Genomic DNA, 424,919 nt, shown 5'->3' with positions numbered 1-424,919 from the left:
GACCAGCTGAAACGCTGGTTCGAGCACTTCGAGCAACTTTTTCATGTGCCAGCCAGGCCATCACCACCTCGGCATGATCTGCCTAAGATCCGACGTATAACACGCGTCAATACCGAAGCTCCATCACTGCTAGAGATTCAAACAGTCATCCAAAGCATGAAATCGAATAAAGCCCCAGGGGTAGACCGCATAGCAGCTGAGATGCTCAAAGCTGACCCCATGACATCCGCTCAACTACTGCATCGTTTATTTCGTAATATCTGGGACACCGCAACTTTCCCGGTCGACTGTATGCAAGGTATCTTAGTGAAGGTGCCCAAAAAGGGTGACCTGACTGTATGCGATAACTGGCGAGGCATTATGTTGCTGTGTGCCGTTCTCAAAGTTCTGTGCAAAATTATCCTATCCCGGATTCAGGAGATCCTGTGTGGACCATATTGTCACGCTCCGCATCATTCTGGAGCAGGTCAACGGATTCCAAGAGTCCCTTACTTGGTATTCATTGACTACGAAAAAGCTTTCGACCGTCTCAATCACGAGAATATGTGGGGCGCCCTGAGACGCAAGGGGGTTCCTGAGAAAATCATCGGCCTCATCGAAGCACAGTGCGAGGCCTTTTTGTGTAGAGTGCTGCACAATGGGGTCCTGTCCGACCCTATCCGGGTCGTAGCTGGTGTGAGGCAAGGATGTATTCTATCACCGTTACTGTTCCTCATCGTAATCGATGAGATTCTGGTAGATGCGATTGACCAAGAACGACTTCGAATTGGCTGATGACGTTGCACTCCTCGCGAAACGGCGCTCTGATATGCAGAGTAAGCTCAATGACCTTGCCGAGCGCTACTCCTCGGCAGGTTTAGTCATCAACGTCAACAAAACCAAATCGTTGGATGTAAACACGGTGACTCCTTCCAGTTTCACAGTAGCCGGGCAACCAGTGGAGAATGTTGAAAGCTTCCAATAGCCAAATGGCGTCAGACGGCGGTGCCAAGATCAACATAGGCGCACGGATCAAGAAAGCAAGGGCTGCCTTTGCGAGTTTAAGAAATATCTGGAAAAACAGGCAGATAAGTGAACGCACCAAAATACGAATTTTCAACTCTAACGTGAAATCTGTGCTGTTATACGCTAGCGAAACGTGGTGTGTATCAGTGCAGAACACTCAACGGCTGCAGGTGTTCATTAACAGATGCCTGCGGTATATAATTCGGGCCTGGTGGCCTCACAACTGAATCTCAAACAATGAGCGTTGTCGTCGTTGTCACCAGAGGCCGATAGCAACAGAAATTCAGGATCGGAAGTGGGGCTGGGTCGGCCACACTCTAACAGGTTAAAGCGATAGCCGGGCAACGCTCAGGATGGAGATCTTTCAAGTCAGCCCTTTGCACCACCGGAGGTGTAAAGGATCCATAAGTAAGTAAGTAAGCATGCGGTGCGTAGGTAGTGCAAACGAAATACCTAATATTTTGCATTCAAAATATCCGATTCATATGGAGAGATAACATGCCTGATTGCAATCAAACGAGTGAAATAGGACTCGCTCGCCAAAAATTATCGAGCTGCGATTCAACTTGGACGAGTTTCTGTGCTGCTCCGATCAGCAGTGAGAGAATCGGGAACCGGCTGAAGCCTCTATTCAATAGAGTTAAGGAAGAAGGGCTCACTCAAATTCATCAAAATGAGATCACATGTGTTGATCCGAATATTTAACGACAACTAAAGACGAGTGTGTGTCAAGTGGCGAGAGAATAAATGCTTTTTGCCGATTCTGTCGGGAATCAACCATCACTGGGTAAAAGTCGAATCAAGTACGAGACACTGAAGACGGCCTCACAGTTGAGGTCGAAATAGGTAGGAGTGATCGGTGCAATATGGGCCACCTAAGGAAAGCGTTCTGAAAATCGCTGAAAATCTCAAAAAATCATCATTCAAATCTAGTAGACTTATACTAGGGAGTGTTACCTTTCATATTACGTCGATGAATGATGAAAAATGCGCTTGATTTAAATGTGTTTTCCCGTCTATACGGGGCAATATGAGCCACCATTTGGGGCAGTATGGACCACCCATCCAAAGCGTTTTTTGTGAGATAAAAGTGTCTTAATTTGGTGGACTATTACATTCCTACAGTTTAGCGGACCGAACCGATTTGCCACTCTTCACCGTTTGCACAGACACATTTCAATTGGTTAATGGTATTTTTTCTGTACTATCGCAGTAATGCGGTGTTGTTATTTATCCGTAACGAATCTAATTTGAACTCTTGCTCTGTGCAGGTATGCCCATATTGCCCCATAGAGAGCGGTTTTGGAAAAAAGTTTTATGATAAATTCATATTTGTATCAGTACGAACATGTGTGTACAATATTCAATTATAATACAAGGCAAAATTTTCAAAACGACTTATCTGCTTTTGTAAACAAAGATTCAAACAACGATTTGACGAATCTGATACCTCACCCACGCAAACCAACACCATCAATAGGTAGGGGAAGGATTCCGCTACCTGTTGATGGTGTTGGTTTGCGTGGAAGAGCTATCAGATTCGTCAAATCGTCGTTTGAATCTTTGTTTACAAAAGCAGATAAGTCGTTTTGAAAATTTTGTCTTGAATAGATCTTTTCATTGTGATGCATAACCTTATTTATAAACGAATCTTATAATATTTCTGCTTATGCAGTGAAAATTTACATTTTCAAGCGAATTTTCTTGTTTAATTTTAATGCGATTTTCACGTTGAGACATATGTGGAGCATTCTCTTTAAGATCATATAACTTTTACATTATAAATCTTGTCAGTAAGCTCAAATTAAGCGTGGCTCACATTTCCCCGTATGTTCATATTGCCCCTATCTGTAAAGGTAACAAAACGTAGTGGAATTAAATGGAAAGTACTAAACTCGTCTTAGACAGTTTAAAAATAATGACCAGATGCAATAGATTATTAACTATGAATTAAAAAAACTAACCTCTAAACAGTGTAAAGAGAAAATTCATAGAACATAACTAATTTTCAAACTCGACTGAGAATAAACAAAATAATAAACTAGGTATGTATATCAAAATATAGTAGAAAACTTGAAAATGTCTCGAAACAAAAAAAAACGTACTTATAATCAGAAAGGTTCATAATAAGAATTCATCAAAGAACACTTTTAGACATTGATATTTGAATCATGAGTTGCACCAAATTAGCTGCTAAACCAACTTGGCTGCTGTACCACCTGATGTGCCCTATCTAAGTGACGCATAGAACATGCAAAGTTCAACTACATTACCAGGCAGAAAAACGTTTTACTTACTTTATGGCAATGAACGCCGTAGAATGATCACCAGCTTGAATGTGTCATCCCTTTAATAGTAACAAAAACTATGTGTAATAATACGTTGTAAAACTTCAATTAAAATGAATACGCACATCTCGTTAACGACCATATCTGCCACCTCTTTGAAGACGTCTGCCCAGGCAACGTCTAGCCGAGATTCGAGATCCTATTCATTAGTCGGTTCAACTTCGGTACCTCCGGTGGAGACGTTCGCGCACCGTTCACACAATTTATAAAACTATGAAGGTGGTACAGTACGCCAGTGTTGAGAAGCTGTACCAACAGTTTCCGGCTATTCGCAAGCAAGATGTCAAGGAATTGGATCTGTGGGTGAAAACCCAATTGCATTTGCCGTCAGTATCGGGTAAACATATGATAAACTTACATAACATGGAAATGTTTTACGTTTTATTTATATCAATTTACAGAGCTCGAACTAATTCAGTTCTTACAATCGAACGAATATGATACAGAAGCTGCCAAACGGACTATTGAAGTGTTCTTTACGTTCCGATCAAGTTATAAAGATTTCTTTCATGACAGAGATATTTATGCCGGACCAGTTCAGCGATCGATGGATGTGTTGTAAGTGTTTTTTCGTTACACAAATTATAATTTGAATAGTTTAATAGAGGTTTATAATTTCTATTGTACGGTTCAACAACTCAAACATATAGGGCCGGACACCTAACAACACCAAAAATACTACTGAAAAACGTACATACACAAGTACTCCAAACATTTTTTAAAAGGTATTACTTACGTGCATTATCCCACTTTTGACTTTTTTAAGTTTGAGTGATTTTTCAAATTTATGGAGTTCATCACTACCATTTTGGGATATCTGAATAGTTCAAGATCATGTGGTCTTGCATCGAGATTTGGTTCTAATTTTTTGTAACCGATCACAAAATGGATATTGTTTTTGGGAATTGGTCACAACTAGCGTCACTGCATTCATCAATTTCCCTTCGTCGATGTTTTCTTTTTTATTAATGTGTTCTCATGTTCTCATTCTTAAATGCCTAAAAATCACAAACAACTAATAAAATAGTCCATTTGCTTCACAGGCTTTAATTACGATAGTATGAATAAGGGTAATTTCAGTAAATTTGATAATTTATGTTACTCAACAGATACTAACAGTACATCATAATTGTAGGTTGTCCAAGAGAGTTTTAGTATTTTTTTGTATTATTTAATTGCTTCAAAACTGGGTGCTCATTTTGCCCCATTGAGCTTGAGCTTGATGACCGCACAATTCGTAGTTGCTACTCCGTGATTGACCAGAACAATCGAAATTGCACAGGGAACCAATAGTTGGGGCTTGGGATAAGCTTTCCAACCTCAATGTGCACAGATCGAGAGTTCAGTTATTAAAGGATCAATAACGGCGCCGGCCACGTCCTTATGGTCATCTGGGAATAGTTGGTGTGACATCTGTTGTTACTATAGACCGAGATCACCTCAGCATCTCCACAGTTGACACAGGAGGGATGTTTGTTAGTGAGGTGGGTAAGTAGTTGCACGGATCAGGATTCCTCTTGGTAAGTGATGCGATCCATGCAACCTTAATAAGATAGGATAAACATGCTATTCAATTATCTAGACCAGGACATTATTGCTACCGTGCGTCGTTACCTACAGTGACAAACTATTTAAAACAAATTTAAAATGAGGAAAAAAGAAGCATGTTGAAAACTTAATCTATGTCTTGAAAGTTTTATTCTATTTAATAACAAAAGAGGCTATGTATATGAAGTTTATGTATGTAAGTTACTCAAAATACATCCTTTCCTCCAGTGCATGGCACTTTCAGACTAGAAAGTTGACTTCGAACGAAATTTCTAGTAATGCATTCACTTTACAATGTTTGCATTTAAGATAAATGTTAAATAAATACTCCGAATGAGCAATCATGGCATAAACGTAAAGCGTACATGATTTATGAATATTCTGTACGCCTGTCCACGATAGGGTAAATGATGTATCTTGGACAAGCGCAGGACATTCATTAGAAAATATATCGAGATTGAATAGTATAAAACAATTGAGAACCACTAGGTTCATCCAAATTCATAACCTATGATTAGTCTTGTGTCTCCATTGCCCAATTTTTGAGTAAATTACGTTTACTAGGTGTAAACTGTGATATACTGCGAACTGAAATTTTTATCTTTTTGGACATCAAATATATAATTTCGACATGGAAAATGATTATATTTTGGACAGAGTCATTTTCTCCTAATTTAAAAATGGCCACCTACAGATCTCAATGGTATGACTTACCTGCACGTATCCACATTCATTTAAATGCATTTATTTGCTTAACTGACATAGATTAAACTAGAAATTAACATTGTTTCGCAATCTTATCGATATCATTGAGAACAGCCTGAAAGTTGGCAATTAATGGTGCATCCATGTACTGTACATGGGGTGACCAATAAATGTCTGATGAATAAAAACATAACTTCATTTTGGTCACTCCTTTTTCATCCGTCTCAAGTTCATGTTAAGCGATTGGAATATGTTAGTATCTCAATTACAATCAAACTTTGGCCGCAGGACCTCAAGATTGCCGTTTGAACCAATTTAAACGTGTTTCAGGTGCATGTTACGAAGAGTCTTATAATGCATGTTCTCCTGCATACTGGCGTCCAGCAGGCACTTTGGTAGATAGCTTTACATTTTAGATAATTTTAAAGATAAATAATAGTTGATTTGTGAATTCTCATCAGGAGCCACTAGAGTTGAGGTAAACGTATGCACTGATCATACTTTCGATAAAAAATTTCCTACACATTATCTAAAATTGATCGACGAAGCTCAGGCTTGTCCAAAATATGTACATGTCCAAAATATATCATTTACCCTATCAGTACATTATTTTGATTCAGTCTTCCAATCCAGTCGCATGGAAGACTGTCCTGGAAGCCATAGATTATTTAAGCAAAATGTATGTCCACTGGCTATCACCAGTGTAATTGACCTTAAAAAAGTTTAGCATGGTTTCACACACTTACGACATAATAAACACAGTCATCATAAAAGGGGGTCGTTATCGTCTTATTGGAACAAACTCGCCAGATGTCAATCCTTCAATAAAGCCAACTTAACTTCCGCTTAAAATATTCACCCGCTTCATTTACTATCTCCACTGCCCTTCGAAACCGTTGATCTATTGTTGCGCCATCATATTTGAAAAACCCCAATAGGATATTGATAAAATCACAACAGGATTTTGAAATTTTTTTCGACAAGTTTCATCAAAAGATCGGTAAGGAATATGGAAGAACCCGGACAGAATTTCGAAAAATCCCGACAGGATTTTGGAAAACTCCCGACAGGATTTTGGAAAAATCCTCACAGGATTTTGGAAAAATCCCGACAGGATTTTGGCAAATCCCGACAGGATTTTGAGAAAATCCCTACAGGATGTTGGAAAAATCCCGACAAGATGTTGGAAAAATCCCGACAGGATTTTGGAAAAATCCCGACAGGATTTTGGAAAAATCCTGACAGGATTTTAGAAAAATCCCGACAGGATTTTGGAAAAATCTCGACAGGATTTTGGAAAAACCCCGACAGGATTTTGGAAAAATCTCGACAGGATTTTTAAAAAATCCTCACAGGATTTTGGAAAAATCTTCACTGGATTTTGGAAAAATCCTCACAGGATTTTGGAAAAAACTTCACAGGATTTTTAAAAAAACTCACAGGATTTTGGAAAAATCCCGACAGGATATTGATAAAATCACGACACGATGTTGAAAAAATACGACAAGATTCATCAAAAGATCGGTAAGGAATATGGAAGAACCCGGAAAGAATTTCTAAAAATCCCGACAGGATTTCGGAAAAATCCCGACATGATTTTGGTAAATCCTGAAAATATTTTGGAAAACATACCAACATGGATTTTGGGAAAATCCTGACAGGAGTTTGGAAAAATCCCAACATGGATTTATCAAAATCCCGACAGGATTTTGGAGAAACCCAGACAGGATTTTTGAAAAATGCCGAAAGGAGTTTGAAAAAATCCTGCAGGAGTTTGAAAAAATCCTGGCCAGATTTTGGAAAAATCTCGATAGGATTCAAAAAAAAAATTGGCTAGATTTTAGAAAAATCCTTACTGGATTTTGGAAAAATCTTAACAGGATTTTGGAAAAATCTCGACTGGATTTTGGAAAAATCCCAATAGGATTTTTGGAAATATATTTTCAGGATTTTGGAAAAATCCCGACAGGATTTGGGAAAAATTGCAACACACAGGACAGAAAATATCTAAATAGGATTTGAAAAAAAAATCAACAAAGTATTTTGGAAAAAATCATGACAAGGAAAAATCCGGACAAAGGATTGTAAAAATCACGACGGGATTTTAAAAAAATCCTGTCAAATATTTTCGGAAAAAGCTCGCCTGAAAATCCCGACATGATGTTGGAAAAATCTTAACCGAGATTTGGGAAAAATCCAAACAGGATTTTGAGGTACTTTGGTAAAACTCCGACCAGATTTTGGGAAATAAAACAATCGGGTTTTCGTTCTCTTCAGAACTTTAAATAAAATATCGATTGGATTTTTGACAGGATTTGGGAATAAATCGACACGAATTTTGTAAAGATCTCTACAGATTTTTTTTCATACCCTCGATTTTTTTTCAAAATTCTTTTGGGTTATGCCCAAGTACTGTCAGGACTTTTCTAAAATCTTGTCATGATTTTCAAAAATTCTGTAAAAAAAACTCCAAAAATTTATTCAGAATTTCCCAAAATCTAGCCGATTTTTTTCTTAATCCTGTAATGTTTTCTTTTTTAATTCTGTAGCAATTTTCCCAAAATTCGTCAATATACTCCTTTAAGGAACGGTGTGCTCATTTTGCCCCTTTTGAGATAAATTATTCAAATCCTATTAAGCGTGGTCAAACATTTCACTGTGAATGGTTTAAATGGCTCTAAAATATTCTTCGAAGTCATATAAAATGTAAGGTACCCCGGGGCAAGTGGGACCTAAAAAAACCCTAGTTCAGCAAAATTGTTAACGCATACTTAGAAAACAGGGTATTTAAGAACATTAACCACGGATACATCATTAAATGCTTCCATTGTTGAAGTGTAGAGGTGTTTGAAGTCATTTATTCAATTACAAAAATATTGGTAGTGCTGGGAATAAATTTACCTTCAGAACCCACTTACCCCTTCAAACGGGGCAAGTGGGACCTATTCTGTTTTCTACTGTCAAACGGAACTATTTTGAGGAATGTAGATATACTGTTCATATTATTTCTGAGCATAAGTATTTTTAGATCATGGATAGAGATTGGTTGCATGTTAGACTTTAGTTTTGCAAGAAGAAAGGGATTATAATGTTAGCAGATATGAAAACAAGACAACAGCCGATTTACTGTCTATTTGGCTGTTGTCTTGTTTTCCATTAGCTTACTTTTGTACCAAATGTTTTACGTGGCAAGGATAAGCAAATCTTTATTCACTTTTCGTATAAATAAATATTTCTCTGTTCAGAACACAAATTATTATATAAATCAGTACTGCAGAAAAAACTATTCAGGCGATGCGCAGTGTTTTTAATTTGCAACAGAACAAAATTTCCAATTTATGTGTTATGCACTTTATTTATCTGAGAATCTGATGCGAAGTTTGAAAATAACAAAAAACAAGACAAATTCTTTCGACCTATTATAGAATAAATAGTTTATTTGCATTGTAAACGGGAGAATATTGCATCATAGTTATAGCCATTGCTCTTCTTCATGCGGGAGATAATTTACAGAAGGCAAAATACACATTTGGTAATTAACTGTACAACTTTTTAACATCTAAATCAAACTGCAACTGATTGATATATGAATGACGAAGTTATTTCTCACTAGACAACCATCTAAAACAGTTAAAATAGCTTTTCGGAAATGTTGTTCAAATATGTCCCACTTGCCCCATGTATGTTAAAACTTAAGGGCAAGTGAAAATTGCAGATTTTGGCTCTAATTAAAAATTGCAAATCGTTTTCAATGTCACACAATTATTTAATTGCTCAAACATTCACTTTCCACATCAATGATAAATTAAGAACCGACTATTTAGTTTGAAATCCATTGAAATGGAATAAAAGTAATAGATTTTCTCGGTAGTTTATAGATGTCGACAGAAACTAACCATGTAGTAAAAAACAAGTGACTCGGTTGTAATGCGATCGAGTAATAACCGTTGTGGATGGGACTAGGGGGTACTGCCCAAATGGTTCTCTACCCTATTTCCATTTTCGCATCGGGTTTACTTTCCTCTTGTTCCACGGTCGGAGAAAGTCATTGTGTTCGAGTGGTGGAGCCACTTTCAAAGTCGAGAAAACTTTCCTAGACCGAACCGGGAATCGCCACCTTTAGTATGGTCTTGCTTTGTAGGCGCGCACCTTACCACACTTCGTTTTTTTTTCTTCTTCTAATTTTGGCACAGACCTGTTGATCCATATCTTGCCACACTTCGTTAATCGTTATGGAACGTACACACGGTCAAGCAGTTTGACTAACATTGACTCCACCTCTCGTTTATTCAAACATCCACCAAGTTTTACCAACAGCGACACAAACAATCAATTTATTCGACCAACAATATCACACACGAACGACCGAAGCACCAACTCGAGCACCAACCATCGAAAAATATATGGGGGTTTGTGCAACTTCACTACAAATGCTCAGACATGTTCGGCGAACCTTGACTCCACCCCCGACAACTCAAACCAAAATCAAACCGTTTTAATTTTTTCCAACCGAGCCGCCAACTGTCAAATGGTTGTTCGAACAACTTCACACACGTTCAAACATAGCAGCAACCGAAGCGTTTTCTTGGGGGCGGAGTCAATGTTCGTCAAACTGCTTGACTGGTGTGTACGTTGCATTATGCTTATTAAAATTTTGACAAATTGTCACATTTTCTTTACAGATCATTAGTTATTCTTCCGGAGCTGACACCATTGGGGTACCACGTTCTACTCGCCAAAATTGTCGATTCAGATGCGTCAAAGTTCAATTTGGCAACACTTTTAAAGCTGTAAGTGCCACAAATCTTAAAAATTCTTAGACGTTTATTTTACGATATTTTTGTAGGGCATTCATGTGTGTGGATGTTGCACTTTGGGAGGAAGGTTGCACTGAAGGATTTCTGCTGGTCATCGATATGAGTGGACTTCATTTGGGGCATTTTCCAAAGCTGGGCATTTTCACCCTGAAAAACTTTTTGTACTATATACAAGAAGCGTTGCCTATCCGACTTAAAGGAGTGCATTTGATTAATGTCGTTCCGTTCATCGATAAGATTGTGGCTATGGTCAAGCCGTTCTTGAAGAAAGAAATTCTGGAAATATTTCACCTTCATCAAAAAGAAGATACCGTATATCCCCACATCCCCCAGAGTATTCTGCCAAGCGAGTATGGGGGAAGTTCACCTTCTCGATCGGTTCTGACAAGTTCGTACCACTATATCTTCCAGCCTTAATATCAAACAGCTTCAATGGGTCTCTTTTTTTCAGAACAACTTTTTGATAAAACTTTGGAGCTGAGGGACTTTATATTAGAAAAGGAGCGAGCCCAAAAAGTAGACGAAAGCAAACGTATTAAAACTCGTTCGTTAACTAATATGTTTGGTTTATTTTAAAATATTGTTCTAATAAAAATCCATTTATCTCAAATCAAAAAAATTATATGTTTTTTTTATTTCAACGGAATCATTATATCACAGCTTTTTGAGTTCTAGTTAATTAGGAGACAAATTACCTAGAGGTTCTTCCGGAAACGACGATTTTTTTAAATGCTGTATATTTTTATTGGTTTGAAATTTTGTATACGTATTGATTCTTTTTTGCCTTTCTCGTACAACAAAGTTGTACCGAAAGTCTATCATTTCACTCCGAAAACGAACTTTTGATAAGAGTTCCGGAGACCCATAGTGTTATATACCAATCGATTCGGCTCGACAAGCTGAAAAAATGTCTGTCTGTCCGCGTTTCTGCTCAACAGACATCCTGGGTTGACCAGGAAGTGCTGGGTTAGGGGCCACCTCCAATGAGGGAGGCAGGACTGCATCCCCGACCAGCTAAACCGTTTCCATTGCCACCAAGCCCATAGTCCCTTCGGTACAACCAGAAAGTAATGCTTCAAAGGGGGGCCAGTGCACAACGCACCCTCGAGGTTAGCTGCGTGACCTTGTAGCATTGAACATCGTGACTCGCTGTTTTTAGAAGAGCACCATGGTATCGTGCCAGCGCATTGCCGACTTTCCAGGTGGCCTTACCACGCCCTATGTCCTCGGAAGGTGGGCAGGGTCGACTTCGCGCCTGCTTCCCTCTGCACGACTGGTATCAAGAATGATGATGCCGCGTGCACCCCAAATTGACCTTTCTGCGATAGGGCCTATTCGCCAGCACACAGAGGGACTTGCCGACACGGTGCCTACGTCTGCCCCAGCCTTGACGAGGACCCCTTTCCGTCCTCGGGCTCGGAACCCGCCCGGTTGACCGACGCCGCGAAAGCGACGATACCATGTTGTTTTTCACGCGGCCACTTGTTCGATAAAAGGATCGAGTTCGACCACAGGGCACCGGTATGACCCATGAAGCCGGCTCCGAACCCTTGGACCACCTCTTATTTGCGCCTGAAGTAGCCATCCTTGAGTCCACGCGCCACCTTCTGTGTAGCTCCGAGACTATTTGGACGATAGCCGATAAAACGGCGTTTCAGCCAACTTCATTTTACACATCCTCCGAACAAGGTTGTCCGGGGTAGTGTCCAGACCTCATGTGGCAAGCATTTGGTCACGCATTGTGCGAAAACGCAGGCACACGAACAACACGTGTTCCGCCGTTTCCTCTAAACCAACGCACACCGGACACTCGGGCGAGGCCGAGTGTCCGAACCTGTGTAGGTACTATCTGAAGCAACCATGGCCTGTAAGGACCTGGGTCAGGTGGAAAGTGATTTCCCCATGGCGCCTCTTGACCCACGTACCTATCTCCGGTATCAACCTATGTGTCCATCTACCCTTAGTGGAACTGTCCCACGCACGCTGCCATTTGACCATTGAGGCCAACCTGACAGTCCTGCGGATGCCTCTCGTGCCGCGCATTTCAAAGCACTCTATGTCTTCACCGATAACGATGTCAATAGGCACCATACCGGTGATGACGCAGAGTGCATCGTGCGACACGGTACGGTACGCGCTCGCAACTCTTAGGCACATGAGCCTATACGTACTTTCTAACTTCGTTCTGTAGCAGTTAATACGCAGGGCCGTGCCCCAAGCTGGCCCCCCATACCTCAGTATGGACAGAGCAACGCTAGCCAGAAGCTTGCGCTTGCTGCCATAAACCGCAGAGCTATTGGACATCATCCGGGACAATGCCACTATAGCTGTGGAGGCACGCTTGCAGGCGTAATTGACGTGGCTACCAAAGGTGAGCTTATCGTCGATTATTACCCCCAAGAGTTTGATTGAGCGTTCAGAGGTGATCGTGCAGTTGCCTGCCCTTATCACCGCTTGCTGCTCCGACTTTCGGTTGTTAACAACAACCACCTCAGTCTTGTGGTGAGCCAGTTCTAACTTCCTGGAACTCATCCACTCCTCCACAATTGCGATCGAGTGGGCTGCAGTCAACTCCACCTCTTCGATCGATTCGCTGTAGACCTCCAGCGTAATATCGTCAGCGAAGCCGACGATTACCACGCCCACCGGGAACTTCAACCTCAAGACACCGTCGTACATGACGTTCCATAACACCGGACCCAGTATGGAACCTTGCGGAACCCCTGAGGTTATGTCAACGCACTTCCGACCCGCCTCCGTGTCGTATACCAGTACTCGATTCTGGAAGTAGCTTCCGAGAATCTTGTACAGGTACTCAGGAATTCCAAGACGCAGGAGCGCATCTGCAACTACTGGCACTATTGAAAGCATTCCTCACGTCGAGAGTCACTACTGCACAATAGCGAACTTCTCTTACGCTGGATAGCTATCTCCGCGGATTTGGTAACCGATAAGATAGCGTCTACGATCGACTAACCCTTTCGGAAGCCAAACTGGTTACTCGATAGACCGTCCGCACCCTCCGTGCGTATCAACAACCTGTTGAGGATGATCTTCTCGAGCACCTTCCCCGCCGTATCAAGCAGGCATAATGGTCTATATGCCGACGGATCCCCCGTTGTTTTTTCCGCCTGTGGCAATAGCTCTGCCTTTTCTATGCTTCAGGGAAGACTCCCTCATCCAGGCATAACTGCATGACAGATCTGAACATCTCGGGAGCCTCGGCAATGGCCGCTTTAATGGCCAGGTTCGGAATACCATCCGGTCCTGGCGCCTTACCTACACTGAGGGACTGTGCAATCCCCGCAAGTTCCGCCACAGTTACTCTTCCCTCGTCGGCCACCCTGGCTCCTGGCAGCTCCACGAAGGGAGGCCAGGGACTTGGGTCGTGACGTGGGAAGAGCCCCGCGATGATCCTCTCCAGCATCTCTGGAGACCGCTCTGTAGGGGCCATCGCCCCACGTGTCTTGGCCATTACGACCCTATTGGCGTCACCCCATGGATTCGCGTTGGCACTTTGACACAGGCCCTCGAAGCAGGCTTTTTTGCTTGATCTAATCTCAGTCTTCAGAGCGGCTCTAGCAGCCACGAACGCCACCCGTCGTTCAACACGCTCCTCTTCTGTGCGTGCTCGCTGCATCCGCCTCCTTGCCCGTAGGCAGGCGCGGCGCAGGTTCGCAATTGCTTGAGTCCACCAGTAAGCCGGTGGTCTCCCATTCCTAGGGTGGACTTTCCTAGGCATGGTGGCATCGCATGCACGCGAGAGTACTGTTACTAGCTGCTCGCCACTCAGACCGAGAGTATTGTGCTCGCGGCGGAGCGCTTCCTTAAACACCTCGTCGTCGAAGTATGATGTCTTCCACATACGAGGACTAGGCCTCGCCCCTTCTTCCGTCCGCTGAATGCTGGTCGTATAGTCGATACTGTAGCGAACCGCCAGGTGGTCGCTGTGAGTTTAGCCATCATCTACCCTCCAGTTCGAACTACTCGTTTGGCCAGGGCTCCAGAACGTAACGTCGATAATCGACTCGGCACCGTTCCAGCTGTAGGTATTTTTGGTACCGACATGTCTGTCCGTGTGTACGTATGTGTGTGTGTGTATGTGTGTGCACAAAATGCCATAAAAACATTAGCCAAATTTTCACATAGTAACTCTTAACCGATTTTCTTGCAACAAGTTGCATCCGACAGAGACTAAAACGCTGTTGATCGCTATTGAATTTCATAATAATTGCTAATTGCAAAAAATAGATAATATTAAAATAGTGATAAGACATAGTCAACAATAATGTGTTATAAAAAATGCCTTGCATCTATGAATATTTTTAAAGTTTATCCAAAGTTTATTTTCCCAACAAGATTTTCAACGTACTATGAAGATGCTCTAGTTGCACGCATTTAGGCGTAAGTATGCTCGTATGCTCTTCGTGCAGTTTCATGAAATGTACTATGAAATTGTCCGAAAATCAAAATTTGAACATAGGGAATTCGAGAAACATTTGGCAGCGCCATCTGTTGTCTACTAGTGTAAATCTTTTATCATAACATTAGACGGTGTAACTGTTTTGCCTTTCTTGTACATCATCGAGGTGTAAGGTGTAAGTAATTTATTAAATACATTTTTGCGCGAGAAAGGCACCATTACCGCTAGGTGGATTAATCTGGGTTTTTTTTCTAGAACAGCCATGTGAAGTAAATCAGGATGGATAATTGTACAGATTGTACATTAAGTATTTGCTCACTAAGATCCAAGTACCCCCAAAATAAGTAAGTGTACCGGTTGTGGCCACCTTAGTGCCTAGTTTGGGCAACTCTTAAAAATGCATAGTTTCCAAAAATTTTCAATCGGTTTCAACAGGAAAGAAGGATATATTTTACGCAGGTGGAGAACTTGTTTGAGTTTGGTTAGGTGTCTAGTAGATTTTTGAACAAGCTGTACAATTCAGTGTTAATTTAGTATTGTAGTAATTGTAATTTAATATTCTATCATTCATTGAGACTTTTGGCCAGGTGAATAAATTTCTAACAAATAAACAAATATATAAAAACCCATAAGGTTAAAATACCTCAAAATTCCATTTACTTCCGCTATATTCGGAAGCGGAAGTAAATGGAAGTTTGAAGTATTTTAACCTTGTAACATTTTCCCCTAAGACGCTCAATATTAATTATTTCAATATAAAAACCCAACTTAATTCACCGAGTGGTGATACTGCCTTTCTCGCATTTAGCCAAGGCACCAACATGGCGCTTATATAGTTCGATTCAATTTTCTGAATAACTTTCAAACGCAATGGTCGAACGTTATCAAATTCAATAGTGATCAACAAGACTTTGTCCAATGCAACTTGTTGCGAGAAAATCGTTTAAGAATTATTATATGAAAAAGTGGCTAATGTTTTTCGGTTTTCGTGTGCACACACACCCACATACGCACACACACACACACACATACACACGGACAGACAGACATTTGTTCAGCTCGACAAGCTGAGTCGATTGATATATAACATCATGGGTCTCCGAGACTTCTATAAAAAGTTCGATTTTGGAGTAAAATAATAACCTTTAGGTACAACTTTGTTGTACGAGAAAGACAAAAAAGGAGGAAAAAGCCCTGATTAATCCACCTAGCGGTGTTAGTGCCTTTCTCGTGCAAAAAAAATACTAAAAAATATAAGTGAGTGCTTTTTAGCGAACGAAAAATTCTCCAGGTAGCCGAAGTGTTGTACCTATAGGGTAACCAACTTGATTTGGACCCCTACATATTTTGGACCCCCCTGGTGACATTTTTCTGATTTCTGCACTAAAAACAATGCCGCTGCTAATTCCCCCATTGGCTTCAGGAAATTAATATTGCTCAGCATCTGTTTCACTGCTTTCCCGTGCGAAAAAGCGATATTTAGATGAAATTTCGAAGCAATAAGTTTGTTCAAGAAGGCAAGCGTTACAATGCGTTATGCTTAAAAGTATACATCACTGAAAATCTCAGGACGTACACAATAAGTTTTTGTCGAAATTGTGAATTTAAAATGCAGGAATCTTCTCATTGATGCATACACGGAAGAAAAAAAGTACCCAAAATTGAGTACTTTTAAACTTACTTTTGAGTTATTTTTCTCTTCGCTTTCATCCACTCTTTCTTTTGTTGTCAAAAACAAAAGAGCCAAACAATCCAACGACGCCAGTTCAATACGGGAAGCCAATGTTGAGTTTTATTACCTGAGGTCGAAATTGAGTGAATTAAACTTAAATTTGGGTCAATAAATTTTCCGTTGGGTACTTTTTTAACATGGGAGTAAAGGCAAACTACTTCGACCCTACTTACTCAATTTTGGCTTCCCGTACGGATGTTCGAGGTTGGGTGAATTAAACTCACTATTGGGTAGTTTATTTCTTCCGTGTACCAATCGAAAGATAAGGGCTCATTCACAAATTACATAACGCAAAAAAACACAATTTGAACCCCACCCACCCCTCTGTGACTTGTTTGTAACATTTCCTCTATACCCACCCACCCCCTTCGGTGACGCGTAACGTCGGACTAAAAATTCACAAAAAAATATTAATTGATATTTTTAATGAACTCTACTTTAACTTTCTACATAGTAAATAATAATGCAGTCAAATTTGAATTTAATTAGTGATTTCATTTTTTTATATTATTCGTTACCCGTAACAGAACTGAACAAACCCACCCACCCCCTAGACAAGTCGTAACATTTTGTAACGGAATATTGGGTACCCACCCACCCCTCAGGGCGTTATGTAATTTGTGAATGAGCCCTAATACTTGGGTTGGGCTCAATGAATTATTGGCAGGGGCTGATTTTCTACTCGCCGCTATCACATCCAGGCGCTATCGTATATGCGCAAAATAGCCAGCATAAGTTAACCGCCAGAAATTTGTATGGCGAAAGACATCTAACGCGGGTTTTCTCAACAGCAGGAGCTTTTCACGAAAATCTATTTGGTAACAGTTATGTAGGAAGGTGTCTGCTACTACGCCTACCAAATATTGTTTCGATTGAGTTGCTTATTTTCGAGATATTAAACCTTATAGATGCTTTTCGCCATACTGATTTCCGAAAGTTAACTCTAGTGTGCCGCTGTAAGCACGCTCAAAGCAGGCGATTCATTGGCCAGGGTAAATTAGAAATTCGACTATGAAGAGACTTAATTGGGGGTGTCCAAAATGTGTACATTTGGGGGTCTAAAATATGTTGCACTGTCCAAAACGAAGAATATTTTCATTTCAGAAAATGGAAAATTTCACTGATTTATCAATAAACGAAGCTCATTTCGAATTTCTATTTCATAAATAAGACTACCATCTGTGAAATGGTGTCATTTCCGCCCATATCGAACTTGTATTTCAATAGATATAAGCATATGGTCCAATGCACCGCATGAACACAATGACGTTTGAGACGGGCGCTGTTTACTAAAAATGAACACTTGCATGAACTCGATGAATGAAAAGGATTCATTCTAAGTAAACAGCGCACCGCTCAAACGTCAATGATGAACTCGGTGCATTGGACCATATTGAGATACACTTCCTCTAGGGGTCCAAAATAGAATAGTTACCCTAGTCGATCGCATCGTTGATAGTTATGGTTATAGTGTGGATGCAAATTAGCTTGTCGGCGACTTTGTTTGCTTCGCCAAATACATGCCGATTGGCGCTTTGATGTTGCATGAAGAAGAAGAAGCAGAAAGATGATAATCGAAAAAATCTCCACGGGAAACCATACGGAGAAGTTTTTAAAACTCTTCTCAAAAATTCTAAAAGCAATTTAATTAAAAACGGTAAGCAGTACGGGGTTGGACTTTTCTTCTAAGGCTTCATGTTTGAAGTTTCGTTACACTCGAGTCGTTCCGGATATTTCCACCGATCATTGCCTGCAAAATTTGTTGGTTATCTGCAGCGTGTAGGAAGAAACGACGGTAGAAGTTGATGGTTCCGAGGAATCTCTTCAGCTGCTTGGCGTTTGTTGGCTTCGGGACATCCAGGATGGCTTGCACTTTGTTGGGCTTCAGCTTAATTCCGTCGGGAGTAAATTGGTGGCCAACAAAATCGAAGAATCGCTAACCAATTGGGCATTTAGTGGGATTTATGACAAGGACATTCTGTTTCAATCGTTCGAATACTCTGCGAAGGTGCTGTTTATGCTGTTCATCGTCATGCGATGCTATACTATAGGTTTTCGATGTATGGGTACACAAATTCCAGGTCGCCTAAAATGACATATAGGAGTCTCTGCAAAGTTTGACCTGTATTGTGTAGCCCGAAGGTCATATGCTTGAACTCAAAGAGTCCAAATGGGGTTGTGATCAAGATGAATACACCACTAGGTGTTCCAATCTGCCAAATTCACGATTCAGCCATCTTGGATTTTAATATGGGAGAGCCAGCCGGTTTGTTTATGTTTTGCACTGAAAATGAATTTTTCACCCCCGCCTTCTTCTCGTCCATAAATTGGGCAAACTGCAACACCTAGCTGTGTATTCATCTTGGTTGTGATAGCCGTTTTTGGGACGTCTTCGGGGGCTACTGGTATTCGGTGGTATGCGCAAGTCGATACATGAAAATATACGCTTACCGTGTACTTGAGAAATCTTGAATATGTGGCACGGGGTACCGGTCTGGAACAGTGATTGCATTCGTAGACACCGCATGGTCGCCACTTACCATTCGACTTCTTTTTTACTAGGTGCAGCAAATTGGCCCACCAGCTTTTCAACGGCTAACAAATTCTCTGATCCATTAGGAACTGGAACTCTGCCTTTGCTTTCTTCAATTTGTCAATAGACAACCGGCTTGGACGACAGCAAACGGGTTGGCCATTGATGATGTTCTGGTGGACAGTGCTTGCTTTGGTTGGTTTGTGCTTCATATCCAAAACGGTAATATCCCTGTACTCGGAAAGGATCTAGCAGCGAAGGGAGAGGTAACATCAAAAGTGATGATTGCTGGCTGATTAACTGCGTGAATATTTTCGATTTCCATGCTGGTGGTATGGTCGATCAACTTGTTCCTCCGTAGATCCCCGAGCAAATTGTAGTGCTTCAAGAAATCCGCATCGATGATAATTTCACATCTACGATGACGAATATCCACGCAGACCTGTGATTCGCTTGGTACCGTATGTCTGAATGTGTGTTCCGTTTGCGCCCTTTTGAAATGAAAGTTTGGCCCTTTTGAAATGTGATGCCGATTTATGGTCTTGAATGTGGATTCTTTGGAGCTCTGCTAGATGGTTCAGCCTACTGCTGGTTTTTTGTTTTGTTGTTGGTTCGCTTGATGCGGATGGAAAGTTGGAGCTGACAGCTTCTAGTTCTCCCTCGGGCGAGTATAGGACGATAAATTGTAGCTGCTAAGGACAAAAATGTAAAAAAGTTCAATTTCCCATACTAATCTCCATATAACTTTGAAACGCGTTGCGGAAAGCGAGGACGCAACCAATCGAGCCCATATTTTGCACAGTTGATCGAGGTCCTTAAACGATCGATTCAGAAAAACCTTGATCTCACATTGTTTGGATGACGTTTGCATTCTTCGTTTATTGACTCCACCTTTCGTTTATTCAAACATCCATCAAGTTTAACCACCAGCGGCACGAACAATCAATTTATTCGACCAACAATATCACGCACGAACGACCGAAGCGCCAACTTTTTATTTCCTACAAAAAATATCTTTCACTATTCGATTGATGGATTGAAAATTCTGATGGCTGTTTCTAAAAACAATAATGGGCAAATTTTACACATTATCCGGAAAAGCTGTTGATCAATAGTGGGTAAAAATCATTCGTTAATTTGACGTATAATCGGTTTACTCATTAATGAGTAAACGACGTTTACTCTTTTATTGTACTTCCAGTTGAAAACCGAAGTGAGCTCTCGCGACAATCGAGTTTTCTCCCGTTTCCTTTTGTCGCAACTACGTCGCGACTAGTGCGCATCATGGCGCACGGTGGTGGCATAGATGCGCACTAGTCGCGATGCAGTTGCGACATCAGGAAATAAGAAAAAAAACTCAATCGTCGCGAGAGCTCACTTCGGTTTTCAACTGGAAGCCTATTAAAGAGTTGAACTATTTAACTTCATAATGGGTACTTTTTTACCCATTAAAGAGTACTTTGGTGGCACAGTGTAATAAATATGTTGGTCACTCACTTTGGTCAGTGAGGCAGTGCATAGGTTCATTATTTGACGTTTGAGCGGTGCTGAAATTCATTTTGAATGAACAGGTGTTCATTTTTAGTAAACTGAACTCCTGCAGGGTCTGCCTTTTGTTGACAGTTTATTTAAAAAAACATTTTAAAAGTAGTGATTGAAAAGTGCATTAATACAAAAAGTGATTAATTTGTAATTACCGGATATTTAATAATGGTTTATATTCATTTCCCTTCAAATCTAACCGAAGAAGAATTAATGCTACAAGCCAAATATGCTAAGCTGAAGAAAAAGGTATGTTTCGCATAGATTTTATGCCAATCCGAAGCCTCTTAGTTTAGATATACTCCACAGAAAAAAGCATTGCAAGCTTTGAAGGCACCCAAACAAGAACCTGAGAAAAATCTTATCCCAAAACGGCCAGCAGATGCACGTGATGCTCGTGAAGTTGCTAGAAAATTAATAAAAAGTGGGGCCATACAAGCTATTCAGAAACCGCAGGCCAAACAAGAGTGCTCATTCAAGCGTCCGAAAGGTAAACATTTAACAGGGTTGGTAGAGCTTCGCATTTGCTCGAAATTCGTCAGCCACTTTTTATATGTTTTACGTAGATTTATTGCATTGAAAATGATTTCTAAACCGTAATTTATTTTCGTTACAACAGGGCAAGAGCGTAAACGATCTCAGCAAGAATCCAGCCCCGGTGCTCAGTATCAATCGTTTTCCTCAGTGGAGACACCGCCGGCCAACCCAGCGTCGAGCCCTGATACCCCGACGGAGAAAGATCCAGCCCGGGCCCAAAATCTGTACCAACAATTTGCCAATGAACGCGATAAGGAGGAACAAGCTGGGAAAGCCAGTGACTCCCCACGGGATAAACCTCGTTCGGGTAATACCGTTTATGTTTCCGGCAACAAAGTCACGGAAGATTTTCTGAAAAAGCATTTCATCGAATTTGGTGAAATATTGAACATTTCCATGGAGATTGAAAAGGGAAGAGGATTTATAACTTTTTCTAAAACCGAATCAGCAGACCGGGCGATTGGTGAAGTATGCCTATGTTTTGTTAGTTTTTATGTTTGATTGTTAAAATGCTACTTCTTATAATTAAAGCTGCACAGCAAAACTGTTGGAGGAATCCAGTTACAAGTGCAACTGGCGAGACGTCAACCGCAAATAAATCCAATAAATGATGCCGGCTCCTCTTCTACGTGGTCTGCGTTAGGTTTGTTTAAACTTTTGAGGCATATTAGAGTTATCATCAAACCAATAATTATTTTTTCAGCCACATACCGATCACAGAAAGGAAAGCACAAAGATAATCGTGAACTAGTGTGTTATGATCATGATGATATCTTCTAAAATATAAGTAGGTGGACCACATTGGTAAGTCAAACATTATCCTTATCGATTAGTTTTTGCTAAAAAATCTCGAAATGTAAATGCATCCCAATGCATATTCTTTTTCCTATTGCTTCAGCACGAAGAACCATACTATTATTTAAAATTATACTGTAGCCCTTTGAAAGTTACAAAAAAAAGTAATAATACAAAGTTCTAAACATTACACTATCTCACGTAATAGTGAATACTTAGTAAATGTTTTAGTTGCCATAGTAAAATATCACTGCTATATCAGTACAACTTCAATGCTTGTCTAATGCGCACGTATTGTGGCAAGTGATTGACTATAAATTAAAGCTGCTAGGAGCAAAATTGCAAAAAGGTGTTTTTTCCATACTCATCTCTACATAAATTTCAAACGCCTTGCGAAAAACGGGAACGCAACCAATCGGATCCATCTTTTGAACAGCCACCTACTTGGGGTCCCAAAAACGATTCAGAACAACCTTGATGTTACCGTTAAACGGGGTGATTTGCAACACTTTTCAAGTTTCTCTCTCAATAATTCTGAATTGAAATGATTTATTCATTCTACTAGTATATGATACTTTTAATGTGTCCTAATATTAATGATAAGAAAATATCAAAATGATGGGTATTGCAAGCCACCCCTACTACTGTGACACTTCATCGAATTCAATCATAACATGTTTCAGAACAACTTATTTCATCCTGGGTAATTCTTCACCACTGTCAATGTAGGGGCCTTACTTGAGGGAGCATCCCTTCCTTCATTCCGTTTTTTACGATTATTACGGATCGATTGATATTTTTAAGTCATCGATTTGAAAGTGCTTTATGTCGGTTTAAGAATGGTGTACACCATCAGTCATTCCCTGGATAGTTGTTTTTAAAACGGTTCTACTTTCTTTCCCGCCATCCCAATTATGTACCACGGCTATTTTTAGATCATTCTTTTGAAAACGCATTTTCCACTCCGCAGCAAGCAGCAAACCATCCACCAGTGTTGGAACTTCTTGGAGATCCAACACCGTTTGACCACCGTAAGTTTTCGTTTTACTGTTTTCTAGACAATGTGAAATTGTTGTAGGGGACAAATCGTTCCGCCGAGCGGCTTCCCGGATAAACATTTTATTTTTTAACTTCTACCGCTGCCTTCATCAGTTTCCTTTGAAAAATTAGCATACATGCTACTTCCTGCAGGTTGTAGTTTCGCGGCATGGTAAAGAAATTCTGTAACATAAAAATAAATTCTAGTTTAAAAAATGTTTAGAAACTGAATCAGCAGTTTTTGAACAATAAACTATTGTGTATCAGCTGTTTCAAGTCACACAGGGGGACAAATTTCAAAAAAGTTTATATTTCAAAAACAAACAATTTCATTATTTCATAGTTTTTACGGAATTACATACCTAATTAGATACTGTAACTGGAGAGGCGATCGATTTTTGTGAAATAATTTTCAATTTGCTACTCGTACTTACGAATTGCGACGTTCGATTCTCAATTGACGATACAGTTTCACAAAATAATATAGAAAATTAACCGTGAGTTACCGTGACCTGCCCTGATTCCGCGCATCGCCTTATACCGTGGTTTTCATCAAAAATCAGAACCTGGCTATTATGGACATCGTATTATTTGGTGAAATGTTCAAACATATTTTGTTTGAACATTTCATCAAATAATGTAATGTAGCCGGGTTCTGATTTTTTATGAAAACCACGGTATTAGGCAATGCGCGGAATTAGGGCAGGTAACGGTATATTTTCACCTAAATACCAACTAGGCGCAACAAATACTATGTATACAATGTAAACTAAGGACGCTTGATGACTTAATTCAATGTTTGGGTATACATTTTTATTGTAAAACAAAAACTTGTGGAAAACGCAAGTGTTGCAAGTAACCCCGTTTGATGGTAGGTTACTACTTGATTTGAAGAAATTTACGATTTTCTATACAACTGCGTCTAGTCATAAGGCAGAAAACTCATAAGGCTGAACACGAGCTTAAGCTTCTTCGGCTACTCCGTTATGACCAGATCAGCTGTTCTTACACAGGGAACCAACAGATGATTGCTTGGGACTAGCTCACATCTTCAATGTACAACTACTGGTAATCTCATTTGTTAGGCCATACTGGCGCCTGCCACGTCAGAATGCAAGTCAATGTAGGGAAGGGGGAGTAAATGATTATGCAATCACTCGCCCACTGCAAGCCGAATATACCTCTGCACTTGCCACGAGTTCATGCGGAATTTGTTGGAATTTTTGGGTTAGGTTCGAGAGGCAGAGGTTCGCCTTGGTTAACGAGCTGCCAATGTGATAGATAGGAGAAAGCAACTGATGGAATTTCTAATTGGATGTTTGGAAACGCATAGTTCATTTCCAATTCTAGCAGATTACTGTTAGAATATTCAAGTTGAAGGAATAGACGAATCCAAGTAAAAATAAGTAGAAGACACACGACGGTGTTAACTTTGACAGATCCTACAGCACAGCATAGGAAGAAAATTTTAAAATGCTTATAATTAATTCTAGACAAATTGTAAATGTACTGATAAATGTACGATACGGAAAAAGTTCTGAATTACATATTTAGAAGCTTATCTCAATTTTTTGAATATTTTCCAAAAATGTATCTATCATACAGTTTGGAACTTTTTCCGTACCATACATCAATCAGATATTAATTACATTTTGTCTAGAATTTATTATAAGCATTTTAAAATGATTTTCCTATGTTGTGCTGTAGGATCTGTCAAAGTTAACACCGTCGTGTGTCTTCTTCTTATTTTTACTTGGATTAGTCTATAGGAATTGAGATGGAAACGGTATGGATTGCTAGAACATGAGAAATATAGAGAAAGATACAAAGTAGGAGAATGGAACGGACCTGGGATTGAACCCACGACCTCCTGCGTATGAGGCAGAAGCAGTAGCTATATGACTACCTAGCCCAAACTCATAAGGCTGAACACGAAAGGCGAAAAAAGTAAAAATCTTAGCACCGATGTCCACGTAGCGTTTTTTCAAGCTGCGTGCACGCCACGTCCACGCAAGGTGCCCAGCATCAAATGTAGTCGTGCACACGTTTACGTGTGCATAGCTCCATTTGATGCTGGGTACCTTTGTGTGAACGCAACGTGCACGCAACTTTAAAACCGCTACGAGGACATTGGCCCATATCAGGGTTGTAAATATTCGGCAGCACTGGATGAAGGTAATGTTTTTATATCATTTTTTTAATTTTCTTCCTGCTTTGAAATCAACCTCACATTCCCGGAGAGGCAGAAAAGTAAACAAAAGAACTCATATCACCCACACGGAAGAAATAAACTACCCAATAGTGAGTTTAATTCACCCAACCTCGAACATCCGTACGGGAAGCCAAAATTGAGTAAGTAGGGTCGAAGTAGTTTGCCTTTACTCCCATGTTAAAAAAGTACCCAACGGAAAATTTATTGACCCAAATTTAAGTTTAATTCACTCAATTTCGACCTCAGGTAATAAAACACAAAATTGGCTTCCCGTATTGAACTGGCGTCGTTGGATTGTTTGGCTCTTTTGTTTTTGACAACAAAAGAAAGAGTGGATGAAAGCGAAGAGAAAAAATAACTCAAAAGTAAGTTTAAAAGTACTCAATTTTGGGTACTTTTTTTCTTCCGTGCACTGCGCCGCGAAGACGAAGAAATTTACCACAGCAAAATATACACATTCACCCAGCAAATTAAAAAAAATCACCACGCGTTTAAATGAGCCACTCACAGTCATACGGTAAGGCGCGAACTGAGCAGCCTGTCAGAGCGACTTGGGGGCCGTCCAAAAACCACGTGGTCATATTTTTGAAGATTTTCAACCCCCCTCCCCCCATGTGGCTTATCGTGGTCATTTGGCAAACCCCCCCTATAGCCACGTGGTTTTTTCAAAAACAAAAAAAAATTTAAAAAAAGTTATATAACTAAAACATATGGTTAACCCGATCAATTTTAAAGATGAACAAAAACAGGAATTTCAACTGATTCAAAATCAAACTAAACCCAGCATGGAAATTATAAATTTTCATGAATTCTAACATTGTGATGATGTTATCATGTTGTAATCTGTATCAGGTATTAGGAATATATCTAGAACTCGCACACCTTCGATGCATCAGGATACAAAAAAATGTGGACTCGCGAATATGTTATAAAAATTTCTAGAAAAAATTGTAATGGCTTAGAAACTTTCCAAATTATCCCTATATTTTTTTTATTTTTTGGCATTAAATGCTAGTTTTCATTTTATATCTACAGTCTTTAATATCTTTGGGTTCCTTTTGGTATTCTAGAATTTATTGTTATATTTTGGTATTTAACCCTTTCAGGACGATTTTTTTACATGGATTTAACTTACATATTAAGGGTTTTCCACTGGATCTTGTCAAAACTAGTATAGTAAGAACTGAAAAGTCGTATTTTTTCGTGTGTCATAGGCCAAACTGCTCTGAAGTACATATCCTCGAAAGTATCAAAAATCATGCCAAGAAACAAAATGTCCTAAGCTGAGAATATATCCACAAATATCTATGTAATCATGAGACATGATATTACGGAGTTTTGAAACGACCCGATCAACCAAGTTCTGAACGATGTATCCGTACATCGCTAAGCATCCAAGCAGGTCCATTGAGCCGATGCGATTTCATTTATTGCTTTCTGGCTACAATAGACCTTCCATGAGTCGATGTTCTAAGATACGATATCGTCTGAAGTAGAAACCCTGCTTAAAAATTTATAAAAAATTTCCATAACAATTAGGAAATTTCCAATAAAGAAATATCATGGTATGAACAATAAAAAATATTAAATTTTCTACAAATAATGCAAAATTTTCATGAACAATCAAGAATTTTCCACAATTGCAAAAAATCGCAATTATGAAAGAAGAATTTTCCATAAAGAAATCGAAATGTTTCAAGGAAAAAAAATACAAACATTCCATAAATAAATCAGTATTAGCAATAAATAATTACAAAATTTTCCACAAAATAAATATTTTTTTTACCAAAAGTGAAAACCTTTCCACGAAAAAATCAATAAAGAGCATTAAAAACTCAGATTAATCCACCTAGCGTTAGTGGTGCCTTTCCCGCATTTAGTTAAGACACCAACCTTATATGGGGTTGTTATGGTCCGATGTACCATTTTCTTCATAACTTTTCAACGCAATGACCGATCGTTATAAAATCCCCTGTCCCCTATCCCCTGTCGAATGAAACTTGTTGCGAGAAAATCGGTTAAGGATTACGGATTACTATACGAAAAGTTGTCTAATGTTTTTTTATAGCTTTTGTGCACACACATACACACACACATACATACACACGGACAGACAGACATGTGCTCAGCTCGTCGAGCTGAGTCGATTGGTATATAATACAATGGGTCTCAGAGCTTTTAAAAAAAGTTCGTTTTCGGAGTGAAATGATAGCCTTTCGGTACAACTTAGTTGTACGAGAAAGGCAAAAAAAGGAAATTTTCCATTAAAGAATATAAAATAATATATAAATTGAGCATTTTTCCATAGATTACCTCTTCTTTAAAAGCGTTTGAAGTTCATGGAAAATGTTATCAATTTGATTGCTTATTAGTATTTTCTCAATGTAAATTTTCTTATTTTTCATTGCTCTTTATTGATGTAAAAGAAACCCAGCATTGTCCAGGTGTTGCAAATGTAACAATGAACTATTTGCAGCACCGCACTCTAGATCAATTTCCGTGCGTTTGTTTTGTTTTCCTCACTGACCCAAAATTGTATTTTATTGACTTTTTACATTTCCCCGTTAAATTCACCAACTTTATGTATATACAAACCTTGCGGATCCCAAAACGAATCGATTAGGGAAAAATCTTGCATATTGGTCAACCCGATCGCGAGTTAAATCGTCAGGAAGGAAATCTCAACTCATTTTTATTATATAGAAGAAGATACTTTGTGGAAAAAAATATTTTTTGTGGAAAAGAATTTTTTTTTCTGGAAACATTTGTAATTGTTTATTGCTAATATTGATTTATTCATGAGAATTTTGTTATTTTTTTCGTGGAACATTTTGATTTCTATATAGAAAATTCTTATTTTATAATTATTTATAATTTATTTTTAAATATTTAATAACTATTTTTGCTTTTACAAGTTTTTATTTATTATTGTTTTGTGAAATATTTTCAACTGTATACTCTTTTGCATAGAAATTCTATATTTATTTAATACTCCTGCCCTGATTTCTTTATTGTAAATTTATTTCATTATGTAAAATTTCTATTTTTTTTTTCTTTATTGAATAGATTTTCAGTCCAGAGCTGGCTCATCTCTCAAAATTTCTAATTCACCATTGAAATTTTATTTCTATATCGACTCGTGGAAACCAATGATGTCATAATAAACATATTTTCTCAGTTACTCTGATGGTTCTTTCGAATAATTTTCCAAGGAACTTCTATTCCACATATCGAATATGCTTTAGTCAATGGTCCTTTCATAAGCGACTCATAGAGTAATGAATGTATTATAGACCAATCGACTAAGTCGAGTCAAGTACGAGACACTGAAGACGGCCTTACTGTTGAGGTCGAAATACGTATCTGTCAAGATACAATTAAGTGGTGGAATTCAATGGGATTGTATAAACTTGTCTTATGACAGGTAGAATTTCATGTTTATTTTTTAAATGCAAGCTTCTCTATGTCATAACCTTTTTCATACGCACTACTAGAATTTTGTGCATTTAGAACATTTAGGTGCATTAATTAATTTTTCGATCAATTATCCTAATTGTTCAATATCATAAAAACTAGGCTTCTCAAGCCTAAATTATTGCCTACATTTGTTGTTGGAATAATTTTAAATTCCAAGAATGATTATTCTGGAGTTGCAAGGGAAACCCTTCAGAATATTGACAAGAAATTCTTCGGAGTCTCAACGGAAAAATCTTTAGAATTTCAACGACTTTTTTCCGAAATTCTGTGGAAGAGTTTCGAAAAATGTTCGGTGGAAATTTTGAAGAACTAGAAGAATCCGTAGAAGGATCCGAAATGCATATTTACGATGAAAATTCCAATAAACATCAAATTCCGAAGAATTCCCAGTATAAATTAGAAAAGAATTCCAGCTGACTTTTGTTTACAAAATCTCTAAAATTTATTTTCAAAATCCTGGGCAACATTAATGAATCTACAAAGGAAATTCTTCTAAACTTCCATTGAAAATTTTTTGACGTAGAATACGTATTACGGGAAAATATAGGGGGGGGAGGGGTCATTCAGCAGAATCAAATTTAAGACCGTTACGAAAAGTCGTCAGGAAGTATGAACTAATAACTCAGCCGATTTTGTTGTTTAAGATTTTGCACAATCATTAGAAACAATTAAATAAAGGCGCTAAGCTATTGAAAAATTGAATATCGTCAGGAACTGTTGAAAACTTGTTATACACAGTTCATTGCCCACATTTCGTAAAAACATGAACTCTCATTGTACATTTTGTAAAAACATGAACAATTTTCAAAATTGTAGTTGCAGTCCGCTGATGCAAAAGTGTCGGCGGCGTGATGCCAAAAACCATCTGCGGCGGTGGCGTGGTGCGGCGAAAATTTTTAAAAAATTTTGTCCATTTTTCCTTTCCAATTTTTTTTTGTGGAAATTAAGACTGAATCGCAACCCGTTTTTTCGTTATTTTTTTTATGGAAATAGGATCTTAGGCTAAGATGGTCAAATAACGCAGATATGCATCGGCGTTGCGACCGACGCTGCGTTACCGGTTTTTTCCGATGCACACCTACGTCTTTTTAACGCTGAGTTGAAAAGACGCTACGTGGTCATCGGCCCTAAGATGCGCTTTGCGTTTAATGATTAAATCATTAAATTTGAATGATTTGTATTTTTTACACCGCTATTGCTATTCACCAAAAGTTTTTTGTGTAAAAAAAACACGTGATTCGAGAGCAACACCCCCACTCCCCCCATGTGGCCTATCGTGGTCATTTTCGAAACCCCCCCTCCCCGCTCCACCTCCCGTGTCATATATGACCACGTGGTTTCTGGACGGCCCCTTGTGAGTGGCTGAATGTGAAATTGAATGGTGTTGGAAATGATTTTTCGGCTGCACCTAGTCGCACTCACCACGGCGGCGATGAAGGCGACTGCAGATTATAGGGGAAGTGGGGGTAACACGCCCATAGGGGTTAAAACGCGCCACCCCTGAATAAGGTTAAATGTCCCCATTGTGATTATTTTAAATAGTATATACGATGAATCAATGAAAAATATTGCCATTGGATACATATATTTCATGATTTTTCTATAGTTACACATGGAAAACTCGAAAAAATGATTTTTGCGTGTTTTGATGCAATTCTAGCTCGGTGAAATTTAGTCTTTCTATCGCTGTTATTCATTGGTAAATTGAAAATTGAGCCATGAGCCATGCTGCTTACTCGTGTTCTTTATGTTCCACACGAAATCGTCGTCAAAATTGGTCTTAAAACGATTTGATGGGCCTTCAAACTTCTGAGGTCGGTGTGGGGCAGTACGCCCATGCTCATTTCGTATGACCGAAACAGCTGAAACATTCGGTTAATTGCCTTAATGTAGGCAATTAAAATGAAAATCAGTACGATAAACACATGCGCGTTTTAACCCATCCACTGGCGCATCTCACCCCGCATGGTTTCAAAATCAATATTTTTCGGGTGCTTTTTAAAAATCAAATTTCTGTGCAATAAAATGTACAATTAGATATCTGTCATCGGTAGTCAGTCGCAGATATGCTGTTCTTTAGTATGCGCTGATGAAAACTGGCTGAAATGGTGGTTTTCATTGATAAAAATGGCATTTTCATTAACGTGGGCGTCCTACCCCCAGTTCCCCTACTGAGATCCATGTTTTTTCACTGCATTGGCTGTGAAATATTTCTACCCTGGCCCTTATAAAAGGCGGAAAGAACAAAAGGCTGAAACTTGAAAGGCTGAAAAATCGTGAGAAACCGATTTCAATTGGAGGGGAGGCACTAAACACCGTATTACTTCTCCTATCTTTCGTCTCTTTCTAGCATTATCACCTCGCAACTTTGAAGCGACGTATTTCGGTTTTCAGTTGATTGATGTAACTGTAAAGAGCCCCGCACATAGGATACGTGGAAATGTGTCAAACGCAACGCAAACGTATGCTATGTGCGAGGCTCTTAAATGTATCAGCATGTAGATTGCGAGTAAGCACGCGCTTGTTGTAGTTGTAGTTGTAGTTAAGCATTCAATGATGAAAATGATGACGATTTGATGATTGTTAGTGCTTCCCGTGTCACCTTAATAGGAGCACAAACTAAATCGAACCGAAACCTTCTTGCGACTCCTTGTCATTCAATTTTTATATAGGAATCGGAGCAATTCTCTGTGAAATCGAAGATCGATTTATTTTTGTATTTTTTTTTTCTGAAAATTTGCAAATACAATCTTTGTGATGAATATAACATAATTTGCATCATTGGTTAGCCATTTTGACTCTAGCCTAACTTTTGACAAGAGCCTAAGCAAAAACACCTCGAACGCTTTCAAAAAAACTTAAATGGAATTCTCATTTTTTTAGTTTTATAGCACAAGAAAGTTGGTGGTAGCATAGTAGTAGTAGTAAAACTATTCGTTATTTAATCGTTTTCTGTTCTACAATTATTTTTTACATGTACAGTGCTTGGCCGGCTTGGCCCTCCAACTTCAATTTTAATTTTTTTGTTCATATTGTTATTTGAGTTTTAAGATATGATATATCATGACGGCCTTGAGGAGGCACTAGTGTGTTTTTAAAATTTGATATTCTTACTACTATGTATACTAATATTTACAATAAAAATTTGATAACCTAGATTGGAACTAGCGCCCTAATTGGAGCCTGATCCGAATACAAGCAACGGACCCTAAACTTTTCTTTACACTCACCAAAGCGTTCATGTAAGGTTTTTATTCCGGCCAGACGGTGGACCTCGGATGTTCTTGTCCTGGGAGGGGTGTTGAGGATCATCCTCAGGAATCTGTTTTAGACCCGTTGAAGTTTGAGGTGGTGGGTTTTAGCGCAGCTCTCCCAGACCGGCATGCCGTATTCGATCACAGGGAGGATGATTTGCTTGTAGACAGCAAGCTTATTTTTCAGGGACAATGACGACCGGCGGTTGGTCAAAGGGTACAGTAGTTTCAACAAAACGTTACACTTTGTCACCGTGTCATCTACGAACAGAGACAGAATGCCACCTTCTGGAGGTTCTGGTTCTGGCAAAGCAGGGGCCCGAGGATACTGCCCTGGGGGACGCCTGCAACGATATTGTGCTCATTGGAACTTGCTCCGCTGATTGAGACCCGGAATGTCCTTGCCAACAGGTAATTGTTGTTGATTTTCACCAGGTAGCTGGGAAGATTGTAGCGATGTAGTTTGTACACCAGGCCATCATGCCATACATTGTCAAATGCCTTCTCGACATCGAGTAAGGCCATGGCGGATGTTTTTGAGACAAACTTGTACCGTCTGAGGACGTTGGTAACTCGAGTCAATTGGTGTACATTGTACAGTTGACCGACCGCATCGGAAACCAAACTGTTCCTCGAGCAAGATGTTGAGATTTTCGGCAGACTCAAGTAACCGGTGATGAATAGCTTTTTCAAATAGCTTGGATAATCCTGAGAGAAAGCTGATGGAATGATAACTTTTGGGGGAGGCTTCCGGATGGGGATGACTTTCGCTGACTTCCAGGACGATGGGAAATAGCTGAGCCGGAGACACTGATTAAAAATCAGTGAGAGGTGCTCAAAGAACGGAATACTCATGTGTTTGAGCTCGAGATTCAGGATGCTGTCGAAGCCTGGGGCCTTCATGTTCTTTGATGATTTGATATAGGCCGTCAATTCGCCAGCTGAGATCTCCAACTCCTCCGAGAAGTCGTTGGGAATCAAATGGATGTTGTTAGCATGCTCGTTGACGGCTGCTTCGTGTGGACTGACGATGTTCTGCCCAAGATTGTGTGAGCTGACGAAATAACGACCTATTTCAGCGACCTTCTCTGCAGGAGTTATCAAGCGATCCTTAGAGCCATTACTGTCTAGTGGGATCAAAGGTGGAATGGGCCGAGGCTTGGATTTTAGTATTTTGGTCATTTTCCAGAACGGCTTAGCATAATCTGGGAGAGTGCGGATCTTATTCGAGAAGTCATTATTTTTGAGGTCCACCATTCTGGCCTTGATAATTTTTGTGATTCGATTGCAGCGTGCCTTAAGCTCAGGCAGTCCAGTACGCTGAAACTGCCGGCCAGTGACATTCCGCAATCGAATCAAATCTTTGGTGAGTGCATCGATGTTTAACGAGTTGCTTACCTGCCGAGCCGTCGGGTCATGCTGCTCTCTGGCCACCGAGATTGCCTTTTCGATGGCGAACAGCTGGCGGTCGATACTCAATATGCTCTAAGAAAGGTGTGGAGGAAGTCGACATTTACTTGTATTAGTAAACTGTCAACAAAAACAAACTTTGAGGGGAAATTGAGCGACGTCACACAAGCTCATGTTGTTAGTATGATGGTTGAGGCAGTGATATATTTTGAGCTTCTCATTAGAATGTCACAAGGTTATCGTGATATCAAACTAGAACCGTTAACCTGAATAACCTTAGAACAGAAAACTTATTCAGATACCTAGCCGAGTATCATCTAAAACAGGAAAAAAAACTATTTTTGTACTTTTGCCAGTCGTAGAAGTTTTCTGCTCAAACTGGTACGATAAACGTGCCACCATAGCTGCAAATGGATTGATTTGTTGCAATCATGTGAACTAATGAATATCTTCAACATTGTTGTCAGTTTGTACATATCCATAGAATATCTTCTTTTCTCGTAAAACCTCTCCTTCCTAAAAAAACAGAAATTTAGCGCAAATTTAATTAAAGATATTTACCTCCGACATTCTCCGCTGCTGCATTTTTTTCATGTTTGTTTATGCATAACAATGTGCAGGTTACCCTTAGGAACGGCAAGGGGAGGGATACAATCACATGCTTGCTTGGAGGAAAATTAAATAACAACTTTTGTGACGTAGGGCGTCGTCAAGATGCCAGACGTTGCTATATGAACAAAAGTAAACGACGCACTACTACACATAGACTTCTGTGTAATACACATATTGATTTCCACACCTTTAGTAGATCATATTGGTCGATACTTTCCGGCGTCTTCGGACGCACCTCGTAATTGATGGTGTTGTCGACGCACTGCTGGAACCGCTGCCAGTTCACTCGATGGTAGTTTCGCCGTAACTGCTGGTGCCGATTGACCGAGGAGCCCAGTTCCGCCACCACCGGGTAGTGATCCGAACTGAGCTCCTGGTGGACGACTGGCTGCGAGACGTGATCGTTATGTATAGGTCGAGGGTTGCGTGGATACAGGACCGACTCAGCCGAGTGGTTGAATCCGGGCCCAAGATCGTGTAGTGGCCTTCCTCCATATCGTTGCTCCATCTGTTGCCCCAGGCTTGATGTTTGGCATTCAAGTCGCCGGCAGTGATATACTGGCCTTGCCTCCGCGTCAGCTTGACGATGTCCCTCCGAAGGGCAGCCGATGATCCATCGCCGGCTTTGGCTTGCGTTGGACAGTATGCCGTTGATGTTGTAGCGAAGAGCGATGGCCACACCGCCTCCCCTGGTCGGCCGGTCGAGTCGCACGTTGCGGAAGTCCGGGATGTTGACGTTTACCTCCGGTTTTAGATGCGTTTCGGTGATGAACGCCACGTCTATTTCCTTCTCCTCAAGGAAATCCTTCAGCTCAATTATTTTGCTCTTAAGCGAGCAAGCGTTCCAGTTGACCAGGCCCACCCTAGCAGCCAATTTCAATGATGAACATGCCAAGAGTGAAAACCTGGTCAAAGCGGGTTTTGCAGCCGCGCAGCCGAGTGGCGAGATGCGCGAAGATCGGCATCAGTTGCTCTGGAGTGTACAGCGGGGCAGATTCTTCCGGTGGGACGGCTTTGTTCTCCGACTGCCGACGGAATCCAGGAGGAGGAAGCGGGGGCCATTCGCTGGTGGATGGTGCCGACGATGCTGAAGCTTGGACCGATGCAGCTGCCGCTGCCAGTCGCTTGTGGGGCTGTAGCGGTGGGAGTATTGGAATCACACGACGGGGAGCCGGGATGGCTGGAAAGTTCACTTCGTTGATTACAGGAACACGGTTCTTCTTCGGAATGGTCCTGGTGGAAGCCTTCTTCCGGATTTCCAGGAACTCGGCTCGCTTTGGGCAGCCCTTTGTGGTGGCCCGATGTTTGTCGCCACAGTTGGCGCACTTGGGATCGGCCACCTCCATTTTGTCGCACTCGTAAGTCGGATGGTGTTCGCCACACTTGTTGCAGCGTGGCTTCATGCGGCAGTTCCTGGTGCCGTGCCCGAAATTGAAGCAGTTGGTGCATTGCGTGACATCGCGGTGCACTGGCCGATATCGCTCCCAGTCAACGACGGTGTAATTTATAAAGCCAACCAGCTTCAGGTCCTTCCAGGTAGTGGAGCCGTGCTCCAGATGGATCAGGTAAAGCTGGTCGCGATATCTCCTCGCCTTGTCGTGACGAGCGATCTTGTGCCCTGGCTTCAGTCCGCAACTTTCAAGCTCTGCTTGGAGCTCTGCCTCCTTCATGTCGTGAAGCCCTCGCAGCAAAACCTTGGGCGGCTTCGTGCCGGGGTGGTCATGAGTGTAGTACTCATACTTGTGGACCTCGATGAACTCCACGACGGATTGATGATGGTCCCTGTTTGCCGGCATCACTTTCACGCTCTCGCTGCAGAGCCGAAAAGTACATTTCAGCCCCTTAGCAATCAGCTGGCGAATTTTTGGGCGTAAATCCGGCGAATCGTCCTTCACAAACACGGGCGGGCACTTATCCTTCCGCTCCGGTTGCACCTGCGGCAGCTGCGATTGCTGCTTCTTCCTCTTTTTCGGCGGATTGCCGGCGTCATCAAGCGGCAACGGCGAGAACACGTTGCTCTGCAAAAGCTGCTTGGAGGGGTTACCCGCGCCTCCAAGAGCAGTGCGCTTAGGCACTTTTCCAGCGCCCGAATCGGCCACCGAGTCTCCCCTGACGGGTCCGGGAGAAAATAACGCCAACGCGACGTAGCGAAAACGTAAACAGCGAACGAACGTCCGTACGTGCTGCTGTCTCCTGGCTGTTGGTAGCATAGAAAGGAACAAGACTTTTATTGTTCTTGATTCTTGGATTTGATTTTTGATTCTTGCCTTATTTTTATTTTTTTATTCTTCTCATTAGACAGAAGCTGCATGACCGTGATCAGCTCAAATTCAATTTTATTGGCATATCGATCTCGATGCTGCTCGTATAGATGAAGGGAGCAGCGTGTGTGCGAAAGCAGATGGGAAAAGAAACGGAATCCGAATGTTATCGCTAGGTTGCGACAAGTGTGAAAATAGTTTGAATGGTGTTGAAGTATGCGAGGGCCATTTGAGAATAATTAAATTATCGAAGCGTCCGTCTTTGTCGTACATCCTTTCTGGGGATGGCTCGGGCAGTGAATGAAAGTCACTGTTACAGAGACTGGCAAAAACGGAGGCAACGATACGCATATTTATTATTCGGCTAATACTTAACTAGTTCTAGCGATCGATGTTTATCATTTGGAGAATCATCGATGGTCGTGTATGGTTTGTACACATTGCATCAAGTCTCTCCCGATGCCACCATATGATACTATTGGAACCAAAATTCTTATTTACGCGCCAAATCATTTCTAGTAAGACAGGAGCTGTACGACCGTGATTCAATTTTATTGGCATATCGGTCTCGATGCTGCTCGTATAGAGGAAGGGAGCAGCGTGTGTGCGCTCTGGCCCTCGCATACTTCAACACTTTTCAAATCATATTCACACTTGTCGTAGCCTAGTGATAACATTCGGATTCCGTTTCTTTCCCATCTGCTTTCGCACACACGCTGCTCCCTTCCTCTATACGAGCAGCATCAAGACCAATGTGCCAATAAAATTGATTTTATCCTTTTCTTTTCTTCCTTCTTCATTCTTCCTTATTTCTTCTCACTCCCTTTTCTCTTTTTTCTTCTTTCTCTTTTTTTCCTTTCTTCTTTTTCCTTTTCTTTCTTTCTTCCTTTTCCTTGTTTTTTCTTGTTTCTTCCTTTTCCTTGTTTTTTACTGTTTCTTCCTTCTACCTTTTCCCTTTCTGTCTTCTTTCTTCTTGTTCCTTTTTCCTTTCTCTATTATTTTTTCCTTCTACCTTTTTCCTTATTAGTTTTTCGTTCTTCCTCCTTTCTTCTTTCGTTCGTTTTTCTTTTTCCTTCTCTTTTTTCGTTCCTTGTTCCTTGTCCTTCGTTCCTTCATTTTCCTGCCTTTTTTTCCTTTCTTTCTTCCTTCTTCCTTTTCTTTTTTCCTTCATTCTTCTTTTTGTCTCCTTCTTTCTGCCTTTCTTCTTCCTTGTTTCTTCTTCCTTGTTTCTTCTTCCTTCATTATTCCTTCTTCTATTTTTTCTTAAATTTTACTTCTTTTTTAATGTTCTTTCTTTAATCTTTCATCTTTTTTCCTTCCGTCTTCATTCTTCCTTTTTCCTACTTATTTCTTTTCTTATTCTCTGTGTATTTCGTTTTCTTTATTCTTTATTTTTTATTCTTTATTATTTATTCTTTATTCTTTATCCTTAATTATTTTTTATTATTTATTCTTTATTCATTATTCATTATTCACTATTCAACCACTCAACATGGTTGGCACAACAACTCGTATGTTTGGGATTCATTTCATCCCATCAATTTAAGGCATTTCAGTTTCAGCCTTTTGAGACTTTCAGCCTTTAGACTACCTTTAGACTGCAACCGCTTTCTTACTATCAAGTATATAACCAGGATAAGATAAATTAGTTATTAATTATTTCTCTAAGACTCCATTTTATTCCTTGATATCTCATAAAGTAGACAGATTTTGATCCATCACGGTAGTCATCTGATTCAATTCAGTAAAAACATTTCATTTTTGCCAAAACATTTGTTTTATTTTTCTGTCGAAATGTGATAATGTTTAAAAACAAATAAATTAATAATGAAGGGTTCGGATATCCAGATCTTTATTCCCTATGTACATTCTTTGACTAGCTTTGAAACTCGCAGGTTTTCGAACCTTGTGTGTTTTTTTCTGCAACTCGCATTCTTTCGACTCTGATACCTACTGTACACTAATTAGGCATGTAAAAATCTCGATTAATTGTGTTCACTATTTTGATGTTATTGATTTGCTTTCGTGGTGCGTTATTAGAAAGTGCAGAAATAATCAACAATGTGCGGGTTCTTGTGCGTTGCGGTAATGGACTATAGTTTAGCAAAAAGATGAAATAAATATGACTCAACAGCTTAATGATTGACTTCTAGTGTTTAGTAAACGCTCAAATGCAGATTGTAAAAACAATTTAAAATTAACCACATTCTAAGGGTAACACGATGCGTTACAAGTGATAACAAATTGATAAAGATGCATTTTAAATTCTACTATAAAAATTAGACGTGAATGAACCATTGTGTACATGTATCCAAAATAACAACGTGGGACTTCCTATTAGCGGGTCGTATCACAACATTTTCGGTTAGTGTCCGCTGTTTCCAGGTGGCGTGAAGTAGTCCCAATGGTGATGATGCACAGATTGTTCTCCACTCATTCCCAGGGCCATCAGGCCGGCAACAATTACAATAAGTATTATGAGAGCAATGTGCAAATCACGTTTGTTTTCGTCTTTGCTGCTTGCCCGCAGAATTGACATCAGTTCATCTCCCGTTTCTCTGATGGAAGCTCCACAAGCTCTAATCAATTGACTGCCCAGGGCTGGAATTGATGGCTCAGGCGAACGCGTTCCGTGGCGTTGTTTCCGTTGTTCACGCTGGAACTCCTCTTCAGAAGTTGATTCTCTCCTCGACCGATGATGCCTTCGACGACGATGTGGCGCTTGCGGAAAGGCTCCTTCTTCATCCGAATGATTCCTAGTAGGATAGAAGGGTGGCGGTGGAAGTGGGTAGGATAGATATTCTTGGTAAGGGAACTGTGCATTTATCGGTATCTGAGGACTTATTCGTGGTGGTGGTGGACGAACGGGTGCGGGCTCGACTGTTGGCTTCTGTTCAGAGACTGATGCTTCTTTACTAGTTTCCACAACTTCTTGTGTCATTTTCGCTGATGCTAATGGTTCTACAGTTTCATCAGCAGCATTCGCAATTGATCCTTCTTCCTTGGCTTGGCTCTCTCTCACTTTACGTTCAATTTCCTTGAGTTTGAGTATTTCAGCTTCCTGAGCGCGCAACAATTCTGTTTCTCGAATTCTTTGTATTTCAGTTTCTCGAACTCTTTGCAGGTCTGCTTCTCGAGCACGTTGTAGTTCCGCCTCTCGAGCGCGTTGCACTTCGGCTTCTTGAACTCGCTGTAATTCAAGCTCTCTAAGACGCTGATGCTCCAGCTCCATTGTTCGCTGAAGCTCTAATTCACGCAACCTTTGATGCTCAAGTTCTTTCGCCCGTTGCTGCTCCAGCTCCCGTGCTCGCTGCAACTCAAGTTCTCTAGCGTGGTGCAATTCACGCTCTCTTTCGCGAGATTTCTCCAATTCAATTTCACGCTCACGAAGGAGCTCGCGTTCTCTCTCTCGCTGAAGTTCCCGTTCTTTTTCTTGTTGTTGGAGCAGAATTTGCTGCTGTTGCTGTGCCAGTAGAAGTTGTTGCTGTTGCTGTTGCTGCTGCTGGAGTAGCGCCATTTGTTGTTCTTGTTGTTGGAAAATTTGTTCCTTAAGCTGCTGTGTTTCGTGCAGTTGTTGATTCTGCTGATCAAACAGCATTTTCTGCTGTTCTGTTAATTTTTGTTCTTGCAGCACCCTTTGTTCCTCCTGCTGTTTTCTCAATTCATCCAACTGTTGTTGGTGGAGTTGTTCCAATTCTGCAATGTGCTGCTGTTCATTGGTTCTGAGGCGTTCTACGATTTCTTCAATTACATTTTGAGGAATTTCGATGCTTGTTGGTATGTCATGAGTAGACGATACCAAAGAGCGTCTTCGTGGAGGTGCTGCTGGCCCCGATTGAACAGCTCTTATATCTTCTCTTTGAACATTTTCTTGCACGATCATTGATTCGATTTCACGCAATTTCTCTTGCTCAGCCCTTTCTGTTACTAATCTAGGTTCTTCCATTGTTTTGAATGGTTTCTTTCCATTATCAGTTACCTTCTCCTCAGAAACGTATTTCTTTACTAGCTCTGCTATAAATTTGTCATCGTCGATGTTAGCTAAGTCTTGTTCAGTGAGGTTTTCACTACTCAGACCTGGTACTATTTGAGACGTAGAAGGCGCTGAGACCCTTCTTTCAAACGTCATTGCGGATGGAGTTTCTGGACGGCTACCATGAAGCGATAAGGACGATGTGGAGTCTCTGAATTTTTGAATGTCTCGCATTAAATTGCTTGCCTCTGCCAACTGTCGGGCTCTATCAATTTCCGCTTGTTGTTCTTCCTTCAGAATTTCTTGCAGTGTTTTCCCTGGTTTGGCCATAGTTTCCGATACTTCAATATCCAGTTCAAAGTCGTCGGATACAGGATCCGTTTGAATTGCTATTTCCACCTCTTCTATAACCCTGGGTTCGATCGTATCTAAAGGAATGATCCTTTCAGTGCCACCATCAAAATCAAATCGATCATCCTGATCATAACGGCGAGCCTTTCTATTGTCTCTTGGTGGACGGGGTGGTGGGGGCAGTGGTCGATCTTTCATTTTCTTAACAACATCACCAGATTGCAGAGTTTCGTGCAGTTTTACTTGATCCCCAACGGCTTCAATATCTTCGTATTGAGTGATGTCATCCTTGCTTATGGTCGAAAGTTTCCTACAAAAAATACGAATAGAGTTATTTCCAATTGCAATATCAGTGATGTGAAAGCAAGGTGACTTACGTAGCACTTTCGTTCAAGCTTGACACAGATCTACCACGTGGCGGTCTGTTAGGATTGATCGTGCTGTAATTGCGAGATGGACGGGCTGGCGATGCCGAATGAAAATTTGGCAGAGTGTTGAACTGGCGTTGATCGCCCAGAGACCGGGTGGATTTCCTACGGCGAATCGGAGCTGGAGGACGTGGCGGAGGTTCCTTTCGAACAGTTGCGTAGCTATTTGAAATAAATGAATGAAATGAATAAAACATCATTTGGAAATAGCATAATGGAATCTTCCCAAACCTCAAGCCATACTCTGTATAATTGTGAACAACGAATCTGACGAGCTTCCCGATACCATTCGTTCGGGGTCATTCCGAAGAGCAACAACAAAACAGAAGACGTAGCCTTAGGTAGCCGTATGACTAAATAAATATCTTTCTCTTAGCATGCTTACAGTGGCACACCATAAGTAAACTTTTTTTTAGTCAGTTGAACAGATCATAGTGACATATTATAAAATACAGACTTCCATAGAAAAATATTCATTAAACATAGTGGTTTTTTAGATTTAGCTAAGAACGGAAACTGGGCTACGGATGGATGAATGAAGGATTCACGCAGTTTCGGGACATAGATACTTAGTCATGCCACAGGGTATTAAAATTGCAGTACTACGACAATGGACGGCCTCAAATAAATAAATGAAAACGTTGCTGCCTTTGCTTATTGAGTTGGTTCAGCCCGTATAAGGCCTATTGATACATTGCACAGTGTATTTAACGAATAATATGTGCACATTACTTACCCGTTTGATTCAGACATGTCGATAGCGAGCTTAACCAAGGCGTTGTCTTCGGCTCCGAAGATGTAGGACTCTGCTCCTCTTGATGTTCTATCGTCATCGAATTTCGAGAGTTGCGATCTTGAACGGGATCTTCTTGGGGTTGGTAGAGGCGTTGTGAAGCTCTCCTCTTGGGCCAGCGGGATGTCGGTGTTGAAAATGTGCTGTAATGTAATAATAAAGTGGGTTATCTGATCGACGAATAAGCCTGGAACATGACTAAAATGCGACAATGTACCGTTTCGGGTCCTAGAGTATAACTATTGTAAATAGGTTTTGATGTGAGTCCATCTCCAAATGGCGTGAGTTCCGATGGTGTGAATTCGCGGAAGCGCTTCTTACGCCGCCTGGGTGGCGTTGGAGGTACGGCTGAACCGGTGAGAGTAAATCCATTACCAACGCTTTCCTCGTCTATGAAACGTTCATCCCTCTCTGCGCGATTTTCTTGTGGTTCAGCGCCATACTTACGATCTCTACCGTAGAACTCCACATCTTGTTCTTCCTCCTGTTGGTACGAATCGTATGGCACCTTTTGATGGTCGTCATGTAACTGATCGTCATTGTATGATTTTTTATGCTTTCTTATGGGGCGATCTGGAGGGAATGTTTTGAAAAAGTCAGCTTGTTTGCGGAATTCATCAGTGAAGCTTTGCTTATTGGACACGTCGTCAGATTCAAAGCTTGGCTGATAGTAGCGACCCCCTGCAGCGTGTTCTGCGCGATAATCCACGCTCATCCGTTCACTAACATCTGCTTCGTCGTCAAAGTATGGATCGTAGCTTCCCATTTCAGCCAGGGCATTCTTAGGTGTGCTTAAACCTTCTTTGATAGCCGTGCTGATGTATTCTCCCATTTGAATATTGTCTTTGGAAATCCCCTTTTGACGCAAGAAGAATTCATCATCATCGATTTCTTCAATAACGCCTTTACGTCGACGTATTCCAGAGCTACCAGACGACTGGCACTCTTTGTTTGAATACGGAGTTGTGGATCGCATGTCATAATCCTTTTCCGATTGTTCACCTAATGGTTCCCCCAAGAACCTGGCGCGATCGTGTGCACTTAATGCCATAGTTTCATTTTCACGGGCCGAGCGTAGACGATCCTCTTCGTCTAAGAAATCAAAGTCGTTGCTATTCATATCGATATTTTGTCGAATTTTCTGACCTAGCGAACTGGCCCAGAACTGTTTTTCTTCCTCAGAGGCAAGATCTGATTCTTGGCGCTCCATAGGTGGCTTACGTTTCATAAACTCGTCGTGCCGTGCAGCAGACAAGAGATGAATTTCACGATTTTCCTTATCATATTCTTCAAGTTGTTTCTGTTCGGCAGTGACCGCAAGCTCCGGTTCATCGAAATCGGCCCTTTCCAAGCGTTGGCGTATTCGCTTTTCAACCGATCCTTCACGCTCTCCAATTTCACTACCGGTGAAGAAACGAGTACTTCCCGTATCCTCCGATGATTTTTCTGCCCAACGTGAAACAAAACCAGTTCCTTTAGTGCGGGATGTTTTTGCAACTTTAGTGAACTCCAGCGGTGGAGGCGTGGACGCCCGAACACTTTCATTACTTGGTTTTTGGCGCTTGAATTTGTCCAACAAACGTGGATAAGTGCTGAAGTCGTTATATTTGAGCTTCTTCTTAGTACCATCTCCGTCGAGTGTAGAAGGTGCCTCAATTTCCGAAGGTGACGCAGCGCTCGTAGCACTTGATAATACGGGTTCTTTCATCGATTTGCTACGTTGAATTTTGATGGTACCAATTTTCTCAGGCATCTTGAGTTTGGAAAAATCAGGTTTTTCAGTTAAAAACTTTGGCATTTCCGGGCGCTTGAATTTTGACATATCCGGCGTTTTGAGCTTTGGCATTTTAGGTTTCGAAATTTTAGTGAATTCTGGTCTTTTGAACTCCGGTTTATGAATCTTTGGCATCTGAATATTTTTTATTTTACTAAAATCTGCGGCTCTGAACTTCTTTTTGGTTGCTCCACTTTCAGGAACAACCTCCTCGTTTTCTACCTCTGCTGTAGCTTCGTCAGCCTGTGCGGGGACGGATTCTAATTCACCAGTCTCATGTTCAGGCGAAGGCTCAGCAAGGGTAAAATCGAGTTTCTCGATCTCTGGCGTTGTGACAATTTCCGGTGTTGCTAGAGGAGCCACATCCTTATCCTTCTTGATATTAATATTGGTCATTTTGGTTTTGAATTTATCAGTCTGTTTGCGTAGCTTCTGATGCAGGCTCTTTCCACCTTCTTGTGCTTTGACCATAGCATTCCGGCTACTTACTTGTGCTTTGGCCATGGCTTTCTTACCACTTTCTTGAGCTCGAGCCATAGCTGATTTAACCTTACTAGTCTTTTCTTGTGCAGCCACCTCAACTGGTTCCGTAAATTCTATTGTTGCTTGTTCTACGGAAGGACGATTAAAGTATCGATCCTCAATGTCCTTTTGAAGTTCCTCCATACTGATGGTGTCGCCTTCGTCCAAAGGAACACGCAACGAAGAGGTGGATAACTTTCTTTTCTTGTCATCAGTTGGCAGTGCCAGGCTGCCTTTGGCTGCTTCGACATTTTTGTCCTCAACTGGCTCACCGATTGGCTCATATTCGTGGTCGCTGAAAAAGGACACGAACAAGAGATCCATTAAGTATATTTGTACAAAGATATTCAAATTTGTGGATATTGTCGATTGAATGCATTATTTAGATAATTAATTTTTTTTTATTCCTTTATTTATTTGGTAGGCACTCTGTGTTACTCAACCGCTACTGTGCCGAGATCTACTGTGGTATTCTGCTGCCAGAATCCACACAGAATCTATTTTTAGATTTTCCATTATTTATTGTTGTTGTCGTTGCTGGTCCATCTCACCGTTAGTCCATTTAGATAATTAATATTGAAAATGAAGTTTCACATTTTTCCGTAAAGTTTAACATTTTACTCAGAGATACTACACTGCCGTCCTAAGTATAGTTGCCCCATGCAATTTTTCGGCTATGCCTTTTTCACTGCATTGATGGACCTTCAATGCTTTTTAGAGTATCAATGAATTGAACGACTAGAAGAAACCGCTGGCAAGTCTAGTAATGAAGTCCATTAGAATAATAACCTGTTTGAATGAATATGCCACTACCAATACAGCAGCTTAGCTGTATAAAGAATAAATGAACCGTTTGTATTATAGGGGAAAAACACGAGAAAACCATTCTTTATTTCAAAAAAATTGTGAAAATTTCATTTCTAAGACCAGTGGCAATCCAGGGCAAAACATATTTCTGCAGTGGTTTGTGGATTACCGCCAAGAACTCAAAGCATGGTTATTTCTTTCCCGCCTGTCTGTGGAGCATCATTAAATTCTGTACCATCTATCCTTCATCGAATTGTTTCAACATCAAACAGCAAACGGTTCCCCAAAACTAACACTACACATAAGAATGTCTTATTGAACTTGATTTCGGCTCCGTAACGCTTCACGGTAAAAGAGCCTTCTAAATAAACGATGATGGAAGGCACTTCTCCGACATTATCGACGTCAGGACATATCGTGGTTAAACTGCGCCCAAAACTTATCCGTCATCAACAATGTTCGGCATCGACGACCACCGCGGTACGACCTAGACCAACTGAAGCAACGTGATGTCGCCACTGCATACGCGCAGTATCTCGAGGCAGCGTTGCCGGAAAAGGGTGAGCTCGATGGGGCCCCTCTTGAGGACTGCTGGAATACAGTCAAAGCAGCCATTAATGACGCAGCGGAGAACAACGTCGGGTATATGGGACGAAGTCCACGGAATGATTGGTTCGACGAAGAGTGCAGACAGATTCTGGAGGAGAAGGACGCAGCACGGGCGGTCGCGCTGCAACAAGCGGAGACAGCAGACCCGCCTTTTTCAGAAAAAGAAACGCCGCCTGGAAGAAGCGGAGTGCGAGGAGATGCAACAGCTGTCCCGTTCTCAAGAAACACGCAAGTTCTATCAGAAGCTCAACGCATCCCGGAAAGGCTTCGTGCTGCGAGCCAAAATGTGCAGGGATAAGGATGGGAGCATCTTGACGGACGTGTGGTGATCGTGGAAGCAGCACTACGAAGAACATTTGAATGGCGCTGAGAGTACAGGCAGTGAAAGTCGAGGCAGCTGCTACGTCAGTTCAGTGGACGATGGAAGCCAACCAGCCCCCACATCGAGGGAAGTTAAGGATGCCACCCATCAGCTAAAGACCAATAAAGCAGCTGGTAAGGATGGTATCGGAGCTGAGCTCATCAAGATGGGCCAGGAAAAGCTGGCCACTTGCCTGCACAAACTGATAGTTAGAATCTGGGAAACCGAACAGCTACCGGAGGAGTGGAAGGAAGGGGTCATATGCCCCATCTACAAGAAAGTGTGGAGTGTGAGAACTTTCGAGCGATCACCATCCTTAATGCCGCCTACAAAGTGTTATCACAGATCATCTTCCGTCGTCTGTCACCATTAGTGAATGAGTTCGTGGGAAGTAATCAAGCCGGCTTCGTTGACGGTCGCTCGACAACGGACCAGATCTTTACTGTACGGCAAATCCTTCAAAAATGCCGTGGATACCAGGTTTCAACGCACCATCTGTTCATTGATTTCAAGGCGGCATACGACCCAGGTAACCAGTAAGCATTTTATAAAGCATTTAAGTGGCATTATATGCGCCTTTACTGCAAAACAATCAATGCCAATAATCCATATAGTCACCTTTAATGCTATTTTAATGCTGGTTTTGGACCAATATATGGCTTATTAAGAGCTTAATTCTACTTTATCGAAAAAGTAGAAATTTTGCCGAGTAGCATTTATTCAGCATCTGAAATCCTGAATAAATACTTGATTTTAAAAACAAGAAAAATATTTTTTTAATGGCATTTTTTTCTAATTCTTTTTTCCATAGTTTTTTTCATATTATATCGTTATTGTATTTTCATATTTAAATGGAACACAATTTTTACTTTCTTCGAACGGGATTCGAACTCGCGCTCTTGCCACTCGACGCTGTAGTTGTCATCGCCTTCACTAGCTGGCCCATAAGAGAGAGATGGTAGTAGGAATAATGTTGCTTTTTCGATGGATGCATTAAAGCAGCACTACTGTAGCTGTTTCATTACACCTGGGAATGACGTCATAAGACAGAGAGCAAAACGCCTTTTTCTATTTCAGGCGACCAAATGAAAGAATCGTGGGTACTTTGATCAATTTCGCATGAAAGGCAGTCTTGAAAGGATGTTGTGATTTGTTTTATAATTTCAATTTCTATATTATTTTAATAGATGTATGCAAAAAATAGTGACTAGTCGATACATTATTCATACTTCTTTAATTCACCGAGTTGAGAGTGAAAATAAACTAAAAAATAGCGCAGGTATTGCACACTTTCATGTCCTGTCACGGAACAAATATTTTGTGAGATTTTTGTAGCATGCCATTCATCCTTCGCGTTTCAATAGATTTTGAAAAGGGCAGATATATAAACATCGCGTGAAATCTCTTATTGAAAATGAGAAATTCCTGTACTGCTCCTGGCAATGATAGGAATAAAAAAAACATTTTGCACGTACCGATTTCTGTTCTCAAATGTAAGTTCATTGGACAAATAGTCCCCGCTATATGGTTCCATATTGGAAAACATTCGACGTATGAACAGGCTTTAAAGCAGCAATAATGTAGCTGATTCATTGCACTTAACGAAAAGCAGCATTATGCATTTAAAATGCTATTATAAGACTATGCCTTTCATGATTGCTTTGAGAATGCTAATTTAGAACACCCAGGTTTTCTAAATGCTTATATACAGCATGGAGCATACGCAATACCAGTATAATGCTGCTATAGTGCTTACTTTAATGCTTATTGGTTACCTGGGGACAGTATAGACCGCGTAGAGCTATGGAAACTTATGGAACAACTTCCCTGGGAAGCTTACCAAACTGATCAAAACAAGGGTGGATGGTATGCAAAACTGTGTGAAGATTCCGGGGGAACACTCCAGTTCGTTCGAATTGCGCCGGGGACTAAGACAAGGACTTTCGTGCCTGTTGTTCAACATTGCGCTAGAATGTGTCATGCGGAGAGCCGGGTGTAACAGCCGGGGTACGATTTTCAACAGATCCAGTCAATTTATTTGCTTCGCGGATGACATGGACTTGATCGGCCGCACATTTGCAAAGGTGGCAGAACTGTACACCCGCCTGAAACGTGAAGCAACAAAAGTTGGACTGGTGATGAATGCGTCAAAGACAAAGTACATGCTTGTGGGCGAAACCGAGCGCGACAGGGCCCGCCTGGGAAGCAGTGTTACGATAGGGATACCTTCGAGATGGTCGAGGAATTCGTCTACCTCGGATCCTTGCTAACGGCTGACAACAACGTTAGTCGTGAAATACGAAGGCGCATCATCTGTGGAAGTCGGGCCTACTACGGGCTCGAGAAGAAACTGCGGTCGAAAAAGATTCGCCAACGTACCAAATGTGTCATGTACAAGACGCTTATAAGACCGGTTGTCCTCTACGGACATGAAACATGGACAATGCTTGAGGAGGACGTGCAAGCACTCAGGTATTCGAGAGCCGGGGTTTAGGATCATCTTTGGTGGTGTGCAAGAAGACGGTGTGTGGTGGCGAAGAATGAACCACGAGCTCGCGAACTCTATGGCGAACGCAGTACATATCCAGAAGGTAGCTAAAGCCGGAAGTGTACGAAGGGCAGGGCATGTTGCAAGAAAGCCGGACAGCAATCTGGAAAGATGGTGTTCGCTTCCGATCCGGCAGGTATGAGACGGCGTGGAGCGCAGCGAGCGAGATGGGCAGACCAGGTGCAAAACGACTTGGCGAGCGGCCTCGAACCGTGTATTGTGGCGTCAAATTGTTGATTCAGTGTTATTTGTTTAGATGTAGACTAAATAAATGAAATGAAATAAACGAAAGAATTAGGGGAAAAAAACAATATTTGGCACATCTTTATGGTTCCATTAGGCTACAAATATAATCAATTTTGTGTACAAATAGTTAAACTGTTGAAAATAATCAATTAACTATTGATCCTCAAACTTTTTTTTTTCGTTTTCCACTAATTTTAGCTTTGTCAAATAACTTTTGTTCTAGCATAGGTATTTCTCAAAAATGATTCCTTCCTACTGAAATCTTTAAAAAAAGTCGTGGGCAAGAAAGGATTAAATTCTTACATTGCCTGAGCAAAATCATCTCACCATTTGGAAATGGAACCAAATTTAAAAACTAACCGGTGTCTACTTTACGGATGTCGAGTTATTAGAGAAGCTGAGTTATGGGAAGAGATTGTAATTCCATCCCTATTCGATGCATGGCTGACTTATGGGGAAGAATGAATGAACCGCTTGTTTGAGAAACTGCATTTGTGTCGGAAGCAATTTTTGTCACAAATGCAGTTTGTCCATCGGAAAATATATCGAGCTCAGAAATTCTATCTAATGTCCCGATAATTACGTTCAATACGTTCATATGTTCATTACGGTTTGTTAATACAGTGAATTCTCCCTTACTCGATACTACTAGCGAAAAAAATAGTTTGATTTCAGCGGTTTGAAAAAAAAATTGACAATTTTGCAAATTAGACATTTTTGGTCATTTCTTTTTTGTGGTTCGGTTGTGGCCACCCTTGAAAACTCAGCTAAAAATAGAGAAACATAAATAGAAACCTTCCAGATTTAAAGAAAAGGAATAATTTATTCATTCTAATAACCTGGAGGCACTAAAAGTCAGATCAATCCACCTAGCAGTGATGATGACTCCATCGGTGCATTAGGGAGGATATTAAAAAAAAATCACATAAGAAAAGTCTAAAATAGCACTTCAGGCAAATGGGTTTCAATTTTTCATTGTTTTACGTTTTATTGATATACCTCACAGTAAAAAAAATCTGATTAATCACCCTAGCGGTAATAGTGCCTTTCTCGTTCATTACCAAAATTAATATTTAGGCCATAAATTTTGATCCCATAGTCCGATCTGACCAATTTTCAATAGGAAACAATGAGACAGGAAAATCCATCATGTCTATAAATACAACCGTTTTTATCACTACGAACAATTCTCTAATAAATAGGTTCCATAGCAGTCGCTAGAGCCGGAAGCAGACAACATGCCGCTCCACATTCTCCTCCTCTATCTTCTATTCTCTCACAAGTTTAATACCCTGAAACTGAACTGTTTCGGACCCCTTATGGGTCTGAAGCAGATGATGGGACGCTCGAGCCTACCAGTCAGTGGATAGAAAGGTCCGTTGTGATAAAGGGTCGAGTCGAGTTCACACATGATTTCATGAGTTCTTTCTATATAGTAATCGTCATGTTGAAAATTTAAGTCAGTAGTGTAAACGTATTTCCTAGTGTCATACAACGTAGATTGGCCACGGCCCGGGGATGCGTTGAGTATAACAAAGAATTTATGCCAATTATTAGAAAATTATGTAGATTTCCATACTCATGAATAATAGGGGAGAAGGTTCGGTTGTGGGCACCCTTTTGTCTTTGGTCTATAACTTTGGCCCTAGTTGATCTTATGCCAACATTTGTGTACCAATGGAAAGCTAGACAAATAACCCTACGAAATAACCCTTAGCGAAGAAATTATATTGATTTCGAAGATTTGGAAAATGTTATTGACAATTTCGCAAATTTGACATTTTTGGACATTTCAATTTTGTGGTTCGGTTGTGGGCACCCTTGAAAACTCGGCAGAAAATAAAGAAGAAAGAATCAAAACCACCTAGATTTAAAGAAAAAGAATAATTTGTTTATTCTAATAGCCAGAAGGCACTAAAAAAATCAGATCAATCCACCTAGCAGTGATCATGCCTTTCTCGTGCATTAGGAAGGATATTGAAAACAATCACATAAGAAAAGATTAAAATTGCACTTTAGGTAAATGGATTGCATGTTTTCCATTGATTTACTTATATTGTATTAAAAAAACCCTGATTAATCACCCTAGCGGTAATGGTGCCTTTCTCATTCATTATGAATTTTTTTTTTCCATAAATTTAGATCCCATAGTCCGATTTGATCAATATTCAACAGGAAGCAACAGGACAGGATTCCCCGACGAATGCAACTTGTTGCAAGCAAATCGGTCAACGTTTAGTTCCAAAAAATATGTGTAATAGACATGTCCAATAAATAAAAATATTAATTAAACTCATTATTTCTATCAATTATGTTTAAATAATTTAAAAAAAAAAGCTTGAAAGCGCCATTAAAAAATAAGTTATGAGACAACCTACTGTAGTTGTTGGTTGAATTGTCATTAAAATGAGGGTGCCCACAACCGAACCAATAAGGGTGCCCACAACCGAATTTCGCAGCCTTTCTGGAATGTGAAAAAAACAATTTCGCTCTCAAATTTTGATGGTAATCGTTATTGATCCTCAAAATACATTAAATTTACTGTACAAATACGCCATGGAACTCATTTTTTTTAATTGAATCACTTTAATTTATGACACGTTGAAAAAGGTGGAAAAAAATTGGTATTGTTTTTTTTTGTAAAAAATTGATTTGTTCGTAGTTCTAAGTAGAGATGTCTGTTTGGTTTTATATCGAGCACAAAACATCATGTTAATATAGTAAACAAATAACGGTTGTCAGGATGACATCATCATAACCGAACGGTGTCCACTACTGAATCTCTTCCTCTATCCTTACACTCCCTTTATTCATCTACTTTCAACTCCCATCTTCTCTATATGTTATGCTTTTTAATAAAACATCTGCTAATTTTAACCCTCTAGTGTCCAAGACCGCCTTTAGACGGGGTATTTTGATTATTTTTTGTAATTTGCAATTGATCAGATTTCGAAAAGTTTTTGATGTTGATCAATAATATAAACTTCAATGCATGTTTTAATGTGGTTTTAAGTTAGTTTTCAATGTTCTACACATTTATAGAAAAATATTTAAAATTGAGTAATATTTTGTTCCTCTGTGTTTTCACTCATATTTTTAGTTTAGTATTTTTCTACAACTAACCATATTCAATAGAAGGTTATAGTTGTGAATGTTACACACTAAATTATTTATCCAACTCAATACACGGAAAATAAAAAGTAAACACTGGAAATTTGTAAATTGCAATAAGTCAGCATTGAATAACAATTTTCAAACTCTAAACATGTTGAAAAATCAAAAAAGATTAATAAATTCAAGAAATTATTTGATTGAATAAAAAACTTGAAAAACAAAATTCTAAAAAATCAAAGTGTGAAATTGACAAAATCGCGAAATAATTTTTTTTAATGCCTGAACCGTATGTAGATCGATTTTAGAAAGAAAAATTTGGGTTGTAGAGGGTTAAGCAACTCCCCAACATTTTCTGACTGTTATGTAATTAACGGACCTTCCCCATGGTTGATTTTCTTACCGATAGTCAAATGTGCTCGTCTTCTCCGGAAACTTTTTGGGATTGAACACAATTGCTGTTTTCCGAGGTTCTGTGTCGACCGCATCCAACAGGCCTTCGGTTCGTCCTTCGCCAGATTCACTTCTTGCCTTGTAACGCTGCAGAAGAGCAGATTTCTCGATTCGCGACTTGTCCAGGCTTACTTGACTGGTTGACTTTGGGGTTGATGGTGGAACCACTGCTGGACCTCCGGCGGTGGATGCACTCAACGGTTTTGGTGTGTATTTTTGAAGAAGACTGGAACGTGCTACCCGTTGATGATCCAGGCTGCCCTGACTGGTGTGTACATCCTTGATGAATTTTCGAGCTTCTTCTACATCCGCAGAATGCGTAAAGTCTTGCGATCCACTACGCTTAGCGTATCGTTGTAGCATCTTGGATTGGACTCCACCAGATCGATCTAAGCTCTGCTGGCTGCTGTACATAGGTTTTGACATTGCCGGGAGGGTGTGGCGATTGAGAGCACTTTGGCTGCCGTGAGGTGTTCCACTTGATCGTGGACGCCCAACTGAGCCGGTTTGAGGCTTGGGCGGTGCGGAGATGCTATACTGGTCCAAATGATTCCCAAATTCTAAAGTATCGTCTTCAGGTTTTTCCGGCTCAAATTGATCGGTTGGTATTAGTTTTTGAAGAACTAGATACTTTTTTTCTTCCTTTTGCTTCTTCTTCTCTTCATCGCGTATGCGTTTTTGCTCGACCCGTAAACGTTTTTCTTCCTCTTTTATTTGTTTTTCTTCTTCTTTTGCAAGCCGCTCTGCTTCTTTCTTTTGGTTTTCATCTTCGATTTTGGCTTTCTTTTCATCTTCTTTACGTTGCTGCTCCTTTTCAGCTTTTGTTCGTGTGTCATCATCTTTTCGACGCTTTTCTTCCTCTTTTCTTAGCTTTTCGTTCTCCTTCTTCAGTTTCTCCTCCTCTTTTCTTAGTTTTTCTTCCTCTTTCTTTCGTTCTTGTTCTTTCTTTTGATTTTCTCGTTTAGCTTTTTCTTCTTGCTTTTTGCGCTCTTGTTCTTTCTTTAGATTCTCTTGCCTTTCCTTCTCTTCTAGCTTCTTTCGTTCTTGTTCTATCTTCCGGATTTCTTGTTTTTCTTTTTCCTCTTGTTTCTTTCGTTCGCTTTCCTCCAATTTGGCATGCTTTGGTACAAAAGAGGGATGGTAGGTATGGTCTCGCTTTTTCAGTTTTCTGTTCGGTGGAAGTGACTCAACGTTTTCACCATCATCTTCGAATGCATCTGTTGCATGTGGAACGGATAATACAGCTATTTGTTCGAAAGCTGACGCTAGTGTGCCTTTGATTGAGTCTCGCTTTTTCGTGAAATGGCTCAGCTCGCGCCTGTCACTAAATTCGTCAATTTCCATTGCAAACGAGCTGCTTACTTCTTTGGTTTGACGAAGATCAGTCATGCTACGTCGACCACTGATGTCGCTGATGGGAAATAGGGAACTGTCCTTCTTGGTTGATGGCGACGTTTGTGCAGGTGATTTGGTGTTTTGCTTTGACAGTAGTTGGGATGGTAGTGGTGGTGATGACGGAATGGGAGCGCCTCCATAATGTTCCATGCGATCCCTACTACTGAACGATGGTGATGACAGGTCTTTTGGAACGACAGGTGCATCCTTTTTGGTGGGGATGATGGGCGTCGGTGGTTCGATGGTGATTGTGGTTTTTATGTTAGGAATGGAAATACTCACGGGTGCCAAATCCTTCCTAGGTGGCTTGACCGGTTCTTTTCGTTTTGGTATTTCTGAGTTGATATCATAAACGGTCGGTTGCAGTGGCATTAAAGGAGGTGAGATTTCTAGGGGTGGCGCACTGATTTCCATAGTTGGCGCAGGAGTAACTGCGGCAAGCATAGGCAATGGAAGAGCTGACGCTATATTTCCCATGACAGGCACGGCGGTTGCCACTACTGGCAATGTTTCAGGAGTAATGGGATCTAGCGGCATATTCTCTTTTTCCATTTCATAATTTCGGGCAGATGGTGGCAGATCTCTTTGTAAACTTTTGCGATTGAGACCGCGAGCCATGCTTGACGACCGACTACGTATATTTTGTGCATCGTACTGATCGAAATGGTCTCCTCCATAATCACCGATCGTTTGTGATGCTGATATTGTTTTAACTGGATCCTGTTGGTTCAGACTTTGTTGGCTACTATAGTTACTGTAACTACTTATCGGGGCAGTTTTGTTCCTATCCAATGACTTTCCGAATCTCGGTGTATATTTGGACAATAAAGATGATCTCGTCATCCTATCATGATCCAAGCTTTCGCTGCGTTGGAAGCGAGTCACGGGAGTGCTTTCTCTGGCTGCAAGACCAGTGAATTCTTGAGAGTTATTAACAACATTGTATCGTTGTAATAATTTGGAGCTTTCTAAGCTTTTCTGGCTACTATATCGCTGTGACTCCGGTTTTGGAACATCTTGTGAGTCTAGGGAGTTTTGCTTAGAATACCGTTGTAGTAGTTTAGATTGATTCAAGTTACGCTGACTGCTGGATCTCTGTGGTTGAGATGAAGTTGATGCCGGCTGAGTGGGAAGGTCTGCTCTCAAATCTTGTGAGGTTGTCTTTGCGTAATGTTTTTGCAGTAGCGAAGAGTTTTGCAGACTTCTTTGGCTGGTGGATCTGACGATTGATGGATCCGGTGTCTGCTGTAATGGATCTTGAGAACCGGCTCCTGGTTGATAACGCTGGAGAAGTGTCGATCGTCGACCTCTTAAATCTTGAGTAGACATGGTTGAATTTCACTGTCGCGCACTATATTCTTCTTATCTTCACGATGGGTACATTTACAAACAGTTTGTTAACAATATTTTCTTTAGCTGGTTTGGGTTACATTTTCCAGTGTTTAACTTTACGTTTGCTTGATATTGAAATTTATGATTACTGAAACATTTGTTTTACAAAAAGTGCAATTCAACAATGATTTCATTTTTCCGCTTGTACACCTGACAAAAAGTCTTAAAACAAACTATTGCCTCAAATCAATACGTCGTTCATTTTAAATCTAGCTATAACAAATTCATCTCATTCCAAAATAAAAGAACGAAGCACTACCTCCGCCGGATTTTGTTTTGAAACATGCGTGCTCACAAAAATGAAAAACATGCTCATTTCCTTTTCAAATCATTGCTTTGTATAGGATGAACAAAGGAGCTATGAGATGAAACACCTGAACAGTTACTGTCGATTACATTACTAGTTACTTTTGTTGCTTATTTGAAATACTGTAAAACAAATAAATATTCGTACAATCTAGTCAAGATCAACAAGCATAATATTACATGGCTTAGTTATAGTAATTTATAACTAAATTACTTCTGCGATTACGTAAAATCATGTAATTAGGAAAGTGTGAAATGTAAGACACAAGTAATGAGTCAACAATTTTGACCCATTGCATTATTAAGAATAGTTAGTCCTTTTCCACTCACTAGTACAATGGTTGTGTAACTTGGCCACACACAAAAATGCTGTCTATTTGTTTTACCAACTAGCCAACTATGTGTCCATCATTTGCGCTGAGTGTAGGGTACGCAAGTGATTCACTGCATTGTGATTTGGCAATATTATTTGAAAAAAATAATGAGGGAAACCGAAGTATCATGCGATTTCATAGTAAAACTGGATCAATCATAACAATTTATTTTAACTTTGGTAGTCAGTTCATTCATATTCTTTCAGGCGTCTAGGAGAATTATTTTTGGATCTGTAGCTGCCATAGAAGTGAACCGTCTTATTTTTAAGCGAGAGCTGTATTTTGTAAACGAGAAATTTGCATATTTCGTCGTGGGGAGTATTTTGAATTTTCAGTGAAATCATCGTTGAAGTGCACTTTCGTTTTCTGGATCTGCAAAACGCTTTTTCATTGCTCTATTACTGACTCGAGGAATTCAAATTCACTGGAACTATTTTTGAAACACATAGTCCACAAATACTTTCACTTCATAATGTGAAACACTTTGTGCCTGGTTGAAAGGCTCAGGATCTCATTTGAGCTTCGTTCGCTTCGTTTAATCTAACGTACAGCACTATTTCAAATCTTCTTCTGAGAATGTTAATCGCAGAAAACAGAACACTAAACTGAGCGCAATATAAAAAACAAAAACACGCGATCGCGATTATCTTATGATATTGAACATAAGTCGTAATAAATTATAACTTGTAAATCGATCGGTTTTCGATAATTCTACTAATGACTAATTTAAACGTAACTAAAAGAAGAGGGAAAACAGAGGGAAACAAAAAAGTGCACAAAGAAAAAAAATAGAAACCGGAGACACCGTCACAGTGCGAACGCCAACATTTTCTAGCGGACACTAAGAGGCGAGCAAGTTTTCCCCACCAAAATTTTCCCGAACGTGCTAAATTTAATGTCGCTTAAGTGGGGTACGGTTGCGATGATGTACCGAGCGGTGGCAAGAAATGACAACGAAGGATAGTAGAGCAAAAAAAAAATCTACGATGCGATGGGAAATTTTCTCGAAACGAACGAAGAATGGCGGAGATTTTCGTAATATATGCCGACAGATAGACAATACATCTGTCTGTCGAGTGTTTGTAGGGTATTCCAAACGAGTTTAAATAGAATTTAATAACATGAATTAAATTGTTCTTGGTGTCACTTTAGCCTGAAAATCATTACCTCGTACGGTTTATTACCGTGAGAATCTTTTACAAATTTTGTAACCATAATAGCATTTAATTTAATATCCTTAATATCCAGGAAATCATTCAAGTCTTACTTTTACATCTATTACTATTTTGACAATAAAAAAAATCTACAAAATAAAAAAATAAAACCCTTATTTGTACAATTAGGTTACTATATTTTTTTTTTTCTTGCGTCGCATCCCCCAAGTGAAAAGCCTCGCATTCCTCGCATTGCTATAATTAAAAACTAAAAATAAAGTTTTAAATTCAGGAGTACCCATAAAAAATCAATCGTGTAGAACACCTGTAATCATTCATCGGCGTAACAAGGGGGAGTGTTGCTCGAGTTCTTCAATGAATAGGCTAGATGTACCAGTCGTGGCTATAGCACCAGTTGTCGCACTAGTATTTTGTATGCGAAATGGCCAATCAAATCACCGCAAACCAAGTTCATATCGATAAAGCATATTCATGTGATACGATAACACCTTTGAACTCCTCCAAAACAAGCAAAATATAATTGTGAAAATCGATTTTGCGATTTGTCAAAAATTAACGTCATTTGCACCAGTTGTCGCACTAGTGGTCCCGATTTGGCCAATCCCATAACAATGGGATTTGCCAAATAAGGAACCAAAGTTAAGAATAGTGCCACAACTGGTGCATGCGTTCCTATTATGAATTAATCAATTTTGAGGATAATAACAAATTTTATTGTGGTTTTTACAGCTGTTGTAAGGAGCAGGAAGTAAAACTTTCGCTTGATATATAAAGTCCACCCACATGCCTTTTACTTATTTAAAAAAAATTGTTCTTATGTATGGCGACGATTGGTACACCCACCCTATGTTATGCCCCCTCTATACGATCTCAAATGTTGTTTATTGGTTAATCGTGATTTTCAATAATTATTTTATTTGATATATAATGTTGAAATGCTGACACAGTTTCGATTTCTTGACATTTGTTCATTTCTTTAAGTTTAAGTCATCTATATAAGGATAACTGTAGCCGATTTCCAGAGTGAATGGAAGCAGCATAGCTGTAGACATTGATTGAAGATCTGCGGGAGGTGATGGAAAAGCTGCGCCGGGCATCTCAAATGCGAGTTTCATATTCAAGATGTTGTAGAAACTTTAGGCGTTCAAGGTTTTGAGTGTTTTTAAAATAGGCCAACAGTTTGTAAGTTTGAATCTCCTATTCCTTTCAGACGTTATTGTGTGTTCGCACACTACGCGGGAATGCAGGTTGCCTCATTCCAAGTACCTCTGGCCGAGGCCAAGAAGGTAATTGATAAGGCTAAACTAAAAATGAGTTGGTCGGTATTGTCGCTGAGCATAATGGCACGTTACTTTGAGAGTATGGAGGAAGCCTGAAATCAGACTGAATCAGACTGAAAAACGAAGCTAAACGGATTGGATTGGTGACGAAATCTAGGTGGTTGAAGAACTCGTGTACTTGGGCTCACTGGTGACCTCCGATAATGATACCAGCAGAGAAATTCGGAGACGCATCATGGCAGTAAATCCGCAAAACGCCCCGATCGAATAGAGTTCGCAGCCGTACCAAACTGACAATCTACAAAACGCTTATTAGACCGGTAGTTCTCTACGGACACGAAATCTGGACAATGCCTGTGGGGGACAAACGCGCACTGAGAGTTTTCGAAAGGAAAGTGCTGCCATCTATGGTGCGGCGCAGATGGCGGACGATACGTGGAAGACGCGAATGAACCACGAGTTGCATCAGCTGTTGGGAGAACCATCTATCGTTCACATCGCGAAAATCGGACGACTGCGGTGGGCCGGGCACTTAGCCAGAATGTTGAACAGTAATCCAGTGAAAATGGTTCTCGACAACGATCCGACGGGAACAAGAAGGCGAGGTGCATAGCCAGTAAGGTGGATCGATCAAGTGGAGGACGATTGGCGGACCCTCCGCAGACTGCGTGGTTGACGACGTGCAGACATGGACCGAGCTGAATGGAAAAGAATTTTATGCACTGTACAGGCAGTCCTCCGCAGCTTAGCGGGTATTAATGAAACCAAATTCCCTCCAGGAATTCCACCGAAAATTATTTTAACCTTCCGGGACTCGCACCGTTGGTCAATTGGGCAATTCTTTCGCAACTTTTTCAGGGAGTAATGCGCAATTACTCCAACTATTATCTATCACTTCTCTTGGTAAGTTCTTTAGAATTCTTCTAATAATTTCTGTAGTAATTATCATGGGAGTATCTTCGGGAATTCTCACTGTTTATTTATTTATTTATTTATTAAGATGTTTTCGCATTTTAAATTAAGTTCAACACCGGTATGGAAAGGAGCTTAAAGAGCTCTCTTCGCGGTCCAACCAAGCGTTCCACGATGCATATTCGTATGTTGATGAGAGAGGGAAGGGTGGGTCGGATGGGCTTCCTTGCCTGTCAACCTAGGGCTCGCCAGTTGATTTATCTTATTACTATTTTTATAGAATAATTATAGATTTAAGGTCTGCATATGTTTTTGTTCTTATTTTTCAGTCGTTTTCTGCCTTAATGGATCCCATAGGATCAGTCCTTTCATAGAAAGGTTCGAAAGCCAAGTTTGTGGTAAAATGGCAATTTCAGAGCCCGAACTTTTTCGGAGGAGCCCATCTTGCTCGAATAGAGATTCCTTTTGAAATGTCGCGTAAAAGAAAGGCTGAGAAATAAAGGAGGAGGCTGATGCCCCCTTAGCTGAACAGTATGTGGTTCACTTAGGTTGTGGGACTTAAATCCGAGGAAAGCCCGTTCGCCTCGACAGAAGACCATGTTCCCAAAAAAGGTGTTCGGGGGTCCTAGATTTGGTAATAAAGCCCGGCATCCTTCAAAAAGCAAAAGAGAGCTGCCATTCTTGCTTGATCGTCGGCTAGAGCTTCTCTAATGCTACCTGGGATCCCATAAAATTCACCTAGGGAATTCGTACCTAGGGCATCGACAAGTGAAGTGCTCCACGCTGTTCCTGACTCCGCACAGGTCACATTGAGATCGGAAAGGGCCTCCACCAAAGTTGTGGGAGACCCTTGTATGGCCGGTCCGTAATCTCGATACGATCTCCTGCTCTTTCTGGGAAGTCAGTTTCCTCCATGGGCCGGTAGAGCCTTTAATCTTTCTCAGGGATAGTGTGTGGTTGCTACTCCAAATCCGCGCCCAGTTCTGATCGACGACACTTTTTGTCCACTTTTTAACGTCGGCCAGCAGGACGGAGCGGGTGTAGGGAAGAACTTCGTCCACAACGCTTGCTAGGGCAAGTATTTGGTGCCAAAGTATTCCTTGGATCCAAGGATGTCTAGGTTTATAGGGGCCCTCCTTAGCCGTGCGGTACGACGCACGGCTACAAAGCAAGACCATGCTGAGGGTGGCTGGGTTCGATTCCCGGTGCCGGTCTAGGCAATTTTCGGATTGGAAATTGGCTCGACTTCCCTGGGCATTAAAGTATCATCGTGTTAGCCTCATGATATACGAATGCAAAAATGGTAACTTGGCTTTGAAACCTCGCAGTTAATAACTGTGGAAGTGCTTAATGAACACTAAGCTGCGAGGCGGCTCTGTCCCAGTGTTGGGATGTAATGCCAATAAGAAGAAGAAGGATGTCTAGGGGTGTCGCTCTGAAGAGCAGCGACGACGCTGGCTGAATCTGTGAAGATTGCAATCGGTTTGTTGGTCGGAACTGTAGCGGCGACGAAGATAGCAGCAGCTTCAGCCGAGAAGATGTTGCATTGATTAGCTTGACTGTCCGATATATTAAAAACAGGTCCGGAAACTCCAAAACCGACACCGCGGCTGGAGACTGAATCATCGGTGTATCGGATTTCATGGTTCTGGAATCGTGTTCCTAACAGTTCTTAACAGAAATATCTTCGTCGGTGTTTTCCCCACTTTTAAACCGGGTGGCTATGGTGTGGTCGAACCTGGCAGGAGGCATTAGCCAGCTATTTGCTCCGTGCCAGCGGACCCTCGCCACTGACTGGGGGAGGCTGGTGCCGGCCACGTTTCGCAAGATCCGGTCAGCCTCGTCGAGGAGAGGGATCATGCACGGGGAGAGGACGGTCATCAAATCGTTCCGCGCGGAGCTGGTTAGCTCCAGGCCATAGAGTAGGCGATTATCTATAATCAACTGGCCTACCCTTAACCTAGTGTGTCTGTTATTGGTCCGATGATTTTTAGCCAGGGTTTTCATCGGACTGATCCGGGACTTACAGGCCACCTTAACAACCCCTAAGTGTGGAACGAAGTCCAACTCGAACGATGTCCACTCCAAGGATGCGGACGATTTTCCTGTTCGGGACGGGATCATGGTCGAGTCTGATGGAAGGTCCGTCGAGTTGGTGACGGCCCCGGTAAACGTGGCCCGAATGCACTTTCCGTCGTTCATGATGAACCCGATAGAGGCAGCCCAACGGTGAATGGCACTAACCGCTGCCTGCGTCTTGATACCGTTTCTGGTACGGCCTCTTGCCCTCGAGGAACTACTCAACTGAACCCGGAAGGGGCAAAGTCCTAAACCCCGGTAGCTGGTCTATAGCCAACGGCCACCTATGGGGTGGGCACGCAAGGCCTCTTTTGGTAACTGGAGCTCGGGAGGTTAGCTTTATAAACTCTTTAATTACTCACGATTGATTTTGTACAGGGTGACGAAACTTTGGAGTGGTGGCAGGACGACGGACGTCCGATCGGGCGACTGCCAGCAAAGCGATGAAATGTCGCCGGAACAATGAAGCGTCGGCGGGGCGGAATGCCGGATGAACGGTGGGGCGTCGACCGGGCGGAATGCCGGACGAGCGATGGGGCGTCGGCCGGGCGGAATGCCGGACGAGTAATGAGGCGTCAGCCGGGCGAAATGCCAGATGATCGATGAAACGTTGGCCGGGCGGGATACCGGAATGCCAGGAGATGGAAAGCCGGCGGGCGGTGGGTCGCCGAAAGGATGGCGGATTGTGACAGGGCGCACGACGGAATTGAAGGCGCAATATTTTGCAGGTTAGTTGCCGGTTCTAATTAACGGGAGATGATTTTCGTGACACAGGCGTTCGACCGGACGTTGACGGGTTGTGTGCACGCTGCTGTATGACGGGGCTGGCCGACAAAACGTCGAGTTGATACCTTGGCTTGCTTCCCCACATGAGAAGGCGGCGAACCTTCGCCGGACGATTAACTATACGACGCGTCGAGGCACTTGACCGGACGACGATCTGCTCGTAGACGACGATCGATCCGTAGATTACCTGCCAGCTTCCTATATCCGAGATGACTGACGATGGAATTCCAAAATGCGGTCGTCCTTTGCGGTTAGCGGATGGTGTATTCGCGCAGTTAACACTGCGGAGGGGGATCCGCGACGACTACCGGTGCAGCTCTTTGGCAGTGAGCCGTAGTGATAAAAATCACACTGGGCAAGACCGGTTAACTCTTCCGATCCTTGTCGATTAACCAGCACCAACTAGTGGGACTAATGATCGGGGCTCTCCAGCCAGTTGGACCGTCCCAGAAGCACGTGTAAATTCTTCTCCACTTGCACTTCTCAAAAAAAAATAACTTGGGTTCACACGATGTAACTACATCCACGGTCGCAACTAAAGAGAGCGAGCCTACCTCCGGTAGACTCCAGGAACCTCCAATTCCACTTTTCGGCATGTTCCATCGATTGCTTTGGTAGCCATCAGTTGTCCGGTTGAACCAATCGGTAAGCGAATAGCACTGCTACCAATTTGATCTACGCCCGCCAGAATATTAGAGTTCTGCGCCGCCCAACCTAGCTCTGTCAACCAGCAAAGTATGAAAATCGCTTTGTATGCATTTCTCATTTGTTAAAAACAATTTCATTTGTAACACTTAGCGGTTTTTATTCGGGTTCGACCCGGAGTACCTCCTACAACGACCAGGAGAATGTCGTCGGCGTAGACGAACAAATGGACGTTCGCCGGTAAGACCCCGTTCATTGCTATCAAGAAAAGAGTGACAGCAAGAACCGACCCTTGGTGGACGCCAGTTTCCTCGGCGAATTCTTCGGAGGATAAGAACCGTAAAGGTTCGTCCGGTGAGATTTTTTTCAATAAAGGCAAGCATGTTGCCGGTGATGCCCCATTCTTGCAGTTTTTTGAGGATCAGGGGTGTCCAGGTCCTGCTGAAGGCTTTGGCGATGTCGAGAGAGACCATGTCAACATGCTTGCCTTCATTGTACGCGTCTTGTAGCACGTTGCCCAGGTTTGCAAAATAGGTACTGGTGCCATACCCTGGGCGGAAAGCGTGCTGTTGGAAGCCAAACCTACCATCAGCTTCCAGCTTCTCACAGAGCCGGCAGTTAACCATTCTCTCCATGGTCTTACAGGCACACCATGTAAGGGAAATTGGTCTATATTTTGTGGGGTCCCGACCCGCCACGCTATTTTTGAAAATGGGGTCCACGAAACTTCTCCTCTGAATTTTTTTCAGAAATTTCTCCCAAAATTCTCTCAGAAATTCTCCGGGGAATATCTTCAGGAAATACTACTGAGAATTTCATCAAAATTTCCCCCATGAATTTCTCCAGAAATTCCCTCCTGAATTCCGTTTCAAATTAACCCTCAAATTACTTTAGTTTATGAAAAAACCTTTGGAAATCATCCCAATAATTCCGTTCAGGAATGCTTTCGAAAACTCAGATGGAAATAACGATAAAATTATAGTGGGGATTCTTGAAGACATCTCCAATGCAATAAATTGAATCCTGAAGAACAACTCAAATATTTTCAAAATTTATTAATTCAATATAGCGTGAAGAAAATTACATAGAATACCAGCCAATGATTCCGATTTATGGACTTTATAGACAATGATAATAAATGCTGCATAACAAAAAAAATGTATTTCCAACAGGGATCCTATTTCTCTTAAATACTACCAGTGCTGGGAAAACTCAAAATCTCAGAACTTATGGATGATCAGAATTTACGGCTCTATCCCAGTGTGGGGATGTAATGCCAATAAGAAGAAGAAGAAGAAGATTAAATTGATGTTCATTTTGTAGAACACAATTGAGAATTTAGGTGATACAATTAACAGAATGCATATCCCTCATTTTTATTAATAATTTTATTTATTTTATATACCAATACATATGCACAAGAAAATTGATTATATCATGTTCAATTACATGACAGTTAATTATTTTCCTGAATGAAATCTTCAAAGTGTGCAACGTATGTATCATTGAGAACTACAGCTGTATATGATAACTTTTCGCTCAGTCGCAAAAATAGAATTTTCATTCTTGTGTTATTGGAGCGCGACTACATTGGCAATAGCTTCTCGATGAAAGACTAGCCATCAAACTAATGGGTCCTGACGGAAAACTTTTTTAACTTGGACTGAAACAAGCAAAACGATGAATGTGTTTTTTTTTCAATTTTATCAAACAAAACAATACTTTGACGATTGACCAGCAGTACAAATGTATGATCTCTCTTCTTTGTATCGTTCTTTCGACGCAAAACCGGAGATTTGCTAACAAGCATATGCAAATAAGTATTTGGCATGTTACCAGGGTTGAATGAGCGCCAAATGCTTGCCGACAACTGTGACGTAATTCCCATACCGGGCTAGGACTATGGATGTTTTCGGTGATTTTTTTAGCGGTCGTGTTTAGTCACACATTCACATACTAAACTTCCGCTGTACTGATTTCACAGTGTAAACGATTTTCTTCTCTAATGGAAATGATGCAATAAATTAGTGTTGTCACTTACCTCATTTTAGACCAACGTTCATCTGTAACTGGCTTGGATTCCTCAGCTGATAGTTCTTTCTCAACTAGCGATTCAGTGTTCAGGACCTTCTCTTCCACCGGCGTTATCTGAGCTTTCGCTTCTGCCTCGAAAAGCATTCGTTCTTCCGCTGGTGTTAACTCAAGTTGCTTATCAACGACCTTCTCTTCTTCACTGGTATTTAGCTGATCACGGTCTTCAAGTATCTTCTTCTCCTCGGCCGGCGTCAGTTCCAGTTCTTTTTGACCCTCTTTTAGCACTGGCAGATCAGTTTCTCTAGCAGAATCTTGTTTTTTCAAAACCGAATTATCAACACTTCCGGTGTCACTTTCTTCTGTCAGAGCCGACAATCGCGTTCGTCTAGCATCTTCATCCGATGAGGTAGAATCAATTGAGGAAATTGGAGCTAACAGACCTAGACTCGGAATTTTATCTTTATCTTTTTCGTCTTCTGAGGAATGTTGAAGAATTTCGTCTAGTCGTTTCTTACGATCCAGCATATCATTGGCAATCATTTCGTCTTGGAGTTGAAGGGAAATTTTGATTTTGTCGTTGCCTAACATTTCACCAACGATTGGATCGAAACCATCTACCTCATGTTGCCGTTTCAGTTTAGTTTCAAGTGGAAGTTTTGAATCGTTCTGTTCTTCTTTCTGTGGGACGTAGTCATCGATATCTTCATAGTGATGTTCTTTTTTCTTACGAGGCGCCTTTGGAGGTGGCTGAGGTTTAACTTCTTCCGGGACAATTTGCACGGCGTTGTCTGGAATTGTTGGTTTTACAACGTCATCCTTTGGTGGCTCAATTATTTCGTATCGCTCTTCTTCAACTTCCATTTTTTCCGCTGGCGTTTCAGTTTTAGCCGGTTCACTCGCAGCTTGTTGAGGTAACTCAATAATTTCATCAGGTACAACTGTTGTTGTTTCAAGCAAAGTTTTCTCGATTGCCTCTGTGTCCGATGTGTCCATAGCCTCATCGCTTGGTTGTCGTATAACATACGCTGGGATTTCGCGGTTTCCAAATCTAGGAGATTCACGTAACATTAGGATTTTATGATCTGGTAAATCTCTGGGTGGTTCTGAAGCGGCTTTTCGGCGTCTCAATGTATTCATTTGAACCTTGGCTTTATCAATTTGTTTATCGGCCATGGACTTCGCTCGCTCCAATGATCTACTAACAAAAGCTCTTGTGCGTTTACCTTTCCTTGTAAGACTATTACTAAAGCTCCTAATACTTGGGTGTTCATCGAGGAAGTGCTTGGCGTGCGCTCTAAATTCTTCTTTGAGGCTATTAGGTTCATGGGATGCAGCACGAGTTCTGCTACGCCTTGGTGAATTCGTTTCACCATCGCTAATCTCAGTAGTAATGGATGTTGCTGTCTCAGGTGTTATAGGCGGTTCATGAAGAGGTGAGTCAGTCTCCGTTGATTCAGTTGCTTCAAATCCATTTTCGGTTTTTGCCTTTTTCTCTTCGCGGGAGCTACCATCGATCAGTTGCTCTTCAACCTTGCGTCGACGGTTAACTGGGGATTGAGTGTAACGTAATATGACTTCAGGCTCATCATCTGGGCCAAGCGGGTTCTTGTAAAGGTGAGTCCATGGATATCCACCCTGGAAGTAAAAAATATAAATACAAATTTAAATATATTTATATAAAATAGTCAACGTTCAGCATTTGAGACACCATCTATGCTCCAAAACGCATAATAATTTTAACCACATGCTATGTTCTAATGCATGGCTGTTAGTTTTGACAATAATGTTTAACTCAACTGAGATTTTCGTATTTTATTAATACATATGAGGAAGCTGTTGCATATCTTTGAGGCTCATAGCACATGATGGTGGAAGTGACGAGAAAACCAGCCAATTTTTTTTTTGGAGTTTGTTGAGGAATCAATATGCCTTGGATCTTTGCTAATGGCTGATACCCGAGCAGTACACATGTGGTGTAAACTACCGTAATCTGAAAAAGGGACGTATACCATACTTGTTCAACCCACATCGCTGGCTGCGCTCCACGCCTTCTTGTACCTGCTGGATCGGAAGCGAATACCGTCTTTGCAGGGTTGCCGTCCGTCATTATTGCAATATGCCCTGCCCTTCGTACCCTTCCGGCTTTAGCTACCTTCTGGATGCTGAGTTCGACAAACATTATTAACAGCCGTTAGGAAGGATCCAAGGTAAACGAATTCATCGACCACCTCGAAGGTATCCCCGCCATTCGTAACACTGCTTCCAAGGCGGGCCCTGTCGTACTCGGTTCTGCCCACAAGCATGTACTTTCTCTTCGATGCATTCACCTCCAACTTTTTTTGCTTTACGTTTCAGGCGGGTGTGCAGTTCTGCCACATTTGCTACTGTCTGGCCGACAATGTTATCCGCGAAACAAAAAAATTGACTGGATCTGTTGAAAATCGTACCCCGGCTGTTACACCCGGGTCTCCGCATGACACCTTCTAGCGCAATGTTGTACCATAGGCACGAAAGTCTACCGCCCTGTCTTAATCCCCGGCGCGATTCGAACAAACTGGAGTGTTCGCCCGAAATCTTCACACAGTTTTGCACACTATCTACCGTTGCTTTGATCAGTCTGGTAAGCTTCCCAGGAAAGCTGTTCTCGTCCATGATTTTCCATAGCTCTACGCGGTCTATACTGTCGTATGCCGCCTTAAAATCAATGAACAGATGGTGCGTTGGGACCTGGTATTCACGGCATTTTTGAAGGATTTGACGTAGAGTAAAGATCTGGTCCGTTGTCGAGCGGCTGTCAACGAAGCCAGCTTGATAACTTCCCACGAACTCATTTACTATTAGTGATAGACGACGGAAGATAATCTGGGAAATCACTTTGTAGGCGGCATTAAGGATGGTGATCGCTCGAAAGCTTATCGCCTTTCTTGAAGATGGGGCATATGACCCCTTCCTTCCACTTCTCCGGTAAATGTTCAGTTTCCCAGATTCTGACAATCAATTTGTGCAGGCAAGTGGCCAGCTTTTCCGGGCCCATCTTGATGAGCTCAGCTCCGATACCATCCTTAACAGCTGCTTTATTAGTCTTTAGCTGTTGGATGGCATCCTTAACTTCCCTCAAGGTGGGAACTGGTTGGCTTCCATCGTTCGCTTAACTGATGTAGTCATCTCCTCCGCTGCCTTGATTTTCACTGCTTGTACTCTCAGTGAAATTTAAATGTTCTCGTAGTGCTGCTTCCACCTTTCGATCACCACACGTTCGTCCGTCAAGATGCTCCCATCCTTATCATTTGCACATCCCGGCTCGCGGCACAAAGCCTTTGTGGGATGCGTTGAGCTTCTGATATTACTTGCGTGATTCTTGAGAACGGCAGAGCTGTTCCATCTCCTCGCATTCCGCTTCTTCCAGGCGGCGTTTCTTCTCCTGAAAAAGGCGGGTCTGCTATCTCCGCTTCCGTCTATAACGTGTAGCATTCTGCAGGGTCCCTTGCTGTTGTGCGATCGCCAACGCGTTCTTCTCCTCAAGAATCTGTTCGCACTCTTCCTCAAACCAATCGTTCCGTCAACTTCGTCCCACATACCCGACGTTGTTCTCCGCTGCGTCGTCAATGGCTGCTTTAACTGTACTCCAGCAGTCGTCAATAGGCGCCCCATCGAGCTCACCCTCTTCCGGCAACGCTGCCTCGAGATGCTGCAGTGGCGACATCAGGTTGCTCAAGTCGCCCTAGGTCGTACCACGGCGGTCGTCGGTATTTTGACGGAGAGTTTTGGGCGCAGTTTAACCAGATAGTGATCAAAGACGATGTCAGCGTCATGATATGTCCTGACGTCGATAATATCGGCGAAGTGCCGTCCATCAATCAGAACGTGGTCGATTTGTAATTCTGTCTGCGGTGGTGATCTCCAAATGTATAGATACGGAAGGCTGTGTTGGAAGTAGGTGCTGCGAATGGTCATATTCTTGAGGGCAGCGAAATCAGTCAGTCGTAGCCCAAGTAGCACGCGTAACATCTTTCAAATAGCTGTTTGTTCCTAATAAATTCCCGGTTATCGGCTGTTCGGCCACATTGAGAGTTGACGTAAAGTCAATATCAACTTCTCTCCTCAAACAGCCTAGATAGCCGTGTGGTGTCGGCAGCTGGTTGTCTGGCTAACAATAACGCTCCGTATTGCCTGTTCCAGTGGTAGAATTCCACCATACAGGTGACCCCTAATTCTTGATGTAATGCGGCTTTATGCTTACCGTGCCTACGAATGAATGGTTAGAAGGGTCTAATAAAAACCCAACCGCTAACGGAGCCTGTGCTGCCGCTAACCGCAAGTCGAGCACATCTGTATATGGAGACCCATATACAGATGGGCTTGACTTGCGGTTAGCGGCAGTGTGAAGCATCAGGGCACCCTTCACAGTATTGAGCCCTTACTGCGCTAAACGGAGCTATGGCGTAGTTGACTTTTGCTTCTCCGAAATAATCGACTACTCATATTGTATCTCAACTTGAGGTTAAATAAGGGTGGCATTATGAGTATGTTTTTATTTAGTTTTTCATCAAATTGTCACCTATATGGATTCGCTTTATGCGTTTTTCACAGTGTACTCTGTGTTTCGCCTTTGACGATCTTGATACCATACCGACTTGGTTTCGTCGTTGCTGTTCACATAAATATTGAAGTTGTGGAGTGTATTATCTTAATTTGCAATGGCTACAGTTAAGATAGCTCAAATCAATCTTCAGCATAAAAGAACAGCAACGATTAATCTTTGTAGACTTATGCAAAATGGCAAATCCCAAGTGGCTTTGGTGCAGGAACCCTATTTTCGCAAGGGTAGCTTCTACCTAGGTAACCTAGTGAACCCGGTTTTTGCTGCTTCCAGTAAAGAAATGGCAAACTCTCGATCAATGCCGCGTGCATGTGTGCTTGTTAACAATGCTATTGTTGCTACACTTATCTCTTAACTAACAACCAGAGATGTATGTGCTGTCACAATTGATGCAACTGGCGGAACTCCCGTCAGGAAATACGTCTATTGTTCGGTTTATTTACCACATGATGAACCATTCCCTACGGATGCTTTCAAACGAGTTGTCATATATTGCACTTCAAAAGGCCTTCCGCTAATTGACGGCAGTGATGCTAATGCTCATCACATCATCTGGGGTAGCTCGGATATCAATCTGAGCTTGATGGAATACTTAAGTAGTACCGAACTTAGTTTACTTAACATAAGCAATCGCCCAACCTTGAGACGTATAGTGGCTAGAAATCGTACATACTTTGGACTCCGCAAGACACTCCGATCGAATAGAGTTCGCCGCCGTACCAAACTGACAATCTACAAAACGCTCATTAGACCGGTAGTCCTCTACGGACACGAGACCTGGACGATGCTCGTGGAGGACCAACGCGCACTCGGAGTTTTCGAAAGGAAAGTGCTGCGTACTATCTATGGTGGGGTGCAGATGGCGGACGGTACGTGGAGGAGGCGAATGAACCACGAGTTGCATCAGCTGTTGGGAGAACCATCCATCGTTCACACCGCGAAAATCGGACGACTGCGGTGGGCCGGGCACGTAGCCAGAATGTCGGACAATAACCCGGTGAAAATGGTTCTCGACAACGATCCGACGGGCACAAGAAGGCGAGGTGCGCAGCGGGCAAGGTGGATCGATCAGGTGGAAGATGACTTGCGGACCCTCCGTAGACTGCGTGGCTGGCGACGTGTAGCCATGGGCCGAGCCGAATGAAGAAGACTCTTATATACCACACAGGCCACTTCGGCCTTAGTCTGAATAAATAATAAAAATAATAACCTTTATGATATCTAATAGAGCAGAGGTGTTAGACATAACCCTTTGATGCAATAGAATCAGCCACGAGTTGACGAATTGGCATGTGTCAGATGAGGAATCGATATCTGACCATCGCTACATCTACTTTGATCATTTGAATGTTACTACGCAGACCTTGCGTTTTAGAAATCCTCGTTCAACCAACTGGGATCTCTATACAGATTGCTCTCGACAAAATTTCATGGTTATCTACCAACCATTGAAACTCCTACCAACTTGGATGATTCCGTTGATACTACAATGTTGCATATCGTGGAAGCTTTGCGTTCTGTGAAAACCTCAAGAGGAACCCCGTGGTAGAATTCCGAATTGGCTAAACTCAGGAAGCAGTGCAGAAGGAGTTAGAACAGACGCCACTCAGCAAGGACGGAGTCTTTCAAGGCGGCTCGGAAAGCCTACAAGAAGGCTCTTCGATATGCTGAACGATCCGACTGGAAAAACCTTTGTGCAAATGTTTCCAATTTGAGTGAAGCCCCCCAGCCAACACAAAGTCGCATATGCTAGCGAATAAGTATACATGGTGGAGGCGATATAGGCGCATGTCTCCATTTGACTGCATGCAAAATGTGCGTATATAACCTCCACTTTGTACACTTATTCGCTATGATATACGATCTTGTGTTTGCTGGGCAGTAGGTTAAATAAAATTCTTGCGAGATCCAAGGATTTCCAAGTTGGCGAAATTCGCAAGCCAAATGGCGACTACACTTCTTCTGACGAGGAAGCATTAGAGCATCTATTTGATACACACTTCCCTGGATGTGTCGATATAACACCTTCGGATGTTGCTGATGTCTTTTCATGTAGCTACGGGTCTTGGGATCAGGCTCGTAGAATCATAACTACTGAATCGATTCAATGGGCTCTTAACAGTTTTGCTCCTTACAAATCTCCAGAAGAATGGATGGGATGGGATGGAATCTATCCCGTTCTTCTTCAGAGGGGTTTTAAGCATATCAAACATGTTTTGAAAAAAACTTTCAGTATGCAGTTTTGCTACTGGGTATATTCCCATATCCTGACGGGATGTCACTGTAAAGTTTATCCCAAAAGGAGGACGTGCTTCGTATGAAGTAGCGAAAAGTTTTAGACCCATCAGTCTGACCTCATTTCTTTTGAAATGCTTAGAACATATTATCGATCATCACATTCGTGATGACTGTTTGGCAAACATGCCTCTTCATGTTAATCAATATGCTTATCAATCTGGAAAGACCACCGTGAATATTATACACAAGGTTGTCTACGATATCGAGAAAGCATTTGCTCAAAAGCAATCATGCTTGGATGCGTTCTTAGATATTGAGGGTGCCTTTGACAACGTTTCGATGCAATATTGGAAGCCGCACGTTGTCATGGGCTCTTTAATATAATAACCAAATGGATTCATCAGATGCTTAAAAACCGACATCTCTACTCGATATTACGTCAAGCAGCGATTAGGAAATTAAGTGTCTACGGGTGCTCTCAAGGGAGTATTATCTCCACTTTTGTGGAATCTCGTTGCAGATACGCTATTGAGGTTACTCAATAATGGTGGTTTTCCTACCTATGGATTTGCCGACGACTAAGTATCTAACATTGATAGTCGGTTTGTGTATTACTACTTTAAAAAAAATATTAAAAAATCGTTTTTGAGAAAATCGATTTTTAAGTTTTAATTTCAATGATTGAACTTTTTTTTCACATAGTATATTTTTTTCACATAGCCCCAATAATTACCTAAAACCTTGCTGAAGACATCAAAACGATCTGACAAGTCGTTTTCAAGTTAACCCTCTAGTGTCAAAGACCGCCTTTAGACGGGGTATTTTGATTATTTTTTGTAATTTTAAATTGATCAGATTTTGAAAAGTTTTTAATGTTGATCAATGATATAAAATTCATATTTAAATGTGATTTAATGAAAATTTAAAAATTTCAATAAGTCAGCATAATAATTATGTTGAAAAATCAAAAAAGATTAATAGATTCAAGAAATGATTTAATTGGATGAAAAACTTGAAAAACAAAATTCTAAAAATTCGAAGAGTGAAATTGATAAAATCGTGAATTAAAAATTGTTAATGCCCAAACTGTGTTTAGATCAATTTTAGAAAGCAAAATATTGATTTTGAGCGAAAACAAAAATTTGGGTTGTAGAGGGTTAAATTTTTTAAAAGTGTTCAATATGTTTTCGCTTAGGCTCTTGTCAAAATTTAGGCTAGAGTCAAAATGGCAAACCAATGATGCAAATTATGTTTTTTTTATCACAAAGAATGTATATGCAAAATTTCAGGGAAATTAAAAATACAAAATTGAAATCTCGAATAAAAAAATCATGATTTCACAGAGCAATTCTCTTTGGTAAAAAGGAGCCCAGACAACTAATGAAAATTCTAGTAAAGACTTTACTAATGCGCAGTAGAACGATTTTCGACATTGTATATTTTTGAAGTGCGAGTGTTTTGGTAATATAGGCGATGCGATCTTTTAAAGGCAGTTGAGAGTCTAATAACAGACCCAGATCTTTAACAACAGATTCTCGTCTAATAACTGTAGATCCGATTTTGTAACAAAAGTCAATCACAGACCGCTTACGAAAAAATGAAATTACAGAACATTTATCACCGTTGAGGACCATGCGATTAGTCTCACACCATTTAGATATAGGGTAAGTGTACCGGTTTTGGCCACCTTAGTGCCTAATTTGGCCAACCCTGAAAAATGCATATTTTCCAACAACGATCGATCAGTTTCAACACCAAAGAAGCATAAGAGATATATCTCTTGTTAGAGCTAATAAAACCCTCGAAAATTGCGTAATATTGGAGTTACATGAGAAACTGGCCAAATTAGGAACATGGACAAAAATTGTTCACTTACCCTACTACTAGAAATATCAACGGACCTTAGTGGCTCCCTTGTGGTACACCTGAGATAACATCTACATATTGCGAGGTAGTGTCTCCAATGGTGTTAGACCAGTTAGATAAGATTCAAGCCAGTACAGAAAGGATCTAGGAAAACCTAGGCGATCAAACTTCCATTGATTTTATGGACTACGATTGATTTTATGGTAGCCGAAAAATCAGTGTAAATAGAGTCTACTTGATATCTTTTCTGCAAAGCTTGAGCAATCAACGATATGTAGAGAGTCAAATTCGTGTTGGTTGAACGCCTTGGTATAAACCCATGTTAATGCTCGGAGATAATTTCTTGACAATTGTGGAGTAGAAACTTGTAGACTAGGTGCTTGCTCGAATAATTTTGAAGTGGCGCATAATGCGACTGCACCACAATAATTGCTGACTTCATGCTAAATATTTTTCCAACCAAATTCAGTTGGATTAATTAAATACAAATTCATGGAGGATTTTGGGTTTCATTGGTAGAACAGCAGTGAATATTCGAGTTAACTACGTGCAACATTGTTTTATGGAGTAAATAGAATCAGGTACTATTCAATTGAAACTTTCAAACTGTTAAAAGCATTAACCACAAGCAGAAGAATTATTAAACAGTATTCAATCATTCTTCAAAAAAGCTGCATTGGAACAATCTTTCCCTAGCATTTGTTAACATCGCTTTTCTCTGCAATAGAATATAAATTGGCCGATACCTTACTTCACTTACCTGTTCCTTTGACTTTTCCACTTCTTTCCATAGATAGGTTTGTGGGGGAATTGCTGGTTTTTCATGATGATCTCCCTTTTCGTCGTCATCATGCGTTATAGCTGTCGTGTTTACTGCAATTAACTCACTGGAAGCTGTCAGTGGTGGTTCGTCATTTGACTCTGTTTCTTTCGCGTGTAATTTTAAAGATACTTCTTCTGTAGCATCTATTGGGCTAGGGGTAGTTGCTGCTGTTTCAGTAAGCGATAAATCCATTGGCGCAGGTTGCTCCGATTCATCTTCCTCAACTTCGATTTCCTCGTCTGCCTCACCAGATTCTTCATCATCTTCGTCTCCTTCTTCCTCTTCATTGTCTTCTTCTTCTTCGTCTTCTACTGCTTCTTCATCTTCTACTTCTTCTTCAACTTCCTCTTCTTCTACTACCTCATCTTCCCCTTCGATGACATCTTCTTCAATTTCAGATTTATGGCGTTGACTGGCAGCGGGGGTTTCAGTCTGCAATGTGTCTTTTTGGTTAGCATTTTCGTCTACACCAGTCGTATTTTTTTGGAGTTCAGCCTTAACTTTGCTGATCCCTCCCAATCGCTGCTCTTCAAGCACGGTTGATTCCTTTTCCCCAGCACTCCGCAAAGACACTAAAGAAAACAGGAGAAGATAAAAATATTGTTAAGCTTTAGTGTAAATGTAGTTTGTATATCTGACAAATTTGGATTTTAAGTTTCATTTTGTACTTATTAGCAACCAAAAATCTGTAAAAATGTATATATCGTATGTATTTAACCGACAATTTTTTTTCGGAAATATGGTTAAAAATACGCAGAATATAAGCACTGGTGCGAAATATTTTCAGATATTTAATATACTGTTATCCGGGTTAATATGTGACAGTATTTTTAAATCACAGTTCAATGCGAGGAATAGTGGTAATAAACCATAGAGGAAGATTTTTGCTACGGTCCTGTTTGTTCTCGCTCCCAAACATGTTGGGTACACAGCTGTCAAAACGTACTCATGATATACAAATGCAAAAATTGTAACTTGGCTTAGAAACCTCGCAGTTAATAATTATGGAAGAGCTTGATGAACACTAAGCTGCGAGGTGGCAATGACCCAGTGAGGAATGTAATGCCAATGGAGAAGAAGCATGAGCTTCTAAAACGTGCTAATTTCGATTTACCACTACATAGTTTTCAAACAAATGCAGAGTCATCATAAAACATTCTTAATTTCAAACATCAATTCCCCTTCTATAATTTGTATGCTCTTTTTCTGCCTCTTTTTCTTATGGTTGAGCATGATAAAAACATTAACATGTGGCAACTAGGTTCTGGTAGGAGCGTTACTTTTTGAAACGTAAGAAACGTTTTCTTACCACAGGTGAGTACAAGTAATAAAAGTGACATGACATATTTACAGAGCTAGGTCATGTTCAAGGTTAGTGAGGTTATTTCCGGTCTAAGAAATGAACGAATCGGAAATTTTCTCTATTTTCTTGGATATAAGAGATCTAGAGTTTCCATCCCGGGACATCCCGGGACGAAAAATCCCGGGATTTAGGAAAAATCGGGATTTCCCGATTCCCGGGATATTATTTTTGAAATCCCGAAAATCCCGGGATACCCGGGACAAAAAATCTTTTTTTTCTTCAGGCTTACTAATGGTGTGTTATGTTCACAATTTGTATTTGCATTGAACGCCCAACGCCAAGGGGAACTCCCTCATAAAGAAAACACATAACTAGAGTTTTCTTTACTACTGACTGATACTTCTGCCAGCAACTGTAGCTCTCTTATATCTAAACAACAAATATCTACAATATATCGCTAGCTAACAATATTCCTTGATAATACAAAAAAGCAGATACATCTAACTGGTTCCTGCTTATCTTCCGTCTACAAAGATGAGTCGCGCACTATCTGATACATATTTCAGCATTTCTCTACACAGCCTGACATATTTTGTAAATTTACATTCATTTTGGGAGCATAAAAAAGGACACAAAAATAAAGAAAAATAATTTTAAATCTAAATTGATTTAATTCATTGATTGATGTGAATATAGTTTCAATAAATCAAATAAAGTTTATATTTGCTTTTCTATTTTATTTTATTTTGCGATTCTATTTTACGCGTAATTTAATTATCATTTGTGCAAGCCTCGTAAATCTTTTCGGTCCGCCTGACACCGAGCTAGTCATCCTGATCTCTTCGTCCCCTATGTTTATTTTTTGGTCCGAGTTCCTTCAGGATTTCTGCTGATCAGCTCCTGAATGTTTTGGATTAAAGCTCTTCTTAAACTTTTGCTGATCTGCCCCGATAAATTCGGTACGACGCTACCCATGATTAACAGTCAATTGATGATCCAGATCGCCACGCGACTTATACAACCGATTCATGGATCCTGTACTGCGATTACGTCAAAGATTAGTTACTCACTTAGTTGGTTTTTGATAAAGTCTTTGGGACTAGTTTATCGACACTTAGTTGTAGATCTGGAACCATTCATGAGCCTATAACCTGTTGATGAATAGGGGGAGCTGTAACCAGTGACGGGAAATGTCATTTCGATGTCATGGGATTAATTTGCTAATAACTTTTTTCACACATTATTTATTATAGAACCCTAAAACTTTTTCCAATAGGTCATTTCTCTAAATCTGATATTGGCGGCGTGAGAGCCGAATTAGTGTCAAATGACATTAATGTCATGACATTCCGTGACATTTTTTTAAATTCGCTCTCATGGCTTAGACTTTGTATTTAGAACAATGATTTGTTCGACAAAGTTCTAGGATCTTTTGAGCATTGAATGTTAATAAAAGAATCGGAATTGTAATAACTTCTGAAAAAAGTTATTAGCAAATTAGTAATTGCAATCCCACGACATTTTTTTGACATTTCCCGTCACTGGCTGTAACTGCTGGTAGAAGTATCAGTCAGTAACCTGCAATGGAGTATAGGGTACTCTACTATTGTGTTTTCTTTGTGACTCGTGAGCTCATGGTCCCAGTATGATTCCACAGCGCATCTTCCGTCTACATCGAGGTGTCTGACACTACCTAGCAGAGCATAAAATATTCATATTCATGAAGCAATTTCAGTCCGAATTTTGACAAACATTGCATGATTATTCAAAACATAGAATGACATAGTCAGACGAATACTCCACCAGCTCATTCATTCGGCTGTCAATGAATGTGCTTACTATGTGCAGAAAAAACATAATTAGCATTGTTTATATTGATGTTTACCGTTGAAAGTGCCTCGTGGATGAAAATCGGATTCAGTTCTTGAAGATTCATTTAAAACTTGTTCAGATTTCAGATAATTTATCAATTTGTAGAACGTACATAAATATTCGATGACTTATATTCAATCGAATATTGACAGTCCAGAACCGACTGGAGAAGAGAGGTAGACGTCACCAAAAATTTTCGATTATTTTACACTCTGCTACCTAGTATAAGGCATTTTATGAGACAGATCGAAACAGCTGTTTTTCTCGTGTTTATCTACTTTGACAATTAGTGGGAGCCCGTTTGTTTGGTCAATTCGCGCTGAACATTCCGATGGGTCCCATCATCAATTCTGTCTGTTTTACTTTTCGTCTACCCGGGTTTTAGAACAAAGTTTTTCATGTAATTCTTAAAACGTGTCGTTAGATTATTCATATCATTGCATTCTAAGCATGAAATGCTGAAGAAAACACGAAAGAAAAGCAAAACGTTACAAACATTATTTTGTGTTCGGACCTAACGAAATGTTCACGTAGAATCATACCAAAACAAAACATTAGAAGTAAATAATCGGGCCACCGCGAAACGTCTCATAAAATGCCTTATTGCCACAGAACATATGCTGCTTGAATTAAAACTTAGAAATGGTCTAAATCCAATATATAATACAAACAATCAAGCCTACTTCGACGGACAGCGAACGCGTCTTTTCGAACTCGGCAAACATTTGATCCAGAAACCCTACTTTCCGATACAAACACAAATACTATTTGTTTTTTGAAGTCAAACCAAGGATCGATTTAAATTGAAATTGAATTTAGCTTTAATTTGAATTCTGTATCATCTGGCCTATCTAAAATATGAACTTCATCCCCAAACTTCGAAAAAACACTTTTTCAAAACAAAAAATAATGTTTTTTAAAATATCGCAAATTCCCAGGATCCCGGGATTTCCCGGGATATACAAGAATTTTCATCCCGAATCCCGGGACAGCAAACATGGCCGGGAAATGGAAACTCTAAAGAGAATTATCTGTTAGCCTCATGCTACGCGAATGAAAAAGGGTAACTTTGCTAAAAAACCTCGCAGTCAATAAATGCAATGTTTTCAATGAACACTAAAATGAAAGGCGATTTTGTGCTAGTCGGAGAATTTTTTTAGACTTTATTTCAGTGATGCTTTGTTGGAGATGTAATGTTAACGAAAAAATAATAGGAAGAAGTTTTCCTATTAAAGAAGAATACAGAATAATAGGAAGAACACTTAGGGTGTGGGAAAGGTATTTTTTTTTGTATTTGTAGGGTTCACGGAAAATCCATGAAAATAATCATAAATATGGTTTGGAAAAAGCATATAAGCGTAACCTCAATTCATCTGGTTGAATAATACATTCTTATAAGTCTTATAAAAATAATCAATTGAGGAGTTAGAATCGTAAATTGTTATTAGAATAATAAATTCTTATCATAATCAACTCGTATTAGAATTATACATTTTTAATAGACTAATATTTTCTTGAACAATATTGTTAAGACGTTTTATTAATTATAAATTCTTATTAGAATTCAAAATTGCTATTAGCATTAGACATTCTTATTGAAATTATAAATTCTTGTTAGTTCTTGTAACACCTTTCCTAACACTTATATCAATCATAAATAGCGGTTATGTAAGTCTGTATTTAAAATCAGAAAATCCTGATTTAGAAGTTGCGATTTATGAAAATTCTAATTTGTTTTTACTCATTGTAAGCTTTGTAATCTTCTCAATTGGAGTTTTTTTTTACCTTTCAGGACTCGCACCGTTGTAAAACCTTTGAAAAAGCACGCTTGTCATTCATTACTGTAGAGAGATTGCGTGAGTGATCCAGAACTATGCAAACTTTGTTTAATGAATTTTAATGCTTCCAGTGAGTAAGCATTTCGCTCTTTGAAGGAAGCACCACGGCCACATTAGAGACAACGGACTGTGCAATGTCCAATTTTTGTTTACGAAAACTTTTTCGACTGAGGTTGGAAATCGAACCCATGCTCCGCTTTACATTGGGATTGAATGCCCATCAACACTAACCACACGGCTACAAAGCTCACAATAAATTATATGGATTCATTTATTTCAGCAATGGGAAATAGTTTTAGGTCCTGGAATAAATTACATGATTTTCAAACAAAATAAGTGCCATTAGTCATATCCTAAGAATTCAGTCTTGTAAAATGTCATCTGCGTGTCATTTGACTAATTTGTTCATGACTTGCTCTAGAATCCATTTATTTATTTATCATCAGACTAAGGCCGGAGTGGCCTGTGCTGCACATAAAAGACTTCTCCATTCAGCTCGGTTCATGGCTGCACGTCGCCAACCACGCCGTCAGAGGAGGGTCCGCAAATCGTCCTTCACCTGATCGATCCACCTTGCCCGCTGTGCACCTCGCCTTCTTGTTCCCGTCGGATCGTTGTCGAGAACCATTTTCACCGGATTACTGTCCGACATTCTGGCTACGTGCCCGGCCCACCGCAGTCTTCCGATTTTCGCGGTGTGAACGATGGATGGTTCTCCCAACAGCTGATGCAACTCGTGGTTCATTCGCCTCCTCCACGTACCGTCCGCCATCTGCAACCCACCATAGATGGTACGCAACACTTTCCTTTCGAAAACTCCCAGTGCGCGTTGGTCCTCCACGAGCATCGTCCAGGTCTCGTGTCCGTAGAGGACTACCGGTCTAATGAGCGTTTTGTAGATTGTCAGTTTGGTACGGCGGCGAACTCTATACGATCGAAGCGTCTTGCGGAGTCCAAAGTACGTACGATTTCTAGCCACTATGCGTCTCCGAATTTCTCTGCTGGTATCGTTATCGGCGGTCACCAGTGAGCCCAAGTACACGAATTCTTCAACCACCTCGATTTCGTCACCACCGATAGAAACTCGTGGTGGGTGGCTCACATTGACCTCTCTTGAGCCTCTTCCTATCATGTACTTCGTCTTCGACGTGTTGATGACTAGTCCAATCCGTTTAGCTTCGCTTTTCAGTCTGATGTAGGCTTCCTCCATCCTCTCAAAGTTACGTGCCATGATATCAATGTCGTCGGCGAAACCAAATAACTGGACGGACTTCGTGAAAATCGTACCACTCGTGTCAATCCCTGCCCTTCGTATTACTACCTCCAAAGCGATGTTGAATAGCAGACACGTAAGAACATCACCTTGCCGTAACCCTCTGGGCGTTTCAAAGGGACTCGAGAATGCCCCTAAAACTCGAACTATGCACAGCACCCGATCCATGTTCGCCTTGATCAACCGTATCAGTTTATCCGGAAATCCTTTTTCGTGCATTAGCTGCCATAGCTGATCCCGATCGATTGTATCATATGCGGCTTTGAAGTCGATAAATAGATGATGTGTGGGCACGTTGTATTCGCGGCATTTCTGCAATACCTGACGTATGGTGAACACCTGGTCTGTGGTAGAGCGTTCACCCATAAATCCCGCCTGGTACTGCCCCACGAACTCTCTTGCAATTGGTGTTAGTCGACGGCATAAAATTTGGGAGAGTACCTTGTAGGCGGCGTTCAGCAATGTGATTGCGCGGTAGTTGCTACAATCCAGCTTATCGCCCTTTTTGTAGATGGGACACACGACACCTTCCATCCACTCCTGCGGAAGAACCTCATCCTCCCAAACCTTGGTAATCACCCAATGCAGCGCTATAGCCAGTGCTTCACCACCGTGTTTAAACAGCTCTCCTGGTAGTTGGTCAACTCCAGGGGCTTTGTTGTTTTTCAGCGGGCCGGATATTTACCTCATAATTTTAGATGTACTCATACCGCGTGAGTAGTGCTATGTTTTTGTCCGAGGGTACATTGCTCTAAATATAACATATGAGACTGGAGAGTGAAATCACTCAAAAATGTCACGTGTCATTTGACATAATGTCATTTGAATGACATTTTGCCTCCCACGCCTCAGATTACATATTTCCAGCAATGTCTTGTAAGACAAAGTCGCAGGCATATTTAAGCGCTATAAGTTCGTCACACTTGATTATTGATAGATAACTTCTGAAAAAAGTTCTGTGAAAATTATACAAACGAATGCAAATGACATTTTACAACACTGCCTAAGGTATTGCTGGGCTTTTACGATGCCATATTAAGATGTAATTCCCACTGTGCTGTAAAACTCGTTTTCAAATCCTTGCTCAAATTAATAACTTATAATTCCAGTTGGATATTAACTTCATAATAGATCGCTTTTCCAGTAGCTGGAAGTCACTATTTGGTCACTATTTTCATCAACATAGTCACTAAAATCACTATTTTTGGCGGCATTCATAGCTACCAACCCTAATTCCAGCACGTACTAATTGTAATGTATAATTGGAATGTTTGCTAAACAACGCGGAAATAAATTTTCCTTTGTTCGTGATCATCTTAAACAAATTGGCGCGTCAAGCAATATCACGTTAAATTCTCACTAATTAATTAAATTGAATTTCTGCTGAAAAACCAACCAAAAATAGCACTTCTAGTCGGATAAGGGTACTAAATAGTCGGATAAGGGAGACTTTAGGGCATTATTCAGTGTTTTTTTTTATTTGCTTGGCCTAAAAACAAAGTCTGGCAATATAGCTGTTTGATAAAATGTTTGAAATAATATTAATTCCACAACTATCTTTTCTGTGTTTGCAGATTAAATCCGTGTACTGCCTGCGCGTGACAAAAATGACCCATATTTGTGCATTTATAATCGTGTAGCTTTTTAGTCTTATTGTATCATTAGTATTGGACCTACTGAATAATCCGCCAATAAAGCCAACACAGATATCAGATCCGAAATTAATTTTAACAAGAAGTAATCAAGTTTTTTTTTGTTAAATTCCTTTCTGTTCCATATTTGTGTAAGAAATTTTCATGATTCATTTATTTTATTAATTCAACTCTTTAAACAGAATAATCACATGAAACACCGTGGATTCGGAATCCCAAATGTAGGCCATTTCACCCGTAAATTATGGCATTTCAAACGTATAACTATATCACAAAGCGATTGGTTCACCAACAACCGCAAACCATCGCATAACTTTTGATATTTTATCCTCTGTTGTTGAAATTCCCAGCATATGAGTAGCTGAATTTGAACGCAGCCGGATGCTCTCCGTATACGAAGTTGAATCTGGTTTATTTTTCCATATTGTATTTTTCACCATTACGTTTTCTAAACAGCCGAAACACTCGACGTCCGATATTTGGAGCCATTATCCATTCACAACATTCGCGGGTTGAATATTATTTTAGCACACTTTTTTCCAAGACTGCGCTTCGGAAATTTTCAATCCCAACTAATGATGCATCTGAATGTTCGGTTGCATCGAATGCATTTTGCGCATGATTCCAAATTACCGTAGTTTGCCATTACACTAAAGAATACAATGATCATCTCATGCTCTCGTGATAGTTGCTTTCTCCAGGATAACACTCTCCAGCATTCAGAATTGTTGGGTCCACCGCTCTCAACACACGCGGAAAATGAAAAACGTTACACTACTTTTATGATTAACATTTAGAAACAATCCGACACTAATAATGATTATACTGTAATCATATCTGTGTTATCGTAATACGATATTTGGGTAATACTTCTTCTGCAGTGTGTTAGCCTCTACTCGCTGTTTACATGTTGATAAAACCCATGCGGGTGGGTCTAACGTAACACCGTATGTTCGCCGTGAATTCACAAACGCGCTGTTCCAACCCAAATGTTAATTACACACTATGACGCGGGTTGTGTAGCGCGGGATTCGGTTGAACTTGAAACCACACAAATGCGCTTCCTCTAGGCTAGGCCAAACGTTGTCGGGAGTTTTTAAACTGCTCACCACACGGAGCGTTTGAAAATATAAATCTGAAGGAATATTTTACACCCATGATTGTCAGTTCATTCAATTTTATCGTATTCAATTGATATCTTCTAATATTGTTGGTTTCTTATAAGGAAAAAGATGGTTTTGACTTATTAAGCTCGAATAATCTGAAATTTGACCTCAACAAAAAACCCTCGGCGCTACAAAGGATAGTTCGGTGGATTACCCTGCCGGACAAGAAGCAAACAAGCCCAGCCCATAGTACCCTTTCAGCTTATGGATACTAGGTTCGCCGGAATACTAGGAATACTTGCAAGTCCTTGCAAGTCCTTCTTGCAAGTCCGAATAATCTGAAATTTGACCATAACAAAAATCCCTCGGCGCTACAAAGGATAGTTCGGTGGATTACCCTGCCGGACAAGAAGCAAACAAACCCAGCCCATCGTACCCTTTCAGCTTATGGATACTAGGTTCTCCGGAATACTAGGAATACTTGCAAGTCCTTGCAAGTCCTTGCTTGCAAGTCCTCCTCGGGCATTGTCCAAGTCTCATTTGGTGCGCAAGTGAATTATTTTCTACCGCAGTTTCTTCTAAATCCCATAGTAGACCCCACTTCCACAGATGATGCGTCTTCATATTTCAGGAGTAACATTATCCGCCGCTAGCAAAGATCCGAGGTAGAAGAATTGCTTGACTTTCTTGAAGATATCCCCGCCCCATATATCGCAACACTGCTTCCTTGGCGGACGCTGTCGCGCTCGGTCCCGCCGACTAGCATGTACCTTGTCTCCGAAGTATTCACCACTAGTCCAACTTTTGATGCCTCACGTTTTTGGCAATGTACAGTTCTGCCATCTTTACAAATGTTCTGGCGACAATGTCCATATAATTTGCAATCAAACAAATAGACTGGATCTGTCGAAGATCGTACCCCGTCTGTTACACCCATCTCTGTGCATGACACCTTGGGGGCGTAATATGGAGCAATGGATACGAAAGTCCATCATCTTGTCATAGCCTCTGACAGGATTCGAACCAAATGGAGTGTTTGTCCGAAATCTTCATATAATGTTGCTTTTATCAGTCTCAATCATGCTTATTAGAGTGATTCAAGTTTTCACTTTTTCGCTGCCCTATGCTTAAAAGATGGTATTAGTTGTTTTAATAATCCTCCCTAATTTTTAGCTAATTTGGTGAGAACGTGAGAACGCGTGGTTTGAAGTTTGTATGAAAATTATTATGAAAACAGTAACTTTTGTTGAAAACTGTTTTGCAACGTTGCTCATTAGACTCTAAAAATATATGAGTATTTAAACAACATTGTAAATTTAGCAAGTGAACAAGTCGTCTTGGTTGCGAAACAATTTGATACTTGCAAGTAAAGTTTTTAAGGAAATACTGAATCGTAGAAAACTCAATTTACCACGTAAAAAATAGCATGAATATTAATAATGAGCGTTTTGTTTTCTTTGACTACAGAAATTCAATCGCTTCGCTACAACATCTGTCTTACTGATTGTGAAATATTGTATAAAGTCTTCGGGTTGATTATATTTAAATAGTAAATGGGCCGCCCCACGGAACGATCTTTCACATTTGTCAAAATTTGAATCACTCCAAGCTCTTGCTCAAACCAGTGACATAGGTAATCGAATGAATTATAGTAACTATAACTGTCACGTAGTTTGCGTCGGGCGGTCGTATCTTGTATATAACCCTTCTGATTTTTCAATAATGGGAAAATTTCTCCAGAAAAATCTAATGGAATTCACTGAAGTAAATATCTGTATTTCAGGTTAAACTATCTTGGATTTCACCAGGAAGTTCTTCTGTGTTCAGTTGGAAAATTCTTTCCATGTTTTCTACAAAATCTTGAAAAACTTTTTGGCATTTCCTCATGAAATTCTTTGGATACTCCACAGAAAAATCTTTGAAAATTGTACAGAGTCTTCTTTGGAAATTGCACAAGAAATTCTTTGAAATTTTCTCTGGAAATAATTTCGAATTTCAACAGAAAATTTTGTAGAATTTTCCAGCAAAAAGTCTTTACTCTTCGAAATGTCCGTTGAAAATTCTTCAGAATTTTTATTTCATTTTCCTCTCTCTAAAAATTCTTCGAGTTTCTTTTAAGGAGAATTATCTTAAACTTTTACATGAAATTTACCAAAATTTCCACATGTTTTCATAGTAAATAATCTGTATGGATTCATATAATTACTTTTGTCCATCTGTGTAGTGCTAGGGCACTAGACTAAAAACTGTGTCCCATCCCAAAACGTTAAGGACCCAAGGAGTGTACATTAATCCTCTTAGCTAAGTCACTCCCAACGTTTCAACAATCATCACCTTATGATGTAAACGGATCGGTTGGTACGAGATGTCCCCGTTCCATGGTTTAATTGTGAAATCAAGCTTAGAACTGATTCTCACAGGTATTTTCAACAACGCTGCACAGTAGACCTGGCCGCTTTTATGTTTGAACTACATTTATGATGTACTTTAAACATAAATATTGACAAGAAAAGTGATATATGTAGTCGAGTCTGGATGGTGGACTTCTAGTCCGCAGGTTTTTCTACAACTCTGCCTAATGGTTCGTTATTCGAATTCCACTAGTAAAAGAGTTATAGCTAAAGTTTCAGTAACTTAGACTAAATGATAACAAAATTCCAATCATTTATCAATTTTATTAGTGGAATTCGAAAAACGATCCATTAGGCACAGTTGTAGAGAAATCTTCGCATTAGAAGTCCACCATACAACACATTTTGACATTCAGCTTCTGGAATGAGTTATTGACAAACTACTAAATGATCGATAACATCCTTGGGTCGAAATGGTCGTTTGACAGAAAGGACTATTTGGGCGAAAATGCCATTTCTGCTGATTATTTTGGCAAAATTACCAGTTAAGCCAAACATATTACATATTCGGCCTTGTGGCTTTCGGCCAAATGGCTCGTTCCATTTGGCTATATGACTTTTTCGGAAATTCGGACCATTTTCGACCAAATAGAGTTCAGTGCGTGATTTCTCTTGTTCCGGATAGCAGAACGATCGCGCGATCTGCCGAAATATTGTGTTCTGCATTGTGCGGCTGGTAATAAAGTTCAGTGCTTGTTTTTTTCGGAGTAGCTATCGAGCAAGCGTTTTGCTGTGCGTGTTTTAGTCGTTGCGAAGTATTTAAGATATCGAATCAGTATTCGGGAAAATACGTAAGACACGCGTTGCTTTTCCGTTTTTGTATCATCATGAATATGGCATGGCTTTATTTCCAATATATTTCCTTCCCAACTAACATACTATTCCTTTCCAGTGCGCTCATGGAGATGCAGAGGATTCCTCGGTATCTTGTAGCAATGAGTGTCGAACTAATTCCCCCTCCCCTTATCCTAATTGAGTGTGAGGACATGGCCGGCATCATTATTGGTCTTGAATTAAAGAAACTCCGACGCATGTAAAGTGAGAATAGCTGTCTAGTCCCGAGAAAACTATTCAATTGGTGAGCTGTGCATTATTTGTTGTTTCTAGGAAAATCACGACTAGCAACAACGATGGGTACAGTCAATCAAGCTAAGCTAAGCTAATATGATCATTTTCGACCAAATAACTTTCCACCAGATGCTCAAAATTATTTATTCGGTCAAATTACATATTCGGCCTTGTGGCTTTTGGCCAAATTTCTGCGTTTAAAAATTTAATTTCAACGTTATTTTTTGTCTTGGATTTCAACAGGATATCTTCGTAAATTCCATAGGAAATTCTCTTTTCCTTCTCTACCGCTGCACGTGATCGTCTCCTTCATTGCCCTGACTTTCAATACCTATACTCTAAGTGCCATTTAAATATTACTCCAGCTTTCGATCACCACATGTTCGCCTTTAATTTTTTTTAAACCTACTACTTGACTATTGTACTCAAATTTAGCAAGAAATACGATTGAGTCTTAGAATGTTTTTAAGAAGAAAAAAAACCTTCTGACAATAATAGCGTCGGATGACCAATTCGGAGATAGCGAGTTCGATTCTAGGTTCGGTCCTGGATGCGTTCGGGTGGGAAACATTCTTGACTACCTAGGCATAGTGAATCCATTGTACTTGCCACACAAGGTACATACTTATTAGGGTGGTTCAAAAAATTGATTTTGCTCCACAGTGCTCATCTGATTCTTTATCATGTTCTGAGTGTCCTCGGAAAATTTGAGCTCATTTGGATTAAAACTGATTTAGCACAAGCGATTCCAAGTTTGCATGCAAATTAGTATAGGGAAATTTATTTTTTCATTATACTGTTGATGACGCTTCCCCATTAAGCGCAGATTAAAAGAAAACCTACATAGCTAAAAGGAATACTCAACATCTTTCACTCAGTGAAAACCGCATCTTAATTGATCGTTCCAATAATTAGTAACCGAATTTAATCTATACCATGGTTTTCTGGAGCTAATTGCATAACTCCTCAACAGGCAACATTGCTGCTCGTGGCGCGAAAGATAGCACACACAAATTCAGGCTACTATGTTGCACTGCACATTTCAGTGATGCCCTCAAAGAAGTTTAACGATCATGACTAAAGATTCGCAACCTGTATTAAAATCGATTACTAATTACTGGGGCGATCAATCAACATGCGGTTTTCGTTGGGTGAAAGCTGTTGAGTATTCCTTTTAGCTATGTAGGTTTTCTTTTAACCTGCGCTTAATGCGGAAGCGTCATTTACAGTATACTGAAAAAATAAATTTCCCCATACTAATTTGCATGCAAACTTGAAATCGCTTGTGCTAAATCAGTTTTAATCCAAATGAGCTCAAATTTTCAGAGGACACATAGAATATGATAAAGAATCAGATGAGCACTGTGGAGCAAAATCGATTTTTTGAACCACCCTAATACTTATGTATCTGCTGACATAGCTTTCAATTAATAATTGTGGAAATGCTAATAGCACACTAAGTTTAAAATTAGGCCAAGTTCCAGTTGAAATGTAAAGCCATAGAAGAAGAAGAAGTCTACAAAAGTTATCAGCTGAATTTGTCGGCCTTTTCGACTTGCGACTTTTGCGGGTAATATGTCAAATGCTGTGTTGATTGCACCAAAGCTCTTTCAAAACTCACCTTCATTTCGGGTTAATTTTTTAAACTTTAAATTTCGTTCGAAATGTACAATAGTTTCAAGTACAATATTTTCAAGTTATCAAATATCAAATCATTTTCAAATTTCAATCATCGATTGCTCATGAGAAGAAAAGACATTCATTTCTTATTTTCCTACACTTCACCAAGCATTGTATACTTTATCACATAATAAAATATCAATTAAGTTCGAGTAATCATATTTTCGAAACGCTCATTTCTTTTTGTTCGAAAATATTTTTATAATAACTAGGGTAAATGATATATTTTGGACATGTACATATTTTGGACAAGCCTGAGCTTCTTCGATCAATTTTAGATAATGTGTAGGAAAATTTTTATCGAAAGTATGATCATTGCATACTTTTACCTCAACTCTAGCGGCTCCTGATGAGAATTCACAAATCAACTATTATTTATCTTTAAAATTATCCAAAATGTAAAGCTATCTACCAAAGTGCCTGCTGGACGCCAGTATGCAGGAGAACATGCATTATAGGACTCTTCGTAACATGCACCTGAAACACGTTTAAATTGGTTCAAACGGCAATCTTGAGGTCCTGCGGCCAAAGTTTGATTGTAATTGAGATACTAACATATTCCAATCGCTTAACATGAACTTGAGACGGATGAAAAAGGAGTGACCAAAATGAAGTTATGTTTTTATTCATCAGACATTTATTGGTCACCCCATGTAGAGTACATGGATGAACCATTAATTGCCAACTTTCAGGTTGTTTTCAATGATATCGATAAGATTGCGAAACAATGTTAATTTCTAGTTTAATCTATGTCAGTTAAGCAAATAAATGCATTTAAATGAATGTGGATACGTGCAGGTAAGTCATACCATTGAGATCTGTAGGTGGCCATTTTTAAATTAGGAGAAAATGACTCTGTCCAAAATATAATCATTTTCCATGTCGAAATTATATATTTGATGTCCAAAAAGATAAATATTTCAGTTCGCAGTATATCACAGTTTACACCTAGTAAACGTAATTTACTCAAAAATTGGGCAATGGAGACACAAGACTAATCATAGGTTATGAATTTGGATGAACCTAGTGGTTTTCAATTGTTTTATACTATTCAATCTCGATATATTTTCTAATGAATGTCCTGCGCTTGTCCAAGATACATCATTTACCCTATCCAAACATGACATTATATTCCCTTTGTGATCTGCCAATCACAATCTCGAAACCCCTGGTAATCGAACCGAGCCAAGCATAAACTTCTGAATGAGCTAAGCAAGCAAATCTCTTTCGAAATATATATTCATTTTTTGCCTCTTTCGAGTGTGTGATCAGATGAACTTGTGTTGTCTGGTCTATTTTTCGTCGATGTCTATCGTTATGCAATGGCACGGGAATATTTTTAGAACATTTCGGAACTATTTGCGCGAAACTCTGTGTCTGGCCAAACCAAACCAAACCAACTGAACACTTACTGATTGGCGAACGATGAGGACAGTCATGATTTACTGCCACCAGGAACGTGCTTACTGGATTTTGTTTTGTGCGAGGTGATGCAAGCTGGCAGCCACGCGTGATCGACCAATCAATACAACTTATCACCTACAAGCTAGTAATTATTTGCACCTTGTAGACTATGGTAATGATGGTTATGTAAACTTTCTTCGACATTTCGATTGAGACGATCTTCTGCAGGCTTGATCACTTCTGAACTAGAACTAAATTTTACCGCTACAATTCCAAGTCTCTTAATCATTCAAGCGTGCAATTTTCATCTGCAGCGAACTGTAACATTTATTGTTCTGTCAAAATAATAAGCGTACTTGTGCCATGTGCCATTGAATATAGACAGACGACCAATTGCTTCCTGGGTTTGGAAGAAGATTATAGATTTTCACAATCCTTCACCAGCAAATGAATAATTTCAATGTCGTGAAGCCGTTGAGATATAAATGACTTATTTTAAACTCGCAATGTGTTGGTGTTAGACATTTTAAGATTTTTAATTCAACCGTAAATGTTGCTTATATGAGGAATCTGATTCGATACTCCATCTCATACTTCCAAATTCATTATTTCAGAAACAATGTAATGAAATAGATATGGATTTGAACTCAATTTAGCAGAAACCTGTATTCTTTTAGCATCTACACCCGAGCGAGATCAGTCAGGATCGCATAGATAGCTAAAATATAAAAATGAAGTTATGAAACGCGACGCTATTCTGGTTACTTCATTGGAAGCAATCACTTCTAAATGACTAAAATACTAACTTACACTTGAAAGCTGTGTCTTATGAATTTTATATCAAGAAATATACAACACAAAAATAGGTTTTCATGTGTGTCCATTTTCTTCTAAGGTTTATTTGGACATCTGTTAGGGACTGAGATTTCTTCGGCAATAATAAAACATTTGCACGAGCATCGTTTTTCATATATTCCTATATTATTATCAATAAAACAATAAACTACAATGTAATGTGTTACAAAGCTGCTGGGTTTAATTATCTCAGCTGGACCAGCAATAACGGAATGGTTTTTATTTGTTTAATGTTAGTATAAAAGTCTGTGTCGATTGTTGAAAGATCAAGATCGATTTATCATCACAGTCTCGTCATGATCATGAATAACTTCTATTTATTGATCGCAGTAATTGTGGTGATTCTTCCACTAGCACTTAGCAAAGACTACTGCAGTGGGGTGTACAAGAAGGTCTGCGAAAATAAAGGTGAACATGTTGGATGTCGACCTAAAGACGTGAGAATCGTAGGAACTTTATGTAAGTTTACTTATTAATAAAAAAACACTTTTGCAGTTTCGAGATTATCCATCGTGCAGTAACCAACATCCGAAAATGATCGCCATGAAATCGAACTACAAAAATTATATTTTAAAGCGCCATAATCAGCTTAGAAACAAGCTTGCTAGCGGTACAATGAGTTCTACGCACGGAACCTTCCCAAGCGCCATGAATATGTCGGAATTGGTAAATTAATTTTTAAAACGTTATTATTCTTCGTATTAAAAAAGTGTCTTTAACTAATGTTTTCTGTTCTTAAAAGAAATGGGACGATGAATTAGCGAAACTAGCTGAATATAATGTTAAGCAATGCACTATGAATCATGACCGTTGCAGAAGCACAGGTAAGTAATCAATCTTTTATATTTGTAAAACCATTAGTTGCGTAATACTGTTCTGTTTAGCCAAGTTTCCTGATGCTGGTCAAAATATCTACTACTCGTCATGGTCTCAAAAACGATCGAAGGATAAGACAAAGCTTATCGGTGAAGCAATCCAAGCATGGTGGGATGAGCATAAAGATTTCTACATTAACGAAGTCGCCAAATTCGAAGGTCAAAGCAGAGGGTATATATGAGCTTTTCGTAACATTTTCAAGTATTGTAATATTCTTTGTTTCAACTTAGAGTTCTGCATTTTACCGCTATGGCTGTTGATTATCAAACACATGTTGGATGTGCCATTTCGGAATACGATTATGCTGGCACTGGAGACACATTTTTAATGACCTGCAACTATTCATCATGGACTTGGATGGGTCAACCGATCTACAAGAAGGGGCGTGCCTGTTCGAAGTGTAGGAAATGCGACAAAACCTACAAATCTCTCTGTGAATAGATGAGACCATAATAATAATGTAACTTCAGGGCGAATGGAATTAAAATCGATTTCATACAAATGTTCTAAAGAATATGTCGTTTTAAATTCTATCCGTCAACTTGATGTATACTTGTATTCGCGATAAATGTCAGAGGATTGCTATTGCTAATGTGCTAATATTTTTTCAGAAATTATTTACAATTGGAGAAGTTTGATATGCATGGAATGCTTGAATGAACCTATTACTTTGTTTAACAGATTTTTGTTCTATATACGAAATGTGGGATACAAGAGCGAGATACAAAATGACACGAATTGTCATGACATTAATGTTAAGAAAATTATTTTAAGCTTTTTAGTGGAATGTCTTCACTTGTCATAAGACGAGTTTGTACAGTCCCATTTAATTCCACCACTTAATTGTACCTTGACAGATACGTATTTCGACCTCAACAGTAAGGTCGTCTTCAGTGTCTCGTACTTGACCTTGACTTGAAGTCGAGTCAAGTACGAGACACTGAAGACGACCTTACTGTTGAGGTCGAAATACGTATCTGTCAAGGTACAATTAAGTGGTGGCATTAAATGGGACTGTACAAACTCGTCTTATGACAAGTGATGACATTAATGTCATTAAACACTGATTTGGTTCTCTCGCAGTCGGTTTCAAATTTAGAGCAATGACTTATAAAAAAGAATCCTTTACGAGTTATACCTTCTTTTTCTTCAATGTTCCTACATTTCCACTGGAACTTGGCCTGCTTTTCAACTTAGTATTCTATAAGCATTTCCTCATGTATTATTTGAAAGCTTTTTTATCCCCGCCATTGCATTACTCATGCTGCATGAGTATGTATGTTGTGTGGCAAGCCCAATGGATGCACTCTCCCAGTAGGGCAGTTCAAATTTCAAAAATGTTCGAAAATTCCAACTCCCATATGTCTATTAGCATCATTTTGATAATATAGGAGTCCTGGCAAAATTTCAGGCAATTCGGTGGCCATTTAGGGGTGGCGCGAAGTCAATTTATGTTTATATGGAAATTTGTATGGGAAAAACTTAAAATTTGTTCAAATCCCCCTACAACTCTTAAATCGTGATGAATTCAAATAAACATCCCCAACCTCCATTTTTGGAATCTATTTGAGCTCAACCAGTGGGTAACTCATTAATTTTGATTTATATTTCCACTGCTACGTTGAGGCTAATTACACCATTTTAGCCATTTATCCCATATTCACACTGTCAATATAACCGTTCAATCCACTCATAACTAATGTGTTATCCGGAGGTCTCATTTATATAGATGCCAAAAAAGGAGGTTGGGGATTTTTATTTGAATTCATCACGATTTGACAGCTGTAGGGAGACTTGAATAAATTTTACGTTATTCCCATACAAATTTCCATATAAACATAAATTGACTTCGCGCCACCCCTAAATGGCCACCGAATTGCCTGAAATTTTGCCTGGACTCCTATATTATCAAAATGATGCTAATAGACATATGGGAGTTGGAATTTTCGAACATTTTTGAAATTTGAACTGCCCTACTGTCCCAGTTTACACTATGCCCAAGTAGTTGAGAATGTTTTTCACCCGTAAACATCCTAGGCCGGACCGAGAACCTAACTCGCCATCTCCGGATTGACAGTGGGTTTTCGTGCGGTCTGCGATTTAGTACAATCTTCCTCCGCAAGTTTATCCAGGAATTCCTACTCAAATTCCTCCAGGAGTTACTCCGCAATTTCCTTCAGGTATTCCTCTAAAAATTCCTCTGTATGTTCCTCCCTGAATTCCCCGTTAAGCTCCGAGGGAATTTTTCTCCAAATTCCTCCGCAAGTTCCTGTGGGAGTTCCTGAGGATTTTTTTTCCAGAAATTCCTCTTCAAGTGTCTCCAGGAATCCCTTCCCAATTTCTATCAGAAATGCCTCCTCAATAAAAAGTGCTGTTTTTAAATCTATTTTTAAATTCTTCCGGCAATTCTCACGGAAACTTCTCCAGCAACTCAACCAGAATTCCCTGCTGGAAGTCTCCTATAAATTTCTTTATGTGCCCAAACAAAAATTTCTCAAAGAATTAACCCAGAAAATACTTCAGGAATTTTGCGGAGAATTCCTTCAAGAAATATCTTGGAATATCTTGTAAAAAACCCGAAAAATTCTTTGCTATTTGCATGAAAATTCCTTACAATTTTCCACAGAAATTATTTTGAATTTATGAAAGAATTCTGGAATTATATAGGCTGTTTTTTATGTTTATTAAAGACTCTTTAAATATTATTCGAGCCTATATAGGCTGTTGCTTCCCAATGAAAAAAACTACAAACACTGAAATTTCACGAATTTCAAACCTGTCCCAAAAGTTTGAGAATGTTCAAATGTTGCAGAAAGGGCTGAGTTTATTACAGTTTAGAACCAAAAAGAAAACCCGATCACCTTTCGTAACATCACATTTGTTTGCCAGCTTCTTCCGCTCAGTATATGATGACAATCCTTCTTCGTTGGATCGAAGCTTCATTGAAAGAGTCACGTCATATTCCGTCCGGCTTCCTAAGGTTACTTTCAGTAATGCGGATATTTCTGAAGCTCTCAGCTCGGTCGACACTTTAAAAGGACCGGGACCTTTTGTTTTCTAAAAAAAACACTTCAATAAAGTCCAAAAAATATATAAAAAGGACCGGGACCCGATCGCTTTCCGAGCAGCACACAAGTTGCACATTGATCGTAGTAGCTTATATGTGATCAGATTTAGTCCCAATTAAGTTGCTACAACCAGTTTCACTTGACTTGTGCGGCTTAGGTTACCGCCCATTTTCATCAAACAATATGCTTCTTCACTAACATTGCTCGTTATCGCAATTTTCAATCGATCTATAAGCGATTGTGTTTTCCCGGATGATTGGAAGCTTGCTTCAATCGATTTCATCTACAAGTCCGGCAGCATACATAATGTAGAGGACTATTGTCCGATAAGGTTCTTCTTCGTCACAGTCTCGAAAACCATTAAAAGAGACACTTTTTCTTGCCAAACGCATGCGTACCAAATCGTAAGTCCAGGAGAAAAGTTCTGCTATAGTAGAGTTTTCAGAAGAACATTCTGTATTTAATTCTACAAGAATTGAATGAGTATCATAGTTCTTCATCGTAAATTGTGCCGTCCAACTGCAAATCACTGTTTTTGAATGTTTCAGCATACAATCCCTGCGATTGATTATCTTTCGCTATTTGCAAAATCTGAACCAACTTTTTGACGTGCCAATGAAACAGGTCTCAAATGATGTTCGGAAGAGTTTTTTCATCAAATTTTTACGTTAGGTAATCATTCAATGTTGAATAAGCATAATGATTATGAAAAATCGATTGCAGACCCGTTTTAATTCTTGTATTATGGTCCTTTGAAATTCCTTCACATTTTTAACCCATCGGGGCAACTAGAAATACGTGATGCGGGGCAAGTTGAAACGACGATTCAAAGCGACACCCTCGCAATTAAATTCAATTTTTTTTCAGAATTCCACATGATCCGTAAATACATTTGAAAACGTTAATTTACGAAAAGGTCAAAAATTCTGAAAATAAATTTCCGCCCATCCCGTTGTGAATGCAACGTTTCTATTATCTCTACTACCGAATAGAATGAAAAGGGATCAAGTTTATTAAACTGCATAGTCTAGTTTTGAGATTCATAATCTACTTTTCCTTGTAGTGAGTACCGGCTGTCAAAAAATAAAATAAAAATAAAACACAGAGCATGTAAACATTTCGTTAACTACCCTTTCACTTCCCCAGTCCCCTCTTTCTACAATCGAGGAGTTTATGAAAGATACGCTGGTTAATTAATGTGAATTTATAAAGAAGCCAGAACCAAATTAATCAAGCCCACAATTCAAGTGAACCAAGTAATGACCCATCCTAAAAAGTAATCCCAGTGGTTACCAGTAGGAGGTAATCAATCTGATATATTTTCAGCGTAGTGCGCTTTCTAGAATTTGGTCCATGGAAATTACGCTTGTAACTTTGTTGTATACTGCCCTTATTTGTATATGAGTTTCATGTCAGTTTTCTTCGACTTGAGTAATTTGCCGTTAAATTTTTCCAACTTGCTTTACATGGAGAAATACACAAAAAAATCTAATAAATTGAGAAAAATTGCAATCTTTTCAAAAGTTTTACATAATATTATTTATTTGTTTATATTTATTACTAAGGGACAATTAAATGGATCATATTAAAGTACATTTTTAGTGTAAAAGAGTATCAAATATCTGGAATGTAAGTGAATATCAATATGAGACGACACAAGTGGGATTTGATTTTTAAATTTCTGGAACAAAGCCTATTTTGCAGTTTTTCTTTAACAAGAGACAATTAGGAGACATTGGCATCTGAAAGAAAACCAAAATCGTCAAAAATTTACATGGGACTCTTATGCGAATTCTGGCACCTTTACAACCTCGTGCATCTTGAGTCTCACTGGGTACATATATATATTGTTTTTAATACGGCAAAATTAGCTTATGTCTGTATAAAGCGCAGTGTTTCAACTTGCCCCAAAACGTAGGACAAGTTGAAATGATGCATATAAAACAAAATTCAGTATACAACATATTCATAAATAAGTTTGGTAAGGTTGCTTATTTTTTATGTATAATCTTTGGCCCGCAAACGGATTCAAATTTTTTTTACAGCACTTCAAAATTCAACTTGGAAAAAAACCGTTTCAACTTGCCCCGGTGTACCTTAATTCCAGATCAATAACGAGCAAACGCGCACTCAAAACATGATGTATCACGCAGTAATTGATTTACTTTACGACCGCACAAAACAGAGCTAAACACCCGGATCTCGCGAAAGTTCTGCGTCTGATTCGAAACACGTTTAATCACGCTCTGATTGATTCATTTTCTGACCGCATTAATTGGTTTACTTTCCGACCATACAAAACAGAGCTAATCACCCAGATCTCGCAAAATTTTGCGTCCGGTACGAAACACGTTTAATAGCGCACTTTTCGACCTCACTTATTGGTTTACATCCGACCGCACGAAACGAAACTAACTGCTTGGAACTTGCGAAAGTTCTGCGTCTGATACGAAACACGTTTGATCGCGCACTCGATTCAGTTGATTTTCCGTAGAAATTTTTCCACAACGTTGCGTTGATACCCCAGATAGTTTTTCGTGGAAATACCATTTCCTTTGAAATACCATTCAATTTCACGTTGAAATTTCAAAAAGCTCTCCGTAAAGGCTAAGAAAAACTTTGAGTGGTCATTCCGAAGGATTTTCCGTTGAAATGTGAAGAATTTCCAAATGAAATATAATTTTTGAACGAAGAAGGGTTATTTGACGAAAAGCCATTTGGCTATCTGCCTAACGACCATTTCTACCAAACGGCTTTTTCGGGGAAATGATCTATTCGGTCAAACAACCATTTCGATACAACGGCATTTCAGTCAAATGACTTATTAGGACAATTAATTTTTTTTGGCCAAACTACCACTTAGGCAGAAATACTTTCCGGCAGGATGTCGCTTTCGGCCAAATGGCATTTTCGGGTAAAACAATTTTGACCTAATATACGTTTCGGATAAATGTTCAATTTGGCCAAATTGAATTCGGCTAGATGCCTTTCGGCTTAACGTGTTATTCATCAAAGTGGCACTCGAACAGTGGCTTTCCGCCGATTGACTTTACGACAAACGACAAGAAAGGGTTTGGCCGAATATGTCATTTGGTCGAACAAACCATTATGCTGAAACCCACCTGGCCAACAGCCGGAAATGTCGTTCGGCTATGGCCGAAAACTGACTGAAAACTCCGTTCGTCGAAATGGACGATTGACGAAAGGCCGAAAATGTCATTTGGCCAAACGGGTCGACATCAGCATACGGCATTTTCGGCCAAATTGCTTTTCGCTGATTGATTTTCGGCTTAACGACCCTTCCCTTTTTCCCGTCTAATTTCAAATAGCTTCAGATGAACAATACAAATATTACCCGTATCAAGAAAATTGCGGAATATTTTTCGTTGAAATACCTAATACAGTAGACGTTCGATACCTGCAAGTCATTTACTCCAATGCTTTTTAACTGCAATTCGATAGTTGCAACAGTTTTGATAACTGCAACATCTAACACTTCAAAACAATGTCAAACTCAATGACAGCTGCATTGCGCACAATCAGATGCACTCTTATTGCATCTGACATCGATTGACAACCGTTTGACGTCTTAAATGCGTTGCAGTTATCGAACGGCATTCGCTAACTTAAAAGTAAAAATGTTGCAGTTATCGAACGGCTAGTGTACCTAAATATTTAGAATAATTTTCCGTGAAATTGTGAAGAGTTTCTAATATAAATTCCTAAGAATTTTCCGCAGAAATTCTATTAAACAATTTTTCTTTGAAAATACTAAGAAATTTCTCATGGAAACTTCAAAGAAGATCCCGTGGAGAATTTGAAAACAATTTTCAAATGAGATACAATCTTAAAGATTTTCCTGGGGAAGTTTATCAATTTTTTTCAGCAAAATTTAAAAGATTCTCCCGTTATTGTTCTGGAAATATCTCTAAAAAAATACCGCTTTTTTTTTTCAAAGCGAACGCACTAAAAAATTGGTCATGCCGATTCACGCCACCGCCGCCGACTAGGTTTTCGGCGTGACACTAGGGATACTCATGTTTTACTTTTGAGGATTACTACTCCTGGCCTCGCTCATCTTCACCGTAACTAGGGAGAGGAAGGAAGTCTTGATGTGGTACTTACTTAACGAGAGATCACCGACTTAGCGACATCCTCATAAGTACCACGGAGTTGGATAATGAGGAAAGTATTCGTTGGGTCAGGATTTGCCTGTAGCTTTGAATGCAACCGTGGTAGATCTTACCCCGTAACACACCACGTGAAGGTGTCTACCCAGCGTTACGGGTCACTAATTTCAAAATTTGATGATTTTTCGAAAACTTCAACTCTATGAATTCGTCGATTTCCCAAAGTTTTTTTTGCTGAGACATACAGAATTAACCCATTTGTATCAACAGAAATACGTGTAGAAAAATCGAATGAATTCAAAACAATCATCAAAAAAGTTTATTTTTCTATTCAAAGATGTGGCACGTCCTTCGGAACAATTTCAGAGCTTGAGTTGTGCCTGTGCCTGTATTATACGAAACATTCGATGAATTTTTCGGATACTGTTATCGACGCCAAGGGAAAATATCCATCTATAGCTGGTAAATATATGGGGCGGGTTTCATGGAACTAGCTCAAATAATACCTACAGACTTCCAGACCCATTTAGTTTATTCATAAAATTCGACTTTCATTTGTATAAATGGTCCGCAGGCTGGAGAAGCGTAATATAAGATCATATATTGTCCGCCTTGAGAAAAAAAGCATTGGTTTCTCAATTTGAACTCTTGTTGAAAAACGACAAAATAAATCTATACAAAGTTGCTCATTTTGTACAAAAATCTACTGAAGTTCATTTCCATAATCCAATGCTGAACATATGTATATGCAGAACAGATATGCAACATCACAGTCTATCGTCATACTTCGGATTTTTCCAAAATATTTACGCTACGAGCGCGCATCATCCTGCATTATAATTTACGTGCGCCAAAACGCCTACAGCATTGAAAATTGTGCTGAGTTGTATTTATATCGTCGTATTTTTCACTCCCTGTCAAACTTCTCCAACAATCTGTACAGAAGAAGATTTAGCGCACAAGTGATGAAATGAAGCTGGATTTTAATGTGGAGCCACCTAGTTATTATTTGTGACACTGACCGGCACAAATGAGAATATTGAAGTGGTCGATGTAATGTGCCGCCGCCGGTTGAGTAAAGAGAATGTATAATTTTAGAACAAACACGACACGTCTATGGGAGCCGAACCGTGGGTAGCCAGCCCTGCACAAGTGTATCCAGGGCTACACATGGGAGAGTAGTGCTTCTTGAACATTATCAATTAGCCCTGACGAAAGCTTCGGTCTAGATATCTGGTTATTTTTCACACCAATTCTGGGATGTTTTCTTATTTATATTTAATAATGTCGGTACCAAACCAAACAGTTTTACAAGGGAGTCGTACACTTATTACGTTAGCAATTTTTCTGGGTTTTTCGACACCCCCTCCCCATGTCAGATTTTTTTCACACAAACATTTTTTTATTTACATCGTGTGTAAGATAACGACAGACCACACCTTCCCCCCTAAGTGCTTACACGCTAACCTGGACCTACCCAGAATCATGTCAAAGTGACCCAGATTCGGCAAAACCGTGGTTACTCTAATTTGGGTACGGGTACCTAAACTCAAATCTGGGTAACCGAACAAGCGAAAAAATCTGGGTAACCGGTACCCAGCTATTTTCGTTCCACAAATTTATTATTGTGTAAAACATGTTAAAGAAAACAATTTCCCCAAACGCATATCACTTGACCTTGCTTACATTTTTCTTGCTGCATTCAGCAAAATTATGGAAGGCCCCTTTGTTGTTGTTAATCTACTTTAAATAACATACTACTCGAAAAAACATGTTATTGACTTTTAGTGGATACTAACAATTACTTTTGTGGTAGCGTATTTGACACAAAACAAATCTTTTCGGAAAAACATGTTTTCTGCAAACAAGAACATATTTTGAGCTATTTTTTTCTAGATAATCATTTGTCATTCTTAGATTTCGAACTTCTGTTGAAGGATTATTGTTCACTAAAAACAGTAACGATTTTTACCCTCAATCTAACTGTTCAATTAATTCAAATATTTGCAAAATGTATGCGTGGAATAGAGCGTTTTCGATTATTAGAGCAGTAAAATTTCTAATTCACCAGAAAAAAAAGTGAGATCACGAAACGCCACTGACTTTAATATATCGTGTCAAATAACGACAAACATGTTTTTAAAGGGGGAGGGGATGCGGACCACACTTTGGTGATCTGCTCTATCAGATCAAATCCAACCCACTAAATAATTATATATTTTTTGTATGGGCCATAGACAAATCTATGTTACATGCGTTACCGTCAGGGACGGATTTAGCCGGAAGGGGGCCCCGGGGCCGACAGCTTGTGGGGGCCCCAAAATGTACAAAAAATGTTGGTTTTTGTACATAAGATTTTAGGGGACCCTAGCCACCCCTTAAATCCAGCCCTGGTTACCGTATTCAAGAATATTTTCGCAAATGTAACGTCATGGAAATATTCATCCATTAGAGGTGGAAGGCGTCGTTAGTACCTGTATTTTTTTTCTTTGATTTTTTTTTCCGAGGGGCGGAGTTAAATTGGGGCACATGACCCATCAAATTGAATATTTTCCCCTAAATTTGAAAATGTATGCTGAAATTTCTCTGATTCTCCGCCAATTTAATAAATTTCTAGAAATTTCTGCTAGAACTGTCGAAGGAACTCCCACAGGTATTTAGGAATGTCTACGGAAATTTCAATAAGAATTGTTTTAGGTATTCCTTACCAAATTATTTTGATATTCTTTTCAGTTTTTTCTTTCTTTCTTCATAAATTCCCCTAGGATCGTAGTGTGCCAAGTTCGCGATTGGACGCGGAAAATGTCTGCTCCCGTCATTTTTCTGTATTTTATTCAATTTACCTTTCAAAGTTTTAATTTTAGATATGATTTTAGAGATTGTAGATATGAGTTCAATTCAAATGTATCGCGCTTTCTTGTGCGTGTCAGTTGTGTATTTTAAATGTTTTTAGCTGAAACTGAACCGTGTTTTTGTGATTCTCAAGAAACCCAGTGAATCCGATATCCAGATGGATTGCCCGGTGAGTCTGTTCCACGATGGAATGCTTCTCTATTTTATTTCAAATTGCACACCTATATATAAACATTTACTAGCTAAACATGCCTTTGTTTATGAGGCAAGCTCGTTCAACTCAAGCCCACTAAATTACTGAAAGGTGAGCGAAGGTGGAAAGAATTTGAATATAAAATGTCTTTTAAATCAAATTTATACAGATAGAATGTTCAGCTTTTTATGGCAACAGATTTGAAGAAAATGCCTTTAGAGTGAAAAGGCGCCTAGTAAAATGTAGTTTCGTGGAAAGGGGAAAAGTCGTTTGTCCAAATGTCACTGAATATCTAAGTGTTATTTTTAACATCCTCACCATATATTAATTTGTCTTTTAATAATACAAATCGTTGAACCGAAATGATTGAATGATTCCAGTGGTGACATGGAAGTTTGTTGTGGATACTGAACATCTCAAGTGGTGCAAAGAACCCGCAATCCATTTAAATCTGTCGCGCAGCTCTCCGCAGTAGCCGTTTACATAGTGATCAATCACTATCCCTAATTGCATATTAGTGCGTAGAATTGATTGAATTTGCTCCTCCAAAGTTTTTTATGAGTTTGCCCCGGTTTGTGCACGGCCGCAGTACTATTATATTTTAGCTTTACGAGATTTTATTTGTGGATAGGGCCAAATCTTGAAACGGTCGAACATGAATGAACGCTGTAAGTTGTAGTTAATGTAAGTGTTACTACTTCAAAGGTAAGACAAATATGAAGCTATGGTATGTATCTAATATGGTATATTTTGAGGGCAAGTAAAGGCGGAAAAAAATCGTCCCCTCAAATTAAAATTTTATCACTTATTTTTGCATTTTCTTTTTAATATGTATTTTTTAATTATTGTACATTCATTAAATAATTGTTTCCCGAATCGCGAAAAATATAGGTGGATTGGAGCAGAACAAATCCGATTTACGGAGGTACATTTAACAATATATATTTATTCTGGCCTTTGCTTGCCTTCTATTTTGGCTATCTTCAAATCTTCCTTCTCAATGCCTATTTCAAATATATCTCTTTTGTCAAATATCTTCCTCGCTTTCCATTTTGCTAGTAGAAAATACATTTAATCCTAAAACATTGCTGATTCATTGAAAAGCTGTAAAAATGCTAGTAGAAATGCTAGGTTTGTAAGAAAATAGATGAGAGTGCGTTTTTGTCTTTCTCGTATTATTAGATATGCAGATTGTTCGCGAAAATCAGGAGCTTTTGATCTGCTTGTGCGGTCGATATGTGAATAGATTTAATTAATCGCAATGCTGTTCTTGAAAACATGCCTCAGAGACGTTTATTTACGAGTATCAAATTTTCTGTCGGAATTGAGTGAAAAAAGTAGATTATGTTTGTTTGTTACTTGAAAGACAAATGTTCAGCGTTCAGAGTTCACGTACAGTCGTGATTCATTTAGTAGGCAGAACGATCGGCCGGTCATCACATAATTTGTTCTGCTTTGTGCGGTTAGCAGAACGATCGCCCGATCATCGAAATGTTGTTCTGCTTTGTGCGGGTGAGTAAATTAATTAGAAAGTGAAGATTCAGTTCGCGTCGGTAAGCAGAACGATCGGCTGGTCATCGAAAATGTTGTTCTGCTTTGTGCGGTTAGCAGAGAGATCAGCTGGTCATCGACAATTTTGTTCTGCTTAGTGCGGTCGGTAATTAACATAATTAGTGTTCGTTCGATTATGTTTTGAATTGATCAAACTACACGCTATACACGGCATACCGTTTACCAAAACGAACCCTGCCACAATACTTACCCCATATATCCAACATCCCAGTGATTTCTCGTGGAAGTGCAGATGACTCGTCGGCTTCTATCAAAGCGAGTATCATGTCAACATTTTCCTACCCATTCCTTAATTGACCTGCATTCGGACACGGCCGGCGCTGGTATTGCTTATTTTTGGGTCACCAGTTCTTACACATTGAAGATGAGAGTTCAGTGCGTGTTGGCTCTTGTTTCGGACGGCAGAACAATCGCGCGATGTGCCGAAATTTTGTGTTTTGCATTGCGCGGCCGGTAAATAATAAAGTTAATTAGTTCAGTGCGTGTTGGCTCTTGTTTCGGACGGCAGAACGATCATGCGATTTGCCGAAATTTTGTGTTTTGCATTGCGCGGCCGGTAAATAATAAAGTTAATTAGTTCAGTGCGTGTTGGCTCTTGTTTCGGACGGCAGAACAATCGCGCGATGTGCCGAAATTTTGTGTTTTGCATTGCGCGGCCGGTAAATAATAAAGTTAATTAGTTCAGTGCGTGTTGGCTCTTGTTTCGGACGGCAGAACGATCACGCGATTTGCCGAAATTTTGTGTTTTGCATTGCGCGGCCGGTAAATAATAAAGTTAATTAGTTCAGTGCGTGTTGGCTCTTGTTTCGGACGGCAGAACAATCGCGCGATGTGCCGAAATTTTGTGTTTTGCATTGCGCGGCCGGTAAATAATAAAGTTAATTAGTTCAGTGCGTGTTGGCTCTTGTTTCGGACGGCAGAACAATCGCGCGATGTGCCGAAATTTTGTGTTTTGCATTGCGCGGCCGGTAAATAATAAAGTTAATTAGTTCAGTGCGTGTTGGCTCTTGTTTCGGACGGCAGAACGATCACGCGATTTGCCGAAATTTTGTGTTTTGCATTGCGCGGCCGGTAAATAATAAAGTTAATTAGTTCAGTGCGTGTTGGCTCTTGTTTCGGACGGCAGAACAATCGCGCGATGTGCCGAAATTTTGTGTTTTGCATTGCGCGGCCGGTAAATAATAAAGTTAATTAGTTCAGTGCGTGTTGGCTCTTGTTTCGGACGGCAGAACGATCGCGCGAAACATTTGTAAAATCCAGGTTATTTTGTCCTCCTTTGGACGGTTCGTAAGTAAATTGATGAATATATTTTATTATTTTTTCAGCATATACTATTATTGGCAAACGCTCTATATTGTCGAATAGAGCTCCCTATTATTCACCTTTCCCACTAACACAAATTTTCCTTCCCGAGACATCTATGAAGGTAGTATGGGTTCCCTGCATCTTCACTAGTAGATGTTGAACTAACATTCCTTCCCTTCCTTCCGTGATTGTAAGGACGTGGCCAGGTATACAACTGCTACTGTATAGGAAAAAGTACTAATCCCAAGTACCAATTTGCGACAATATACAGTAGATTGCTCAATTGAGCATTGTATAGCCACCCACGATTTGTACAATCACATATGCTATGCTATGCTATGCTACCAGTTCTTACACATTGAAGATGATGTTAGTCCCAAACTTCATCTGTTGGTTCTCTGTGTAATTACAGCTGGCCTGGCAATAACGGAGTAGCAACCGTGGGCGGTCAATCATGCTCATGCTCATGCTCATGCTCTTTCTTCATAAATTCCCCTAGATTTTTTTCAGCAATCTTCCAGAAATTCCTTTCCCGTCAAAAATTGTATGTCTTCATATTATTTCAGTCGATTTTATGACTTATGTAAGGTCACCTTTCTCAAAGATTCCATATTTTTTTAATGCTCTAGCTATTTGAAACATAAAAAAAACATGAAAAAATACTGCATGTATGAACCGGCCTAAAGAATTCGCCTGATGTTGGTTCAAGATCGAGCAAATGTGAGGCCTAATTTATAGAACAGCGCTTTTTCGATTTTCTGTTTTAAATTTCAAAAACAATTAGAGGCGTCACAAAATATGGGTTCTTCAAAATAGTCGACCAGTAATAAATTAAGGACAATCGATTCCTGTGAATAAAAAAAATATAATATATTATATAAATATAAATTGATGGAATTCCTGCCTAAAGAGCTTTTCGAAGAAATTTCTAAAGAAGTTTTAAAAGGAATTCCTAAAAGAATTTCTGAAGAAACTGTTCATGGCATATTAGAAAGAATTCTCGAGGGAATTTCCCAAGGAATTTCCGAAGAAGTCAGAAATTCCTTCTGGAACGCTAGAGAGTTGATGAATTTATCAAAGGAATGTATATGTCGAACAATGTTTTTATGTAGACAAAAACAAATTATACAAAACGATGGATGCCCCTTCCTAACTACGCATACCCACTTGCTATGAGACAAGTGTGAAAATGGACTAGGATGGAAGATAGAAGATGAAGAAAATCTCACGGAGTTACGTGCAATACTTATATATTTACCCACAACAGGTGCTACGTAAAGCAGCATTTGTACAAGAGATGCTTTTCTGCTGGTTTCAATATGACTCATTGTAACGGAAATCCTTGCTGTATATTAGGGGTGTTTGGAAGAGTTATCAGGTTGGGAGTGCTTGAAAGGAAACTTTTTAAATTGGGTGGAAAGTTAGAAGGAACTGTTTTGTTATTCTCAAACTAGAAAGCTTACCTGTCTTTGCATCACTGTTATCTTTATCCATTCTGATTGTTATCTCCAGGAAAATGGCATTACTTTTCGAATATTTTGCAATGTATGTTGGATGCGAATTTTTAAACCGGCTGTGTTTCCGCTGCTGTTTGCAAGTTATATACTATCACACTTATTTATAGCGATTTTTCGTTGACGCATTCCTCTCGACGACGGCCGCACTAAGTAAAAATTCTCTTTAGCGGAATTTTTCTCGTGAACGAGCACAAATTTCGTTTTTTCTCGTATTTTTACTAGCACACTGAGTTGTTCAATGTCAGAAATTTTCCACCACTGTTCAGTAATTAAAGCCTAAAATTAATTATTCTAAACACAATATGCACTATGCACTTGGTAAGTCGTTACGAAAAATGCTTGCCGCAACTTAGTTGACCATAGTAGAACCGATAATGTCGTTGATGCCGTCGCGAACAGTAGCGTACGTATGGAGATCGTGCGTGCGTGAAAATGTGATAACCGATTCCCGTGACAAGCGCAATAATAGATGATCGATCTGGCGGACACGTGTTGGTGGAACGGAATGATGTTGAGGAGACGCAGGGAAATAAAAACAAGGATACACAAAAAGCCAAGAACAAAAAATTCGGACACAAAAACAGACGTTTTATGTGCAAATCTCAACACGCGAAGAAACAGAGTAAAGTAGATCGCATTGCCAAAGGCGCGATCATTGGTTCGGCTCGCGTTTCTCTATTTTTCGGTACCGATTCGGATTCGCTTTTGCTAGTGTCTGTGGCCCGGAACGCTAGACCGTGTACATAGTAGATCTTACGTTATTCTGGTTCGAATTCAAGTAATGATGGTTTGAGCCAGTGACGGTCGGTGTCTTTTGACCATCAGTCGCCAAACATCATGCCACGATCCACTAAATCAGTACAATACTTTCGTATTGTTTCCATTTTTCTTGCTGTTTAAATTTAAATCTATTTTATACTGCACCGATAAAAATATGTTGTGATTTTAAATGTATTTTCATGCACATATTTGGAGCATGCAAATAAACGTAACATTCAATCGATCTCACTATTCTTTTAAATCTAAATAAATTTAAACTGTGCTTGCTTGTAAAATTCAGTCAAATTTAATTGAATATTGAATTCGTTTGATGGGATTAGCAGCAATTACATAGCATTACATGTTTTAATACATGTCGTTGAATTTTCAAAACTATTTGCTGTGTGTTTTGTACAACATTCTTATTTTTTTTTAACAAAAACCGAAATTTATATTTCTAGTAGTGATAATGTCTAGTAGTCTTCTTTAAGTATATGTCAAAATTTCAACAAGTTGCATTCGGCTGGGAATCCTGTCTCATTGTTTTTAAAATCGAGGTAAAAAATATATAGAAGACATGAGGCCTGGGGGAATTTGTTGAGTGTTCACGTCTGAAGCTTATATGTTTTTCAGACATCAAGTTGTACAAATAGTTATATGATATTGGTGGTGTATCGTTCCATACTCTTCTGACCATTACTCATAAAGTATTAACAAGAATAGCAAGAACTAGAGCACAGTGTGGTCGATCTTACTCCGTAATGCACCACCAAAAAAGTGTCTACCCAGCATTACAGGCTCCGTTAGCTGCCTGGTTAATTGTTCCACCCCCAGGCCATTCATCCCCTAGGCACGGGTCGCTTGTCACCTTGGGATTCGAGGTTAAGGAGGTCATATTGTCAGCTTCAGTGTTGCACCGAGCCTGGCGATATGACCAGATTTACACCGGTATCCGTATCTCAGCATAACGGGACTAACTTGTCTTAGAAACCTCGCAGGTAACCACTGTGGAAGTGCTTAACGAAAACCAAGCTGCGAGGCAGAAGAAGAATTACTTATATTAGTAGGCGTAGTAGCGATCATCATGAATAAGTGGTACCAAATAAAACTTTCAGCTTTAAGAAATTTTCTTTCAGATGCCATTCCGCCGTACAATTCTCACTAGTAGAAGTCAGCGCCATCATGGTTGCTGGAGTGAGTAGGAAATCAGCCATTCCAATAAGTTCGTTGAGAACCACTGGTTTGCACCACAGTGTATGAGTTTGAGTATATCGCATTTTCTCTCATAGAAAGAACCAGCGCGCGCATTCTATTTTTTGTTTTGAATTTTCTTTTGGGCTTGGAATGACTTTTTATTACTCTAATCATTTGATGAATGTGCAACTCCATTGATTAAAGCTAGCTTCTAGTTAGTGTGAATAGAAGAGCTGTGCTATATACGAGCTAATAGTGAAAATAGCTATCTTCATGGCCAATAAAAATAACATATATAATAGGGATGTTTTATTTTACACCAGACTGAAATAAAAAAAGACAAAATCATCGTTTTTGACCGGAGGTTGCACACACTGAGTACTTAACATCTAGCGTTCGACAACGCTGTGTTAAGTATTCACCTGTCGGCCAGTGAAGATTTTTACACTTTACGAACAGTTTTCTCCTTACTTGGGCGGGAATCGAACCCATACTCCACGGCACGCAAATACACATATCTAACTAAACACCCGCGATTTTTTTTATTTACTAAAAGGGCTCTGATCAGTGGCGTAGCCAGAAACTTGGTCTGGTTTGGCTTCTCAATTGCGTTCAATGAAACAATTTCAATTTTAAAACGTTGGTTCTACCCGATTTTGCATCCCGCGTCTCTTTAATGCAATCATCCAGCATCTTTTATTTTTTTTTTCAGCTTCTTTCTAGAAAGTAAAATATTGAGCGCAATAGACCATGCCCCTATTTTCACGACTATTTTAATTCAGACTCACGTGTTCCAACCTATATAGTACAAGATCACCGCTGTTTTATTGGAATGCTATAAATGAAGAATAAATAATTTTATATGTTCTCCTTCCGTTTTGATGAATGGGTGATATCTGTATTTTAACACATAGGGTTTCTAACCCCATTCCCGGCCTAACATGCGTACGACCGTATTATTTAATTGATATTCATGACAGGAAGCAACTTTTCCTGAATTTTGTGGGCCGAGTAATACTGCAAAGGGGTTCACTTCTGCTTTAAAAAAAACAGCTGTTATTACTAAACATCGTTTGAGCTTTTATTTGATTTGAATTAACGAGGTGTAGCACGTATTTCAGAGCGTTTATGAATAAAGCTTCCAATGAATGATTAAATTTTTTATGATTAAATCATTCAACTCTATGATTAAAGATTATGATTAATGATTTATTCATTTTTGGCAATGATTAATGATTCTGATTAACGATTAAATTAATTTTTGACAATGATTAACGATTATGATTAATGAATAAAACGTTTGGAGTATGAATAACGATTACCGATCGAGATTAAATGTTGACACAATATGTGCATGATTAATGATTAACAATCGATATGATTAATGATTATGAATAATCAAATTAAATGATTTGCATATTGATCAATAATCAAGTAACCTTTCTACCAAATTGTGTTTTTAAAAGGTATAAAAATTATATGATTACGATTAAAGATTAATGAATAAAAGCAATGTATGCTATGATTAAAATTGATGATTAATGAATAAACAAAAAAAATCATGAATATGATTAGTGATTAATGATTAAATGTAAAAATCTATGATTAACGATTAGTGATTAATGATTGAATCGTATTTTTTGTATGATTATGATTAATGAATAATGATTAAATTACCAATTATTCATTAATCATGATTAAATCTATGATTAATCACTAATGCTCTAGTCACAGTCATACTTAAAACATTTTTTTTTCACTTTGTGAAATCGAGAGAATTATAAATACACCCAATATTTTTTTACACGGTTGGTATTCTTTAATTTCCCGGTTAACCTGATTTTTCACAGCTTTTGAAATATCACCTGATTTTTCTTTGTTTTTTTTTGTGAATTTTTTCATGGGGTTAACTCATAGTTTCATCAACGCTAAAGATCGTAATCAACTAAAACCCACCCGTGTAAAAAAAGGACCTGGTGTAACATGATAGCGTCAATGTATTAGACAGTTTTCCTGTTAACGATGGAGGATTATCTTCATACTAAAAAAAGGATCCTGGCCTTTTGGCAGCACGGTACGGCTAGAAGTTCTTGGGCCGAGGTGATTTTTGGTGCGGTTTGAGGAAACATTTTTAAATGTATTCTAATATGTGATTCTTTTACAAACGCCCGAATGACATAAACCCGAATTCCATTCACCCGAATGACAAACGCCCGAATGTAACATATGCCCAAATTCCATTCGCCCGAAAAGACCATTTGCCCGAATTGACAACACGCCCGAATTGGTGATACAACCGAACAGATTTTTTTTAAAGAACAATTTCCCACTGAAGTTAATAAGAAAATATATGATCGTTCGTTTTCTCCATATTTTGCATTTTTTCGAATTAAGCAACAAAGTATATGGATCTGGGACATAAGATCGAAAACACGAAAAAATAATATATTCTATGATCACCTTGATAAAACTGTTGCTTTGACTGAATAACAGGGTTTGTAGAAATCGCACTCAATAGATAACGAACAACGATAAAAGAAAGGCAAAAACTGTCCCGAATCATAACAAGTCACGATAACAAATTCATCAAACTTGTATACAAGTACGAAAAAACAGAATCGGATAGGCAGCCACCACACAGAAGTGATGATTTTCGCTTTGTTCTCGCTAATTTTGTGTTGCGGACCGCACAGCTGTGTAGAACAAGTTGGAGTGCATCATCAGAACCAATGCTCCTCGCGTTTGAAGCTTTTTAAAAGAAATTTATCATGAGGTATAGCCTCCCGAATCAGTTCTTTATCATGACAGCTTGCGAAAAAAGTCTCTCACGGTATGCTACATATCGTATATGTATACAGAGATGATAAGTGAGAGACTTTTTCATTCTCTTTTGGATTCAATCCCTGCTAAATAACTTTAAAGAACAACCTACGTTTGAAAGAAGGCTGAATTTCAGAATGCAATTGTAACACTGAAAATGCCAATAAATAATAAAAATGTACTCGCAAAGAACACCCTTTATTAGAAAGAAGGAAAAAATCTAGAATTGATTATTATCAGGTGAAACACAAACCTACACAATATTATGTAAAATTCGAAAGAACAGCATATTCTTTTAGAATGGAAATCTAGAATAAACTTCCAACGTTTATCCCAATTATCTTTTTTTGGTAACTTCTAGTTTAGGATGAGTATCCAAAGTAAAAGCTACTATTAGGCCAAGGCCTTTGATCAAGGTAGATCTTTGTCTGCAGAATGCAGATTGGCATGAGACCACAAATCTTCCTTCTTTGTGGCATAGGCTATTCTTTAGTGACGTCTATTGACCTCTAGTGACGTATACCATAAATTCTCTTTCTAAAACACGAATTAGTCCAGAAATGCAAACAGTAAATGACTTCTTCTGCATAGCATAGTGGGAAACTATTACGATAAAAATAGTTGCAATAGGCATTTCACTCTTTTCGCATTTTCTAGATATGTCCGTGCCATTGAAGAAGGAACCAAGTTCCCATGTGCTTCATTCTGGGCAAATGCAAGTTAAGATGGAATACGTGATTATGGGTTGCAAACAAAGCAAGAGTGAGAAGGTACGTCCCGAGCGTTTATCCATCAGGAAGTGCAGTTTAAACAGCGCACAATGGGGAAAAAAATTGTCCATTAAGCGAATAAATTCAATATCTCGGTTCGATATCGGGGGACTGCGGTGAAATTTTGGCACAAATTGTAGAACTTTCTGGGGAATCGTGCAAAGGTGGTTAAGTTCACTGCACGAAGCTGCAAGACCTCGTTTTACCCCAATGCCTCTTATTGGGTATGTAATTCGCCAAGTTCGGAGTTACAAATAATCGACAAAACATAACATATTTGACCTCAAATTTAGCCAAAAATTGTGTTATGTGAACTCTGTCTACTGCACGATGTTAGGAATTGAGATCTTGCTGATTTTACCCCATGTTCTCATATTCCTCAAATTGCTGACAAATAACCTCACATTACTAGTCTGATCTAGATTTTTCCAGGGAGTCGATTGGAGTTATTTTTGCCCCCTCGCACGACTAATAAGCTAAAATATTGCTCATTTTACCCCACATTCTATTATTTTATAACTATTACCCAAAATACCAAGGTCTTCCGGAAAGCATATCAAATAAGGGGAATTAGGGTAAAAAGAGGTCTTGCTTTGCGCAGTGAACTTAACCACCTTTGCACGATTCCCCAGAAAGTTCTACGATTTGTGTCAAAATTTCAGCGCAATCCGCCGATACCGAACCGAGATATTGAATTTATTCGCGTTATGGACATTTTATTTCCCATTGTGCAGCATCTGCCTGGTATGGTATCCAGCGGCTGATAAGAGGGATGCTGTGGCAGCCCCGCCAGCGCGATGTAGGTAACGCGACCCCTTTAAGGAAGCTTACTGAAGCCTTTCGAATACACCCAATATTTTTTACACGGTTAGTATTCTTTAATTTCCTGGTGAACCTGATCTTTCACAGCTTTTTAAATACCACCCGATTTTTTTTGATTTTTTTGGAATTTTTTTATGAGGTTGAATCATAGTTTCATTAACGCTAAAGGTCTTAATCAACAAAAAACCACCCACCCGTGTAAACAAAGAACTGGGTGTACCACAAAAATAGAGAAAGAAGAAAAGGAGAACGTTATTTTTGGCATTCTGCCCGGCAACGAAATAAGGACTATGATTGGAAACTCAGTACCTGTAATATCAGGACCCTAAATAAATCTGGGCGAGGGAGGCTTCTGGCTCGTGAACTGCAGAAAGTTGGAGTTAGGTAATCATTATCGCTTCGCATGATGCCAATCGAAGAACAACTCAACTTGACTAAACGATTGGTTCGGGCTTTTGATACATTCGGGTCAATGGTTCATTCGAGCAAATGGTCTATTCGGGCACATGATCCATTCGGGCAAATGGTCTTTGGTCTTTTCGGCCGAATGGGATTCGGGCGTTTGTCATTCTTACTTACTTATGGGTCCTGTACACCTCCGGTGGTGCAAAGGTCCGACTTGAAAGATCTCCATCCTGAGCGATGTGCAGCTATCGCTTTAACATGTTGCCAAGTTAGATTTCAGTCGACTCCTTTAATTTCTTTATTGAGGCTTCGTCGCCACGAGACTCTGAGTCTGCCCTTGCTGCGATGTTCCGCTGGGTTCCAGTGTAATGTTTGTTTACAGATTTTGTTTCCGCCCCTATGTACCCGAGTAGCACACTTGTCACATATCAGTCACTGTGACTCATATGCGACCACATTTAGTCACATTGGAGTTGCTGCAACAAAATCGATCTGAACTGTGCTACTAGGGTAGAGTGTGGCCGGCCCAGCCCCACTTCTGATCCCGAATTTCTGTTGCTATCGGCCTCTGGTGACAACGACGATGGAGCTCGTTGTTTGAGATCCAGTTGTGTGGCCACCAGGCCCTAATTATATACCGCAGGCATCTATTGATGAACACCTGCAGCCGTTGAGCGTTCTCCACTGATATACACCATGTTCCGCTAGCGTATAACAACACAGATTTCACGTTAGAGTTGGAAATTCGTATTTTGTTTCGTTCACTTATCTGCCTGTTTTTCCAGATATTTCCTAAACTCGCAAAAGCAGCCCTTGCTTTCTTGATCCGTGTGCCTATGTCGATCGTGGTACCGCCGTCGGAAGCCATTTGGCTACCAAGATATTGGAAGCTTTCAACATGCTTACTCTGCATATCAGAGCCAGAGCATAAAATAATCACCTTCACGAAGCAACTTCGGACCGAATATTGACAAACGTCGCATGAATATTCAAAACATAGAATGACTTACTCAGTTTTCTTCTTCACATATTCATTCATTTGAATGGTACTGAGAATGGTCACTGCGTTTAAAGAAAACATAATTGGCCTTGATTATGTTGACTTTTGGCCCTAAAATTTCCCCTCAGTTTAATGTCGGGGTCAGATCTATGTGAGTAATTGTTGAAATCATCAATTATGTGTTTAGTTTTACAGAAATTTATTAGTTTGCAAAATCTAAATAAATACTCACTGACTGATAATTGATCGGAAATTGTCAATGTTCAGCCGAATATGAATATGTACGAAATGAGAATGACAAAGAAGGCCGATGGGCTTAACCAAAAATCTTCGATTATTTTAAGCTCTGAAGCACCGTTGAGCGAGGAGTGCAACGTCATCAGTCAATTCGAAGTCGTTTAAGTGCTTCATGGTTATATGCTGCCATAGCAGCCCGCGGTTTGGTTCACGGTCAATCCCTGAACAGCACAAGTCAGGCAAATCAGGTTGCAGCAACTTGATTAGGAGGTGTACACTAATTACATAAGCATTTTTTTTGGGTTTTCAACCCCCCTCCCCCCATGTAAGATTTTTCCCATACAAATCATTTTTTATTTATAAGGAGCGTAAGAAAACGGCAGACCCACCGTCCCCCCATAAGTACTTACGTAATTAGTGTACGACCCCTTACGACTAAATCTGGTCACATATGAGTTACAGTAACCTATGTGGAATATGTGTGCTCCTACACTCACAAAAAAACTCCGCATTATATTCATGAGTTCACACATGGATTTTTGCAATGGGGGTAGCGAAATGGATATCATATTTTCGACACATATATTTCATGCGCCCACATGCATTGCATGAGTGTGCACACATACTATCCATGTGGGTCATAGTATTCATGTGTGAATTTGTATGCAAATAAGTAAGTGCCGACGCATGATATCCATATTTATAAATACATGGATTTTTGCCATAAAGTATGTGTCGATTTTCCTGAGTGTAGGGTCGCACCTACCAGAATTACGATGAGGAACAGTAACGGTGATAGAATACATCCTTGTCTCACACCAGCTACGACCCGGATAGAATCGGACAAGACCCCATTGTGCAGCACTCTACACGAGAAGGCCTCGTACTGTGCCTCGATGAGGCCGATGATTTCCTCAGGATCACCCTTGCGTCTCAGGGCGCCTTTCATAGTCCCGTGGTTGAGACGGTCGAAAGCTTTTTCGTAGTCAATGAATATCAACTAAAGGGACTCTTGCAATTCATAAACCTGCTCTAGAATGATAGGGACCGTGACATTATGGTCCACACAGGATCTTCCGGCACGGAATCCGGCCTGCTGCCGCATCGATCTTCTCCTGAATCAGGGCTAGAATAACTTTGCATAGAACTTTGAGAACGGGCTTTATTCGATTTCATGCTTTGAATGGCTGTTTGAATCTCTAGCAGTGATGGAGTTTCGGTATTGTCGTTTGTTATACGTCGGATCCTAGGCAGATCATGCCGAGGTGGTGGTGGCCTGGCTGGCACTTGAAAAAGTTGTTCGAAGTGCTCAAACCAGTGTTTCAGCCGGTTAGTTGGGTTGGTCATTCGTGTCTTTCACAGGCATCGTTGACTTCATCTTCGCCCGCTTAAGCGTCGTGAGATATCGTAGATATCGCCCACGCTCGCATGTCCCGTAGACATGAGCGTTTTCTTACTTCTCCAGAGCCGAGTATCGTTGACGGGCTAAGCCTTTGGCTCCGCTGGTTTTTGAACGCTCTATCGCGGTTTTAGCTTCTCTTAGCTCCTCTATCCTCCTCCAGGTCTCATCGGTGATCCATTGTTTTCTCTGGGTGCGCAATTTGCCCAGATTATTCTCGCTGATTGCGATGAAGGCATGGTACAACTTTGTTGTACGAGAAAGGCAAAAAATCTGCCACGCCACGCCACCCCGGCAGATGGTTTTTGGCATCACGCCGCCGACACTTTTGCATTAGCGGACTGCAGCTACAATTTTGAAAAATGTTCATGTTTTTACAACAATCCAAGAAAAAAACTTCAAAAGAATTTTTTGTTGATATTCAGGAAAAATCCAGTAAAGTAATTTCCTGTAAAAACTATGGCATTACTTCATACAATCCTGATAAAGTGTTGGCATTTCGAATGATTTTTGAAAATTTTGCTACAAATTGTTAATGAAAAAAAAAAACAAAACATCTCCAGCGTAAATTCCGAAAAAATGTTCAACAATAATAAACTAGCACGTGTAAAAGCAAAATTGCAATTGTGAAATAAGAATTTTCCATAAAGAAACCAAAATGTTCCACGAAAAAAATACACAATTTTCCTAAATAAATCAATTATGGCAATAAACAATTACAAAATTTTTCACAAAATAAATATTTTTTTCTCCACATAATCTCTATATAATACAAATGAGTTGAGATTTTCTTCCTAAAGATTTAACTCGCGAACGAGTTGACCGATTTGCAAATTTTTTTCCTAATCGATTTGTTTTGGGATCCGCACGGTTTGTATATACAAAAAGTTGGTGAATTTAACGGGGAAATGTAAAAAGTCATTAAAATACAATTTTGGGTCAGCTGTTGAGGAAAACAAAACAAACGCACGGAAATTAATCTAATGAACGCAAATAGTTCATTGTGACGTTTGCAACACCTGGGCAATGCTTGGTTTCTTTTACATCAATAAAGAGCAATAAAAAATAAGAAAATAAGAAAGAAAAGCATCAAATTGATAAATTCCATGAACTTCAAACGCTTTTAAAGAAGGGGTAATCTATGGAAAAATGCTTAATTTTATTGCTTTTTTATATTCTTTAATAGAAAATTTCCTTTTTTTTCAATGCTCTTTATTGATTTTTTCGTGGAAAGGTTTTAATTTTTGGTTAAAAAAATATTTATTTTGTTGAAAATTTTTGAATTATTTTTTTTCTGTTTGAATTTTTTTTCCGTGGAACATTTTGATTTCTTTATGGAAAATTCTTCTTTTATGTTTGCAATTTTGGTTTTAAAAGTGTTAATTTATTTTTGTTTTGTGGAAAATTCTTAATTGCATTATTTGCATAAAATTTAATTTTTTTTATTGCTAATACCATGATTTAATTATTGGAAATTGCCTAAGGTACCCCGGGGCAAATGGGACCTAAAAACGCTAGTTCAGCAAAATTGTGAACGCATACTTAGAAAACAGGGTACTTTAGAACATTAACTACGGATACATCATTATATGCTTCCATTGTTGAAGAGTAGACGTGTTGGGAGCCATTTATTCAATTACAAAAAATATTGGTAGTGAAGAAAAAAATTAACCTGTAGGACCCACTTACCCCTTCAAACGGGGCAAGTGGAACCTATTCTGTTTTATACTGTTGAACGCAACTTATTTGAGGAATGTAGATTTACTGTTCATATTTTTTTCTGAGTTTTCTCATTTTCAGATCATGGATGGAGATTGGTTGCATGTCAGCTGTTTATTCGGATGTTATCTTGTTTTCAATTAACTTACTTTTGTACCAAATGTTTCAGGTGGAAAGGATAAGCAAATCTCCTTTCACTTTTCATATGAATAAATGTTTCTCTGTTTAGAACATTATTACATTAATCAGTACTTCAAAAGAAACGTTTTATTCAGATGATGCGCAGTGTTTTACAAATTTGTAACATAATAAAATTGCTAATTTATGTTTTAGGCACTTTATTTATCTGAAAATCTGTAAATCTGATGCGAAGTTAAAAATAATAAAACACAAGACAAATCCTGTTGAGCTATTGTAGAATAATTAGATTATTTGCACTGTAAAGAATATGGAAGAATATCGCATAGTTATAACCAGGCTTGTAAAATGTCATCTGCATGTCATTTGACTAATTTGTTCATAACTTTCTTTAGAAGCCAAATTCATTCCATAATTTTAGATGTACTCATAACGGTTTAGTAGGGCTATATTTTTGTCCAAGGGTACATTGCTCTCATTATAACATCTGAGGCTGGAGAGTGAAAACTCTCCAAAATGTCACGTGTCATTTGACATAATGTCATTTGAATGACATTTTGCCTCCCACGCCCCAGATAACATATTTACAGCAATGTCTTGTTAGACAAAGTTGTAGGCACATTTAAGCGCTATAAGCTCGTCATACATCATGAATTGATATCTACCTTCTGAAAAAAGTTCTGGGAAAATTATACAAACGAATGCAAATGACATTTTACAACACTGGATAACCATTGCTCTTATTCAGAAGATAATTTTCAGAATTAAAAATACACATTTGCTAATTAACTGTACAATACTTTTTAACAAAGAAATCATACTGTATGTGATTCAGATCCATATAATATATGAGTGTCGAAGTTATTTTTTACTAGACAGCAATCTAAAAACAGTTAAAATAGCTTTGTCGAAAATGTTGTTCAAATATGTCCCATGTATGTTAAAACTCAAGGGCAAGTAAAAATTGCAGATTTTGGCTTAAATTAAAACTTTTAAATCGTTTTCGATGTCACACGATTATTTAATTGCTCAAAATATTCACTTTCAACGTCAATGATAAATTTAGAAAAAAAAACTGTTTTGTTGACAATCCAATGAATTAGAAAAAAAAGTAATAGATTTTTTCGGTAGTTAAAAATCATAATCAAGCAATAACATTAGTATGGTGCTTTAAACGGTTTGATTCCAAATATTTTTGTGTCGGGGGAATTCGTTGATAGTTCTGCTTCATCTTTCTAGAACATTATTATCATTTAAAACGTTCATCGATTGATCGGCAGTCATAGTACCCCCTTACCCCGTATTTTCACTTGCCCAGGGGTACCTTAATTGTCATGTAAATTTTCAGTTTTTCATTTCAGCCGATATCGTATCTTAGAACATCGACTCATGGAAGGTCTATTGTAGCTTGTGAAAGTAATAAATAAAATCGTATCGGCTCAATGGACCTGCTTGGATGCTCCTTGGACTCCGTAATATCAAGTCTTAGGACATTTTGTTTCTTGACATGATTTTTAATACTTTCGAGGATATGTACTTTAGAGCAGTTTGGCCTATGACACCCGAAAAAAGTACGACTTTTTAGATCTAGTTACTAGTTTTGGCAAGATCGAATGGAAAACCCTAAGTATGTACGTTAAATCCATGTAAAAAATCGTCCTGAGAGCAGTGACGGGAAATGTCATATTGATGTCATGGGACTAACTTGCTAATAACTTCTCTTACAAGTCATTCACAATTAAGTTTCCCTTATAAACATGTAGCCCTTAAGGGACCCGACAACTTTTTCTAACAGGTAATTTCTCTAAATATGATATTGGCGGCGTGAGAGCCGAATTAGTATCAAATGACATTAATGTCATGACATTCCGTGACATTTTTTAAATCTCGCTCTCATGGCTCACACTTTGTGTTTAGAACAATGATCTGTTCGACAAAGTTCTAGGACTCTTTAAGTACTACATGTTTATCAAAAAATCTGAACTGTAAATGACTTTAAAAAAAGTTATTGAGAAATTAGTTATAGAAATGTCATGACATTTTTTTGACATTTCCCATAACTGCCTGAGAGGGTTAAATACCAAAATATAACAATAAATGAACCGTTTGTTTGAGAAACTGCATATGTAACATTTTTGGCCAAAATGAGATTTTTATATATTCTGAATCTTCGTCCAAAAATACGTATTGTGGCAAAAAATACGAAAAAAAAATTTTTGTTCAGGAATGTATGAAATTTTTTTCGTTTGTTTGAGAAACTACATATGTCCACGTACTTTGAAGAGCAATTGTGGAGTACTGCTTACATTTTTTGCACTGAAAGTGCCCCAGGGTGTTGAGTTTTGCCAAAAAACTATTGATCTGTATCGAAGAAATCGAAAGATTCGGTGCAAATTTGTTCAAAAACAGTTTTTTGTTGTTTTCTCGAAATAGTGTAAAATGGACTTATGCAGTTTCTCAAACAAATGATTCAAATTCTAAAATACCAAAAGGAACCCAAAGATATTAAAGACTGTAGATTTAAAATAAAAACTTGCATTTTAAGACAAAACTATATAATTCAGGCAAAGGAATATTAAGGACATTGTGTTACGGTTCTGATTAGAATCATAGAATCTTGGCATAATGAAGAGTGTTTTGAAATTCTGAATAAAACTTGTATGTCCGTAGAAAAACCTTCAGTTCAGTTCAGATGCTTCGCTGAGGTTAATATATCTTAAGAATTTCCAATACCTCCAGAGCTACGGAGTGTTCCAAATACGCTTAGAAATCTATAGGGCTTTTCAGTGATGAATTTCATAATTATTTAACAAAATTACCAATAAAGAAAAAATAAATAAAAAATATAGGGATATTTTGGAATATTTCTAAACCATTACAAATTTTTCTCGAAATTTTTATAACATATTCGCGAGTCAGTCCACATTTTTGTTGTATCCTCCTGATGCATCGAAGGTGTGCGAGTTCTAGATATACTTATACCTGATACACATTACAACTTGATAACATAATCAAAATGTTCGAATTCATGAAAATTTATAATTTCCATACTGGGTTTAGTTTGATTTTGAAACTGCCAAATGACCACGATAAACCACATAGGGGGAGGGGGCCACGTGGTTTCTGGATGGCCCCCAGCATCAAATGAACCGGTGCCAGCCAAAGTGGTACATAGTGGTACATTAAGTAAATTTTACAAGCGACGCATTTTTCCAAAAACTTCGAAAATCAAATTCAAATTGGCAATTTTCTGCACATCAACTGTACCAATGTGTTATGACTGATGTGCCTAAAGGTAGTAATGATAAATATATGAAGTTTCTTGACCAATTTCGAGTTTGTTGGAACGAAATGCACATGTACCACTATTAATGGGATCAAAATGCAACAGAAACCGAAAATCGTTGCCAGTAAAAGTGGTACATGTACATTTAAAAAAATATACCAAAAAGCATCTTCTTGAAATTCAAAATAGGGTTAAAATCTGCTGCGGAAATGTCTGTGTTGTCAATTTTTTTTCTCCATATGCTGATTTTAGTGGGTAGAAATGTAAGGGAGACCGGGGAGACTTGATCCCCTTTTCTGATTTCCGATGTATCACGGCCAAAAATAAATAAACATGCGCGATCTCCACACAGACTCTCTAAGAAATATTTATTTATTTATTTTCAGACTAAGGCCGGAGTGGCCTGTGCTGCACATAAAAGTCTTCTCCATTCAGCTCGGTCCATGGCTGCACTTCGCCAACCACGCAGTCTGCGGAGGGTCCGCAAATCGTCCTCCACCTGATCGATCCACCTTGCCCGCTGTGCACCTCGCCTTCTTGTTCCCGTCGGATCGTTGTCGAGAACCATTTTCACCGGATTACTGTCCGACATTCTGGCTACGTGCCCGGCCCACCGCAGTCTTCCGATTTTCGCGGTGTGAACGATGGATGGTTCTCCCAACAGCTGATGCAACTCGTGGTTCATTCGCCTCCTCCACGTACCGTCCGCCATCTGCACCCCACCATAGATGGTACGCAACACTTTCCTTTCGAAAACTCCCAGTGCGCGTTGGTCCTCCACGAGCATCGTCCAGGTCTCGTGTCCGTAGAGAACTACCGGTCTTATAAGCCTTTTGTAGATAGTCAGTTTGGTACGGCGGCGAACTCTATTCGATCGGAGCGTCTTGCAAAGTCCAAAGTACGTACGATTTCCAGCCACTATGCGTCTTCGAATTTCTCTGCTAGTATCGTTATCGGCGGTCACTAGTGAGCCCAAGTACACGAATTCTTCAACCACCTCGATTTCGTCACCACCGATAGAAACTCGTGGTGGGTGGCTTACATTGACCTCTCTTGAGCCTCTTCATATCATGTACTTCGTCTTCGACGTGTTGATGACTAGTCCAATCCGTTTAGCTTCGCTTTTCAGTCTGATGTAGGCTTCCTCCATCCTCTCAAAGTTACGTGCCATGATATCAATGTCGTCGGCGAAACCAAATAACTGGACGGACTTCGTGAAAATCGTACCACTCGTGTCAATCCCTGCCCTTCGTATTACTCCCTCCAAAGCGATGTTGAATAGCAGACACGAAAGACCATCACCTTGCCGTAACCCTCTACGCGTTTCGAAGGGACTCGAGAATGCCCCTGAAACTCGAACTACGCACATCACCCGATCCATCGTCGCCTTGATCAACCGTATCAGTTTATCCGAAAATCCGTGCATAAGCTGCCATAGCTGGTCCCGATCGATTGTATCATATGCGGCTTTGAAGTCGATAAATAGATGATGTGTGGGCACGTTGTATTCGCGGCATTATTGCAATACCTGACGTATGGCGAACACCTGGTCTGTGGTAGAGCGTTCACCCATAAATCCCGCCTGGTACTGCCCCACAAACTCTCTTGCAATTGGTGTTAGTCGGCGGCATAAAATTTGGGAGAGTACCTTGTAGGCGGCGTTCAGCAATGTGATTGCGCGGTAGTTGCTACAATCCAGCTTATCGCCCTTTTTGTAGATGGGACACACGACACCTTCCATCCACTCCTGCGGCAGAACCTCATCCTCCCAAATGTTGGTAATTACCCAGTGCAGCGCTCTAGCCAGTGCATCACCACCGTCAGCTCTCCTGGCAGTTGGTTAACTCCAGGGGCTTTGTTGTTTTTCAGCCGGCCGATCTCCTCCTGGATTTCCTGGAGATTCGGAGCCGGAAGTCGCATGTCCTGCCCGCGTGCTCCTAGGTTCATTACCATACCGCCACCGTTGTCTGCCATATCGCCATTCAGGTGCTCTTCGTAGTGCTGCCGCCACCTTTGGATCACCTCACGCTCGTTTGTAAGAAGGTTCCCGTTTATGTCCTTGCACATATCGGGCTGTGGCACGTGGCCCTTACGTGAACGGTTCAACTTCTCATAGAACTTTCGTGCGTTATTAGCGCGGTACAGTTCCTCCGTCTCTTCACGGTCTCGATCTTCCTGCTGGCGCTTTTTCCTCCGGAAAATCGAGTTTTGTCTGTTCCGTGCCCGTTTGTATCGTGCCTCGTTGGCCCTCGTGCGGTGTTGCAGCAATCTCGCCCATGCTGCATTCTTCTCCTCAACTAACTGCTCACATTCGCCGTCATACCAGTCGTTTCTCTGATCCGGAGCCACCGTGCCTAGTGCAGCGGTTGCGGTGCTTCCAATGGTGGATCGAATATCTCTCCAGCCATCTTCAAGAGATGCTGCGCCTAGCTGCTCTTCCGTTGGGAGTGCCACTTCCAGCTGCTGCGCGTAGTCTTGGGCTAGTCTACCGTCTTGTAGCCGCCCAATGTTTAGCCGCGGCGGACGACTCCGACGCGTGTTGTACACCGTCGAGAGTTTTGAGCGCAGACATACTGCAACGAGGTAGTGGTCGGATTCAATATTCGCACTGCGGTAAGTGCGTACGTTCGTGATGTCGGAGAAGAATTTACCGTCGATTAGAACGTGGTCGATTTGGTTTTCCGTTTCTTGATTAGGTGATTTCCATGTGGCCTTGTGGATATTCTTGCGGGGAAGAAAGTGCTTCGGACTACCATTCCGCGGGAGGCTGCAAAGTTTATGCATCGTTGGCCGTTGTCGTTCGATACGGTATGCAGACTATCCGGTCCGATGTCCGGTCTATACATATCCTCCCTTCCTACCTGAGCGTTCATGTCACCGATGACGATTTTGACGTCCCGCAGTGGGCGTCCATCGTATGTCTGCTCCAGCTGTACATAGAACGATCCCCTTCGTGTGGGCAGTGCACGTTGATGATGCTATAGTTGAAGAAACGGCCTTTTATCCTCAGCTTGCACATCCTTGCGTTGATTGGCTGCCACCCAATCATGCGTTGGCGCATCCTGCCCAGCACTATGAAGCCGGTTCCCAGCTCGTTGGTGGTGCCACAGCTTTGGTAGAAGGTAGCCGCTCGATGCCCGCTTTTCCACACTTTCTGTCCTGTCCAGCAGATTTCCTGCAGCGCTACGACGTCGAAGTTGCGGGGATGTAATGCATCGTAGATTATCCTGTCGCAACCTGCGAAGCCTAGCGACTTGCAGTTCCATGTTCCAAGCTTCCAATCATGATCCTTTATTCGTCGCCTAGGTCGTTGCCGATTGTATCGAGTCGTATTATCTTCTATGTCGTTCGTAATAGTTGTTTTTAAAGGCGGCTTATTGGGCCTGCGCAAACCTCCTGTCTCGTCGGAGGGCCATCGTGCAGGGCTGTTTAGCGTCCCACCTAACACCAGGACTTGGGCTTGTGCGCTTTGAGCGGCACACGGTCGCTTTAGCGGAGCCTACTTGCGGATACATGTAGCTTTTTATAGAGGTTTAACAGGGCCCACTGTCAAACCCCACCACATCCCAGGCAGGCGCCACAACTCGCAGATGGCCTGGGGGGGGGGGGGGAATAGAAATATAGTATTTATTTTGTCTGGTGTATGACAGTTCTTAAATTATTGTTGTTATTGATAAACAATCGATATTTTGAAGTGCTGTCAAAAATCGACTTTTAAAATATTCGGGGTAAATTGATCCCTCTCCAAGAACTTGTTTGGATAAAATTAGGAAGTTTCCTTCAGATTTTTTAAATATTTTTCCTTCAAAATACGTGGAATTTTCAAATTGCTGTGCGTATACATGAACGATTTTCGTTATTGAATTCGACAGCACGTGCAATTTTAAATTTTGGGGAGACTTCATCCCCTTTCTATGATATTTGCTCAATAAATAATTTTTCCTGCCAACACACAACTTCATCAAATCTGTCAAATCTACAGAAAATTAGAAGCCTGAGAACAGATTTATATTTTTTTGAATTTTTTCGCGAATTTTTTGTATGGGGGATTAATAGGGGATCAAGTGCTCCCATATTGAGGCAATAACTTCAAATCCAAATATCCTAAAACTTTGATGGAATGTTGACATTTTCATCAGTACACATCATTAAGCATATTTCTAAGAGTGCTTTGAAAATACGTTGTAGGTGCAAAAGAGAGTCTCTCTTTGGATCAATTCTCTTTCGATTATTACGAAACTATACAAAAGTTTATTTCGAATTTCTTGGCAGATATCCAAAGACAATAGCGTTGTCTATCATGCTGAAATGGAAATGTAGCAAAACATGCAAAACTAGTCGATATATTAGCGAAAGAGAGCGTGATCAAAGAGAATCTCTCGTTTGCACATACGACCTATTCTCAAAGCAATCTAGATTTATGGCATGGTGCTGTGAAAAAACGAAATCATTTGCGTTTCCAATGAAAAAATCTTTAGGAAGGTCAAAACATACAGACCGTCCTGCAGAATAAATAAGGTTGAGAATCCAAAAAATAACTCACCACATAAGGGTCATTTGTCTAGAGGATCTATACTAAAAAATATGCTAGAACAAAACTACTTTAGTTCTCGATAAAACAGGGGGTGATCAAGTCTCCCCACCTTCTCCTACAATTGTACATGGACCACTTTTCCTGGCAACTAAATTGCCAATTGTGATATATACCAGAAATTAAAATGTGCATATCTCCAGATCATATTGCAGAAGTAATTTACTGTTTGCATTTCTGGACTAATTCGTGTTTTAGAAAGACAATTTATGGTATGCGTCGTTGGGCATACATCACTAAATAACAGCCTAAGCCATAAATAAGGCAGAATTATACTCTCTGCCGATCGGCATTATGAGCATGAGCATGATGAACGTGCATTTCGTAGGGAACCAATGGATGGAAGCATGGGATTTGCTCTCCAACCTCAATGTGCACAGTCCGAGAGCTCTAGTTTTGTCAGTCGATAACGGCGCTGGAAATGTCCTCACGGTCTATCGGGAATGGGAAGGAATTGATGATGCAATCAGTCGCCCACTGCAAACCGAGAACACCTCTGCACTCGCCACGAGTTCATGCGGATTTTTTATTGGAATCTGGGGGCTCGGCAGAGGTTCGTCTTGGTTAACTGGTTGTCAATGTGATAGTAATGAAAGGGTTTTTTTTTTTTTTTTTTGTCTTTATTAAAGAGACTTTCAGCCCAAGGCTGGCTCGTCTCCGTAATGAAAGGGTGGTATATTCTAATTGGATGCCGAAACGAGCTTTTTTTGCTTATTTCGAATTCTAACAGTTACCTGTTAGAACTAATCATGTGAGGTATTATCAACTGCGTGGTAAACTATTCGCAGGAGTGATTATCGGATACGGCGTCCGTCAACAAGTGGCTTTCGTTGGAGTGTAAGGATCTACGAGACGATTTCGGTCGCCAGTGGATTATATCAGAGTGATGATGTGCGTGTTGGCAGTGCGCAGTGTAGTATTGTGTATCCGGAATAAATTTATACCGCTTTTTATACCGAAGTTGGATTTTTCTCCAGATACAGGCAACTTTCCCAACTTCGGAAGTAGTGCGCTGGATTCGCCTAAAGATGCGCTAAACAACGCATCAATTAGTTTGACAAATAAAACTTCGGAAGAAAGTTCGGTTCGGAAGTCCCGACTTCCGAATTCTAACTTGGTGCTACGCCGACAATAAATGCTTGCTCAAAAGTGTGCGATCAAATATCAAAGATTCTGAAAGGTTCAAAAAGAAGAAGAACATTCATAGGTGCGGGTCCCCCATCCGCATCATCCGCAGCAGCAGGCCGGTAGCAGTAGCCGGCGACGAAGCAGCGGAGGCGAACCCTGTTAGAGCGCCATAGCCGGGCAAGAATCCGTAAATTTAAGAAGCTCAATCACTCAATGGTGTGGGGTCAAAGAATTTAATGCGAATAGAGGGTCGGTTGGAATGTTTTCGTTGACTTAGCCAGCTGTTATTTAGATTTAGTAACAAAGATGCCCCAAAACGCAAAAAGCCAAACCACGCATGGTGCTTTGTTCCTCAAGAGCTGCCAGCTAAAAGGCGCTTTGCCTCATGAGTAAGGATTGAATCCAAACGATAATGAAAAAGTTTCTCACTTATCATCTCTGTATACATACATATACGATATGTAGCATACCGCGAGAGACTTTTTCGCAAGCGGGATGCTATACCCCACGAAAGGACCGAAAACAAAGCGAGAATCACCATTTTTCTGTGGGGGCTGAATATCCGATTCTGTTTTTTCGCACTAGCATTCAAGTTTGATAAATTTGTTATCATGGCTTGTTATGATTCGGAACAGTTTTTGCCTCTCTTTTATTGCGATTCTTTTCTAAAATTAGCATACTGGCTCACCAGTTACGCGCCGGGTCCCATGCGCCGAGTTGTGCGCCATGCAAAAAGTAAATAAACCAATGTCAAATAGATGTGAGCTTTCGGTAAGCTTTTCCACATTCGCTTGTAAGGTATGTAGCATATTGTCGTCCCTTTACGAAAAGATATTTTTAAGTGAAATTGTTCGAGGTTTAGTAGTTTTTTGCTTTTCTTTCGCCTGTGTTGCGTTCGGGATATTGTTTAAGTGGATATTAGTAGTGCAATTATGTTTAATTTGTGATGTAATATTCTACACTTAAATTGAGTAAAGTACCATAATATGACACAATACCTTAGCGGCGCACAACTAAGCGAGGCAGAGGTGAATGAGCAAAATGCTATAATATCTCGAGAATCACAATATCTATTGAGACCGATTTCTGCAAACCCTGCTTGGGAGGCTATAAATCATGATAAATTCCATTAAAAAAAACCCAGATTAATCCACCTAGCGTTGGTGGTGCCTTTCTCGCATTTAGTTAAGACACCAACCTTATATGGGGTTTATATGGTCCGATGTACCATTTTCTTCATAACTTTTAAACGCAATGACCGATCGTTATCAAATTCAATAGTGATCAACAAGGCTTTGTCCCCTGTCGAATAAAACTTGTTGCGAGAAAATCGGTTAAGGATTACTATACGAAAAGTTGTCTAATGTTTTTATAGCTTTTGTGCACACACATACACACATACATACACACGGACAGACAGACATGTGCTCAGTTTGTCGAGCTGAGTCGATTGGTATATAACACTATGGGTCTCAGAGGCTTCTATAAAAAGTTCGTTTTCGGAGTGAAATGATAGCCTTTCGGTACAACTTCGTTGTACGAGAAAGGCAAAAATCAAAACGCGGGGATCACTGGATCTGATGATGACGAACTAGCCAGGGATGGTTTCAATCATTTAGTTTTTTGGATTCGATTAATAATTCATCAAAAACTTTGGGGGATGAATTTCAAAATATGTTGTATTGCAGCCTATTAAGTATCCTGATATCAAAGTTCATAAATCTTATTAGTATATGACGCTTCACGTCGAAACAACTTGCAGTATTAATACGAATTAATCTAATGACGTGGTAAAAATTAAATAGAATGATCACAATTTAAATTTGTTGGATAATTTGCTCTTGATGATGATGATGATGATGATGATGATACTACCATCTATAGACTAACGCAAAATGAACTCCCCCAAGAAATTATGACGTTTGAGCGGGTCGCATAATGAACGCAAAATGAACTTTTGTTCGAGAAGACGACCCGCTCAAATGTCAAAATCCATCGGGTGAGTGAATTCGATGAACCGCTGCACAGGTCTATAGACTAACGCAAAATGAACTCCCCCAAGAAATTATGACGTTTGAGCGGGTCGCATAATGAACGCAAAATGAACTTTTGTTCGAGAAGACGACCCGCTCAAATGTCAAAATGCATCGGGTGAGTGAATTTCATGAACTCCTGCACAGGTCTATTGTAGCAAGGCATCTGCCGATAGCACTGGCCTGAGACGAGACCGGCAAAGACAGCTTCTTTTTCCTTGTTTTGACACTTGTTCTTCTTTTTATCACAGTTGATTATCGAGTATCAACTGTTTCCTTGACTGTTTCACCTAAGCCCCTGGTGGACTCTTCTGAGCACAATAAAAGTGTATACAATTCACGAATTAGTAAATTAATTTTCATAAGCATTTTTATACCGGGAACAAAACACAAGTTTCTAACTGATTATTACACTGAAAGGATTTCAAACCATAAAGTCACGTGTTTTACATATGATTTTTCACTACTTGTCAATCATGTGTTATCCACTAGCCTTACACGTCAATACAAAGTGTATGATCCAAGTTTGATTGGTAAAGCTTCACATATCGATGTAACGTGTTTGATAATTGAAATCGATGGTTAAAATTGAAAGATGTCATAGCCATTCATATTGGAAATTCAAATGTAATTATCATGAAATTCAAAGTGAAACAATTTTGAAATCTATTATCTTATTTCCAACCACAAGATTAAAAAGGGCGTAACTAGTAAACAACACAGGAAATGATTTACACAAAAGTATTTTGGTGTTTTAGCATTTTTATTTAACTTATTTATTACAGCATAATATAGCATGGCATGTACAACTAATGTTGTTTATAAAAATTAGAATTACACAAATTTATGTGCCTGATACCTTAGTAATAGAATTATGCTTATACAAAATACATGTTTATTACAAAAAGTTAACATTTTATTTTATTTTTACACTGAATATTATATATCACTGTCTTCCTCGGTAAAATCATATCTTTTCCTAAAGTACATCCTGTTATCAATTTTATGTATCATCAATGGAGGCCATCAAGATCGGCTAATTTTATAATCTGAAATAACTGTGTGCAAACTTGCGCTTCGCATGCTAGTAAGTGCTCATTGAAAACTCCACATTGCCATAGCTGCCCAACTATATATGTAATTGAGTCGATTTTGAGAATCTCAACTATTTCCAATAGTTCAGTAACATCTTGATTTGTATAAGTAACAAATAATCCATGTTTATACATAATTCCATTGATATACGAGCTTGAAGCAAATAAAATTGTTTTCTCCAAGTTAATGTCATGTGATCCTACAAGTTTATCAAAATATGGTTTGCGTCTAAAATCAGTTTCAGAAAACTTTGCTTCTTTTGTGGAATTGAAAAAGGTTTCATTTAATAAATCATAACTGAACTGAAGGGAAGCCTTGACACAGAGGGTGTAGCAAATGTTTTTTCTTGAAGTAATTGCATGCGCATATTGTTTGAATTGCTTATGTTTCGCTTCGAATCTGAAGCACATTTGTTTTACAACTGGACCACTTTGTTCAATAACAGTACCGTAATGTAAAATGAAGTGGTGTTTAGGTTTTAGTGATTCAGAAAATAGTTCTTGATACAGCTTATGGTGCTGAGATGCTAGAGTTCTAAGCTTAGCAATATCTGTGTCCGAAAATGATGGAAACAAAGAGAGTTCAACTAATCTTACAAGAACTTTAACAAATTCCCATACAGGGTCATCATGTTTTACCATAGGGCCTACTATGAAAGTAAAATAATGACAAAATGCACGCATTTCACTTGATGTTGTTCTGAGTTTTACTGACTTAGATTTTCTATTTGTATCGAAAAATTCGTCGATATCCGGCATTCGAGCTAATGATTGATCCAATGCGACCTTACTCACTGCTCTTCTACGAGTATTAAGCTGCTGACGATTGAAATATTGCTTTTCATATATAAAATAGTTTAAAGCGTTAGTAAACCCGTATTTACAAATTCCCGTGCTAAATATGTCATGCATAGCGTCCACAGACAAGTTTTCAGTGACATGGAAAGACGGCAATGTATTAAATTCTGATTCTCCTTTTAAACCTGTTTCTTTCTGGTTATTTGTAGCAATATCTACAGCGTAGTTTTGTGCGTTTCGTAACTCTTCTTTATATTCATCAGTGTCATTCTGCAGCATATCCTTACATCGTCGACAGAAGCGACAATAATAGTTAGCATTGAATCCACCGCAAAACATGTGCAAACTATGAATTCCTAAATTATCTCCTTGGCAAAGCACTAATGCAAAACGTAGAAAATGGTTTTCACCGTCGACAGTAAAGCCCCAAACGCAATACAACGGAACGGCGACGGAAACGGCAAATTTGACAGAAAATTTATGGGCTAACTGTCAAATTTTCCGTTTCCGTCGCCGTTCTGTTGAATTGCGTTTGGAGCTTAACATATAATCCGTTTTCTTCTAGGTGGACAAATCTAGCTATTACCTTTGAAATTAGTTTATTAATGCCTATTTCGCTTATAGCAACTTTTTTATAGCGCCGGCTATGAAAATATTGCTTAGCCTAGATCGATATTCATCTGGTGTAATAAGACAATTGTAGTATAATCCACAAATAACATCCTTCTTATTATGAGAGCTGAGTACATCGTTTATTTCGTACTCATCTGCGTAGAAACTCAAAGGTATAACAATTTCATTAGGGTATTTTTGTTTTACAGTATTCCATCTAGCACCGTTAACGAAATTTTTTATCTTACTGGAATTTTCCAACTTAGACATGAACATGAGTGTTTGTTTTAAAACGTCTCTACATTCGAAGTATGATTTTAACTGAAATTCTATGTCCATTATAGCAATGTATTGCTTATCATTATCTATCTCTAAATCATCATGAGGGCCTATTTGCACCTTTTTAACATTTGTTTTCTCTACAATGACAACATCAGGCAATTTAAAAATGTTTCTGTTTTGTAGTACCTTAAATAGTTTAAAGTCAGTGTTTATAAAATTGAACATGGTCATCATTTTTTCTAACAAACTGTTAAGCTTAAACTGGGTATCTGCATCGCACTGTAGAGGTATCCGTTGTATTTGGTTCGCGATCATCGAATATAGCTGCTGCGTGCTGTCCTGAACACTCCTCACATCATTTCTTGTTAAGTTGTTTCTTCTATGTAAATCCAACGAGAAGTTGATACTTGCTGTGTTTATAGCTGTCAGTGATTCCAGAACTCCATCCTTTTCCCCTACGGATTGGTTATCTTCGCTCCCTATTTTCTCGTCGCCCTTGATACTTTCATTAGTTGATGACTTCAACGTACAAATTCCGCTTCCGGATGGTTGTGAATTAGTATCGTCAGCGTTTAACACAATATCATGATTCAGCACATGTCGTTTATATGAACAAAATTTTGTAAACACCGAAGGACAACCGCCGAAGGTACATGGGAATCGATAGTCCCTTGGTACACGGTGATCTTGTAGAAGATGATGAATATACTGTGTAGCCGAATCAAACGTACGGGTACAATTCAGGACAAAACACTTAATGTGCGGCATGGTGGAAGTTTAAATGACTGTTGACAGATACTCTTCTAGTTTTGTTACACTTGCGTACTTCTCAGGACGATTTATTCCATATACGTGATGGAAAATGAATAGCCACACAAGGTATGATATTTTTGATGGTTTCAGTCCGAATACCACGACAAATTTGACGAGCACATCGATAGCTCGGGTAATTGTCGACACAGTATAGTAGAAGTTTTTGTAGTAAATCCGATATACTCCTGACTGGTTCCTATAATCTTCACCAAAAACCACCAATTTTGGAGTTGATGGAATCGATAGTTCTTTGTATCGTCGATGAACTTCTTCTACTTTTTTCGCGGCTTCTTCGTACGTAGAAGCAAAAATGATAGTGTCTTCCTGACCATTCAAGATAGTTGGTCGATGATTCACAGAGATCTTCTGAGGGTGCAATATACAGTTTAGCAGCAGCAATATTCCGCAAAAACGAACGCCTGAAAATATTTAAAAACCAAATTAAAATGAATACATGGTATGAAAACAAAAGGCTTTATGGTGATCAATAATTCTTGTCATATCTGGCTCATATTCTGATATTTTCATTCGGAGACAATTCAGGTGTTATTAAATATATGAAAGTTTCATGGTTCGGAAAAAAGGATATAAATGTTCATTCCCAAAAGAGATCTTCTGAGGTAAAATGTATTAATGGGAAAAATAATTTCCATACAAACTTGCAAAGGCTTGTACTAAGTCCGATCATGAGATAGAATTGAATGAGCTTGGTCAATTAAAATCGATTTTTTAACTACTCTAATGTGATGCCTCACTACATACCTTCATTACAACCGTCTGCCGTTACAGTTTGGAGTATTTCCGATGACGTCTCATCCAGTGGCTTAGTCTCAATAAACTTTTCAATACCGGATAATATTGCTGGCCACTTCATCATTGCATCAACGGTTCCAATTTTAAGCAAATCATAATCGATATCGACCTGCAGCAATATTATTGAAAAGGTTAATAAATAGAACTAAAATAACAGGTATTAGACAAAGGGGGTATGGGTATCAAACTACATGACTTTCCGAAACAAACTTTACAGAAACACTTTGAGGATCACAGTGTCCACTGTCTTGGTATATAGCAGATCCCATGCCCCTCCCGGGTAAGGACCGTAAGGACCGTTAGGTAAGGACCCAATTTTGGAACCGACCAAAAACATACATACACACATTTTCATGGAAAATTTGTTCAAGTTTCCCTTACAACTGACAAATAGTAATGGATTATATATTTAACTCACAAATCTCCTTTTGTGGTATCCAATTCTGAACTGATTTCACGGTTTTGATGACGATGTGAAAATAAGATAATTGGATAAATTGATGAAATTAATCTTAAATTAACTTGTCTTAATTAGTTTGCGACTACACGGTTAGCTAAAAGTACCGAATATTAGGCACTTTTTACTCTAATCGGGGCTTTAGTGTGAGAGCCCAAAATTAATTAAATTTACCTTGAAGTTAAGCATAATTTACTGAATTATAAGTACACGGACAAATAAATCAACCCAAAATTTGAGTTCAATATACGCACTGATGAGAATATCGAAAAAAAATATACCCAAATTTGGGTAGTTTTCCCTTTTCTTCCTATGATTGTTGTCAAAACTACACGCTTACTTCAGTTCACCCAAATATGGGTGAAGAGTACTAAAATCATCAAAAGTGCACATACCTAGATATGGGTGAATCATCATTTACCCATATTTGGGTGTTTTATAGGAACAGTGATTATTACCCAAATTTAGGTACTTTTCTGAGCTTTGAGATGGGGGCTGTTTTTATTATGGATTCACAATTGCATTTTGTTTCGATTCCTCGTTAATTGCGAAAGAAAAGGTTTATAAAACTACGTGATGAAAATCATTTTTATTTATGCAATTTATTTGGTACATCACAAGTGAAAAGCGAACTGTTTAAAAATTAACAATACTTCTAGGAGACGGTCTTTTCGGAATATTTGGCATCTTCCGATGTAAAACCAGCATTGCTGTTGTGGATTTTGTTTTTCGGACCATTAGTGGTGGTTATTGCTAGCGACTTACTGCTAATCACAACGTGGCTCATGATGCGTCCGAATCTATGCTGCAGGTGTTTCCGTGGCCGACGACGCCAATTGACGATTGTTGAGCGGCAGCTCAAACACGGATATTCCGCCCACCACCACACCAAACATGTAAATTGGAATAATACGCCTCTTTGTTGTAGCTGTCCATCTGCTACCTGCTACTCCAATTTCCCGTGACCATGAGTTTTGAATGCAGTGAGGTGAATTTTCTGTCATGTTGCTTTTTAATTCTTAACCTTGGCCAAAAAGAAAATCTGAAATTTGAAAAGAAAATGTTTGTAAAAGGTAAAAATGAAATGCGTCTTGCCATAGACATTAACTATTCAGTTGAATACTCACCAGTAAATATAAAAATCCTTCATGCAAGTACTTTACATTGAGAAAATCAGATTAAATATTTACACCGAGGTTCACACCGGTATCCATGATGTTTTCGACTGAACAAAAATGTTATTTTTTCATCCAAATATGGGTAAGTTCATTTACCCATATATAGGTGAAGCTGGCTTCACCAACTTTATAAGTGATTTTTACAGATTTTATAGGTATATTTCACCCATATTATATGTAAATAGTATGCTTTCACCCAAATATGGGTGAATCAAGTACCCATAAATAGGTAAAGTGAACTAAGCGTGTAGAGCAAGATGCAAGCACCTCATCAGGATTGCTCAGCCCAATAACCCACATTTGAATAAATTCAATATTCTCAATTTTGAGCATTTTGAGTTGATCAAGACGATCAAGATCCACTTCGGATAAATTAAACTCTGATTTAGGTGAATTGTTTACATGTGATTAAAGGCAAACTACATACACTCTGAGGAAAAGCTATGCCAACTGCCTTTCTCCTGGTTGACCCCACGTTTGTTTACGTGCAATTTATACTCGATTAGTATAACCTCCGTATCCTAGCAGTGTAACGATTTAATCTTGCATAGATTACTTTTTTACTCTAACTTAGTATAAACTTTGAAAATATAATAAATGATTATCTCACTTAACTTCTCAAAAGGACCTAAGTAACATTTTTTTTAATTAATTTGAATACTCGCTTAACTTTTCAAAAGGACCTAAGTAACATTTTTTTCATGAATTAATTTGAATAGCGCAATCAACAGAAAAACATGAAAGCTTTTGATTACAGTACTCAAATTAATTCATGAAAAAAATGTTACTTAGGTCCTTTTGAAAAGTTAAGCGAGAATACTACAATCAATAGCTTTCATGTTGTTCTGTTGATTGCGCTATTAAAATTATTTCTTGAAAGAATGTTACTTAGGTCCTTGTGAAAAGTTAAGCTAGATTTGTTTGTATGTTATTACTGGTTTGGTCTATTTCTGAGTGTAGTGCCAGAAAAGGTATTTTTACTCAAATTTTGATAATTGACCTAAACTACGGTTTTGAGTTTAAACAACCCACTTTTGTGTAGTTTTGGTTTTCAGTGTACAAAATCAGATGAGAAAAATAAATGTTATTTTGTTAGCCCGATTCTTGGATGCCGAGTAGTGAGGAATCTCGAGCTGTCCTAGAAGCTTTCTTGAAGACCGACAGTTGGATTTAATCCGTTTGCAACCCCTAGGTCGGCCAGGAAGAAAAAAACAAAGCAGAGGCAATAAATTTCAATCTGGAAAGCTTAGGAACCCTTCAACGAAAAAGGTAACTATGATTGTATTTTGTATAAAAAACAGTTAATTTATTTGTATACTCTTTCGCCAGTCGAGGAGATTTGTAATATAGCTAAAAGATGGGCTGCCTGTAAGAAAAAAAAACGAAACTACAACGTCAACGAGTGGCATCCAGATTGCATGAATAGGCACCAGTGGTGATAACTGTGGACAAGAAGCTGCATGAGAGATGGTTGATGGTAATTTTGGTAGATGGAATCGCGAAATTGGAAAACATTACCACCCTATTATACTTCTCATCAGCATGTTGGATGATATACATTGAAAATTCATTTTGACTATTGACAGAGTCTCTAGATTGATTGCAATTTTGTAAAAGCGTCAATAAAATTTCTTTTTCTCGTTTTATAATTCAGCTATTCGAAGCGGTCAAGTGGATGGATTCTTCGTTGGTCTTCGCAATCAGAATGCCACTGCTGATTTCGGACAAAGGTCGGTATACTATAATGTATAATGCAGAAGATTTCTAAATACCAGCCTAATTTCTTCCAGAATGTCCTCTTCACTTGAAGACGAGAATGTATAAAATCAGCGGCTGCAAAATCTGAGAGTGAATTTCTAGCACTTGAAAAGCAAATCTTCCAATAATCTACTTATGTCTTTACCAAAGAAGCAATACATTTGGCTAAGGCCGCCAATATAATGTTTGTCGTGCTGAGCATTTAAAGTTATGGATTGCTAATATGGAAAAAACTACTTCATTGTAATACAATTTTTGTTGAGTCAAATGCCAAGTTGTATCCATAGATACACGTTTTACTAAAAACACTTATGTGATGACATTACAAGAACTTCTAAGCATAATTACTTACCAGCTGATGTCCGTTTTCCGTGGCAATAAATCTCCAATGATTGAAATTTTCGAGTTCAACGATAGCAATCGATTTAGTTAAAATTTGTCTCCGCAGCGGAAAACAAGCCCTCCACATATCCATAACTGTTGTCCAAGGTCCGTCATTAATGTTCAACCATCTCCGAGCTTCATTAACCACAGGGTCATCAACTGGGTCATCACATCGATCAATGTCGTTTGAGTTTCCAAGCTTAAAACGCTTTACATGGATGGCTTCACATTTCTCACGCTTCCGAAGTTTTGATTTTATCGTATTTACCTTATTGTATATTTTACCTCCAGGGTTCTTTTGTCTCCGCCTTTCGGTAGGTAGTAGGACTCCTGAAAGAGTAAAATAAAATAAAAATTTATGTAAAGGCCTGTTGTAGTTTTGGTGGTAAAGAAACTTGAGGCAAGATGGGCCGAAACCATTTTCGAGCGCAATACGTTCAACCTTCATAAGTAGCTGTTACATGACTCTATAAATATCGTCTCATGTAAATAATTGACTTATTCCAGTCTTTTCAATAAAAATTAGAATGATTCACTGTATTTTTACGTTCTCAGTGGTATTCGATCAGTCAATTGCGTGAAAGGAACCAAATACACAATTGATATGCATACAAAGTGCAAGAAATAGGTCTACTTTATGAATGAACTTTACAAGTTATATGTCTATACATTACAAAGAGCAACATTTATTTAGCTTACCAGTTTTTCATTCCTGAACAGCAAAGTGATGGTCTTTGCGTAACTTCTTAGATTATCTTCATAGAGTTTTTTTCTGTGCTCTAGATGCCATTCTGCGATTATTTGAGCCAATTCCAGTTGGCGTCCGTCCGAAAGCACACCTTTGGATGCTCGTGCAATTATGTCCTGCCCGATAATAGAATGTTGTAAGATTTCAAGCAGCAACTTTGGCGTTAATTCAACTCCACCGTTGCTCTCGACTGGGCCGATTCCTGCGCTGGCGTTAACGTTGGGAGAAGCGTTCTCTTTTATGCTCGAACTGTCCGGTTTGTTTTGTGTGACTGTAGTAGTATCTTTGCTAACCTCAGCATCGGCTTCGGTTTCCAATTCCGAGCTATTAATCGCCGACGGCGGATTTATGTCTTCTTCAGTTGCAGGTTCATCAGCTATCTGTAGGAATTATTAGAATATGTGAATTTAGCCGAAAACGAAAAAGCACACGTACACACTCATTACCTCTACTTTCAAGCTCAGCAATCGTGATGAATTCGGCGCCAGAAATGACTCTTCCTGGGATTCTTTTTCGACCCTTGCACGATTTGCTTCCGACGATCCGATGGAATTTTCGACATTTTCAACTCCGGAGGAATCGCCGTCAATGGGACACTCAACCGTTGATTCACCGGTATCGATGAAATTTTCCTGAAAACATTGAACATTAGAAACATTTTGTCCTGTTTTGTTTAAAAAAAATCGTCAATATTTGATTTACCTCTTCAACCTCAACACTGTAACTCTGTAGCTGATTGGATTCGTCAACCGGGTTCTGGTCATCGGAGAATGCGTCTTCCGTCGCTGATATTACCTGCGTCTCTGTGCCAATATCCGATGTGATTCCGAGCTGCGAAAGAAATGAACCTACTGACGATGCGTCAGCAAACTGTACACCATATCCTGGAATTATATGTAATTAGTATATCTACTAAAACCAAAAAACGAAGAAAAACTTACGGTTGAGCAGATTAACCAGATCCACAGACAAGTTTATTTCGCCGTTTGAGGTTTCTTGCTGTAAATTTTCCATCTCTTGTTGCCTGTCAGCCATTTTGAATGAAAGAAAAATTGACTGCAGATTGTTGCAACATTCAAACGTCAAACACGTTCGAACAATGTGGCGCTACACATGGTTAAAATTCGTTACAGTTTCACTTTAAAGTATGGTGGATTCTTTATGAACGGCGACAAAAAAGAGTTGTTCACAAATTTAATGTGAATTACATTAGGATGTGCAGGTAAAACATTTGAAAACGTGGGAAACTATATAAATAATCATATGTTGATATCAAATAAATTTATCAAATAGGGACATTAGGTAAGAACGTGTGTATTATTTTCAGTGTAATAAGCTAAACGGATGATTTGGAATACTCGTTTAAGTGAAAAAGTCTTCGTAAAACAAAATTCATGCGGAATATTTTATTTAGGATACTAATACTTTCACACAAAAAGCTGCTGGTTGCACCTGACAGTTCGTGACAGCAGTTGACTGGCAGCAGCTGAAGTTACATTTTTTCCTTTTTGCAAGTCCCGTCCCAGGCACTGGCCATATCTGACAAACGATTTGATCATGATGATACTATTGTACACAGAAAAAAATTCCATGGTAACGGTTACTATTTTGTAGACTACGTCATGTTTTTAAAACAACCACAAATTTTCAGTTAAATTAACCATGCATTCGAACAAATTCACCACTGATTCAGTTCATGTAACAACGTTCCACCAGGACCACAGTTGATTTTTACTAGACGCATGGTAAAATCAAACGGGCTTGTTGTCTGCTGAAAATCGTCGGTGCGTATTCTTAAATTAACCCTCGGAATGGTAGTTTCGACCGCAACATTTTTTTGCGTGTATGTATTTCATCAAACTCCTGTATGAAGGGCCAAAAATGGGTGGGATTGTTCCATAAGCAGAGACACTTATGCGAATCCACGGGATGGATAGAGAATCTCCTTCCAGAAGAAAGTTCGTACATACAACAATACAATCTAGCCCTCGTTCCCCAGATTGACCCAATAGATGGGGAGAAGAGCCCGCCCTTTATCCACGAAATGTTTACAACAGGAAGTTAGATAATTTGCTCTTATACGAAAAACTACATTATAAAATACAGATAATCTAATCTGATACATAATAGAAGTAAATAAACATCAAATAATATTTAGTTGATCCGTAGGAGTTATCTTGAGAAAATTATGTATTAACCTCATCAAATTCACATGAATTGAAAGCAACATGAAATCGATTGAAGCACGTGCAAACATTCGTTACCAATACATTCTTCACGTTTTTCAGCCGCGTTATTTATGTCTCGAACTTAGAAGATTTCAATGAAGCTATGATTGAAAATCTGAAACATGTTTTGCACATTGCATAACGAAGCCTTTATAGACGAATCCAAGTAAAAATAAGAAGAAGACACACGACGGTGTTAACTTTGACAGATCCTACAGCACAGCATAGGAAGATCATTTTAAAATGCTTATAATAAATTCTAGACAAAATGTAATTAAAATCTGATTGAAGTATGATACGGAAAAAGTTCCGAACTGTATGATAGATATATTTTTGGAAAATATTCAAAAAATTGAGATAAGCTTCCGAATATGTAATTCAGAACTTTTTCCGTATCGTACATCAATCAGATTTTAATTACATTTTGTCTAGAATTTATTATAAGCATTTTAAAATGATCTTCCTATGCTGTGCTGTAGGATCTGTCAAAGTTAACACCGTCGTGTGTCTTCTTCTTATTTTTACTTGGATTCGTCTATAGAGGCTTTGTTATGCAATGTGCAAAACATGTTTCAGATTTTCAATCTTATCTTCATTGAAATCTTCTAAGTTCAACTGACAAGTTTTTCTGACACGTTTATAAGGAAATAATTCATACAACTTTCCTAGCGGTGGTACTTGATGAATATGCCGAGAATCTGAAGTGAAGTTTTGGATTGCATGGAAGAGAGATATCTATATTCCAGATAGGGAGGGGTTTCGACCTTTTCGGAGAACTTTATGATCAACTTCGAGTTTCTTATTTTTTTATTATTTAGTAAAAATTGATGATTTCACCATTTATACAATTGACAGGCCAAGTTCCAGAAAGAATGTAGAGCCATGAACGGAAAAAAAATATATGGTATATTGCGCAGATTGCGCCTTATTAGACCCCTGCGCGAAAATTATCTGCGTGAATATTTTCCCCGTGTCACACAAACAAGTGAATTAACACTATTTGCTGATTGTTTGAGTAAGCAAAAACACATGTGTCCGATAAATAACAACAACAAAAAACAATTACAAAGATAGTTTGAATGTATAAGTGTGCACGCTGAAAATTCAAAGCAAAACGAAATTGCGCCAGAGTCTAAAAATTGTTGCAACGGGCAATACAATTTCCGATTATTTTATGCGTTATTGAACAAAATTGTTTTTTTTTTTTTTTCATTCCGTGCCGATAGTTCGAACGAGCCAGACGTGTGTGCTGTGTCTCATCGCGGGTGTTGTTCGGTAGTGCGAGTCTATTGTGTGGTGCCTACCTACGGATCCAAGGCGATCACTGTCGGCGAGTGGAAGTAGCTGCTTCTGGCGACGCCAGTGAAGCAGGCTATTGTTACTGCTGCTACCTACAGCAGCAGCCGCAGATAAGTGGCAAAGATTGTTGTATTGTTCTCCCACAGAGTGGGTCTGATTAGAATAGTTTGAATTAGTTTTTTTTATTAGTTTTTTTTTCTAATTAGTTAATAGTTATTAGTTCTTAGCTTGTAATAACTATACTTCCAACACCTTGCGAGGTGATAATGGAGGCGGAGACTGCGGAGGGCAGTGGGCCTCCCAAAGATGGTGGTCGCACACGATTCTACCATGCATCTTCTCCTGGGCCTTGGGTTGTTTACTTTCGGCAGAAAGTGAAAAGCCTAGATTTTCTCGGCATTAAGCGAGATTTGACGCGTCGTTTTCCGAAAACTGATTTCCATCAGGTAAATCGGAACAAACTACGCATAACCGCACCTACATACAAGGATGCAAACGAAATCGCTAAAGACAAGGCCTACAATGTTGAATATTTGGTTTATGTCCCCTCGCGGGAGGTCGAAATCGAAGGTGTGATCAACGCAGCGAGCCTGACTTGCAAGGATGTACTTGCGGGAAAAGGCCGCTTAAAGAATGCAATGGAGTCTACTGTGGATATTCTGGATTGCAAGGAGTTGCATTCAGCTACCATGGTAGATGGTAAAGAGTGTATTCTAAGTCAGGTTCGCTTCGGGTGACGTTCGCCGGTTCGATTCTCCCAAAATATGTAGATATTGAAAATATGTTATTTCCGGTGCGTCTTTTTGTGCCGAGGGTGTTCAATTGTACCAACTGCAAACAGTTGGGGCACACTGCCGAGTTTTGCGACAACAAGCCCCGTTGTGGCAAATGTTTTGAAAAGCATAGGGAGGAGTCCTGTCAACAACAAGCTACAAAGTGCGCTTATTGTGGCATGGATCCTCCCCATGGTTTGAAGAATGCCCGGTGTACAAAAAGCGCACCCAAAAAGTGAAGCGCTCGTTGGTACAGCGCTCCAAGCAGTCGTATGCGGAAATGGTTAAGTCGCAAGACACATCCGCCACAACCACCGCCACGGCTGCTATTTCAGCTGCCATTCGAGTAAGTGATTACTACGATTCTATTGCCACTGATGAATTGGACTCCGACGTAGCTGATATGGATGATTCTTCGGAGGTACACGTGCCCGAAAAGAGGAAGCAACCGTCTTCCCCGGGATCGCGCCGTAAGAGAACAAAAGTCATCCATAAAAGCTTGCCAAAATCTGAAGGTAATGGGGGATTATTTAAAATCCCGAAGCAATCTGTCTTCACTGCTCCTTTGGATCCTAGTTGCAGCAAGACATTCCCGCCATTGCCTAAAACCGATGTTTCCAAGAAACATCCGGTTAGGAGAATCAATGAAAGAAAAAATGCAATTCGCACTTCCAGAAAAAATATTCCGTCCAAGCGAGGATTGATCTCCTTTAAGGACCTCGTGGACCGTTTCTTGAATTTGTTCAATATTCCGAATTCATTGAGGCCACTCATTGACCTCTTTATACCAACAGTAGAAAGTTATCTGAAGCAATTGACTGTTTCATGGCCCCTTCTTGCAGGAATTGTATCTTTCGATGGATAATACGGCTATTACACAAGATACAATCACTGTGCTGCAGTGGAACTGTCATAGTCTGAAAAATAAATTAGACGTGTTCAAGTTTTTGATTCGCAATTCCGATTGCGATATATTTGCACTCTGTGAAACATGGCTTTCTTCTGAAGATGAAATCAACTTCCACGATTTTAATATTATTCGTCAAGATCAGGATGATCATTATGGTGGCGTTCTTTTGGGGATCAAAAGTGCTACTCCTTCTACAGAATTCCCATTCCGACTGTTAATGGCCTAGAGATCGTCGCTTGCCAAATAAATGTAAAGAATAAAGATCTTTGCATAGCTTCAGTGTACATTCCTCCAAATGCCTCTATTAACCGTCGACATTTTTGGAGCGCAGTCTCCCTCCTATCATCTCCAGTATTGATATTGGGTGATATGAACGCACATGGTATTGGATGGGGCGAAACGTATGACGATTATAGAGCGCCTATGTTCTATGATTTGTGTGACGATTTCAATTTGAATATTTTGAACACTGGTGAAGTAACTCGAATAGGACCAAATGGTCAACAAAGCCGTATTGATCTGTCTTTATGTTCAAATTCACTATCATTAGATTGCACGTGGAAGGTAATTCAAGATCCCCATGGTAGTGACCATATGCCGATAGTCACCACAATTAAGAGTGGCTATCAACAATCTGAGCCAGTTAATGTTCCTTTCGATCTCACGAAGAACATTGACTGGCAAAAATTCATCGGCGGTAAAATTGGTATTGAATCAACTGATACTCTTCCCCTTTGGATGAATATCGATTCCTTACTGAGTTGATTCAAAAAGCGCACTAGAAGCTCAGAAACGACGCGGTCCAAGTACATCTGTCATAAGAAGACCAGCCACTCCTGGATGGGAGGATGAATGTGCGAGGGTGGATTCTGATGAATCTGATGCCTTCAAGGCCTGCCGTAAACGCGGGGGGTCAGAGCTTTTTGAAGAGTATTTGAGGCTCGAAAGAAAACTCAAAAAGCTTCTCAAGGCAAAAAAACGTAGCTACTGGCGACGTTTTGTCGAGGGACTATCACGAGAAACCTCAATGACAACACTTTGGAAAACGGCTCGCAACATGCGGAACCGCATTTCCACCAATGAGAGTGAAGAATACTCCAATCGATGGATATTCAACTTCGCAAAAAGGTCTGCCCAGATTCCGTACCAGCAGAACCGCTATTTCGAGAATCAGTCACTGATCCCGGTTCATTGGGTGGACCATTCACAATGCTGGAACTTTCTATGTCTCTTCTTTCATCGAATAACTCTGCTCCGGGATGCGATAACATCAAATTCAATCTTCTTAAAACCTCCCAGATATCGCAAAAGACGATTACTTGACCTGTACAACTGTTTCATGGAGTACAACATTGTGCCACCTGAATGGCGCCAGGTCAAAGTAATAGCTATTCAAAAGTCTGGGAAACCAGCGTCTAATCACAATTCGTACCGACCGATTGCCATGCTATCATGCATGAGAAAATTATTGGAGAAAATGATCCTTTCAAGAGTCGACCATTGAGTCGAAGAAAATGCATTGCTTTCAAATACTCAGTTTGGCTTTAGAAAAGGTGAAGGAACAAACGATTGTCTAGCGCTGTTGTCTTCAGATATATATCTGGCCTTTGCACACAAGGAGCAACTGGCTTCAGTTTTCTTGGACATTAAGAGTGCATTTGATTCAGTTTCCATAGAAGTACTGTCAGACAATCTGCACAGTAATGGATTTATTTTGAATAATTTCTTGTACAATTTGTTGTCAGAAAAACAAATGAACTTCACACTCGGCACTCTGACAACTTCCAGAACTAGTTACATGGGCCTTCCCCAAGGTTCATGTTTAAGTCCCTTGCTTTATAATTTCTATGTCAAAGATATTGACAATTGTTTGGAAGGACAATGCACGCTGAGACAACTTGCAGATGATGCCGTGGTCTCTCTAAGAGGTCCATGTGCAGCTGTCTTGCAAGGACCATTACAAAGTACCCTGGATAATCTGACTGTTTGGGCCAGACATTTAGGGATCGAGTTTTCACCGCAAAAAACTCAGTTGGTTGTGTTTACTAAGAAGCGGTACCCTGCTCAACTGAAACTAAAGCTGTTGAATGATGACATCAACCAATCTTTATCTTCTAAATACCTTGGGGTCGTGTTTGATTCCAAATGTACCTGGAAACTCCACATTGAGTATTTGATACAAAAATGCCGGAAAAGGATCAATTTTCTTCGTTCTATCTCCGGAACATGGTGGGGTGCTCACCCGGAAGACCTCATCAAACTCTATAGAACGACTATTCTCTCTGTTTTAGAGTATGGCTCCTTCTGCTTCCTCTCAGCAGCTGATTGCCACCTGATCAAATTGGAACGAATTCAGTATCGTTGTTTGCGTATTGCCCTTGGCTGCATGCATTCAACGCATAACATGAGCCTGGAGGTGCTTGCTGGAGTCACTCCTTTAAAGCACCGTTACTGGGAGCTCTCACTTAGAATACTCATCAAATGTGGAACAAGTAACACACTTGTTCTAGATAACTTCGATACTATGCTTGAACTATCTTGTCGTTCAAGATTCCTGAGAGTTTATCTCACTACATATCATCAGATCTTTGTCTTCCGTGTTATAATCCCCTCGAGTTCACTTCACCAACGACAGTTCCTCAATTGTATACGATCTGTCCATGAAACATGGTATTCAAGGAATACCAGATCATCTTCGACAAATATCTATTCCCTCACTTTTTTCTGATAAATATGAACATGTCAATTGCAATAACAGATATTTCACTGATGGTTCTCGCATCAACGGATCCACTGGCTTCGGTGTTTTCAATGTAACTTCAACCACCTTCCGAAAACTTCAGGAACCGTGTTCGGTTTATGTTGCTGAGCTGGCAGCAATTAACTTCGCTTTAAGGATAATTTCCAATCAGCCCGTAGACCATTATTTCATCTTCTCGGATAGTCTTAGTTCTATCGAGGCACTCCGGTCGATGAAACCTGTTAAGCACGCATCTTACTTTCTTACAAACATAAGAGAGCAGATGCGTGTTTTGGTCGAAAGATCATTCAAGATTACCTTTGTTTGGGTCCCATCTCACTGCTCAATCTACGGCAATGAGAAGGCAGACTCGCTGGCAAAGGTGGGCGCACAGGAAGGTGAGGTTTATGATAGACAATTCTCGTGTAACGAGTTTTTCCCATTAGTCCGTCAGAGTACTCTTCAAAGTTGGCAAAGGAATTGGACACACAATGAACTCGGACGGTGGCTATTTTCCATAGTTCCAAAAGTTTCTGGGCGAGCGTGGTTCAGAGGTGAGGACTTAAGTCGAGGCTTCATTCGCGTGATGTCGAGACTTATGTCCAATCACTATTCACTAAACGCACATCTGTACAGAATAAACCTTGTCGATAGCAACTTATGTAGGTGCGGAGCCGGTTATGATGACATCGATCACGTAGTTTGGTTCTGCTCGGAAAATGACGCCTCCAGAGAGCGACTATTGGATACCCTAGTGGCCTGAGGTAAACAACCCTTCAGGGAAATTCGAGGTGTTTTGGGGGATCGTGATGCGGTCTATATGCAGGCCATTTATAGTTTCATTTGTGATTCTGACATCAAAATCTATTTTTTTTCTTCTGTCAAAGTTTTTTTTTTGTACTGTCTCTGTCTCTATGTTCCGTAGATCTTCGTTACTCAGGCCATCCGGAAGACGCTCCCAGTAGAACCAATCCTCGAGCACGACGACACGCCACATCGTCCCTTACGCCAAATGCCCGGATCAGCAGCCGAAATTCCTTGATTCCGAATCCTAAGCCTCGTCCATCCTTTAATAATGTAAACTAACCTCGAGTCACCACGAGTACGCTGGCTCCTATCCCTCTCTTACTAACTGAAAAAATGACATTGATTGTATATATCACAAAGAAATATGGCTCCGTAAAGTGTTATACACGCCTGAGCCTACCAAATAAACGAACTTGGAAAAAAAAAAAAAAATTGTTTTTTTTTATAGTGTCATCTTCGTACACTGACAAAATTGCAATCATTTTATTTAGGGTAACTGTTCCGTTTTCCATCTCTCTTCGCAAAATAGACAAATACAGCACCAATCAGCACCAAACAAAGATAAACAACAAATCAAATTTCTTTTCATTGCTTTGTTTTTGATGGAAGTGCCGAGTTTGATGAAGTGCCGAGCCGTTCCATTATGTGTTTCACACATTAATGGATCTTCTCTCTAATTTGCCAATAAAAATGTGTGGATTTTTATAAGTGTATGAATTTGCGATTTTTACTACGGAAAATCGTTCCGTGTAGAGTCAAGTTCTAATAAGAATCTCAAACAATGTGCGCTTTTGATCTGATTTCAAAAACAAGTTGAATGTGAACAAAATCTAGAAATATTTATATATAATAAGTGACATATCATAGATGTTACAGCCATTTAAAAAGTTAACTAATTGGAATTAGCACGGACTTTTTACTTATAGACGAATCCAAATAAAAACAAGAACTTTGACAGATCCTACAGCACAGTATACGGAAAAAGTTCTGAATTACATATTTGGAAAATTATCTCAATTTTTTAAATATTTAACAAAAATATATCTAACATAAGAGTAAAATCAGCAGTGATTCGAATCGTTCGGGGCTGAATCGCGAGATTCAAATATTTTCCAATTGTTTTGGTGTATTTATGCGTCATTTTAGCTACGGATCCATCCACTTTGCAATTACGGCGCCTGTCTTGCCAGCAACATAATGATTTCATTTAATTGAAAATTTGAAAAACATGAATGGAACACTGCTGGGGAAACCAGAGAGTTTGTTCTATTTTGCTCCAGATTCAAACTAGAATAGTGGTCGAAAATTTAGAATGAAACTGAATCACTACTGATTTCACTCTAAAGTTCGGAACTTTTTCTATATTATACATCAATCAGATTTTAATTACATATCGTCTAGAATTTATTATAAGCATTTTAAAATGATCTTCCTATACTGTGCTGTAGGATCTGTCAAAGTTAACATCGTCGTGCGTCTTCTTCTTATTTTTACTTGGATTCGTCTATTATCGTCAATCAAGTTTGTAGACCGTTTACAAGTTACCTTTGCTAGTTTATATTACATGTTATCTAAGAGAAGATTCATTAATTACGTAACCCAAAAATCTCACTCTAAGCATTTCTTAATGTATGGATGTTTCCTAAAACGCTATTCAGTTAAATTTACTCCTTAGATAGAGTGAAATCAGTAGTGATTCAGTTTCATTCCAAATTTTCGACCCCTATTCTAGTTTGAATCTGGAGCAAAATAGAACTAACTGGTTTCCCAAGCAGTGTTTAATCCATGTTTTTTTTTCAATTTTCATTTAAATGAATTAATTACGTTGCTGCCAAGAAAGGCGCCATAATTACGAATACGGATTGATCCGTACATAAAATGACACATTCATGAACTAAAACAAACTTTTAAAAACATGAACGGTACACTGCTGGGGAAACCAGCGAATTTGCTCTATTTTGCTCCAGATTCAAACTAGAATAGTGGTCGAAAATTTAGAATGATACTGAATTACTTTTGATTTCACTCCAACATTGGTTCAAATCATCAGAAAATAAAACAAGGCGTTATACCAGTTTTAAGTTTTTGACAGTTGACTGGTATAAAAAATGAATCTAGAACAGCTGCTTGGAAAATGAATGGTTTAGATTCATATTCAAACTGACAGCCCCCCCGGGACTTCCGCGAACCGAACTTTCGTCCGAAGTTTTATCTTTAAAATTAAACGATGCATTGTTTAGCGCATATTTTATACGAATAAAGCGCATTACTTCCGAAGTTGGGTAATTTGCCTGCATCTCGAGAAAAAAAACATTTTCAGTAGGAAAAATCTATCAACTTTGTACCGGAGTATCGATCAAGCTCGCTGAGCGTCAACCTGACTTGTCCTTCTTACTCTCGTGACTGCCTCGATCGTATACATAAAACATATTTTTTGATAGGAGCTCAATTGTATCAAGTTTATGCGAAAAAATGTTGTTTATGAATGGGACCAATTCAAATTCACGTTCTTTCAATGTTGCAATATTAATGCATCGAGCTTTTGTAAGCCGGTAAAGATCGACCTAACTCGCGAAGTGCATATAGGAGAATCTGTTTTTGTACCGAATCAATTCTGTATTCATGTGTAAATTGCTTACTAAGGTAATCCAACGCCGATACGTTGTCGAAACGTTGCATGTTTCTGCCATTTTTTAAGTGTTCAGAGGTTGAAATGATTCAAATATACGATGTTTGTCCTTAAGTGCGTAGGTGTATGAACGTATTACTATAGATAGTAGAATCTATAGATGAGCGAAAGCATGGCTTAGTCGATTTTTTTGCCCGTGCACACGCGCATATGACGTCACAGCCCTTAACGTTTTCATTGAAATCGTGACGTCATGCTCGTTTGGAGACACGTTTGACAGTTCGTTTGGAGACAGAGGATTTATCTTCGCTCATCTATATATTCCACTATCTATACGTATTACTATCTATCAGAATGTGTGTGAAACATGGCCGCCAATCACTCCTTATCACGGGGATGACAAGCTACGCCATCTTTGTCACATCTTTTCTGAATCACCAATACGAGTACACTGCGAATGCAACATAAACATTTGCGAGGATGAAAATGATATGAAACGAACAAAGGCATGGACAGTACCTTATGCAACTAGCATTCTAGATAATTGAGCAAATAAGTTGAACATTCTTAAGTTTGAAGCATGGAATCGAGTGTACAATTGTTTGAATTGATAATTCGTTATTTTTTTTCTCTATTTTCTCATGATTATATCATGTTGCATTATTGAGTGGTATGGGCGTTTTGCATCATATTCTCCTGGAAAAACGTAAACATTCAAAATTCACGCACATACTATTGCAAAACAAATCAGTATTGGGGTAATTTGACACTGGGGGATAAATTTATCCCACAAAAAAGAACGAACAAGCAAACCTGTCAAAATCCATAGTAAAAAAAATTAGATGTCGCTTCTCTGCTCCTTATGCAAAAGTCTCAACAGTACAAACTTATAAGAAACTGCCAGATTGTACCTTACGAATTAGGCTATCCATGAGGACATTCAGCGATGGGACTGACAATCGAAATCAAAACAAAGTGTGTATGCAGTTGAACGGAACTCACTTCTGGTGTAAACCGTGCTTAACATTTTCCTTTGAATTGTTCTGTCAGTCCGGTCAGAATATGCCAAAAAATCAAGGTAAACAAAAATCGTCAGCTGATCGCAGCTGTCTTATGGATTGCCTTATTTAACTTTGTAGTCGCGAATTGGATTCAGTTCTAAACTCCTGTCATGACTATTTCAGTGTCTTTATTATCTGCCAGCGCGTTCATTCCTTCATTCGTTTGGCATTTTATAAATGCGCTGTTTGGTTAAAATGAATTCTTCTGGGATATATGATGTTCACTCTACCAAAACACGAATGTCGATTTGTGTTTGTTTTAATTTATCTGTGCATGGAATCTTCACTGTAGTTAGTAAATTGAACGATGTTGAACCGATCGCATATCTTCAATGAAACGAAACCTACAAGCAACTAGATTCATTGTAAACAGAACGAATTTATTGTTCGTTCAAGGAAGATTCGGCCAACCACTGAGTCGATTTTTTAACATTCCACTAATATAGTATTATTGATGCACCGGGTATGTCTCTCTATAAAATAAGGTAAGCAAATGTATATCCCTATTGAATTAAAAGTTGTTGAACCCTATTCATTAATCCGCTTTCTCTTCAATAGGGTTGCTGGTCTGGAAGATATTTTACAGCAAGATGCTATCGATTTGAAATCTCTCAGAGACTTTTGCTTCTATGGTTTGTAGAGTTATGATAACAAATGAAACGTGATTGATACGCCCCTAATTTGCTCACAAATGTAGGTATTCCCGACTGTAATGGATTACGCTCACTATGTTGGAAATTAATGCTGGGATATTTGGGTCCGAAAAAGGACACATGGTCAACGACTCTAGCGAAGAAACGAGAATTGTATAAACAGTTCATTGGTTTGTGAAAAAGGATGCCAATATATTTGTGATAGTAACAGAAATAAGTTATTTCAGAGGAAATGGTTATTCCACCCAGTGACGGAGACCAGCACCAATCCGGCTGCGTCGATCATCCATTGAGTGACGGGCCCGAAAGCAACTGGAATACATTTTTTAAAGACAATGAAGTATTGCTGCAAATCGATAAGGATGTAAGACGGCTTTGCCCAGATATATCATTCTTTCAACAGGTAATTTAATTTCTGCAATGATCCTCCATTAACTCCAAACCAGGAAGTCATGTGTCACACATTCCTTACTGAAATGTCAAATTTTATTCAGATATTTAAATTAATATATTATCAATATGCTGTTAAATTGAGCTTGACAAATATTTAATGTTCAGACAAAGAGGTACACTCCTTTGCTAAACATCAATATTAATTTTCAAGTTCAGCAAAGTTGTATTTACGATTGATATGGGAAAGAGCTGAGCTGAGGGTGGCTGGGTTCGATTCCCGGTGTCGGTCTGGGCGGTCTCGACTTCCATGGGCATAAAAGTATCATCGTGTTAGTCTCATGATATACAAATGCAAAAATGGTAACGTGGCTTAGAAACCTCGCAGTTAATAACTGTGGAAGTGTTTAATGAACACTTAATAGCTTATTAGCTGCGAGGCGGCTATGTTCCAGAGTGGGTATGTAATGCCAATAAGAAGAAGAAGAAGATGGAAAGCAATAAATTCCTTTGAAATTCATATACATCTAATTGGATTTTTTTTAATTTCATTTAATCTAAGTGTTTTGATGAAATTATATGATCAAGATAAAAATAATGAGTTGCTCAAAATCATTATAAGCGTAATCTTAATGGGTCTGATTCATGCTTAAATGGCTCAGTCTAATTGGAAACCTTGACATGTGAGCAGAGTGGAAGATAGATAGAAGTAGCTTCAATCAAGCCAAATTTCAAGGCTGGTAACAATAAAGCAGTAGAAAATTACAGAGGAGTTTCGATGTCATGCAGCCTGGCTAAAATTTTGGAGGAATTAGTACAGAAATCTCTATATGCGGCGTCTCGACAGTTCATCTCTGAACCTCATCATGGTTTTGTCAACCATCGATCGACCACAACAAACCTAATGATGTACGTGAATTTCCTTTCGGTGGAAATTGAAAATCGTCACCAAGTTGATGCCATATACTTCGATTTTTCGAAAGCGTTTGACAAGGTTCCGGACGATCTAACGATTGACAAGCTTAAGTACCGTGGCCTCCCCGATTCAATAACTGGACGGCCAGATTCTTATTTATCGGGAAGAACAGCGTCTGCGAAAATTAACGGAGCAAGTTTCTGCAACTTGTAAGGTGCATTACAAGGTAGTGTGCTGGTACCACTGATTTTCATCTAGTTTGTGAACGATTTGTGCATCAGTTTGAAGTCATGTCACCTGCTAACGCCGATGATTCAAAATTGTACAACGTAATATCCTCGCATCTCGTCCCTCAGCAGCTCTCCAGAACGATATTGATGAACTTCAAGGATAGTGCACGAAAAATGGAATGAAGCTCAATGCAAAAAAGTGCAAAGTAATATCGTTTTCCCGTTGTCAATCCAGGATAGAATTTGAATATTTTATCAAATTAGCTTCTCTTGATCGCGTTGAATCGTTTCAGGACCTAGGTATAATTATAAACAGCAAGCTTATGTTTAACGAACACATCAGTATGACAACAGCAAAGGCTTTCTTGTTCTAGGATTTATTCGTCACAACACCGGTTGTGTTTGCGGTTTTGGAATATGCGCCTTAACATGCATTCCAAACTTTCCAATTGGAAAGAGTTCAACACTTTTTTCTCAGATACGCCTTACTGCAGCTACCATGGAATGACTCTTTGAACCTCGATGCAGGCTCATAGACCTTGAAACATTAGCGGTCAGACGCATTAACGCAAATTTCATTAATATTGAGGAAAAGCATTGGCGTAACTATTGAAAAGTTCTAGGGGGGCAATTTTTTTTTATTTTCAGAAAAAACACACAAGAAAATATGGTTAACCCAACCCAATACTGTTGGTAAACTGGTCTACAGCAATTTAAACACATCCATTGACAATTTGGATATTACAAATAATGTTTACCGAGGCTCACCCTGACATAAAAAGTCTAGAGATGCCTTAGGGACTCTCTAAAACTTTAATACATTTTGAAAACCATAGAAACTTAGCAAACCAAAAGAAGTCTTTGGAGTTTTATAATTACAAGTTCTTTCACATTTAAATTTTAGTTGCCTTTCCTTGAAATCTCTTGAAATGCCTCAATAATTCTTTCAGAAAGGCCATGCATCTTTTAGGACCATGTTAGAAAGCTAAAGTGTGACCTTTCGGCTTAGTGAAGATACTCAAAGAACTCTGAAAATAACTTTAAAATATTAAATAATTGATCATTTGCTGAAAAACCCATGAAAATCAGCGTTTGTTAGAAATTTTCCGGCAATCTAAGCATCCTGTGTTTCTTTGAAACTAAGACAATTTACCCGATGATATTTGGGACTAATATTACCTTCAATGTGTAAAACTGCTGACCCAAAAATAAGCAATACCGGCGCCGGCCGTATCCGAATGCAGGTCAATTAAAAATGGGTAGGAATATGTTAACGGAATATGATACTCGCATTATTAGAAACCGGCGAGTAATCTGTACTTCCACGAGTAATCAAAGGGATGTTGGATATATGGGGTAGGGAGGTAGCGAGGTTCGTTTTGCCGCGTGTAATGTGCAGGAACGGGAATGGTTGACATTTATTTTTACCATTCATTCTTCCATGCAAAAAAATAAACACAAAATCACGGCAGCAGCAGCCACGCTAAGCAGACGACAGTCAGCACATGCTTTTTTCTCTCTCTCCACAATTAATGTTTTTGTACAATAATTTCACAACGTATAACCGTTTTTGATGGGAAAAGCGGAGTTTGGAGCATGAAATTTAACTGGATAAAATGTAAATATTCGCATAATCAGAGTGTTTTAATGTACATTTCTCAACACTGGTAATGTGTAGTTTTTCTACACAAATCGGAAAAAATAACGCGAGTCTCAATACTGTTCTGCACCGATCGGACACCAATTAATTATTTTTTCGACCGCACACAGCAGAACAAAATGACGCGGGTCTCGAGACTGTTCTACACATCCAAATCATATTCGATGACGAACCAATTCTTTTATTACCTATGTCACTGGTTTCGCATAAAATTTACGTAACACAAAATATGAAAATGGTTGGATATGACAGTTTAAAATTTTGACTTAAAAACCCATATTTTCCCCACTGGTGATGATGCCTTTCTCAGACTGTTGTTTGACTTAAGGCCGATTTCTTCACGATACTCTTAAATTTTACTAGGTTTGTAAAGAATTGAAATTTTCAATGTTTTACGTTGATAATCAATAGATACGATTCGATTGATAATGAAATCTCGAAAATCCATCGAAAGATAAAGGAGCTATTAGTGTTTGAAATTTCGCCTAATTTCGTGACGGCCTCGAATTTGAAAATTTTCATTTTACACCCTGCATCCGAGTCTTCCCCTTAGAAGTAGTTTACGTCAAAACACGTGGCTTCCGAGATGGCCGATTTGTAGCTATGTTGTATAATCACCATAAATGCTTCTTGTCCGGTCGGCGCGCTTGAACGATGACTCGATCCGACACCCGTTAAGACTTTATTGCTAATCGAAGCATAATTTTGTTTTCCGCGAGCTTCCCAAAAAGTATAATCCTCTCCTTTTTCCAGGCTACAGAATTCCCATGTGAGTCCGTAGTTAGTCATAATCGAGAGCGAAAACTGCATGTCAGGGTAGCCCCAACAACCCTCAGTTCGGCAAATGTTGAGAGAAAAGGATTGGGCGTAACGAAGGTTTGTTTTTGATTTGTATGCTAATTACCGTTTACTAATCGCTCTCATAACTAATCAATTAACATGTTTTATTGGATGTTATAGCAAGTATGTTTGTAATTTTAATATTGAATGATATCTTGTAACATAAGAAATTTGATATTCAATAGATCAACCTAATTACCAAAAGGGCCACTGAAAGTTACGAAGCAATGGATGAAGGCCATGAGGCGCACTGGGAGGTCGTTGAACGGATATTGTTCCTGTATGCTAAACTAAACCCTGGCCAGGGCTATGTGCAGGGCATGAACGAGATTATCGGACCAATTTACTACGTAATGGCTTCTGATCCTAATTTAGATTATCGCCAGCATGCGGAAGCTGATTGTTTCTTTTGTTTCACCGCTCTAATGGGAGAAATCAGAGACTTCTTCATCAAAACTCTCGACGAGTCAGAAGATGGCATCAAAGCCATGATGGCTAAACTCTCAAACATGCTAAAGGAGAAAGATTATGAAATATGGAGTAGGTTGCGAGATCAGGAGCTGTACCCGCAGTACTACAGTTTCCGGTGGTTGACACTACTTTTATCTCAAGAATTTCCACTGCCAGATGTTTTACGAATTTGGGATTCCGTACTTGCCGATGAGAAGCGATACAATTTCCTGGTGAAAGTGTGTTGTGCCATGATCATGTAGGTATACAAAGTCCCTGGCATCAAACAAAAATCTAATATTTTTTATTTTTAGGTTGCTTCGTGAACAAATACTAGAGAACGATTTTGCAAATAACGTGAAATTATTACAAAATTTTCCTCCCATGGACATCAAAGTCGTCCTAAAGAAAGCAACCAGCCTTGAGTAGATTTTTACAATACAAGCAATGAACAATCAACTTACGTTATGCCTCTTGAAACATTGTTTTTTTTTATTTATGTATTTCATACACAGTTTACTAAGTATTCTGAAGAACACGACAAATAATTCAACGTTTTTTGGTAAAATATATGTCATTCGGATAATATAACTTTTGATAAGATGTGATTCTGAAATAAACATTTTCCATTTACTGATTTTCTCAATCTTTCACTTTCTAAATAAAACAATCGAATTTATGACGGTTTTAAAGACCATGCTTTATCATACTATAACTTTAATCTTTACCAGGGTTGGTAAAATCAATCACAAATCTCAGTCATCGATCCCTCCCATGCGAGCAAACTCGTTTGCAAATTAGCATCACGGATGAGTTTTTCATGCCAAATCGTATCGTTTCACTCATTTTCCAAAAAATCTTTTTGGTCCGAAATGCGTTTAAATAAACAGTGTACTGGTAGGCTCTTTGTTTTTGCCTCTCTTTTATTGTTATTCGTTATCTATTGAAAGAGATTTTTGCAAACCCGGATTATATTTTCCATCAAACCTTTTTTCAATGCTCAGTATGATGCTAACTATTCGATTTCATTAAAACAAAACTGCTAGAACCTTAGAATTTTAAGAATTTCTTCTTCTTCTTCATTGGCAATACATCCCCCACTGGGACATTGCCGCTTCGCAGCTTAGTGTTCATTAAGCACTTCCACAGTTATTAACTGCGAGGTTTCTAAGCCATTTTACCATTTCTGCATTCGTATATCATGAGGCTAACACGATGATACTTTTATGCCCAGGAAAGTGGAGACAATTTCCAAACCAAAAATTGTCTAGACCGGCATCGGGAATCGAACCCAGCCACCCTCAGCATGGTCTTGCTTTGTAGCCGCTCATCTTACCGCACGGCTAAGGAGGGCCCGATTTTCTATATTTTTGAAATGAAAAAAAAACCTTTTAATATTATTAAACCACACTGGTGGCAAGTGTACGGTTTTCAATATCTGATGAAGGCTGAATGGAGTAAGCCGAAACGTTATTAAAAACGGAAATTGTGTGTTTTTCATCACCGATAAAAATCAACAAACCGAAAATATAAAGTTGTGACCAAAACCCCACAGATCATGGCAAACTCGGCAGGAGGAGAGAGTTAGACGACGGTTCAACACACGCCGACTGAAAGATGCCACGGTGAAACGGTGCTTCGTTGAAAAACTGAAGACGCGGGCTGCAGATATTCCGGAAGGTGGCAGCGTGGAAGACTAATGGACCGCCATCAAGAATGCCTTCATCGCCACCAGCGAGAATAATCTGTGCGAACTGCGCACCAAGAGAAAACAATGGATCACCGATGAGTCCTGGAGGATAGTAGAGGAGCGAAGAGAAACCAAAGCCGCGATAGAGCGATCAAAAACCAGAGGAGCCAAAGTCTTGAGAAGGAAGTAAAACGCTCATGTCGACGGGACAAGCAAGCGTGGGCAGACTCTCTAGCCGATGAAGGAGAGAGAGCCGCAGCACCCGGGATATTCGCCTCCTCTACGATATCTCACGACGCTTAAGCGGGCGAAGATAAATGCGACGATACCTGTGAAAGACGCGAATGATCAATTATTGACCCAACTGACCAGCTGAAACGCTGGTTCGAGCACTTCGAACAACTTTTTCAAGTGCCAGCCAGGCCACCACCACCTCGGCATGATCTACACAGGATCCGACGTTCCGACGTATAACACGCGTCCAGGGCCGGATTTATGGGGGGGCCATGGCCCCGGGCCCCCACAAATCTTATGTACCAAAACCATCCTTTTTTGTACATTTTGGGGCCCCCACATACCGTCGGCCCCGGGGCCCCCTTCCGGCTAAATCCGGTCCTGCACGCGTCAATACCGAAGCTCCATCACTGCTAGAGATTCAAACAGCCATCCAGGATTCAGGAGAAGATCGATGCGACTCTCTGGCGGCAGCAGGCCGGATTCCATGCCGGAAGATCCTGTGTGGACCATATTGTCACGCTCCGTATCACTCTGGAGCAGGTTAACGAATTCCAAGAGTCCCTTTACTTGGTATTCATTGACTACGAAAAAGCTTTCGACCGTCTCAATCACGAGAATATGTGGGGCGCCCTGAGATGCAAGGGGGTTCCTGAGAAAATCATCGGCCTCATCGAGGCACAGTACGAGGCCTTTACGTGTATTGTGATTGTTCGTGCCACTGAAGAGTTTTAGTCTGCCGTGTTACCTACTGAAATCCTGTTAGTACATTAGGGTGGCTCAAAAAACACTTTTTCATTTTTTTTTTTTTTTTGATGGGCCGGCCTCTAATTCGGTTCTATTTAATGCCCTGATGCTCTGGACAAATTTTCAGGCAAATCGGTTAACGTTTGGGCGGTGCTAAACTCGGTAGAAGTAGTGGGTAGTGGGAAAATGTATGCAGAGATATCGAAGAACAGTGATTTGCAGTTGGACGGCACATTTTTCGATGGAGAACTATGATACTCATCCAGTTCTTGTAGAATTAAATACAGAATGTTATGCTGAAAACCGCGAGAAGATTAGAGTTTTAGACAAAGATATTAGCATTTTACTGGAGTATTGTATGGGTGAATTTATTTCTTTTCGAAATTCGCTCAAACCCCACTTAAGAGAAATGCTAATAACTTCGCCGGGCAAACACTAATCTTCTCGCGGTTTTCAACATAACATTCTGTATTAAATTCTCCGAGATCTGAATGAGTATCATAGTTCTTCATCGTAAATTGTGTCATCTAACTGCAAATCACTATTTTTGGATGTTTCTGCATACATTTTTGCATATAAACTTTCAACGAGTTTAGCACCGCCGAGACGTTGATCGATTTGTCCAGAGCATCAGGACACCAAATAGAACCGAATAAGATGGCGGCCTATCTAAAAAATTGGAAAAAAAATTTTCCATACTGATTTGAGCCACCCTATAGTACATGTTTAAAAATCTTGCACATATCACGAATCGAATATCACTATCATTTCGTCATTTCGAAGTCTTGGACTGATAGAGCTAATTCATCACAACACGTCAAAAAGAGATGACATTCACATTATTCATCTTTGTTCATTCATCTTTGTTCCAATCTATAATGTGGTTCTGGTCACTAGTGTGTGCTGCCACGCTCGAGTCATGGAACCTGTCGTTGTCAACTGCGTTCTTATGTTCTTTTAAACGAACCTTCAATTTTCGGCGTGTCTGACCAATATACACTGCAGGGCAGTCTTGGCATAGGATTTCGTATATGCCAGACATTTCTTCTCTCGGAATCGTATCTTTTAAAGCACATAAACGATCCTTCAAAGTGTTCCCACTTTTATAGACTGCCTGGAAACCATGCTGCTTTAGGGTAGCCTGAACAGCAATTGTCACCTTCGGGTAGAAGGGTAAGCTAATATTTCTAATCTCTTCCTTTTCGGGCTGAAGTTTAGTGGCGTTCTGACGGTGTTTTTTGAGGATTTTACGAACGAATTCGTCATCGTATCCGTTCAACCTAGCTGCTTCGTGGATCTTCTTTTTCTCCGCTTCAAAATCTATCTTCTCCATTGGTATGCTGAACAACCGGTGCGCCATCGAGTGAAAAGCGGCTTGTTTTTGTGCACCAAAATGGTTTGATTCCGATACGATATACCGATCGGTAGATGTGGGTTTACGGTAAATGCCAAATTTCAGTGTGTTGTCTTCCTTTCTGGTTATTAAAAGATCCAGAAAAGGAAGATTTCCTTCTCAACAGTGAACTTCAACAACAACTCTCGATACTTCTCTTCGAGATGATTTTCTGTTTAACGGAACTAAGTCCTACAAAGGTGATAAGCCAATGCAGTCAACCGTTAATAGATTATCAAACGATGCAGTATCCGTTTCTTCAATCCCGTTTAATGAACTTGTTGTTCATTTTCGCTCTTATAATCAAGCTAGTATGTGATTGTTTGGATGCAGATACTGAAATGAATAGAATTAAAGTAAGAAAGCTTGTACCAAGAGGGCAAACAAATGACGAATTAGACTACGTGTCTTTCAAAATTGTTTTAGATTCAAAGTTTAAATGCATTGCAAAGGATTCATTGGCCCGTTCAAAATAATAATTATGATCAAAAAATGCATTGTTAATTAATGTGTAGTTCTATTATGTATTCATGATTATATTAGTATCAAATATGTATCAGTGTGTTGATCTTTGTTTCATTCATGTTTAAATTATATTAGTTTAGTAATTAAAATAGAATTAGGTTTCAATTAGACCACAAAGGTTCGTTGGGAAACATGAATAAACAATAAATAATCACCGTTACTGTTTTTCATCGTAATCGACGAAATGCTGGTAGGTGCGATTGACCGTGAACCAAGCTGCGGGCTGTTATGGTAGCCTATAACCAAGGAGCACCTAAACGACTTCGAATTGGTTGATGACGTTGCACTTCTCGCTCAACGGCGCTCTGATATGCAGAGCGTATCGAGATTCGTATTCGTAGCTCAACGACCTTGCCGAGCGCTCCTCTTCGGCAGGCTTAGTAGTCAACATCAACAAAACCAAATCGTTGGATGTAAACACGGTGACCCCTTCCAGTTTTACAGTAGCTGGGCAACCAGTGGATAATGTTGAAAGCTTCCAATATCTTGGTAGCCAAATGGCATTAGACGGCGGTACCAATATCGACAACTCAAACAACGAGCTCCATCGTCGTTGTCACCAGAGGACAATAGCAACAGAAATTCGGGATTCAAAGTGGGGCTGGGTCGGCCACACTCTACGTAGGAGCGGAAACGAAATCTGTAAAAAAGCATTAGACTGGAATCCAGCGGGACATCGCAGTAGAGGCAGACCTAGAGGTTCATGGCGGCAAAGCCTCAATAAAGAAATAAAAAAAGTCGACCGAAATCTAACCTGGCAACAGGTTAAAGCGATAGCCGGGCAACGCTCAGGATGGAGATCTTTCAAGTCGGCCCTTTGCACCACCGGAGGTGTACAGGATCAATAAATAAGTAATTTACAATTACAAGCGTGGATGTCATCTTTTCAAAATAAAACAATAAATATCATTCTTTCAATGTTTATCCTAGCATACCATCTCGAATATATGTGATGTATAGATACTGATCTCTTTCATAGTTCAAATATATAATAATACATCTCTATCTGCAATGCAACATTGTTAATGGTAATAAGTCTTTTAATGTTATCTGAAATTTTGCGTTTGCTTTCATCCTCTTCAATTGCAAGTTGTTCACTTGCAACGCTCTGCTTCGAACCGCCTACCTACACCGAACGGGTTGAAAAGCTGTACGTGTTTGATCAGATACATGATTTGAATCCCCTTCAAATAGGGTCATTTGATTCCTCCAGTACAATTTTATGGATACTTGCTTCTAGTCATAATTAGTTTATAACTGCTTCTCTTTTTTGTGGCAAAGCAAAGATGTATAAGCGTAAACTGTGAAAGTGTACAATCATTGAGTTTGGCTTCATGGTCATTGATTGATATTTCAGTATTTCATCTTTGTCTAATCCGAATTGTCATTTTTTATTCAATCTAAAATGTCTATCTAAAGTGATTCATTTCCATTCCATCGCGCGTTAGCGTGCTCTTTTTATTGTAAGTGCTGCCTAATCGCGTCGACTAGTGTATTGGATTCGCTGCTGGGTTGATTTGTAGAATACAAAATTCAATTGACGAAATGAAACTGCAATGTGGTTGAGCAAGTATCTAGATTTACGCCTAGCAATAATTTAATTGTTTGATGTTAAGGACTTTGAGAGCTGTCGATTTTGAGATTCGTATTTTTAATTGTAACAATAATTTTGTGTATATTGAACACCGTAAAGTTTCCTAAACAATTTACTTGCACTACTGAATGTTCCATACAACATTATTGTTAGCATTGTTGAATTCGCCACACTATTTTGATTCAATTTTTGGTGTAACATTTTTGTTTTAGTAGATATTTTTTTCATTAAGACTCGATTTGGGAGATATCATTGGTTTTGTATATTGATCGGTTACATGGGAGTAGGTGTATAAATTGTTAATATAACTCTTTTTAAAAGGGTTCAAAGAATCACTACTGGATCATATATTTTCCTACCTATAGATATAGACAAATTGATTCTACTACATTCTTGTGCATTGTGTTTTGCGTTGAGGGTGCAATCGTTTATTATGATCTGGTTTTTCGCTACATTACTAACCTCAATATGGTTACTCTAAGAAATTGGTGGGATTTTAGAGAGGTGCTAAATTTTACCGAAAATGGGTGATAAGAGTTAGAGTTAACATGACCATATTTGGAGCTACAGCTAACCAGAACCAATAATCATTCCTTTAACCTGAACGAGAATTGTGAAGAGCCTTTCGTTACATAGAAAATGTATAATGAAGAGTATATTTTTGGGGTTTCCTCCGGTCGAAACAAGTGCGATCTCCCATAGTTCCATAGTTTCATAAACACTTAGAACGATCTGGTACCGTTGTGCTTTGTACGGCCAAGAAGTAAATCAATTGAAACGCGTTTGACCGTGCTCCTGCTCGGTTTGCAGGTAGTTAGTTCATTCTACTGTGTGCGGTTGAATCATAGTTAGTTAATATCATTGTGTAAAACAAATGTCGCTTATCAGAGTGAATCCAGATCCAATTATGCCTATCAACTAACTGTTAATCCTTCCTGTGGGTTTTTGTGGAGACGCAGAGGTAAACACGGTCTTCAAATAGCAAAAACCACCTACTAACCTAACCTAACCAGTACTGAGATTTTCATTTTCATTGAGAGATGTCACGATATTTACATTTTATTCTCTTCCGCTTTCATAGAAAACATAATCAATGAAAGGAATTCTGTCAAATGCTCACGGATTTTTATTTCATGAAAGCGCATCAAAATATTGCAAACAAGCTGTTTGTTTTCAATACTGTTACTTCTAACTCGAAAATCAAAAAACAATTCAATCATTTTATCGACTAGTCATCTTTATTTGCACAGATCTAAACTCCCAGATTAAAACTATTTGGAAATTTAGATTTCAAAACAAAGCAACATTCCTATCATGACTATGCTTGCAATGTGACAGGTGACTGGGAGATGGCTGCATTTTCATTTGGTCTCTTGAAAATGAAAATGCATCTGTTTTCGCTTTCACATGACAGTCACGAAATCTACCAGTACTGAACACAACAAACCTTCCCTATTTCTAACTGACTAGGTACAAGGACGTGATAGGCGCCGTTATTGATCATTCGAATATTTAAGGTCACTCCTGACGGAATCCAAGATTAAAAGTGTTCGCATTTTTGGGGGCACACCACTCGATACGGAAGCAACGCACAACTGTCATTTTTATTATTTCACGCATGCTACGACGCAGCAAAGCTAAATCAACAAAAATGACAGTTGTGCGCCGCCTCTGAATCGAGTAGTGTGCCCCCGAAAACGCGAGCACTTTTAATCTTGGATTCCGTCAGGAGTGACCTTACACGCTTAGATATGATTACCTAAAATTAGGTTTTTATTTTACCTAATATTAGGTAATGGATGTTAACTTGAATAATCGGTAAAAATTAACGATAATTTCCGTTATTTTTTACCAAATTTAGAGTATTGTGCCTTATCAAGTAATGACGTTACTTTTTACCTAAAAATAGTTCTTTATGGACTTTGTTAAAAACGAATCTATTGCTGCTGTTATTCTTATGTTGCTGCTCCAGATTACAAGTACTGATATATTTTGGCGGCTTCTCCCAGTTCCCGAGCTTCCAGATTTTTATTAATCAAAAGTAAAGGTAAGTGGACGATACTATAAAGAGACGATTTTTGACCGCACCGTTTTCATTTCCAGAAATTTTGATAACTGCTGAATGATTGCCGCATAGGGAACCGCCTTTATCCTGCAGGATTTTCCTACGGTGGGTATCTGAACTTCTTGCTCCGTCTCTTCTTGATCCTGAAGTCTATCACTTCCGACTGCCGAGCATCCATCCAATCTGACTGACCAAATTTGTATAAAAAATGAGGGTGAGTAGCTGATTTTCGGAAGTCGGTTCTGGAACCCAGGAGCATTTTCCATTGCAGGAAACCGGAAAACCATTGAAATTCGCACACGGAGTCACCGAGTTTTTCGGCTCAAAGGCAGGCCTGTTCGAAGCGTCATTATTTCCCTTTAAATGCATCGAAACTTATGAAAGATTACAGCGTAGATTTGTTTTGTGCAGCCTTTTCAGAATAAGGCTTTAGCCAGGAATATACCGCACTTTTTTACAAGGGATAAATATTAATAATAAAATGTATGGTTGGGCTTCCATTTGACACGTTTCCACATTTCCAATTTCATCCTACCAAAACACATTTGACGTATTAATTCAAATTCGCCTGAACAGGATGAAACTGGGAACGTTAGAGATAGCAGAATGTTTTTCCTTTTCTTCTGAATACATTTAAATCCGGGAAATGAATTCTATTTCCATTTTTTTTTTCAAAATCAAAATAATGAATAAAAACCTAATTTTCGGTAAAATTTACCGATCACAAGAGGTAATTTTTATCGTTTTCGCAGGACCAAAATAAGAAATAAAAACCTTTTTTTCGGTGAAAAATAACGATCTTAATCGGTAATTTATAACGATCATTCTTGTTCACCACCATTACCTACATTTAGGTAATCGATGATTACCTACATTTTAGGTATGTGCACTTTAGTTCGATTATCGGTATTTTTTACCGACTTTTAGATTATCCAGTCTAAGCGTGTAGGTCACTAAAACTTGCACACTGAGAATGCTTGAACAATCCCAGTCAATCATTCAGTATATTCTTTGTGCAATTTCACTGATTCTGGTCAATCACGGAATAGCAACCATAGATATGTGTACTCAGTCAAAGCTAAGCTAAGCTAATGATGTGTATATTTTGTTGGTCATTTGTTTTTATTGCAACATCATTCAAGTGTTACTGTTGAATGGGAATAATCAGGATGATGAGTATTTCCTGTCCTGAAGTATGTAAAGTTTAAACATAAACATACACAACTTAAAATCAACCGATGAAAACAATCGAATCATGGTGCAAATGGGCTGGTTATAAGCAGGGACGGGACTGCTAAGAGGGATAAATGTGACGTCATCTGCTTCCTGACAATCGCTGTCACGAATTGTCAGCCATAGAAGAAGAAACAGATTTGTGTCTTGTCTTAACACATGCACAGCCAGTATTGGAAATTATCCTGTATTTCCGAGCATTATCTTGTCATCGCTAGTATTTGCAACATATCATAAACAGGACACAAATATTAAAACAACTATACTCACACCGTGCAGGCTTGAAATTGGGAGATAATTCAAAACTTACCGGCAATCAGATTATTGAGTAATGAATAACGTGATCCACGAAGAGTTTTAAATTCACAAAGGAAGAAACGGGGACAGCCGTGCCAACCGTTCTACATACAGAGGGTATATTAAAGAGTGATGTTTGGAGTGACAATGCTATGAAAATTGGTGTCCCTTCTTGCCGATCCAACTTCTAGGGATGGGGCATAGATATTTCTCCCATATGTCCTGGCTCTTATGCCTAGGTTAAAGCGCTATTGCTCGCTCTCAGCCATAGAAGAAGAAAGCGATTGCCATGTTCTCTACAATTACGCTGTCAAAGAAAGATGTCAAGAATTGACCTTACAAGACAATCGTTGAATTTCCCACGTTCTGTCGTACCAGTTAGTCACTTTCAGCAAAATATATTGATATTTTTGAAGCTCTCAGCTCGGCCGACACATCCAAAGAACCGGGACTCGATCGCTTATCGCCCACTTTCAACAATGTGCTTCATCACTGGTATTGCCCGTTGCTTTGTGTTATGTTTTCCCGGATGCTTCGAAGCTTGTTTCATCCGTTCCCGTCTACAAATCCGGCAACATACATAGTGTAGAGAACTACTCTCCGATATCCATCTTGAACTGTTTTGCTAAAGTTTTTGACAGTCTTCTGCACGGCGCGTCCATCATTTCTCCGAACATCAACATGGGTTCATGAAAAAGCGTTCGACAACATCCAACCTAATGGCGTTTACTCATACAGTGCTAGACGAATTGGAGAACCGTAGCCAGGTCGATGTTATTTATTTTGACTTTTCAAAAGCGTTTGACAAGGTGCCTCATGCACTGATGATAGAAAACTTGAACGACTGAACTTACCTACTTGGATCAATCGGTGGTTAAAATCCTCTCGCTAGGCTTTCGTCAAAGTACATGGCGCTAAGTTCGCCAAACAAACATTGGATGCTGATAAGGATCTTATTTCGCTAATTGGCTTCTTCAGCTAAAAAACTAGATCATTCAGCTTAAATTGTTTGTTGGGAGATGCATTCCTTTTTTTTTCATTCCGGCGATGATTACCTAACTGGATACCTGGTTGGCTACAGCGTCGATACATGTATGCCTGGCTTATTGTAGAGCTCCATGATCGTCGGTCTTAGGCGATGTTCCTCCAGTTTCCCCGAACGTTCGCTATTCTTTCTTCCAACATTCGCACTAAGTGACCAGCCAACTGAAGTCTGCCGTATTTTATACGATTCACAATATTTTCTTTTTTTGTATACTTGACACAGCTCATGATTCATGCGTCTGCGCCACACACCATTTTCTAGTTTCCCTCCGAATATTGTACGCAGCACTTTTCGCTCGAAAACCCCGAAAGCTCTCCGGTCCGCCTCTTTTAATGTCCATGTTTCATGTTAATAAAGGGCCACTGGTAGAATCAGAGTTTTGTATAGAGCAAATTTCGTTTCCGTCTGCTGGTTACGTAATCCGTAAAAGGCCCTATTCGCAGCAGCAATACGTGATGATTAGCCTTTTTGGAATAATTGACGTATAATAGGATTAAGCTTTGAGAACAGCTCAATGCCAATATCTGTTATGTGTTCTCTACGTTGTCGCAGCACCTCTAATCTAACCTCTAAAAACGGTTCCTCAAGCATTAGCAATAAAAAAAAACTCGCACATATTTGCTTTCCGTGCTGGGTAACGGAATGGATTGCTTTGAACTTGTCTAGTCGAACTGCATACGTGGTGCTCAACTTAGCTAGATCCCGCTCTTTCAACATCATATCGGGTGCACCGCAAGGCAGTGTACTGGGTCCGCTTATATTCAATATTTTCGTTAACGATTTATGCTCGCTTATTTCAACGCGCAAATTATCTGTCGCCGATGACCTGAAATTCTACCGCATTATTTATTCTTCATTTGATTGTGAACTATTGCAGATGGAAATCAACGCCTTGTTCTACCAGTAACAATAATGAGATGCAAGTGAACAGATCCAAATGCAAAATCATATCCTTTACCCGCTCTAGCAATCTAATTGGTCATCAGTCTAGCATAGATCTAACACCACTGCAACGTGTTACATCGACTTGTGATCTCGGTATAACAATCGATTCAAAGCTAAGCTTCAACAAACATGTTGGAATAACAACCGCCAAAGCGTTCTTTGTCCTAGGATTTATTAGACAACATACTTCAGGATTCAACGACGTAATATTCTGGAGTACGGTTCAACTATATGGTCACCATATTACATAACCAACATTCTCTCCGTCGAGCGGGTACAGAAAAAGTTTGTGAGATTTGCCTTGCGGTTGCTGCCCTGGAACGATCCAAATAACCTGCCACCATATGCCGAGCGATGCCAACTACTAGACTTGGAACTGCTGTCTGCCAGACGAGAGAAGATGCGACGCCTCTTCATCTATGATGTACTGCAAGGAACAATTGATTGCCGTGCCCTTGTAGAACAAGTTTCCTTGAATATCCCCCCTCGGAGATTTAGGAATTCCTCACTACTAGCCATTCCATATCATCGGACGAATTACGGCTACAACAATCCGCTGGATGCTTGTCTGAGATCATTCAACGCTACAAGCAATGAATTTGATTTCAACATATCCAAAGATGTCTTCAAAAACCGAATCAGTAGAATGGTGTAAATTAGATATAGTATTTTAAGTTTAATTCAGTCTGTACGATTTATTTTCGAAGACGGTGTGTAATAAATAAACATTGAATTTCACATCGTACTGATCATTTCATCACTGTGTTTGTGTACCGCATCGAAGTAAAGATTTCATTGTTTTAAAGTTAATTACCGTGACAAAACCATGATCATAATTGTTTATCGCAGTCCGTATCGCGAGGAAAAGTGTTTAAAATTGTCACTGCTCGCCTATAACACTTCACTCGGCATCCGTACCTACAATCACAATTACCTTCGATCTATGCGATTATTCGGTACGCTGTTCATGTGCCAGTGATATCGGTGAAATACAAGTAGTGCCAAGGCTTTTATAAAGCTATTTTTCACCCCCGATGTTGTGCCGTAGCAGCGGACGTTTTCGAAGAACTCGTGAAAAACAAACAACTATTTTGGATGTGCAAAACCTCAAGCTGGAAATAACAAATGAATTACAATCAAACATAAAAACAAATTTTGCCAGGCTGATGAGCTCCAACTCGTTTACTCCTAAGTCCTCCAAGCAAGCCGATGTCAATCCGGGATTCACCAGAAGTCGGAGACTTTTCACCATAATTGCACCCAACCGGCGGATGTTAGATTTTCCAACAATTCTATATAAGAATCTACCAAAACCTGTATAAGAACTTGGCCTATGCGAAAATTATGAAAACTCATATGTGAATATGTACGTTATGTGGAAGATATTGATTTGGAAAATGTATTGGAGGTAACCACTTTCCCTTCGATGGGACTCGAACCCATGACCCTACAGTACGCTAGACTGGTGCTTTAACCAACTAAGCTACGAAGGACCTCCGTCGGCCTTCGCAACCTAGCAGCTACTGAACGAGCTCGAGATTCCCAAATTGGACGCATAGTCAAATCACTCGCAATCCATTTCTCATGCCAATACTTCCACATGTGTATTGTACACGTCCACATTAGAGGAGCGTGCGTATTTAGAATGTCTGGCAGCTATACACATTCTTCATCAGCATCATACATTTTCCAAATCAATATCTTCCACATAACGTACATATTCACATATGAGTTTTCATAACATTGTAAAATTAACGTCCAAGTCGGATGGTTTAATCCCCGGAAATAGGCAATTACCTTTGATTGAACTGAACTTGAGTTGCGTGCTCTTGCCTACGCAATGCGGTCGGGTCTGAGCTTGAAGACCGACTGGCAAATAGCTTACACAACCTCACTTGATCAGTACCGTTGCTGATGAAGAATGTGTATAGCAGCCAGACATTCTAAATACTCACGCTCCTCTAATGTGGACGTGTACAATACACATGTGGAAGTATTGGCTTGAGAAATGGATTGCGAGTGATTTGACTATGCGTCCAATTTGGGAATCTCGAGCTCGTTCAGTAGCCGCTAGGTTGCGAAGGCCGACGGAGGTCCTTCGTAGCTTAGTTGGTTAAAGCACCAGTCTAGCGTACTGTAGGGTCATGGGTTCGAGTCCCATCGAAGGGAAAGTGGTTACCTCCAATACATTTTCCAAATCAATATCTTCCACATAACGTACATATTCACATATGAGTTTTCATATCATTGTAAATTAACGTCCAAGTCGGGTGGTTTAATCCCCGGAAATAGGCAATTACCTTTGATTGAACTGATATGCGAAAATGTTAGATTCTTATACAAGTATTGTACTGCCGCTAACCGCAAGTCTACCAGTCCGCAAGTCTGGTTGCAAGTTCCACCGTTTGGATGTCTCTAGGTAACCCGTAACCCGTAACCTCAGATTCGTTCGCTAATGGGTTTGCACCGCATCACTCGCTTCATCTGCTTGCCCTTCACTACGAAACCAACTCCATGCTCTGCTTTTCCGCCGCCGCTGTGATAGATGTTATATTTGAATGCAGTGTTGGTCGTGGGGTCCAAGGCTCGGAATTCACGTTCTCCGGATTTCTTGAATAGCGGCCACGTTCACTCCAACCTTCTGTAGTTCACGAGTCAGAAGGCTCACTCGTCCAGGTTCATTTTTAGGGTGCTGACATTCCAGGTCCAGGTGGCAACCGGTCTTCTATCTCCATTTTTCGTGGTATTTGAGAGGCTTCAGTAAGTTACCTTACCGGGGTCGCGTTACCTACATCGTGCTGGTGGGGCTGCCACCTTAGGTATCGCTGACGCGATACAGCATTTCGGTAATCAGCCGCTGGGTACCAGGCAGACGCTGTTTGAGCCGCACCTCCTGATGGACAGACGCTCGAGACGTACCTTCTCACTCTAGCTGATGTCAGAAGGACAACAGTGCCTAGGCTGCACTTCCAGCTGAGTACATAACCCTTAGCTGGCGGTCTTTTGTCATCGAACGACCCGTGGAAGCATGAGATAGGAACTTGTGGGGACCAGAGCTATGTTGGGCGCTTCTACCTTGATGTCAACCCACCATTTTGCAGCCTAATTTTATGATATTTTAATGTAATTCTATTGTATTTTATATTCGGGAGGCCTAGTCGTTGGAACGGTAGCGATTTCTATCGATGAAGAGGGAGTGCTTCGGGTTCCTAAAATTAGAGGACGTTTATGATTGGCATTTTTATCACCACACCCAACCGGCGGTTGTTAGATTTTCTAACAATTCTGTATAGGAATCTACCAAAATCTGTATAATAACTGGGCATATGCGAAATTGTTAGATTCTTATACAAAAAATGTAAGTTATCATACAAATATTGTTAGAAAAGCTTACAAAATTGTTAGATTCCTATACACTGCCGCTAACCGCAAGTCGAGCTCATCTGTATATGGGGGTCCATATACAGATGTACTCATTTTCTGCTATCTAATTTTAATCTGATTAACTGAACGATCAGCAGGTACACAAACAGTTAACACAACCAGATAGACCATGTTCTGGTGGATGGGCGCCATTTCTCGGATGTTATCGATGTGCAGACATTCAGAGGTCCGAACATTGACTCTGATCACTACCTCGTTGTCAGTAAAATTCGATCACGGTTGTCAACTGCAATCAACGTTAGTGCAATCAACGTTAGCGACAACATCAACGATCTATGAGAGTCGATCCATGGAGCAGTGAGCAAAACAGCGCGAGAAGTGGTAGGCACTGCACAGAGGCGACCCAGGACAGAGAGTGACAGACGAGAAGAACGTTACCAGATGCCGGATGTTGGTGTCGGGTACCCGATCGAATAGAGATTGGTACAAGGAAGCATAGAAGAAGGAAGGCATAGAAAAGCTTTCAATTAATAACTGAGGAAATGCTAATAGTCCAGTTGGAATGTAGAACCATAGAAGAAAAAGGGAGAAGAACAAGGAAGCAAGAGCAGCCGAAAACGAACCAACCGCAGGAAAAAAGAGTATGAAGAAAAAAAGGAGCAGAATGATATGCGGAGGTTTTATGAGACTGTCAACGGCATGCGGAGAAAGACAGCGCCATATCCCGTCATGTGCAACGACCAAGAAGGGAATTTGCTGACAGATAAATCCGAAGTGGCTACCAGATGGAAGCAACGCTTCGAAACTTGGTTGAATAGTGGAAGTGACGGTGCATCAGTGAACAGAATAAATATTAGTGACGATGGACAAGCTGTGGAGTCGCCTACACTAGATGAGGCTAGAAAAGCTATTAAAGAGCTGAAAAACAATAAGGCTGCGGTGAATAACTAGCTCCCGGCTGAACTTCTCAAACATGGCAGTGAGCAGCTTTATGAAGTTCTGCACCATATTATGTCGAAAATATGGGAAGACGAGGAATTGCCTGCTAGCTGGTTGGACGGCCTCATTTGCCCTCTCTTTAAGTACTGTAGTGCGCCACCGTTATACCGAGGAATAACGCTCCTTAATTCGGCGTACAAAATTATGTCCCGTATTCTGTTCAACAGTTTGAGACCGCATGTTTTCGTGAGGGCCGATCAACGACGGATCAAATGTTAACTCTGAGAAAATCCTTGATAAATTCCGGGAGTACAACTTGCAGACACATCATCTGTTTATTGATTTCAAGGCGGCGTACGAAAATTTTGGCTTCCGAAGCCTGCTGCGGAATTCGACGTTCCGCTGGATATTTCATCAGACGAAGTTTTGCTGATGGAGTAAATTGTCTTCAATACCGGCATCACATCCCGAGATGCATACCTGCAACAAGACGTAAGGAAGTCCCTATCTCTCTCATCGTTGTCGAGCCTCCCCAGGCAGCGTTCTTCAGTTATCCCGGTCCTACGTTTGAGTTGGGAGACGGGATCTCCTCTGTCCCCGTTACAGGCAAGCAAGGATGTTATCTATCATTCGGTAAATTGCGTTCGATTATTTAGTAGTTTGTCAATAACACATTCCAGGAGCTGAATTTCAAAATATGTTGTATGGTGGACTTCTAGTGAGAAGGTTTTTCTACAACTCTGCCTAATGGTTCGTTGTAGTAACGGAGTTATAGCTATTATAGTTTCAGTAACTTAGACTAAATGATAACAAAATTCCAATCATTTAGTTTAAGTTACTGCAACTAGCGCTCTAACTCCGTTATTAGTTTAATTCTAATAACGAACCATTAGGCAAAGTTGTAGAAAAACCTTCGCACTAGAAGTCCACCATACAAACAAACTACTAAATGATCGAACGCAAAATACTGAATATTCGTTAACATCCTTGCAGGCAAGTATCGTGATCTTCCAAGCACTTCGTCTCCTGATTCATTCATCGCTTTCAGTCGCCTGCATACATCTACTTACCGGGTTTCGAAACAAACTTATGCAAGCCGTACTGAGGAAATTTCCTTCGCCAATGCCTCCAGCTTGTCACCACGACGCATAAGTGCCACAAGCACAGAGGAAGCCCCTAATCTGCTCAACACAGTCGCGACCTTCCTGCCTACGATCATCAGTCGTCCTGGTCCTGTGTCCTGTCCTGAGGACCTGCGGTGGACATTCAAGTTCATCAAAATGGGTCAAGACAATCATTTGTAATCACAATACGAAAATGAAAAGTTTTGAAAGCCCACGCTCTTGTAGGATGCGTTTTGTGAGTTGAACAATTTTACGGATGGAGCGGAGGTTTGTTCGTGTTTTGAAGAATCGCGCAGGAGTGCGTGATTGTTCATGTTTCGTATTGGACGCGGAATCGAGATCCGGTATATTTTGGTCTATGCGGTCCGGCTAAAATTAAATTTCATTAGGTGCGCGATGGAACATGATTTGAATGTGCAGAACGGTATCGAGACTCGCGTTATTTTGTTGTGCTTTGTGTGGTAATACTACACAATGTCCTACTACATAACATCCGGCATAACATCCGACTCGTCGGCTTCTAATAAAGCGAGTGTCACGTCAACATTGACCTGACACGACCGGTGCCGGTATTGCTTAATTTTGGGTCAGCTGTTTTACCCATTGAAGGTGATATTAGTCCCAAATATCATCTTTTAATTACAGCTGACCTGGAAATAACGGAGTAGCAACCGTGGGTGGTCAATCATGCTCATGCTCATGTTCGAACACTTTTACGGATGCCCCGGATCATTCGGAGGGGCAATGGAACGTCGATTAGTTGAAGGAGGGACAATATGCCCTAGCTAAGCATAGACTACTTTTATGCCTTAGCTATAGCGATTTTTACGGGTGTTTCTACCTCACGCAACAGTTGAACAATATAGCTAGTTGATGCCATATTAAAATTAGAAAAAATCTCAATCATATTGATAATATTTACATTTAAAAAAGTGGCGATATTTCGTTGCCGGAAAACTCATGAGGCAAAACGCCTTTGAGCAGGCAGCTCTTAGGGAACAACGTACCATGCGTCGGCACATCAGCATTCTGGTATGGACAGTGCGTGGAGACGCGAGTACATTATAGGATAGTTCCACTAGGGCGTTTTGCCTCGCCGAAATGTTAGATGTTTTATCAAAATGTGGAAAATTTCAGTTTTTCCTACATTCCTATTATTTTGACACTTTTTTCGCCTAACTTACATAATTTCACGTCTAGTTTTATTAAGGCTATCTCAAACATGGTAAATATAAGTGAATACCCGAATGTCGTTTTGCCCCGGGGGGAGGGGGAGAGGGGAGTTTTTGGGGCCCCTTCCCCTAACCAGGATACGCGATGTAAATAGACAACGGCCCAATTGTATTGAAATTATTACTACAAAACTAAAATTGGCCAAATCGCACTTGGTGCGGTTTCGCTGAACCCCGACCAATTGGCATTGGAATTTTTGTTCTTTGATAATTCGTTCATTATGCGTCACCTTTTTGATATACTAGGAAGGTTAAGTGAGGAAAACAAACTTTGAATTCAAGGTGTTGAACCGTCTTACATACCACGGTACGAGAAATCGGAATATTCCTTAATTGCTTTTCATTTCCTCATAATGGATCAATCTTTTAACCTTCAACATAAAATGAAAATGTAGAACAGCTCCCTTTCAAAACTATGCAAAATAAATCTATGGTTCTAGAAATTTTCACAAATCTCGCCAGTATCTTAGCAATGAACAGTTGATCAACTATACACTGCCTGTAATCGCATATTAGTGCCATCTTTGCTAGGTTTCCTTCTCATTTAGAACAAATATGCGATTACAGACAGTACAGCTCCCTGATGTTGTGTTTCTCGTTTTATGACATGATGATTACAACTATGTGTGGGCTAAACTGTGGGTTAACTGTAGAACTAGTGTAGGTAACTATTGTAGGCGGCCGTGACTGAAACTAGTGAGTGTTGATTTAGGTACTTCTCTAGGATCAAATGTTACAGTAAATGCTTAAAGATTGAATTCGGAAGATATAAAAGCTCTAAAACTCAGATGGCATTAATAGGCCAGTGTTGTAACAATAGTCAAGTCCAAACCTTTTATATGTTAACTTTTCCAAGATTTCATGCAGTAGTAAGGAATCAAGTGTTGGCGCATTTGGCAATTCAAAATTGGCATTTTCTCTCACATCGTCCTTAAATTTTAAGCAATGCAGCAACCATTAACCAATAAACCTTTAAACATAATTTCATATAACACATTTTGACTATATGTATACCTTCTTTGTATATCAGTAGTTAACATTGAACAGTGAACGAGATCACAAAATTGTAGTAATTTGTGCCGAGCCGGTGATGTAGTTGCCATCGCTGCTTGCAATACAAGTTATCCGTTCCGGAACGATGTCCTCAAAGTAGTGGCTACCGTGAAGGGACTTTTCACCACGCCTTTCGCTACCGCTTCGGTGGCTGGACGAATAACTAGCCGCCGGTCCGATGGAGTTTCGTTCCTTCGAGGAGCAGCTCGCCCCTTGCGTACCGTGGTGCCCATGCTGATGATGGTAGTAATGGTACGACGAGGACGACGACACAGGATGGTTGGGATGTTGCTGTACTCCGCCTCCCGATTGCTATGTGTGGGTCGAGTGCGAGTGTGCTACTGATATAGAGGTAGTCATAGCAAATGGGCCTTCCTCCTTACGCCGTTTGTCCAGGGAGTCGTAAAGTGGGAACTCACAGCACAAGATGAATTTTAGAGCTCGTGGAACCTCCGAGTAGATTGCCGGTGGGATTGGAATCAATGGTGAGGTGCACGCTTTGTACTTTCGGTATTCCAGATCACTGTGAATTAGATTAACATTGATTTTATTTATTTTTTTTATTTTTGTTGACAGTAGAAATAAATTAGAAATATGTAAGGAAAATCGAGCTCCATCTGATGAAATGTAATTAACCAACCAGACCACTGCCAGTTGTTAAGCTTGCCTAGGATGTGGTGGGGATTGACGCTGGGCTCTGATGGACTTCTACAAAAGCTTCATAAATCCACTATCAGGCCCTACGAAAGCAATCGTGCGCGACTAAAAGCGCAATATCCCAGTCCTGGTGTGTAGTGGGAACATGTAACAGACATGAAATAACGGTCCTATGGCGAGCAGGGATGCATTTTGAACACGAGAACGCGCGTTTGTGTTCACGACATTCTGAATACAGCTCAGTCGCAGCTCGTATCCTAGGAAAACAAATTCAAACGACAGCATGCTACACCTTTTTAGCATAGTGAAGAAACATGTGGGCATCTAATGGATAGAAATCAAGTATGCTCGCATAGTTCCAACCTTATTTATCATGATCGTTTTTGCTAGCGTACCAATCCAGTGCACACTGAACTGTGTAGAAAGTTTAAAACCAAGAACACACCGGCGAGACTGTAGGGTGCGCAGGCCCAATAAACCGTGATCAACGTGCACTGCCCACACGAAAGGAAATCCAACGATAGGGGACAGCATAGTTTTCTAGATATTACACGTTTTGACTAAGGGGTGAGGTGGGTTGGTGCACATTGTACTGCCTTAACCTACTGTTATTTTTATTATTTCACGCGTGCGTCAACGACGCATCAAAGATGAAATAATAAAAATAACAATTCTCGCTTAACTTTTCAAAAGGACCTAAGTAACATTTTTTTCATGAATTAATTTGAATACTGCGATCAATAGCTTTCATGTTGTTCTGTTGATTGCGCTATTCAAATTAATTCATGAAAAAATGTTACTTAGGTCTTTTTGAAAAGTTAAGCGAGAATTGTGCTTTAATTCCAAGTGGTGAGCCCTTAAAAACGCGAGTGAATTTCGATTTGCATTCCAGGAAGCATGTCGGTGGTAAATCGAAGATTTTAGTAATGGTGAATTCATTCAAAATGAATCTGAATCCATCCACATCAAATTTATCTGAAAAGAAACTGAAGAAAAACCTTCCTCATTCATATGGTTTAACTTATGCAAAATTTAAGCTTTTTTGGCCTTCCTAACCTTCTTTTTGCAAGAAAAATTTAATGTGAAACAAAAGTAATTTGAAAATAATCATATATTATATACATAGTTTCATTGCTACAAAGAAGTGCTCATGTTAGCAAGAATGAATAAAGGAAATCTTTTCTTCGTTCGTTTGCCTCAAAACGAGATGAATATTGGAGCGTAAAAAAATGAAAATTCCTCTATAATTCAATCGAAACTTACTCTCGATACTTCTCGTCCGCCGACCGCTCTCGCACCGGAATCCCCGACAGGAACAAGATGATGAGGGTTGTGAATATTGGCGACATAATTGCCACCCACTCGATGCCATCGATAACGTTTAGCGAGATAACGAAGATTCCCCACCAAATAACAATCTCGCCGAAATAGTTGGGATGCCTCGACATTCGCCATAGTCCTGCATAAGGTTGAAGAGAAAGAGAGAAGGTGTTGGGCATGAGAATGGTTTAAGATATAGAGTAAATATAAGCGCTTTCCTCACCCAATTCGTATTTGGTAATCAAATTTATGAATAAATTATTGTTCGGCATGAGCGAAAATGAGGGTTAACATTCATGTTGAGAAGTGGAATCGCGAGAAAATCATAAACGGTTTATATATGCGATCGTTTTGCGGTTTTATTGAAGTGAAAAAATATATTGAAATGTGTATTCACATAGGGCAACGCGGCAAAGAGAAACAGACGTCTCACTTAGAACAAAATACAATGATTGTCACGGAAACACTGTCGCCTAATGCTAAAATCACTGCACTTAAGGGGTCACCAGATGGCGGTATGCGCAAACGTCAAATTCAAGCAAAAACGAATGGAAGCGCCAACGATAGCCAATGTATTGAGTGAGACGTCTGTTTCTCTGTGTTACAGGTTTAGTTCTAATCCTCAGTTTTATCAATTTCGAAACAAGCAGAAAAGGCAGCACAGAGACGACTTCTGAAAATTCAATCGTAATGATTCCGTTGGTGTGGCCTGGTAGTTACTTCTATCAATTGCGGTCATCGGCAACGATTACTAAGATGATATCAGTGGCGTTTATCGGTGGTGGGTCCTGCATTAAATTTATTAGCATGAATAGTTGGTGTTAAATTTTCATAAAACGTAGATTCGCAATGATATTATCAATCGCAGTTCCAGCGGAAACAAGTAAAATCGCTGCAGAACTCTGTCTGAGGGATGGTTTTTATCGGTTGGAATCATAATTGATAGTCCTGAAAAAGACTGTTTGGAAATCGAATGATGATCATCATTCGACAAGGCTCTAATTAATTCTAGCAGCGGCGGCCTTTCTGGTAATGTGGTATAATTAATTATAAGTGGTAGGGGAGGAGGTTCGGTTGTGGGCACCGTTCGGTTATGGGCACCCCTATGTATCTTTTGACAGATAAGAGATGCTGTCATTCTGACAACCGTCATTTGTTTGCTATAATAGCATGATGTTTTGTGCTCAATATCAAACCGGATGGGCATCTCTACTTTGAACTAGAAACAAATAAATTTTTCGTACAAGAAAAACAACACGAAAGTTTTTTTTGGCCTTTTTCAAAGTGTAATAAATTAAAGGATTTAATTCAAAAGTGAGTTCTAATGCGTATTTACACAGTAAATTTAATCTATTTTGAGGCCCAATGTCGATTGCCATCAAAATTTTAGCACGAATTTTTTCGTCTCGTTCCAAAAAGGCTGCGAAATTAGGTTGTGGGGACCTTTTTTGAGTCGGTTGTGGGAACCCTCATTTTATGGATAAATCATTCAATATCGTTTTACTGGTCCCTCAACTTATTTTTAATAACGTTTTAAGGCAGTTTTATAATTAGTTTGACATAATTGTTCGAAATAATGAGTTTATTTAATATTTCTGTTCTTTGGGCATGACTAGTCATTATACACAAACTTTTTGGAACAAAGCGTTGACCGATTTGCTTCCAACAAGTTGACTTTCACGGGGAATCCTTTCCCATTGTTTCCTATTGAAAATTGGTCAGATCGGACTATGGGATCAAAATTTATGGCCAAAATATTATTTTTGAAATGAACGAGAAAGGCACTATTGCCGCTAGGGTGATTAATTTTTGTCTAAATCGATGAAATCATATTAATTTCTTTGCTAGTAGTAAGGTTATAAGTTTAGCTTTCGATTGCTATGCAAATGTCGACATAAGATCAACCAGGGCCAAAGTTATGGACCAAACACAAAACCTGCATTTAGAACACCTCACATTGTTTTTTAAACTTTTTGTGCAAAAATTAAAGGCTTGTGAATTCTGCAAACCAGTGAGAGCTATTTACATCAGATTACGATCAAAAATAATATGAAAAAAAAAAAAAAGTTGTGAATTCTGCAAACCAGTGAGAGCTATTTACATCAGATTACGATCAAAAATAATATGATGATATTATCATGAATATGTTAAAACTTGTTGGCATAAAGTTGAAAGAAATAACTGCTATTACTCATTTTATATTATTGAAGTGTATTATATTTAATTTAGGGTTTAATTTGATTTATTTATGTACTAGCAGACCTGGCAAACTTTGTTTCATCTAAAATTGATTTATTGTCTGATTAGTTCTCGAGTTATGCAGAAATTACTGGTTCATTTGTATGGGATCCCCCTTTCCACAGATGGGAGGAGTCTCAAACCATCTTAAGAACCTTCCCCGGCCCCAATAACCTCTGTATACAAATTTTCACGCCAATCGGTTCAGTAGTTTCCGAGTCTATAAGGGTCAGACAAACAAAAATTCATTTTTATGTATGTAGATTACCAGACTAAGGCCTTTATGCTTCACATAAAAGTCTTCTCCATTCCGCTCGGTCCATGGCTGGCACGTCGCCAACCACGCAGTCTGCGGAGGGTCCGCAAGTCGTCCTGCACCTGATCGATCCGCCTTGCTCGCTATGTATATCGCCTTCTTGTCCCCGTCGGATCGTTGTCGAAAACCATTTTAACCCGGTTACTGTTCCACATTCTGGCTACGTTCCCGGCCCACCGCAGTCTTCCGATTTTCGCGGTGTGAACGATGGATGGTTCTCCCAATAGCTGATGCAACACGTAGTTCAATCGCTTCCTCTACGTACCGTACGCCATCTGCACCCTACCATAGATGGTAGGCAGCACTTTCCTTACGAAAACTCCCAGTGTGCGTTGGTCCTGCACGAGGAGCATCGTCCAGGTCTCGTGTCCGGTCTAATAAGCATTTTGTAGATAGTCAGTTTGGTACGGCGCGAACTCTATTCGATCGGAGCGTTTTGCAGAGTCCAAAGTACGTACGATCTCCTGCCATGATGCGTCTCCGAATTTCTCCGCTGGTATCGTTATCGGAGATCACCAGTGAGCCCAAGTACACGAATTCTTCTACCACCTCGATTTCGTCACCACCATTACAAACTCGTGGAGGGTGGCTTACGTTGTTCTCTCTTGAGCCTCTTCCTATCATGTACTTCGTCTTCGACGTGTTTATGACTAGTCCAATCCGTTTAGTTTCGCTTTTCAGTCTGATGTAGGCCTCCTCCATCCTCTCAAAATTACGTGCCATGATATCAATGTCGTCTGCGAAACCAAATAACTGGACGGACTTCGTGAAAATCGTACCCCTGAAGAATTTCCCTGAAACTCATACTACGGGTTTAATTTGATACGTCCTCATGAAAAAGCTGCGCAGTGTTAGTAACATGAATGTTTCAAAATATCAGTGGGCAATGGGCATGTTCTTTTCCGGAAACAGGTTCACCGTGTTGACGAGTCCCTTTGGTGAATGGAGAAAAGGTGTCGAAGAAAGATTCTTTTTTTCTCAGCTGATTATATGACAACCATTTTTCGAATAAAGAACAAACCCATACAATTGCTGCTAGATTAGTGCTGTTCACCAAAATCTGATACATACGTTTTCCATCTCACGATGTAAACATTGGCCGCTGGACAATCTGTTTCAATATATATTTTTCGCATCACATAAAGTTTCACAGCGGATAATGTTAGTCATTAATCTTCTCTTATTCCACCTTATTCTTTCGCTAACTCTTGAATTCAGCGCATCTTGGTTCAGTTTTTCTTTTCATCAAATTTGCTTTTCCTCAGCTGTCTGCGAATGAATTATGATCCTAAGCATTGAAAATGGCATGGAAAATCAGTTTTTTTCGCGATACATATAACTGACAAAAATAAACAGAAAGGTTAGAAAGCGAGGGTTGATGTCGAGCGAAGCAGAATATTTGTAAGGTACACCGGGGCAAGTTGAAATGCGGGGTAAGTTGAAACGGAAGCTGTAATTCAGATAGGAAACGACCGAATGCTCTGATATTTTTTTCAACAAACTACTCGCCTAAACGCTCCTTCTGACTGCCATTCCCGAAAGATTGCAGCTTTCAATAGCAATCCTTGCCATTGTTTATTTTTCGCCCTTTGCAAAATACAAACCAACTATTTGACGTGTCAATGAAACAGGTCTCAAAACGATGTTTGGAAGTGTTTTTTATCAAATTTTCATTCAATGTTGAATAAGCATAATGATTACGAAAAATCGATGAAAGACCCGTTTTAATATTTTTTTTTGGTTGTTTGATATTGCTCTAGGGCAAATAGAAATGCGTGGTGCGGGGCAAGTTGAAACAACGATTCAAAACGTCACCCTCGCAATTAAAAGTTTTTTTTTCAGAATTCAACATGGTCCGTAAATACATACATTCGAAAAACATAAATTTATAAAAACATGCAAACTTCTGAACATAAATTTAATAAATTTCCGCCCATTCCGTCCTGAATGCAAACCTCCTACAATCTCCACTAGAATGAAAAGGGGTCATGTTTAAACAGCAGATTTGAGATTCTTAATGTACTGAGCACTGACTCTCGGAAAAATAAAACATAGAGTATGTGAACATTTCGCTCCACCTTGCACTTCCCCAGCTGCATTTTTCTCTAATCGAAGAGTTTATGAGAGATGTGATGGCTGGTTAATTAATGTGCATTTATGAAGAAGCCACAGCCGAATTAATCAACTGCGCAATATACAAGTGAACCAAATAATGAAGCATCTTGAATAGTAATCCGAGTGGTCACCAGTAGGAGGAAATCAATTTGATAAATTTCAGCGTAGTGCGTTCTCCAAAATTTGGTCTCTGAAAATACGCTTGGAACTTTGTTGTACACTGCCCTTATTCGCAAAAGAGTCCCATGTCATTTTCGCCGACTTGAGTACCGACATTACATGGAGAAATACAAAAAAATGTAATAAATTGAAAAAAATTGGTATCTTTCCAAAAAATTGACATAATATTCTTTATCCGTATTTATCCGTGTTAATTGTCCCACAATTAAATAGACCATACTTAAGTTTATTTTTTGTGTAAAAGAGTACCTATCAAAATCTGGAATCTGATTTTTATGAGAGTAAATATCAAGATGAGACAACAAAAGTGGGATTTGTTTTCAAATTTCTAGAACAAAGCCTACTATTTTATCATTTTGCTTAAACAGAAGACAATTTTAAGCTAATTACTGAAAGAAAATCAAAATCGTCAAAAACTTACATGGGACTCTTATGCGAATCCTGGCAGTATTATAGCCATCTTAACAACCTCGTGCTTCTTGAGTATCACTGAGTACATACATTTTGTTTTTTATACGGCAAAATTAGCTTATATCTGAATGAAACGCAGTGTTTCAACTTGCCCCGATTCGCGGGGCAAGTTGAAACGATGGATATAAAAAAATAATTTAAATATAAAAAATATTTATAAAAAAGTTTGTTAAGGTTGCTTATTTTTTATGTATAATATTTGGCCCGAAATAGCAAACACCGCAAACGGATTCAAAATATATCAAAGGGTGATTTTTTTACAGCACTTCGAATTTCAACTTTGAAAAAATCGTTTCAACTTGCCCCGGTGTACCTTATGGCCAACAATGATTAAATAGTTACGTTTCATTCCACTTTAAAATCTGCCAATACTTGGCATGTTTTTTTAAACTCAGATTCAATGTATATTTTTCAATTCGTAATCGGATTAAGCTGACCAACTACTTTCAACCATGTGTACATAGCAATCGGACACCAACCGTTATCTCAGACCTACCTACATATTTCCCAAGTGAATGTTATTTCTGGAGCTGTTGGCATCAATTTTTGTTGCTATATCCACCTGTAAAGTGCCACTCATGTTTGTCGTCTCTGGTTTTTGTATTGCTTTCTTGAATGCCGGAAGAAACGATTCAAGATGAATCTTTTTTTTCTTGGCCATAGTATGGACGATGCTTTGGGTGAGCTCTGAACAGTGAGCTAACAAATGGATTGTTATTTTTATTCCTCCACAGCTATGTTATTCAATTTTATTTCATTTTGGGTGGAGAAACATCCCTTTTGAACTTAACATACAAAGAACTCTTTCAAATGGCAAAACCATCTCATCTTTTCTATAAACTGAATATAGCTCCTAATGACAGAAGTATCTTGAAATTATGTATCCAAACTGATGATACCAGAATGATCAAACAATTCCTGACAATACTTTAAATTTATATATTACCACACTAAAACCAGTTTCTAATTCAGTTTCATTCTTAAATGTAAGTATTTACAAAATGTGCTTTTGTGTGTGAGAAATAATTCAGAAATACTTGTTGAAAATCAATTTAGGGGGAGGGGATGCGGGGTATAATAAAAATAAATATTAAAATGATAAAAAATAAAGATTCGGATTTGTTAAAGAATGGTAATTCAAAATTTTCCGGAAATTCTGTTGCTGTGCCCTTAAATTATTATTATTGGGCGAAATAATTCGAAGGTGAGGGGAAAACATCTTTTTTTAAATATTTGTCGGCTAACAATTAAACTCCAAATGATTTATAAATCTTTGGAAAATGTTCCTTAAAAATTAATGTTGATCAACGAAGATTCGAACTTGTGCAATTTATCCAACATAAGATTCCCGGCGGAGTTATATCAACTGCGTTAAAGCTGAAAATTGAATTTTTTTTTAATATTAGGATGGAGACGCATGATGGCCCATTTAGAATAGATCACTGCAAAAGCATTTTGATGTGGGGTTGAAAAAACAAAATGTAATCATGGTTCTTTTCGATGCAATTCTGGCGTTCGTACCCTTAATTCCTTACCTTCAGACATATAAAATTTTTATTTTTTGACTGGCGTGAAGAATAGGACCCTTATCAATTGTGTGCAGAAGAGTTTGATCATTTTATTTAATTATAGAAAATTCATTTATAGGTGGCAAATATTACCCAGCATCGTTCATTTTAAACATAATCGTAATGACTGGTGAGTTATATTATTGATTAACTTTTCTATAATACAATATATGAATGGAAGTTAGTGGGCACAGGCACATGTTGGCCATATTTTCCCTCACGTAGTAGAAATGAGAGGGACCTTCCTTATCCTTGCGGTAAGATTCGCGGCTACAAAGTAAGAACATTCTGAACCGGCTGGTTGTTTTGCTTATTGTTTTTATTGCTTCAACAGGCTACATTTAGCCCTAATGATGAGGAGTATTTCATGAAAAAAAAGCTGTGCATAAAAGAATGTTGTCATGAGATAAAACAAAACAGGTGTAAAACAGACGGTAAGGCATTGTATCATTGTTTAGTCAATTTATTTTAAATTAATAAATTTATTTAGGGGAAATGACGGCTTTGGCAGGTTTTGTTCTATTATTGGCAGGGTTTTTTTTTATGACTCACAATGCTCAAATTTAGCCTAAATATTCTTTGCATATCAAAGAATATTGTGGCCAAATTTCATAAAATTTGGTCGACAAAAACCCCCCTGACAATAAATAGAACAAGACCTGCCAAAGCCGTCTTTCCCCCTATATAATTCTGTAATATTAAATTATTAAATTTTCGGGTTGAAAATATTCTCTATAGGGGAACGGTTCGCCACTTCATCTCATAGCTCCTATTTCCATCCCATCAAAAACAAAGCAATGGGAAGGAATTTGGTTTGCTTATTATTTTTTGATTTTTTTCAGCAGTGAGCACGCATGTTGACAAAAAGAAGCTACGAATTTGGTGCCGTATTTCTTTGTTTAGCGATGAGATGGATATATGTACAGTGAGATGGAGATCGGAACAGTTCCCCTATTACCTGGACATAAAAGTATCATCGTACTTAGTCTTAAGATAATCTAACGCAAAGATGGTAACTCGGCTTAGAAACCTGCCAGATGACAACTACGAGGCAATGCCCCAATATGGGTTGTAACGCCAATAATAATAAAATGAAGAAATAATCATATAAAACTAAAAAAATCAATGGTATCTTATTGAAAAATATCGCGACGATACCAAATACAACACAGGCATAAACAAGTGGATCAATGTCCCCGTATGTCATAAAAATATTTTCTTTTCTATTGAGCTTCATTTATCGTGACGTTATGTAACGATTAAAAAACACATTAACTGAGAGAGCTAAAGCCATAAAAGTTTGCTCAATGGACGTACTAAGATGCTAACCGGAACACCCTGAATCGTTTATCTTTTTCTTGTTTTTGTCCACATTCGCTTTATTTATCGTTATTCGTCTTCTGACCCGTCGGAAACCGGAACCCCTATGGCGAACGGAATGAACCGGCAGCCGGGTATGAGACAAACATCTTTAAACCAAACATGGTGGGGCTTTCCGTGACTCAACAGTAAGACGCGTGGCCACTGAGCAGATCATACTGAACGTAGGTGGGTTCGAAGCCCAGTCTAGGCAAGATAATAGTCTTGGCTATTAGTTACAAGGCTATGAAGTACTCTTGACATGACGATGTATCATTCGGATGCGTGTCTGACACATATCACAGAATAATTCCAGAAGGATAACCATTAGGGCTTATGCGAAAATATATGATGGGATGAGATTCTACCAACATGCTGAGGAGTACTGAAACAGTTCCATAGCTTGTTCACCTAGTGAAGTATAAGTAATCTTGGGATAGATCTAAGCTGTAAGTGATTCATAGGAAACATCAAAATAACTTTGTTTGATCGAATTACTTTTTGCTCAAGACTACAGCGTATGAAATGCGCTCTTTGTAAGTTAATTATACACAACTAAAAATCCACAGAATTCGTAAATTTTGCAATCAAAATTGCATAACTTTAAACCATTCATTCACAATGTTTGGCATCTGTCTCCTCCATCTATTTTTTATTTTTTACCGGCTTTCAAAAAATCTCGAACGTCATACCACTCTTATGCAGCGCACACACGCTCAAACTCGTTGGACAAACATTGACTCCGCCCACAGGAAAATGCTCCAGTTGCTGCTTTGATTGATCGTGTGTGAAGTTGTTCGAGCAATCATTTGACCGTTGGCGGCTTGGTGTTTTCCGCCTCTTTTTTGTCGCTTCGGTATAAACCGATTTTTTTAAAAAGATTTTAGCCCAAGGGTGGTTCATCTCTTGTAACTAGGAAGACAATTAAAATAGTATTTAACGAAATAATAGCTTACTAGCAAATCGGACCTGCGTTGCTCGGGACCGGAGCCGGAATCAAGTTTAACAATTCATTTCTTAATTCTAGTTTTAGGAGAACCGAAAGACTCGCAGCTTGGTCGAGTTTAGGGAATAAAATAATACAGTAGCTCTATTCTATGCAATGTTATGCTGATTTGAATTTCCAGAAAATTTTGCCTATCTCAACCTTTTTGCCTAACCCCTGTAGAACATGTACATGCCTTGCATGCTTGGTGGTAACTATTGCTTCCGCCTTTCAGGTTATGAATCGTGTTGGTGTTTCCGGTCCTGAACCGCGAAAAACAGACTTGCTTGCGACGGTTCAGAAGATCTAAGCACTACAGGGTAGTGCTTTTACCATCCGGCGCAGAAGGATGGCCCAGGCTGCTGCTATTACGTTCATTATCCAACGCTTTGCGTCAGCGACAGGGACCTCGCGGCAAAGGTTGGGGCTACTCCGTCTGATGTTTGCTGGCACGTCGGCGTTTTCATTACCTCAGATAGCGCTGTGGTTGAGAATCCACATCAGGGTCGCTATTATGGGCAGAGTCAATTGCTTGAATGAATGGATGTATGTTTGTTGATGAGTCTAACGCTGTGAGCATGCTTATCCGCGACTATTCCGATGCCTACCGTTCCGTTGGCTTTTGATCCAACGGTGAAACGAATTTCCGCTTCTTGATACAGTTTTGCAATTTTCTCCTTTGAAGGGGGTTTGCGCCTTCGCCGGGATGGGCTGTTTTGTCAAGCATCTACTTTAAGGCGAACCGTTCCTCCACCAGCTTCTTGGTCCTAAACGATGGAGGCTAGTAATCCTGGGGAGTTGCTTTTGGTATACCTCGGAGGCTCGCTGAGGCAGAAATGATCGTAGAAAGTCTTTCCGCGAATGGACGTGTTTTGTTTTCTCTGTCATGTTTTTTTGCAAATCTTTAATTCGTGGATTTTGAATTCGGCAGATTAGAATATTTTTGAGTGCTTAGTGCTTGCGTTATACATGTGCTATAAGTTATGAAGTGCAACATATGCTCTTCACAAAACCGTGGAAAAAATACATTTTAAAAACTCTTCGTCGAGAGGTGGTCCTGGTGTTTTCAAACCACCATCTTCCGGATTCAGGCTACATAACGCTCGAATGGCAAAGGAGGAATTAGGTGTCCGTTCACGATCAGTGTGGACGGGTACCTCATCAACGATCAGAAGTTCACGCAAAATCGGAATGTGTGGTTCTGTTTTAGCGTTCGGTGAATAAGTGTGCGATTGTTTTGTATATGATGCGAAACATTTGCAAGATCCGGGTTACTTTGTTCTGCTTTGGACGGTTCGTAAGTAAATTAAGGTGACTCGGGGACTCGGGTGACACGGTGTTATTTTTCCTATCTTTTGCCTCTTTCTAGCATTGTCGCCTCGTAATTTTGGAGCGGCGTATTTCGGTTTTTTGATTGTTTGATGTATCTGTAAATGTATCAGCATGTAGATTGCGAGTAAGCGCCGGGTATACTTTTGTAAAATCATATTTTTTTTGTAAAAAATAAGTTAAGCATTGAATGATTTAAAATGATGGCGATTTGATAATTGTCCGTGTTTCCCGTGTCAGCTTAATGAATATATTTTAAGATTTTTTTAGCATATACTATAATTGACGCTCTATATTGTCGAATAGAGCTCCCTATTATTCACCTTACCCACTATCACATATTTTCTTTCCCGAGATATCTATGAAGGTAGTATGGGTTCCCTGTATCTTCACTAGTAGATGTTGAACTAACATTCCTTCCCTTCCTTCTGTGATTTTAAGGACGTGGCCAGGTATACAACTGCTACTGTATAGGAAAAAGTACTAATCTTAGGTACCAATTTGCGACAATATACAGTAGATTGCTCAATTGAGCATTGTATAGCCACCCACGATTTGTACAATCACATATGCTATGCTATGCTATATTGTTTATCGATCAGATGATATTGCATTGTTATTGGTCGCAACGCAAGTATACCCTGGCATACACTTGTAATGGCAATATAGTGTTATCACTAATTCATAATGCAAATTTACAACTTTGTATCGGCTGCTTGAGATTTCTAATCCAATTTAAACCTTCTTAAAATTAATTCTCTTTTTGCTTCTGTTCGTGTGACCAAAGTATTGGTATCAATTTGGACCTGCAAATTGATGTTGATGATAGAACAACATATATCTAGTAAACAGCCATACATATGTTTATGATTTTCTTAAACTACTGCCACAATTGCTTTTACTTAATAACCCAAATTGCATTTACAATTGTTTGTTTATGAATTCGAACCATTTCACTACGGAAAAATAATCACCTTCTCTCATGTACAAAGCCCTGAATGACCAACTGATAAAGTACTTACCGTCGTTGCAAAATTTGCCCTGATTTATTGGATCTTGTCGGAAGGAAAACTTTTGCAAATCAGCATACGTTTCCGCCAACAATCCAGTAATGAACATCCCAGTTCCCGCGGAATCCAGCGTCGTCATCGTCCTTGGTGCTCGCGGAATTGAATGCCGGGGTGAGTTGATGATGATTACGGGCAGTGAAACAACGAACACCCAAACAGCCTGCAAAACAAGTAAAACAACATCACGGAATAAGTAAACAATCAATTATGTGGAATGATGAGAGAAGCGATGCTAAAAAAAGCAATTATGATAAATCTATACTAAATCTACTATGATCGTATAAATGTAAATTTGGATAAGTACAAATGAATGCCTCGAGATATTGATTAGTTCTTATCAACTCAGGGTGACTCGATTTCTAAATCGTGTACTTATAATTTTAAAAATGTACAGATACTTTATAAAACAACTATGATTCAAAATATAAAATGGATTTATGGGATTAAATATGTTATTGTTTCCTATTGTTTCTCGGGTCAGATTATGGGCTCAAAAATTATGGCCAAAACACTTTTTTCCAAACGCACGATAAGGTATTACTACCTATAGGTGGATTAATCAGGTTTTTTTAGGCAATTATACTATTCTGAATGCAAATTTTAAATTTAATAATCGCTTTCATCTCAATTTCTTTATTGACCACCTCTATATGTTCAATAGTTCTTTTTTTAATTTTTCAAAGGACTTTTTCATATTAAACACTATGTATGGTTACAACTGTCCATATCTATCTTCATTGATCATGGGGCATTATTGGTAGGATTTTATCGAAAAATAATAATTTCCATTTCCAAAGAGAAAAATCCAGTTGGGAATGCCTCGTCATGAGTTTCAAATGCTTGTAAGTGTAACATAAAGTTTAGAACAATATGAATTATAATTTCATGAAACGTCCCGGTCCTGCAGCAGCCTCCAAATCGATAATTTCTTCTCAATACAATTCAGATTCAAGCCCAATCATGTGTTCTGCTGTATATGCCTACTGTTCACGATACACCCTCAATGATTCCCAAACGGAAAGTGTTCTGCTCTCATGGGACCTTGAAGGTTCGATTGCCTTGACAGCCCGCGGTGGCACAATATGAATGACTGCATTTGCAATATTTCAACAACACTGCCGGCAGTGATGAAGTGCTTCGAAGGTTTGAGCATTTTCAATTAGATTGGTGGATTCGGTGAATGTTTCAAATGAATGAATTTTTGAAATTAAATTACACATAATTTGACATTAAGCTTTTGGGTAAAAGCAATAAACACAGCCCACAAACAAACAAAGAATCAACTGATGCTTGGTGTGACATCTTAATAAAGATTTAAAAAAAATGTAGATGGATAAATGGGAGGGAATGTCAATGCAATAATTGATATTTGGCAATTCAGAGACATTTTCGAAACTTTTCTCAAAAATTCTAAAAGCAATTTCAGTGGCAAAGCAATTTCAGGGTTGGACTTTTGCGATATCCTGTGAACACTATGTTAATAAGAAGGCCTAATTCAGAAAATGTATCAATCAAGTAAGTGGGAATAGGTGGAACAGGGCCATAAAGTGACGAAGATTGGCGTAACTTAAAGGAGGGGTTATGGACGTAACCCCGTTCCATCCTAAAGAATTTGGATAGTTAATTGATAAAATAGTAAATTTAAGGTGCACAATCTCAATAATATATAATATATCCTAACATTTTATTTTTATGACTGTAAACTATTGCTTGCAGAGTAACTAACATTATAAAGTTCGGCTTACTACTTGAAAATTTTAGGACTAAACATATGGCTTAAGGTATGATTTTGTACGGAGATGATATCTTTTATTGGTATATAAGCCTGTTTCGACTACACTTAATATGTGTACATCTTATTAGGATATCTCCTGATTAAACTTCAAACGTGTGTTCATATTAAAAATATTATCCAGATAGCATGATTATGCAATGACATTTAAATTCGTTTAATAAAAGCGTTTTGGCCCCCTTCCCCTTAGATAGCGCCCAAAGCTGGAAGAAAAACTAAAAACTTTCAAACATTTACTGATCTTTCTTAAGCGCCGACTTAGGTTCGCTGAAATTTACAGGCTATAGAAAAATAAGGACAAGTTGTCGCCGTCGCGGCGATGAAATCGCTTAGGTCTGGGGGAGCCTTTACGAATCACCAACTGTCGCTTCATATACTCAGGTTCGTTCTTGTTTAATCAATTGGGGTTTATTGTACATTTTTATTTATTTCTGACGTGAAATAAGTGGATTTATCAACTATTTAGATAGGTCGTATTTTTAACTAATTAGTTCAATGACTTACATATGAAGAAACTCTAATTCTTCGCTCTGTTTTTCAGTAAATATGAACGGATGGAGACGCATGGTCACCCATCATCAGGGTTTTCAAAATTTACATTCATAATGATGGACAATAAACGAGAAGCATAATGGCTCCCCCAAATACATGCGACATGACTGTTGTGGTTGCTAAGCACCTGTCGTTGCGGCTCTACCGCTGGGTCGCTGCATGCAATATTCCAGAATCACCGTCCACGATGCAGGTCTTTTACTATACTGCCGCTAATCGCAAGTCGAGCACATCTGTATATGGAGGCCCATATATTGATGTGCTCGACTTGCGGTTAACGGCAGTATAGCCCTATGTATCTCTAGGGGTGATCAGGAATCACGAGTGAATTTGTGAGACATCAGAACGCAAAAAATTACCCAGCAATATCATCTGAGCACAGGAATATTATCTTTGCTTGTGCAAAGATGTTGTCCCTAATCAAAGAGCACTCTGAAATGCTATTATCATTTGAGAACTTGAAGGTGATCCTGATAGCTAGCTAGGTGCTCCAATCTTCCAATCTACTAGGTGCTCCAATCCTCCAAGTTTATGGAAGAGAAGAAGGGGAATTCATTTTCAGTGCAAAACGAAAACAAACTCGCTGGCTCTCCCATACTGAAATCCAAGATGGTTGAATCGTGAATTTGGCAGATTAGAACACCTAGTGATGTATTCATCTTGGTTCGAGGCTTGTTTACGTTGCGAAGGTGTTGCTACAACAAACGCTGTGAAAACATGTTTCTCCATGACGAACATTGCACTTTGTTTACTGAGCGGATAGATAACTGAGATAAATATCCCATCATTTCGCCAGTAGTTTTGCTCTGGAGATCAAGTGATAGGATGGTTCAAGATGAATACACTAATAGGTGTTCCAATCTGCCACATTTATGGAAGAGAAGAAGGCGGAGATGGAACAATCGTTTTCAGTGCAAAACGTAAACAAAACCATATTCATCTTGGGATGGTTTGTAATGCCTGTCCAGCACATGAATTCATGATGACATTGTTGGGAATGTTGAAATATGTTCGAATGAAATTCATCCTGAGAGTGGATAAACTATCCTGACGTCTATTTTTTGACGTCAGGATAGTTTATCCACTGTGAGCAAATGATTTCCAATTGTTTCACCTCTATGCCAAGTTACGATTCTCTCAACTAAAGCTCTTGAAAAATTATGGATAAGCACGTGGTTTCCAAGACCGCTGATTTCTGGCTTTGTTGTATAATCACCTTAACGTTTAGGTACAATGCAATGCAAATAAAAAATACCGCCGTCGGGGGTGACAATGGGTCAAATGGGGGTGAGAATGGGTCACTGTTTCAATTACATAGAATGCTTGTAGAATAGATTTTATGTATCTGAGAGCAAGAAAACTAAATTATAAGAGACCTTTTTGAACGATTTGGTTATCCGACCTCCATAGTGTCGGTGAGGGCGCTGACCCATTCTCACCCCCTAGACCCATTGTCACCCCCGATGACGGTATGTGTTTCAGTGAATGTTTCCTCTGTCAAAGATTCCTTTTTTACTAAATTTGTAATATCTCACATAAAAAACACCTTTAGCAAAGGGATAAACGGTACAGTTCTATAAAATCAAACTACAGCTCTCATAAATCAAAATCCGAATACTAGACCTATAAGAATTTACATACCTGAAACGTCCAGAATACTGCAAATCGTATTACATTCCTCCGATTGTCCTCGAACTGTTTATCACGACCGATTTTCACAATCCTGTAGAGCAGATATCCCGAAAGTCTCGCACCCCATAAACAAACAAACACCGTCACCATCAGCTGTCTACTATCGTAAGGCTGGAAAATAGAGAAAGAGAAGCCGGAAAGAAATTTTTACTTAAGGTATAGAACTGCATATATGTATAACCACGAATGGTCGGAAGACAAATATTGTTTACGACAAGATAAAGGAGCTGAACAGATGAGCAGAGATAAACCAGCAGCATGGATTTACACTTTATAAATCCAGACATCATAGGCTATCCATATCGTCCATCAGTAGATTTTTTTTACAAATATTTCTCAGCTCAACAAAGAGAAATCTATTACGTTTTTTTGTAATTGGTGTACGAATGCGCCAAAAGGCAAGCTTTTCCCGGAACCAGTTTTTGTACAGGAGCTCTATGCTTTCTGACGTTGAGTTATATTGCATGATGCAGACTAACTGGATATTTAAATTCACAATCTAAAGACTTTAATAGAAATTATAGGTATAAGGAAGGATGTTATCGATCATTTAGTGGTTTGTCAAAAACTCATTACAAAAACTGAATTTCAAAACGTGTTGTATGGCTAACTACTAGTGCGAAGGTTTTTCTACAACTCTACCTAATGGTTCGGTGTTTGAATTCCACGAGAGTAACGGAGTTATAGCTACAGTTTCAGTAACTTAGACTAGATGATAACAAAAATCCAATCATTTAGTTTATGTTGCTGCAACTAGTGCTATAACTCCGTCATTAGTTGAATTCTTACACTCGCACTAGAAGTCCACCATAGAATACATTTTGAAATCCAGCTTCTGGAATGAGCTATTTACAAACTAATAAATGATCGAACGGAAATTACTAAATGATTGATAACATTCTTGGGTATAAATGACGTTTTCATATCAAGATACTCAATATTATGTAATAAAGCTCGTTGTCTGACCACCTTAATGTCCGAATGTACCTTAATGTACTAATCGATCCAGCTCCTTGAATTGAGATAATATGTGTGAGTATTTATTAATGAGTGGAATTCAAAAAATGTGGCACACTTTTTAAACATATTCATTTAGTTTGAATGTTCATTTCTCATTAATAAAAATTCATGATTGTAACACGGAAATACTCTGTTATACATATTCATCTATCTATATAAAAATGAAATGGTCTGTGTTCGTATCCGCTTAACTCGAAAACGGCTGGATGGATTACCTTCATTCCTTCAGCAGATATGTACGTTACCCGAGCAGAGGAAAATAGCTAAATAATATCAAATCTTGATAAGATAGCAAAATGAGATATGGACATGATTGATATAAGAGATAAAAGATCAGGCGACAATATCATAATTTTGCACTAAAATATCATGAGGAAATCATGTTATGTTATTTGTAAGAAGTGATCAATATCAAGTGCTATTGGCTTGTTCTTATCCATTGCACATTTTGATATTTAAATGATATTTCGGTGCAAATTTTTGATATTGTTGCTTTTTCTTTTATCTCTTATATCAATCAAGTCCATATCATGTTTTGTTATGCTGTTCATGGCTTCTGCCCGGGTACCGTTTCCGACGGGTTTATATTATATTCTCTTATGAGAAAATCACGAGTATGGTGGAGTAAATTGTGAAAACCTAAAACTAATATTACGTATGGAAATTTCGCATCGGTAGTTCCCAACGCGCATTCCCGCCTACTATGCAAGACAACGTCTGCCGGGTCAACTAGTTAGTTTATATAAACACAAACCTATGTCTCTTCTATTTTGTATATACTATTATAACATTTACTTATGGCAACGCTTCCCGAGTAGACGAAAATAGCTCAATAATATCAAATGTTGATAAGATAGCAAAATGAGATATGGACCTGATTGATATAAGAGATAAAAGATCAGACGACAATATCAATATTTTGCACTAAAATATCATGAGGAGATCAAGTTATGCTATTTGTAATAAGTAACCAATATCATGTGTCATTAGTTTGTTTCTTATCCATAGCATAGTTTGATATTTAAATGATATTTCGGTGCAAATTTTTGATATTGTTGCCTGTTCTTTTATCTCTTATATCAGTCAAGTCCGTATCATATTTTGTTATTCTGTTCATGGCTTCTGATCGGGTTACGTTAAATGACCGGCAGAATCCATTCCAATCCATTTCACTTTTGGCTATTACTCCATGATCGATCAAAACATTAATTTGTAATTTTTATTGCACAACGAAACATCACATAGGCTAGATGTACCAGTTGTGGCTATAGCATCAGTTGTCGCACTAGTGCTTTATATGCCAAATGGCCAATCAAATCAACGCAAACCAAGTTCATGTCGTAAAGCATATTTATATGATACGATAACACCTTTGATTTCCTCCAAAACAAGCAAAGCATAATTGTAAAAATTGATTTTGCTTAATTTTTGACGTCCTTTGCACCAGTTGTCGCACTAGTGGTCCCTATTTGGCCACTTCCATAAGAAAACAATGTGATTTACCAAATAAGGAACTAAAATTAAGAATAGTGCCACAACTGGTGCATGCGTTCCTATTATGGATTAATTTTGAGGATAATAACAAATTTTATTGTGGTTTTCACAGCTGTTCTAAGGAACATGAAGTAAAACCTTTAGCTTGAATATAAAGTCCACTCACATGCCTTTTACTTATTTATATATTTTTTTAAATAGTGGTTCTTATGTATGGTGACAATTGGTACACCCACCCTAGATGATGCAGGAATTAGTTTCTTATGTACACTGTGCAATGGATAATTTAAACGGTCATTAACGATGGCGGTCACATCGTCAAAAAATGTTAATTATCAGTTAATTTAGTTTAGTTAAGCAGTGCTCTTATAATGTTAGTTGATTTTTTTTATATCATTATAGCTTTATTCATACTATATTTTCCATATTCCATTTGTTGCTAAGTAGCACACGTAATAAAACATTCCCACGAAACTTCGTTCGGGATCATATCATATAAATAAAATCCTAATGTGAAGGTGCAGTGCTATTGACAGCAATCTAAAAGTTTTTCCTCGAGGAAAGTTTCCTTTCATGTATTTCACTTGAATCCTCGCATGTAATCCAATATAACGTAAGCAGGGATGGACGATAATTAGACAGTTTATGTTGCAGTAAGAAAATGTGTTGCGGCAGTTCCCGCATACAAGAAATGTATCGAATTTATGTTGGCTATGTACCTATATACAAAATTCATGAACATTAGAAGCACGAATGAAATTTTTATCCAATTAATTATGTATTCACCGACCAGCAGCTTGCAACACGCTCACAGAATGGGATGATACTGTTGATGTGGAACCGACTATCCATATTAGGTTTGCTCCTCTGTGTCGTATTTATCTCTTCTTTTTTTCCGAATCCTCAAATGAAAGTTAGGCGATACTGGTTATGTTGGTACTGACAGCGATGTTTCCCAGACCACATCAGAAGCGGCCGGCATGTGGTTAAACCAAAAAGAACAAACAGGTGGTAGGATACACTGTCACTGTCACTATTTAAGATAATGAATACAGTTGAATATTCATAAGTCCCAAATTAAATAGCGACAATTTTAAAAATATGAGGCAAAAGAAAAAAAAATCAATCTTTCAACTGGTGAAGGTTTACTACATAGGGCAAAACCTTTTATCGCGGTGTGTCCGCACCGCGGTAGTGAAATAAAGTCATTTCTGTGTATAATAGCTCTTCAGATTAAACGCTAAGCCGCTTTTAGTTAAAAAATACTTTCATGAAAAATGAATAAAAATCCTCCTTTAAGGTTTCCCCAAACACACCCGACGCGATTCTATCACTTGGCGACTACGATTCTGTCGCCCAGTGGCCCAGCTTAGTATGGGAAGAAAAAAAAAGTTGCCGAATTCCTCGGGGCACCCTCAGGACTGTGTCGTTTGGTGAGGAAATCAATTTCTCAAAATTTCAGCTCATTTGCTTGTTGTATAAGCTGGCGCATTTGATTTGAAGTTTGTATGGGGATTTCTGTATATAGGAAAATACACTTCCGACACTCATTCGATCTGGAAATCGGTTCTGATTGCTCGATTGAGCTCAGAATTGCAAAAGGGCGATGATTAAATGAACTTTTATTTGACTTTCAGATAATTTATTAGGAACTGTTTTGTGTACTTTTGTATTTATTGGTCGAATCGAGTCAGCTAAAAAGTATATAAAAGTTCATTTAATCATCGTGCAATGTTCTGTGACCACTGAGATCGCTTGAGGAGTCCTTCGTCGGCGAATACCAGACAGGTTTTCGTGAGGGCCGATCAACGACGGATCAGATGTTTAGCCTGCGGATGATCCTTGATAAATTCCGGGTGTACAACTTGCAGATTTACCATCTGTTCATTGATTTCAAAGCAGCGTACGATTCAGTGAAAAGAAATGAGCTATGGCAGATAATGTCCGAACATGGTTTTCCGGCGAAACTTACTAGACTGATACTTGCAACGCTGGATGGCTCGAAATCAAGTATCCAGATTGCAGACGAAGTGTCAATCTCGTTTGTGACCTTAGACGGATTGAAGCAGGGTGATGCACTTTCGAATTTATTGTTCAACATTGCAATCGAGGGCGCTATTAGGAGATCTGGCATACAGAGGAACGGCTCTATCATCACACGGTCGTATATGTTCCTTTGCTCTATACAACTCTAATTCTAACAGTGGTTCTTTATGGACATGAAGCATGGACATTAAAAGAGACGGACCGGAGAGCTTTCGGGGTTTTCAAGCAAAAAGCTCTGCGTACAATATTATATTTATTTGCCGTCAATCAAATGTAGACCAATTACACTTTGTACAATAAATACTTATTATCTAGTCTATGTGTACTTCAGTCATTACCTAACTTGTCTAGAGAAGAACACTTTTTTAGATTAGTTTTACTCATCGTTACATCAATTGTTTCACAATGTGCATTATAACATGTCATCATTCTATTTATTGGGCCATTTCTGCCATAGTTTGTTCTTTGATTATTGATATAAAATAGACTTCTATTTCTAAGTGGACGGATAGGGGCGTAAAATTAATATTTGCCAAAATTTCACTACTATCCACTCTTTGTGCGATAATATCGTTCATGAAAGCTATCATTGAGAATTCCCTGCGTTTTTGAGTTCTTCTAGGTTAATTAATAAACACCGTGATTCATAAGGAGGCAATGTTAGAGACGTCCACCCTAGTTTTCGGAGCGCAAAAAGTAAAAATTGTTTCTGAACTGATTCTATGCGGTTTACATGTGTTTCATGATACGGAGCCCAAACTACACTGCAGTATTCTAAATGAGGCCTAACATGTGCAACGTACAAAGTTTTGATTGTGTAAGGATCATTGAAATTATAACTGAATCTTTTGATAAAACTAAGCATGTTGCTTGCTTTATAGATAATATTATTATAGTGATCTATAAACGATAATTTGGAGTCCAGAATGATACCTAAATCTCTAATTAGTTTGCATCTTTCAACTGTTTTCTGACCAATGTATATTTGTTCTTGTGCCGTATTGATCTTTCTCTCGGAGGGAAACCAGAAAATGTTGTGTGGTGCAGATGCATGAATCATGAGCTGTATCAAATATACAAAGAAGAAAATATTGTGAATCGTATAAAATACGGCAGACTCCAGTGGGTGGTCACTTAGTGTGAATGACAAAAAAACACCTACTACTGATAAGTATAGGTTTTCCTCTTTCACTTAGGTGAAATTTTAAAATGTTCTATCAGGGGTCATTTTTCCATACATTTGGGGGATAAAACGGCAATCATTTGAGATTTCTATGGAGTTTGCATAAAAAATGTGAAAAATAAAAATTGTTGTAGATCCCCAGAAAGAACATTTTAGTTTACCCTTCATCTTCTTCTTCTTATTGGCATTACATCCCCACACTAGGACAGAGCCGCCTCGCAGCTTTCTAAGCCAGGTTATCATTTTTGCATTCGTATATTGGATACTTAATGCCCAGGGAAGTCGAGACAATTTCCAATCCAAAAATTGTCTAGACCGGCACCGGGAATCGAACCCAGCCACCCTTAGCATGGTATTTCTTTGTAGCCGCGCATCTTACCGCACGGCTAAGGAGGGTCCCTAGTTTACCCACTATATGAAAAAGGAAAGAAAATACTTTCGCGTGGTGAGTGAGTACAGTATTTCAAGATTCTCTTCAAAATTAATCCTTAAATTTAAGTTGTATTAATCCAGCTTATGTCTAAATTGCATGATGTATTACCAAGGTGTTGAAGTTGAAAAAAAATGTATTGTCAAGCTCCTAATGTGTAATGTGTAATTCTGATCTCAAGTTTCATTTCGGTATTTAGATTAAATGATTGATCTTTATTGAGCTTACATTGAAAGATTTTTTATTGTTCTAAACAAGGCAATTTTTTTAGGCACCTGCAGTATCATAGTTAAAAATAATAAACAATATTTAAAAGTGACCGTTAAGGTCACTTTTCCCATTTAGCAAAACACCATGGCTTGTACTTCAGCCATTATGGATACCAAAAATAAATGGGAGTGCTACCGGAATGTGGAAAAGAGAATGATTGATTAAATCTCTATTACTAGAATGTTTCACCAACATAAAATATAGCTATGTAGAAATCACTGATCGATCGGTTCTCGTTGGCTCGAAGCAACATGTTTTTATAGAGATAAAATTACCTATTTGATTTTGTATTAACCTCTTCCTTAAAGACGACTTTTTTTGGAATCCAATGTTGCACCACGTCACGTTTTCAAAGGAACCACTTTCAATACTGAAGCAATGAGCAGCAGTAATCTTTTTTTTAATTGCTACGACGCATCAAAGCTAAAATTAAAAAAAAAAATACGGTTGTTCATCGCTTTTTTGTTAAGATTGGTACCCGCGAGGCCAAATTTATTTGGATTCTGGACAGTTTCACCTTAAGTATCTAGTAGATAACTTTTTACTTTTCAACGCAATTCATGCAAATTCTTATTTGGATGGTAACCATGTCCTTCGATGGGGTTTGATCCAACGAAACCAGTACGCTAGACAGGTGCTTTCCCTACTACAACTTTCGTCGCTTTTTCACATTGCCTTAGGGTAAAAAGACCTAGTATGAAGGTGTTAAGCATCGCATCAAAACAAAATTAATTGCGATTTTTTTTAATAAACTGTTTATCTTTTTCACATTGAAGTAGTCGAATAGAGTGATCTTTAACTCTAGTTTCGCAAATACTACGTCAATTGTGATAAACTATATGTTATTTTGTTTTTATCACAAACAAAAAACAAACAACCACAATAATAGGAAGCAGTTGCCTATCGTTACGATGTTTTCAGAAGTTCAGTCATATTGTAGCGGTTAATGAGGCTGGATTAATAACAAAGAGACCGCAGTGCAAATTTGGAACAGCGCGCTTGCTGTCAAATCGGTTGTTCAAATCGAGTACAAAGTTTTTAAAAGTAGGAATATTGCGCCATTCGTATAATGCAGGCACTTTAGTTAAGGTTTTGCCTGTATTTCTAATGGAGAGCGATACAACAATAGGACCTTTAAACTACCGCAATAATAGGCTCGAAAGAAAAAGTAGATTTTTTACTATTTGAAATTGATTTTTTCCAAACAAAAGGTGTTTAGTGGGGTTTAGCAGATCCACATTGTCTTCGATGCTATCCAAAATGGACAATTCTAACACTACCGCAACATTAGGACATACCACAAAAAAAAACGTTTTTTCATATACACCACTGTGTAAGTGATAAATTTGTTATTTAAGATCGTACCAAACTAATAGAAACTTGATTTCAAGGCTAGCTACCAGAGCTGTATAACATTTATTTGGAACATATCACATTTTTGGCTCGATGTCTCCCGTACTAACGCTACCCTCAATTTGAATGCTATCAACCATATTTAACATTATTTTGTAAGAACCAAAGGCCCTGCTTTCAAACAAATTGGTCTGGTAAGCCTACAGTCATTGCATACAGCTATCTTTGCTACCAACCTGATTGGGCTGCACCTTTGAATTTTTCCTTTTTTACTGTATTAGATCATTTTATAAGATGCATTCCATTTAGAAAGCTGTTCTTTTATCTAAATTTCAAATAATATTCTATAATGCCCATACAACTACTTTCCTCAGTGTTGTCTGATAGGATAAAATTCAGCACTATTTCTAATGACACTACATCATAACGAGCTGATAGTTGAGCATGCTTGGCCTTTGCACCCTCTCCATATAACAATCACAATAAAAACGGAAGCGATGCACCTAATAAGGACGCTCATACGTGTAACCTTATTGGCATATTCCATCGTTTGACGCCAATTATTTTATATTTTTAGTGAAACGTGATCATATTACGATGCATGGAAGTGAAAAACAAGCGAAAAAAATAAAGTAGATGGATACATCCTGCACCTAAAGCTATGTCCATTTAGAATCCGGAATCATTTATTGTATTGCAGCGGCACGGAAAGTGACCGCTGCAAGAATTCTTTTACAGCGGTTTGTCTACCTAGGCGCCCACTTGCTGTGGTATAAATTTCACGATGTTTCGTGCAGCGAGTCAAAAATTATACCAGATGGAAGCCGAAAGGAGAGAAAAAAATCTGCACACCCACGTTGATAATCCTGCTCATCGACGATGGAACCTACGTCAAAATGGATTTCGGACAGTCAAAAATTCTACATGGCAATGGCACGAGGAGTAGTACTACGTTCCTGCGAAGTTTAAGTTTGCTTTTTGGACAAACTTGCAAAAAAAAAACAGATGATTTTGGCAAGGGATATGCAGCTGTGGAGCAAAGACCTAAGTGTTTGTGACGAATAAGACGATGGACTCGAAGCTGGATCTGCTATTCAATATAGCTCTGGAAGGTGCAATTAGAAGATCTGGTGTGCGAAGAAACGGAACCATCATCAAATCCCAAAACTCATGAACGATTCAAATCAATTATGAATCGAAACGCACCCAACTCAGCACCAAAAAAAATCATGGCTGAGTTGTATCATCCATTTGAATCATCGTAGGTTTTATTTAGTTCTCTTTCGTAAATTAACAGTAAATTAACGTTCAACACATAGAACGATGGATACTCTTGCGTGAGTAAACAAGCAATTGCCCCTACATTGATTTGGAACGACATGATTTTTGGGAAATGAGTGAAATGATCCGTTTTAGCATGAAAAGCTCAGACGTGATGCATTCCTTTAAACTCGCAAACGGGTTAGTACGCGCGGGAGCGCTCAATAATTGAGATTTTAATTGATTTTACCAACACTGGTAAGTAGGACATTCTGCGGTTTGCGATCCCAGCTACAGTCTCGCAGTTTACACGCACTGACAAATTTAGCTCTGTACACATCTATGTAGGGGAATAGTGGGTAAAACCGCCACCACTTCAAATCTCTAATGTCAGGTGATTATTTGACAGAACGCTGACACACTTTGAATAATCTTTAGATTTCTTGAATTTCTAGCCATTTTGTAACTGGCGGAGATGTGTAGCAGTCGAAATAAACTAAAACTAGCATTGATCATCATTGACGAGACGAGTTATCTAAAATGTTGGTATCGGTGTATTAGCTTTTTCGACAATAATTTGTTAATTTTCAGCATGTAATCTATCTCTGATCTTCAATTGAACATCATTTTCTATATATTGTGGAAAAATAGTTAACTTTTCTTATTATAAACATCCACATGTAGTTCAACATTATTATGTTATCAATTGGGGTAAGTTCGACACCTGCCTTCGAATCGCAAAATTCCTCTGTTTTACTGGACTCATCAGTCGCATAATGTAATTCAAGTATTGGATAAACAAGATAACAATAAGAGCCGGAGAATATAACTAAGTCAGAGATTGATTATGCTATGTATAATAATCATTGGGCGTGACAGGTCTAGGAAGTAATATTAAGTCATCAAGGATAATCTGCAAGAATAATCTGACAAAAATGCTAAAAACCGTATTTTTTAGGTTTTTTGCTCAATCCCTTTTGTAGTGTTGTACTTTCTTTATCCATTTTTACCCCTTTAAACATGGAGCTTTTTACCTACGAAACTGGTTATTTTCATTTCTTGTCATTTCATGTGCATTTAAGTTTAAATCGCTGTTATAAACAACTTTTTTTAAAATAATACAAATTGAAATGTAGATCAATATTTACATTGGTTAGTAAATTTGTTATCAACATTTATATACTTTATATATGTTCCATCCAAACAGTTGAAAAAGCTAAAGAAATATGATATGCGATGATGGGTTTAAATATATACAATTTTGTTCAATCATCATTAATTAGCGACCCTTAAACATGAATTTTAAGCATAAATATCTAAAAGACTGTTATTAAACATTTTCAATTATGTCGTAACATTTGAAATTGTTTCGATGTTCGATTCCATCCCGACTTGGTGTTTCGGTTTTCACCCTCATATGATGTCGAACTTATCCGCACCCCAGCCAGTTCAGCCTGAAAATGGACTGTTTACGTTTTCATCAAAAATCAAATTATATCGAGAAATAATGTCGTGATACCTCATGGACTGATGCTTAAAGGGCCAAATTATGCTTGTATAAAATTTCTAGACCGGAAAATCGCTTCATTGATTGGGGAGCTGTAAAGTAGTTTCAGGTGACTTTCCCCCTATAGATTAATGGCTTCCATAGGTAAAAGAAGCCCTAACTGCGTGTGCGTGATGCCCAAGCGTATCAAAGTTTTAGTTATGAATCTGAAACACCATGACTAATGTGATCTGAGCCACCTCAAAAGTGTATATTCACAGTTACATCAGAGCCTTCACGTACGGATGGACCCCTGCTAAATTTGTTACGGGAACTCCTTCATATTATGTTTGTTTTATAAATATCACGTAACAATATATATTGTAGGAAGATATAATATCAGGTTTGAAAAACTGGAATTTTCCACATTTTGATGAAATATCTAATGATTCTGAAAAAAAGTTTCAACGACACTAATCAACGATGTACCACGCGTCTCCACACTCTATCCACACAACATTTAACAAAAACGAGTAGGACAATGCAGAAGGCTCATATGAAGTAAGCATTCGGGGTATGATTATAGAAAATTAATTGTATGACTATCAAAAAATAGGAAATTGTTGCTACGATACACCGACGAGCATGAAATATAATGTATGCAAAATTAAAATTTGATTAGCATATCAATCGATGAGCGCAATAATTAAATTTCATCCACTCATGCCCGTTTTACCGTTGTTATATGAGCGTCAGTCGCCCATATTTCCGCCGGTCGACTATAATGCTCCACAGCTGGACGTCGTCGATATCTATGTGGGTGAAGGAATATCGTCCAAAGTGCATCCCATAAGCTTCTTTGACGTTTTACTAATCAACATAAGCTCCATAACATAAGATAAATTATTCGACTCAGGAAGTCTTACCTTTTTGCGAATTTCCAACGCATTCCAATTTTGAGGGTAATGCAAAATGGCACCAAGCGTGAAATAAACCACCATTCTTGCTTGAGAAATAAATGAAGTCAGTCGTGTGTTAAAATGTATGAATAATAACTTACGATTAAATTAAGCTAGTAGCCAATTATTGAGTTTCGATAATTAAGCAGTATCTCACAATCTTTCAACTTCACATTTTCTTTTCTCGCGGGTACGTTTGAGACAGTTCTTCCCAACACATCGGCATCGATGCGGTGAAGCGGTCGTTTTTTTGGATATGTGGCACCATACGATTTTTGCCATTTCTACAAACGGAAGATTGATTATCCAGCTGCCATCTAATAACTCAATTCGATTTGTTTGGATGCACTCATGGACTAATGGTGTTTAATGTTCCACGGATGGTATTCCGAATCGTGATTCTTGGCGTCCGGTGTTCCGGGCCGGGTGTCAACTTTAATTGTGTTTTTTGGATAGTACTCACACATCAATTGGTATTCCCTCTTTGATTACTTTTATTATTCTTGTTTTTTTTCTTGTCCTTTTGGTTTATGTCCTTTACAAGTTGTGATATAAAAATAGATTGAATCTCTTGATTCATATAATATCATAACAGATAGAATATAAGTAGAACATGGCCTGCTGAATAGAGTCCAATGACATTAAATACTCATAGTTGCAAGAGTAGTGGAAATATCGTTGTTATAAGAGTGATACATTTAACCTCACCAATAAATCACCCATCCTCGGATTAGGAAACATCTTTTATTATGAGATTTGAGTAATGTGATCGGCAAAGGAGCTTGCTTCTATTAAAATATGATATAAATCTCACGACCTTCCTTCTGCCTTGTCGTAAGATTTATACCATCACAAATTTTGCCCTCCGCTCGCTTTCAAATCGACTTCTATAAAAAACATTCTTCATGTCTGCCTCTAATTCTATCACGAACATGTACGTTAGGGTGGCTGAAATTAGTATGGAAAAAAACTTTTTTCAATTTTTTTATGTGCCTCCCTCTTATTCGATTCTATTTGATGCCTTGATGCTCTGGACAAAATTTTAGCCAAATCGGTTAACATTTGGGCAGTGCTAAACTCGTTTTAAGTTTATATGCAAAAATGTATGCAAAAACATCCAAAAACAGTGATTTTTAGTTAGATGGCACAATTTACGATGAAGAACTATGATACTTCAGACCTTGAAGAATTTAATACAAAATGTTATGCGGAAAACCGCGAAAAGATTAGTGTTACGCTCCACATTTCAGCACCAAGATTAGTTTCCCGGCCTTGGTGCGTCTGACGCTTCGCATGTCTTCGCACGGCTGCCCGCATCGATTTCAGGACTTCAGCATGTTTAGCCTTGCCCTCCTTGTTGTAACTGCCGAATCCTACTGGAGTAGTCGCCTTAAGAGATCCCATGGTCATTGGCGTAAATAAGGCCATAGGGGGCCAAAATAGTCAATTTTAATTCGCCATATAAATAACTCCTCACCCAGATTTAAAATTTTACTGCAATTCTTCTGTACGTATTAATCTATTTGATTTTTAGACCATCAATTTGACAAAGTATTAAAGTATGACATTATTATTTGGTCTAATATGTATACCTTTTTCGACTTTATAGTTGATTTCGAAGAACATTTATCTGAACAGATATAAATAAAGTTGTGGAATAAGAAGGGATATAACCCTCTTAGAATCCATTTGAATTCTTGCTACGTGTAATCACAAAAATTTAAAACTCTGAAAAAAAGGAATTTATTTTAAATCTCAATTTCCCGAGAAACATTAAAATTGATTTTTATTGTAGAGAAAGGTGGTCGGTTGTCGGCACCCTTTTGTTTTTGGTGATGATATTTGCATACCAATGGAAGCAAATAGGCATAAGCTAATAACTTGTGGAGAGATTTTTTTATTTCATCTATTGAAAAAAAAATTATTAACAATTTTGTTGATTTTATGTCATTTCGAAAAAGGTGGTCGGTTGTTGGCACCCTAAAAAACACTCAAAACAAAAAACTATGAAGTGGGGGCGTTATGGCTGGTAACATCAAGATTTATTGTGTCAATAGCAATGAAATTTATTACTTTTAAGTACATTATATCAGATTGCATCAAAATTTCAAAAATTGTTAGTTTTGCTAACAACCTGGTTTATAGCCTGAAATTAGGCAATAAACTAATGATTTCCCTTGATAATCACCAGGATGCCGACTATTTCGGTTGTGCCGACTATTTCGGTTGTCGGCATCCTGGTGATTATCAAGGGAAATCATCAGTTTTTTGCCTAATTTGGCCTTCTCCTTAACCTTCATTCATTCATTTATTTAGTTAACATCTAAACAGATAACACTGAATCAACAATTTGACGCCACAATGCACGGTTGGAGGCCGCATCTCTCCATCCTCGGATACGCCCCACGCTCGCCAAGTCATTTTGCACCTGGTCTGCCCATCTCGCTCGCTGCGCTCCACGCCGTCTCGTACCTGCCGGATCGGAAGCGAACACCGTCTTTGCAGGGTTGCTGTCCGGCATTCTTGCAACATGTCCTGCCCATCGTACCCTTCCGGCTTTAGCTACCTTCTGGATACTGGGTTCGCCGTAGAGTTGGGCGAGCTCATGGTTCATTCTTCGCCGCCACACACCGTCTTCTTGCACACCGCCAAAGATGGTCCTAAGCACCCGTCTCTCGAATACTCCGAGTGCTTGCAGGTCCTCCTCGAGCATTGTCCATGTTTCATGTCCGTAGAGGACAACCGGTCTTATAAGCGTCTTGTACATGACACATTTGGTGCGGTGGCGAATCTTTTTCGACCGCAGTTTCTTCTGGAGCCCGTAGTAGGCCCGACTTCCACAGATGATGCGCCTTTTTATTTCACGACTAACGTTGTTGTCAGCCGTTAGCAAGTATCCGAGGTAGACGAATTCCTCGACCACCTCGAAGGTATCCCCGTCTATCGTAACACTGCTTCCCAGGCGGGCCCTGTCGCGCTCGGTTCCGCCCACAAGCATGTACTTTGTCTTTGACGCATCCACCACCAGTCCAACTTTTGTTGCTTCACGTTTCAGGCGGGTGTACAATTCTGCCACCTTTGCAAATGTTCGGCCGACAATGTCCATGTCATCCGCGAAGCAAATAAATTGACTGGATCTGTTGAAAATCGTACCCCGGCTGTTACACCCGGCTCACCGCATGACACCTTCTAGCGCAATGTTGAACAACAGGCACGAAAGTCCATCACCTTGTCTTAGTCCCCGGCGCGATTCGAACGAACTGAAGTGTTCGTCCGAAATCTTCACACAGTTTTGCACACCATCCACCGTTGCTTTGATCAGTCTAGTAAGCTTCCCAGGGAAGCTGTTCTCGTTCATAATTTTCCATAGCACTACGCGGTCTATACTGTCGTATGCCGCCTTGAAATCAACGAACAGATGGTGCATTGGGACCTGGTGTTCACGGAATTTTTGAAGGATTTGCCGTACAGTAAAGATCTGGTCCGTTGTCGAGCGGCCGTCAACGAAGCCGGCTTGATAACTTCCCACGAACTCGTTCACTAATGGTGACAGACGACGGAAGATGACCGGGGATATCACTTTGTAGGCGGCATTAAGGATGGTGATCGCTCGAAAGTTCTCACACTACAGTTTGTCGCCTTTCTTGTAGATGGGGCATATAAACCCTTCCTTCCACTCCTCCGGTAGCTGTTCGGTTTCCCAGATTCTGACTATCAGTTTGTGCAGGCAAGTGGCCAGCTTTTCCGGGCCCATCTTGATGAGCTGAGCTCCGATACCATCCTTACCAGCTGCTTTATTGGTCTTTAGCTGTTGAATGGCATCCTTAACTTCGCTTGAGGTGGGGACTGATTGGCTTCCATCGTCCGCTGAACTGACGTAGTCATCTCCTCCGCTGCCTTGACTTTAACTGCCTGTACTCTCAACGCCATTTAGATGTTCCTCGTAGTGCTGCTCCCGCATTTCGGTCACCACACGTTCATCTGTCAATATGCTCCCATCATTATCCCGGCATATTTACTTCACATACTTCACTGATGGTTCTCGCATCAACGGATCCACTGGCTTCGGTGTTTTCAATGTAAATTCAACCACCTTCCGAAAACTTCAAGAAACGTGTTCGGTTTATGTTGCTGAGCTGGCAGCAATTAATTTCGCTTTGGGGATAATTTCCGATCAGCCCGTAGACCATTATTTCATCTTCTCGGATAGTCTTAGTTCTATCGAGGCACTCCGGTCGATGAAACCTGTTAAGCACGCATCTTACTTTCTTACAACTGTAAGAGAGCAGATGCGTGATTTGGTCGAAAGATCATTCAAGATTACCTTTGTATGGGTCCCATCCCATTGCCTAATCTATGGCAATGAGAAGGCGGACTCGCTGGCAAAGGTGGGCGCACAGGAAGGTGAAGTTTATGATAGACAAATCTCGAACAACGAGGTTTTTCCATTAGTCCGTCAGAGTACTCTTCAAAATTGGCAAATGATTTGGTCACACAATGAACTTGGACGGTGGCTGTTTTCCATAGTTCCCAAAGTTTCTGCGCGAGCGTGGTTCAGAGGTGAGGACTTAAGCCGAGGCTTCATTCGCACTATGTCGAGACATATGTCCAATCACTATTCACTAAACGCACACCTCTATAGAATAAACCTGGTCGATAGCAACCTATGTAGGTGTGGAGCCGGTTACGATGACATCGATCACGTAGTTTGGTATTGCTCGGAAAATGACGCCTCCAGAGAGCAACTATTGGATACCCTTGTGGTTCGAGATAAACAACCCTACAGGGAAGTAAGAGGTGTTTTGGAGGATCGCGATGTGGTTTATATGCAGGCCATCCATGCCTTTCTTTGCTCGTCTGACATAAAAGTCTAATTCCCCTATTTTTTTTTTCTTTCTCGTTTTTGTTTTGTTTTTGTCTTATTGTTCTGTGTAATACGAAGCTATGGCCATCCGGAAGATGCTCCCTGACGAACCACAACTCGAGCCCGACGCTACGCTATACCGTTAATGACGTCAAATACCCGGATGAGCAGCTGTAATACCTCAAACCTAAATCTAACCTTGAGTCGCCACGAGTATCTTGGTCTATACCCTTTCCCTTTACTAACTGTTGATAATAAAATGATATCGATTGTAAATATCATAAAGTCTCGGCTCCGTTAAGTGTTATACACGCCTGAGCCTGTTAAATAAACGCAATAGATAAAAAAAAGGGTTTAGTTTGTCGAAGAACTATGTTGAAATATGAAAAAAAAAACTATGGGATCCCTTGAGGGCAATCCTTACGGAATCAAAAACTTATTTCACTCGCGTTTTCAAGGACTTCTTCTTCTTTTGGCATTACATCCCCACACTGGGACAAAGCCGCCTCGCCGCTCAGTGTTCTCATTAAGCACTTCCACAGTTATTAACGGCGAGGTTTCTAAGCCAGGTTACCATTTTTGCATTCGTATATCATGAGGCTAGCACGATGATACTTTTATGCCCAGCGAAGTCGAGACAATTTCCAATCCGAAAATTGCCTAGACCGGCACCGGCAATCGAACCCAGCCACCCTCAGCATGGTCTTGCTTTGTAGCCGCGCTTCTTACCGCACGGCAAAAGAGGGCCCACGTTTTCAAGGACCACTCAACACCACTCAATTCGGAAACAAGCAGCATGCATGTGCCAGTGGCGTAGCCAGAAAATTGGTCGGAGGGGGGGGGGTAGGTGTTTCCGAAAAATTTTTTTTTCGAAAAATAAATTTCTTCTAAAAATTTTGTCTCGGGGGGGGGGGGGGGGTTTATGCCCAAAACCACCCCCGTGGCTACGCCACTGATGAGTGCAATTAGTTTTGAATTCCGTGAGGATTGACCTTAAGATATCGGTTTTACCCGCTTTTCCTCCATTGCAGTCTAGAATGGAAGCACGAGCTTCGGAAGTATCAACAAATTTTGATCGTTAATCCATTCACGACGTAACGCTTAGAGGGGTAAATGCAGAAATTTCCAGATGCTTCATACAAAAAGTGTGACATTGGGGGAGGAGACTGAACATGGTTGATTGTGGCGTTACATAATTCATGGATATGCCAACATTTTTTTGTTGGCTTACACTTACGTCAACGATTCCGATTATTTAACTTATTTCACGTTCCCAAAGAACCCATATGTTCTTGCGCTTTTATATAAAAAAAACAAATCTGAAAAATTATGAAATCTAATTTTGGATTAATATTCGGCAGATTTTGGGAGAGCAATTGAAGCTTATTGCCGATGCACAGTGCAGCACTTTTCCGTGTTTTTTGCTTTCGATTTTTGAATAGTTAGGGGTCGTTAAAATATGAGTGCTTTGTGAAAGCTGAACTTTATTAAGTCAAATAATCGACTGGGGCAATGAAACGATTCAATTTTGTTGTTGAAAGCAGAAAAATGTCGGTTGGGGACTTGCCCAAAATCTTAGGAGTTAATATAAAAAGAAAGTTCAAGCATTTGAATGTGTTGTTTTTGTGTTGAATTAGAGTAAAATAGTTGAGCGCCAACCGAGCTAACATATTTTATTTTAGTTCCTGAAAATTTCATTACAATAGGTTTATAGACTTATTTTTGGCGAGTAGTTCTAAGTTCTGAGCTGAGGCTCCAGTTAACTTCGCTTGCGTGCAAAGGCGTAGGATTGCCAATCCGGAGGTGGCGAGTTCGGTTTTCGGCCCGGTAACATTAAAGTGATTCAAATTTTGACTTTTTGCTTCCCGTATGCTTGAACGATTGCATCTACCATTTTGGTAATCCTCTTAAATTTTCAGCAAATTTGGATGTAGTTTGATTGTGCACACGTCATTTAAGTTTGTATGGAAATTACTGTGAAAATCGACCCTTATGTGAAAGACCGTTCCTTGAGGTGGCCCATGAACTATTTAAATGTAATCGACACGTTGATTACATAGAATACTTCCTAAGTTGAAAGGCAGTTGTTGTTGCGAAGCGATTTGCTATGAAGAAACAAAAATGCTCATTATTGATATTGATGTTCTTCTTTTACGTGTTCAATTACATTTCCCAAGATTAAGTATTTCTTTAATAACGTTTCTCGCAAGCATCAAATCGTTTCGCAACAAAGACGACCTGTTTCCCTGTAAAATTTCCTATATTGCCAATGTACTCATACGTTTTAACAGTTTAATGTAAAGCGTTGGGAAACGGTTTTTCATGAAAGTTGATGCGCACAGGATTATAATGATGACATATGCAATCCTTTAAGCATCGGGAGGCCAAGTTTGAATCACTCGAAGGTAACATCCTTGACTTCCTGAGCATAGTGTTGCCATTGTACTTGCCACACAAGATACATACTCATACATTGGCAGGCATAGGAAAGCTTCCAATTAATAACTGTGGTAATGCTATATAGAACACTAAGTTGAAAAGCAGGCCAAGTTTCAGTTGGAATGTAGAGCCATAGAAGAAGAAGAAGTTCTAACTGACGCAATTTAAGTGTGGACTCCATTTACTCATTGATTCAGTTAAGTAATACGACACAATTTCATAACACCGGCATTCTGCCAACCCAAGTTAGAGAAAATTTCTTTTAACGTACCGCTATAAAAAAAACCTCCTTGAATGGGAAGAGAATTGCGTCTTGATTATTATTGGCAAATGATGATTCGACGATGTGGGCAAATGGAAATGAAAAACGTACTCTAGTTGACAAAGACGGAGTAGACGGAAGCGAATTTAGGTCAATGACGTTGTTTAATTTATTCTTCCTCACAAAAATGAAATTTCGTCCCAACCGACGACCCACACTCATAGTGAGCAAATAAATTGTATCTTACAGAGGATGTATGCGTTGAGCGCCCAGCTTATTGACGACATAGAATACGGTATTAGGCCTGTTTTTCCATGTGAAAGAAATTGAAACAAATTTGGTTTAGTCATCGAAATCAGGTTGTTTTATAAAGAGGAATAACACACTTATATTTTTATATGCTAAAAGAAAATGAAAATACTTATCGTTATTTTGACAGGATATTTGAAACAGTTTTAGTAGAATGAAGGTTTGAAAGGATGTACCATTTCTTCACCTTCTTATGCAAGATAAAATCGGCACAGAAATAAATTTTGACCACATCTTTGCAGGAATGTTACAGAAAGCACTGAGTTGAATAAGACTAAAAGCTTATTCACAAATTTTGCTGCCATTGTCAGGATCATACATATAAACAGATGATATGAGTGTATAATTTGATATGGAAATTTATGCATCATTTTCCTACAGATGTAAGGTTTTAAAGGAAGAAATTCTATTTACATGTCGCACGGTGCGTACTGATATTGTGGTGTATGAAAAATATTTTACATGCTAATGGAAGCAGAGAGCAGTAGTGGCAGGCACTTCTTTTGACAATAACATTCGACAGCATGGATGCAGTTTGGTGAAATCTCAATTATTATACAAATATCAGTGTAAAATGTTGAAAATATTAGAAATAGGTACAAAAAATCTAAATTTATTGCATGTTATGTGATGCAACACTTGTATTACAGGTTATTAGAAGCTAAATGAGGGGTCAACCGGAAAGGGGTGTAGTGAAAAAAAGTTAGTTTTGAGAAAAATGGGAGCAAAGTTTTTCAACAATTTTTCGATTTTCTGTTAATTTTCACATTTTTTTATTAATAACGTACAACCTATATCTACATATTGCCGCAAATCTCAAGAACCGAATCCAAATTGACCAAAATGTCACTTACATCCCTATGTTTCGAATCCCCTCAAATTATAGTTATTTTTTCATATGATGTGGAATATTTAATCTTCTTCTTCTTCTTCTTATAGGCATTACATCCCCACACTGGGACAGAGCCGCCTCGCAGCTTAGTGTTCATTAAGCACTTCCACAGTTATTAACTGCGAGGTTTCTAAGCCAAGTTACCATTTTGCATTCGTATATCATGAGGCTAACACGATGATACTTTTATGCCCAAGGAAGTCGAGACAATTTCCAATCCGAAAATTGCCTAGACCGGCACCGGGAATCGAACCCAGCCACCCTCAGCATGGTCTTGCTTTGTAGCCGCGCGTCTTACCGCACGGCTAAGGAGGGCCCTGAGGGTTATTGGAATATTTAATATAATAGGCTAAACTAACTACAACAAAACACTCTAAAGTGGTTACGTAATGAAAAAAGTTCACGTTTTTCGCCTAACGCACCACAGTGCAACCGCTGCAGCGGAAAAATAGATGCCACAAATCAGACAAAGCTGAAGGTGGTTGGATTTAAATCCCGGCCATGACTAGAAACTTTTGTGATGGGAGGCTCCTTATATTTTCTGGGTCGTGATTTCTGGTCCTTCACATCAAATAGTTTTGAAATTTCAACGACCTGCTAATTGGCAACAAATCCCATCAAACGAATTAACAGTCAATAATCCATCAAATTTGACTGATTTTTACAAACAAACACAGTTTATATTTATTTCGTTTTAAAATAACAGTAATATCAATTGAACGTTACGTTTATTTGCATGGTCCAAATATGTCCATGAAATTACACTTAAAATCACTACATATTTTTATTTGTGTTGATTGAGGAAACAAATCTTGCCCCCCTTCTAGATTTGGGTTCTTGAAAACTTCTTTTTGCTGACTCTTTTTCATGATACCTTCACAGATAAAAATATGTTGTTATTTTAAATGTATTTTATCGAAATAAATTTAAACTGTGCTTGCTTGTAAAATTCAGTCAAATTCAATAAAATATCAAATGTTTATTCGTTTGTTGGGATTAGCTGCAATTTTACACGTTGTTGAATTTGCAAACATATATGCGCTGTGTTCGTCATGCCGTTCATTGTACGCATGAGCTCGCATCAGTACCCTGTCCTGCTTTTAATATATTTTGCATGTTGTATAAAATGAATCTGTAACACATATATTGGCTTCAAAATAGTATTGGATTTATTGCCTTATTCTCTACACTCTGGACATAAAAGTATTCGTGCGCCTGATGACAAATGGTACTTAGCTTAAAAACCGCCTAGTTAATATCTTCGTAAGTTCTAATATAATACCAAGTTGCTGCGGCAATCACCCAGTTTTAAAATGCGATGCAGATAACGAAGAGAACAAATCGTGAACTCTCGAGTAAGCGCATACGATTACAGATGAAATTTTAGCAAATTAATATTTATATTCCTAGTTTTCATCATCCTTATATCCTAGTTTTATATTCAGTAGGACCAAGTGTGATTCATTTGGATCATGCATACCAGCCCGCAGTTTTCCTTGGGTACGGAATTTGCCATTGAAGTCTTATATGTCATCCAAATAGTCTTCCACACCATCGATCACGAGTAATTTAGAGATCTCCACGCTATTGTTCCACAAATTATACTTTTTCTGCCACTCAGTTAAGAATTGTCCTTGGGCAAAGATTCTCAAAGAGGGGAAACGTAACGCGGCGAACAAAAGAATCATTTTGCCTTTTGTGTGAACATTCACACAAGCGGCACCTCTGAGATTAACGAGAGTGAGTGGTGGCTTCTGAGATGGTTCGTATAACATAGTCTTCTATAGTGAAAAGGAAAACTGGAAAAGTGAGGGTTGAATGAAGAACGACGGATTCGCATCACAAATTTTGGGCGCGAAAAAGTTTAAATAATTGAGGCACCGAGTGAAAGCTTTTTTATTTCTTTCCAGTGGATCTACATTCCTGCCGTGAATTGCATAAAGCCTGTCCACGTTAAATTTCGGACACTGAGGTAATGTCCAATTTATTTGTATCCATTTTATCAATTTGGAAGAGAATCAAAACATGCTAAAAGCAACACACAAAGCGGAGAGATTCAGCTGTCATGTAAACTGATCGTCTCCGTGCTTTGTGAAAATGTTGATAAATCGCATTGTAAGATAGGTGTCCGAAATTTAACGTGGACAGGCTTTACTTGATTACTGTTGACTAAAATAGAAATTTCATATAAAAGACAGAATAACCGCCTTCGACCAGAAGGCGTATAGAATGAACACTTAACACTTAAGCATTAGACAACGGACAGGAAACCCAGTGGATATTTTTTCGCTCTACGACAAGTTTTCTTCTTACTAGGGTTGGAATCGAACCCACACTTCACAGCACATGCGTCTAGACGACTGACGTCCCTAACCGCACGGCCACGAAGCTCACAATTCCAAAAAAGGAAGAAGCAATACCATTTTAAGCAAAACAAATTTCGAAAATCATTTAAACTTTTTATAAACTGAAATCAAATGACAATTTTCTATGCAATTCTTATGGAAAATAGGAAAATGAAAAAAAAAATACTGTAATGGTGATATTCTCGTGCATTGCTGCGGCGCCACAAAATAAAATAAAAACTTTCGAAACATCCGCTGCTTGAATTCCGAGATCTTCGACAATCAATCTCCTCATAGCTGAATCTTCTAGTATGTAGCTTGCATTCAATCTTCAATCGTGCTCTGAGTCTCTCATCCAGCAGCTAAATCGAAACAAAGCGTACCCAAATCTCGCCAATTAGAAAGTGATGGTCAGGGCTGCATTTAATCCGGATATCAAGGAGGCTCCGTATCCATTTTCGGCTGATGCAGATGTAGTCAATTTGATTTTTAGTATAGTAAGGCACTGCAATCACCATATCGTTATTTCCACAGAATTCTGCAGCTCACCATTTTCGATCCTTTTTCCTAGACGTGTTGTTGAAGCCGATCTTTACATTGAAGTCGCTCATGTAGATCCTCATTAATAGGTTTCTACTTGAATATTGATGAAAGCCGCCTGTTTTTGGGCGCTAACTCCTCAATAAGTAGGAAAATAGAAAAAAAAAAAACGTGACTACAGTTAGTGTTCCCCAAAGTTCCAATTCTTGTTTTTGTTTCATGCTAAAAATCGTTGCCTTTGAATCAGTTTATTTATTCATATGTATATCAACAGGCATCCTACAGCCCAAATGATGTTTAATAAGGTTACAATAACTAATACTAAAGCGGTTCAACATGTTACAAAAATAAACAGAATCGTAGAACTATGCACGAGAAGCAAACAAACTGGAAAACCGACATCTTAGGTTTAGGCGACCAACACTAAAGTCGAACGCTGAAACCACTCTATTAAATATCCTTTACAGTCCGGTCGTGGCACCGTACATACTGTAATTGGTACGTTGAAAAGGTGAACGGAGCAAGGAGTTATTTCTCAAAGACCGAGGGGCAACGTTGATGTTCACTTGCCCAAGAAGTGATGGACAATCTGAGCGATCATTCCGTGCCGATAATTTGAACGAGCCAGACGTGTGTGTTGTGTCTCATCTCGGATTGTGTTCGGTAGTGCGAGTGCTATTGTGTAGAATCATCTACAAAGTCGACTCAAGACTAACCCTAAAAGTTTTGGCGGTACGTCAACAACCAACCCACAGTGGGAATAAAAGGGCCCGTAACAGTACTTATTTAGATGCCGCTATTTTAGAGGTCCGGAAAAGACCCATTCATATGTAAAAAAATCCGAGGAATCGATTGGTGATATTTTCACTGCAGACAAACCATAGGAAAGGGCCCATTTTGCCCGATTTTCACCAAAATACACCATAAAAACGAATTATTCAACGGAAAATCTTATTTGCCGCTCTCGGAGAGGACTCAAATATTACTCAAATGTTGATAGAATATTGGTGAAATGCATTGCATTGAATTCTGTGCGTGACATAACTCAAAATTAGCCTATTTTGCCCGATTCTCTCCTAAACTCATGATTTAGGAAATTTAAGCTTCTGGAAAGTAATTTCTCGCGTTTAAAATGATCTTTGCTGGTGCAAATCTATTCAAAATACATGCAGACGGACATATTCTAATCGTTTCGTGATTAAAGATTTACGAAATAGTCTATTTTGCCCGATTTTCCCCAAAATACACCATAGAAACGAATTATTCAACGGAAAATCTTATTTGCCGCTCCCGGAGAGGACTCAAATATTACTCAAATGTTGATAGAATATTGGTGAAATGGATTGCATTGAATTCTGAGCGTAACATAACTCAAAATTAGCCTATTTTGCCCGATTCTCCCCTAAACTCATGATTTAGGAAATAAAAGCTTCTGGAAAGTAATTTCTCGCGTTTAAAATTATCTTTGCTGATACAAATTTATTCAAGATACATGCAAACAGATATAATCTAAACGTTTCGTGATTAAAGATTTACAAAATGGATCATTTTGCCCGTTTTTTTTCTAGCTGATTTTATCGGATAACACTATGGGAATCCGGACCTCCTACAAAAGCTCGTTTTTTGAAGTGATCCTATAGCCTTTCGGTACAACTTTGTTATATTATAAAGGCAATAATACGAAAATCTTTCATTTTTTACACATCTAAAGATGTCAATCATTTCATATTTTTTATCTGAAACCGAGTGTGAAACAAAGCATTATCTGTTGTGTAAAAGTTGGATATGTCATTCATGCCATTCATTAACATGCCTGTTTCCATATCAGTATTAAAAAAAATCGTATTTCAAGCTCTATCTGGTAAAAGAGCGAATGTCGCAAGAGAGGACTCTCTTCGTCCATTTCCCCTTTTTTAAATAAAATGACAAGCAGTGAATTTCTTAGCGGTTTATCACCTCAGAATGCAAGTTCTTATTGTTTTCTTTCGTTACTCCTAAGCCTCCGAACTTCTGGTGAAGCATTCGCCAAAAAATGTTTGAAAAACACCGGTAGGACGAAACGGGATTGCGTTGAAGCATCCTTGTTACTGAAAACGCGTGTTGGGCTGAGTAAACGTAAATATGTGGCAGTGGCGAAATTCACGAGGCAGATGTATGGTGAGAAGATCCTATCTACTTGGCCCAAGATCATGGAGCACCGGAGTACAATAACGCCAACGATTTCTCACCCTGCAAAAATTGATTGACTATTTCGTAAATCTTTAATCACGAAACGATTAGAATATGTCTGTCTGCATGTATTTTGAATAGATTTGCACCAGCAAAGATCATTTTAAACGCGAGAAATTACTTTCCAGAAATTACTTTCATATTTCCTAAATCATGTGTTTAGGGGAGAATCGGGCAAAATAGGCTAATTTTGAGTTATGTCTCGCTCAGAATTCAATGCAATCCATTTCACCAATATTCTATCAACATTTGAGTAATATTTGAGTCCTCTCCGGGAGCGGCAAATAAGATTTTCCGTTGAATAATTCGATTTTATGGTGTATTTTGGGAAAAATCGGGCAAAATAGACTATTTCGTAAATTTTTAATCACGAAACGATTAGAATATGTCCGTCTGCATGTATTTTGAATAGATTTGCACCAGCAAAGATCATTTTAAACGCGAGAAATTACTTTCCAGAAGCTTTTATTTCCTAAATCATGAGTTTAGGGGAGAATCGGGCAAAATAGGCTAATTTTGAGTTATGTCTCGCTCAGAATTCAATGCAATCCATTTCACCAATATTCTATCAACATTTGAGTAATATTTGAGTCCTCTCCGGGAGCGGCAAATAAGATTTTCCGTTGAATAATTCGATTTTATGGTGTATTTTGGGGAAAATCGGGCAAAATAGACTATTTCGTAAATCTTTAATCACGAAACGATTAGAATATGTCCGTCTGCATGTATTTTGAATAGATTTGCACCAGCAAAGATCATTTTAAACGCGAGAAATTACTTTCCAGAAGCTTTTATTTCCTAAATCATGAGTTTAGGGGAGAATCGGGCAAAATAGGCTAATTTTGAGTTATGTCTCGCTCAGAATTCAATGCAATCCATTTCACCAATATTCTATCAACATTTGAGTAATATTTGAGTCCTCTCCGGGAGCGGCAAATAAGATTTTCCGTTGAATAATTCGATTTTATGGTGTATTTTGGGGAAAATCGGGCAAAATAGACTATTTCGTAAATCTTTAATCACGAAACGATTAGAATATGTCCGTCTGCATGTATTTTGAATAGATTTGCACCAGCAAAGATCATTTTAAACGCGAGAAATTACTTTCCAGAAGCTTAAATTTCCTAAATCATGAGTTTAGGGGAGAATCGGGCAAAATAGGCTAATTATGAGTTATGTCACGCACAGAATTCAATGCAATTCATTTCACCAATATTCTATCAATATTTGAGTAATATTTGAGTACTTTTCGGGAGCGGCAAATAAGATTTTCCGTTGAATAATTCGTTTCTATGGTGTATTTTGGGGAAAATCGGGCAAAATAGACTATTTCGTAAATCTTTAATCACGAATGTCCGTCTGCATGTATTTTAAATAGATTTGCACCAGCAAAGATCATTTTAAACGCGAGAAATTACTTTCCAGAAGCTTTAATTTCCTAAATCATGAGTTTAGGGGAGAATCGGGCAAAATAGGCTAATTTTGAGTTATGTCACGCACAGAATTCAATGCAATCCATTTCACCAATATTCTATCAACATTTGAGTAATATTTGAGTCCTCTCCGAGAGCGGCAAATAAGATTTTCCGTTCAATAATTCGTTTTTATGGTGTATTTTGGGGAAAATCGGGCAAAATGGGCCCTTTCCTGTGGTTTGTCTCCAGTGAAAATATCACCAATCGATTCCTCGGATTTTTTTACATAAGAATGGGTCTTTTCCGGACCTCTAAAATAGCGGCATCTAAATAAGTACTGTTACGGGCCCTTTTATTCCCACTGTGCAACGAAAGGAATCAGGACTGCCCTCTTCGATGACAGATGGTTTATGCGAAGCCGAAACTACCCACGACATGGTCAATTTGTTTCGTTCCCAATTCAGTAGTGTCTTTACAAATGAGCACCTCGACCCTCAGGCTGTAGACAACGCTACCAGGAATATTCCCCGTTTTGAAGCCGCTGAGCAGCCGTTCTTCGTTACCGACGATAATGTAATAACAGCTAGTAAGGAATTGAAAACTTCAATTGGATGCGGCCCGGATGGTATTCCGTCTCTTATTGTGAAACGCTGCGCTGATACGCTTGCAAAGCCGTTAGCTGCAGTATTCAACCTCTCATTGACTACCGGATTATTTCCGAACTGCTGGAAACAATCATATTTATTCCCAGTTTTCAAAAAAGGATGCAAGAGGACTGTTTCAAATTACCGGGGAATAGCTGCGCTAAGCGCCATTTCTAAGCTGTTTGAGCTGATTATTCTCAAAGAATTGGTTCAAAAGTATGCACATTACATATCGAACGACCAACACGGGTTTATGCGGGGGCAGCAGGGACAGCAGGGACAGCATGATGTCCAAGGGCTTGACGACCCCTCCCCAGCTGTCTGCGAGTCAGGGAGAACTGCCTAGGGCGTGGTGGGATTTAGCAGTGGGCTCTGCTAAAATCCCTCCCAAAAAACCACAAGTGCCCGTAAGCGGACTCTATCAAAGCGACTGTGTGCCGCTTCAAAAGCACAAGCCCAGGGAGGGACCGCCATCCGGCATGTGGAGTGTCCCTACTTCGGTAGGGTAGTGCGTGAGCTGCTTCGGCAGGAGTGAGTGATCTGTTTGTGCTGAGGCAGGAGTGTCATAGCGAGTCGCCGCCGCTATGGCAGCCTCGAAGCGCAGCAGAAGTCTGAGTATGGACTGCACATGCTAAGGTAAGAGTGTCGTAGCGTTGCTACCGCTATCGACACCTCGAGGCATGGCAGTGGAGTGTTAGAATAAGTTGTGGAGTGTACCTACTTCGGTAGGGTAGCGCGTGAGCTGCTTCGGCAGGGAGTGAGTGATCTGGTTGTGCTGAGGCAGGAGTGTCATAGCGCGTCACCGCTATTGTCACCTCGAAGCGCAGCAGAAGTCTGAGTATGGACTGCACATGCTGAGGTAGGAGTCGAGGGACCTATCGACACCTCGAGGCATGGCAGTGGAGTGTTAGAGTGAGCACCCGAAAAGGGTCACATGGAGCGAATGGTCTTTGGAGAAGCTGCTTCGGCGGCAGGGTAGCAGTGGGTTGTACCCACACACCTACAGTTGTGCACATGTGGTGCATGGGGAGTGTCCCTGCTTCGGCAGGGTAGCGTGTGGTCTGCTTCGGCAGTGGTGTGATTGATCTGCTCGTGCTGAGGCAGGAGTGTCGTAGCGCAATATCTGTAGGCCCAGGCAGTTACCGCTATTGACACCTCGAGGCATGGCAGCGGAGCGTCCGGGAGAGCATCCAAGTAAGACTCAAATGGAGTGAATGGTGTGCGAGCACCCAAGTCAGTCTCGCGTGGGACGAGTGCCTGTGTGAGCGATAATGAGCGAGTACGCTTAGTACTGCCGTCCCCCCAGAAGTAGTACTGCGAGGTAGTTCCTGGGGGAAACGATGGTGGAGCCCAAGGGAGTTTAGTCGGTATTACCGGTATGGTCGAGTCCGACACTCCAGTACACTTCCGTGTGGTAGTTTGGCAACTACAATGCACGTGTACTGGGTTAGTGTGTAAATGCATTCTCCCTTGTGAAAAAAAAAAAAAAAAAAAAACACGGGTTTATGCCTAAAAGATCGACGACTACTAACCTAACGTGTTTCACTTCCTTTGTAATTCGACAAATGGAGAGTGGCCATCAGGTGGATGCCATTTATACAGACCTTTCCGCAGCATTCGACAAGATGAATCATCAGATCGCCATTGCGAAATTTGACAAATTAGGCATTAATAACTCCATGCTCGGTTGGCTTCAATCCTATTTAACTGGACGGAGTATGGCGGTTAAAATCGGAGATGACATTTCACTGCCCTTTCCGGTTTGTTCTGGCGTTCCACAGGGCAGCCATTTGGGTCCGTTTTTATTCCTGTTGTATATGAACGACGTTAATTTTGTGCTCAAATGCCTTAAACTATCATATACCGATGACATGAAGCTATACTACTCTATTAAGCATCTTCAAGACGCAATGTTCCTGCAATAACAATTCGAAGTTTTTGTTGGATCGTGCCGCATAAACCGAACGGCATTAAATGTCGCAAAATGTTCTGTCATATCTTTCGGCCGCAAACATTCGCTCTTCCCATTCGACTACGCTTTGGGAGATATTCAGCTTCAACGCGAATCGACAGTCAAGGATCTCGGAGTTTTGATCGACTCGAAAATGACATTCAAGGATCATGTAGCATATATCGTTTCGAAGGCATCTTCACAACTAGGCTTCCTGTTTCGCTTTGCCAAGAAATTCCGGGATGTGTACTGTCTGAAATCACTGTTTTGTGCAACCGTTCGCCCAATCTTGGAGTACTCATCAGTTGTCTGGGCTCCGTATTACCAAAACGAAGCTCAGCGCATCGAAGCTATCCAGAGAAAATTCGTGCGCTTCGCTCTGCGACATCTAAGGTGGAGAGATCCGCTCAACCTACCAAGCTACAGTAGCCGTTGTCAGCTTATTAACCTCGACTCTCTTGATGCAAGGCGTAACGTGGCTAAGGCCTGCTTCATCGGTGATCTTCTACAAGGAAACATTGACTGCCCTACGTTGCTCAGCTTGCTGGACATCAACACTCGCCGTAATCTCCGATCGCACTCGTTCATCAATCTCCCTGCAGCCAGAACTAACTATGGACTACATGAGCCGGTCCGAAGCATGTCCCGCTTATTCAATACGTGTTATTCTGTGTTTGATTTTAATGTGTCGCGAGAAACAAATAAGTGTAATTTTCAGTATATTTTTCGCTCTTGACTATAAGCTAACGTATGTACGTAGTTAATGTATTTATTTTAAGATAGCGGTCATTGGGGTGTCTATTTCACCTGTTGACAATAAATAAATAATAATAATAGTGCGTATCCTACCTACGGATCCAAGGCGATCGCTGTCGGCGAGGGAAGTAGCTGCTTCTGGCGACGCCAGTGAAGCAGGCTATTGTTACTGCTGCTACCTACAGCAGCAGGGGCAGAAAAGTAGAAACGTTTTTATTGTTCTCCCATCTGCTTGATTCGGAGTGGGACTGATAGAATAAATAAAATTAGTTTTTTTTTGTTTTTTTTTTTCTGGTTAGCTATTAGTCTTAAGTTAATATAAGCTAAATCATCCTTCGCCCTTGCGCGGTGAGAATGGAGACAGAAAATGTGGAAGGCAATAAGCCTCCAAAAGATGCAGGGCGCACACGATTGTACCATGCGGCTTCGCCTGGGCATTGGGTTTTTACTTTCGGCAGAAACAAATTCGCACTTCTAGGATCTCCTTTAAGGACCTTGTGGACCGTTTTTTGAACTTGTTCAATATTCCGAATTCATTGAGGCCAATCATTGACCTCTTTATTCAAACAGTTGAGAGTTATCTGAAGCAATTGACTGTTTCATGGCCCCTTCTTGCAGAAATTGTATCTTTCGATGTATAATATGACCAATACCGAAGATACACTCACTGTGCTGCAGTGGAACTGTCATAGTTGTAGTATCCTACATGTACAACCCTAGCGCATTCAGAATAGTCGGTTCACGATTATTGCTCCGAATGCACGAAAGGTCGAACCGAAGTGTTCAAGATAATAGAGATAAGATAATAAAGTAGTCTACTCAGAAACATCTAACGCTGCAGTTTGGTATTTCACTTCTCCTAATTATCCACTATAGTTTCCCGAATCTTCGCTTTATAAACCTAAAGCACGACAAGCTCAAATATTAAAGTGGCGACGAGGAAAAAGCAGACATCGCGGGCAAGGTTTATGATACTAGTTAACCTGTTTTACCACTAAATACTAAGTAGCAGTGGAAAGTAACTATAGCGTTGCTAAGATTTTTATGACGTGGCACCTCATTTGCAAAATATACAAAGGAAGTGAAAGTGATTACACTGGATTTTGTTTTTACGCGATTTACATTTTCTCAATTTTCCAGTCATCCTAAATGTTTAACGCATATTAATTATCATGTGATTTTTCTTTGATTTATTCTGGATTTTTTGATACATGTTGCGAAGAGTTTGGTGGCAAATTGAAGTCACACGATCAAAAATACGAGCGAAAAAAATCGTGTAAAAACAAAATCCTGTGTATTAAGTACCATTGCATGCGTCGTTGAGAAAAACGGTTGTGCGACAATAGAACTCTTTATACTCGTGCATCATAGCCAATATCATATACGCTAGTGAAAGTATATCACCACAAAAACGAGAAAGACGAAAAGGATAAATGTTCTGCTTCACTGGATTTGATGGCATACAAATAAGGGTGTAATCACCGACTAAGCTTGTGATACGATTATCTGACCAAATGTTGATAACTCAATTGTGCGGTACATTTTTTTTTAATTTTGTTAATTCGACGGTATTCAGTTTATAAGTATTCGTATAGTGAATAAAATTTGAGGAGTGTAGGGTACTGATGTAGAGCCTCGAGTGAGTGCCTAGTACTGTGAATTTGCAGCAATATATTGAGAAATGGCAACGGCTATTCCAATAAAAAAAAATGAAAGCCTCGGGCAAGAGATTTTGCGCTATTGTAAGTTGTTTTTAACAAGGTCAAGGAAAATGGATGCGTCCTTCAAAGTATCTCAAACAAATTATAGCATTCCTAATGGAACATATTTAATCAAAACAGACGTTGTATTTGGCAGACTAAGTGGTCCATATAAAGTATCATCAAATATGAGCAATATTATAAATTTAAGCAACATTTGTGTTATTAGGTTGTTAGCTAATAAAAGTTTAGGGTATGATTCAAAGCAAGCAGTGAGTAATGATACAAATTATAATACAATTGCGGATAATGGTCGACAAGAAAAGCGATTCCAAAAACTTAGACGAGGGCGATGGCCTGATTCCATTCAAATGATGAATGAGTATTGTTTAATCAATGGAAATATTAGAAATCAATGTTTTAAGCAGATACATTTGAATCATGATACGGGGTATTCGGTTTGGCAATTAGTGGAAAAGAACGTTATACTGTTTGATTACGTGATGCTTAGTAGCATGAGAGATAAAAATTTCAAATGTACATCAGTCTATACTATACATAAGGCAAATAGATTTTGCAGATTAAAGATGAATATTAATAGTAGTATTTATGTAGACATAGTTTATAATATTGGCACATTGGTATCGCTAATTGGCAAAGTAAATCTGGAGCAGGCTTCGATTGAAAGCAGTTTATGTAAATGGTCAATTTCGGTTAGTAATCAAAGGAAACTATATGAATCCAGAAAAGGAAATTGTTGTAATGATTTCTATCACAATGCATTCGAAAGATTTTTGATTGTTATTTGCAATACTTAATGATTGTATTTAAGTTCTGATTAGTGTTTCAACTGTGTGAAGGGGAAGAGCTGTAGTATCCTACATGTACAACCCTAGCGCATTCAGAATAGTCGGTTCACGATTATTGCTCCGAATGCACGAAAGGTCGAACCGAAGTGTTCAAGATAATAGAGATAAGATAATAAAGTAGTCTACTCAGAAACATCTAACGCTGCAGTTTGGTATTTCACTTCTCCTAATTATCCACTATAGTTTCCCGAATCTTCGCTTTATAAACCTAAAGCACGACAAGCTCAAATATTAAAATAGTCTGAAAAATTAATTAGACGTGTTCAAGTTTTTGATTCGCAATTCCGATTGCGATATATTTGTACTCTGTGAAACATGGCTTTCTTCTGAAAATTAAATCAACTTCCACGATTTTAACATTATTCGCCAAGATCGGAATGATCATTATGGTGGCGTTCTTCTGGGGGTCAAAAAATGCTACTCCTTCTACTGAATTCCCATTCCGACTGTTCTCGGCTTAGAAATCGTCGCATGCCAAGTAAATGTGAAGAATATATATCTTTGCATAGCTTCAGTGTACATTCCTCCAAATGCCTCTATTAATCGTCGACATTTTTAAAGCGCAGTCTCACTCCTATCATTTCCAGTATTGATATTGGGTGATATGAACGCACATGGTATTGGATGGGGCGCAACGTATGATATTTATAGAGCGCCTATTTTCTATGATTTGTGTGACGATTTCAATTTGAATATTTTGAACACTGGTGAAGTAACTCGAATAGGACCAAATGGTCAACAAAGCCGTATTGATCTGTCTTTATGTTCAAATTCACTATCATTAGATTGCACGTGGAAGGTAATTCAAGATCCCCATGGTAGTGACCATATGTCGATAGTCACAATTAAAAGTGGCTGTCAACTATCTGAACCAGTTAATGTTCCTTTCGACCTCACGAAAAACATTGACTGGCAAAAATTTGCATCGGCGGTAAAAATTGGTACTAACTCAACTGATACTCTTCCACCTTTGGATGAATATTGAATTATTGAGTTGATTAAAAAAAAGCGCACTAGAAGCTCAGAAACGACGCGTTCCAAGTACATCTGTCATAAAAAGACCAGCCACTCCTGGATGGGATGATGAATGTACTAAGTTGTATTCTGAGAAATCTGATGCCTTCAAGGCTTTCCGTAAACACGGAAGGTCCGAGCTTTTTGAACAGTATTTGAGGCTCGAAAGAAAGCTCAAAAATCTTCTCAAGGCAAAAAAACATAGCTACTGGCGACGTTTTGTCGAGGGACTATCACGAGAAACCTCAATGACAACACTTTGGAAAACGGCCCGCAACATGCGGAACCGCATTTCCACGAATGAGAGTGAAGAATACTCCAATCGATGGATATTCAACTTCGCAAAAAATGTCTGTCCGGATTCCGTACCAGCAGAACCGCTATTTCTAGAATCAGTTACTGATCCCGGTTCTTTGGGTGGACCATTCTCAATGCTGGAACTTTCTATGTCTCTTCTTTCATCGAATAACTCTGCTCCGGGATGCGATAACATCAAATTCAATCTTCTGAAAAACCTCCCAGATATCGCTAAAAGACGATTACTTGACCTGTACAACTGTTTCATGGAGTACAACATTGTGCCCCCAGAATGGCGACAGGTCAAAGTAATAGCTATTCAAAAGACTGGGAAACCAGCGTCTAATCACAATTCATACCGACCGATTGCCATGCTATCATGCATGAGAAAATTATTGGAGAAAATGATCCTTTCAAGAGTCGACCATTGGGTCGAACAAAATGCATTGCTTTCAAATACTCAGTTTGGATTTAGAAAAGGGAAAGGAACAAACGATTGTCTAGCGTTGCTTTCTTCAGATATACAACTGGCTTTTGCGCACAAGGAGCAATTGGCTTCAGTATTCCTGGACATTAAGGGCGCTTTTGATTCAGTTTCCATAGAAGTACTGTCAGGCAATCTGCACAGTAGTGGATTACCCGTTATTTTGAATAATTTCAAATTGTACAATTTGTTGTCTGAAAAACAAATGAACTTCACACTCGGCACTCTGACAACTTCCTGAAATAGCTACATGCTACTCGGCACTCTGACAACTTCCTGAAATAGCTACAATAGCTTCCCCAAGGTTCGTGTTTAAGTCCCTTGCTTTATAATTTCTATGTTAAAGATATTGACAATTGTTTGGAAGGACAATGCACGCTCAGACAACTTGCAGATGATGCCGTGGTCTCTCTAAGAGGTCCATGTTCAGATGTCTTGCAAGGACCATTGCAAAGTACCCTGGATAATCTGACTGTTTGGGCTAGACATTTAGGACTATTCTCTCTGTTTTAGAGTATGGCTCTTTCTGCTTCCTCTCAGCAGCTGATTGCCACCTGATCAAATTGGAACGCATTCAGTATCGTTGTTTGCGTATTGCCCTTGGCTGTATGCATTCAACGCATAACATGAGCCTGGAGGTGCTTGCTGGAGTCACTCCTTTAAAGTTACCGGGAGCTCTCACTTAGAATACTCATCAAATGTGGAACAAGTAACACACTTGTCTTAGATAACTTCGATAAAATGCTTGAACTGACTTGTCGTTGTCGTTGTCAAGATTCCTTAGAGTCTATCTCAACTACATTTCTTCAGATCTTTGTCTTCCGTGTTATAATTTACCTCGAGTTCACTTCACCAACGACAGTTCCTCCATTGAATACGATCTGTCCATGAAACATGCTATTCAAGGAATACCAGATCATCTTCGACAAATATCTATTCCCTCTCTTTTTTACGAAAAATATGAACATGTCAATTGCAATAACAATATATCACTGATGGTTCTCGCATCAACGGATCCACTGGCTTCGGTGTTTTCAATGTAACTTCGACCACCTTCCGTGTTCGGTTTATGTTGCTGATCTGGCAGCAATTAACTTCGCTTTGGCTTTCGAATCAGCCCGTAGACCATTATTTCATCTTCTCGGATAGTCTTAGTTCTATCGAGGCACTCCGGTCGATGAAACCTGTTAAGCACGCATCTTACTTTCTTACAAACATAAGAGAGCAGATGCGTGTTTTGGTCGAAAGATCATTCAAGATTACCTTTGTTTGGGTCCCATCTCACTGCTCAATCTACGGCAATGAGAAGGCAGACTCGCTGGCAAAGGTGGGCGCACAGAAAGGTGAAGTTTATGATAGACAATACTCGAGCAACGAGTTTTTTCCATTAGTCCGTCAGAGTACTCTTCAAAGTTGGCAACGAAATTGGACACACAACGAACTTGGACGGTGGCTATTTTTCATAGTTCCAAAAGTTTCTGGGCGAGCGTGGTTCAGAGGTGAGGACTTAAGTCGAGGCTTCATTCGCGTGATGTCGAGACTTATGTCTAATCACTATTCACTAAACGCACATCTGTACAGAATAAACCTTGTCGATAGCAACTTATGTAGGTGCGGAGCCGGTTATGATGACATCGATCACGTAGTTTGGTCCTGCTCGGAAAATGACGCCTCCAGAGAGCAATTATTGGATACCCTAGTGGCCCGAGGTAAACAACCCTTCAGGGAAGTTCGAGGTGTTTTGGAGATCGTGATGTGGTCTATATGCAGGCCATTTATAGTTTTCTTTGTGCTTCTGACATCAAAATCTAATATTTTGTTTTTTTCCTTTCTTCAAAGTTTTTTTTGTTTAGTCTCTGCCTTTTTGTTCCGTAGAGCTCCATAGCTCTTGCCATCCGGAAGATGCTCCCAGTCGAACCATTCCTCGAGCACGACGACACGCCACATCGTCACTGACGCCAAATGCCCGGATGAGAAGCTGAAATTTCCTTATCCCAAATCCTAAGCCCCGTCCATCCTTGAACATTGTAAACTAACCTCGAGTCACCACGAGTACGCTGGCTCCTACCCCTCTCTTATTAACTGTATAATAAAATGATATTGATTGTATATATCACAAAGAACCATGGCTCCGTAAAGTGTTATGCACGCCTGAGCCAACCAAATAAACGAACTTGGTAAAAAAAAATCTAAGCGACCTTGAAAAGCGTCAGCAATAAACAAAGCCCTTGCCGTATTCCTACGCACATACAGGGGCTCCAGATGAATTAGATGACAATGACCGTGGTAACTCGGCAGTTGAACAGGGTTTCTCCAGGGTAGCTTACGTAGTGCGAAGCGCTCAAACGAGGGTTGTACCGACTCAAGTCTTTCAATGCCGTTGTTGTAGTTAGAGCTTCATACCTCAGAACAATATTCTAAGATGGAACGCGATAAGGAGCAGTATAACGCTTTTAGGCAATAGATGTCAGTAAATTTTTTAGCAATTCTGAAAATGCATCCGAGAGATTGAGAAGCCTTGTCCGCAACGTACGATAAATGCTGCTTAAATGTAAGTTGGGAATCCATGATTGTTCCCAAATCCTTGATATGGTCCATACGTTCGATATCTGCATTCAGTAAACGATAATTAAAGCAAATCGTATTTTTCCCGTGAAAAATAAATTACTGAACATTTCTTTGGGTGTACCATCATACCCGTTTAAAGGGGTAAGTGAGTCCTGTAGGTAAATTTATTTCTATCTCTACCAATCTTTTTTGTAATTGAACAAGTGGCTTCCAACGTGAGTACACTTCAACAACGGAAGCATATACTGATGTATCCGTCGTTAATGTTCTGAAATACCCTGTTTTCTAAGTATGCGATAACAATTTTTCCGAACTAGCGTTTTTTAGGTCCCACTTGCCCCGGAGTACCTTACCTCGTAATAGTAGATGCATAAGTATTAGACTGCTAATGTCGCTCCTGTTCGCGTGACTAACATCTAGGTCACTTCGATCTGGCAGCCAAAGTACTGGTACTACAAGTGTCAAACCGATGTTGGCGATGAAACAAAACATGCACTACAACATGATATATAAATTATGGGCAATTGAAGGTTGTTGAAGCATAATTTATCAAAATAATTTAATTGACTACAGCGCCACTAGCGTTCTAGTGGCGTACTCTCGTAATGATTAGAAAATGAACAACATTATTGCTAAACATATTTTTTTGCTGTTTTAAGGCTCCCCCAGACCTAAGCGATTTCATTGCCGCGACGGCCGATTTCATCGCCTAGTCGCCGCGATTTTATCGTTAGGTCGCAGCAGGCAATATTCCATTTACGCTTCCATACCAACGGCGACAGAATCGCAGTCGCCAAGCGATAGAATCGCGTCGCAATTGTCGCGTCGCGTGTGTCTGGGGGAACCTTTATGCATGCTGTATTGGAAACAAAAAAAAATCTGTTTTCTGCTGAGGATTTTTTTGTAGGGTTAACGCTAGCACTAATAGAGTTTAAAAAGAGTTTCTGCCCCGGTTCCGGGTTCGCTACTAAATATTATCTTCGGTTGACGCTCTTCCGGCATACGAACAACGTGTCCAACACACCGTGGTCTTCCGTGTTGTATAAGCCAATGTCCATCCCTTTATACAGTAAGTGCGAGAATGCAGCGCCCAGCTTTATTCCATCCAAGGTTATAATTGATGTCTTCATATCATCCACAATTCTTACACAAATGTATCGATTCAACCCATGTTACACAAATCAGCCGTATTAGTTTTGACGGAACACCATGTTCTAGCATAATTCGCCACAATTTGTTTCGTACGCAACCATCGTTATTTTTTTTCGACAAGGTCAAAGGCGTTTAGCTCGGGATACAGGGGTAATTTAGAGGTAAACAAATTGAGCTTGGTTCATGTGATCCTATAATAATATTAACATGCAATGCATGCTGAATTTTTAATTTGTTCCAAAATATAATTGTAAACCTCTCTTGTTGTACGGATAATTTCAGACACCCGAACTTCTCCAATAATGAAATGATTTTCGTGTTTTTTCTCAACACATCACATTCTTACATTTATGATTAAGCAGCTGTAAATATTTGCCTTCTCTATTTATGAGTCTAGTTAGTTCAAAATACTACTTACCTTCAATGTTCTGTCGATTTGACCTAAGAAAAAGGTCAACAAGGCAATGATGATAAAGTTAACTCCACCCGCAAAATCCGTGAGCTTATCTAGTTGGAAGATGGCAGCGATCAGGAAGAATATAACCTGCATTGCCACCGTTACGATTGCACTGATTGCAAAATGATCTTCGTCCATAATATGAACGGCCATCGTTGCACTACTTCTCTGTTAGCCACTTTACACACTAAAATTACACTCCTTTTCTTCCATAAAACCGAAAAAATCGCCAACGTCACTAAATCTTCTTTCAGTTTTCTGATGTGTTGCCAATTTCAGATTCACGCTACACAATTTCCACCGATTCAAGGTCGTATAGGAAAAATTTGATCCCACTATTCCGCTCTCCGGGCAACGCTACTACGACATTATTATTGCACTAAAACTCATGCCACTGACGCCGTCTTGCTTGCTGGAGATTGGGTCTCAAGGTTTGTGCCAGCATCTACTAAAACCAACATCATCAGCCCTGACCGTGCAACCGATTTCGCATTCATTTTCCTTGTATCGCACTCTTCTCCCGCCGATTTATGTTCCTCCAACTGTGTTTACATTGCTTATTTATTCCTCTAGATATTGGCTGCCACGCTGCTAATCGGAAACGGTAGATTTTATTTTATTTGTTTTATCGTTTTGCTTTAAAGTGATGAGACGATGAGATGAGAGGGAAACGGAAAAAATCATACGGTCTTTGCGGAATAAAGGCAAGGAAGCAGAATAAAAATAGAATCCTTCGCTTTACTCAAATCAGTAAGTAATATTTTTAGTAGATGAATTTGTGATTCTAAAAACCAATAGGTCGGCCGATGTGCATCTCAACGAATATATCCCAGACGAATAGACCATTCGATGCTTTTATTGCGCTGTTGAATGAAAATTAATAACATAACATACGGTATGAAGAACATTAGTTCTTTTTGTCTGAATGATGGAGACGCTGGATAGTTCAAGCTTGTCTCATATGTTTTGCAAACAATATTGTTTTCATTTACCTACTTGAACTACTAAGCACTCATAGCTCCGAATATTTAAAGAAGTCTAACATACGATAGACATAATGGTCGTTAGGCAAAATTAATTATTCTCTATGTAACTTTCCGTTCCGCTCCGCTAAGCAAACGGCTTGAGCGCCACCTTCCGTTTACTTGAGGACCGCTGACTCGTGTCCGATTTACCCGACATCAAACACCCTCTCAGGGCAGATTTTTTAATTCATTGAGACCCGATGTCAAACTCAGTTACATAATCGTCTCCGATAATTAGACCAAACCAAATTCAAATGCATAAACGAATCAAAGACAAATAACTCTCGTAAAATTACCAATGGGGAAATGCTTAAATACCAAATAGAAACCATACAAATCTTTTAAATATGTATGTATTTCGAGACGAACTATTATTATTATTATTGTCTTCACTTAAGAGGATTTCAGCCCTTGGCTGGATTCCCTTACTTGGCTATTAGTAACATAACTAATATAGGAGTAAGTTATATTGTACTTCAATTTCAATTCGAAGTTAATTCTATAAAAAGCTCAAATTATTCGAGTTGAAATTAATTATCCCGAAAACAAAAAGCTATTCCAATTTAAGGCAAACCTAAATTCCATTATTACGATAAATTAGATACAGAAGTGTATTCAAATTTTAGAGGCACAGCAAACAACAAATTTTCAAGACCGATCAGACCTTCTTGACGGCGACAATCTTTCGACGGATGCCCGGAGCGATCTGAAGAACTAGTAGTGCCGTGCTTTGCGGTATTTTGGATGGCCATGATAAAACTAGACCTACAATTATGTAGGTTAGGCGAAAAAAGTTTCAAAATAATAGATAGAAAGGTAGGAAAACCCGAAATGTTCCACATTATGACAAAACATCTAACATTATTTTGGCGAGGCAAAACCTACAATAAACACGAGGATCGACGTACTGTCCATAGAAAAATGCTGATTCGCCAATGCATGGTGCGTTGTTTCTTAAGAGCTGCCAGCTAAAAGGCGTTTTGCCTCATTACGGCAACGAAATATCACCACTTTTTTTAATGTGAATATTAGCAATATGGGATTTTCTACAATTTCAAGGTGGCACAAGCTAGCTATATTGTTTAACTATTGCATGAGGTAAAAATACCCAGGGAAATACTTACAGCTAAGACAAAAATGCAGTCTTTACTTAGCTAGAGCATGTTGCATTTTGCGATCCATCATGCTCGTACATGCCTATAATTAATGTTAAAGACACAGCCTAACGTTTTCGACCTCGACCTCCTAGGTGAACCTAACGTTAAAGCGATCCTCTGATTAGCTCCAGATGGACCGCTCACGTTGTCTGGGCAAATTTGACCAAAAAAAAACAACCCAGATTATTCCACCTAGCGGTGACGATGCCTTTCTCGATTCAGTAGATTGGCAATGTTATACAGATCATAAATAATTGCCTAATTTGCGGTTCTTGCAAACGATGTACAGCGAATCAACCAAACAGGTTAATATGGTTAAACACACCATTTTCGTCATAACTTTTGAACGCAATTACCAATGTTTGGCTAATATTTTGTTTCTAACGCAATGGCTAATGTTGTTCGGTTTTCATGTGCAAACACACGGACTGACAGACATTAGTTTAGTTCGACGAGTTGAGTCGATTGGTATATAACATCATGGGTCTCCGAGACTCCTATAAAAAGTTCGATTTTGGAGTGAAATGATAGCCTTTCGGTACAACTTTGTTGTACGAGAAAGGCAGAACGATTTATTTTATCTAGACAAGTTCTAAACATCGAGTTTTGTTTAAAAAACCACAGATTGAAATGATTTCCAATTCAATGAAATTATCAATCTGGTCGTAATGATCTAATTACGACCAAGCAAGCACTCCACTTTTGTGAGAACACAGATTGAATTGAACCTATTTTTACGACGCAATTCCCACCTACGACGTCTTACCCGTTTTTTTGGTTGGCTGATTTGATGAAAATCACAAATCTACGACGCAATTCGTATTAGACAAGTGAGAGTAGCTCGGGTTAATTCTCTACGACGCAATAAATTTGAATTTATGAAATACTTCAATAGTATTTTCCTTTTACTTTGATGGCGCATCGTAGGTTTTTGTCTTCGCTGTTAATATAATTCTTTGATATTGTACACTTCTCTGAATTGATAATATTGATCATAAATAACATTTCCCCGAAAATACCTTTTCCTCAAAAATAACATTTACTGTAGAAAATATCGTTTCCCAGAAAGTGGCAATTGCACGAAAATAACATTCTCTCAAGAAAAAACATTTGCCCAAAAACATAAAAAATTTCAAAGAATAACATTTCTTCAGAAATAACATTTCTTCGAAAATATCGTTCCTCGAAAATATCGTTTTCCCGAAAATAACATGTTCCAGAAAACAACATTTGCTCGAACAAAATTTTGTCCGAAAACAACATTTCCTCGAAACAGACACTTCATCGAAAAGAAGATTTCTCTAAGAATGACATTGTTCTGAAAATGACGTTTCTACTGAAAATAAGCTCTCTATTCAACTCTTGACTGCGACCAACATCAATGACTTAACTAGCCCCGAGATCTAGAGAGGGGGGGGGGGTTGTAATTGGCCGCTACATCCGTTTTTTTTGTTTTCTGGTCCCGCTTATAAACGCTATATTCGCTATTCGTTTTGAAAACCGCCCTTTTTAATCGCTTCGATGAAAACCGATTCTGTAGTTGGGCCTGATGTTGATTCTTTAGGGCCGAAGCCCACGAAGCGTCTTTTCAGCGCTGCGAGCACGTGACGTTGAAAAAACTTTACGTGGGCATCGGCCTTTATCGTTTACAGCAGACAATCCCTCATTGGGGGAGCTTTTTAATTTTGGGTTCGCTACTTGGGCCAAAACCCGGCATTAGCAAATTGGCACAAAGCAGGGATAAGTTGGACTGATTGATTGCTGTTCATCGGGAAGCATCGAAAATATTTTTTCAATCCGTGGTTAGAGCCTATTGTTAGGTTAGAGGCTATTGGAGCTATTTGTGTTGGTGCAATTTTGGTATCATAATAATGTTCAAATATTTTTACGTGCTATTTTCAGGTCATGAACATCGTAGACTGATTTGAATGAGTCTCCAAGCAAACATATGTTTCAAATGTGATAAAGGATGGTATACACTCCAACCACTGCACAGTGGCTCGGTGTTGAACACCTTAATAAAGACAAAAAAATGCACAGTGGCTAAAATTGTGTTTTTAGCGCGTTTATCTAATAGTACTTTTATTATACGATTTAGCCTAATGGCGTCTTCGAGATATTTTATCATATTATTTTGGTATTAAGCCTTATGATCAACCCCCTTAAAAGTGAGATGAACAATTTATTTTTTCCACTTTACAACATGGAAGGTATATGTCTTCGCGAGAGTTGTAGCAAAAGTCCTTCTGAAAAACTTTGTCAAAGACGCCAAGTTCGTAATTTCTTTACTTTTGGAGATTTATTGCTATTTATTGCCTATTGACATCGTTATCGGTGAAGACATAGAGTGCTTCGAAATGCGCGGCACGAGAGGCATCCGTAGGACTGTCAGGTTGGCCTCAATGGTCAAATGGCAGCGTGCGTTGGACAGTTCCACTAAGGGTAGATGGACACATAGGTTGATACCGGAGATAGGTACGTGGGTCAAGAGGCGCCATGGGGAAATCACTTTCCACCTGACCCAGGTCCTTACAGGCCATGGTTGCTTCAGACAGTACCTACACCGGTTCGGACACTCGGCCTCGCCCGAGTGTCTGGTGTGCGTAGGTTTAGAGGAAACGGCGGAACACGTGTTGTTCGTGTGCCCGCGTTTTCGCACAATGCAGTACCACATGCTTGCCACATGTCGTCTGGACACTACCCCGGACAACCTAGTCCGGAGGATGTGTAAAGATGAAGTTCGCTGGAACGCCGTTCTATCGGCTATCCTCCAAATCGTCTCGGAGCTACACAGAAGGTGGCGCGTGGACTCGAGAAATGGCTAGTTCAGGCGTAAACAAGAGGTGGTCCAAGGGTTCGGAGTCGGCTTCATGGGTCATACAAGTGTCCTGTGGTCGAACTCGATCCTTTTATCGAGCAAGTGGCCGCGTGAAGAACAACATGGTATCGTCGCTTTCGCGGCGTCGGTCAACCGGGCGGGTTCCGAGCCCGAGGACGGAAAGGGGTCCTCGTCAAGGCTGGGGCAGTCGTAGGCACCGCGTCGGAAAGTCCCTCTGTGTGCTGGCGAATAGGCCCTATCGCAAAGAGGTCAATTTGGGGTGCACGCGGCATCATCATTCTTGATACCAGTCGTGCAGAGGGAAGCCGGCGCGAAGTCGACCCTTCCCACCTTCCGAGGACATAGGGCGTGGTAAGGCCACCTGGAAAGCCGGCAAAGCGCTGGCACGATACCATGGTGTTGTTCTAAAAAAGCGAGTCACGATGTTCGATGCTGCAAGGACACGCAGCTAACCTTGTGGGTGCGTTATGCACTGGCCCCCCTTTGAAGCATTACTTTCTGGTTGTACCGAAGGGACGATAGGCTTGGCGGCAATGGAAACGGTTTAGCGGGTCGGGGATGCAGTCCTGCCTCCCTCGTTGGTGGTGGCCCTAACCCCGCACTTCATGGACAACCCAGGATGTGTGTTGAGCAGATTCCCCCTCCATTGCTTAGGAAGACAAAAAAAAGTGTGGACGAGGCATACACGCAGGTTGAGCGTGAGCATCGGCCCTAATTGACGAATCAAACATAAATTATTTTCTTCATTTGAAATTAAAATGTTTGAAACCTTAAGTGTTTCTGTTGAAACAAATTTTGGACAATTTTCCTTCACTGCTGCCTATTTACCTTTTCAATGCAATGGGCAGCAATGTGATATTGATGGTCCAGCCACATACCCCCATGGTTTGAGCATCTTTAAGATAATCAATTGAGATCAATTTAATCAGATTAGCAAACAATAAATTTATCGTAATTGATTACTTCAATGCCAAACACCGTTCATGGAATAAGGCTCCAAGCAATTCAAAGGATAACATTTCTTTTGATTCAGTGTAACTTTCAACTCCCTGGACCGATTTCAACCAAATTTTATACACATATTCACTATGAGGAGACGATTTCATGGGATGATAATTGGTGAAAGATTGAGGCTTTGGAGAGAGGGGTATTATCCATTAAAACTGGCAATTCAGTGTAACTTCTGAACTTCTGGACCGATTCCAACCAAATTTGGCAGGAAGTGTTAAAGTCATTAAGAAAAGGGGAAGGGGTACTGATTAGAAAACGAACAATTGAGGGTAGCTTCTTATAGAGAGTTTGAAAAAAGGCAGATGTAGTGGGAGCATCCTGAATTTGGAATCTCGCATCCGATTTTTACCAAATTTGGAACACATGTCCTCTGTTCTAAGGAGGCGATTATAGGGAGTAGGAATGTTATCGGTCAAATGGGGAGAATTGTTTTTCATGAAACGAATAGAAGGGTTAAGGCAGACATTTTCGTCTTTTCATCATAGTCTCAAAATCCAATAAAAGAGACACTTTTTAGCCAAACTCATCAATACCAAATCGTAAGCTCAGGAGAAACTTTCTGCTAAAATGGAGTTCTAGCAAATGGACGTTGCTTTCGTTGATTTCAACGGAAATACCTGCCGTGTCCCTAGCTTACTAAGTGCAAACAGAGTTATGTAATGGAATGTTCTTCAGAAGGCTGAAGGCAGAATAAAGAATAAAGATGAAAAAAATAAGAATAAATAAAGGAAGAAGGAATAAATAAGAATGAATAAGGGAGACGAAAGGAGGAGGAAGAAAAAGGAAAGAGGAAAGGAAAAAGAAAGAGATAGGAGGAAGATAGAAGAAAAGGAAAGGGAAAAAAGGCAAAGTAGAATGAAGCAGTAAGAAGAAAGAAGGCCCGAGAGTTTCATTTATCATTTTGTTGTAGTACAACCGATTATTTTTTGTAACAGTGTAAAAACAGAATAAAACCAAGTCGAACACAAAGACAAACAAGTACAGCCGCCCTGTTGAGAAACCGGTCACAGTGTACACACCGAGTTGCATCTATGTATCGATTTATCTTTCAATCTTCCTACTTATGTGGGTTTGATGCTGCAATAAGACAATAGAATTGCAAAATTTATTTTTCAATCACAAGCAAAGCCGTGAACATAAAGCAAGTTTAAAAATATAAACGCCCCGGATGTCAACGGTATTTTCTACAAAACTTCCTGCAAGCTCTTCATCCTTTTTGGTTAATTTATTTAACCGATGTTTCCAATTGACATAATTTCCCAAATAAGTGTAAAAACGCCAAAGTTGATCCAATTTCGAAGCCGGACAAAAATCCAGCTGAGGTTGCTAGTTATCGCTCAATCAGTTTGCTGTCTTCAACGAGCAAACTGTTTGAAAAGATGATTTTGAATAGAATGCTGTCTTATAACAATAAGAAATCATTTTTTTGCTGATGAGCAATTTGATTTTCGTCATGGGCATTCAACCTCTTATCAGTTATAATAAATTTAGTTTGTATTAACAAATCTGAAGGATATTTAACTGATGCTCCTCTTTTTGATATAGATGAATTCCATTTTTTTTTTGTACATCATAAAACTGATTCAAAATTTTATTTATCGCTCACTACAATTAAATTCAGAATTCGACATCTAACAAATTACCTCTACAAGCTGATGGTCATATTGTACAACATTATTACCTGATTTACCATCAGGGTGTCAAAAGTCTTTGTTTGTAGGGTGAACCCTTCGTATTGTTTGTAGTAGATTTTAGAACAGTTTAGATGCTTCTTAAACTCTAGCCGACACATCGTCACTAAGAATGGGGTTCCAATTGATTGGTCTAGCAACGCTATTCTTGAGTAAAGTTTGATTAAGTAAAGTTATTGATTAAGGAATGCCAGCCTTTAGATGATACCATCATATGATGTCATTGTCGAATTTCTTGAATTTGCATTAAGAATTATTTAAATTCAACGCACGATGCAGCAAACGCGTGATGCGTGAATTATTCAAATATATGATTTTTCAAATGAAAATAAAAATGTTACTGATATGTAGATGATGAATCTAAACTTTAACCTAATATGATGATTGTTTATAAGCATTTTCTTATGTTTGACGTATCGGAACAATTCGAAGAAATATTTTAATAACAAAGATTTTCTACTGTAGTAATACGTCGTGTGCTATGCTTTTATATGCCGATATTGAATGACATAATATTACACGATTTTCCTAGTTTTGTGTAGGTAAAATGTTGCAAGTTTATGGAATATTAACAATCAGCAAGCAACAAATATCTACTAAATAGTTAATAAATGGAGACGCGTAATACATTTCAAAAGTTTTCTCCCCAAAAGTAGTCAACCAAATACAACATTTCTTCGAAAATAACATTTCTTCGAAAATATCGTTCCTCGAAAATATAGTTTTTCCGAAAATAACATGACCCAGAAAACAACATTTGCTCGAACAAAATTTTGTCCGAAAACAACATTTCCTCGACACTTCATCGAAAAGGAGATTTCTCCAAGAATGGCATTGTTCTGAAAATTACGTTTTTACTGAAAATAAGCTCTCAATTCAACTCTTGACTGCGACCAACATCAATGACTTAACTAGCCCCGAGATCTAGAGTGGGGGGCGGTTGGTAATGGCAGCTCCATCCGTTTTTTTGTTTTCTGTTCCCGCTCATAAACGCTATATTCGCTATTCGTTTTGAAAACCGCCCTTTTTAATCGCTTCGATGAAAACCGATTCTGTAGTTGGGCCTGATGTTGATTCTTTAGGGCCGAAGCCCACGAAGCGTCTTTTCAACGCTGCGAGCACGTGACGTTGAAAAAACGTTACGTGGGCATCGGCCTTTATCGTTTACAGCAGACAATCCCTTATTGGGGGAGCTGTTTAATTTTGGGTTCGCTACTTGGGCCAAAACCCGGCATTAGCAAATTGGCACAAAGCAGGGATAGGTTGGACTGATTGATTGCTGTTCATCGGGGGAAGCATCGGAAATATTTTTTCACTCCGTGGTTAGAGCCTATTGTTAGGTTAGAGGCTATTGGAGCTATTTGTGTTGGTGCAATTTTGGTATCATAATAATGTTCAAATATTTTTACGTGCTATTTTCAGGTCATGAACATCGTATGTATGCTGTAGACTGATTTGAATGAGTCTCCAAGCAAACATATGTTTCAAATGTGATAAAGGATGGTATACACTCCAACCACTGCACAGTGGCTCGGTGTTGAACACCTTAATAAAGACAAAAAAATGCACAGTGGCTAAAATTGTGTTTTTAGCGCGTTTATCTAATAGTACTTTTTAGTTTTCTCCCCAAAAGTAGTCAACCAAATACAAACCAGTCGGAAACACGCAGAATTATTCCTTCTTTTCCCTCTACTCACAATGTTTGAAGATAGAAACTTTCTCACAAACACAACCAGTGCAAACCAACTGTGTGATTCATGCTGTACCATGCTGAGTTTGCGATGGTGGGAAGGTCTTACTGGGCGCAAATAGGAAAAAAAAGCTCTTGAGGTGGTGAGAAATAATAGCTCTAACAGGTACTCCCACGGTTTATGCTATACTGTAGCCATAGTATGTTTCCTTAATACTGCATCACTCCAGTTCACCGCATATTGACTCTACATAGCTACATGTGTACCAACATGCATCGAAAAGGTGAATTAATGCCCTATACTGTGTATGCTGGCTGAACCCATACCATCCGTATGGTACTTCACTCTGGATGGCTGCTAAAGGGCAAAAATTAGCCTTGTCTTACTACTTGTACTCCTTCTACAAAACAGGAAGCACGGCCTTAGCGTCGCTCAGTGTCTCGTTCTTTAAGCTTTTTTCCAGCAACATACACTAGCTTAAATGTAAATAAACATGTATTTTACACATTCATAGCACTGAGGAGATACTGCATTAGGGTAGACTACAATTTGAGGATGAAGGTATGGGCGGACCTCTTTTTTTAGATGTTTTGTTTGAACTTGAGTATTGAAATCTTTGCATACGTCGCTTGTGTTTTTTTTCTACGAGGAACATACAAGCTAGTTTTGAGGCACATTCTTCTTTTTCTTTCATTTTATTGGCATTACATCCCCACACTGGGACAAAGCCGCCTCGCAGCTTAGTGTTCACTTAAGCACTTCCACAGTTATTAACTGCGAGGTTAATAAGCCAAGTTACCATTTTTGCATTCGTATATCATGAGGCTAACACGATGCTTTTATGCCCAGGGAAGTCGAGACAATTTTCAATCCGAAAATTGCCTAGACTGGCACCGGGAATCGAACCCGCGCGTCTTACCGCACGGCTAAGGAGGGCGCTTGAGGCACATTGATGTGCTAATGCAACAATCGTGAACTTTTTGGTTTGAATATTGTGAAGCCTTTCTAATTTAACAAAAAAAAACGATTTTTTGGGACAATGGAACCTAACTCTGAAGCAGATCGGTCGATGGTCGGAGTCGCTATTTTTTTGATCAACTTCATCTATGGAGCTGACCTGTCCATGGTTTGGAGACTCAATGAAACCCAACTCTAAAGTGGGATGATCGAATTTTGAAATCACTTTCAAAAAATCATGGACAATCAAAATCTAATATCACTTGGTCTGTAGTTTGAAGAACATTTGGACTTGATTGGTTTAACTAAATCCAACTTTGAAGAAAGTGGTAGATGTTCGGACTAGCTATAGAACCTAATCGGATAAAAAAAAACCCTCTCTGGGTTGGTTGGTAGTAATATGTAATACTATTTGGATTGAAAAAAATCCAACAAAAACAACTCTGGACTTGGCAGACATTTGATCCTATTAACAAATTTAATGAAGCTAATATTGAGTTGTCGAAATATTTCGTTTTTTTAGCACCAAAAAAATTCAATTAGTGGACGCAGTGGTTTCTCGCCTCAACAAAAAAAAATATTTCGATTAGTTTTCATTTAGCAAAAACGTCAGATGGGTATCAATATTTGGAATACGCATCTTCGTTTAAACTCGGGTTGGCCCCAGTGGAAAAATGTTAAATTACCTTAATCGGATTACATGAAGTTAATCTGAATAAAACAGGCAAACTAAACTCAAGTCTACATCAAATCCATACTATCAATCAGTCTTTAGAGCAAAAAAGCTCTACGGATCTTGTACATCAGTTTGATTTTGGAAGTCGTTCCTGAAGAAATCCATTGGAGGAAACAGAATCTTATCAAAACAATTAATATGAGAGTAATTTGACCTTGCCTTCCCCTCGGATATGTTACCTTGCCGCGGTGGGTCGGCTTACGCCATTAGCACTGATATGGCAACCAAAGACATATCCTGTCGTGGTGGTATCACATGTTGACTATTTTTGTTCGGTGCCGCGTTACATATCTGGCATTGACGCACCAATTTACGGCATAAGCATGTAATCCAACGGACATCGTGTCTTGGAGGCTTGAATGGTAGTGCAGTCAGGCAGAGGCCTTTTTCATCAGTGATAATGATGTGAGTTCTCTTCTTTTCGGCAATACTTTTCTGATGCGTTCCCTGTGACGATGAGTCGTAGCCATGCTTATACTTAGCTAGCTAGGCATTTATTGATACACAATGTATTCAAGACATTCGTAGGGAAATGACTACTGGATTCACTGAGTAGAAGTTTTTTTAAAACTAGGAACGTGGTGCCAGTCTTATTTTGTTATGTCTCACTTCGAAGAGCCATAATAAAAAATACCACACATTATAATGATATTATGAACAATCTTATGACGGCTTCAATCTCGATAATTCTTACTAATAGTAGGGAATAGGCGTGATGAAGCTTTACTTTGCCACCGAGTGAATCCTATAGCTGACTCATAGCTGATCATTAGTACATTATAGATATTGACAGTTTAGAAACGATTAAGCTACTTCTTAGAACATAATAATAGTCTTAGACTACCTTGACAAAGGAATAACAATAAAATAGACCAAATGCACGAACAGTTTCCACTTTTTACAAGACATAACTTACATTGTGTTTGATAGTATTGACACAGAACAAAAACCATGAAGAACCAATAACTTAGGTAAACAAAGTAATTCGAGGAACCCATACCTTCTGACCATAAAGACAAAAATGATATCGTACACATCAATCTATATAATTAAGAATGAGATAATGGGAGAGAATATCTATTAAAGTAAAGTTGTAAATATAATGTCTTTTGAGCCAGTTCAACAGTGTCTTAATGGACGACATGATCCTTGTACGGCTGGAAAACTGCTTCAAAAGTTATTAGCTTGTAATTTTTTTATAAATCGGGAATTGAACACTCTCTTATATTTGATAAAAAACTTCCGTCTCAGTTTCTACGATGAAGCATTGGGCAGCATGTTCCATGTGAGTCGGATAAACTGCTTCGGTTGATTTTGAACGCGTACAATGACAATAGACGTCTAAATAGCATAAAAACTGGCTAAATAATGTGACTCTGACAAGAAAATAACAAAAATGACTTCAAACGATTACGATGTTAGTTAGCATGAGACCTCTCTGACTATCTATGAACGTAATTCCCTCTGATTCAGTTGCAACAGCGTCTTCTTGGACGACATGTTCCGTGTACGGCTGGCAAACTGCTTCGAACGGAATTATGCAACGGTATCATCAAAGGCCTGGTGCAGAGGTTTCTACTCTATTCAGAGTCCCGCCAGTAAACATTCACAAAAAAAATTAATATGAAGGTAATTTGACCTTACTGCTGTAAAGCATATGTCTAGTTGCACTTCCTTTAAAGAGAATGAATTCTCATTGGAAGTGCACCGAAATTGTAAAGAGGTTGGAAAAGAAGAGGAGGTTTAATGCCTTTGGGAGAAGTGATTCAAATGATTGCCACTCCCAGGGGCTTTTCCCTGCTCCAAGCAATAAAGATATGAAAATAAAAAAAAGCATCAGGGTTCCCTGAAACACAAAGCCATTTTGGGTCTAGCCTTACTTTTGAAAGGGGCTAGACAAAATCTCTTCGAACATTTTCAAAAAAAAAAAAATATAACTCAGAAACGGTTTGTCCGATCGTTTTGTGCACGAAAAAAAGCGTTCCCGAATTCATGAACTACCAGGAATTGACCGTGTTTCAGTCATGGATTCGGGAACACTAATCACGTTTTCCTGAACGATCCAGAAAACGTGACCCGAAATACCCCATGAACTTGTTTGTTCACGAATTCATGAAAGATTGTTTTGTGTGTGTCTTCATCAAAGTTTTAAGTAATAAATGAGGTTAAGTTAAAATCATACGCTTTGAAAAACATTTTTTATAATTTCTTATGAACCTCAAATAAAACCGACAAATAACAACTTTTTCGATATGGTTTTATATTTCATTGTTTGATGATGATTGATGAAAAAGATTTTTTTTTATGTTTTAAAATGTTATCATTTCACTCCAAAAACGTACTTATTATAAAAGACATACGCAGAATAATTGTTGTATTCGATAGATAGTAAAGCTTTGTAGATCACTAGTAAATTTGATTACGATCAGCCGTTGCGTTTAGAAAGTTATAAAGAAAATGGTGTTCCGAACCAAAAAGGTGGGGTGTTTTGGTTTTGGTTTGGTGCATTAATTTGAGTTATTCTGGTTTTGAGGTTTTATAAAAGTATACAAAATTTTCAATGAAAAAGTATGCAGTAATTTATTCTACGAGTTACCTTTCTCTAGATGCAGCGGTTAAAAGAATCTGAAATTTTAAACTTACGGTCGTTTTGAAACGTTTTTTATATAATATTGTCTAAAATGCTTGTAATATTCTAGTGGTTGGCTTTTTCAAAGCATATTGCTGCTTCACAACTTAGTCACTTAGTGTTCATTTAACACTTTCACAGTTATCAACTGCTAGGTTTCTAAGCCAAGGTACCATTTTTGTATCCGTATATCATGAGACTAACTCGATGATATTCTATGTCCGAAGAAGTCGAGAAAAATTTTAATCCGAAAATATACTAGACCAGCCGGGAACCGAACCCAGCTCACCATTACCACATATACTGCAACAAATTTCATACGGCGCACTCTCTACTATTGATCCAAGGATATCCAAGAGAACTTTTTCTGAATAATTTTGTAACATTTAAATTAATTTTCAATGTTTGGCCATGATTTATCCATCCTGATCCAATATTGAATATTAGCTTTCTGAGAAATGTGACTTCTTGGTTTAACATATTTCGGAAAACAAAATTTTTTAGTGCTAAAAGTACTAATTATTAGCAATCTAAGACGTTCGACGAATTGAGAAACTAAAATGATTATTGTTTACTCCAAAACGCGAATTGAGTTTTTTTAAATCTTGCGTTTATTTAGAAGGCTCATTTGCCATTTGGCGTTACGGAGCCGGAAATATGTTTTTTTGTACAATTTATTTTACAATTCTTGTGATTCTTACAACTAGAGTTAGTTTGGGTAGCCGACGTACACGCGACTGACTCGAGGTTAGGGATCACAAATACACAATAGGAATAGGAGGGGGTTTAGGGTTTTAAAATTATTGATTGCGATGTTGTTGACTTGGTTTGATGGTGGTTTTTGCATTGATCTGTAATGGAAGAGAAACCAAAACAAAAATAAGAGACAACGAAAAGAAGAGGACACTTTTAAGGGGAAATGCTACATACAGGGGACTCACAAAGATTCAAATTCTAACATCAATCTCATTCAAAAAAAGATAGATAAGGCCCGCCAACACGTCCCTAACGGGTTTTATTTGTTTGCCTCGGACCCGGACAGTTTCACTCAGCTCAGACCTGGTTTCACGATGCTCGACGCACTCCCACACGACGTGCATATCCATATCCTAATAGTTGCCACAGACACAGAGATTGCTTCCAGAAAGCCCAATTCGAAACGTATGTGCATTTAGCGAGTAGTGATTGGACATTAGTCTACACATGGTTCGAATGAAATCACGTCCCACGTTCAACCCTTTGAAACATGGTCTCTTCGATACCTGAGGGAGAATAGAATGCAGCCATCTACCCATGTCTCCATTTTTTCATTACCGCTGCCAACTGATCAAGGTCTCCTGATGAGCTATTGCTGAAAAATCATCAAAGGCGATTTGCCTTAGCCAGGGAGTCCGCTTTCTCATTGCCCGGAATCGAGCAATGAGAAGGGACCCATGCCATGGTGATGGTATAGGAGCGTTTCGATAAAGCACTCAATGATTTCCGTATCCCCTTAAGAGATATACTGAGTTCTTAATCGGCTTCATCGACCGAACAGCCTCCAGAGAACTTAGACTGTCGGTGAAGATGAAGAAGTGCTCAGCAGGAAGTGTTGCAATATACTCCAGTGCATAGTATATAGCTGCTAGTTCAGCAATGTATACTGAACATGGCTTCTGCAATTTGTAGGTGGCGCTATGTAAATTGTTGTACACACCGAAACCAGTGGAATCTTCAAATTTTGATCCGTCTGTAAAAAACCTTCTGTTTGCGCTGACATGCCCGTACTTGTTTGCAAATAATCTAGGTATCACCATCGAACGATGGGAACCGGATATTTCATGAATCTCTTGTTTCATGGTTGTATCAAAAACTACAGCGGAACTGTGGGAATAGGAGAAGTTATCACGATTGGTGTTAACCGAAGAGGGGGCTACCTCCAACGTCATGTACCGGTAGCAGCTTCTCGAAATTCTCAATGACCAATGGGTTTAGTACCTCACAACGAATGAGAAAGCGGAGTGATAATTCCGCGAAACGATCGGTAAGAGGAAGTACTCCCACAAGTACTTCTAGACTCATCGTATGAATCGAGCTTATACAACCTAACGCGATGCGGAGACAGCGGTACTAATTCCGTTCAATTTTCAGCATGTACGTTTTCTCCGCGGACTGAAAACAAAAACTACCATATTTCAAAGTATGGTTATTCGATACAACCTAAGTAAATCAGCCGGGTGGGCTCCCCACCATGTACCGGCTATTGTACGCATGAAGTTAATTCTCTTTTGGCATTTTGTGTCAGATACATAATGTGCTTCCCGAAGGTGCATTTGGAATCGAACCAAACCTCGAGGTATTTAAAAGATATATTATGAGTGATTGTCTTACTCATTAGATCAAGCGGGAACTTTGCCGGCTTATGCTTTTTTGAAAAGACAACCATCTCAGTTTTCTCCGGAGATAATTCGATACCCAGCTTTAAAGCCCAAGTAGACAAATTGTCCAAAGTATCTTGTATTGGTCCTTGCAGATCAACCGCTGTCGGCCCCCAAACTGATACAACACAATCATCTGCAAGGTGTCTTACCGAGCAATTTAGCATGAGACATTCATCAATGTCTCTGACGTAAAAATTGTAAAGAAAGGGGCTTAAACATGAGCCCTGAGGGAGACCCATGTAGCAATGTGGATTGAGTTAATAAAATATTTATTTGTAGGCTCTACTTTGATGATTGGTGCTCATCAAATATGAGAGCTACTGTCGACTCTCTACATCTCGATGTTCTATATCTTGATATCTCTCTATCTCGATGGTTTTCACGGTCCCTTAAACCTACATACATTTTTGCTTTTTACATCTTGATAACCTCTCCATTTCAATATCTCTCTATCTCGATGTGCTCTGTTCATATTTTATTCAAGATTCTCTCTCCGTCGATACATTCAAATGTCTAGGCTACTAGACCATCTTTGGACAGTAACAAAGCCATCAAAAACAAGCAAAGACATTTGTTTTGTTGTCGTTTTAGAAACGAGTATTTTTCGATCTAGTACCCATGTCAATGCTTATTCCATTTTTTGATCTCTCTCTCTCTATCTCGATGGCACAAATCGATGGTCCCTTCGATATCAAGAGTTGGCTGTATTATCACAAACTTTGTAATTTTAGTTCAATAGTAAAATGTCACATTTCTTTTATTAGCATAGCATTTTCTATTGTTCGCAATTAAAATGCTTTCTTTGGCAACCAACTTTTAAATTTAAATTCTGTTATTGTATGGGTGCCGTTTTTCATTTGTTTATAATTATCCGTTTCAACACAAATTTGGGCAAGTTGTCTAAATCAGAAAACCAGGCCCAAGATAAAACATTAATTTGAGCCCTTTATATGAACTTTGGATCATCCAAACAGATTGGCAAACACATTTTTAACTCTTCTACAGAAAATCGGTGAAATAATAAATTCCGTGAAATAAATAAATAATATTATTTTCGGTGAAATAATAAAAAAAATCCACACATATCTCCGATTTACTTTAAATGTGTTTTTGAAAGTTTTGCACTTTCATATCGAAGTTATAGCAAGTTTTGGTATATTTGAATAATGAAGCTCTTAATGTGAGTGAAAAACTTTCAATTCGAGAAATGATTTATAAATAAAAAACTGTCATTTGAAGAGTTGAAGTTTTTCGTTTAAAAGATAGAATCCTTTTGAATGAGTATGTTATTTCCATGAAATTCGGCAACGTTGTTTTTAAAAAGATCTGATGGCAACTAACTGAACTGTCGTTATTTCTTTGTTTGTCATTGGTTTGCGGCAAAAAAAAAATGCTCGTAAATGATGTGTTTCTAATAAAATTGAGGAAATTGAAGGTAAGAATAAAGTTCATTATATCAAGAAACCATTAAAACAAACCATTATAAAAAATTAAAGATGCTCATCAATATTTTCCGACGCTTGGATCATCGATCAGATCCTGCCGACATGCAGGGTATCCTGTGTGGCCATGCTGCATTACTTACGCGATCACAACATACGAAACTCTTCTGCTCTATTCATGAGTTTCTTCGGAACATTTTTGTGAACGTCCGGGGATGGTGTAATCGACCAAGTCATGGGAAACGACTCTGCTTTTTTGTATCCACTTGCACCACACCTGTAGTAAATGTCACCTCTGATGACTCCAGAATCAGTAGACCAAATAAACGTAGGGGAAGAAGCCCAAAAACTCCCCGAGGCAAAACGTCTTTGTGGTTTCCCTCATATTTACCGTCATTAAGATGGTAGTAACGAAACTAGATCTAACATTTTGTAGGTTAGGTTAAAAACGTTTCAAAATAGTGTATGGGAAGGTCGGAAACCGAAAAATTTCCACATTTTGAAGGAACATCTAACAGTTTGGCAAGGAAAAACGCCCTAGTGGCACTAACTTACAATGTACTTGCGTCTCCACGCACTACCCATACCAGAATGCTGATTTGCCGACGCATAGTGCTTTGTTACCTAGGAACTGCCAGCTAAAAGGCGTTTTGCCTCATGAGATTTTTGACAATTTTTGAATGGCATCAATTAGCTATCTTGTTTAACTAATGCACAATGTAAACATACCCAGGAATATCGTTACAAATAAGACAATAAAGCAGTGTTTGCTTAACTAGGACATATTGCCCCCCTTCCCCTACCAAGGTAAGTATTGGAAAACACATTTATTTTTGGTTGATTCATTCGGTAGATGGTACAGTTTGTCGAACAAATCGGCCCTTTGGATTGAGGTGGAGCTTCATGTCTATGTCCCGATTTGTCTGCAAAAAAAAATCTATAAAAAATAGGCAATAAAAAACAAAAAAAAAACACAAAAATAAAACGAAATTAATTTCGAATAAATGCAAACTTTTATTTTGACTTTTCTTGAATTGAAAGCAAACGTCATTTATTGTTTTGAAAGTATCACTAGTTAATACCTCTAATGTAAAATAAACTAGCTGTTTTGAGAGTAAAATGTTATTTTGAAAAGTCTGCTCTTGTTGAAGATTTTACCGAAGTGACATTTTCGCAATGGTGGATTTAATAGTCTTATACTTACAACTGAAAATCACTAACTAAAATTCTTAATTTTACCAACGTTTCTTTTAATTTTACTTATGTTTTTAATTTTCTTGTGTTTAGACGGGGCCTGATTTTGGGGAGTCCAAGAGACGGCATAGCCATGAAAATCAACCTTTCCCATACATTTAGGGGGCCCCCGAAAATCGTCTGCCCCCGGAACTACTTCCGGCAAAATCCGGCCCTGGGGTAGTAGTTTAGGTTCCGTTTCTGCAAGAGCTCCTTTCAAATAATATCTTGATAATAACAAAGCAAACTGCACCAAAGTAAATAGAAAACTATTATTATTATTTTCAAGGTCCAGGTGAGTGGGTGGATTCTAGAAACGTAACGGTCTATATAAGAAAAAAGAATATTAAAATTCAAAAAGCATGACAAATAAAGGATGAGGGACTAAAATTACAATCTATCGCGGGACGTAATTCCTGAAACCCTTAAAACTCGTCTATCTATGAGTTCAGTTCACCCTAATGCTACAGTCCGCGTTGGAGGTGGGCAGTCTGATTAGGGCTCATCCTTCTTTTTTTTTCTTTTTCGTTCCCTTCATCCACGATTACAATGTATCCAGACTAACACTTTTCCCGCAAATAAGGGCATCATTTCCAACGCACCAAATCGTAGTATCGACTGGAATCGTTTAGATATCATTCACAATCTATCGCACAGCATCACTGACTGTTGTATGTCGTATCCCAATGCAGAACCTCGAGCTTTTTTACCTCACACACTCACACATCCACCATGATCAATCACTATTAGCTGCAGCAGCCAGTAGCACAAAACCACCCTCCGCAAAGGTAAAGGAAAAGCACGTTTTCCCGAAAGCGTCTTCAATGCGCGGCCTCTCGATTCGAACTGATGACAAGAGAAAGCATCGTTGGGCAAGATATGCATCATGGAAATCATAAATGAAAACATTCGGAGAGCAGAGAATAGTAGCAAACACGCATAGAGAGATGAATTGTTTTGAACAAACCTTCGGGGTACCAAACCGCCTGGAACAAAGATTGCATCCCTCGGATTCTCACTTGTCCCGAGCAGGTCCCGAGTATCCAGTCTCTGAGAATATAATTCCAACCACAGTATAACTTCTATATGAGTGGAAATCTAGGATTGATAAGTTAGAACTAAACATGTTTTTTGAAAAAAAAAAATACCACAGAGATATGACCTTCAGACAGAAAAACGTACCTGAGCGGAATATCAGTACCATCGTGGGGAGCGCCTAGCAAAACTAGAATTCAGCTAAAAAGTTCAGATTTATTAAAAAATAAATACGACATAATACTATAGGTGAGCAAAGAGTAGTTTCTGCTTCAATGGCTTTACATTCCAACTGGAACTTGGCCGGCTTTGTATTCTATTAGCATTTCTACAATTATTAATTGAAAACTTTTCTATGGCTGCCATTGCACGAGTATGTATCTTGTGTGGCAAGTACAATGTACAAATTATGCCCAGTACTTACTTACTTATGGATCCTGTACACCTCCGGTGGTGCAAAGGGCCGACTTGAAAGATCTCCATTCTGAGCGTTGCCCGGCTATCGCTTTAACCTGTTGCCCGGTTAGATTTCGGTCGACTTCTTTTATTTCTTTATTAAGGCTTCGCCGCCATGAGCCTCTGGGTCTGCCTCCACTGCGATGTCCCGCTGGGTTCCAGTCTAATGCTTGTTTACAGATTTCGTTTCCGCCCTACGTAGAGTGTGGCCGACCAGCCCCACTTCCGATCCCAAATTTCTGTTGCTATCGGCCTCTGGTGACAACGACGATGGAGCTCGTTGTTTGCGATCCAGTTGTGAGGCCACCAGGCCCGAATTATATACCGCAGGCATCTGTTAATGAACGCCTGCAGCCGTTGACTGTTCTCCACTGATACACACCATGTTTCGCTAGCGTATAACAGCACAGATTTCACGTTAGAGTTGAAAATTCGTGTTTTGGTGCATTCACTTATCTGCCTGTTTTTCAGGATTTTTTTTTAAACTCGCAAAGGCAGCCCTTGCTTTCTTGATCCGTGCGCCTATGTCGATCTTGGTACCGCCGTCTGACGCCATTTGGCTAACAAGATATTGGAAGCTTTCCACATTCTCCACTAGTTGCCCGGCTACTGTAAACCTGGAAGGAGTAACCGTGTTTACATCCAACGATTTGGTTTTGTTGACGTTGATGACTCAACCTGCCGAAGAGGAGCGCTCGGCAAGGTCGTTGAGCTTAGACGATCCCCACCAGTGCGTAAATAAAGCCAAAATAGCAACCTCTATCATGACGCGAACTCGCACCGGTCGTTGGTAAACGGGTATGGGAAATGTAAACGCAACCTTCGGTGAATAGCGAGTTGGCAAATTTGGCGACCCGCTCCAACCGTTGCCAAACCATCACACGGAAATATAAAGTAACCCATAAATAAAAAATCTGCCGTCTGCTGAAAAATTGTTTGGATACTCATCATCAAAACCATTGTGATGGAGGTCAGTTTAGTTTGGATTTCAACTGATTGGCGGCGCTAGTGCATATGAAATAACCTGATAGGTTAGATATCTCGAAATCTGGAATTTTTAGAATATTGGCGTCTTCTACAAAGTTATTCGGGTGGTCAAAACCATCATGACGAAAACAAGTTTAATTTGAAATACAACCGCTTGGCGGCGCTAGTGTATTGGAAATAACCTGAAATGTCAGGTATCTTAAAATATGTAATTTTTAGAATATTGCCGCCTTCTACAAAGTTGTTCGGGTGGTCAAAACCATTATGATTAACGCAGGTTTAGATTAAGATACAACCGCTTGGTGGCGCTAGTGTATAAGAAATAACCTGCTAGGTTAGATATTTCGAAAACTGAAATTTTTAGAATATTGCCGTATTCCACACAGTTGATCGGGTGGTGAAAACCGTCATGATGCAAGCAAGTTTAGTTTTAAACACAATCGCTTAGCGGCGCTAGTGTATAAGAAATAAACTGATAGGGTAAATATCTCAAAATCTGGAATTTTCAGAATATTGCCGTATTCTACAAAGTACACACTTAAAATAAATCGCAGATTTCTGTAAAATTTCACCGAAATCTTAACAGCAGAACTGTTCGATGAATAATTTAACAGATTTTCTGTGGTTTTGACAGTTGAACAACGGAAAAATCGCAGAAAAATTTGTGAAATAATTACCGAACAATTCTGCTGTTGAGATTTCGGTGAATTGAAGCAAAAATCACTGAAATCTATTAAATGATTTAAGTGTGTATCTTATCATAAGACGAGTTCGTACAATTCCATTCAATTCCACCCCTTGGTTGTACCTTTGACAGATACTACAGTAAGACCATCTTCAGTGTCTCGTACTTGACTCGATTCGACTCAACTCGAGCGCCAATGAGTATTGCGGTTTCAAACTAAACTTCTGGTTTTGACTACCCTTTTAAATCTTACATTATAACCAACCTAACAGATAATTCGGATAACTTTGTAGAAGATGGTCACTTTCTAACTCTAACGGATTTAGAAATATTTAACCTAAGGGCATCTTTACTAATGTTACAGTTATAGTTACATTTATTTCCCGAGTTTTACATCTTATAACTGTCAAAGATATAAAACACGAAATGCATCTTCAGTAGCAGTTATAAGCTGCACATGTTTTATACTGGAAAACAAAAAATAGTCTTCCGAGGCCAATTCAAATGTAAAACTGTTATGATGTCGATAAAATAGTATTTTTTGTAGCTGATGACGTCATCTTCTATTGTTTTGAACGAAATAAAACTCGAGAAAATTCTGTTGCAAATTCATGCGAAAATACAACTGAGCAGTATTCCAGTTATAAGTTTCCCGACGAAACTGTTCGAATTTTTAAAACTATAACGTCTGTTGAAGATGGCATTTTTACAGTTTCAATTTCATTTCCTAACTCCCATACGATTTATAACTCTACTAAAGATGCCCTAACAGGTTATTTCAAATACACTAGCGCCGCTATTGTTAAAAATACTGGCAACACGGACGTGAAGATATCATGACAATTCCAACATTCAATACACACGTTTTCAGTGAGCGAGCTTTTGCTATAAACGTTCGATTAAAGCTCGCGCTGATGTAACGCACAGTCAGTGTAGACACACATATAGATATAGACACTAGAGATAATGTTATCAATCACTATTGGAATATGCACTTCTTACATGACTATGACAATGATGCCAATAAATATTTATCCTTTTAAAACCAAGAGATACTTGTGTTTTATTTTTGCGTGGTTAACGCTGAATAATACCTGATTATTCTAACAGCTATGCGTATGAATTCCAAACTAAACTAATCTCCATCATAAATGTTATGGCTACCCGAACAACTTTGTAGAAGACAAAATCTTTCTAAGTCTTATAGATCTGGAGATATCCACCTCACTAAATTATTGCATATAAGCTAGCGCCACCTAGCAGATGTGTGTCTAGCTAATCTGATAATCACAAAATGCATTACGCACATATTTATATTACAAAAGTTGGAGCGCGTTCTGAAAGATTTGAAAATAAATAATATTTTTTTCCTGATTTTATTTATTTCCGTGTTTGCCTCAATAGCAACCGGATATTCACCACCGGTGCGAAGCATGATTGCACTTCAACAACCTTGATAGAAACAACCGGTGCGAGAACAAGTGCATAAATAAAATATTAACGCATTTCGTTCCTATACTAGACACTCATTTGGATACACATCGGTGGGGATCGTCTTACTCTGCATATCAGGGCACCATTGCGCGAGGAGTGCAACGTCATCAGCCAATTCGAAGTCGTTTAGGTGCTCCTTGGTTATAAGCTATTATGCCCAGGGTGTCGAGAAAGTTTTCAACCCGAAAACATCATGGACCGGACCAAGTGGGGCTAAGGCAGGCATTTTCGTCTTTTCGTCATAGTCTTGAAAAACAATAAAAGAAACACCTTTTTCCAAACTCATCCGAACCCAATCCTAAGTTCAGTAGAAACGTTCTGCTATAGTGAGGTTCTAGCAATTGCCGTTGCTTTCGTTGGTTTTAGCTCCTACGACGATGGACGGAAATACTTGCCGTGTCCCTAACGAATTCGCCATCTCCTGAATGTCAATCCTACGCCTTTGCTCGCAAGGCTAATGGAGACTCATACTGGCATGTTAGTTGGCTAGGGATAACTTGGGTAATATTCACCCCCGGGGCAAAACGACCTTTTGGCATTTTTAGCGATGTTCCAGGAATATTTTCGAGAATGTTTACTACTGGATTGATAGTTCGATGATGATGATGGTCCCGGATTCGAAATGGAAATGAAATAGAAACTTATATCATCTTCCAAACTGAAACGTGATAGAATTAGACGCGAAAGTATATAGATTTGATATTTGTGTTAGGCAACGTACACACCAGTCAAGCAGTTTGACGAACATTGACTCCGCCCCATGAAAACGCTTCGGTTGCTGCTTTGTTGGAACGTGTGTGAAGTTGTTCGAACAACCATTCGACAGTTGGCGACTCGGTTGGAAAAAATTAAAACGGTTTGATTTTGGTTTGAGTTGTCGGGGGTGGAGTCAAGGTTCGCCGAACATGTTTGAGCATTTGTAGTAAAGTTGCACAAACCCTCATATATTTTTTGATGGTTGGTGCTCAAGTTGTTGCTTCGGTCGTTCGTGTGTGATATTGTTGGTCGAATAAATTGATTGTTCGTACCGCTGTTGGTAAAACTTGATGGATGTTTGAATAAACGGGAGGTGGAGTCAATGTTGGTCAAACTGCTTGACCGTGTGTACGTTCCATTAGGCAACTGCAGGCATGAAGAATTTCTAAAAAAATGTTGTTTTTTTTAAAGCGAGCGGAGGACAATTTTGGTGACGATTGTACTACCTCTGACGGGTGGTACACGGAACATTGTTATGTTGTATTAATTTATTCTACATTATATTTATAGCTGGTAAAGTTACATGAAATACAAACAATGAGGGATACATGGATCCTTCTTAACCCGTATCAGCCTGAGTGAAGGAAAAAATCAAATTGCTGCCATTTCGTCATTCTTTGTCGTATTAACCTGGTTTTATCACTGTTCTGCTCGTACGGATTCCAGAATTAAGAATATGGTGGGGTCCTCCTATCCGGTGGGTCACTGGATCAGATGCAGTAAATTTGACAACATTTTTTGTTTGGCGATATTAGTCCATCAAAACGTCACTTATTTCGTCTCTATTCATATCATTTCAGTAGATTTGTATATAGGGATTATAACAGAACCAAAAATCATGACGACACATGTTCCAGAAATGGCCAACAACAGGTTTCTTCGAAGTGACCCTTTGGGATCCGGCCCCAAAATGGCCAGCTCAATATGTTTGCTTTTTGCAAGACAAATTGGATTATGACATCCGGATATGATTTTGGGGATATTGACCACCCTGGGGTCAGCTCTGATTCCCTTAGAGAAGCCTCCGGAGGCATCAAAATCAACCATTTTCAAAGTATCACAAACTATGGCAATTTGGGAATCAAACTTCAACATTTTTCAAGACAAGTTGGGCTATGACATCGAGATATGGTTCATTTTCAAAATACTACAAGCTGTGACAATATGTGTATCAAACTTTAGTATTTTGCAAGACAAGTTGGACTATTTAATCCAGATATGGTCGGGTTCTGCCAAATCGCATATAAAGCGCTCTTTTTCAAGCTCAGCAAAAGTTGACACCGCTGTAGCTCAGTAAATTTGAAAAGTGAGCTTCGGCAGAAAATTTCATTTATTTGATTCTCAGCAAAATATTAACTGTATCTTAGCATCCAAATCGTAACTTTTACTGTGATCTCGGCAAAAACTATACCCTCTGGAATTCGGCGATGCCCACCTCGGGAAAATAAATAAAAAAAAAAAGCTGAGATTTCGGCGAAAAAATTAAAAGTGTGGCTATTGTGGTTATTAGGCTTTAGTATTTTACAAAACAAGTTGAGTTATGATATCCAGGTATGATTATGTGGATATTAACCACGCTATGATCAGTTCCTAGGTTTTGGAAGGAAGGGGCTTCGGGCGACATCCAAGTCGCCCATAATCAAAATATAGGAAACAATGACAAACTGGGTATCAAACTTCAGCATTTTGCAAGACAAGTGGAACTATGACATCCTATAATGATTTTGACCACCCTGGAGACGGTTCAGAGGCCTTTGAGAAAGCCTCCAGATGATCAAAATCACCCATTTTCAAAAAACTACAAACGGGAACAATATGGGTAACAAACTTCAAAAATTTTCAAGACAAAAACAATTACGCCTTGGGACTGTCCGCCGGGTGGCCAATATCCTCAGAATCATATTTGAATGTCACAATTTCACTTGTCTTGCAAATCGCTTAAGTTTGATACCCATATTGTCATAGTTTTTGATATTTTGAAACTGGCTGATTTTGATACCTCCGGTGGCTTCCCCAAGGGCCTCGGAACTGAACCCCGGGTGGTCAATATGGCCAGAATCATATCCGGACGTCATAATCAAATTTGTTTTTCTGAATAATTAAGTTTGATACCCATATTATCATAGTTTGTATAATTTTGAAAATGGCAGATTTTGGTGCCTCCGAAGGCTTCCCCAAGGATCTCGGAACATCAATACCCAAGAATCATATCCTGATGTTATAGTCTCTATTGTCTAAGTGCTAAAGTTTGATACCCATGATACCACTGAAGGTTTCAGCAATGGCCTTGAGACTGACCCCAGGGTGGCCAATATTAGGATGTCATAATCCAACTCGTTTTGCTGAAGTTTGATAAATACCAATACATATTAGCGAGACTTTCAGCCAAAGGCTGGCTCGTTTCGTAGGAACTGAGTTCATCAAGATGCAAAAACTGATTGTCAGAATCTAGGAAACTGAACAGCTAATGGAGGAGTGGAAAGAAGGGGTCATATACCCCATCTACAAGAAAGGCGACAAGCTGGATTGTGAGTACGTTCGAGCGATCACCATACCAGGTCCCAACGTACCATTTGTTCATCAATTTCAAGGCGGCATACGACAGTATATAGACCGCGCAGAGCCATGAAAAATTAAGGATGAGAACAACTTCCCTGGCAAGCTTACCAGACTAATCCGGGTGTAACAGCCGGGGTACGATTTGCAACAGATCCAGTTAATTTATTTGTTTCGCGGATGACATGGACACTGGCGGCCGAACACTTGCAAAGGTGGCAGAATTGTACACCCACCTGAAACGTGAAGCATCAATAGTTGGACTGATGGTGGTGAACGCATCGAAGACAAAGTACATGCTTGTGGCGTGGGCGGAACCTAGCGCGACTGGGCTTGCCTGCGAAGCAGTGTTATGATAGACGGGGATACCTTCGAGGTGGTCGTTGAATTTATGTTCAGTTGTTTCAAACATGCCGTCAAAAAAGGAAGAATGCGCGCTCATTGTACATTTTTTTCAAGCGAACTAAAATCGTTGGAAAAGTACCTACCGAAAGGCTATCATTTAGGGTGACCATATGAAAATTTTCCAAAGGAGGACAACTCCTTCAAATCGTGTCAAAAAGGAGGACATTTGGCTGAAAAAGGAGGACATGTGAAAGAAATTACCAAACCGAAAATTTCCCGTATTTGATATTAAATAGACTGATTTTTCGGGGCGTCGAGTCAAATTCGACATACAAATTTATTAAAATAAAAAAAGAATAAACTCACCATCTTTATAGTGTTATTCTATTAAATAAGCTTCAACCTATCTGAATAAAATATACATAAATGTTTGGTGTATCAATATGCTGGGCATTTATTTTTGGCAGCAATGCACAGAATTTTAGCAAGAAAATCTGAGATATTATTTTCCGAATGACTTAACCATCGCATACATCGCAACGTTGAGCAATAAACAACTGATTGTATATTACTTAAGACACCCAAGAGACCAGCGGTGATTATTCCTTGAATACCAACAAGTTCATGGCATGCGAATGCACCTGATGCACAGCGTACACCATGACCACGATGCTTTCAATTGTTGTTCGTAGAAATTCAAAAATTTTTTCAGGCTGGATACAACTACGGAGATTTTCATGGCGATTTTGAAGATTTGCGGGGTATTATAAATAAATTTTGGAACTTTATGTTTGATTACAGAACATCGTTGACTATGGAATATACTTTTGCATCCATCTTTGCAATGGGGTCATAAGTTTGAATCCCATGTTTCCTCCAACACATTTTATCAAGCTCTTTTAGTGGAATGTCTTTACCTGTTATGGGACCATTGCGGTGGAATTAAATGGAATAGTATTTAACTCGACTTATGACAGGTGACCATTTTTAGATTTATTTCGACTTATTTTGAAGACACGTACCATGTATTTCGATCGAAATAAGATTTAATCACTCAATGTATGCTTTCTCGCAGCACACATTTGAATCATTTTATTCATGGCCCATTATTCCCAATTTCGTGAAATTATCAAACTATTATTTCAAAACATTTCAAAACATCTTCTAATACACGCATCTAATGTTTGATACATTAACATTGATTTGGAAAGGGTTCCAAATAGGAAAGGAATCAAACGCAAGTGTATATTTTACTTGCGAATGGATCTTTATTATAATATTTTCTTCAGCGATAACAAGAAAAAAACTCTGCAGAAATTAATGTCTAGCATTGTTAATTGTTTCCTCAAAGGACATCCGATTTTGAACGAAAAAGGAGGACATGTCCTCCTTTAGGATACCATATGGTCACCCTAATCATTTCACTTCGAAAACGAACTTTTTATAGAAGCCTCTGAGACCCATAGTATTATATACACAGAGAGAAATAAAATTGTGCTTCTGAGAATATCGCACTTTCGTTTTGAAAGTAGTTCGTTTTTAGTAATTTTGAGTAACGAAACTTTTACTTTGAATGCAAAATTTTCTATTTGAAAGTTTTTCAGTCAACAAAACATTGTAGCTTTGAAAGCGAAAATTGTTCAAATGAGAGATAAAATAATTTTGAATCAACTTTTTATTTGATTGATTTGGCAACACTGGCTATAATCAAAAACAATCTGGCAACTATACGAGCCTCGATACGAGCAGTCAACGGCTGGACTGGAAAAATAACTCCGTATCAAGGAAAAAATGAGTGCTGCTCCTATATAATTTCCTTCGACGAAGTAAATTTACAGGTAAACATTATCTAACTCTTTTCGATGCGAAAACTCCAAGGTCTTGTCTTCTATTTATTGATCATCGTATAGATGTTGAAAGAGCATGGGATGGACTCTGGATATTTCATCGAGTACCTAACAGGAATCGAGCGTCCGGCAGCCAATATTATATACGTGAGTTTGTACTATACTCACTAGAAAGCTAGAAATTTGATGATGCTAATATTTAATTTCGTTCGTTAGATGTTTTCCATAAGCCGTTTCGACTTCGACTATACTAAGTTTAAACCGAGATTTAAACAGAGGATAAAACATTTGCGACAAAATCTCGTGGAACACCGAACAATGAAGCCAAAACGAGAAGATGACCACTACCACCTTTAAACGCGACCCTGGCGGCACATAATTTAAAAAAATATGAAGGTCATATAATGTTAATTGCAAAACGATCAGAAGTATAATAAAATGGAAGCAAAATAGGGTAAATGATATATTTTGGACATGTACATATTTTGGACAAGCCTGAGCTTTTTCGATCAATTTTAGATAATGTGTAGGAAAATTTTTATCGAAAGTATTATCATTGCATACTTTTACCTCAACTCTAGCGGCTCCTGATGAGAATTCACAAAACAACTATTATTTATCTTTAAAATTATCTAAAATGTAAAGCTATCTACCAAAGTGCCTGCTGGACACCAGTATGCAGAAGAACATGCATTATAGGACTCTTCGTAACATGCACCTAAAACACGTTTAAATTGGTTCAAACGGCAATCTTGAGGTCCTGCGGCCAAAGTTTGATTGTAATTGAGATGCTAACATATTCCAATCGCTTAACATGAACTTGAGACGGATGAAAAGGGAGTGACCAAAATGAAGTTATATTTTTATTCATCAGACATTTATTGGTCACCCCATGTACAGTACATGGATGAACCATTAATTGCCAGCTTTCAGGCTGATATCGATAAGATTGCGAAACAATGTTAATTTCTGGTTTAATCAATGTCAGTTAAGCAAATAAATGCATTTAAATGAATGTGGATACGTGTAGGTAAGTCATACCATTGAGATTTGTAAGTGGCCATTTTTAAATTAGGAGAAAATGACTCTGTCCAAAATATATACATTTTCCATGTCGAAATTATATATTTGATGTCCAAAAAGAAAATATTTCAGTTCGCAGTATATCACAGTTTACACCTAGTAAACGTAATTTACTCGGAAATTAAGCAATGGAGACACAAGACTAACCATAGATTATGTATTTGGATGAACCTAGTGGTTTTCAATTGTTTTATACTATTCAATCTCGATATATTTTCTAATGAATGTCATTTACCCTAATGAATTTGGAATGTTTTTAATTTTATTTTGGCAAAACTAAATTAAAAATTGCATGAGAAATTAAGAAGAAACACAATTGTTATTTTGAAAGTATCACTAGTTGATTCTAATGTGATATTCACCTTTTATTTTGAAAGGAAAATATTATGTTGAAAACATTCCTCTTGTCAAAGTTCTTGGCGAGGTAACATTTTTTGCATTGGTAGATTTAAGTCGAATACTTTCTATTGAAAATCACTAACTGCTTTTTTAAATTTTACCAACGTTTTTTTTTTATTTTACCAACGATTTTTTGTGTGTACCAATCGACTCAGCTCGACGAGCTGAGCACATGTCTGTCTGCCCGTGTGTATGTATGTGTGTATGTGTGTGTGTATGTGTGTGCACAAAAGCTATAAAAAACATTAGACAACTTTTCGTAGTAATCCTTTACGTATAGTAATCGCAATAATAAATTTAAAAAAAATCCAGGTTTAAAATAAGTATATGTTGCTGAATACCCAAAATTTTATTTCTGGTTTTCAGCAAAATAATGTTGGCGTGTGTATTATATGAGTTTCGGGGTTTTATGCTCCAAAAGTTATGCAACCAGGATGTACTCTACTGTATCATTTTATATTTATATCGCAACATTAAGGAAGTGCGAAGCATGCACATCCCCAAATGAACAAGAACGGAAACGTCAGTCGTCAATCAGTCAAAACATTCGATATTACAGCCATCGTAGCGGAGTATAGCAGAAAAGTGCTTTTGTTTTGACCGACCATGGTTTAAACGACGTAAATATGATGTAATTCCTTAAATTTTACCGGTAACAAGTTCTTATTAACGTGCCCAAAGATGTCACTGACTTTGTTGAGAAATGTGTGCCGGCAACAGCACCACATCCAGAAGCAAACGACTCTGGTTTACTATCGTTTTTGTCATCAACAGGAACAGAAAAGGAACGATGGGTAAGTTGGGGAAAGATCATCTGATGGCTTTGCAGATTTTTATTAAACTGATGGGATGGTGTTAATTGAATTATTAAATGCATTTTTAGAAAAGTACAACAACCGCAGATTGAAAAAGAAAAGCTGGCAGTCAAATACAGCCGAGAGAACGTAAAGCGAAATGTCCAGGGCTACGTGTTTTCCCGATTTTTCGACTACGTTAAGAATTATGACAAAGTCCTGGAGAAAAAGTTTCCTTCAGCGATGCACGTTTATCGTGTGTTTCTGGTTGGCGTGAAAGAATTCTTCAACGACATGAAAAAGCTAGTCAAGATCACCAAGATTGTGTACTTTCATAACAACGACCTGCGTTGTTTAACCCGGAAGGAAATCGAGCTGTACTATCAGATGCCCCGGGACATGAAGAAAGTTGCTCCAGTACTGCTGGTTTCTGCGCTGCCGTTTGCCAACTACGTCGTATTTCCATTAGCGTGAGTATTAGTAGTGATTGATGCATTTGCTTCCCCAAACGATAATTAATCGAAAAGTAGTAAATAACCTATAAAGAAGCGACTAGAAATAACAGGGCTGTCACAAGTCGTCGATTTACCCTTCATCAAAATTGCGGATTTATAATTACGCTCTAGCAAAAATAGCGTTTTTATATTATCTTTAATAATAATAAGGATAAATTCAACGTGTCAATTTTTATGGGGGCATTTGAAAAATAAGGAATCCGTCAAGACCCAAACACCTCTGGGGCCTGTAGCATAATCGAAATTTTACTAATAATATTAGAAGAGTAGCTTGTAACTTGTATTTTTCTGTTGCATAATGAATCTACAAGTATGAATTTACAAGACTAATATTACAAGTAAACCGCACTAATAATATTTGTGGAATTTACAAGTAACTGTTGCATAAAGAAAATACAAGTACAAATTATTAGCGTTGGCTTGTGTTGTTTCTTTTACAAGTATGAATGGTGCTGTAATTTAATTTACAAGTAGCTTTTATTTTATTATTTTAGCCGTGCAAAGTAATTATGTATCGTTTTATTGTTTTTAACGACTTAACAGAGAAAGAAACTATTATTCTAGTTGCTTCAAATTATCATATAATGAAATACTGTGCAATAAGAATAAATTTCTCGTTCCGATATAACACTGAGAATTATGAAACAAAACTACTCAAAAGTGGGTTGTTTTAGCTCAAATCCGTACTTTGGACCAAAAACCCAATTTTGAGTGAAATGAGTTTCCTAACACAGTAGTTTAACTTAATCCATTCAAAAGATATTAACTAAAGCTGAGTTTAGTTTACCCAATGTTGACTTTATTCATCTCATAATTGAGAATATATACTGAAATTTATATTATTGTTTTATTGTAGTATTATTGTATTATAATACTAAACAATTTCATTTAAGACCATGCATATTGCTTTATGTTTAACGACAATCATGGGAAACAAAAGAAAAACTGCCTAAATTCTGAGTAGAATTTATTACGATATTTCATCAGTTAGTAGTTTGAACTAAAAAAAAATAGTCCAAATTTCATAATCGAATTAGAAGCAAAACCTAAACCCGCATATGTCTCACAATACACGTAAATTAAACCCTCTTCAAAACCCACAACAAACAAGTCTAGCGGGATTCGATTTATCATGGAGCATACGTTCGCGTAACTTACAAATCGCCTTAATTAAAACTTAAATCAATCGCAAAGACCACGTAAAAACGACTCCAGTGTGCATTACATTGGCTTCGTTAAAAATGCCAATACCACGAAGCCGGCTTAAACCACGGAATCAATAAATTTACAGAGAGTGTTACGTGCATACCTATCGCAGTCAAAATATATATTCTATCCACAAATTTGCAAACAAACGTAAACAAATCGTTTACCTCCGTATTGACAGTGAACTGTCGGATGAATTTCGACAGGTAAATGAACCTGACGGACTTGTAATTTCAACCTTACTAATAATACAAGTACTAATATTATTAGTTGGCGAAACATTATTATGCGACGCAAATTACAAGTACTTGTAATTTGTTGACTTGTAACTTGTAACTTGTAGCTAATATTGTTAGTCTGATTATGCTACAGGGCCCTGGTATTCGGATATTTTTTTGCCCTTGTCATTGGTTAGGTGATAGAGATTTTTTTATAACCCGAACATTGTTGCGTCCAGTTTTGTACTTTATTGATTTGCACTGTTTCAGGCATCTCATCCAGACCTGGGACGGGACCTAATTCTAATCTAAGACCTCTCAGATTCTTGGTTAGCTTTTTTTTTCAGTTCTATTACATGCGCTAGTTTATTGTTCTTATATTCAGTTTGTCCGTGCCTGATTAATTGTAACAGACTTCCAGCCCTAAAACTATAAGGGAATCTACGGTGGGTAGACATACGGACATACGGCAGACAATTCTGTCCATGAATCTGAAAGATTATTCATTTGCAGACTAGTTTGTAAAAATGGCTCCATTGGTAGCAGAATCGAGCGGTTTTCGCTTAGCCAACCCCGTTCTGATATGGACTCAATGCTTACATACTTACTTGATGCTTTTTAGGCTACAGTACCTTGTCCATGAGTTAACGCCGAATAGAGTTATCCTTCTACACTGAACTCAATCCTGGGCCATCCTGGCGCCCTTCAACTGCAAAAAGCCATGGCCAACCACGAAGAGCCTCTTTGGGGTCTCTAAAATCTTGTAGAATTCAAGGGTGACCCCGCTGTTTGACCCGTTTTACCCCAGCATATTTAAACTGACAGAAAATAGTCTATTTTCGGGTATTAGTTACCCGACATGGTAATTAATTTACAATGTTCTGAAAAACTCAGATGTGAAACACTACGCAATTGCCTTGATTGAACTGAACTTGAGATTCGTGCTCTTAAGTACGCAATGGGGCCCTTCTTAGCCTTGTGGTAGGATGCGAGGCTATGAAGCAAGACCACGCTTAAGGTGGCTGGGTTCGATTCCCGGTGCGGTCTCCAATCCACTTTCATGAAACATTCTTCTTGCCTGCCGTATCCTCACGGAACTGTCAAATCTGTACTTTTGCCTCTAACTCTACCGTGAACATGTACGTCTACGTTTGGAAGATGATAATAGCATTTCCATATCATTGTACACATACGTATTTATTACTCCATGTTAAGCAACAAAAACGTTTGCCTAGTTCTCTTTAATAATCGAATAATCTATTTAATCTATTTTTACAGATACATGTATCCGCGTACTTTTTTGACTCCTCATTTCTGGTCAATACAACAAAAAGTGGATTTCGCTCAACTAGATTTGAAGCAACGGTTACAATATAATCGACGAGTTTTCCGCTGCATGCAGGCGAAGTTAGAAGTTTTAAGGAAAAACAATGATCCATTGTACGAACAATTCAGTAACATCCTTGGGCTTCTCGGCAGTGGTTTACATCCAACTTCAAAAGACATTCTTGACGTTAAGGATCTTTTTTCAAGACCCCCCTTTCATTTGAGATGCCTGTCTTCAGTACATTTGAAATACTTGTGCAAACTCCATGATCTGAACGCGGGACTGATGCGAAGATACCGCTTATCCGAACGCTCGTACATCATACACCACATGGACTTGGCAATAAAACGGGAAGGCGGTGTACACAACATGCCAATAGAGTCATTAAAGCATGCGTGCTTCATGCGAGGCCTCAATGCAATAAACCTGAGCACAGAAAATATGATCGACTGGCTAAACGAATGGGTTAAAGTGTCCTTAATCATCGACCAAGACAACATTAGCCTGTTTCTGCATCTTCCGATCCTGCTCTCATACAACCACCCGAACAATTGGATACTCAACCATTAGCACGGAATAATAGATATGATTCTGTTTATACAGAGGTTCCTTATCGATTAAATATTGTTGTGTTTTATTTTATTTTAAAAAATAACATAATTTGGTTAGAATTATAAAATGATTCATTTTTCGATACTACATATATCAAATTTGTTTTTCTAGTCAAGATGACCAATCCAATTCCAAAAGAAATCTCATTCTTGTATAAATTATGTGATTTGATCAAAGCGGGCGGAACGAAGTGGATGTTCAAAAAGTGTATAAACCGTCTGCGTCTAGTTCGCTGCCGTGATTCGCAGTAAGAGTCGATTTTTGACGATTTTGATTTTCTTTCAGAAATAAGCTTAAAATGAACTCATCTTCAAAGAAAACTGATAAAATAATAGGCTTTGTTCTAGAAATTTAAAAATTTAAACCCACTTATGTCCCATCTTGCTATTTAGGGAGCATCCATAAATTACGTAACGCTTAGAGAGGTAAGGGAGGTTGCCCGAAGTGTGACAATCCATACACAAAATTTGAATGATTCATACAAAAAGTATGACATAGGGGGGAGCGGGGGTCGAAAATGGCCAATTTCTGCGTTACGTAATTAATGAATCTTCCCTTATTCGCATAACAGTCACATTCCAGATTTTGATACACTCTCGCACAAAACATCAATGTAATTTTGGTCATTTCAATAGTTCCATAGCAATGTATACAGATAAAGAATATTCACCCGTATTCTTGTTTACGGACGAATGATACTTTCGAACGAACGCGATTCGTTCGAACCGTTTCTCCATTTGATTTTGCTGGCGTAAACGAGAATGCGCTTCAACTTTCGATCGAAAGCGCGTTCGTACGTAAACAAGAATATGGGTGATTATGCCAAATTTTCAGAAAGAATGCTGGTTTTATCGTTTTAACTGACTCTGGTTTCTTTATTTCAGACCTTTTTCAGAAAGTGTATTCCCTTTTCTCTTTCCACATCTCTATACTCTTCTGAGTGCTGTTGCTCTTCAGCACCACCACAACAGCTCCCCCCTTTTTAAGAATTTAATTTACCTTAAATAAATTTACTTCTAAAAATCGATCTTGATATTTTCGAATATGTTTAAAATACTAATTCATTAAACTAGTTCAATTATCTATTTCTTCTTCTTCTTATTGGCATTACATCCCCACAGTGGGACAGAGCCGCCTCGCTGCTTAGTTTATTTGTTTATTTGTTTATTTATAATTCATCTGACATTCAACAGTCTTAATGAATAACATGAATATTAGCTTAAATTAGGTTCTGTCTTTTTAATCTATTCACAAACTGGGATGTGGAAATTCCGAAATCGAATGCAGCTTCAATCGATGAAAACAAACGAATCATGGTACATATGGGCTGGTTATAACCAAATAGAGTGCGATGAAATCCAGTGTGCAGCAATGTAAGCTGTCTCAGCATTCTTCCAGGTACGCGGAATCCAATCAACGAAAGGAGATGGTAGCAATCGATTTCTCCGTTCAGCAACATTACAATAAACGTAGCCTTCTGAATTTAGCGTTGCCGATCCAAGGAATCAAGACCAAGCAATTGGCATCGTTCGAGATAGGCAGGGAGATTCGCGGGGTCCCGTCACGGAAGATGTCTCAATGCGAGCCTGATGAATCGTTTTTGGATACGCTCGATTCTCAGATGCCATGTTATGTCGTTTGGCGCCCATACAATGGAAGAGTTTTTGAGAATTGGCATTACAAGGGAGCAATACAGTGCCTTTAGACAATGTGGATCAGTGAATTCCTTTGCAATTTTAGTCACAAAGCAAAGTTGACGATTAGCTTTGGAAATGATCAACGCATAATGGAACTGAAAACTGAGCTTTGAATCCAATACAACGCCAAGATCTGTTATGTGGTCCACCCTCTTGAGGCAGCAGTTATCGAATATTATCGGATCCTTAGAGCGATGGAAAGTCATCACTGCACATTTTAAGTGTTCATTAAGCACTTCCACAGTTATTAACTGCGAGGTTTCTAAGCCAGGCTACCATTTTTGCATTTGTATATCATGAGGCTAGCACGATGATACTTTTATGCCCAGGGAAGTCGAGACAATTTCCAATCCGAAAATTGCCTAGACCGGCATTGGGAATCGAACCCAGCCACCCTCAGCATGGTCTTGCTTTGTAGCCGCGCGTCTTACCGCACGGCTAAGGAGGGCCCCAATTATCTACTAATAATATCGAAATTCTTCTTTACGTATCTTCTTCGCGTTTCTTTTCGACTGTCTCACTGACCTCGATTGCTTCATACATAACTTCATTGCTGACTGATTGATTGTCGATTTTAGATTGTTCCCCAAAGATAAATGCTAGATTGCTTTGAGAATATATTGTATATGTAGAGACTCTCTTTGTCCACGCTCTCTTTTGCTAATAGATCGGCTGGTTTTGCATTTTCTGCTACATTTCCACTTTAGAACGCTAGACAAAGTTATTGTCTTAATATATCTGCCAAGAAAACCGAAGTAAACTTTTGTATAGTTTAGTAATATTCGAAAGAGAATGGAACCAAAGAGATAATCTGTTTTGCACATACGACCTATTCTCAAAGCACTCTAGAATGATTCCGCCGGGTACCCGTCGAAATCTGGCTCCTGATCGGAGACGCCACCAGTATCCTCAACATCGTCTTCTCTTCTTCTTTTGTTAGAATTAGACTGTTCTTCTCTACAAACGACAAAACTAGGGCTACTGGTGCAGCAAGAATTCGCCAAAATTTTCAGCTGTCTTATGTGTACATCCTTACAATCATCCTGCCGCCAAGCGAAATCTTGCGTACTACAGTACTACACCTGATGATTGATGAAAAAACGAACAGTGGGTAATGTCTGTGACATAACCGCTAAGTGGACGTAGGACTTGACTTGACCATGCCTTTAATATACATAATATGTCCAAATTTCTCACATCAACTATTTTGGATAAATAATCGGCGTTGCATACCATTCCTTGGCAAAATCTTCTCATCAAACCGTCACAGAAATCAAATCTACCTCGAACAAGAATCATCAAAAACAATTCAGGAAGTATCTGTCCGGTCACGGAATGCCTGACTGCCTGTCAGGACTGCCTGAAATAAGCCACAAGTTGGCCCAGCAGGGGATGTAGGGCCTCCTAATCCGTGCGATAGCGACTGAAGGAGAACATTATTTTTAACTCTTAGAGCCTTGAAAAAGCCTGTTTGCTTCGGCTAAGTCCAAAAAGTAGGAAAACGATCTTTTCAAATAACCGCGAATTTCTAGTGGTGGTATAAAAAAAATGAATGCTCTGCGAGCGAATGCACTTTTCTTCTATACCTTATTTTGAATCTTCTCTGCTTCCCAATTGGTGGGCCAATCAGCCAGTGTCTTGTATCCCGCTTCTTTGTCAGCCAAAGCGTCATCATCATCAACGCGTTCGAGAAGGGCTTCTTCTTTTTTACGCTTGTTGCTCGCTGCTGGCGTCTATTTCCTAACGGGACTTTTCGCTTGATACAGGCCAATAAGCCGGGCAAGCGAGCTTAGAATTGCAGTTCAGGTGAGATATACGTGTTCTTTTCTGAGACAACATTGTTAGTAGTAGATGGAAGGAAACACTCGGACATGGGATTTCGGGTGACAAGATTTAGAATTGGTAACATGGGAAGATCATTCAGTCACGTTCGCTTTGTGTGCGGTCAGTATCAAACAATATTTATCTAGATATTTCTTGATCAATACCAAAAAATCCAACATTTGATGAAAAATCGATTGATAGTTTATTAATGTTTGAGCTGTTATCGGTGTTTTTTTTAAATTAAAATATCCAAATATTATGTGAGAGATTTGGACATCTTATGTTTTTTTTAGGCATGGTCAAGCGAAGTCCTTCGTCCACTTCGCGGTTAAATCAGAAAAATTATCCACTGTTAGTTTTGACGCTATTTATGAAAATCACGCATAAAATTTTATTACTAGAATATTAGATTTGGCACCCAAGTACAATTTCTATCCCGAAGGGTATTGAAAGCTTTGATATTGATCTCTATTATTGGATCTCTGAAGAACCGTTTGGTTTTTGGACATGCATGCTGCATCATGTGGCTTTTCTTCAGCCTGTCTCGGCTCATCGCCGATGCCGGCCGGTCTCGGCTCGACTCTGCTGCTGCTGCCGGTATCTGCTCAGCATTGCTGCTTTGTCGGGTCTGTAGGGTGGACTGCTGCTGTACTGGCTAGGTTTCGGCTGATGATGGTGGCTTCGATGGTGTCGAGCCGAAAAAGCGGTCGGTGCAGACTTCATTCCCTGCTAAAAGGTGAGGTGAGTGCTGTTCAATCGATGATGCGGTTGCTTCGCTTGTCCCGGTCAGAATGAAAGGAAAAAATCGCGTTGCGCTATTTTATGGCTTCTCGGCAGACCCAGCGGCTGCTCATTCGCTGGTGCCTGCACCAATGAGAACGTGGTAATGGAATGATGCAAGAATTATGCGGTACCCATATTTATAGGTTCCCTTGATCTCAATGTTTTTCATTGAAAACAGTTTCATACCTATTGAAACAAGTTTTTCGGGTCTTATCAAGCATGGACATGAAAGGCGTACTTGAAATCTGTCGATTGAGGGGCTTACCGCAGAAATTCGTCCATTGAGACGAACGCTATTAACGTTTAAAATCTTTCAACACAGCGTAACGCGGTCGATTTGAATATTTTGGAATGACACCCGGTATAGTAAAGAGAGACGTAAGTCCTACGTCAAAAAGGAAAGTTGTCGACTTGAAACTGATTCCGTCACCGTTTATTCGAAATAATCTCCAGGCTAGTCACAGCAGCGCTTCTTAATATAAACAGGCTCCGTTCTTTGTTCCACGAATGTTGTCAAATTAAGAAGGTCCAGAGGTACATTTAATGGTGCAGATTCAGCTTCGGCGTCTGTTGCTTGCACTGGCTCGAACACTGATGCAAAGAATTTGGCGAACATTTCACATCGTTCCACAGGTGTATTTGCTTCGTCGTTATCGTACATCACATTACTTGGTATGGACGATTTTTTCCTTTTGCTATTGACAAATTTCCAAAAATATTTCGGATTACGCCTAAGACTGGTTTGTACCCTCATAACATGTGCCTTATACAGAGTTGAATTCAAACGACGGTTTGCATTACTGGCGCGCTAGAAGTTGATTTTGCTCTCAGCAGACTGTTTGTACGATGCTTTCGTTGACTGGCATTTTTAACACGTTTTAGGTTCCGAAGAAAAGGTGTACTCCAGACGGGCGAAAGTGGACGACGTTTTGGAGGCACGTTTAGTTGTAGCCATTGTTGAACGATACTACAGAAACTGTCCGCCATATCATTAACATCTTGGCAATCATTCAGGTAGCCCCAATCAAAGGTACGGACATAATCAGATAACGCGTCATAATCGATCTTATTGCAATCGGGGATCGGTACGTAATCCACAGGATAGATATCGTCAGAGCGGAAAGTACGTAGAATCGGAAAGATCATTTCGAACAGAGGGTGATGCAAGTCGATAGGCAATAGTGGAACGGCTGCCGTGTTGATGTTGGGCTTAAAACTGTTCGATCAGAAGATCCAGATCCAAAATACGATCTAGATCTAAAATACGATCATGCTGATTACGATGCCAGTTTTCTTGGGTCAAGTTTAAGAAGTTCATTCCATCAATTTGAGCCGCACTAGATGAAGGAATAGATATGTTTCCAGCAAGCACTACGTTGCCGTCCGTACGACGTGTCCATTGAAGCCGGGGTTAGTTGTAATCACCGCAGATTAAGATTCGGTCATCATAAGAATAGTTTTCGCACAGCTCACGAACGGAAGCCACATGTTCGTCTAATAAAGCCGCATCGTTACTGCGGTCAGGCGGGATGTAAACAGCTCCAATCAGTACATGATGACTATCAATTGTCGCATCAACGAACACCTGTGCCAATCTTTCGCCGCAATGGAGTGCACACTTGGATGACGCTGATAAACCGCAACCAGCACACCGCCAAAACTAGATTTGTTGCTATTCAAGTTGCTGCGATCGCAACAGAATACATTATAAGATGGCCCAAAAATTTGCAAAGAATCGATGGAGTCGCTCAATCCGGTCTCGGTCAGGATAATAACATCGTCAGCAACAGCCAGAAACAGGTCATCAATTTTAGTACGAACATCTCGAACATTTTGGTAGAAGAACACGCAGTCATCGATAGGGGCGTCCGCCTGCAATACAGGGCGATTGAGTGTCTGAGAATACAAAGCCAGTGTTGGTAAAAACTCAAAATCTCAAAACTCATGGATGATTTAAATCAAGCGTGAGTTGAAACGCACCCAACTCAGCACCTAAAAACTCATGGATGAGTTGAATCATCCATTTGAATCATCGTAGGTTTTCTTTTGTTCTCCTTCGTTAAAAACAGTGAATTGACGTTTGTCGCATACAATATTAGACACTCTTTTATGTATAAGCAATAAATTGCCCCCAAATTGATTTCAAATGCATTTCTAAACCCAAATGATTTTTTAGCAAATGAGTGAAATGATGCGTTTTAGCATGAAAAATTCAAGCGTGATGCATTCCTTTAAAATCGCAGACGATTTCGTTCGCACAGGAGCGCTCATTGATTGAGATTTATGAGTGATTTCACCAACACTGTACAAAGCTGATGTTAAATATGGTATAACTGTCAGAAGAAAAGATATTTTACAAATATACAAATCAAATCAAATCAAAAATGAAAAAAATGTACAATATTGCGAGGTTTAGAAGAAAATATATACCACAAGGCGCGTAAAAGGGGCAGCAGGAACTATGTCCAAGGGCTTGACACCCCTCCTCATGGCAATTTCGAGTTATGGGGCCTGCCTAGGATGTGGTGGGGTTTGACAGTGGGCTCTGTTAAACCTCTACAAAAAGCTGCATGGCCCTATCAAACCCAGTCAATGAACGTATATGGTGCCGTGTAGGTGCTGAAGTGGAGGCGATAGAGGTACTTCTCCATACAACATGTATGTATATCGTCTCCAATTTAGCATCTCGTTTTGCATTATGTACGAATTTATGTTGGCTGGGAAACTGTTCAAAGCACACAAGCCCAACACGAGTACCAACCGGCACATCAGGATTAATAACAGTGAGGTCATGATTACGGTATATTTGTCACGGCAAGGGACACACACGCGCGCGAAAGTAATGCTAAATAAATGACATGTAAAATAAAGGAAAATTAACAAAATATGCCTGGCTGAACATTATTATTTAACCTCAAATAGAGATAAAATAATTGGCTTTCCGATTATTATCAATGTGGTTGAACAGCCGTGAATATTACTTTATTTTCTATTTTAATCCCGTTTCTTTTATACTTTCCTTACGTTAAAGAAATGATGACGCGGGCGCCTAATTCGAAATTCAAATGAACAATCGCTCACTTTGAGCGATTGATCGTTTGTCCTCACGAAGGATGAACAATTGAATAAATTAAGGATATGCTAATACTCTTGTGTAGAAAGTTGCATAGGTCACATCACTTTCCATAGTGAATCCCGATCTATGTTACTGATTACCCTACCCAACTAACACAACTTACTTCCCGTAGTAATTGTGGAGATGCAGAGATATTATCGCTCTCTGACTGTAAGGACTTGGCCGGCGCCGTTGTTGATCAATATTTGCGAGCTGCTGAAACGAGAATAGATGGTGAATGCCAACCACTATTCACTTGGATCGTAGTGCATTTTGCACCAGTTCTGATCAATCACGGAGGATTTATTTATTTATCATCAGACTAAGGCCGGAGTGGCCTGTGCTGCACATAAAAGACTTCTCCATTCAGCTCGGTTCATGGCTGCACGTCGCCAACCACGCAGTCTGCGGAGGGTCCGCAAGTCGTCCTCCACCTGATCGATCCACCTTGCCCGCTGTGCACCTCGCCTTCTTGTTACCGTCGGATCGTTGTCGAGAACCATTTCACCGGATTACTGTCCGCAACTCTGGCTTCGTGCCCGGCCCACCGCAGTCTTCCGATTTTCGCGGTGTGAACGATGGATGGTTCTCCCAACAGCTGATGCAACTCGTGGTTCATTCGCCTCCTCCACGTACCGTCCGCCATCTGCAACCCACCATAGATGGTACGCAACACTTTCCTTTCGAAAACTCCCAGTGCGCGTTGGTCCTCCACGAGCATCGTCCAGGTCTCGTGTCCGTAGAGAACTACCGGTCTTATAAGCGTTTTGTAGATAGTCAGTTTGGTACGGCGGCGAACTCTATTCGATCGGAGCGTCTTGCGGAGTCCAAAGTACGTACGATTTCCAGCCACTATGCGTCTCCGAATTTCTCTGCTGGTATCGTTATCGGCGGTCACCAGTGAGCCCAAGTACACGAATTCTTCAACCACCTCGATTTCGTCACCACCGATACCAACTCGTGGTGGGTGGCTCACATTGACCTCTCTTGAGCCTCTTCCTATCATGTACTTCGTCTTCGACGTGTTGATGACTAGTCCAATCCGTTTAGCTTTGCTTTTCAGTCTGATGTAGGCTTCCTCCATCCTCTCAAAGTTACGTGCCATGATATCAATGTCGTCGGCGAAACCAAATAACTGGACGGACTTCGTGAAAATCGTACCACTCGTGTCAATCCCTGCCCTTCGTATTACTCCCTCCAAAGCGATGTTGAATAGCAGACACGAAAGACCATCACCTTGCCGTAACCCTCTACGGGTTTCGAAGGGACTCGAGAATGCCCCTGAAACTCGAACTACGCACATCACCCGATCCATCGTTGCCTTGATCAACCGTATCAGTTTATCCGGAAATCCGTTTTCGGTGGTGAAGCACTGGCTAGAGCGCTGCACTGGGTGATTACCAAGGTTTGGGAGGATGAGGTTCTGCCGCAGGAGTGGATGGAAGGTGTCGTGTGTCCCATCTACAAAAAGGGCGATAAGCTGGATTGTAGGAACTACCGCGCAATCACATTGCTGAACGCCGCCTACAAGGTACTCTCCCAAATTTTATGCCGCCGACTAACACCAATTGCAAGAGAGTTCGTGGGGCAGTACCAGGCGGGATTTATGGGTGAGCGCTCTACCACAGACCAGGTGTTCGCCATACGTCAGGTATTGCAGAAATGCCGCGAATACAACGTGCCCACACATCATCTATTTATCGACTTCAAAGCCGCATATGATACAATCGATCGGGACCAGCTATGGCAGCTAATGCAATCACGGAGGAGCAACCATTGATTTGTACAGTCATTCTATATATATATATATATATATATATATATATATATATATATCATATAAGCTAAGCTAAGCTATCAGTGTGTTTTTCTCAGATATATAATTGGTATTGTACGGTATTGGTATGGTACTCAATCAAAATGTAAAATACGTTAAAAATTCATCATATAATGAAGAGAGACAAATTGAAAAAGTATGTCGTTGTTTCCCTTTAATTTCGCATTTCCTTCAGCAAAATTTTAAAACATTTTATGAGAATTAAGTTAGGTGGAAAAAAAATTATCTTCTTCTGTCTCCGCCCCCACCAAATTTCATTCTTTGAGAAAACTGATGAATTTTTCGATTTCATTATTTGATGCCTTTATTTTTCATGGTAGCTGTCGAAGAAATTCGTTGTATAATTCAAATGTGTAATATTTTTCATTTATTTAAATATTTTAATTTAAGAGTAGCCGTAATGTACAGGAAATGTTATAATATTGAAGTAAGGAAAAAAATAGTTTAAATTTGATTTAAGAAGAATACTATAGAAGAGATAAATTTGAAAAGTAGAATAAAATAAAACAGAACAATGAACTGTCAACAAGTGCTGAATGTCAGAACCGGCAAAAGTATTGTTCTTCTTTATGTACAACAGGTCCGTCTCAGGCAAAAGCCCTGGGGTAAAAGATGTGTGATTGCCCCTGTTTGTGCACTCACATCTGTAAGGGACGAGAATAACCCAACTTGAGATACCTGGATTGATTTTTTTTGTCAAACTGGTTATGAATTTCATTCATTTTTGTAAGAGAGCAACCAGAGCAGAAGAAGAAGTGCCCGCCTGAGTTCGTGGGTTTGCGCCCGAAAATATGCCAGTTGATCGCGATGTACTGTTCGTTTCAGTAGCGACGGCATGAAATCCATCGTGGTCCACAAAAAGAACGAGCAGGACAGGAGAAACTTCAAGCTGCTCATTGGACAGCATTAATGCTAAGCTAAATCGGTACTATGTTTTATGATGTTGATCTCTCAAGAAACATTATAGATTGCAACAATAATCTAAACATCTTATTCCGTCGATATAATCCAAATATCAGCCTCTTGTATAGTAACACCAATCCATCAATCAGACCTTCAACATATTAATGTTAAACTTCCGAACAACCGCCTAGAAAATGATATTTATCTAGAATTTCGCAAAGACATAATACTTGAATGAGATATCATACTTGAATTTGAGACTCATGAATTTCGGATATCTGATCCAATGAGTTATTCCTCTATGACTACTAAATCAGTGAATTCCAAAATAAACTTCAAAATAATATATTTTGCCTTCCAAACAATTTTGTAGTACTGTTGTAGCTTTCCATACCTCTTAGACTTTATTAGAACTAGCCTTTGACGTTCTTGATTCGATACCGACTTGGTTTCATCGTTGCTGTTCACATAAATGTTGAAGTTGTGGAGTGTATTATCGTAATTCGCAATGGCTACCGACAGGATAGCTCAAATCAATCTGGAGCCAAGGATGTTATCGATCATTTAGTAATCTGCGTTCGATCATTTAGTAGTTTGTCAATAACTCATTCCAGAGGCTAAATTTCAAAATGTGTTGTATGGTGGAATTTTAGTGCGAAGGTTTTTCTACATCAATCTACAATCTACAATCATCTTAGGGAAGATCCATAAAGTACGTCACGCAAAAATGACGATTTTCAACCCCCCTTCGTCACACTTTTTGTATTAAACATCTTAAATTTTTGTATGAGTCGTCACGTTTCTCGGAACCCCCCCTCCCCCCCAGGAGCGTGACGTACTTTTTGGAGGGCCCCTTAATAAGAAATTTACTTTATTAAATAATATATTGCTTACCGATTTTATGCCGACACAGCGGTACATTTGATGAATCGTTTCTGCAGTACCATGATTCCGTCCTTTGGTTCTCCACTTGTAATCAAACTCAGAAGAATTCGAAGAAAATCCCAAAAAAACTGGGGCATGCCGCACAATAAAATCTAGAAGAAGATTGGGTTTAATTAAAATAAATGTTCCATAATGAAATAAAATGCAATACCCCCCGTAATGCTGGGTAGACACCTTTGCGTGGTGTGTTACGGTGTAAGATCTACCACGGTCATATTGTCAGCTACAGGCAAATCCTGACCCAACGAATACCTTCCCCAATATCCAGCTCCGTGGTACTTATGAGGGTGTCGCTAAGTCGGGGGCCTCTCGTTAAGTAAGTACTACATCAACACTTCCTTCCTCTTTCAAGTTACGGTGAAGATGGGCGTGGCCAGGAGTAGTAATCCTCATGCTTTTGTGATTTTTATCCTAGATTAAAATCAAGAACCACACCCACCTTGATTTCTGATAGCAATCTAGATAAGGATTTCAAAAGAAAAACATGAGTATCACTAGTGTCCAATCTACGAAGTACTCCGTAACTATGCTATGCTATGCATAATGAAATAAAATGCAATACATACCTTTTTTTTTTTTTTTTTTTTTTTTTTTTTTTGTAGTAATTCATTTATTTATCATCAGATAATTTATAATAATACAATTCATACAATGTTTAACTTAATCTATACATATTTCTGACAAACACAGTACATTTTCTTTTAAATTCCATTACTGATCTTGCATTTTCACGTCTGAAGGTAACTGATTAAAAGTCGTATTCCGTTGTAATAAATTGACTTTTGATTGGTGGTCATTGTGAATGGAACCACCCGCAAATCGTCAGCCTGTCTTGTTGTGTGTCGGTGTACATTTCTACCTCTTACAATAATATGGGTTAAGTATTCCGGTGTCATGTTGTTTGTCAATTTAAATATTAACAAAAGCACATTGAAGGTAATTCTTTGTTTCACAGACTGCCATTGTAATGTGTCTAACATCACTTGAATAGGAGTGTATTTGTTACAATTCAATATAAATCTCATGAATTTATTTTGCAGTTTCTGTAATCGTTTTAAATGAATGTCACTAGCAAGGAACAAAACCGATGAACAATAATCCATGTGTAGTGCAACTAGAGATTTATATAAAAATATTTTACTCCAAAAAGTTAACTGTTTTCTCAATTGTATTAGCATTCCGTATTTCTTTGCAATTTTGTTGACTACATTATCTATATGCTCCTTAAATGTCAATTTATGGTCAATATAAACTCCTAAATACTTAAGCTCATCAACTCTCTCCATTTCAAATCCATCGATCTCGACTTTCATGTTTTCATAGTCAATTTGTTTCTTGTTAGTAATTATCATCAATTTAGTTTTTTTGAATATTCAATTTCAACTTTTAAATTTTAGCCATTTAGTTAAAGTAGCAATATCACACTTGATTTTTCTGCTTGCCAAATATGGGTCCTTTTCACCAATAAATAGTACAGTATCATCCGCAAATAGATTAATATCACAATTTTGACAGCCTTCTTCATGTCATTTATGTACAAAATAAAAGTAACGGCCCTAAAACACTGCCCTGTGGTACTCCTAACGGCACTGGTTTAGACACGGAAACAACATCATTGTATTTACAAACTTGTGTACGACTTTTCAGATACGTCTCAAACCAGCTAAGGACTTTTCCTCCAATACCATATTCGCACAAAACTTTTAGCATAATAGAGTGAGAAACTGTCTCGAATGCTCGTTTGAGATCTAAAAACAGTACCACAATCGTCCTCTTTTCTTCTATCATTCTTTTCCATTTGTACAACATTAGATTCAGGGCCGACTCGCAAGAGTGTGCCTGTCTAAAACCAGACTGTTCTTCTATTAAAATTTCTTCATTCTTTAAATGCTCCAATAGTTGATCTTTTACAATGGTTTCTAATACTTTCTCATAAATGGGCAACATATTAACCGGTCTATATTCGTCTGCCTTTGTTGTCCTAGGCTTTTTTGGAATCGGTACAACAACTGATTGTTTCCATTCACTTGGGAAAATACCAGTTCTTAGAGACTGATTGATAATGTCTAACATTAGTTCACCTGTAACTTCTAATGAGTCTTTCAGCACTTGTAAATTTACGTTGTCAATACCTGACGAACTATCTATTCTATCAATTGCCTTTTTCAGTTTTTCTAAAGTTATTTGGCTAAACTCATCCCAATGTTCAAAACTTTGTCTATTATCATCATTAAATGAAACAGCAACATCATCTATACTATTATGAATCTCTTGAATGCTATCTAAAAAGTACGAGTTAAAATTCTCACAAATTTCCTGGTTGCTTTCTGTGTTCTTCCCATTAAAACTTATACAGTTTGCCGATTTCTCTTTATTGTTCCATAATTCCTTTAAAACTTTCCACAATTGTTTACTGTTACCTCTATTTTGGTCTATTTTATTCTGAGTGTATTCCGCTTTTGCATTTCTAATAGAATAGGAGTATTCATTTCTTAAAACTTTATAATGATGCCAATCGGCTTCATCCCAACTGGAACTTGCCTTTCTATATGCATCATCTCTTGACCGTTGGAGATTTTTTAATTCTAATGTATACCACTTTTTCCGCGACCTGCATTTTATTTTTCTTACTACCACTAGTTGGTTAACACTTTCCTTCAGAATCGTAGATAAAATATCTGCTTTCTCCTCCAAAAGTCTAACACTATCATTCAGTAATTTGTTTCTCAGGAGAGCAACTAAAGCTTCTTTAGAATATTGTTTCCAGCACTTTATTATCAAAACATCCTCTACTATGTCGTCGATTTCTTTAAAATTGATTTCCAATGTTTCATGATCAGATATTTTGTGATCATTTACAATCGACACTTCAATTTGATTAACATTACAAAAAACTAAATCTATTATTGTTTGCGACATTCTGGTACGCCTTGTTTTTTCTTTTACCTTTTGGTCTAAATCATAGCAATGTGCAACTTTGCGCAAGCCATCACTGTCTCTTGGGTTCTCCCAATTTATATTGAAGTCTCCCGCAATCAAGTTCACCTGGTTTTCATCTAAAACGCTTTCAAGCCAATTTTGTTCTAAATAATCTAAAAACTCGTTATCATTCGCATTTGGTGAGTGATAGAGCAAACCATACGATCCTTGTTTCAGCCCTTTGACTACTTTAATTGCTAAAAACCAGTTTTGACCCAAAATAGTATTGCTAATCTCTCTATATTTAACAGAGTTATGAATATACATCATTACTCCTCCAGTATGTCGCGATGAAGAGAAACAACAGCAGATGTTATAGTTTCTAATACTGTACTCATTAATATCAATATCAATTGTCAAATGTGTTTCAGTTAACATAATAATCTTTGGTTTTTTCTCTTGTACAAGAATTTCAACCTCCTCAAAGTGAGCTGTAATCCCAGCAATATTTAACAAAATAATTTCCGCTGCACTACTTGATTGCTACTTATTGTAGTCAATGTACTGCCTTGAAATTTTGCGCCTTCTCAGGTAGATCGGGCATTCAAAACTCCAGGCTGTATGGTTGGTCCCTAGCTTTGTCTTACTTTCCTCATTTCAAATACAACAATTGGTGCATTTAACCTGGTCCGATGAGCACACTTTAATGTCATGATCTCCAGCACATTTCGCACAATGAAGATTATTAACGCAATCCTTTGATTTATGACCATAACCACAACATTTGAAGCAACGCAGGACATCAACAATCTCTGCCACTCTACATCTGTACAGATCTATGTAAACTTTCCCTTTCTAATGATTTGCTCAAACGTAACTGGGTCTGTTTCGCATATTATAGTAAATTCAGTGAAAACACCTCTACGATGCTTAATTGTTTTCAAGATTCGCAAATGTTGAATAGTCTCAATATCATTTTGTGATTTCAAAACTTCTTTCAAGTCATCACAGTCATACTCATCACCAACATTCATTATCTTGATTTTAGGTAGTTTCGGTTTGCTCAATTGCAGCTTCGTAACCATTACCCAATTCCTCTGTGACTTTTTCCTGAGCCCTTCGGCTTCCACTTTTGTATTACATTCAACAACAATTGAACCATTCACACCGTTTCGTACATTCCGTATACCCATTTGGGATGGATTTATTTTATTCCTTACCTCTTTTTTAGTTTTTTGATTGGTTTGCTGTAACGCTGGTTTGATTCTCACCATACATTCGACTGTGGTTTTAGAACGTTTATCATTGTCAACCGTTGCAATATTCTCGATATTGTTGTTTTTTGGCACATTATCATTAGTATGGCCATTGCCATCAGATTTTGTAGTTGACACACTTTTATTACGAACACGACCAGAACGCAACACTGAATCATTCACATTTAAGTTTCTACTACCACCAGCGATTGCGGCGTAGCTGAATGATGGATTTCCATCACTACGTGCTAGACAATCGCCTACCGCAGGAACATTATTTTTTATAATTTTCTTTTCTACTGATAGACATTTATCCATCGAACTTTTGAATGCACTCAGTTGCATATCAAGAGATTTCTGGAAAAATAACTCCAATTTTTGCTCACTTTTGTGTATTGCTTTCTGCACACTGTTTGTTTCACATTCCAATTCGATTTTCTCAACACGGACGTCAATACTCTTGATTGCTTCCAATAATTCATCACATTTGCTAATTATTGTGTTTAAGCAAGTTTGTTTTTTCCGGCAGTCGTGGCACATATACTTTAGGGATAAATTCTCACGCAAAGCGGTTGCTTCCGCATTGTTTAAATCCGCACATTTTGTATGCAAAACCTGACCGCAACCACCGAAACAAAAAACTCTATCATTTGGCGCATTTATTGCTTTGGCGCAAACATCACACTGCACCGACATCTTCGCTGATTAGATGTCGTTATTGTTTGCCTACGACGGTAGGCTGCTTTGTTTTTTCACCTCACTGAAAGTTGTGTATCACATTCGAATAAAAACTAGAATATTTTATCTAATTTTTAGTCTTTTCGATGCACTATGTAGCATTCAATAGGGAATTTTATTACCCGTCATACGATGTATTTTTCACTCCGCGCTACAAACTATTTCACTCTATAGTTTTTAGTTTGATGTAGGACCGTAATTTACACTTCTTCTGTCTGTATCGATATCAACAAGATACCTGTGATATAGTGAAAAATTATAATTTCAGGAGAGTCGACCATGTTTTCTCGATAACATTCAAATAACTCAAGACATATTAAAGCTATGTGCGGAAAATGTACCTATCATTAGCATACAATCCATGATTCGGATATGAACTGATAGATGTGGTTTGTAAATGGTCTGCACATAATGTGTATATGAGTTCTCATAGATGAAATGTGGCAGATGCATTCTTCTTCTTATTGGCTTTACGTCCCTACACTGGGACAGAGCCGCCTCGCAGCTTAGTGTTTATTAAGCACTTCCACAGTTATTAACTGCGAGGTTTCTAAGCCAGGTTACCATTTTTGCATTCGTATATCATGAGGCTAACACGATGATACTTTTATGCCCAGGGAAGTCGAGACAATTTCCAATCCGAAAATTGCCTAGACCGGCACCGGGAATCGAACCCAGCCACCCTCAGCATGGTCTTGCTTTGTAGCCGCGCGTCTTACCACACGGCTAAGGAGGGCCCCTGAGGGCCTCGGCTAAGGAGGCAGATGCATGATACATCTTAAATGATATTTCTGATGAAATTTCTGCAGAGATTCATTTGAGTGTGCAGATACGCTATTGAGATTATTCAATAATGGCGGTTTTCCTATCTATGGATTTGCCGACGACTATCTAATATTGATAATCGGTTTGTGTATTACTACTCTATTCGACCTGATGCAGAACGCTCTTCAGGCTGTTGAAAATTGGTGTCGCCAATATGGCCTTTCGGTAAATCCGAATAAGACATCTATTGTACTTTCACAGTGGCGTAGCCAGAAAATTGGGCGGGGGGGGGGGGGGTTCTGAACATTTGTTTTTTCGAAAAAAAAATCTTCCGAAAATGCTGTCTCTGGGGGTAAGGTCCAAAACCACCAACGTGGCTACGCCACTACGCCACTGTACTTTCACCGTAATGGTATTCGCCAATTATATCTTGTTGACTCTGAAATCAATGTAACAGATCAGGTAAAGTATGTGGGACTAATTATTGATTCCAAGCTCTCCGTGTATGGCTTTCGGCCAATGCCGACGAACTTTGCTTATATGATATATATATATATATATATATATATATATATATATATATATATATATATATATATATATATATATATAATATTTATATATATATATATATATATATATATATATATATATATATATATATATATATGTATATATATAAGCTAAGCTAAGCTATCAGGTATCAGGTATCCGATCGGCTCCAGGGGCACGTTCACCTCACTTCGGGTAATTTGTGCTATCGCCTTCACAGCCTTTCGCATCACGCACCTGACGGAAAAGGAAGTGAACAAAAAAGAAAGGAATAAGGATGGGAGAAAAATGGGAAGTTTGGGAAAGGGACCCCTAAGAAGGGCATACAACGTATACAACACGTACAAAAGCTCATAGCTCCTTACCACAACGGGTTATGAACAACAGAATACTTTAAATGTTTCGGTTTCTGTAGTCAATTTCACTTAGTAAGTGTTTACCATATTTGGAAACGCAGTTGCGCATGAACTGGGCAGTTACATATCAGATGATAAGAAGTTGCATAATCGGATTCACAACCATCACAGACAAAAGATTCAACACGTTAATTCAACACAATACAATTTTGTTTGTCGACATGAATTCAAACTACTCCAAAACCGTTTGTGCTGAGTGGAAGCCCAAGAGATAATCAAACGCTTCACCCAACACTTAGATATTGGAATAGCCGGCTTAGGATCAAAAAAGTCTTGTGATGCTCCAATGCGAGCTAACTCATCAGCCAATTCGTGTCCAGCTATGGAAGAATCGCCAGGTACCCATATAAGGTGCAACGTTTAAAACTGAATTCAGTTCCTCAATTTGAGTTCGACATGCGATTATTGACTTCGACCTTGAGTTGGCCGAAGCGAGGGCTTTGATAGCTGCTTGGCTAACTGAACAGAAGTATACTGCCCCTATTCGCATAAGCGTCCCATGTCAGTTTTCTTCAACTTAAGTAATATGCCGTTGAAGTTCTGAAAGTTTGGCATAATGTTCTTTATCTGTATGCATTGCTATGGAACTATTAAATGAATTATAATTATCTTTATTTTTTTGTGCAAAAGTGTATCAAAATCTGGAATGTGACTGTTATGCGAATAAATAGCAAGATTGGACAACACAAGTGGGATTTTATTTTACGCTTAATTCTGGAAGAAAATCAAAATCGTCAAAAATCGACATACCGAAAACCATACACGCCTTTTTGACTCTAAACTCAATGTTAGGTGTCCAGGAGAGCTTGGAATTAAAAATTAGTCCCACATACTTTACCTGATCTGTTACATTGATTTCAGAGTCAAAAAGATGTAATTGGCGAATACCATTACGGTGAAAGTAGAGTGGCGTAGCCACGTGGGTGGTTTTGGACATAAAACCCCCCCAGAGACAACATTTTCGGAAGATTTTTTTCTCGAAACTTCACTTTACGAACTTTACAGTGACATCCCGCCAGGATATGGAAATATACCCAGTAGCAAAACTGCGTACTAAAAGTTTTTTTTTTTCAAAACATGTTTGATATGCTCAAAACCTGGAGATTTGTAAGGAGCAAAACTGTTAAGAGCTCATTGAATCGATGCAGTAGTTATGATTCTACGAGCCTGAGCCCAAGACCCGTAGCTACATGAAAAGACATCAGAGTCATCCGAAGATGCTATATCGACACTTCCAGGGAAGTGTGTATCAAATATGTAGGTGCTCTAATGTTTCCTGGTCAGAAGAAGTGTAGTCGCCATTTGGCTTCGAATTTCGCCAACTTGGAAATCGTTGGATCTCGCAAGAATTGAATTTGACTTGACTATACTGACTTCACTCATTGGAAACATTTGCACAAAGCGGATCCAGCCGGATCGTTCAGCAGATCGTAGAGCCTTCTGGTAAGCTTTGCAAGCCAACTTGAAAGAATCCGTCCCTGCTGAATGGCGTATGTTCCAACTCCTTCTACGCTGCTTCCTGAGTTTAGCCAAATCGAAATTCCATCACGGGATTCCTCTTGAGGATTTCACAGAACGCAAGGGGCAAGCTTCTCCAAAAGCATCCACGATATGCAACGTTGTAGTATCAACGGCATCATCCAAGTCGGTAGGAGTTTCAATGGATGGTAGATATCCATGAAATTTTGTCGAGAGCAACTCTGTATCCCCAGGGTTTGCAGAAATCGCTCTCAATAGATAACGAACAACGATAAAAGAGAGGCAAAAACTATTTCGAATCATGACAAGCCATGATAACAAATTTATCAGACTTGTATACAAATGCGAAAAAAAACAGAATCGGATAGGCAGCCCTTACAGAAAAATGGTGATTCTCGCTTTGTTTGCGCTAATTTTCGTGTTGGTTAGTGCACAGCTATGTAGAACAAGTTGAAATGCATCATCAGAGCCAGTGCTCCCCGCATTTGGAGCTTTCTAAAAGAAAATTATCATGGGGTATAGCCTCCCGAATCAGTTCTCTATCATGAAAGCTGGCGAAAAAAGTCTCTCGCGGTATGCTACATATCGTATATGTATACAGAGATGATAAGTATGAGAGACTTGTTCATTCTCTTTAGGATTCAATCCCTGGAGTTCCCAGTTGATTTGACGGGGATTTCTAAAACGCATGGTCTGCTAAGAAACATTCAACTGATAAAAATAGATGTAGCGATGGTCAGATATGAATTCCTCATCTGACACATGCCAATTCGTCAACTCGTGACTGATTCTATTGGAGCAGAGAGTTATGTCTAATACTTCTGCTCTATTAGATACCAAAAAGGTTGGGCGATTGCCTATGTTAAGTAAACCAAGTTCGGTACTACTCTAGTATTCCATTAAGCTGGAGCCTTTCAGATTGATATGAGCATTAGTATCACTGCCGACAATTAGCGGAAGGCCTTTTGAAGCGCAATAAATGACAACTTGTTTGAAAGCATCCGTAGGTTCTTCCATCATGTGGTAAATAAACCTAACAACAGACGTATTTTCTAACGGGCGTTCCACTAGTAACATCAATTGTGACTGCACATACGTCTCTAGTTGTTAGTTCAGAGATAAGTGTAGCAACGATAGCGTTGTAAACAAGCACACATGCACGCGACATTGATCGATTGTTTGCCATTTCATTACTGAAAGCAGCAAAAACCGGGTTCACTAGGTTACATAGGTAGAAGCTATCCTTGCGAAAATAGGGTTCCTGCACCAAAGCCACTTTGGATTTGCCATTTTGCTTAAGTCAAAGACTAATCGTTGCTGTTCTTTTGTGCTGCAGTGCTGCAGATTGATTTGAGCTATCCTTTCGGTAGCCATTGCGAATTACGATAATACACTCCACAACTTCAACATTTATGTGAACAGAAACGATGAAACCAAGCCGGTATCGAATCAAGAACGTCAAAGGCTAGTTCTAATAAAATCTAAGAGGTATGGAAAGCTACAGTATGCTACAAAATTGTTTGGAAGGCAAAATATATTATTTTGAAGTTTATTTCGGATTTCACTGATTTAGTGGTCATAGAGGAATAATTCGTTGGATCAGATATCCGAAATGCATTAAGTTAAAAAACGTTGCCAGCATTCACTAAGCTATTAGTTTAAAGTTATTGACTAATAGTACTAGTTAACGTAATTCTCAAATTCAAGTATGATATCTCATTCAAGTATTATATCTTTGCGAAATTCTAAATAAATATCATTTTCTAGGCGGTTGTTCGGAAGCTCAACATTAATGTTGAAGGTCTGCTTGATGGATTGGTGTTACCTACTATACAAGAGGCTGATATTTGGATTATATCGACAGAATAAGATGTTTAGATTATTGTTGCAATCTATAATGTTTCTTGAGAGATCAACATCATAAAACATAGTACCAATTTAGCTTAACATTAAGGCTGTCCAATGAGCAGCTTGAAGTTTCTCCTGTCCTGCTCGTTCTTTTTGTGGACCACGATGGATTTCATGCCGTTGCTATACTGAAACGAACAGTACATCGCGATCAACTGGCATATTTTCGGGCGCAAAACCACGAACTCAGGCGGGCACTTCTTCTTCTGCTCTGGTTGCTCTCTTACAAAAATGAATAAAATTCATAACCAGTTTGACAAAAAAATGCAATCCAGGTATCTCAAGTTGGGTTATTCTCGTCCCTTACAGATGTGAGTGCACAAACAGGGGCAATCACACATCTTTTACCCCAGGGCTTTTGCCTGAGACGGACCTGTTGTACAGAAGACACAACAGAAGAACACTTTTGCCGGTTCTGACATTCAGCACTTGTTGACAATTCATTGTTCTGTTTTATTTTATTCTACTTTTCAAATTTATCTATTCTATAGTATTCTTCTTAAATCAAATTTAAACTATTTTTGTTCCTTACTTCAATATTTTAACATTTTCTGTACATTACGGCTACTCCTAAATTAAAATATTTAAATAAATGAAAAATATTACACATTTGAATTATACAACGAATTTTTTCGACAGCTAGCTACCATGAAAAATAAATACATCAAATAATGAAATTGAAAAATTCATCAGTTTTCTCAAAGAATGAAACAGAAGAAGATAATTTTTTTCCACATAACTTAATTCTCATAAAATGTTTTAAAATTTTGCTGAAGGAAATGCGAAATTAAAGGGAAACAACGACATACTTTTTCAATTTGTCTCTCTTCATTATATGATGAATTTTTAACGTATTTTACATTTTGATTAAGTGAATGCCAATTATATATCTGAGAAAAACACACTAACTGCAGGCCGAATTAAAAAACTTAATTATCTACAATATGACTAAAATGTTCTAGCTTATATGTAGAATATCCTTTAAACGAATCTGATAGAAACATAAAAGTTATCTGTCGACCTCTCTGACCGGAAGATAATCATTGGAGTCAAATTTTAATTACATTCTGTAAACAATATCAAGCAAAGTAGTTTTAACAATTGTGAATCTAAAGCGGAATATACGAGGGTAGAGCTCCTAACTGTGGTCTTCTCAGAATCGGTGGTCCCGAGCCCTCATTTCCACTGTCATCGTCCTCATCGCAACTGCTAATATCAATTTCTTCATCGTTCTTCCTGGTGAGCGCATCCTGTTGAGCCGTATCCGGATCGTCAAGATGCCCTTGCTTCATCTTCTCAACTTTCGAAAGCATGCCTCTGAGTTGTGCTGTCTGGGCTTGGGATAGTTTTGACTCGTCTTCTGAGATGTGTTCAGGAGCATTGTGAATGTAGTACCGTTGTGAGGAAACGGGTAGAGCACGGTGTTCTGTTTGCACTGGAATAGTTTTAATGGAGTCCTCTTTCTTGTCGATAGCAACGAATAGCTTTTTCTTGTCGCTTCTGCGACTATGGGGATAAGGACAGTTGGTTCGATCACATACTCCTAGCCGAACCAGTTCAGGACAAATGAACTCATGGCGTTTCATGCACTGTAATCAATTATAATAAATTACCACCTAATGAAAAGATATTAAAAAACCTTGGATTACCTTGTCGGCAAGTGAACAATAGCCTTTCAGGAATTCCTCACAAATGCGTTCCTTTTCACTGACTTTCTTGTGCAAATATGGACAATCATTTTTCGTACAACGACCCTCCAAAAAGAAGTGGCAAACCGGCATCTTTTCCAGTGACACGTTGTGTGACAGAAGGCATTCATTGTTGGAACACTCGCCTTTGAGGAATCTGAAAAAAAAGTATAAATACTTAAATAACATGCCTCATATTTGAGTCTGAACACAACTCAACAAAAGCAAATTGCATATTTTCCGGATATTTATGATGAACATGAACATAATTTGGTACAATTTTTGAAAACTGTTTCTGTATCTGTTATATGCACAGCATGTCAATACCAAACTACCAAAACGACTTATCTGCTTTTGTAAACAAAAATTAAAACGACAATTTAGTGAGTCTGATAGCACTCCCAAGCAAACCAACAGCATCGACGCGTAGCAGAAGCCTTCGCCTACGTGCTGATGGGGTTGATCTGTGTGGGAGTGCTATCAGAATCGCCAAATCGACATTTGAATCTTAGTTTACAAAAGCAGATAAGTCGTTTTGAAAATCTGGCATTGATGTGAAAGATTTATGATGATTTATAATAGATTCAAAAAATGTATTGGTTGTAGCTACTTTTTTCAAGCAATTAGACAATAATTCAATTATTGAATTGAACAACTATGTTGATTTTGGCTTGTCAAGTTTTGGAAATGTACAACTTTTTGTCTGTTACAACAAATTTGTACCGAAAGGTTATAGGATCACTCCAAAAACGGGTATAGGATGCCCGGAGACTCGTAATTTTATATGCCGATCGTCAGCTCGTTAAACTGAAGTAATGTCTGTATGTATGTGTATTGTGTGACTTTTTGGAATTTGGATCGGTTCACTTGTAACAAGTTGCCTACGGCGGGAAACCGGTCCCATTGTTTTCTATTTGGCCCGGTCGAACATTGCGTTACGGAATTATTGAAAGACATATAATATGCGTGCTTCGTTATTTTCTAATGCTATTTTTTTTATAAGAAAATCCAAGTTTTCATAAACTTTTGCTAATTTATTTGTATTTGAGATTCATTTTATTTTTCTAATATTTTTTTAGTGTCAAGTCTTTTGTTGTTGTTGTTTTGTTGGGACAAATCGAGTTGATATTTTTTTTTCGAAATTTTCAATTGCTCATCGGAACTCAAAACTGATAAAATGTCATAAACACTTAAAATTAAAAATTACGATTGCCGAGAATCCAACAGCCGGTATCTCGGCAATAATTTGTAAATTTTACCGAGACATCGGTAATCGTTACCGAGTTTCGGTAAAATTATGACGAAATCTCGGTAAAAGCTTCGCCGAATTTCGAATTACCGAGATCTCAAATGTTGGAATCTCGGCGAAAATTTTGCTGAGGTCGGCAAACTAATTTAGCTGTGTATGGAACATTTATGTGATTACAGGCAGTATAGTTCAACAGTGTGCGGGGGGTTATTTAGAGAGAAAAAAGCATAATAGGGGTAAAATTGAGGGATGCTCGTCTTGCCCCTCAACTAATCTTATTAATCACTTGATATTATTATTTTATTTACTTACTTGGAACAAATTATTATTTGATTCTTGTCATGCAATTTTGGACACTTTCCTCGAGAAAACGCAGTGCATTTTCCTAAACGACGATAAATAGGACAAGGAATATTACATTTCCGTTTGTTACTCGTCAACATTTGGATGCTTTTTTGTTTAGTAGAGCTGAAACCAAAAGACGTGTATCGTTATTTCAACACGCATTTTAGAAGCATGAACTTCCAACCTCAGATATGATCTGGTCCTATGAGTTTCTGTCCGTACAAAAGTTCCGTCCGTTTTCGGCATGTATGTCAGCCCACCAATGTCGATACGACGCAGTTTTGCTGGATGTGGTTGATCGAACTCTGCCGAATGTATTTTCCTTAACTTGGTTCCACTTGGATCCAGCATAAACCTAGTGCCACGTATCGATAGGAAACGCTGTCTGCTGTCATTCTGAGTGGTCGGTAACTTGAAAGGCGATGTGTTGATTGCAGGCCGTGTTGTAGACACTTGCAACTTATTAGATGACGAACGATAAAGAACTCCGTTTATATTTATCATCACCAACTTTTTGTTCTGGGAACTAAACGCAACATTTCGGGACGTTCCGCCAGCTACACCCTTCAATGGAGATTTATTACGGCTCCTAGAAATAAAGCATGAATGGTGACTTTGTCTCCAATGCATGAGTTTCCACAACCGTCAGTGAACGTAACAACAATTTACTTACAATTTATAAAGTCAAGTAAATAATGTTTTCCTAAATACTTACAATTTCAAAAGCCTCCGGTCGGTAACGATTACCTTCTGTGGACTAATCGAGTTGCTCCTTACCAGTGAAAACCTTCGTATGGAAGATTTGTTCGGTTTCATAGCTGTTCGAAGAGCCGGAACTGGTCGTCGATCTAACTTGTACAATTGCTTACTACCTCCGTTTATCAATTTGAAACGTTTCTGGACTATTCGTGCTTCTACTGATTTGATTGGCTGGACAGCGACGGTGGGAGCTATTGGAGTAGCAACTGACCGAACTAGTTTATTCCGGCTTACTTTTACCAGTGGAGCAACCAGAGGGGTGGTGCGTAGTACCCCCGTCGTGGGAGGAGCCGCAGAAGCCCGCACAATTTTTCGTTGGGTGTGTTTGATTATTGGATTTGATTGATGAGATATTACAGGTGGTGCCTTTTCCTGTGAAACGTTTTGTCCATGATGTCTCTGCAAGCTCAATTTTTCTAGAAATGCAGGATTAAAATGAATGCTAGGCATGGCAGTAGCCGCAAATTTTGCTTCGGTGGGTGCTGGCAACGGAAGGTTCTTTGTCAGGAAGTTAGGATTGATGTGTGCCTTTTTGAACTCTGGATTGATGAAAATTTTAGAACGCGAATCCTTTGTATCCATCGTTAATCTCGTCTTATCACAATAGTTTTATCACAATACTTTTTTATTTGTTTTAACAAATGCCTAAATTTTTTCCTCGTTAAGCGATTCTGAAAGGAATGAAGACCATGAAGACACTTGTAACCTTTGTTTATACTTTTGTTCTGAAAAGGAATACGAACTGTAGGTCGAAACGCATATTCATCATGCTAAATTGTCATTTGGTCATATTCAAACACTACCGCCATCTATGATTTGTTTCTGGTAAAGCGCTTTAAGCAACTTGTGAGCTTTCGAGCTTTCGTAAAGGATTTATACTCTAAGCCTGCCCTACTCAAAATTGAGTCAAAGCCGACTCTTTTTTTTAATTAAAAATGGAGCAGAATTCGGTATTTTTTCCTAACTTAAGAGTAAAATCAGCAGTGATTCAAATCGTTCGGGGCTGTCAGTTTAATCACAGAGAACAGACATGGAGGCTCGAACAAAATTTCTTGCAAAACATGTGTAAATAAACAAAGCGAACCTCAGCGCCATCGACGTCGACATTGCAACTCACAAACTCATTTTGACACCACGATGGCGCTGGTATGCTCTTGCATGTATAACAACACTAGCGCACAGTGGCATTTTTTGATGACGCTAGCGCTGATTCTGCACGGAATAACGTCGACATTCCAAAGTTATTTCAAAATGCACAGTAAAAAGTGGTCACAACATACCGAGTACAGCTTCAACGTCTGTTCTCTGTGCTTTAATCACAGACAAACAGACATAACACTCATCAAATTCCCATCGTCCACTGATTTACTGGTCAGTTCAAATATTCATTAGTTGGCCAATCGATCACTAGTGGCGCGCGCATCGGATTTGCTCGAGTTTGACGTTTGCTCACTACCGCCATCTGGTTCGTGATTTGCCTAACTAACTGAAATCAACAGATGTCGTTAGTGTTCCACCGACGATGAATTTGATGAGTGAATGTTCAATGTGTTATGTCTGTTTGTCTGTGCTTTAATTATGAATTTGAAACATTAATTTTTCCAGCAGCTGCATACCAGTCAAAAAAATAAAACTGGTATCACGAAGAAAAAAAAGAGAAAAAAACAGATAGAATCAACTGGATTCTGCTTCAAATCAACAATATTTTTGGATTGATTTATGAATAACAATATTTATTGTTGATACAACCACAACCAGGATTGAATCAACCATACGTCAACGCCATAGTTGATTCAACTCTCGAATATATATAATGATCAGTTTTATTTTCTGCAGATTTGAACCTATATTATTTCCAAGATTATTTCAAAGTCGTTGTATTTTCAGATCATGGATGGGGGTTGTTTGCTTGTCGGACTTTTGTTTTTTAAACAAGAAAGGGATTATAATGTTAGCCACAGAGAACAGACGTTGAAGCTGGACTCACCATGTTGTGATAACTTTTTACTGTTCATTTTGAATAACTTTGGAATGTCGCCGTTATCCCGTGCATAATCAGCGCTAGCGTCATCAAAAAATGCCACTGTGCGCTAGTGTCGTTACGCACGCAAGAGCATACCAGCGCCATCGTGTTGTCAAAATGAGATTGTGAGTTGGAATGTCGACGTCGATGGCGTTGAGGTTCGGTGTGTTTGTTTACACATGTTTTGCAAGAAATTTTGTTCGAGCCTCCATGTCTGTTCTCTGTGTGTTAGCAGATATTTGTTTATCTATTTATTTATTGGGATATTTGCATCTGGCTTGAAGCCTTATTTTTTTATGAGGGAAAAAGCCAGTTTGAGTTGACATTGTTTGCCATGCTCAAATTGGCGTAAAAATATTATAGTGCTGTCAATGAGCAGCTCGAAGTAGCTCGAAGTTGTTCCCGTCCTTCTCGTTCTTTTTTGTAAACAAACGGGCATGAGCAAGACAGGGAGAAACTTCGAGCTACTTCAAGCTCTCATTGGACAGCACTATATCTTTTCTTATACGAATTTAACATATAGTAAATAAAAAAAAGGGGCCTTCCTTAGCCGTGCGGTAAGATGCGCGGCTACAAAGCAAGACCATGCTGAGGGTGACTGGGTTCGATTCCCGGTGCCGGTCTAGACAATTTTCGGATTGGAAATTGTCTCGACTTCCCTGGGCATAAAAGTATCATCGTGTAAGCCTCATGATATACGAATGCAGAAATGGTAACTTGGCTTAGAAACCTCGCAGTTCATAACTGTGGGAGTGCTTAATGAACACTAAGCTGCGAGGCGGCTCTGTCCCAGTGTGGGGATGTAATGCCAATAAGAAGAAGAAATACAGAAAAGATAAAGATTCAGACCGCTTGAATAGTCCTTTGTCGGCGAATACCAAGCAGGTTTTCGTGAGGGTCGATCAACGACGGATCAAATGTTTACCCTGAGACAATTTTATTATTATTTATTCAGACTAAGGCCGAAGTGGCCTGTGCGGTATATAAGAGTCTTCTCCATTCGGATCGGTCCATGGCTACACGTCGCCAACCACGCAGTCTACGGAGGGTCCGCAAGTCATCTTCCACCTGATCGATCCACCTTGCCCGCTGCGCACCTCGCCTTCTTGTACCCGTCGGATCGTTGTCGAAAACCATTTTCACCGGTTTATTGTCCGACATTCTGGCTACGTGCCCGGCCCACCGCAGTCGTCCGATTTTCGCGGTGTGAACGATGGATGGTTCTCCCAACAGCTGATGCAACTCGTGGTTCATTCGCCTCCTCCACGTACCGTCCGCCATCTGCACCCTCCACGTACCGTCCGCCATCTGCACCCTCCACGAGCATCGTCCAGGTCTCGTGTCCGTAGAGGACTACCGGTCTAATGAGCGTTTTGTAGATTGTCAGTTTGGTACGGCGGCGAACTCTATTCGATCCGAGCGTCTTGCGGAGTCCAAAGTATGTACGATTTCAAGCCACTATACGTCTCCGAACTTCTCTGCTGGTATCATTTTCGGCAGTCACCAGTGAGCCTAAGTACACAAATTCTTCTACCACCTCGATTTCGTCACCACCGATGCCAACTCGCGGTGGGCAGGGTAGAAATATTTCACAGTCAATGCAGTGAAAAACATGGATCTCAGTAAAATCTGCTGTCGCCTTCATCGCCGCCGTGGTGAGTGCGACTGGGTGCAGCTCCGAAAATCATTTCACACACCGACCATTCAATTTCGCATTCGGCCACTCACACGTCGCTCTGACATGCTGCTCAGTTCGCGCCTTACCTTATGACTGTGAGTGGCCCATTTAAACGTATGATGATTTTTTCAATTTGCTGGGTGAATGTGTACATTTTGCTGTGGTAAATTTCATCGTCACGGCGCAGTGGGTGATGTGAGTTCTGTTGTTTACTTTTCTGCTTCTCCGGGAATGTGAGGTTGATTTCAAAGCAGGAAGAAAATAAAAAAACATCACCTTCATCCAGTGCTGCCGAATATTCACAACCCTGGCGGTGGGTGGCTCACATTGTCTTCTCTTGAACCTCTTCCTATCATGTTCTTCGTCTTCGACGTGTTGATGACTAGTCCGATCCGCTTGGTTTCCCTCTTCAGACTGATGTAGGCTTCCTCCATCTTCTTAAAGTTACGTGCCATAATATCTATGTCGTCGGCGAAGCCAAATAGCTGGACGGACTTATTGAAAATTGTACCACTCGTGTTAATCCTTGCTCTTCGTATTACCTTTTCCAAAGCGATGTTGAATAGCAGACACGAAAGACCATCACCTTGCCGTAACCCTCTGCGGGTTTCGAAGGGACTCGAGAATGCCCCTGAAACTCGAACTAAGCACATCACCCGATCCATCGTCGCTTTGATCAAACGTGTCAGTTTATCCGGAAATCCGTGTTCGTGCATAAGCTGCCATAGCTGGTCCCGATCGACTGTATCATATGCGGCTTTGAAGTCGATGAATAGATGATGTGTAGGCACGTTGTATTCGCGGCATTTCTGCAGTATTTGGCGAATGGCGAACACCTGGTCCGTGGTGGAGCGTTTGCCCATAAAACCCGCCTGGTACTGCCCCACGAACTCCCTTGCAATTGGTGCTAGTCGACGGCATAAAATTTGGGAGAGTACCTTGTAGGCGGCGTTCAGCAATGTGATTGCGCGGTAGTTGCTACAATCCAGCTTATAGCCCTTTTTGTATATGGGACACACGACACCTTCCATCCACTCCTGCGGCAAAACTTCCTCCTCCCATATCTTGGTAATGACCCAGTGCAGCGCTCTAGCCAGTGCCTCACCACCGTGTTTAAATAGCTCTCCTGGTAGTTGGTCAACCCCAGGGGCTTTGTTATTCTTCAGCCGGCCAATCTCCTCCTGGATTTCCTGGAGATTCGGAGCCAGTAGAATTATGTCCTAGGGCCTTCTTTAGCCGTGCGGTAAGATGCGCGGCTACAAAGCAAGACCATGCTGAGGGTGGCTGGGTTCGATTCCCGGTGCCGGTCTAGACAATTTTCGGATTGGAAATTGTCTCGACTTCCCTGGGCATAAAAGTATCATCGTGTTAGCCTCATGATATACGAATGCAGAAATGGTAACTTGGCTTAGAAACCTCGCAGTTAATAACTGTGGAAGTGCTTAATGAACACTGCGAGCTGCGAGGCGGCTCTGTCCCAGTGTGAGGATGTAATGCCAACAAAGAAGAAGAAGAAGAGAATTATGTCCTGCGCGCGTTCCCCCAAGTCCATCACCATACCGCCATCTTCGTCTGCCACATCGCCATTCAGGTGCTCTTCGTAGTGCTGCCGCCACCTTTGGATCACCTCACGCTCGTTCGTAAGAAGGTTCCCGTTTATGTCCTTACACATATCAGGCTGTGGTACGTGGCCCTTACGTGAACGGTTCAACTTCTCATAGAACTTCCGTGTGTTATTAGCGCGGTACAGTTGCTCCGTCTCTTCACGGTCTCGATCTTCCTGCTGACGCTTCTTCCTCCGGAAAATCGAGTTTTGTCTGTTCCGCGCCTGTTTATATCGTGCCTCGTTCGCCCTCGTGCGGTGTTGCAGCTATCCCGCCCCTACTGCATTCTTCTCTTCTACTAACTGCTCACATTCGCCGCCATACCAGTCGTTTCTCTGATCCGGGGGCACCGTGCCAAGTGCAGCGGTTGCGGTGCTACCAATGGCGGATCGAATATCTCTCCAGCCATCTTCAAGAGACGCTGCGCCTAGCTGCTCTTCCGTTGGGAGTGCCACTTCCAGCTGCTGCGCGTATTCTTGGGCTAGTCTACCGTCTTGTAGCCGCCCAATATTAAGCCGCGGCGTCCGACTTCGACGCGTGTTGTACACGGTCGAGAGTTTTGAGCACAGGCATACTGCAACGAGGTAGTGGTCGGATTCAATATTCGCACTGCGGTAAGTGCGGACGTTCGTGATGTCGGAGAAGAATTTACCGTCGATTAGAACGTGGTCGATTTGGTTTTCCGTTTCTTGGTTAGGTGATCTCCATCCCAAGAAACAATTGTTGTTTGAAGAAATGTCTCTTACAGCTACGCTATTCAGCTATATGTTTAATTAAGATTGATTTATTGCATTTGATACTACTATACCAACCTTGTTCGCCCAAAAATGGAGAATCTATTCAACAACAGTAGTTCTATAAGCATGATGAAAAAAATGTTTAAGCTATCACCTTGCCTCGATTGTTCAACTGCAAAAACAATAAAAGAGCTACAACAACATTAATTCAACGCTTGTTACTACAAAGCGTATTACCCGAACTAAAAAAGCGTTTGTTCAATGTTTCACAAATAAGGCTGTTTGATATACTGTTGTTTGTGTAATATAGAAGATTGGAGGAAACTATTATTCAACATTAGTTTGAGAAATAACGTTGGTCTTGGTGGCTATAATACATCTCAATTGTTGTAAGAAATATCTCAAATAAAGCTTATTACAAGTTTTCACAACAAGCATTTTTTTTTAATGTTAAAAGAGGACTAATTCTTACGGATAATTTTTATCATGATATTATTTTATGGCTTTCATGAACTATCGATTTTTCAACTAATTAATTTATAGAACTGTGACGACTAGAACTGTTACAGCTTTCACAATCTCGAACGATGTGAGGCTCGAACCCAGGACCCTTCGATTGACATCCGCCTGCTCTTCCGCTGCTCCATGCAAGGTCATATAAATCGACCATGTTAAATGTAGTTATAAATTATTTAATACCAAATTGAACAATTTATTGCACAAACATTGAATAAACAACATTTGAACATGTTTATTAAATAGAATGTACATGGCAACAATATTGTTGAAAACGTTTGCACAGCAACGTTTATACAAATTCAGATAAGCATCGAATGTAGTTGCCCCGATTGCAGTTTAAGAATCGTTGAATAATGAATTCTGAAACAACCTGCTTCCAATAGTTAATCCGTGCGCGCATCTGTTGCCCATCACTGTCTAAACATCAACAACAAACAGTGCGGTGCAGTAATCAAAAAAAAAAAAATGAGGAAAAGTATCAAAAGTTAATTTATTGTAGATTTCATTCTTGTTGTGTTTTTTTTTTATTCTTTATTAAGGTGTTTTTTTAAACTACAGATTTAAGTTCAACACCGCATTCTTGTGGAGACAATCGAGGCCGGCAGTCTTTTTGAGGTAATTGCAAAATTCAATTGACAGGTCCTTCTTCTTCTTCTTCTTCTTCAATGGCTCTACATTCCAACTGGAACTTATCCTGCTTTTCAACTACACCCGATTCTGTTTTTACACGGGGGATGCGTTCCGTGTAAAAATAGTTTTCAGTTCAAAATTTGAAAATCCGTGTTACAAATGTTTTATGATTTCTCGACGAATCATGCAAAAAGGAGCAACTTTGCAATAATTTTGTATGGGATTTTTTTTACAGGGCCGTGTAAAAAAAATCCGTGTAAAAACAGAATCGGGTGTATTCTATTACCATTTCCTCAGTTATTACTTGAAAGCTTTTCTATGCCCGCCATTGCATGAGTATGTATATTGCGTTGCAAGTACAATTGAGATTCTCACGTCCAAATGTGTGAGTGGCGATAAAAGGAAAACAAACACTCCTAGATGGTGCTACTCAGCAAAGTTTGGGTAAAAATGAGTATATTTCCATATATTTTTTGACTCCTTCGCAACCATTGTGATGACTCGATCAATTTTGAGGTTATGAGCAGAAGGAAAACAAACATGTATTTACACATGCCGAATTGCACATCAGTGTGCGAGCGTTAAACGTCACTCATCTCTATGGATGCACTGTGCCCACACACTTAAAATAAATCGCCGAATTCGGTAAAATTTTACCGAAATCTCAACAGCAGAACTGTTCGGTAAATAATTTAACTGATTTTCGGTGATTTTGACAGTTGAGCAATGGAAAAAATTACAAAAAATCTGTAAAATAAATTACCGAACAGTTCTGCTGTTGAGATTTCGGTAAAATTTACCGAATACGGTGAAATGAGTTAAGTGTGCAGGGAGTCGAGAATGTTTCCGAAAACATCCAAGACCGGACCGAGAATCGAACTCGCGATCTCCGGATTGACAATTCTACGCCTTTTCTCGCATAGCTACTGGAGACCCATCATTGCAAAGGGCCCCCACGATTGAATTTCGAGAAGGTTTACAATTTGGTTTTTTATATTGATAAGGTATCGATGTATTGTCTCGCGTTATTCGGTCTGAAATTATGCTTTTTAGTATAATTTTATAGTATTAAGCAAAAACAAACTGGATCTGGTACAAGGATCTGGTACAGCTTTGAGTTTTGCCATTGTCGCTGCATTTTCCACTGTTTTGTGTTGTATTTGTAGCGTCCTACACAACAACTCGCTTTAATTTTCGGTGATATGTACCACTCTTTTTAAACTTTTTGAAAGATTTGTCCGATTTTACAAAAATTCAATGCACAGTGACATCCGCACAGCCAGATACGACATAATTGATTTTGTCAATAATGATGAATCAACAGCAATTATGTTGTGTTGAACAACATTTGAAAGAACATCACTATAAATGAATAAGTAAGTTATTTTAACAGTTATCATACAGCAAACTTATTTCACAATTAATCAACATGTTTGGTTCAAAGGCTTACAATCTAATATAAGACACATTACTTCATTGAATTGTACAACTTCGGCAGCGCTGTTGAATAACAAATTCTAACAAATGTTATTAAGCATCACATGAACATGTTATTAAATATCAACTTGATTACACAAAATAGGATTTATTTTGGTGGAATAAAGAATATTTACAGTGAATAATACAACTGCACTTCACCCTGCCAGGGAAATTTTAGGGCAACATTTGTTAAACTTTTATTCGATGCTTTATTCAAATAACAACAAAACAGGGAACTGATGCAGTGATTTCAATCAGTATAACATTTATTAAATAACTTCTTAAACATGCTTTATTGTTCAACTACTTCTATACAACAATTGTTCAACAAGCTTGTTGATTTATGGCTCTGAATTGTTTCTTGGGATGTGGCCTTGTGGATATTTTTGCGGGGAAAGAAGGTGCTTCGGACTACCATTCCGCGGGAGGCTGCGAAGTTTATGCATTGTTGGCCGTTGGCGTTCGATACGGTGTGCAGACTATCCGGTCCGATGACCGGTCTATACATTTCCTCCCTTCCTACCTGCGCGTTCATGTAACCGATGACGATTTTTACGTCCCGCAGTGGGCATCCATCGTATGTCTGCTCCAGCTGCGCGTAGAACGCTTCTTTCTCGTCGTCGAGTCTCCCTTCGTGTGGGTAGTGCACGTTGATAATGCTATAGTTGAAGAAACGGCCTTTAATCCTCAGCTTGCACATCCTTGCGTTGATTGGCTGCCACCCAATCACGCGTTGGGGCATCTTACCCAGCACTATGAAGCCGGTTCCCAGCTCGTTGGTGGTGCCACAGCTTTGGTAGAAGGTAGCCGCCCGATGCCCGCTTTTCCACACGTTCTGTCCTGTCCAGCAAATCTCCTGTAGCGCCACGACGTCGAAGTTGCGGGGATGTAATTCATCGTAGATCATCCTATCGCAACCTGCGAAACCTAGCGACTTGCAGTTCCATTCCAAGCTTCCAATCGTGATCTATTATTCGTCGCCTAGGTCTTTGCCGATTATATCGAGTCGCATTATCTCTTATATTGTTCGTAATTATTGGTTTTCCAGGCGGCTTATTGGGCCTGCGCAAACCTCCTGTCTCGCCGGAGGGCCATCGTGTCAGGGCTGTTTAGCGTCCCACCTAACACCAGGACTTGGGCTTGTGCGCTTTGAGCGGCTCACGGTCGCTTTGGCGGAGCCTACTTGCGGATACATGCAGCTTTTATAGAGGTTTAATAGGGCCCACTGTCAAACCCCACCATATCCTAGGCAGGCGCCACAACTCGCAGATGGCCTGGGGAGGGATCGTCAAGCCCTTGGACATAGTCCCTGCTGCCCCCTGAGACAAATCCTTGATAAATTCCGGGAGTACAACTTGCGGACACATCATCTGTTTATTGATTTCAAGGCGGCGTACGATTCAGTGAAACGGGAACGAAATTATGCTTAAACATGGTTTTCCGGCAAAACTGATACGTTGAACGGATCTTAATCAAGTGTAAGGATTGCGGATGGAATATCGACGTCATTTGTTACCTTAGATGGATTAAAGCAGCGTGATGTATTCTCGAATCTACTGTTCAATATAGCGCTCGAGGGAGCGATTAGGAGAGCTGGTGTGCAAAGAAGCGGAACCATTATCACAAGATCGCATATGCTCCTGGGATTTGCGGACGATATCGATATTATCGGGATTGATCGCCGTGCCGTGGAAGAGGCTTTTGTGCCTTTAAAGAGAGAGACATCGAGGATTGGACTCACTATCAATACCAGCAAAACGAAGTACATGGTCGCTGGCAATCAACGTGGGTTCATTAGTGGTGGTGGTAGCGAAATGTTGCTGGATGGTGAAAAATTTGAAGTGATAGAAGAATTGGTGTATTTCGGAACATTAGTGACGTGCGATAATGATGTTAAACGCGAGGTGAAAAGACGTATTGCAGCTGCAAATAGGGCTTATTACGGACTTCGTAACCAGCTTAAGTCCCGTAGTCTGCAAACGAAAAGAAAACTCGCGCTGTATACTATTCTGATTTCACCGGTGGCTTTATACGGCCATGAAACATGGACGTTAAAGATGGCTGATCGGAAACTTTCGGAGTGTTTGACCGTAAGGTGCTGCGGACAATACTCGGCGGTAAACGGGAGAATGGTATCTGGCGGCGTCGCATGAACCACGACTTGTACCAGGTGTATAAAGGGCTGGATATTATTAAGCTCATACAATACGGCAGACTACGGTGGGCTGGTCACGTTGTTCGTATGCCGGAAGAAAGTCAAGCTAAGATAATATGTAGTATAGAACCCGAAAGAGGCCGCAGGCTTCGTGGAAGGCCGCAGGCTTCGTGGAAGGCCGCGTACGTACACGATGACTTTTTGCAGTTGAAGAGGGCAGTCAATGTTCAGGGGGACTGGAAGCGATTGGCCCAGGATAGAGTCCAGTGGAGATGGATACTCCATTCGGCGTAGGTTCATCGACGAGCTGTAGCCCATCAAGTATCAAGTAAGTATTCCTCTCGATACCAAAAGTTGAAGACAGAGGCATTGCAATTCCTAAATGTGAAATTAAATACAACTCCATTATTATTGACGACGATCTTCAGCTACTGATCCGTCTTTAAAATAGGAGGCGAATGCAATATCTAAGAACTCGCGATCCCGCGTTGAAAGTTATTTGCCGAGATTTGCAAAATAAAATTTAAAAACGTTTCGCTTTTCTGAGAAATACCAACTTTGAGAATAATGTCTCGAAGTTGGTTCCCAGTTCGAAACCCTTTTGTAAATTAACTAATTTTTTTTTAAACCTCAAAAGCCAATTCCAGCGCTTGAAGAGGGAAATCAAATTTTATTAACAAATGGCGAAAAGGCTCAAAAACTTGCTCAGCAGTTCGAGAGTGCCCATAATTTTAGTCTAGGTCTCACTAGTCCAATTGATGATCAGGTTACACGGAGCTTCGAAGACATTCTCAATCAAGAGAATGTTTTTGGCGCTTCGTTGGGAACTAATTTGGATGAAGTGAGATCTATCACTAGAAAAATAAAAAATTTGAAAGCCCCGGGTGATGATGGTATTTTCTACATACTTATCGAAAAACTTCCAGAGAGCTCTTTATCCTTTTTGGTTAATTTATTTAACAAATGTTTTCAATTGGCTTCTTCTTCTTATTGGCATTACATCCCCACACTGGGACAGAGCCGCCTCGCAGCTTAATGTTCATTAAGCACTTCCACAGTTATTAACTGCAAAGTTTCTAAGCCAAGTTACCATTTTTGCCCAGTCAGTTTGTTTTCTTCAATAAGCAATTGTTTGAAAAGATTATTTTAAATAGAATGATGGTTCATATTAATGACAATTTTATTTTTGCTGATGAGCAATTTGGTTTTCGCCATGGGCATTCAACCACCCATCAGTTATTAAGGCCCAAATTACCGTAATCCAGTCATTGACAAGAAAACAGCCACGTGCTTGTACCACCCCCAGGAAGAAAATCCGCCCACAGAGGAGAAAATGCATTCCCCAGCTGAATCGGGGAAGCACTCTTGTTTTAAAACTACATCAACATATAGTGGTGACTTCAATACATCCGTGGGATGCTTCATTTGGATGAATTTCATAATATTATTTGAAAAAACTGCCTTTTGCAGAAAATATTGCAAAGTTGAAAAATATTTTTCCAGGAGAAACCGTCGATTTAGTCTCACGCTCTCTTATACTTTGCAGATACTCGAAAATCATCGTTCAGTGTTGCGTGTTGATTTGTTCTATATGTTATGCTTGTTTTCTCGAATATGTACGTAAACATCAAGCAATAATCTATGAAAATGATGCTTTTCATGCTATATATTGACACTAAATATTAGATGTGAGCTAGAACTGTAAAAACGCAAGCATTCATAAGAAACGCAGGTTATTTATTTTTTCATAATTCAAGTGTTAATAATGTAATGTATTGCTAAAATAATAATGTAATGCTAAAACGGCATCACTTTTCATGTACACTGAGAGAAGACCGATGATATGGTCATGTAAACAATCCATTGAATCTGGACGAACATTTGAGAAGGTAGTCAACTGCATCATAATTTTACATTCATGTAAAATGCATGTAGGAAATTGTGTAATTAGGAGAAGGATGCACAACAAATCAATCTCAGATGCATGTCTGAGGTTGTTTATGTGTATTTATCACTATAATCTGTGCGCTGTACAGGTATTGAAAAGCAGTGTTGTAAAATGTCATTTGCATTCGTTTGTATAATTTTCCCAGAACTTTTTCCAGAAGGTAGCTATCAATTCATGATATATGACGAACTTATAGCGCTTAAATGTGCCTATAACTTTGTCTAACAAGACATTGCTGTAAATATGTAATCTGAGTCATGGGAAGCAAAATGTCATTCAAATGACATTATGTCAAATGACACGTGACATTTTGGAGAGTTTTCACTCTCCAGCCTCAGATGTTATATTTAGAGCAATGTACCCTTAGACAAAAATATAGCCCTATTCAAGCGTTATGAGTACATCTAAAATTATGGAATAAATTTGGCTTCTAAAGAATGTTATGAATAAATTAGTCAAATGACATGCAGATGACATTTTACAAGCCTATTGAAAAGGACGTTAATATTTTGTGGAAATATATAGAGTTTGATACCTTTTGAAATATTTGTGTACTTTGTACAAAATCAGATCTGAGCGAATGAGTAGGCTCTCCGCAAAAAAAAGAAGCGAACAGCAAGAAAAAGAATAAGAAAATTATTTTGAGCTTTTTAGTGGAATGTCTTCACTTGTCATAAGACGAGTTAATACAATTCCATTGAATTCCACCACTTAATTGTATCTTGACAGATACGTATTTCGACCTCAACAGTAAGACCGTCTTCAGTGTCTCGTACTTGACTCGTACTTGACTTAAGTGGTGGAATTCAATGGGATTGTATTAACTCGTCTTATGACAAGTGAAGAAAAAGAAGTCGATTTGATGTATGACATTTGAACCTTAAGAGTTACGAATTGAATTCGGCTCAACAAATCTGAAGGATAGTCGACTGGAGTTGCTCTTCTTGGTATAGAGAAAGCATTTGACAGTGTTTGGCATGAAGGTTTGATTGTAAAATTGATGAATTTTAATTTTCCTCTGTACATTATTAAACTGAACCACAATAATTTATCAGATAGCTCACTGCACGGTAAACTATCAGAGTTCTAAATCTGATTTCTAATTCTAAATCACCTAATCACCTAAATCATCTAAAGAATTCTAAATCACCTGTAAGAGCTGGTGTTCCCCAAGGCAGCATACTGGGGCCCATATTGTATAACATTTTTACTTCTGACTTACCTGATTTACCACCAGGGTGTCAAAAACCTTTGTTTGCAGATGACACGGGCCTTTCAGCTAAAGGGCGAAACCTTCGTGTCATTTGTAGTAGATTGCAAAAAAGTTTGGATATTTTCTCCACTTACTTGCAAAAATGAAAAATTTCTCCGAATGCTTCCAAAACTCAACTTATAATTTTCCCACATAAGCCGAGAGCTTCTTATTTTAAACCTTCTAGCAGACATATTGTCACTATGAATGGGGTTCCAATAAGGTACCAGTCAAAACGAATAATGCAAGAGATGGCGTTTTTTCAATGGTAGTAAAATCGAAATTTCATCACTATTAGACCACTAATCAGTGCAAACTAAGTGCAGGAGATAATCTTTTCACCTCGTACTTCATTCCTTATCACTACTTTCTTCTAAAACACCACCATTTTCCATAAATTTGCAAAATACCTGATTTCTCCATACATTTTATCGATTTCCAACTACCATTCTTCCATGAGCTCATGGTGAAAATTGTGAAAATCTCAAAACATAGAGTAGCAGGTTTAACAACACAGATAGAAACGCCGGTATCGCCACTCAGTGACGAGTACCGTAAACATGGTGCACGAAAGGTTGTTGTCTACACTTTTTACGGCTGCTGCACCCTGGAAGTAAATGTCATCGAAGTAAACAGTCGGTCCTTTATTAATTGGTCTAGCAAAGTTAAATATTTAGGGCTTCTGCTAGATCAAAAACTAACTTTAAAAAATCACATTGAAGCCATTCAAGCCAAATGTAACAAATATATTAAGTGTCTATATCCACTTATAAACAGAAAATCAAAACTTTGTCTTAAGAACAAACTTTTGATTTACAAACAAATTTTTAGACTAGCCATGTTGTATGGTAAACTGGGGTAAAATGCACCCCCGGGGCAAAACGACCTTTTGGCTTTTTTGGCGGTGTTTCAGACATACTTTCAAGAATGTTTACTGCTAGATTCGTAGTTCGAGATCCGAACTACATGCGCTGTTTTGAACACTCCTGAAAATGTGCCGAAAATGTCCTCAAAAACGTCAAAGGGTCGTTTTGCCCCGGGGGTGCAGATTACCCCAGTTTACCCTATGATGTGCCAATATGGACTAGTTGCTGCAATACCAGAAAGAAGCCACTCCAGAGGATTCAAAATAAAGTTTTGAAAATGATTGCCTGTTGCCTGTTGATTTGAAGTTGCCTCCGTGGTATAGTACCAATGAAATTCATAGAATTTCAATATTGAGACATTACAACAAATGCCCAACAAAATAATTTCCAATTTTAGACAAAAATCGGTGCAATCTTCTATTGCAACGATTAGCTCCTTGTACCCTTAGTATAAATAAGGTTAAGTTTAGTTTAAGTTGAAAACATTCTAATTCCTACATGGTTCAATTCAACCAGAGGAAATATCCTAACTGCCAGAGGCAATTGAAATGTACTAACAATAACTAACAATGTAACATAGCAAATAATGATGATAGTGTTAAGAAAACACGGAACACCTAGTCTAAGAGATGAATGCATGTATTAGATATTTAGCAAATAAAATCAGTTAAAAAAAACGTGGTTCTGTTTCCAATACTCCTCGATTCTGTACTCGTTGCTTTCGCTTTTTAACAAATTTCAAGATTATAGTGAACATATATAGGAAATAACCTCAAGATTTTCAAAACGCACTTGGAACTTCTTTGGTGCATATTTCCCAAATTTAATATATTGCTACCAGATTCACATTTAATAATGATACGTACAAATCAGTGGCGTAGCCACGAGGGTGGTTTTGGACAAAAAACCCACCCCAGAGACAAAATTTTTAGAAGAAATTTTTTTTTCGAAAAAAGTGACTTTTTAGTGACTAGACTCAAAATAGTGACCAAGTCACTAAACAGTGACTCGCTACCAGGCCTGCGTTTGAAGAAATCCTAACGTGCAAATTTATGACAAAGGTTCAGCTTCGGAGTTTTAAGAATTTAACGATGAGTCGCAAATTGGCAATTATATTACTCAAATATCCAGGGAAAAAAGAGCAATATTAAAATAATAGATTAGCAATGATTTGCAATAAATTCAAGAATTTTGTAGAATTTAGTGGAAACAGTGTTTTTATGCAAAAGCTTGAAAATCACTTAAACATGGTCAAAACGTGAACGGAACGAATCGCGATGTTTACAAGACTTGTAGAGATGATTTTTGGTGTTTATATCTCTTGTTAGATTTTTTTTTTTTCAAAATGGAAAATAGCCCTAAAACACTAAATCGACTTGAGCCACCTCGAAATTTTATCCGAATTAGCTGAAAATTTGACAAGAGGCTTATTTTAGCATAAGAATTGTGGTTCTGGGCTGACCGCTTGAATTTTCGATACTTTTTGAAAACATGAAGAGGTCTAATACATATACACATACAGACATCATCGCAATTCGTCGAGCTGCGTCGATTGGTATATAACATAACGGGTCTCTGAGCTTCGGTTTTAGAGGGATCCTATAGCGTTTACTTATACTTAATATACAAGAAAGGGGTCACCGGTTTGGGGGGAGAGGGTCTAAGATTTTGTGACAACATATACTAGGTATACAAAAAAGCATGATAGAGGGGGGAGGGAGGGTTGAATCACCCCAAAGGCAAAAAAGTCGATGTAGATGAGCCCTGCGATGTTTCGAATTTACTATAAAAAAACCCTGATTAATCCACCTAGCAGTGATGGTGCCTTTCTCGTGAAAAAATACTAAAAAATATGAATAAGTGTTTTAAGGTGTTTTGTGCATAAAAAATAGTGTTTTGGCCATAACTTCTGATCTCATAGTCCGATCTGGTCAATTTTCAATAGCAAACAATGGGACAGGATTCACAGTCGAATGGAACCTTTTGCGAACTATGTTCGCACTAGGGACTTGTTATGTTATTCGGCTATCTTGACGAGATTTCTTATGTCGATAATTTGAATAACATGTTTTTTATGCCGTAGTGCGAGCATAGTATAAGTTCCAGAAAGTGTGTCTAAAAATGTTGTACACATACACAAATACAGACATCACCTCAGTTCGTCGAGCTGAGTCGGTTGGTATATAACACTATGGGTCTCCGGGCCTACTGTCAAAAATTCGTTTTTGGAGTGATCATATAGCCTTTCGGTAGAACTTTGTAGAATGGTAAAACCGTAGCTCATCAAATTTGAAATACCGTTATAAAACCTTAGCAACATAACACCAATCAAGTTTTGAAGACAAAATAATTTGAACCTTTTAGGTAAATACTAAATTTAGCATCATCTCGCTCATTATGTAGAAAGAACTTTGTACCCCATTAAAGTACCAACAACCCATCACTGCACTCCTAGCAAAGTAAGAAAAAAATCTTAACCTGTTTTCTGAATGGTCAATTATATATTTTTTGCACAATTCAAGCTTGGATCGAAGCTATCTTACATCGTTTGTTAATAATCTGCGTCAAAGGCATCGATATAAGTATGTAATACGAAAGACCACCATATGGGTAATGAGATGAGCCAAACGGGAATCGCACAGGAAAGATTTGCACGATCATCTCAGGTGTCGACCCTCAAGCATAACAAAAGCATTAAGAAGTCTGGATCACGATCGGATCAATTCAGTGCGAGTCGATCGTTCGAGCGCGCAACAACAACTCGTTCAGACATTTTAAGGAAGTGGATTGCAAAATTGTTAAACTTTTATAATCAGCTTGAGCAGCGTGACCTGATCAACGCTAGTGCTAGTACAAGTGATATTAGATCGGTTTATTCTCAGTGGGAAAACTGATATTGCACCTGAGCAGTTAACGATTGATAAAAATGATCTCGAAAGGTGCAACGACGGTTCTAGTGCTAGCAGTGCTCGTACAAGCTACATGTGGTTTACCGGCTCCGCAAGTAAGTGGCAGTTGCTTATGAGAATTATTACCTTTCCCCGCATTTGGTAACACTCTAAGAGTGTGATAAACGTGTTGGGGTTTTATCTCATGTGATACGTAGCTGGGGTACGTGGCGGTACTGTGACTATGCGGGAAAATGCAAATGAATTAAACAGGTGAAATTTTGGCACTAATTTGAATGATGGTAAAACTTGAAACTGGTATGTATACACTATTCCTCTACAATCGTGGGCAAAAAAGTGAAAACAAAAATTTATAACCAAATGAGTTCGACCCCCAAGACTGTTTAAAATTTAGCTCACACTGATCATAGCATTTGATATACTGAATGAAGGATATGCAGTGGAATGTTTATAACTAAAACGAGTTAGTGCAGTTTTATAATGTCTACTAGTTAAAACGTGGTCGATGGATATTCTCGTATTTAGATACCAGCTGTAAGCCTCACCAGGTTGAAAGGCGATTTATCAACGGATCATTATAGATTGTATAATATTTCAGAGTTATTATACTTCCGTGTTTGATTAACACAATCATCCTTATTTGCTATGATAAATTTTTAGTTATTCATAACAATTGCGTCTGACAGTTTAGATTTTTCCACTGGTTGAATTGAACCATGAAGACATTACAATGTTTTTAACTAAAATTCACCTAATTAATACTAAGGGTACAAGATTGCAACGATTTTTGTGTAAAATTTGAAATTAATTCATTGGTTATTTGTTGCAATGTCTATAAATATCAGAAATTCTATTAAGGTCATTGGTACTATACCAAAGAGGCGAATTCAAAATTATTTTCAATATTTCATTTTGAATCCTCTGAAGCATATTTTTTCGGATATTGCAGCAATTAGTCCATATAAGCACAGCATACAAAATTGCTGGTCTAAAAATGTGTTTTTGAAATCAAAAATGTGTTCTTAAAACAAAGTTTTGATTATGATTTCATGTTTATTTATTCCATATCCACTTAACATATTTGTTACAAAAGCTTGAATGGCTTCAATGTGATTTTTGAAAATTGATTTTCGATGTAGCATAAGTCCCAATTGTTTGACTTCGCTAGACCAATTAATTGGAACCCCATTCAAAGTGTCAATATGTCTGCTAGAAGGTTTCAAATATTCAGATGCTCTCGATTTATGTAAGAAAATTATAAGCTGAATTTTGGAAGCATTCCATTTTTGCAAGTAAGTGGAAAAAGTGTCCAAATTTTTCTGCAATCTAATTCACGAAGGCTTCGTCCTTTGGCGGAAAAGCCCGTGATATCTGCAAATAACGATTTATGACACCCGGTGGTAAATCAGGTATGCCAGAAGTAAAAATGGGCCCAGTATGCAGCCTTGTGGAACACCAGCTCTTACAGATAATCTATCAGATTTCGAATTCTAATGGTTTATGAGCAGGGTTTATGAGCTGTGAGCAATCTGAAATATTTGGGATCAGTTTTATGATGTACAGAGGAAAATTAAAATTCATTAAATTTGATAATCAAACCTTCAAGATATTTATTTATTTATTTCGTCAAACATAATGTAGACTACATTAAAAAACTTATAACTATGTTCTATTGTAACTAATGTTCCTAAAATATTTTCTTAGGCTCATACGAGGCATGGCTAAATCAATTGCTTCACAATACTGATTGTAAACAGACATCATTTGATTCATTGGACTAAATTTTGCATAATTTGTTCGATGATGACAGGTGGCAAACAAGTTTCGATTTCTCAATTGCCGAGTAGGAGTGTAAAATTTAAACAAGACAATAGTTTGGTGGAATCAATGCGGTGCGAAACAATATCATTCACAAATGAGATCATGGCAAACTCACGACGCTTTTTCAATGATTGGATATCTATAAGCATACATCGCGCCTCGTACGACGGAAGTGGGAATGTTGTCCACCCTAATTTGCGTAAGGCATATAAAAGGAATTGCTTTTGAATTGATTCTATTCGATCATCATGTGATTTCATATACGGAGACCATACAATACTACAATATTCTATAATTGATCTGACATACGCAACGTACAAAGTTTTAATTGTATAAGGATCTTGAAAGTTATAACTAAATCTTTTAATAAAACTGAGCATATTTGTTGCTCTATGGATAATTGTGTTGTAGTGGTCAGTAAAGGTTAGCTTAGCATCTAAGATTACACCCAAATCTCTAACCCTTTCACATTTTTTTACTGGTTGATTTCCTATAGTTACAGTTATCGATGGTGTGCTCCGTTTTCTACTGAAAGTGATCAAATTACATTTCTTAACATTAAGTTGTAGTAAGCTTTTGTTACACCAGTTATCAAATATGCGTATTTCGTTCAAGTAGATGTCATTGTCAACAGTATTTTTAATTTCCATAAATAGTTTCATTTTATAATGCTTAAGAAGAAGATAAATATCGTTTACAAACAATATAAATAGAAGAGGTCCTAAATGCGAGCATTGGAGAACCCCAGATATTTCATTGACCGCAAGCGACTGTTTCGCTTAAAATCGTATCATTTGTTGGCGGTCAGTTAAATACGATTCAATCCACTTAAGGAGTCTCAATTTCCAGTTTCTCAAGCTTGAAAATCATCATGGGAATATCAAGTCTATCAAATGCTTTGGTAAAGTGTGTGTAAAGTGCCTCAATATGACTACCTTTGTCCATAGCATTCAATGAGTAATAAACAAATTCTAAAAGATTGGTAGTAGTTGATCGTTCTTCAAAGAATCCGTGTTGTGCATCTGTTATTCTATTATTTATTTGGTTGAACATCCTTCTATTGATAATTGATTCAAAAGGTTTAGGAATATATGAGATAATGGCCACTCCACGATAATTTCTAATATCAGATTTTTTCCCTGATTTATTCTTTTGGAAAGCTACTAGTTTCTAAAGATACTTTGAATAACCAAAATAAAGGTGTCGTAAATTCGCTTGCCAACTTTTCAAAAACATAGGTGGAATTCCATCTGGTCCGGATCCTTTTGAGGCATCCAAATTCTGTAGAGCTGCCAAAATCTCCGTTACATTAATTTGGTTTACACCAACACTGCTTGTTAGAAAATGTGAAAAATATTCATAACCATGATCATTTTCTGAAAATTCGGAATAATTGTCTCTAAAATAAGTTGTAAAACACATTTCATCAGCATTAGCTCCTAATTTTCATCTAATGTCATTTTCGATGGAAAATTGCTGGATTTAACTTGGTTTTGGCATACTTGAAAAAGTTTTTTGGACATGATTTGATTTCATTTTCGGTTTTAGCATTATATTCGTAAGAGTCGAAGGCTAAACTAAGTTGATCGCAAATATTCAAATAGTTTTCTAAATTTTCTTGACTTGTGTATTGTTTATAAAGTTTATGAGCCTTTTGCTTTCGGTTTTTCAAATTTTTGATTTGTTTGTTGAACCATATTGGGTTTTTTGAGTTATAATTGCGACGAGTGGTACTTCATTCCGAACAATGTCTAATAAAATTGCATAAAAGTCTGTAACAGCACATTCAATGTCAGTTTGATTTTGTAAAATTTGTTGCCAATTAGCTCTGTTCAATTTTTGTTTAATGTTGTCAAAATTTGCATTTTTATAATCGAGAATATTTTCGAAATCATAGCCATAAGGATCATGGTTCCGATGCACAAATACAGAGTATTCTATTGCTGTGTGAAATGCTTCATTTTTCTAGAGACTCATTTACACAGAAATCATCGAGAGTGTTTGTGAATAAAAAGTCCAAATAGCAATTTTGGCGATTTTTCACATGATTGATTTGATTCAAGCCTAAACATGCAGTTTTTTCAAAAATAAATTGTAAAGTCTCATTTTCACCGACAACTGGCAGCAAAATACTTTCATTCTCAGAATCTGGAATGAAGTCTGCATTACGTTGGTTGAAATCGCCGTAAATGTAAACTTTGAATTCAGGAGGAAAATGGGAAATAATTTCATCGGCATTTTGGAAGAACTTTTTCATATGAGGATTTACAAGCTTGATCTGGAGGAAAGTACACTGTTGCAAAATGTGAGTTTCACCATCAATATGCGTTTTACCCACACATGCTCAAATTCATTAAATTTGGTAGAATCAATGAATCAATTATGTTTTGAGGAAATTGCGATGAGAACACCTCCGCCAGACATTCTTTGCGCTAAGACGAGATCTCGGTCATCTCTAAAAACATTATAATCACTACCAAAAACTTCCTCGCTTTTAACGCTTTCTGACCAACTTGTTTTAGTTCCTAAAATAACAGAGAAAGAGGAACTAAAAATTTGTTTATGTATTTCGTTCATTTTGATAGCACTTTTCATACGATTGAAGTTCTGACAGTATACAAGTAGTTCTGTTGCCTGTGCGTTTGATGAATTTTTTGGTAGTTCGTCAATACCATTACAATTTTCATACCAAACACTGTCAAATACTTTCTCTTCCTTACCATCAAAAGCAATCGACTCTTCAGATTTGTAAAGTCGAAATAAATTTGTAACTCTCAATAACTGATGAGTGGTTGAATGCCCATGGCGGAAACCAAATTACGCATCAATTGAAAGTTCATTTATATGAGACATCATTCTATTCAAAATAATCTATTCAAACAGTCCGCTTATTAAAGGAAGCCAATTGGTTGAGCGATAATTATGACCCTCAGATGGATTTTTGTTCGGCTTCAAAGTTCGAATAACTTTGGCAAAAAGGGGAGTGAGCCAATAGAAAACATTTCACTTGTCATAAGACGAGTTTGTACAAACTTGTCTTATGACAAGTGAAGACATTCCACTAAAAAGCTCAAAATAATTTTCTTGAAAACATTTGTTAAATAAATTAACCATGCGTTGACGAATCAGCATTCTGATATGGACAGTGCGTGGAGACGCGTAGTGCACTGTACGTTAGTCCCACTAGGGCGTTTTTCCTCGCCAAAATGTTGAATGTTTTATCGAAATGTGAAAAAAATCTGTTTTTCCTAATTTCCTATTTATTATTTTTAAACTGTTTTCGCCGAACGTACAAAATTTAAGGTCTAATTTTGTTACGACCATCTCAAACTCAGTAAATAGGAAGGAATGCCCAAAAAGTGTTTTGCCTCGAGGGTACGTTTTGGGGCTTCTTCCTCAACTTATTGAAGCCAGCGATTTAAAGCTAGGATAGGCTGTGCCAATAAGTCTTTAATAAATCATACCGATTTTAGTTCATAATCGTACCGGTTGCTAATTAGGTGAAAATGACAATAGCACATTTTTACAAGGGCAGATTATTGTAAACTTAGCCGTAAACTTAGCAAAAACACAGAAGTTAGTTTTTTATTGTTTTGTGTACAAAAGTTAGTTTTTTATTGTTTTGTGTACGAAATAATTTATGCAATTGTGCAAAAAAGGATTTGGAAGCTCTGGTTTCCACTACGGAAGCAATCAACTGAAGAAACAACAAGACAGTTACAGAAAAAATATTTTAAGCTCTTTTAGTGGAATGTATTCAACCGTCTAAGACGAGTTAAGTATTCTCCATTTAGTTCCACCAATTATTTCGATATCTTTGCAGATACGTATTTCGACCTCAACTGTGTGGTCGTCTTCAGTGTCTCATACTTGACTCGAGTCGAGTCAAGTACGAGACACTTAAGACGACCACACAGTTGTGGTCGAAATACGTATCTGCAAAGATATCGAAAACATTGGTGGAATTAAATGGAGAATACTTAACTCGTCTTAGACGGTTGAAGACAGTAACAATTGAATTATCACATCCTATCATCCACAATGAAGTCACTTAGAAAATGGATATTCCCTTTACCACTATGTTTTGCAAAAATAAAGATCGCAACATACCACAGCCATGCAATACAAAGCTTCAGCACATGCTAACCACAGCTCCAGACAAGCTTTGAATAATAATGTGTAGTCAATGTAGGAATTTTTCAATCGATATTGATCCGATACGATGCTTCTTTGACGGAGAATACCTACCGCTTACAGAATACGTTATAAGAATTTTGAAGATGAATTACTAATATGTTATTATTATAGGTGTATGAAAGTACACACCCCTCGTAATAATGGAACACTCACGATAATGTTGGAACTAAGGTAAATTTATCAAAATACATATCAAGTAGGGAATAATCTCGTATTTGAACCTATATCAGCAATTCACTGTAAAGACACGCTTTAACATAAAAGCTTTTATTATTTTAATTTTGAAAATTCCCTGGATCGAAACAGTAACATTCCGAAGTCTTATGCCATATAAACAAACGAATACTGCAGCATGTAGAAGGCATAAGACTGTTGTTCTTGATCATTCGATAATTAAAATAAATCAAATATTTTATTCGAGTTTTTTTATTTTTCAATTTGGGGTGACTTTGATCATCAATCGTTTCGATCATTATATACCTACTTAAATTATATTAAAAAAGGAAAAACGTTTCTCAAAGCGAGTTGATGTAGATAAAACAATAGAAGAACTAACTAAACTAAATCGAACTTTTTAAAGAAGGCTCGGAGACCCATAATGTGTTTTATCTAACATCGTATGTTTTACATTACTCATAATTCATTAAAAAAATTTGGTCACCAAGTGGATGCAATACATACGGATTTGTCTGCAGCATTTGATAAGATGAACCATGAAATCGCCCTGGCAAAGTTTGACAAGATAGGAATCAAAGACAACTTGCTGCATTGGTTACGCTTCTACCTCACTAGTCGCGATATGTCCGTTTTCTGGAAGTCATATTTCAACGCATTTCCCAGGTACATCTGAAGTACCAAGGACCAAGGCAGACACCTTGGACCAACTTTATCTAGAAGCAGTGGCGTAGCCAGAAAATTGGTCTGGGGGGGGTTTTCTGAACATATTTTTTTTTCGAAAAAAAATTTCTTCTAAAAATTTTGTCTTTGGGGGGGGGTTTTATGTCCAAAACCACCCCCGTGGCTACGCCACTGTCTAGAAGTGCTTTAAGCTATCATATGCCAATGACCTGCAGCTTTATTGCGTTGCGTCATAAAACAACCGCAACATGCCGAGTTCTTGCAAGAGCAACTGACCATTCGCTAACTGGTGCCGTATTAATCGCATGGTATTGAATTCATCTAAATGTTCAGTAATTTCATTCGAATGGAAGCGATCACTTTACCATCATAACTACCGTTTGGAAGAAACCAATTTGGGACGGGAAACAACTATAAAAGACTTGGGTGTTATGATGGATTCCAAACTAACTTTCAAGGATCACATCGCTTATATTGTATCGAAAGCGTCATCACAGTTTGGTTTTATATTCCGATTTGCAAAAAAGTTCAAGGTATTTACTGCCTGATGCTTCTTTTTTGTACGTCCAATCCTTGAATACCGCTGCGTCGTTTGGAGTCCGTTCTACAAGATCAAAACGCAGCGAATCCAACGCAAGTTAACTCGCTTTGACTTACGGCATCTAGGTTGGCGAGATCCGTTCAATCTTCAGTAAACAAATCTAATTATTGAGGAGGTGTCGAAATTATTATGTAAAACTGGTCCTCACCTACCAAATCTGATTCAATAATGACGATAAATTGTTGCTAATTGATATAAATATGCCGTTTAATTAGCAAATATTATGATTCAATTTTCGCCACCTACGTTATCTAGTTTCCACCCCTTTCTTGTCCTTTTGAAATGGTGGTTTGAACGGATATTGAGTCCACTAACGCCCGGAGCTTAGCGCTCACAAAATCTGTTTTAAATAGACGAATCCAAATAAAAATAAGAAGAAGACAACCGATGCTGTTGATGGTGGCGAAAATTAACTCAGGTTTAAATTTCAGAACTATGAATGGAATTTCGCCAGTGGCGATAATTGAAATCACCAAATTTGATGTGCTAAATTTCGCCACCTTTTATTTAACTAAATTAAAACAAAAATATGAACTCTTTTATGTAAAAAAGTAATCGCTTTTCAAAATAGTTCTTTTGATTGCGTACGTATATTGGTCATAATTTTTAATGTTTGATCAGTTTTTCCGGCATTTGTTTATTTTGGCCTGTTCTTCAAAGGGACAAACATTTCCATGGTCAACTGGACAACTATTTTTAGATGCATTTTTCATCAGTAATCGTAGATTTATAAAAACAACATTTTTAGTTGACGTATGCATGTTTATTTGAGCTGTATGATTGCTTAATACAGTTAGGTAAAATATTGCAATAGAACGTTAAAAACTGCTTGTTTTACCAAGGTGGCGAAATATAACACAGTGGCGAAATATTCATCTATCCTACAAGAAAATGTTCTGAATATTCACGGAAAGTTATTGTCGAGTTTATGTGTTCTTCAGAATTCACACAGAAGAATCTTCGAAATATTCGCAGAAATACATTGGGTTTTGTACGAGAAAATTCCTCGGAATTTCCACAAAAACTCTTCAGAAAATCCATGTGATATATTTGAATTTTCACTAAAAACTATTTGGTACACTTACCCCACAATCATGGGTCACGCACTAATATGAGTCATTCACATTTGACTGCCATTCAAAATAGATTGACCAATTATTGTTACAAAGTGACCCATGTATGTGGGGTCAGTGTATTTCTACGGAATTTTTAAAGAATTATTTTGGTTTTCTACAGGAAATTCTTTTTATAGTTTTATATAGCTTTATATAAATTCTTTATAAGAAATTCTTCGGAAATTCTATAGGAAATTATTTAAAAAGGGGGAAGGACCTTTTCGCCGAAAATTATTTGGAAGAAGCCATTTGGCTGAATAACACGTTAAGCTGAAAGTCATCCAGCCGTATTGTATTTGACTGAAATTAATGTTTAGGCGAAACGGTTTTACATCGCAAACGGTTTAGTAGGAAATTGCATTTGACCAACGCGACACGGCCGAACTGGAAATTTGTCCGAAAAATCCGTTTTCCTTTCTTTACAGGTTGTTTGGCCGAAATGGTCTTTAGGCCAAATAGGTCATCACGCCGATAGTGCTATTCGGCCGAAATTGTCTAGCACAAACTGAAAACTTAGCTAAAAAAAGAAGAAGCATGAATAAAAAACACCCAGATTTAAAGACAAAGAATGATTTATACATTCTAATAGCCAGGAGACACTAAAAAACTCAAATCAATCCACCTAGCAGAGATAACGCCTTCCTCGGTGCATTAAGAAGGATGTTGAAAAATCACATAAGACAGGTCTAAAATAGCACGTTAGGTAAATGGGTATCAATTTATCATTGATTTACGTTTTATTGGTATGTATCACAGTCAAAAAAAATCCTGATTTATCACCCTAACGGTAATCCAGCTTTCCACGCTCGGTAATGGCGGCTTGTAGGTGTGTAAAAATCAATCAGTTACTGTACTTTTTGACACTAGCTGGAGGAAAACTCACTGGCGAAAAGGCCTTTTTTCCCTTCCCCTCACCAAGGAACGCCAGTGAGCTTTCCTCCAGCTAGTGTCAAACAGTACAGTGACCGATTGATTTTTACACAGCAGCAAGCCGCCATTACCGAGCGTGGAAAGCTGGATAGTGCCTTTCTCGTTCATAAAAAAAACTATTTTGAACATACATTTTCATCCCATAGCCCTATCTGACCAATTTTAAATAGGAAACAATGCGAAAGGATTCCCCGTCGAATGGAACTTGTTGCAAGCAAATCGGTCAATGCTTTGTTAATGCTTTGTCAATGCTTTGTCAATGATAACTAGACATGCCCAAAGAACAAAAATATTAAATAAATTAATTATTTCAATCAATTATGTCTACTTAATTATAAAAACTGCATAAAAACGTAATTAAAATTAAGTTAAGGGACAACTTAAATGCTATTGGATGATTTATCAATAAAATGAGGGTGCCCATAAACGAACCAATAATGGTGCCCACAACCGAATTTCGCAGCTTTTTTGAAATGTGAAGAAAACAAATTTCGCGCTAAAATTTTGATGGTAATATCAAAAGCCTCAAAATAGATTAAATTTACTGTATAAATACCCATTAGAACTCACTTTTTGAATTAGATCACTTCAATTTATAACACTTTGAAAAAGGCCTAAAAAAACTTTCGGGTTGTTTTTCTTAGCATAGCATAGCATAGCATAGCATATGTGATTGTACAAATCGTGGGTGGCTATACAATGCTCAATTGAGCAATCTACTGTATATTGTCGCAAATTGGTACTTGGGATTAGTACCATTTCCTATACAGTAGCAGTTGTATACCTGGCCGCGTCCTTACAATCACGGAAGGAAGGGAAGGAATGTTAGTTCAACATCTACTAGTGAAGATGCAAGGAACCCATACTACCTTCATAGATGTCTCGGGAAGGATAATTTGCTTTAGTGGGTAAGGTGAATAATAAGGAGCTCTATTCGACAATATAGAGCGTTTGTCAATAACAGTATATGCTGAAAAAAATATTAAAATATATTCATCAATTAGTTTACTCACTCGGCCGCGCGAACTATCTGCTTACTGAGCAGAAACACGACAAAACAGGCACTGACGGTCGCGCAATGCACAACACAAAATTTCGGCAAATCGCGCGATCGTTCTGCGTTCCGAAACAAGAGCCAACTCGCACTGAACTAATTAACTTTATTACCGGCCGCGCAATGCAAAACACAAAATTTCGGGAAATCGCGCGATCGTTCTGCCGTCCGAAACAGGAGCCAACACGCACTAAACTCAAACTTTCGGGTTGTTTTTCTTGTACATAAAATTGTTCTTGTTCATAAATTTGTTTCTAGTTCAAAATAGAGATGCCCATCCGGTTTGTAATTGAACACAAATCATCATGCTACAATAGCAAACAAATGACGGTTGTCAGAATGACAGCATCTCTTATTTATAAAAAAAAAATATATTTTGGCCATAACTTCCGAACATATAATTTTATTATTTTTCAATAGGAAATTTATAATTTATAATATTATAGTTTATATAACTTTCAATAGGAAACAATGGGACAGTCGAATGCAACTTGTTGTAAGAAAATCGATTAAGGATAAGTGCCTGAAAATGAGTGACATTTTTGCTACATTTTTTGGGTGAGTGCGCACAGACACACACAAATTCATACAGGCATCATCTCAATCGTCGAACTGAGTCGATCGGTATATACTTACTAGAATACTCCTATAACAGTGAAACCGATTTCATCCGGTGGTATACTGACCATTGTTGTATTAAAAATCACATAATGCTTTGAAAATGATTAAGTGGAATGAAAATGAATAGTGGAAGTTTTGAAACTTATTCGTGCACATTTACATTCCCACGAGGAAGTGTATGCTCAATTATATAGTTTTAAGATGTATTGTTCTAAATATGGTGAAGCTGGGCAGGTTTAAGGCCTCTTACGGTGTCATTCAGAATGGCTACCCTGCGGCTCACCAACACAATCTTACAATTACCCTCCTCCTCACTGCGAATAGCACCGATCACATTAGTTTTATTATTAAAAACCAACCCTGACCACCTTTTCACAAGAAAAAGTATCAGAACTAATTTTGAACCTAAACCTACTTATTGTCAAAATAATCGAATCATTTAGTGCACATTTGGCGTCGATTCAATGAAAATAAAACTAAGTGAAAAAATTTCCTCTTCCCACCGCGCATGCCAACGACGTCGTCGGTTGCTCGTCGTCGGCAGCGTCGTATGCAAGCAGTCATTGATCATTACCTACACTCAAAAAATATACGCGCTACTATAAAGTGTTTTGCACTTTGATTTGCCCTACTGGTCAAACATGTGGAACTCAAGTGAGAAACACTTTCAGTAATTCGTCATACCACATATTATTTTCAACAGCAAAACACTTTCAACACAAGTCTTGCTGGTTTAAAAAAAAAAAGTTTTCTGCGTTGTATTTCGAATTGTATTGTATTGAAATGTAAAAGTATTATTTTTCATTTTCAACAGGTAAAGCTTTGAAAACGAATGTTCTTTTTGTTCGATTCAAATGTTTTCACTATTTGAAATAATAAGAATTTTGATTCACGACAAATATTTAAAACGATGTTTTGCTTTTTCATTTATTTTCATAGCTTATTATAGCAATCTTATTATCTAGCACATATATCACCGTTAAAAATAGCACTATATTATTATGATTTATGAAACATTAAACTAATGATACATTTTTAGTTCTCGATCGCTCAGTTTTCCACCTCCTGTTGCTCTCGAACCGAGTCATCATGTTTTGGGTTATGATTCCGCCGGGAACTGTAAATAATTAAAAATGAATGATTTATGGTGACATCCACTTTCAATAATTCAAATATTTACCACAAAAGTCTAGCCATGCCCGTCTGTCGATTGAATACAGGCTCGTATCAATGGATTTTTTTTTCACTATTTGATTCCTGTAAATAGGAGTAATGAAACTAATTAGTTATATTAATTTGTAGCAACCCTATAACCAGAGACCGGCGGAGTGAAAAACTGTCGAAATGGCAACGTATGAAAATACATGAAATCGTGAAAATAAGACTGGCAGCACTTGAACTTTTTGCTTGCTTCTTATGGATGCAAAATGTAAACAAGTCGAATTGGAACCGCTTTTGAAGGTTCAATTGGAAACAAGATGGCGTCTTCGCCGATCTCTTATTGTAGTATTTCTATTAATTTGTAGTTGATGATTACATGTACCACTTTATATAAATTCTACTTACTTTTGGAATCTGCTTACTTCTGGAACTTACTTCACTGGCAACGCAGAATGCCCAATTCACTAACCGTCGCTTCAATACACAAGCTTATTTTTTCAAAGTGAAACACGCTTCACTAAAGTGTAAAGCACTTTAGAATGCTCAGATTTTACCTTGCCAGCAAAATACTCGAATCGAAAGTGTTTTGCACTTCGAAGTCACTGTTGCTAACCAGTGGGGCAAAATCAAGTGTATTTCAATTTAAGAATCGAATAGTAACTGAGAACTGAGTTCCCAAATGTTATATCACTTAAATTTGAATAGTGAACATGTTTGAACTGTAAAGAAATACTTTTGGAATCAAACAGTAGACCTACATTTACATCCATGTGTTAGAAGTCTTGGATCGAACGTTTCGATTATTTTGCGTGTATCGCAGCAGGTAGTGATGTCAACATGAAATTCTGTGAAACCATAGTGAAAACATGTAAAATATCGAAAAAATAGTAAATCTCTCTCCAACCTGTTATCTATTAATGTTAATTAATTAATTAACGTCTTGAAAAATTAAAAAGAAAACGCAGTAAATTTCAATTATGCTATTGGTGTGTTTGAACAGCTGGCAACAATGTCACGATATGTGACAAACTAGCATCATGAAAAAATAAAACATAAATATCAACGTAAATCAAAGCTAATCTGTTGACACATCGGACACATTTCGTTAGTTTATGTCATAGTTAAACCGTATTGAGTAATCCTGCGTACAACTCAGACTGAAATCGTTCACATTAATGCAATGTTTACGGTAGTCGGATTTTAACAAAACAAGTGGTTATTTTTGTCTGCCTTGTAGATTGGGAGGTGTTGGTAGTCAAGTTTCTCACGACTGCCTAAGTTGATGATTTTTATGGTACAACCACAAAGAGATTGGAGTGCCACCGCAAGTCACCTTAATTTTGATATGCTATTCTCCAGTTCGGTCTCTAGCCTCGCGAGCAAAGGCATAGGACTCCGGAGCTCGGGATTTCGACTCTCGATCCGGTCTAGGGTGTTTTCGGATGGGAAACATTCTCGACTCCCTCGGCATAGTGTATGCATTGGGCTTGCCACATGAGCATGAGCATGAGCATGATGACCGTGCATTTCGTAGTTGCTACTCAGTGATCGACCAGAACAATCGCAATTGCACAGGGAACCAATGGATGGAAGCATGGGGTTTTGCACTCCAACCTCAATGTGCACAGTCCGAGAGCTCTAGTATTTTGAAAGGTCGATAACGGCGCTGGCCACGTCCTCACGGTCATCGGGGATGGGAAGGAATTGATGATGCAGTCACTCGCCCACTGCAAGCCGAGAACACCTCTGCACTCGCCACGAGTTCCTGCGGAATTTTATTGGAATCTGGGGTTAGGTTTTATGGCAGAGGTTCGTCTTGGTTAACGGGTTGCCAATGTAATAGTAATGAAAGGGTGGTGTAGTATTTCTAATTCGATGCCGAAACGAACTTTTTCGTTCATTTCGAATTCTAACAGTTTCCTGCTAGAACTAATCAAGTTGTAGTTACAGGGGGATAGAAGATAGAAATGGTATGAAAGCCCATTTCCAGTTCTAGCGATTGCTAGAACATGAGAAATATATGAAAAGATACAAAGTAGGTGAATTGAACGGGCCTGGGATTGAACCCACGACCTCCTGCGTATGAGGCAGAGGCGGTAGCCATATGACCACCAAGCCCGTTATGTATGCATTGGGCTTGCCACACAAGATACATACTCATGCAATGGCGGACATTGAAAAACTTATTAATAACTGGGGAAAAGCGTATTGAATACGTTGAAAATCAGGCCAAGTTCCAGTTGGAATGTAGAGCCATTGAAAAAGAAGAATAAGGTCATTGCTATTCGTAAATTTTTGGTAAGGAGTCGTACACTAATTACGTAAGCACTTATGGGGTGAGGGGGGATCTGCCATTTTCTTACGCTCCATATAAATAAAAAAATATTTGTATTGGAAAAATCTTACATGGGAGGAGAGGTGTTGAAAAAACCAGAAAATTTGCTTACGTAATTAGTGTACGATTGATTAGTGTACGGTTCGATTAAGCGTTCATCAGCAATCAGCTTCTACTTCTATTTGATTATCATAACTGTTAAATAAATTAGTCAAACCATAATTACCATAATATTGGCAGCATAACGATTTCGGATATAATTGATAAACTTAAATTATAAAAAAAAATGCCGAAAAAGAAGTTAAAACAAACGGATATGTTGTCGAAATTCAATGAACTTGTATTTAGTTTTGCACTATAGACTCTTGGTTATAATCTTGAATTTTAATACTGGTTTAGTGCATTTCATATCATAGCAAACCTCTAAAATCAGGTTCTGCAACTAACCCGAGCAAGATGAAGTTCAAGTTGCAAAAGGAAGCGAAAATGCTAAAAGTAACTGCGGCTGACATTGAACACTTGTTGGAAGGGGAAAAATAATGATAAAAACGTTAATCACCATATATCGAGAAACTAAGCTTGTAATGTGGTCTTTCGCTCACCGATGGAATTGTACCGGGAAGCTGGTAGCACAAAGCTTCTGAATGCATTACTCACGGCAAAGGTGAGTGCAGGATAGGCGAGTCGCATTCATGTTTTTTTGTGCATCACATTTAAATTCAGATAAAACCTATGAAAGAGTTATAACGGGCTGAAAGTGTGAATCAATCGAATAAAAGTCAACTTGTATAGAATTTGACCATTGACCCATCGTAATAGAACTGCTTATGTTCACTTTGATTACAGAAAATATAAACCTGATTATTGATTGATGATGTCGAATACCCTGTCTAAGAAATAACCTTCATGCCAATACTTGTTTTGCCCTCCAACATGATCAACCCTTTTTTAATGAAGGGTCCATTGAACAACCTTTATCACTTTGTTGTGCCTACAATAAAAACAAAACAAACCAAGCATACCAGTAACTCGAGATAAACCTGCATGAGTCGTCAACTTTATTTCCGCCTTGTGTTCTGTGACAGATTCGTATTCTTCGCACATTGTATATTGGCCCACAAAACTCGCTCGAATTAGATCCGCTTCCCAGCCGAATAATAAGCTTTAATTAGTACCATTGATGTCATCTGTTTCCCTCGAGCGGGTTGATTTATGACTAAATCTATGTCAAGTGGTTGTACTTCTTAGTTTTGTATTATTGGATTCATGTAAATGATTTTCAGCGTTAAATTTTATCTGATATGGTCGGTCATTGAATGAGAACTCTTAAATAAAATTGAGTTTGACGTGTGAAACCCTACATTATGTTGACCATAACCAAGTATGTCACATGACTGACCTAACCAGTTGATCTTCGATCGTAATTCGCTCTGTGTGTTAGGTGGATTATCAATGCTGCTGATAGATTTTACGAATTATTACTGAGGATATATTTGCACAGCATGTCGTCAGCTCACTGTTTTCGGATGTTTAGTGGTAACTTCAAATAAGCCTCTTGTTTTATCATTGTCATATAACACACTAGACTTGCTGGTGTAATCTAATGTAACCATATAAAATTAATCATTGTTTGTGGATTTCTTCTTAATTTGCATATAAGTCTTCCCATATAGTTCTTAGCATATGGCTGTTGGTTGACCATATGATCGGAGTTCAGCCAAACCGCACCAAGCGGCTTTTTGACTGAATTGTGATATTTTGGTCACAAAAGGAAAACGGAATACATTTCAAGTCAATTCATGGGTACATTTGTTATAGGAGATCTTCAGTTATGGCGTTGAACGATGTCCGACGCGATTTGTGATTCAGTGAATCTGTTGCACGAAATAAGCTTTGCAACAAAATTGGAAATTTTTCATTGGCGCTTGGTGTGATTTGGCTGAACCCCGACCATATGTGCTTGCTAATGTTTCGATTACTTGCAATTCATTTCCAGATCCATTATCAATGTTGGTACATACAATTCGGTTCTTATGCCAAGATGTGCGATCAAGTGTCAAATGTAGTTCGCATCACTATAATTGCCTGTGAAGGCGGCTACTCTACTTTCACTACAGTTTACAGTTTACAGTTTTGGCCATGGCAGGGATGCCAAAAATACAGATTAATCTGTATTTATACAGATTTTGTACTGGTTTTCAAACACAGAATCTGTATATACAGATATACAGATTTTTTGAATCACGATCTGTATGTACAGATATTTCACGAACTCGTCTTATGACAAGTTAAGACATTCCACTAAAAGCATAAAATAATGTTTTTATCAGATATTTTAATTTTTTTTTAGCAGCACCGTGAACAGTCTGTAATATCTTTTTGGCGTTTCATAGACCTACGTTTCAGAACTACGAATTTAATTTCTCCATGTCTGACAGCTGTATAGTTTCATATGAAATTTCCTGTGGTAGAACTGAAACAGGAAATGGCCTTGTTTCGTTCACATTATCACAGATATTAAAGAGTTTTTCCTATATGTAAAAGTGAAGAGATGCAGAAAAAAGGGCTGTAAGCAGAGAGGTGTCATGCTACGTTGAGATAGGGCAAGTCGCTCAAATTGAATAAATTGAATAGGGGAACAGACGGCTTTGGCAGGTTTTGTTCTATTATTGGCAGGGGGTTTTTGTCGACCGAATTTTATGAAATTTGGCCACAATATTCTTTGATATGCAAAGAATGTTTGGGCCAAATTTAAGCATAATCAGTCATAAAAAACCCCCCTGCCAATAATAGAACAAAACCTGCCAAAGCCGTCATTACCCCTATCTAAGTGTCTTCATTCAATTGACTTGAGTGAAAAGAAAGTTGAACTTGTTCAACTTTTGTCAAGTCAATTGAAATTAACTGAATTGATAAGATAAATTCACTTGCCCTGTCAAAACTTAGCAAAAGTGACATCTTGCTTAAAGTTTATTTGAATATAAAGAGAAATGCTTTTGATTTAAGGCTTTGCGGTATTATGATTATATTGTTGATAGGTTATTTATTATATATGTTAAAAGTTACATACAATTTGTATGGAACAATAACTTATTGAAACACTTTGTGCCCACTCAATTGAATTTTTGTCACAATTAACAATTGTCAATTTTAACAGTTTGTTTTCAATACAGATATTGATACAGATTTTTTTAATGAGAAATACAGATGAAAAGATTTTTTTTTGGTAAAAACACAGATTTTCATTTGGCAACCCCTTGGCCCCTTCCGAAACATCTACTCCAAAGCGTTGTACTAAATCCACCATTGCTCATTCGTGTAAATAGTGGGAGAGGGGATGGGGATGGTCTGGTCCCCAGACCCACTTATGGCCGTCTGCAGAAAAATTGAAAAAGGAATTGCAAAATAGTGCATTTTAATTTATTACCAACTATAGTCGAATCTTCCCGATCTCGCTCGAGTTGTTTTTTTTTTTTCGATCAAATCTGTGATCAAATTGTCAATCCTATATTTGATTGCAGCGTCGCACTCTAGATCGATTTAAGTTCGAGCTCGATGATTTTCTTCATAACTCATGGAAACGTAGTATTTTTACATTTCTTCAACTTTCCCAGCGAAATGCTTTATTTTTTAATATACAGTCGACTCTCTACATCTCGATGTTCTATATCTCGATATCTTTCCCTATCTCGATGGTTTGCTTGGTCCCTTCAATCTATATACATTTTTGCTTTCTATATCTCAATATCCTCCCTATCTCGATATTTCCCTATCTCGATGTGTTCTAATCATATTTTGTTCTGGATTCGCTCTCCTTATCTCGATATGTTCAATTTTTTAGGCTACTAAAGCCTGTCCACGTTAAATTTCGGACACCGAGACAATGTCCAACTGATTTTTAACCATTTTATCTCTTTGGACAAGAAGGAAAACCCGCTGAGAGAATAACATAAAGCGATGAGGTTCAACTGTCGTGTAAATTAATCTCCTCAGTGGCTTGTGAAAATTTAAAAAAATCGCATGGGATGATGGGTGTCCGACGTGGACAGGCTTTAGACCATCTTTGGACAATAACAAACACATCAACAACAAGAAATGACATTGGTTCTGTGGTCGTTTTTCATGGCAACGAGCTTTTTTAGATCTAGTATCCATTTCAATTTTCCTTCCATTCCTCGATCTCTCCCTATCTCGATGGTCCCTTCAATATCGAGATGTGGAGAGGCGACTGTATATAAACACAGCCTATCCTAAGACGGGGCCGATACAATTAGGGGCCGAATTAATACAATTCATACAGCCTTACACATATTTTTCCAATTTTTTTTTGCCAAAATCTATGCGAAATCAAGACAAAATTTTCAAAACGACTTATCTGCTTTTGTAAACAAAGTTTCAAACGACGATTTGACGAATCTGATAGCAAGATAAATGCAAGCGTTTGATATATTTGAGATTTCTAGGACCCAGCAGTTGGTTCCGGGTACATGGCTGCTTGATATCGGTTCCGTAGGAACCTAAAGTGGACAATTCCGAAATGGATATATTGGAACCGTTTGAATGCCGAAATGACTTGAATTCACTCACAAAAATAAAAGGAGCTCATGCCTTATACTTTAAAGTGTGTTTGATCACCTTCAGGTGGCCAACCTGAAGCCGGTTCCGGTGGGAGCCCAATGAGGACATTTACGGATTTGATCATATTGGTGCCGTTCGACGGCTTAAAATTCGGGATTTTCCTCATTGCCGAGTACTTCCAAGTTCGATTATATATCGACTCACACTAGCGCCTTCTGTTTCCGTACTAAACCACATTCTGTTCGTCATGTACGCGCGGTGGTGACACAATAACAGAGCGACGAATGTCTCAGAAAATGTTCAAGCTGTTTCGTCTATTTGTGCTACAATATATTACCACAGGCAAACAGACGTAACAGCTGGAACATTTGGCTGAAAAACCTATTCGCTCATTTCCTCAATCACCACCTTGCCTGCACGCTAATCGAAACAAAGGTTCGACATATCCGCTTCAATAATTATGTTTTCCTCACTTTCCTTTACTTGCAGTGGTTTTCCTTCAAAGATGGTAAATTTGGAGTTGGTTATGGCGGCTATCATGCTGAGGCAGGACTCGGAGGACTCTTGACAGGGAACACGGCTCACGGTGGTCTAGTGGCCTCGGCTGGTACTCCGAACGGACAACACGCTGGAGCTGGTTTGGGAGGGCTCCTCGACGGAAATGGTAACGGTTTGGGGGGGTTCCTTGGTGCCTTTGCACGGTCCCCTGGTAGATAAAAAGCATATAATTGAGCGCAATCAAATAAATATCCATTGGCGTAAACGCTGCATGACAAACAAAAATGATTGGAAGAGATGAAAAAATCAACTGTTCAATAAAAACCAAGTAAACAATTTCAGACTAACTGCGTCATAATTCATATTAATATTTGTCCAGGAATTCGTTTTTTCTCAATTAGATATGCTGTGTATTAACATGCTAACCGATTTTTGAAAAAGGTACAAAAATTACAATAAACACTAATCTACCATGATTCACCATGCCGATAAATATGCCATGTATGGATGCATGACCTTTAAGGTTAATATCCCTTAAAAATAGCTGCAGTTTAATGCCTCAAAAGGGTAGAAATATTTCTGAGTCAATACAGTGAAAAACATGGATCTCAGTATGATCTACGGTCATTCTCTTCACCCCCGTGGTGAGATGACTGCAGCGTAGAGAAAAGATCATTGCCGGCACCAAGTATTCAATTTACATTTCAACCCTTACAGAAGTTGCTCAGTTCGTGCGTGAGAAAAGGTGCATTTTCGGTCTAAACTATACTTTTAAGAAAAAAAAAAGTTCTACAAAGTTGATCTGGATACTTCGGCCCTTATTATAGAGTTATCGAAAAATAGGGTGGGCCATTTTATAAAAATGTGAAAAAAAAAATTTTTTATTTTGCGGAATATTGACATACAATGTTTCACAAAATTGTAGCGCAGCTTTTTCCAATCAACTTCTGTGAAACATTATGAGCAAAGTAATATAATTTTTAACAATATCAGCGATGTTTTTGAACTCCATGTAACTACGCATGTTTTGTACCGCAAACACTTGTGTCTCACATAATAATTGCAGATAGTTAGAGAAGCATAGTAACACACGAACAAACTACTAAATAACTACCCCATTAAAGAATGTGCACCTTAAACATGCCCTTAAACATCCGCACCGATGACTTTATTGCAGCACAGGTTGTGATAAAAGCTTTGCTTTGCGTTATGTGTACTAATATGAATCACGCTTTGTAAGTAGAAAACAAGCTTACTAATTCCAGGCGAAACCAGCGTAGACGACAACTAATGTAAATGTCACTCTATCTAGATCGTACTTCTGGGGGCGGCTATGCCGGTGCTACAGCAGGACATGGCGTCGGAGCAAGCGCGGCCTTCGGTGGCACTTTGAACAACGAAGGATCAGCTGGTGGATTAGGTGCAGAGAGTCACGTACCCGGAACCAGCAATAAGGTTGTTGAAATTGGGCAGACCAAATCAGCTTCTTCACCTGGTAAGGTAAGCGATAAAGTATAATGGTACAATGTTTGTGGAATTCGTCTTAAACATGTCAACTGCATTTTATCACAGAGAACAGACATGGAGGCTCGAACAAAATTTCTTGCAAAACATGTGTAAACAAACACACCGAACCGCAACGCCAACGACGTCGACATTGCAACTCACAATCTCATTTTGACAACGCGATGGCGCTGCTATACTCTTGCATGCATAACGACACTAGCGCATAGTGGCATTTTTTTATGACGCTAGCGCTGATTATGCACGGGATAACGTCGACATACCAAATTTATTTCAAAATGAACAGTAAAAAGTTATCACAACATAGCGAGTGCAGCTTCAACGTCTGTTCTCTGTGATTTTATGTCAATTTGGGCTCAAACGGGTTTCTCGAAACAATATCCTGAACGCAAGAGTGATGTGTATACTCTCCCATATATTTTGGATGAAACGCCAATATGAATTTCAATTGAAATACGCCAGCTTATGAAACATTCTTTTGACCTGAAATATTAAGACAATGATATTCAAACCAGAGTGTATTGTCGGCGTAGCACCAAGTTAGAATTCGGAAGTCGGGACTTCCGAACCGAACTTTCTTCCGAAGTTTTATCTGTCAAACTAATTGATGCGTTGTTTATAAACAGCGCTATAGCGCATCTTTAGGCGAATCAAGCGCACTACTTCCGAAGTTGGAAAAGTTGCCTGTATCTGGAGAAAAATCCAACTTCGGTATAAAAAGCGTTATAAATTTATTCCGGATAGACAATATGTAATTAAGAGTGGCGACATGTGCCGCATTTGACAGGTCTCCTGCTCGTTTGGAACGCGATTTTGTATGGGAATGACAGATGAATTTTGTTCCAATTCTGACAGTGTCGCCACTCTTTATTACATACACTCTGATTCAAACCAAAGGCAAAATCTAAATAGGAATATCTATATTAGGAATGTAAGATAACGAGACCGTATAAACGCTTACAAACACTGCCTTGCATCAGTTCAGAGCTTGATAATCTTGAATTAGGATTACTTGCCTCTCAAGTTGCCAAGTTGAGTTTAGGTTTAAAATAAGCATAAGGAACATCTGGTATTCTAAATAAATGGCATGCGGGTACAGACTGGAATACCTGTGGACTATAGATAGTGGAATATATAGATGAGCGAAGATAAATCCTCTGTCTCCAAACGAACTGTAAAACTGTCTCCAAACGAGCATGACGTCACGATTTCAATGGAAACGTTAAGGGCTGTGACGTCATATGCGCGTGTGCACGGGCAAAAAAATCGACTCAGCCATGCTTTCGCTCATCTATAGATTCTACTATCTATACTGTGGACTTAACCAAAATGTGTAAACAACGGTTACAGTTAGTGATCCTATCGATTATCGAAATTATGTTTCAATTATTTTGTACATTATTTTAAATAAAAAGTTAGAGCAGATAGACAACATTTTTAATTATTAATTATTCACTTTCAACAGACTGCATCAGTACATGAAGGAGAGCTACATACTCGTTTCAATGACGAAACCAGTTTTCATAAGAAGACAAAAACTGTTTTGAAGGAAGTCAATACCGAACTACAAGCTCCTCCAGCAGTTCAGCCACCATCTCATGGGTACATCAAAACGGTGTACAAGAAGAAAGTCATCACTCGCCCACACAAAGTAATTAGCGAAACCAATGCAATACTAATTTTGTTAGCTTCTAACCCGATATTAATCTAACACACCCATAGGACACAGTAGTTCAGAGTTCTTATGATAATGTCGCTCAAGGCGGTTCTTCTGCAAATGATATAGATTTGAGTCGATTGTTCGATTTCCAAGCTTTCAGCAACATTGCTGCGAGCTACTCGTACGCTGCACCACCGTCCGCGCCATCATCATTGAATCAAGACGATCAAAACAAACACCACGATTCGGAAATTCAAAAAGAGGTATATTCATTGGTAAACGGTTTAAAAAATTTGTCGCTCTTCATAAATAACGTAGAAAAAGCTATTAACATTAACAATTAACGCGGGTAGAGGGTAATGTCAAAAAAATTACGAATTCTATTATTTATACCATAAATATTATACAGGGTGTCTACTCATCTGTAAAAACAAAATTCCCTGATTTTTCCAGGTGCTTTGCATAAATTTCCAGATAAAAACAAGCGTGCTTTAAATAGATTTTAGCAGAAAAATAATCAATTCAAACAAGTAAATATTGCGAAAAATATTTTTTAAAGAATTTTTTGATAGCCTCACATACACAGATAGAAAAATCCACTGAAATTTACGCTTAAAATCATGCACACAAATGGAACGCCATTATTAGCGTAATTTCATACGGGATATAACCTAAATGTATACAATATTCGACATGAATCGTCAATATTGCTGCAAGTTGCAAGCAATTTTGTTAGCAGAAGAAGCATTTCAGCGTAGAATGGCGTAAATTTTCGCATGTCAAGTTTTACGCGCTGTTTATTTTTCATTATTTTTTTCTGTGTAAGAAATGTTGTAAATCACCCAGAAATTGCTTCAGCCATTCAATCAAAATTCCTTTAGGAATCACATAGGAAATTCCTCCAGGTATTCCTTTGAAAATTTCTCCATAGATTCCATCGGAAAATCCTCCGGATTTGAAGAATTGCTTTAGAACTTCTTCCAGGATTTAATTTGAAAATTTCTTTGCTAAAACTTCAGAAAACATCTCATGAAATTGTCCCGGAATTTCCTTTACAGATGCATTTGGAGATGCATTTAGCGATTCCTCAACGATTTTTTTAAATTTCTTTAGGTGTTTGTTCGAAAATGTCTTGTGAAAATCCCTCGTAAATACCTTCTGATTTTTTTTTAGGAATTTCTTTGGAAACTTGGTTAAGAATTCTTTCGGAAATTCCTTCACATTTTATTTCAGCTGTTTTTTTAAAGAAACTTAAAAAAACTTCTTAAGAAAATGTTCCGGAAATATATTTGGGAATTTCTTCGGGAAATCCTTCAGAACTTCTTACGAAAACTCCTTCAGGAAATGTGTTGATGCAAAAATATGAGATTGCTGGGTTCATGAATAATTTGTTTATGTCGTTGGCTGTTTTTCGGGCATTTTATGCTTAACATCCTTTATGCTTAACGTACTCATGCCTAAAGTCCTTATAGATTTTCGCGTGACCAACATCTAGCTTGTTCTAGTTTGAGACCAACATCTAGTTTTCTTGGATCTAGCAGCCAAGGTACCGGTACTATAAGTGTCAAACGGCCAAGTTATAGCCTATTCAGATTACGCCATTTATGATCATAAATATCATGATAAACAACCATCCTCATACATTCTACTTTCTTTCTCAGGTTTAACACGATATTTATTACGATAAATAATCAAACCGTAATCTGAATAGGCTATTAAACTTATTAAAGCATATTTTGGCAGAATAATCTCAATGATTACAGCGCCACTAGCGTTCTATTACTGCTTTATTGTAAAAACCTTCAGGTTCCCTTTCGGGAATTTACTTAATTAAGAAACCTTAAAGAAACGAAAAATCGTACGAAAATTCGTTTTGAAATTCCTCCGGGAATTCTTTTCGGTTTTTATCTTGCAAATTCCTCCAGAAATAATTAAGAAAATTGCTAATCATTCATATAGACACTCTTTTAGTGATTTCTTTGAAAAATTCCTTGGAAAACTGATACCGAAATTTCTTCGAAAGTTCCTCCAGAAATTGCTTTTAAAAATCCTAACTAATTTAGTGTTTTTTTTTTTAATATATTCCTAAAGAATTTCCTAGGGAATACTCAAAAGAATTTACAAAGTAATCCCTAATTGATTTCCCGAATAGTTTCCTAGATTCCACCAGAAATAGCTTCGGAAATTCTCCAAGAATTCTTTCGAAGATGAAGTTTTTTGCGGAACAACGATCCATTAACGTTCACTACATTTTCAATAAATTTTATTTGTTATATTTATTCAAACATTTTTAATGATTTTTTCATCTTTTGAAAGAATTTCACTCATGATCACCGAGTATTTAAATTTCCCTGATCATGTCAGGAATTCCCTGATAATTCCAGGTATTTTCCAGGTAGAAAGAAATCCCCTGATAATTCCAGGTTTTTCCAGGTAGTAGACACCCTGTTATAGATCTAGAAAGAGCTGCTAGAATAGCAAAAATATAACTAATATTGCTCGCTGAATTAAGTTAAAACCTGAAATGGACGATTATAGCGAAGTTAAATTTTTCTCACAATTCTTACGCTAAACTTGACTTCGCAGATAGGTAGTGGATTATTCTAATTTTGCTAAGTGTTGTACAGCGGTCGAGTTTAACGTACGGAGTATGAGAAAAACTTTGTGAGTATATTCAGTCAATTTGGGCTTCAGGGTTTTAATTTGGGTCGCTCTTTCTGTGATGTGAATAAATCAATAACGAAATATTTTTTTAAAGAAATAAGTTGTTATTGAGATGTTGAGAATCCAAATTCATTTCTTTTATTAATTACAAAATTTGTGTTGATGCTTTTGTTTTTTGATAATATAATGTGCCGATATAGAACTGATATAGAGTAACTTGATATACATTAATATTCGTACATCTACACACTCAGTTCAGCTCGGCATATTTTGATTCTTTTGCCGAGATCCGCACAGCCGAGCACTCGGTTTGTGACTTTCTGGTGATATCTCAGCTGAAAAATTAGTTTGTTTACTGCGGCACTCAAAGGAGCCACCGTAAACATATGTTCATTCAGCCGATAATTCAGCAAACGAACTTAAACCGAGATTTGCACAGCCGAGATCGGTGGAAAAATTTAAGTGTGTAGGTTTTATGGGAATATGCATATGGCGTCTCATTTCAAAATTCGCTATTTCAAATGATATGCTTGTTGTTGCACAGCCTGGAAAGCACATTAGTAATGCTGCATTTAATAAAATGCATTTCAATTAAAATACTACATGTAAAGTTTTAACTCAAGATTCTCAATACTAATTGACATTTTAAAGTGATATCCAACAAACATTAGAGTCACGTAAATATAGCCAAACATTACCTTCTTCGTGCTTCTTCGGTTATAAAATAGCTTATTCGACTTAAATTGTTTGTTGAAATAAGATTGTTATTCATCTCTACCCATATCCCATAATTCTGTACAAAAGGGATAGCATGTTTTAAAACCATTGACCTCGACTTCACGAAATTAGTCAAGATGACGCTGTGCTTGACCACTTGTCCTTTGACAAGCAAAGTTGACCATACTCTAGTACTTATAGCAAATTTCGATACTTTCCAGGTACATCTGAACAGCCGGTTTGATTCAAATGGTCATTCTAGTGGTTCCACTCTTTCCACGCAAACAGTGCAGGCCGCACCAAATCTCAACTTCTGGAACGATATTTTCAATGTGAGTTTAATAACTAATTCTTCCAATAGTCAAATGGCATAGTTACAATGTTTCCATTGTAATCTCTTTACAGATTCCAATTTCAACACTAAGTGCTGTGAATCAGTTTTTGAACAACAAATCCAACAGTGGAACTGCTCACGTTCAGAAGCACGTCGAAATACATTAGCAAGGAACATTGAGGATGATGGGGTTTCTCCATTTCATTTTATCTTATTTTGTGGAAATAGAGATGATTATCAAGAATTATAAGAGTAATGTGCTACAAAGAATGCAAATAATAATAATTATTATCACAGCCAAACAGGCACAACACTTGATCGCTCTATCGAAAAATCCTATGACGTCATTCCATAACGTCAATCATTCGGTCATTGCTCCTCAACGTGCAATATTCACATGTTACTACTTTGGAGGTGGCGTGGCGATTGCGATTTTAACCAGCCCAACATGAATGATAGTTGAAATGATTTGGTTCATACGTTTATTGTACTTCAAACACATCAAAGGATGACATACGAGGCATGTTTTTTTTATAGAGGAATGAAGCCAAATCTGCAAACAGACTCCTGAAATTATCACTCAGGGAGTGCGGTTGATAGAAGGCGTTCATCTTCATTCGCGTGCTTGCAAATATACTATATTAACAATATAGTTCACTCTGGCTGATTCCAACGGACAACACAGTAACGACGCGGTGTCACAAAGGGCAAGCAATGTAATAAAGAGACCTTCCGAGGGGTGTTTAAAAGTAGTATGCAATATGCAGTATAACATGTCGAAATAATATGCTAGAAATTATCCTTTGACCCCATAGTTTGAAAATAAAATAAAATAAAAAATAATTCAAAAAGTTAAACATTGTAAATTAAGTGTAATTTTTGCAATTATGGCACCCCTTGGCTATCGTTTTCAGGCGTTAGTTACCCTTTGTGACGCAAGATGGTGTGATTATGCTGTTCGTTGCCTAATATATGGAGATTTATGAAGTGAGCTATATTGTTAATATATTATATTTGGTGCTTGTGTAGAGTTTGTATTGTACTTCCAGTTGAAAACCGAAGTGAGCTCTCGCGACGATTGAGTTTTTGAAGTACATATGTCGTTATGCCACAGAGAACAGACATGGATGCTCGAACAAAATTTCGGTAAAAACGTGTGTAAAGATTTAAATCACACCTCAGCGCCGCCAACGCAGGCTGCCCGACATAAAAACTCAATCTCACTAAGTGATGGCGTTGGCATACACTACATAAACAATGTAGTGCTGCCTCCTAGGAGCGAGCCTAGGAGCAATTCGGAATGAACACTAGCGCTAAAAAGTAAAACACGGCAAATTTGAACCACATTTATCAGCACACTAGCACCGCGCAACGGGGGCATAGGCACTCTGTCAGGGCATCCAGGACTCGTTGGAGTTTTGCCACTAGCGCTCTGATCACTCTACCGTTGTAGACGATGGAGGTGTCATCTGCGAACAGAGACAGAATGCCGCCTTCTGGAGGTTCTGACATGTCGGAGGTGAACAGATTGAAAAGCAGGGGCCCGAGGATACTGCCCTGGGGGACGCCTGCGACGATGTTGTGCGCATTGGAACTCGCTCCGCTGATTGAGACCCGGAATGTCCTTGCCGAATTGTTGATGATTTTCACCAGGTAGCTGGGAAGATGTAGCGTTGTAGTTTGTACAACAGGCCATCATGCCATACATTGTCAAATGCCTTCTCGACATCGAGTAAGGTCATGGCGGATGTTTTCGAGACAAACTTGTTCCGTCTGAGGACGTTGGTAACTCGAGTCAGTTGGTGTACAGTTGACCGACCGCGTCGGAAACTAAACTGTTCCTCGAGCAAGATGTTGAGATTTTCGGCAGACTCAAGTAACCGGTGATGAATAGCTTTTTCGAAAGCTTGGATAACCCTGAGAGAAGGCTGATGGGTCGATAACTTTTGGGGGAGGAAGGATCTTTCCCAGGCTTCCGGATGGGGATGACTTTTGCTGACTTCCAGGACGATGGGAAGTAGCTAGGCCAGAGACACTGATTAAAGATCAGCGAGAGGTGCTCAAAGAACGGAGCACTCATGTGTTTGAGCTCGAGATTCAGGATACTGTCGAAGCCTGGGGCCTTCGTGTTCTTCGACGATTTGATATAGGTCGTTGTAGATATCATTAAGATAACGTAACGTATAATTTTAGAATTATTTGTTTAGGCAATAAATAGTATTAAAACACTGCACAGATATAATGAACAGCGGTTAATTGATTCGATATTGAATGAAGTTATTATTACTGCCAACACTGTTCATTATAAGCTTGAAATCTTTGAACGGAAATTATATAAAGCGGAAGTTCGAAAATGACATTCGAATAACGGAGCAAAAGATACATTCAAAAAATTGTGTCGCGCCGCTTGGCGTGGAACCGACATGAGTCAGTTTATAGAAGAAAGTTGTGACGAACGGTCGTGAGTGGCAGTGAAAAGAAAAAGTAAAGATGGCTTCCGCCGACAATGGCTCAGTCAAGGATTCGAAAAACGCTCCCGCGGCCAAGTAAGATTATTATTATCGCTTTTCCAATATTAATAAAAAAGGGTGCTATTTGATTAATCAGATGTGGAAATGCCAGAAAAATAATGAAATTTTTTTCCTTTTGACTTAAATTTGAATAAAGTGACAATACGTCAGTAGCGCAGTAAAATCTGGTTTATATAATTTATTTTAAATGTGCATTACTAACGAAAGAGAAACTAATATTTGGAAATCTAGAAAAATTGTTGCATTGAAAGCGTATTGTTTACAAATGGCGATTTTTATGTGCAATTTGAATGTTTTCAAAATGGCGGCCTTATTGGAACGAGCTATTGATTCTACGGAAGTAATAAATCCAACCTTCGAGTGGGTTGGTGTGTCTGGTGAGAGGCACTTGATTCGGTTGGATCAGACAGATATCCTGCGGTTTAACTAAGTGCAGAAGCTTTACATAGATTGAATAATGTTAGCCTGATAAGCTTCCATTATACATGACCACCATTATACCATTATACATTATACCATTATACAATTCGCCAGCTGAGATCTCCAACTCCTCCGAGTCGTTGGGAATCAAATCAATGTTAGCATGCTCGTTGACGGCTGCTTCGTGTGGACTGGCGAAGTTCTGCCCAAGATTGTGTGAGCTGACGAAGTGACGACCTATTTCAGCGACCTTCTCTGCAGGAGTTATCAAGCGGTCCTTAGAGCCATTATTGTCTAGTGGGATGGGCCGATGGGCCGAGGCTTGGATTTTAGTATTTTGGTCATTTTCCAGAACGGCTTAACATAATCTGCGAGAGTGCGGATGTTATTCGAGAAGTCGTTATTTTTGAGGTCCACCATTCTGGCTTTGATAATTTTTGTGATTCGATTGCAGCGTGTTTAAGCTCAGACAGTCCAGTACGCTGAAACTGCCTGCGAGTGACATTCCGCAATCGAATCAAATCTTTGGTGAGTGTATCGATGTTTGAGGAGTTGCTTACCTGCCGAGCCGTCGGTACATGTGATCCGAACTGAGCTCCTGGTAGACGACCGGCTGCGAGACATGGCCATTCATGTTCGTGATGTATAGGTCGAGGGTTGCGTGGATACCGGACCGACTCAGCCGAGTGGGGGAATCCGGGCTCAAGAGTGGGCTCAAGTAGTGGCCTTCCTCCATGTCGTTGCTCCAGATGGTGCCGTTTCGATTGCCGCGACTGTTGCCCCAGGCTTGATGTTTGGCATTGAGGTCGCCGGCAATGATAAACTGACCTTGCCTCCGCGTAAACTTGACGATGTCTCTCCGAAGGGCAGCCGATGATCCATCGCCGGCTTTGGCTTGCGTTGGACAGTATGCCACGATGAGCGCGATTGTGCCGACCGAAGTGGTGATTTCGACACCGATCGCCTCGATGACACTGAGCTGGAAGCTTGGAATCAGACGACAGTTGATGTTGTAGCGAAGAGCGATGGCCACACCGCCTCCCCTGGTGGGCCGACCGAGTCGCACGATGCGGAAGTCCGGGATGTTGACGTTCACCTCCGGTTTTAGGTGCGTTTCGATGATGAACGCCACGTCTATTTCCTTCTCCTCAAGGAAATCCTTCAGCTCAATTATTTTGCTCTTTAGCGAGCAAGCGTTCCAGTTGACCAGGCCCACCCTAGCAGCCATTTTCAATGATGAACATGCCAAGAGTGAAGATCTGGTCGAAGCGGGTTTTGCAGCCGCGCATTACTTGTGGCGAGCTGCGCCAAGATCGGCATCAGTTGCTCCGGAGTGTACAGCGGGGCAGATTCTTCCGGTGGGACGGCTGCGTTCTCCGACTGCCGACGGAATCCAGGAGGAGGGAGCGGGGGCCATTCGCTGGTGGATGGTGCCGACGATGCTAGAGCTTGGACCGATGCAGCTGCTGCTGCCAGTCGCTTGTGCAGCTGTAGCGGTGGGAGTATGTGAATCACACGACGGGGAGCCGGGATGGCTGGAAAGTTCACCTCGTTGATTATAACGCCAACCAGCTTCCAGTCCAGTCCGACATACCAAAGTTATTTCAAAATGAACAGTAAAAAGTTATCACAACATAGCGAGTGCAGCTTCAACGTCTGTTCTCTGTGATTTCAGCCCCTTAGCGATCAGCTGGCGAATTTTTGGGCGTAAATCCGGCGGATCGCCCTTCACAAACACGGGCGGGCACTTCTCCTTCTGCTCCGGTTGCACCTGCGATTGCTGCTTCTTCCTCTTTTTCGGCGGATTGCCGGCGTCAACACGCTGCTGCTTGGAGGAGTTACCCGCGCCTCCAAGAGCAGTGCGCTTAGGCACTTTTCCAGCGACCGAATCGGCCACCTAGTCTCCCATGACGGGTCCGGGAGAAAATAACGCCAACGCGACGAAGCGAAAACGTAAACAGCAAACGAACGAGAAAAAACACTTGGAAAAAATGCGATTGCAAACAGAGCGTTAATGAATAAAGCTTAGAATGAATGATTAAATTTGTTACGATTAAATCATTCAACTCTATGATTAAAGAATATGATTAATGATTTAATCATTTTTCACAATGATTAATGATTATGATTAACGATTAAATTAATTTTTGACAATGATTAACGATTATGATTAATGAATAAAACGTTTGGAGTATGATTAACGATTACCGATCGTGATTAAATGCTGACACAATATGTGTATGATTAATGATTAAAGATCGGTATGATTAATGATTAATGATTATGAATAATCAAATTGAATGGATTGCATATTGGGCTTCCAGTTGAAAACCGAAGTGAGCTCTCGCGACGATTGAGTTTTTCCTTATTTCCTGATGTCGCAACTGCATCGCGACTAGTGCGCATCTATGCCACCGCCGTGCGCCATGATGCGCACTAGTCGCGACGTAGTTGCGACAAAAGGAAACGGGAGAAAACTCGATTGTCGCGAGAGCTCACTTCGGTTTTCAACTGGAAGTACAATATTGATCAATTATCAAGTAACATTTTTACCAAATTGGGTTATTGAAAGGTATGAAAATTAAATGATTATGATTAAAGATTAATGAACTTCCCGTTTCGCTGGGATATGGATATGTACTCTGAAGTAGTGCGTAACGGTGTAAATCCGGTCATATCGCCAGGCTCGGTACAACACTGAAGCTGACAATATGACGTCCCTAACCCCGAATCCCTGTTAAAGAACAACATCTGGCAACCCGGTTGTATCTTATGCAATCGCCGCTACTGTGGTGTGCCCCTACCGGATAGGCGTCACTGTGGTAGCTGTCAACCTTTCCCTCGTTTTTCAACAAATGTAAAATCATACCGAACAATATAAACGTGTTTAATCTTGTCTCTTCAAACAGTATTCTTTTATTTCCGTTTTCCGTACCAATCCGAAATCCTATTTCAGGTTTTGGTCCAGTAAACGCGTTGCGCGAGTGGAACATTTTAGTGAAGTGGTTTCGTGATGGAAGTTGAAAAAGCCGATCGTGTTTTTCTGCCGCTTTTCGACGGCACAAATTTTTCAGCATGGAAGTTCCGCATGCTGGTACTCCTGGAAGAGCATGAGCTTGTTGAGTGTGTGCATACTTTTGCTGCTGATGTACCGCCTTTGCAGTACGAGGCTGGTGACAGCGATGCTGTGAGGAAGACGAAAGATGTGGCCAGAGAGAAGAGAAAGAAAATGGACAGGAAGTGTAAATCGTTGCTAGTGTCGCGTATACATGATTCGCAGCTGGAGTATATTCAGGACAAACCCGATCCAAAAGACATTTGGGATGCACTGCGTCGTGTGTTTGAGCGCCGCAGTATCGCGAGCCGCATGCATCTTAAGCGCCAGATGCTCACAATGCGGTTTGAGGGTGGTACGCTACAGCAACATTTTCTTCGGTTCGACAAGTTAGTGCGTGAGTATCGTGCGACGGAAGCAGTGCTAGAGGAGATCGACGTGATTTGTCATCTTCTTCTCACACTTGGCAATTCGTATGCCACCGTGGTTACCGCGATTGAAACAATGCCGGAAGAAAACTTGTCGCTCGAGTTCGTAAAATGTCGGTTGCTTGACGAAGAAACCAAACGAAAAGGTGTCGATTTGTGTTCCTCAGCTGCGAGTGGTGAAGCTGCTTTTTCGGGCTCAAAGAAGCCAATGAAAACGAAGAAGATGAAATGTTTCGGGTGTAAGCAGGAGGGACATAAACTTTCGGAGTGCCCTGTGAAGAAAAAGGAAGGCAATAAATCGAAGGCGAATCTTGCCGATCAAGGTGGCGTGTGTTTTGTTGGCTTCAGCAGGGGATCTGATGTACAGTGCGGATCGCGAAAAGTGAAATGGTTCATTGACTCTGGCTGTTCGGATCATATAGTGAATGACAGGTCGCTGTTTGATGATCTGAAAGTATTGGATCAGCCAATCGAGATAGCCATTGCTAAAAATGAACAGTGCATTGTGGCAAAACATTCCGGAACGGTTCGCGTTCTCTCCGAAGTTGACAGAAAACAAATTGAGTGCACAGTAAAGGACGTTTTGTACGTGCCGGAATTAAGGTGCAATTTGTTTTCGGTGATGAGAGTAGACGATGCGGGAATGAAGGTGATTTACGAGAATGGGAAAGTGCAAATTTTGCGTGGTTCGGAAGTAGTCGCCACTGGCTCGCGTGTGGGACGCTTGTACGGTTTGAACTTTTCGTTGGCGAAGAAAGTGTGCGTAAATCGTTGCTATCGTGCGGGCGGATTCCAAAAAGTTTGGAATTATTGCATCGTCGGTTCGGACATTTAAATGCAAGAAGCCTTGAGAAACTTATTCGCGATGAAATGGTTATCGGAATAAAATCGGACAGTGCAATTAAATGCAAGGACATGATAGCACAGAGAACAGACGTTGAAGCTGCACTCGCCATGTTGTGATAACTTTTTACTGTTCATTTTCAAATAACTTTGGAGTGTCGCCGTTATCCCCTGCATAATCAGCGCTAGCGTCATAAAAAAATGCCACTGTGCGCTAGTGTCGTTATGCATGCAAGAGTATACCAGCGCCATCGTGTTGTCAAAATGAGATTGTGAGTTGCAATGTCGACGTCGATGGCGTTGCGGTTCGGTAAGTTTGTTTACACATGTTTTGCAAGAAATTTTGTTCGAGCCTCCATGTCTGTTCTCTGTGATGATAGTATGCGAGCCGTGCGTCGTAGGCAAGCAAACTCGAAAGCCTTTCGCAGTGCGTGAAGGAAAACGTTCATCGCGTGTGCTTGAACTGATTCATTCGGATGTTTGCGGTCCGGTTACACCAGTTGGAGTTTCGGGAATGAAGTACTTCGTTACGTTCACCGATGACTGGAGTCATTTTGCCGTAGTGTATTTGATCACATCCAAGGACGAGGTGTTCGAGTGCTTTCAGATGTATGAGGCATTGGTATCGGCAAAGTTTGGGCGTAAGATTCATCGACTGCGCTGTGATAATGGCGGTGAGTACAAAAGTAAGCACTTTGATCGATTTTGCAAATCTAAGGGGATTCAAATAGAGTGGACGGTTCCTCACACACCTGAGCAGAATGGGGTTAGTGAGCGGCTGAACCGCACTCTGGTGGAGAAGGCTAGATCCATGCTTGAGGATTCCAAGGTGGATAAGCGTTTCTGGGGTCAGGCAATCCAAACGGCTGCATATTTGCTTAATCGTAGTCCATCATCGGCAATCATATCAAATGTGACTCCTTATGAGCTGTGGGAAGGCTGCAAGCCGGATGTAAGCAAACTTCGAACGTTTGGCTGCAACGTGTATGTTCATGTTCCAAAAGAACAACGAACAAAATTGGATGCTAAGGCATGGAAGGGGATTCTCTTGGGTTATGCTAACAATGGTTATCGCATATGGAATCCAAAGATAAGTAAAATCATTCATGCTCGAGACGTAGATTTTCTTGAAGGGAAAGAGTCAAAGCTGAACCCCAACAGCTTGGTGCCGAGTGATATTTTCTCTGTTTCGAAGAATTCTGCCAATAGTGATGATGAAGAAGAAATCCCCGTATCCGATGATGAGTCGAATGATGAGTTTGACAGTTTCCGCGAAGAGGATGGTCCGGATTCTGGTGAAGGACCGGTGGAGGAAGATCTTGGAAACAGCTCGGGAAACAGATCAAACGGAGAAGCAGCTCAGAACGATAATGGAACAAGTCGTCCTCAGCGAAATCGGAGTGTGCCATTACGGTACGCGGACTACGATATGGATTATGCAGCATATGCACTGAATGCAACAAGTTATGTTGAGAATCTACCAGATTCGATAACTGAAGCAAGAAGGCGAAGTGATTGAGTCTATGGCGTGCTGCCATTCTGGAGGAAATGGATTCCTTGAAGAAGAATGGCACGTGGAAGTTGACGAGACTACCGAAGAATCGTAAGCCGATAACCAACAAGTGGGTTTTTAAAATCAAGCGTGGCATGGATGGAGCTCAAGACCGGTACAAGGCAAGATTGGTCGCTCGTGGATTCAGCCAGAAGTATGGAATTGACTACAGCGAAACATATTCTCCAGTGGCGAAACTGGATACTCTGCGCACTGTGTTAGCGGTGGCGAACCAGGAGAAATTAGTCGTCCATCAGATGGACGTAAAAACGGCTTTCTTGAACGGAACGTTAACGGAGGAGATCTATATGGTGCAACCAGAGGGATTCGTGGAAGGAGAAGATTTAGTGTGTCGTTTAGAGAAGTCCATCTATGGGTTGAAGCAGGCTTCACGTGCGTGGAATCAGAGGTTCCACTGTTTCATCGAAGAACGATTGAAGTTTGTAAGAAGTGAAAACGACCAATGCTTGTACACTCGAAAGGTCGGATCGGAGAAATTGGTCATAGTTTTATATGTTGACGATATTCTCATAGCAGGGTCGCTGAAAGCAGTGAAAATGGTGAAAACTCTTCTTTCGCGAGAATTTGAAATGGCGGATATGGGCGACGCTAGAAGCTTTCTTGGAATGCGAATTGATTACGACATTGAAAGTGGTGAGATGCGCATCAGTCAGCAGCAATATCATGAGGATGTTTTGCGAAGATTCGAAATGTGGGACTGTAAACCAGTCTCGACCCCTTTGGAGAACCGTTTGAAACTTCCAAGAGGAGTAGAGGAGAACAGAATCAACAAGCCATATCGGGAGTTAGTAGGTTGTTTGACCTATGCGGTGATGACAACGAGACCAGATTTGGCAGCAGCTGTGAACTTCTTAAGTCAGTTTCAGAGTTGTCCCAATGAAGTACACTGGGTGCATCTCAAGAGGATTTTACGATACATCAAAGGCACCGTAAAAATGGGCTTAGTGTATCGGAGAATGGACAATGTGCCAGCAGTGGAAGTATATTCTGACGCAGACTGGGCCAACGATCAGTTTGATAGGCGTTCTGTCAGTGGCTGTATATTCAAAGTGTTTGGATCAACGGTTAGTTGGATAACTCGAAAACAGCAAACTGTATCTCTATCATCAACCGAAGCAGAGCTGACTGCATTGTGCACAGCAGCTTGTCACGAGATGTGGTTAGTTCGCGTATTGGAGGATCTTTGGTGTAAACCTAAGGAAGCGACGACGTTTTACGAGGACAATCAGTCAGCGATGCGCATTATCGAGAACTCAAAGGATTTTGGGCGACTTAAACATGTGGATGTGAAATTCCATTTCTTACGGGATCTGGTGAAGCAAGGAAAAGTTCGACTTCAGTTTTTGCCTTCGTCGGATCAGCCAGCCGATATGATGACCAAGGGTCTACCGTTGGCAGCCTTTCAGAGACATCGAGCTGCTATTGGTCTAACGAGTTGCAGCGATTGAGCAGGGTGTTAAAGAACAACATCTGGCAACCCGGTTGTATCTTATGCAATCGCCGCTACTGTGGTGTGCCCCTACCGGATAGGCGTCACTGTGGTAGCTGTCAACCTTTCCCTCGTTTTTCAACAAATGTAAAATCATACCGAACAATATAAACGTGTTTAATCTTGTCTCTTCAAACAGTATTCTTTTATTTCCGTTTTTCCGTACCAATCCGAAATCCTATTTCAATCCCAAGGTGTCAGGCGACCCGTGCTGAGGGGATGAATGGCCTGGGGGTGAAACAATGAATTATTGGCAGTGGCTGATTTTCTACTCGCCGCTACCACATCCAGGCGCTATAGTATATGCGTAAAATAGCCAGCAGGAGTTATCCGCCAGAAATTTGTATGGCGAAAGACATCTAAGGCGGGATTTCTCAAAAGTAGGAACTTTGCACGAAAAAATATTTGGTACCAGTAGTCACAGAGAACAGATATGGAGGCTCGAACAAAATTTCTTGCAAAACATGTGTAAATAAACACACCGAACCTCACGCCATCGACGTCGACATTGCAACTCACAATCTCATTTTGACAACACGATGGCGCTGGTATGCTCTTGCATGCATAACGACACTAGCGCACAGTGGCATTTTTTGATGACACTAGCGCTGATTATGCACGGGATAACGGCGACATTCCAAAGTAATTTCAAAATGATCAGTAAAATATTATCACAACATGGCGAGTGCAGCTTCAACGTCTGTTCTCTGTGCAGTAGTGTAGGAAGGTGTCCGCTACTACGCCTACCAAATATTTTTTCGATTAAGGTGCTTAATTTTAAGAAATCAAACCTTAGATGCCTTTCATACTGATTTCAAAAAATTAACTCCTATTGTGCCGCTGTAAGCATGCTCAAAGCAGGTGATTCATTGGCCAGGCGGTTAACGGAGCCTGCAATGCTGGGTAGACACTTTTCGTGTTGCATTACGGAGCAAGATCTACCACACTGTGCTCTAGTTCTTACTATTCTTGTTAATACTTATGAGTGATGGTCGGAAGAGTATGGAACGACTGTAATTTGCTTTTAGATTACCCATTTTTTGCGCCTTTTGGATGGAGTCAATGGAGTAAATTGTAAAAACGTAACTCAACCTTAGGCTGGTTTTCGAAGCCGACGACATGAATCTCCAAGCTCCAGAGCGCTGATTAATTAGGAAAGAAGCGGATACGAATTTGGTGGACCTGCTGAATCCTCTGACTGATTAGAGCTCTGTATAAAGGTGAGATTCGGAAATGCCAAACGCAATGAAATCGGATCTCTATACAAAAACGAATTCGGAACTCATAAGAAGAAGCAAAAATATGTTTGAACTTCAGTCACAGAGAACAGACATGGATGCTCGAACAAAATTTCGTTAAAAACGTGTGTAAAGATTTAAATCGCACCACAGCGCCGCCAACGCAGGCTGCCCGACATAAAAACTCAATTCCACTAAGTGATGGCGTTAGCATACACTTCATAAACAATGTAGTGCTGCCACCTAGGAGCGAGCCAGGGAGCAAGTCGGAATGAACACTAGCGCTAAAAAGTAAAACACGGCAAATTTTAACCATATTTATCAGCACACTAGCACCGCGCAACGGGGGCATAACGACATACTTTAAAATGACCAGTACAAACTTTACACAAGCACGCGAATGAAGATAAACGTCTGTTCTCTGTGCTTCAGTACCGATGCATGGTCAAAATCAGTATTATCCCACTTATTGATTATGATTAATGAATAATGATTAAGGGTCTGTCTCATTTGGAGAATTAAACCACAGAGAACAGACATGGATGCTCGAACAAATTTTCGGTAAAAACGTGTGTAAAGATTTAAATCGCACCTCAGCGCCGCCAACGCAGGCTGCCCGACATAAAAACTCAATCTCACTAAGTGATGGCGTTGGCATACACTGCATAAACAATGTAGTGCTGCCACCTAGGAGCGAGCCTAGGAGCAATTCGGAATGAACACTAGCGCTAAAAAGTAAAACACGGCAAATTTTAACCATATTTATCAGCACACTAGCACCGCGCAACGGGGGCATAACGACATACTTCAAAATGACCAGTAAAAACTTTACACAAGTACGCGAATGAAGATGAACGTCTGTTCTCTGTGATTAAACTTAAAAGTGACAGTTCGAAAATTTAAAAATCACCCCGTTATAAGAATGGCTGGTGCTACCCAGCAATTCCAATAGGACATCGATGGAAAATGATTCGATATCTGTCAAAAGTAATTTTGCTATGCGAGCAGGGTTATTTGATAATTATGGAAATGTCACTTCTAAGTTTAATCACAGAGAACAGACGTTGAAGCTCCACTCGCCATGTTGTGATAACTTTTTACTGTTCATTTTGAAATTACTTTGGAATGTCGCCGGTATCCCGTGCATAATCAGCGCTAGCGTCATCAAAAAATGCCACTTGGCGCTAGTGTCGTTATGCATGCAAGAGCATACTAGCGCCATCGTTTTGTCAAAATGAGATTGTGAGTTGCAATTTCGACGTCGATGGCGTTGAGGTTCGGTGTGTTTGTTTACACATGTTTTGCAAGAAATTTTGTTCGAGCCTCCATGTCTGTTCTCTGTGGTTTAATTTCAGTTTAATTATCCAATTGAGACAGACCCTAAATAGCTCATTATTCATTAATCATGATTAAATCTATGATTAATCACTAATGCTCTGAGCAAAAAACACGTCCGTACGTGCTGCTGTCTCGAACTGGAATGTTCGAGCATCCATGTCTGTTCTCTGTGGTTGAAGTCATGGTCGATGGTAATTTCTCTATTGCTACGTCTGTTTTTCTGTGTTTGAATCTTTGTTTACAAAAGCAGTTAAGTCGTACAATTTCGTGATTGGGCTTCAAGTTAAAATAGTCCACTTTTGAGTGGTTTAAGGTTTCCGTGTAGATGAAAGAGTGTAGATTTGATACAAATTTCAATAAAAGCGGCTTAGAGTGTTCGGAGCTTTTGAGCTATTATTGTACGACTTTTGACAAGTAGATGGCACTGTAGAAAGCTAAGCGCTGTACCATAGTGCTCTCTGGTGTTGATTTGTTTTGGGCATTAATAAAGTATTCTGTATTTTGCTTTTTCGACCTGTTAGTCACACACCAATAGTGTCCCAGATAATCAACAGTGACATCTGCATACTGAGCAAAACAACTTGCAATTCAACAAACTGTCATGCAGCCATGATTGATAAAACATTTCGGTTAGTTGTTTTGAACCTTTTGAACTTATTGATCGTATAGTGCATCTAATGAGTTGATAAAACTGTTTCTTGCCTTAGTACCTACATTGATTGATTTATTCGAAAATGTCGTTGTCGGAAGAAATAGTTCGCTTCAAACTTTGGGCTACCAAAATGGGGTGCCCGTTGGAGAAAATACCTTCGGATGATTCGTTGAAAAAGTAAGTCCAGATCGGGTTTTTATCAACTGTCATGGCATGATTTAATATCCGTTCATCATAGATGCATTCGCGGCAAGCAAAGTATACTATTTCAACAGATAGTGTCCGGAATTCGCCCAAGGCAAGAAATAGCGACTATGCGAGACAACGTCCTGGCGGCTAAACTGAAGCAATATCAAGCCCTAGGTGGTGTGGTTGCGGTGAGTAAATACTTGGCGTATATCAGCTTAGAAATCAGATGAAAAATTCATGTGCCTACAAACATGCATTATATTTTACTTAGAAATCAAAAATGGTCCAGATGCCGAAGGAGTTACAACGCTACGAAAAAGTGGAACAATTAAAGGAAAAATGCTCTGAAACAAGGGCTAGAATTCTTAGGAACAGAACAACATTGGAAACGGTAACGGATAAGATAAAGGAAAAAAGTAAGTTAGGTATAATTTGTTTGGTTTATAATAATCTGTTTAGATTACGGTCATTTACGAGATATTTGACGTGATATCATATAAAATTTAAAAAAATGTGTAGACTTTTACAACAAGACACTTTTTATCATGTCATTAAGTTCGTAACCTGAATAGGTCCCAGGCTATAAGCTATAAAACCATTCAGCTAGGAGCAAAGATGCTGTGGATATCCAATCTGTTGTTCTTTTTTCTTTTATGTCAATGTTACTTTTTTGTGTTCGAATCCAATACGACAGAATAAACCACACTTACAATAAAAATAATATGAATTTTGAATCATAATTTATCAGAAGGTGAATATGATCATTTTGCAAACTATTCAGTGTAGGGAATCAATGACAGAATAAGGTATTGTTGAAATATTTTCTAATGCTTGGGTAGTTAGATTCAAATTGAAATAAAGATATTTCTAAGCTGTGTCTAAAGATGTATCTAAGGTAGCTTTTAATTACTTTCCTCTTTCAGATATTCAAAAACTTCAGATGGTTACAAAATTGAACGAATCAGTTGATAAAACTGCATTCTACAAAGCTGTGGATAACTCTTTTCTGAAGGCATCCGAGAAGGAAATTGAAATCAAACAGGTTATCGAGCGTTCGATGCCTGTGAAAGCATCTGATTCCGCAAAAACAAAATCCGATGCTGTGGAGGCTATTCGAACTTGTTTGACATATTTAGAAGAGTTCTACTCAAAATTCTCCGAGCTCAAACAGGAAGGTAGCCAGCAGGCACAACAAAAACTTTGGTCCAACATTAGAGCAGTACTGAAAGGTATTCCAAACTACCTTTTGTGGTGCGTCGTTATGGAGATGAAAGAGAAGCAACTTTTGGAAATATCGGATGCTGATTCCCAGCAAAATGAGCACGAAAAGGAGAATGCTTTGTCGGCTCAAGATGTATTGCAGATTAATATGGCCAAGTTGTGTGGTTCTCACGTGAATTTGTTCATTGATGTGGTTGCCATGAAAAGATCAATTCAAGTATTGAAAGATGATTATCTTGCCAGGTATACTCCATTTGCTCAAATGTTGGAAACTAAGATGAACCTTTTGAACATGATGGACGACGAAGCTGAGGAAATTCTTGAGGATTACATGTTCCAATCTACATCTAAAGATTACAACCAAGGTCAATTGGACTTCATAAGCAAAGAAATTGAGCGAAAAAAACAAGAGATCAAAATACAAACATCGAAGTTAGAGAACCATGAACAACTGTTGGCTCAATTGAGAGACATTTATGGAGAAATTGACACATATTCTGAACAAATTCAGGAGGAAATTCAACAACTAAATCAGATCAAGGAAAAAATATCATATTTCAAGCGTTATAGTCGTTACACCGTTCACAACATGCGGCAGAAAACCACAAACCAATCCTTGAATATGCCGGATCAGACGATCAATCTAACAAGGTTTGAAAATAGTGCATTGACCAACATCCCTTTATATGCTCCAGCAAGCCTTCCATCCTATATAAGCGAGTTAACGTCATTTGCAGAGATTCCATTCCACAAGTTCTATCGATCCAGTAAAACCACCCTCTTTTCGCTCGACACTCACTTCTGCCTATCAACGAAACATGATTTCAAAGCATTGTTATCTTTCCTACCAAATTGCTTCTCATCCGCTGAAAACTGTCTACAGCAAATGCGCTCCGTGATCAAGTTCGATGAATTCATCCGCACTTTTGTGCAGGACATCAAACCCGAATTGAACACAGCCGTGGTGGACAATGCACTTTACCATCAGCTGTGGAAAGCCAACCACGAAAAAATTTGCCAGCATTTGGACGAGATTGAAGCGATCGCAAGCAACACACAGCAAGTGGTCGAGAAGGGCCGGGTTTACTATAACTTTGTCTTGGCGAATCCACTGCGAAAGTATGTGCCTTCGAAGAAGCTGTTTAATGGGCGAAACTATCGCGAGTATGAAAGTGAGTATTTAATGTACTACCGGATGATCCACGGGCCCATGGCCGGACAATGATTAAGGGGAGAGGAATTGTCATGGTTGGTATGATGAACGCTTCTTTCCACGCGGTAGACATCAACTATTTACTCGATCATCTTGACCAAACGCAACACTGAAAATATAACTTTTTTTCATCCATGCTACGAAGTATTATGAATATTGGAAGAAATTTCCTAATTAGAGATATATAACCATACAAATGTGGAATCCTTGACCATGGTTGTTTGGTAGGCGTGTCTGTGTCTTACTCTTTGTCTGTTTTTCTACGCTCTAAGACCGGCTAGATTAATAAACCTATAAACATTGATTGGAGCTGATTTGGATGTAATTTGATTGTGCACGTGCCATTTAAAGGTTATATGAAAATTACTATGAGAATTGCCAATAACGTAGAGCATCGTTTCGTGAAGCAGCCCAGAACCTATTTGAATATATTTAACGCATCGCCATCATAGAATAGATCCTAAGCTGAAAGTTAGTTGTTGTTGCGATGCAATCTGACTTTTTTGAGCAAAATTATAAAGAAAACAAAAATGCTCATTATTGATATTGATGTTATTCTTTTACGTGTTAAATTGAATTTCCCACAATTTGGTATTTTCCTAATAACTTTTGTTGCCAGCATCAAATCGTTTAGCAACAACGACGATATTTTTCCTTGTTAAATTTTCTATGCTGCTGACATATTCATACATTTTTAGAGCTCAATGGGCAATGATGCATTTGGTTTTCAGGAACAGGTTTTCACATAAGTTACTGTTTTCATAGTAATCTTTATACAAGCTTCAAACCGCTTCAAACTGCTTGTGCTCAGTTAAATTACATCCAAATTAGCTAAAAACTTAGGACGATTATTAAAATAGCAAATGCCATCGTTTAAGTTTAGTTTAGTTTAGTTTATTGAGAATAATCACGTGAACCTTTTACATTAAATGCTTAGGTGAGGTCAAGGAAGCAACCATGTTGAACTATGGAAATTTAAACTAAAGTAAATATAGTGGATACAGAAATACATACTAAATACATAATACATACATACGAAATACATTCTAAACAGTTAGAAAGGATTTTTAAACGTATTTAAGGTAGGTTTCAGTCGCGTTTCGAGGGGAAGGTTATTCCAGAGGCAGATGCCATGTATCAATACGCTTCGTCTCAGTTGCGATGAATGGGGGCACGATAAATGAGCGGCTGCGTTGCATTTGGCCTTGCTGCAAATGTTGCATGATGTACTCCGGAAGGCTATGATAGTACCCCTTGTAAATGTAGCAGCAGATTCGGTGGTGGTAATATTCAGGAAGATCACAACCAAAGATACTGTTTCTTACGGCTACAGTAGTATCTCTGGATCGTAACCGGTGCACGAAACGGATGACCGATTTGAAGCATCGGTGAAGTCGGTTTTTCAATGCTGCGCTCAATCCGGGGAAATATATTACATCGCCGTATGTGAAGAACGGTGCCACTACAGCCTGCGCAAGCTTTTGACGAGTTGCAAGTGATAGAACTGAAGAAAATCTTCGGAGCGTTCGTAATGTCCCATAAACTCTCGCTATCACATCGTTCACTTGGTAACTCCATGTCAGATGTCTGTCCATGTGAAGGCCGAGATTCTTAACACTTTCTACAGGTACTATTACTTCATTACAAAAGGTGATGTTGTATTGAGTGTTGCTTGGGCCTCCACGGGTGAAGATGATCGCTTGCGTCTTCTTGGGATTTGGGGCTAGAGTGTTAGTAGTTGCCCAGTGTTCGATTGCCTTAAGGTCGGTGTTGATCTTTGCAATCAGATAATCTAGTTGGTCAGCTGGACCTGTGACATAGATTAAGCACAGACAAACATACGTAACACTGACGAAATTCCCATCGACCATGAACTCAACGACCGTTTTAAATTCAATTGATTACGAGTTTCACATCCAGAGGTGCGCGCATTGTATTCCTTCGTGTTTAACATTTCACACTAGCGCCTTCTGTTGACATTGTTATACGTAACGTAATTTCGTACAACATGCACGCGAGGTGGAGGCAAAGTAACAGAACGATGCATTTTTCAGGAAAATGTTCTAGCTGTTACGTCTGTTTGTCTGTGGTTTAAGCATAGGGGAGCAAAAAAGTCAAAATTTGAATCACTCTAATGCCCACCATTGCATTGCATGAGTAGGGACACGGCAGGTATTTCCGTCTATCGTCGTAGGGGCTAAAACCAACGAAAGCAACGTACATTTGCTAGAACTCCACTATAGCAGAACGTTTCTCCTGAGCTTACGATTTGGTACGTATGAGTTTTACAAAATAGCGTCTTTTTTATTGGTTTTCGAGACTATGACGAACAGACGAAAATACCTGCCGTGTCCCCAGGGCCGGATTTATGGGGGGGCCGGGGGAGCCGTGGCCCCGGGCCCCCACAAATCTTATGTACCAAAACCAACCTTTTTTGTACATTTTGGGGCCCCCACATACCGTCGGCCCCGGGGCCCCCTTCCGGCTAAATCCGGCCCTGCGTGTCCCTATGTATCTCATGTGGCAAAATATATCAGGTTTCGCGTGGCGTAAACAAAGGAATTTTCCTTAAAGAAAGTCCACTAATTACGTAACGCAAAATTTGGCCATTTCATCACCCCTCCCCCTATTTTACAATTTTTGTATGAATCCTCTAAAAAATGCATGGATCGTCATACATCTCGCAACAGCTCCCTCCTCCCCAGCTAAGCGTTGCGTAATTTATGGATGTGTCTTTTGATAAAAAGAGGGCGCCGCCTACAAGAAGTTGGCGGAGGAGGTCCTAGGCGAGACGGTCACGGTGAGGGCACTCACGACGGAGGTGAATCTAAGGGTTAAAGACCTGGACGAGATCACCGAAGTCGAAGAGCTCGTCACGGCACTGCGGCGACAGTGTGAAGTGGAGACGCCCACCGCAGCCGTTCGGCTACGGAAAGGTCCGGCAGGGACGCAGGTAGCATTGGTTCGGCTATCTGCAGCGGACGCCTCCAAGGTAGTCAAGTTAGGGAGCGTCAAGGTGGGATGGTTGGTATGCCCTGTGGGCATATACGAGCAACCCGAAGTTTGCTTCAAGTGCCTGGAACCGGGGCACAAGCAATGGGACTGCAAAGGCCCTGACAGAAGCAATCTCTGCCGACGCTGCGGATTTGAGGGACATAACACATAAGGCACAATGCTGCACGAACCCTCCCAATTGTTTGATTTGTTCCAGCAAAGCTGTGAACAGCAAGTACCCCATGGGGGGTTCGATGTGCCCGGCGTTTAAGCGTGCTGCAAAATCACAGTGCAGATAACGCAGCTGGCTTGCTCGGCATCGCCCGAGTGTTTGGTGTGCGCAGGTTTAAAGGAAACGGCGGAACACGTGTTGTTCGTGTGCTCGCGTTTTCGCGCAATGCGTGACCACATGCTTGCCACATGTGGTCTGGACACTACCCCGGACAACCTAGTTCGGAGGATGTGTAAAGATGAAGTTGGCTGGAACGCCGTTTTATCGGCTATCGCCCAAATCGTCTCGGAGCTACACAGAAGGTGGCGCGTGGACTCAAGGATGGCTAGTTCAGGCGCAAATAAGAGGTGGTCCAAGGGATCGGAGTCGGCTTCATGGGTCATACCGGTGGTCATGCTCTGTGGTCGAACTCGATTCTTTTATCGAACAAGTGGCCGCGATCCTTTTATCGAACAACATGGTATCGTCGCTTTCGCGGCGTCGGTCAACCGGGCGGGTTCCGAGCCCGAGGACGGAAAGGGGTCCTCGTCAAGGCTGGGGCAGGCGTAGGCTCCGCGTCGGCAAGTCCCTCTGTGTGCTGGCGAATAGGCCCTATCGCAGAAAGGTCAATTTGGGGTGCACGCGGCATCATCATTCTTGATACCAGTCGTGCAGAGGGAAGCAGGCGCGAAGTCGACCCTGCCCACCTTCCGAGGACATAGGGCGTGGTAAGGCCACCTGGAAAGCCGGCAACGCGCTGGCACGATACCATGGTGTTCTTCTAAAAAAGCGAGTTACGATGTTCGGACACGCAGCAAACCTCGAGGGTGCGTTGTGCACTGGCCCCCCTTTGAAGCATTACTTTCTGGTTGTACCGAAGGGACTATGGGCTTGACGGAAATGGAAACGGTTTAGCGGGTCGGGGATGTAGTCCTGCCTCCCTCGTTTGCTGTTGGAGGTGATCCCTAACCCCGAACTTCCTGGACAACCTAGGATGTCTGTTTAGCAGATTCCCCCTCCATTGCTTAGGAAGAAAAAAAATGGGACCTGGGGGTATTACAACCCCCGTGGAGCGAGAAACTGTCAGGAGAGTGCTGCATAAGTGTATGGGCAAGCACACAAGTAAGCCTCGCATGGCACGTGTGATCAGAGTGACTGCTTAGGCAGTAGTGTGATCCGGCTGCCATGACGGATTGAGTGAAGTCTCGCTAGGCCTGGCAGCAGGCAACTCCGAATTAGGGGACATGAAACTCTGCTATACCTGGAAGAGTGTCCGGGGGTCGGTGGGTCTGAATGAGCGGTATAGGAGCCACCAACCTAGAGTCACCTCCGGCTTGGTAGACAAGTGGTGCCATCCTGTTGTAGGATGGGGTGATCACTACACTGAATGAGGACTGTCTGTGTTGTGAGACAGCAGCATGGGGTACCTGTAAGATTCTTGCTGTCATTCGAGCGGCATAGACAGCTGAGTGTTGGGGCACATGTGGTGCCAGTATGTCTTGTGAACATGTGGTCCATGGGGAGTACCAGGAGAGTTGAGGCGCATATACGTGCACTTGTGAACCTCATGTAGGGGGCGTTGTTGGGTAGGTTAAGGAATATTGTTATTGTGAAATTAGTATTAGGCACGCACTGTCGCCCAGTACACAACCTGCTCGTCCTGCAGTTCAAATACCAAAGTGACGACTCTTTATCGTTCAAAGCAACTGAGAATTCTGTCCCATTGTTTGCTATTGAAAATTCCAGATCGGATTATGGGATCAGAAGTTATGGCTAAAATACTATTTTCTATGCGCAAAACACGCTAAAAAGCACTCACTAATATTTTTTAGTATTTTTTTTGCACGAGAAAGGCACCAACACCGCTAGATGGATTAATCAGGGTTTTTATTTGTATAGTTCGGTATTTTGAATATCTACGCTGATTCACCTCTGGGTGACCATCATGCTCCGTGGATTTTATCACAGTTTTTTTCGCTGGAAATCAGCTAAATTTTGCTCCATTTTCCTGTGCTGTAAAACCAGCAGAGCATCCAGTATAATTACTTGTCATAAGACGAGTTTGTACAATCCCATTGAATTCCACCACTTAATTGTATCTTGTCAAGATACAATTAAGTGGTGGAATTCAATGGGATTGTACAAACTCGTCTTATGACAAGTGAAGACATTCCACTAGAAAGCTCAAAATATTTTTTTTACCAGCATAATTAGTTTTACTTAGTGATCAGCAATTGATTCTGCACGAAAATATTTCAGTCCTATACTGAAAGTTTAGCAAATTTTGCAGACGCATTGTTCACCGTTTCCAAGACCAAATATTCAGAAAAGATAGAATTCTCGCTTAACTTTTCAAAAGGACCTAAGTAACATTTTTTTCATGAATTAATTTGAATAGCGCAATCATCAGAAAAACATGAAAGCTTTTGAATGCAGTACTCAAATTAATTCATGAAAAAAATGTTACTTAGGTCCTTTTGAAAAGTTAAGCGAGAATTCATTCACAATAAATATCCTGTATTATGATTATTCCATCGTATATTTGTAAGGAATGATAAAATAAGTTATTTTGAACATTCTATGCTTGATTTGATGTATAATAAAATCAATGAAGTTCCTCAGAAGAATTACTAGTAGTTGTCCAGGAATTCTGTCTGAAATAAAGTACCGTCATCGGGGGTGACAATGGGTGTGGGGGGTGAGAATGGGTCATCGCTCTCACCGGCAGCCTGGAGGTCGGATAGGTCTCTTATATTTTAGTCCTCTTGTCCACCTAGAATGCCACCTAGAAAAGGTGGCTAATGGCAGGATCGCCATTTGTTAAATCAGTATTAGGCACGCACTGTCGCCCAGCACACAACCTGCTCGCTCGGCAGTCCAAACACCAAAAAGAATGATTCATTATCATTCAAAGCAACGCCTGCTTAGGCTTTTGTCCGATTCGCGAATTAAAATCAAATTAAACATAAAAATGACAGTTAAATTTCAAATAACCCAAATAACCCAAATATCGAGGAGTGCAAAAATGCCTATTAGGGTGGTTCAAAAATCGATTTTGCTCCACAGCGCTCATCTGATTCTTTATCATGTTCTGAGCGTCCTCTGAAAATGTGAGCTCATTTGGATTAAAACTGAAGCACAAGGAAGCACAAAGTGAAGCACAAGCACAGGATTAAAACTGAAGCACATCACAAGGCGTTGCATGCAAATTAGTATGAGGAAATATATTTTTTAATTATACTGTTAATGACGCTTCCCGACTAATCGCAAGTTAAAAGGTAACCTACATAGCTGAAAAGAATTCCTCATTGAGGACCTCAACAGCTTTCACCCAACGAAAACCGCATGTTAATTAATCGCCCCAAGAATTAGCTTTTTATACCGAAGTTGAACTTTTCTCCAGATACAGGCAACTTTCCCAACTTCGGAAGTAGTGCGCTGGATTCCCCTAAAGATGCGCTAAACAACGCATCAATTAGTTTGACAGATAAAATTTCGGAAGAAGTTCGGTTCGGAAGTCCGGTCTTCCGAATTCTAAGTTGGTGCTACGCCGACAATAATCGATTTTAATAGGGTAAAAGTTCCGATAGTCGTGGGTGTTCCTATAGTTGCGGTAGTGCGGTTTGCAGGGAATCAACAAATTAAACGCAGTAACCCACATTATCAGTCAATAAGTTGACCTGTCATAACACGATAGAGATAAAAACAACGTTGGAATTTCATTTTAACTGGTAAAGTATCTTTAAAATACTTTATTTTTTTCTCTCCCTTGCACCAACAGTTGCCGTAGTGTACCAATAGTTGCGAATCCCATATAAAACCTATGGGATTCGCAACTATAGGAACACGAATAAAAAAATACCGCAACTTTTGGAACACTGCACCAATAATTGGAGGATTGTTTTCAGGTAACAAAAAGGGATTTTGATGGAATTATGGCCCGTTCTGGATAAAATTTAAGTAATGAGCTTTCCGATGCACTCTCAAGGTAAGGGAAATGAAATATAAATTAGAAGTAATCGAGAAATTAGTGTTGGAACGTGCTTAGTTCCTCCACTATTGGGTCTTTTACCCTACAGGTTGCGAATCTTTAGTCATGATCGATAAACTTCTTTGAGGGCATCACTGAAATATGCAGTGCAGCATAGTAGCCTGAACTTGTGTGAACGTATTTGTACAGAATAATAGTGATAAGCATTATATATGATACAAATATGCACAATAATTCATACATAAGGTTTCTATAATGAGTCATACGGGTTCATATTTAATTAAATTTTCTTACCTTCTGGAAATATTTATACCCTGAGAACATGAATCTTCCTATCTTTCTTCAAGTTCTCCACTAACTGCCAAAACTTGCAAGTCCATTTTTTTAAAGCAAAACATGCTTTAATAAAGTGTAAAGCACTTTCGATTGTAGGGATTGACCGTTGATGACTTCGCCAGCATTACAACAGAATTCTCTTTATTGCCAAATCCAAAACGATCGAATCGAAAGTGTTTTACACTTCGAAGTCACTGTTACTGATTAGTAGGGCAAAACCAAGTGTGTTACACTTTAATTAAATAACCAACACACTTAATATCGGTGAGAGACTGGTAATTGAGTTCTCAAGTATTTTAGCCCTTGAACTCAAAGGGTGAAGAAGTTTAATCTGGATATCCGTTTTGAATTGAACAGTGGACCTACTTTGACATCCATGTGCGATAATTCTTGAATCAAGCGTTTCAATTATTTTCAGTGTATAAATACTAAGCATTACGTATGCACTGCCACTCGTGGCGGCAGAAGAACGAACGGAATCTGTGTCAAAAGATTGAAGGTCAAAAGGTCGAAGGACAAAAAGTCGAAAGGACAAAAGGTCGAATGTCAAAAGGTCGTGACAAGAGGTGACAAGAGGTCGAAAAAATCAGAAGAAAGAAAAAAGAAGAAAGAGCACTAAGCTATGAGGCGGTAATGTCCCAATGGGGGAAGTAGTTTCAATAAAAAGATGTGTGTAAATAATTTGAAAAACCTTGAATGTGTTCTTTCAAATATAATTAAGATAGAAATTATGTTTTTTGAAAATCATTTATTGACTAGATTTCTTATAACTAGAAACCATATATACAGAAACAAATTCCCCTGAAATTGTACCTTCAAAAGACATGTAACAGGATAGTTGAAGAATACTGAGCATCATTTTTAACTTACATAGAATTGATTTTATTTATAGCGCTATTTTAATATGTTGGTTTATTGGATTCAGGCTAAATTGTAGTGTAGTACATACAAACAGACGTAACACTAAAAAGTTTTCAGCAAAATTTGCTAGCTGTTACGTCTGTTTGTCTGTGAATCAAATTTGCTATAATTAAGATTTTATAAACTTTAAGATTCATTTTGCAACATAGTGTGGAACTTTGGAAGTCAGCTAAATTGGTAACCACTAAAATAGAAAAAAAAAATGCATTGACGGAACTCTTGTATCAAACACACTTAATATGAACTATTCGTAACACTACTGAGGAGATTTGGCCATTCTATTTCTGCCATAGATCATGCATTTATAAGCTCATGGCTCGAGCTAGCCGTACTCGAAAGTCCCGGTACAGCATTTTTCCTCCCACCGGAACTCTACTTAGGTACATGTCAAGGCTCATGAGGCAAAGGGCTTTTCCATTCATTGGGAATTTATGCGCTAGCTCTGGGCTAATGTCCAAACCCTCGGACTGCGCCAGATTAATTAGCCAGGTCCACACGTTGGCGCGGGTCCAATCGCGCGGGTCGATTGGCAAATTATCGGCCCCGTACTGAATCTTCTTCAGTGGCGGTGCTAGCGGTGCTTGCCCGGAGCTGAGATGCAGGCTGTGGTTGTTGTTCCACCGGCGGTCGTTTTCGTTGGAAAGCACACTGACCGCGGACAGATCAAGCGGCGGCACTCGCCACTTTGCAGTACTTTCTACCTGCATATTGATGGGGCTTTTCTGCTGTTTGGCCGGAATCTGGAAATTGGAGAAAAATAATAAACAGTTATTTGAATGCTCATTGTCTGACTGGAAAATAAATGGGAAAATTGCTGGGTTATTAATGTTGTGCTGGTTTACGGGCGATGGTTCGCCGTATTCAGAATACTTTTGAAATACCTAGTCATAACGAACTAAACAAAATTAAAAAAACGCGGATAACTTCCCTGTTATAACAAACATTATCAGAGAAAAGATTTTTAAAATTTAATAATATTCGAAAATACTCATATAGAGGCTGAAAAATTCCTTTATCAATATTCATGAAACGATTCAGTTGGCGAAACTGCCTTGCGGATGCTCCGAATACGATTGTTACCCTGGCACTACTGCGGTGCAACTTCCTGTCTTGCAAGCGAAATGATCTGCTTTTCGCGTGATCGCAAGAAACGCCATGTCTATTGCAGCAAATAAATCTACCACACGGAGTGAGCACAGGAACCGACGACCTTGTAATGTGGGTTTTCCGTTATTTATTTGAAAATAGCGTTTTCCCGGATACCGTGCGAAGCAAATCGTGAGCGAAGCACGTGGCCGGATGGTGACGTTTCGTATGTAGGTAAAGTGCAAACCGCATAGTGAGACGTCGATCATTCGAAGCCTCTAGTGCTTGTATACTGGACTATTATTGAAGCAAGTTATGTTGAGAGAGATGCACACTCCGGAAATAAATATGTACCAAAACGTCCATCATAGCCGTCGATATTAATTGTATCTGAGTGTAATTTCCCGCATTGGATTAGCTATCCGCCGTTGCCGGGCTAATAGCGCTTTTCCTTTCTTTTCAAGCATTCAACTCCGAGCTTATGCGGCACACAATGGATGATACAAATTCCGGGCTGTTTGAATCGGGTACTCCCATTGAACTCGGCCGGGCCGGGAAGTGAAAGAGTATCGCTAAATGTGTCACATGGTGTAAGCACAAAACCGCTATAACAATGAATAAAGGCTCCCCCAGACCTAAGCGATTTCATCGCCGCGACGGCGACAACTAGTCGCCGCGATTCTATCGTTGGGTCGCTGCAGGCAATGTTCTATTTACGCTTCCATACCAACGGCGACAGAATCGCTGTCGCCAAGCGATAGAATCGCGTCGCGACTGTCACGTCGCGTGTGTTTGGGGGAACCTTAAATCTGTTTTCTGTTTTGGCCGCAAACATTGTACGTACATACTCATTTCATCTCATGCTGGTGAAATGATTTTGCGTAAAGTTTTTCGACAGTTCGATAGTTTTGGACAGTTTACATGTCCGAAAAAGGTTGATTCTGGTACAAAATGTTTTACGGGGGCCCGAGGCCATGGCCCCCATGCACCCCCTACAATCAGGCGCATAACTGCACTTTGAAACATAAATATAAAAAATTCAAAAAGAAATCAAACATTTGGGAAAGTATCCTCAGGTACATACCAACACTTCCGCAATGAGCTGTTTGGATTTCATTCATCATAAAACACCACAATTTCAATGGGCTTCCTGATTCAGTATGAATTACATCAATCCATTTTACTTTTTTGCTTGGTTGACGAAAAAACAAGCGGATTAAAATAATTAGATTACATCTGTACCGCATACCCAGCTGTTTGTGAATAATGACGGCTATATCAACCAAACAACAATAGTGACGACATCGCCGGTCGTCGATGTGTAGACGGGCGTGAACGATGTCTACAGCATGGGAAACTCCTCTATCCCGTACCGATCCGGCACTCTTCCCACCTTCCTGCCTGGTGAGGGGTTTCGAAAGGATTTCCGTTTTATTTTTGTTGGTATGTTTTTCTTCGCTTCAGTCATTTCCCCCTCGGTGATCGCTTTTGGTATGGGAATACAGCAGCAGCAGCTCAGAGCGCAACTAATGTCGTTTTCGGTTATTGCTGGGTCGAACCTAGTTCTGCACCGGATCCGCTCTAACAGCTGTCAAAACGTTCGGTTATTCGTTCAGGTTGGATCGCGATCCGCACCAGATCCGACCCAAAATGAATGAGGTTCGCTCTGCCGATTTATCGAGATCCAACCTAGGTTCACCAATACATTCAAACACAAACTGTCAAGCAGGTGTTTATGTTTACGCTAAAGGAAAATGAAAACGTAAAAGACACGGATGGGTATTTGATTTTGTTTGTTTCATTTGTTAAATTTATTAATTTTGTTGCGGTCCACCTCAGATGGTAGCTCCACTATAAACAAAATGAGGGTTGAAAATTTTGTTGAAAATGTGATTTATAAAATGCAGTGACGAGAAGGTAGCTGCTACTTATTCACTATTACGTTGTGTATTCGAACATATGCTTTAGGTATAATTGCTCTATCAATGGGAAAATAGCGTACCAGAGTAACTGCCGCTATGAAGTTATTTATACCAAAATGTTCATACCATTATTTTATTCAGTATTGCAGTCTGTGCATAATTTGTTCAAGGTTACAGATTTGAAGAATATAAACATAATGTATTAACCCTGGCATTAACCATTTATAAGACTTTGGCAACTATATTGCCATCAACAAATTTATTGTATTTATTTATAAATGATTATTTATAAATAAATTCAAATGTTTATTTAGGAACAGTTTTTATACGAATTGAGCATAATTTTTTAGTGGAAGAAAGGTTTTTAGTTGTAATTCGTTAAAAAACGACAAAGACATATTTTATCCCATTGATATTGATTATGTTGAATCTCCTGTTTAGATTATGTAGTGAAAAATTATTTGCCTCTCTTGTATATTTGGTTTTTGCAGTTTTGACGAAATCGCAATTTATCCCAAAGGATCCCCTCTTCTTGGGAGAAAAACAGCAAAAAAATGCAAATAGCAAAAAATAGTGCTGTTCAACTCTTGTACGATTTGATTCTTTGTTTTAAAATAAAAGGCCCCAAATCTCAATAAATGTTGTAAAGTGTTTCCATATTTTCTTGTTCTGTTCCATTTCAATGGCATAATTGATAATTCAAATTTACTGTAACACAATCATTTTTACCCAAAAAGCCATATAGAATCAGCATAATAGTTTATCGGGAAACACGGATTGGCATAAATTCTTTCACGGCATTCCACATTGCCGTCGTCATTCATCACAAGCTCCTAATCACATTGATTTATTGATGGAATAATAGTCATTAAACAATTAACAGAAGAAACGTCTGATTTCCCCCATAATTCATAAAACAAGAAAAAAATAACACTAATAACAAAATTCAATAGATAAAATATGTCTGTTTCTGCCAGCTGATAAAAATGTGAATTGAAAACAAAACAGATGATAGGGATTGAGTTCTCACTAATACCATCATACTGACTCGATCCCGATTCGTTTTTCGTTCGGTTATTCAGAGTCGGGGTCGGACCTGACCCAGGTTTAAAACCGAAAACGACATAAGTATGTCATGATGAGTGATTGTCCATGCGTTCGAGCGATTGCTGCTCGCTTGCTTAGGTTTCCCACACGAAGTTTTCATCTCGAACGCGAAAAAGAAAATGTATCACAGAGACACTGCCGCTCAGCATTAAATTGGTTGGTTTTAGTTAGAATACGGATGCCGGAAAGAGTGCTTATGCGTGGTCGTCATCAACGCTTTCATTCCTAGCCATCCGACCGTTTTGCGTTGCGTGTGATGTGATGTAGGAATAAATGTTGAATGTTTTGGGAAGAGCTTGAATGCAGTTGAATGCGAAGCCCTTCGATTACAAAGGTATGATATAAAATCATGTAGGTACCAGAGTCTATTATATATAGAGTTACGCAAAGAGTGAAGCCAAATCTACCTATTGAACTGTCAAACCGTCTACCTATCGAGCAAAGTAAACAAATGATTGTTGGTAAGGCGGAAGTATTGTTATCGCCTGATGATTATTATGGCGAATTAAAACTCATGCATTGAAATGTATTAGATTTGTTCTAAAAACAGCTTCAAAAACTTCAATGCACCCCCAATAAAGTTGCAACAAGAAACTCACGTGTTTGCACTCTGTAGGTGACTTTGGTTATCGAATTAAAAAGATTTAGAAGTGATCACTCCCGTGAAGTCACTTGAAGGGTTGAACAAAAATGAAAGTTTTCAACATAATAACAAAAGCATCATTCAGAATAAGAGTAAGAAGATCCTCTTTGCGCAACTCTATATAATAGACTCTGGTAGGTACCTATTTGAATGACACAAACAGTGCAAACTTATTTAACCACATAAGGGACCGTACACATATTACGTAAGCACTTATGGGGGGAGGGGGGGTTGGCCAATATCTTACGCTCCACACACTTAAATTTTTCCACCGATCTCGGCTGTGCAAATCTCGGTTTAAGTTCGTTTGCTGGAATATCGGCTGAATGAACATATATTTACAGTGGCTCCTTTGAGTGCCGCAGTAAACAAACTAATTTTTCAGCTGAGATATCAGCAGAAAGTCACAAACCGAGCGCTCGGCTGTGCGGATCTCGGCAAAAGAATCAAAATATGCCGAGCTGAACTAAGTGTGCATATAAATAAAAAATCTTTTGTATGAAAAAAATCTTACAAGAGGTGAGGGGGGGTCGAAAAACCGACAAAAATTGCTTACGTAATAAGTGTACGACCCCTAACGGTGTTGTTGCTTTCTCGGGCATAAAAAGGGAAATTTTTTTTAAAAAAATGAAAAATGCGCAAAAAAAAGTTTTTCTTAGTTCTTACGCGGTAAGACGCGCGGCTACAAAGCAAGACCATGCTGAGGGTGGCTGGGTTCGATTCCCGGTGCCGGTCTCGACTTCCCTGGGCATAAAAGTATCATCGTGCTAGCCTCATGATATACGAATGCAAAAATGGTAACCTGGCTTAGAAACCTCGCAGTTAATAACTGTGGAAGTGCTTAATGAACAATAAGCTGCGAGGCGGCTCTGTCCCAGTGTGGGGATGTAATGCCAATAAGAAGAAGAAGAAGAAGAAGTTCCAGCTAGGCACTCCGGTCGATGAAACCTGTTAAACACGCTGTCGTAGCCAAGCAAATCCGTTCTCCAACTTGCTTTTTTGTTGAAAATAAGCGTTGGACACTTACAAACAAATGGCGTGTTTTCGCCTCAAGAAACGAACACTGAATGATCTTCATTTGCTTTTTCTGTCCCCTTCTAACAATCCCTGTCAGCCTATTGAGATTCAATTTCAAATTTCTTATCATTAGCTTCTTAGTATGCTGGCATTTCAAATGCCTACTAAGATAGAATTTCAAATTCGTTATCATTTTATTTTATTTAAATTTTATTTTATTTATCAATGAAACCAAAAACTGCAAATGCTTTTTTCAGGCTCACTTTATTCTTTACTATATTTACCGTCTCCACTCTTTCACTGTTTATTCTGATAAGTAAATCATTTGGAGCTGTTCATACGAAGGTATAAATTTAATTGTATTCTTTTTTTATACCCGCGCCTGTGTTTGAATATCAATAACAGCTGTGAATTTATTGCTTGTTGCTATAAAGCATTGACGCTGTCCTAAAACTGCTCAGTTAATTCTGCTTAAAACTATTGATTTACTAAACTATTAACTATACCAATCAAATCCAAATCAAATCCAAATCAAATCCAAATCAAATCCAAATCAAATCCAAATCCAATCCAAATCTAATCCAAATCCCATCCAAATCCTATCCAAATCCAATCCAAATCCAATCCAAATCCAATCCAAATGCAATCCAAATCCAATCCAAATCCAATCCAAATGCAATCCAAATCCAATCCAAATCCAATCCAATCCAAATCCAATCCAAATCCAATCCAAATACAATCCAAATCCAATCCAAATCTAATCCAAATCCAATCCAAATCCTATCCAAATCCAATCCAAATCCAATCCAAATCCAATCCAAATCCAATCCAAATCCAATCCAAATCCAATCCAAACCAGTTCAAACCAATCCAAACCAATCCAAACACAATCCAAACCAATCCAAACCAATCCAAACCAATCCAAACCAATCCAAATCCAATCCAAACCATTCCAAACCAATCCAAACCATTCCAAATCCAATCCAAACCAATCCAAACCAATCCAAACCAATCCAAACCAATCCAAACCAATCCAACCAATCCAAACCAACCAAACCAATCCAAACCAATCCAAACCAATCCAAACCAATCCAAACCAATCCAAACCAATCCAAACCAATCCAAACCAATCCAAACCAATCCAAACCAATCCAAACCAATCCAAACCAATCCAAACCAATCCAATCCAAACCAATCCAAATCAAACCAAACCAATCCAAACCAATCCAAACCAATCCAAACCAATCCAAACCAATCCAATCCAAACCAATCCAATCCAACCAATCCGAACCAATCCAAATGCAACCAAACCAATCCAAACCAATCCAAACCAATCCAAACCAATCCAAACCAATCCAATCCAAACCAATCCAAACCAATCCAAATTTAATCCAAACCAATCCAAACCAATCCAAACCAATCCAAACCAATCCAAACCAATCCAAATCTAATCCAAACCAATCCAAACACAATCCAAATCCAACCAAACCAATCCAAACCAATCCAAATCCAATCCAAACCAATCCAAACCAATCCAAACCAATCCAAACCAATCCAAACCAATCCAAACCAATCCAAACCAATCCAAACCAATCCAAACCAATCCAAACCAATCCAAACCAATCCAAACCAATCCAAACCAATCCAAACCAATCCAAACCAATCCAAACCAATCCAAACCAATCCAAACCAATCCAAACCAATCCAAACCAATCCAAACCAACCAAACCAATCCAAACCAATCCAAACCAATCCAAACCAACCAAACCAATCCAAACCAATCCAACCAATCCAAACCAATCCAAACCAATCCAAACCAATCCAAACCAATCCAAACCAATCCAATCCAAACCAATCCAAACCAATCCAAACCAATCCAAACCAATCCAAACCAATCCAAACCAATCCAAACCAATCCAAACCAATCCAAACCAATCCAAACCAATCCAAACCAATCCAAACCAATCCAACCAATCCAAACCAATCCGAACATAATCCAAACCAATCCAAACCAATCCAAACCAATCCAAACCAATCCAAACCAACCAATCCAAACCAATCCAAACCAATCCAAACCAATCCAAATCTAATCCAAACCAATCCAAACCAATCCAAACCAATCCAAACCAACCAAACCAATCCAAACCAATCCAAACCAATCCAAACCAATCCAAACCAATCCAAACCAATCCAAACCAATCCAAACCAACCAAACCAATCCAAACCAATCCAAACCAACCAAACCAATCCAAACCAATCCAATCCAAACCAATCCGAACACAATCCAAACCAATCCAAACCAATCCAAACCAACCAAACCAATCCAAACCAACCAAACCAATCCAAACCAATCCAATCCAAACCAATCCAAACCAATCCAACCAATCCAAACTAATCCAAACCAACCAAACCAACCAAACCAACCAAACCAATCCAAACCAATCCAAACCAATCCAAACCAACCAAACCAATCCAAACCAATCCAAACCAATCCAAACCAATCCAAACCAATCCAAACCAATCCAAACCAATCCAACCAATCCAAACCAATCCAAACCAATCCAAACCAATCCAAACCAACCAAACCAATCCAAACCAACCAAACCAATCCAAACCAATCCAAACCAATCCAATCCAAACCAATCCAAACCAATCCAAACCAATCCAAACCAATCCAAACCAACCAAACCAATCCAAACCAATCCAAACCAATCCAAACCAATCCAAACCAATCCAAACCAACCAAACCAATCCAACCAAACCAAACCAATCCAAACCAATCCAAACCAATCCAACCAATCCAAACCAATCCAAACCAATCCAAACCAATCCAAACCAATCCAACCAATCCAACCAATCCAAACCAATCCAACCAATCCGAATATAATCCAAATCCAATCCAATCCAATCCAAATCCAAATCCAATCCAATCCAATCCAATCCAAATCCAATCCAAATTCAAACAAAATCCAAATTCAATGAAGGGGTATTTGATGATTTGTTCAATCTAACGCATTCTCATTTTTATTCAATTGCTAAGGATCAATGGATTTAGTACCTGTTAAGTCGCAAAAATATAGGATGCTGTCTGGTGGGCTGCTTATCCAATAAGTTTGGGAACTTTTGATCCAAACAACATTATAGGAAAGGGCTACTCGCCGAATCTCACATCTCTGGGGGTCGAGCTCTCGATCTTTAGATCAATAGCCCTTAACTATTTATACGTCCAGATAGATTTCACCTTTCAAATTCCAGATGGCGGATAAACTTCAATATTAAATCAGCGATGTTTCATTTTTGTTTGCATTTCTCAATGAAGCTTTTTCCATAAAATTTGCTTCATGGCTTACCATTATTTTTTTTGCCATTTTCACTTCTCATATTAAAGGCTTACCTTTCTCATTTGGACGATTTTTCCTTGTATCCTAGCTCAACTTGCATTCACTAGCATCTACCGGCTGCAAATGTAAGAGAGCAGATGCTTGTTTTGGTCGAAAGATCATTCAAGATTACCTTTATTTGGGTCCCATCTCACACTGCTCAATCTACGGCAATGTAAAGGCGGACTCGCTAGCAAAGGTGGGCGCACAGGAAGGTGAGGTTTATGATAGACAAATCTCGAGCAACGAGTTTTTCCCATTAGTCCGTCAGAGTACTCTTCAGAGTTGGCAAAGGAATTGGACACACAACGAACTTGGACGGAGGCTGTTTTCCATAATTCCAAAAGTTTCTGGGCGAGCGTGGTTCAGAGGTGAGGACTTGGTGGTTCCCCAAATACGTTTTGTTCCAGTCCTTGGTATTATCGTTGTTGTCAAAGAAGCATCGCACTATTTCAAGACTCTATGTCCAGCGCTTACATGAAAACAAGAGCTTTTTAGCAAGATTTCGAATCAAAAGACCTAAATTTTAATAGCGGCTGCACACAAATGATTTTCGAACCTGCTTTTCCTTCGACATTAAGTAGTTGTAATACTAATAAATAAAATATTTTCGGAAAGTACAAACATACATTCATCACTCAACAAAATACTTTCCTTCGTCGATGAGATATTTCAAAAGTTATATGTGTTTTGGGGTGTCCAGATTTTGTCGCGAACAAGCCTTATTTTACCTATATCTTCCATATCCATGTCATTAACGTATGCAAAGAGGTTGAACATTCGAAGTCCTCTTAACTCATATTCTTATTTGAGCCAATTAAAAATGTTATCAGTTCAATGCAAAAAATCAGAAGAAACATTCCTTCCTCCATTTGTAGAATATGGTAAATCGTGAGCCCCCACGCTGCCTTAGATTCCATAATAAATCAAGCATATAATAGGTATAAAATAGGTATCGTACAACATTCGGAATCATAGATGCATCAATTCACCGTGCTGAATCATTAGTTACCGACCACAAACGAGCCCGGTAGCGTAGGCAATTCGGCAATTGAATTCGGATTTCGGCATCCATTGATTTGATGAATGGCAATCGTAATCCGGTGAACCAATATACGTGTGCCAGTAGCAGTCACTGAAGATTACGATTGAGCGGAAAGAAGCACCTTATAAAACGGAATGGATGTCCGACACAGTCAATGGCGGCGTGCCTCTGCCCAACGGTGGCAAAAGGAAACCGTCATCCGACATATGGCGTTCCGCTTGTATTTCTTGCTTCCTTTCGTTCTGTGCGCCCGCTTTTTTTGATTTGTGTTTTTTTCTATCATCTTTTGGAAGATTCTATGGTTCAAGGGGCCATCCATTACTGAAGTGCGTAATTCTCCCGGAGTAAGAGAAGCGAAGCAAAACTGGCCGAGTACCGTGGTAATAGTTCTAAAAATGTACGCGACTTTTTGAATGGATGATCCCCTGACGCGAGTGAAACAGTCTTCATTTTTCATTTGATCGTACATAGTGCGACGATCGTCGTTGTTCAGAGGGTGGCACCGGCGGTTGACTCTTTGATTGCGGATGTAGCGTGTGGAGAAAATTTGTTTCCCACATTGTTGAGTTTCCTCCAAATGTTGGGAAAATTGACATCCGATGTGATCATGTGTATGCTCATCGCGAGTAAGGAGATAGATAGACGGTATAGCGGGATATAGATGAGTTGTCATTGAAAAATTTAATTGAAATACATATGTAGAGCCTATCCGTTTTTGGCAGAAATTCAAATCCCGACGAATTTATTTTGCTTTAGCTCGGTCATCGATGATGCACCTATCTGCCGAAAAGTCCTCTTTGAGTCCATATATGCGTGTTTAACGTGAAAAATATTTGTTTCTTCAAAATAAAAGTGTAAGTTTTAATTGTACAATGTAGTCATAAAACAACCATATACCCTCGAAACTAATTATAACACCATCACTGTTTCTAATGCAAAATTTTCCAACAGTCCTTATAGACTGTTCAGATCACGAGCATCACTTAATATCATATTAAACACAAATAAGATGTGTGCTTTTTGAATCATGATATTCTTTAAGAAGTGATAAATCGTGTAGTATGAATAGGCTATAGAAAAATATTTTTGCCGAAACCATCCATAGTGATAGAGCTCCAAAATTCCTAATTATTAAGAACCTTCAAGTCATCTTCTATTCATTCGCTACATCGAATCCCTAGAAGACACCAAAACCACTTTTTAATAAGGAGGAAATCTATTATTAATTTCCGAAACTACCTTACTTTTGGCAGTGTATCGAGTTTGTTTATACGATCCGCCGTTTATTATTTTTTGTGGGATCCGACGGTGAACAAATAGCACACGCGGGCGGAAAGCAGCTACCCATGTCGTAGTAATAGGGTTTCCTCTTCTCTTCATTTTCGGTTTGAACGGTTTGTTTGTTGATTCACTTCCATAACACATCATCTCCATCCGCCGCCAATAGCCGCCGTCGTCGACGACACGGTGCAGACAAGAACCCGCGACCGGTTGCAAACCCTATTGTGTACATAGTGCGGTGTGCGATAATGTGCGTCCGGGTTTTGTTGTTTTGTTTTGTTCCCACCAACGAAGAGCGCCTAATACCGCATAATATACGCACGCCGAAGCAATCTACGTCGGACGGGATGATCTTTTTTTGATGGCGTTTTTTGGCGGATGTTAGTGCCAATCATATGGATTTGAAGCCATCATTACCCTCCATGGCCACCTGCCTGGTTTCGCGTGGTTGAATCAATACAGATTGGAGCATTCGAGATTGCCATCTCAAGTCGATCCAAATTCTCTCACATCAATGCCCGAGATTTTGAATTTGCTATCAATATCAAGCAAACTGATAGGCTATAGGAAAACTCCAAAAATGGACTAAAAACATATAGCGTAATACAGTGTTGCCCTACATTATGTGCAAAAAATTCTGCTCTTTGATTTTACTCCATCTAAACGATTTTATAAACTTAAAGCATGTGAAGCTATAGAGGGGACGAGGTTGGTAGTCTTTCTGTGTTTCACGTTCTACCAAAACGATTCCTACTATAATAACCTCCCACACAATCCCAAAACCTCCTGTGGCACCTATAAGATGTAGGTAGAGTTCTCTGCTTCTTTCTTAAGTCCGTAAGTCTCCAGCATTCGCAAGGATGTGGCCAGGACAGATCTCGACTATTGGAGAGTGCATTGCTTCTATCTAAGAGATAGTACCGTTTTGACTCAAATCCCGAACATGGCTCATATTCCGAACACTGGCGTTTTAGCGCCCAAAAACTTAAATTTTCATCAGGTTTTCCTACTGAGGATCAATATTACAAACGAATTCGAGCTCCGGTGGAAGCAATAAAACGAAAAAAGCCAAAATGGCCATTTAAAAGCGAGTATTCGGAATATGAGTCATGTTCGGAATTTGAGTCAAAACGGTACTTGGTCCCAAATTAATATCTGTGGTTGCTCAATGCTAATGCTAAATGAAAAAAAAAATAATCAAAAAACTCCTCGGATTTGTTAAAGAATGTTTTGAAAACTTTCAAAATTATCCGAATTTTATTTTGTTGCCCGTTCAAAATATTATTTTATGGCAAAACAAATCCGAGGGGGAGGGGAGACAAAATTGTGTTTAAATATTTATATTGGCCTAAATGCCAATAAATAAATAATAATTGAGTCGAGTCATGTACGGCGATTAAAAAACTTTCCCAATTCTCCTGTTTAGTGTTGAGTTTCTGTTGAGTATTTTTAGAAATTAACACCTCAAATTTTTCGTAATATTCGTGGGAGACTCTAAGGGAAACTCGCTAGAATTCTCACCAGACATTCTCCGGAAATTCCAAGGAAAATTTTTCAGAATTTCGCGGAGGATTTTTCTAAATGTGGATTTCAACAAAAAAAATCTCAATGTGAAAAATAAATTTTGCACGGATATCTATTCGGTATTTCAACGAAAACATTTTTAGTTTTTTTTTATTTCTACGGGAAATTCTTTGTATTGTCCATAACAAATTCTTCGAAAATTCTATGGGAAATTATGAAAAAGGGAAAGCTCGTTTGCTCGAAAATTATTATTGTACATTTAGTCTAAAACTGTTTGCATGACGCTGATGAACTGGCAGCAAGGTCAACTTCCGACGAGATTCATTTGGAATAATAAAATAAACAAACAGCACTGCACGGTGTTATCTGTCATAAAATCGAGCTTATTTTCGTCGCTGATAACGTCGTTGGCACTAAATTGAAATTCGGAAGTCAATTTCCACACCTCCGAACCTTCTTCCGACAATGTGTTGGTGCCCAACTCAACAGTCATGATGTCGGAAGTAGGTTCGGAAGTAAAACGTCGGAAGTCGGAATTTAATTTAGTGCTGGCGACGCAATAGGTGGAAAACTATTTGGCCAAATAACACATTAAGCTCAAAGTCATCTAGTCGAATTGCATTCGACCGAAATGAACGTTTGGGCGAACCAGTTGAACATCTAAAACGGTTTGGCCGAACATTTCATTTGGCAAAAGCGACGTACGGTCTAACTAGTAATTTGACCGAAGAAGCCGTTATCCCTAACAGATCGTTTGGCCGAACAGGTCGTATGGCCGAAATGATCGTTTGAATGATATGATCATTTAGCCAGAAATGTCATTTGGCCCAACGAGTAATACGGCTAAATGTCAATTACTGCAGGTAATATGGTCAAAAATATCCAACCGTTTGGTCAAATAACATTTTCGTCCAAATGGCATTTCTGCCAAATGACCATTTCGGCCAATCGAACTTATTGGCCAAATGGCTAGTTCGGTCGAACGATATTTGTGTTCTGCCAGATGATATATTCGGCCTTGTGGCATTCCTGTCGTTTGACCGATATGCAAAAAGTCATGTGTTCGAATGCCACTTTGCCGAATAACACACTAAGCCGAAAGTCATCGAGCCAAATTTCATTTTGAACGTCTGAAACGGTTATTAGGTAAAAAATGTCATTTGGCCGAAAGTGACATTCAGCCGAAAGAGACATTCGACCGAACCAGTAATATGGCTATGTGTTTGCTCATTTGGATGAAAATGCCGTTGGGCCAAAATGGTCGTTTGACTGAACAGATCATTTGGCCGACGAAACCGTTTGGTAAAAATAGTTGGTTGGCCTGAAAATATATTTTTTGCCAAATAACCTAGACTACGCAGGGCTCACACTTAAATCGATAATTTCACCTCGGTAATTTTTTTTACTGGTTTTATCCGGTAAACATGAAAATGAACCGAGAGGTCAGTTAATTTTTAAAAGTTTACTGATTTTTGTAATAAATTATACCAACCTCTCAGCAATGTAATGCAATTTACAGAACATCGGTAAAATAGATAACCGAGTGGCTCAGTTCAACAAACTCTGTTTGTAGTTGTCAAAACAAAATACCGAGCAAACAGTAAACAAAATAGGCTTTGCTGACCTTCCGGTTATACTTTTACCGAGGTCCGTTCAGGACTCACATGACACTTTGATGTGACGCCATATTGTATATTGAAACTTTTCTGGGTTTTGAACTGTTACTTTTTGCACGAGGTTTAATGTGGTTTAAATCAAACAAATACTATTTTCTTGAGAATAATTCGGTAAGTAGAACTGATCCAACTATCAGCCCACATAAAATATAATATAAATATACTTAAATTTTCAGGAAGTTTGCTGTATCCGTTAAGCGCCAGACCGGGGATCAAAAACAGAATGTTGTATATTGTTGCCGTCAGTATGTTGTTCGGTCCAAAGCGGCAAATCAAGCAGTCAACAGAAGTTCTGCAGATGATCTTCCTTTTGATCTATCCACTTGCTTTGATGCTCACCGTTAGTATCTGCTGGACCTCCCACACCGAACGTAATGGAACGGAACGGCATTGGTAGCGGCAGGATTTGGCATGAACTCTATGGCCCAACTCTCAAATCCTGTATACATTAAAGATGCTTTTGTAACCGGCTCGGTCAAATTTGTTTCTATACGATGTATATCTACATTTACCATTCTTGAAAATAAATTAACACATTTCGATCAAAAACGTTTTTTTTTACTTCTTTTTATCAAAGAGGAAAACAAATATTAAAATACATTTTTCTCGGTAATATTTATAACCGAGGTCTGTATTCTTTTTACAGATTCTTCAGTATATTTTTACTGAGCGCTCAGTAGTTTTTACAGATCTTATCAGTAATGTTTGACATTTCACCATCTGAAAAGCAAACCGAGGACTCGGTAAAATATTGAACTTTTTTACTGAGCGGACTACCGAGAGCTCAGCTGTTGAGAAATCGGTAATTCGTCTACCGAGCCCGTTAAAATAAATTAAGTGTGCTGGTAGCGATGAATGCCGTTCAAAATAGTGACTTTAGTGACCAACGATGACGAAAAAAGTGACCAAATAGTGACTTTCAATTGCAGAAAAAGTGACCAAATAGTGACTTTTGTATGAAGTTTTGAACCGGGTATAGAGCAACAAATTGCATTAGCATTGTTTCGGTATAATTTGTAGATTGCAAACTAGTGTTTAATTATTGAAATCCTTATCTAGAATGAATAATATGAATGAATAATAAAAGGCAAAAACAACAAAAGCATGAGGATTACTGCTACTGGCCACGCCCATCTTCATCATAAGGAGGGAGAGGATGGAAGCAAGAGGCTAGTGATTGCGACACTCTCATAAGTACCTCGGAGTTAGATATAGAGGATGGTATTCGTTGGATCAGCCAGAAGCTAGCAGGGTCATTCCATATGAAGTGACCGAGAAAAAATGCAAACGTGCAATCGACTTTCTTAGAATTGAATGAAATTTTGACCAATTGTTTATGTATGGGTTATACCCCAAAAACCAAAATTTCGTGGTGATTGGACCTCCCCACGATTAATTAGACCATCCCCCTTTTCGGACAAATGTTTGAAACTCATCATATTGTTTTGTACATATCTCTGGAACTGTGGGGACTATAATGAATCTAAGGTAACCATTCGAAAGAAGATTTTTCAAGGAAATTATAAAAAAATAATTTGTTGATGTGCAGTGTTGCCAAATGAACAATTTTTAAGTTTTTGTTTGAAAAATGCATTTTTTACCAAATGAGTATATTTATATTCAGGAAATAACCTCACCAACGTGTTCTTTGACCATTTTTACATTGGAAACGCCTAAAACCCCGAGGTACTATGTTCCGATTTTGCGATACAGAATTTTTTAAAAATGAAAAGTCCTTTTTTCACTGTGAACATTGTAGATTATTTATTGATTTCCGAACATACACACATATACGCATTGACACATACATAACACACATACACAGCTCGATTGGTTGCTTCTCTACTTACAGCATCGCGTTTGAAATTTATATGAAGATTAGTATGGAAAAATGTATTTTTGCATTTTTGCTCCTAGCGACTTTATTTTATCGTTAATTCAATCATCTGACTCAATACTGAGAGATGCTGAAAGAGTTTGCTGAAGAATAAGCATTGCTGGAAGTATTACAACGCTTTGAAGATTGATTGTTGAAATCATATGCAAGAAATCAATGTTTCTGCCAGCACTATCTGGTCAACTGTCCTTACTATGTCTGAAACTCGATTATGCATATGTACAACATGTGATAGATTTAGTTCGGAAAAGGTATTAGAGTGTAACCGCCGCTTCGGCGGGCTTTGATCCCACTGTCCTTGTTAGACGGAAAAACCATTTCTCTTTCAGGAATTTTCCATTAAAAATTGATCTGAATAACTACAATTTGTTCCTCAGCACTAAAAGATTAAAATTTTTGAAATAACACTCAGTTGAATTATTGGTACACGTAGTTTGGCAGTTCTGGTAGAATAAACATTTCTAGTCGTCGTTTCAGCAAGGCTTCTTCTTCTGCAAAGATTTTCGGCATCCTTAGGGTCAACAATATGTCACATGGTTTACAAAAATCTGAATTCTCTAGGAGTATAAAATGCAAAAAATATAGCGAAAGTATATTGGCCGTTAAACAGCAAATATTATCCATTTATTTTCAAAATACAGCAAATAAAATCATTATCTCAAAGAAGACCATTTTTATGATGTTTGCTATTGTTCTACTATTTTCATACTTTGATAATATACACACACAGTTGACAATTTTTGATTACATGGTGAGTGAGAGAGAGCTCATGGCTATCGTCAAATCACATTTGCGTGCTGTGAAGTGTGGGTTTGATAAAGTAGTAGTAAGATAAAAACTTTTCGTGGGTAATTCTGCTCTAGTGGACTAATATTGACATTAAGGTCTTCTTCTCCCTTTTATATAGCTACAAAATACGTTTAAAAATTGCATCCAACGTTTTTCGCCATTTTCAACCCTCTTACCTCCCACCTGTCACAAATCACTAATCCTCTCCTTCTGTACGTACAAATACCATTTACATAATGATTTGCCTTTTCATACATTATTTTTCCACAATAACATAGTGAAAGTCTACTTCCTTATGAGCTAATTTATTTTTACCTTTCTCGTACACTAAGTGTACCGAAATGTTTTATGTTCGCTCCAAAAACAATCTTTTTATAGAAGGCGGGAGACCCATAGTGTTGTATACCAATCGACTCAGCTCAACGAATTGAGGTGATGTCTGTGTGTGTATGTGTATGTATGTGTGTGTGCGTAAAAAAGTCTCATCCACTATTTAGGGGCTTGTCCTTAACCGATTTGTTCGCACCATGTTGCATTTTACAGGAAATCCTGGCCCATTGTTTCCTATTAAAATTTTACTGGTTGGGATTATGGGCTCGAAAGTTATGGTCAAAATACTATTTCCATAATGCACGAGAAAGGCACCATTACCGCTAGGTAAATTAATCATGGTTTTTTAGATAACCATATCGTTTCTTTTGTCGTAATTGCCTCTCGTCTGTTTTTCCTTTGTTGTTTTTAAGAAAATGTTTGTTTAGCGGTGATGAAATTCTTGTTTCATTTCTATGTCCCGTTACAGTAATGAAACAAGAACTTCATCAATGTTTTCATCATCGTCATAAATTTAGTATTATTCGTTTCCTCTTTCCCTACAGTGATACTGTATTCCTTAATCCAGATTGAAACACGAGTCTTTCGGTTCACTTAATCTAACGTTATTTTGTAAGAATAAAATAGTATAAAAATTTCGGCTCCGTTACGCTCAACGGCATATGAGCCGAGAGCTTTCGAAATTAATAAATGTTTTATAAAATTAAAAAAAAAAACTTTCCATAGCAGGTGAAATAATATAGTATCTATGTGAGTAATAGTTTAATAGTACGCTCTACAACAATACAGAAAAGCTATTCCTTCCAAAGTGACTACGTTGCCAAGTACATTATTTTCTATTCAAAGGCTCAAGTAACATGTTTTACAATTTATTTGAAGAAAACAATATCTTCGAATTCTTGGCAATTCCATAAAAGGTAAAGGTTCAGTATGCATAACAAAATCTTATGTAATTGATAAGTTCCATATGAATCATATAATATTCAGAACTCCATAACACAAGAACGGCTCACAGTACCTTGGGGTTTCGAGTGTTTCTTAACCAAAATTTTCTGGAGAACACGATACTGGTGTTATTTTTCAAATAAAAATATACTCATTGGCAGAAAACAACGATTTTATACTTAAAACGCAAAAACAATAGAGTTGGCAACACTTCTACTCAAAATCGATATTTTTCTCAAAAAGTTTGAAGAATTCTCTTCAAAATGCATAAAAAGAAGTTATTTGTAGCTTAAAAACTGTCCGAGATATGAGTTGTTCAAAAATATGGTTTTTACAAATCGTCAAAAACGGGGGGTGCTCCCATTTTCCGAGGGGTTGTCCAATCATCAAATAAATTTGGATTTTTACATATAATCGATAGATAAATAAATCCACGAAATTTGATAAAAATCGGTGAAAGTCGATTACAAGTGGTTCGGTCACTTGGTATGGAATGACCCAGCAGTGTGGTACCTCATATTTCGTAACACACCACCCGGCGTCATGGGAACGGGTAGTTAGTTACAAGTTGTGTCACAAAATTATGTTGATAATTACAACAACTTTTTTGTTTAATATGAGCTCAAAGTTTTCTGTATTACAGCCAACGAATGATGTAAAATGATCTAATTGATTCCTAGGCGGTGAACTATTTGGACTTATATATAATATCTTATAAATCTTTGGTAGGACCATTTGTTTGAAAAATATAAAATAATTAAAATAATGCCTGAAAAATACGATTTTACCTGGTTTAACTGGTTTTACTATGTTTTAATAACAAATTTAAATGGAGTTTTTAGATTTTAAACTCTGAATTTTTAATTCTGAGGAAAATTTCATAAATGATCTCTTATTAGCAATCCAGCTATTCTAATGAACTTTAAATTTCTAAACGGCAGAATTTAGTAATAAAGTTGATAAAAAATATGTGAGTTAAAAAATCTTTTAAATCTAATTAGTTTTTTGTATTATTTTAGATTTTAAATAATCGATAAATTTATTCACCTCCACACTAGTTTTTCGGGTATCTATTCTTAATTTGTTAATAAACATAATCTTGTTATAAAAATGTGATATTTCTGAAATAATTTCAATCAAAAAGTTTTGAATTAAAAGTTTTAAATTTGGTGGCTTGTGCCAGATTTACTTCTGACATAACTTGTTCAGTAGCCGTTCGATAACTGCAACATGTTTACTTTTCAGTTAGCGAATGCCGTTCGATAACTGCAACGTATTTTAGATGTCAAACAGTTGTCAATCGACGTCAGATGCACTAAAAGTGAATCTGATTGGGCAGCGCAATGCAGCTGTCATAGAGGTTGACTTTTTTTTAAAGATTAGCGGTTCGATAACTGTTCCAACTATCGAATTGCAATTAAAAAGCATTTCAGTTAAATGACTTGCAGTTATCGAACGTCTATTGTTATTTAACATTTATAAACGGATTTAACAACTATTTAACAATCATAATGTACTTTCTGTCATTGACGCCTATGTCGTTCATTACTCTCCCTGACGTTGAGATACATCAAACATCATTGTCATGTGATGAAACTGAGGCTGTTCACTATCTTTGTCACCGGAGGGTATTAACGCGCACCAACAGACGTGGTTCTGGTTCCGCTACTCCTCAATTCTTTAATTGATGTTAAACTTTCGCATTTTAATAAGTTCCATTCGTGAAGAAAAAGATCTTAGTTGATGTGAATCGGAAACAAGCTCACAACACACTTGGAACTTTTTTGATGCTTATTTCCCAAATTTAATATATTGCTATCAGATTCACGTTTGATTTGGTTGATGATAATAATGAAATAATTAATAGGGGACTTAGGGGAAAATGTTACAAGGTTAAAATACTTCAAATTTCCATTTACTTCCGCTATATTCACTTATGTATCATCAGATACGTATTTTGTTTTCTACTTGTATAACATTTTCAAGTAGAAAACGAAATACGTATCTGATGATACATAAGTGAATATAGCGGAAGTAAATGGAAATTTGAAGTATTTTAACCTTGTTGATGATAATAGTTAAAAAAGATTTTTATTTTGAACTTTTTTACAACAGGCAATGCAAAAATAGTGACTTTAGTAACCATTTTCCAAAAAATAGTGACTTTAGTGACTTTTGGATGCAAATAGTCACTTTTTAGTGACTAGGCTCAAAATAGTGACCAAGTCACTAAAAAGTGATTCGCATTAGGCTTTGATAGACTTTGGCCAAATGGTTTACTCGGTTGAACTACATATTCGGCCAAACAACGTTTGCCTTGTGGCTGTAAAACCACCCTTTTCCGTTTCCTCCACCATCGAAAACAAAGCAATGGAAAGGAATTTAGCCTGTTTGGGGCCATCCACAAAGTACGTCACGCTCCTAGGGGGAGGGGGGGTTTCGAACAGCATGACGACTCATACAAATTTATTAGAGATTTACGTCATACAAAAAGTATGACGAAGAGGGGAGGGGGGGGGGGTTCAAAATCGCCAATTTTTGCGTGACGTACTTTATGGATCTTACCTTTCTTTATTTTGTGATTTTTTCAGCAGTGAGCACGCATGTTAGCAAAAAGAAGCGACGACTTTGGTGCTGTTTTTCTTTGTTTTGCGATGAGATGAATATATGTTTAGTGAGATGGAAAACGGAACAGTTCCCCATATCTAGTTTCCAAGACGTCTTCAAAAGCATAAAATTTGCTTTTTGTTCTCTATGTTCAAACGTCCAGATGATGTCTATCAAAAAGCACAAAACTCTATAAATCAATCGCTCAATTTCGTTTAAACCAGTGTTTCCCACACCAGTGGTCCGGGTCGACAACCTGGGGGGCCGCAAGCCCGTACCAAGGGGGCCTTTGCAAAGAATGCACCCTTTTTGTGGTTTAACTATCATGAACACATTTTTTGGTATACTTAAATTTACTCAAAATCTGGCGATTTGAAAGAGAGTTTGTTCCTGTAGTGGTTTTGAAACTGATTTTGAAAAACCAAAAGCGACTACATCATTGCTACATTTCATACATGGTGGCATGCAGTAGAATAAAATTGGGTGAGTTGATACTTACCGTAGCAGCGCACATGTTTCACCACAAATGCAAGTAAAAATTTCGTACTGAATCATAGCTGAAGAATAAAATATCATAATGATAAAAATATTGAAATAAAATGATTAAAAATATATAGATGGATATGAACAAATTTATTATGATTTGCTCGCAAGCAATATAGGGTTCTGTTAGGTGGGTCACATACCCAAAAAAAGTACCTCACGCATTACAATTATAATTGCACATCCATGACAATCGAATACAAATCTTGCAAATTGCGTGTAGAGATTTAAATCCAATCTTGAAATCACTGGTGTCAGTTTTGGTGAAGCATAAATTCGAGAGAGCTGATTTGTTTTGTAGGTTCTGATTCTGAATTCTAAAACAATTTCCAATGGAAATTGTTGTGAAAAATGTTAAGAAAAAGAATTAGTCGAATCAATAAGAAGTAATATAGGAAGCCGGTTGCACGTTCAATATTTAGACTAACTTACGTTAAATAAAAACCAACAAACTGAAACTGTCAATTATTTGATTTTCCTCTGAATTCAATTAGTTCCTAACCTACATTGTGACTGCCTGATAAGCTAAACAAATAAAATCCTTCCGTATGTCTGGCAAAGCTAATTGCTTGACCACAACCCGTCGCACGCAACCCGTTTGCATATCCGCAACGCTGTCTGGCAGAACCGGAAACACAAGTGGTAAGATTCCTGCCCCCACGCGATGCGCAATGCCCAGAACGGAAGAGGAGTAGCAGCAGCAGATACGAACGACACACAACAAAGATACACTCATCAACAGCTCGCATCCGTATACGTCTCTGGCGGCTCCCGGTCCGACTCGACCCAAAGACATCACGTAATGTCGCGCTTACAAGTGTTTCGAATCTTGCTCCGGATGATCCCCATCGGTCTGGGATATCCATACCGGCTAATAAAATTAAGCAATTAGGGAAACAGGAAATCTAATTTAAATATGGTGTGGATTGAACGTATAAACAAAACACATAGCTCGATAATAAGCAGCGATATTAATAAGCACTCTTCAGTACACGGTATGCGACTTGAGAAGATTTCTTCCGTTCTGTGATTTTCTATTTGGCATGATCAAATGTGATGAACGCGAGAGAATCGAAGAATAACAGAACGGTGAGCGCAATGGGTCATAGATAGGGTTGGACGACACGGGCCACAACCGCTATTCTGCATTGCAACTTGTGTAACTGGATTCAGAAAAAAATCTTTATACGAGAAAATATTAAAATCACGAAGCAAAAAAAAACTAACCAAGAATTTTACGTATATTTAATCCTTCCGCCTAATAAGTAAATCATGAACTAGTAAGTTGATTCACAAAAATCAAATTAGTTTCATGGTAATTCCTTTTTAAGATTTTAAAACCTTAAAAAAGCATGGCCCACAGTGCTGAGTAATAATAAAACGAAACGAATCGGCGCAGACGGTCGATACGAAGCAGACCACGTTACACATAAAATCAGTAGCAGTCAGTGACAGAGGCAAAACGATGCATCCGATTTTATCTGTCTACTGTCTCGTCGCCACTCATAGCGTTAGTAGCTCGGTAGACAGAGGTACATATGTACATGTATGTATTACCAGCCTCAGGCAGACAGATGATTTAGAGACGGTATTTTAATAGATTTCCGCCAGTGGTAACCGCTTAATCGAAACCAGAACCCGCCTCGCACGCTGGAGTTGAATGTGACTTTCAGAAAATGGACATCCGTCCGGCCACCACTGCCATAAACAATTGCTTTGATTCTTCGAGCACATACCTTAACAAAACGAGACAGTCAACCACCAATCGTACACTTCCTTTTATTAAGAAATTACGTTCTATTTTCCACGAAGATCTCTCCCCGCCGGATGACATACGAATGCTATTTTGTTCTCGCCCGGCATTGGTAGGTTTCCGGCGTGTCTTCCCCGAAGACAATTAAATCGCTTATAAATTAGAAAATAAATATACCAACAAACAGCCATATACTGGATTTCCTTATTAACTACTGTATTACAGGCAGTTAATGTTCAGGCTTTTCTTTCCCACTTCCTTTGACCGTTCCATTGGGGGCTACCGACTATTTGCTGCTTCCCGGTGCGATAGCCGGCAGTGATCGGTGCATCCTGCTGAGACATCACTGGGTAGGTATGTGTGCCATTGTGTGGACGATTCCCATTACACTCGATTATTCCGGTAGAATTCTTCACGGTGCCTATCGCTGACTATACTGGCGGTAGGGCCGAGGGATAAATAATCCATTCACCACTGCTGGGCCAACCGTTCTCAATCAACGAAGAATGACGCAAATGTAGTGAGAGTGGAATGAAGATCAGTTTCCATGGCGATTAGGATTCTGTCTTAATTTTTGAATCCAATTCAAATGATAAATAGATGAATCCAAGTGAAAATAAGAAAATAACCGATAGTATTAATTTTGACAGGTACCTCGGCTCAGCATAGGGAGACCATTTTAAAACACATATGATAAATTCTAGAAAAAATGTAATGAAAATATGATAGATGTACACTGGAGTCGTTTTTTACGCGGGAGATACATGCATTTCAAATGTAATTTAATTTATCTAATCTCCCCAATATATGTGCAGTTTTTAATAATATCAACATTACTTACTTTTAAAGGCAAATGGGAAAAGTTTTGATTCGTGAATATAAATTATAATTATGAATGTAAACATAAGAATTCAACAAATAAGTACATAATTCAATTTATGTTTTGTCTTTCGCGTATACGGCTATAGGATCACTCCAAAACCGAACTTTTGATAGAAGGTTCAGATACCCATAGTGTTATATACCAATCGACTCAGCTCGACGAATTGAGGTGATGTCTGTATGTGTGCATGTAAGTATGTATGTGTGTATGTACAAAAAAATGTGGGAAACGCTTTTTTGTACTTAACATTATCCGATTTGCTTGCATTCGACGCGGAATCTTTCATCTTTTCACTATCGAAAATTGGCCCAATCGGCCATTGCGTTCCGGAATTATTAGAAAAACATTAATTTTTTCCCCATTTTTCCCCCCTTGGAAAAAAAATTTCAAAATAGAAAAAAAAAATTTTCAAAAACTTTTGCAATGCATTCAAATGAATGCAATTGAATGTGAATTGATGGAAATAGCTGAATCTATCTCCCTAAAGTCCATTTTTGACCTCTCTTATGTGATTTTCTTGTTTTATAATACACGAGAAAGGCACCATCACCGCTAGGTGGATTATTCTGGGTTTTTCTATTCAACCTATTGCTCCAGTGAGTCAAGATGAGCCCTGAGTTCTAATTTGAGATCTGCATCTAATTTAGTTGATCCTTTCTCGATCAAACTGCAAAGTTAAACAAATGTACCCAATATTTCCTACATTAACTTTGCTTCGGCATTTTTGACTAAATTGACACAATTTCTTCTTTTTCTTCTCTTCTTCATTGGCATTACATCCCCCACTGGAACATTGTCGCCTTGCAGCTGTTCATTAAGCACTTCCACAGTTATTAACTACGAGGTTTCTAAGTTACCATTTCTGCATTCGTATATCATGAGGCTAAAACGATTATACTTTTATGGCCAGGGACATCGAGACAATTTCCAATCCGAAAATTGTTTAGACCGGCACCGGGAATCGAACCCAGCCACCTTAGCATGGTCTTGATTTGTAGCCGCGCATCTTACCGCTAGGCTAAGGAGGGACCCTACACAATATCCGTGCAGAAAATTATTTGGTGCTTCTTAGTAGAATGTCTTCATTTGTCATAAGACGAGTTTGTATTATCTAATTTAATTCCACCACTTGTTTGTACCTCGACAGATACGTATTACGACCTCAACAGTAAGGTCGTCTTCAGTGTCTCGTACCGTACTTGACTTGTCTCAAGTCGAGTCAAGTACGAGACACTGAAGACGGCCTTACTGTTGAGGTCGAAATACGTATCTGTCAAGATACAATTAAGTGGTGGAATTAAATGGACAGTACTTAATTCGTCTTAGACGGTTTAATACATTCCACTCAACGAGCTTAATATATTTTTCTGACAATTTCCTTTTCCAATTGCGCTTTTCCAATAACTAACTGCAGCCAAACGCTGTGCGTCTAAGTTTCTCTTCGTGCTGTTATTGTTCAACTGCTACTCGATAACTTTTCGTTAAGAGTCCACCACTTGGAATAAATTTTCAGCTTCGCCACGGGATCGCGTGGGATCGCAACAGACGCCATTTTTGTAATCAACCCTCTCTTCACATAAAATTCTGGTTACTGATGTTTGGTTGAAGTTGAATGATGACCCAACCAATGGGATGGGTTTCCGTTAAAAATGCTACCAGCGCTGCTGTGTCCATTCCGCTGCGTCCGCTCTGCGTGAAATCTTGTTTGAACTGAGGATTAGATCTAAACCCGCAAGTTGCTTGATTTTAATGTCTGTGCTTGTGATGCATGCACGGAATTAGTTGTTTTACTATTTCTAAACTGTTCGCCAATTTCCAATAATTAATAGTTGAAAATCTTTCTTTTTAGGACAATGTTGAAACGTTGACTCATCCTTGATCGAATGATTCAAAAATATTGGAAATCCATCGAAAAACGGCTGAGATATTAACGTTCAAAGTCTATCATATTTTCGTGACGGTCTCCGATTTCACAATCGCAAAGTGTTCCCCAATATAGAAAAGACAGACGTAGTTCTTTATATGTATAATTAAGGTTACTGCTCTTGGACTTCATCTCATAGCTCTGATATTCATCTCACGAAAAGCGAAGCAATGGAAAGAAATTCGACTTGTTTCTTATTTTTGTGATTTTTTTCACCAGTGAGCAGCAGTTATAGTAAAAAGAAGCAACGAAATTGGTAAAAAAGTAAATTTTTGGCAAAGGTTTTACCACTGGAACACTGGTTGGGAAACACTGGCTCAGAGGTTTCAACAGAACAATTTGAAAAAGGTGTTTTTTCGCACTTATTGTCATATACTGGCTATTTTCGCCACATTTGAATCACTTTTTCAATCGTTGATTTTTTTTTAATCTTCTGTGAACCATGATGAGAATCATACATGCAGGGTTGCTACGGAGATCCGGAAATATTTTCTGCGCAAATCTGCGCCGACTAAAATCAAATCCACGAGACATTAAATCTATTCCGCGCCAAATTCGTGCGACCCAAAACTAAGTTCTAAGCAAATACACGTGTAATATCATTTTAGTTACCACAATTTACTGAACGTCTTCTTTCGAGTTCGTTTTTATAATATTACTGATTTGAAATATATTCAATTAATTCCTGCGGATATCGCTTTGGAAATTCTTGCAGAAATTGATTGGTGACTTCCTGTGGAAAAACTTCCGGAAAACCTTTAGTTAAATTCAAGGCGCAGTTTTTGAGGATTTTTTTCAGAAATTCTTGTGATCATCGCTACGGGAACTTCGAATGAAATTGCAACGTGAATTCTTGCGGAATTTTCTCTGGGAATCTCTGCAAAAACTGTTCTGGAAATACATTAACAATTTCCTCCTTGAATTCCTGTGGTAATCGTTTTGGAAATATCTGTAGACATTCTAAATATGGTTAATTCTTGTTGATAACCTTCCGGAAATTCTTTCGTAAATTAAAGGTGGCAACCTTGCGGATTTTTTTACAACTCCTTTGGTCAGCGCTCCAAGAATTTCCGTTGAAATAACTCCAAAATATTTCTAAACAGTTTAAAAAAAATGCTCCTGAAATTATTGCAGTTTTTTTTTTCAGGAGTAGCTTTTAAAGATCACATTCTAATGTTTGAACGAATTTCCGCGGAAGCACTTATAAAAATGAGGCAACTGCCTAAAATCAGAATGTGTTTTCTATTGTTGTATAGGGAAAAGACCCAATAGTGGAAGAACTAAGCAAGTTCAACCACAATTTGCCATATGGGTTGCTGCGTTTAATATGTAGATTATGTAAAACCTTAGACGAGACCGGGAAAGACGCTGCTTCTTTTCTCTTGTTTTGACACTTGTTCTTCTTTTCATCACCATCACCATTGACCATCAAGTTTCAACTGTTTCATTGACTGTTTCACCTAAGCCCCAGGTGGGCTCTTCTGAGCACAAGAAAAGGAATATCTGGTATAGCAATACTTTCACACGAAAAGCTGCTGGGTGCATCTGACAGTTCGTGACAGCAGTTGACTGACAGCAGATGAAGTTACATTTTTTCCTCTTTGCAATTGCAAGTCCCGTCCCAGTTAAAACTCAGGTCGGTGGCACGACGCCATGTTTTTGTAGCCAACATCTCAGTATAAAATTCATGATAGTATGTGTTTTGTTTACAAACATCACATTTGATTTTCATTAGGATACAGAACTTTCAGTGGGATACGGTCGCGCAATGTTAGCATTAGCATTAGCATTGAGCATTTCGCACAAATTCGTAGGTGGTACAAGCCAAGACTATTGTATGAGAGTAGCAACACTTTCATCCGGTACCACAGATATTGATTTGGGACTAAACGCTATCTCTTAGATGGAAGCAATGCACTCTCCAATAGTCGAGATCTGTCCTGGCCACGTCCTTGCGAATGCTGAGGAAGGGAAAGGATGGTTAGTTGGACACCTACTTAAGAAAGATGCAGAGAACTCTACGACCTCTCATAAGTGCCACGGGAGGTTTTTGGATTGTTAGTGTTGAAGGCTTAACAGTAGGAATCGTTCTGGTAGAACGTGAAACACAGAAAGAACTAAGATAGAAATACAAAGTAGGAAAGAGACGAGCCTGGAATTGAACCCACGACCTCCTGCTTATAAGGCAGAAGCGGTAGCCACTAGACCACCGAGCTCGTCTGGGATACGGTCGCGCAATGTTGGCTGCAAAACAAACCTATTGTGTAAGATAGGGATGCCACAGGGCGGGTAAAACTAACATTACTGCAACTATAGGAATACCCACAACCATTGGAACTTTTATCCTAACCCTTATTCGTTCTAGATCATAGCTTCCCAAAGTTGGGGGGTCGCGACCCCCTTCCACAAGATTTACACAGGCTGGAGGGTCGCGACCCACCACTATGGGAAACTATGTTCTAGATGAATGCTATGAAAGCAATATGAAATCTTCAACACTAGGGGAGACTGGGTAGACTTGATCCTCTTTTCTGATTTCCGATGTATCACAACCAATAAATAAATAAACATACACGATTTCCACACAGAAATATAGTATTTAACTTTACTGATGTATGACAGTCCTTTAATTATTCTTGTTATTGATACACAATCGATTTTTTGAAGTGCTGTCAAAAATCGACTTTGAAAATATTCGGGGGAAATTGATCCCTCTCCAAGAACTTGCTTTGATAAAATCAGAAAGGTGCCCTAAGATTTTTTAAATATTTTCTCTTCAAAATACGCGGAATTATCGAATTGCTGTGCGTATACATGAACGATTTTTAATATTGAATTCGACAGCATATGCAATTTTAAAATTTGGGGAGACTTGATCCCCATTCTATAAATAACGCAATAAATCATTTTTTCCTGCAAACCCTTCAGCAAATCCGTCAAATCTACAAAAAATTAAAAGCCTAAGCACAGATTTTTATTTTTTTTTTATTTTTCCGCCAAATTTTTATATGGGTGACTAATGGGGGATCAAGTGTCCTCATATTGAGCCATTAACTTCAAATCCAATTATCCTAAAACTTTGATGGAACGTTGATATTTTCATCAGTACAGATCATTAAGCATAGTTATGGCTTTGTGCTGTGAAAAAACGATAGCATTTGTTCTTTGTTATGAGAAGATGTTCAAATTTTGAGTGACCAATATAAAAATCTATAGGAAGGTCAAAACATACAAACCTCCCTGCAGAATAAATAAGGTTGTCATTCCAAAAAATAACTCACCACATAAAGGTCATTTGTCTAGAGGATCTATACTAGAAATACGCTAGAACAAAACTATTTAGTTCTCGATAAAACAGGGGATCCCCGGGGATCAAGTCTCCCCACCTTCCCTACATATTACAACACTATTAGAAATCCTGACGAAAAAACTTTTGAAAAATGATATGACTGATTTGTGATATTTTGTTCATAAAAGAAAAACAGAATTCATTTCATTTCAATTCATACCTCCCTTTATTGAAGGGTATCTTAAGTTAAGGGGTTGAGAGATATACGATACGATTTGAGATTAATTAAATTTGCTAAACGAAAACTTGAGCAGAAAGATGGGTATTTTTGGTTGGCGCTGGGTGCGATTTGGCTGAACCCCGGCCATATATCATGCAATGTGGTTCAGTCAGAAACTGAAAAAAAAACCAGAATTACGAGGAAGTTTGCCGGGATAAAAAAGCGGGTGTTCATGTCCTTCAACAGACATGTTTTGTATGCGTCATGTTTCAGAATGGTTTAAAAATGACAACAAGGTGCGACCTTTCCTCGTAACATTTGTTTAATTAATGCTCAAGAGTGTAATCATGGAATTCAAACAGGGCTTGATAATATCCGAAAAATAATGTGAGTAATTAACTTCAAACGTTAATTTTGATCTCAAGAACATTTGCTAACGAAAATAAAGCCCATTTAGATAGACATAAAACTAATTTTCAAATAAACGTCCTTAGATGTAGCATTTTATTTGTTCAATTTTCACCTTAAACTAAATCCGCGCGATTGCAATATTAATGCAATATTATTGCAATATTTATGCAATATTAATATTATATCACATGATATTATGACCCTTAAAAATTTTTGAATATCGTAAAATGCATTTTTGTTTCCATAATGTCCGCAGAAATTGACCACGTGTCGGTAAAATAATTTGTTCTCGTACATTGTCTTTCAAAAAGTATTTTTTTTATAAGGAAAGTTTTCGTGAAAACAGTTCGAAAATATATTACAACCGGCCTGAGTAAATCCAAATACCCACAAATATTTGCTAATCTATCAAAGTTCAACAATATTTAATAACGTCGGGTTGATAAAAAACTGATTGTAAAATTATAAGATTGACTAGCCATTCAATAAATATAATTAAAAAAAAGTCGATCCATAATCAGTAAATTAGCAATAAATAATTGCTAAATTTTCAAGAAAATTACAATTTTCCCAGAAGAAAATCAACAAAAAAATCATTATAAAGCCATTGAAAATATGAAAAATTTTATGAAAAAAACATAAAAAGCAAAAGCTTCTTTTGAAGCGTTTATTGTTTATGGAAAATTTGCTATTATTTTTATTGAAAACTTTCTATTTTTTATGAAAAACTTTTAATTTTTTTGCCGTAAAAATATTTATTTTGTGTTAAATTATTTAATCGTTTATTGCTAATATTGATTTATTTATGGAATTTTTTTCGTTGCAATTATATTTTATTTTTGTTAAATATCTTGACTTTGTATATGCACAGCGCATGCTTTACGAAATGAACAAATTAATATTAATTTTGTTAGAGAGAATCCACGTGTCTTGGTGTAACTCGAACCCACATAAGGTACACCGGGGCAAGTTGAAACGGTTTTTTCAAAGTTGAAATTCAAAGTGCTGTTAAAAAATTACCCTTTGATATATTTTGATTCCGTTTGCGGTGTTTGCTAGTTCGGGCTAAAGATTATACATAAAAAATAAGTAACCCTAACAAACTTTTTTATAAATATTTTGTATAATTAAATTATTGTTTTATATGCATCGTTTCATCTTGCCCCGCGTATCGGGGCAAGTTGAAACACTGCGTTATCTACAGACATAAGCTAATTTTGCCGTATTAATAACAAAATGCATGTACTCAGTGAGACTCAAGAAACACGAAATTGTAAGGGTGACTTTAATACTGCCAGGATTCGCATAGTAAGTCCCATGTAAGTTTTTGACGATTTTGATTTTCTTTCAGAAATTAGCCTAAAATTGTTTACTGTTTAAGAAAAACTGAAAAAATAGTAGGCTTTGTTCTAGAAATTTGAACACAAATCCCACTTTTGTTGTCTCATCTTGATATTTACTCGCCTAAAAGTCACATTCCAGATTTTGATACTCTTTTGCACAAAAAATAAACATTTAATTGTCCCACAGCAATATATACAGATAAAGAATATTATGTCTATTTTGCCGAAAGATAGCATTTTTTTTTCAATTTATTAGATTTTTTTTGTATTTCTCCATGTAAAACAGGTTTGAAAAATATAAGGACAGTGCACAACTAAGTCACTAGCGTATTTTCAGAGATCAAATTCTGGAGAACGCACTACGCTGAAAATTTATCAAATTGATTTCCTCCTACTGGTGACCACTCGGATTACTATTCAGGATGGTTCATTATTTGGTTCACTTGTATATTGTGCACGGGATTAATTCGGTTGTGGCTTCTTCATAAATGCACATTAATAAACCAGCCAGCGTATCTCTAACAAACTCTGCGACTGGAGAAATAGGCAGCTGGGGAAGTTAAAGATGAAGTTAACGAAAGGTTCTCATACTCTATGTTCTATTTTTCTGAGAGTCAGTGCTCAGAAGATTAAGAATCTCAAAAGTGCAGTTTAAACATGAATCCTTTTCATTCTAGTGGAGATCAAGATGTATCAAGTGTATTCTATGAAAAATACATTTTCAAAACTAAAACAAACCCGCTGGCTCTCCCATACTAAAATCCAAGATGGCTGAACACCTAGTGGTGTATTCATCTTGGGCGGAAATTTATTCATTTTTTTTCCAGAAGTTTGCATGTTTTTTTTTAATTTTTGTTTTCATAATGTATGTATTTACGGACCATCTTGATTTCGGGGGAAAAAAGTATTACTTTTTATTGCGAGAGTGACGTTCTGGATCGTTGTTTCAACTTGCCCCGCACCACGCATTTCTATTTGCCCCGTTGAGTTGAACATGCGGAGCAATATCAAACAACCAAAATACAAAAAAATAAAACGGGATTTCATCGATTTTTCATAATCATCATGCTTATTTAACATTGAATGATTACCTACCATGAGAATTTGATGAAAAAACTCTTTCAAACATCGGTTTGAGACCTGTTTCATTGGCACGTCAAATAGTTGGTTTGGATTTTGCAATGGGCGAAAAATAAACAATGGCAGGGATAGCTTTTGACAGCTGCAATATTCCGGGAATGGCAGTCAGAAGGTGCGTTTAGGGGAGTAGCTTGTTGAAAAAAATAATCAGAGCCTTCGGTCATTTACTATCTAAATTACAGCTTCCATTTCAACTTACCCCGCATTTCAACTTGCCCCGGTGTACCTTATACAAAAGCTGCAGCATTTCTGATTTCTCCATTGATAATTTCCTTTTTCATGTAAAATTTCTAATTCTCAATGAAAATTTGGTTTTGCTGCATTTTAACATATGCTGAACCACGGAAGGCCCAAATCATCTACAAATCAACTCAAGCAACACGAACATCTCTCCGTTATCCACATCGAGAATGCACTCCTCCAATTAGCGTTCCGTTCCATTTCACCTGATACGTAAATACATCCACGCAATCCGGCGAGAGGCGCCACCACGTATAGATAAGTGGTTCAACTACCTTTGCCATTAGCCAGGGCACCATCCTATGCACTCCATGCCCACATCGAACGGAAAGTCGGCAACCGGCAGACAACCGGAAAGAGAATTTCCCACTATTATTCTGCGCCACACGACTCTCGCGCTGTGTTGTTGATAATGGCATTGAGTTCATTCATTTGCGGCTTATTTTGTTGCGTTTCCTAACCAAATCTAACCTGCTGTTGAAAGATCAGGAGTCCACGCAATAACAATGAACCATTGTTAGGCGGGATGGTGCAAGTACCAATTTTGTTATCTCCCCCACTAGTCTCCAGGTAATTCTGCATAAAGTTGGCTTTCAAGTGTACGTAGCGATCGCTTTTCCCATCCATCATGATACTTCTTGTTTCGCTAATCCACTTTCATCTCATCATCATTATCACCTCCATCATCATCATCATCATCATGAATCTAATCGCATATGGTTTGTCCGGTGTGGCCAGAGGAAGTGGGAAAGAATTTCTATTCAGCTAACAGTACCCGTCCCGAGTTGAATTCAGTTCAACAATTTTTCGCCATTGCCTTTGCCAAAGACCATGCCGTGCGCTGAGAAAGCGGATGGAATTATTAAAAATTTACAACGCTCCGCGGAGAATTGGTGGTTTTCTCAGTTCTGCTCCACTGGCCGGGCAAATGAGTTTCCTCCACTCTGTTGCTAACTAACTACACACAGATTTCAATTTTCTTCGCATTGTTGTGTGAGAAGTTACCAACTAGCAGCGCACGAACGGGAAATCCCTTCTCGTGGGGCTACGGGTAATATGAGCTAGTCGCGGTTGATGGCACGTCTTTCGCCCAACCAACGCTAGACCAAGCAACAATTTCAAAAAAAAGAAAAAAAAGAAACAAAAAATAAGGCCCGTCTCTGTTAGTTGCAAATACCACTTTGATATTAACCCACTATCGTTTGGGGCATAAGCTTAAATATCAAACTAGTCCATTACATATGATAGGGCATATTTGTTGGTTCAATAAATAGTTTAGTGTGATGGGTTTACAAAATTACCTATGAGTATTTTTTTCTAATAAATCAGATGTATTGAACATCTTAGAGGAATTATGTTCTATTTTATTTCCACCTAATTTCTCAGTATAGGATGTCACCATTATTCGTTTTGCCCTGTCTTTTGCACGGTAGCAAATTTGGTGAATTCTTTACCATCTCTCAAAATCAAAAGGTTTCTCCCAAATAGGTACTACTTTTCATAATCGCAGGGTTCCTAAGTTTAAAAAAATCAGTCGATTCGGATGTAGCAACCAGCAACCACTGTTTCAAAACCGGCAGTTTCCGTCGTCGACCTTTGAAATGAACAAACCAATCAATAATGCACGCCCTGTCTGATCCGTTTGTGTGCAAAGGCAACCACATAGGAACGTATTTTGCGCAAGTGGCGATGGATATGATACGAAATCTTCAGCAGCTCGCAAAACCTTCTGGTGTATGCATACTCATACTCATATCCATTCATTTGAGCTGATGTTTTTGGCGCCAAACGGTGAATCACGCTCTACGATAATTAATGTGAATAACGGTGGTGGCCTGGATTCGTTTGCTCGACGCTGCAGGCCGACCTCGACACAAGTGCGTTGTTGCGGCTCTTAGACAGTGATTTTTTCGTCATGCTCCATAAATTGTTAAGTCTTAATAAAGCGGAATGCAATGAGGGCATTGTTTTCAGTTTTGCACAAGATGAAATAACAGTACATCAGCCCTTTAAGAACGGATCAAACAATTAGCTGATTTCAAGTAAATTTTATGGTCTTTAGAATGTCCACAAAATTCTTCATGAGCGAAGAACATTTTATCAATCAATCTAGCTTTAACTTCCCCGTCGTTTCCAAGTACCGATAAGCAATCGTCGAAAACGCTTCCCATACCTACACGTTGGAACTACTCGAAGTGACTAATCATATAAAACCCAACCGAAATAGAGGAAGACCTTCCTGGGCTTAATTGTGAATTTCCTGCAGCTAACGCATCGACGACATCCACTCCACGCCATATCATCGTACACACAATTGGACGGTTCAACTTCCTGACTTCGATCGATCGTTAGTTACTGACGACCGGCTGCAATTAGCCTCCGGTTGCGCAAGTTTGTCCAGCTTTCCTCAAATGCTCCTAATGCCGGTTTGGTGGCCTGAAATCTCGCCAGTTTCAGCTGTGTTTCTCCGGACTTGTTTAACGAGCGGGGCTCAAGTTCTAAGCTAAGCATCCATAAATTTCGGCCTTATTCAGCGGTTTGAGCAAGAAGTGTGTTTATTATCGCGAGCGTTTGCTGACACAGTTCTCTTCTATATTGCGATACAGGCGATCATTGCCATATAATAATCAATAAGACCCTCATAATCTGGCTCGCATCATTCCATTCCAGTAGTGGCTCTTTGCGGCGTGCAGAATGCCGGCCTTCACCGTCGCCGTCGTGGTCGTGTGGTCGTCCTCATCATCGTCATGGTTCGATTCGGTGAGGTATGGCGACAGACAGCATGAAAGCTTGAAAACTGGTTATGGTGATGGAACCGAAGTTGCTTTCTGATGATGGCACGGCGCGGGCAGGGTCTTTTGAAATTACCAATCAACATGCGTCGGGTGTCGAAAGCAATTGAGCTGAGACGAATGACGACAGACACGTCTAATCTAATTGTATCTTATGTTGCCTTTTCATCGCAAGGTTCTTCGGTGTTTTTTTTTTTTTCATTGAGTGCGGTCACGATTTTCACACGTTGGCTCTTGGCGGTGAATGCGCTTTTGATAATTTGTCACAGATTAGGGCAGAGTATTCGTTTCCGATGATCATTGAAGCCACAGGAAAGCTTGCAACGTCTTCGGGTGTCTGTGGAAAATATTTAGACCGGAAGATGAACCGTTTTAGTTTTTTGAACAACCGTTTCAGCCATGTACGTCATAAACGGCGTTTAACCGTTTTTAAATTGCGATAAAACATATACTAGTAAAAACTGCGTGATAAGTTGACTCAAGTCGAGTCAAGTACGAGACACTGAAGACGGCCTTACTGTTGATGTCGAAATAGGTATCATTTTTTATTTCTTTATTTTAGAAATTTTCGGCCCTTGACACCTTAAAGTATTTGTCAGAGGTACATTAAAGTAGTGGAATTAAATGGAAGTACAAACTCGTCTTAAAACAAGTGAATACATTCCGCTAAAACTTTCCATAGAAGGCCCGTCTATTCAACTTGACGATATAAGAGCAAATGTCTGTCTGTGCATGTGTTGTGTAGGCGTATATGTGTTTGAACAAAAAACCAAACTTTCCATATCGTAATTTTTAATTGATGATTAATTGCTCACAATAAACTATATAGAATTTAATCTCAATGGGCCATTGCGTTCAAAAGTTTTGAAGAAAAAAGTATATTCAATAAAATAAATATATATTGTACTTAGTATATTATAATTTTTTACAGAAAAAAATAGAAAATTGTGTCTATATGTCTTATGCCGAAGCTAATTCGACCAAAAGCCATTTAGCCGATTAACATTCCATTTGGCTTAAACGATTATTAGGTCGAAAACCGATTTAATTGGAAGCGGCATATGGCTGATCTGGTCATTTAGCCAGAAAATTGGTCTTTGTCCTTTGACCGGAATGGCCGTTTCACAGAAAGCGTCATTTAGACTACAATGTCATTTGCCTGAATGTGTCAAACTGCCTAAGACGTTGATTGCCCGAATAGTGCCGTTGGGCCGAATAGATCATTTGGCCGAACGGATCACAAGGTCGAAAATGTCGTTTGGCCAAATCTGTTGACTGATTCGGAACTTTCTTTCACACCACGATTTTGGCTAACGGCATTTTCGGCCGAATGACCTATTCGATCAGGCGACGATATATTGTGCCCAACAACTTTTGGTCTTTGGCTAAATGTCCATTTCTCGTCCAAGAATTTCATTTCAACGAGAAATTCCTTGGATTTCTGTCAAACGGCATTTGTATTTTCAATATAGCTTACACCTAAATACTTTCGTTCCATAGCAAATGATAAAGTAGTGCTTCAAGTTGTGATGCCAATCTCATGGCATCCACTGTGCGCAAAATTAATTGAAGATTGTACTTACTCTTATGAGCGAGATGAATATACCAACAAGGGGTCATCCACAAAGTACGTTGAATAATTCGTGCAAAATCAGAAGGGTTATGTACAAGACACGGCCGCACATTTCAAATTTCTTAGGTCAGGAACATTAATTCTATAGATTTAACCAGAAATTTCGTGTATATTTGCAACATTTCAAAAGAAACTGTTTGTATAAACATAATCTGTTAATCCAGTTGATACACCGGAAGCGTAGGAAACCCTATAAACAAAAGATATTTACACCCCCAAACGGAAGGAAATGAATAATTTATAGCCAGGGTACATGCACAAATGCTAGGTAGGTACCCTAACAAATGCAGCAGCGGTGGTGCAACGAATATGAAGAACATAAAACAGAAAACAGCCACATTGTATCATAAACTCACCTTAAATTCGGTGCTTCTGCAGGACGTCACACGTGCCCTTAAGCACGCTGCACGCTCTGTTATTGGAGTAGGTCGTAAACGCACGAATGCAGAGCAGATTTTAGGCCCCGATGCCGTATGACGCCCGTTCGCTGTTTTGTGGTTCTCCTGTTTCTTCTCGCTTTTCCGGTGTGTTTGCTTGAGATTGGTTCGGCCGCTGGCTGCCGCTGCTATTACTGCACTTTGGCCTGTATGTAGGTATATGTTTACGTTTCCCGGTCGTATTTCCCGAGGCAGATGTTCACCTTCTCTTCCCACTTCGCCTGTCTCTATTTTTATTCCCGCCTATGGTGCTTACGCTTGGCTCGGTCTCGTTCCACTTCTTTGAGTAAGTTTTCAATTCAAAGGCGAAATTCAAGAAAACAAGCTGATTATAGCTTCCGGCGTTTCGCTTAATAATTTTCACGAATATATGACGCACTTGCCTAGGTATTTTCTTCGTCGGCACTGATCAGTTTCTTCAATCAGACTAATTCAAAGAAATGACTTCCTGTGCACAATGTCTGACTGTCAAGTCCAATCACCTTTGCAACTTCCTCCATATGCTTCGGTTGGCTTACACTCTTCTATTTACGGTTGCGCTATCTTTGCAGTCTATGAATAATTCACAAAAATATACCAGCATGGAAAACTGTATCTTAACTCTTTAGGCACAAATGAATCACTCGTTTCAAGGCACAAATTGTAACAGAAAACTGTTGAAAAATAAACTCTGCGTGATGCGTAACACGAGATCGAACCGCAACTAATTAGTGTCGAACTCGCCCGGCTGCTGTTGTCGATGCGCTGGATTTTCCTTTACCTCGTTCCCTCTTCCCTAATCTGATGACCTTCTTATTTCGTGTATCTACTCCACACTGCACTTAGCTCAGCTGTCCTTCACCTTATGGTGCTCAAACAACACTCTTCTACAGGCAAGCAAGCTCGGCTCGATTCTCCATCGACGGAAACGACTCGGAACTGATGTGGGATAGAAGGAGCGAAAGTTGCTACGTCGACAACTGCCTCAACACGACTGAATAGTGCCCGATGTTCCGACGGTGGTTTTGTGTTACCATTACTTTTGGCGCATGCTTCGGCTTCATTCGGCCGGTACAATACATACACTCATGCATCAATCAGCTGGTACATGTACAGGGTTGAAATGAATGAATGTGGAATTACGGATGGCCAGATTGAAACGGATTTATCTCTTTTATCTATATTTAATTAAGTCCGCTAATATCTTAACTTATTATTAACCAATAAACTCAACTTGACGAATTAGGGTAAATTTTGGAGAGTTCAAGAAATGCGAGCCATGCTTTTTCCATTGCACCTAACATTATCCGATTTGCTCGTAAATTTATTTCGATGGAGAATTTTGACTTTGGGTTTTCCCTTTTTATTATTATTATCAGACTAAGGCCGGAGTGGCCTGTGCAGTGCATAGAAGTCTTCTTCATTCAACTAAATCCATCTTGCTCGCTGTGCACCTCGCCTTCTTGTTCCCGTCAGATCGTTGTCGAGAGCCATTTTCACCGGATTTTCATCCGACACTCTGGCTACGTGTCCGGCCCATCGCAGTTTTCCGATTTTCGTGGTGTGAACGATGGATGGTTGTCCCAACAGCTGTTGCAACTCGTATTTTATTCGCCTCCTCCACGTACCATCCGCCATCTGCACCCCACCATAGATGGTACGCAGCACTCTCCTTTCGAAAACTTCCATTGCGTGTTTGTCCTCCACGAGCATCGTCCAGGTCTTGTGTCCGTAGAGAACTATCGGTCTAAAAAGCGTTTTGTAGATAGTCAGTTTAATACGGCGGCGAACTCTATTCGATCGGAGCGTTTTGCGGAGTCCAAAGTACGTGCCATTTCCTGCCATGATGCGTCTCCGAATTTCTCTGCTGTTATCGTTATCGGAGGCCACCAGTGAACCCAAGTACACGAATTTTTCAACTACCTCGATTTCGTCACCACCAATACAAACACGTGGTGGGTGGCTTACGTTGTCCTCTCTTGAGCCTCTTTCTATCATGTACTTCATTTTCGACGTGTTAATGACTAGCGATTAGCTTCGCTTTTCAGTCTGATGTAGGCTTCTTCCATCCTCTCAAAGTTTCGTGCCATAATATCAATGTCGTCGGCGAAACCAAATAGCTGGACGGACTGCGTGAAAATTGTACCACTCGTGTCAATCCCTGCCCTTCGTATTACTCCTTCCAAAGCGATGTTGAATAGCAGACACGAAAGACCATCAGCTTGCCGTAACCCTCTGTGCGTTTCGAAGGGACTCGAGAATGCCCCTGAATCTCGAACTACGCACATCACCCGATCCATCATCGTCTTGATCAACGGCATATAGACTATCTGGTCCGGTAACCGGTCTATATATTTCCTCCTTGGCTGCCATCCAATCACGCGTTGGCGCATCTTGCCCAAAACTATGAAGCCGGTTCCCAGCTCGTTTGTGGTGCCACAGCTTTGGTAGAAGTTAGCCGCTTGATGTTCGCTTTTCCACACTTTCTTTCCTGTCCAGCAGATTTCCTGCAGCGCTACGACGTCGATTTTGCGGGGATGTAATTCATCGTAGATTATTTTGTCGCAACCTGCGAAGCATAGCGACTTGCAGTTCCATGTTTCAAGCTTCCAATCGTCTTTATTCGTCACCTAGGTCGAGTTAAACGAATTACTATCCTAAATCTATTTTTAAAAAATAACTTTATTCACTTATCCTACTACTATCCTAATAAAATGACTATCTAAGTCCTAAGCTAATTGCAAACTAAACGTGCGCATTCCGATGGCTGCTGATATTTATAGATGGTGAAATGTATGTTGATGTTTTGACTCGATAATGATAATTATCGATTGTTGATGTTTGGTCTCCGTGTGGCTCGATGATATCGTTGACTGGATCGTGTATCGGGTCGGCGTGTTTTGGTTTTGCAGTTGTTTTGAATTGGCGGTAACTGTGTTTTAGATTGGTGGTAACTCCTCCTTCTTAAAAATACTTTGTCCTCAAAGTTTAATGGAACGTTCCTGTGTTGGCATGTTGGGAAATTGTTGAATTTCGATGAATCGTTCTGATGAAACATCTGGGTATGGTGATGCTTGAATTTCTGGTGGTTTAGGTGCTGTTGCTTCAGGTTGTTCAGGGGCCTTTATTTCAATGTTTATTTTCCTTGATAAAATTTCTTGATAATGAATACAGTTACTGTTATTACTATGAGAAGTATAGTTGAAGCACTGATGGTTTGAAGAAAATGAAAATTCCATTGTAATGATTTGTTTTGCAGATACACGTTTTCCAAAATACCTCTGTGATTAAGTGTAAGATTTGCCAAGTATGCTGGGGATGGAATATCGATAACGTAATCTTCCATTACTGATAATCCTGTAGTTGGCCTGAAGCTTTTACTATCAAGTTTGATCATGAAATTTGTGAATATGTTGTTGTCCAAGTACAGTTTACAGACCTCGAATTGGATTAGAAAAGATCCTTTCAAATTTTGTGTATTATTGCTGCAATTTGATTTAAAACTTATGTTTACATTGTTGAGTAAAATTGTTGCTTCATCTATTCGTTTGATGATTCCTGTTGCGTATGTTTTTTCAAACGTGCAGTTGGCATATTGTATCCTGATTAAATTGGTGATGCATAAGTTCGGAGTTTTTAGCATCTTAGTGTCACAAATGTAGAAAGTGTCGTCCTTTATGCATTCATTATCGACTTCATATATGGCTGTTGTATTAGAAAGGATATAATTCGAGTTTAGATGTACTCTTTTTCATTTTGTATTAAAGAGTCAATGAATTCGTATTCATATAATTCCGATGATAATTGAGGTATTTTTATTATGTACATTATATGTGTATCATTCATTGTTACTTGAGTAGATGATTTTGATAAAAGACCTTCAAATGTTGAAGCATAGACATGCTGTTGATTTAGGAATGGTTCCATCTTCACATAATCTGTCATTGATAGGATTCTGCTGCTGGGAATACCATGCTTCATGAGTAGAATTGCATCTTCCAAAATTTCTAATTGATGTTGAACTGTATCCATATTAAGTATAGTAGCTAAAATATTGATATCCATTTCTGTGTTGTTGTTTTGCTTGAAAATCCAGATTGAGGAGGTCGTTTGTTGTTTTACTAATTTGTTGTATTCTCATATCCATGGCGTTATTGACAAAACTTGTCGATTGTTTTGGTTAATCAAATTATTCATAGTATAATTTATTATTTTCAAATCATCTGCATCCGGAGAACCAGCTATCCACTTCCAAACAGTTCCAATGGTGTTCCAACGCTTCTGTCGATGAATGGTTGGTTTCAATTTATAATATGTGTTATACAAAATGAGTGTTTTTCTTTAGTATTTGATATAATTTTCCATTCAACTTATTTGTTTTTATTATTTCATCGAAGTCTTCAATTATTTCCTCAAATATTGTGAAATTGATTGGTTGAACTATTCTAACAAATCCTAATTGTAGTTTTGCCTTTCCTATCGGTATTATCGCCAAAGGATTGTTATTGAGATCATGGATTTTGAATGTTGATTCCACCAGAATGTATGGCACGCATAAAAGAACAGCCCTAAAAGTAAAGATAAAAATAAAACATTAAAATTTTCTTATATTCATTTTATGTATTTTTCGGTTATTACTATCTATAATATATGTATCAAAATCTTCTTGAATTTGTATTTTTTTATATTTACTTTTTCGTTTTGAAATTTCTTTAGATTTTTCAAAAGCATAAGATCCTGGTTCAAAACTGGGATAACTTTTATCTTGTATGTTTTCATTCTTTTTATTATATTGGTTTATAATTTTTTCATGGCTTTTAGCTTTTCTTCTATCTATTTCTTGTGTGCTTAAGTTTTTATTTGTTTCACCTATATAAATATTGTGTGGGGTGTTTTTAACAAAACTGTGAATAGTATTGTTGTATTTATGAACAGCCAATCTTATTAAATGTGGTACATCTATTGCTGGTGTTTCCTTTTTTATACATCTGGCAATTTCACGTAGAGTAGAATGACAACGCTCGATTTGTCCATTTGTCTCAGATCTGTTGATAGGAGTTTTATAAATGTTGATATTCAAATTTCTCAATCGTTGCTCAATAATATTTGAATTAAAATGAACTTTCATTATCCATAATGATTATTTTAGGTATATTCCATTCGTGCATGAGATCTAATAAAGCATCTTCAACATCTAAAAGTGATTTGCTTTCTATTGCTCTATATTTTAAGTATTTAGAGAATTTATCAATTGATGTAAGAAACAGATTATCCTGATCATATATAAATATGTCTACATGAACTATTTCACAAGGTTGATTTGGAATTGGTGTTTTAAATGGTATAAATTTTTGAGGATTTCTTTGATATTTTTCAGTCTTGCATATCTCACAGGTTTTCACAAATTCTGCAGTTATTTTACCCATTTTTGGAAAATAAAAAGTTTTCAATAATTGTTCTGAATTTTCTTGAGCATTTCTATGAGCAAATAGATGAACTTTTTTTATTTCTTCTAATTGTTTTTCCCTGTTATTTAAATCTTGCACTTTGATTTGAGAAAATCTTGCTTTTATAATTCTTGGATTGAATGTATCTTTATAAATTTCTTGGATAGTAGCCATTATTGGTTCATCAGTAAATATTCCGTTAATTACATTAGGATTTAAAAATTTCTTTAATTGTTCCTTCAAATAATCTCTTGAAAATCTAGGCTCAATGAAAATGTGTCTTTTATAATTATCAAATGGAACTACAAGGCCGTAACTAGATCTTGCTCCAATTTAAAAAAATAATTGATTTTGAAGACATTTATGGAGCTTCCGTGGATGGAATAAAGGAATTGTCATCATCTTCAGCGGAGTTCTGGGTTGCGGTCATAGAATTCGTTTGAATTCTTGATAAAGCATCAGCCACAACATTTGCTTATAATGAATTTCATGATCGTGTTCTTCTATGAATGCTTTCCATCTTTTTAACTTTGAATTGTTATTTTTTGGAGAGATAGCAAATGTTAGGGGTTGATGGTCAGTATAAATGATAATTTTATGACCATATATAAAATTTCGCAATGTGTGTAATGCCCAAACAATAGCAAGCATTTCTTTCTCATTGGTAGCGTAATTTTCCTCTGTACTAGACAAAGTTTTAGAAATAAACGTGATCGGTCTTTCTCCATCGTGAAAGTTTTGTGATAGTACTGCGCCTATGGCTTTATTTGAAGCATCAGTAGTTAGAAGAAAAGGTTTTTTGAAATCGGGAAAAGCTAATACATCTTCTGAAGATAGTATGTCTTTTAATAATTTGAACGCCTTTTTTCCGTCATTATCCAATGAAATTTTAAAGTTTCTAGATTCAGTCTTTGAAACTTGTTTGTGTCCTTTATCACCTTTTAGAAATTTGGTTAAGGGTTTTGCTACATTTGCATAATTTTCAACAAAACGTCTATAGTATCCCGATAATCCTAAAAACATTCTAAGTTCTTTCAAGTTAGTAGGCTCTGGATATTTTTTTATGGCATCAACTTTTTTGAATTCGGCATTAAACCATTTTAGTTACAATAAAGCTGAGGAATTTACTTCAGATTTGACAAATTCACATTTGTCTGGTTGAACTCGGAAATTTGCTTTTCTCAAAATTTCGAAAATGATTTTAATATTTTCCAGATGCTCTTCAAATGTTTTACCTACAATGATGATATCATCAATATAAACAAAACAAATTTTTCCAATATGTTCCTTAGAACATCATCCATTACTCTTTGAAAAATACTAGGAGCATTCTTCAAACCGAATGGCATACGAACAAACTCGTATTTTCCATTATTCACTGAAAACGCTGTCTTTTCAATGTCTTTTCAGACATGAGTACCTGGTGAAATCCGGAAGCTAGGTCAATAGTTGAAAAATATTTATTTTTTCCTAAATTCGCGAGTACTGATGAAGTATCCGGAATAGGATAACGATCGCTTATTGTTTTTTGTGTTTAGTTTCCTATAATCAATCACTAATCTGTATTTTTTGTGTTCGAAGCATCCGATTTTTTTGGAACAACCCAAATTGGTGAATTATAGGGAGATCTAGATGGACGAATTATTCCATCTTCTAGAAGTTTATTGATTTGACTTTCAACTTCGGATTTTAAGCTATGTGGGTATGGATAAGATTTGGAGTAAATAGGATTGTCATCATGAGTCCTTATTTCTGCTTTGATCCTTGATGTAAATGATAACTTACCATCTACTGGTTGAAAAAGATCCTGAAATTGGGTTAATAATTTGAGTAACTGCTTCTTTTTGGTTTCCTCCAGATGGTCATCTCGTATTTGGATTTGGTTAACTTCCTGTAATTTGTGTGCTAGTAAAGGAATAGAATTATTATTAATTTTCAATACATTATTTTTTGTGTCAATTATTGCTTCCATTTCTTTAAGCGTATCATGGCCAATTATTGCATCAAAGGATTTTAGTTTGTCCATATGATACAATTCAACATTAACTTCAGAGTAAGGTTTAAAAAGTTTTGCTTGTGAAAATTTTTCAATTCTAATGCTTCCTCCAATTGAAGAAACATAAAATGGATTATTAACTGTGTGTGAAATTTTAGCAAATTTTGGATGAATAAAATTCTTATTCGATCCAGTATCAACTAACATTTTTAATGGCTTTTCGCAATTACCATAAAATAAAAAATATGGTAACGCGAAATTTACTCTAAAAAATTTAATTCAGCTTCGTCTTCTTGGGAAGATTCTTCATAATTATCCTGGTATTTAATTTTATGTTCGTATCTTTCAAAAGATTCTCCGTCTGCGCAAGATTCTTCTGAAAGATTTGGTACTGCTTCAAAATATTGATTCATGTCCGTATAATCCATCGTTTGGATGTTATATTGTTTAGGATTCCTATTAGGAACTGGGGGTCTGTTTGCATAATTCACTTGTTGTGTTTTCATTGAGACATCGGTATCAATAAGTTCAGGTTTGACGTTTGGTTTATAGAAGAATGGGTTATTCGGTGGATTTTTGGGATTGTTTTGGGTAATGAATCTTTGAGGTTGGGAAGGAGTCCATTGTGGATTTGGTGAATATTGGTTGAAGTATTGGTTCTGTGGTTTCATAAATGGAACTATTTGTGGTGGTTTTGGTACAAACTTTGGTGGCATGTATATTGGTGTTGGGTGAATCACTTTATGTCCATGGATTTGCTGCAAAGGACGTGGTGGAATTCTTGGTGGTATTTTTCGGGTAGAAAATCTTTCGACGTGGAAGGTATGTCAAAAGATTTGGGTTTTGTCATCATTTTATTAATTCAATATTTTGATAGGTTATGCAATATGCATACGCATTTGCAAGTGAATCAGGTTCGTAATTTTTCAAGAACTTACCCATATCTCCATCTAAGCCTCTAATAAAAGCGTCAATTGCCTTTTTATTAAACATACTGATCATTGCTTTTGATGCTTCTGGATGTTGGAAGGCAGAATTGGTCTTTATTTGACTTGCTATCAAAGATAAAAGTTTATTAATTTCATCATAATATATTTTCAATGGTTTACCAGATTGAGTCATGTTCATCAATTGGTAATCAAGCGTAGTGAGGTCTCGTTTCTCTCCGTAATAAGTGAGTAACGTTTTCTTTATGAGGTTCCAGGTGATATTTACGTCTGAATTTACCAAAGCAGTATTTGCTTCACCTTTAATTTTTCTACGAATTACGGTGCAAATAGCATAAAATTTATTTTTTGGGGAACAGTACTGGAAGAGTTTATTTGGTAAGCTCTTACCAGTGTATCAACATCACGAATCCAACTACTCAATTCGTCGGACGAACCGTCAAAATTTGGAATTCCGTTGATCAAATCTGGAATTTGTGCGATGGCGTATGGATCAGCATTGGTCCCGTCTGGATTCAAAGAATACAGATTTGGATCATTATAATCCAATTCCGGCGGAGTAGAATTAGCTTGTTCTAGAGCATCAAGCCTCTGTAGAATAGTGGTCACATCGATCGTTTCACTAGTCATTGTGAGATTTTTAAATTTGTCTATCAAATAATCCAGAATGATTTAATTTGTATGTAAAGAATTTAAGAAATTTTCTGTTTTTATTTTAATAAAAATAAATTATAACACTGTTATTATAGAAAAAGTTTCACTTTCACTTTCTTTATTAAATTATCTTAAAAGAATACTTACAATATAATCATGCTAACAACCTCGTTGTATCGGAGGCAGTGCGGTTGCAATGCTGTATCGTTTGCAATCTCGACTTGGAAAACAGGTGAGCTCCAATTGTCCCAGTGAAGTTGCGGGATCCCTTTTGTCTGCTGCCTAAATTTAACTTGCACCAGTGACTCGGGCGCTGTATCTTCACGGCTGCGTGTATACGCGGTAGAATCGAAACGTTTATATAGCCCACCAGGCTGTATCGCTGTGGCACTATTAAACTCTCACACTGTTTTTAAAGAACCAGTGCGATCTTCACATTCACTTATATGTTTGTTCACGTTTTATCACTGACAACACAATGGAATGGAATTACGCGCTGGTCCCTATTCGGGCGCCAGTTAAACGAATTACTATCCTAAATCTATTTTTAAAAAATAACTTTATTCACTTATCCTACTACTATCCTAATCCTAAGCTAATCATAAAATGACTATCTAAGTCCTAAGCTAATTGCAAACTAAACGTGCGCATTCCGATGGCTGCTGATATTTATAGATGGTGAAATGTATGTTGGATGTTTTGACTCGATAATGATAATTATCGATTGTTGATGTTTGGTCTCCGTGTGGCTCGATGATATCGTTGACTGGATCGTGTATCGGGTCGGCGTGTTTTGGTTTTGCAGTTGTTTTGAATTGGCGGTAACTGTGTTTTAGATTGGTGGTAACTGTCGTTACCGATTGTATCGAGTCGTATTATCCTTTTTAACAGACTGAGACCGCTTGAGGAGTCCTTTGTCGGCGAATACCAGGCAGGTTTTCATGAGGGCCGAACAACGGATCAGATGTTTAGCCTGCGGATGATCCTTGATAAATTTCTGGAGCACAACTTGCAGACTCACCATCTGTTCATTGAGCTGTGGTAGATAATGTCCGAACATGGTTTTCCGGCGAAACGGATTAGACTGATACGTGCAACGCTGGATGGCTCGAAATCAAGTATTGGGTTTGCGGTGGAATCGGACCTGAGGTCCCTAAACGTCCGGGGAAACTGGAGTAACATCGTCCAAGACCTACGATTATGGAGCTCTACAATACGCCAGGCATAGATGAATCGACGCTGTAGCTAATCAGGTACCAGGTAGGTAATGCTTTATGCACTGACCTAGCACACGCGTAGTAGTTGCCAAGCTACCACATGGCAGTGTACCGCACTCTCAGCCATGTGACAACTTTCTAGCATTACTGCTGTACCTCATGAACTCAATTCTGAAGAGTACTACTCATTCCCACATGCACTCACACCATTTGAGACTTACTTGGATGCTCAATCTAAAACTCCACTGTCATGCCACGAGCAGTCAATAGTTGTAACTGCTTGGGCCAACAGATACTACGCTAAGACACTCCTACATCAGCTTGTGTAGTCTACACACAAACTTCAGCCATGCCTGGGGGTGACGATATCGGTTACCCGCTACGACACTTCTTCCTCAGCACAAGCCGATCACTCACTCTTCTACCGGAGCAAATCAGACCGTGCACCGTGCCCATGTGAGTTTTATCCAGAATTTTTCAGAGATGTTGGTGTAAATCAAATTCAAGTCCAGGACATATTTGACTTGGCAGCATCTGAAGCATCGGTGCCCCATTCAAGAACTGAGTCAAGCCAAAGTTCAGCTTTCTATGGGCACCTCTAATTGAAGAAGATGTCTAACATTATTACCTTCCGATTCACCGAAAAATCGTTGTTTGCAGATGACACGGATCCCTTTTCTAAAAGTTTTCGTTCGTTTTGTAAAAGGCTATAGGAACGTTATTTATAAAAATAAAAGATTTCTCCAAATGCTTCCGAAACTTATCATCTAATTTTCCGACATAAGCCAAGCTTCTTAAATTTGGGAGCTTCTAGTAGGCATAAAATATGGGAGGATGAAGAACTGCCTGCCGGCTGGTTGGATGGCCTCATATGCCCAATCTATAAAAAAGGGCACAGACTAGAGTGTGCCAATTACAGAGGGATCACCCTTCTGAACTCGGCGTACAAAATCCTGTCGCGTATTCTGTTTAACAGACTGAGACCACCTTGACTGAGAGGAGTCCTTCGTCGGCGAATACCAGGCAGATTTTCGTGAGGGCCGATCAACGACGGATCGGATGTTTAGCCTGCGGATGATCCTTGATAAATTTCTGGAGCACAAGACAGCGAGGATAGGCTTAACCATTAACTCTACCAAGACAAAGTACATGGTGGCAGGTAGAGATAGGGAAAGACCTAGTGGTGTTGGTGCAGAGGGGGGGTGTTTGAAGTTGTTGAAGAATTTGTTTACCTTGGAACGCTTGTGACATGTGACAATGACGTTTCCCGTGAAGTGAAAAGACGTATTGCTGCTGCGAATAGGGCCTTTTTATGGATTACGTAACTAGCTTAGGTCCCGCAGCATGTAGACGGAAACGAAATTTGCTCATTACAAAACTCTGATTTTACTAGTGGCCCTTTATGGACATGAAGCATGAACATTAAAAGAGGCCGACCGGAGAGCTTTCGGAGTTTTCGAGCGAAAAGTGGTGCGTACAATACTCGGAGGGAAACTAGAAAATGGTGTGTGGCGCAGACGCATGAATCATGAGCTGTATCAAGTATACAAGGAAGAAAATATTGTGAATCGTATAAAATACGGCAGACTTCAGTGGGCTGGTCACTATTTCTTTGACCGACGAGCAGCCAAAAACTTCTTCAGAATTTAAACAGAATGTGACTGAAGTTTCGATATATTGTCAAAATTTCAATCGCATGAAAAGTCCAGCACAGTTTGAGCACGTCTTTTTCGGCCATTTTGGCTACCGAAACTAGCTGGGACGAAAGCGTAAAAAGTGAAGAAGTTTTTGGAAGCAGCTTTAATGTATTTCGAAACGACAGAAATTTGTATGAGTCCAATAGAAAATCAGGTGGGGGAGTTCTTGTAACTATTTCGACTACCTTTAATTCAGAAATGATTCCTACATCTAAATTTAAAGAATTTGAGCATGTTTGGGTGAAATCATATATCGCAGGTGAAACACACGTGTTTGCCTCGGTGTATTTTCCACCTGACCATGCTCATAAAAGCACGTATGAAAGTTTTTTCCAATGTGCTGAACAAATTTTATCACAACTCCCTCCAGAGGTTAAAACGTTAACCAACGCAATGCCGATTTCATTCTGGACTCTGAAAAAGAAAGTATTCTACTCCCAGTCGTTGGGGACAATGAAAAATTGCAATTTAAACTTGGGCTTAATCAAATTAACCATATAAAAAACAGACAGCAATGCTATTTGGATTTTTTATTAACTAACGTATATGAAGATTTCTGTGTGACTGAATCATTAAGGTGATTATAGAATAAAGCCCGTGGTGAATTTCAAATTCACCACATGTTTATCTACATACATTTCCAAAACCCCAAATCTTGCGTAATAGTTTTCGTACAGTGCCGAAACTCAAATTATGATTGTTCAGCATAACTAAGCAAACGATCTGCCATTATTTCAGCCCCATACGCGTTATGGTTCTTTCATCTCGTGCTGTTGAAAAAATATAAGCACGTGGTTTACAAAATGGCCGATTTCTGGCTTCATTCTATAATCACCTTAAATCCATTGTGGAAAAATGAAGCGTTTCACACAGCACTCGAATATTCTTTAATCATTCACGCCCACCATAGACCCAACGACTATGAGTACGAGGAAGTCTTCGAATACCATTCAGCAGACTATGAAAGAATTAAACTAAGATTAAATAGTATTAATTGGCAGTCAATTATAAGGAATGAAGGAAATATCGATACTGCTGCATACACTTTTAACGAAGCTTTACAGCAAATAATTAAACAAAAATTCCACTAAAGAAAAAACGAGCAATGGGTAATGTTTTCAACATAACCGCGATTAGACGTAGGACTTGTATAAAAGTACACAGGATTTCGTTTTTACACGATTTTTTTTTCGCTCGTATTTTTGATCTTGTGACTTCAATTTGCCACCAAACTCTTCGCAACATGTTTCAAAAAATCCAGAATAAATCAAAGAAAAATCACATGACAATTAATATCCGTTTAACATTTAGGATGAGTGGAAAATTGAGAAAATGTAAATCGTGTAAAAACAGAATCCAGTGTAACGTATTTACATTTAACTTTTGGATCTATGGATATTGATTAAAGGTATTGATATTGGAAACGACAACTTCCATGCTGTGTAGAATTATTAGCAATTTGTTTATTCAAAACTTCTGGAAATAAAACTAATATTTAAATACATAATTAGAATTGCTTTACTCAAGCAAATGTAGGGCATTTATAGATTTCTTATTGATGATAGTATATGAAGTTTAAAAATTCTATTTATAAAATTTTCAGACTTGGGCAAAATGTGCTATTTTAGGGGAACTGTCGCGAAATACAGCATTAATTTCGTTGCTTCTTTTTGCTAACATGCGTGCTTACTGCTGAAAAAAATCACTACAATAAGAAACAAGTCAAGGAGCAGTAACCCTACTAAAATAGGGGAGGTACTGCTAAAACGTCAACGAAAAATTACTTTTTGTTTTGATTCCAAACTCCGAGTCTACGTCAAGATTAATAATACAATTTCTCAGAAAATGAAAAACAAAGAATAAGATTAAATTTTATTTAAATACTCTTCTGGAAATTATTTTTGCAGACTTTTTTTAAAACATTCACATGTAATACAGCAAAATTTTCTAACCAAAAATGGATACTAACACTATTGCTGATTGTGCATCTTTAATTGCTAATGCCTTCTGCAAATAAATGAAAGTAATTATTTTGATAAAATTTTTGTTTTCCTCAGTGTTGTTGATTTTTTTTGCTGGGGAATCAGAACTGTTATAGTATAACCATGTTTTAATGTACGTGTCGTTTAGTACCAAGCACAACTTAACATATCGGCATCAACATTTCAAAAGGGCGAAACTGCTTTGGTAAGCAAGAGCTTCTCACGTCGCTGGTGGGCTAATTTGAGCCTACTCACGCAATCCAACGCCACTGATGGAAGCAGCGAATTCTCTTCTTTCAATCAATGGTGCTGGATGTTGTGGGTGGGCTCAAATTAGGCCACCAGCGACGCGAGAAGCTCTTGTTTACAAAAGCAGTTTCGTCCTTTTGAAATGTTGGTGCCGATATGGTCAGTCATGTGACATGACTCGCACCCATCCCGGGATCATGTGGATTATGAAACTAATCACCCGGATGAGCAGACCAAATCTCTCTATTTTTTCTTCTTCATCCACCACCGCTGCCCTCGCTGCCACAGCCATCATCGGCCTCTAACCATGAACTCCAAGCGATGCGATGGGCGTTTGCATCCATCGCAACCGACACCACTGTATCCGACCATCATCAAGCACAGTATGACAAAAAAATGCGCCCACTTCTTCCATGCATATTCGCAGACCCACCGGCAGTTCTACCACCGACAAACCGACGGGCCTCTCTGATTCCAAATTTGGCAAAAAAAATTACAATTGTTTTACTCCGAGTGTAGTAACTCGTTCTGTCATTACTGACATTAACGTTCTTTTGATAGAAAAAGTCAAGAAAAAGAAAAAGCAAAATGCGCGCAATCCACCAGCTGGTCGACGTAAACATTATATGCACGTTTCAAACAATCTACACAGCGATGAAGATTAAAATAATCAAGTAATAGAAAATCTTTTTCGATGCTTAAATCGACATTTAAGTCTTTACGATCATTACACACATTTTTGAAAATCGAATGTTTTTCATTTGGCTAACGAATCCTATCATAAAACTCTTGATATTTAAAATATCGAATATTGATTATTATGTAGAAGCTGATGAAATAAATTAAAGAGTGCATGACCAAATTTGCCCGCACATTTGTGAGAGCTGTTGTGTAAACCATCGCACAGATGGAGCTAGGTAATGAAAGGAGAGTAATTGCCAAGAAATTTGAAGAACTGTATATGGGAAGGCACGTCGGTTTGTCGGTGGTTCTACCGCTGGTGACTGCATGCTGTCGCTGTGTAGGTAAACACAGCGAACGAACGAACGAAACGAAAAATGCGCGAGCAAAAAGCACGTCAGTACGCGCTGCTGTCACAAATTGAAATGACTCGCACACGACAGGCACTGCTTCTTTTATACACAAAGAAAATCTTCCGGTAGACCCGAAGGCCCGTGACATACCGCATTCTGATGTCCGTGTTAGGAATGCACGGGATTGGTTACATATGAAATTTGTACTGGCTTTGACAAGAATTGAAATTTTCAATAGCTTATTGTTAATAATCTTAAGTTTCAATGGAATAGGCAAAATGGTGGAGAGTGTCCGAGTCGATTGATATATAAATCTTAAAAATCCATCGAAAGATAAAGGCACTAGTAACGTTCAAAATCTTCCCTTCCAGCGTAACGCTCTCGATTTCCAAAAATCTTAATGACACCCAGTATAGTAAAGAAAGACGTAAGTCCTACGTCAAAACGACGCCAAAGAAATACAAAAAGCCCAATCTGGTACAACAGTCAAATAAAAAAAATTGAAAAATTTGAATAAAAAATTTAAAAAATTTGAAAACGAAAAGCACATAAAATCTACAAGAAAGAAGAGAGTGATCGAAACTTAGCGAAATATTTGGAAATCTGCGATCAACTGAATCTAGCCATCAGTAATGAACTTGAAAAATATAATTCAAAAACTGAGATTGAAATAAAGTCCTGTCCAAAGAACTTTTTCAATTACGTAAAAACAAAATTAAAATCAGACAATTTCCCATCTGTAATGCACCTCGACGAAAATGTTGGCGATAGCTCGGAAAAAAACTGTAATTTATTTGTCATTTTTTTTCCAAGACATCTATACTACATTTTCGGGTGGAGATCGCAATCGCGATTATTTTGCGTTTTATCCAGAATTTTTGAGAGATGTTGGTGTAAATCAAATCCAAGTCCAGGAAATGAACTCTAATGAACTCGCTCTAATGAACTTGGATGCTTCGAAGGGACCTGGCCTGGACACGATTCCACCAGTATTTATTAAAAAATTAGCAAAAGAACTCACTACTCCTCTATATTGCCTTTTCAATAAGTCTCTGGAATCTGGAATCTTCCCAAAAATATGGAAAAGCTCTTTTCTAGTACCAATATTTAAATCTGGTCGAAAATCTTATCACGTAATTATCGTGGCATAGCCCTTATCTCTTGCATTCCAAAACTTTTCGAGGCAATTGTCAACGAGAAGCTATTTTTGCAAATCAAAAACAGAGTAACTGACACGCAACACGGCTTTTTTAAAGGTCGCTCGACCTCAACAAATCTGCTTCAATTCGTAGACTTTTCATTGAATGCAATGGATAACGGCAACCATGTAGAAGCTCTATATACGGACTTTAGCAAGGCATTCGATCGCATTGATATACCGATGCTGCTTTTTAAACTACACAAAATTGGAATTGAACCACGACTCCTGAAATGGCTTGAATCATACCTAACTGACCGCCAACAAATTTAATGGACACAAATCAAAACCAATTCAAGTCACTTCGGGAGTCCCTCAAGGCTCTTATTTGGGCCCTCATTTGGGCTCATCATTCAGAAGATGCATTTGCTCGGCAAAAGGTAAAAGACGACATAGTTTCTTCGTTAAATTCAGGCGTTTGCTCGGTTAAGGGCAAAGGAATATATGATCCCTTCATTCAAAAAAATGCATTCGCCTGGCAGAAGTCAAGAGAGGAAATGGTGGCTCCACCCCTGTACCTCGAATGCCTGTCCCTGTACCCCGAAGGCCACGATTTCGAATAGGACAGTACCCCGATAGCAATTACCCCGAATGCCACACTACCCCGAGATCCATTAACCCGAAAGTCCGAATACATTTCGAATCTGTAGTTTTCTACTATTACTATTTTTAACACCCACAGATACCGATGAATCGTAAAATGACAATCTTTGAAAAGAATTTGTTTAGAATAAAGGTATATACTACTTAGAGTTACTTAGAGAAACGCAATAAAGCTTCTGTTTAATAAACATTTTTGGCTTAAATTATCATTCTACGCCATTTTTATGTGGAAAAGCTCTATCCTACGGTGTAAATGAGGAGACAACACCTTCTTTCTATTAACATAGGTGGACAATGGAAATAATACCTTCTTTAAATGAACGGTAACGGTTTATGGCAAACATAGGAGATAATGCCTTCTTAGAACGAACGCATTTGCCCAGTATAAAGCAAACATAGGAGATAATGCCTTCTTCAGATGAATGCATTTGTCCAGTATAAGGCAAAGAGAGGAGGTAATGCCTTTTTCAAATGAACGCGTTTGCCCGGATAAGGGCAAACAGAATTGATAATGCCTTCTTTAGATGAACAAATTTGCTGGATATAAGGCGAACATAGTTGGTAACACCTTCTTTTAATGAACGCATTTGCTCGGTATAAGGCGAGCATAGGCGATAATGCCTTTTTTAAATGAACGCTTTTGTCGGTTTAATGCGAACAGAGGTGATAATCCCTTGTTTAGATGAATGCATTTGACTGATATGAGGCGTACATAGTTGATAATGCCTTCTTTAAATGAACGCATTTGCCCGATTTAAGGCAAACACAGGAGATGATGCCTTCTTTTAATGAACGCATTTGCCCGGTATGAGGCGAACAGAAGAGATAACACCTCCTTTAAATGATCGCGTTTGTAAGGTATAACGAAACAATGCCTGTTCCTTGCCATGGGAGGAACAAACATATTCGACGAACAGAAGAAATTGTCTGTCGTCATGCCATTCTTGTCATTCTTGAACTTTTGATCCTTGGAGACGAGCCAGCCTAGGGCTGAAAGTCTCCAAGATGCAAAAAAAAAGACCTTTGATAGAAAGCCCGGAGACCCATAGTGTTATATACTAATCGACTCAGCTCGACAAACTGAGTAAATGTCTGTCAGTCTGTGTGTATGTGTGTCTGCTCACAATAAACTTAGAAAAACATTAGCCAACTTTTCAAAAAATAATCAAAGACATAATCCTCAATCGATTTTATCGCAACAAGTTGCATTCGACAGGGGACAAACCCTAGTTGATTACTGTTGAATTTGATAATAATCTGCCGTTGCGCTGAAAAGTTATGAAGAAAATGGTCCATCGATCCATATAAACCCATATGAGGTAGGTGTCTTGGCTAAACGCGAGAAATGCAGTATTACTACTCGGTGAATTACCTATGTTGGATTTACAATGATATGGAAAGTTGGTTTTGTTATCAATATCACGGCTTCTACCCGGTATCCTACCGCACAGCTAAGGTTCAATTCAACCAATGGAAGAATTCTAACCGCCAAAGACATTTGAATTTACATTATTAAAAAATATAACTTTATTAATTAAAACATTGTTCATGTATCATACTAAATATAGATAACAGTGTTGACCAAACATGGAACGCCCATTCAAACATATTATTTAATGCAGGTTTTCGATAATCAGTTACCATGTGATGAAGCTATTGCATTGTGTACGATCAACAAGATGTGTACGATAATACAAGATTAGATTTTACGAATGCATGATGAAAGCTTGAAATGCACGTTTTGAAAAATTGCAGTTTGGCACAGGATCATATATTTTACCCACACGTCAAACCGATATCACTTTTCATCCTCGACGACATGACAACATCCAAATGCTATGCATCGTGCATCATCCCAGACCCAATAAAGCCAAACCAGTCAGCGTGTGCCGGATGTATTTTGTTGTGTTTTTGTTCGCTCTTCCAGGATGCGCATGAAATGCCGTTTGATACGCACATGCTTACTTCCCGCTTGTTAAAGGTTTATCCTTCCTCCCTACTTTTGACGATGGATGCTGCTGCTGCTAGAATGCTGACACATCCTTACCCGAAAGTAACCAAAAAGGTCGTCACTTTTTACTCTTTCCTCATTTTTTTCGCCCGGACGTAGTTTTAATCTTTTCATCGTTTTCTTCCTTCTTTAGTTTTGTTTGGCTGAAAAACAATTCATTGCGATAGATCGCCTTTTTGTGAATGCGCTGCAAACCTAAATTATAACAGGAAGAGATTTTCCGGCGGGATTAATCTTTCCTTTCCAGGCGTTCATTGTTCGAAAGGCCAGTAATTAAAATCACACAACGAACAATTGCTTCGCAAGGTGCTTTCTCCTCTTTCTTCCATTGCAATGTGTGTTTACGGACTTCGTCCTTTCTCTGGTCCATTCAGACTGTGTCATCCGGTGATGAAACGAACAATGATCAGGAAACCGTTCCAAACAACATAAATACGCATCCCAATTCCCTCTTCGGTAGGAAGGTTAACCGAATGCCGACTAATTATAACGAGTGTTGGCAGTGTTGATTTATGTGAGTCGGGTAATTTGTCCTCTTCCTTTCGTACCGGACGGATTAAGAATAGAGCTCAATAAAACTAAGATACGATAACAAGTGTGGGAAACGTCTTGTTGACAAGTCAGACCACGCAATGAGATATATCTAGAAATAAGCAAATCAGTTGTAGGTTGAAAGAAAGTGATTTGGTAGAATGTATTTATTCGTAACAACAACTTAGTGGGTGTCATTAGGGTAACCGTATCCTTAGTGGAGGTAGTGACAATAGTGAAGGTAGTGGGGTTTTAATGAGATTTTTCATAATTACACACTCTACGATGGTTTCAATTGATGCATCGTGCTTCGAATATCCTGTAAAATGCAACTTATCGTAAGATTCCGCTTGAAAAACTATTGAAAACAATAAATTTCGTTAATCAAATTGACTCCCTTGCACCTATAGTGGTGCAACTGTACCAATAGTGACAAGTCTCATAAGAAATCAATGGATAGCACCACTATGGAAACCATAATTAATTTTTACCGTCACTAAAGGAACAGTGTACCCATAGTGGTGCAAGCAATATTTGGTAGTTGTTGATGTTTAATTACATCAATCTCGTTTTTGTTAGCAAATTTATTAGTTTATCTATTGGCTAAGATATTAAGGCTGTAAATTTCCCATAATTATCGATTTTTAAAAATATTTACTTTTGATCCACTACTAATACCTGCACTATTGGTACCGTTACCCTAGTACGAGATGTATCAGCGTTTACTAAAGATGGGAATTCCAGCTCAGTGTCAGGAAACAGTTCTTGTGAAACTTTTTGAAGCATCCGCCATTATGGTGAGCGTATAAAGTTGGATTAACATTCATTTAAAAATTCATTGTAGGAATCCTCATCATCCGCAATTTATCGCAGAGAGACGGTTTTTATGGTTTTTTTTAAATAATAGACCAATTCTCAATGGGCGATCAAATCGATTAAACACAAACTTGCCTTTACACTTGTGTCAATTCTTCCATAAAAAGTTTGTTTTTGAAGCTAATAAATTAGCTATATTAATGCTGTCCAATGAGAGCTTGAAGTAGCTCGAAGTTTCTCCCTGGCCCGCTCATGCCCAATTGTTGACAAAAAGAACGAGCAGGATGGGAACAACTTCGAGCTACTTCGAGCTGCTCATTGGACAGCACTAGTGATTTCTTTGTTGCTGAACTGAAGCAGGTAGGAACTGTAGTTAGAAATTCTGAACATAGAATTCGTGAACACAATACCAAATTTTCAGAACTTATCTTATCTGCTTTTGTAAACAAAAATTCAAACGTCGATTTGTCATATCTGAGAGCACTATTACGCAAACCAACACCATCAACATATAGGTGAAGACTTCGCCTACCTGTTGATGGTTTTGGTTTGCGTGGGAGTGCTCTCAGATTCGACAAATCGACGTTTTAATCTTTGTTTACAAAAGTAGATAAGTCGTTTTGAAAATTTGGTATTGAACAATAAATATATTTAATATATTGAAAAAATTATTTAAGCTCTTTTAGTGGAATGTCTTCAACTGACAAAAGACGAGTTCAGTACTTTCCAGTTAATTGCACCACGTTTTGTAATCTTTACAGATAGTATTTCGACTTCAAATGTGATACCGTCTTCAGACTCGACGTAAAGTATGAGACACTGAAGACGGCCTCACAGTTGAGATCGAAATACGTATCTGCGCACAAAAAGGATAGGATTTGTTTTCATCGGGAAACGCTTCGGAAGCGTTTTGTGAGCGTGCAAGAAAAAGATGATTAAGCGTCAGCAAGCGTTATGTATATTGTTGGCCACATGAAGCGTGGAGAAGTCTTCATTACTAACGTAATCTTAAAACGGAGTGCAAACTAGCGAAAAAAGAATGGTTACTTTAAAAAAAATCAACATCTACTGAATCATCATAAAATGGGTCCAAACATGCGGACTAGACTGTAAGGCAATGAATGGATATTTTCTTTCAGACTAATTTTATCGTGTAACACAAACTTAGAGATAAATAAATTTGCTTCGATTATATGGAAAATTTGATTACAATGGAAGGCATCGAAAAAGTTCGTATAATCGAGGTATACCTGGAGTCACAAAGCTTTAGATAAGGTCAAAGAAGATATTTCGAAGAAGATATTTCACGAATTCTTCAGTAGATTTTTCTAATAAATAGTCTATCTTACTCCTGAAAGGATTTTAGTTTATTCATAAACACTGAGGTCGCTTTTTACACGGATACACGCATACAGTTAAAACATTATGGGCTTCCAAGCCACTTACTACATTTTTATTATTTTTTATTTCTTATTATTGTGATTTTTTATATCAGTTCATCACATAGAAGCGTAGAAATCATAAGAATACGACATATCCTATTCAATTATCTTCGGTCAAAGAAAATGCATTCTCTCTAGCTTTTTGTCTGCAAGCAATCTTCAAAGTCACCGTGAATTGCAAAAAAATCTATAATAGGGCACAGGAAATGTCGAGACAAAGCCAAAGGCATAAAATAGCAAATTCATCCGATGCTCATCTACGTGGGCTTCCTTTTCAATTATTTGGTGCATTAGGCAAGCTCTTGCCCGATTAGATGGAAATTAAAACTTTATTTTCTTCTTTATTCGGCAGGATGAGGCAAGGATGCAGCTGCACGAGGTTCTGGGAGGTATTTTTTTCCGAAGTCTGAACACCAAACAGGTTATTTACATAATCCTTTTCCATTGTCAACGGAAATCGGCAACTTAGAATCGAGAAAGATACAACCTAAAGAGGTCCTGGCTGAAAATATGCAGCAGAACTAGGGTTGAATAAACATATGCAGGGAATGTGGATAAACATACAACACACGCATTTCTTCTTTCCTTTTCTTTGAGAGGATGGAACTAGTGGCAAGGACAAGCATTGCCGGCACACTTCACTCATTAATTGGTTTTCGTTATGTTACGCCCTGTCACCCACCCGGAAGCATATGTTGTTCGTGGACTTACTGCGCAAACGGTTTCAACGGAAAAGAGTGAAACTGATGGAAAGTGTCACATTTCGAAATGTTTATTACCAAACTGTTGCGTTGCTGCTTTGTGGGCGGCTTGTAACAGCAAACAAAAGCTTACTCAAATCGTAATCATTTGGAACTCACATTATTAATAGGACTTTTTAGGTCCCATTTTAAATAATTTGAATAATCTTTCCTTTGGTGTAAGTAGAAGTATGTGCGCCTTCGCCGTTTTTTTTGCATCGAGGATAAAGCGTTGATCTATGTCGTCTACACAGGCCTTAACGCTACCTTTGATAAAATTGACCACCGTATACTTTTTTGTAAGTTGTAAGTCTCGACTTGAATTCTCCTACAACTACTGTCCTGGCTGAATTAGTACCTAACTGGCAGAGCATTGCGTGTGAAAATTGGATCCTGTATTTCGACGATTTTTTCTTACAGGGTACAACAAGTTAAGGACTTAGGGCGCTATGTTAGATGCCAAAATGTCGTTCGACGAACATCGCTCGGCTGTTATCTCCAAAGCCACTCGTCAGATCGGATTTATCGCCAAGATTGCTAAGGATTTCACAGACCCATATTGCCTGAAATCACTCTACTGTGCCTTGGTTTGTCCCGTATTGGAAACAGCTTCAATTGTTTGGGGTCCATACTAGGTTTCATGGTGTTTAAGGCTCAAGACTCCATCACGCTGTTTTGAAAATCAATGACTGTATCGCTTGTTTGTAATAGTGATGCAATTGGTATTTTGTTTGCCACCTGGGTGGGTGGAAATGGGGTGGTAAAAATATGCCAGCTGACACATAATGTTGCCAGACTTGACGAAATGTTAATTTTTTTATCATAATACATGTTCACGATGTATCAAATATATGGGTATTTATAGCCACCATATAACCAGAGACCGGCGGAGTGAAAAACTGTCGAAATGGCAACGTATGAAAATTCATGAAATCGTGAAAATAATACTGGCATCACTTGAACTTTTTGCTTGCTTCTTATGAATGCAAAAAGTAAACAAGATGGCGTCTTCGCCGATCTCTTATTGTAGTATTTCTAGGTATTTATAGTTTTAAAATTATATGTACACCATTTGAAATGTAGCAGAAGATTACATAACATGTTTAAATATTTTTTCCTGGTCAATCCGAAAAACAGCAATAATTTTTACAATAAATAAATCTGGCAACGGTAAAGGGATGATTATTTTCTTATGTATTTCTTTGTTTGCGTGTTGGCTGGCATATATATATATTAGAGTGGGGCGTCATAATCATTTTTTCAAAACAATGGTTTTTCGAAGCCATTCTAGGTCCTGAACAACTGTGCAAAATTTGGTACCGATTGGTTGCTTCCTCGCTTTCCGCATCGCGTTTGAAGTTTGTATGGAAATTAGTATGGGAGAACGTATATTTTTGCATTTCTACTACTAGAGGTTTCAGTTCGTAGTAAACCAAGTGGCACATTGCGTTAAAGTATAACCCAAAGGATGCCGAAAAACTTTGCTGAAGAAGGCACGTTGCTGGAACGTCCACGAAAAAAGTTATAACGCTTCGAAGATTGAGTGTTCAAACCATATGCGAAAAATCGTTTATTCTGCCAGCACTGCCGAACTACGTAGACCAATAATTGAACTGTGTGTTATTTCAAAATAATTGATCTTATAGGGCTTTAGAGCTAATATGAGCTATCCGGAATCATTTCACAAAGAAAAAAATCCGACAAGAAGCAAGATGGATTTTGCCTTTCGATATCTATAGGTCGTCCGGTAGTGCTGGCAGAAACATTGATTTCTTGCATATGGTTTGAACAATCAATTTTCTAAACGTAATAACATTTTTTGTAGACCTTCCAGCTACTTACTTTCTTTGGCAAAATCTTTCGGCATCTTCCAGACTATATGCTAACGTATTGTGTCACGTGATTTATGATAAAATGAAGCTGCTAATAGCAACAATGTTAAAAAGTACGTTTTCCCATACTAATCTCCATGTAAATTTGAAAAGCGATGCGGCATGCGAGGTCGCATCCAATCGAGCCCATATTTTGCACAATTGATTGGGGTCCCAAAACGATTCTGAAAAACCTTGATCGGACGAAGTTTGCGTTTTTCCATACAACTGCGCCCCACTCTAATATATACATTGTATTGTTCGGATTCAAATAAGTTACATGATGTAAAAAAAATAGTGTTACCAGACGTACTCTTTTAAGCCTACATGTACTCTTTTCAAGGCAGAAATATTACGTACTATTCTTTTTCGGAGAGAAAGGTTATATGTACTCTTTTTTAATATTGCTAGTACCAATCAATCTGAGAACTTAACACTGCAAAATGAATCAATTTTCCTTAGTTTGTACAAATAAAGTACGCTAAGATTGTGTATGTCACGATTTAAATTGAACGAGTTTATTATTTTCATAATATTTAATTTGTTGAACTTGCCTAGACATGCCTGTTATCTCGTCAGCTTTTTTTTCTTGAAATTTAGATATCAAAAACCGAGATATCAACCTAGATTTAGATATCAAGAACCGAGAACATTGTCTAACTATGAATAGGAATTGGAAACATTATTTCAAGTAATAACATTTCAAGTTTTTAAAGCAATTCCTCAGATATTAGATGATTTCAAACACCCTTTTCCTGTAAAGATTCGATCTTTTCAATTTTCCCAATAATTTTGAAAATATTAGATAGGTTCATTAGGTTTGATTCCATAATTTGCTCTTTTACTCGTTCACCAATATTTAGGAGAAATTTGTTTCAAATATTCTGTGATTATTATTCAAATTTTCATAACAAAAAATATGTTGAATATAATTAATTTAGTTGAATTCATACACATTCAGCGATACAATTTCATCCTACGAATATGAAAGAAATATACCGTTTTATATACCTAGAATTCAAAATTCCATAGGTTTTTCGTGGAAAGAACCACGCGAATAATGGTGAAATGGTCATTTGAATCGAGGTATTCGAAATAGGAGTTATGTTCGGGATTTCAGTTAAAACGGTACAATATCAAGAACACTGACCTAACATAGCAACTTGTATCCTTTTTCTTCAATGGCTCTACATTCCAACTGGAACTTGGCCTGCTTTTCAAATTAGTATTCTATTAGCATTTCCTCAGTTATTAATTGAAAGCTTTTCTATGCCCGCCATTGAAGGAGTATGTATCTTGTATGGCAAGTACACGGATACACTATGCCCAGGGTGTCGAGAATGTTTCCAACCCGAAAACATCCTATACCTGAACGAGAATCGAACTCGCCATCTCCGGATTGGAAATCCTTCGCCTTTGCTCGCAAGGCTACTGGAGACCCCCTAGCAACTTGTATCCTAGGAAAACAAATTCAACAAATTCAACAGCGCATGAGGGTTCATTTACAAATTACATAACGGGTAAGGGGGTGGGGGGGTACACAACATTGCGTTACGCAATGTTACGGTTTGGCTAGGGGGTGGGTGGGTTTGTTTAGTTTTGTTACGGGTAACAATTATAATAAAATAATTTAAAAACGAAATTTCTAATTAGATTCGAATTTGACAGTATTATTATGTACTATGAAGGAAGTTAAGGAAGAGTTCAATGAAAATACCGATTCATCATTTTGTGAAATTTTAGTATGCGTCACAGATGGGGGTGGGTGGGTATGAAGGAAATATTACAAACAAGTCACGGAGGGGTGGGTGGGGGTTCAAATTTGTGTTTTTTTGCGTTGTGTAATTTGTGAATGAGCCCTTACATCAAACTAGTATTTTGCGAAAGCGGGCAGAATTTTGCTAAAATCTAGCTGTTAAATAGATATTTCATGATTTGAAATAGCTCGCACACTTAACTCATTTCACAGTATTCGGTAAATTTTACCGAAATCTCAACAGCAGAACTTTTCGGTAATTATTTCACAGATTTTTTGTTATTTTTTCCATTGTTCAACTGTCAAAATCACCGAAAATCAGTCAAACTATTTACCGAACAGTTCTGCTGTTGAGATTTCGGTAAAATTTTACCGAATTCGGCGATTTATTTGAGGTGTGCGGAGAGCATGAAATGCTTAATTTATGATGTATCATTGAAAATAATACGAGAAATCCATAAACAAGGGAAAAACAAGCCGTTACCCACTTTACGCCGCCTGTTCGCTTTACCCCAGCTACCGCTATTAGTGCAGATTCGAATAAAATCATCGTCATTATCAGATTGATTACAATTTATAGAGCCTTAAGGATTGAACGCATAAAGAAGCGATTTATTCGTCTAGCACGGTGAAGCTTGCCCTGGCGAGATCTTTCAAATCTTCCTCCGTATCCTGATCGGTGTAGACTTCTAGGA

General features: G+C 39.0%; 11 protein-coding genes and 1 long non-coding RNA gene across 24 annotated transcripts; 8 read left to right on the top strand and 4 right to left on the bottom strand.

The window, feature by feature from the left end:
• Positions 1-3,394: 3,394 nt before the first annotated feature.
• Positions 3,395-11,022, top strand: LOC134215845 (alpha-tocopherol transfer protein-like). Its single transcript, XM_062694949.1, has 5 exons — positions 3,395-3,690; positions 3,755-3,911; positions 10,289-10,396; positions 10,453-10,811; positions 10,875-11,022. The coding sequence occupies exons 1-5, from the start codon at positions 3,567-3,569 to the stop codon at positions 10,997-10,999; spliced, it is 873 nt and encodes a 290-aa protein (XP_062550933.1). The 5' UTR covers positions 3,395-3,566; the 3' UTR covers positions 11,000-11,022.
• A 9,693-nt stretch (positions 11,023-20,715) lies between these two features.
• Positions 20,716-154,516, top strand: LOC134211576 (negative elongation factor E). 3 transcript variants are annotated; one of them, XM_062688576.1, is made up of 6 exons: positions 20,716-20,902; positions 20,963-21,143; positions 21,273-21,658; positions 21,722-21,833; positions 21,894-21,994; positions 154,394-154,516. In XM_062688576.1, exons 1-5 carry the CDS (start codon positions 20,822-20,824, stop codon positions 21,968-21,970), a joined length of 837 nt encoding a protein of 278 aa, XP_062544560.1. In that variant the 5' UTR covers positions 20,716-20,821; the 3' UTR covers positions 21,971-21,994; positions 154,394-154,516. The 3 variants fall into 3 exon arrangements, with proteins under 3 accessions (XP_062544560.1, XP_062544559.1, XP_062544558.1); XM_062688575.1 differs by lacking the exon at positions 154,394-154,516 and adding an exon at positions 22,089-22,177; XM_062688574.1 differs by lacking the exon at positions 154,394-154,516 and having other exon boundaries at positions 21,894-22,177.
• On the bottom strand, positions 38,003-106,732 carry LOC134211574 (trichohyalin). Of its 9 annotated transcripts, none has more exons than XM_062688571.1 (7): positions 106,053-106,732; positions 74,059-74,702; positions 64,611-66,238; positions 42,012-44,385; positions 41,738-41,937; positions 40,951-41,163; positions 38,003-40,883 (listed from the first exon to the last, which is right to left on the bottom strand). In XM_062688571.1, exons 1-7 carry the CDS (start codon positions 106,081-106,083, stop codon positions 38,615-38,617), a joined length of 7,359 nt encoding a protein of 2,452 aa, XP_062544555.1. In that variant the 5' UTR covers positions 106,084-106,732; the 3' UTR covers positions 38,003-38,614. The 9 variants fall into 9 exon arrangements, with proteins under 9 accessions (XP_062544555.1, XP_062544556.1, XP_062544554.1 ...); XM_062688572.1 differs by lacking the exon at positions 106,053-106,732 and adding an exon at positions 89,746-89,866; XM_062688570.1 differs by lacking the exon at positions 106,053-106,732 and adding an exon at positions 82,702-83,007.
• LOC134215843 (antigen 5 like allergen Cul n 1-like) lies at positions 90,865-92,003 on the top strand. Its single transcript, XM_062694948.1, has 5 exons — positions 90,865-91,029; positions 91,088-91,258; positions 91,335-91,416; positions 91,477-91,639; positions 91,699-92,003. Exons 1-5 carry the CDS (start codon positions 90,889-90,891, stop codon positions 91,907-91,909), a joined length of 768 nt encoding a protein of 255 aa, XP_062550932.1. The 5' UTR covers positions 90,865-90,888; the 3' UTR covers positions 91,910-92,003.
• On the top strand, positions 135,496-136,480 carry LOC134215842 (uncharacterized). The gene is made up of 4 exons (XR_009980328.1): positions 135,496-135,723; positions 135,784-135,931; positions 136,109-136,184; positions 136,245-136,480. It is a non-coding gene; the product is annotated as an uncharacterized LOC134215842 (long non-coding RNA).
• Positions 149,986-155,571, top strand: LOC134211575 (TBC1 domain family member 13). Its single transcript, XM_062688573.1, has 7 exons — positions 149,986-150,276; positions 150,350-150,423; positions 150,489-150,614; positions 150,672-150,847; positions 154,394-154,516; positions 154,666-155,189; positions 155,245-155,571. The coding sequence occupies exons 1-7, from the start codon at positions 150,257-150,259 to the stop codon at positions 155,357-155,359; spliced, it is 1,158 nt and encodes a 385-aa protein (XP_062544557.1). The 5' UTR covers positions 149,986-150,256; the 3' UTR covers positions 155,360-155,571.
• A 17,936-nt stretch (positions 155,572-173,507) lies between these two features.
• On the bottom strand, positions 173,508-250,424 carry LOC134211582 (uncharacterized). Of its 2 annotated transcripts, none has more exons than XM_062688589.1 (6): positions 250,304-250,424; positions 230,724-231,353; positions 192,024-192,185; positions 187,991-188,198; positions 176,351-176,546; positions 173,508-174,953 (listed from the first exon to the last, which is right to left on the bottom strand). In XM_062688589.1, exons 2-6 carry the CDS (start codon positions 230,913-230,915, stop codon positions 174,743-174,745), a joined length of 969 nt encoding a protein of 322 aa, XP_062544573.1. In that variant the 5' UTR covers positions 230,916-231,353; positions 250,304-250,424; the 3' UTR covers positions 173,508-174,742. The 2 variants fall into 2 exon arrangements, with proteins under 2 accessions (XP_062544573.1, XP_062544574.1); XM_062688590.1 differs by having other exon boundaries at positions 230,724-231,350; positions 250,304-250,403.
• Positions 250,425-261,761: 11,337 nt separating this feature from the next.
• On the top strand, positions 261,762-266,006 carry LOC134215841 (LETM1 domain-containing protein 1). Its single transcript, XM_062694947.1, has 3 exons — positions 261,762-262,030; positions 262,120-262,500; positions 265,248-266,006. Exons 1-3 carry the CDS (start codon positions 261,918-261,920, stop codon positions 265,864-265,866), a joined length of 1,113 nt encoding a protein of 370 aa, XP_062550931.1. The 5' UTR covers positions 261,762-261,917; the 3' UTR covers positions 265,867-266,006.
• A 21,845-nt stretch (positions 266,007-287,851) lies between these two features.
• Positions 287,852-291,814, bottom strand: LOC134211573 (zinc finger CCCH domain-containing protein 3). The gene is made up of 5 exons (XM_062688562.1): positions 291,043-291,814; positions 290,512-290,916; positions 290,295-290,450; positions 288,695-288,890; positions 287,852-288,634 (listed from the first exon to the last, which is right to left on the bottom strand). The coding sequence occupies exons 1-5, from the start codon at positions 291,666-291,668 to the stop codon at positions 288,155-288,157; spliced, it is 1,863 nt and encodes a 620-aa protein (XP_062544546.1). The 5' UTR covers positions 291,669-291,814; the 3' UTR covers positions 287,852-288,154.
• Positions 291,815-308,689: 16,875 nt separating this feature from the next.
• On the top strand, positions 308,690-335,824 carry LOC134211572 (merozoite surface protein 2). 2 transcript variants are annotated; one of them, XM_062688560.1, is made up of 7 exons: positions 308,690-308,981; positions 328,647-328,821; positions 329,968-330,155; positions 331,645-331,830; positions 331,902-332,102; positions 335,442-335,552; positions 335,626-335,824. In XM_062688560.1, the coding sequence occupies exons 1-7, from the start codon at positions 308,904-308,906 to the stop codon at positions 335,719-335,721; spliced, it is 1,035 nt and encodes a 344-aa protein (XP_062544544.1). In that variant the 5' UTR covers positions 308,690-308,903; the 3' UTR covers positions 335,722-335,824. The 2 variants fall into 2 exon arrangements, with proteins under 2 accessions (XP_062544544.1, XP_062544545.1); XM_062688561.1 differs by lacking the exon at positions 331,902-332,102 and having other exon boundaries at positions 308,693-308,981.
• Positions 335,825-349,068: 13,244 nt separating this feature from the next.
• On the top strand, positions 349,069-351,879 carry LOC134215839 (augmin complex subunit dgt5). Its single transcript, XM_062694945.1, has 4 exons — positions 349,069-349,298; positions 349,360-349,498; positions 349,582-349,726; positions 350,234-351,879. The coding sequence occupies exons 1-4, from the start codon at positions 349,204-349,206 to the stop codon at positions 351,754-351,756; spliced, it is 1,902 nt and encodes a 633-aa protein (XP_062550929.1). The 5' UTR covers positions 349,069-349,203; the 3' UTR covers positions 351,757-351,879.
• An 8,125-nt stretch (positions 351,880-360,004) lies between these two features.
• Positions 360,005-399,042, bottom strand: LOC134215838 (ETS homologous factor). Its single transcript, XM_062694944.1, has 2 exons — positions 397,974-399,042; positions 360,005-360,937 (listed from the first exon to the last, which is right to left on the bottom strand). The coding sequence occupies exon 2, from the start codon at positions 360,902-360,904 to the stop codon at positions 360,500-360,502; it is 405 nt and encodes a 134-aa protein (XP_062550928.1). The 5' UTR covers positions 360,905-360,937; positions 397,974-399,042; the 3' UTR covers positions 360,005-360,499.
• Between the last annotated feature and the right edge of the window lie 25,877 nt (positions 399,043-424,919).

This window comes from Armigeres subalbatus, chromosome 2 (assembly GCF_024139115.2).
Source record: "Armigeres subalbatus isolate Guangzhou_Male chromosome 2, GZ_Asu_2, whole genome shotgun sequence".
NCBI classification, from domain to species: domain Eukaryota; kingdom Metazoa; phylum Arthropoda; class Insecta; order Diptera; family Culicidae; genus Armigeres; species Armigeres subalbatus.
This window is presented reverse-complemented; position numbering and strand designations above follow the sequence as displayed.

Bases quoted from the DNA above. Each gene is read 5' to 3' on its own strand.
- LOC134215845 (XM_062694949.1), top strand. From the start codon at position 3,567: ATGAAGGTGGTACAGTACGCCAGTGTTGAGAAGCTGTACCAACAGTTT. The intron at 3,691-3,754 runs GTAAACATATGA...ATCAATTTACAG, and splicing joins GCATTTGCCGTCAGTATCGG to AGCTCGAACTAATTCAGTTC. The intron at 3,912-10,288 runs GTAAGTGTTTTT...TTTTCTTTACAG, and splicing joins CAGCGATCGATGGATGTGTT to ATCATTAGTTATTCTTCCGG.
- LOC134211576 (XM_062688576.1), top strand. From the start codon at position 20,822: ATGGTTTATATTCATTTCCCTTCAAATCTAACCGAAGAAGAATTAATG. The intron at 21,144-21,272 runs GTAAACATTTAA...TCGTTACAACAG, and splicing joins CTCATTCAAGCGTCCGAAAG to GGCAAGAGCGTAAACGATCT. The intron at 21,659-21,721 runs GTATGCCTATGT...TTATAATTAAAG, and splicing joins CAGACCGGGCGATTGGTGAA to CTGCACAGCAAAACTGTTGG.
- LOC134211574 (XM_062688563.1), bottom strand. From the start codon at position 54,949: ATGTCTACTCAAGATTTAAGAGGTCGACGATCGACACTTCTCCAGCGT. The intron at 44,386-52,175 runs GTAAGAAAATCA...GTCCTTTTTCAG, and splicing joins ACGAGCACATTTGACTATCG to CGACCACGAATATGAGCCAA. The intron at 41,164-41,737 runs GTAAGTAATGTG...TATTTCAAATAG, and splicing joins GACATGTCTGAATCAAACGG to CTACGCAACTGTTCGAAAGG.
- LOC134215843 (XM_062694948.1), top strand. From the start codon at position 90,889: ATGATCATGAATAACTTCTATTTATTGATCGCAGTAATTGTGGTGATT. The intron at 91,030-91,087 runs GTGAGAATCGTA...ACACTTTTGCAG, and splicing joins TTGGATGTCGACCTAAAGAC to TTTCGAGATTATCCATCGTG. The intron at 91,417-91,476 runs GTAAGTAATCAA...TGTTCTGTTTAG, and splicing joins TGACCGTTGCAGAAGCACAG to CCAAGTTTCCTGATGCTGGT.
- LOC134211575 (XM_062688573.1), top strand. From the start codon at position 150,257: ATGTCTCTCTATAAAATAAG. The intron at 150,424-150,488 runs GTTTGTAGAGTT...TCACAAATGTAG, and splicing joins CAGAGACTTTTGCTTCTATG to GTATTCCCGACTGTAATGGA. The intron at 154,517-154,665 runs GTTTGTTTTTGA...GATATTCAATAG, and splicing joins AAGGATTGGGCGTAACGAAG to ATCAACCTAATTACCAAAAG.
- LOC134211582 (XM_062688589.1), bottom strand. From the start codon at position 230,915: ATGGCCGTTCATATTATGGACGAAGATCATTTTGCAATCAGTGCAATC. The intron at 176,547-187,990 runs GTAAGTACTTTA...AACCTTATGCAG, and splicing joins GGGCAAATTTTGCAACGACG to GACTATGGCGAATGTCGAGG. The intron at 174,954-176,350 runs GTAAGTTTCGAT...TCTAATTCACAG, and splicing joins GCGGACGAGAAGTATCGAGA to TGATCTGGAATACCGAAAGT.
- LOC134215841 (XM_062694947.1), top strand. From the start codon at position 261,918: ATGTCACTGACTTTGTTGAGAAATGTGTGCCGGCAACAGCACCACATC. The intron at 262,031-262,119 runs GTAAGTTGGGGA...ATGCATTTTTAG, and splicing joins GAACAGAAAAGGAACGATGG to AAAAGTACAACAACCGCAGA. The intron at 262,501-265,247 runs GTGAGTATTAGT...CTATTTTTACAG, and splicing joins TACGTCGTATTTCCATTAGC to ATACATGTATCCGCGTACTT.
- LOC134211573 (XM_062688562.1), bottom strand. From the start codon at position 291,668: ATGGATACAAAGGATTCGCGTTCTAAAATTTTCATCAATCCAGAGTTC. The intron at 290,917-291,042 runs GTAAGTATTTAG...CTTTATTTCTAG, and splicing joins GACCGGAGGCTTTTGAAATT to GAGCCGTAATAAATCTCCAT. The intron at 290,451-290,511 runs GTTGGAAGTTCA...TTTTGGTTTCAG, and splicing joins AGGACCAGATCATATCTGAG to CTCTACTAAACAAAAAAGCA.
- LOC134211572 (XM_062688560.1), top strand. From the start codon at position 308,904: ATGATCTCGAAAGGTGCAACGACGGTTCTAGTGCTAGCAGTGCTCGTA. The intron at 331,831-331,901 runs GTAATTAGCGAA...ACACACCCATAG, and splicing joins TCATCACTCGCCCACACAAA to GACACAGTAGTTCAGAGTTC. The intron at 335,553-335,625 runs GTGAGTTTAATA...ATCTCTTTACAG, and splicing joins TCTGGAACGATATTTTCAAT to ATTCCAATTTCAACACTAAG.
- LOC134215839 (XM_062694945.1), top strand. From the start codon at position 349,204: ATGTCGTTGTCGGAAGAAATAGTTCGCTTCAAACTTTGGGCTACCAAA. The intron at 349,499-349,581 runs GTGAGTAAATAC...TATTTTACTTAG, and splicing joins CCCTAGGTGGTGTGGTTGCG to AAATCAAAAATGGTCCAGAT. The intron at 349,727-350,233 runs GTAAGTTAGGTA...TTCCTCTTTCAG, and splicing joins GGATAAGATAAAGGAAAAAA to ATATTCAAAAACTTCAGATG.
- LOC134215838 (XM_062694944.1), bottom strand. From the start codon at position 360,904: ATGCAGGTAGAAAGTACTGCAAAGTGGCGAGTGCCGCCGCTTGATCTG.